Source organism: Miniopterus natalensis, chromosome X (assembly GCF_054644295.1).
Source record: "Miniopterus natalensis isolate mMinNat1 chromosome X, mMinNat1.hap1, whole genome shotgun sequence".
NCBI classification, from domain to species: domain Eukaryota; kingdom Metazoa; phylum Chordata; class Mammalia; order Chiroptera; family Miniopteridae; genus Miniopterus; species Miniopterus natalensis.
Genome location: NC_142103.1, coordinates 17,548,048 through 18,124,763, shown reverse-complemented (window position 1 = coordinate 18,124,763; position 576,716 = coordinate 17,548,048). Strand labels below are relative to the sequence as shown.

Genomic DNA, 576,716 nt, shown 5'->3' with positions numbered 1-576,716 from the left:
GCTATTTTTTTGTGAAAGATGTAAAGTCTGTATCTAAACTCGTGGGTTTTTTTTTTTTTTTTTTTTTTTAATGTAGATGCACTATTGTTCCAGCACCACTTATTAAAAAGACAACCCTTTCTCCACTGGATTTCCTTTACTCCTTTGTCAAAGATCAGTTGACTATATTTGTGTGGGTCTATTTCTGGTTTCTCTATTTTTGTCCCATTGATCTATTTGTCTATTCACCAATACAACACTGTCTTGGCTACTGTCGCTTTATAGTAAGTATTGAAGTTGAGTAGTGTCAGTCTCAGTTTTTTCCTCTTTCTGTATTGTGATGGCTGTTTGGGGTCTTTTGCCTTTCCATATAAACTTCAAAATCAGTATTTACATCATAACTTGCTGAGATTTTGGTTAGGATTGCCTTAAATCTGTAAATCAACATGGAAATAACTGACATCTTGATAAGATTCTTTCTCATTTTAGGAGTTTTCCACATATAGATCTTGTACACATTTCGTTAGATTTATACTAAATTATTTCATTTTGGCGTGAATGTAAATGGTATCATGTTTTAATTTCAAATTCCAATTCTTCACTGCTGGTATACAGGAAAGCAATTGAATTTTATATTAACCTTGTATCCAGCAACCTTCCTGTAATTATTAGTTCCAGGGTGTTTTTAGAATTTTTTAGAAAGATAATCATGTCATTTGCAAATGACAGGTTTATTTCTTCATTCCCAATATGTATACCTTTTATTTACTTTCCTTGTCTTATTGAATTATGTAGGCCTTCCAGTATTATGTTGAATGGAATTGGTAAGCAGAAACATCTTGTCTTGTTCCTGATCATAGCAGGAAAGCATATAGTTTCTCACCATTATGTATAATGCTAGTTGTAGGTTTTTTGCAGATGTTCTTTATCAAGATGAGGAAGTTCTCTATTTCCTGTTCAATGTCAGTTTTTATCATTAAAGAATGTAGAATTTGTCAAATGATTTTTCTACACCTATAAATATGACCACATGATTCTTCTTTTTTTAGCCTATTGATGTGATGGATTATATTGTCAGCAACAATTTTGAAACCTAATATTTTATAATAATATAATGTTGATGATATCATAGTATATCTTTAGGAATATCAGGCAGCCATTATTCAGGGTTTCAAAATATTAACATGAGAAAATGCTAACATAATAAAAATTGAAAGAGTGGGGTACAATATCCTGGGTGTACATAAAATACAGAAACAAAATGCTATATATGTTATACACACACACATTACCAACAAAACATTGAAAAATTTGAGAAACATAGCACTTAATAGACTATGAAGAGAACACTTGTTTACAGTAAAAGAGATGAAGCAAGAAGTCAGAGCATCACTTTGTTCATTATCAACTAGGGATGTGAGTGCTGGATGACTCATATTTGCCACTCTTCGAATTTCCATGGATGACTATGAATGCGCTTTGAGTACTGATCTTAGAGTTATAAATTTTCACAACTAGAGGAATTCACAGATATGTAACCCATAAATAATACATACCAACTTTATATACACACACACATACACACACACACACACATATATATAAATATAAATATAAATATATATATATATGTGTATATATATATATATACACATATAAATAATGATGGTTGAAAATTGTATAAAAATGGGAAAGGAAATATATGTAATACTGAAAGGAAATACATTAAATTTATAGTAAGTTTATTACAGGTGATTTTAATTTGTATTCTTTGTACTTTTTTGTATTTTTGCAAATTTTCTTTTTTATGTGAAAAGATATTCATTGCAAAGTCAACAAAAATGGAGATAATTTTTTTAAGCCTAAATGTTATTAAAGAATAGTTTATTATGGCACTCTCATAATATAAAATATTATCCATTATTTAAAGATTACAGCAGTCCCCTTATCTCCCGGGATACATTTCAAGAGCCCAAGTGGATGCCTGAAACCAAGATAGTACCAAATCCTATACAGGCATACCATGTAGGTTTTGCTCCAAACCATTGCAATAAAAGAGAATATCACAATAAAGCTAGTCACATGATTCATTTAAATGCATATAAATGTTATGTTTACACTATAGTCTGTTAAGTGTACAATGGCATTATATCTAAAAAATCATGTACATACCTTAATTAAAAATATTTTATTGCTAAAAATTTCTAACCATCATCTGAACCTTCAGCAAGTTGTAAAATTTTTGCTGGTAGAGGGTCTTCCCTCACTGTTGATGGCTGCTGACTGATCAGGGTGGTGATTGCTGAAGGTGGGGGTGGCTGTGGCAATTCCTTAAAATAAGACAACAATGAAGTTTGCAGCATGGACTGACTCTTCTTTTTATGAACGATTTCTCTGTAGCATGTGATGCTGTTTAATGGCATTTTATCCACAGTAGAACTTCCTTCAAAATTGGAGGCAATCCTCTCAAACCCTGCTGCTGCTGCTTTATCAACTAGGTTTATGTAATATTCTAAGTCCTTTGTTATTACTTCAACAATCTTAACAGCATCTTCACCAAGAGTAGATTTCACTTCAAGAAACTATTTTCTTTGCTCATCCCTAAGAAGCAACTCCTCATCTGTTAGTTTTATCATGATATTGCAGCAATTCAGTCACATCTTCAGGCTCCACTTCTAATTCTAGTTCTCTTGATATTTCTCCAACTGTGCAGTTACTTCCTCCACTGAAGTCTTGAACCTCTCAAAGTTATCCATAAGGGTTAGAATCAACTTCTTCCAAACTCTTGTTAACGTTATTTTGACCTCTTTCCATGAACTATTAATGAACTTAATGGCATCTAGAATGGTGAATCCTTTACAGAAGGTTTTCAGTTGACTTCACTCAGATCCATCAGAGGAATCATTATCTATGGCAGTTGTAGCCTTAAGAAATGTATTTCTTAAATAATAAGACTTACAAGTCAAAATTACTCCTTAAACCACAGGCCAAAGAATAGATGTTGTGTTAGCAGGCAGGAAAGTAACATTAATCTCATTGTACATCTCCAGCAGAGCTCTTGGGTGGCCAGGTGCATGTCAGTGAGCAGTAATATTTTGAAAGGAAACTTTTTTTTTTCTGAACAGTAGGTCTCAAAGGGGGGGGGGGGTGCTTAAAATATTCAATAAACCATGTTGTAAACAGATATGTTGTCCTCCAGGCTTTGTTGTTTCACTTAGAGAAAACAGGCAGAGTAGATTTAGCAACACTCTTAAGAGCCCTAGAATTTTTGGAATGGTAAATGATCATTGGCCTCAATGTAGTCACCAGCTACTATAGTACCTAACAAGAGAGTTAGCCTATTTTTTGAAGCTCTAAAGCCAGACATTGATTTTTCCTCTCCAGCTATAAAAGTCCTAGTTGGCATCTTCTTCCAATATAAGGCTGTTTTGTTTACATTGAAAATCTCTTGTTTAGTGTAGTCACCTTTCTTAATTATCTTAGCTACGTTTTCTGGATAAGTTGCTGTAGCCTCTACGTCATCACTTGCTGCTTCACCTTGCACTTTTATGTTATGGAGACAGCTCTTTCCTTAAAACTCATGAATCGCCTGGCCAGGCTTGGCTCAATGGTTGAGTGTCGACCTAGGATCCAGGCAATCGGGGTTCTATTCCTGGTCAGGGCACATGCCCGGGTTGCGGGCTAGCCGATCAGTGACTCTCATCATTGATGTTTCTATCTCTGTCTCTCCCTCTCCTTTCCTCTCTCTTAAATCAATAAAGACATATTAAAAAACACACAAAACTCATGAATCAACCTCTGCTGGCTTCAAACTTTTTATGTGCAGCTTCCCCACCTCTCTCAGCCTTTGTAGACCTGAAGAGAGTTAGGGCCTTGCTCTGGATTAGGCTTTGACTTAAGGGATCTTCTATTCAGACTACTAAAACTTTCTCCATATCATCAATAAAGGTGTTTTTATTTTTATTTTTATCATTTGTATGTTCACTGGAATAGCACTTAATTTCCTTCAAGAACTTTTCCTTTGCATTCACAGCTTGGCTACCTACTTGGCACAAGAAGCCTAGCTTTCAGCCTATCATGGCTTTTGAAATGCCTGCCTCACTAAGCTTAATCATTTCTAGCTTTTGATTTAAAGCGAGAGACATGCAATTCTTCCTTTCACTTGAACACTTAGAGGACATTGTACAGTTATTAATTGGCTTAATTTCAATATTGTTAAGTCTCATTGAGTAGGGAGGCCTGAGGAGACGGAGATGGAGAGAGAGAGAGGGAAATGGCTGTTTGGTGGAACAGTCAGAACACATACAACATTTATTAAGTTTACCCACTTAAATGGGCAAGGTTTGTGGCATCCCAAAACAAATACAATAGTAATATCAAAGATTGTTGATCACAGATCACCATAACAAGTATACTAATAATGAAAAAGTTTGAAATATTGTGAGAATTACCAAAATGTTACAGAGACATGGAGTGAGCAAATGCTGTTGGAAAAATGGCATTGAAGGACTTGCTCAATGCAGAGTTGCCACAAACCTTTAATTTGTAAACAAATGAAATAAAATTTTAAATTTAAAAATTGCAATATTTGAAAAGTGCAAGGTATGCCTGTATATACTGTGTTTTTTGCCATACATACATACACTTGATGGCTTCTCTTTGGCATATCCTAATTGCCAGCATCACCACTTTTGTACTTCGGTGTCGTTGTTAAATAAATTAAGGATTACTTGAATACAACCACTGCGACACTGTGACAGTTGACCTGATCACCAAAATAGCTATTAAGTGACTAAGGGGCAGGGAACATATACAATGTGGATACACTGGACAAAGGGATGATTCATGTCAAAGGCAGGATGCAACTGGATGGCACCACATTTCATCATGCTACCCAGAACCGCACACAATTTAAACCTGATAAACTGTTTATTTCTGGAATTTTCACATACTATTTTGGACTATGGCTGACCACTGGTAACTGAAAATGTAGAAAAGCAAAACCACAGATAAGAGGAGGAATACTGTATATTTAAAAAGAAGTTTTGGCCCCTCTGGTGTGGCTCAGTGGTTGAGCATCGACCTATTATTCAGGAGATCAGGGTTTGATTCCCGGTCAGGGCAGATGAGCAGGTTGTGGACTCAATCCACAGCATGGGGTGTGCAGGTGGCAGCCGATCACTGACTCTCTCTCATTATTGAGATTACTCTCTCTCTCCCCCTCTCCCTTCCTCTCTCTGAAACCAATAAAAACTTTTCTTTTTTAAATGATGTTTCACTTGGGGATGTGGTGGAGTATATAATCAAAAACCCAGCCACTGAAGCCAATTAACAAAAATACAGTACCAAATATTTGCAGCTATTTCATAGCTGTAGCTGCTGCCAGAATCACAATTGGGGATACCTTGGTGAGGGGGTGGGGTGGACACTGGACAGTGGGATTGGCTCGTCCAAGGAAAGCCCAGATCCTGAGACTGTGCAGATTTCCTAAGCTATGGCAGACCACAGTAATTATAGAACAGAATCCTGATAAGAGGATGAAACACTCTGGGAACAGCAACAAACAACAAGCAGAGGTTAAGGCCTGCAGCATGGGGAGTATCCAGTGGTAGGCAAGATTTCCTAACAAAGGAGTAGTTCAGCTTCAGATGAATGCATCAGTAGGCAGAGGCCCAAGTAGGCAGGTGGTGGCATAGTGCAATATGGCAGAAACACAAGCAGTCAGTCCTCACAAAACCCTTGGGAAGCCTGATAACCCTCTGTCCTAGCTAAGCCACAAAGTCCCTGGAAGAGCAATAGCTCCTGGAGAAGAGAAAATATAATTTTCTTTATTGACAATCATAACCTACCCCAATGATTTTATGATTCTTTAATGCTTAAAGGCACAATGAGGCCTGCCTTATTTGAAAGGTTAGTTGGAGGACATATGAGTTTCCAAGAGGGATGGAGAATGATATTCATTTCAGGCCTTCAAGTGCACAGTGTGCTCACCAGCAATCTTTCCTCAGTACATCACAAAACAACAACAAAACCTATATCACCTATTATATTCTACCCTGAAATTTTGATACTATGTTCCATGATAACAATCTTACTCATCTTTAAATCCACAGCATGTCCAATGTCCAGTTCATGGTAGGTGCTCCATAAGTATTTGTTGGAAGAGGGAATACATGAATGAGTAAACCAGATATCAAAAGAAATTCTGCCTGGTGACATTATGAGGACATCATTATTTATATTATACTCTTATCATGTACTTATATATATATATTGCATATTCATGTGCATAATATCATCAGCTCAATCTCCCTGTTAAACTTCTGACTTGGAAAGTAACCTGAGGAAATTCCAGCTAATCCAACCAAATTGTTTTCCAAGTTCTTCCTACTATTCTACACACATTGATACTAATCAGCTTGAGCCAACTTTGTGTCCAGCAGTTTGTCAGGGCTTACCTGAGTCATCAGTGTCCTAGAAAAATATGACTGGCTTTTCTTTCCATCTTCACAGCTTAGCATTTCTTACCTGAAACAAGTGACTGAAAACCAAGTCAGTGTAATGGGAAATAACTAATCATTTTTCAAATCCTAGCATTATCAGAAGGTGCACTGACTGGACCCGACATCTGGAGACCTAGGATCTAGCACAAACTCTGTCACTAAATAGCACTCTGACCTTAGACAAGTCACTACCCTTTCTGTGCTGTCATTTACCAAACCCTAAAATTGATAGGTAGAGTCAGGGGCCCCAGGAAGTCAATTTAAGCTTTTATGGTTGTACAAGGTACATGTGGGCAGGGATCCAGAGCCTGTCAATTCATGGACATTCAATGAAACTTTATAAATGAAGAAACAAAGGAGCATCCAAATACAACCAAAACTATAGACAATGTATCTCCTTACAAAGTAGAAAGGGCCTTAGTGATGAAAGACAAAGAGACTGAACATGTTGAAAACTGAAACACAAGGGCATTTCTATGGGGACTCAAGTGCTGTCTGAAAAAATTAAGTGACACAACCACTATAGATAGCTCCCTAACTAAAAGGTGTAATGAATTAAGGAGAAAATTCTTAATTTTTCTGCCATGTGATTAGGATAAATACATCTTGTGTAAAATCAGACACTTTTCTTGGTAATATCTAGTTAAAACTTTCAGACCTGGAAGCACCATATAGTTCACAAGAGCAATATTTTATTTAATCCTATTAAATGTCCCCTCTGATGCCTCTATACCTGTAGAATATGTCAATCAATTTTTGGTCTTTTCAGAATTTTGTATAGTCTTTCCATTTCTCTATAATCTAAGCCATTCATTCAAACTTTCCTTTCCTCTCTCCAAAAAAAACAAAAACAATTTATAGTCAACAATAAGCATTTTGAGTAATATCATGAAAATATTATTATAGCTACAATTCATAGAATATTTACCTCACACCATGTCCGATTTTGAACATTTTAGATACATCATTTTATTTAATGCTCACAATGACCCTTTGAATTAATTATCACTAGCACCATTTTACAACATCAGCAAATGACACTCAGGTTAAATAACTGGTCCAAGGTAGTTATAGCTCACAAGCAACAGATCTGGGACACAGATGCCAGCCTCACTGATTACAAAGTCCAAGTTCTTAACCATTATGTTATACTGTTCAATAACCCATTGATGTTGGGCTATTTTTCTTTCAATAAGTATTCACTGAAGACTAAGTGTTGGACACCGTGCTACATGTGGGAATAAAATAATGAACAAGACAGAGCCAGTCCCTCCCTCACAGTGCTTATACGCTAGCTAGTGGAGATGATGAAATAAACAGTAACAATGTGATGATTGCTGTGGTGGTGAGTGAAGAGGATGAAGGAGCTCACAGAGATAACTTGTTTTAAATGGAAACACTACCAAAACTCACCCTTTGGTAGGGTAGACCTGCCTAAATATTGTATACGCAGGAACTGAGTTAATGAATTAAACTTGTCACATATGCACGAGTTAATTTTCTTAAGTCATAATTTTCAGTGGATAATAAACATTTGCCTGCCACTCAGGATGACACTGGACCCTATCCTCTTGCTGGACAGTTCCTGCAACCTACAGTTAATGAAACAGAGGCTTTGAGTAACTTTATCTACAAAATACTTGTGAAATATATATGTAAACCTGAACACAATTATTCTCTAAATTATCAAACCAAATTTCATAAAATATTAGCAAAGTTATGGAAACCTTTTAAAAGACAAGGTAATATAAATGATTGTATTTGGTAGCATCTGCTGAATCCACTTTAATGATAAAAGTCCCTTTCCAATTTCATTTAGAGGTTTGAAATGCCCACTTTCAGTCATATAAATGCAGTTGTTTGGCTACCTGGTTCATGAACCTGAAGAGGCAGAATCTATCTTGGAATTTTAATAAAAATTATAATAATAGGCTGTAATTCTTGAATGCATAATACATGTCAGGCATTGTGCAAAGTATGATCTTATTTAATCCTCCCATTTAAGAATGGCTGCTCCCATTTCCCAGATAAGAAACTGAAGCTTGGAGGAATAAACTACCTTACCTAGAAATCTGGATCTGAGCCCAAGAAGTCAGAATATAGTACCCAGAGTCTTAACCCCTTTTCCTCATTGATTCCACAATTTGCAATGCTGTCACCACCACTTATTTAAATGAGGCTGCAAATCCCTAATAAAATACAAAATTTCTCTCAAGAAGAAAATTAAAAATGAGAGGGAAAGTATTGGGAAATACTGTTACAATAATTTCCCTCCTCCAGATCTTCCTTACTGAATGAGCTTCTTCATCCTAACGTTGCTTATGGATGCTTGTGAGGAATCAAATACAATGCTTTATGAGAGCCTGCTTTTGAGGGGAGGGAATAAAGTATATAGCTTTTATCAGATTCAGAAAGGAGTCTGTGACATAAAGAGGAAAACTTTATAAATGAATGCTTGAATCTTTTCTAGATGTGTGGAGAATTCTTGTCATATACACAGCCTCATCCTACTGTCTTCTCTCCTTCCATCACAACCACCACTCTGGTCCAACTCCAATGGCATTCCCTCACCCCACAGCCCTTGGACAGCCCTTTTCCTGACTCTTGTCCTGCCTACTTCCCTGCCAAAATTTGCTGATAATTCCCAGGGACAGGCTCTGTCTGTGGTAATCAAAAGGAGGGCAGAAAGTGACTGAATTCACAATTCTCCAGCCCCACGTGGCATGCCAGCTGCAGTCTGTGCAGACCTATTACAGTAAAAGCTGTGTTATCTGGCATTCCCCCAACAGGAAAGAACTGGAAACCAGCATTTCTAGAATACCCTAATACACATCTCCAATCTAGTAGCTGGAACTGATGCCATTGAAATTCAACTACAGTGACACACTTTGAAAGAGGCCTGATCAAAATGCAAAGCTAAAAGTTATCTCTGATGGCTAGAGCTAAACAGCATAAACTCAGTAGGCAGAATAAAACCTATTCCTCATATTTTATGTAGATTGAGACAAAACAAAAACAAAGGACTGAGAAGTAAGAAACTAGAGGTAGGCAGTTACAAAACCTTGAAAAGAACATCTTTAGTGATTGTGATGAGTATGTAGAAATGTGTAAATATATGCCACAAAAAAATGTTAAGTGAAAAAATAGGAGATGCAATCATTATGGTCACCACTATGAAAATGTATGTGTATATGAAAAAGAATGGAAAAGGGTAAAAGTAAAATTGTTCTTAATTTGACATTGCTAGGACTCAAAGTGATTTTTTTCCTTTTTCAAATTTATATATCATTAGTGTAGTGTGTTTACCACTCAAAGGAGTAAAGAGAGCACTGTCTTCTAGTAAAAAAGTAGAAGTAGTACAAGTGTTTGATAAAGTCATCAAATTCAGAGAGGTAGTTTGTAGAAAAGTACAGCTGAACTTGCTTCTAAATCAATATTCTGAATGCATCTAGAGACTAAATCTGTTTTCTTCCTTCCAAAACTGCAGCACTTAAAATATTGAAAGCACAGGATTAAAAAGAAAAAAAATTCAGAGTTCTTGAAAAATTGAACCCTATTAAAAATATTTATGGGGCTTGAACTATACACTTAGCTCTGTGAAATGACAGAGAAATAGATTTAAATGTTGAATATTTGTTAGCTTGCAGCCCCCCAAACCCTCAGGATCCATCTTGGGTGTCTCCCTGGCTGCTGCCTCCTTTCAGACTCCCCTCCAGTGCACTGCTGGTTTTGCTTTCCTATCTCTGCCTCTTGAAACATGCTTATACTCGAGCATCTACTTGCTTTTTGCAACATGGGAATCCTTTGGTCATTCCAGTAACAGTGAATAGGATTTTTAAAAATTTAGTGACAACTACATCCCCACTCATTCTCCTGTTTATTAGCCTTCCAGCTCAGTGTTGGGCACAGTGGAAATAGAAACTGACAGGTTTAGGTAAGGTTCAATACCCATGTCCTCTTTATTTCTCACTAGGGTCTATGTGTGCAATTCATGTGACCAGAGGTTAATCATGACCTGACTTGATTACGGTCAAGTATCTTCATAGGCATGCAAAATGAACCTCAGACTGAAACCTACTGATGGTTTTTCACGTAGCAATTATAACAAGTTAACTATTATACTTTATTTTAACAGGCTCAGTGCATATACCAAGTGATAAATTTAGAGCAACATTTCAAGAAATATGTTTTATCTAGTCCTTGAAGGATATCACTCCAATATTAGTAAAACAATTATTTCTGACCCTTAGTCATTTGAAATTTTTTATCTCTGAGCCTCAGCTACCTCACCAGTAAAATTAAAATGTTGTGACCTGCCCCAAAAGAAGTACATTTGACCCTTGAGTAATATGGGGGTTAGAGGCACCAACTCCTTGCTCAGTTGAAAATCTGCATATAACATTTGAATTCCCCCAAAACTAACTACTAATAACCTACTGCTAACTGGAAGCCTTAATGATAACATAAACTGTTGATTAACACATATTTTGTATGTTATATATATTATATACTGTATTCTTACAATAAAGCTAGAGAAAATATTAAGAAAATCGTAAGGAAGAGAAAATACATTTACAGTATTTATTGAATAAAATCCACATATAAGTGGACCCAAGCAGTTTAAATCCATGCTCTTCAAGGGTCAATTGTACATGGAAGCAGATGATCTGAGGTCCCTCCTGACCCTAAAGCATAAGACAGACTGGGATGACATTTGGGAAACAGCTCTCTCTCACCTGGGTGTCTAGGGTAATCTTCTATTGTTTGTTCTGTCATCCACATCCTTCAATCTTCTCCCAAACTGCTCTCTGACTTTATTTTCCTAAAGCAGACTGAATTCTGTCTCTCTCTGATTTAAGACCCCCAATGGCCAGCTACATTTGGATAGAATAAAATCCAAACCCCTTAGCACAGCAAACGTATGTATGAGGTATGAATTTTAATAGTCTTTATTCTCCCGTCAATAAAAATGTAAGATTGTTGTTTCATAACACAGCTGAATTGCTATTTTGAGGCCACATTCCACCAGAAAAAAAACTCAATTTAGCCAATTTCAGGTAAGTTCAATTACTTATGGGTTTTCTCAGCCATTTTAAGTTTAAACACAATTCAAGATTGTCCCCCTCTGCTTTCCTACTTCATTCTAAGGTTGATCTTATTCCAAGGAGCTTATATGTCATTATGACATGGGAGCCACAAGGACACAAGGTACCTGGTCTATAGCCATCCTCTACCAAATGCTGGCATCTGCTGGGTATACAGTCCTATTTGAGTTCTCTACTGTCATCCCCCCTCTGTGTGAGCATCTGCTGATTTACACATCTTCCCATCTGGCCTCAGGGCATGTGTTTCATGCCTCTTTCCACCTCAGTATCCCCTCACCATGACTGACAGGTCCCTCCAGGTTGGCAGGCTCTCAGTGGTCACCAGGAAAACCTCTGACTGCTTCCCACTTCAGGTCCTATTTTAAAACATTTGCTATGTATTCTAAACCATTTGTTTAGTGTCTGTCTCCCCAGTAGGAGAATAGGGATAAGGGAAGGGAATGTGTCTTTTTTATTCACCAATATATCACTTTGTGCCTTTCTTAAAAAATGGTTGCTAAATAAATAAAAGTTGCTTCACAGCCTAGCCCACTCTGATCCTTCTGACTTTATCTACACACACAAATGCACACAGACATATGAAGTACAGGGTACTATGAAAGTACATAATAGGGGACACTAACTTCACGTGATTTGTCAGGGCAGATCAATGTGAGGAAATGTTTAACTCCTGTGAATATGGCACAATGTGCTAACCTCCATCCTATCCCCCTTCCAAACAAACTCATGTGGTGTGCTAATTCATAGTTAAACACAGGAACTTTACAGCAGTGACTTCAAAATGTCTTCAAAGTCCTAGGATACTTTAGAGGTAGCTCAGGGGAAGCTATGGGAAATGAAAGGGCCTTTAGGAGAGCAGACTCGAGATTTCTGGTAGGCAGAAGAGCAGACCCTGACAATGTCCACTTCCAAATTCTCAGAACCTATGAATATGTTTCCTTACATGGCAAAAAGGACTTTGCAGATGTGATTAAGGTTAAGGATCTTGATATAAGTTTAATCTGGGTTATCCAGGTAAGTCCAGTAGTATCATGTGGGTCCTTGAAAGTATAGAACCTTTCCAAGCTGTGGCCATAGAGAAATGTGAGGAAGGATTAGAGATATGTGATACTGCTAGCTTTAAAGATCAAGGAAGGGGGCCACAATCCAAGAAAGGTGGGCAGCCTCTAGAATCTGGACAAGGCAAGGAAACGGATTCTCCCTTAGAATCTCCAGAAAGGAATGTGGCCCCACTGACAATTTTATTTGGCCCAGTGACCTCCAGAGCTATAAAATACTGAATTTGTGTTGGTTTTAGCTGCAAATGTTATAGCAGTCATAGAAAAGTGCTACTGTTCCCTTGTTACCTTCCCTAGTGCTTCAAACAGAGTAGCTCTGCATTGAGCCATTCTCCATGCTGGGGTCCTGCAGAAAAGTTCATTTGAAGTAAGGATTCCAAGATGACCTACCTCATTCCCTCAAGCATGCCACAATACCTTAACTCTTGCTGTTGCCTCTATCTAGACTTTCTTAACCCCTGTCCTTCATGTTCATCCAGCATTCTTCTAGTTATCCTTCACATAGAAGGATATCCTTTCTCTCTCTACTACCCATATGCTGCTCTACCCCAGGGAGAAATCATTGCTCCTTCCTCTTTGTTTCCATTATACTACATGCATGCTTTGCTTATTGAACTTTCTGTAAATTGACAGATCCCCAGGGACAAGGACCGTATCTCACCTAAGTCTTTTTAAGCAAGCATTTAGTGGAATGTTGGGTATATCATGGACATTCTCCTCTGACCACCCTATTTAAGTGAGCCTTTGCTTACTGTATTTTCAATCACAGTCCCTTTTTATTTCTTTCTTAGCACTTACAACTTATAATTTTATATTTACTTATTTAGTTACTGTCTTCCCCACTAGACTAAGTTTGATGAGGACACGTCAGCCCTGTTTACCATGATATCTGTAGTATCTGCCACAGTGCCTGCCATAGTGTGGGCTCTTAGCAAATATGCAAGGTGAACTCTAAGCATAGCTGTTGAGAAATGCAGAAAGAAGCCTGAAGCAAAGGGGCCCAGAGACTATCTCCTACCCTTTCTCAAACTCAGAGTACCCAACCCCACTGCTGCTAATAAAAAGAACCAGGACTCCTCTCACCAAAGCAGCTGCTCACTCCCAAGAGAGTGAATAAACGAATTCCTGGCACACAGCTCTGAAAAGCTGCCAACTTCCAATACAACTTGCCACTATATTTGAGGCATTTACTTGACAATAATTAGTAGCCCTTCTGTGCATCAAAACTGACCAAATCTATAGCAGCTCTATTGAGATCTATGACTTTGTTTTCCAAAACTCTTCGGTGAAGATGTTTTTCAATACCAGTGATAAAATCAAAATGCTGAGTGAACACCTATGTTGTATATTGTTCTGGTAACTAAGGGGTTGCCACAGATAAAGTGTTCATATCTACTAATTGGGAACTCCTAGTCAAATGTGTTCCCTTTGAAGCTGTTTTATAATGCAAATGAGCCTAAGGGGAAAAAGTATTTTAGATAAATAACTATTGTGTTTGTTTATTTTTCCTCAAGCAAGGTCAGCCTTACAAGGAGGCAAAATATGTAGCAACCTATATAGTGTGACTTAAGGAACATCATGAAGATATGTCCTCAAAACTCTCTCTCACTTTTGGTACCACCTGCAAATTCACCATTTAACAATCATTCCCCTAGCTTACAGTCATGTACCACCCAATCCAGTTTAAATTCAAAATGTAGAAAAGTAAACTCTAATTCCTAACTATAAAGAAGGTGATAGGATTTTTGATTTGTAACAGGTGTTATATGGAAGACAAAAAAGAGCATAAGAGTTGAAAATAGGTGTTTCTGTTTGTTGCAGGGATGGGAAAGAGCTGGAGTTTGGCACAGCATCAAAAGAGAGGCAAGCTTGCATGTCGTAGGGGTGAGGGCAACTACTTACCTCTCATGTGTATGTTTGTCACACAGTTAATGTGTTCTCTGGGAAAAAGGCAAATCTCTTCCTGAAATGGGTCTCCCATGCTTGACATTGCTAAGGTCAACACCATCCCTCAGACAAGTTGTAAAGCTTCTCATATTTTCTTTAGTTTCCCCAGAAGCTATTTTCTGGGCTGTCTGTCTAGGAAGTGCTATTTTTTCTCTCCTTATGTGAACTCTGAAGAAAGAAACTTAATGGCTCTAAAATCAGTAGTTTACTTGGCTTTATATTCAATTGTGGAATTAAATAACTTGTCGCTTATTAAAGAGTTATGAGGTACCAGTGACTGGTTGGGAGGGGAATTTGGGATCCCAAGAAGGATTTAGATAGATGGAAAGCTTGCCCAAAATTCCTGAAATGAGGTAGTCATCATCTTAATCCAGTATTCAGTTCTAACATTGCCAATGATGGGACAATCTCCTAATTAATGTGATATAATATAGAGTACCCAACATCACCTGTGGTATAATCTTGTCAAAAGTATTTCATTTGTAACTACCAGTTTGTATTTCTTAATCCCTTTACCTTTATCATTCAGCCCCTCAAATTCCCTCCCATCTGGCAACCATCAATCTGTTTTCTGTATCTGAGTCTGTTTCTCTTAAAGTACAGCATAAACAATGTAGTCAATAATACTGTAATAACTATGTATGGTACCAGATGGGTACTAGAATTATCAGGAGGATCACTTTGTAAATTATATAATTGTCTAATCGCTATGCTGTACACCTGAAAGTAATATAAAATAATATCGAATGTCAACTGTAATTTAAAAAAAAAATAAATGTTTCACTTGGATCTAAGTAAGCCTTTACATCCTTCATTTTCAGTTTACAAGAAATAAAGGGGAGAGAGAAACAGCACCTCAAGGAAGTCCAAAAAACAACTAACTTGATCTATTAAGAAAGTTCTTGTAATAAAAAAAAGGAAGCATTCTAGATTAAAAGACACATCATAACTATCAGATGTAACATATGTCCTGGATTAAATCCTGGTTTGGACAAACAGGTGGTAAAGAACATTTTGGGTACCATTACAGAAATCTGAATATTCACTGAGTATTACATAATATTAAAGAATTATTTATTTTTTAGATGTGCTAATGTTATCTTCACTCTGAAGGGAAAAGTGTTATTTTCTAGGGATGTATACCAAAATATTTATGGTGTCATAGTGTTTGTAATATACTTCATCATAAAACAAAATTCTGAAATTATACCATACTTGTTATTGACTATTCTACCTATAATTAAGAATAAAAATGGTAAAAAAAAAAAAAAAAAAAAGACCAAATGAAGTAAGGGTAGAATGATGGTTTTGAATTAGTTTGCAAGAGACATTCCACCATTTGTATTTCTGTACAGATAGTCTACATATGTAAAATGGGACATTCTATCCACCTCTGAGCTATAAAATAATGTGTACTTGCCCCATAGAGTTATTGTGTGACTTAAATGAGATAATGCTTATCAAGTATTTAGCTCAGTACCTGCTACATAGTCAGCACTCAATAAATAAAAGGCTTTTTATCTCTAAGTCAATGGGTTTTAATCACTGGTTTATTGAATGGCTTTAGGAGCCCATAATCCCCATAGAATTGAATGTAAAATTTTGAGCTCTCATTTTCTGGAAAGAAGTGTCTTAGTTGTTATCAAGTTCTAAGAGGTCCACAACCACTCCAAAAGTTTAAAACTCATTGCTTGAGAGGCATTTTCTTAATCAATTCCAGATATGTAATGTGACTGTATTGATTATGGAGAATGCCACAAATTATGTGTGTCCTGTCAGAATATTGTAGTCACCTCTCCTGACAACCCTTGGTTTTGCTGAGCATCTGCAGCCAAGAGAAAACAAAGAAATTGATGAAAGATAGGCCACAGAGAGCCCTGTTTTGGGGAGTGGGCCCAGCATGGCTGTACACAATGGGCAATGACATCTTTTTTTCCTGTCTAATCCTTGTTGGCTCTGGAGAGGATGGCCCTGATTAATGCCTTGTTGTAACATTTTTAAAGGTCAGCTTATGTAATGGAGGTACCATGGCCCAGCTACATTATTAGAGGAACCACCTTTGGCCAAAAAAATAAAATAAAAAATAGACATAACACTTCTCTGGAATTTACTCATTACCCAGAAGGCTTTGACTTCCTGGAAATCTTACTAAAATTTTAGTCTCTTGGCAATAATGTTTAAGTACCACAATTTTAATCCAGCTCTACTTCTGCAATACTGCTGCTAAAATCTCCTACAGGCAAATCCCTGCAGAGTCTGAAAATTTGTCAGAAGGAAGATATGTCTATAATTAACGATCAAGCCTATTGACCATGATTAATATCTCCATTCTCCAGCCTATCAGCTCCAAATGCTGTCACAATTCCACATGTAACTACACATGCCTCACAGGATTACAGTTTCTTTCAAATCTCCTTTCAGAGAAGCTGTAAGAATCTGACGCATAGGTCACATCCATTTTAAAGATGTTACATTTCTCACCTTAGCTAGGGTGTTTTCATCTATGATGTGATTCTACTTTATATTTGCAATGGCCTGGTTTCATATAATTCCATGTTGACACAGACACAGAACTTGGTGGTGAGATGATTTGTCTTCATGGGAACAGAACAAACATCAAAATCAACCCATCCTTGGGCATGCACAGGTGTTGACCTTGGACAAGACAAGTCACTGTACATTTGACAAGTATTTATTGTGTACCTACCACATTCTAATCACTGTACTAAATTCAGGGGATACGTAATAACAATACTCTTCCTGCCTTCAAGGGGCTTACAATCTAGAGAGAAGACAGACATGCAAACATGGAATTTTATTACAGTATAATAGAGAATAGTTACAATAGGAGTAATTATAGGATATGATGAAAATACTCAGGGAATGTTTCTTTTAAAAGGGGTCATTTAAACTAGAAGTTACCTAGGCACATGTGTATGTGCTGGAGTGTTCCAAAGGGAATAGCATAGGCTAAGGCTCAACGGTAAGAGATAGCACGATACATTCATTGAACTGCAAAGTAGTTCCACGGCATATCTGTGGAGGTCAAGTGCGAAATTGCAAGAGCTGTCACTAAAGATGGAAGTCAGATAAGGAAGGGCCGTGGAAGTCATACTAAGGTATTTAGGCATGAGCGGCCATTAAAGAGTTGTAAGCCATAGCAACATCATAGGAAGTGGGTTTTAGAAAGATAACACTGGCTGGAGTGTAGAAAATCGATTGAATAAAGGCAAAACTGAAGGTAGGAGACCAATTTGAAGACTATTGCAGTGATCTAGGTGAGTGATGATGGTGGCCCAACCTAACTCTTTGATATTGTAGTGGATGGTCTGGTATGCCAACCAGAACCCCTTTTAGGAACAAGGCACTCATTCCTCCAGTTGCCAGAAGGGTTTGCTGCTCATGTCTCATAGCTGTATCCCTCTTCAGAAATTATCCTGTCAAAGGAAGCCGATGTTATGTCCAATATTATGGCCCCTTCCCATGGGCAGCTGACACCCAACTACCTAGCAGTGTAGGCATTCAAAGTTCTGTTCCTCCTCGCCTTAATTGGAGACAATTCTGAAAGAAAACCTCAGCTAGTGAGCCCCCTATGGAGCAGGCTAAGGCCTTTGTTGTTACTGCATTGCGGTTCACCTATTCTGTCTGAGCCTGCTTCACTCACTTCCTTACAGGTTTGTTCCTGACAGTGCTCCCCCCCAAATTTCCTGCATACAAACCTGTGTCTCCTCTGTTTCAAAAAGACCAGATCTAAGACAGAACCTCAGTAGTTGTCATCAATAAAATGAGAGGGTGTATCAGAGCCTTGCTAAAAACACTTCCTGTTTGCTCTACCATTTCATGGACTTTGAGATTCTTCAACAACTCTTGCAGCTGTTTCAAAACACCAGGAAATGGATATGACAGACACTTAATTTTAGCAACCTCAGCAGGACTCGCCACAGTAATTAGAAATGTTTCACAAACAGACCACCCACAAATCTCGCACCCAGTTGGGTTTTTCATTGTCTACTTTTATAGATATAAAATTCTTTATGGCATCCATGCCAAAGCTTGCTTCTTATAAAAAATACCACTGCTCCCTGTGGACCAGCATGAAACAGCACTGTTATCTTTTGCTGATACCAAAACTAAAAGCAGTAAGGCCAACACTTTTCTAAATGCACTGCAAAGCTGAATGTATGATTAATATATTGAGTTGTATATTGCCACTGTGACTCTCTCCTGCCCCCTTCAAAAAAGTTCCTCAGCAAAATAAAATTGAAATGCAGAACTCTTTTGTGAGCTATTATAGCTATACCTCATTGCTATCAATGGTGATCCATTCCTAAACTCTAAATCATGTGATTCTGACCATCTCAGCATAGTGGTTTCATACAGACTTTCCATGATTTATAAAGGCCAATTTCCTGTAAAGAACTTTTGAAAAGCATGCATTTTCAAAGCATGGTACCAATATTAGAATCTGAGAGCTTCAAAGAACTTCTAACATGTAGGCCTGGAATTTTTAATCGCAGGTCTGTGGAATCATGGGTGGGCTTCAGGGCATCTGTGAAACCCTAAACTTGTGAACAAAATGTGTGGAGAGGCTCCATACTGTTATTAGAGTATATAATCTGATGTGTAGGAGGATCATGGCCCCTGAAAGGTTAAGAACCATTGTCTATACCAGTCATCTTGCTTCATACTTAATGAAACTGAGGTCCAGAGAAATTAGACAAATTTAGCCAAGTTTGACTAGTTTATTAGTAGTTCAGCTGGCACTAAAACTCAGGTTTGCTTCTTTCAGTAGAGTAAGATTTCTGCTACACTAGGCTTTGAATCCATTTCAAATCAAGGCATCACTCCTAGTACATTATAACTTCCTCCCTATCATAGCAACACATTCTTACTGCCACGAAAATGCTGCCTCCAAGGAAACCAAAGCCTTCTGCTAGGCTCAGTAACTTTTATAATATCTCCTATTTAGCTAGCATTTTATAGTTTTCAAAGCACTTTCACACATATGATTACATTTGATTTGAGCCTCAAAACCCTTCCAGGTAGGAAACTAGGAGTTGAAAGCATAGGTTCTAGAACTGGGCTGCCTGGATTGGACTCCTACCTCTGCTACTATTGGCTAGTTACCCTGAGCAAGTTCTTTGTGCCTCAGCTGTAAAATGAGGACACACTTAATAAATATAAACTAGCACTATTATCCTTATTTTATAATTATCAATGAGGGGATTGAGAAATAATAATATTATGTTACTTTCTCAAAAGTGCCCTGTAAGTAGTGGACCTAGGACTCAAAAAACAAGGTGTTTTAACTCCCAGTCAAAAACTTCAATGTACAACACATAGAACTCTGAGTATAAATATAACAACCATGAAGCAATCAGCTCCCAATGATTAAAACAGCTATTCATTTATTTATATCCTTTGATGAGCTAGACACCAGCACTTGGTACCCAAGTGTGAAATTCCAAATCTGATCTGAGAATCCCCTCTTATTTCCTGTTTTTAAATGCATAGAAAAGAAAATCAAATCAAATCACTGAATATATAATGTCTAAGTTCCTTTTTAAGCCACAGGAGACATGTCCCTTGACAATCGTTAAATTAAGAAGACATGTTAGACATAGTCAATTATTTAGGGGAATTTTTTAATGAAATGAAATTAAATGATATAGTAAATAGCCTGGCCAACAGAAAGGCATGCGAACTTAGACATGCTTTTTATAAGATCAAAAAGGCCAAGTCATATCCCCAAATGATCATTAAAGCCTATGCTCGTCTTGTGTTCAAAATAAGCAAGGCCCCAGATTGCAGCCAGCCAAGAGCTGGAGTACTCACCTCCTGGCTAAAAAGACAAGGAGGCCTCTCTTTAAATTGTGCAATGACCTCTTCAGCTGCACTAACTAGTAGCTCCCAACACACTCGGGCTGAAAAAGACTAAATGATTTTTTAAAATTACCATAAAACACATTATCAATATCTCTACCAATGTCCATTTATACTTTGCTGGCTGAGTGGAATGGATTATGTGAAAAGCATCCCTTTTTTGCAAGTGCATCCCTGACGGCAGTGGGCATAGATTGGTGATAAATTACTTTGGTGATAGATTACTAGGCAAGTTATAACATTCAAGACTAGGGGAAGCCTACAGCTTTCTTCTTTGAACAAACTCACTCATTCTCTTGCTTTGCAACAACAACAAAGTAATTTTTTTAAAGGCCATATACTCTTGGTCACAATCAGCTGAGAACCCATCTAAAGTGACAAGAAGGGTAGCATTATGAATGTAAGAAGAGTTTTTTTAATCTTAATTTTTTTCTCCCCTGTAAAACCATATCTTTTTTTCCGGTGGCATGGAAACCTGTGATATTAGCTGCTTTCAGTAGTGGCTTTGTGCTTTTCTGTAACAGGACATTCCAAGTGAAGTTATTTTTAGCAAACAAGAGTCTGGTCCTGACTCTCCTTTTAAGTTCAAAGCAACATAGCCCAATGTGTTTATCATAAAGCTGATGTAGAGGCTATGCTTGTGCTACTGGTATTCAGAGCCGCAGGATGCTGAAGGTGCGGCCAGATCCTGAACATAAGATTGCACTAACAGACCATGGTTGGGTTTCAAGCCAGCCAGCAGCCCTCTAAACCATCAGCTAGGTTAACTTCACCTCCTACCTGCACAGTCAGCTACAACCCATACTCCAAGAGCAGCCCTACCTCAAGACAGAAGGGTAGTGTAGTGTGATGGAATGAACGCCAAGTAGGCAGCAAGAGACCTGAGTCCTAGTGCCAGTTCTAATGCAATTTAGCTATGACCTTAGGCAAATTATTTCTCCCTATGCCTGTTTTCTCTTCTATAATATAAGAGGGATTAGAGAAATGATCAATTATCACATGGTAAGATAAAGAGCCCTAAACCAATAACTTAGCATCTAATGTGTTGTATTCCTGATTTCATTATTACCTTGAGACCCCATGGTTCTGGTAACTGTCTTTATCTCGTTTCTTTATACAAAAGCCCTCACCTGGAACTCCAATTCTCCCAATGACTTAATATCTGGCCTCCTGATACTCAGTCTTTATGGCTGAGTCCTCAGTTTTTATGCTGATTACCCCAACTGCCATCTCCCTAACTTTCCCACATTAGGTACTAGCTATAGCTTTCCCAGTCCCCTTTGACTACCTGCCACACACCAGCCTGGGGACACATTATATTTGTTGGCAGGTTTTAGCTAATAATACTTGTGAATCTGTACACCTGCCACCATAGAATGATGATATCCTATGTTCAGAGCTCTGACACTTGTTCACATATCTGCCTCAAAGACTTGCTTCCATATTCATATGTCTTGACTCTGTGGGCCTGTCTAGACTCCTCATCTCAGCTTCCCAATACCCAGGCTCCCACTGCTACACATTTTCAGACTTTTCTAATCCCTGTAGGGATTAGATCTCTTCTCTCTGGGGTAGTTTCCCTGGTGCACAAAAATCTTCACTCTGAGGATGGACCCTAAGGGGGCAAAAAGAGCTGGGTTTGGAGTCCCCTTACTAGGGGGGCCATGTAGGGACTGGCAGCATGGATGATGAACACAATGCTATCTTGGACCCATAAACAGTGATGCAGTGGGTATGCACCAACGTGAAACACTGGCCAGCGTGCACTGCAATTGGTTGATGGCCATGCCACGCAGGTTGTTAAATATTGTAAAGATCACCTCTACATGGGACCTTTCTTCTAAGGACAGCCTGTTTTTCCCCCTTGTAATCTCAGATTTCCTTCTCCTGATCAGTGTGAAATAGTGAATGGTACCAGTTCTACATTTTTATTCCTCTTTCTTCTCCATTAACAATGGGGTGGTTCCCTAAAGCTCTCTGGATTTATTGCCCCACTGTCCCTTTTTAAGATCAGAACGTATTTCTAAAATTCCAGGTGTGGTAGGCAGAATCCTAATGATATCCCTCTTCTTCCTCTTCCAAGATTCCCCGCCATGGTCATGCTGTCCATTATGCTAAGCAAAATAAGCCAGTCAGAGAAAGACAAGTATCACATGATCTCACTCATATGTGGAACCTAATGAACAAAATAAACTGATGAACAAAATAGGTCCAGAGACATGGAAACATGGAACAGACTGAGGAATCTCAGAAGGAAGGCAGGGGTGGGGATGGGGAGAGATTAATCAAAGAATTTATATGCATATACGCATAACCTATGGACACAGACAATAGTGTGGTGAAGGTCTGGGGTGGACAGGGGCGGGGTAGAAGGGGACAATGGAGAAAAAAGGGGACATCTATAATACTTTCAACAATAAGGATAAATTTTAAAAAAACACTAATCTAGGTTCTACTATGAAGGAACTCTGCAGATATAATTAAGGTATGAACCTTTAGAGGGGTCATCCTGGATTATCCAGGTAGGCTCAATCTAATCACATAAGCTCTCAAAGCACAGAAACTTTCCTAGTGGAAGTCAGAAGAGGCTGGAGAGATGAAGCAAAATGGGAAGTCAGGGAGATTCAGTCTGAGGACTCAACTCACCACTGCTGGCTTTGAAGGGGGACACAAGTCAGGGAATGCAGGCAGCTTCTAAAAGCTGAAAACAGTCCCCAGCCCACAGCAAGGAAGAACACAGGGATGTCAGTTCTAGAACTTCATGGAACTGAATTCAGTCAACAACCTGAACAGGCCTAGTGCCATCTCCCCTAGAGCTTCCTGAAATGAACAAAGTCTGGCTGACACTTTGATTTTAGCCTTGTGCTACCCTAAGCAGAAGACCCATCTGAGCCATATTATATCTAGACTTTTGACCTACAGAACTTTGAGATAATGAATTTGTGTTGTTATGACAACAGCAGAAAACTAATACTCCAGGCAAATATTGCTGAGTGCTCAGCAGTATTTTCTCTTTATCATTATAGTTCGATACTTTAATCTTCTAGAAGACTTCTCTCTCCATTAAACTAAGATTCTTTCTTTACAGCTTGCTTTTTATTTTTATTTTGGGTCCCACCCCTTTGCCAAACCTTAGTTTCATAGCCACTCCTCTGCAGCCCCATTTAGGCAAAAATACACAGGTCTCTTCCATGTCCACCCTCAGATCTAAGCAGGATACCACCTCCAGTCATGGTTTATAGAAAAATTCATGTTGCAAAATTTCATGTGCAGTCTTACTTTCAAGACTATAAGTGATTTGAAAGTAATGGAATCCTAGGCTACAGTGTAATGCTCCATACTACTGTCCCTTCCCTATCTGAATTCCTCCCTCATCCCCTTCTCATAAGTGGCTTTGTCAAAATCTTCTTGCTGTATCTCCTCTCAACTCCACATGCCCTTAGACATAGGCTAGGCAGTTATAATTCTTCAAAGAAGAATCACATTAGGAATCTGGTTAAAGTCATGCTCATCACAGCTTTTTTTTAAATCATTGGAGTCTTGCTGTAGAGCATGGGTGACTAATTATAGAGATGTCTTAGGCTATACACATGCTCTTCCTCAAAGACAGGCTTGGAGGGCAGAGAAAAGTTGGTTTCTATGGAAGGCTTCACTTCAATATGCCCTACACACTGCTGGTTGCCTTGCATAACATTGACTTGTTATTCCAGGGAATGGTTACATATATTGCGGCTTAATTTTTTTATTGTAGTAAAATATATATAATATAAAGCTTACCATTTTAATCATATTTTTAAATTTTATATTCACCTGAGGATATGTTTATTGATTTTTTAATTTTTTTTTTTAGAGAGAGAGGAAGGAAGGGGGGGGGGAGAAAAACACCCATGTGAAAGAGAAACATTGATCAGTTGCCTCCAGTATGTGCCCCGACCAGGGATCAAGCCCCAAACCTAGGTATGTGCTCTGACTGGGTATCGAACCCATAGCCTTTTGGTGTATGGGATGATGCTCCAGCCAAGTGAGCCACCCAGCCAGGGTATTTTAATAATTTTTAAGTGTAAAGTTCAGTGGCATTATGTCTGTGGCTTTTTGCCTTTGAACTTGAGCCCACCTGTTTTCTATGGAAGCTCCATCCTCTCCAATGCCATGACCATATTTTCTCCATACCAAGATGCCATTAATTATAAAAACAAACCACTATTTGTTAAAAAGGATATTATTAGCAAGTTATAAATCATATTCCTTTTCAGAAATATTATAATATAGAAAATATACACAATGGAATTGGAAAAAAAAACACACAAAACAAAACATTGAAACTGTGCTTTTATAACCATAAGTAAATCCAATGTTATTCCCATCTCATTGGAAAGCTAATTTGCATAAAATGTTCTGTTGCTTTTTTAGGGGGTAGTCTCCTTTGAGAGATCATTGGGAGGAAATTGAGGCAAGAAATTGAGGAGCAGTCATTTTCCTGTTTGTCATATTTGAGTTCAGTTTTCATCTCACTTAGATTCATATTTTCTTGATATAAAGCCTACTTTCATCAAATATACAAACCTGCCTAGGGAGGGATTGGATTGGTGTGAACTAGAGGTAGATTGGACACATGCCGGTAAATTAGCATTTCAAACAGGTATCAAAGAAGCTGAGGAAGATTTCTTTTTCTTTTACATTTACTAGTGTCAATCCAAATGCTTCAGAGACTATAGAAAGTTAATTTCCTCTGCCAAGTTAGAGAGAAGGGCTGAGAATGAATTTGATTAAAATTTGGGGATATGTTTTTTCATTGCAAACTGCAATTTTTCCAGTGCAGGAGCTGTGAATTTCTACAACCACCAATATTGGAGATTTCTAAAATGTTTTCCTTTTCTGTTCTGGCCATCCATCTACACATCCTAGCCTCATACACATGAAATATTCTTAGAAAGTTATATATAGAAACAAAGGCCCACGTAGATGACCTGGGGTAAGAGGATACTGGGAATGCCAACCTGTTCATTATGTTGGAGAGAAAGTATTAAAGAGAACAAAAATGAAGTAAGTATAGATGACTTTGCCTACTGCCTCCTCCCCACTCCAGGACTTTGTGTTAGCCCACAGGCCTTTTAGGTAGCCTTGGAAATAGTCTCAGTCTCTCTCAGGAGGTTGTTAGTTGCAACCTCCACATTAAAAAGAAATCATCTTTTTTCCAGATGATAGTGCCCATCAGTAGATGAGTGGATTAAAAAGCTGTGGGACATTTACACCATGGAGTACTACGCAGCTGTAAAGAAGAAGAATCTTGTACCCTTTGGGACAGTATGGATCAACCTGGAGAATATTATGCTAAGTGAAATAAGTCAGGCAGTGAAAGACAAACATCACATGATCTCACTTATACGTGGAATCTAAAGAACTTAATAAATTGATGAACAGAATAGATTCAATGACATGGAAGCATATATCAGACTGATGAATGTCAGAGGGATGGAGGAGGGCGGGTGGGTGGAGGGGGAGAGAGTAACCAAAGAATTTATGTGCATATATACACAACACAAGGACATGGACAATGGTGGGGAGAGGGACTGGGGAGGGGGAAGGAATGGGGTGGAACAGGTCATTGGGGAGAAAAAGGGACATCTGTAATATTTTAAACAAAAATAAAATTAAAAAAAAAAAGAAAGAAATCATCTTGATCTTGCTGAGAATCCTTGAACTTGTTAGTGTCTTTGACATCAAGATACCTCTTGGCCTCACAAATCCTGATTTTTTCTGGTATCCCTAAACCCTGGGACATACCAGGCCCTTCTGGAACTCCTGGATCTCCCAAAGTGTTGATATCTCCAGATCCTTCTTTTCAGGCAGCAGAGCAATTATGCCTGAGTTCCTCAATGTCATCCAACCACTTTTATACCATTTTATTCTCAAGTACAAGTTAGAATAAAAATGAATTCTCTAGATAAGCTTTGTGTATAAGTAGTACACAGGATGTGTTATATACTTAGACTCCTCAGTTATTCACATCTGAAGGTAGCCAAACTGCAGACATCAACCCAAATAGGCTGTTCACCTGGTAGCAGCTCCCTGAAGTCCCATTCTAGCACCTGGTAGCAATGAAGTGAACTCTGTGTTTAAACTTGCCACTCCTGATCTTTTAAAGTGACTCTGAAAAGTCATAAGTGTCTTCAGTGGAATGCTTCTGAAAAGCTTTGCTAAAGTGTTTCAAATTACAAGGAGATACAAATAAGGGGGGGGGAAGGATAGGAATAGGGTCTGGGCCCCCTCTAGGTTTCCATCCTAGAATGTAGCTTGACATAAACAAGTCTAACATCTCACAAAGAAGCCCCTTTCTTGCCTTGAATAACCTGAAAACTCTTTCCAGGTGGTTGCATGCAAATCCCAACCTTTATCCTACTTACAGAGATGGGAAGGAGAAATGGGGAGAGACAGAATTCAAAAGTATGTAAGTATGAGGATCAGAGCTTTCCAAAGGGTAGTTTAAAAACTGGGGACATCAATAGCCCAAAGGCTGCAGCACAGGATTGGAAATAAAACTTTAATACAAGTATAAGCCATGCCACCAACTTGTAATGTGGCCTCTGGCAAATCAGTGATATTTTCACCGTGTCCAAGTTTTCCAACTCGTATCTGCCTATCCCCAGCAGCTTCTCACACTTTCAGCACATCACATTCAGAATCTCTTATTTGAGAAGCTTTTGCCTTGGTTATTGGTTATCCCTGAAATAATATCACACCAGAATAGCCGCAGATTGAAGTACAATGCTGACTACACCCTACTGTTGGGCCTGATGCAGCTCCATGGCTCAGTGGATGGATAGTAAAGAAATGACAGTCTCTCTAGCAGCCACTTAATAGGCTATTCCCTCACATCTGTCTTATTAATACAAGAAAATAAGGTTTCCCAAGGTTTCACAGAATGTATGATTAAGAAAGGGCCAAGGTTTAAAAACTCACAGAGAAGACAAATGTAAGGAAAACTGAAGTCAAAAGCAATACCCAGAGGACATTTGTCTATCAACTTGGCTGTTTTTAAGGTACTAAACCTGCTCAAGGAGCAAAGCAAAAAAACTAGAAAATCAAATAATACTCTGTGGTAATAAAAAAATGATACCCATTGAAAAATATCAAACAGCCCCTCATTTTCCCTCTACCCTCTAACTCCAGGCCATGTATAAGAATTGCTCTAAAGCAAAAGTTCACAATATGTTTTCTAGTCTTCCCCTGTACCCTCTCTAAGCCTCTCTTTGCTCCCAAGAGGTCCGTGGACCACTACAATATCCTGACATGTTTTTAAGCCTATGTTCCATTTCCCCCTAAGCATACTTTTTTAACCATGTATATCACCTGAAGCACTTGTTCATAATACAGACTTCCAAGTCTACCACTAGAGACTCTGATTTTGAATGTTTAACAAATACCCAAGAGATTCTTTGATCACACAAGCTGAGAAACCCTGCCCTAAGGTCTTCTAGATCCTTACTATTAAAGTGTGATATAGCATTGACATCACCAAAAAACTTGTTAGACATTCAGATCTCAGGTCTGGTCCAGCCCAGAATCTCTTTTAATAAGATCCCCAAATGATTATTAGACACATTAAAGTTTGAACAGCGTTGTTAAATGGTTGAGTCATCTGATAAAATTATACTTCAGTGGGAATCCATTTAATAGATCACTCCTCCAATTCACTTATTTATTCAACTAACATATGGGGATCTACTTAGTGCCTGAGCACTGTGATATGCATTAGGATTTGTATTTTGTAGAGAAGGCTTTAAACTAAAGGAATCCATCTTTAATAGTGTATTATCAGACACAAATACAGGCTCATGAGGAGGGTAAGTTGGAACAAGACCATGTCCAAATAATACTATGTGATTGGCCACCCCTTTCTATCTATGAATCAGGCTGGTTTGGAGTATGTAATTCAATCTCTGATCATAGTATATTCTACCTCTTCCATCCCAACTCTCTCACTTCTCCACTCCTCTAAGAGGTCAAGAGGATGCTGGTTTTGCCAGGTACTTTATGGCATTGAAGAAGAGCTTTGCATCTGCTCAAGCATGGTCCCTTGGAGAAAAGAACAGCCCTGGGTAAATGAATATAGCTTGAGCATTGGCAGCAAATACAAATGAAGTGAGAGAAAGCAGAGAGCCACTCCAATAGGGTCAGAGGTGTTTGCCCCACAGAAGAGAACAGATGTTGAGGTCAGGCAGCAACGGAATCATGGTTTTGCTTCAACTAGTCCCTATAAACAACTTAAACCTACAGGCTATTTTGAGACCAGTGTTGCTCACAGTTACAGATGAGATATTCCATTCCTTTATTACATCACAGCAGACTCAGGCTCTTTCAAAGCTCCAGCCCACTGACATTCCACTTGGGTGGTGGGGGGTATGAGGACAAATATGTAATAGGTCCTGCTGATGAAATAATTCCCATCTAAAGACAACAGGGAACAAAAATTTTAATCTGACCACAGTGCTGGGTAATCACAATCAAATACTGGACTTCTCCTTTGTGATTTCAAGTAGCTTAATGGGGAAAACAAAGACTTGATTTACCCTGAACTTAAATATCTGTAGCCAAACTGATGTCTTATAGCTGAGAAAACCAAGAGATTGTCTGACATTCCATCAGGAAGTTGAAACATCTGTGGAGGTTCATCAAATGCACACCACGGTATCAAAAAAAATATTGAAAAATTTCGAGCACAAGAAGGAAATTCCTCCAACTTAAGTTATTTTAAATCTTTTAAAAGCAGCTATAGGCAATCTCCCCACTTATTTCACCACTTTTTTTATATAGATAGAATTTCAGAAAATGGATTTATTACATAGATTTGCTCTATCATGGACTAAAATCAATTGTTCGAATATTTAAGGATATACTTTCTTTCATCTCACATTACATTCTTGTTAGTACATACAGAATAGAAAAATAAAAACATAATGGCTACCAAATTGGTTGATACTGTTCCACCTTACACTGTCATTATATGCATGGTTTAGGAAATTTCCATCTTAAATACAATGAGAAATAACACTGTGTGTTCCTGTGATGTTTGCTGTCACATTGTAGATTTGGGTTTGCAGTGCATAACACTCCAGAGGCTTTCCCTTTCTTCCAAGATATGAAGCCAACAAATCAGGTGTGCTGCCATCAGTTGGACAGGCTGGCTAGGTTATGGCCTTATGATCCAAGCAGAAAGGATTCTGTCAAGATCTGTTCCAGATTGAAGAATGGCCAAAGTAGCAAATTGGGACAGTGCAGCTGCTTGCCAGCTTCTAGTCCTGGCCTGGCCACTCCCTGGGAAGCCAGTTGTTATTATATGCCATAGTCTAAATTAGAAAAGGCTATCTGACCCAAACATGTTTGGTCTGTACATCAAAGACTTATCTCTGTAGCAATGTGTCTGCCTCTGCTCTCTCTACTATTCCCTTGACATTGACTTATGTTCCCTCTTTGAATTCTGTATTCTAAATCTTCCCTCCTTCCAGATCATGATGTCAGATTAATCCTGTGCTTCCTTTACAACCATCTCTATTGCTTTTTAAGCCCTATTGAGCCCTACAGTATTGATTAACCACTTCACACAATTCAGAGGGACAGCTCCCATCACAGATGGCTAAGGGCAATATCAGAGGACATTTTTGTGTGGTATACGCATTCATATACAAATAGAACTATTAAAACAAAAATAATTTCTAATTATAACATAAGAAAATATGATTCGTAATCTATACTAAGACTTTAACACTAGTTAAAATGAGGTGTCCCTGATGAAGCAGCAGTCATGGCTATTTAATCTACTTCTAGTTGTTCAGCTTATACCTAAGTAAACAGTGACTCTCTAATATTTTTTGAGTCACAAATTTGTGGAAATATACATATAACTCCTGTATATGGTCTTAACATTTTAAAGCCTTGTAACAACTTCTCATAAAAAGCTCTTTCAAATAGCTTTCATTCAATCCTTGATATCCCCACTAGCAGGTCAGACCTATAGTTGGCAGTTTACAACCCTTCTAAAGTCCTATTTTCCTTCCCAAGTTTCTAGCCTCTAAATTCGCCTTCCTTGTTAGCAGGAAGAAAAGGACTAAGGGGTGGGGGGTACATGTTCACATATTGCTTTCAGTGACTTTTAGTTGGCATTAGCACACAGTTGGTTTCCTTAGAAACGTATGTAATGGACTTCAAGCCTCTTCCATATCCACTTAATTTCTTAAGGGGCCATGTCCTTGTTCCCTAAACAATTTAAAAAATATATACACAGTATATTGTGACTTTTCAACAGCAGGAAAACTGTAAGTGGCTTTTCTATAGCTACATTTAGAGATGTTTATAACAACAAGATGCATTTTCAAATATGTGTTTATATATGTATATATAAGTATATATACATACATATATACAGAATGACACAAAAACATACACATGTTGAAAAACACACAACCTAAACCATTCTTTCTGATCCTTTGATTAGACCCAAGTTGAAAATTATATCATCGATAAAAAGATAAATATTATAACATGCTTATTCCCATGGGGATGGATGGATATATATATATATATATGATAAAGCCATTCATAGAAAGCAAATTCAGGATTATTGAGTTCTACACAGTATCTGAATTTATTGACCAGCTTTTTCTTAAAATTTTCAATTACAGTTTACTTTCAATATTATTTTGTATTAGTTTCAGGTGTACAGTATAGTGGTTAGACAATCATATAATTTACAAAGTGTTCCCCCAATATTTTGAGTATCCAACTGGCACCATACATAGTAATCACGATATTATTGACTATGTTCCCTATACTTTACTTTAAATTTTACATCCCATGACTATTTTGTAACAACCAATCCGTATGTCTTAATCCCTTTACCTCTTTCTCCCCGTTCCCCAAACCCCCTCCTGTCTGGTGACCATCTGGCAACCACCAGTGTGCTCTCTGTGTCTATGAGTCTGTTTCAAATTTGTTTGTTCATTTGTAGATTCCAAATATAAGTGAAATCATATGGTATTTGTTTTTCTCTGACTGACTTATTTCACTGAGCATAATACCCTCTATGAATCAACTGGCCAACTTCCTAAACAACCCCTCTTTTCTTTAGAACATCTCTACCACATTTTTAAAAAATTAATTTTAGACAGGGAGGGAGAGAAAAAAGAAACATCGATATGAGAGAGACACATTGATCAGCTGCCTCCCATATGCACCTCGACCAGGGATCAAACCCACAACCTGGGTATGTGCCCTGATGGGGAATCAAACCCATAACCTTCCGGTGCATGGGACAACACTCCAACCAAATGAGCCAAACCGGTCAGGGCTCTCTCCCATGTTTTTGGTGATACTACACTGTCTTCATTATAGTTCCTATTTCTTTGATATATACTTTCATAAATTGTGCTTTCTCTTTCTACCCCAATCTTAAACCCACTCTACTTTTCTTATTCTTTACTCTTTACCTAAGTAACAGCAGCTAATATCATAGTTTTAAACAGCACCTTATAGCAAATAATTCCCTAATTTATACATTCAGCACTGACCTTTCTCCAAAACTTTATTCCCACACACCCAGCCAAAAGTGTCAACCGGCAAGTTCTTCTGCCACCTCCAATTCAATATACCTGAAATTAAACATAACTTTTTCCATAAATTAGCACCCATTCTAGCCTTCCCTGTTGTCTATCACTGGCACCATCACTCTCCCAGGCTCTAAACATTTGTTTATTCTATTCTCTTCTTCTTACCCCATGAGCTGTGAATAATAAAATACTTAGAAAATATTCATTTGTTCACTAAATATTTATTGAGTATAAGATATTTGCAAGCCATTGGGCTAAGCATTAGAAAAATAGTTGGGTTGTTTCCATTTATAAACAATGTGAAAATAGTCAGTTTCTAATAATATAGTAGACTGGGAACCCCCAAAACATTCTGCTGTAAAATATCTAAAAATAAGGAATTTTATTCAAAAGTTAGACTTTTAAATTGCTAGCTGAACTCTCATGAAAGTAAAAAATATATAACCAGAGACCAAAAATAAAGGGGAACCTGAAAACCTGGGCACTAAGGATATGACCTGATATTAGAGCTGCCATGGGGATATCTATTGGTCTCCTTTAACTAGAATCTTTAATTTTAATGGGCACATATGTACAGCAGACAAGGTCATAGCTCATACAAGGCAAGGATTTGGAAATGAGACCTCAGAAAAAACCTGGAGCCCTTAAAAGACTACACTTCCATTAAAAGGGTAGATAAGATAAAATCTGCATACAGGCACAGAAAAGCTGAAAGTACTACTGTTTGGGGAAAAAATTTAAATTCATATTATAATAGAAACAGAAGGGAACTTCCTTAGCCTGATAAAGGATATCTACCAAAAACCAACAGTAAATGCCACATTTAGTATAATAATATTAGAATTATTTTAAATTTAGAAAAAAAGACACAGATGTCCTCTATTGATGCTTCTGTTCAACATTTTGCTAGAGGATTCTACCAGTGCAATATTATATGACTATCTACATCAAAAATACAAGAAAAACTACCAACAAACTAATATAATTAGTAATCATTCATGACAAGATGGTTGTAAAATTTGGATAAAGAGACAAAGTAGAATAGTGGAAGTTTAAAGAAAAAACAATGTTGGAGGCCTCACACATAAGACATACTATAAATAATCAAGACAGCATGGTATTGGAGAAAGTACAGACACACAGATTAATGAAAAAGAATTGAGAGTCCAAAAAAAGTCCTGTACTGGGACAACTGAATACCCACATGCAAAACGATAAACTTGGACCTCTACCCTCATGACATACAGAAAAATTAATTCAAAATGGTCCATAAAACTAAACATAAGAGCTTATGTATAAAATTCTAAGAAGAAAACAGTAGTAAATCTTCATGACATTGGGTTAGGCAACAATTTCTTAGATATGATAGATATTACACAAATAGTAGAAATAAATAGATAAATTGAATTTAACCAAAATTAAAATATTTTTGTTTTTCAAAGGATATCGTCAAGATAGTGATGTCCCCAACAGACTGGAAATAATATTTGCAAGCCATCTCTCTGGAAAAAGACTTCTATCCAGAATATGTAAAGAACTCATAATTAAAAGACAAATTACCCAATTTAAAATGGGTAAAGAATTTGAAAAGATATATGAATGACCAAGATGCCCTCAAAAAAAATGTTCAACATGATTAGTCATTAGGGAAATGCAAATCAAAACTTCAATGAGATACCACTTCACAAGTACCAAAATCGTTATCAACAAAAAGCCCGACAGTAATAAATATTGATGGTATGGAGAAATTGGAATCCTGTAAGAGGATGTGGGAATGTGAAATGATTGAGCCACTTTGGAAAACAGTTTGGAAGTTCATCAAAAAGTTAAATGTAGAGTTACAATATGCCTCTTCCATTTCACTGCTAGGTATATATCCAAGAGAAATGAAAATGTATGTCCACACAAAAACCTGTACATGAACATTCATAGCAGCATTATTTATAATAGCCAAAACAGGGAAACAACCCAAATGCCTATCATCTGATGAATGGTTAAACAAAATATGGTATGTCCCTACAATGGAATACTATTCTTTGGTAAAAAGAGTAAACTACTGATACATGGTACAACATGAATAACCCTTGACAACATTATGCTAAGAGAAGTCAGTCACAAAAGACCACATAATATATGATTATAATTATGTGAAATATCCAAAATAGGCAATTCCATAGAGATTGAGAGCTGAATAATAATTGCCTATGCCTGGGGTAAGGAAGGCACCAGGGAATGTGATTTACAGCCAATAAGCAATAGGTTTCTTTTGGGGGGTGATAAAAATGTTCTAAAATTATATTGTGGTGATGGTTGCACAACTCAGTAAATATAGTAAAAACAGTTGAATCATTCACCTGAAATTGATACATTTTGTGGTGTATGAATTATATCTCAATAGAGCTCTTTACTAAGAAATACAAAATAGTCCCAAGTAGTCACTGATTTTTTGACAACAGTGCAAAGACAATTTAATATATAATGGATAGTCTTTTCAACAAATAATGTTAGAAAGTTTGGACACTCATATGCCAAAAAGTAAACTTAAATTTATACCTTGCATTCTATACCAGAATTAACTCAAAATGGGTCACAGACCTAAATGTAAAACAAAACTTATAGGAGAAAACATAGGAGAAAAGTTTTGTGATCTTTGGTTGAGCAAAGAGCTCTTAGACATGATACCAAAAAATGATCCATAAAAAAAAAAGTTGATAAGCTGAATTACATCAAAATTTGAAATGTTTGCTCTGTGTAAGACACTGATGAAAGAATAAGAAGAAAAGCAGCAGACTTGGGAAAAATATTTGCAAATTACATATCTGACAAAGGACTTATATCCAGAATACATAAAGAACCCTCAAAACTCAACAATAAGAATACAATCAACCCAATTTTTAAAAATAGGCACATGTCATGCTAAGCGAAATAAGTCAGAGAGAAAAAGTCAAGAACCATATGATTTCACTCATATTTGGGATATAAAACTCAAAGCAACAAATGAACAAACAAGAAAAACTAATAAACAAAAACTTACAGACACAGAAAATAGTATAGCGGTTACCAGAGGGAAAGGGGGTGGGGTTAGTAAAGGGTAAGGGGGTCAAATAAATGGTGACAGAAGAAGATTTGACTTTGGGTAATGGGCACACAATGCAATATACAGATGATGCATCATAGAATTGTACACTTGAAACCTATATAATTTCATTAACCAATGTCACCCCAATAAATTAATTTTAAACATTTTAAGTAGGCACAATATTTTCTCAGACTTTTCCAAAGAAGGTATACAGATGGCAAATAAGTATACAAAAAGATGTTTAACATCATTTGTCATTAAGGAAATGCAAATTTAAAAACACAATAAAATATCTTTACATGCCTTTAGAATGGCCAACGGACAAAACAAAACAAATAAAAATAAAATGACAATACCAAGTGCTAGCAAGGATGTGTAACAACTGTAGGAAACTGAAGTTCTTACACATCACTGGTGGGGATGCAAAATGTTACAGTCATACTGGTAAATAGTTTAGCAGTTTCTTATATAAAGTTAAACATATTTATCCTGAGTCCTAGATATTTATCCAAGAGAAATGAAAATAGAAGTTCACATGAAATATGGTATGTAAATATTTATAGCAGTTTTATTCATAATAGCCCAAAACCAGAAACTCAAATGTCTTTCAACTGCTGAATGAACAAATTAATTATAGTACAACTATATAATGGAATCCTACTCAGCAAAAATAATAACAATGCTATTACATAAGGCATGGATAAATCTTATGTAGATATTGTTAATTGAAAGAGCCTGACTACAAAGGATAAATACAGTATGTTTCCAGTTATATGATATTCTCTATAGGCAAAACTATAGAGACAGAGAACAAACAAGTGATTTCCAGAGGATGGACATGAAGAGGAGGGTTCACTAGAAAGGGGAAGGATGAGGGAATTATGGGGGAGTGATAAAACTATTCTATATTTTGGTGGTGGTGGTGGTTCCACAGCTGTATGCATTTGTCTAACTTTATAGAATTCTATACCAAAGAAAACTGAGTTTTACTCTATGTAATTTTTTAAATAAATAGGATTTACTGAGATTGCAAAATAAGGTTCACAAAGATATAAAAATAAAATATTAACTACACTCTTATACATCAGCAAGCAAAAATTAGAAAACATAAATTTTTAAAAGATACTACTTATAAAAATAAAAAACCATAAGGTACCTAGAAATAACAAAATATGTATCTAACCTTTCTGGAAGTAATTATAAAACTTAATTGACAGTAAATAAAACTTTCATAAATGAAGAAATAAAGCATGACCCTGAATGGCAAAACTCTGTGTCATAAAGATCCTAATTCCCCCTAACTAGCATATAAATTCAATACAAGTCCAATCAAAATTCCCGAATGAGTTTTCATGGAACTTGATAAGCTGATCCTAAAATGCATATGAAAGGGCAAGGGGCCAATATTAGACAAGACAATTTTAAAGGAAACAAGTGGATCGAGTCACCCTAACAAATACCAAACTTATTTTAAACATATTAGTAATTAAAACAGTGACAAATTGGCACAGTGATAGACCAATGGAACAAAATACAAAGCACAAAAACAAACCCACAATTTATGGAAACTTGATGTTAAGAGAGGTATCACTACAAATAGATTATCCAATAAATGGTTCTGGGACAATTGGTTCACTATATGGAAAAAAAAATTAATTAGATTGCCACTTGACATTAATAAAAATAAATTCCAACTAGAGAAGGAAGCGGGGGGGGGGGGCAGCAGGAAGAGATTAACCAAAGAACTTATATGCATATGTGCATAACCCATGGACACAGACAATAGCACAGAGAAAGCCTGGGAGTGTGTGGGATCAGGGTGGAGGGGATCAATGGGGGGAAAAAGGGGACATCTGTAATACTGACAACAATAAAGATCTTTTTAAAAAGAAAAACAATAAAAGAATAGAAAGAAAAAAATTTTCAATGTTAAAAGAAAAAGTAAATACTTGGCAAAGAAAGTTTTGCAGAATATTTTTATGATCTTAGGGGTAAGAAGACATTTTTAAACAAGACACAAAAAAAGGACAAATCATAAAGGAAACAATTATAAATATAACTGTTCAAAGTAAAAAGTTTTATACAATATAAATCAACATATATAAATTTAAAAGACAAGTTATAAAATAAGTGAAACTCTTGCAATTTTTATATCCTAAAAGGCATCAGACTCTAAAACTGCATTTTCCAATATAGAAATGTGGCTGGTCTGAGTTGAGGTGAGTATAAATGTGAAATATTCACCAGATTTTTTTGAGATGTAGTATAAAAAATATAATGTAAGATATCTCATTTATAATTTTATATGGATTAAATGTTAAAATGATAATAATTTGGATATATTGGGTTAAATATATGATTAAAATTAAACTCACCTACACCCATCTGGCATGGTTCAGTGGTTGAGCATCAACCTAGGATCCAGGAGATCGAGGTTCGATTCTCGGTCAGGGCACATGCCCGGGTTGCAGGCTTGATCCCCTGCAGGAGATGGCCGATCAATGACTCTCTCATCATTGATGTTTCTATTTCTCTCTCTCCCTCTCCCTTCCTCTCTCTGAAATCAATAAAGATATATTAAAATAATGCTTTAAAAAATTAAACTCACCTATTTCTTTTTACTTTCCTTAATGTGGCTACTAGAAAATGTTAAGTTACATATGTGGATCATGTTTTATTTCTATTGGACAGCACTGATCTAAAACACTGCAAAATATATATAAACCCAAAGGGCCAAAAAATCATATAACAAGATACTCAGCTTCCCAATGGGCATGGAAATGTAAATTAAAACAATAATGGAATATGAATCATTGCCAAAATTTAAAAATTGGACCTTACCAAGTTTTTGCAAGGATGTTGTGTGGAACAACTGGGAATCTGACACATGGGTGTGTGTATTGGAGATGGGAGGAGTATAAAAAGGTGTGACCAGTTAAAAAAATAATTTGCGCTTGGCCGGGCGTGGCTTAGAGGTTGAACATCAACCTAGGATACAGATCATCAGGGTTCGATTCCCAGTCAGGGCACATGCCTGGGTTGTGGGCTTGATTCCCAGTCAGGGGTGTGCAGGACGCAGTCAATCAATGACAACTCTCTCATCATTAATGTTTCTATCTCTCTTCCTCTCCCTTCTCTCTGAAATCAATAAAGATATATTTTAAAAAATAAAAATAATTTGCTAAAATCTTCAGGTTGAGGATGTGTATTCCCTACCATCCAACAATATCTCCTAGGTATACATACTATAAAAACTCACACAAGGGCACAAGGAGACAGAAGTATACAAAAATCAGGTAAGTACCTTGTAGCACATTCAAACAACAAAATATTATTCTTTAGCTAAATTGAAGGAACTAGAGCTGTGGGTCTCACCATGTGGTCCCAGAAGTTTGCCAGTGATGTAAATTCTTGGGGCCCAACCCAGACCTACTGAATTGGAAACTCTTGGAGTAAGAGGCAGCAAGGTGTGGTTTAACAAGCCCTTCAGGTGGATTCTGATGGATGCTGAAATAGTTTGACTAGAGATACATATACTGACTAGATAAATTTCAAAAACAATGTTTGAGAAGAATATGTACAGTATGATACCATTTATAGAAAGTTCAAAACTTACAAATTGCACCTTATATTGTTTGTGGATGCATTAATATTACCAGTAAAAATATAAAAACATGCATGGAGATCATTAACATCAAATTCATTATAGCACTGTGTAGGGTAAGAGAAAAACAGGATATGGAGAGGAGGGATTGAAATATGAGATTTCAACCACATTTGTAATGTTTTATTTGTTTAAAGTATGTTTAAGATGCTGGGACAAACATCTCTGTGCACACATCTTCACACTGCTGTCTAATTAATCCCTTAGACTAAAATAGTGGAATGCTGAACTATTTCTTTCAGTCACAACTATTAACACCCTAGTCCTCCACCGCTTGGGTGAATAGTATTACAGTTGTTCATTACAGATAACTCTACTCAAATATGTACCCAAGCAACTCAGCATATACATAGAAATCTCCAGCTTCCAAAAGCATCACTTTGTACACATTATCTCCCTGTTTGGACAACTTTAATGGCAGTCTAAACTTGCCTGATATTCAAATTCTTCCAGAATAAGGTTTCTGTCTACTCCCTCAGCTATGTAACACCCTATATAGAAATCTCTCTTTTGGTCAAAATAGTCTGTGCTCCCTAAACCCACCATACGCATTTCTGTCTCCTTGTCTTTGCTCATTACTTATAATTCCCTTGTTCCCTGACATCTAAGTCCTGTTTGCACTATAAAATCTGGCCCATGTTCCAGTCACCAGCCCTGCCCCCATCATTCTGGAACCAATTAGATCAGAAATCCCCTTCACTGATCATTGCTTCCTTTGAAGTCTTCTAGCATCATCTGTGTCACTCACGCAGTGCTCAGCCACATCATAATGTATCACTTATTTTCATGTACCTATGGCTGATCAACCCAGCTAAACTGTATTATTATTTTTCTAATTAAATTTTGTCTTGCTCCAGAAAGTATTTAAGGTGGTTCAACAAGATTACAAACATCTCAAGGCGACAGTGGATGTTTCCCTAGCACCAAGCATAGGACACTACAAATGACCTAAATTACAAACTCTATGACATGAAGAAACATGATGATTTTGTTCTCATATCTGATGCCCAGCACATTTTGTAGTATTTAAGTATCCAACAACCATTTGCTCTTGAATGAATGAATGAATGAATGAATGAATGAATGAATGAATGAATGGGCTTTACAATTTTCTTATAATAATGATTGCTCCTTCCAGTTACCAAATACTATTAGGGACCTGGAGAACAAATTGGAAAGACAAACACATCAGAAGCTCCACTACCCATATCATTATCTCCCCAAAGGTTGCCATTCTGGTTGTAAACCATCCACTATTTACCTCTTATTTCACAGCAAGATCAATAGGTAGCATTGAGTGATTTCATTTGCACAGGTACTGTGTTAAGCATGTTGCTTGCATGATTTAATCTTCATGACAGTCCTGTGGGGCAGGTACTAGGATTATTCCAAATTACAGATGAGAAAACTGAAGCACAGAAAGTTTATATAACCTGACCTACATGCCACAGTTAAAAGTAACAAGCAAGCCACAACTTAGAAGCCTGATATCAAAGTTGACACTCTTAACTACACTGTGGCCACACGGGAAAAGTAATGACAGATTCAAACAGGTCAAATTTGAATAAGGTTAGTATCTGGCTCTAAATCATCAATCAAGTTAATGAATGCAATCACTTATTGGCAAACTGGTTTGTATTTGTAGAAGGAAAGCTAACAGTAACTGGGCTGCTGCTATGAATCAGATGCTCTCATGTCCCTATTTGATTTTTTTCCATCCTCAATATCAGCTATGAGAGTGAGGTGTCATCATTATCCCCATTTTGCAGGTTTCTCAAAACTAGAAAATGAAGTACCTTGTTCAAAGTCACACAACTAGTAACAAGCAAATGGTTTTTCCTGCAAATGCAGATGTTTTACCCTACATAGCTGCTCATCTCAGACATATTTAGAGGTTATAAAGGCTTCCATATACCATATGACTGAAAGTCTCTTAACAGTTATTACAAAATATCTAGTATCCTAGTAACCTAAATAAGGTGAAGAAAGTTCTATACCATCTACTATCGAGAGTATAACTTTTATGTTTAGGTCATATAATCAATGTTTACTATAATAGTTAATTTTCAATACCATAAAATTTCAAGCTTTCTATAGAACTTAGTACAGGCCAACACAGAAAGTAAATGTCCACAAACATTTTGTTAGCTGATGGACCTCTTTATACAAACTGGGTAAAAGGAAGCACCATGAAGACTATAATTCTATTTACTACATATATTCTAGAGAGAATCAAAGTGGGAGTTATTTACAGTCTGGGCCATCTTATAGTTTTCTTGAAATATTGACCTTTGGTAAAATATTTTGTGGCTCACTGACTTATCTTAGTGTACCTATTAAGGTATTTATAAAACTATAATCATAGCCACTGTATCTTGTTTATGCAATATTCAATTACTAATATGGCATGCCATTTATCTCAATAATCATCTCAGTGATTATTCTATGAACTCTGAATGAGTGTTCTTAAATCAATCTATATGCTGACAATTTCTCCTCCATTGTACCTGCATGCTGGTGTCCATTATTTGTTTATGGAAGTAGTTCCCTTGGAAGTTATAGCAAGTCAACATGCAAGAAAGCTATGAGAGTAGCTGGAGGGAGAACAAAGTCTTTGAGGATCTTCTACATTGTTTATGCAAAATAATTGGCAAGATGCTTCACATACTAAAAATCACTAAATCAATTCTTGTATTGACTCACCCCCCACCTTCCACCCCTAATTCCCAAGAGATGCTTAAACAGAACACACTTTTTACTAGCCAGGACAGAAAAAGGATTAAATTAAAGGAGCTGGTGCTGCTAGCCACTTACCAAGAAAAAGGAGGAAAATGGTTAGTTCTCTCTCTCTTCCTGATCAGCTGTTTATTCTCATCTCTGTCTCTTTCTTACTCTCACCCACACCCAAATTCTCACTGCACAATGCAATCCAGATTGTGGGAAGAAATAGGTTCTATGATATTTTCGCTGCCTTAACTTTATTATTCTAGACTAATGGTGCTTCATTCCTAAATATTATATTTATGGGAAAAGGAAATTGTAAATGGAAACCGCACATTTCATCCCTTCACAAATCATGTTCTGTTGCATATCTAGTTCAAACATTCTGAACTTAAGGAACCAAGAGACAACATAATATTATAAATCTAAATTATGATTTATTTCCCCTCTGATTGCCATATTCTGACCCTTTATTAAACACAGAGGTAACATGCAGGAATTAAAGTAGTTTACCAAGGTTGGTGAACAAGAGTCCTTATACCATAGCCACCTCCCACATGCTTCCCCCCTAAACATGAGGGTGGGGAAAGAAGTTCATATTAGTATACGCATTAATCATTTTCCCTTATTTCAGTTCCTAAAGTAATTCTTTAGAACCCTAACTGGTGTTCTATTTCTGCTGCCTGCCTTCCAAGAATTAGCTAACTGGAAAGTTAGAGCTTGAGGGTACAGGGAGATTAATGGGAATATAAGGAGCAATAGGAGAGACTTGGGGTAAAGGTACCATTCTTTTTTATATGGTCAAAACAGCTGGGGCAAGAGGAGGGAGGGCAGCTAGAATGCCTGAAGGAAGAATGAAACTACTGCCTATCAAACCTGCCACAAGAAAACAGGTGTTCGCTCTTGGTATATGTGCTCTGTATACCAACAGAGTAGCTCTTACACTATATGCTTCACAGTCATTAAGAAACTGGGGAAGATATATTAAGTGCCAGTAATAGTCATTTCTTTAATGCCAGAAGTAATAGCCAAACCATGAAATTACACAGCCCTTTCAAGTATCATAAAATGGGTATTAAATTTACAGCCAAGTACAAATTAGGAGAGACTTTAATGAGTATGGCTTGGTGCCCACCTCAGATGAAATAATCTTTTACTGCATTCCCAGAATGGTTACTTTTAACCAATATGTCACTCTTCTCTCTGAGCCTCAGTTTCCACATCTGTACAAAGTTATGATTGGACTAGGCCAGTGTTTCTCAAAGTGTACTGCATGAAACACCTATATCAAAATCACTTGGATGGGGACTTGTTAAAATTAAGATTCATCGGTTCCTCCCAAGACCTAAGAAACAAAAAACTCTGAGCCCAGGGTCTGCATTTTAACACATCTCTCCCCCCTTCTGACCCCAAATGGTTCTGATATGTATTAATTAAGTTGGAAAGAAGCTCCATGTCATATGTGATTATCGTCATATTTTTACCTTTTCTAGACTATACTTTCTCTTCAACTGTATCTGAAGATGCCCTGCTTGTGTTTCCAGGCTCAGCTCAAATTCAGCCACCTCTCTGAAGCCCTCCTTTACCCACTTTTCTAACAGGTGCCAGCTCCCCCTGTTGCTATGAGAAAGGATATGGGAGGCACTGTGCTGGGATAGAGGTTAGTGTTGCATGCATTTGGATGGAGTTCAAGAAGGGGCTTTGAAGTGTGCACCAAAGTTTTGTGCCTGAGTTTCTTCATTTGAGTTTCAATTGCTTTGAGAGCTTAAAACTATGTAAACCAATAACTAGGACACCTACTATCAGTCCATTCAGGCTGCTGTAACAAAATGGCACAGACTGGGTGGCTTATGCAAAACAGAAAAATTTTTGTCACAGTTCTGGGGGCTGGATGTCTGAGATCAGGGTACCACCATGGTCGGAGGAGGGTCCTCTTCTGGGCCACAGATTTCTCATTGATCCTCACATGGCAGAAGATCTGGAGAGCTCTTTAGGGTCTCTTTTATTAGAGTACTAATGCCATTTATGATGGCACCACCCTTATAACCTAATCAGCTTCAAAGGCCCCACTTTCTAATATCACTTTGGGGATTAGATTTCAACATATGAATTTGGGAGGGACACAAACATTCAGACCCTAGCACCTACATTGAGCCTCTGATTGGTGAGAACAGTGAATTACAACTCTTTACCCACTATAGTTGGGAAGAAACTTTGGCATTCATTGTATAATGGAAGAATAGGAATCAAAAGGACGCCAAAAGTTTGCCTAATAGACAACTACATATGTGTAGTAAGAAAAGGAAATAATAACCAATTAGAGGCTTTCTCTTGCCCACTGGCAAATAATAGGCAACCACCTGATTGATCCTCTACAGTTGAAAGACAGAAGAGGAAGAGGGGGACTGATAAGAGGTATAAGGTTTGTGTTACACTAAAATTTTAAAAGTTCATTAGGTGAAAGACACTAAATGAGTGTTTCTCAAAGATAGCTCAGAAACATCAGCATCAGGAACACTTGGGGAGCATATTAAATATACAGATCTCTATGAATCAACCCAATGATCAATATTTGGGAACACCACCAGATGATCTTCCCCTCTAGTTTTGATACTTCCCTCTTCTAGTTTGTCATCATACTAATTTTAGGGGCTTTGAGAGGACTGTAAGAAGTATGAAGCATGAGAATTCTTGACCAAGAGATGACTGAGACTCAGGGGAAAGTTCCAATCCATCTACTTGGTTAGAGAGATTTAAGTAGACCAAATCATCAGGAATCACCATGTCCTGGTTTATTTTCAGACCCTTTCCTGCCATACTGTTAATATTTTCAAACAAAAACCAAAAAAAGATAAAATGAAAACCAAACCAAGTGTCTCAGTCAAGCACATTTTGCCTTTGTTAATTCTGTAGGAACAGCACATTGCTATTGCTTATTTTTCCAGGGACCCTCAATTATTTTCTTAATAACCTCCCATTACAATAAAATCATCAAGCCCAGGTTCCTCTATGGAGTTTGCTAATTTTTGCCAGCAGATTCACCATCAGCACCCATAGGTTTATAAGCAAACTATTTCCCTAACTCTTGCTCACTATTAGTTATCAAGCCATGTGTCTAATACTCCCAGTGTCTCCTAAAGCTGTTCAACTGAACTTTAAAAGCACTCCAAATGTTTATCTACATGTAAAGTGAGGCACCAGACAGCATATGAAATTATCTGGGTAATTCAATGTAAAAAACAAAAAAACAAAACAAAAAAAGACCAACTAGATTTACCTCATAGAGCCACACATGCGGTTGCCTAATATAAAATATATCTTTAGGAATCCAATGCAGCTTCCCAAGACAATGCTATGCAGGAAAATTGTACATTAAGATTCTTTCCAGTTAGACATGTAACCTATTCTAATGAGCCATTGCCCTGTAATCTGCAGGCAGATTCACACTGTGGGGGAATACCACTTCCAGCCATAATAACAATCCCAAAAGCCAGAGTGAAGATCTTTGCCATATCTCTCCATTGCTCTACCCAATCATCCATCCAACAAATATTTATTCTAATATTCCCCAAGTCCTGTTCTAATTGCTGTGAGACACTAATGAACCAAACAGATAAAGTGGTTGCCCTCATGGGGCTCATACTCTAGTGGGGAAAATTGACAATAAATGTGAAGTCAAAGAAAATAATTTTACATAGCAATACATGCTACAAGAAACAAAGCAGGGTAATAAAACAGAGTGACTAGGGGATAGGTAAACTATATTGGCTAATGGAGAAGGGCCTCTTTAAGCAGGTAGCACTTGAACCGGAATCTGAACAACAAGAAGGAGCCACCAATTGGAAGATTTGGAAACACAGAGAGAGGGAATAGCCCAAATGCAAAGACCCTGAAGCAAGAAAGACCTCACTTTGGCTGAGGAATAACAAAAAGACAAATATGGCTATCCCAGAGAAAGCAAGAGAGAGAGTGGCTAGAGATGAAGTCAGTTAAGTAGGCAGGGCCAGATCATGTAGAATCTGTAGGCCATGTAGAGGAGTCTAGAGTTTATTCTAAGTATAATAGGAAGGCAGTGAGCCTGTGTGGACTAATGTAAACATGATACCTGAAGATATATTTGCCTTCCTTCTTACTGGTAGCAATAGCTACTGTGTATCAAGGCACTACCATGTGCTGAGATGCTTTAGAAACATCATTTAGTTTAAACTTCTCAACAACCCTATAAAATGTAATTGTTCCCTGATGAAGTAACTGAAACTTAGAGGTCACCCAGTCACACAGCTAACAGCCAGGATTCAAACTTATGTCAGTGTGACTCCAAAGTCAAAAGCTATTAATCACTACAAAAAGTAAGATTTTTTTGTTGTTGTTAAAGGAAAGTAAACCCAAGCAGGAGTAACCATATATGTTACCACTTATGAAAAGCTTACTATGTGCCAGGCTGAACTCAATTCATCCTCACCACAACCCTATGAGATAGGTATTATTATTATGCTATTTTGCAGATAAGTAAACTGTGGCTGAGAGAGACTAAGGACCCACAGTCACAGATTTAAGAAATTCAAATCCATACCCATCTGACTACAAAGCACATACCAATAGTATTTTCCCCACAATGCCAAATGTCACTTATTCTTAGGGTTATTTTAATTCAAATGTTAGCCTTGTTTAGAAATTTGTCACTATCCTGCTCCTTGATGTACAGTCAGTGTGAGCTCTGGAGGGACAGCAAATGTCCTATAATTAGAATTAAAATAGGATAGAAGGCAAGGCAACATTTGTAAGCTGGTTCTTCTCTGGACTCTTTGCAGGCAGAGGACACTGCCCATCTGTGTGAGGATAGGAAGCTGCAAGATTTTTATTGTATGTCTGTGCCTGAGGGACAATGACTCTTCTGTCTCAGCTATGAACAGGAAAGAAACTATTGGATAGGTCTGTAATGTCTGTAACTATATACAGAGCTAATATCTGAGCATCTGATGGTAATGTGCCCTGAACAGCCCCTGCTATCCACTCCTCCCCACATGCCCCACAATGTCTGTGAGTCCTGAAAACCCTTTCTATTAAGGAAAGAAGAGAAGGAGAGATACCCTGAGGACATTGAATAACTTGAAGGGTTAAGGTGGAAACTACTTATACATTGCAAAGCACTAGACAATGAAATATTCGACCATAAAAATGAACGAAGTTCTAATATATGCTACAGCATCAATGAACCTTGAAAACATTCTAAGTGAAATAAGTCAGACACAAAATGTCACATATTACATGTTTCTGAATGAAGCATTCAGTATAGGCAATTTCATAGAGACAGAAAGTAGATTAGTGGTTGTCTAGGGCTGGAAGGGGTTGAGGGGAAGGGGGAATTTGCATTTCTTGGAGGGAACAATAAAAATAGTCTGAAATTAGATAGTGGTGATGGTTGGACAACATTGTGAATATACTAAAAAACATTGAATTTTATACTTAAAAGGTGAATTTTATGATACATGAATTATATCTCAATGGAGCTATTACAAAAATTATACATTTAGAGAGATAAAACTATATATATTATATATTATTTATTACATATTTTTAAAATTTACATCCATACCAGTCTCAGAAACTGTCTACAAAAGCAATTATGGCTATTAGAACCCAGGATGCACAGAAACTTACTCCTGATAAATTTTATTTTCTCCTTTTCTTTGTGTTTCTCTTTTCCTTTAGTGTCCTAATAAAAAAGTCTTCTTCCAACCACCCAAGAAAGTAAGAAATGAAGAGTTGAGATGCAGACAGGAAGAAAGAGTACTATCTTGAATCTGTTGGTAGACTCTGGCACTGGCCATTCATTTTCTAGCATTAGAGTTCTATTAAGAGAAAGAGTATATGGCTGACTGAAGCTTTTAGAATCCCTAAGTTCTTATGCTGTAGATAATATTACAAGGTTCAACTTATATTATTAATCATCATGATGATGGCATTGGTAATGGTGATTTAAATAGCATCTAATATTTGAGTGCTCACTATACACCAGGCACTAGGTTAACTGCTTTATGTATATGATCTTATTTACTTCTCACAACTATCCTATGACATAGGTACTTCTAGTCACCCCATTAGACAGAAAGGTTAATCATATCAAAAAACTAGTAAGTGGTGGGACCAGCATAAAAGACCAGTTAGTGTAATACCTCACCCTGTTTCTAGCTACTACACTATATACTTCCCAGTAGCAAGGGTAATAATCATCAGAGTAATATTAGCTAAAATGCATTGAGCACCACTTCGTACTAGGTATCCTACCTATGAGGTAGATTGTATGATTAATCTACCACTTTGTAAGTGAGCAAAAGGATGCACAGAGTGGCTTGGTCACCTACACAGGGCCTAGGATGACCAACCATCCTGGAAAGTAGCAGAGGATGGAATCAAATCCAGGCAGGCACTAAACTCTATCACCTCCCTTTTGGACATTTTTGACCTAACCTCACATATGGGGAGATTCAGCACCTGCCTGACCCATGAGAGCAACTGCATTCATAGTTTGGCTGACTCTACCCTGTGAAAGCAACCACAGCAGGTGCCTGACTGGTAGCTCTTAGCCCCTCTGCACACTTGTGGCTGCTCTCTGTACCACAGCCCTTCTAGCCCATCTGCAGAAAGAGTGATTTTTCTCCCAAACATGAATCATGCAGCATTGAGTACCATGACCAGATCTGAATTGTACAAAGGCAGCTCTGGCTTTTCTCTTTTCATGCATTTTGCATAACAGAGAACCACTGGGCCTGGCAAATCCTTACTGCCCAGAAGCTGAAACAGGAGTTTTATTGGTCCCCTCATCTAATTAAGAAAAGGGTAGATTTACAGGGTCTGAAAAACCCCTTTGGTCTGAAATACATCCATTTTATTAGTTGAAAAAAGTTTCTAAAATGAGGCATTAAATAAGTACTGATTGAATTTTATCACCCTAAGTAATTAGAAAATAAATGTGAATCTGATCATAGATTTTTAAATGATACTACCCTTCACACACAATAAATTTCTTTGACTTTTTTCCCTTCATATATACATTCAGATCTGTATAACCTACTTAAAAGCAAATATTTTTTTAATGTGGAGGTTACAATATCTCTTGTCAATTATAAATCTAAAATATGTTCTAACATGAGTGCAGGCAGTGCTAAAGTCAACCTTCTAAAGATGAGGAAAACGCCAGACAGTGTTCTGAGGCTAGAAACAGCAAGCTGAAGGATAAATCCCCTATGGTGGCCGAAATCAACAAAAGTATAGCAAGGTTCACAGATCTAGAAAGTCAAAGCAGATGCAACAGCTAGGTCTCTACAGTCTGAGTTCTAGAAAGTCTCATGGGGGAAAAATCACCAGTAATCAGATCATCAAAATAAGCCTAATGCTGGAATAGAATTTAATTGCCACAGAAGTCTTACATGAGAGAAGGGGGCAGGGGGGGAAGGAGGGAGGGAGAGACTAGGCAGGAAATGGTCTCCATATATGAGTGGAACAGGACTTGAAAGGATCAGAAAAGTGGCAGCAGCTGGCAATGGAAAGAATGAGAAATCAATAGCTATAGCTGAGTCCTAATAAATGTCAAAAAGACCTTTTTAAAGGCAGTTTTGTTCTCAATTATGAATATGCATGGACTTAGCTGGTGGGCAGCAGATCGCCTGAATGGCTCTTTCAACACGGACCCAGTGTCATTCTGGAGTCACTGAGCCAGGGATGGCACACAGGAATGCTGCTGTCAACAGCACCTGCTCTAGAGTCTTCTCTCTTGTCACTACATACTTCAGATGGTGGCTTTCAAAAGGCCAGACTGCATTAAGCACATCTTATACAATGTGGAATGCTTTTTTCCTAAAGTCCTTGATTGAAAGAAAAATGTTACTTTTGTGCCCCTTCAAAGAAATCTTGTATTATTCAAAGAAAAGGACAGTAGAACACTTGGCGCTACACTGGTGGCCTTAAAAAATCCTTTCCTGAGAACTGATCATCCCAGGGGGTGTGAACTAAAATCCTGATGGTCAATCTTTTATGATTGTGGCATTTTTGAAGTTCAACTCTACTTTTATTGTGGTCTAGCTACATCACATTTTTATAATATCCCCTGTAGGAAATGCACCAGAAACATTACTTGCATGACAGCCGGTGGGAGGGGAATTGGGGAGTAATTACTTAATGAGTATATGGGTGTGCAATTTCCTTTTGGGGTGATTAAAATGTTGTGGAACTGCCTAGAGGTACTGGTAATGCAACATTGTGAATGTACTAAATACCACTGAACTGTATGCTTCAAAAAGGTTAATTTTATGTCATGTGAATTTAACCTCAATTTTTAAAAAATGCTTTGCATCAAATAAGCCCATACTACATGCCTACTTTGTGCCAGGTACTGCTCTAGATTCTGGGTGAACAAATAATAATTAGTTAATGTTTACATCCTTATAAGGTTTGAGGAAGCATCCTACCCACTGCACATGTATTAATTACCTTTTTTCATCACAGCAACCCTCTGTGAAAGCCACTATTATTCCCATTTTACAGGTGAGAAAACTGAGGAATAGGGAGGTCAAGTAACTTGCCTGAGTCTAAGGAAGATCAGACTTCATAGTGAAAATGAGACAGGATGGGGTGGAGCAGTATGTCTAGTTATTGGTATAAAGCCAGGATTTAGACCAAGCCAGTTTGGCTCCAGAGATTACATTTAAGAATTGTGCTACATTGCCTCAGATGCTGACACTGTCCTCAAGAACTACAAAGTTAATTGATGGTAACTACCTAGAGAGCCCACAGGAGAGGCACCTAAAAACAGGCAAAGATCAGAGAAGTAGCCAAGAAGGAATAACATGTGAGATTAATCATAAATGATAAAACAGAATCAAACACACAGGGAAAATAAGTGTTTTAGCTAGAGGGGAAGATCCTGAAAAGCACCGAGAAGAGGACTACATTATAAGCAGTTTGGTGTTACTAGAGTATAAAGAGTGAATGGAGGAGTGGCAGGCCTCAGAGCTGGACAGAAAAATGGGGCCAGATAATGGAGCCTCTCTACTTTATCCTGTGGGCAGAGGAGAGCTATTGATGCGTTTTAAGCAGGGTGACATAGAGATGTGTTTTAGAAATATTCTGTTGGCTCCCTGGTAGTTGTAATTTAGAGGGAAAGACTGCAGGTAGGAAGGGAAACCTAAGAGGAAAGTGTTTTACTAATCCAGGTAATAAATAGTGATGAGCTAAACTAAAAAAGGGGGGAAAAAGGTAATTGGCATCAAGAGGAATGCATAAAATGAATAAAATATTTAGTAATTCAAATCAGCAAGACTCATAATCTTAGTTACAGTCTCATAAATTCAGAGCTGCCAGAAAGATCAAAAGCAAACCATTTCCCTAGATAAGTGTCACCTTTCTACTGTTCTTTAAGAAGTGTTAAACGTCATGGTTTCTAAACAGGGTTCAGGAATAGCTAGCCTGGTCTTCATTTTCAGAAGCTATCCCACTGAAATTCTAGATGCAAACCATGTTTATAAAGCAGCACTCTGGAATACCAAGCTTCTTTAGGGAAGTAACATCCAGATTCAGTGTATAAATAGAATGTGTGCATTCCCAGAGACTTGAAAAAAGAATGGTTTGAAATAGATATAAGAAATGAATGATGCAGCATGTGGCTGTCTGGATTGCATTGTCATCCTCACTGCACGTGGTTTCAAGAGAGCAAGAATTAAAACATCATGCCAGGAGAGTTAGACTTTGTTGGGAAAAGAGCTTGGCATCAGAAAGAAGACACTGAAAGTGGGGGGAAAAAGATTTTTGTGAGATTCACAAGTGATGACTTGTTAGTTGCCAAAAAGAGTAAATGTTTCCCATCTCAGATCCCTTTTCTTTGATGAATATCTATCCCTTTCATGCTCCCTAACTCATTTAAACACCCTTTAGTCTTCACAATGTGATCGACTATTTGGAGGCCACAAAAAAAGATTATAGTCTCCTAGCCTTGATGGATCTATGTTGTTACCAAGGACTTGAGGTATACTAAAATGAGAAAACTAAAAAGTGATAGGAGATTAAATATGGGTAAGAGTCATCATGAGAATTATGGCAAGGATTATTGTGAAGTCAATGAGGAAGGTCCTTGTGGGAGTTAGAGGGATTAAAGAGTGTTGCACAGCAGAGGTGCAATATAAAACATAAGTAGAATGTGAGTAGATTTGGAGAATGAGACAAGGGTGTATGAAGGAGAGGCAACAGCAAGAACTCCAAGGGCTAAAGGCTCAGCGAGGTACTGAACACTAGCTTTGAACAGTAGGTAACCACATTTGGTCAGTGCTTTCTTACTGGTGCAAGACCATTTCTCTCACATATTTTCTGATTCTATAGAATACTTAATCTTAAAAAAATGCTTTTCTGAAAGTAGGATTTCTTGTATGGAGGGGCAATCAAAATGAGAGAAGTTGAAAAATGATTCTCAAGCCTTCTCTACCCCACCTCAGCACACAAAATAGACTTTGACTGTTCTGCGGTTTTACTTTTATATTCATCAGGAGCTGGTGGATAAGAAGCATTCCATGGTTCTGTGTGAATCATAAAATGCCAGCGTAATTTTGATCAACACCCCATTAGCCCATTTGATTCCCCAGGCAGTGAGGAGAGCAGAAAATGGTCTTAGTTTAAGGGAGGTCAGACTTAACGGCGAAAATGAGGAGGGGGTGGGGAGCAATATGTCTATACATTCAGGTGTATCACTCATATAGCCTGACATGACACCTATAGAAAATTCTAGCATTTGTCATTTGTCAGTGCTTCATTCTGGAATAGAATTGATGATATGAGTCTCTGACTGCATTCACACTACACGACCTTGTAGTCCCAAGGCAGGCTGCATCTGACAGGGATAGAAGGGCACAGCAGAGAACAGATAACCTCCGGTCTTTGAGAAGTGCTCACTAGCCCCCAGCATTACTCTTGTACACCTTCACACACCCCAGAGGACTCTATAGCATGGCTGCCTACCTAGATCTCCAGTACCTTCCGTAAGTGACTTACAACATTTCACCCTTCAACCATCTATACTTGTGGTATATGTCACACCCCACCCACTTGGCTGGCTTCCAGGGCTAGTCAGTCCTATCCTATTATCAACCATGTCCCCAAAATCCAAGGTTAAGTTTACTAAGGACCAGACAAATCACCTACTGAAACCCCCTCCAATATAAGCCTGGAGATAAATCCTATTCAAGAGGAAGATTCCATGAGAAGAGAACCAAGGCAGGTTTTCCTCTACTATACCAAAGCATTCACAGTAAGTCCTCACTTAACGTTGTAGGTAGGTTCTGCAACTTTAAGCAAAATGATGTATAGTAAAATAAAATTTACCATAAGCTAATTGATATAAATAAGAGTTAAGCCTGGCCAGCACAGCTAAGTGGTTGAGCATTGACCTATGATCCAGGAGATCAACGTTCAATTCCCAGTCAGGGCATATCCCCAGGTTGCAGGCTCAATCCCCAGTGTGGGGTGTGCAGGAGGCAGCCAATCAATGACTCCCTCATCCTTGATGTTTCTATCTCTCTCTCCCTCTCCCTTCCTCTCTCTGAAATCAATAAAATGTACTTTTTTTTTTAAAACAAAAACAACAAGAGTTAATTTCCTATGGCATCTCATTAGCACTGTAATGAAATAACATTGAACAAACCGACTTTATTCTAGGACCTGCTGTACTTTTTCCCCAGCCCAAACTTAAAGGGTAACCTGAGGAGCTGAATCTTAGGTTATCTAGCTAATTATGTTGTGTATTTGTGCCTATGAGAAGTCAAATCAAGTCCTGTCTGCTAAAACAACTCAATTCAGTAAGAGCTTAATAGTAGCCTATATGATAAGAATATATAATCTCAAGAAGTTGACAGCCCCAAACTGGGATGAATATAATTTTTAAAATGTTAGCCCGGTCAGGCGTGGCTCAGCGGTTGAGCATCGACCTAGGATCCAGGCGATCGAGGTTCGACTCCCGGTCAGGGCACATGCCCAGGTTGAGGGCTGCAGCTGATCAATGACTCTCTCATCATGGATGTTTCTATCTCTCTCTCTCTCTCTCTCTCTCCTTTTCTCTCTCTGAAATCAATAAAAAGATATATTTTTAAAAAAGAAAAAAATGTTTAAAAAGTAAATGTGAAGTATTTAGTATCCCTATACAAAAAGGCAGATGATCCCTGGTCAGGTGGCTAAGTTGATTGGAGCGTCATCCCATACACCAAAAGATTGCAGGTTTAATTTCTAGTCAGCACACAGACCTAGGTTCCTGGTTCAGTCCCCGGTCAGGTTGTGTACAGGAGGCAACCAATTCATGTTTCTCTCTCACCTCAATGTTTCTCTCTTTCCCCCACCTCTCTCCCTTCCTCCCTCTCTCTAAACATATCCTTGGGTAAGGATTAAAGAAAACAAACAAAGGTAGATGATGCTGAGGCTTCTCAGAGCAAGATGGGTTATTTAATGAGAATAGGAGGATTCATTGAGAAGGGATGTGATCATCAGAGCTGAAATGAAACAGACCTACAAGCTGGCCTGGAAAACTAATGCCACCAGGGGAATAGTGTGTAAGAAAGGAGATGGCTTACCTGGAGGAGAAAGCCTACTTACACTTCTTCCAATTCTTGGCTTCCGGTTTTAAAGTTAAAATAGCAAAATCTCATTTAGAGAATTATTGTGCTTGAGGGACTTTTAGGGAGGTGGGGCTGCCTTGGAGCTCCACTTTATTACTGCTTACAACATCAATATTTTAAAAACCTTCTCCCCGCTCTCCCAAGTGATTTGTTAATCATTGTTTGCGATATCCAAAAGATGCAACTATAATCAGTGAAATTGCTGGAGCTCTTTGCTTTGCTGATTCAGCAGATGTGCTTAAGATCTATAAAAATATAATGATCTTCTGTAACTAGTCAGGGCTGGCAGTTCCAAAAGAAATAAAAATAAAGGTATAATCATTAATCATTTTCATATGCATTGCTTTGAGGGGGTTGGAAATGAACTGATAAATTACTCCTGGCAAAAATACTCTGCTCAGAAACTAAATACCTGTTTATTTGAAAGAAATGTTTGCATTACCAGTGTCCTGGGGATCCTCTCTAATAAGAACAGGATACCACATAAGGTAGCCCTCAAGTGATTCACTGCTGAGACAACTGACAGTTCATTATATTTATGAGGAAAATAAGGATATATTTGCTAAAGGTATAAATTTCCTTGGCATTTAAAGCTAGGTTCACCAAATCAAAGGAGTTTGTATACTTGAGCAGCTCTAACCAGCTCAATAAAAACTTATCAAAATCTTAATTTTTAAAAAATGTTGCTGTTTATGGAATATTTTCTCTGTTCCTTGAAATATGTGGCCCCTAAAGGATGATCAATTTAAATATGTGAGCCCCCATTTCACCAAATGCTAATGATGAAATCTCCAGCATTTTCTCATTGTGAAATCATTTCTAATTATCTTTCTTATTAAAGACACACAAATGGAGGAAAATTAAATTACCAACTCTGATAAATGTGAATGCCTGAATAGAGGACTCAATTCCACTTTCACATTAAAAAATACCATCTTGTGCAGCTTTTTAAATGAAAGACACAGAGGCGTTTTTTTTATCCCCACCCAAGCCACACAGGCAGAGACACGTGAGACCATCATTTAGTCACCAGTAGCTTTGATTTTAAAAGGCTAGCTAATTGCACTTAAAGGTGTATAGCACTGAGGCTGTGCCAGGCTATGGTATCAGAGCTGTAACTGGCTGAAAATATTATACTTCATGATGGCCTTCATCTTTTGATTGTAAATTAGAGGAGAATATTTTAGAGTGCACATGAAACACTCACCAAATTAAAAAATATACCCACTAGAGTTTTTGGCAATAACATCAAGAAAATGTCACCTAGCCAAATAGACTAAGCTGTAGAAAACAATGTTAATTGGGACCATAATGTGTTATATTAATTATGCAAGAAGAATCTAAACAAGCACAATAAAGAATAACATCTGATTTAAAGTTTTTGAATAATTCAAATTAGTTCCATCTCCATTTTTTTCAGATAAACAATACTAAAACCATGAAATAAAATTTTAAACAGAAGAATGTATGATTATTCCAGCTTTAAGAGAATTACAGTGTTGATGATGCTATTAGCCTGGGACCCTGTAAGGTATCTAGTGGACATGGTTTTCATCCTAACCTAGCAACTTCAGACACCTTGTCTTGCACTTGAGGAGTTAGTGCACTGAAGCTGCAAATGGCCAAGCAGGGCCAGGAGTGGGATTCTCCCACTGAAAGGGAGAACATATTCGCCAGTGATAAGGGGTTAATATCCAAAATTTATAAGGGACTTATACAACTCAACACCAAAACAACAAACAATGCAATTTAAAAAATTGACAAAGGACCTGAATAGACACTTCTCCAAAGAGGACATACAGATGGCCAAGAGATATATGAAAAGCTCAATGTCATTAATCATCAGAGAGATGCAAATTAAAACCACAATGAGATATCACCTCACACCTGTCAGAATGGCTACCATCAGTAAATCAACAAACAAGTGGTTGGCAAGGATGTGAAGAAAAGGGAATCCTCGAACACTGTTGGTGGAAATGCAGACTGGTGCAGCCACTGTGGAAAGCACTATGGAGTTACCTCAAAAAATTAAAAATGGAACTGCCTTATGACCCAGTGATTCCGCTTCTGGAAATATATTTGAAGAAACCTAAAGCACTAATTTGAAAGAATATATATACCCCTATGTTCACTGCAGTGATATTTACAGTAGCCAAGATTTTGAAGCATCCCAAGTCCCCATTGGTAGATGAGTGGATAAAAAGTGGTGGTACATTTACACAATGGAATACTATTCAGTCATTAAAAAGATGGAAATCTACAGCATGGATGGACCTGGAGAGTATTATTCTAAGTTAAATAAGCCAGCCAGAGAAAGACAAGTACCATATGATTTCACTTATACGTGGAACCTAATGAAGTACATAAACTAACAAATAAAATAGAAACATACTTATAGATAGAGAATAGACTGACAGCTGTTAGAGGGAAGAGGCGTGGCAGGGCTGGATGAAAAAGGTGAAGGGGTTACACAACAACAAAAAAAACCCTCATAGACACAGACAACAGTATGGCGATTACCAGAAGGAAAGGGGGGTATAGGGAGGTAGAAGAGGGTAAAGGGGGTATAAATGTTGACAGAAGGAGACTTGACTGGGGGTGGTGAACACACAATACAATATACAGATGATGTATTATAGAATTGTACACCTGAAACCTATATAATTTTATTAACCAATGTCACCCCTACAAATTCAATTAAAAATTTTAAAAGTTTTGTACATCACACAACATCAAGGAAGTGAAAAAAATAACCCAGAGAGTGGGATAAAATACTTGCAAATTATATACTTGATAAATGACTTGTTTTAGAATATGTGAAGAACTATTACAGCTCAATAATAAAAAGACAAATATCACAATTTAAAAATTGGTAAGATATCTGAACAGACATTTCTCCAAAGAATATATACAAATGGCTAACAAGCACATGAAAAGATTATCAACATTATTTTTGCTTTGCTTTAATCCTCACCCAAGGACATGTTCATTGATTTTAGAGAGAGGAGGGGGAGAGAGACATAGAAAAAGAGAGACAGAGATACTGAGACAGAGACATTATGCAAGAGAGAAACATTGATTTGTTGCCTCTCCACACGCCAACTGGGGACCAAACCCACAACCTAGGTATGTGCCCTGACCAGGAGTGAAACCCGCAACCTTTCAGTGTACAGGACAATGCTCCAAGCAACTGAGCCACACCAGTCAGGGCAAGATTATCAACATTATTAACCATCAGGGAAATATAAATCAAAACTACAATGAGATACCACTTTGAACCCACCAAAAAATGGCTCAATCTAAAAGTCAGATAACAATAAATGTTGGTTAGGATATGGAGAAATTGGAACCCCTATACATTGCTGATAGAAATGTAAAATTGTACAGCATCTGTAGAAAAACAGTTTGACACTCTCAAAAAGTTAAACATAGGGTTACATGTGACCCAGCAATTCTCCTACCATGTCTATACCCAAGGGAAATGAAGACATATGTTCATGCAAAAAGTTGTACAGAAATGTTCATAGCACTGCTATTCATAATAGCCAAAAAGTGGAAACAATCCAAATGGTTATTAACTGATGAATGGATAAACAAAACATACAATAGAATACTAATAAAAATGATCTGGAATTAGGGGTGATGGCTGCATAAGTATGTGAATTTACTAAAAACCATTTAATTGTAAACTTTAAATGAATGGTTAGTGTGTGAATTATTTATCAATAAAGTTTGTATTATTTATACACCCTCACACAGATTTTTCAACGTCAGAAATATTTGCCTTTGTAGCAGAACTCAAGTTTTTTACATAGAAATGTTTTATGATAGGACAAGACAATATTCATTTGGGCTTAATGCCATCATTGAATAAATATAGTCAATGAAAGGAAGGATGGACAGTAAGAAAAATGTGTGAGGGAGAAGAAAGGAAAAGGGGATTAAAATTATTGTCTATTCTCTTTTGCCTTTTACTATCCTCTGGTTAGTTATTTCTTCAAAATAAATATCCCTTCCTCAATTGTATGAAATTTATTATACTTTTTCCCCTGCAGACAGTGATATCTTAATTAATAGTCTATACAAGACAAAATATACAGTGGGATGATAAACAGTGGCTCAAAATCACTGCTTCTAATTAGCATGCTGACATTCTCACCTATGATACACCATGACCTCCAGGTCTCTACCTCTCCAAAATCTTCATTACCTTCTCAGCTCAACCCTTTAGGACAGAGAACATTATTTACTCATGTTGCTTTCTTGGGGACCCAGCCAAACATCCATTCCTGGAAATGAAGACAAAATACATCCTAGGTAGAAGTGGCAGGAAAAAGGATGCCCTCCCCACTCCTTCACAACTCTGAAACACAAAATGATTTTCTATTTGCCCATTCAGATATATGAACTCTCTGGTCCTCTCTACTGTAATCTTTGCCAACAGTCTGACCTTTATGGATTGCATCAAATGAGTTCCTTTGCTCCCTGATTTCCTGTTGAGTTTGGCCAACGGGAGGCCCCAGCAAGAGACCTCTTCCTGCCAAGCAGTGGTTGTGTTCCTCTATCAAAGTCCACAGCTGTCAGGTAGCCCTCTCCTACAATTAGAGCTCTTGCAGTTTCAGCAGGGATTCCATCCCCAAACCCCTTGAGTACTAGAAGTGGCAGCTCCTTGGGCATGCTTCACCATCCCTTGTTTCCATTAACTCTGCCCACATATTTGTAATAATGCCTTTCATTCAATTTCCTTCAATTATCCCTTTCTAATATAGTGCCTGCTTCCAGCTGTGACTCTGAAGGATACAGGAACTTTCCCTTCTGTGGGGCTAAAACAGTCAGTCATGTCATGGGGATCTTAGTAAAGGAAGGTGGAAGAGCTTTGCATATTTCTCACAATTTTCCTTTTCTCAGACATGCCATCATACTTCGCTTTCACAGATTAAACCTCTAAATTGCTTGGAGCAACACAGCCCAAGACACTTAGGCCACTTATATAGTAGGTTCCTTGTCATTTTAAAGAAAAACCAAATGATGCTCCTTTACAGAGCTCTAGTTAAATGCTCTTGCACAATGAAATTCCACCTTAATCTGAAAATGGCTGTTCACAAAGCCACATGCCCACCTCAGCTGCAGCTAATCATTACTATGAGGGAACAACTACACAGTTGCTAAGGCAGGGCCTCTTCTGCTGTCCTTGTATGAATTTTGCATGCATTCTTTAACACACAAAAAATATAGGCTCTTGTACCACCCATCCCTAAATCCCCGTCTTTCAAGTCAACAGTTCATTCCAGTATCTATTTTGGTCAAATTTGTAACTTGGATTTTAGAAATCCATTTATTGTATGATTTTATTAATGTACCTTAGAACCACTGCTCCAGGCATAATAATGTTTTGTTAATTAGATTCCCACCCATCTTGTACTTGTTTACAAAACATTCCATAGAAGTTATATGTAACCATCATTCTTAACAGGAGAATCCTAACCAAAAAATTGCACCATCACATTTTAGGATCTTTTCTCACCTCTAAAAAAAAAAGAAAAACAACAACACTGTCAGGCTTCCATTTTTAGATTAGTTGTCCCTGTACTTAATACTATAAAAAGAGCTAGGACATAAATGTGAAGTTGGCATTTAGGCATTTTCTCCCTAACAAGTACTACAGAAGAGTTTTGTGGGGCTATCAAACACTTCCATTCATCAGGTTCCCAAGTAAGCTCTCAACCTGCACTTTTCCCTTTAACCTCTAATTGCTACCCCATCTTTCTCCTTGCACATTTATGTTATATCAGAGTGTAACCAATTTCACTAGGTTTCCACTGAATTTGAAGGACCATTTTAGCAGGCAGGCCCTTAGAGTCCTCCACAACCTTTAAGTAGTACATAGAGCTTGTCTTCAGTGCCCCAAAACTTATCATTTACCTTTCTTCCACCAGCCCCTCAATTACCCAATGCACTCACATGCTTAGGTATCTTCTATCACTCACAGGGAAAGTAGGCCCAATAAACCAATAGGTGTCAGAGGCCACAAGTATCCCCATCCTCCAGGAGGATCATTTCATTTTTCAAAATGATCACAAAAAGAGCACCATATTTAACTAAAAGGAATTGTTAATGGTAGAATTTCAAGCACATACAAGAGAGATTTCTGCAGACGGGAGTTTTGTGTGTGTGTATTCTTAGAAACAGTTTTATTACAAGTGTTTTTAAACACTTTTCTACATGCTTTGCAGAATAGGTATCACTTCCATTCACTGGTAAAACACTTCTTAATGCAGCATGTAAGTAGGATTCTCAGAAATATCTATGTTATTACAAGTATTCTTTTTTATTATTGCAATATATCTGGCATATAAATTGTGTAAAGTTAAGGTATACAATTCATTGATTTGGTACACTTATATATTATATGATTGCCATTGTAGTGATGATTAGCACCTCTATTACATCACATAATTATTTCTTTTTAGTGGTTGGAATAATTAAGATCTAATCTCAGCAAGTTTGATGATTGTAATACAGTATTATTGTCTATATTCACTATTTGGTGCATTAGATATTGCGTTCTTGAAATCACATTAGCATGTAGGTACTACTCACATGGCTTATTGATTAACTGGCTATATTAGAGGTAGAAAAGAGGTATAAAGGATGATTCACCCCATCATTTCCTGATATAATTTAAATTCAATTAATTTCAAAGAAAAATAGAAAAATTATAGTTTTTCTCATTAAAAAGATTTAAAATGTCAGTTTTTACATCCCATATAATCATTTATGGAAGACATTGTCTTAAACTTATGATAATTCTGTGTTCACTAACATAGGGTGTCCCCAAAAGTATATATACACACACTTTAAATAATTATAAGGGCAGTGTTTATTAAAATACATTTCATTTTCAAAATTGAGCTATCAGCTGTTAAAGTGTATATACAATTTTTGTGACACCCTGTATAAGAGAGTAGAAACACTGTATTCAAAAAGTGAAGAATATGAAATGTTAATCCAAACCAGAGAAAAAAATCCTTCTTACTGTTTTCCTTGACAAGAACTACTGGCATTTGGAGAACAAATAACATAAATGCCTTTGCTATCAAAAATTAAATAAATCATTCATGTTCAGAGACATAATAGAGCAATAAAAGGCAGAACAGGCCACTCATAAAAAAACAATAGTGTATAACACATTCTGCTATGAGCGATAGCTGGTACAAAGGTTTCCTTGTAAGAAAGCTCATCCCCACAGTAATGCTTGACTTTTCTATTTGCATTTGTTTTTCCTACTCTAGTGGCTAGAATCTATCCCAGCCTTTTTTTGTTGTTTGTTTTTCTTTTTCACTTACAAATGTCTATCATTCTTCTTTGGACAATAATGTGTTAAATAATATGAAATGTTATTAAACAGGCTACTTGTTGACTCAAGAATCCATGAAGGTTATATAAAATACATACTGTTATTTTCACTATCATAGTAATAGTTCTAAGCAAGCTGATGGCTCAAAAGAAAATTATAGATATAAATTCAACCATATCAGTAATCTCAATTAATGTAAATGAACTAAATATTCCAATTAAAAGGCAAAATTGTCAGACTGGGAAAAAAGAAAAAATTCAATGCAGTGCTGTTTACAACAAACATATGTAAAACAGTCTAAAAGGGGTGAAAATAAAAAGATGGAAACAACATATAAAAGATAAATTCTACACAAAATTAGTAGGTTGTGACTAGATTAATATCAGATGGAAATAGAATATAAGGCAAAAAGCATTCAGAGATGAAGATGACCCATCCTTCAGGGTTTTTTTTTGTTTGAGAAATGCTCACAGGATGAATGCTTACCTTCCTAGGTTCTTTTTCTTTTTAATATATCTTTATTGATTTCATAGAGAGGAAAGGAGAGGGATAGAGAGATAGAAACATCCATGATGAGAGAGTCATGGGTCGGCTGCCTCCTGCACGCCCCCGACTGGGGATCGTGCCTGCAACCCCGGCATGTGCCCTGACCAGGAATTGAACCCCGATTGCCTGGATCCTAGGTCGACACTCAACCGCTGAGCCACGCCCAGCCAGGCTACCTTTCTAGGTTCTGACTAACTTTTTAGACTTAAATATTTCTTTGCTTGTCATTGATGAACTTACAGGAATTTACACAATATATTTTGTGCAGGATTTCCTTGTTTTCAACAAAATTGATCTAAGTGCCTAACCTGCCATAATACTCTAACAGAGGTCTATATATTGAATTTTTCACACAGTTAAATGTATTTAATTTGAAAGACTATGTTTAGTCTGAAATCATGTCTTTAATACATTTTTTTCAGTTCATTTTTATAATACTCTTTCTCTAAAGAAAGGATGGGAACAATAGTTGATTCTTTAAATCTGGTAATCCATGATGTTAGTTCCCCCACCACCCTCATTTTTAAATAAAATTTCACAATTCTCCTAGATGCAAAGTTCTTGTAAACTATTGCCTTAAAAGACAACCAATTCTGGAGGACTGGATTTCAGTAGAAGGATGCTTTTTGGGATAGGAATGGAAAGTAGCAACATGAGGTTGTGACACAGAGCTGAGTCCATTTCCCAGTAGCATTTAAGAAACTTTTTTCCCAGCCCTGGAGCCAGCATAGGATAATTAAATACATGTGTTTCTGATAATGTTAACTCACTGCTCATCAAACTGGCTCTGTCAAAAGGTGGGATAGCCAAGCGAATTCTCTTCGGTTTATTTGAAAATGAAAGTTATAATACTCCTCTAAACTGAGAACTTAGGTTTTATAAAGAAATAAACTTCAAGTTTTATAATTTGAAAGCAAGCATATTCAATTTTATTGATTGATGTTCTCCTTAGGCTCGTGTGTTATTCTTTATTCTTCAAACACATAAAAGACAGTATAACCTAAAATGGCCCTTCCCGTTCATGCTAAATATATTTCAGATGCCAAGTGATATATATCAGAAACCATTTGGGTGATGAATACTTTAGCTCAGTCAAAAAAGAAGAGAACCTGGCTGGTGTGGTTCAGTTGGTTGGGTGTGGTCCATCACACCAAAACGTTGCTGGTTTGATTCCAGGTCAGGGCACATGCCCGGGTTGTGGGTTCCATCCCCAGTAGATGGTGTGCAGGAGGCAGCCGATCGATGTTCTGCTTTCACATCTATGTTTCTCTCTCTCCCCCGCTCTCCCTTCTTCTCTCTCTCAAAATAAATTTTAAAATCCTTTTTTAAAAAAGAAGAGAACCTAATAGATGGTTGTAGATGAATTTGAATTAATGTCAAGTATGATGGGATTTTCCTCAAAAACAGACTAATGAAAACTTTATTGGCTTGAGTCAAACTCTTTATGATGAAATAAATAAACTTTATGATACCTAGGGGTTCCTGGACCCAATCCCAACATGGGAGGTTCCCCCCACATTAACAAACAATTCTTAGACGCCAACAGGGTACCCAGAAATTCAACTCAATTCTGACACTATCTACCCAGAGATAGCATCAGGTCCCACAGGTTAAAGGTTCAGCCCTACAAGACTGCATCCTGCACTCCCTCTCCCAAACACACACTTCTAACACCAGCCACAGTCTAGGCTCTTACCTGTGCTTCTGTGCAACTGCCTATAGATTGGAGGTTTCAATGACCCCTTCCAACTCAAAATGCCAATCGCAAGTCCAGACTGTTAACCTGTAGTTCTGACTGAGTGGCCATAAATCAGATTCTTTACAACCCCTTCCTCGGGTTCCATTAATTTGCTAGCATGGCTCACAGAACTCAGAAATATGTTACTTACTAGATCACTGATCTATTGTAAAAGAATGTAACTCAGAAGATGCCAGATGGAGGAGATGCATAGGGCAAGATATATGGGGAAGAGGTGTGGAGTTTTCATGCCCTCCCAGGCATGCTACTCTGCCTACATCACCACATGTTCAACAACCCAGCAACTCTCTGAACCCTGTCCTCTTGGGTTTTTAATGGAGACTCCATTACATAGGCATGATTGATTCAGTCATTGGCCATTGGTTATTGAATCAGCCTCCAGCCCCTCTCACTTCCCTGGAAGTGTGAGTGGGGGAACTGAAAGTTCCCATCTGCTAATCTCATGGTTGGTTCTCTTAGCAACCAGCCCCTTTATTTTAGGTGCTTTCCAAAAGTCTCCTCATTAATAAAACAAGAGACCATCCCCTCAACATTTAGGAAATTCCAAGAGTTCTGGGAACTGTGAGCTAGGAATTGTGGACAAAGACAATATATATGTAAAAAATATATTTTAGTCATCTGAAAGACCAAATATGTATTTCTCATAAATTACAATATTGCAGTACCATAATTTTTAAAAGGCATTTACTGGGGACCAACTATGGATAAATTCCAGGAATAAATCTTTGAACCAAGTATTTAAAAGGAAGATTATTTGTGGCATACACCAATTAGTTCATATGGTCTGGTTAATAACCTGCATATATCTTTTTTCACTTTGAATATTTTTTTTTTATCTAGAAGTTGTAATTGGAGTTTCTGTGTGTGTGTGTGTGTGTGTGTGTGTTTCCTGTCTTTATTTTATTTGTTTTAATTCTTCCACTGGCACTATCACCGGAGTGGTAAAAATAAGAATAGGTATTCTTTCTTCAACTTTTATTGATTCTTAAGTTGACAAGTAGCCCATTTGATGACATCTCATATTGTCCCACTGTTACTGTCTAAAGAATGATTAAAGCTTTTTTAAGTTAAAAGAAAAAATTTGGGCTAAACTCTAGACTCTAGCCATTAGAGTAAGAAAAACAAATGCTAAGGGAAAGTCAAGCATTACTGCAGAGATGAGCTTTCTTAGAAGCAATCTTTGTACCAACTATGGCTCATAACAGAATGTGCTGTAAACTATTGCTCTTTCTTGCCTCCCGCCTTTTTTTTTTAGCTCAATTAAATTGTTTCTCAAACTATCAGTGGCTTTCATGACATCCAAATCAAAATTCCAACATTTTACTATTTTGTGAAACTTGGCAAACTGATTCTAAAATTTATAAGGAAGTGCAAAGGGCCAAAACTAGCCAAGACACACTTGACAAAAAGAACAAGCTGAGGACATTTCCCTTCCAGGTATCAAGAGTTACCATAAAGCTATAGTAATTGAGATCTGGGTAAATAGGGTGCAGGGATAGGCAAATGGACCAATGGAGCATAATTAAAAACCCAGAAAGAGCCCTGGCTGGTGTTGCTTAGTTGGTTGAGCATTGTCCCATGCAACCAAAGGTTACCAGTTTGATTCCTGGTCAGGGCACATGCCCAGGTTGCAGGCTCAATCCAAGGCAACCTATTGATGTGTCTCTCTCACATCGATGTTTCTCTCTCTCTCCCTTCCTCTCTCTCTAAAATCAATAAAAACGTATTTTTACAAAACTGAGAGAGACCTGTGCTAGAACAAAGAGTTATTCATTTGGGGGAGGAAATAGCCTGAATCTTTATTCAAATCACACACAAACACAAAATAAATTCCCAGTGGTAAAATACTTAAATGCAAAAGACAAAAATCATAGAGCAATTATTATACAACAAAGGAAAATGTTTTTATGAAATTTGAACAAGGAACGACTTCTCAAACAAAACACAAATTACAAGTCGTAAAGGAAAAGATTGATAAATTTGACTACATTAAAATTAAGAACACCCACTCATCAAAAGACCATAAAGCAAATGAAAAGCCACAATGTGAAAGAAGATATTTACAACACATATAACACTATTTGTGTGTGTGTATATACATACATATATATGTTTATACACATTTCTAAAATAATATGAAACAAACCAACTACCCTGCAGAGAAAAGATGAGCAAAAGGCTTGAATAGACTTTTAGAAAAAAATGGGAAACCTTAACAGGAACCTCATTAGTAATCAGGATAATGTAAAATAAAACCCTAATTATATACCCACAAATACCCAGGAAACTGGAAGAAAAAAAAAAAGTCTGACAAAATACTAACTACTAATGAGTATGCAATGCTTTGGAATTCTTAGATACCTTATAAAACTTTAGATACTTTAAAAATCAGATCCGCAATACTTCATGAAGTTGAACATGTACATATTCTTTAACCCAACAATTTCTATTCCTATGTAATTACCCAAGAGAATCCTCACATATGTAGTAAGAGCCAAGAAAAATATCTATAGTGGTATTTGCTTTTAACATATATGAAAAAAATAAAATATCTACTAATAATAGGTTGGGTAAATAAATTGTGGTATATTCCAACACAGCAATAGAAACAAACTACAGCAATATGAATTGACATGGATAAATCTCTCCAACATAATGTTGAGTCAAAGAAGCAAGTCAAAAAGGAATATATGGAGTATGAGTCTATTCATATAAAGCTTTAAAAACAGCCAAACTAAACAATATAGTACATATTTAGAAATAAATACCCAGTTGCTATAATGATAACGGAAAGCAAGGAGTGATGATCACAAGTCAGTACAATGGTTTCCTACAGGATGGATTGTGAGGGGAGATGAAACTGCTATTAAGGAGGGACCCACCAGTGGAGTCTTAAGGTACTGGCAATATTCTATTTCTTTATCTAGGGTAATATTTTTCTTCTTTAAACTTTACTTATATGCTTTATTATACACACATAATATTTCAAAGTAAAAATATAATGAATATACTACATTATATCTATGTGGATGAATCTTACCCCCCAAAAAACACTCACTATGCATTGGTCTCATTTTTCAACATTTGTGAAGACTGAAGACTTGATAACAGATGGAACTAATCAACCCTTTAGGAATTACTGTTTCATAATTACTGTCCTTAGAACTCTCAGTCAATCTGTGCAGGCTGAATGTTTTATAAACTGACACTTCCAGAGAGAATATTCAGACAACTTTATTATGATCAAGTCCACCTTCCTCTGGAGGCAGAACTTCAGGCTGAACAAGAAGAAATAAGGGCAAAATTAATCCTTTACAGGGGCACTCTCTCCCCCCAAGTCCCTAACCTTATCTGGGAAACCCTGAGTTATCTCTGTACAAAGAAACACTCCAAAAGCCCTGCCAACACAACTCCTGAGCAGAACCTCTTACTGATGCATCCAAACAGGTCACCTCTTCTCACTTCTTCTGTTTCCCTGGTAACAACCAACCTTCACTTCCAGACTACTTACTTGGCTGCCTGTTCATTATTTGTCTGTTCCAGTTTATGATTCAAAGCATTTCAAGTTGGGCTGCTGGCTCCAGGAAATTATTTGGATGTGAATTCTGCCTATGTTCCTGCTTTGGCCACTAATCCAAATCCTTCCTTTCTCTGTCTTGGCCATTCTGATCCACACCTGCTAGCAGCAGTTGGCATTTGCCTTGCTTCTTTCTAGCATCCTACCAACCCAATTCCCAGGCCTCAATCCATGACCGTCTACCATTACATCCACCTCAAAACCATCTATAGCTATAAGTATTCCCTTCTTCCTGGCTCTGGTGCAAGCAGCAACTACAATAATTCCTCAAACCACCACCAATTTGACACCACTAAGATTACCTTGGGTGCCACACCCTTAAATGACACTTATGAATGAGGTTTCTCAGGTTTGCCCAGAGCACAAGATATATCTCTGCCATGCTATACTAACCAGCAATATAAAGTCAAAGTGGGGCTGGTTAAGGCCTAAAGACCAGAGAGACCCACAGGACACATACTTGATAAAAATTCAAAAGTAGACCTTGTTAACAAGGTCCAGCTGTGGGCCAAGTGGATGCCTTGAGAGAAGGGGACACAACACATTATTATGGTGCTAAATATCAAGCACCAAGATGTTAGAATTGGGCAGATTCAACCTGGGCAGCAGAATATCTAAGTTCAAGAAATCTCTTCCACACTCTTCTAACTTGTTCTGCCTGGTTAACTTCTATATTCATTTTTTAAACCTCAGATTAATCATCACCTCTTCAATAAAGTCCTTGTCCTATTGAATTAAACAACCATACTATATGTTCTAATACATAGCATCCTGTGCTCACTCTTATAATATATGATCACAATGCAATTGCACTGTATTACAATGACCTGTTCACTTATTCTGTTTCCCTTCTTAGAAAGATAAGTTCCATCAGGACTGGGCAGCATCTAGCACAGTATCTGATCCATGGAAAATATAAATAATTTTTTAAAAATAAAACTTTTTGAATGAATGAGTAAATCCTTTAAAAGACTGGAGTGGGGAATTGGGGGTGGGGGTAAGGCAAGGAATCTCAATCCTAGAGAAACTGGAGAAACATGAAATGAGCCCAAATATAGAATGGAGTATAAAGGAGGGCTTAGTCATGAGCAACATCTCTAGTACAAAGTCAGAAAATGGTTAGCAACCAGGTCAAAGATGATGAGTCTCCAAGCTGCTTATCTAAGTCTCAAAAGCGCAAAAATATTTTGGTCCCTAATCCTAGGGTAGGGCTGAATCTTTAGAAGGTAGCTGTATCCTCAGCCATAGGAACAGGGGTCCAAGGTAGTCCCTAGGAGATCTTAGTGGATCTTAAAGTTCTTCCATGGTTACAGATGTAAACCAAAGACCCTATGGTTGCTTGGGAAAATAAGCTTACTCCATACTACATAGTTTCCCTTACTTCAAATCCTTTTCTAAAAGCTTGCAAAGAATAAATTATGAATTAACTGATTACATCCTCACTTTACTTCTCTTTCTCATGACCTTCAGGGAGACAGAGCATTGACACAGATTTTTTTCCCCTCAATGTAAGGCAGCTTCTCTTCACCTTATTGTGCACCCTCCCCAAGGCAGTTTGAGAGAAACCTCACTATCCTCCTTATAGTGTCCATCCCCAGCCTCAGAAATAAAGGGCACATAAAAATAATTGCAGTTTTTCTTTAAATGCTCCCCATAGTGGACTAGGTTCAAAATTATTTTGGTTTATATTTACTATATATTAGGAATCTATAACCTTTTCCTGATAAGAAACTACTTTTGATTTATCTTTGGCCTTAGGGAAGGGCTGTCTTCCCACTAGGAATCCAGGAAATATGCATACTGGGGAGCAATGGAGATGTGTCTAACTAGGAGGAGAGATCAAACAAGGCTCCAAGGTCAACTGGTAGGTGAGATCAACTTCTTGGAGTTTTCTGCTAAATAACTGTAAAAGTAATAATAAACATTAAAGTTGATTTAAAATGAGTACCCTTGTATATTCATATATTATCTCTGGAAAAGACACAAAATTACTGGTAACAATGTTTGCTTCTGAGGACAGAATCAAGGATATTGATTCTGGGGAGAGGAGTTCAAAGGATAACTAATTTTCATTATAGACCTATTTGTACCTTTCAAAATTTGTGTTGTATGCTTATAATACTTTTTAAATTAAGCAAAATTTAATTTTAAATAAAATAAAACAAGCATCCTCCCCATAGCTTGACTCCACTTCAAACTCATGCTTCTTTGAGCAGCTCCCATGACATGCTTGTGCAAAGAGGGTCCCTGGCACTTTGCATGTGGGCGGATATTTTACTACTGCCAAGCCAAGATCCCTATGTGATTGTTACAAAGGTAGTACAGACTATAATGAAGCTGGAGAAGATGGCAAAACAGCTGCTGTTTGTAGGCAAATTCGATGTGGATCAGCCTTGATTCTTTCACCTGGCTGATGTCAATGTCAGTGTTCCACCAGTGTGTTCACCTTGGTTAACCTTAGTTAACTGTAAAGACTTTAGCCTAAATTAGTGAAAACATCACAGTTATTTGGAATGCTTGTTGAAGAGAATAGTGCAAATACCTCGATAATCAACTATAAGCCTAAGATTCGGGAGGGCAAGCAGCCATACCTCTTATTCACCACATCCCCAGTACCTAGCATAGTGTCTGGCAGTTAGAAGGCATTCAGTGAATAAGTGTTGAAAGAATTCATGGATATATGATAGGTACAAAACTATGCCCATCCCCCCATTGTCAGAGAAGTTAATTGGCCAAAAGTCACTTAATTTAATATTGCCAGATCTCAGACTACAGCAAGGTCTCCTGACTCCTCATCCATTGATCATTTCATTATACAAAGCTATGGCTGGACCAGCAGCAATAGAAGAATAAGAGCTCAAGCTATTATCTCAAAAACAGTTAATAATTCCATATGGTTTCATCAAGAAAGTGAATTTTGAGATACAACTGAGAACACAGAGGATACAAACATAATTTCATTGAAATCTTTGCATAAATCTTGGATAAAACTACTATGCAGGTCTCTTTTAAATACATATACTCTTGAACAAAAGTACTTTTAGCTGACAGCCATTTTACTAGGCATGAGGTGATATTTCATTGTGGTTTTGATTGCATTTCTCTGATTAGTGATATTGACAATTGTATGTCTTCTTTGGGAAAATGTCTTTTCAGGTCCTTTTGCCCAGTTTTTAACTGAGTTGGATTTTTATTAAGATGATTTGATATTATTACAATAGTTATGATCAGTATACTTTTAAAAATTATTTTATTTTATATTTTAAAATAAAAATTGTATATATGTATTTGATAAATGCTATGTAAGTAGTTATGTGTATTGTTTAGGGATGTACAGATGCAACCATCATTGTAGGCCTCTTCCCCACCCCATACTAGCTGCAAGATGGCTGCAGCAAAGCACAGTAAAACTTTATAAAACAGTCAGTTTATGACTTGGCCAATTAATCATTCAGTAAAATAGTTTTCAGTGAATTGACTTTCACTGGTTGGTGTCTGGAATATCAGGCTCCTGCTATCAGCTGGTGAAAGGCATTGGGCGGGGGGGGGGGGGGGGGGCTCAAAGCATACCACAAAATAAGCCCCTACTCCATCCATACAAAGCCAATCTTATATCAATCACTCTGCAGTTCTTCTTTCCTGAACATATCATCCTGCCTTTGTCCATTAAGTCTGGTAACTTCAAGATGTCCTAGAAGATCTTCTGGTCAGAGGTTAGGAAAAAACAAGCCCAACTTCTGAACTCAGCTTCAACTTACTCTTCTATCCTTTCCAAACCCACCTGTGCTTTCAAGGATAGTATGATTCAAAGAGAATGACTTGATTTTACTAGATGATTAGCACTTAGCACCTAGTAAAATGTTGAATAAAACAACTTCAGGACACTCTACTGCCCAGTAGAAAGGCCATTGTTCGGTCTTTTCTGAACCCCAATTTCCTCTTCCATCTTTAAAAATGAAAGTTCTTTGAGTCATTTAGAGGCAAATTTTGATGGTTCTAACAAATAATAAATTATTTTCTTAGTACCCCTTAAATAAATTTTCCTTCACAAAAATGTATATACCCACCCCCCATACACACACACAGATTATTTTGTATCTATTCTAGTGAAATAATTATGGATATAGCTGCTCTACATGACACATTCCTTAATCTGAAATGTCTGAGATGCCACATTTGAGGAGTCCTTGAATCCAAGAAATCTGGTGTTTAAAGTTTTCAGATGAACTCTGCTTTATTTAAAAAAAACACCACTGGTTCGTATCAACAGTCCTCCAGTCATCCCAGTTCTCTAACAATGGCCCCAGAAGCCAGTCTGTGGATTTATGATAGCTGTCCTCACAGGTATCTACCAATATAAAATTATAAACATCCATTCACTCATTCAAATACTAAGAGTCTAATACGTGCTAGACAGCAATACTGAGAATGTAAAACAAGGCAGTTATTATGAAATGATCCAGGAATTTAATAACTCCCTACTTGACTTTGCACAATTAGGCCCACCTCATAGAAATTATTTAAATATACCATTTCTTGACAGCAAGTAAGTCTCTAAGTTTACTTCCCATGCTCATGGTACTTTGGTTTGCCTGTGCTAAAAGAACCAACTCTAAGTGATCCCCCCTTCACAAAATGTACAAATCTTGTGCTTACCATCTGCACAGCCACCTTTGGTCTTAGAATACTGGTAGTCTCCTCTTAATTTAATAAAGACTTGTGTACTAGGAAGTACAGGGTAGAAAAATCTCAAAGCTGAATAATAAAGGAGTCCAGGCCTGAAGTTTGAGGAGAATGAGTCAGTGGAGGCAAATACTTACTCTGGTTTATATGGCCTTGCATGATATAGTCCTGGTCAACATCTTCACCTAATATTAGCCCATTCTCACTCCCTCTCAATGCAAAAGTTAGTCCTTTATACTCAGAGCCTTCACACATGCCTTCCTTCAGCAAAAACATGTTTCACCCCTATTCATCTGGCTAACTTCCATTTATTATGCAGGTCCAAGAAAAGCCTTCCATAACCCAGCCACCCTCTCCTATCCCATATTCTCATGGGTTAGGTTCCTATATCCTATATTCCCATAACACTTTACATTTCTTTTTAGCACCTAATACATCTCTTCATCCTCCCTCAATGTCAAAGTGCCTGGCAAACTGTAAGCACTCAAATATTTGTTGAATCAGTGGATTAGTGAATGAATGGATCAATGAATGAATAATCCTTGGTTCCAGATCTCCAGGATCCACCCCAAACCAAGAGTAGCAGGGGCAGGTGAATAGGAACTTTAAGGTAATAAGATCTGAGGGATGTGTGTGTGTGTGTTGGAGGAAAGAGAAGAGAACTGTAGGGCTTTGGTTCAGAAAGTATTTCCATTCATTGTCCTCATACGTGAAATACGGGCCCCCTGAAACCATAAAGGATATGGAATTCAGAGAAAGCAGCATGTGAAGTGTTATGTATGCCTGGAGGGTTATTACTTAGTGTGAGTACAGCTCAGTGTGAATTTTTGTTCTTCAGGAGTTACTGTCAGGGATTGTTCCTTTCAGGTTTCCCAAGCTACATCCAGCAGTGATTCACAACATGGTTGTCCAGAATTGTTTTTGCCTCAGTGAGAGTCTTTTTGTTGTTTGTCCCATTCCTGTTCTCTAGTAGGACATATGATACCATAGCTCTCTTCCTTTTACAAATAAGAATCAAAGAAGCAGCCCAGATTGTGTGGTTCAGTGATTGAGCGTTGTCCAATACACTAGGAGATCGCCAGTTCAATTCCCAGTCAGGGCATGTCCCTAGGTTGCAGGCTCGATCCCCAGCAGGGGGAGTGCAGGAGGCAGCTGATTGATGTTGCTGTTTCTCTCTCATCAATGTTTTTCTCTCTCTCCCCGTAAAAAAAAAAAAAAAAAAAATCAGGAGGCATGAAAGTACATTGGTGGGAGAGGAAAATGTTTACTCTTGGGAGTCTAATTCAATTTCAGAGAAATGATTTGCATGTTAAGTGATTTGCATATAGATGGGACCAAGAAGTTCCAGGAGACCCTTCTTTACTTCTACTCCCTGTCATCTCAACCCCTTCCAACACAAGGTCAGGGAGTAGTGGCCAGACACAGAGTCCCTCCTAGTTAATGCTCACCCCAGGTGCCTGGAAAAAAACATACCAAGGCAAGAGGTTTAACAATGCCTCTTTTTGTCATGGTAATGATATGTAATTTAACTCAAAGGTTTACTACTTCTAAGAATCTGATTATGAAATATTGTTGACCTTGCTCAGCTTAGACAAGTGCTAAGAGTGGTATTTTTTATTGGGCTGCCATCAAGCAAAAATGAAATCATTTGTAAAGCTTTTCTGAAAGATTCTACAAACTACATGAGTGGTAGCACCTCTACCAGTCAATCTTTTGGTTACAGCAAGCCTTTGGTTGTTACAGGAAAACATATATTTTCTATTATGGTCCTCGGCGCAGTTGAGCAATTGTTAGGCTGGCCCTGGGATGGCATCAAGTTCCTCTGACAATCTCTAAGAATTCTTATCAGGAACATAACAGGATAAGTTACCATGACAAGAGGAAGTTCTAAAAATCATCAGTAAGTTTCCAACACTAGAAATAGGAAGCAGAGGATCCAGGTCCAAGGGAACAAACCTAGGGCCAGTCAGGAACTTAGCATAAAAGAAAACCAGCCATATGGAGAAAGGCCCTTGATGACTTTCAATGTCCTACCAAATAGGGCCAATTTCAGGATCTCAAGGGTTAGGTGAAGGCTAAAGTTTCTTGTGGGCTGAAGTATGTCCACAGCTAGACCAAGAGGCAGAGCAGAGAGACCAAAATAGGAACTTAAATCTCCAGGAGAGCCAGAGTAGAATATAGAGGAAGGAATCTGGGTCACCAGCCACCTATATTAAAAAACCTGCAGAATCAGTTTTTAAAAATCATGTTGATTATGCCACTTGGTAGCAATAAAGATATCAATGGTAACAGAGGACTAGATAGTTTTAAGGGACTATTCAGTTATTATCCAAAAATTTAACATCTGAAAGGTCAAGAAAAAAAACAAAAGATCACCTATTAGAATGTCCAAAGTCCAGAAAAATGACAACAGTAAATGCTGATAAGGATACAGAGCAACAGGAACTCTCATTCATTATTGGTGGGCGTACAAAATGGTACAGCCACTTTGGAGGACAGTTTGATGGTTTCTTACAAAATTATACACTCTTCTTACTGCATGATCCAGCAATAATTTTCCTTGGTATTTACTCAAAGGAGTTGAAAACTTATGTCTACACAAAAAACCTTCACATGGATGTTTATAGCACGTTATTTGTCATTGCCAAAATTGAGAAGGAACCAAAATGTTCTTCAGTTGGTGAATGGATAAATTGTGGTACATCCAGACAATGAGCTATCAAACCATGAAAAGACATGGAGGAAGCTTAAATGCATATTACTAAGTGAAAGAAGCCAATCTGAAAAGACTACATACTCTATGATTTCAACTATGTGACATTCTGGAAAAGTCCAAACTGTGGAGACATTAAAAAGATCAGTGGTTGCCATAGAAAGATTGAGGGATGAATAAGCAGGGCACAGAATTTTCAGAGCAGTGAAAATACTCTGTATAACATTATAATGATGAGTATATGACATTGCATAGTTTTCCAAACCCATAGAATGTACAACACCAAGATTAAAATAAAAGGTTTTGTTAATCTGGGGAATCAATAGGGGATAGAAAGTGCTCTTAACTGAGTCAGGAGACCTTGTTTCTAATTATGATTCTGCCATTTACAAGCTTTGTGACCCTGGGCAACTCCCTCACCTCTGTAGACCTCAATTAGCTTTGCTGTCAAATGAAGTGAATGCTTGTAGACAGAAGATATTAAAGATACTTAGAATCAAAGAACTCCAAATCATTCAACTTAAAATGGTGATTGTGTTACTTCATAAAAATAATAATGGTTCTTTCTTTAAAACAAGCCCCTTAGCCACTCAGCATTTAGCATTCTCTTTCTGAAAGGTGACTTCCAGGAGACTCCTGTTAGTCTGGCAAACCTTTTGTAGAGTACAAAGGGGAAGAACTGTTAACCCACACATTCAGATTGCTAGATGGAGTTTTGTTTTGTTTTTGTTGTTTTGTTGTTGTTGTTGTTTTTTAATTTTATTATTGTTTAAAATATTACAGATGTCCCTTTTTCTCCCCAATGACCCATTCCACCCCATTCCTTCCCCCTCCCCAGTCCCTCTCCCCACCATTGTCCATGTCCTTGGGTTGTATATATATATGCATATAAATTCTTTGGTTACTCTCTCCCCCTCCACCCACCCGCCCTCCTCCACTAGATGGAGTTTTTAATTCTTACCCTAATTTGGCATTTTCTTATAAAGGGCCATATGCTATATGTAACAGTTGATGGAACAGTACAGCATGCTGTGGTAGCCCAAGGAGTCAGAGGCTTGGGAGACCTCAGTTCTAGTCCCTGCTCTTAAATAAAATGCTAAATTACCTTAAGTCCTTTAACCTCTGCTTTTCAGTTTCCTCATATGTAACTAGATGATGAAAATAATAGCAGCAGTTACCATTTGTTGAACATCTACAATGGGCCAGGCATTATTCCCAGTACTTCAGATACACAGATCTCCAAACTTCACAACAGCCCTTACTAGAAGGCATTATCATCCTGATTTTGCAGAAGTAGAAACTAAGTTCCGAAAAGATCTTCATTTTCCCAAGGTCATCCACTAAGAGTGGGATTCAAACCCGGGTCCTTCTGATGCCAAAGCAGGTGCCCACCAATTATTCTACATTGCCTCCCATTAGATAAACTAGAGAACTCCTAAGGTCCCTTGCAAGTTTGACATTCAGGTATTTTAGGACTCTAGTTATGTAACTAGGCTTACCAAATACATAACTAACTGAATAGCCCTCACAAGCTGTGCCTCTTCATTGTACCATGACATTCTTATTCTACCTTTTTAACACTGCTCACATTTTCTGAAGACCTTGAACAATTAATTCTTAGCAAAATGACCTCAAACATTTTTGCATCTTTCTAAAACCTTAGCCCTTTCATTGAATCAGGAGATAGGCGAAGCACCTGTTTTGAAACAGATTCCTGGTTTGAGAGAAAATTTTAAACCCCTGGGACCTGAGACTACCATCATTAAGAGTACATTTTTTCCCATTGAAAACTGCTGGAATATGTGGCTGCCTCTGAGTGGAGAGGTGCTAGGATAAAAGAAAGCTCCCCACCTACATGCACACTTTTCTATGACATTCCACTAATAGAGACTCAGTCTCTTGGCCTTTGAAGAGTTTAAGTTTTTGAAAGAGGTCTCTATTAAAATGGTAAAATCTATGAATGGATAATACCTTAAACTTGAAGGTGGGTAGGAAACAAAATTAGTTGATTTCCAGGCAAGAATATAAGCCCACCATGGGGTGGGAGCATAATTTAAATTCCCCATGGAGATAAGAAGGCTTCCCCCAGGAGAGAGGAGTGAGAAGTGGCAAGGTGTCAACATTGGCCTGAATGACTTCCAGATTTGCTGCATAGGAATCCTGCTCATGGAAAATTACTAGGAGACCGATAAATGAGAAAGGGTGAACCTAAAGCAGCATTCAAAACTGGAGAAACAATGGTCAGAAATTAGAGACTTGTTAACTTTCACACCTAGAAAACTCCTGGAACAAAAAAAGGAAAATAATCAATTGACAAAGATTTTAAGGTATACAGGGCACTCTATCAATCTGACAATGAAGAATAGGATGTCAGACAAACCTAACTTCCTCCTATGACAGAGTGGCAAGTCCAGTAGTTTGGAGAAAGTGACAAATGTAGTACACATTCGATGGGTCTTCATATTCTGCCCCTGTGGTGAGGGAAGCGAAGTCTTAAAACTGCTTGCCAATAGTGGGACCCTGGAACTGAGTCAGAGCCAGACCCCAAGCACAGGGCTGCAATTACATGGTCACTTAAGGCCTATCCCCAATGGCATTTGTCATGCGAGTTCTGTTACTATTGTTCAGGATTTAAGAGAATTCTTACATAGGCTTTGAAGGTCTCCTATAGGAATTTTACCTCAGCTCTAAGCTTTCACTGCCAGTAAGTGCTGGAAGGAACCTAATATTTGCCAGCTGTAACTGAACTAACTGCCCAACAATGAATGAGTATAAAACACAGATAGTTTAAGTCAGAGACTAAATAAAAAGGTATTTATTTATAAGCAAAAATGATAATGAGTAAATGAAATTGAAGTGTTAAATCTCCATTAGAGCAAAAGCCCAAACGTAAAATCTTTTATGTGTTAACTTTTGCAATAACTTATAACCTCTCAAAGATAGATTTCTTTTCAAACCCCAGCCCCGCCAGGCATTGTCAGTCAATAACTGACCTACTCCATAAGGTCAGTTACGTACAAGGCTGCTTGGTTTTCCCTTCAATATATTTAAGAATTATTACAATTTCATCAGGGTAAACATAATTCTTTCAGTTATACCCAGCTGTCTGCCTAGAATAGGCCCCACAAGACCTTGTTTTATTACAATTCCCATCTCAGATTCCCCTGAGACTGCATCTAAGGGATAGTTGGCTAGGGTGGTATTATGGATTAATTCTTAAAGTATGTCCTCCCCAAATTTATAGGCTAAAGCCCTATCCCCCAATATGACTATATTTGGAGATGGGGCCGTTAAAGAAATAACTAAACTAAAAGAAGTCATAAGGCCACAGATTCAATTCAGTTGGATTGATGCCCTTATAAAAAGGGGAAGAGACACCAGGAAGGTATATGCATGAAGCCATGTGAGATCACAGTGAGAAGGCTGCCATCAGCAAGCCAAGGAGAGAGGCCTCAGGGGAAACCAAACCTCTTGGCACCTTGATCATGAACTTCTAGCCTCCAGAACTGGGAGAAAAATAATTTTTGTTTAAGCCACCCAGTCTCTGTCCATTTGGTATGGCAGCCTGAGCTGACTAAGACATGTTGAAGAGTTATGCAAGTTGGATTCAAAGCTGGCCACTTGTTATCTGTACAGTGCTAGACAAGTCACTACACCCTCCTGAGTCTCAGTTTCCCCAACTGTGAAATGGGGATAAGAATATCCTCTGGTCCTGGCAGTGTGAAATTAGAAGTTATGTACACTGACAGTCACATAGGGGGCCTTCAATAACTGGGCATTTTTATTGGTACCTTTAATTCAAATGTTTGCCTAGATCCTGATTTATTTTTATCCAAGTTGAGGTTTTATTGGCTTAACCAAACCAGAGAGGCTTATTTTCAGCTAAAAGTCAGCCTTTAAAGCTCAGATATCTTCTTGCTCTGTTTGAAGTTGCCGTACTTCCTTCCCAAGCTCATTTCAAACTGCTCTGTCTTTCTCGGTGTCAGACAGAAAGCTTCCTAAAGTTTTAAATGCATTCACATAAAAAAAGGATTCCCTCCATTAATTCCCCATTTTAACTGACTCCTTTCAGAAGTTCATATCTCGAAATTAAAATCTGTGCATTCAGGTCAGAGTTATGCACTCTGACTGTACTGGCACATTTCTCTCCAAAGCCTTGATCAGAGTCTCCCTTTCTCATCACAGTCAGATCAGACTGTACCTCCCACTAAGGTGATGCATTCTAAACCAGCATATCTGGACATCTGGGCCCTGGCCCGGTAGCTCAGGTGGTTAGTGTGTCATCCCAGTACACCAAGGTTGTGGGTTTGATCCTCCATCAGGGCACATACAAGAAGCAACCAATGAATGCGAAAATAAGTGGAACAACAAATCAATGCCTCTCTCTCTCTCTCTTTCTCCCTTTTTCTCCCTCCCCCTTCCTCTCTCTCTCAAAATCAATAAATCAATTAAAAAACATAAGATAAACCAGCACATCAGCACAGGATCAATTTGACTTCACATCAACAAACAGCATAAAGTTATATAGACATGTAATAAATGTAATTCAAACATTTACAGTAAAAAAAAAAAAAAATCACATAAGACTGATTTGCTGTTGTTCTCTTTAATAAGAGCTAAGGCTTGCTTCTTTTAGAAACTGGTGGGCAGAAAATATGCAATAAAAACCAAAGTACATAAACACAGATCATCAGAATTAAGGACCAAACACAATTTACATCTACAATCAAGGACAAACACATGTATCAGATGAGATTCCACATATACTGCTGTTGCCCTAGATAATTAATTGTTAAAGTAAGAGGGTTTTCCTTGGAGGAGGTCATTTGTGGCCAGGAGAAAAATGAAAATATTTGAATTACTAAAATCTAGCATAACTAATCCGATATACCTCAGTTCAAATCCCATCTGCAACTTCTTGCAACCTGCGTAAATTGCAGATTGTAAGTGCTCAATAAATATCAGCTTTCTTTATTCCCCTTCACAATAGTGCAAATTTTTAGTGTTCTGACACCAAAAATCAAGTCACATAGTTTTATTTGTTCCTCTATAAATTTATAGATGAAGTTCTCTTTAAAGGATTTGCTGATTTTTCTTCACAATGCATATTTTAGTGTTTATTTTTCAACATGCTCCTCAAAGAGCTGGACTAAATGGTTGAACACATATGTAACCAATCCTTGTAGTATTTCAAGAGCAAGTTATACTGTGCTGATGGGTGCAATTGGTGTGCTATTTATAGACTTACAAGGCACAGAGAGAGCTCTTTCTTTACACAGTCCCTGGAGTCATTTATCCTTTGTGGATAAGCAGAGTTGGCAAGAAGGAGGCAGATTCAGTAAAGGATTCTGGATGAGCATAGGTTACCAGGTCAGGATCAGAAACAGGAGATGGCAGAGTAAGGTGCCAAAGGAAGGTCAAAAGTAGAAGCCACTGACATTTGACCAGACCAACTTGGAGACAGGCGGAGTGGGGAGAAGCTCTCAGACCCACTGAATTGGCTAACACTGAACAGCCATATAGACACCTAGAATCTTAACTGCTCCCTGTCATTGACACCCTCCAGTAGGTTGGGTACTGGTCCTGGCTTATTTGAACTCTAACTATTAATTCCTGTCTCTTCCAATTAATGAAGTACATCTGGGATTACCATATATGGATTTTGAATCAATGACAAAACAAAGTGGAACAAGGTGATTTTCTTTAACCCTGAGAATAGACTCCAGAAGTCCTCATTCAATTTTGCCAAAAGACACACAGGATTGAGGCTCTTGGTTGAGCCAATTCACCACAGCGGGGGTAACCTTAAAACAAGAATCATACTGTTTTCCAATTTATATCCTCAAAGCATTCAGCTCTGCACACATCAAACCTACTACAGTGATAATTATTAATAAATTGTTGTTAAATTGTGTTTCATTCCTAGCTGTTCTTTATTATACACAGGCTGAATATTGGGGTTGGGTGGCATAAGCTAAGCTCCAAAATATGTGTGGTCTTGGACTGAATTTTATGGAGTTCCTGGGGATTCCGTAGTCAATTCTGAACACCTCTAACGAATAATTACAATTGACAGCTATAGCCATTCTTGTTGTCATATAGGATGGATAGACTTTTGCGGTGGCATTTCCTAAGTTTTAATGTACACCAGAATAGCAGGATTTTTTTTAAAGTTATCTTTATTGTTGAAAGTATTACAGGTGTCCCCCCCCCCAAATTAACCCCCTCCACCTCATTCCCACCCCCTCCCCAGGCCTTCACCCCGTCATTGTCTGTGCCCATGGGTTATGCATATATACATATAACTTCTTTGGTTAACCTCTTCCCACCCTCCACCCCTCTTCCCTCTTCCCTCAGAAATATGATCGTCTGTTACATGCATCAATGTCTCTGGATCTATTCAGTTCATCAGATTCTTTTGTTCATTAGCTTCTTGTTAAAGAAGGCCCTTCAACATTTCCTGCAGTGCTGGTTTGGTGGTGATGAACTCCTTTAGCTTTTCCTTGTCTGAGAAGCTCTTTATCTGACCTTCAATTCTAAATGATAGCTTTGCTGGGTAGAGTAATCTTGGTTGTAGCTCCATGTTTTTCATCACTTTGAATATTTCTTGCCACTCCCTTCTTGCCTGCAAAGTTTCTGTTGAGATATCAGCTGACAGTTGTATGGGTGCCCCCTTGTAGGTAACTAACGGCTTTTCTCTTGCTGCTTTTAAGATTGTCTCTTTGTCTTTAACCTTTGGCATTTTAATTATGATGTATCTTGCTGTGAGCCTCTTTGGGTTCCTCTTGTTTGGGACCCTCTGTGCTTCCTGGACTTGTAAGTTGATTTCTTTCCCCAGGTAGGGGAAGTTTTCTGTCATTATTTTTTCAAATAGGTTTTCAATTTCTTGGTCTCTTTCTTCCCCTTTTGGCATCCCAATAATACGAATGTTGGGCCTCTTGAAGTTGTCCCAGAGGCTCCTTATGCTATCTTCGTATTTCTGGATTGTTTTTTCTTTTTGCTCTTCTGGTTGGGTATTTTTTGTTTCTTCATGTTCCAAGTTGCTGATTTGATTCTCAGTGTCCTCTGCTCTACTGTTGATTCTCTGTAAATTATTTTTCATTTCAGTTCGTGTAGCCTTCATTTCAAATTGATACTTTATTATGTTGATTTTCTCAATTATTTTCATCATACTCTTACTAATATCCTTGAGCATCCTTATAAACAAAATTTTGAACTCTATCTGTTAGCTTGCTTGGATCTATTTCATTTAGTTCTTTTTTTCTAGAAATGTCTTCTGTTCTTTCCTTTGTGACATGTTTCTTTGCCTCCGCATTTTGGCTGCTTCCTGGTGTTTGTTTCTATGTGTTAGGTAGAGCTGCTATGTCTCCTGGAATTGGTAGAGTGACTTTGTGTAGTAGGTGTCCTGTAGGGTCCAGTGGCTCAGCCTCCCCAGTCACCTGAGCTGGGCCTTCTAGGTGCTCCCCTGTGTGGGCTGTGTGCACTGTCCTGTTGTAGTTGAGCCTTGGTTGCTGTTGGCATCCCTGGGAGGAACTGACCCCCAGACCAATCATCTGTGAGGCCCAGCTACAACTACAGCCAGAGAGCTGCTGTGCTGGAGACACCCCTATGGAACAGGATTTACTTCAGTGGAGCTTTGGTGTTCAGCAAGTGCACCCCTTGAGTGTGTCACTTGTGGATGTGGTAGGGTTGTAATCTAATGTGGTCGAGTCTGACTACTGGGCACACTGTCTCTGGGGCCTCCCTGGAGATGCAAAGTCAGCATGTGCCAGTGCCTTGTCCAGAGCCGCCCAGCATGAGCTACACAGCAAACCATAGATGGCTGCTACTTGTGCTGGGCTTGCAGGTGTCCAGGAGAGGCCAGGCTATGAGCCAATGCAGGCTGCCGCTAGTGCCAGGCCTGGGGCCACTTATGAAGCTGTATGGGGCACGCTGCTTTTTGTTTGAGAGATTTTAGGAAAGTCCTAAGCATGAGGCTCGAGAGGCCACTTGCACAGAAAAGCCACTGGAAATGGCCTGGATGAGCTTGCAGGTGGGGAGGGGCGGGGTCTCTGGGAATACCCAGGCAGGGCCAATGGTGTGAGTCAGGTGCTGGCGATTCAAATATGGTGCCTGCCTGCTGGCTGTGTGCTGGCAGGACTTGCCAAAGGAGCAATGGCCTCTGCCAGCTCTTCTGCCTGGGAGAAAGCTGCCCCTACAGTTCTCACCCAGATTTCAGGCAGGTTCATTCCTCCCCAAGTATCTCAAATCCTTTCAAGCTGCTGCCCTGCGCTGGGGCTCAGAGGGAGTGCATGTGAGTGAGTCTATGGGTGGGACCTTTAAGAGGAGCTGCTGCGGCTCCCACAGCCTCTGTGACCCTCAAACACAGTCCCACTGGTTTCAGAGCCCGGAGTTGTGGAGATGTCTATTCCTGGCCCTGGAGCCCTGGGCTGGGGGCCTGCTCTGGGCCTGAACCCCTCACTCCTCTGGGAAACCCCCACTGCCGAGATTCCCTCCTAGGTTTCAACTGTGGCACCAGGTGTGGGCCCACGGCACGTCTCTGCAATTCAGCCCTGATCCGCCCACATCTCCACCCCTCCTAAGCTCCCTCGATGCTCCTTCTGTTCCCTGGTTGTAGGGCTCCAGATTTCAGGAGGCTCTGAGTGATGGTGGTTCTGTATTTTAGTTGTAATTTTGATGTGGTTGTGGGAGGCGGTGGGTGCAGCTCTTACCTATGCCACCATCTTGTTTTTCTAGGATTTTTTTTTTTAATGTCGAATTTTGACCCCAGATCTAGGGATTCTCATTCACTGGGTCTAGATCAGAAATCTCCAATTTCACCAAACATCCTGAGTTGATGCAAATAATCTCTGTGGACCACATTTTGGAAAATCCTAGAATGTGCATGGAGAGAAGAGAGAAGGAGGGAGGAAAGGAGGGAGGGAGGGGGGGAGGGAGAAAGAGGGGAAAAATAGAGATTCCTCATTTCAAACAAACCCATTGAGTCTTTCTGTAGAATGTGCATTTTAAACAGAACCACAGAAGTATTTTAAACACTGGATTGGGCTTGCCCACTGGCCGACAGATGACATACAGTGTTAAACTAAGGACATTTGACACCAGGTTTGCAGATCTTATGCACAAACTGCAACATCACCACCAACTCTTGGCTTTTGGTTCTTTTGTAGATTCTAATCCACTGCATGCCCATCAAGACATATCTGAGGTCAGAAAAATACAGCAAGTGATTTTTGCTGTTTTAGCATCAACATGTCACCTGCAGCAGCATCCAGACATCTGCCTTGACCTTAAATTGAATATTAAAGGTCAAACTTTTTTCAGTCTTTTTTAAACTCAAAATACTCTTTTTCTAGGCCCCCAACTAGCACTTGCTTCATCATTTAGACATCTGAGAGTCTACTATGTACAAAGCTATTGAGTTACAAAGCAATAATAGTCTTTAACATTTATTTAATTCCAAGCACTGTGCTAAGCTCTCTATATACCTTATCTTGTCTGCACAACAATCCTAGGAAGTGAGCACTAATATTCCATTTACAGATCAGAAAGGTGAAGGAACATGTCCAGAGCCACAAAGCAATGGGGAGAACTGAGATTTGACTGGTCAGAGTACACATGCTTAATCACTCCACTGTCAATTCTATCAGCACTGGTTACAGATTAGTGGGTCTCAAAAAGTGGTCCCTAGCCTCACCTAAGAAAGGCTCTTGTTCTTATTTCTTTTTTGGCAGCTGCTGTCATGGATACTCACAGCTAGGAAAGCAAAGGGCAGAATATCAGATGCCTGGGATTGGAATGACACCTCAGGGCAGGAGTTCAGGGTGCTGAAACAGAAATTCCAATGCTTATTTCCCACACCAGAAGTAATGAATCAAAACTCAGGGTGGGGACAAACAATGTGTGGTTTTTAAAATATATTTTTATTGTTGACAGTATTACAGGTGTCCCTCATTTTCCCCTCCTTCTGTCCCTAGCCCCCCAGGCATTCACCACCCTATTGTCTGTGTCCATGGGCTATGCATATAAGTTCCTTGGTTTATCTCTTCTCAAACCCCCCCACACACACGCACCCTGAGATATGTCAATCTGTTGCATGCCTAGGGGCAAACAATGTGTTTTTAACAAGCCCTCCAGGTGCTTCTCAAGCCATTAAAGTTTGAGAAGTGCTGAATTAGAGAACTGGCTATGGAACTCCATGAGGTTTAGAAACTGATTCAATCAATCAACTAGTCAGCACAGGTCCCTACTGGAGAAGTATAGCCTCAAAGCCCATTGTCCCTCCCCGTCCACACCTTATTTTAATTTTTTTTTTTTATATATATCTTTATTGATTTCAGAGAGAGGAAAGGAGAGGGAGAGAGAGAGAGAGAAACATCAATGATGAGAGAGTCATTGATCGGCTGCCTCCTGCACACCCCCAACTGGGGATCAAGCCCGCAACCCGGACATGTGCCCTGACTGGGAATTGAACCGCGATCACCTGGATCCTAGGTCGATGCTCAACCGCTGAGCCACGCCCGGCCAGGCCACACTTTATTTTAAAGGATACTTTTTCCACAAGTGCAATAAGAACTTACAAGCACTCCCCTTCCTCATAAGTGAAACTATCATCTAGACATCCATTAGCTCATTTACTCATTCATTCATTCACTCATTCCTCGGGTATTTAAGAACATAATAATGACCATGTACAGGAAATCGCACAGCATTTGGGACTGGACTTTGAGACATGGTGGGAGCACTGACAAGATTAAGGCTATAACTTGGACCTGGTCGGTGTGGCTGAGTTGGTCAGAGCATCATTAGGTACACCGAAAGGTCAAGGGCTCGATTCCCAATTAGGGCACATACCCAGGTTTCAGGTTTCATGTCTGTCTGTCTGTCTCTCTGTCTCTCTCTCTCTCTCTCAAATCAATAAGAACATATCCTCGGGTGAGGATTTTTTTTTTTTTTAAAGGCTAGCCTGGCAGGCACGACTCAGTGGTTGAGTATGGAGCTGTGAACCAGGAGGTCGTGGTTCTATTCCTGGTCAGGGCACATGCCCTGGGTGCCAGCTCAATCCCCATTGGGGAGCATGCAGAAGGCAGCTGATCAATGACTCTCTTTCATCCTTGATGTTTCTATCTCTCTCTCCCTCTCCCTTCCTCTCTGAAATAAAAAAAGAAAATTTAAAAAAAGACTGCTAGGCTATTCAGGGTCTTTAAAAAAAGGCCATAACTTTTTTAAAAAAATTATGTATGTATATTGTTGAAAGTATTAGAGAGGTCTCCTTTTTTTCCCTATTAAACCCCTCCACCCTGAATCCACCCCACCCCCAGGCCTTCCCCATACCAATGTCTGTTTCCATAGGTTATGCATATAAGCATATAAGTTCTTTGATTAATCTCTCCTCACCCACTCCCCCACCCCTGCCTTCCCTCTGAGATCCCTCAGTCTATTCCATGCTTCTATGTCTCTGGATCTATTTTGTTCATCAGTTTATTTTGTTTTTTACATTCCACATATGAGTGAGATCATGTGGTACTTGTCTTTCACTGACTGGCTTATTTCACTTATCATAATGCTCTTCAGTTCCATCCATGCTGTCCCAAAGAGTACAAGATCCTTCTTTTTTACAGATGCATAGTATTTTATGGTATAAATGTTCCAAAGCTTTTTTTATCCACTCATCTACTGATGGGCACTTGGGCTGTTTCCAGATCTTAGCTATTGGAAATTGTGCTGCTATGAACATGGGTGTAAGTTCTTTCTGATTGGTGTTTCAGGTTTCTTAGGATATATTCCTAGAGGTGGGATCACTGGGTGTCGGGGAAGGGAAAGCTCCAAGGGGTGTTTTGGAGGTGAGATCCCCAGCATAAAGAAGACCCATGGAGCTGACATCAAGAGAACAAGTCCTTTTCTTTATTCCATACAGTGCTGGTTATATAGACTATAGCAAGCAGTGCGCCATAGTCACATGCACAGTTGCATTCTGCTGGATCATCATTACATAAGGTCACCATCATGCGCACGTGCAGGATAGTCAGGGTCATGGACAGGACACTGAGACCTACAAGCCCTAACCTGACACACCTGGGTCAAATGGCAGTTCCATTTTTAACTTTTTGAGGAAACTCCATACTGTTTTCCATAGTGCTGCACCAGTCTGTGCTACCACTAGCAATGTAAAATAAAAAGCTTCTGTGCAGCAAAAGAAACCATCAACAAAATGAAAAGGGAGCCCACTGTATGGGAGAATATATTTGCCAATGATATATATTTTGGATATTAACCCTTTATCAGATATAAGGAACTCATACAACTTAACAAAAGACAAACAATTCAATTAAAAAATGGGCAAAGGACCTAAATAGACACTTCTCCAAAGAGAATATACAAATGGCCAAGAGACATATGAAAAAATGCTCAACGTCACTAGTCATCAGACAGATGCAAATTAAAACCACAATGAGGTATCACTTCACCCCTGTCAGAATCGCTACCATCAACAAATCAACAAACAAGCGCTGGTGAGGATATGGAGAAAAGGCTATAACTTAAACACAAGGAATGTTTACATCACTTGAAAGGACTCAAGTAATGAAACCCTCTAAGAAGTATAACCACATAACCAGAATTCACTGTTCTTTTAATTACTGGGCCCCAACACTGGTGTGTCTGGAGCATGAGATAGTCACCCAAGGACTAAAATTCAATTCTATATTCTCCAGCACCAGCCAGAGTCAATTGCCAGATGGCTTTTCCAACATCTCCCAGGTAGCATAGATAAATACTGCTATAACAGCTGATTTTACTTCAAAGTTTATTCTCTAAAAGGCTGACACCTGAAAAAACATTTTAAAACCATCCAGGAAGACCCTTTGAAAGTTTGGTTATCTACAGCCTTAATTCTATAAGGTAGCTCCACAAGGAAAGATATACAGGTTTTTATTTTGTACCCTGATATATTTCAAGGACCAAAACCAGTGCCTGGTAGGTAATTGATGCTCAATAATTTTTGCATGTGAATTATTCTGGCTTTTTCTAATTTCATATGACCTCATATAGCTCCTCTTACAAAAAAGATGATTTGTAAAATTTGGTAACTATATGTCACTTATACCTTTGTAAGGCTTTTCACATATATAAATTCCTTGCCTCCAATACCAGTGGTTAAACCATCTAACCAAGTTTTGGCTTAGTAAACATGGTTATACCACTTAAAATGCACACCCGCTGCATTTTGACCAATAAGCCAAGAATTAGATTTGAAAAAATAACCTCTTAAAAGCACGCAAGCCAAATACAGTTTCTAGTCTCTAGAAAATTTTCCAACTGGAGCAGCTCTGGCTTTCTGGCTATAAGCCGGGCAGGCTGAGAACCAGGGTTTGCCCTCTCTAGCTCGTCTATGGAAAGACCAGGCTGGCCTGAGAAAGGCTCTGGTGCTTATTTCTTTTTTGGCACCTGCTGCCATGGATACTCACAGTTGGGGTAGAAAGCAAAGGGCAGAATATCAGATGCCTAGGATCGGGATGCCACCTCAGGGCAGGAGCACAGGGGCTGAGGCAGAAGTGGCAGGGAGAAACAGGGCTTTGCTCTCACATACCTGGCAAAGAGGAGGTTCTTGGCAGAACCAGTGGCTCTTTGGAAAGTCTTGCTCACCCTTCCCAGAGCTCTGCCGAGTTCTTTTATCCTAAAGCACTTGGCAGGGCCATTCAGGCAGAGTTCTAACATTAACAAATTGAATCCATCTGGGTAGGCCTTTCTCAAGATGACTCATTTGATACAGCTGAAAACATGGCAAGTTAAGCTTTCAGGCCCCACATTGGAAGGCTGAGTAACTTCCAATGTATAGAACTGTGCAGGGATATGCTCTTTAGCCTATTTATTAAGCAGACACCTTCAAACACACACACACACACACACACACACACACACACATACACACACCTTGTGAATAAGGGAAGAAGTGAGCATCAGTGACTTGACTACATAAATATGCAAAAAACATATTTTTGCATATCTTTTGGGGGAGCTCTAAGGTCTCCTCACCATCTCAATTTTCTCAACCAGCCCATGGATTTGGCTGGTTGGAGCTTGCTCTTCATATACACAATTTCCATTCTCCAGTAGCCTTCGGGCTATCAGTATTCTTCCAAAATGTATGATATTTTTGAGTTCCTCACTCTACACAATACATGCATAGTTAGAATTTTCAGTAGATCAAGTATATAAGTTTGCTAGGGCTGCTATAACAAAGTACCACCCACAGACTGGATGGCTTAAATGACCGACATGTATTGTTTCACAGTTCTGGAGGCTGGAAGTCTGAGATCAAGGTGTCAGCAGGGTTGCTTCCTCTGAGGGCTGCAAAAGGGAATCTGGCCCATGCCTCTCTTCTCACTTCTGGTGGTTTTCTGTCAATCTTTAGTGTTCTTTGGCTTATAGAAACAGCACCCTGATTTCTCTTCCATCTTCACATGGCTTTCTTCCTCTATGTGTCTGTCTCCAAATTTCCCCCTTTTCGGAAATTTAGGCCCATCCTACCCCAATATAACCTTATCTTAACTAATTACATTTGCAATGACCCTGTTTCTAAATGAGGTCACATTCTGAGGTACTGAGGGTTAGGACTTGAATTTTGGGAGGACACAACTTAACATATAACATCAGTATCTAAATAGAAAACTTTTGTTTCTTCACTGACTCTCACAAAAATATTCTCAATGACTCCATTCGGGCGTAATTTTTCAATTCAATAGATAATACAGATTACATTAGATAATGTAGCAAACATTTTTAAATGGCATAATTAAAGAAAAATTGATTGCTTTATTGTAGTAAGAATCGTCAAAAAAAAGTCACAGAATGTGAATGCAAAGTAGTGTTTTTCTTATTGTAACAATAGATTAGAGGGATACAGAGAAGACAATGACAGTTTAGCAGAACAAAACACACTGGATTAAAGTGAACAGATTTCTACCACCCCTCTACCTTCCCTGAGATATTGGCAATATGAGAAAAACCAAGTTTCTGGTTACTCAGACCCTGTTCCCTTGCACGTTGTAGAAGCTGCTGGCTCTTCAAAACTGAACAGATTGCTCTGAACTGAAAGAAGGAAAAGACACAAACACAGCTGTGGCATTTGTAAAATGTAAGAGGAAATGGGCAAACAAGATGAACACCCCCAACAGCAATGGATGGGGGTGGAGAGCACTGAGGAGACATTTGCTGGAATTTGAAGACACTATAGTCTGCCATCAAGATGGTGCAGAGAATCAGTTCCCCTTTCTGTGATTCAAGAAGGGAGGCAATGAGATAATGTGTGTCCAAGGGACAAGATGACAAGCTAGCTAGCCAAAAGACTTTTCAGGGAGCAAATACACCATAGGTCAGAGCTTGTTCCTTAGCCTTGCATATCTAGAAACTCAGTTTCATGTGTACTTCCAAGTGGGTCAGATTCAGGAAGACTGACTCATGCTACCAAATTCACAAGAGACTGCTGTGCAAACCAAAACACCCATGTATTCATTTAGGGGGCATTCCTTTACAGGGACTGAAGTGGGGTATGAGTGCATATGTATATATGTGTTCTGTTCAAACCTTTTCCTGATGCTAAGGTACCACAAACTCAGATTTATCATCATAAAACTATAGGATGTGCATGAACTCAAAGCTCAGAGGAGATGCTGTTTATCAAGGATATTTCAGACCATAGCAAGGGCAACCCCCAACTGATAAAAAGGCCTCCAGAATGTCTGGAAGGTATATGATTCCCAGAATCTGTCTGAGTTCCTCTGGCCCTGACCACTCTGGGCTTCCACGCTGACTATCCTTTTTCTGTTGGCCCATTCTTTCTTTCCATTAATACCACTAATTATACTAGAGCCAAGCCTTTTCTCTCTACTTCTTGTCTGATCCCCCAATATTCTGTATTATGTGCTGGTTACATGAGTCAATATCTTAACAATCTGAGGTTTCTGTACTATCACCTCCATGTGTGAGCTTCAACCCAATTTAAAATTTCAGTATTTCAAAATGGGTTTGTTGAGCCATACACACATACACACACACACACACACACACACACACACACACACACATACCTCAGAGATATCATGGGTTCAATTCCAGACCACCACAATAAAGCAAGTCATAATCTTTTTTATGGTAGAGGGTCTTATCTTTTTTTTTTTAATATATCTTTATTGATTTCAGAGAGAGGAAGGGAGAGGGAGAGAGAGAGATAGAAACATCAATGATGAGAGAGTCATTGATCAAGCCCACAACCCCGGGCATGTGCCCTGACCGGGAATCGAACCCCGATCGCCTGGATCCTAGGTCGATGCTCAACCGCTGAGCCACGCCCGGCCAGGCTTATCTTTAATTTGTAAAAAAAATGCAACATCTGAGAAGTGCAATAAAGGAAAGTGCAATCAAATGAGGTATGCCTCTGTGTGTGTGCACACACATATACATATGAGAAAGAATACTTAGATCTGAAATACTTAGATCTTAGTACTTGCTCTCTTGGGAATATCCCTTACACTCCAGAATCCAAAGAAAGAAAGAGAGAGGGATTTAAAAAAGTGTGGGAGTGTGGGAGAAAGAGACCTGGCACCTGTGATCAGAGCTACAGGTGAAATAAAAACACCTACTTTACCCAGTGAACTTGACTTCCAGATTTCTTCATAGAGACTTCCCTTGTTTTCCATACTTTGTGTAGTTACTGTTCAAGCTATTCCCTCCCAAACTGTCCTACAAAGTGTGTTTCTAAAGCAGGCTCCATTAAGATCTTCTTTGCTGATTCTGATGCTCCCTTTCTCCAGACTGTCGGATTGACTATTCTCTCAGATCTCTGTGGTGGCTGCTGGTTGCACCCCATCCACACTCACGGGATTTTGTTGAAGTTGGGTTTCATATGGCAATAGGATTCCCAGTGACATGGCCATTGCTATGCTATGCTTTATTGCTATTTGTTTTCCCTGATTGGAATGGAAACCAACAGACGAATCATTCTTTCTAAAATTGCTCTCTCTCTCTTAGGGACTCAGTGAAATTGCTGTACAAAGCCAAGAGCTGCTCTGCCAGAAATCAAAGTCCTTCCTTCACAATGAGAAACTGGTTATTGTCCAGTCACAAAGGAAAGCTTCACAAAGGCCGATTTCACAGAGGATGGGTAGAGGTCATGAAGTCCTTTATTTTGTACCTTCTGCCTCATAATAGGAGAAATAAAAATGCTCCAAAATCTCCTTCTTTATCCACTGTCAGCTCAAGTAACCAGGCATTGATTGAGCACCTATAGGTACTGTGGGGGACAAAATGATTAACAAGAAAAAGCCACTGCCCTCAACAAACTTAAAGTCTAGAGAAAAAGATGTGTACAAGAAGGAGTCAGGAAGACAAGACAGTGGTTGAAGAGTGGCACAAAATACTGGAAGAATATAAAGGAGAGAGCAATTATAGTGATTAAAAATTGTTTTGTGATAGTGTGCCAGGCTAACAGACTGGCAACATTTTTTTCAGAGCAATGTTGAAACATATCCTGTCCGCTTCAATAAAAGTCTCCAGCTTGATTGTCTCTTTGGTGGAAACAGCAAGGTACTCTGCCAATATGACCAAGAGAGCAGGAACTCAAGGTGGGAGGAGGGAGGAGATGGTAGGAAGAACAGGAGGTGGGAAACATTATTCGATTCATCAAAATAGGAGTATTCATGCCTCACTTTTTATCCAAGAAGCACTGCTGAGAAAAATGAATAGAATTGGAAGAGATCTGAGAAATCATCTCACTCAAGCACCATGTAATGCTTTAGCTCCCTTCAAAATATCCTTGCCAAACAGATTCCCCTAAGGAAGATACAAAAATCTTTATGAGAGTAAATGGCATTTAAATTTGGTCTTCAGAACACTGAATTTTGATGCTTGAAAACAAAAGGTAAGGATAAGAAAATGACAAAATACTAAAAGGCTGTAAGAAACCATAGGGCATTTACAGAGGATAAATGTTACAGGCTGGATGGAGTGCTAAAGAACACAGGGAAGGAGTGGAGAATAAGTATGGAAATCTTGGTAAGAGTCTAATCACAAAGACATTTGAATTTCAGGCCAAGGATTCTGGACTTGATTCAATAGTTAATAGGGAGCTATTGAAGATTTCAGAGAGAGGGAGGACATGATTAAAAGTGAATTTAGAAAGATTAATCTGGCAATATAGTGGAAAATAGACTGTAGAAGAGAGAGACTAGAGGCAGAAAGATAGGTTAGGAGGCACGTGCAGTAGCCCATAAAAAAAGGCATAAATAAACTCTGGTTGTGGCAGAAGAGTACAGCTAGAAAGGGACAGAATTTCCTAATTATTATAGAATTGGGACTGTGATTAATGATATGTGTGTGTGTGTATATGTGTCCAACTTTTAAAGATTTTCAAAGAGCTAGAGCATGTACTATTTCCTTGATCTTTGCACCAACCTCATGAAGTAGGTAAGAAAGATATTTTCTTCTCCATTTTCTAGATAAGGAAATGCAACTAGGCATTCCAACTTATGAGAGGTTGGTGTTCAGCAGAATAAAATCAGTCACAGGGCCAGGGCAGATACCCAGTCCTCCTGACAACCTTTCCCTTTACACCCACATTCCTGTACTTCTACTCCAGGTTTTGTGCCACCTTCTGCCGATAAGAAAACTCTTTGCTATGGCAAATGATCTTTCTTGTAAAAAAAAATTGCTCCTGTTTGCTAACTATATATTACTCATGACAGACTAACCAACTTTTGTTAGCTAGTTCTCTATCTAAAACATAGCTCTAGCTCTAGGTAATCCATTCCTCACAGCACTTTAATTTCACCTGAGCCATATTGCTCTCTGGATGAAATACGCCAAAGAAATGGCATCATTCACTCAGCCTCCCCACAACATGAGTGGCCCCAGGGACAATGTAGTAAGGGAAGCCAGTGTTAATATTAGAACAAACAGTACCTCTTTTGTCAACTATTGATTCTGAGGATTTCTATTAGAAATAAAATGAAAACTTAAAAAAATCCATCTGGGGCTATTAAAATTGCTTCCAAACAAAAAGCAATGTCATGGCTCACCTCCAAACATGGCCTGGTCCTAAGAACTGACATAAATGAACACAGAGGGACCTACCAGATCAACCCCAAGCAAAAGACAGCAACAGTCCCCAGGTTAAGGACAAAATAAAGGGCAGTAGCAAAGGCTGGTAGAAGAGCTCTCAAGAATGTACCAAGAGACCCTTGAGGATGTTCCAAAGGCCATATTGTGGGAAGGAAACTGAGATTGAAAATGACATAGTTCAGTCAGGAATGAAGGCACAGCAACATGGGGTATGGGTAAGGCCATTCATTCAGTGCTTTTTTCTCTATAGTCAGCTTTTGACCTCCTGATGTCTTAAAGGAGACACTTAGATCAGTACCATTCATAACTCTTCTCTTATAACCAAAAACTATTCCTGTCTTTTTCTCTATGCCTTAGCAATGATTCAAAAACATATAGGATTTTAGGTGCTGGTTGAGAAATTTGGGATGAAGGCATCAACCACCCAGAAACAGGATGTCTAGCAAGTGCAGCCATGGGACACACTGCACTTTAATGCACCCAAGGTAAAAGTGGCCCTGTGCTATAGAGCAGAGTGAAAAGAATTACATCCCAGTCTAGGTTACAACCCACAACAAGAACTTCCTGTTAGCTTTCCTTGATAATTAGAATACAGTATACACCCAAACCAGCTGTTCTCTGTTGGGCTCCTGGGCCCTGCCCACTGCCAGGCCAGGCTTGTGAAGAAGTGGTAAACCTAGGCAGTGAGGTAATAATTAGACTATGCCTTTCAAAACCACCTGGGCATTTCACAATGTTTCTTAATTCAGTTGTATCACTGAGCTCACTAAGAACAGCTCCTCCAGGCCACTAATGGGAGGCAATATGACCTGTGAAACGATCACCAAACTAAAGACAGGTTTAAGTCTCAACTCTACTACTTTCTTTGTGTCTATACTGAAGCAATTCACTTAACTCTCTGACCCCCAATATCACATCCATAAAAGAGGATTTTTTTTCTACCTATTTTATAGTTAAGTGTGGTATAAAACAGTGGTTTACAAACTTTCATTAAGCAGCAGAAACTTTTCTTTTTTTCCCTAAAATGAAATCCTACTTGAAACTCTGATACCAGAAAAGCAGGCAGACCTGGAGCTGCTGTGTTCAAAGCAGCCCTGGAGTGCCTGGGATCACACCTACCGGCCCCCCCTCTGCAACCGGCCTTATAGAAAGGGGTTTGAAAATCACTTGACCCGTGAGAAAGAACCTCTCCCCAAAGGAATGAGTCAACAAATGAAATCTCTAGTTTCAGTTTACCAATTAGCTGAAATCCCATCTATAAAGCCATACATCACCACGTTAAGGCTTTGATACCTGAAGAAATCCCATGTCACACCTCCCTCAAAAGGGTGGTATTCAGAGCTCTAGTCAATGATTCACATTTCTGTGTGAATAGAGAACATCAATAAAGGACTCTTTTTGTTTCCCTTTTAAGAAAAGAATATCTATTTTTTTTATTCATCACAAAAGTAATACATGCTTGTTATAAAAATATAAACAAGGAAAAACATAAAAAAGGGAACTTTGCCCTTATGAACCTCACCCACACCTGCCATCGGATTATTAACGGATGATTTTCCCTAAACATCTTGTCAGCCTTCTTTGATTACATAGACACACGTGAGTGTGTGTGTGTGTGTGTGTGTGTGTGTGTGTGTTTACAAACTTTTTTTACAAAAGTGTTATTCTACAATTCACTCTCATCACCCAATGATGTACCTCGAAGTCTATGAACATACAAGTAGACTTATCTTCTTTTAAAAGAGCTGCTTAGATTCTGATTACAGCTTATGTAAATTATCTGATCCTTTATTGATGGGCCTTTCCATGTGTCTACTTTGCTTACTATTGCAAACACTGCTGAAATATAGATCTTTTCCATCTATCTCTTGATTGAGGGTGGGAGTGGAGAACATGAGGGCCCCTGTTTCCTGGTGATGAAAATAACCATCAGCACCACAGCCGCAAAGGACAGGAGGCTGGGGCACTGGAATTCAGCTTTGGCCTCTTTCCCCTTTCGGTTAGAGGTTCTAAATGATTCTTTTTATCCCTGCAAAAGCCTTAGCCAGTTTTCATAAGCACACTGCTTAGAAATCCAGCAATGCTTTCCCACTGTTCTCAAAATTTTGTATTGCCTCTATGGAGTCCAGTCCAGCCTTTCTGGATCACCACAGGAAACCAAATGACCTGCTGAAAATAATTATTCTTCAAGCCTCAAGCCCATCTATTAACCCACCTGTGACAGAACTAGACCTCTCAATGACGTTGACTTCCTGACCCTTTGGTCTCTCACTCATCAATAGGAAGTGGTGCATAACCGGTCTTGAAATTTCTTCAGGGTGAAAGAGTAAAATAGCCATAAAACTCACCTTAATTAATCACTGATTATACTAACCATGCACATCCATTTTAGAGCTTCCCACTTTATGGGTTTTCACTCCATTTACTTTTCAAAGTCCGTCCTGTTGAATATGAAATTTAGCACAAGCCAAGACTTCTCAGTGACTGACGTCAATACCAATTTGGAAGCAAAACTAAAGAAATACAGATCCCTTGCCAGCATTGCAGATTTAGTGAAAAATCTACTGTCTTTTCCAGAGAGTGATGGGGTTGGACACTTCTTGAATTCTTATTTTCTTGCATGAAAATAATTATTTTCAGCAGGCCATTTAGTTTCCTGTGGTGATCAAGAAACGTGGTATTTTTCATTTCTAAAATGCTTTTCTCCGAAATACGTTTGTTCAGTAAATTTCTATAGGTCAGCTTTTCAGTGAGGGTGATTTTACTGACCAATCAATAAGAATCTAAGTGCCTAACATGAGCATGACAGCTATTAAGTACTGAGAAGGCTGCAAAGATAGAAAAACAAGGATCCCTATCCTTAGGGAGCTTAGACTTTAGTAAGTGCATAAGACTTGCACACACCATTAACACAAAGCTGAAGAAGAATTACATTTCATCACTTTAGGAGGAAAAAAAGGAGGGGGGCAAGAAATTTCAAGATATGATCAGATCAAGGAAGACTTTCATGGGAAACAAGGCATTTGAGATGACCCTTGAACAATGAGCAGGATTAAAACTGGGGTGAGGGTTGTCTCAAACTGAAATGCCTTCAGGAGCCCAGCAGAGATCATAAAGGAGTCTATATGTGAGAAGAAAGCAAGTGGTGAGATATATGCTGAATGAATAAGAGTATGCCCCCATTTAAAAACAGTATGGAGGTTCCTCAAAAAATTAAAAATAGAACTACCTTATGACCCAGCAATTTCACTTCTGGATATTTATCCAAAGGAACCCAAAACACTAATTCAAAAAGATATATGCACCCCTATGTTTGTTGCAGCATTATTTACAATGGCCAAGATATGAAAGCAACCCAAGTGCCCATCAATAGACAAATAGATAAAGATGTGTTACATATATACAATGGAATATTATTCTGTCACTAAAAAGAATAAAATCTTACCATTGTGACAGCCCTGTTGGAACTAGAGGGTATTATGCTAAATGAAATAACTTAATCAAAGACAGACAAATACCATATGGTTTCATGTATATGTGGCATCTAAACAAAATAGAAACAGACTCATAGATACAGAGAACATTTTTATGGTTGCCAGATGGGAGGGGGTTGAGGGTAATGGTGAAAAAGGTGAAGGGATTAAAAAGTACAAATTGCCAGTTACAAAATAGTCATGGGGATGTAAAGTACAGCATAGGGAATATAGTCAATAATATTGTAATGACTGTATATGGTGTTAAATGTAAAAATCAAAGACAGGGTGATTAGAAAGAGTAGATTATTCTTAAAGAAAAGTAAATCGGTTTGACTAGAACTCACTGGAAAAGGGAAGGGGGTGGGGATGTAGAGAGGGAAGGGAGGAAGGAAAACAAGAAGACAGAAAAAAATAACATTCATTTAAATACTAGGAATATTATGTACATTGTCTCCTGTACTCTCTACAACTGCCTTTTTAAAGTAGGTATTATCATTCCTGATTTAAAAGAAAAAGAAAACTAGGATACAAAGAGGTAAATAAGTTGCCCAAAGCCAAGCAGGTAAGAGTGGTAGAGATGGGAACAAACCAAAACCTGCCCAATTTTTAAAACTTATTTCCATTATGTCACACTGAGTGGTAAGAGCTAAGATAGATGAGAAAAGGTGAGGCCAGATTGTGAAGGGCCTTGAATGGCAAACCAAGTAGTTCAATGAAAAACTTATTTGTATCAAATCAGAGAAAACATTTAAAATGTTATGCTACACACAAGTTACGAAAATGGAACTTCTAAAAGTTCAGATGAAAGACATGCTGCTTTCACCATGCCTCTCTCTTCTCCCTTCCCATTTTTTCTCATTTCCTTTCCCCAACTCAAAGCAAGTCTGGAAGTACTGTATTAATAAGCAGGTTCTTGCATCAAACTACCTGCATTTGAATCCTAACTCTGCCACTACCAAGGAAGTTATTTATCCTCTCTGTACCTCAATGTCTTCATCCATAAAATGGGGATAATAATATAGTCTACATCATAGCATTGCTGTGCAATGCTTGGCATAGAGTAAATGCTTAATAAATGTTAGATTTTCATTTCATCTGAGCCAATAATTTAGTCTAGATGCAACTAATGACAATAAGAGGAGTCTTAGTGATAGTCCCAAAGCAAGAAAAAGGAAAGCTGCTAATTTAAATATGAAGTTAGTTAGAGAACTGGATTGGCATGGAGATTGTTAGCTGTTTCCCAATATCCATTCTCCCCTTCTTCTTTAGTAAAGAGAACCTCAACTTTTAGCTGAGTATATTCAACAATGAAAACACACTGCCTAGCCTCCATTTCAGCTAGGTGAAGCCAAGAGAGCTAAGTTTAAGAGAGTGAGATGTAAGCAAAAATGTTACATGGAATTTCTGGGTAGTCTCCTTAAGAGAGAGAACACACCCTTTCCTATTTCTTCCTCCATTCTGCTTCCTGGAAAAGAGATATGATAGCTGGAGCTCTACCAGCCAACTTCAACTCTGGAGGTGGGGCCTACAAGGTGATTCTAAATTACAATAAAGTTTAACAACAACTGGTTTATATATAATGTGTGATTTTCCCTTTGTAGAAATATAAATATATCAAGACTGTTCAATTCATAGTGTGAAAAATTTCATAAGATCCTTCCCCAGGAAGAAGGTTATGCCAAGGTGTAAACAGTATCATGATACTGGACATATCAACCTGCTCCCTTCACTTAGCATGATCTATAATTATCCATCTTTTCCACTACAATGTAAGCTTTATATTATTTAATAAAAACATAATATTTCACATGAACCAGGAACACATCTAATGCTCATAACAATCCTATAAAGGATATACTGTTATTGTTCCCATTTTACAGATGCAGAAACTAGGGCACAAAGTTGTTAAGTGATCTACTACTATCAAACAATAGCAGTGCCAAGATTCCAACCCAGGCAATCTAATTGCAGAGTGTGTGTTCTTCTTCTTTTTTTTTTTTTTTAATATGTTTTTACTGATTTGAGAGAGAGAGAGGAAGGGAGAGGGAGAAAGAGAAAGAGAGAGAGAAACATCAATATGAGAGAGAAACAGCAACCGGCTGCCTCCTGCACGACCCCTACTGGGTATTGAGCCTGCAACTGGGAATTGAACCAGCAACCTCAGTGCATGGAATGACGTTCAACCAACTGAGCCACACCGGCCATGGTACAAAGTGTGTGTTCTTAACTGCTACTTTATGTAGCTGCTTTTTGAAAATTGAGATCTTGCAGTGTTCACCACTTGTATTCTCAATGCCTAATAAAATGCCTGACAAATACTAAAAACTCATTAAATATGTCTTAAATGAATGAACAACAAAATGATTGGGAGAAAAGAACAAAGAGTGGGAAAATTAGGGGACACTAAACTTCATTCATGTACTTCACAATCTGGTCTCTAAGCCACATTCTTCCACAGATAATAAAGGATATAGAACCTACAATACTGTGGATCTAGATCCTACAGGCAAGGCTCTGAGAGCTTGTATTGCTGTTAGCCAAAAATGGAGGTGGGTTAAACAAGACAGAGTTTCCCTGATAAAAATGCCACATACACTTAGCTTGCTAAGTCACAAACTGCAGAGTGCTCAGAGATATTACAAGATTTGTGAGTAGAATCATCACACCTCTCTCTGGGGACAACAGGAGATCCTTCTTGGTCCCCAATCACTGATTTTAGGAGGTAAAGTCAGACTTTGCAATAGACATTTCTCTCTAGATCTCAGCAATGAAAGTTACCCTCCTAACCTGATTTCTGAGGCAACTATTAGGAGATGAGAGTAGAATCTGGTTCACCAGTTAAACCAGAAATGTAAAGACACTTACATTCCCTTCCATCTCTCGTTTGGTACAAGAAAACAGATAATTTTTGCCCAGAGTCAATGCAGTGACAACTACACAGAGGAGTAATAGCAACTTCAGATCCCCAGAGCTGGGAAAGGGGAGCAAATGCCAACCTGACCTTCAAGGAGCCAGGGATCTTCAGTTTCTGGTTTTAAAAGAAAAAAATGCTCCTAGGAGGGAGATGTGAGAGAGTTTACTCTGTAAAATAGAAAAATAACTGTTTTGCATTCAGTGTTCAGACTATATTAAAATTTTCAAATAATCACACTGTTTTCCAAGAACAAATTCATAACATTTATATAAGGTGTAATTGTGCACTTAAACCTCTTATGTACTCAGGGTTCTCACCTAAGGGTCTGAGTGGCCTCAGCCCTGAGGTTGAAAAAACTCTTTCCATGATATTAATGGCTTTGTCTTAATGAAGCATTTTCCCTGGGTTTGCAGATAAGAAAGCTCCTTATTCCACATTCTCATGAATTTTGGCCATTTTGTTCCCTCTCATTCTAGGAGGGGTTATTAAGACTTAAAAGTTACATGCCTCCCAATATTTCATGTATGAAGTAAGAGCATTAAGTAAAGACACTGATTACACAAGTTACATGCCAGGATATTCATGGTTATATGAATAGTAATTCAATAAGGCATCTCACTCACATTATCGTCACACAAACACATTATTCTCACAACGTGAGGTTCCTGTAGCAAAGTGGCTACAGTACTGGAAATAACAAACAACCAGAACTCAGCAGGGCTTTATTGGGGTTAAAACTGGTCTGATCTTACCTGAAATCTCAGCAAGGACAGCTATAGGATCTCAAAAGGAACAAAAAAATCAATAGGTCGATCACAGCAGTCTCTGTCACAAATAGGAGCTTTAACCAACATTCCCATGTGGACAAAATTTGAATGTACTTATTTTCCTAAGAATGGTGTCTATACATTCTGCAACAGTTTGGACTTCAAATATGTTATTGTATTGTCTCCTTAAGTACTGGAACTTTTTAGACCATGTGTCCTGATTTGTAATTGGAAAATATGGTTACCACATTGATAGAGTTTGAACTATGCTAGACAGCTGCTACACAAGCTCTAAAGAAAGATGAGAGCAGAATAAAAACATACCACAAATTTGCAACTTAGGGCTGATAAAATTCAGAAGGGGCTGGGTTTTTTTCCCCTGGCTGCAAATATGCAAACCATGCTCTCAGCTCAGTGAAGACTTTAGTTGCAGCTTCTCTGTGTAAACCACCTCTCAACAAAAAGGCCATTTGCCTTATTCCAAAGGAAGGAAAGTTTGTGAGTTCATCTATATCAGGCCCTATGACCACAGGTATTTATTTCTCCTTTGTCAAGCCCCTAATTCTGCTTCAGTATGGCTCTGGCACAAGGTTCATTGAGAAGGAAATACCTCAGTACTCAAAGGGAAAGACAAAGTGTGTGGAAATGCATGATGTTGATGCAAAGCAGAGGTTAGCCATTTCTTCATATAAAACATCTGTATAAAAAACAAGGCTCCTTTTTCATCAAAAGATGAAGTATGATTTCATGTCAGTGAATTTTTCACAGACCTAAAGAACTGGCAAAATCTGAGGTATGTAATAGGGTGACTGTCTACTGAAAGAAAAACCAAAACAACTTTATCAGTAATACAAGGGGGAAAACAGAATAGGAACAAGAAGAGTCAAAAAATAAATACATGACTCATAGGCAAAAAGGAAATTCTGTACACTTAAATAATACACAGAAATCAAAATTTCAGAAGATTGCTGACATATACTCAAAAACCTTATTCTACTTTGAAATCTAAGTGATCGAGTAGAGATAAAAAGAAAAAAAACAACAACCTGTAATGGAGCTTTTAACAAAAGTAAACAAGAAGACAATTACTTTCATGACCATCTGTATACCTTCCAACAGTTATTTCCAAGGAAAATATCTCCAATCTACCCCTGGCACCTAGCCCAGATTCCCAGTCCTGGCACTGTGACCCAGAAATGTGGCCACACTGTGTTCTCAAACATGAGATATTCAAGACATTACATTAGATTTTCTGGAAGGACCCATGAGAGAGCTGAAATAGGTGACATTAGCATTTCCTGCTATGTTTTGAAAGACCCTCTATCCTTCCAGTTGAACTTGTTTACTAACTCTGAAGTACCCTCACCAGTCTATGGATTCTGGAGGACTAATGAAGTTACTTCCAGTGGTGACCATTTTGAACAAATTACTCCCAACCACAACAATCAAAATATCATATATATACATCTCATACTTCAATTAAATGTTCCAGCTTGGTGATAGAAAGCTCAGCTCACAGCCCTTTGATTCCTGAGTTAGGACAGACACTCTACCTCACAGACCAAACGGTAGCCATGGCAACCTTAAAATTCTAGAGTCCTCCATTTGTAATGTCATTAGAGCTATTTTGTTTGTTAATGATAACCAATAGGCTAAATATACATTCAAAAGGGTTTGAGCACCTGTAATTCTTTGTGGTCCATGATGCTAAAATGGGCCCACCACACAAACTATCTTATTTTTCACATTTACATCAATCAGTTAAAAATGATCACTTGTGGTGATGAATTCTAAATAGTGGTCTATAATTAATAATGGCCATTTCAAGGACACAACAAAGTCAGTGTCATTCTCAAGCCTTTTAAGTAGCTCTGTGACTCTCAGCATCCTGGATAGCCCTCACCATGGTACAGTAGAACAAGCATGTACTTGAAAACCAGATGGGTCCACATTTGAATCCCAGTTCTGTTACTTCTTACCCACATGATCTGGTCAAGTCACTCAACCTCTCTGAATCTCAACTTTTCTCACCCATAAAATAAAGATAATGAAGGTAATAGCCATATTATAGGGTTTAATGAGTAACCAGTGGATATAATATATGTAAAACACATGGCACTACCCGGGAACATAGTTGGAACCAGTGGCCACTCCAGATCTTTTACAGGCTCATGGGTAACATTCTAGTTGGAAGGGGCAGGTGAGGGGTATTGATTTGAAGCTGCGATTATATGCTGTTTTTGCCTTGATTGGATTTTTATATAGCGTAGTTTGTGGTATTATAGAAATTAAAGCACTCTCCCCCCATCACCCAGGCAATTCCTTGACATTGCCACTCTTAGAGACTCATAAATCTAGTTTCCTTCAACAGCCACACCATCAGTGTAAAAGGCAGAGATTTAGTACCTTTCAAGGTCAGTATCTTCCGAGGTCCCTTTAGGAACTAACACTGATACAATCTCCTTTAATCCTGAGAGTTCCACCCTCTTTGCAAACAAAATCCTGAAGGACTTTCCTGGTTTTATCCAACTGGGATCAACCCATTGAGACACATTCAGGAATAAAGCAGTTTCTTTACAGTAAAGGAACAGAGTGGGGGTTTCACAATCCCATGTGCAGTGTCCATGTTTGGGTCCATAAATTCAAGCTATTTTTCTTTTTTAAATGATAAACAGAATTAGTAGCTCTCTTCAGAAGAGTTAAAATGATCCAAACCCAGAATTTTTCAAACAAGTAATAACTGCAAAAACCTTAAAAACCTACTGTTTACCCAGGTCTGTATCTAGAAGCCTTGATAAGAAGCACTGTGCCACCATACCAGGAACTTAATCTGTAGGTTTCATAGGTTTTATTTCTTTGGCTATTATCAACAGAACATGGAAGGCAGTTCTTGGCATTCAGAGAATAATTCCATTCCACTTCAAACTTTAATCTAGGCTTGGTTAATCCTATATATTGCCCCATTCAATGAAAGAGTACTAAGCAGTGTAGTACAGTGAACATGGGTTTGTAGCCCAACAAGCCCAGGTTCTAGTCCTAACTCTGCCATATATCAGCTGCCACAAACCAACTAGGAGAGAAAGGGCAATCTGTGGTATTGAAACCAAATAAACGCCATGGGCACAGAAGTGTTTGATTTCTTCATCTAAACTGAGAATGATAATAACTCAGTTTCAAAGGGTTGTTTTCATTTAACACAGTGCCTGATGTACAATAAGCACTCACTAAATAAAACCAGATAATATTTCAATTAAAGAAGATAAAAGTAGAACTTAAATTTTTTCACCATGAAAAGAGAGAGAAGTATGTGAGCAAAAAAAAAAAAAAGCAAATAACATTTATCAAGTGCCCGCTACATACTGGACAGTTTTAAATACTTTATGTGTAAAAATAATATTCAAGATTCAAGTGATGGATGATTATTTAGACTATATAACAATAAAATAATAGCTAATATGTATTGAATGTTTAGTGCTCTACACAGTTCTAAGAATATGTATTGACTTTTTAAATCCTCAAACAACCCTATGAAGTGGGTACTGATATCCCCATTATACAGCTGAGTAAGCTAAGGCTCAGAAAGTGAGGTAAACTGGCCCAAAATCATATGACTAAAAAGTGACATGGCTATGACTCAAAACTAGGTAGTCAATTTGACTTCAGAACCCATGATATCCCTGAGCACGGGCTCTGCACCAGGCTCCTCTCCAGCCCCTTTGCGATTCATTCAAGCTGCTCCATTGTAGTATGGGGTGGGGAAGAACCATAATGCAGCCCAGATTATAATAACAGATACCATTTATTGAGCTTCTATTATGTGACAGAGATTTGCTGGGGTGTTTTACATGAGTTATATTGAATTCTCACATCCCTAATGTGAAGTGATTACTATTAAGATTGTTTATAGATTATAACAATGTGCAGGAAAATCACACAACTATGTTTCCCGCTCTCCTCAAATCCAATTTTCTCTATCTCTTAAGCTACACATTCTTTGCAATTCTCATGCTGATCCATCACTGCCCATCCCCACCTCCCTCTCCGTGAGCAAAAGATCATTAACTGGAAGAGACAGTATGACTTTTTTTATTCCTGTCTTTATATAGTTTCTGTATAAGAATTTCTAGTCACTGCAAACAAAAATATGGTAGTATCTTGTCTTCATTTGAAAAGGTTTTTTTTCATTCTTTCATTGTTTTAACCAGGAGTGGCACTCAGGCATCAGGACACATTGAATTCTACTCTCAAGAAATCTTGAAAGGTTTTTTACAGACCTGGGAATCAAGGCACCTTCTTAGCCTCCAATCAAGATGTGTCATGTGTCCTTTTACAGCCTCATAAATTCTGACCTAATAAACCTGTCCCACGCTTGTGCAGACAAAATCCCCTCTCTTCCCAGGACAGATGGAACAGGGGCTCCAAAACATAAGGGATGTGGTTATGGGGTGTGTGTGTTGGGATCTGTATATTTCTGAGGCCTAAAAGTAATTGAAATATGGAAAGAAACTAGAAGAAGCTATCTCTTTGAACAGTAATTCACTCAACTGGCTAAAATTGATTCAGAGTGGCTGGATAGCCTGAAAGGCAAGGCTTTAAAAGCATTGGGTTTTAGGAGGTATTGAAACCAAATAAAGCATTTCTGAATTCAACACAGAAAAGTAACTACCACTTTGTATCTTAATAAATCTAGTTCATTGAATGGATTATTTTTACCTCCAGGGTCTGGAAGCTCAGTGCCAAAAATCCTCCAATGAATCTTGTTATTCCCAGCTGCCATCATTCATAATAAGCGCGTATAAGATCAGGCCTCAGGAATTCTGTGTTCTAATGTGGACCTTGCTGCTGACTCACCAAATGGTCATGGAAAGTAGTCCTTGCTTCAGAGTATGCCAGTTAGCAATGGTCAGAACAGAGGCAGGATCAGTAGGTGAGACTTGCCTATTTTTATACTCAGGGGAAACAGGGAATAACTAGTAGAAATGAGCCAATGTAAAGTCCAAAGTAGGGACCCTCCTCATGTACTCCAAAAGAACCCCCTTTCTTTTCTCCTACCAGCAGGGAAAGTGGTCTTGGGTAATAAAGAACATGGATCTCGGCAAGCAGGTTATATATATAGAGAGATACTGTATGTTGTTTTTCCTCTTTGGTGAGAGTGAGCTTACCAAAGAATAGAAGGCAGATGCCTCAGTATTGTATGTAATATAGTGGACTATCCTAGAAGTGTCTATAGACACTTATTCTGTATCTGTTATGGGATAACAGATACAGAATAAAGGCTCTTAGCAGAGGCTATGGCCCAACAGAGCCCCTCCAACCCATGCTTTTCTTTAAAATCTCTCTGCTCTCTTCAAAATTGTTGAATGAATGAATAAATAATAAGATTATTCTAGTTACCCTACTTAGAAAAGTGACCTAATAGAGCAAAGGAGTGATTGACAAGTGTTTAGAAACTCACAAATGTTCTTAAATCTGGAGGAACAAAATAGTTATGATTAATAAGGTAGTTAGATACTGCTAACAAGCACTTGCTTTGCAATCAGAAGATGTGGGTGAGTCTTGGCTTTGCCAACTTAGTCAATAGTTGAGCAAGTCACAAGCTCTTGGAGTTGATCACTTTGCTGCCAATTATGCCCCATTTCTGTTGCTCATTCATTCACTCATTTACTCAGTGAGTCAGTCATTTAACTAATAATTCTGTCTATATCCCAGATTCTGCAATATTATTATCCCAGATGCTAGGCAATGAGGCCGAAACATAAATAAAACAAGCCCTGGGCTTCTTTCCTTATCCAGCCTTTGAAACATATGTATAAATAGAAACACTATCATGATGACATTTGATTTTCCTTAATATCTCCTACTTATTGAGCACTATTTCATAAATTACAATACCCTTAAAAATTGCCATTATCATATTCAGTTTACACAGCGATTTTCAACCTTTTCATCTCATGGCACATATACACTAATTACTAAAATTCTGAAGCACAACAAAAAATATATTATATGTTTTGCCCATCTAACAAAAAAAAAATAGGTATAATTTTGGTTCATTCACACCAGACAGCTATTGTATTGGCTGTTGTCATTTTTGTATTTGACAATCTAAGTGAAAAGAGGTCAGTGCTCCTGACTAAATAGTCAGGTATTACATGTTTTAAAAATTCTTGTGGCACACAGGTTAAAAATCACTGATTTTAATTATGGCATAACTACAGCTCTGAGAGGTTCAGTAGCTTACTGAAGGTCACATACCCTGTAAGTGGCAGAGTTGGGATTTCAACCCAGGACAGTCTGACTCTAAACCTGTGCTTTTCCCACCCTACCACACTACCCATGTGTGATGTGGCTATTAGCCAAAAGGCTTTTTTTGTTTTCTATCAAGCATACACGTGGTTAACAAATGAATTTTTGCCTGTCTGGCTTCTGAAAAGGACAACAAATCCTTGTTAACTCAGCCCGGGCACAATGCAATCTGTCTGAATTGTTCCCTGAAACTGAAGGTTGAAAGTGAAGATGACTAAAATAATCCTAGGCAAAAGAAAAAGCACGTCAGCCTAATTATGGCCTGATAAGATGACATGCAGTGTTTATTACCAGTAGTGAGGGACTTGACGTGCATGGTCTCTGGGAATCAGTGTCAGGCCAATTATGGATCGAAGGGACAAATGTGCTTTCATTTTTCCTTCAAGGATTATCACGATCACTTAGCATCACTGGTGATGGAGCAGTGAGGTCAAAATGTAGCATGAGCAGCAGCTTTCTGGATCACTTGTGTTTATACAGGTCACTGAGCAAAGAAACCTTAACATTCTTCCTTGCACAAATCACAATTGCTCCCATGAGGTCCAAGTTTAAGCGTTAACTCTTCACTGATTCATATTCAGACAGCAGTAATATTTCCACTGCAATAACTATGTAGCAAAAGCAACCAGATACTGTATAAATGATTCAGAGACTGTGCCCATTGATTCTTAATTAATCATAAAAGAGCTGAAAGGAAATTTTGAAAGCATCTGACCCAACTGTCACTTTACAGATGAGAAAACTGGAGCTCAACACTGAGAAGTCTAGAAATATTACTGCTTACTACACACTGATAAAGAAATAAAAATCAGGGGAAAGGAATGAGGTAATGGAAGTGAACTAAATTCCTCATCCTTCTTGGTCAAAAAATTTGAAAACAAACAGAGGAACATACAAGTTATTTTGTGTTATAGGTAAAACCAGCAGAAGAACTGAAAATGAAAGCTGTCCTGATATGACCACGAACTAGCAGTGTGACCTTGAATAAACTTCCTGGGCCTCAGTTTTGTTGTTTATAAAATAGGGTCACTGCCATTGATGCAGCTCACTCCCCAAGGTTCTTATGAGGAACAAACAGGATAGTAGACATAGGAAATAATAATAGTTCTCAGACCCAAACAGGAATGGTTTCTAGCAATTTCTCCATCTCATTTATATAATAAGGATACTGTAACAGTCCCTCAAAACCTACACTGGCTTCCTTCCCCAGGATATCACCCAATACCATTTCTAGTCTCTAACTAGAAAAAGTTAAATCTTTGAGATATAAGTACAATTAGAAAATATCTAACTAATGTTTGTTCTCTCTCTCTCTTCTCTAATTAAGATCTTCTACCTCTGTTACTGTTCTTTTTCTTAGAGGTAAGAGATTCTTTATTCTAGAATGACTCAGTATAAAAGGAAAAAAATCCAACCCTAGTGCCCTCCCTTTGTCACAGAGATGCTGAGTAGGCTGTCATTCAATGTAGCAGGACAAATATCCTTCATTCTAAAGGGTTTTAATTCCAGAAGCTGTTTGGGGCTAGGAACAGTTATCTCAGGAATGCATTGCAGCACTAAGAAACAGTAGAAAGACATCATATTTGCTTCACTGTCCAGTATTTTTTATTCATGAGTCTGAAAGCAAACTGTTGGTCTAACCTCTGGAGATATACATATGTACACACACAGGGAAACATACACCACATAAGCACACAGGCATGCACTCTCCCTGGCTTGGTAGGGAAAAATAGTTTATAGTCCTCTGATAGGATTTTTGCATTAACAGATTGTGTAGTCTCACTAAGCAGGAAATCAGGGTGACATTTTTTAGAGAAATGCACACTTGTTCCAATTTTCTTGTCTAAATTATCCAAAGCCCTTACAGTCTTGATCTGGTTCACTTAAAGATTATTACTCATGTTACTGAGTGGGCTGAAGAGTGATCATGCCTACGCAAGGTATTCCTCTGGGTGTTGGAAAATGACAGGAGTTATAGTACTGAACTTGCTGAAATTAAGTCAAACTGGCAAAGTTCCATCAGCACCATAAAAGGGAAGATATTCATCCTGCAGCTGAAGTCAAGAAGAGAGAAACAGAGGGATGAGGGCACAGGAAGAAGGATGAGGGAGGTTTATAATAGAAAATGTTCAAATCATTTGTTCAAACCAGAGGGGCTAAAGGTCCCATACGATGTTGCTAACAACAATACAGCCATTGGTGGCTGTGTTTAATATAAACCACTAATGCAAAATTAGAAAAGTTTACTAAAAAAAAAAAAAAAAAAAAAGTCTGTCTACTTCTTCCAACTTCTTTATTTTTTTGGCACATAAAGACTATTTGCCATGTATCATTTTTAACTAAGATCAAACAAACATCATTTTTAAAGAAACTGAACATGGAAGTGGAAATGATTATTTGTAAAAAGTGAAGCAAAACCCAATTAAAAGCTTCTTGTGCCTTATAATACTCCCCAAAGAGGTGTCTAAGGTCTTAATTAGCTTTTGTCCTTATCTCTGGTAAAACAGGCCCACAAAGTTTTCTGTCTCAGTTCCACAAAGGCATTTGAAAAATATGTGATCACCCACATGGAAGATGTATAAGCTCATTTCCAACCTATTTGAGACTTACTGTCAGTAATGTGTGTACATTTGTACATTTTGAATAATAATTATGGAAAATTATGGGAGATGCTGTTAGGAAAATTGGTTTCATTAGACTAGGAAGGACTATTCTTTCAAAATTTCTGTGGGCAGAGGTCTAATATCATAAGCATGATTTGCAAAATTAATTTCAAGTCATTTTAATGGAAATTGTTTTCTAAACTAGGATGATACACTCATTTAGAATTTGATTCTGCTCTATTGTGTTCTTAAAAACAGAATCAGAAGTTAATTGAAGTTTGTTTTTAAAATATTTGATGCATATAAAAGTTCTGTTTTTGGAGAGTGCCCTAAACAAAGGTATCTACAGATACCCTATGTTGCTTCTCACTCTTCATTAGCCAACTCCGGCTTTTTGAGACCTTGGTGAATGCGTTCTTACCAAACAAAAATAAGTATGGTATTGCATTCTTTTCACATTTAAGATTATTGCCTCCAGTTGAAATGCACATTTTAAAATGTGAGTCATTGAACATTCTAAAATATTTTCCCTCACATTTCATAGAGCTCTTGTTTGAGCCCGAAGCTACCATAATAAAAAAGGAGGTCAATTACCTAAATGCTCTCTTTCTCCAAAACCGAAACAGACTTCCCATGGGTAGAATATTTGGGTTGTTGATGGTCAAATGACTTCTTTATCATCCAGGAAGTTTCTCTGTTGTTGTTCTCTTTTTCATATTCCAAGAACATCCACAAGAGAGAAAGCAGAAAACAGAGGAATTTGTCAAGTTCTCCCCTTACATTCTGTCTGACCTTAACCTACCTACCCCGCAATGATACAACTGCTCCATTACTCCATGTTCCAGGCTAGTAATACCCAGCTGCTCCTCAGTACCTTGGTTCTGGCTGTGGAGTTGCCTTAACTCTGGCCAGAGACAATCTGAACATTGACCACTGCCTCACTTTCAACTGGTGTGGAATGTAACACAGGAAGCAATATATGAATTTGCTTCCCACAAAATTTAGAGTTCTGATTTCTATACATTACTACATGGCAGGCTTCTTTTATTTTTTTTTTTTAAACAAGAAGTTTATTTAAACAACAAGATGCTTGACTAGAAGGGAAAACTATCTAGGATTCATTTCTTTTAGAGTAATTTATCCCTACTTATAGACAGATTGCCCTACATCTAACAGCTACATACAAAAAAAGTTATAAAATTGTCCTTGGTTTTACAATGATAAATGAAAAACATTAAAAGTCTCCAATCAAACAAAGTATGCAAAGATTTTTTTATGTTGTTCTTTTTTTGTTAAATAATGAGAGAAAAATAACTTACTGGAATATAAAGATAAGACTGAATGAACATGCCACTAATGGAGAAAAGGAGTATTTTCACAGAGCCAGTATTTTCCCCCAACCCATCTCCATTTGATGTTGATCAAAACATACCATTGGCCATTTAGTTTTTAAAAATGCAAATGCTTGTGCACATACATCAGTTACTTTATGTACAATAAAGGAATGGGGATGGGAGAAATGAAAGAAAAGTGAAAACTATATTGTGGTAGTCAGGATGTGGTGGAACCAAATTGTGGTTTTCTAATTGAGAATGTCTTCTTGGTCTGGAGGAACACAGTTCTGGAGTCAAGTAGCAGGTTCACTTTTTAGTAGGTACCTCCCATCTACTGCTGGAACACATCGATTCTATCTTCATCCTTCATGTTCACCTGTGCAGGTGTGTCTGTTTCATTGATTGGCTACCCATCAAATCAGAATCTGATCTGCCTCATTGACAAACTCCATTATTCACAACAGGCTTTCATTAGTTTACTAAGTGGTGTGTGACTCTTAATCTTAAACCTGCACCACAGCACCATTCTGCCCTGCCACCTTCAAATCAATGTGATCTTCAAATTCATGTGATCACTGTTCTCAGTCTTGACTCCTTCTTGGGCTTTTGGTGGGCCATGGTGAGAGCCAGAGTCTCCTTAGCTGCTGCTTTACAAAAGAGGTACCAGGTCAGCACTGAACAAGCTTGATGGGCCTGTTTTAAATATCTCACTTTGCAGTGAGTCTTCATCTATTTCATACATGTCACCCTATACATAGCTGCATCAAGACAGTTCCATAGCTTCAATTTGTACAATTTTACTAATCCTTATACATTCTTAAAGTCACCATTTTTAAATATGGAGCGGAAAATCATTATTCAGCATAATAAATATTATTTGGCATGATGGTAATAATAATATAATAGCTGCTATCATTTATCAAGTGCTTGTGTGGTTTAGGCAACATGCTATATGCCTTGGGGACCTTAGCTCATTTAGTCCTTGCAAAACTACCATCAGATTCATTACCTTCATTTTACAAATGGGGAAGGTGAGGCCCAGAAAGATTAATTTACCCCAAATCATAGCAGCTAATAAGAGAGATATAATTTGAACACTACTTTGTCTACTTCCAAAATTCATACTCTTGACCTCCAAGCTCATGATTCTTAACCCAGTCTGCACATTAGAATCACAATTAAAATTATATCTCGCCCGGCCAGACGTGGCTCAGCGGTTGAGCATCGACTTGGGATCCAGGCGATCGGGGTTCGATTCCCGGTAGGGGCACATGCCTGGGTTGTGGGCTTGATCAATGACTCTCTCCTCATTGATGTTTCTGTCTCTCTCTCTCCCTCCCCTTTCCTCTCTCTGAAATCAATAAAGATATATTAAAAAAAATTATATCTCTAGAAGTGGGACCCAGGCATCAGTTAGCTTTAAAAGACTCCCAGGTGTTTCCATGTAGTCAGAAAATTCCTAAAGTTTTACTGAAATGTTATCCTTCAAAATATTTGTTGCACAGTTTGGTTGCTTTTATAGGTTGCTGTACTAGAAAAACTCAGTTTTCCACCTGAGTCTTCTTTGCTTTTCACACAAAACACTTCTGCTCACCAAATGTGTGAAGGTTTTTCTCCACACCAAACAATTCTCTGTGACACCAGCTGGGTGTTCTACAATTTCACTCAATTCTGACACTATTTACCTGAAGATAGTGTCAGATCCCACAAGTTAAGGGCTCAGTCCCACAAGACTACCCCTCCCTCACATATACTTCTGATGCTAGTTGCAAGCCCAGATTATCACCTGTTCTTTTGAACAACTGGCTATAGAGCAGAGGTTCCAATGACCCCCTCCAAGGGTTCAATTTATTTGCTAGAGTGGTTCACAGAACTGAGGGAAACACTTTCTTACATTTACCAGTTTACTAAAGAATATTATAAGGATACATCCAAAATGGAAGAGATGCAAAGGGCACAGGGCTTCCTTGCCCTCTCCAGGGTACCATTCTCCTCAAATATCTACATGTTCACCAATCTGGAAGCTCTCCAAACCCCATCCTCTGGGTTTTTTATGGAGGTTTCATTACATAGGCATGATTGATTAAATCATTGGCCATTGGTGACAGATTCAACCTCTAGCCCCTCTCCCCTCCCCAGATGTCAGAGGAAGAGATCTAATTACATGGTTGGTTACCCTGGCAACCAGCCTCCAGACTTAGGTGCTTTTCAATAGTCACCTCATTAACATAAAAGACCTTTATAATTTTCATCACTTAGGAAATTCTAAGGGTTCTAAGAGCTGTGAGCCAGCAACTATGGAGGAAGACCAAATATATACGAGGAATATATTTCAGTCATCTGAATGACCAAATATATATTTCTTATCAGTTGCAGCATTGCAATCCATTCCTGGTCTTCCAATATGGATCACTTACAGCAAAACAATCCTAAAAGTCAAAAGATACTGGCACATTACTAGAATCCCATTTGGTGACTAATAATATCCATTCCATCATCATATCATATAAAAACATCTCCCAGGGCAAGGCCTCTTAGGTTTGTAGACTTCCATTTGACCTTGTCAGGTAAGTAGTCATGCTTGATCTTGGGCAAGTTATTTCCTCTGTCCAAGTCTCACTCTCCTTATGATGGAAATGGACTGGATAAGCTCTAAAGATCTAGCCAAGCTTCAAGATCCCAGTATCAATTGTTGAAATTGAAATGGAAAATTCCACTTACTTAAAAACCTAAAGCTAGGTGATTTTATTGGTCATATATTTGGAGCTAATTCATTTCAACACATTTTGATTTTCCCAGCTAGACAACCCAAAGGGTTTCCTGATGCTGGCCCGAATTTCTAGTGGTCCTTCTCCATGTTCACACCTAAATCCTTATTCTTTAGGCATAATAGGCACTACTACCCTCACTATCCTTCTTCCTTTCATTCATTAAATGGATATTTACTGAGTAGATACTATGGGACTAGGCATGTTTTAGGATCTGTGAATATATCATTGAACAAACCAGACAAAAGTCCTGCTCATATGGAGCTCATAGTCTAGTGGAGGGAGATAGATGACAAATGACTAAATAGATACTTAGTCTCTCTAGTGGTGAAAAGTGCTAAGTATAAAAAGAAGACAGAATATGGAATTAGAAAGATGGGGGTGCTAGTTTGGAAAAGGTCCCTCCAAGGAAGGGATGGCTAAAAAGAGGCTTGAGTGGAGGGAAAGGACAAGGCTATCTGATATAAGAATATTGCAGGCAACTAGAATAGAACATTTTTCTAAAACTACACTGTATGACTTCAGAGAACACCTCATGGGTAAGGGATGGCCAAGGCTAATGCTAAAACTGCACAATTTGGAGATGACAGTAGTTCACCTTAGCCTAAACTGACCTCCTTAGCTCTTACCTCCAGTGCCTTCGCTGTCACATACTCATTGAAGCAAACTTTGAAAGAGGTTTCTTAGCAAAAGAAGCAGTTTAACAAATATAGTAATAATTAAAGGCATATTGGTTAATAGAACATAGTCAGTCAGATAAACAGGGCATCTGATCTCAGTTCTACCTTTATAAGAGGTGTTTGACCTTGACTTTACCTTGTCTGGAAAATAGGAGAGTGGCGAGCTAACAAATAAATGCTTTTTCAATATATGGTTCAAATATATTGTTGAATGAAATAATAATTACAATAGAAAACATAGGGTAGAAGGGTAACTTGAAACACGAGTCCTGGGATAAAGTTCCAGTACCATCACTTCAACTCGTGATCATGAATAAGTCACTTAATTATTCTGAGCCCCACATTCCTCATCTCAGCTATAGAAGTGGGAAGAATAATTCATGCTTGACCCTGAGGGTTGCTACATTTTTAAAAAAATTAAAAAATTATAGAACACAGTTTAAACCTTTGGGGTTTATTTGTGTGTTGTTGTTGTTTTCAATTAGATGAGAGAATATGAGGGTAAAGAATGAGATGTGACCTAAGCTCAAGGCTCAGGATCATGTATTTATTGATATTTGGAAAAACAAATAGCCATTCTAAGCTAAATTTTACAAACTCACAAACACAGGCAATTCAGTTCCTCTTTAGCATTCATCCTTACCTTTTCTAGTCACCCACATCTGACAAAATTGTTTCTTCAATTTTTTTTTTCTATATTGAATTATTGGACCAGAGACATTTATAACTAGAGGGATCTTAAGAGTTCATCTGGTCCAATCCTGTCTTTGTGCAAATAATGAAATTGAGGCCCAGAAACGTAGAGTGCCTTGGAAAAGCAACTGATTTAGTGAGGGATCCAGAAGCAAAATCAGATCCCCTGACTCCTTCCAGCACTCTTCATGTTATAGGAATCTTCTCTGTTCCATTCTGTTCCTAAGCTTCGGTCCCACCTATTTTACTGCATTTCAAAAGGGGTCTTTGTTTACAAAATGCACTCCTTAGGTATTTTTCATTAATAAAATAACTATGTTTCCTTATCTGATTATAGCCTCATGCACATATGAAAGTGGCTTATTGAAAACCCCCTGTAATAATTAATGTTGGTAGTTGAAACAGTACCAAGAATTGGACTGTGTTCAATTATACATTTATTTCTCTGCGGACATTTAAACAAACTACAATAAAATCCCTCTTACCCTTATAAAAATTGTATTTGAATAAAAGAAAAACAAGAAAAAAAAAAAAAAACAAGTGGCCTTGTAAACCAAAGACCATTAAAACCCACAAATGGGTTAAATTGCCAGAAAAAATTCTATCATGCCCAGAACCTACAAAGCAGAGTATCTGGCCAAATAAAATGATTCTTACGGAGAATAATAGGAAGTGCCATACAGAAAGACTTGTCATCTCACTTGACACTCTTTCAAAGCCCTGGAAGCATTTAAGTCACAGATATGGTTTATCCTAATGACACCATACTGTGCAGAAATAATGAACAGAGGCTTCCTCAAATGGTCTCTGAGGAGATTGCAGCACAACACAGTCAATGGAGCCTAGTTTCAACCACCTGTGAAGTTCAGGTGACATCATCTAAAAGGCTTGGCAAAGGTGAAGAGGTCAGTGAAGTGTTCTACAGCAAGGCACTAAGAGAAACTCTCACAGAAACAATTTATTTTCTTTCCTCAAAATTCAGGGGTAGCTCAATCATTCAAGAGACTGACACTCTCCAGTTACCTAACTAAATTAAATTTTAGAAGCATTTCCTGCTGAGGCAGCACCTTTTTTCATAGAACCAAAGAAAAAAATTATCCCAGCCCATATAGTCTTTCTGTCCTGCTCCACTTCACAGATCAACACACCTGGTGTGCCATCCAAAAACAGCGGAGGGAAAAAAATCTCATGGAATTTCAGATGCTGGTGCTAAATGTTATAATAATGCTGATCACAGTGATACTACATCATGTTTACAGAACACTTTACTCTGTGCAAGGTAACTCCTATCAGCTCGTTTAATGCTTATAGCATTCCATGAGGTAAATACTACTATATCTTACTTTTACAAGGAATGAAACAGGCTCAAAAAGATAAAGCAACTGCCTGAAGTTACAGGACTAGTGAGTGATGAGTACGGATTAGGTCCTAGCTAATATGACTGCAGAGCCTACCTTCTTAACTATTTTTCCTTAGAATTACAGGCTAAAAGCCTATATAACCTAAAGCAAGGTGATAACTCAAGCTTAAAAGCAAAGGCATAAAACCGATTTCTAATAAAATTCCACACACTCTCTCCAGAAAACCTACACCTCTGATTATTCTTGCTAATAATTTCTCTTTTAACAGATTATCATATCCAAATTACATATATGTATATATACACATATATATATGTGTGTATCAAAATATATATATGTCTACATCTATATCTATGTCTAATATATAAATATATATACAGAGAGTGTGTGTCTGTGTGTGTTACACAACATTGTGAATATACTAAATTCCACTAAATTGTACACATTTTAAAATGGTTAATTTTGTTATGTGTACATCACCTCAATAAAAATAACACCTGTATTTGAGAAATTTCAGTATTTTTTCAGCTTTATGTGGGTATAACTGAAAATAAAAAATTGTATATATTTAAAGTATACAACCTGATGACTATATATATATACTGTGAAATATTCACTACAAAACACCTTGCACAGTTACTATTTTCCTTCCCTTCCCTTTTCTTTTGTGATGAGAACACCTAAGATCTACCTTCTTAGCAAATTTCAAATACAAAATATGATATTGTTGACTATAGGCACACTGTTGTATCTGGTTCTCCAGAAGTTCTTCATCTTGCATAACTGAAAATGTGGTGCCCCTTAACCAACATCTCCCATTTCCCCATCCCCTCAGACCCTAGTAACCACTGTTCTACTATTTATATGAGTTTGACTATTTTAGATTCCTCAGGTAAGATTATGCAGTATTTCTCTCCCTCTGCATTTGATTATTTTGCTTACCATATGTCCTCCAGCTTCATCCATGTTTTCACAAGCCACAGGATTTCCTTCTTTGTGATGGCTGAATGATATTCCATTGATATACCATATTTTCTCCATCCATCCATTGACAGACATATAGGTTGTTTCCATATCTTGGTTATTGTGATTAATGCTGAAATAAACATGGAAGTGCAGATATCTCTTCGAGATCCTGATTTCCTTTCCTTCGGATATATACCCAGCAGTGAGACTGCTGGATTATATGACATTAAGGGATTATGAAGTACAAATTGTCTTATAAAGAGTCATGGGAGTGTAAAGTACAGTATAGGGAATATAGTCAATAATATTCTATTTTTAGCTTTTTGAGGGACCTCCATACTGGTTTCTACAATGGCTGTACAAGTTTACATTCCCACCAAGAGTACATAAGGGTTTCCTTTTCTCAACACACTTTGCCAACACTTGTTATCTTTTGTCCCTCTAATAATAAGCATTCTCACAGGTGTAAGGGAATATCTCATTAGAGTTTTGATCTACATTTCCCTGTTGATTAGTTATGTTGAGCACCTTTTCATACAATTTTTGATCATTCATGTACCTTCTTTTGAGAACAGTTTATTCAGATCCTTTGCCCATTTTTAATCAGGTTTTGTTATTAAGTTGTATGAATCCTTTATAAAATTTGGATATAAACTCCTTATCAAATATATGGTTTTCAAATATTTTCTTCCATTTCATAAGTTGCCTTTTCACTCTGTTGTTTCCTTTGCTTTGCAGAAGCTTTCTAGTTGATATAATCTTAATTGTCTATTTTTGTTTTAGTTATATGTGCTTTTGTTGTCACATTCAAAAATCATTGTCCAGACCTATGTCAAGAAGCTTTTTCCCTGTGTTTTGTTCTAGTTTCAGGTGTTACGTTTAAGTCTTTAATCTATTTTGATTTGATTTTTTTAATATGGTATGAGCTCAGTGTTCAATTTTATTCTTCTGCATGTGGTCATCCAGTTTTCCCAATACCATTTATTAAAGAGACTACCCTTTCTCCATTGTGTATTCTTGGCACCCTTGTCAAAGATCAGTTGACTGTAGATGTATGAATTTACTTCGGGGTTCTCTATTCTGCTCCATGGGTCTATACGTCGGTTTTTATGCTAGTACCATACTATTTTGTTCACTATAGCTTTGTAATATATTTTTAAATCAGAAAGTGTGATGCTTTCAGCCTTGTTCTTCTTGCTCAAGATTGCTTCGGGTATTTGGATTCTTTTGTAATTTCATATAAATTTTAAGATTGTTTTTTCTATTTCTGTAATGAATGTCATTAGATAAATTCCTAGAAACATACAAGCTACCAAAACTGGGGGGGGGGGGGGGGGGAGGGGACATCTGTAATTCTTTCAACAATATAATTTTTTTTAAAAAAAGAAGAAATAGAAAGCCTGAACAGATTAATAGCAAATAAGGAGATTGAATTAGTAATCAAAAATTTCCGAACTGAAAAGGGAACTCTCATGCACCATTAGTGGGATTGTAAACTGGTGCAGACACTATGTAAAACAGTAAGGAGGTTCCTCAAAAAATTAAAAATAGAACTACCATATCATCAAGCAATTCCACTTCTAAGTATTTATCTGAAGAAATCCAAAACACTAATTCAAAAAAATATGTGCACCCCTATGTTCACTGCATTATTTACAATAGCCAAGATATGGAAGAAACCTAAGTTTCCATCCATAGATGAATGGGTAAAAAAGATGTGGTGCATATTTACAATGGAATATTACTCAGCCATAAAAAAGAGTGAAATCTTGCCATTTGCAAGAACAAGGTTATTATGCTAAGTAAAATAAGTCAGAGAAAGACAAATACCATAGAATTACACTTATGTGTAAAATCTAAAAATCAAAATAAACAAACAAACAAAACTCATAGATACACAGAAAAAGTTGATTTTCACCAGATAAAAGGGGAATTGGAGGGATGCGTGGAAAAGGTGAATGGAATTAAGAAGTAAACTTGTGAGGAAAACAAGCTGGTGGTGTAGGTAAGAGCTGCACCCTCCGCCTCCCGCAACCACATCAAAATTACAACTAAAATACAGAACCACCATCACTCAGAGCTTCCTGAAATCTGGCTGAACAGAAGCCCTACAACCAGGGAACTGAAGGAGCATCGAGGCCTGTAGGAGCAGCAGAGACATGGGACGATCGGGGCTGAATTGCAGAGACATGGCCGTGGGCCCACACCCGCTGCTGCAGTTGAAACCCGGAAGGGAATCTCGGCAGTGGGGGTTTCCCGGAGGAGTGAGGGGTCCCAGCCCCACAGCAGACCCCAGCCCAGGGCTCCAGGGCCTGGAAGAGATGTCCCCACAACTCCAGGCTGTGAAACCAGCGGAGACTATCTCTGAGTATCACAGAGGCTGTGGAAGCCCCAGCAGCTCCTCTTAAAGGTCCCGCCCATAGACTCACTCAGACGCGCTCCCTCTGGGCCCCAGCACTGGGCAGCAGCTTGAAAGAAACCTGGGACACTTGGGGAGGAACTAACCTGCCTGAAACCTGGGTGAGAGCTGTAGGGGTAGCTTTCTCCCAGGCAGAAGAGCTGGCAGAGGCCATTGCTCCTTTGGCAAGTCCTTCTCCCACACACCGTCAGGCAGGTGCCATATTTGAATCGCTAGCACCTGACTCACACCTTTGCCCCCCCCAGGTGCTTCCCCGAGGCCCCTCCCCTGCCTACCTGCAGGCTCATCCAAGCCATTTCCAGTGGCTTCTCTATGCAAGTGGCCTCTCGAGCCTCATGCTTAGGACTTTCCTAAAATCTCTCAAACAAAAAGCAGCGTGCCCCATACAGCTTCATAAGTGGCCCCAGGCCCAGCACTAGTGGCAGCCTGCATTGGTTCATAGGTTGGCCTCTCCTGGACACCTGCAAGCCCAGCACAAGTAGCAGCCATCTATGGTTTCCTGTGTAGTTCATGCTGGGTGGCCCTGGACAAGGCACTGGCACATGCTGACTTTGCACCTCCATGGAGGCCCCAGAGTCAGTGTGCCCAGTAGTCACACTCGACCACCCTAGATTACAACCCTACCACATCCACAAGTGACACACTCAAGGGGTGCACTTGCTGAACACCAAAGCTCCACTGAAGTAAATCCTGCTCCATAAGGGTGTCTCCAGCACAGCAGCTCTCTGGCTGTAGTTGCAGCTGGGCCTCACAGATGATTGGTCTGGGGGTCAGTTCCTCCCAGGGATGCCAACAGCAACCAAGGCTCAACTACAACAGGACAGTGCACACAGCCCACACAGGGGAGCACCTAGAAGGCCCAGCTCAGGTGACTGGGGAGGCTGAGCCACTGGACCCTACAGGACACCTACTACACAAAGTCACTCTACCAATTCCAGGAGACATAGCAGCTCTACCTAACACATAGAAACAAACACCAGGAAGCAGCCAAAATGCGGAGGCAAAGAAACATGTCACAAAGGAAAGAACAGAAGACATTTCTAGAAAAAAAGAACTAAATGAAATAGATCCAAGCAAGCTAACAGATAGAGTTCAAAATTTTGTTTATAAGGATGCTCAAGGATATTAGTAAGAGTATGATGAAAATAATTGAGAAAATCGACATAATAAAGTATCAATTTGAAATGAAGGCTACACGAACTGAAATGAAAAATAATTTACAGAGAATCAACAGTAGAGCAGAGGACACTGAGAATCAAATCAGCAACTTGGAACATGAAGAAACAAAAAATACCCAACCAGAAGAGCAAAAAGAAAAAACAATCCAGAAATACGAAGATAGCATAAGGAGCCTCTGGGACAACTTCAAGAGGCCCAACATTCGTATTATTGGGATGCCAAAAGGGGAAGAAAGAGACCAAGAAATTGAAAACCTATTTGAAAAAATAATGACAGAAAACTTCCCCTACCTGGGGAAAGACATCAACTTACAAGTCCAGGAAGCACAGAGGGTCCCACACAAGAGGAACCCAAAGAGGCTCACAGCAAGATACATCATAATTAAAATGCCAAAGGTTAAAGACAAAGAGACAATCTTAAAAGCAGCAAGAGAAAAGCAGTTAGTTACCTACAAGGAGCACCCATACAACTGTCAGCTGATATCTCAACAGAAACTTTGCAGGCCAGATGGGAGTGGCAAGAAATATTTAAAGTGATGAAAAACATGGAACTACAACCAAGATTGCTCTACCCAGAAAAGCTATCATTTAGAATTGAAGGTCAGATAAAGAGCTTCTCAGACAAGGAAAAACTAAAGGAGTTCATCACCACCAAACCGGCACTACAGGAAACGCTGAAGGGTCTTCTTTAACAAGAAGCTAATGAACAAAAGAATCTGATGAACTGAATAGATCCAGAGACACTGACACATGTAACAGACAATCATATTTCAGAGGGAAGGGGGGAGGAGGGGGAGGGTGGGAAGAGATTAACCAAAGAAGTTATATGCATATATGTATAATCCATGGGCACAGACAATGACGGGGTGAAGGCCTGGGGAGGGGTTGGGAGCAAGGTGGAGGGGGTTAATTGGGGGGAAAAACATGGGACACCTATAATACTTTCAACAATAAAGATAAATTAAAAAATAAAAAAAGAAGTAAACTTGTGAGTAATAAAAATAGTCACGGAGATGTAAAGTACAACATAGGGAATATATAGTCAATTATATCATAATAAATATGTATGGAGCCAGGTAGTTACTAGACTTAATGGGGTGATCACTTTGTAAGGTATATAAATGCCTAATCACTATTTTGTACACCTGAAAGTAATATAATATTATATTTAAAAATGTAAAGGGTAGTTAAAGAGTACAATTTGCTTTTTAAAAATAAAAAAAAAATACCTCCCGACAAAGAGAAAAAGCTCAAGACCAGAAGGCTTCAAGGGTGAATTCTACCAAACATTCAAAGTGTTAATACTAATCCTTCTTAAACTCTTCCAAAAAATTAGAATAGAGAAACACTTCCAAACTCATTTTATGAGGCCAGCATTACCTTAACCCTAAAAACAGACAAAAACACTGAAAACAGTAAAGAAAACTACAGGCCTGCAAAAACCAGTCATGTTTGTAAATACAAACAGACCATCCAAAAAGGAAATTAAGATGTTTTTATTTGTGTGAAACTTCTTACACCCCCCCCCCCAATAAAATTGAAATGGTTTTGAGAAAATAAATATATGAGAGAGAAAAAGAGAAGTTCTTGAAGTTAATTTCCTGATAACACATAGAGAAGCTCAGTAAAGCTATTGCTATTTTTTAGAACTCAGAATCTCAGAATTGGAGAACACCATCTAGGCAGCCTTCTTCTCCAAGTAGGAACCCTCCCTATACGTAAACATCCTTGATTATAATGCTGGTTACATAATGATCCAGCTTCTGTTTAATACTTCCAGTGAATGGGGATCCACTACTTAAAATCTTGACATTCTATTTGTAAATCGATCCAATTAGTGGAAAGGTCTTGCTTATGTTGAGTTAAATCTGCTACCCTGGTGCTTCTGTGCATTTTCTTGCCCCAACTTTCTAAGCTGTTCTGTCCCATTTAGCAGTTGGTAATCATATATGGCTATTTGAATCTAAAGTCATTATTATTAAATACAATTTAAAATGAAAATAATTTAAATTTCAGTGCCTCAGATGGAATAGAGGTATACCAACTGCTCAATAGCCACATGTGGCTAATGGCTGCTGTACCAACCAATGTAGCTATATAACATTTCCATTATCTCAAAAAGTTTAATTGGACAGCACTGCTCTATAGAAAACAGAATGTCTACTAGTTCTTCCACATGAAAAGCTATCCAATGTCCCCCTTCATTCATTTCTTATTTAGAATGAATAGTCCTACTTCCTTCAACTTTGGGGAATAGCATATCAGTTTTCTATTGTTGCATAACAATTACCGGAAATGTAGTGGCTTAGAACAACATCCATTTATTATCCCACAGTTCTGGAGGACAAAAGTCAACAGGCTTACCTGGGTTTTGTGCTCTGGGTCTCAGAGGGTCAAAATTAAATTGTTGACTAGGCTGGGCTCTCATCTGGAGGCTCATGAGCTCCTTGTTTCCTTTCTAGGTGTCATCCAGGGATACCCTCAGTTTCTAGAGGCTATCTTCACTCTTTGCACATGGACCCCTCTATCCTCTCCACCTCAGCCAACAACAGTGCCTCAAAAATGTATGCTTCCTATCCCTCTGAAGTTCCTATTATGCTATGAGGCAGAGAAAACTGTTTTTATAGGGCTCATGCAATTAGATTGGTTCCACCTGGGTAATTTCTTTATCATAAGGTCAACATATTAGTAACCCACAAAATCCCGTTTGCAGATATGTCATCGTATTCAGTCTGGGGATTTGTGTGGGTAGTCTTGGAGAGCCATCTTAGAATTTGGCCTACCACAATTGATTTCCTGTAACTATCTAACCATGGCTATGATACTTATATTTTTTAGCATAGTGATTATAGTAAATAATAATATTGTATTATAAACTTCAAAGTTGCTAAGAGATTAGATCTTAATTGTTCTCACGGCAAAAAGAAATTATAACTATGTGACCAGATAGAGGTGGTAATTATATTGCAATATATAAATGTACCAAATCAACATACTGTACACCTTAAACTTACACAATGTTACATATCAATTATATTTCAATTAAAATTTTTAAATAAAAATCTGTCAGTCATTTCTTCCTTTGTGTTCTACAAAAAAAAAAACAGGAACTACAGCAAGAAACATAAAGTTGCATATGCACAACTTGAGGCCTCCTAGAGATGAGCAATTAGCCACAGAAATGCATTTTAAACCCTGAATAATGGTCTTTCTTTGCCAAGTCACTCTTCAAAGGAACTAGGAAATCATAGTTATTCATTTAATGACATTAACATGTGCTGAACTAAGTATTCAGTTGAAAAACCTAAGTTCAAAAGAGTTTAATATGATTGGATTTTTGTCTAAAATATAAAGCTTATCAAGAGGAAATATAGCAGATTTTAATAATTAAAAATTTAACACAGAAAATCAAGTAGAATACGGCCTTAGAAAAAGGTTTGCAAAACATTATATTTAATACTAATCTAAAATGATGACATTTTTTCATTACTCTCACCTGATTACCCTTGCTAATTCTTTCAAAATGCCAAGTTTCACAAAAATATTTTCCTTCCTCTGTGGCTTCATAGAAAAGACAGCTATGAGAACTTGGGACAATTAGAGCAGTAGTGTGATATTCTAAAAGTTTTGAATCTTCCTAAGCAGGAAAATGATCAAATGGTGAGCCAATGATAACATTCTCCCAGTCAGAGGTAACAATTGGGGGAAATATTCAAACATATCTTACTATCACCGAGCACCCCCTGTTGGAGAATTCATAGACTTCCTGTGCACATATGTCCATATATGATCCATGGATCAATGTTTTCAAGCATGTTTTCCTCCTTTGGAAAATGCAGTACCAGTCACATCTACCTTACCTACCTCAGGGACCTAGGGTGGATAGCAAAGAATAAAACAGCAATGACTTAAATGTAATTTTCCCCCCTCCAACCTTACTGAGGTATAACTGAGAAATAAAAATTATACATATTTAAAGTGTACACCTTGATGTTTTGATACATGTATACATTGTAAAACAATCATCACAATCAAGCTAATTGACATAATCATCACCTCACAGTTAACATTTTCTTTACTTTTTAGTATGTGATCAGAACACTTAAGATCTACTCTTTAGCAAATTTTAAGTATAAAGAATAGTATTGTTAACTGTAGTCACATTGCTGTACATTGGATCTTCAGAACTTAGTCATCTTGAATGTACCCCTTGAACAATGATGACTACTCTTAGTTTATGCAACAGAGGAGGAGCCCACTTCACTGAATTCCTGTAACTTTCAGGCAAAGTTACATGGCAACATATTGCTCAGCAATTTCCTCATCTTGAAGATGAAAATGATTATTAAAAAATAATTCTAGAATAAAACATGACTTATAATTAACATGTTTTTCTACTTTCCTGGACAACAATGTTGCTTTGAGTGAAAAAGTCTAGAGGCATACTGTGAGTGAATGACACCCAAACAAAGGAGGGATCCTCGATTACCATTTCCAACAGTATAAGCTGACCTGCTCATAATCTGCTCCCAGCATCTCTCATCCCCAACATCCAGCAACGACTAGCTCTGGCTATTTTCCAAAGGGCTTTCACAAGACACCAGTATCTTCACAATGTTTGCAAAGTACTGCTACCTCCAAACAAGCTGTCCCTTCTTTGACATCCCTTTCAGCTTTTCTCATGGTCGAGTTGCCTCCATCTTGACAGTTGTTAGAAGTAATGCCATAAATTTCAAAACTTTAAAGTGTTCTTAAAAATGGAATCCAATCCTACTTTTGCTAAATGAGGAAACTGAGGTACAGAGGTGTTAGGTCATAGAACTCAGTCTGAATCATCCCTCAGTCTGATCTAAGCTTCTCATTGCCCATATGTTTAAAAGTCTGCACACATGTGACTGATTTGTAAGGCCAAGGAAGAAACATGGATCAGGCTAATGTCCCATAGGAAATGCTGAGTTTAGCTTCAATATAACCAGTGTATCCATTTTATGTTGTCCAGTGAAATTATGCTTATATATTTCAGATCATTTTTAACTTCTTATCTAGAAATAATTTTATACTTAGAAAAAAGTTGCAAAGTAGTCCTGAGAGTTACTTACCTTCCCCTAATGTAAACACCTTCTTTAACCCGAGGAAAATTATTAAAACCAGGAAATTACATTGATACAATACTATTAAATAAACTACAGACCTTATTTCAATTTCACCAAGTTTCCTGCACTGATGACCCTTTTTCTGTTCTAGGATCCAATCCAGGTCCCATATTGTAATAGTTGTGTTTCTTTGGTCCCTTCCAGTCTATGATAGTCCTTTAGCCTTTCTTTCTCTTTCATCATCTTGACACTTTCAATGAGTACCAGTCAGTTATTTTGTGGGATGCCTTCAGATCATTTCAGACACATCCAATTCTCATGGTTCAATAACGTGGAGGCCTCAATTTACACAGTGGTCACCTCTACTTAAGTAGTACCTGGATATGTTTTTTTACTTATGATCATTCCCTAGATGAATGAAGTCAAATTTATCATCATTCACTTGCCAAAATTAGAATTACTATTCTTTGGGTGTCTCTGGAGAATCACCCTGTGATGATACATCATGAGTAATGAGACACCCTGTCAGGACAGATGATGTGAAGCTGATTAATGTGTTAATCATGAGTCTAGGTTGTTATCTTGCCTGGCCTAATTATGACAGAGTACTATGGGGAAGCTGAACCACTGGGCACAGTAGTACCGTCAAAAGCCATGAAGAGATGATGTGTGTGTTACATGAAAAGCTCTGGAAGTACAAACCATAGGAGGGCCAGGCAATGTTAACTTGAGCCAGTCATGTCGCAAAGTACCAGAAGCTCCAAGTTCTGGGGGATGTTGGGCATGATGTACAGCAATAAAGACTTCATACACCACCCCATCCTTTGATATATCATGTTCCCATCATAAAATAGAGTACTCATTGTAAAATAGGGGATGAGTGCCTATAGAAGGCAACTCAGAAGAGGTATGCCTGGAAAAATCACCTTGGACACATCCCTTAATGTCTTTGGAATATCAGCAGTGGGAGTAGAGAAGGGAGAACAAATGAGAGACTATAAAGGAAAAGGTACTCAACATCATAAAGATTTACCATGGCAGAGTTACATAGAGGATGATTTGATAGCATTATCTCTGACACCAAAGTGTTGGTCTTCTGATAAAGCCCCCTCCCCCCCCAACAAAACAACCCCAATATTGCTGACAGTGAATTTTGGCCCCTATCATCAGGCTACTTGTTGACAAGCTGAGGAAAGCAAAAGTGAGCAAGACTGAGGCTATGGATGAATGTCATTTTATTTTGCCATGTTTCCAACTTAGACCCTTTAATTTTTAAAGAACATTAAGCAGAAAAATATCTTAAGTCCCTCCAGTCCACTTCTCTTTAAAGTACCAGTCGTCTCTGCTTACTGGGTCATAAAATCAGTTTCTGAGGTCACAACAGGCAATTTAAATGGTAACAGAAAATAATAGAACATAAAATATCAGAGTTCCTCACTCATGAGTAGTGGTGAGTATTACATTGTGAAACTTATAGACACAGTAAAAAAATTAATTAAAATAAATTTTTTAAAAACTCACTTTGGAAATTTACTTCTCCAATCCAAACCCTTCCAATTGTATCCAGTGATGTTTGTTTCTCAGCTAGTTAATGTATTGTCTTATCCGTATAAGTGAATGTTTATCTGAAACAGAGAGAGAAAACTGCTACTACCAAAATCAATTCCAGTAAAAAAATCTGACAGTACCTCAAAAAGGTAAACATAGAGTCCCCATATGACCCAGCCATTCTGTTTCTAGGCATATACCCAAGAGAAATGAAAACAAATGTCCACAAAAACAACCCAAACGTCCATCAACTAATGAATGGATAAACAAAAATGTGGTTTATGCCCACAAAATGAAATACTATTCTTAATAAAAAGGAATGAAGTACCAATACATGCTACATGCAACATGGATAAACCTTGGAAACGTTATGCCACGTGATAGAAGCACACACCAAAAGCCACATATTGTTTGATTTCATTTCTATGAAATGTCCAAAAGAGGAAAATCTATAGAAACAGAAAAAAGATTAATAGTTGTTAGGGGATGGGGAGAGGGAAATGGGGAGTGACTGTTAGTGAGTAGAGGGTTTATCTGGAGAGTTTAGAAGGTCCAATGGCAAGAATAAAGGTCAAGTAAGTACTGAGCTCAGATTTTAAAAGTTAAGGCTGCAAAATGCAACCATCAATGGGGAAATCTCTGAAACTCCTTAATTCATGCTAAGTGTGTGCTTCAGCTAACTACAAAACACTATTCTCATTAAAAAAAAGGATTTCCTGCCCTGGCTGGGTGGTTCAGTTGGTTGGAACATTGTCCCGTACACAAAAAGGTTGTGGGTTCAATTCCTGGTCAGGGCATATACCTAGGTTGAGAGTTCCATCCTGGTCGGGGTACTTAGAGGGGGCAACTGATTAATGTTTCTCTCTCACAGTGACGTTTCTCTCTCTCTCTTTCTCTTTCTCTCTCTCTCTCTCTCTGTTCCTCCCCACCCCCATCCTCTCTCTAAACATATCCTTGGGTAAGGATTTAAAAAAAAATAGAATTTCCCCTCCTCAGCACAAAAGCAAAGCAGGAAAAACAGCCAGGCTACCATAGGGAATCTTCACTTTTATTTATATCTTTATGTGACTGACATTTTATCTAGCTCTCTGAGACAATGATTGTTTTGTGTGTGTTTTTTTATCTTGAAGCAGGGTACTCATAATTAGGAAGCCCAAAGTGTGAAGGCTGCACCTTCTACCTTGAACACACCAGAAGACACTAGTGGGACAGATGGGATTTCACTATTTCTTCCCCCTACATAGAATTGGTGAAGCATACGTATTCTACCTGAGAAGCTGGGCAAATACAATCTGACTTAGTGTATAGTGGTATGTAGTATATAATGGTATACACTGTGTAATAGTGTATAGTGGTGTGTAGTGTATAATGCTGTATAGTATATAGTGGTGTGGTGTGTACAGCAGTGTACAGTGTATAATTGTGTATAGTGGTCTATAGTGTATATTGATGTGTTATATATAATGGTGTACAGTGTATAATAGTGTATAGTGTATAATAATGTATAATGGTGTATAGTGTATAACAGTGTATAATGGTGTATAATGTATAATAGTATATACTGTATAGTGGTCTACAGTATATAGCGATGTGTAGTATATAATGGTGAGTAATGTATAATAGTATACAATGTATGGTAGTGTACAGTGTATAATGATGTAGCAAAATGAGACTGTGCTGTCATTAAAACAAACAAAAAACAGAGAGGCTGAATTCATGCAAAACCCAGTACCAAAGAGAAAGAAATTCAAGCAACGGTGACAGGCCTTGAAAAAGAGAAATGTAGGTAGTTGGCCTGGTGAGAGCAGAGTCTAGTCCCAGACAGCCTATGCCCACAGTGTTTTTGTGACTTTCCTTCACATCTGGCACACTGTGTCCCCCACACAGGCATGGAGCAGATGGGATCTCCTAGCATGATTATTCTGTCCTTTCTAATGGTTTAGGTGTGTCTTCCCCTTGAGGACCATCCTTTTCTACACCTTCTTATTCCCTCACCAGATTCTGCTAGGTCCATGGGAGAGGTGGGCTCCCTTTGTCCAAGGGGTGGGGCTCCAAGGTGCCTGAGGGTCTCATCCCCAGCAATGCCCTTGGCTACCCTTCCTACAGGAATCGGTCCTCTTGACAGATCTATGCCTGTGCAAACTCTGTCATACTCTTGGGAATGTGTGTCCTGGTGGTCAGGGGCCACTCACATTCTAGATTGCTCTCTAAACATGACAGGGCTTCTTTAAGACAGTATGGAAGTGCTGTTGCCTTCTCAATGATAACTTCCTCCTTCACAGGCATTCATCTCAGATCTGGTCATGGGAAGGGTCTTATCTGCTCATCCTTGGATCCATTTGAATTTCTATAAATTTGGGGAATACAAGCAAGAGCAGGCACACAATATTAAAGGCTCAGAAAGGCTCCAGGTTCTGTGTCAGTTTACAGAAGCACCTAGAGACAGCCCTGGTATGGGTCTTCCTAGTCAAGTGATGACCAAAAATCTTCTTTGAATCCTTGGGACTTTGCTCCTCTGGCCCTGTTCCAAAAACTGAGGAGGCTGTCCAGAGGAAGGTCAGTCAGCTGGATGCAAGGGCTGCAGGGCACTGTCACTAAAAGATTGTAGCACAGATAGATATTGGTTAGGGAGTCTCCACCCTGAGACCACATAACAGCAGGTGGTGCTAGGGAAAAGGAAAGTCTACCAGGGAAAATAAATCTAGAAAATTATTTTTTTTAAAGCTTTGAGGTATACTACATGCAGCTACCAGTCATTTATAATGGTATTAGGCTTCTTTCCTAGGACTTTATGACTGTCTTTTGATCGTAAGGGCAGGTACTAGGAAGGAGAAGCAGATTAACAGAAGGAGGTGTCAGTCTGGTGTTTGATAAGTGGAAAGAAAGATTGGGCACACATTTAACCAGAAGGACAAGTAGGCAGGGATTGAACAAAGCAGTCATCCAAAACACTGGTTTCTAGTAAAGAAAAAGCTGACAAGCAGACATCCTCTTGGGAAGGCAGCTCCCTGTTTAGAGCGCCCAAGCACTAACCCTAATGTCAGGGGAGTAGTGGGCCCTTATTACAAAAATTAAGGCTACTGAATTTGCAGCCATCAGTGGGGAAATATCTAAAACTGTAATGCATGCTAGGTGCTAACTACAAAGGACTATTTACCCTTATAAGCCACAAAATCTTTACTCTCACCAAAAATGGTAATGAGGATGGGTTGGAACTTAGAAACAGGCTACTACAACAAGTTTTTACACCACCATGCAAAAGAATTATTAACTTTGCAGAGGACTCACTTCTGTTTTAGCTTCAGGTAAGGTTCTCATAAGCAGGTAGCCCACAAATGTGAAGGCTGTCCAGAGGAAAGTCAGTTGGCCTGACCCAGGAACCAGGTGTAGACAGTTATTTAAAGATTGCCAAACAGCTAGATATTGCTAAGGGAGTCTCTCTGCTTGAGGGACCCAAAGGGGCATCACCTTAACTCTTGTTGAAATGGAAGACGGTGTCAACCAATGGTCATAAGCACCAATTCAATGCCAGCAGGAATTCCCAACTTGGGGAGCATTGAAGGAGGAGACTATTCAGTACAAACAGCTCAATTATGATACAGCACAGCTGTGAGGCAGCCCTCAGGTCCATGTTGCAGCTTGACCCTTCTCCAGCTAGATAGCACTGAGCCTGCACACTTTGGTCCACTATGGCCTGCCGAAAGATGACAGCTCCGCTCTGCTCTAACAGGAAGTCGACCGGGAACCACACAGTCTTTGATGGAAAAAGGAAGTGCAGTCTCTGAACAGAGGGGAGCTGACTTATAGAGAGAAAAGTCCCTGCCTCCAGTCCCTGATTGGTCCATTCTCATGCATAAAGAAGTCCAAATCCTCAGTTTGATTGGTCCAAAAAGTACTGACCTGATTGGTCAGAAGGGAGCTGCTCTGATTGGTGGGTGAAGATGCTAATGAGCATATAGCTGTGCAGCTCTGATTGGTTGAGGAAAGTCTCAGTCCTATTGATTGAAATATAATTCCCCAACACCTTTATCAGGGTTGACTCTGATGGCCGGAACACGATGCAGGCAGGCAGGCAGCTCAGTTTAGTGCAAGCTTCTCCCTGAAGCACGGCTTACGTGAGAGGCTCCAGTTCAGCAGCTAGGCTGCTTTTTTGTTTTGTTTTTAAATATATCTTTATTAATTTCAGAGAGAGGAAGGGAGAGGGAGAGAGAGAGAGATAGAAACATCCATGATGAGAGAGTCATTGATCGGCTGCCTCCTGCACGCCCCTGACTGGGGATCGAGCCCGCAACCCGGGCATGTGCCCTGACTGGGAATCGAACCCCAATCGCCTGGATCCTAGGTCGATGCTCAGCTGCTGAGCCACGCCCAGCAGGGCTAGGCTGTTTTTTAACTTGAGGCCAGTTAGCCACTAGGACCCTTCCTGGTAGGTACTTTCTTTCTGGGAGTTGCCACTGTAAACAAAACATACACATAAAAACTGCATATAAAAAGAGATTATTTCAAAAATCCCTTTCAGCAATGATAGCACAGGAAGGCATATGTTCTTATGTGTGAATCCAGAACACATAACAGAAAGCTGCACATCTTAAAGGGCTTAGGGAAGCCTCTGTAATCTTCCTACCTAGACACTCAAGAGTGCAAAGGCTACACTGAGGAGGATCAGCTGGGTTGATTCAGAGGGTAGCAGAACAAAGAGACATGTAGGGGGGGGGGGGCCTCTGACCTTTTAGGGCCCATAGGGGGTGACCTTGGCTGACCTCATGACCTATGTTATTGTCCACACCAAAAAAACAAATATATAATAATAATAATGATAATAATCATGAGGAGGAGGAGAAGGAGGAGGAAGAAGGTGGGAGGAAACTTTTGGAGGTGATAGTTATGTTTATGGCATAGACTAATAATGATTTCACTGTTGTATACTTATTTCCAAGCTCATCAGGTTGTATACATTAAATATGTTTCCAGTTATTTCAGTCTCATCTACTTTAATTTCTCTCAGCAATGTTTTGTGGTTTCCATCATAGTGGTCTTGATGGTCTTTTGTTAAACTTATGACTAGTTATTTTATGTTTTTTGACACCGCTATAAGTGGGATTTTTAAATTTTAATATTCTAATGGTTTCCCGCTAATATATATTGCTAAATTCATTAATTAGTTCTGCTAGTTGTATTGTAGAGTCCCTGAAATTTTCTAAATATACAATCAGATTCTGACAAAATATGAATAAGATCTATATGAGGAAAACTATAAAACTCTGATGAACAAAAATCAAAGAAGAATTAAATAAATGGAGAGATATTTCATAAAAAATTAAAAATAAATAATCAGATTATTTACAGAGAGTTTTACTTACAAAGAAAACCTCAAACAACAATAAAAAATATTGCAAAAATAAAAGAAAAACCATCAAAGAAAACATCTGAAGATGCACTTCTTAAAGTACAAAAGCACAAGAAAACAGGTATCTCTTACATTCTTTGAGATCCAGTATGTAATCTCTTGGAAGGGTGATGCCACATGAAGCCCACCATTCCTTTCTATGGTGTCAGGATGTTAAACAGATTTTCTGGCCTAAATGGTTGAGGAATTTTTAAATTCTTCCTAAAGGCCAGTCAGAGCTACTGATCCCACTAGTGGTGGTGCAAAAGTAGGTCGGTGTAGATAGCTGGCATCTTAGTAAAAATACCATGAACTGGATGGCTTATAAACAACAGAAATGTATTTTTCTCAGTTCTAGAGCCTGGAAAGTCCCAAGATCAAGGCACTGGCTGATTTGGTGTCTGAACAGAGCCTGCTTCCTGGTTTACAGATGGTCATCTTTTCTCTGTGTTCTCACATGGCAGAAAGGGCAAGCTAGCTCTTCAGGGTTTCTTTTACAAGGGTGCTAATCCTAATTATGAGGTCTCTGCCCTCATGACCTTATCCCCTCCCAAAGACCCCACCTTCAAATACCATCACCTTGGAAATTAGAATTTCAATATATGAACTTTGAAGTGGCACAAATATTCAGACCATGGCATCTGGCCCCCAGTGAATGAAAGAGCCAGCATTGATCTTAGAACACCCTAGTTTAGGAGGAAAGCTTTTGTGTATACTTTTACGTATTTAATTAGGTGGAAAACCTGGGCAAGAATCCTGAAGGGCACAGGCATTCCTGTGCATATGTGTGAGAGTGGCAGGTCCTGAACTGTGCTTCTCAGGCAGAGAAGTGTGAGGCAGAAGGGACAACAACTGGTTGGGGTGGACTGGACATGAACTCCAACTGATTAGTATATGCTCTTTGCTTTCCAAAGGTACTAGGACCAAGATCTTTCTTTCCACTTCCAGGCATCCGTGTTAAACCTCTCTGAGTGTTCCTGGCCTCCTGAACTCAAGACAGTCCAGCTCCAAGCTGTCTATCTCCCCTTTGAAACACCTTTCACTTCATTTCTGCCATGGTGCAAATCCACCGCATCCTTGATCTCTCTTAAACACTGAAGGTCACAGGGGTTGATAGACACCTTTGTTATGTGTTGCTACCTTGGCAGGCTTCAGGCAACTCACCCGATTTTTTATTCCTTTGGTAAGAGACTACACACATCAAACATTAGACTCACAGAAAGAATAGCAGGATTTTACTGTTTTCTTGTCTCTACCCAGACTCAAGGGACTACATATATTCTATCTACGACATCCTGAAAACTATAGTAAGAACAGACACTATTTCACTGACTCTTTCCCTCACTTTAAGCATGGAGAGGGTCCCAGTGTTCAGTTAGTTACTATTCCAAACAGAGCTTATATCCTTCGGGCTATGTCAGAGGCCTTCTGCCCATGACTATTCCTGTCACTGCTGCTCTTCTCTTTCCTCTAGCGGCCAGCCTTAAATCATGCCCTTGTTACAAAAATAAAAATAAAAAACAAACTATGTTTCAGAGGTTGTGACTCAGTTTCTTCCTGTATTTTACTCGATTTTCCACTTAACAAAAGAGGTTCACAGCTCAAGTTGAATGAACAGAGCCTATACTTCCCTGATGTTGATGCTATGGCACTGTTGTGCTTCAGGAACTCACCCAAAATTAAGTAGTGGGAGTAAAATTTGTGAGATATTCTTGCATCTACTACCCTGATCTCAGAGTTCAAAGTCGTAGCAGATGGGGCTTCCTCATTAATACCTGCAAAAGCAACCTATTCTTGTCCCTTCTCTGATTGCAAGACCTCATACCCCATGAGATCTTTCTGACTGATAACCCTGTGTGAGATTCTGCCATGGAGATATGTTGTTTCTTAAATCAAAGAAGTGAGACTCTTTCACCGTGGCAGAATCTGCTAGTGCTTCGCTATAATTGTTCTCTTTTTCTTCTAAGTCAAAACTTAGACTGTATTTCCTAGCCTCCTTGAAAGTTGTGTGGGAAATTCTGTGTACCACATCCATATCTGGTCCCCAAATCCTCTCACTTGTTCCTCAGTTATTCCCTCCTCCCCCACTGTTGCTCACTGGGATAGAGATGATCGTGGCTGTTTAGGAGGCCATATATGGAAGACTTAGCTCCTGAGTAACTGCATGGAGGAGAGCTACCCTCAGACCTAGAACACTGTGCTTGACTGTTATATGGAAATAAGTAAACGTTTTGTTTAAGCCATTATCATTTGGGGGTCTATTTGTTATAATAGTTTAGGCTACCATAAGAAATATTTTTTTTTAAATTTACCTTTGTTAGTTTTGTGTCCATAGATGTCTCAGGTATGTTTCTCAGGCTTCTGGCCCTGCTTTTGAGATCACTGAAAAAAATGTTACCTTCCTGAATCCCTAATGAAAAACTTTTTTGTTGGAAAATTTTTCACTGATGGTGATCATTAGCCCTTTGGGCCCTTAAGCCAGGGCACCGCCTCCCTCTGCCATAAGCCCAGCACATCTGGGACTGGGCTGGAAATTCATGCATAGGTGGTGCCTACCTTTCTTATTATCTTACTGCCAAATATTCTAAAGATGTGTTCTTGGGCCACAAAGCTCTCCTACATCCTTGCTTGAACAAGGGAGTGAGAGATAGTTGGGGAACAACTGGGGACATTTAAATATCTAGTGGGTATTTAAATGAATACTGAGTAAGGAATTATGAATTTTATTAGTCAGGATAATGGTACTGGTGGTAAGAAGGAAAAAATTCCCTCAGCTTTAAATATACATACTGAAATATTTAGGGGAGAAACGTCATAAAGCCCATAATTTACTTTAAAATATTTTAACAAAAACATTAGATGATGCAAATATGACAAAATGTTTACAATTTTCACACATAAGTAATGGGTATGCAGATGTTCATTATACTATTCTCTCTACATGTCAGTAACTATGAAATTTAGTACAAAACATAAAGTGTGAAACAAAGTCTTCATTTCTTGTAATCAGCTCTCAAGTTGACTTCCTTGCACAATCGTTTCAAAGAAAAATGCCATGCTCAGCTTTTGATTATGGTCACTTTGCTTTTGGCCTCATCCTAGCATAAGAGGCACAACAGTTTATTCAAATAGGTGGAATGACCCAGCAATATAGTCTCCCTTTCCTATCAACCCCTGATGACTCTGATCTTGTGCTTCCCAAACTCATTCAGACCTATGTGGAATGTACAGAACTCATGTTGTCCTGAATGCTCTGCATGAGGAAGAAGGCAGCAGGTGGGGTGCTCCTTAAAAATGCATGTGCAAGAGGCAACTCTTTTTGCCAACTCATTGACTTCAGGTACCTGAAGAACAGATCCCTGGTGTGACCTCCCCCGCCCACTACACAGGACCAGCTTAATGACTGCCCACCACCACAGCATCTTACATTGTCATGTCATTGGAAACCTCCCACTCTTGAATCAGTTGTCTCAAATATGTTAGTCTGGACCCCAAATTTGTGGAGACTTAGAGCCTATGTGCATGTATCCAGAAGCCTTCCAAATACATCCACACTTTCTTGCAATCCTCTCAATTCCTCTAGCATGACCCAGGTAGAGAAGCAAATGCAAAATTACAAAATCTGCCAGAAATCTTAGTTAGAATCTCAAAGTGTTTCTTATGTAATACATAAAATTATGGGAAGTTAAAATTTCAGTGTGAAACAAAAGTTTTATTGGAACACATCCACACTCGTTCATTTACATATTGCCTACATTTGAGCACTACAACAGCAGAGCTGAGTAGCTGTGATAGACCATATGGCCCACAAAGATGAAAATATTTACTGTTTTTTTATAGAAAGTTTGCCAACCCTGTTGCAATGTTTCCTGCTTGTTTGTTTTGATAGAGGTATGGCCTTTATTCTTTTTTTAAATTTGATGTTTGTTTATCTTAGTCACATTGCCAAATAAAACATGTAAGGTGAAGAAGCATTTGACTATTATTTGATAAGACATGATTAGTGAAGACAGAAACACTAAATTTAAATAGAGGATAAAATATCCACTCAGAGATCTAAATTATATCACTTAGATTCACTGATGAAATAAATATTTCAAAAGCCTAGCATGACTATTACTTAATCTTGCAGATATCCAATTTGACCACATTAATATTTTAATATTTTATACTGGCATTTAGTAATTAAACCTCACTTAATACACAGGTTAGGAAATCTTATTCTAAATATTGCATTGATATATTTTGTATCAAAAATTAATGAATTGATGTATATATGGTGTGTACAAAATTATACTGATTTTAAATTATAATTGTGTAAAAATAACATACTCATTTAGCAATCATTATCTTGACACAGGGGAGATGACATTTTTTCTTCTTTTTTGTATTTTTCAATTTTTCTATATTTTACATTTTATAATTACCAAGACTTTTCAAATACTTCATTATTTGACCAATTTAAAACAAAATTCCCTTAATTCTCGGGAACTTGTTTTACATCAACTTTCTTCCCCACATGTCCAAAGAGCTATCTGATGTGGAAAGGACTAAACTTGAGGTATAGCGGCTTGAAAATGAAAAACTAAAGGCAAGGCACAACAGCCAAGAATAAAATTAGAGGCAGAACCAACTTTCCACATGAGAAAGTCTGCTTGCTGTTCTTAGTGGGGAGGGGGAAATACACAAAGGCCCTTAAAACGGAACAAAAAAGTCAAATGGTTGAACAAATTAAATAAAACACTACTTAATTGCCCAGTGGAGCACTCTCTCAGGGGCTAAAGTGAGGGAATTATTTTAGCAACTTCCAAAAAAATTACATACTTATATGTTTTTAAAAGCCCCTAAAGTAATATTAGGTAATAGTTTCAGGTCATAATTTCACTTTTCAGGGCAAAACCCAATTGTCAGATAATTTTTTTCTTCATGTTTCCCACCCTGCCAACCTCAACCAAGAAGGAAAATTATGAACCTTTTGAGATTTAATGTATTCATAATTTCTTTTTCAAATAGATCAAGAACCTAAGAAAGGCAAATGTGAGAAATTCTTGTAAAACCAACCAATGACTGGAAGAAATTTTTTAATAAAGAAAAGTAGTTAATTCACTGTGAAGGAAAATGCCTAACAATTTACCATCTGTTGGGGTTGTTTAATAATAGCACTTGTGTGACATTAATTGCTATTCTAAATAACATATGGCACAGAGGCAGAAAAGGTAAGCTGCCAAAGAGAATTCTGTATGCTCTGTTATTCCCTGTAGAAAACTGCTAACAGATCACCAACCCAATTTCCTCTTCTTTCTCGGCACACAGCTATCTCATATTTTCCTGTCCCCTTTGTATTTATATGTGCCACGGAGTGACTTCTGGCCAGTGGGATGTGGGTAGAAGTGATATATGCCTCTTCCAAACTTGACTTCTACAGCTCTCACACCCGCAACACTCCATTTTTCTCCTGCTGACTGAATGGAGAGGATGCTAAGGACTTAAGACATGGAAGAAGCCATGAGATGGAAATAACCACTGCTGCTTGGAGGAGAGCTGCCTGACCAAGAACTCCCACCTGGACTTTGGCAAGACCATCATTCTGTCCTATACACTCTCCCATTTTTAGGCAGATGTTAACTATGTGCAAATGGCTAAATCTGCTCTGCCTGTAAGCAGATAACTGAAGTCACTAGGCCAGTTGCTCTCACTTCAGAATTATCTTGCCAAAGGAGGTCGTTCAAATTCATACTAGGCTTCTCCCAACCTTCAAAAGTACCACTGATGGGAAAATTGTTTTCTTCATTATGTTTAACTCAAGACAGAGGTAGTGGCATCTGCACTAATAATTACCCACTGGTGAAGAAATCTGGTGACACTATGGTTGTTTTGTTATAGTTTGAAATTTTTGGTCCAGATTCAATCTGGTCATTTGCAGAGAAAGTAGGAAAGATCATGCAGATGGCCCTAACATAAGTCTCAAACAATCTTTTACAAAAAAATTTTTCATTTGTGATCCTAGTTCAGGAACAAACATCTTAGGTCGTTTGACACAATCCCTTCTTATTAGGCAAGATGGATCTTCTTGAAGATCCAGGAAACTGACCTTATAATTTAGACATGTCCGGTATTATTTCTGTGGGAATGAAGAGCCAATTAGCATCTGCCACAAACCAATTCCTCAAAGACAACCAGCAATGAGTTTTGACCAATGAGGTTAGACCTGGTCAAATTCTTTTTTTCCTTGAATGAAAGTCATTAATATGAATTAATCCAAGCTGTTCAGTGCTCTGAGTTTTGCTCACTTGAATCTTACTAAACCAAAAAAAAAAAGGGGGGGGGTATTTAATAAAAGGCAAATCAGACAATAATGAGATGCTTCAGACCAATCTGACATTAAATGCTTTTTATTGAACAAAAAGATAAAACATGGAAGTTGAATTCACTGAGCAAAAGCAGCTTGTCCGGTGAAGCTGCTTTACTTTGTGCTAAATAACCTTACAAACTGAGAGTATACAGAATACATACAATATGCAAGTTACCTCAACAGCAAAGGAGAAGGTGTACTTTACAGTTTTGGAAGGTAAAATTTGGTCAAGTGACAAATTTTTTGATCAAAATTTCCAGCCCTCATCCACTTACTTCGGCATGATTCTACATACGTGCATTCAGTATATACATACTGAATTCCCATTTTAATGGAAGCTGCTTTTTGGAAGAAATTTTAATTTTTTTTACATTTATTTGACATGCCACTCAATTTTTCAAAGTTTTGTATTTGATATTTCTATGTGTGTGGATGTATTTATACACACTTTTCAAACTCCCAACCCTTGTTTATAAAGGAAAGGGGTCGTGCTGCTTTTTTAAGAATTAATATTGGTGAATTTCAGTTATTCTTTCTCCTGTGCGTCTAAGAAACTTTATATGTTCTCAATGCACCCACACACACAGGTGGGCTGACAGATATGTCAAAAATACTTTATGAACAGAGGGAGACAGCTCATTCGAGTTGGCAACCTTTTGTCTATTGTTTTCTGTTGGAGTAGGCTGCTTCCCTTTGACACTTCACAGTCAAGATGAAAGGAAAACTTTTTACTTTGAAGCCTAGTTAGCACAGTTGTACATTTACTATAATCCTCCCTCAATGTGATTTATTAGGCTTTCTAATGTAAGATGACAAATACCTCATACCCAGTACACAGCATCAAAAAGTACTGAAGAAACATTTTAAAGACAATCACTTGGGGGGGGGGGGGGGTTCTGTTTTTTTGTTTTTGCATGTTAAGCATCAGCTTCTATGAGATACATTTCCAGAATGGTTTTGTTACCACTTTATAAACACTCCAAGCCAAACAAATAGCACAAATAACATCAATGTTGTCTTTTTTCCAATATCTGTATCAATTACCAGAGGCTAATCCTAACATACACTATTTAAGGGGAGGCAGGAAAAGAAGAGAATCATGACACATTGCAAAGATAGGACTACAGCATCTTAGATGTAGGGATGATCTTAAGGTGCAGAAAGAGGGGACTCTCTAGAAGGTGATGGTGTGGTTTCTTCAGGTGGAAAAACCGTGAGTGTGCAAGCTCGTATGCCACCAAGGGACTCTGGGAGATCAAAAACCTTATGCCATTCATCTTTATCTGGATCATATTTCTGCACTATCTCTACCATACAACGATTATTCCAGGAATACCCACCTACCACATAGATTTTATTTTCAAAGACAGCAACCCCAACATCACTCTGCCCTCTTAACATGGCAGCAATTGGGGTCCACTGGTCAAGTATAGGTGAGTAGTATTCACAGCTTAGGACATCATCATAATCACTTGTTCCTCGGAAGTGATTGCCACCAATGACATAGAGCCTTTCCCCCACTGTACACATGCAATGCAGACCTCTGACAGTGGTCATTGGCGCCTTCTGGATCCATTTGTCAGTATCAGGGTCAAAGCACATGAGCTCCTTTTGGAAAGTGTCATGAGTAATTCCTCCTAAAGAATGAAAACAATAGACATGAGGTATGCAGATTATTATAAAAATGCAAAAGTAAATAAAAGGCTCTCTTGTCATAGATAATTAACTTCTAGCCTCAATTATGACATTTTATAGCTTATCTATAGTATTCTTATAAATGTCTGCACTCTATAAGTACTTTCCCTGGATTATAAAGAAAATAATATTTTTATCTTCTTAAAAAACAAAATATAGTTTATATTATTGCAGTAACTTTCTCAAATAGAGACCCATCAAATTTAAGAGGCTTTACTGAATGAAAGTAAATTTTGCTCACTTTTAGAGTTCAGTCTGCAGTAAATTCCAACTACAAAGCATCATTCACTCCTAATACTTTTTAGCAGGCACCCTCTGGGTGCTGAGCACAGGGCTGGAGCATTTAAATTCTAGGTGCCCATTTCCTCACTTGCTAAATAAGAATATCTACTCTAATTATTTCATTAGGACTGTAACTATGACTACGAATTGATATAAATCAAAATACTTTGGAAAAGTTGGAAGTGTGCAAAGTACAAGTGTAGAAAAATATTCAGAACTGTTTGTTTTTGTAGAGTTCTTGGTGGCTGGGGTGAGGGTGGGTAATGTCATGTCCTATCAGCATGGACATTTACAAAGCTAAAAACTTAAATTGCTGAATATATATGAAATTTTGTATGTTCAACAGTTGGTTGCGGATTGATTGAGTTGATATAATCTACAAAGTGTATTCTTAGATCACAAGTAAATCAGTCTCTACAATAAAAGAATCAGACTGTACATCCTGCAGATTAGGGAGAGAACTAAACTAATTTTCAGCCATATCATTCACAGTTCTACTCTTTAGTGGCCAGATGGAAATCACTGTTTTTACTTCTGTCTTTTAATATTTTTTCTGTACTTTACAGAATTACCAGAAAGCAAAAGTGTTCTTTGGTTTGAAAAATCAGCTATGGTTCTTACCCTACTCTTGATTGTGAAGGTCATATATGCAATCTATGCTAGCCATGCCAAATCACCACTACAACAATTCAGATGTCATTTCCCCCCAGCGGATTTAGAGCTCTCATTATAATGGCATAGCATCTACACACAGAAAATAGGTAGCTGGTATAAATCTTTGATTAGTGGAGCATATTATTTTCTGGATGACCCAATATAAGACATCCCATAGTCGCTCATGAATTTAACACCAAAACCTGCCAATCACACATTCCAAGATTTTCACTGATCCTTCTTAATTACAGATTTCATAAGGCAGTGTTCAGAGACTGAGACAACAAACATCACCTGAACACCTTTGTTCTCATAATGTAACTGCTGGCCTGGCACTGGCAGGCCCTCAAAAGGGGGAGACACTGTCTGACGTAGTCTGTGTCTGGGCTAAATAAGAACCTGCCTAAGAAAGAAAATTTGAATACTAGAGGTGAATATTACATTAAAATAAGACTTTTATAAATTCTATAGAAGGATGATTTAAATATCAACAGTTTGAGACTGTAAGTTGTTAGTGGGACACTGTAAGCAAACTGTAGCCAGTTCAGAATTATTAGAAAAATATATGTGCATGTGACCAAAATACATACATCTTTTAAAATCACTGTAAATTATATTTTGATTATCCATTTTCTAGATTATTTTTCTTAACATTATATAGAAAGATGGTGACAGTTAATAGTTTATGTATTATATTAATTATATTTGAATCATAATTGTTTACCTGAAATATACATTACTCCTCCATACACAGTTCCAGCATGGCCATAGTGAGGCTCACTCATTTTGGCAACGTAGGTCCATTCATTTGTTCTTGGGTTGTAACATTCCACTGTAGCTGTTGTTAAAAAAAAAAGAAAGAAAAGGATTTATCATTTCAAATTTAGCAATTAATTATTTTTTAGGTGGAACAATAATAATATCCAAATAACTGAAACATATCTATTTTAGGTATGAGATATTCTTTGGGGTCTTATATTAATGATTTAGGTTATATTAATAATTTGAATCATTAATACATGTTACATTAGACTAGATACTTAGTGTAATAATCTAACACATTTCTGTCACTGAAGAAACCACTAGGATTTCTTTTCTTCTTGTATCTTTATCATTTGACATGTCTTCCATTTTTAAAAATGTGGGAAGAAAAGATTTAAAAAATCATGAGGAAAAATATTTAAATTCTAGGCTCCCATGTTGATGCACCATATAGAAAAAAAAGGTTATTAAATATAAAGCAAAATTTTAAGTTGAGAATAAAAGTATGTACACTGCCTGGTGTGTGTTCTCATGCTTATTGCTTTATTTCACACCCAGACTACAAAATGGACACTGACAATAATTTTTCTACATCTATACATTAAAGCCAATAGTTTGTATATACCCAACACTGTTGCAGCCAGTACTGCTCTTAACTTGAAAATGATTGGCAGCAAAATATGAAGTGAAGATTTTTATTAGGGGTACTTCCTCTCAATAATAAATTTAACAACTTTAACATAAAGTATTTTGGAAAAGTGACCTCAACTTATTTAAATATCAATTTGTTATAACCTCAAAAATAGAACAGTGACAGTCCAAATAGTAAATGTGAGCCTCTTTTAAAAGCACAAAGTCCAGGTTGACTTGAAAAGTTTATAAGATTTTTGCAGACACTGCTGGTTGCTAACCCAATTCCTTGTCTCCCCCAACACTGCTTTTTTCTTAGTAACAGAACCATAACACTCTCAGGGAAGTGCTGTGCCAAATTTAAAATAAAATTCAAATTATGAAGTTCCCTTGAAGCTGGAGTTGATCATATAACATAGTTCTAGATAATGAAACAGAAGTAAAAGTCTACTGAGTGGGGCTATTTGATCAAACCACTAGAATAAGGTTTTGCTACTTGCAGCCAAATGAAATTCTCACTGATGAATCAGCCTTTGAACAAAGTTTCCTATTAAAAAGATAACAGGAGAACAGGCAAAACTAGAGAGATGGAGAGAGAGAATAATTTTCTACTCTATTCAATAATTTCATTTCTTCATCAAATTCAGTATGTGAAGTACTTAATTCTCCTCTAACGACACCTTTTATTAATTTCCTTTTCCACTTAGTTTGGATTTGAGTTTTCAGTCGTATTTCAAAGGCTTTTACTATTCTCATTCTGATCCACTCACTCCCTTGTTGGTTTTGTTCTTTGCTTCAGGCTTAGACCCTTACCAACTCTATTTCTTCTAAACCCTTCCATCAACTAGCCAAATCCTGCAAAATCTTTCCCCCAAATAAGGGGGTAATTTTTCCACAATTATTGGTGAGCTAAAACTGCCATATATCCCAGTACTGTTTTTTACTATGTCCAGTCACTGATGTCTTTTTAAATGTGCATTTCCATTTGCCTTTAGCATGACTCCGATCTACTTGACAAGCAAGATCCAACTGAATGGACATTATCATCTCTCTCTCTCTACACTTATAGAAAATCTAGTATATTGATTGATCAGCAAAGTAATTAATGGTAAGGTTTTAGCTGATAAAAAGTAGTCTAATCACATCCTATCAGTAAAAGGGTTTTAAAAGATGTCCAGAGATCACCTTTCCCACCTATTTGAGGCGAAAGACGGGTTTTATTATAGTTCTATATTTTTCTTAACAAAGAACTCTACTTTGAACTTTGAAATTTCTAGAGTGAAACAGTCTTTCCTTATGTCTAATTCAATCTGTTTTGATGCAGTTTTGAAACTAGTTCCACTAGTTTCCTCGTATTCCTTTTATACTGAAGCTAGAAATTAAATAGCTATTTACTCTTTATGATCATTAAAATTTACCTCTGTAGAAAGATAAAGCTATTTTACTGTCAGTGAGTTAATTGTATCTTCCTAATAGAGGTTATAAGAATCATCTATATATACATCTTTACATATATAATCTATCTATACATATGTATAATTTCTCATACAGAAGCCCCTAAGTGTAAGATGACTATTAACCACCAATAACATAATAAATATATAATAGTTGATCATCCATAAACTTGTGTTCTTCTAGCTAAATAATCCATCTCCTTTAACTCTTCCCATCATTTAATCTCTAATTTCTTCATGCAGAATTGCTATTATTAGTAAAATCAATAATAGTTTTAAAACAGAATATATTTAATTAAAAAGTGTATATACATGCCCTTATTCCCATTTCCCATATTTACAAGGTGAGTGACACAACCTTGAGTGGATAGGAGGGGAAGCAAGGGATGATTCCAGGCAAGGAGCTGGAGCCACAAAGCAGTGGTTCCCTCATAGTCTATGACAGCTGGGGATGGTAATGAGGTAACTTGGAAAATCTAGAACAGGGATTCAGGCAAGCTACAGCTAGGAAGTCAAATCCAATATGCCATTTGCTTTTGTATGACCCACAAGATAAAAATATCAATGGTTGTTACATTTTTAAAGAGTTGAGGAAAATCAAAGGAAGAATATATGAAAATTGTATGCATTTCAAATTTCAGTCTTCTTCTTACATAAATCTTTATAAATTGTCTATAGTTGCTTTTGCAATATAACAGCGAGTTCACTAGTTGTGAAGAGTTCCTATAGCCTGCAAAGCTGAAAATATATTTTCTGGCCCTTTACAGACGTTTGCTGGCCAGGTATTTAAAGTAGAGACCCTCCCCAACTTAAGAATTACACTCAGGTTGCCTGTTTCATATATATATTACTAAGAACCTTATTTCCTCAGGCGATTCCACTGGAGTCCAGAATTGGCCCAAAGGGATGATGTGGAACTTACTTATTCTTTGGGATTTCGAGAGAGATTAGGCCTGAAAAAAACCATTTGGACAATGATGGCTCCCATGGGGGGGGGGGGGATAGGCTCTAGAATCCTACAGTGCCAGCTACTGATTTGTTACTTAATGAAGAAAACCCCATATCCATTAAGGGATATAGAGGCATTTGATAAATTTCATCATTATTGTACATTTACTTGAAAAAAAAATTAACTTGTTTTCTATAAATTATTTCATTATTTGAAAGCTTGACTTAAATATCTGAGCTGTCATATTTCTCTTCAATATAGAAAACCTCAACGGGAGGTCGATTGCTTATATGACATAATTTTGAAAGATGCCAGAAATAACTGACTCCTTTTTCACTTAAGTGACAGCTAGCTATTTTTAAGCTGCTCCTCCTTTCTCATTGTACCTGGTGTCAAAGGAAGGCAGTGTTTCTAAAGAATTATATTTCAGCAATATTCCAGGCTCATACACACACTAGTAGTATCATTTTTATGTACTTGTGGGCTTGTACCATGCAGTCCATGAAAATATTTTAAAAGGCCAAATGCATTAAAATAATCTAAAATGCCTTGCAAATGCTGTCACTTTTCATAGTTATATATAGGCAACGGTTATTGCATGTTTGAAGAATGAATGATGCACTGGTACTAATGAACCTGTTAAATTGTTGAAAGACCCTCCTGCCACCCATTCCTACCCCCTTCTCTATTTATACAGGCATAAAAATATGTCTACGTAATGAGTTAAGATGGGAATGTTAAGTTATTACAGCAAGTGTGTGTGTGTGTGTGTGTGTGTGTGTGTGTGTGTGTGTGTGTGTGTGTGTGTGTGTGTATGTGGAGAGAGAGAGGTGGGGTTCCATAAAAAAAATGCTTATGGAGCAGGAGAAAAGTTAAAACCACAGCTTCTGTCTGGAACATTGAGAAATAAAAACAGGAGTTTCTTTAGAAGTGAAATCTGCTATTATGCAAAAACAATGGGCCCAAGGTAACTGGAAAGGGAAGCTGACACATGTGCTTTTTTTATTTATACAAAGAGAAACATTATTAACAGAATTCAGAAGAACTCATTGATACTATTCTTTTGGAATGCAATCAGGGTAGATTACATCAGGCTTGTTTATCTCACCAATAGTGTGACAAGATGGGACAGTTGACTCCTTACTCCCACTTGGGTTTAGCATAGGAGGCATGCTAAGGGAGTGGGATAGGTCCCAGAAAAATATGAAGCCTCTTGCTTCTTGGTTTTATGTAATGTCTCTTTTTGGCCTGAAGGTTCTCTGGAATCAAGAATTTTATTTTGAGTGCACTTATTAAGCCAATCACATAATTTATAAAAACAACTTCCAATATATTTTAACTTAAAATAATTAGTCTAGGCTGGATTTGCTGAGTATGCTGATTTTAAGGGAAACAATAATTTTCTACAAAAGTTTAGTTACTTATAGATTATAGGAGATGATTTTAAAGGGAAAGAATATCAAATAGTTGGACTTTAAATGTTTCTTTTCACTTTCAAACTGAAACACAGAAGATTATTTTTTTTCATATTTCATCTATTTTTATTGCTCTCTTATATTATCTAGGACCAGTAATATACTCAATGACAAAGGTGACACTGGGCACCCTTCTCTTGTTTTTAACTTTAACATGTTTCTGAAGTTTTACTTTAAGAATGATGCATGCTCTACATGCCATGATGCTAAATTAGCAGAAGACTATTTTTAATAAGAGATAAAGGTGATTTCTGAAGGTCATGAGTAAGGAAGCCAGACACTTTCCTGATAGTAGTCTACTTCTTGTTCTCCACTAAATATAACATGGGAAGAGCTCAAATAGGGTTGGGACCAAATCTGGAAAAAAACAACACTCCAGCTTCTTGGTTGTATGTAATGACTCTCCTTGGCCCGAAGATTATAAATTCTCAAAAGAATAAGGCCTCTAATTAATGAGGAACATATATTGAAAATTTAATAGCTGCATACTAACAGGAGTGACAACATCAATAAGCAAGCACTGACTGAAAAAATGGAGCTATTTCCTTTGAAAATAACAATTTCAAGAGAACCATTGACTGCCAGGGTTGATGACCTATAATTTGTGAACTTGTAAAGACTATCTTAGATGCATGGTTTTTCTAAGAAAGCACCAAGTCACTGCTTTCATCTTGTGGATATTTCCAGACACAATAAATTTAAAATAGTATAATAACATGAAAATAGTGTGTAGGGGTTGACTGAGGGGAATTAAAATGACAATTCTACACTAAGGGTACTGATGCTTCAAATGCTTTTAAATGTCTGATTATTAAAATATATTGGGAAACCTGTGTGGTTCATGATTATGGTACCTAGTCCAAAAGCCTGGAAGGTTTGGTCTTAGAAAAATATCACTGTGACAACAAAGGAGAAAAAATTTGGTAGCAAAGATCAGTACCATTAAGATCATGCCACTAACAAAAAGGGTTTGAGAAGGTGAAAAGTAAAAGAGTTGAAAGCAGTTATTTTTGTCTCCGATAAATAGCTTACTCTCAAATCCATTAAACTACTTTTTATTTCTTAGAATAGTGAAGAGAAATATTCTCATAATTACTCTGAATTTATCCCAAGCCAATGTTTAAAATTTTCCCAGCATTCTGAAGCCTGGAATACTGACAATTACAATGACTCTATAAAAAAGGGAGAATAAAAAAGGGAGTGGGGAAAAAAAGCCAAATAATGATGGTAATGACAGATACATAAGGCATGATATAAAATATGGTCTTCCTGACTTCCCTTTTGGACACCAATATTATTCCAATTTTATCTAAAATAACAGAAGTATACTTTCTAGTTTTAATTTATGTAGCCAAAGAATTGCTATGTTAACTGTACATGTGACCTCTGATAGGTAACAGATTATGTAAAAGAAAAAAAACAAACAATAAAAATCAGTGCTCTGTAAGGAAGAATTTTAACCTGTTCAGTAAAATAGTATGTGAGCTTTTAAAAATGAAAAATGAGGAAACATGCCTAACTTCTGTCCAAGATTCTATTAGAATTTAAATTAGCAGAATATACCTTGCAGTTGAACCTTCAAGATGAAAGCCACACATACTGCACAAATCAAATATTCTGCAACATACTGATGTATTTATGAGATATAATTTGTATCATGGACAACAGTATATGCCCAGATAAGGCATAATGTTTATCTCTGATATTTTCTAAAAAAAAAACACAACAAAATAACAAAACCAGTTTAAAATGTAACCCTAACTACATTTTTTATCTTCATTTTATAGAACTGTTTATTTTATGATTTGACAAGAATTTTGGAGTAAAGAAACTTACGTAGTTCCCCAGCTGCATTGCGCCCACCAACTGCATACAGATATCCTTTGAGGGCACTTAGGTGGAAGAAGGTGCGCTTTTCATTTAAAGATGCAACTTGCATCCATTTATTGTATCGAGGATCAAACCTGAAGACTGTATCAACAGCGGTTTTTCCTTTTGTGTCATAATTACTCTGTCCACCAACGACATAGAGGAAATTTCCAATGACGGCAATGCCATGCTGGTACCTTGGGGCATCCATAGGGGCTAATGATTTCCATTCATGGGCCTTTTCATCATACATGCGCAATTCCTTGCTGACAACCAGCTGCTGCCTCAGCACTCCTCCTAGTGTAACCAAATGAGTGGTGTCAGACCGAATGGCAGTCCTGTCTGACTGCATAACTGGCTGCATATACGGCATCATTTGGTAATTGCTGGCTTCCAAAAGAAGATTCACGCAAGTATTGTCAGTTCTCATGAAATCTACGGTTTGCACGTAATTAATGAGCTCTTGTGGTGTCATCAGTGGAAATCGTATGTTCTTCATTAATTTTGGAGCAAAGTCCATCCGAGGCTCTTCTAGGCGTAGCCAGCGACAGGTAGCCTTAAAGAGCTCAAGTTCAGTGCAATGCTTAAGGCTATTACTGGAAAGCACAAAGGCAAGACGCTCAAAAGGGAGTTTCAAGAACTCCCCAGTGCTCAGCAATGCAGGAAAATTCTTCAAGACGAAACTGTTAACGTATTTATCCACTTCTGTCAGATTGTAGGTGTTGGCAATCCGTCCAACTTCAACACAATTGTCTAAAGTGACCTATTAAGCCAATAAAAAAAAATTAAAACAGAGCTACTTTCAAGACACTCACATCTGGATAACATAAATACCTGTTCTAGAAGAAAAGTAAATTATGCTTTTTACTGTCCATATAGATGCAAATAAAGATTCTTACCTAAATACATTAATGATCTAAAGAGAATTCACAAACCACCTTTACCTAATCAAATAGAAGGGTGACTAAGAGAATATAATCATTCAAAATTAGAAGGTTAGAAGTTATTCTAAGAAATAATGTTACTACTTGACAATGGCCAAAATAATTACAGTAAGTCCTCAATATCATCAGTAGGTTCTTTGAACTGTAGTGAAACAACAAATAATGAAAGTAATTTTACCACAGGCTAATTAATATGAACAGTTCAATTCTTACTGCATCTCATTAACATTATAATGAAACAATGTTATTCAAGGACCTACTGTACTTTTCTCTCCTTAAAAATGTGTGTTCCTCCTCCCCTCCCACAAGAAATACTAATAAAATTCTGGCCAGATGGAAATTTTGAAAAAATAGAGGGTTATTCTATTATGGTTCATCTCAATCCTCTTCTCAGTCATGAGTCTTAAAAGTAACTCAGCTAGCAGATCCACTAACAGAAAAGCTCTAATATCTGATTCTTAGATTTCTCTTTCATGTGAACAGGCTTCATTCATTGTTATTCCTTCATTCATTACTATTTCATTTTGATTCCTTCAAAAGTTATTGCTTATAGTAAAAATAATTCAATAGGACAATTATTCCTAGAGCAATTTTATTTTCCACATTATTTACCTGGAAATATAAGCAACACAATCACTTTCATGAGGGTTGGAATAGGTGTGTGTACATCAAATTACTGATGGAGTTTCTGGTATCTATGATATGCCGTGTAGTTTACCTTAGCCACTGTTCTTACTCTCAGCACTGCTCTAGCTCTGCCTGGAGTCAAAATGAGCCCAGAAAAATTTCTCCAGCACAGAGGAAAATATGCCAAAACTGGAAACCAGGAAAAGGAAAGAAGCTATGGAGAGGATCCTCTTCTGCAGGAGCTCTTTTCAATATTCTAATAACTGACTGGTCAAAAGAGAAAAATTGTATTACCAGTGGGGAGAGGCCCTTGTCCCCAACCTTTTGCTCATGGGGGTGGATTTCTTGCGCTATCCCGAGAAAAATAATTTTCTGATACTCACACAGGAGAGCAAGTAATTTTTATTTGCATGGAATTAAATCCCCGAGTTTCCAAGGTCCCATTTTCCTTTGCCCCACCATAGAAGTGTAGCTGTGGCTTCAGCAGAGCTAAAATCAGAGCCAGTGTCCAGAATTTCCTTTACATACTTGAGCGGTATCTAGTTCAGCATCAGGCTAGCTTAGTTTGTGTTCCCCGCTGTAGTCCATTAGTCCATTGCATATGGGGTCCGCATGGCCATGGGCCACATGGGCGAATGCAAGAGAGCCAAGAGCAACAAGAGCCAAGAGCAACAAGGGAGTGAACTCCTTTGTCTATGGGTTATGTATTCCCAAATTTTCACGAGCTCTCATGGGGGTCCACCCTCCTAGTCAATGATTTTGTTCCCAGGTTAGACTGATAGGGAAGCACCTTCCCTATGTCACCCCAACTTCATTGCATATGTATTCATTTTCCCCTTTGTTGGACCCCTTCTCCCAGTGATTTTCAGGAAATGGGCCAGTGGTTCCCTGGGGAGTATAAAGCTGCAGCTTCCTGGTGAAGCTGCCCAAATGACCATGCTTATAATGTCTGGCCTTCCTTTTGCTCCTTTCCTATTATTAATAACTAGCTAGTTACAATGGTATCAATATCAGCAAATATTATGCAAGGAAGAACTCAAAACACAAGCCTACCATACAAATGTCTGGGTGTATATACAAACAAAGAGATAGGTCACAGGCAAAGTATTCAAATGTTTTTTAATTTAGTCAGGGTGTCTGTTCACAAACGTCACATAAACCTCATTAATGCAACTGTATGGTTAACAGACTGGCATTCGGTTGAGAGAAAATTGGCTAATCCTTCTATTATCCTATTATTTAAAAGCTGAAATGAGACTAAAATCATTATTCCTCTGTATAAAATAACAGCCTAGTTAAGATATACCACTGAAAGCTCTAATGTTAATACACACACACAACACATATTTATTGCTCAAGAATTTGAACTCTTTTAAGCAGCTGATTTGATTTACTGAAATTGCCAAAAAGTTTTAATTGCTTGTTATACTTAATAGGTATGTATTAAAAAATACCTGAAACAGCCCAGCCGCCGTGACTCAGTGGTTAAGCATCTACCCATGAACCAGGAGATCACGGTTCAATTCCCAGTCAGGGCACATGCCCCGGTTGTGGGCTCCATCCCCAGTGGGGGGTATGCAAGAGGCAGCCGATCAATGACTCTATCATCATTGATGCTTCTTTCTCTCCCTCTCCCTTCCTCTCTCTGAAATCAATAAAAACATATTTTTTAAAAATACCTAAAACATACTTGTAACACAAGAGAACTAGAAAAAATAAATCATTTATGGAACTTTTGAAATACTTCAACACTGTTTAATACCTTCGATTTCTAATATAGTTAATAAAAAGTATATTTTAATCCAATTTTAGGAGTGGCAGGTTGGTGTCTCGTAAAATTTTTACTTGTGTAAATGAAGTTACAGTTAAGATCCAATTGCCCAAACCACCTAAGGTAGAAGAGATTCCTGTTTAGAGTAATGGATCTACTTTCTGAGACAAGTAAGAAATAGCCCTCCCCCAGAGCAAGGGTAATTTGCATTTTTATACACATTTACTACTACAATTAAGCAAAAATTGGTAACAATGCAAAAATAATTCCCAACTGTGCAGATTCTCATCATTATTGATATGGTTGCAAATATAAACAACAAAAAATGTGTACTTTACATAGGCAAAATGATACCATCAGTTGTTACCAAATTTAAAGCATATAAAATAAGCCAAGATGAAAGATTAGAAACCAAACTGTATAATTTATAAATAGGATCAAAGTATTTAGTTCCTTCCCCTTTTCTCTCTTCAACTTTATCCAATAAGAAAATAATTACTAAAATAACAGGATACAGAAACCTACCTTTTATTTAAGGGCATTTGGAAAATATGAATATGCTCAGATACTGATGCACAGAACTGGAAAAGACTTTGACAGACCACCTAGTCAGTACAGATAGCTGCCTACTCTTTTCTTAGAAATCACCAGAGAATGGAATTTCAAAACCTTCCAACTTGTCATCTTCTTGATAGATAGACTAAGCAGTTTCTACAGCTTGTGTACAACAGCTACCACACTGTGGCATATAACAAAGGTTAAATACTATGATTATAAGCAATATAAAAATTAAAGATGTGATGATAGATACAACTAAAAATAGAATATTGTTGAATTAACAGTAAATTACTAGGACCTTATTAATTTAAAAAAGAGACTCAAATAAAAATATGTAATAGGAAATTAATTTTTTGAAGTGCATGTGATCAAAGATAAAAAGTTAATCATAGACTATAAAGATTATAGAAGCAAAGTCTAAAATAATACTTAAAATAATAGTTAATATAAGCAGATAAAAATGATGGCATAATGATAAAGAACTTTTGGAAAAATACAGGATTATTCAATGATGGTTCATTTCAATCCACTTCTTAGTCATGATTCTTAAAAGTGCTTCAGCTAGCATATCCCCAAACATTTAGTCTAGACTGGCTTAAAATAATGGACATGTGCAGTAACATAAACATATAATGTAAGTCATGTATATATTAGAATACATTACATTTTCAAAATATAAAGTTTAAAGCTTGTTTTAAAAATTCATAAGTAGAAAGAACTCTAATTTCATCTGAGCATATAACCTGGCCAAAATTCCAGAGTTATTATGAAAGCTAATTCAAATAATCACATTAGCATTTTAAAGGATAAAGAAGCAAAAAGGAACAAAAATTCTCAACCACTTATGAGAATCAATAAAATTCATTTTAAAATAATCAAGTGCACACTTAAGTTTCCTTGATATAAATTATTCTATTGTAATCAAACAACCTTCATGATCATACTAAAGGCAGTTCCAAGTATCATAATTTTCAATGTGGCATTTTCATTAACATACTGGTACTCATTGCTGCTATATTAAATTCAAATTAAATAAAATGTAATATACTTTAAATTAAATTTAAGTAACCTATCCTAAATTAAAATTAAAATAACACCCAATTCACCCAAACACTGTCATTAACATAATTTGATATTTTAATCACAGGTTTCATCAGAAATCTGTGATGTTATTTTGTTGAAGATCTGTATCTTATACAAATAAATTACCATTTATGGGAAAAAAAAACACAAAGCAAAAGTAAACAAGTATCAGCTCTGGCCGAGCATCTCAGTTGGTTGGAGCATCATCCCAATACTCCAACGTTGTAGGTTTGATCCCTGGGCAGGGCACATTCAAGAGTCAACCAATGAATGCATGAATAATGTGGAACAACAAATTGATGTTTCTCTCCCTCCTTTCCTTTCTCTATCTAAAATCAATCAATCAATAAAAATTTTTTTCAAAAAAGGAAATAAGTATCTGCTTTTGTCCTCTCAAGGGAAATGCAAAGACTAAGAAATTAATTGGCAAATTTTGGGGGACTCCTCAGACACTCAATGCACCAAATTCTCCTCAGTGCTGTATAGTTTATTAAAATGAAAGTCTGACATCAAGCACCTCTAATGCAGAAAGAGAAAGCATGTCCATAGAAAAAGACTGGGAACAAATCAAACAAGCTACTTTGGGGGTCAGAGGATATCTTCTTCTGGGCCTCCTTCCATAGGTAAGGACATCACAGGACATAGGGAAGGGACATTTGGGTAAGAAGAACAAAGGAATGATTAAAAAACAAAAACCTTCCTCCTCATCTTTGTCTCTCTTCAGAGTCTAAAAGCCACTTGAGTTGGATATTGATAGTGGCTCAGTTGGTTGGGCATCATCCTGTGTACCAAGAGGTTGCTGGTTCGATCCCCTATCAGGGCACATACCTGGGCTGTGGGTTTAATCCCCAGTCAGGGCACATATAGAAGGCAACCAGTCAATGCTCTCTCTCCCTCCCTCTCTCTCTCTCTCCCTCTGTCTAAGCATGTCCTCCAGTGAGGAAATAAATAAATAAATAATAAATAAATAAATAAATAATCTATCTTAAAAAAAGAACAACTTGGAGAATCCAGTTCTCTTCTTCCATTACACTTTGAATGCACTTACTTTATTGGATACAATATTAGATATTATAAGGGATTTTGGGGGGAAGAATTGTTTTTAACCCAGGCTGGGCCTGTTCTTCCCTTACAGAGTCCTATATGGCAGATGTGCAAGAATAAGGTGGTTAAAGTTATAGGCAGAGGTGATATTTAACAATCAGCAAAGCACAATTTGGGTACCAAATAATCAGAATAGATGCTCAGCCATAAAGAAGCAGTATCTGGGTACTACCTGCTAAAATATCAGCCTTGACAATAAGGAAGGGGAGGAATACAGTTTGATTCATTGTAAAATTATCTATGCAATTTCTTCTCTATTTTGCATTAAACCTTCCCAAAGCAAGCAAACTAACAAACAAAAAGTATTATCTGAGCCCGGCCGGGCGTGGCTCAGCAGCTGAGCGTTGACCTGGGATCCAGGCGATCGGGGTTCGATTCCCGGTCAGGGCACATGCCCGGGTTGCGGGCTCGATCAATGACTCTCTCATCATTGACATTTCTATCTCTCTCTTTCCTTCTCCTTTCCTCTCTCTGAAATCAATAAAGATATATTTAAAAAAAAAAAAAAAAAAAGAATTATCTGAAAAGGCATTTTGTTATAATTGTTATGAATAAATCCAATTTAGATTAAATAAGTAATGTGAAATATATGTACTATACAGGAAATCCTTACATCAAGAAGAATATTCCCAAAGCTTGCTGCTGATATCATCACCAAACAGCAAAAGAAACTGTCTTTTCTAAAAACGTCTGATTCCCTTCATTCTTCCCTTGACAGAACCCCTTTTCTCTCCCACATTCTACACCTCCTTTGTTTTCCACCTTCTCCAAACCTTCACTACCCTCAGTCATGTCAATAACATTTCTCTACATTTCACTGTGACCCAACCCAATAATAAATCATTGGTAGAACCAATGATATACCTGTGTCAAGGGAAAAAATAAACATAACTTTTAAAAATGAGTTTAAAGAAGAGTATCACCAAGTCAAAAGCACAATTGCCTCTTATTCTCTGATTAAATAAACCTTTATATAAAAATAAAATGGTTTCTTGTTCACTTTCATTCAGTACTGTTTATTCTGTATAACTGTATATTTAAATTGTAATGTTTCCAATTCAATTACAAATGTCCTATTTCATCAACCTTACGTTAAATTGGGTTTTGTATGCTAGCCTGTAATCTTCCATAACAGTAATTCTGTGGGGCAAATGCTAGATGTTACAAATTCTAACTTGTAAACAAATACAATAAACAAAAATTAAACTACAACCTATTTGTAAATCAGGGCATGGCTGCATGGTATTTAGCATGCTGTAGCAAAGTCATAGGGATAAAACAAATGTAATTTTAATAGGTATATAACTAAACAAAGGTAATTTTCCATAATCTCAATGATATATAAAAGTGTTTTTCATTTTACAGAAAATTTCAACTACTCTGCTTTATATGGTTCACTGTCATTCTTTTGTATTCACTTCCTAGTCTTCTTTTCTATAATTACCAAGAATATAATAATAGCAAGAACAAAAGTGTCAGGTCTTATAATCTATAATAATAATTACCACCTAAGAAAAAAGTATTACCACAGAGGATGGCAAAGTTAAGAGGAAAGTGATTCTTGTTCTATTGAGCCAGATGTTCTATAATAGAAATCTGATGTCTCTAACCCACAAAGGGTAAGTGTGGCTTTATTATAGTATTTAAAGTTATCATTCAAAACTAATATATAATGCTTTGTGTGTTATTTGTTGAGTCATATTTAATGTACCAGTGCTCTTCATCATCCACACAAATGATTAAGAATGGGATAGGCCTTGGCCAGTTTGCTCAGTGGTTAGAGTGTCAACCCATGTAGCAAAGGGTCGTGGGTTCAATTCCCAGTCAAGGGCACATACCTGGGTTGCAGGTTCCATCCCTGGCCCCAGTCAGGGTTCGTGCGGGAGGCAATCAATAGATGTTTCTCTCTCTCTGTCTCTCTCTTTCTCTCCCTCTGCCCCTCCCTCCCTTCCATTCTCTCTAAAATCAATGGAAAAATGTCCTTGGGCAAGGATTAACAACAACTGCAAGAAAGAATGGGATAAAATTGTATCAGAGCTAATTTTTCTAAGAGCTCAAACCTAAGTATTATTTCATTTATGTGAACTATAATCACACTATATCATTAAAAATATAATCCTATTTCCTCAAAATGATTGATTTAAGCACACAATCCTTAAAACATGAGATTGTTATATTTTAAAATTATCTATAATAACTTAGCTTGTGGGATAACTAAAAAGAGACAATAGTGTGGTGAAGGCCTGGGGTGGGGGCAAGGGCAGCGTAGAAGGGGTCAATGGGGGAAAAAAGGGACATCTGTAATACTTTCAACAATAAAGATAAATTACACACACACACACACACACACATATGATGTTGAAACTTTCAGTTCTCGTAAGTAGAAAAGGCACCCAGGGCTACTGTTTTTTCTGATTCACTTGAATTTCTGAGAAAGAAAGGGGAAATAAATAGAGTGAGCCTAAACATTTAACTAAGAAATTGGAATGCATGAAAGAATAAAGAAAAAAATGGATTTTACATAATCCTTAAACTAATAATCTACCAACTTTTCTCAAAAATTATCATGGATTCTGAGAGGGAAGATTTCCACAGTAAAATCACACAGACATATCCCAGGATGAAAGATAAGTGAATAGAATGGTGGTCAGAAAAGAGATGATTCCTCAAAGCTCATGGGCAAGAAAATTCTAAAACCATTAGAGATAGGAGTAAACTAGACCACAAGTAAGCTTTGTCAGGGACAAGCCTAGAAATGGGTTTTAGGATGTCTGCAGAGGACACTAGGAATGAAGAATACAACCTTTAAGACAATATTAACTGTGTGTTTTTTAAAAAAAGATATTTCCAAAAGAGTAAAACATATAGTTAAAATAAATGCTTCAAAAAGGTTAAGGAATCAACATTCTAATTATAGGAATTTGTTAATATTGTAAAATTACTGTGATATCACCTTTAAATAAACTTGTTTTAAATAGAGTTATCCAGAACAAAATTATTTTCTAATACTGTTATTTCAACAATTGTCTACTTTCATACCTCTTCATAAATTGTGCTTTATCCAGTTTGGTACTTTTCTTTCAGGTAAAGAAACTGATCACAACCAATGTCTAAAATTGTAAGGACTAAACTTTGGTATTCGAAAAGAAATAGGTCAGCAATGTTGCTTGTTAATGATCAGTTCCAAAAAATCACGACACTGTGACTAGTTTGGCTCAGGATGACCATATGTTGCTAGGATCAGCGTAAAGCAGAGTCTATAAATGTAAGCATTAAGTGTTATTATTAGATTAATTATTAGACTGATACATTTTTAAAAGCATATTCAATACCATTCACTTTTCCTGAAATGACGTTGCTATATGATGTCAATGGCACAAAACTAGAGGAAAGATGTGTATAGCTCTTGAGGTGAATGGCTGTGTATGATTAAATTAAAATTAATTTAGTACCCAGATTCAGTAATGAGCACAAGCAGCATCTTGGGAAATACACAAACTTTACTTGGGTTACCTGTGCAATGGGGAAGACAATAGGAGTCAACACTCTTAACACCATGCTGCCATAAAAACCCTTAAAAATAGCAGTTAGTTTAAAAGACTAAAAGTAATTATGAGACAGCAGTCTGAGTACTTGAGAATGGCAATAAGGAAACATAGCACATTCTCAATAGCTCAGATAAATGAACTGTTGGCTGACTTTATAAGATAAGGAGCAGCTTATTAATAAAATCATTAAGGACACATTCTCTTGAAAACTTAGGGTTTTAAAGATAAGGCTCCATGTTTAGTAAATGTAATTTTAAAGGCTAACAGCAATTATTTACCAATATTACCATAAGTATGAGTTAAAATCAATTATAGAAAAATGTATTTTCCATCAATATAAAAAATATAAAACATCAAAATTTACTAATGTCATAATTTTCAATCACAAAAGCAAGCTCTAGAAATTTTCTTGGCACTATTTCTTTCCAACCAAAATATTTTGTTTCCCAGAAGTAAAATTTAAGGGTCTCAACTAAAATAAGACACTATCTTCAGGAACAAGATGACTGCTAAGCAGTTCATTGGTTGGTACTTGTATGTGCTCTCTCTCATCTATTAAAGAAGGCTAAAAATGATTCAACGGGTGATGTGTTTCGATGGACTCAAAACTTATATGTTTAAAGGTCTACACATAAGTGTTAGTTCTTTTCAAGATCTAACTCCCATATCTAAAGGAAGAAAAAATATTGCTGAGCCTATTTTTAAAGACCGAAATCATATCAAGCATCTTCTCGAACATTTACACCATGGAATACTATGCAGCTGTAAAAACAAAGGATCCTTTACCCTTTGAGACAGCGTGGTGGGACCTGGAGAGTACTATGCTAAGTGAAATAAGCCAGTCAGAGAAAGACAAGTGTCACATGATCTTACTCATATGTGGAATCTAATGAACAAAATAGATCCAGAGACATAGAAGCATGGAACAGACTGATGAATCTCAGAGGGAAGGTAGGGATGGGTAGGGGGTGAGGAGAGATTAACATAAAAACTTATATTCATATATTCATAACCCATGGACACAGACAAGAGTGGGGTGAAAGCCTGGGGGGAGGGGTACAGGGTGAAGGGGATCAATGGGGAGAAAAGGGAACATTTGTAATACTTTCAACAATAAAGATAAATTTAAAAAAATAAAAAGACTTCTAGAAGCTCAGATTATAGTTCCACAGAATTCTATTTAAGTCTGTTTATATAAAATCATTAACATGAATAAAACCAAATTAAAATTATAACATTATCAAAAAGATTAAGGTATATATTGTTATCAAACACGATTACTGCCTGGTGTCATTTGTTTACACAGAAGGCTTTTCTTAAATGATTCTCTTTTGTAAATATACATCTGTATTGGTTTCCTCTCAACTTGCTTACAGACCACACACTACGTGACACCTCTCTGTAACAGTCAAAGTTTCACATGTCTACACAAAAGATTGGTAAGTCTACTCAAAACAGGGGATATCAGAGTCTACTGCAGAAAAAGATTTGAAAATGTCTTACCCCAGATATGAGAAACACTTTGCAGAAGTCCAAAACAGGCAGAATCTGTAGAAAACTGGCAGCTTCCAGTGTGTCTTGAAGGTTGTCCATATTCAGAGAAAGTTTTGCAGTATAAATGAAATCAATGATTTTCCTTAAACCAACTTTGCTCACGCCATGAAGCTTAATGCACATTAAATCTTGTTCTTTCATTCCACCTTAAATAAAAAGACATTCAATTAAATTAAGACATATACTTTAATTAAAGTCACACTCACTTCTGCTGCTAATTAGATACAATAAAATCAAGAAAAAGTTTTATTCTGTGTAAGCATTCATGTCAGTTAGGCTTCTGCATAATTTATAATTAAAAGAATGTACTTTAAAAGAAATATCTCTATACTAATGTTCTCCTGTCACTTCATATCTTTTGATGAATTAAAGATTATAGTAATGGGACCCAGAGTCTCGGATGCCCATTCATATATGTGTCTGGAAAAGAAAAGCTGTGAAATAAAAGAGGGAGGCAGTATGAAAGAAGTACATACATTTCCCAAGTTTAAAAAGTGCCACCCACAACCACACTTACTGGGTATATTCCTTTTGAAACTGTTTCTTCTTATAATGACACAGACTAAAAGAGCTGAATGCACTTTAGAAATAAAAAGATTTAAACATGTATTTTTCATATTGTTTTAACATGGATGCAGAGTTTAAAAGGGTGACCTACCTGTGAACATAGCTTTGAAGTAATCACTAGCAGAGGCCATCATGACACGATGCACAGGGAAGGCATCATCTGTGTCACCTGGCATCAGGGTCACATCACAAAGCAAACCTTCATGTCGAAGCTGGTCAAAGCCCTACAACAAGAACAGGAGTTGCACCACTAATCAAGGTAAAATGGGTAGACAAATCTCCATGTGCTAAAATTCTGTTCATATATTAATGAGTGTGCGACCTATTTGGAAAATAAAAACAATAGACTAATTACTCAGAAAATGATAAAACTGAACAGCTTACTTGATATTTGACAATATTTAATTCACTGTAGGGAAAAGATAAAATTAAGACTAATTTAGATTAAAAATGAATAAGGGGAAAGGTATATACATTCACTTTTTTTACAGAACCAGTGGCTTTTACCTTATTTTGCAAAACAATTATCATGTATACTTTCATTTTCCCATGTGCAGAATTACAGTGCTAGACTAACATCCTTTCCATAATAGTATATTTATTAAAAGTCCTTTTACAGAACTTTACTGATACCTTATTTTTGTTTTGTTTTTTGTTTGTTTGGTTTTGAGAAAGAAAGGCACAGAGTATCCGTGTGGGCTGCAAGACAGGAGTTCCTTTTTACCAACTAGAGTGTTCCATCTCTTCGAGAATTAGGGATTGTGTCTTAGGTATCCTTGTACTTTGTACCCTTGCTGCTGCTTGATCAATTATCTTTCAAGTTTCAAGTTTGGAATTTAATTATCTTTGGAAAAAGGAGCCCAGGAGACCCGACGTGAGACATAATTGTCCCCAAATACCTAAAGTCTAGTGGAGAATTAATAGGCTAGCAACCACAGAACAAATAGACAGTTGTTTCTTTGGTCTACTCTGGGGAGAATGAAACATGTTAAGTTTATAATAGGAGGGTACATGGAAAAAAATGAGATAATATTCAATATAATAATAAGGCTCAAAATGAAGATTTTGGCAATATTGAGTGTGCAGTTTCAAAAATGGAAATACATTGTTATAAAAAATCATAAAGATACTCATATAAATTACTTTCTAATAATATAATGTAATATAACAGAGAATGTAATACAACAGGAACTAGTAGCAAGGATTATTCTATCCTCTTCATATTTTAATGACCTCAAATGAAACTTTTATTTAAAATTGTGTTTCATGGATTTACGAAGCAAAAGGCATGACATACTGAAAAATGCAGTTTTAGAAATATTGATCCTACACATATGTATGTAATCTAAATCTCAGTCTAAACATTTTCTCATCATAATTTTTAAATTGCTTTTTAAAGAAAATGCTTGGATCTACAGAATTGGAACTTCAAAGAGATAATGTGATCCAGCCACTTTCTCTCTGGAGATATATTTTTATTCCAAAAATATTTATACAATATACATATACTTTAGAACAGGATTATGTATCATAGTTTTCTTTCTCCAACAGTGATTGACATATGTTTTTGTTCACAAATATCAAATCTTTCAGGAATGCCCCTTTCCTTTAAAACACAAACATTATATACCCCACCCTCGCTATTTTCCACTTTTCATTGCTAAATCATCTCCGATCCCTGTTATTTATTAAAAGTAGATGTAAAAAGAGAAGTCAATTTTAGGGGACTATTCTCATGCAGAAGGCAAGAAGTGGCTTTTTGAAAATTCATATATGGCATCTAAATTGCAATAAGTGTAAGGGGATTGCCTTTCAAATGTAGATGAGCATGGGAAGTACTGAATGCAACCACTGTGGGTGGGGATGGGGTGGTCTAGCACCCCAGAAGTAGGAAAGTAACCATCAGCTAGAAGAGTTGAGGGACTAGCATATTTGAATTCCCCAGTGCTTGGCACTTAATAAATGTTCCATTAATAAATGAACAAACCAAATTTCCCCCAGCAGCCACCACTTGGTATTTTTAAACTATGTAGTCACAATGGGCAGAACTTTAATTTTCTGTCAAGCTAGCTCGAAACCAGGAACTTTATTTGTGAAACTTCTCCCAATAATAAAATAAATTGTACCTAGTGTTGATTTGTGGTAAACTGTACAAGCCATGGTAAGGCAAGAGAAATTGAACCAAGGTTTGGGGGGAAAGGGTTGCCTCCCAAGGGATTGCTTTTTTCTCCCTCAGATAAATACCACGCTCAAAAAAATTAAATATATGGTTGTTGTAAAAATATGAAACAATATAAATTGAAAACTAAAAGTCCACCTCTTCTATGTACTAGGAGTAACTACTGTATATATATAATTGACCCTTAAACAACACAGGTTTGAACTTTACAGGTCCACTAAACCCAGATTTTTTTCAATAAATACTGTAAATGTATTTTATCTTCCTTAAGATTGCCTTAATAACATTTTCTTTTCCCTACCTTATTTTATCGTAATAATATAGCATATAATACATATAACATGTAAAATATGTGTTAATCAACTATTTATGTTGTCGGCAAGGCTTCCAGTCAAATGTGGGCAATTAGTAGTAAAATTTTTGGAGGAATCAAAAGTTATGTGTAGATTTGTGACTATTCAGGGGGAATAGGGGTGTCAGCACCCGTTACCCCATGTTGTTCAGGGGTCAAATGTACTTCCAAACCTCTTTCTATACATATATGTAATCTACCTTTGGCTTATATGTATACAGGATTTTTTAAAGTGGAATACTATACATACTGTTGTACATTTAAAAAATTCACTTGAGCACATAACATGGACAGCCTTCTGTCTCAGCACACACAAAGCTACTTCATTCTTTTTGGTGGATTCATAGTATTCCATAATGGGACATACCATAAATTATTTATCTATTTCTCTCTGGCTGGACACTTATGTTGTCTGTCAACTTTTGCCATTATAAGCAATGCTGCAATGAATCTACTTGTACATATACTTACTGGTGTGAGAAAACCTATGGAAGATATTCTTACAAGTGGAATTGTTGGCTTGAAGAATATGTACTTTTAAAGACTTAGCCACTGGCAAGTTAAAGCATATGGTTTATCCTGTGAAGTTTATTATACCTTGGGTACTGGCTAAAAAGAGAGATGTCAAGACACCAATGAGATGAGACTAAGTACTGAATGTTGCCTTATTTTATTTTTATTCACCAAATAATTATTTAATCTTCTTCTCTGAGCTATATGTAGATAATATTTTGAAAGGTAATCATGGCTTATCTAGTCCAAAGCAATGATTTATTTTCTTCCATTAAAAAAATCACCAAAAAACTTCTTGGCTCATTCATAAGCCCTCCTGTGTTTCGAACATTCCTACAATTAGTTTATACTGGAAATTGAGTAATGTCAGGCGGAATTTATTATTCCTTCTTTTTCCCTATGAAAAAAGGTATGGCCAATGCTTCCTGTATCATGATCAGTGTCATTTCTCATTTGGTCCATATTCCATAAAACTATTTCTTGAGGTATGTATTCAATCCTCAAATTCTGAACAGCTCATCTAGACACCAGGAACTTTTACTCTCTTCAAAAATTCTATCATTTTGCTTCCCCTTACATGATCTTTTGAAAAATCCTCTAATCTTTCTCAATATAATCTGGAGTCCCCAAAGAAAGGAAGCTAAGGCCCCTAGATCACCTTTGGTACATTCTGAGTAGCTTCTATTCTAAGCTTAATTTTTCTTTGGCAAATTGTTTGCTTTTGTGAGGTTTTGCATTTATTTTCAGTGCATATAGTTTCCCTTTCTGTTTCACAGCCTTTATTTTCATATGCATAAGTGAATAATCTCACTCTCCAATTCCATATTTGCCAGTTTTATTCTTAATTATTGCTATCTCTATCGAAATAAGATCTGTTTAGATTTTTTTTTCCACACAGATTCTAAATATCTCGCTTGCATGTGGTTATCTGGATATCCCAGCTCTGTCTAAAGAAAAAAAAACGAACACTAAAATTCCTTCTACAACACAATTTGTTGTACGGAAGAAGTAAGTCATTTCTCTAAACAACTTTTATATAGTTAAGTCCTCATTTAACATCGTTATCAACTGAACGACTTAGGTTCTGCGACTTAAAGTGAAACAACATATAACGAAAGCAATTTTACCACAGGTTGATTGTTATAAACAAGAGTTAAGTTCCTATGTTATCTTATCAACATTATAACAAAACAATGTTGAATGAAACAATGTTATTCCAGGACCTGCTGTGCTCTAATCTTGTGGAGAATGCACACATTAACAGAATAGATTCAATGACATGGAAGCATAGATCAGACTGACGAATGTCAGAGGGATGGAGGAGGGCGGGTGGGTGGAGGGGGAGAGATTAACCAAAGAATTTATATGCATATATGCACAACCCAAGGACACGGACAATGGTAAGGAGAGGGACTGGGGAGGGGTTGGGATAGGGTGGAGTGGGTCATTCGGGAGAAAAAGGGACATCTGTAATATTTTAAACAAAAAGAAAATTAAAAAAAGAAAAAGAAAAGGGGGGTTCTTCTCCACAATTCTCATCTGCCCTCTATATATTTGTCTCCCATTATCCACGGTTTCGCTTTCCATGGCTTCAGTTACCTACGGCCAACCCCAGTCTGAAAATATTAAGTGGAAAATTCCAGGAGTAAACAATTCATAAATTTTAAATTGCATGCTGTTCTAAGTAGTGTGATGGAGTCTCATGCTGTGCTGCTTTGTCCTGCCTGGGGGGGATGTGAATCATCCCTTTTTGTCCTGCATCTCCATGCTGTATATGATCTCCACCCACTAGTCACTAAGAGCCATCTCCATTATCAGATCAGTTATCATCATAGACAGAGAGGAGGGGAGAGGGAGAGAGGGAGGGAGGGAGAGAGGGAGGGAGGGAGGGAGGGAGGGAGGGAGGGAGGGAGGGAGGGAGAGAGAGACCACATTCACTTATTATTATAGTATATTGTTGTGATTTTTCTATTTTATTATTAGTTGTTGTTAATCTCATACTGTGCCTAATTTATAAATTAGACTTTATCATAGGTATGTATGTATATGAAAAAAGATAGTATATACTGGGTTCAGTACTATCTGTGGTTTCAAGCATCCAACAGTGGTTTTGAAACATATCCCCTGTGGATAAGGGGAACGTTTTATATCATTAACTCATATATATCTTCCACTATATAACTTTATAATTTCCTTCCACTAAATTTGTACTCATTCCTCTTGTCAGAATTCTAGAAACATTTCTATTTCCATATAGTAGTCCACTATACAAAAATACAGTTCTGTTTTACACAAAATTGCTTAAAGTTTCCAATTAGTCCTTTAGAATGTCTTTAAAACTGTTTCTATTGCTTTAAACTCAACTTCTTCCTGCCCCAATCCTTATCTTAGTTCTCTATTTTTCTATTCTGGATGTTGGGTTTCATTTCTGAGGGTATTGTTGTCTGTTCTCAATTTCTTTAGTCTAATGTTTTCCTTTCCCTCTTCTATAAATCTCCCCATATCTTCTGTTTTTCCTTTTTCTTCACATCCTTTTGAGGGGGGAAAAAACCAAGCATTTTTTTAAAATGCTTTAAACTTACCCAATGTACCAAAATGTCAACTATTAAATAGAGGTAGGTACATATGTAATACCCTGAAGGACCGAATATTTTAAGTGAGTTTGATAAATTTTGTAATGGTCACATTAAAACAGACATTGCACAACTATAGTATAGAAACCAGATAAGCTACAAATAATTAATACCAAAAGTTGGTTGGATGTCAATAACTTCCAAATTAAATATAGCGCCCGGCCAGGTGTGGATTGATACTCTCAGGTATTAAAAAACAATCTGATAAGCAAATCTTTCCACTAAATTCTGCATTGGAAATAACTTATTAGTGTATTCTATCTAGTTTTGATCAGTGAAATTTCAAAAAAGAAATGGACGTCAGGCCGGTCGTGGCTCAGCGGTTGAGCGTCACCTAGGATCCAGGAGATCATGGTTTGATTCCCGGTTGGGGGACATGCCCAGGTTGTGGGCTCCATCCCCAGTGTGGGGCATGCAGGAGGCAGCCGATCAATGACTCTCTCATCATTGATGTTTCTATCTCTCTCTCTCCCTCTCCCTTCCTCTCTCTGAAATCAATAAAAATAAAATAAAAATTAAAAAAGAAATGGAGTAAAAAGAAAGTGCATCCTGAGAAGAGCAATGAAAATTATTAATGGAAAATATGTTTTATGAACGAAGGTAAAGGAACTAAAAGAGAGGAAGTTAAGAAATGGGTTTACTCCAATCTTTAAGTAAACATAATGTATTCAATCAAAACAATACTATAGCTATGTTTTTATGATATTGCTCTTCATTTAATTCAGGGGACAGAAAAGAAACAGATGCACATCTAAGATTAATAGATACATAGTTTGAATATAAAAGTTTATATTAATAGTAATTAAACTCTGCTCTCATTATATAACTCTATTTAGAGTTAAAAACAAACAAACAAAAAAAAAACACAAAACTTCTAATGGCTTTCTATCATTGCATGATATCACGATATAAGACTTCCGTAATCTAGCTCCAACTTAACTGTTCAACCTTATTTTTCATTATTTCCCTAAGTGCTCTGAGTCATCTTTTCAGGTTGTTCTCCAGACTATCTGATTGGTAAAAACCCAGACTTACTCCTTTCCCAGTAACTTTATTTATGCCATTGATTTTCATGTAGAATGCCCTCCCTCCTTCAAAACATAGTTAAAATTTGACCTCCTTTGAGCTATTATGCTAAGTGACATAAGTCAGACAAAGACAAATATCATATGATTTCACTTATATGTAGAATCTAAAAAGCAAAATAAATGAACAAACAAAATAGAAACAAACTCATAGATAACAGAGAACAAATTGAAGGTCACCAGACGGGATGGGGGTTGGAGAGATGGGTAAAAAATGTGAAAGGGATTAAAAAGTACAAATTGCCAGTTATAAAAATAGTCATAGGGATGTAAAGTACAAGAAAGAAAATACAGTCAATAACATTGTAATGACTATGTATGGTGTCAAATGGGAATCAGACTTATCAGGGTGGTCATTTTGTAAGGTATATAAATGTCTAATCACTGTTACACATATGAAACTAATATAATATTGTATGTCATCTGTAACTGGCAAATAAATTAATTTTTAAAAAATTGACGTCCTTTGTAAAGCTATGTCTAACCAAAATTCTAGAATAATTAGGCACCTGTAGTGGGTCTCACAAGTTAGCATTTAATTATATCCTAGATTTCTGTGTCCAGCAAAGATGAAGTTACAGGGACTGGATTTACTTTACCTCTTGAAACAACTTAAAACCAGACAAAGTCTATGGGGGGAAAAAAGTTTAAGACTGGATGAAGGAGAAGGATCTGTACAAGATGAGAAATGAATTAAATGAGCCTCATGATTGCTTATTGCCTGGAGTTTCAAATTACAGGCAGTAGGAACTCAGGGGAAGCCTGGCATCTTCCCGTGATTGAGAGTCTGGGGAGGCTAAGGCAGCTAGGTTTGTAGGGCAGAATACAAGAGGAGAGATCTGCACAGAAATCTAAAAACAGTGACCCTCAAGTACTTAGGAGAGTTCTGATAAGTGCATTTGTCTGGGGAAAAAACCATCCACAAGGAGCACAAACAACACTCTCCAAGGCTCACAAAGGGCTGAGAACAGTTCCTATCCAAAGCACAAGGGCTAAACCCTTACAATTCCAGGCTTTAGGTAGAGTACTCAAAAAGATTTGCCTCAGTACTGGGGAAAAGTTTGTCCTAGAAAAAATGCTACTCTGGTTCTACCTCACAAAGATTAAAAGTAAATGCAGCCCTGGCTGGATGGCTCAGTTGGTTGGAGTGTCATCCTATACACCAAAAGATTGTGGGTTCGATTCCTGGTCAGGATACATACTAAGTTTTGGGTTCCATCCCCAGTTATGGAGCATATGGGAGGCAGTCAATCGAAGGTTCTCTCTCACATCAATGTTTCTCTCCCTCTCCCTCTCTCTCTCTCCCCCTTCCTCTCTCTCTAAAAGTCAACAAAAACATCACTGGATGAGAATTTTTTAAAAATATATAAAATATGTTAATGATAGCAGAATATTGGGAGAAGAAATTAGAATGCAAAGTACCACCAAAATGAAGGTAGGTCCTCCTCCCTACCCTCCACTTTCTTTCCCCAGTATACTCCAGGATGGACTTAAGGCATCCTATAACCTGGAAGCAGTCATCTGGGAGCAGAAGGCTCTACTTACGGCTTGAAGAGCAGGAAAGAGGATTCTTAAAGCTCAGACAATGAAGAAAATCCATTTTACTTTTTTTTTCTTCTCTTTTAAGTCCCAATCCCCAGGGAATTCCAATGCAATGGTTGTGGCCACAGTGACAGTGGAGATGGCAAATGCCTAAAATTCTGAGGAACAGAATTTTCCTCTTTGATCAGAGGAGTTGCAGTAGTTCCTCTACAGTGAATACCTCTCTGTATTTGGACCAGGATATGAGTTCAGTTATGGCAAAACAGAAGCAAAGATTATATCACTGAATGGATAATGGATCAGAGATTGGGAAGATTACAGTTATGGCAGAACAACAAGGACTATAAAATCAAAGATGCTGAAAGAAAATACTTTGTAAATCGTGTCTGATAAGGAATTTGTACCTAGAATATATAAAGAACTCTTCCAATTGAATAATAAAAAGACAAAAAAAAAACAAACTAAAAACTGGGCAAAAGATCTGAATAGACAGTTCTTCAAAGATGATATAGAAATTGCCAGAAGCACAAATGAAAAGATATGCGACGTCATTAGCAACCAGGGAAATACAAATCAAAATCACAAGATACCACTTCACACCTACTAGTATGACTATAATCAAAAAGACATAATAAGTATTAACAAGAATATGGAAAAGTTGGAACCCTCATATACTGCCCATGGGAATGTGAAATGATACAACCACTATGGAAGACAGTCTGGAAGTTCTTTAAAAAAAATTAGAGCCCAGCCAGGCGTGGCTCAGCAGTTGAGCATCGACCTAGGATCCAGGAGATTTGGGTTTGGTTCCCGGTCAGGGCACATGCCCGGATTGCAGGCTGCAGCCGATTAATGACTCTCTCATCATTGATGTTTCTATGTCTCTCTCTCCCTCTCCCTTCCCCTCTCTGAAATCAATAAAGATATATTTTTTAAAAAAATTAGACACAGAATTACTATATGACCCACCAATTCCACTCCTAGGTATACATGAAAGATCAATGAAAACATGTCCACACAGACACTTGTACATGAATGTTCACAGTAGCACTGTTAATAATAGCCAAAAAGTTGAAATATCTCAAATGTCCATCAATGGATGAATGGATTTTTAAAACTGGCATATCCATACAATGGAATATTATTCAGTGATAAAAAGGACACAAGTACTGATGCATGCTACAATGTGGATGAACATTGAAAGCATTATGCTAAGTAAAAGAAACCAGTCATAAAAGACCACATATTGTACAATTCCATTTATATGAAATGCTCAGAATAAGCAAGTCTCTAGAGATAGCGAGTAGATTAATGGTTGTCTAGGGTTGGGGAAGGGGTTGGGAGTAAGTGGGGAGAGATTGTTAATGGGTACAAGGTTTCTTTTTGAGGGGATGATGATGTTCTATGTGGATTGTGGTGATATCTGCAAAACTCTGAATATTTTTAAAACCATTGAATTGTACACTTTAAATGGGTGAATACATGGTATATAAATTGTATCTCCATAAAGCTGTTATTTTTAAGCAATGAAGGTGCTAGGAAGAGTTTGATTCAACGAATTGCCATAGGATGGGGTAGTAAAAGAAGGATGTTGACAACGTAGGTAACAGAATGAAGTCAAAGGATGGAAGTTTTCTTACTTTTGCACTTCAAATTCCATCATGGAATCTCCTGAGATTTGTTCAAGATTCTAGGAATCGGAGCCTATCAGGTATCAAAATACTTTCCAGGCACTTGCTTTGACTGCCTAGTTTTCTAAAGCCTATTTAATGGAGACAACTAATCTGTTAGAGCAAATCAAGCCCACCAGAAGGACACTGTATTTGGCAAATCCATCACTTCTGATCAGCTACATTTTCTCTGACACCTTCCCTGTTTGGCTCAAATGGAAGGAAAATAAATTATGCACTTTATTTTCCCATAAATTGTCACATTTAATCCTCATATCTCTTACCCATATTACAGATAAGGAAGCTGGTCTAAGGAGGATAAATGACCTTCCCAAAGTCACAAAGCTAGCTGTTAAGTGGTAAAACTAAGATTCCAGTTATGGCCTAAATGCATGCCCTTTCCACTACAGTTATGCAGTGGGTAATCCTTCAGAGTGAGACTTCTTAAAACAGCCTCTCCCCATGGATCCGTTCCCCTGACAGCTACTTGCAATGCCTTTTGAAGCTGGAGTTTATGTGATTGCCAATTTTAAAACAATGATAGCATTTACACATTAAACACTTCTCTAGCTTGTTCACTTGACAACCACATACCTAAGATTAGATACAGAAAAAAAGTCCCTGTTAGTGCTTGTACTTAATTATCTTGGTTTGTGAGAACATAATTTTTAATAGTCTTTTGAAGAGTATACAAAGTTTCTCAAGAGCAATATAAATTGGTAGCTCTATGCCACCACAAAAAATATTAGAACATAAAAAAATCAGTTTAGGAAAGATTGTCTTCACTTAATACAAACTCTCAGGTTAGTTTCACATCAGTGTGCCTACCATCAGCCTGGACAAACAAAGGCTGAGCTAAAACATGACAAAGCTAAGGATTCTAAGGCCTAGCTACACTTGTTTTGTCAACCATAATATATTTTTTAAATTACAAAGGTAATATGCAAATGTATTTCCATTGTAAAACAAAGTAAACAGTGCAGGATCATACAGAGCACAAAGTGTAAAACATCATCACCAACCTCCCTAATGTTTCCAAACCTTTTGTTATGCATTTACATTCATGTATATGTATGCATATTGTATATTTTTCTACAAATAGATAGGATTAAACAACATATATTGACCTGTTACTATTTTAACAGCTTTATTGAGATGTAACTAACATACCATACAATTCACTTACTGAAAGTGTACAGTTCAGCGGTTTTTAGTACACTCACAGATAGTATATAAACCATCTCCACAATCAATTTGAGGATATTTTCATCACCTCAAAAGGAAACCCTGTATGCTTTAGATATCACCCTTGTACCCTCGCATTTTTTCCAACCCTAAGCAACTATTACTCCACTTTCTGCCTCTATTGGTCTCCCTATTCTGGACATTTCATATAAATGGAATCATATAATATGTGGTATTTTGTGACTAACTTCTTTCAAGTAGCATAATGTTTTCAAGGTTCATCCATGTGTAGCATGTGTCAGTATTTCATTCCTTTATATAGCTGAATAATTTTCTATTGTATGGATATAGCACATTTGTCCTCTTACATTTTTCATTTGATATAGTCTATCCATTCAATACATACAGATCTATCTTGCTCTTTTTAGTAACTGCACATTATTACATAGGTGATGCAATGTAATTTAGGCAGCCAATTTCCTATGGATGGATATTTAAGGTATTTCCATTGTTTCCCCATTATAACATTAACTTATCTCCATATGATATAAGGAGGAAAGGAAGAGGTCATCTCTCTTGGTGGAAGACAGACTTCACCTCTAGAACAGTGATTCTAAAAGTATGTTCCTCAGCCCAGCAGGGCGTGGCTCAGCGGTTTAGCATCGACCTAAGATCCAGGTGATCGGGGTTCGATTCCTGGTCAGGGCACATGCCCGAGTTGTGGGCTAGGCAGCCAATCAATGACTCTCTCATCATTGATGTTTCTATCTCTCTCTCCCTCTCCTTTCCTCTCTCTGAAATCAATAAAGATATATTAAAAAAAAAAAAAGTTATGTTCCTCAGAAGTATTATATCACCTGGGAACTTACTTGAAATGCACATTTCTGGGCCCCATCCCCAGTTTTTGATTCAGAAAACTGGGGGTGGGGACTGGTTCACACTGTTTTAACAACCCTCCTCCTTGTGATTCTGATATGCACTAAAATTTGAGAACCACTGCTCTAAATCTGTTTCACTACACAGTACTGGTTTGCATTATTTGTTTTAAAGTACATTTTAAAAATTAGCAGAACCACAAAAGTTGGCATTACACATGACTATGGTCATGGCTAGGGCAGAATTATAGTGCAGGGGTACATGGGTCTCTTTGTATTTTCTTTGGAGAGAGTACTTTAATATAACAACAACAAAAAAAAACCTTCCTCTCATGCTTCCCCTATCAGCTTGAACCATTATTCTCTCCTCCCATAGCCTTCCAAAACCAACAATTAAACCATTTACATAGAATTAAGATGCCAGGAGATAGAAATTGTTTCCTTCCTGACCCTCTGTTCTATTGATGATACCCACAGAACAATGAACCATAAACCTCAGTTCCCATTTAGAAACTGAAACACTGGAAAAAATGTGATTTCACTGAATCACACAGATGGGAACTACAAGGGAATTTAGAGATCTCTTAATCAAGAGTCGTATTTTGGAGATAAGAAAAATGAAGCCCAGAGAAATTATATAACACAGCAAGGCCACACAGCAAGCATAAGCCTCTTCCCTATGTTATCTATATATTATACTAATAATATATTTTATACTATATACTGATTTATTTTAATGGTTCTTGACCAGATATATACATGAAATTCACCTGGGGAGATTTCTTTTAAAATACATTTAGAAAGATTTATTTTCCTTATCTCACTAAGCAGAGAACACTGATACAATTTAACTACATCTAGAAGACATTAATGGACATCCATTTTCATACGATTCTCTAACTCAGCAATGCCCACAGAGGTCAGGCAATGTCCACAAGGGTCAGAAATACTTGGACTCCTTATCCTTACACTAAATACCTCCACATTTCAGGTCTGTGTGTTCTTTTCTCTTTCTATTGTTTTTCTGTCCGCTCCTTTGATGTGAGTTATTACTTCTTACATCTATCAGTGTATTTGCATCTAGCAGTCCTCACATTGCCAATGTGAGTTGAGACACCAAATAAATACAACCTTTAGAACTATGATAAAGGTGACAGTAAAAAAAGTTGTGAGTGAGGAACTAGGACATTTAAAGTAGGGACTTTGTGATATTTATGTTGGCTGAGACATAATGGAAAGTTAATGTTGCCAGATACAACATTCTCTAAGAAAGTGGCATGATAGCAAGACCTCCTTTACACAAACAAAGCAAAGAATGAACTCTGGGGATTTTTTTTTTTTTTTTTTTAACACCAGGAAGGTATGCAGTTTTCCCCTCAAGGTTTCTCCTCTGTTGCTTGTTTGCTTTTTTTTAAATTAATGAATTTAATTTTTTTAGAGAAGTTTTTGGTTCACAACAAACTTGAGCAGTAAGTACAGAGAGTTTCCCTATAACCCCGTCCCCAAACGTGTACAACCTCCCCCACTATCAACATCCCACACCATAAAGACCCTGGGTACTTTCTAAAGCCATGTAAATACTACACAAAGGACAGTTAGATTACCTGTAACACCACAGAGCTGTGGGTATTGCTGGTAAAGATGCGTGTGGCTCCTGCCTTGGAAGACTGCAAATGGGATGAGAGGCCCATTTCGCTGGTTCCAAGGGACAATTTCATGTGTTGGTCTTCCTCCTCCACAAGAGATCTGAAAATTTGTTTAAGTCAGAAAGCGAGGTAAATTAAAAGTTGTCACATAATTCACAGTAATGAGATTATTTCAAGAAATAATCAGTCACTAGTACCAATCATCTGACTGTGGAATATACTGAATTTTGTTTCACTATATTTTAGACTCATACCATTCTACATTATAGAAGAAATATATATATTTGCAAAAAGCTTCTCAAGATCAGTAAAGATAAATGAGACCTGAGAAATGAACCTAAAAGCTGGTTCAAAATCATAATCACAGAAGGTTTCATTTTTTTAGTGCCAAAGAAATTGCTTTTGGCATTTATTTCACTGTGCAGGTAACAATACAATCAAATTGTGTTATTCACAGTTAAAATTAAAGTGGAATACCTACTTTTAGAAAGACAAAATAATATCTATCATTTACTGAATAGTCACTATGCATCAGGTACTTGCCAAGAAGTTTACATAGCTCATCTCATATAATCCTTAAAAATATCCATTGCAATAGGTATTCTGATTATGTCCTTTTTATTAAGGATAGGAAAAATTACCTACAGAAGGGTTAAAAATACCTGACCTACGGTCACAAAAATTTGTAAGTGGTTGGGCCAGGATTTGAACCTAAGTCTAGTCTAATTCCAAACTCTGAAAGCCCCATTAATAAAAGTTCAAAGATTAACTGTGATATATTACAACATTATTTCCTCCTGTGTTGTTAGTTATAGTCCTAATCAACCCAAAGTGAATAAAAATTTTTGCACATCAAAAAACGTTGTTTTCTAGCAATATCTCTAACTTATCAGTTTGGGATTATTTAGATAGATAGCTACAGTCTAGTTGCAGTTCTGTTTTCAAAGAGAAATAATAAAAATAATAAATACAAGTTATACCCATGTATATTATATCAGTAAATTTTAGGAGCCATAAAAGAAGATTAAAAAAAAAAAAAAAAGACTGGAGAACAGTAGTCAACAGATCAGTTAGTTCCACAGAGAAAATACCAAAATACTTAATAGTTAACCTCAGTTAGGTTATACTAAAAATGATCATCATGGTACAACCTTTCATTATTCCTTAGATCAGGCTGGCTTGTATTTCCTTAGGTATACATTGCTAAAACTGTCTCTGAATCACCTGCCTAAGAGCAGGGAGCTCATGGCTCTGAATGGGTCTGTGCATTCATGACTTAGACTGCTAAAACTGACATTAGAAAATAAAGAGGAAGAATGGATTGTTAAGTGCTAGAACTCTGTATTTTTTCCTACTTATCTGTAACTGCCTAAATGTTGAATTATTTGTTTTTCCAACTCCAGTCTATTCAATATCATAAAGATTTCACTTTTCCCCTATCACATCTATAATCTAAGCTGATCAGTTTTAACAAAAAATTTTAAGACTATACCAGACTTTTAACAAAGATCCTGCTTTTCAAATTCTGACACCAACTGGCAATAATTAGCAAAAATTCTGGCCTTAAGGGTGACATCAATTTTTCTTAATGATATTACAGCCACAGTATAATTAAAAATAAATTAATAGTATAGGACCATGTTTTATTCAACTCTCATGGATATTTAATAAAGAGAATAATTTAAATAAGATTTTAACAAGCATAAAAGAAAATGAATATAGCTTTCCACTAGTTTCAGAAACGGCTTTAAAAGAATTAACTTATATGTATAATATATACCATACACACACTCACACACACTTTCAAACAGCTTTTGCAGACAGACATTTAACATTACAGAATCAGCTGGAAAAGTGGGTAAAAGACTGATGGTGATTGGTATCCCTAACCAGAAAATTTCCATTCATCCAGAATTATTTTAATGGGATATTCAAGCAGAATGTTTTATTATTTTCTGTATTTTCTGCACAGAACCTGGTACGTGAGAGGTTTAATATATGCCAGGTGAATGAATGCAGAGTCTCGTTTCTGTAGATCATTCCAAAGACATCTCTTTATCTCATAGTGCTTTCAATGACCATCAATTGGCATTTTATAGAACCACAGATGTACCTGGGACAGGAGTAAAGCTAAAACCACATTGCCCCTATAACATATTCTGGAAATTGCTTTAAAAAAAAGTAAACTACAGATAACAACTGTTTGCCATTTGTTTCTTGCTCTTAAAATTGAAAAGCAGAAGATGAAGAGGCAGCCCTTTATTGGCATGATAATACAGCTAGCTTTCTAATTAATTACTTCAAAAGCTGAAAAGCCTTCATTAAAATCATCTTCTTCATGACCTTTTATCAACATCTTTTGACTTTTTAACATTCAGAACACTCCCTATTATTTCTGCATCAGTAACAGTACATACCATGTCAACCTTCTCAGCAGATTCAATATTCTCTTCTATCTCTTTTTCATTAAGTTTACTGACTGGATGTGAAGAGCATTGGTCTTCAACACTGCAAGGATGTGAAATCTCTCTGCAACCCCCAGGTCACAATTCTATCAAACTACTCTTTAAAAAATTACCTGAATAATTCCAAAAACAAATAACATTTTTAATCTTTTTTTTCAAGTCATATAGTTAAAAGTAATATAAAGACCAGTGGTTCTCAGTAGGGGAAAGGGGACCAAATGGGATGTCTGCCTCCCCTCTCCAATGTTTGGCAATGTCTAGAGACATTTTTCATTGGTGCAAGGAGGAGGAGTTGTGTGCTAGTGTCTAATGGGATGCTGTTAAACACCTCCACATCAAAATGTACTCTGGCAAAAATGTCAAGAGTGCCAAGGTTGAGAAACCCTGATACAGAGGGATTAACCTCTTCAGAAAAATTTTTCTAAAGCAATTTCATGTTCTAAATAACTTCCCAGTCGAGAGCTGAATCCATGAGGTAATGCTGGCAATAAGAAACACAGTAGGATTATTAATTACAGCTCTTCCAAGACTACCTAACAATAAAATACCTCTGTTCTTTCTTGGCAAGATAATATAGCTGGTTTTCATATTATTAATTAATGGCCCATCAATTTGAAAAGTCAAGTGTTTACAGTAGATAAGTAGATAATGGCTTTGAAGTTTACAAGACAATTATTCAGGAAAGCCTTTGTTCTGTATAAACTCATGTAAGAATAATCATTTAATTCTGCTTAAAACAACTGTTATTTTGGATTCACTTTTACATGCTAACTTAGAATCAAGCAAATCTTGCCCCAATAGTTCCATTTCATCAACACTATAAAATTAGACACAGGAGAGATTGTGTTCATCAATTTTCTTTCTAAAAACCAAATCTTTTTCCTACATCTGTATATTGCTACCAGGCCACACTCATCCTTCCCACCAAGACTGAACACATCTTATTTTCTAAACAATGACCAACCGCAGAGCACAAAAGCAATCTTTTGAACAGTATACATGAATCAGTCAACTGTGCCTGCTCAAAGAGAACAATTACTTTTTTGAAGAACACTGTCTGATCCTTTTACTGAAAGCATTATAAAGGTGGTCAAACTGAACATACACACACTATGGCATTTCTTTGTGCTATTATTTGAAGACAAAAGAAATAGAAAGTCTAAGCAATTGACATATGTTAACAGGGTGATGCTAGCATTGTAATCTTACCTCAAAAACTCCCATATATTAAAAATTACCCCCAAGATGATATGAGCAGACAATTTATAAAGATAAAAATACAAAAAGTACAAATGGTTAACAGAAAAATGTTCAACCTCATTAGTATTCCAGAATATGCAAATTAAAACAAAGATTCCATCTTAAACATATAAACTTATCAAAGAATAGAGTGGAAGATACACTCTCAACATTGTTAGTGTAAACATGTATTGAGACCCTGTTGTCTGTATGATTTTGCTCACCCAGATGGATTTTTAATGAAAATTTTAAAACCATCAAATGTACAATCTTTTTCTTTTTATACTGAACGTGATGACAATAAAGTATTGTGTATTATGTGTACAATCTGGTAGGTGGGCTGCAGCAAGAGGGCTATGTCAATCTGGTTCAAATATGTTTTCTACAATGAATAGTTTTATAAAGGTAATAGCTTGGCAGGCATTCTATAAAGAACTGTAAACGCCTAGAATTCACTAGCGCAATCAGGTTTGGTGGCATGCTATATGGGGAAGGGAAGAGTATCTCACAATTGTATCATTTGGCTCCAAAGCCTCAAACCCAACACTCACCAATCTCCAAAACAAAACAAAACAAAAAAAATTACTCCTGTAAAATCCACTGAAATGAGTACTTCTGTGTTTTAAAAATGAGGTATCAACTTGGTTAATCATAAACTGTGCATTTCAATTTCTTGGTTTCTATCACCAGTTTAATGTTATACCAAAAGCCAGGTGAGGTCACATTTTATTGTCAACGAAAAGAGGACATTTTAGTGCTTTCTGAAATTATTAACATGAAAGCAGATGAAACACTTCCCTTTTCTTGGTATGTGTGCCAGCACATGCTTTAGTATGTTAACTTCTTATACCCAATGAAGAGCAGCACATTAACATACTGTGAATAAAAGATGCTAGTAGGATCTATGTACTTGCAGGAAAAAAATACGGATTAAGTCTATCAAAGTAGTTTCAAGTTGTTCTCTTTACTTTCCTGTATTTATGTTAATTTCTGAAGGGGAAAAAATAAATGTATTAGAGAAAAGCTAAGAAGGTAAAAGTATATGAACAACACCTTTCACTTTACTTAGTTCCCAATGAGTTTCATAGCACTTATTTTTGCTTATAACCATTACATTACAAAGTGGTTAAACCTAACAATGTAGTCTAATAACATAATTCCACTGTAACAAAAGAACAGGGGTTTGAGTTAGTGTCAAAAGTATTATACAAATATTGTTAATTTCCAGAGTAACAATGTTAGCATAACTGAAAGTCAGTGCCAGTGGGTTGGTATGCAAGAACAGCAATACTAACAAAACAAAAAAGAAAAAGAAAAAAATGAAAGCCATGAATGGTATACAACAAATGGTGTATAACAAATCCTGTTGGTTAATCAAGGCACTGCTTCATGCTTTCCACCACCCGTCCCCCAGAAAAATAAAGTATATCTTTCTCACACTCACAATTTAAAAAGAAAATCAAGAAAAAGGTTTTCTTCAAAGAAGTACTCCCCCTCCATTTGTTTTTCTGCTCTGAAACAGAGAAGTGTCTGCTAGCAGCAGCATTTGTGAAATGAAACATTTCTTGTGATAAAGTTGCACAGCAGGTGGAGGAGAAATGTAGCCACCTGTTCTCATACTCATTTGAATTTGAGTGCTAAATCTGTCAAGGTATTTCCTTCCACTCGAGAAATAACTTAAAAACTTAAGATGGTAGAAGTCGTTTCCCACTGATTTTTCTATAGATTCAAAATATACATACTATATTGAATTCTAAAAGTATTAATAATCTTCCTACATTCCAAAATTTAGAATATTAACTCTCCTTGACACCCCTCCCAAACAAAAACTGAATGATATTCTCTCTCTCAATTAACTTCCATTAAGAAAATAAATAGGGAAAGTTTTTAAAAATCAGAAAGAAATTTCCAACTCATGAAATTAATATGTGTAACATAAGCTTGGTATTTTCATTAAAGAAAGACAAAAAAAAGTAAAACTTAAAATATTGAAAGATATGTTCTAAGTAAAGTGTCATTTACAGTATCATTGCACAAGGAAATTATAAATATCACAGCAAGTTATCTTAATAAGACAGAAATTAATTGATGTTTAAGAACTATGGAGAATGTATCTCCTTAATGAGGTGCTTCCCTGAAAGGAATTAAGAAAGATAAAGCTTTGGATAGTTATTTTATTTTTTAATGACATAAGTATAGTTGTCCCTAAGTATTGCAGGGGATTGGTTCCAGGACACCTTCCTCCATACCAAAATCAGCAAATGCTTAAGTCCTTTATATAAAGTGGCATAGTATGAATTTAGATTGAAAATATGGTTGGTTGAACCCATGGATGCAAAACCTGGGGATACAGAGGGACAACTGTACATTACAGTCCACTTGCAATGAATTCACTGATGGAAGTCTTTAGCATAAATGATATAAAATAGCTGCTAATCTTTCGAAGGCTTTCTTTTCTGCTGCAGCAACACCAGAGCCCACAAAAAAGGAAAAAAAGTTCAAATGGTTTTCCAAAGTAAAGAAGCTTCCTTATCTGCATAGGTCTGTCACATTTAAAATAAAATCACATGGATAAATAGCTGAAATCAGTTTAAACACAGGAATAAGATCATTTACCCAGCACCTGCTGTGTACTAGGCACTTTGCCAGACACATTCTCTATATTTCTTAATCCTCATAACAATCCCATTTTAAAGACAGGAAACTGAAGAGAGTTTAAGGCCTTGCCATGAGTCTGGTAACTATGATTTGAACTCCAGTCTGATTCCAGAGCCCACATTGTTCCCATTACAACAAGCCTAAAAATGAAAAATAGCAGAGTAGGGACCACAGAGCAAATGATATCGCAACACTTAATTTGTAAATACAAGTTGGATCTGAGAGAGACACACTGTGTTATAGGCAAGTCGTTTTCTTCTTGAATTAATTCAGTTTAAAACTACCCACTTTTACCACTACTTCCATAAAAACAATAGCAATGCTAAAAATCTCATGGCATTCTCCCAATGCATATGGGTTAAGGGGATAGCATATTCTAGGGTGTAACTCAGGTCAAATTTAGGGAGAACTTTACACTAGTGATATCAACATTTAAAAGAACAGATTCTGAATTCCAAAGCCACCTATCACAATCACAGAAATAGCACTATGACACAGATGAGGAAATGGAGCTAAACAAATGGAATGACAAATGATACTCCATTAGATTACTATAACAGAATGAAAGTTAATTATCCAAACCATAAAGGGTTTGCACTGAAGATCTCAATCTTGCTCCTGAAAACCTTTAAAATTAATGTTTGCTCCCTCTATCTACAATATTTCAAAACTTTTGTCTTTCTTCATCTTTTAAAATCTATACACTAATTAAATTACATTAAGTCTCACGCATATAGACCAGAAAATTCTTCTGTTTAGAAGCTTGATTTATACCCTATTTCTTATTCTTCACATTACTTATAATATTCTGATGAAAGATTAGATAGATAGATACCTGAAGTAGAAATAAAAGAGTAACCAAAAGGATAAATTTCTAAATGCTGATTCCACACCTATTATATTAAAAAAATCTAAGTCAAAGCTCCCTGACCTTCAGAAGCCATATAAGGTAAGGGTATACAAGTGGTAGTTGTGGGAGGGAAATGGCAGTATGTACTTATAGACTAGGGAAAACAACATGTGCTCCCATCACTGTTAATAGCTCCCTTCCCAGTGCACAGGGGAAATAGTTATAATCTTCTGGCTGCACATTAGTTCTCTGAAAGGATGATCCACCCTACAGCCAGCAATAGCCCTGCCCATTGAGACGTTTAGCTATTACCTAAGACAGGGAACATGCCTTCTCATTCTTCAATCCCCAAATGAAGAAGCTGTAATGGGAGCTCCAACACCAGGCCAACTTTCTTTAAAGGAGCTTTTTTTTTTCTCCCAGAGGATTTGTTAGCCAAGGTGTCATTTTACTCTTATTACCTGTAGCTCATCAACTTTGAAATTTGACTATTGTGCTATGGTGTATTTCAATGGAAAAGTGTGTTATTAAAGAATTCAGGTATCACCTGCCTAAAATTTCAGTTTATTAAACATTCAAACCTCCAAGTTATCTAATTTGAGTTTATTATAAAGGCAGATTCCACAAACTCAAAAACAATTAGAAATCACTGAGACAAATCTCTTTGGGAACAGGAAAATCATTAATCAAATGGTAAAATCCTATCCTTTTCTGTCTTTTCTAAATTTTCCAGTTACATTCAACTTTACAAAGTCAATAACTCATGACCAGGTCTTAGGGGAATATTTATTTCTCTTTAAAAAGGAAACGTGGCGGGGGGGGGGGGGACGACAGAGTAAGATTTTCAAACTTACAAAGTAATAGCCAATTGCATTCCACGTTTTAAGAATCATAACTGGCAGCTCTAAGAGTCCCACTGATTCTATATCTTCAAAGCCTCTAATAAATATGACAAATCTCAACCTTGATTTTGCAATAACTTAGAGGCTTCTCTAAGTAATTCAATGAATGTGGTAAAAACTTCAGCATCAAATCAATGATGTTTTAATAGAATGGTTAATATGATTTAGTCAAATCAATATTTTAATATGATGACCAGTATTTTTAAGATAGGGAAAAGCAATATAAAAATAAAAATCAGAAGACAGACTCTTAACACAATGAGTCTGGGAATCACACTTAGGATAGTTCTATCAAGCTAATCTCACATATGGGGCTTAGAGAAGCAAAGAGTCTAACTTAAGCAAAATTTTTCATATTAAAATTATTTTCTACCTGGCTGGGCGTGGCTCAGCGGTTGAGAGTAGACCTGGGATCCAGGAGATCAGGGTTTGATTACCGGTCAGGGCACATGCCCGGGTTGCGGGCTCGATCAATGATTCTCTCATCATTGATGTTTCTATCTCTCTCCCTCTCCTTTCCTCCCTCTGAAATCAATAAAGATATATTTTAAAAAATTATAAAAATAAAATAAAAATAATAAAAAAAAAATTTTCCATTTTTGTACATAACTATCTGCCTCACCGTTAAGGTTTTTTTTTCATTAAACTTTGTTATAAGACTTGAAGTTATCCTTCTTGTACTATGCTTACCATAAAAAAATACAACTATTGCTGATCTTAAGTTCTCAGGTTGTTAGGAGATGGAAAAAATCTTTACTGTCACCTACAGCCCACTCACCTATCTACACATTCAAGTATCATATTCTAAGACTAGAATTGCAGTCTTTAACCCCAGAAATGGCTTCTGATTTTTCCTCCTAAAATGCCATCAGCATCCATCACTTTATTACACTCCTAGAGAACTATTTTTAACTAAGATCACTGTAATGTCCAGCTCTATATCACAACACAATTCCATGATCTAGCTATAGACAGCTCTGCTAATGTGACAAAAATTGCTGTACAAAAATAATTGTATGAGTCTTTGTCCATTGTGCAGTAACACTAAGGAAGGAGTCCTTTGGGCAAAGTTTTTATGTACTATGGCTATATTTGTTTACCCAAAATATTAAATACTCTTAATAAAATTGGTAATTAGTTCCTGGAAGACAGACTTTTTTATGGGGTAGATGCAAATTATAATTCTTTGGAGAATTTGCTACTTGGGTAAAGTGTTTCTTTTTAGGGACATTGAAGTCTCTGGCTTAAAGAGTATGTATGTATGTATACTTGGGTGGAACTGAAAAAGGGTAGAAGCAGACCATACAATTTAAACAATACGACACAGTACACATCAAGCATTCACACTTCTCAGTCATATAAATGGGGATTTTGCCCTGGCTGGTGTTGCTCAGTTGGTTGGGTGTCATCCTGTGCACCAAAATGCTGCGGGTTTGATTCCCCGTTTGGGCATGTGCTCAGGTTACAGGGTAGATCCCCAGTAGGGGGTGTGGAGGAAGCTCTTACACCAATGTTTTTCTCTCTCTCTCCATTCCTCTCTTTCTAAAATATCAATAAAAAATCTTTTAAAAACATAAATGGGAATTTTAAGTAGAAGTTAATTGGAACATTTTCAGACTGTATGTGTATGTGTCTCTGTAGAAGCTATGAATTGTGAAGTAGTAATGAAGTACTGACTTGATCTGTTTGAGATAAATAGGAGAAAGGGATATTAAGCAAGAAAGAGAGAAGCATTCCTTTCCTTCCTTCCACACAGTCCGTAAATTTATAATTTTTTACCCTCAGGGTGTAAGTGAGAAGGAGACAGGGAAGGATCACTACATAGGTGAGGGTAGCAAAGAGTCAAAGTTTGAAAAATTCATCCAGTCAGCTGGAAAATGCTACTCTAAATGGTACTACCTTCACCCCACCCACAACAGCTATTTCTTGAAGCAGTAAGTCATATCCAAATCTCCACAATCCAATATTTTCATAGATCATGTTTTAATGAGAAAATTGGTTTATTTAAAGGTACTCTCAATTGAAATGAATTTGGTGACATAGTTCTTGATCATTTGTGGGAGTTTGGTCAGTCCAAATAAAGTTCAGGCATCTCACGTGTATCCAGATGTCATGCATTCGAAGAGATATAGATAAGATATTTTGGATTCTAAAAGAAAAACTCTATGATTTTATTCAAAAGGTGGCACTAATGCTTATTAGCTTTTATAAAGAGACTTGGACTATGCAAACCTCAAAAAAGAGCCTGAATTTTAAGAAGGCAAGTAAATAATAAAGTTTTTAAGTGACTAGTATCTTAGTTTGAACTCATATCTGCATTTTATGTTTTTGTGTATACTTGCAAATTCTACGTATGCAATTCATTTGTGTTTATTTTATAGCACTTGGAGCATAAGACAAGTTCTAACAAGAGAGCTTGTTTTCATGATACTTTCAATACAAGCCCATATTATAACTCTGTCACTAGATAATTCTACTTTTTAATAAGATTTCCAGTAAATTGTTGTTGTAAAGTTTGAGAACTGCCTATGTTATGTTTAAACTATTATAATTTTCAAGAACAAAACTACTGGCCTATATATTAATAAATATAGCTTAGTAACAAGAATGTAAAATTTGTAGAACCACTTGGGTCAATTGGAACAATTTCTTACAATGCATGCATAAGTCTAACTGTTCAACTAGAGCATGGTAGACAGTGTAATGGCCTCTCAAAGATATCCACATCCTAATCTCTGGAACATGTGAATATGCGTTTACATGACAAAGGGGACCTTGTAAATGTGATTAAAGTTAAGGACCCTGACATGGAAAAATTATCCTGTATTATCCAGGGGGGCCCAATGTAATCACATGAGTCCTTAAAAGTGGTAGACGAAGGCAGAAGAGTGGGTCAGAGAGAGATCAGTGTGAATAACACTACCATTGCTGGCGTTGAAGACAGAGGAAGGGAGCCACAAGCCAAGGAATGTAGACATCCTCAAGAAGCTGAAATCGGCCCTCAGCCTACAGCCAGCAAGAAGATGGGAACCATGGTGGTCCTACAACTGTGAAAAACTAACTCCTTCCAGTGGCCCAAATGAGCAAGAATCAGAGTCTCCCCGAGAACCTCAGAAGCAAATGCAGCCCTGCTGACACACCTTGACTTTACTCCAGTGAGAACCAGACCAGATTTACAACCTAAATAACTATAAGATAATAAATTTGTGATGTTTCAAGTCATTAGTTTGCAGTAATTTGTTGTGGCAGCAATAGAAAATTAATACATGGAGTGTTTTGTTTTTGTGTTGTTGTTGTTTTGAGTCCTTGCACACAATTAAGCAATGGGACAATAATGTCCAAAAGAAAGTACTAAACATACTGACTGGGTAGTACCCTTGGAAAGTGCTAAAAAGAACACACCAGCTACAGCACCATGGGAGAAAAAGGTGGGTAGCCAATTAAAGTAGAATAGTGTTTCGAGAGAAATAGGAAATACTGAGGTTAATCCTGATATATCAGCAAGTAAAGATAATTGCCCTGGTATTTTTCTACAACTTCACCACTTGACAGTATTGTCAAATAAAGCTTCTTCTCTCTATACCCCCACCCAATTAAAAAAGGTCTTCTCATCTGTCATACTTCTTTGTTCATCTAATTCTAGTGAGATATTACCTAATTAATAGATGGCATGAAAGTAGGAAAAGTCTATAAAAAAGCATTAGAGAAATTAAGAGCTTTGAAATCCAGCAGAACTGAGTTTGAATTCTCACTTCACCTCTTATTTGAAGTATAACATTGAGCAACTTAATTAAGCTCCCTGAACACTGTGCCCTTGTGTGTAAAACAGGGAGAAGACTTACCCTTATAAAGTGTTTGGAAGGCAGCTTGAAAAGTGCCTGGCACTTTTATAGTAGCACCCAATAAATTATGTTATATTTAACTATGAGAAACCAGGACGATTTTTTTAAATTGAAAATAAATAAGCTTCATATGAAATTTACAACATCTGTTATATAGGCTAGACTTAAGATTTAAGCTCCTAGAGTTCTCAAAGTTGTTTCTAATTATATTTTTCTTATGGAAGAATAACTTGTTTCATTCCTCCATTGAACCATATCTTAAGAAGTGCTCTCCAAGTTGAGCATGCTTTTGTCTTACTGTACCATAAATATGGCAAAATTGGGTAAAAACAACATATACCTGTAGTATGCCATACCAGTGAAAATCTTTTACTAAAATTGGAAACACAATATAATTTTACCTTTCACTAAGTTTACATTTTATGGTCCAGGATCAAATTATTGCTCCTTGGGAGGTACAATGTGTACCCTTGTACACTATAAAGCACCTAAACCCTGTCCAACTTAAACGGTGGCATTCCATTCTTCTTGTTTGAAATGGTTACTATCAAGTTTAAACATAAATTGTACCATTTTCCATCCTATGTAATGTGTACTTTAAAATATGGTATCTCTCCCTAATTCTTGTCTCCTCATCTAGCCCAGACACATTTCTCTTCTGTAATGTTTTCATTGCCATTAAATCCATGATCAACACTGAAGGTACAGTAAACAAACATGTTATTTAACCTGATTATCTTGGATCAGAATTTTCACAACAATAAAAAAAAAATAGTAATTAAATTATTTGTGAATAAAGATAGGATGGAAGATAAAGAATAGTCATTTTGAATGACTGCAAGGACCATATCCTTAATACCCAGGAGATTTATGCCTGGTACATAACAGGAAGTGAGTAACTTCTGAATATTATAAATTCATTATATAAGGTGATTGAAAAAGAACTAAGCACTTTCAAAAATAGATTACTCAGTAACCTCTTTATGTACAAATTCCCCAAGAATCTCACCTTTACACCACCTCTTTCTCACAGACTTAAGGAAATAAAGCAATACACTGTGGCTGCCATTTCAATTTAAAGTATCATGCACAATGCTTATAATTCTTGACTCTTTAACCACAAGTAATAAAGTCATTAACTCAAACACTTACTTATCTCTTATTTCTTTCTTTTCCTTCCTCCTAACTTGGCCTCACTTAAGGTCTCATCTAAATATTCTAAGTTTCAAGGAGAATGTCTGGAATTCTTAGAATTCTTACTAACTCCAGACTTCCCATGATGGTATAAGATTTACATTTTCATCTCTCTTCTCTCTCAGGGAACTGTTTTTGAGGGGTAGTTGGAAGTAATGCTCATTTAAGGATTTAAAAAAAATGAATCTAGATAAATTATTAACAAGTAAAATTCTTGGAAACTTCTGAAATCATCAAAAATACTAGTTTTTTGTCTTGCAAGTATCTTATGTGCAGTATTCTTCAGTTAGATTAAATGGTTACAAAACCTTTATTAAGAAAAACATACACAATAGGCTTTAAAACAAAATTTTAACTTCACTTCCACATGCCACACTTCCTCAGACTAAAAGATCTGAAATAGCTAAAAGAATAAACACTGACTACAAGGAGCAATTAACCCCATTGTAAACCTCTGAAAAGGAAATTTGTAAACTCTAAATTCACCACTGTCCAGTATGAGTCCTATGATTTAAAAATAATACAGTCCCAGGCTCTGTAAGACAAGCAGAACATCTGTATAAAAGGACAGAGGTGTCTTCTTCTAGTCAGACCACATAGGAGCATTGCATTCAGATGTAGTATCTCATATAAAGATTAACATTTTAAAAAATATCCCGGTGAGGACAACCAGCAGAGCGAAGGGTCCAGAAAATATGTCACATTAGTAATGGTTAAAGAGAAGATTTCCAGACTTGTACATAATGGAAAAAACAGATTTTTTACTATATAGCTTGATAAGGCCACACTAAGAACAGAAAATAAAAGAAATGAAGAATTGATTTTGCTCAATGCAAGGAAGAGCTGTCCACGAATGAAAGGTGCTGCCTTGATGAGGTGGTAAGTCCTTTGTCACTGCCACTGATCAAGGAGGAGATGTATCACCATGTATCCTTCAGAGGAGTCACAGGAAGGATTCTTGTTTTAAAGGGAGGATTGGATTCTCTAAATGACTTCTAAGGTCACTTTTTTTCTCTATGGTTTCCCATTAATAAGAATAAAGCTAGCCCTTTTGCAAGCTCAGACCATGGAAATTCCCAGAGAACATGCCACAAAAGTTACAGACTAACACTAAATTGTTCTTAAGTGTTCTTTATGTTACTGCTCCACATAATTTTGTTAGATTGACCACATGTAGTGAAAACAAATTAAGTAGACACAAAACAAAAGTTTATGTATATGATAATTATGAAAGTGACTAAGTATATTCTTTTCTAATTTGAGATTATCAATTTAAGAAGTATTTTGTTAAACAAAAAAGACTTCTAAAACCACAAGGTTTTGCTTTATTCACTAAATTAGAAAAAAGACAATCTTAGGAGACGGAAAATGTCAAATTTGGCAAATACATATTTTTTATGTTTTATTGAATTTATTGGGGTGAAAATGGTGAAGGGATTAAGAAAAAAACACACAAATGCATATTTTCATTTGGTCTATTCTTTAAATCATCCACAAACAAAAAATATTTATATAGTATGCATACTCTTTTCTCAGGAAATCTAAATACTGAATTTTAATGATGAAATTGTAGAAAACAATTGCTATGAAATATTGTGCTATAGATACTTACTATAAAATGTTTTGCATATTAAACAAGATCACTGTAAACAGAAAGCTACCTGAATGTAAGTGCACTGGCCAAAAGAGAAAAAGTCTAATTCATGAACACTCAGTCTACACTCATTGTCTTTTGCCTTGAGAAGGGTAAAATTCTAAGGAAAACATCTCTGTGTCTGTCTTGCTAGAATTCCGTTATATTGAGCTGGTTAACTCTTCCCTATTATCTTACTCCCTATTGCCACACCATTATTATCAGAAGTTACTGCTTGTGAAGAAAAGATAAAAGGATCACTAATGCTAATCCTGTTCTATTTCAGAGTGTCCTTAGAATCTTTATTTTAATTAAATTTATTGGGGTGACAATGGTTAATATGAACATACAGGCTTCAGGTTTGGGTTTCTATGTTATAAGATCTGTATATTGTTCTGTGTGCCCACCACCAAAAGTCATATCTTCTCCTGTCACCATATATTAAGACCCAATTCATTAATCCTATAACATTAGCCAGAAGGAACCATTTGCTGTTTTAAAACAATGAATGCCAAAACACCAGAAACCCACTTAGATGGGAGTGTGCTTTCAGCTTTATTAATTTAGGCAAAATGACAGGTTAATTTATATGGTTCACACCTGTCAGGAACAGAGTCTTTACTATTCAGTTTACACTGACCAGGAGATCCTCCCTCAGGCTAAGGTTGAACTTCAACCTACTGTTGAACAGAGTATAACACAAACATCACTCAGATTTCTATCAAGACAGTCCCTTCAGAATTCCACATGGATGGCACACCACCTTGCTACTTTTCAAAACTGAAGCTTAAGGAAGGCGAAGTCTACCCAATAGAGACTATGTATTTGGTAATCAATCTATCTGGAGGCCAAAGGATTCGTTTCTTATATCTTTTGTCTTTAAAATACTCCACTCTTCCCAAATCATATTATAACTCAATTTGAAATGTGCTTTATATAAAAACTATTTTCCCTAATACTGTCAAAAACATTGTCATCAATAAGTCTTAAAAATATGGAGAAGTTTCAACTGTCATTCAAGTTCTAAAGAAGCAGAAAGAAAAACTTCTGTAGTTTAAACCCACAAGGAAAACTAGGCATTCTGTTCAATGTTTGCAGTTAGTAAAACATTCCTTATTGTAGGTTTCACTAGCATAGCAGCACTACCCTATCTACAGCATTAGTGCAAGAGCTCTATCTAGCTAAGTGGCACCTACACTGAGTTTAGAATGAGGCTGAAAAGAGCCTTTATATTTTTCCCATACTTGCTCAATTACTGCAACACATTTTTACTACAACCAAAACTATTTCATATTGAAATTTCAGTCTTTGAAAAAGTACCCGTCTTCAAAGAAAACCACATAATGTTTATTTGACAAATCATAGTAAGTAATGATAAAACATTACAACCAATGCTGCTATATAAGCAAACCTACAAAAGGATGCTTTATTAGCTGTGAAGAATTCTATATTCAAGATGCTCATATAAATGTTCATATATAACTTCACAAGTAAATTCTAAAACATCACATTTTATCAAAGTGTAAGAATTTACTCCATTTCAAATGCAAAGACTTTAGACCCAAAAGACACAAATAACCATTTAACCTATGTTTGCCAGCAGGAAGATTGTTAGAGCAAACATGATGTTACTTGACCCAGTATTCTCACTTAGTCTTTCTAATATTTGAGAGTGAAAATGCCACTAAACTTAAGTATAATTTTGTATGTAGAAGTGTTGTGGAAAATAAAGAAGCACTGACAAGAATAACATGTTAAACATGATATTTTTATTTCTGGCCAAGTAAGGCAATGAACCCTAAATTTATTTTAAAACCTGATTTCAACTCCCTGAGCTAGTATTTTCCTATATTTAACATATTTTCTCCATATATATTTACATGATATTTCAAACCTATATTAATTTATTTATAAAGAAAAATAAGTTAAGGCCAATTTAATAATATAGTGTCAGAATAGTCTAGGCTAACACTACCTCTTCAAATATATTTTTCCATTCTACCTATTTGTACTACCAAGAATCAATGTCAACATGCAAGGTCTGTGATATTTTCTAGCTTCTATCCTCTAAATCAATCCATTCATATCATCAGGTCATAAAGGTGAGTACATACTGAAAAGGAAGAAAGTGATTCATTAAAGATGTATTAAGCTATATCTGAGTTTGTGGCTAGCATGAATTAATCAGATATGTCTTTTTTAACCATCTTTAAAAATTGGCAAACCAGCTGAGACAAGAGCTGCAATCTGGATCTTTTGTATAGTAAAATATTGTAGAAATACTATAATCATTTGTAAACTTTATTAATTGTAACCTACTGATTTTAGTATGGGGGGAGGGGTGTTTTGTCTTGTTTTAACAATAAATTTGCTTTTGGTAAATCTGCAGTCATTTCTCACCAGCTAAGATTCATAAAGTCAACAGGCACATCACATTTTCTCAAAATTTTTAAAGGAGCCCCATTAACTTGTCACCTCCATTAACTTGTCACCTCCATTAATTTGTGCTTTTGACAACTATAGCTTTTGAGAAGCAAATATAGCTGATCTTTTCTCTTTTTTACAAATATAACTTAAAATTTTAACTTTATAGGAAAAAAAGTTTAACCCCCAAACAGATAAAATCACCCAAAGCATCTCTAAAAAGAGATATTTTAAAATTGGAAAATGAAATTATGACAGGATTTAACTCTAAAATGTCCTCATTTCCCAGCACTTTCCAGGGAATCACTTCTTTGGGACTGAGAGCACAAGCACACTTACTTCCTTAGCAGCTGAAAGCCATTCAAAGAACTAGATAGACACCACTGTGTATCTGAACCTCATAAAAAACAAGAACTAAGTAATAAAACGGCAACTCACCAGATCTCTAAACATGCAATTAACCTAAAGCAGGAAGAATTTTCCACATCTGTCCTACTGAAAATTATTTTAAAGGGAACACTGACAGTTAAGACAGACTTATACTCAAAAGCTTTTCTCATACTAATATTTATTTGAAAAAAAAAAAAAAAGGTCCAGTTTTCCCTCATTCCTTCTTCCACCAAAAAAAAAAAAAAAAAAAGGATCACAGGCAATACTTTAAAATAATATTTTATTATATCTCCTGGATTTTCTTTTTAAAGCAAAATTGCAAATTTTAAAAAATAAGATTTCAGTATATCTTGGTGTGTATTTACTTAAAATAAATTTTTAAAATAGTCATTTGAGTAATGTACTTTTCAACTCCATGTGTATAAATAACTATTTGTACAACTGTAATTTGCACAAATTCGAACTTACACTTCAGAACCAGAATTATAAAACTGGGAAAGATAATATTAAACTGATTAATATTCATACACAACTCAAGTATAAAAGTTTTGATTAAAAGATTCATTTTCTTATCAATATGTTAACTCTGAATGTTTCAAATTCATCAAAAATTATAGAAAGCATTTCCATATTTCACACAACCCAACAGCAAGCATCAGCAGTTTTTTTGTGCCGTTGCACAAAAGAAGTCATCTTAAGTACTTCAGGTATACAAAAATTCAAAAAACATCCAACCAGTGTAAAAGATTGAAGTTTATCCTTATGCAATTCCTTAGATATACCTCTAGACTTTCAAATAGTAATTAGATTACCATTAGGCATTTTAAATAAAAATAAACAAACTCCTAAGAAAACAAAACAAAGGTAAAATGTGAGCATGCCAATATCTTTAAATATAAGCAAGCTTGAGGTTTTTAATCTTGTGCATTTTTGGATGTTGCCATCTGTGATCTTTACCCCCTTTTGTCACAAGGTTGATTCATGAATGAAATCCCACTTTAACATCCTATTTTCTGTCACTTACATGTATGCTGGAGAAAGTGGAGTTGACCTGGATGTTTTAAGCACAGGAACTGGGAATTTCCAGATAGCAGGAGAGCTCGTTTTCCATTTCAATGGCATGTTGTCACCACGATACTACAATAACAGTAAGCAGCGTTTCCATAACAGACTACCAACTAGGACTTCCATTCCACACTGTACTGACACAGCAGTGGCTGCCGCGGAGAACAGGCAAACGATTCTGCCAGTGCCCTTAAACGGATGCTTCCAATCTGTAAAATAGGGCTGCAAGGTACCTCCTTTAAATCCTCCTGTCCCCTAAAGCAATATGATGCTCCTATCCTTCTAACTCAACAATAGTGCCACCTCGTTAGGAAAGCGTTGACTGCAGTATATTTTTTTTTAAGACTGCACTGTGCATACCGCACAATGCAGCTTTATTTAATAAAAGAGGCTAGGGTTTTGTTTTTTACTGTATTGTTTTAAGCTTGCATTGCCATTGTTCTACCTTAACAGGGATACTGCAGCCCTGCACTATATTCTGCACCTCTTAACCTGATTTCTGACCAATAGTAGCAGGAAAAAAATAGATGGGTTTCATATGAAAATGAAACGACATACCTACTCAGAATACACTTGTCATCCTCTGAACATTCTTCTTTTGAGCTGCAACAATACAAATGGGATATAAACCTCAGCATAGCCTTAGGCCACAGCTAATAGAGATCAGTGACTAAATTCGGCAGACTGCTTTCCTCCTGTGCAAGCTCTGGCCACACAATACAAGAATGCCATTATGGGAAAGCCCATTTAAAAAATGCCAGTCTCTGTTTTCCAGTTAGAAGAAGGCAAAATGTAAGAACAAATATAAACTGCTGCAGAGCTCTGCACGTTCTTCTAGTAGCTTCTGATTCAAGTTGCTCTCCTTTCCCTATTTTTATTTCCAAGCCGGGATGAGCAAAATCTCACACATTTACAACATGCTGTGGTAACCCGAATATCACTCTGTCTTCTGCAGCAGAGAAGTACAGAATAGCGTGCTCTTAATAGCAGTCCTCGGAGGGACGCTATCAACAATCTAATTCAATGTTGCCCTCCCCTTCTCCTCTCCCCCTTTCCCCTCCCATTCACCCTCCTCACACCTCCCCCGCCCCCGAACAGCTCAGAAATTGCCTAGAGGACAGACCAATGCTGCTGGCTGAGCAGGTGTCCAGCAAGGACCATTCCAAGGCTCAGCAGCGGGTTCAGGAACCTCTAGGGGTTACTGACTGACAAAGGTTCAAAAATTAAAGCTGCTGCCAAAGGCAGCTTGAGGTATTTCATGAAAGCAATGGAAATATATGGTTCATCTATACTGTTTTAAAATACTGCCAGAAAATAGCATCCTAAGTACCCTGTTTAAAGCACCAAACTCGCAAATTTTCTACACAATTCTAAGACAGGAAAACAGGACAACTGGTATTATGCTGAACTCTTCTCAGTCTAAAGAATTTTACTTCTGATATAGATAAATCACCATCACTAAATATCTAGCTTCACGGCACCCTTCCACTTCTACCTTAAAGCAGAATTACCTATCTTCATCAGTGACAGCTTAGTAAAGGCAGACTACCATTCACACAAAAGCCAGCACCTTAAAAAAAAAAATCACTGTGGTGACAACTCACATTTACTTTCAAGTTTGTATCTAAACAATAAACTTGTGCTTCCAACTTAAGCAATGGGCTTTCAGATACTCATTCCAAATTATTAGTGGTTTCTAAAAGATTGACATTTACTCCTTAAGTGGCTTTCTCATTTGTATTCAAAAATCATAGGTCAATGTTTCTATAGAAACATACTATTTTCAAAAATTCCAAAATATATAATTTAATATATCAAAAATACAGACTGAAGTTGGCTAAGGTAAATCACAAGTACCTTCCTTTAAGATACACATCAATATTCAGGCAAAAATTATTTTCCTAAGAAACCCAAATACATACAGTGTGGGGCGAAAGTAGGTTTACAGTTGTGAGTACATGAAACAGAGTTTATTCTTGTATTATTATTAATTAATGTATTATTTTCCATAGCAACAACTCTAAACCTACTTTTGCCCTGCTATATATGTATATGCAGTATATACACACACAAATTCATATATGAAGAGATTGAAAGATTATTTTCAAACACTGACCAGTAATGCATAAACTTTATTAAATATTAAATGTCAGCCATCACCATCTCACAAACAATTTTTATTCAATCTACCATATACAAATAACCCCCCAAAACACAATCAAACATCTTAAAGGGTTAAATTATATTTTCAACTTTTTTTAGTACCCACAAACAAAACTGTCTCCTAGACATCTTCAAAGGAAATACAGAAAGGAGTATTTATCCATACATTGGTGACCAAAATACATTTAAAAGGCTAAAAAAATCCACTAATACAAATAAACCATACTCAGTATTTTACATTAGAAGGCTTTGTGTAATAATGCTTAATAGTCATAGGTACAATCAGCATTAGCAACTCGTCGGAAAACCCAAAAAGGAAACACACGCGCGCACACACAGGTACTCATCAAGCAAGTTTGGAATCCCATTACCAAAACCTAAAGCATCTTCAAACATTTAGAATATAAAACATAAAATGGCTACAAATTAGGAGTCTGTAGCAAGGAGGCAGTGCTTTAGAAAGGAAATTCAACCACATTTCAGCTTATGACAAAGCAGTGACTGCAAAGGTAACTTCTGAGAACAACCCAAAACTTATGTAAAAACACGGTAGTGAAGTGTTCAAGAAAGTTATCTATAAAGCTCACTCAACATTTGAGTGGGAAATGGGGTAAATCTAGAGTTTTCCAAATTTCCAAGAGGGTAACCCTCACAAACAGGTGAAGTTCACTTTATTGCAAAGGTTCTCGAGTTATTATTCTTTTGTGAACAATCAACTGATTTAAAAAAGTAACCTATTCTTTGTCTAATTTCATTAGGCTCCAAAGAAATCAACCAAGACCACCAAATAATCTATGGCAATTTTCAGTCTAGATTTCTCTTAGACTTAATGGGGGGTTTTTTAGACTTAATGTTTAGAACCTGTTTTTGTGGCACTACAACAATTGTAATATTTGTTCAAAGGGAAAAAAATATAAGATCGCTTTCCTCCAGCCCACCCTCAGCACTCTTAAAGATACTCAAACCCTAAAAGCATTATATCTGATGATGGACATTTACTTATATTCAGTTCTTTTGCTTTAATAAATTGTTACACATCACCTGTAATTATCTCTCATGAGCAAACGACTAATATGCCAAAGGCTTTAAAAATAATTCCTTTAAGTGGAAGTATAGTTCATGAAATACACTTTACACTATTTGTTTAACAACACCATTCCTCATCATTTAGAAATAAACTTCAGCCAGGTAAAATCACTGGGATTACAAATTAGCAGAGTCCATATTAATCAGATTTTATTACCCTGACAGCGACACCAGTAGCAACTGTGGAGTGTAATTACCATTACATTCCAGAACTAAAATTGTTTTCACCTCAGAGCAAAGGGAAGAAAATAATTAAACATGTATTTTAAATATAATTTTATGCAGGCAAAGTGTCCCACTACTTTAATATTTAGACTGAAAAAATGTCAAAAACCCTCATTTACATAATAGGGAACACTGATTTCATTTATAGAACACTTGGTTTCTATTATGAACAACTGCATAAAACAGGATAGAAAGACAGCATACACAAAAGTTCTTCAAAGCATTTTATGAATGTTAACTAATCACTTAAAAATACCTGTGAAATGCATATTTCAGAGATGTAATAAACAAAGGACAACACTGGGACTTGGCCAACGCCACAAAAAGAGACATTCTTGGCCAAATCTTACAACACAAAATTCCCTGGCTCCCAATGTAGGAAGAAGATTTTTTTATAACTTTTAGAACTCTTGCATATCATCTTGCTCAATACCCTCATGGTATAAATGAAAAAAACTAAAGCCCAGAGTAGTTAACTTGCTGATGTCACACTGCTAGTAGCAGAACTGGAACTAAGTTTGCATCTTCTAGTCCAAGACTCCCGCTCTAGAATTCATATTCTTCCTCCTTTTTTGATGAGACCATTCCAGAAGATGCATGTTTCTATATGAAGTGAACCAAATTCTGTAAATGTCTCAATGTCCTCTAAAGAAACTAGAACCACACAGAGCTATTTACTCCTACAATTATATGTCCACTCAAAGATGGAAGTGGGAGAGAAACACCAAAAATGCGGAAGTGCAAAGACAGACCACTTCCAAAACCTTAATTCCAGAAGGTGTTTAGGAATGATCAGGGAAAAAAGGGTAAGTAAAAATTAAGCCATCATAGTATGGAAGAAAAGTTAAATATATATTTAGTAGCCTGATTTTTTTTCTCAAAACAAATGTTTCTAAATAACTTTATAGGAAAATTTAACTTGTTGACAGACTGTTACAATTCATCTTCACTAAAGGAATTGACTAATATGCCATGTATCTGACCTCTCTTTTCATATTTTCCTGATGTCCTTTAAGAACTGGCACACCTTTTTCTTGCAAGTTTTAGTGAATCCTGTGGTGAATACAACTAAAAACTAATAGCACTAACCACAGTTTGAGTGAGCAGGTACTGGGTAATCTTCTCTTCAGTCCTGACAATATCTCTCCAGACTAATCTGGATATCCATGTTATTCACGTTGCTCAGACAAGACTGTAGATCATGCCAAATTCCATGCTCTGTTTATGTTCTACCAATCACTAAAAGTATTAGGACGCAACCAAGTAGGATGGTTAAATACTTTAAAGAACATAAGAAATTGACTTCTGGACAACAGAGCAAAATTTTTAATCATTCAGGGCTCCTTAGTACAGGAAAAATAATTGTTTACATGAATGGCTATATATATTTGTGTGTTTGTATCTCTTTTGTTTTAGGAAATTGAATACCAAATACATTAAAGTTTCTTACTAGATACTCAGATATGTAGTCTTGCTAAAACCAAAATGGAAAATCCCAGATGTTTCTCAAAGAAAACTACATTGGAAAGTCATCATTTAATTTTTTATAAGCACCTTCTCACATGTCAATTTCCTTAACAGAGCTGTGTGAATCCTTATAGCTTCACAAAGGATTTACATAGACTATTGTAACTATGACTATGCCTTGGATTAACATAGTACCTATCTCCTTCACAATACAAACAAGTAGAAAAATACAATTGTTGCGAAGGCACATATTCATGGACATACAGATATATATATGTATGGACAATTCTTCATGCCATGATGGCATAAGGAATGTACTCTCCCATCTTTAACATTTCCAAAGGAGAGGAAGGGCATTAAGTTGCTTGGTTTTGTTTGTTTGTTTTGGGGGGGATACAGAACAACAATAAGAAGAGCTGGTAAGCTGATAAGACAGAAAACTATAGTTAATGGGACCAAAGGAGAAAAAAAAGTAACAACTGGAAGGAGAATTGAAAGCCAGAAAGTAGTGGTTCCTGGTATTTATGTAGCACCTTTTATAATTTGGGGTCAAATGAATGAGGTTATGGGACTAAGATAGAAGTTGGGGTGAAAGGACAAAAATGCAGGACTGAGCAGATAACAAGAAAGGTCCAATTGCTGAGGACTCATGACTTACAGATTCTGACTGCCCTTACTCTGGCACTACAGCTGAAAAAAGGGTTAGCAATGAAGGGAAAATTCAGAAGTTTTGGCGCGTCCTTTTTCCTTTTATTTTCTGCAGTATCTACATTCTTTATGGGTTTTGTGGGGGACTACCCTTAAGTGCTTAATTTGTTTATGATTCCCAAATCCATATACACAAGTAAGTCTTTATGCATCTTTGACATGCATGAACAAAATTAATTTTTAAGTATTCCCATTTATTTAAAAATGCCTTAAAACTCCAAACCAAAGTGCTTGCTTGTGTTAGGAGTAGCAGTGGTGAAAACCAATTATTTTTAAATGTAAACTATTTTCATACATGAATTTGCATGACCATTTTTTAATTGAAAAATGCAATTTAGAGAGTTTATCATGCTCAAATAGAAATAATGTATCTAGTGCTCCGATAAGAGTCTATACTGTTACCACACCCTGTCCTCCAGTCTCATTACTTCATCTGCTTGAGATGCCCTCCCCAAATTCCTGCTCTTCCTTCAAGAAGGAATCCCTGAATCTTTCTATCTTCCTTATTGAGCACTATTCCTGGCACACTGGAAAGTAAATTATTGAGTAAATTGTTGAGTAAATTGAAAAAGAAGTTTATAATCAGAGGAGTGATTATATAACAATTGTGTTGAAGAAAGGATATATCCTGGAAGGTTTTTTAAATGTTGTAATTGACTGCTATTACTAAAAGCAGAGTTTGGGTAAAAGGAATATTTATCTGTTAACTTGTTAATTTTAGGCCATAAATCCTTAAAATTAAAAGAAATTAAATATACACATTATCTTGTTAAAAATAAGTATGTGATGACAAAAATGACCCAGAATACATGCTTTCTTAAATAAAATAAATGTGTCACTATAGTGATGATGGATTGCTCTAATGAAAAATCTCTGCTCTCATCTCAAATAATGATAATTTATCTGTTTAGTCATCTCTCAGCAACTTCCTAAGAAACTGCTTAAAATACCTTGGGTAAATAAAATATCCAAACCATTGCTAGATTTTCTGAAGTGTTTATACGTTAAATCTACAATATTGTCAAAATAAAAAGGCATTTAAAATGTACAGTTTTGTTGAAAGAAAAGTTAAGAATATGGCTCTACAAACCAAAAAGTACACTTATATAAAGCTTTTCAAATCATTTTATGACTTTGTTTTAATTTTGGTGGCATCAGGTATAGAAGCAAAACTACAGAAGTCACATGAAGACAATGTAGTAAGCAATATGAGACTCTTAATATTTGTAAATCCTGAACTATTTTGATATGAGTAAACAATTTCTAACAATGTTTATCTATGATAGTTGAAAAACTTTTCAATAATAAGCACATCATATACTGACTCTCAAAAGGCATGTCAGTTAAAGAAAGTCACCATTTGCTATATTCTACATTCTTTCAGAAATACTTATACTTGTATAAAAATCTGAGTTATCAAAAGGCCTTTAAAATAATATATGACATTTTCCTCAATATTCCAATTAAAATAAAATAATGCTATTATTTTTTAAAATTATATTTATATCCTTTCATCCAAAGAGGAGTTATACCATTCACACCTGTACCATAACTGTTAAAGCTAAATAATGAGATCTAGAGGATTGCCTAGTCTTCCCCTTGAGTATTTGTAAATCTTGGTTTCAAATACTTATAGAGCAATCACAATAATGTTTTGCTAACCAGAAACAAACACTTTCACGGAAAGCTAATCCTAATGATTCATTAAAATAATACAACACTATCTAAAGTTTCCATAAAAAGGGGTTCTTTATATTCAATTGCTTTAATTTTGTTTTTACCACTTCCCAAGCCTAACCATGAAAACTTTAAATTTCCTGTAGAAACTACTGTTGACTAAAAATAAAAGATTTCAACTATATAATGAATGAAAAAAATATTTAACTCTAAAGAAGACTCAACTTCAAACTTGAATCCTGAGATCCAGTGCCATAAAATGGGGCTCAACAGTTCTCATAAAAGTGTAGTTTACAGTCACAGTATTTGCCTACTATGGTGATATTCAAAATATTTAGCAACCAATTCAATACCTCTATTTTCATGACTATTTTGAGATCCTTTTCATTTTCTAATTTAGAATTATTCTCTTCAGTGATTTTAAGTTATAAAGTTTTTCTTTAAAAAGATGGGTATAGAAACAGTTATACTGAAACATGTCAAATATATGCTGGTAAGTGTAAATTACAGAGGCTAGCCAAAAAGTGTGTAATTTCAAATTGCTATGCCCGAAAAACATATTTAGCAATTCAATGATAATCTATGTTCTAAGACATCATTAACTCATGTTGTATAAAGTGTTTATCTGTTACAAATCAACCACAGCATTATTTCAGAGTTCTGTCTAGCTTCCTTACTTGGATGCAATAGTTGTCCAATGGGGGGGGGGGATAATTTATTTTCCTTTATTTCATGTGCTATTACTAACTAATGTAAATGTGATTTTGATATGAGGGAATAAAAATCCAGTTCTCCTTCTTAGGGTGGCCCTAGGTTTAAGCTAGATGCAATTTAAAATTTGGGTTTCCTGACTGCCTTTTTAATTCTTCTTCAACCAGTAAGTTCAAAACCAACCACTTTATGTCTTCAAAACCAAATATATGTTTTAAACAATCAGTTATTTCTCATGGAATTCAGAAGCTATATAACCCAAGTAAAATACACCTTCCCTTTTACTAGCATATATTTATTCACTCATTCCTTATTCAGCTTGATCTAAATCAGAGATACAGTTGAGCATTTTTATGAGTCTTCCAATATAGTATGTGGCCATTTTGTTTAAATTCTTATGATACTGTTCATTAACTAAGTGGAAATATCTGTTTGGGGATTTCCAGAATTACCAATTTTTGAGATTCAGATTTGTAAAAAGCACAGAACATCATAAATTGTATTCCAAAAAGGGTGAAGAGGCCGCAGAATCAAGCTTAAACTCATACTCTAAACAGGGAACAAGTATTAGCAAATTGATTAGTTGGGACCATGTTTTTGTTCTTGTCAGCTAAAATGCATTTGTTTAACCTCCAGTATAATAGCCATTACTGACAATGTAAGGTAGACTTCTTGAACTTGACAAACACCAAAATCAATCAACTTACTATGCCTAGCCCAAAATGTGTAGAGAAGATGTGCATCAGTAAGTACTAAGAACTTACAACTTTGCTAGATATTACAAGCACACGATGTTCCCTAGCCACAAATCCCTTACAATCTAATCAGGCAGACTGCATATTCACATATGAAACACAAGTAAGCACACATATATCACTACAGTAAGCCTTAACTACCCAGAATCCTGGACAGCATAGTACTCTACCCAATTTTTAAAATTAATTTAAATGTAAAACTGGGATAGATTAACTCTTAAAATATCACAACTCATTTATTTTTCACCTTTTGGTAGAAATCTTTCTTCCCTTTACCATCTTCAATCGAGTCTAAAATGCACACAAGCCTATTAAAAATAGTGACTATAATACACAACAGCTATTGTGCCTCAGATGTAGATATAGCAATGTGCAAGTAGTATCTGTCATTCCTCACCCTTGTCTGACTCCTTTGACAAGGAATATAGATGTTACCGAGAGAAAAGTGGCTTTTTTCTTTACACTCCAATATATACACCAAGAAAAGTGTCCTATACTTTGAAGGCAGATGCTTTCAAATTAAGTATGCATAAGAATAATGTGGGTGAATATTTAAAATGTGGAAGTCTATAGAAGTCTGGAGGTGGGGCCCAGTAGTCTGCATTTTAAATAAGTACTCCAACTGATTTTCATGCCTAGTCTACTAAACTTGGAGGAACACTGCTTAAAAGTCAAGGTCATTAACCCCTATTCAAGATAACCCCAGCTCTAGAGAGATTCTGTTTTCTTTCTCAGCCCCTGGCCTTCCTCAGCATATCAGCATTGGCTGCTCACCACTAGTTGTCAATCCAAACTGTCCACAGCCATTATCTTGCCCTCCCACACTTCAGATACTTCCAGGACTGGGAAAGTCTGAAAGCAAGGTCACCATCTGGCTGACAGATAGGCACAGAGGCAGGCAGACAGATGCAAAGTGGGAAACTGTGAAGTGCAGCAATTAGGAGACAAAGGTAGTAGTAATTATATTGATGTGCAATATAGACTGAAAAGTTAAAAATTTGTTTCAAACTTTTTCGATGAGGAAGGATGCAGAAGAAGACAGAGCTAGGCACCTGTGGTCTGGCTACAGCTCTACCACTGACTAGCTTTGTGACTTCTGGTGTTATCGTCCCTCATCCCTACAATAGGGAAGCTGTCTCTTTCCCTGCCAGACTCCCAGCAATGTTATGAAAAGCAAATGAACTCATATTTTTGAAAGCACATTGGAAAATACAAAGCACAATACAATGACACAGGGTGCTTTTTAACAGAATAATTTGTCATTTCTTTGGTCTTAGTAAACACAGTACCCTAGACATTATTGAAAGTTCTTTTGATGACTAAATGTCTTCTAGTATCTCAGGGTCTTTTTAATGAAAATAAATTCTCGTTGAAAAAAGGTAAAGGGAAATGCAGACCCCTGGACATACCCTGAAGTTGATTTTTTGAATATATCCTTGAAATCGGCTTGTTTTAAAGACAATTGTCTCCGTCTCCTGAAAGTGGAGTGCAAAAAAAAAAAAAAAAAAAAAAAAAATCTGGTTAATTGTGGCTTTATTGTATTTTGTTTACATTTTTCTAAGCATACTCCGCAAATATTTTAGCTGTAAATTAATAAGCCATGTTTATAAATCCTGAACAGTTAAGACCACACAGAACTATTAAAAATTACCTAAATTAACATTTTAAAAAAGTTAACTGAAAAGCCATAAGATTCTATTTGTTTTTAGAAGCTCTCTTAATGTTTTAGAAAGTCTGGCATAAAGATTGACATTAAATACAACATTTATTAGCAGCTGATCTAAAGACTAAACTAGCCAAATTTGGACACAAGGAAACACTTTTCCAGCAAATATATACTCAGCCTTGGAATGCTTTGTCATTTTCTAGCTTTGTAAGCCCAAAGTTCAATTCTTTGCTGATATACTGTTTTTCCATAAAAACCTGAACACAAATGACACACATTATAAGCTTTCAGAGAACAGATGGCTAATGTTCTTCTAGGTTCATTTACTACCAATTTTCTTATTTTCATACTGCTTGTAATTAATAAAAACATATAAATAGATGTACTGTCTCTAAACAGAAGATTTTGGTTTTGTGAAGTTTTGTTACATATCTGTCTCCTTCGGGCTAATACAAAAGGCAACATCGAACATACTATTGGTACTGCCTCAGGAATGCAGTTTTAAAAATAGAGACTACTACAGAAGCATTGCAGTATATCCAGTCAACTCTGTTAAAAAATTAAGGCTGGCAGGTGTTTGAGGAGTTCTAACATAAAACTGAATTTGTTTACATTTATTTCATTTATGTCATTTGTAGCTTATAGAAGGTAAACATCACTAAGCAATACTCTTATCTAACTTTGCCTTAAAAATAAATAGTTTTGGCTTTTTTCTGAGTCACCTCAAAAAGCACTATTGCATTATTAAAGTCACAACTAAATCAAAGTCATAGCCTAATAATACCTTTAGAAGGACCTTGGCAGAGAACTTACACAAAATGTTATCCTAAATCTAATGACTTCTTATGCAAAAGGTAGATAGCAAGTATTTTATTTCTTTTTTAAATGGTAAATTCAAAACAGCATCTCCTTGATGACAATAGTATTTCAAAGTCTACTTTTAAAATGCTATACATAGAAAAATTATGATTTTTTAATCATAAAAAGCTACAATGGGTTAAATTCATATTTGTCATGTTTTAACACTAAGCCTCACCAAGCAAATAGCAATTATATATATATTTTGCTTAAAAATACATTAAAGTATCTTTAAATACAGCTTATTTTATATTCTTATCACTATTATTCCTTTCTTTTGTATGTTTAAGAAGAATCTGGTGTGCCACCTTCTGGTAACTGAGTGAAATTATGTATCTACACAAGTCACTATCCTTTATTTTAACTTTTAAAAATACATATATATATTTCTAAACCTGTATTACATTTAAGCTAGATAAATAAATCTATATAGCACAGTCTGAAATGAAGTAAAATTTCTCTCATGATTTTTTTTAAATTCAAGCTTTCTATATCCTTCCTATGATTTTTGCATGGTTACCAATATGTCTCCTGAATTCTACAATATATATAAGATTGATTTTTGCACACCGCTTCACGGCCACACATGAAAACAACAGGCTTGCTATTTTAATGAATAAGTAACAGCAGTAAATAAAGGAAAAGAAAGGTCTCTTACCAATAAGCCCATTTTTCTCTTAAGGTTTGAACTCTCATCATTTGTCATGTTCTTGTGGATCCCTCTCTCATCAAATTCTCAGGAGTTTTAAAGTTGAGAGCTGTGATGCACAGCTAGGCTCTGCTACATAGTAGCGCACCCCAGTGCATCTGCTTGGTATAACACTTCAGTCGTAGCTCCCAAAAGCAGAAACAGGCTTTATATATTCAAAAGTCTATGCGCTGCACACCTTCCCTTGATAGGAAATTGTAGTCGGCGTGGTTGAACTATTTATATTTCATATCTTAACTCCTGACCAGATATGAATATCAGGAGCACATAAATCTTGAGCTTAACTCCACAACACTGAATGGAAACACAGTGTTAATCTTCAGAGCAGAGATAGGGTGAGGCAAATACTAATACCGGGAGATCTGACTTAGAAAAAAACATGTTTACTTGAAAGTAACCTTAAATCTTTATTATCTTTCGGTCTTCCTTCTCTAGCGCCTCTAGTAGCTAGTCGTTAAATCCTACCCCTTATTCTTTATCTATTTTCTAGGAATCTACCCCCTACTGTTTGTTTGTTTTTAACAAATGAGCTACTTCAAAAAAATCCCTATAACTGGTCTCTCTGCATCTCCCGTCTGCAATCTATCAATCACATTGCTTCTAGATGGCTCTCTTAAAATGCAGCTATACATGATGTAAATTAAGTGTTCAATAAATATTTTATTCAACACATATTTGTTAAGCATTTGCTACATATTAGGTAGGTACCCTCTCTGCTAGGTGATACGGATATGAAGGAGAGTAAGACACAACCCCTGCTCTCAGGAAGCTCATAGTTGAATGAGAAAACAGACACATACTCAGACATTATAGCACACAATATGGTGTAGAAGCTTTAGTAGACATTTGAGGGAGTACAACATGCTGGGAGGATCATGAAAGTCTTCAATATGACTGGAAGGAGTTCATGGTACATAGTGCTGAGGTAGTGAATCTTAAGGTATACAGAAGAACTTAAATGCTTGTGAAGATGTTTGGGTTTTATCCTATATACTGTAAGAAGCCATTTGTTGAATAAATGGATTACTCAAGGAATTAATCAAACAACTATGCCCAGTACTAAGAACTCACCACAAGCTGGCCAATCTACTCTTCCAATTAATTCACTGTCTAGTATCCCCTAAAACCAACTTCCCATTCTACATCTCCTGATCTTAACCAAAAGGCACAGAAGTTATCCATTCTATATCGCAAAGCTTGCTTTGCTCTTTCTCACCTTTGCTCTAGAGGCCCTCCTGCATGAAATCTCTTCGCTTCTCTAAACTCAACTCACCCCTCCAGATCCAGCTCAAATTCCATTCTTTTCTGTGATTATTCCATTGTCATTTGAGTCTACAGTTTTTAAATGTTCCTTCGTTAAACCATTCATTCTTCCTAGTTTGGCACACAATATTCAAGAAACTTTTTTGGCCCTTTGCCTGTAAAGTGAAGCAAGATTTTGAGGAGATGATACTAAGGCAAAAGTCAGAACCTGAGGGCAAGAGGCCTAAAAAAGCACAACTCCCCAGATTTCACAGTACACACTAATGCAGTAACTCCCTTCACCACTCTCAAGTCTGAAAAAGAAAGGATATGAATGGGAAAAAGAACTGGATCTGCATTAGTCAGCAACTCTGCATGACCATGCAACATTGCTGGCTGTATACATCACAGCTCTAGTTCAAAAATTCCAGAGAAATGACAAGAAAGGGATACCAACAAAATAGCAGAAACTATGGAGGAGGGGGACTGTGGTTATGTTTTACTATTTGCAGTAAACCAAGAGAATTCACCTGAAGGTGCATACAAGAAACACAAAGAATTCATGAAGACCCAGGAAGAAATGGGAGAGTTAGGATAGGGGATTGGACCCAGAAGGTTTAGAACCTCATAAGGAATTATGCAGGTTCAGGTGAGCTGCCCCAAAATGTGCCTTAGTGCTGTGCAGATTATTTTGAGCTATGGGCTACTGAGACCCTGAAGGCTGAAGAGAAACTCCAGCTCTTCCCTTGACTATATAGAAGAATTTAAATTAGGAGCCTGGCTCACGATAAGAGTTATCATGAGAAATATCTTTTTACCAATCTATATGGCAAGGCAAACCACTAATTACTGAACATGTTCCCTCCCTTCAGTGACAATCTGAAGCCCTAACGTGCATCATCCCATCCCTAGCTCAGAATCTCATCTGTACCTCAATTCCCCTTTCTGTCTCTGAACCTCTCCTGCATGTGGGAAGTCTCTGACTCTCTAATGTATGTGGGGTCCCCATACATATGTATGTATTAAATTTGGTCATTTTCTCTTGCTAATCTGTCTCATGTCTATTTGATTATTAGACCATCCAGAAGAACCCTGAGGTTAGAGGAAAGTTTGTTCCTTCCTCAGAGTATTAAGGGAGAAAATAAAAGTGTAAGAAGGGGATGCGTTAAAGGGAGATAATGGTGTTAGCTGGAAGATTAATCTAGGACAAGAAGCTTTACCAGAGAAACATGTCCTGGGGTGTAAATATTTAGTGTTCTTTCCCTGTGGAACCACACCCCATTATGCTCAGTGTCAAATACCCAGACAAGCTTCCCTTGATGTTGGCATTTAGCATTCAGTTTTGTCTTCTCCTGTTTACGCATACATAATCTCTAAGATTTATGCAATGATGCAAAAACTATGGTGCTTTCTTTTATGTAGAAAATTTAAAAAAAAGTCTTTTCATCTTTTCAACCACTTAATGTTAATGTGGGTTAAGAGGATTCTTCCAATAATTTCAAAAAGCCATTGATGCTAGAAAATATTTTCTCAATGACTTAAAAATTTCCCAGATAAAAGATGTCTACACCTTCCTTCTTGTTTGTTGAGTACAAAAATTGATCACTTTCCTTTCCACTAACTTGTAAGAAAAATATTCAAATGCCAAAAAAAAAAAAAAAAAAATGAAGAATGCAATTTTGGATACGTGCCACATTTTTCTCAAGAAATCTTCAAAAAAGGGCAGTGCTTCGGGGGCATAAAAATAGTTTAATCCGCTGAGTCTTTAGAAGAATGTTTCTAAGCTATGTATCAATGGTACCATAGATTTTAGAACAAAGAGAAAATAAACCAGACTATTTCCTCATTCAGATTTGTGGGAAACAGAGCAATTGCTAGAGTATTTTCCTGAGGCCTGGCAGGGGGGGAAAAAACAATCATTTTGTATTATACTTTGAATTAGATAGAATAGGTATCTTATCCAACTAGCTCATCTAGAAGTTATAAAAGGAGAAAAGATGGGAATAACTACCTCCTGGTAGTCCACAGTAAGTCTCATATTATTAGCAATCTAGATGACAGAGTCTATGTTAATCTAGTATAAATAATTCATTTGCATTCCCTGTAAAATACCATCATCATGTTATCTCATCTATAGTACTCTTCTTTCTTCTGGTATATATAAGATGGCTCAGAGCACAGTGAGTTGAGTGGTTTATAGAGTTCTCTAACATGCAGAAATATCCTTGGATGACAGATTTTGAGAAACATATATCTAAAGAAGGGCTAGTCAGGGGTATTTATATTGAGAGCAATAGCTCATATTCTTACATCCCAGAAGTTTGTATTTCAGGTGAATTATCAGATTCCAGTAGTATTACCAGTCAATCTAATGGGAAAGATGGGGTCAAAGGGAAGAAAATGAATTGAAGTGCCTTTTCCTCTTCCTAATAACTCTGCCTGTACTGTCATTGGATTAGGAAAAATGGCAAGGTAAGTAGAAGGCCACAGTTGCATAACCTCCCATCCCTATTTGAATGAATCATAACCTTCTTACATATCCCTAAAATGTAACAAAATGCAGGTAATACCACTATAAGATAACACAAATGATTGAGGGTAATTCATGAGTAGTTCAAACTACCTAATAAATATCAATTATTCAATTGACTATAAAACATATCAACTCATAAGTCTTTTTCAATCCGTTACAATTAAATAGTTATAGTGAGAGTCTGAAAGGACCTAAGATATACATGATAGATCACTGGGAAGAAGGAAATTTTATCATGTAAATTTGAGAACATAGAAATAAGCTAAATGACATTCTAAAGACAGAAGGGCAGACATATGAAGTTAATGAGGAAGTTAGAATATTTCTATTTGTCAATTACTTTCCAACCTAATTTCCAATCCAGATACTTCACAAAATACTTCACTTGTTTTATTATTTTTCTATTGTTGTCAGTATTACAGATGTCTTTTTGCCACCCTCCACCCAACCCCTGCCCTACCCTAGGCCTTCCCCACATTACTGTCTGTGTCCATGGGTTAGGAATATATGCATATATGATTTTGGTTAATCTCTTCCACTTTACTTGTTTTAAATGTCAGGTCATAGCCTCAGCCAGCAGAGTTCCAAGTAAAAAAAGTTTATTATACCTTTTAATTTTTAAGAGTCTCATTTCCATTTTCACTCAACCCTGAGGTAGGCAGTGCAGGTGTTAATATTCCCATTTTACTAGTGAAAAAACAGAGTTATTAAGTGATTTGGCTCAAGTGACACAGCTGCTAAGAGAACTGGATCCAGGTCCCTTGACACCTAATTTGGTGTTCATTAGTCACCTCTATATTGTATTAATATTTATTTTAGGGGGCAAAAACACAAATATGATTCCTAAATACCACCAAAAAGGAAAAAAGAAAGGTCTTTTCACACTGATCCTGAGGAAGTAAAAGACTAGAGGAATGGAGGAATAGGTTATGAAAGATACAGAATACTGTATGATTAAATTTGCAGAACGATCAACCTATACCTAGACCAGAAACACCTTCCCAATGCTAATTTAAAGAGCTCCCTTTTATATCTCAATTAGCAATTTCTTGACATAGACCTTAAAGGTTCCAAACTCTCATGCCTCAGTGGTTTCACATATGATATTTCTCCACTTGGAATTCTCTGTCCTCCTTGTCTACCAAGCAAATTTCTAGTCATATTTGTGTCCAAGCATATCTCCTTCCATGAAACCATCTCTTACATCCTTTAGCAAACTCTTTTGCTAGATTTTCCAAAGTTGCACGGGCTTTAAATATTATAGTTCCTGTCACTTTGGGTTATAACTGTTTCTATAAACTATAAACTAGACTATAAACTTCTTAGAGCTGCAGTTGGGTCTTCCTCATGTTTTTATTATACCTAATGCAGTGCCTGTCGCATAGTAACCTTATCTATAGGAGGCAATTTTGGTGAAATCAAGTCAGCAGAGGTAGGTTCTCTCCTCCAAGGTTAAGAACAGTTTTCAGATGATAATTAAACAAGAAATCATTAAAGGGCCTTATCCTTCATAAACTAAGATGTGAATGGTAATAAATAAATAAAAGATTACAATTACAAACTATATACCTAAATGACTCCTCTTGATGTTTGTGTGATAGGCCCTCTGTGTGCCTAGCAGAGTACCCAGAATAGTAGGTATACAACTGAGGAGTGAAGTGACTGCTAAGCTAAACTCAGCAAAGGAAACACTTAGCTACAATAAGGAAGGGAAATGCCAACAATCGTTTGTCACGATAGTAGAACTGGTAAAGCTAAAAACTAAAGAAGTGCATTTCAATAGATTGTTACCACCAAGACCAGTTGACATTGAAATATGAAATAGTATCTCCTAAAACCAAGTGTTTCTACAGACTGCTAATTGAAAAGGATAAAAGCATATTTTTGGACTGTTAGATCCAATTAAGTTATTGTAACTAGTGATGACGAAAAAGTAAACTACAAAATACAGTTTTAACAATAACTGTTCCACTAGATTGAACAAAAAAATAAAATTCAACCAAGCAAGCCATTGCACATCACCAATACCCGATAACTCAAATGGTAAGGTGAGCAGTCAAGAGGAAAATACACAAATGAACACAGGAGGGCCCGATGCTAACAAGGCCCCTATAACTTTCAAAATATAGGAGAAAATACATATTTGATTAAAAACCCAGGACTCTTCTGTTCCAATATGAGAATTATAATTTAGGCTTAAGGAAATGTCTCAAATTCTGTCACCCCATTTCCCGGCCTCCTTTATGCAAACTGGCAGGGTAGAAATACCAAGGATATTAACATAACGAACAATATAAAAAATAAAAGGCAATGGGTTTCCCCTGTGGGAAGAGCCTATTCACAACAAGGTTTCACTTATGCGTAGGGGGCAGAGGCCTCTGCAGCTGTGAGGGCTAACTGATGCAGATCATTAACCACTATCTCCTGGTATGTCCTAGGGTACAGTTAGAAAGGCTGGAGGTTTTTATTTAAACGAAAGTAATGTGACCTTATAAAAGGGAGCTGTGTTTTGCTAACACTGGACTTGAATTTTGCTACTGGGACACAGAAACATAATGTATAAGTCCCTTGGGCTAGTTGGAAACACAAGACTCATAAAAAGCCTCTGGTATCCTGGATCCTAAAGGAAAGATTGGCTCAAAAGCCACAGAGAACAGTCAGATAGCCAGGGAGGCAGATACTAACAGTTAAAGGGAGAAGTCCCAGTACAATGAAAAACCTGGTAGCAAAAAACAGGATTCTGTATGTATCAACCAAGCCAAGGGTGAATTTAAAATCCTATCATTTCTAATCCAAAATTTAGAATTAATTATGCTTTCCTTATTGCTTTCACCACCTCAATCTTCTATTCAAAAACCTTCCATGGCTCCTTATTTGCATGGATGTATTTGTAGACTCCACTTTCAAGGTCACCTCAGCTGCAGCACATTTTATTTATTCAACCCTATTTCCCATTATAGGCCATCCCAGATTTGCCCACAACTGGAAAACACAGAACCCCTTTAACAGGAATTACCATGGGAGCTATAATTTTTTTAAATGCACCTTGTTATTTCTGTGAATTCAAGAGAGGAATATACAGAAACAATTTGGGGTGAGGGAGGTAGAGTAGAAAGGGAAATTAGCAGAGGCTTTCCCTGTCCCAAATATCTTCTCCTATAGTGCCAACTCTCTCTCAACAATAAACTTTCTCTCTCCTCCCTTCCTCCCTATCCATCCATCTATCCCCTTCCTCCCCTCTCTCCCTCCCCCTCCCTCACTCCCCCTCTCATTGTTTGCTCTGTACTACTGCCAGAAATTCCAGCATTTGCAGGTTCATTTGAGCTAAAAAGATGCCTGTTAAAATTATAAGTACAGCTGCCAGGAGGAGGTGACTATCAGTTTATTCACACATTGGCAAATAGCAAAGAGCTGTTGCCCTCAGGTAATGGGGAAGGCTAGTGGTGAGAGTCTGTATTTTGGGATCCTTGTAACCTTGGGTGGGGAGCTATTTGAAGAAAGCTGGGGGACTTGGGGAATAAAGAAACTACATCTAGAGGCAGAGAAAAAAAAACAGATACAGAAAATGTGCAGAAAGGGTCATGGAGAACAACAAAGCTCAACTTCATCTACTACTCAGTGTCTTCTAGTCCAGAATCCACCATGCCTTCCCTGACCCCTGCTCCCTGGACCTCAAGCTAGTGCTGTTCATGGATATATCAGCTATTTAAGTAGGTTAAAGACAAGATTTGGGGCATGGCCAGAAACCTCACCATCCTGTATATGATGTGTCATGTTCATACAAATGATTTCTAAATAAACCTTTAGGACACTCACCATTATTAGGTTAGGAACCTGTATTTTTCAACATATACCTCCTCCTCACCCCCACCCCAACTCCACCTCCCAGCCTCCCCCCACCAAACACATCCTAGTTAAGTTGGTCTCTTCTCTGTTTTGGAGATGTTAGATGCCTTTCTTCTGTCATCATCTACATTCAACTTATAAAACATTTCCCTTGCCCAGATTGTGGCCACTCCTCTGTTCACACAAGTTCTGCCTGCTCTTAAATTCCAAATCATGCTCTACCTTTTTGAAACCTAATCTGATTTCTCCAACACTCACTAAATGCCCTCTTTTCAGCAGGTACCAGACATTGTTATTTAGCCTTATGCATGCTCACCTCAACTTCCAAAATGAAGACTGTGAGATGACATTCTATAGGAAGAGGCCACCCATTCATTCACCCAAACAATTAATAAGCATCTACTTTGTAACAAGCATTGTGTTTAGGCTAGAAGTTGAAACCTGAGTAAGCCCAGTTCCCCACCCTCAATGTGGTCACAGCCCTGGGAATAACAAGAATAGTCACAGTACCACGTGAGATGCACTACAGTGGAGGTATACTCAAGGTGAGTATAATGCACCTGCAGAGCCTTAATGGGACTAGGACAGGGAATCAGGGAAAGCTTCACAGAGGCTTGGGCACCCAGTTAATGCACTGGCAGAGCCTTATCTGGGCTAGGACAGGGAATCAGGGAAAGCTTCACAGAGGTGACACCTGAGCTGAGTGTTTAAAAATAAGCAGGGCCCGGCCAATTAGGTTCTGTGGTTGAGCATCGACCCATGAATCTGGAGGTCACAGTTTGATTCCTGATCAGGGCACATAGCTGGGTTATGAGCTTGATCCCCAATAGGGGGCGTGCAGGAGGTAGCCAATCAATGATTTTCTCTCATCATTGATGTTTTCTTCTCTCTCTCTCCTTTCCTCTCTCTGAAATCAATAAAAAAAAAAAAAAAAACCACACCACCATATTTTAAAATAAGCAAGAATGTATCAGGCAGTCGAGTGAGACAGAGGGGATGGAGGGGAGAGGGAGAGGCAAAACTAGTTAAGGCACAATTGCAATTGTGACACCATCAACGCTTAAACTAAACCAGTAGAAGTAGGGGACATTAAAAAATTTCTTTCAGAGACAGAATGGACAGGACTTAATGACTGGAGATGATGGTAATGGTGAATATTCTTGATCACTTTCCATGAGCCAAGTAGTGTTATAAATGTTTTACCCATTTAATCATTTAACATATTTAATCTTTACTATAACCTTATAATGTAGGTACTATTAATATCACTACTTTTACTGAAGAGAAATCTAAGGCATAGAAAAATCAAGCAGCATGACTGTTAGACAATTAGTAAATATGGGAACTGGAATTTGACCCCAGGCAGTATACTACTTAAGTCCTCTATTACACTGTTAATTTTTTATTGATTTTAGAGAGAGGAAAGAAGAAAGAGAGAAAGATCGACTTGTTGTTTCACTTATTTATGCATTCATTGGTTGCTTCTTGTATGTGTCCTGACTGGAGATTGAATGCACAACCTTGGGATATGAGGACAACGATCTAACCACTGAGCCATCTGGCCAGGGCATACACTGTCTTTAAATGTGAGGCTGTTAGGGAGAAAGGGAATCCAGATTGACTGCCGAGTTACTGAGAGAGCAAAAGGAAAAGACATAAAGGGCCACAGCATATGAAACTTGAATACCTTGTTGTATTTATTAGTTACTTCTGTTCCTAATGTCAAAAGCAAATTTCTTAGTTCACTTTCTCCCTCTATAGTCTAGCATTTTCTTTAATGGTCCTAGTAATCCAAAAGGTACCTAGTCTTGACCTTAGTCTCTTTGGTCTCAGTTTTAGCACTTGGCACATTCAGTCACTTCCTAGAATTATTTATAGTGTGGCTTATCTCCTTTATTAAGTTGAAAGTATCTAAGGCAAAAAAACACATCTTATTCACCTTTGGTAAACAGCATCCAGGACCCAATCTGTACTCAACAAAAATTAATTGGCTTGAGCATAGCATACAACGTTTCTTAAGGTCTCCTATTTTTTGGTCATCTGTGAATTGCCTTCATTTGCCATATCTCAGTACTACTTTTATTATTTACTTTTTTCTTTAAATCAACCCTTTTAAATTTACTTTTATCTAAAATGGAAAACTTATATTTATTAACTGCAAATGGAAAACTGCTATAACTTACCTTAATGAGAAGGCAAGTATAAAAATAGATGCTGAAGGGCACCAAATTTTGCCACCCAAATGTAGCTTTCAGTATATTGATTTTAAGTGGTTACTAAGAAATAAAAGACTCAGAAAGAACCTTTGACACTCCCCCTTTCCTGCCCAAGGGAATCAGATGGGCAGGCCTGCTTCAGGAAGGGAATCTTAGGATATAAGATTTTTTTTAATCCTCACTCAAGGATGTTTTTTCCATTGATTTTTAGAGAGAGAGTGGAAGGGAGGGGGAAAGGGGAGAGAGAGAAAGGGAGAGGGAGAAGGAGAGGGAGAGGGAGAGGGAGAGGGAGAGGGAGAGGGAGAGGGAGAGGGAGAGGGAGAGGGAGAGGGAGAGGGAGAGGGAGAGGGGAGGGGGGAGGGGAGGGGGAGAGGAAGGAAGGGGAGGGGGAGGGGGGAGAGGGAGAGAGAGAAACATCGATGTGAGAGAGACACATGGATCGGTTGCCTCCTGCATGTGCCCCAACCATCCTGCAAACCAGGTACACGCCCTTCACCAGGAATTGAACCTGAGACCCTCCATTGCTCAGGCCGACACTCCAACCACTGAGCCACACCAGCCAGGGCACATATAAAATTTCATATGCTAAGGAAATCCTTAGCATAAGGATTTTGGCCCTAGCCTAATTAAGTATGGTAGATAGAAAAGATCCACACAAGGGTGTGTTAAATAGGACCCCCCATATCCCATTGTTTCTGGGTGGCCTAGCAGGAATTTGTTTGCCACTTGTTCCCTCTTTCTCTTCTATGAATTGCCTGCTTTCCCTTTGGAATCCCAGAATCCTATCTCTTCTCCTTTGTCCAGCGAGGCATATAAACCTCAATTGCTCAATGCGTCTTTGCAGGTCTCCTATCTCATGGCATCCATGAATGTACATTCCTACAATAAACACTGGATATTTTCTCCTGTCAATCTGTCTCTGTTAATTTGATTAGCCCAGCTAGAAAAACTTAGAAGGTGGAAGGAGAGTCATTTTTTTACATTCCCACAATACATATCTCCTAAAGCAATAAATGTTTGTACACAACCTAACATCTTACCCACACAGTGCTGCACTCATCACACTATGAGGTAGTATTTTTGTCTTCTGGTTTGTTTGTTTTTTAATGAAATTCCCATAACATGAAATCCACAACTTTTAATTGAACAATTCAGTGGCATATAGTGCATTCCAAATGTTGGGCAACCACTGCTTCTATCTTGTCTCAAAATACTGTCATCACCCCGAACTAAAAACTCACATCTATTAAACAGTTGCTCCTTATTCTCCTCTCCCCACAACCACTGGCAACCACCAATGTGCATTCTATCTCTATGAATTTATCTATTTTGACATTTCACATAAATGGAATCCTATACTATGTGATCTTTTGTGCCAGGCTTCTTTCACTGAGCATGTACAGTGTTATCAGTACTCCATTCCTGTTTATGGCTAAATATAACATTGTATGTATATACCATGGTTTGTTTATCTGCATTCATCCATCAATGGACATTTGAGATATTCCCACCTTTTGGCTCTTGTAAATAGTATTACTGTGAAGATGTGTGTACATGTATTTGTTTGACTACCTGTTTTCAGTTATTTCGGGCATGTACCTAAGAGAGGAATTTCTGGGTTATATGGTAACTTTATGTTTAACTTTTTGAAGAATATCTGGAGTATGTTTTGTATAGTACTTCTTGTATATTTCAAAATAGCACATGAAATTGAAAGGTTTCACACCAGAATATTTCTCCAAACATATGACATATAAGGAAAAAGATTCATTCTCATCATGCTTATGAAAATACAAATTTCAAATAATTTTCATTATATTTGTGTGACAATTTTCTTTGTATTTGGTCCTTTTACATCAGTAGCAGACGTTTTAGGCAATGATTAAATTAGGTCCTCATATCTGAAGGTACATGACTGATTTAATCAAAATCATGCCTTAGCATTAGCATCTCCATCACAGTCTGGCACCTTCACATTTTAAAAATTCCATTTTATCCATGGATGCATGTTAGTTCAACAACAAAACAGAAAAATATAGAGCACAAGCTTGATTCTGATTCACAATTACATATACTATAAATACTCTGTATATTTAAAAATTACCATTTTCTGGATGTAAAAATTTGCTCTAGCGCATAGGAAATTGCAGCCATGCATTCTCAGGCATACCTGAGCACTGCACCAGTAATTCAACTGGTCTGAAGTAGGTGTTGTTACCTGCTCTAGTATTGACTTCAGCAATAATATCCATGAAATCACAAGTGTGACACACTAGGCTTTTTTTTAATAATAAGTGTTAAGACTTGAAATAACAAAACAATCCCAATTTAAAGTATAAACCTGTGCGCTGCCAGTAGTCTACATACCACCAGTAGCATGCATGCCATACTTCAGAAAACACCAATCTAATAGGAGCTATTTTTTTAAAGTATGTTTTTATTGATTTCAGAGAGAGGAAGGGAGAAGGAGAGACAGATAGAAACATCAATGAAGAGAAAGCCACTGATCGGTTGCCTCCTGTACACCCCCTACTGGGGATCAGGCCCGCAACCTGGGCGTGTGCCCTGACCAGAAATCGAACTCTGACCTCCTGGTTCATAGGTTGATGCTCAACCACTGAGCAACACCAGCCAGGCAGGAGCTATTTCTTAAAGCTGCACATGCTATACTCCTATATTTTGTTTGCCAAACAAATAGGACATTTCCGTTTTGTCTGCAGACTGCCAGAGTACACACTCATCATAAAGAGATTCAAAATTGAAGAAGGGGTTTCTAATAAATCTGAAGACTTATACTTCTTGACTTCTAAGAGAAAGGTAGATTGTCTGGTGGACATCTCATAGAATCCAACCTGTGAACACAAGTGCTTTCAGGATTCACAGTCACTTGTACTTTGCAACATCTTCCACTGGGAGATGCACTCATCCTGTAATTTGACAGAATACTTTGTATTCAGAGAGCACCCATCTCTAATTTAAATAGTATGCCACCTTTCTTCCTGTAGTCAACCACGTCACCCCCTAGAATGTTCTACACCCACTGACACTATCTCCTGGCAAACGAGAGAGAATCATTTTTAAACAAATCATCCCCTTTTTCAATATAGATTATCATAAAGAATCTTTCTATCTATTCTTGTTCTAAGGTGAAAGCATTTAACCAATTGTTCAAACGCAAGTATCCATGGATACATACAAAAACAGAATATACCTGAAAAGCAGCATAAAAATTAAAATTTTCTATCTTGAAGACTTTTACTGCCACTGACTACTCCCACATTTAACTACAGGAAGGTTTCAATTACACAAAATAAGTGGACAAAACTCTGTAACTCTGTCCTCAAGGAAAATATTTTGAAAATAAGTCCAAGTCATAATAAAATGACTGAAGAATATAAGAATAAATGTAAAGATTAAATATGATAATATATGTAAAGTGCTTCACACAAGGCCCTTTGTTTCACAGTAATTTAACAAACGGCAGTTTAGATCCTTCAAGATCAGGTGGTGCTCCTTGGAACTAAACCACAGATCCTCAAGCCACAATTAGACTATAGTAGTCCAGGCTTCTATATCCTATTTGCTCCCCTTTTTAGCACCCAGCACATTCTACTTCATCTAAAAATTATACAGAGTGGGGCATAAGTAGGTTTATATTTGTTCATATGGAAAATAATGCAATAATTAATAAATAATAATACAAGAATAAACTCTGTGGTTCACATACTCACAATGGGAAACCTATTTTTGCCCAACCTTGAATATTTATGTATCTGTTTAATTACATTGTGAATACCTCTAAAGGCTCCTTAAAGCTCTTAAAATACAATTTAACTTAAAAATTTAAAACATGGAAAAGAAAACAATTTAATAAATACAAGTAATATCATTTTAACTTGTATGAGGCCTTACTAATTACAAAGCACTTTCATGTCATTAATTTCATTAATTTATTGTCTTTCATTATCTATGCCTCGCCAAGAATGAAACTGAGACCCAGAGAGGTCAAGTGATAGCTTGTTGAAAGCAAAGCTGGCACTACAAAGTTATAAAGGCGAATAAGAAGAGAACAGGAGAAGAGTAACGACTAAGAGCCACAGTGGGGGACCCGGAGGGAGAGGAAAAACAAACACACAAGTACACAGAGACTCCATGGCAAGAACATTTCAGCTTTAAGGTATTTTTAAGACATTTCCCTAAACTTCGGGAGTGGGGAACGTTTTTTCTGCCAAGGGCCATTTGGATATTTATAACATCATTTGAGGGTCATACAAAATTATCAACTTAAAAATTAGCTATGAAAAAAGCTCCTAGATTTATTCAATTTCAAGTCCTGCCTGCGGTTGCTTTGGCAAGGCCAGACCAAATGATTTCTGGGGCCATACAGGGCCCCTGGGCCGGACATTCCCCACCCCTGAAGGATATTTGAAAGGTTTTGTCTTAATTTTTTCATCTACAGGCACAATGGTATCATAGGAACCTTTAACTGGTTGCTTCTGTCTAGGTCTCATCAGGAGAGAAAAACCAAGCAGAAATTTGAACTGGCAGAGTTTCACATAAGGAATTATTAACTATTACAAGGGACTGGAATAACAGGGAATTGGAGTGATAAGCAATTGGCTAGTAAGAAGTAAAGGGAATTCTAAAAAAATAGAGCACCTTAGGAATAGATCCCTTAGCCAGAGCTGAGATACAGTTTGTAATGGATCAAAGAAGTGTGCCCTACTTACCCAGGGCCAAGATCCAGACCTTATTTGGAGAGGGCACAGCTCACTGAAGGGCAGAGAATATCATGTGGTGCTCATCTTTGGAATTCCAAAGATGAGTCTACCATTTGGAATATATTGAAACCCATCCTCTGGAAAGTGTCTTACCCAAAGCACTGTTATACCACAACACTATCTAAGGGGGCAATAGGAAAAGCTACTGACCATTGGGTGAAGAAGCTAAGCAGTAGGGAAGATGCATGAGTTGCAGGAACTAGGAAGCAAAACCTTCTCCTCCTAATCTCCCTTTCCAGGGCCCTCTTATTGACAAAATTTCCATGCCAGGTGGTCAAGGAAACAAATATTTAAAGGGCTCAGGTCCATGTTCAAAGAGCAGGCAAAAAGGGTGAATTTGAGACTTATGGTCAATAAATGAACAACTGGAACATTGTTTAATAGAGAAATACTGTTTGTAAGCAAGCAAGAGCCAAATTACAGCACAGTTAGGTGCAATACTTATTTTACCAAGTCCACATTCTGGACAAAACTTGGAAGGATAAGAATTATGTAGTTGTGTCGCTTTGATTCTATTAGTACATACTATATAAAAGACATACAGATGTATACCATAAACATATCCACTTATCAGGTTATAATTAGGTAAATTTGCCTTCACAAAATTTTGAAGGCAAAGACTATTAGACTTCTTACTTAGATAGTATATCCTGCTAGGATACTAGAGAAGAGAACCTTAAAAGACCATGCAGAATATTATGCTAAGTGAAATAAGCCAATCAGAGAAAGACAAATATCACATGATCTCACTTATATGTGGAATCTAAGGAACAAAATAAACTGATGAACAAAATAGAACCAGAGCCATGGATACACAGAACAGACTGACAGATCTCAGAAAAAAGGCAGGAAGAAGGGAGGGAAGAGATTGACCAAGGAACTTATAAACATATATGCACAGTCCATGGACACAGATAATAGACATGTGAAGACCTGGGGTGAGGTGGAAGATAGGTGGAGGGGGGCAAAGGGGGGGACATCTGTAATACTCTCAAGAATAATTGTTTTTAAAAAAACCATGTAGAATAAAGAGATCAAATCACTTCTCTAACAGGAAGCCAGATTGGACAATGATACACAATGAATATGGGGTATGGAAATACTCCTCAAAATAACTATTTTACATTGTAAGGTGGTCAATTTTATCAAAGTGCTTCAATGGCTGCTGACTCATTCTAAACCTGTGAGATGGAAATTGTTAGTTCCATCTGATGGATAGAAACATAACCCACAAATTCCAAAAATTAATCAGTTAACTTAAGTTCACATAGCTATTTGCTGTTGCCCTTCCCCAACACAGACCTACCTCCAGGGTCTAAAGTTCACTTATCTATTTGGCCAAACAAATGCATCTCAGAGGATCTTTCAGACTAAAAGCAATCCTCATTAGAGAATCCCAAGCAAATCCCACTGGGAATTGTGGGTGGTGTTCTGCTGCAACTTTCTCTCCTGCTCCAATTTCCTAACACTGCTACAAGATAAACTTAATTTCAACTTACTCTGATTAAAAGTATATTTGAAGAATCCTGCAACATTCAAAGATTACATTATCATTTGCTAGGGATGAGTTAAGTTATACTCACTTCAATTGCTTTCAAAGGGAGTGTTTTCCCATGCCTTTGGGTTGTGTGAACCAGTGAAATTTCAAAGACATCTTGGGGTCCTACAAAAGGTTGCCAACTTTATTTTGCAAAGAAATAATATTTTTAAAGGCAATTATAAGCCCATGACCCTTTATCCACAATTTCAAAATCCAAATAATTAGAAATCAAATGGCCCTTTTTTTCTTGCCTGTCACTTATTTGGCAGCAAAATCTGAACTGATCTGAACTCACCTGGCAGGAAAGCCTGACTTGAACAAACGCAAGGCTATCCACAGGCTTATTCTATCTCACTTCATATAAATATTCTTCTATTTCACTGCAGAGATATCACTGTAGCTGATTATGGGGTGTCAACTGAGCCCCAGCTGAGGCTGCTTTATAATATTGGTTGCAGGCATTTTATTATCCATCTAATATCCCAAAAAGAACCTAAATTCTGAAACATAACTTGCCTTAAGGTTTTCAGATAATAAGGTACACAATACCTTATCGCCATCATTTCATTAAAGAAAGGATAAAAGGACATTTTTAACAACCAAAAAGTAAAGGACAATATGAAAATAAAAGATGGTTCTTTATAATCAATAGATTTATCTTTCTGGGAGAAAAAAAAAAAACAACTGAATTGTTGTTTTTCTTTTTTCATTTCAGACCTGTGACAATACCCATAACAAACCAGCTTTCAGGTGCCAGTTGGCATCTGGGAACCACTAGCAGTTGGTAGACATTCTATTCAGATGGCTCCATGCTCAAAAGATGATCTCTGGAATCATTTTGTAGTCTGGGGCAGGACTGTCACTCTAGGACAGAAACAAACTAAATCATTCTGTGACTGCTATGGGCCATAGATAAATGGTCATGTGGAATCCATCCAATAACAGAATTTTAAAATTATTTTTCCCCTAAAACTGCCTCTAGTGAACAGATCAGAAAGTACCTGAATCTCTGGTTTAACTGAAAAGGTTCTTTGCTTTTTAAAGAACTAATGCAACTGAATGAACCTGTGTGTATAAGAATAAATCTAGAAAATCTAAGATGTATCCTGGTTGTTAGAACACTGGGCAAGCTAGGAGAAAAACCCACCAGTAAACCACTTTGTGGCATAAGAATCTTGTGGCCTTTTCAGATTGCTTATTTCTGAGCACTGCCTATTCCTTAACAGTTTGATGTATGGATTAACAAAATGGGACTACTAGGACATGTCAAATTCTATCCTGGTAGATGCTATAGAATCAGATGTCCAACAGTTTAACAGAGAGCATTTAATCTCTCCTACAAGGGCCACTATCTGCATCTGTAAACAGGACAATAAGTTATGTAGTTTGGGAACATTTAATGAGTCTCTACTTTGCATAAGTCACTGGGTTAGATGAAAGAAATAGATGGCTTGATAGAAACATGTCATTTTCCTCGTGGACTTCATAGTCTAGTCTGGGAGACTATTAAAAAAGTAATTATTACACAGTGTGCTAAGCAATGTGATAGATGTGCTATCAAATGCTGTGGGATGAAATATCATGTAATTCTGTTGGTGGTAGGGAGCAGAGTTCACAGATTTAGCAAGAACCAAGGCACAGGGGTCTGAATAAACCTTGAGAGGCCTTAATCAAAGAAAAGACTATTTTATTTCCTCTTGCATATTGCCTCTTGGCATTCATCCTTATATGTATTTCCAAATAGAAATGACTCTACATTGTAAATTAGGGAAAGGAAATCCAACAAAGACCTAATTTCTTTGATGGGAACAAATCTGATACTCAGGAAACATCAAATACTCTCTTTCCCCCTCATTGTTTGGTGCTTATGCTTGGTTGGTGCTGCCAGCATGTGCTTAGCCTACCTGTTGGATAATCCAACACTATCATAGTCATTCAAAAGAATGTGGCATATTTGAAGAAGGGCAAATAATGTGGCTACAGCAACAGCATAGGGTGCCAAAAAGAGAAGTGGCAGAAAGTGAAGCTAGAAAGGTAATCTAGGAACCCAATATAAAGGGCTTTCTTCTATCCATGCTAAGAAAATCAGACTTTTTGAACTCATGTTCCTAACATGAAATATCCAGGAGCAAGTTACTGTGCAAGAGGTTTTAAATTGTCTCCATTCAAAAATGATTATTATGAAAAAGTAGTGATTCTACAAATTATACTATAATTATCTGAAAAATCATCTTACTCCCAACTGCTTCATTTTCTGACAGCTTATTTCTATAATATAATTAAGAATCAAATCAGCAATAATAATAAACCAGTAAGCTAGTTAATATTAATCTGAAGAAAAGTATTTAATTTGACAAGCAAAAATACCATAAAATATAATGAAATGTGGATGTTAATTACATGAAAAGATTATTTATTTAAGAATAACAACAAAAAGTATGTGAGATAACTAAACATCCAATAGAAGTGTAGTAATCATTAAAAAATCATGTGTGTAAGGAAAAAAATGACAGTAACTCAAAAGTTAAAATATAGATAAAGTTCATTCCCTTCCTCTTCTTAAACAGTTTAGTCTGAAGGCCATTAGTGGGGCGAAGTAGAGTAGGTGTTCTCTGGTGAGGCAGGGGAGGGAGGGTATGCTGGAGGCCGTGTATGGGGCTTCAGATGATGAGGAAGGTGTCACTACAGGAAGGAAACATCAGTGGAGGCCTGGCATGGTCAGTTGAAGCCCAAACAAAATCAGGAGGATTTTCATGCAGGGGGAGCAACCACAGCCAGGCAAGAATTGTTGGAGGCCAACACCTGAACTGGAAGAGGACAAGGGTGCATCAACAGAGTATCGGCTACATATGGGGACATTGGTCAAATAATGGTAGACACAGTTCTTAATGTTAGAAATTAAGGAGTGAAAACAGAAAGGGAGAAAACAAGAATGAGCTCTGTGGTGTTGGAATGGAATTTGAGGTATTGGTGGGAACTCATGGTTTTCAATATATAAAGATATTGAAATATGAATGTAAATGTGTGTAAGCTTATATGTGTGTATATATTTATACACTTATACATAGTTCCTAGCTTTGTCCACTTAAAGGGCTTAGGAGCAGCAATACCCAAATAGCAATGAACACATGTAGCATGCAGATTTTGGTTCTAGACACTATTCACCACTAAAAGGATCCAAAATAACTGATTCCAGGGCTAAGGCAGAAAAAGTACAAGATGAACCAGAATGTAAGGAAGTACGCAGAAAGTAAAAAATAAACTCAAAAGAAAAAAAGAATGATGGAGACATGTCAAAAGGACACAGAAACCAATTTGAATGGGCTCCTATTGGCCAAATCTGGGACTATTTGGCATCAAAATAAATAACGGATTATAAATCTTTCAATAAAATAAGAAACTATGACTTCATAATGATACAAATGAAATATTAAAAGTTTCACGAGGAACACACATTTGCAGTCGCAATGTACACCCAACCTCCTGCCCAGAAATAACATTAATTAGGAAGGGGAGAAAAATTAATTTTACAGTGGAGAAGCCTGACAGACACCGCCTTAATCAAGGTAACATTATCAATATGGGACAAATTAAAATCATGTGTCACCTGATGGGATACAATGAGAATACAGTATGATTTCTATGACATTCCTGCTGAAGAAGGAAACCCTGAATATAACCATGAAAAACTATTAAAACTGGCCCAAGCTGAAGGATATTCTACAAAATAACTGGCCTGTAGTCCTCAAAAGTGCTAAGGTCATGAAAGTCAAGGAGAGACTGAGAAAGTGTACCAGATGGAAGAAAAATGAAGAGACCTTACAATTAAATTCAATGCATGATTCTGAACTGGAACTTTTTGCTATCAAAAACACTTTTGAAATAATTGGAAAAATCTGGGCTTTGATTAGAATGTAGTAATGTATTAATGTTAATTTCCTGATTTTGATGGTTGAATTGAGGTTACATAGAACAATGTTCTCATTTACAGGAATTATATACACTGGAGAATTTGAGGCTGATGGGCATTCTGTCAGCAAGTTACTCTCTAAAATAGTTCAAAAAATAGAAAACTTGAGGGTATTGATCTTGCAGATTTCTGTAAATTAGAGATTGTCTTGTATTTGAAAATGCTAATACAAATTTTGATACATGCATACAATAACTCTCATTATGAGGCTGACAACAACTATATTTGAGTGCTCATTATGCTCCAGAAAATGTTTAAAGCATTTCATACACTATGTGACATAATTTATGTGACATAATTTATGTCACATAGAGTGATGCTGAAGAGAAATGAGAACACAGAAAGATACCTTTGACACAGTAAGTGAAAAATGCAAATATAATACCTAAAATATGAGCCCATTTTATAAAAATAATTATATACACATATATTTTCTCTGAATATAGACTAAAATATCAACTGTGTGGTTGGATTATGAATGATATAAATTTTCTTTCTCCATATAAGTACATTCTAAGTTTTAAAAATAATGACCATGTATTAATTTTGCAATACAATTTATTTTAAAATTTACTGTTTAGAACAATGTATAATAGTAACATAGAAAAATGTTAACATTGCATCAATATTAAAGAAAAACATGATACAAAATTACTTATAAGGTATGAGTCTAATTTTGCTTTATAAAAAAAAAAGAAAGAAAAAAAGGCCTGAGTGAAATATACCTAAATGTTAAAGGATAGTTAAATTTGAATAATGGTATTAAAATTTTTTATTTATACTTTCTGTATTTTCTAAATTCTCTACTATGAACATGGATTAATTTTATAAGAAAAAATTTTTTCATTAGTTGATTAAGATAATTAACAATATGGAAAGTATTAATGGTATCACCTTGTATAAGAAAAATAAAGTATAAAATTGTATATGCATTATGATAATCATGTAAAATATATGCAGGCAGAAAGAGTTGAATGGAAGTATACCACCACAATAACTGGCTTACCTTAAATAAGGTGGAATAATTTATTTTTCCACCTTATTTATTTTCTACATTTTCTAAAATTTATATAATTTCCATATTATATACTATATGTATACTTTACATTTCATCTGTAATAGAAATTATCTTAATAAGAAAAGGAAAGTACATGAGGGGCATTAAAATTAAAATTTGTGATGAATGTTTTAGAAAATAATTTTTAAAATTGAAAAAGAGCCATTATCTGGAAGTGTCTTATGACCCAGCGATTCCACTTCTGTGTATATATTTGAAGAAACCCAAAACAGTAATTCAAAAAAATATATGCACCCCTATGTTAACTGAAGTGCTATTTACAATAGCCAAGGTATGAAAGCAATCCAAGTGCCCATCAATAGATGAGTAGATAAAAAAATTATAGTACATATATACAATGGAATATTACTCGGCCATAAAAAATGAAATCTTACCATTTGCAACAGCATGGGTGGACCTAGAGGGTATTATGCTAAGTGAAATAAGTCAGACATATGATTTCACTTATATTTGGATTCTGAAGAACAAAATGAATGAACAAACAAAGGAGAAACAAAAGGCTCATAGATACAGAGAACAGACTGATGGTTGCCAGAGGGGAGAGAGGTTGGGGGACTGGGTGAAAAAGGTGAAGGAATTAAAAACTACAAATTCTTAGTTACAAAACAGTCACTGTGATGTAAAGTATAGCATAGGGAATATAGCCAGTAATATGGTAGTAACTATGTATGGTGCCAGGTGGGTATTGGAAATATCAAGGGATCACTATGTAAAGTATATGATTGTCTAACCACTAAGATGTACAACTGATGCTAAAGCAAAATAATACTAAATGTGAACTAAAATTGAAAGATAAAAATTTTTAATTAGGGAAAAAAGAAAAAGAGCTATTTTGATACACAGCATGGTAGATATTACATGTGGTAGGTATAACAATGCTTCCTGCCCCCCAAAGGTATCCACTTCTGAATCCCTGGGACCTATGAATATGTTACCATACATGGCAAAAGAGACTTTGAAGATGAGATTAAATTAAGGGTTATGAGATGGGGAGATTATCCTGGATTATTGGGGTGGGCTCAATGTAATCATAAAGGTTCTTAAAATTGGAAGAAGGAAGCAAAAGTTGTCCAAATGATGAGATGTCAGAAGAGCTCAACCCACTGTTGCAGCTTTGAAGATAGACGAAGAAAGCTAAGAACAAAGGAATGCAGGTAGTCTCTGGAAGCTGGGAAAGGTAAGAAAATGGATTGTCCCTTAGAGTCTCCAGAAAGGACCACAGAATTTAGCTCAGTGAACTCCAGAGCTGTAAGATAATAAATCTGTGTTGCTTTAGGCACTGAGTTTATGATTATTTGTTACTGCAGCAAGAGAAAACTAATACATGGGGCAATAGATAGATGGAAAGAAGTTGCCTGGTGATTTTTGCAATCTGTTTTAGGGAAAACAAAATAACTGAGGCAGAAGAGTAAGTTGGAATTGAATTAACAATGTTAATAGCAAGAGTTGTGCCTGGATGTAGATGTGTCATTAAGTATATGTCTAAGGCCAAATAATATACTAAAATAGCGCTCACAGCAGAGTTTAGGACACAGACCGGGTTGAATTTCTATTCTTTTATCCACCTTCCTATTCCCCACTGACTTTTAGATTAGTACTTGGTTTCCTTATTATAATTAATATAAGTATTAATTCCCTGATTAATATTTATCCAGCCCACAGAAAATAAACTACTTGGGCTATTTAGCCAAGACAAAAGAGTACTTTGCACATTAAATAATGATGAAGGCTATAACAATTTAACTATAAATATTAAGTTTATTGCATGCACTATACAATACTGACAATTTAATGGAATACATTTAGTATAGATGTTTTAAATATGCAAAATACAGGTTTCTGAGATAAAAACAACACTTTATATCAGAAAATGTCTTGGCTCTTTCCCTTGCTATGTGAACTTGGAGAAGTTCTCTCCCCTTTGCATATCAGATTCCGTCTTTTTACATTTAAGAGGGTTGAACACTATCTCTACAATCTTTTTCTATCTTTAAAGAAATGTAATCTGTTATTTGTGGAGCCACAACCATTCTTAGCAAAACAAAAAAGCCTTAACTTAGTTTTCAACTCCTTTTCAAAAATCAACTTGAATTGATTCAGGTCTACCTTCCAGGGAGAACAAAGTAATTCAAGCATATCACCTCATTATTTTTGAGACAAGAGAAAGTATTTCTGTTCAGAAAAAAAAGGAGAAAGAAAGTGGCAGCAGATTAAATAAAATGACACTGTTGTGTTGGCCATCCCAGGTTCAAAAAACAGGGTTTTTCAAACTCCAAACTCAGTATTGCATTCTGCCTTTTCAACAGAAGGGTCAATCAGGTAAATGAACTCCCTTTAAGGAGAATGGGTAGGAGTATGGGATCAAAAGCTAGTATCTATGTACTTCCCCCTTCGTGTCACATGGTCAAAGGATAAATGTAACATGGAAGGGCAGACTGTAGGGTTTGGAGATCAAATAACTATTCTCTCCCTAGAGGCCTTATCACTCTTAGCACTGCCTCAGGGAACCAAGAGAGAAGAGAATGTTCTAGGTGGCCTCTCACTGATTCGAATAGCCACTCAAGCTTGAGAAGACAAAATGGGACCTAAGCCAAGCCTGACAGACCTGCCAACTCTGGACAATGGCTGGTCTCAGACAAGTTTGGACAAAGTTACATGATAGTATTTTCAATAATGTATCAGAGAAAAATAGATGACACTGCCTATATCTAGGCATAGCTCTTGTCAAAAACACCAAGTTTGATTTGAATTCACTCTGCTGCCTCTGTTATTTTGTTTCCCAGATAAAAGATTGCTAAAATCACCAGAGGATTTCTTTTTTAGCTATCTATAGCCTGTATCTATGTCAGCTATGCCATGCTGTGTTGATGCAGGAAAACACGTCTTCACCTTCAGGAGAATTCATTTCATAACCTACCACAGATAAGGAGACTCTCAGGAAGGGAGAAGAAAACACACTTCCTTTCCTTTGATGGCAGATTAAGGCTTCAGGCTCTCAGAGGAGACCCATAGTAGGGCTTTCTGAAGGACATAAAGCTTGGAATTGCCATAACTAAAACCCAAAGGCAGGCACAGAAACTAGCAGAGTAGAGCTTCCAGGACAAAGAAAAATTATTACTCTTTTTCTGTTCATTGTGAAATAATGATACAAAGAAAAAAACGATTGGGAGATTGGGAGTTGAAATATCACAGTGTGGATAACCAAAAAGACAAAGGAAAACTTTGTTTTCTAGATCTATATTTTTAAAAAGCATCCACATTAATTAAGGTTCTGAATTATTCCATGGTTTCATATTTCTTATCACATGTAACCCAAATAAGAACATGACCCAAATGTGGTTTAGGAACCTGTGGGAATTTCAGATAGTCTTTTTTGTCCATGCAACTTCAGCTATTGGGAAGTTTAAAGGGGGAGGGGCTGGAAATTAAAGATTGGAAATAGAGAGAAATGAAAACATTTTAAAGAAAAACGTACTTTTATCAACTTCCAGGCCCCCAATTCATTTATAGCAGTTAATCTATCAGTTAAAATGTTGCACACCCAAAATACAGCATAACTGGCTTGGCCCTAGGTCAACACTATGGGTACTAGATATTCCTTCCCATTGATTCACTGTCCTCTCTGAAAGATCATCATAGGAACTGTTTAATCATTAACTACCTACCATGGATTAGTTTGTCAGAGATTAGGGAACCAGTTAACAGAGATGCATTTAGGGACTGGAATACAGGACAGGTGACAGGACAGTCAAAACTTCTATCCTTGGGGAGTTCACAACCCAGGGAAGGAGAAAGACAGGCATAAGGTAAATGCATAGGCTCTGGAGCTGAACTTACTGTGTTTGAACCTGCATCCATGCTTATTAGCTGTGTAATCTTGGGCAACTTACTTAAACTCTGTGCCTCAATTTCCTCATTTGTAGAATGAGAATAATGATAGTACCTACTTCATGGGGTTCTTATGAGACTAAGATAAATGAATAGATATATAAAAGGTTTGAACCTGCTAATGCTAATGCTATCTAATAGTTACCTATCATAATGACTGTGGCCAATACAACTGTTACTACTGTTGGGACTTCAATCACCACTATAACCACCATAAAAATAAGAGTCGATCCTATGAGAGCCATACGAAAGGAACACTTACTTCTGCTTGGCAGAGGTAGGGGATACACAACAGTGAAAGTTTCACAGAGGAGTAATATCTGTGCTGGGCCTTGATAAACAGAAGTTGGTTAGGCCAAGAATTAGATGAAAGGCATACCAGAAAGAAGGATGGAAATATGAAGAAACATGTCACCTTCCACTGTTGGGGGGGGGGGGGGAGAGAAAGCAACACATGTTCTAGGCAGGAGATGAGGCTGGTAAGGTAGAGAGGAGCCACATGAAAAGTCTTGCCACACTGCAAGCCACTGAAGAAATCTGAACAAGAAAATGATATGAACATATTTACATTTCAGAAAGGCCATAATGGCTGCAATAGGAGGGATGGACTAGAAAGGGGGAAGGAGGCAGAGAAGAGCTAAGACTAGCAGCAAAAATTCAGCTCAGAAGGATATGATATAATGAACTAGGTGACAAATTATGTAGGCCTGAAGTAAGAAGGTGGCAATAAGAATAAAGCTGCAGGGGGAACAGATCAGAGAAACAGTTAGGAGGGAGAAATAGGACTTGGTGACTGACTGAATATGAGTGGTGATGATGAAGAAGGAAAAGTCCAGGATGAGACCCAAGCTTCTGACTCAGGTAACTGAGTGAATGGCGGTGTCGTTAAATGATGCCAAGACTACAGATAAGGAGGCTGGTACTGGGGAATAAGACTAGATGGTTTTGGACACATTGTGTTTACAACACTGGGCAGGGGGGCTGTATGTTGTACCAGCTTCAAAATATTAACAGTGCTTTCAGAGTAGTGGGATTGTACTATCCAACTATTTCACCATGAGCACACAGTATGTTTGGAAAACTTCAAGTTAAATACATGAATGTCCAATTTTAAATAATATGCCTCCCTCAACTTCCTGCTAAATATTGCGTAGACAAAAAGTGAGAAAAAACAGCTCCCTCAAAGAAACAGAGATCTGGCAAAGGGGCCATTCCCTTCTATGGTACGTCCCCTTCAGACCACCATCACCACTGCTGATACCTCTCTTGTGTTTATATTAAGTCAGAAATGACAACTCCTGTAACATGGGCAAGCCTCTGGAAACATGGTATATTCATTTCTTATTTCTTTATGCTGTAATAATTCACTACACACTTAGTGGCCTTAAATAGCACAAATTTGCTAACTTACAGTTCTGGTGGCAAGAAGTCCAGAATTCATCAGGGGAGATTTCTTTCCTTGCCTTTTCCAGCTTCCAAAGGCCAACTGAATTCTATGGCTTGTGGTACCTTCCTACATTTTCAAAGAGCATCACTCCAACCTCCGCTTCCATCGTCACATCTCCTTTTCCTGACTGATTCCTCTTACATCCCTTGTGATTACATTGGATCCCCATGGGCAATCCAGGATAAGCTCTCCATCTCAAGGTCCTTAACTTGATCATATCTGCAATGTCCTTTTTGCTATGTACAGTATCCGTCATAGATTCTGGGGATTAGGATGTATACATTTGTGGGAGGTGGGCATTATTCTGCCTACCACAGGTAGAAATTTGCCAGATTTCTTCATTGCAAAGGTACTTTTATTCCTTTTCACACTCTTTTCTCTGGAAGTGAATCATTAAGTCTAAACACAAGGGGAGAGGGAGATGAAGTTCTATCTCTTGGAGGGGGAGAAATACATACAAACATACACTTACACATATACATTTATAAAATTTGGGATTCTTCTGTAAGGAAGATTTGTCTCTTTTCCCCCATTTATTTATTTTTTAACCATTTATTTCTATCAGTATTAACTCATGGGTAAAAGTCTGAGAAAGGGGTTGGGTTAGTACCCAACAGCACAGGGAGAGGGTCAATAGTTAATCTGTTCATTCAGCAAATATTTGTTGAGCAACTAATATGTACCAGACATGGTTTTGGGTGCTAAAATGAAAGCAATCAACAAAACAAATGAGATCTCTACCCTCCTAGAGCTTCTATTTTAGTGAAAGGGGATAGATAAAAATTAAACAAAAAGGAAGGAAAAAATAAAGAAGGAACATATCTAATAGTGATAGTGATGAGTCTTATGCAGAGAATTAAACTAGGGTGGTGTGACACCAAACAGATGGTGCACTTTAGAATGGGTGGTCAAAGAAAATCTCTCAAAGGAGAAACATGTAAGTGGAGATCTAAAAAGAAAAAGAACCAGTCACACAAAGACCATGGGAAAGAAATGGTTCAGACAAAGGGAAAGACCAGTGTAAATGACATTCAGAATTCCTTCTTCCTTTGAGAATAAACAAATCAAAAAACAACTAGCACAGAGCAAATGGAAATGTATAGAAAAACAAGGAAAAAGAGATTTGTCATCATAAAGACTCAGAGAAAGAGCAGAACACTCTGCAAATGCTTTCACATAGGAGCCAGAAAACAATGTTGAAAGCCTTTGGCACATTCAAGAAAATAAGAAAACATGGCCTCAATAAAGCAGCAAGAGGAAGCCAAATAAGATAACAAGATCAGCTGAGGAAAGCTATAAATTATATTGGTCAACTGCAAGGAAACTAAGCCAGAGTAACAACCAAAATGTACATCAGAGGGAGTAAAGATAAGATTTGAAACAGTATGAAACAAATTCATTAAATAGAAATGAAAAAAGATAATAAATATTAAAGCAAGGAGAGAAAATATGATAGATATGGAAGACGTTATAATTAATACTCCAAAAGTGGATTCAACCTAAATACTTAATATTAAGAAATCATTTGTACCATGGAATAGTTTATACTTTGGAACTATTATATCTACTACAAGTTGTTGTTTTTAATCCTCACCTGAGGATATGTTTTTATTGATTTTAGAGAGAAGGGAAGGGAGGGAGAGAGAGAAAAAACATCGTTGTGAGAGAGAAACATCGATTGGTTGCCTCCCATACGTACTGTGACCGGGGATGGAACACACAACAATTTTTTTACTTTTATATTTTGGTGTACAGGATGACACTCCAACCAACTCAACCAACTGAGCCATCTGGCCAGGGCTACTGCAAGTTTTTACTGACATGTGAAATTCTAATGATATAACTAAGAAAAACAGCACAATACAGACAGACAGTATAATAAAACAATAAGTGCTTCCATTTATTGAGTATTTAACATGAGCCAGGAACATGACTATCTTACAAACATTTTATTTTATCCTCAGAACAATTCCATACAGTGATATTATTATATTTTATAGGTGAGGAAACAGACTCAGAGAGGTTAAGAAAGTTTCCAAAGTTCACACAGCTAGTAAGTAGCAGAACTTGATTTGAACGTGTATTTGACAGACCTCAAAGCCTCTGCTCTTAACCACAACCCTATAACCAAATCATGTACAATAATTGCTACTTCAGATACATTTTAAAATGCACCAAAAAACTAGAGTGAAAATGTACCAAGGGGTTAATAGAGATTACCTTAGGTAATTATTTTCCCTGCATATATATAATTTTCTACTTTTAAGTGTTCTATAATAAATATGCATTACTTGTAAAGTCAAAACAAACAAACTGGTGGAGAGAAGAAATAAAGAACCTTTTAGTCTGGGGCTTAGGAAAAAGTCTTAGACTCAAAATATAAATGTGAAGGTCTTCAGCATGTAGTTTGGAATATAAGTAATGGCTGTAGATAAGATTACCCAGAAAGAATGTGTGGAGTATGTACAGAATTATGAATAGCAACATTTAAGACACAGGTAGAGGAAGGAGAATCAGGGTGGTCACTCCTCTCCCCAGGAACAGAAATGCTTTTTGTGGTCTGGAAAATTTTCTAAACGCAACATTACTAACAGTCCATGCCCTTTGTATGAAAACATGTAACTCTTCAGTGAGAGGAACAAATGATAAACTGCACATATAACTTACTGCAATATATTGGGACAATAATAATGGGTAACAAAACCCTACAGAATGTCTGAGCCAAAATAAAAGTCCATTGTATAAAGTGTAACTGGCCTCAGAAATTCATGTGTTGCTCTCTTATATTATAATCCTTATAGGGATCCTCTAGCCCAAGGTTTGACCTCATTATAATCATTGCCTCTCTTACTTCAGCAAAGGTAAAACTAGATCCTCATAAGTTTTAATCTTTAAAAAACACAAAACAAACATATCTTCATTGAAGTTTCATAGAGCCATCACCCCAATAAATGCGATACTTTTTTAAAAAATTCAACATTCAGAAAAAGTTTATTAAACCAAATTATGAAAACTATAATAAAAGGACTTATCCTCAATGACTGGTCATCATCAAATTTAATCTAAGATGTGTTTATTTATCATCTACTATGTGCTTAAGTTTAAAGATATAATTCCAGACTTTTAAAACTAAAAGGAAGCTTAGGATCTTCCAATCCTTAAATTTTAGGGATTATGACAGTGTTTAACAAATAGTAAAGGCTCAATATTTTAAAATATCAAATGACCTGATTCAAAGCTCTGCATTCCCTTGATATCATACACTATTAAGGAGAGATTATATATTACATTGGTAAAAAAGTCTGAGCTTATTTCTAGAATCTGTAGTAAATTTCATTAGTCTATTTTACAATTTTAATGACTATCATTTAATATTCAGTTACGTAACTATAAGTAAGAGTTGACTTGGGGAAAAAAAAATTACCCTAAACAATTTAACCAAATAAAATGATCAGTAACAAATAATTGCTGATAAATGTAATAACTTCTACAAATTTTTATTTTTTTATTTATTTTAAATATTTTCATTGATGTTTTAGAGAGAGAGGAAGGGAGAGGGAGAGAAGAGAGAGAAACATCAATGTGAGAGTGAAACATTGATGGCTGCCTCCTGCACACTCCCTACTGAGGATCAAGCCCACAACCTGGGCATATGCCCAGACTGGGAATCAAATCGTGACCTTCGGTGCACGGGACAATGCCCAACCAACTGAGCCACACTGGCCAGGGCTACAAAATTTTAATGAATGCCTATTATGCACAAAATCCTGTACAGCATATGATATAAAATAAATATGTCTTAGATACAGCTCTCTGAAAAAAGCTCCCTTAATGATGTTGTAAGCAAAGACAAGTTCAAATTACTTAAATGCAGAGCCAAATGTGATAAAAATCATTGCAGGGATAAAACACCTCAGAGGCAAGAGACCCTCCTGATAATCTGCTTGGATTGATCACAGAAGGCTTTAGGCAGGACATGGAATTTGATCTGGGTCTTAAAGAACAGGTGGGATTTCGACAGTCAGAGGAAGGAAAGGGCAATCTGGGCATCATTATTAGATCAGCAATTTTAAAAGATCACTTTGACTAGAGTGTGAAGAATCTAGTTGAATGCCAAATATTGTCACATTTACTCTTAAATATTTCATGATGCCATCCCCTCGCGTCTGCTTCATTTCCACTGCTATCACATCTGCTCTCCTCATTCCTTATTTTGACTACTGTAATAGCCACCTAACTGTCAGGGAACCATGTATCACCATTCATTGCTATATCCCTAATATCTTGCACAGTAAGTGATATATAATAATATTTGTTAAAGGATGAAAATCTGATTATATTGTGTTTGGCACTCTTTTTCCTATATTACAAATAGCAGACAATAGTTTATGCTATGTTTTATTTGTCAAAGAATACTTTTAGAAAACTTGAACACTGTCAGAGCTTCATACATTATTGCAGAAATCCTTAATAGAGCTAGGAACATCAGAAAATTCCACCACTGCAACACCAAATGGGTAACTTTTTCCACAAGGTGCTCCTCCCAGACATTACCATCATGTGTGCATAAGCATGATGCTCAGATCAAGATGCTCATTGCAGCAAAGCAAGCCACATATAGCTGGCCTCTCTCTGTACCTCATAAATCACTGGAATAAAACTTCAAATAGAGTAAAGATGATTAATGGTAGGTTGCAAGACAAAAAACATCTAAGACTAGTAAGAGGTTAATGTTATTCTGCATTGCCACCCTTAATTTCTTATCTTTCTACCTGCTTTATTAATTTTTCATAGCAATTTTCTCCTATACATATATTTGGTATTTTTAATCTGACCCTGCCAATACTTACATAAAAATTCAAGCTCAATGAGAATAAACTTTCATTACTTTTCATCATATTTTAGGACATGAAAGTGTTTAGCTCTTATCAATTACAAAATAAATGTCTGTTGAATAATAAACAGAATAAATTGTTAGATTTTTGAGAAGCAATTACTACATGCCAGACATTGTGTGTTAAGCAATGGGGATATACTTCTTTAATACATTCCTTATCTTATTGAATAATCACTGTCAAAATTTTAAATATCCTATTAAATCTGTGTTAGATCTATACAACAATTTGGGAAGTTTACCACTTCCCAAAATTTAGTTTTTAAATCCAGGATCATGGTATGTCTCTCTACTTTTAAAATATCTTCTTACCTGTCCCTCACTCAAATTTTTAAATTTTCATCACATAGGTCATAGACATGTTTTTGTTATTACTACATATTTATGTTTTATGGCTTTTGTAAATGAATTGTTTTCCATTACATCTTGTAAATGATCACATTTAATATAAATGCTATTGGTTTTTAATTTTTATCTTATATCCAACTACTTTTCAGAACTCATTAAAAGTCTATCAACTAAGAAGTTCTTTTTAAGTCTCAGCTTCTGTAGGTACATGATTCTAAAACTTGATCATTTTTTGTCCCCTCTTTTCCACTAACTACGTCCCTTTATTGACATTGGCCGGAATTTATAGATATATAAATAATGGTGGCTATAGGTTTTGTTGCTGCTTAAGGAACAACTTTTACATTTTACCATTAAGTATGATGCTGGATTGTTGGTTTCAGATCATATATATATATATATATATATATATTTCTTGTTAAGAGAGCAAGCTTCTATCACTAACTTTATAATTCTTAAAATGGGTATTGAGTTTTTCAAACACTTCCAGCATTTACTTTTTGCCTTTTTTTTCCCTTAAAACTATGGACAGGATGCAGCATGAATAACTTCATAGTATGAAAGCATTCACACTGGGATAAAACTTTCTTGGTCACAAACAGCTAATTCTTTTCATATATTCTTAAATGTGTTTGATTTGTATTTTTAAATTTATTTGTTTATTTATTTTTGCAGTAAAAATATACTTTTTATTAAATTTATTGGGTTTACATTTGTTAATAAGATCATATAGGTTTCAGGTGTGGGTTTCTATGTTACGAGACCTGTATATTGCACAGTGTTTCCACCAGATCATTTTATCTAAAATTCAAAATTGGTCCATAATTTGTGTATGCAAACAAGCAACATTTTTCTCAGGTTTTGACATCTGAATTAGGCAGCATCATAAATAAATTGGAGAATTGTCAATCATTTTCTAGGCTCTTGATCAGTTTAGTTAGTATCAGAATTATCAGTTTCTTTCCAAGGAGTCTTATTTATAATAAGAAAGATTATAAAAGTAGGAAATCAAAAGTTACTGTGTTATAAACTAGGAGTCCTAAGATTAGTTCCCTATGGCTCAACAAGTATCACTCAGGTTACAGTTCAGTTACCATGTCATTTACAAAGTCATTAAGTTAGAATTAAAAGGACAAAAAGACTTTTCTTTTATAAAGTGTTCTTATTAATTATCTAGATTCTATGTGAAATCTAGGCCATAAGTTTATTTCTTTTGTTTCTAGTCAAGAATGCACTTACAATATGAAGGCTAAAACCATAAAACTTCCAGAAGAAAGCCTGAAATTTGGGAGGGTAAAGATTTCTTGGACAAAATGCAAAAAGTACTGAGCATAAAAGAAAAATACTGTATGATAAATTGACCTTCATTAAAAAAAAAAAAAAAATACCCTCCTGCTCATCAAAAGACACAAATAAGACTATGGGATGGAAAGCCACAAATTGGAAGAAAATATTCATAATACATATATCTAAATATCCAGAATAAATTTTAAAACTCAAAAAGAGTACAACCTATATTTTAATTTTTAAATTTTTATTGAATTTATTGGGGTGGCATGGATTAATAAAATTATATAGGTTTCAGGTGCAGAATTCTATGCTACAGCATCTGTATATTGTATTGTGTGTTCACCACTTCAAGTCAAGTCTCCTTCCATCACCATTTATTCCCCCTTTACCCTCTCCTACCTCTCCCATCCTTCTTTCCCTTTGGTAATCACGATACAGTTAAAGACATGAACAGCTATTTCTAAAAGATATGCAAATGGATAATTAGCATACAAAAGCATACTCCATTACACCTGATTAAAAAAAAATGCAAAGCGTGAACAATACTGAGAAACTACTAGACACCCAAGAGAATGGCTAAAATTAGAGACTAACAATATCAAGAGTTAGTGAGGATTTTCACTTATTACTGATCAGAGAATGGTCCCACCACTTCAGAAAAGCATTTGGCAGTTTTTATTAATGATAAATAAGTTAAATATATATCCCCTACGACCCAGCAACTCCACTGCCATGTACATATAAAAAAGAAATGAGTGTATATGGATAGAAAAAGATTTATTAAAAATGTCAATACAGCTTTATTTTTAATAGCCAAATAATGGAACTTAAATGACTATTAGCAAGAAAATGGATAAACAAATTGTGGTACATTTTAAACAATGGAATACTACACAGCAATAAAAAGAAGGAACTACAGATAACCACAGCAGTGATAAACTCAAGAACATTATTATTTTGAATGAAAGAAGCCATATGCAAAAGAATACACAGTGTCTGAGCCTATTTACATGAAGTTCAAGAACAAGCAAACTAATCCAAGGTATGTAAGTCAGAATAGTGGTTCCCTTAGTAGGAGTGGAGGGGATATGGACTGGAAATGGGCACAAGGGAATTCTCTGGTGGGATGGAATTGTTTTATATCTTGACCTGGATTGTGGTTACCTGGATGTGAGCATATATAAAAAATGTTCAAGATGTATATTTAAATGTTTATTTTACTGTATGTAATTATACCTCAATAAAAATAATGAAAACAAATTCAAGCATGCTATAACCACTTCAGTTATGTACTAGACCCTGTCCTACCATTTCCTTTTCTAAATGTGTGGTACAGACCCTCCTATTCAGCAGTGCTTGAAATCTGCATACTTAATTCCCCATCAAATTCAACGTCTCTTAACTATTATTCTCTTCTATCTTTTCATCCAACATGCCCATACATTGTTCCTGCTATGATTTTCTTGCTTTCTGTTTCTCTGAGCAAGTCTACCTTACAGTCCCTTGCACAGCTGAGATAATACATTCCAACAAATAGTCATTCTTCATATGATATTTACTTAATGAGATTATTATGTAAAATTCCTAGTATAGTATCTGATAAATAACAATGACTTTATATATGTCCACTTCCTACTTCAACCTTTCCCCTCCTTTAATTTTCTTTCCAGACACACTTATATTTTAAAGTAACTTAGATATCAAAAACACAATTATTGTATTTTCAAATTAGTTAAATCCCACATTTATATTTCAATACTAGCACCAATATACCATGTATTATTTGCCAAGTGCACTCTCGCTTGCTCTCTCTCTTCTCACTCTCTCTCCACATACACACCATAGACACTTATTTAATGTCAAACAATCCTGAGATGTAGATATTATTATTATCCCCATTTCATAGATGAGGAACTTAAGGCACAGAGCAATTAAAAAATTTGCTCAAGCCCAGCCAGCGTGGTGCAGTGGTTGAGCATCGAGCCATGAAGCAGGAGATCACGGTTGGATTCCCAGTCTGGGCAGATGCCTGGATTGTGGGCTTGATTCCCAATAGGGGGCGTGCAGGAGGCAGCCAATCAATGACTCTCTCATCATTGATGTTTCTCTCTCTCTCCTCTCCTCTCTGAAATTGATAAAAACATAAAGAAAAAAGAAAAGAAATTTGCCTAAGACTACACCACCACTAAGTATCAGAGCCATGATATAGACAATTACAGCACATTATTTCAAATGTTTCACCCAAATCATACAACTAAACTATTGGGAATAAGGGATACTCTTCCATACTTACAAAGCAAAGGCTATGTCTCTTTGAACCATGAGTTTAAAATTCTAAATTGTCAGAGGAAGCTCTGAATTTCTCATGACTCCCTGGAAAAGTTTTAATTGGATTTTTTATTGTTTTTCAATTACAGTTGATAGTCAATATAATTTTGTATTATTTTCAGGTGTAGAGCATAGTGGTAAGACTAATTGGATATTTAAATAACAGAAATGTACACACAATCACAGAGCAATACTATTAAAAAATACTTGTTGAGACATCTATTCTTAAGCAATGGATACCTGTATTAATTCATTGATATGCTTTAAAACTAAAATTGCAATCAATAGCTCCACTGACTGAATTCCAAGTGTTAACAATTTATACTAATTATGATTTCTAATTATATTTTTTAATTAGCTCAAGGTCACTAATCATCAGAGAGGTGCATGATCACTAACATGCTCTTCATTCCCTTTCTTTGTAAATCATTCTTTTATTCGTTCATATAGCAAATATTTTATTTCATGACAGATATTCAACAAATACTTATTGAGTAGCAACTATGTTAGGTACATAAATAGTCAGGAAAGACATTATGTAAGTTATAAGGAAAACCCTTTCCATAAATATACCTGTTACGGAGCACTGCGGCAACCGATTCCCCTAGATGCAGATGATCCATCACCTCCACAAGTTAGATAAGGGCCTGTTCAGGAGGAAAAGAAGTGAATATTTACTATGAAAATCAATACTAGAATTTTCAAATTATGCCACCTTTGTAGTATTTTACATGTTTTGTGATAGAAATGCAAAATATATGTCCATGTACCTAATGTCCATATGATAACTTAGAAAATAAAGGAAATTAAGAAATTAAATCTGCAATAGTCTAAATATCTACAAAATGCCACACTGAGTCATTTAATAGTATTGACTAAATTTCATGTGAAATCACTAGCTATTACCCGTCGAAAAACAACCAAGTATACAAAAGTTGGATTAAATGAAAGTCGGAACTGAAGAGTCAGTGTGAAGTTGGGTTAGATGAGAAGTTAAAGCAAAGAGTTGAGGCAAACATTTGCCAAGTAGATACAGACAGGACTAATTTCCATTTTGCCAGGGGGACTAAAGGCCTGAGAAGCCCATAAGCAGGGCCCACAATTTTAGGAGTGGTTGGTCAAAATTAAGTCTAGAACCGTATAATATTTTGAAATCTAAAGACATAAAGTAGGTAGAGCAGGTAAAAGTGTTGTTCTCCTGATCTGCACTGAATTTTTGTTTTGGTTGTGCCTGTTGTCTTTTTATGGGAAAGGAGCAGGTAAGTTTGTAGTAAACTAAGCTTTATTTAATATACTGGTTTTTAGTAATGTGATTGCTCTGTGTTGTAGATGTAGAGCATATTTAATGTACTCTATTAATTTCAAATACATTGGGAAGCAAAAATGTATATTTAATTAAGGACATATAGATGGCCAATAGACATATGAAAAAATGTTCAAGGTCACTGATGATGAAAAAGATGCAAATTAAAACTACAATGAGGTATAACCTCACACCTGTCAGAATAGCTACTATCAATAAGTCCACAAACAACAAGTGCTGTTGAGGATGTGGAGAAAAGGGAACCATAGTGCACTGTTGGTGGGATTGCAGATTGGTGCAGCCATTATGGAAAAGAGTATAGAGGCTAATCAGAATATTAAAAATGGAGCTGTCTTATGACCAAGTGATTGCACTTCTGGGTATATATCTGAAGAAACCCAAAACACGAATTCAAAGAATATATGCACCCCTATGTTCACTGCATCAGTATTTATATAGCCCAGATATGGAAGCAACCCAGTCAGTACCCATCAATAGATGAGTGGATAAAAAAGTGGTGGTACATATACATAATGGAATATTTCTCGGCCATAAAAAAGAGTGAAATCTTACCATTTGTGACAACATGGATGTATCTAGAGGGTATAGCTAAGTGAAATCAGTCAGAGAAAGTCAAATATCATATGATTTTACTTATATATGGAATTTAAAGAACAATATAAATGAACAAACAAAACAGAAACAGACTCAAAGATACAGAAAACAGACTGACTGATGGTTGCCTGAGGGAAGGGAAGTTGGAGGACTGGGTGAAAAAAGTAAAGGGGAAGGCAGGGAGAGGTTGGGGGCTGGATGGAGGGAGGCAAAGAAAGGGTAATGGAGGACATCTGTAATAGTTTCAAAAATAAAACATTTCTAATAAAAAAATAAAAAGAAAAAAGTAAAGGGATTGAGAAGTACACATTGATAGTTACAGAATAGTCATGGGGATGTAAAGTACAGCATAGGGAATATAGCCAACGATACTGTAATAAGCATGTATGGTGCCAGGTGGGTACTAGAAATATCAGGGGAATATGTGTAAAGTATATGATTGTCTAACCACTATGCTCCACACATGAAGCTAATACAAAATAACTTTGAATGTAAATTTTAATTGGAAAAAAAAATTTAAGATGTTTGACCTCAATTGTGTGTGTGTGTGTGTGTGTGTTTGAAACTGAAACAAAATCTGCAGCCAAGTTAAAGAAAAATTAGTCACATATTTTATTGTTCTTTTTCACATTTTTACCTACAAAAGATAATAGACATCGCTTAGGTCCTATTTAGCATGGAAAATCCTATATTCCCATGAAAGTATCACAAACAAGAGAAAGATGATGAAAGAGAAGGAGAAAAAGCTTACAAAAACTTTCAAGTGAAATCTATATAGAAGTTAAGGGAAGATAAACAAAAATTTATTGTGCATTTTACTGGGGAAGGAAATTAATTGGGCTCATCTGTGAAAACTTCCAGTTTGGGGTGAGTTTAAGCAAGGTGAAGGTTGTTGGTATTTTTCCCCATCTCCATGGTCACAGGCCATAATTCAATTTGTCCTCCATGTTACAAAGGGCAAAATTCTTAAGTGGTTTTATATTACAGTAATCATCTTAACAGAAAGCTGTTTATCCAAGCAAAAGGAGGTTCATGAGCTATCTTAAAACAAAAATGCCTACATTTCCAACATAATGGAAATATCAAGTTCCAAGTAACTCTAGAAAAATCTAGATGCAATGTAGCATTTTTACTGCATTATTTTTTCTAGTGTTGTAAAAGTAAAGTTTGAATCATTGTATTATCTTTGCACAAGAGGCCTTTAGCTGGAGAATTCTGGTTTTTGAATCAACCTATAGCTGAAATCTGAACTCCATGCACTAAACACCAGGCACCATCTAAATTATAGCAAAAATAAAGTATTTCTTTGCCAGAGAAAAATTCAGTATGGCATTTCTTTAAAAAGAAAAAGTATTAATAATTTTCCAAAATAACTTAGGTCAATATGAATAAAAGATATTTAAAACTTTTGACTATATTTTTGACAAATTTTTGTAAGCAAATTTTGAAGAATTCGCATTGATGAGAGTAAAGGACCTCAATAGACACTTCTCCAAAGAGGACATACAGATGGCCAAGAGCCATATGAAAAAATGTTCAGTGTTGCTAATCACCAGAGAGATGCAAATTAAAACCACAATGAGGTATCACTTCACACCTGTCATAATGGCTCCCATCAACAAATGACATGTGTTGGCGAGGGTGTGGAGAAAGGGGAACCCTAGTTCACTGCTGGTGTGGAGAAAGGGGAACCCTGGTTCACTGCTGGTGGGAATGAAAACTAGTGCAGCCACTATGGAAAACAGTATGGAGGTTCCTCAAAAAGTTAAAAATGGAACTGCCTTTTGACCCACTTCTAAGAATATGTCCTAAGAATCCTGAAACACTTATCAGAAAGAATATATGCACCCCTATGTTATAGCAGTGCAATTTACAATAGCTAAGATCTGGAAACAGCCCAAGTGCCCATCAGTAGATGAGTGGATAAAAAAGCTGTGGGACTTTTAGACCATGGAATGCTATGTAGCTGTAAAGAAGGAACTCCTACCCTTTGGGACAGTATCGATGGACCTGGAGAATATTATACTAAGCAAAATAAGCCGGTCAGAGAAAGACAAACATCACATGATCTCACTTATATGTGCAATCTAAAGAACTTAATAAACTGATGAACAAAATAGATTCAGTGACATAGAAGCATGGATCAGACTGACAATCTCAGAGGGAAAGTCAGGGGTTGGGAGGTTGGGGGGTTGGGGGGAGAGATTAACCAAAGAATTTATATGCATATATGCATAACCCAAGGACACAGACAATAGTGTGGTGAGGGTAGTGTGGTGAGGGACTGGGGAGGGGGGGAGGGGCGGGGTGGAAGGGGCCAATGGGAGAAAAAGGGACATCTGTAATACTTCCAACAATAAATAAAATAAGATAAAATAAAATAATAAATAAAACTGAAAAAAGTCTACTCACTTCTATATAACATAAACTTCTAAAGTATATGCAAAATATAATATATATAATACTTGTTATTCTGACTGAGAAGAATGTATTGAGTTCCACCCATAATCAGCTAATAAATTAAGAGCCCTTATTTAATTAAGGTCTACTGTAATTAATGTACCACAGTCATAGAAAAAATTGTAGTTACTTGTAATATGCTTCCTTAAATATTTATCATACTCTACAACATTAAATGTAAAAGACAAAGAATTAACTTTTAAAAGATACAATACTGTTTAACATCCCACTCAGTCACAGTTCACAAGGGTCAAATGAAACCAATAAAAACCTGTTTTGATCACATTTAGTACAGTCTAGGTACTAGAGTTCTACCTCTTTTTAGTAAGTGATTTTCAAATATGGCAAAAACTGTTTACAATTCATTAATCAGAACTCCACAGAAAGGAACATCCCAGACAAAAACCTTTCCAACATAAATTTTCACTTTACTAATTAGGTGATTCAACTTCTACTGTGTAAGGAATTCATGAGAAAAGAGCATTGAGGCCCAGATAAAGATAATAGTTTTTCTGGGTCCATCACAGATAAGTTTAGCAAAATGAACAAAATGAAAGGAAGTACAGGTAGCTCTACCCTTTATACAATCTTTCATAGCCACAGTAGGAGTCATCCTGTGGTTTATATTCATGCCCATAGTTGTTAATAAATCAAAAAAGTTAAAGTAGAAATTATTTGTGATTTGACTTATTATCTGAACTAGAGCCAAGACTTTTTCTTTGTACAAAGTCCTTCTAATTGAATCATAGCACCTTATTTCATAAATCAACCTCACCACCACAATGAATGCAGAAACTCTATTTACAGATTTGTATTCCTTAAAACAGAGAGTGAATATAGAGACACTTGCACATCAATAAGAATTCAGAATGCCTAAGCATTTTTAAAAGTTCCCCGCAATTCTTTTTAAACTGTAGGACCAGGACTGATGTGAAATGAGTGATATCTCAGACCCAAAATTTTAAGGGGTTGCCAAAACTTGGTAATCAAGATAAATGTCAATTTAATGTCATTTTTTAAAAAAGCAACCCACAACTAACTTCATACTTATTGATGAAAGTTTGGATGCTACTCCGTAAGATCTGGAACAAGAAAAGGGTGCTGCTCTCCCCACTTCTATTCCACAACATGCTGGAAGTAGTAGCCAGGACAATAAGTCAAGAAAAAGAAAAAAAAGGCGTGCAGATTAGAAAAGAGGCGATAAAACTATCATTATTCACAGGTGACAGGAGTTGCATATAGAAAATCCTAAATATTTGAGTAAAAAAGACTATTACAATTAATAAACGAGTTTATCAATGTTACAGGATATCATATCAATATATAAAAACCAATTATATACATTTGCAATAAACAATGTGAAAATGGATTTAAGAAAACAATTCCAGCCCAGCTGGGCATGGCTCAGCGGTTGAGCACCGACCTAGGTTCCAGGAGATCAGGGTTGGATTCCTGGTCAGGGCACATGCCCGGGGTGCAGGCTAGGCAGCCAATCAATGACTCTCTCATCATTGGGGATCGAGCCCACAACTCAGGCATGTGCCCTGACTGGGAATCAAACCATGATCGCCTGGATACTAGGTTGACGCTCAATCGCTGAGCCACACCCGGCCAGGCCAGAATTTTTTTTAAAAAGAAGAGAATTCCATTAATAATAGTATAAAAAATACTTTGGAATAAATTAACAAAAGAAATTCAAAATTTATACTCTGAAAACTATAAAACATTGATGAAAAAATCCAATATGGTCTAAATAAATTTTTTTAATCCCATGTTCACTGATGGACTTAATATTGTTAAGATGCAATGCTCCCCAAAGTGATAAGCAAATTTAACATAATCCCTATCAGAATCTTAACTGACTTCTTTGTAGAAACTGTTTAGCTGATTCTAAAATTCATATGGAATTGCAATATATCCAGAATAGCCTAAACAATATTGGGAAAAAAAGAACAAAAGGGGGAGACTAATACTTCCTAATTTTAAAACTTACCACAAAGCAATGGTAATCAACACAGTGTGGTACTGACACAAGAACAGGCATATAGACCAATGGAACAGAATTGAGGTTTCAGAAATAAAGCCGTATTTCTATAGTCAACTGATTTACAAAGAGGGTACCAACATCATGTAACAGAGAAAAAACAGTCTCTTCAACAAATGGTACTGGCACAAGTGGGCAGCAAAAAAAAAAGAATGAATTTGGACACTTCACACTATATACAAAAACTAAAATGAATCAAAAACTTAAATGTTAGAGCTAAAGTATAAAATTCTTAGAAGATCACATACAGGTAAATCGTTATATAAGCAAAGGACTCATAAATATGACACCAAAAGTATAAGCAACCAAAGAAAATGTAATTTGGACTTCATCAAAACTAAAAACTTTTGGGAGGAGAAAAAAGATGGTGGCGTAGGTAGCAGCTGCACCCGCCACCTCTCACAACTACATCAAAATTACAACTAAAATACAGAACTACCATCACTCAGAGCCTCCTGAAATCTGGCTGAACAGAAGCCCTACAACCAGGGAGCTGAAGAAGCACGAAGACTGGTAGGAGGGGCCCAGATGTGGGCAGATTGGGGCTGAATCCTGGAGACACGGCAGCGGGCCCACACCCGGTGCCCCGGTTTAAACCCGGGAGGGACATCCCCGGGCAGAGGTTTCCCAGAGGAGTGAGGGGTCCCAGCCCCACAACAGGCTCCAGCCCAGGGCTCCAGGGCCGGGAAGAGACGTCCCCACAGCTTTGGGCTGTGAAACCAGCGGGGACTGTGGCTGAGGGAGCCCCAGGCTTTCCTCTTAAAGGGCCCGGCACGGACTCACTCAGACGTGCTCCCTCTGAGCCCAGCACAGGGCAGCAGCTTGAAAGGAACCTGGGACATTTGGGGAGGAACTAACTTGCCTGAAATCAGGGTGAGAGCTGGTAGGGCAGCTTTCTCCCAAGCAGAAGAGGGGCAGAGGCCATTGCTCCTTTGGCGAGTTCTCCCCCCATACAGCCGGCAGGCAGGCGCCATATTTGAATCAACAGCCCCTGACTCACACCTTTGGCCCCGCCCCCCAGTGATTCCCGGAGGCCCCACCCCTCCCTACTTGTAGGCTCATCCAAGCCATTTCCAGGGGCTTTCCTGTGCAAGTGGCCTCTCAAGCCTCATGCTTAGAACTTTCCTAAAATCTCTCAAACAAGAAGCAGCGTGCTCCATACAGCTTGACAAGTGGCCCCAGGCCTGGCACTAGCAGCAGCTGCATTGGTTCATACCTGGGCCTCTCCTGGACACCTCCAAGCCCAGCACAAGTAGCAGCCAACTACAGTTTGCTGTGTAGCTCATGCTGGCTGGTCCTGGGCAAGACACTGGCAGAGGCTGACTTTACACCTCCAGGGAGGCCCCAGAGACAGTGCACCTGGTGGCCAGGCTCGACCACACTGCATTACAACCCTACCACATCCACAAGTGACACTCAAGGGGAGCACTTGGTGAACACCAAAGCCCCACTGAAGTAAATCCTGATCCATAGGGGTGTCTCCAGCACAGCAGCTCTTTGGCTATAGTTGCAGCTGGTCCTCACAGCTTATTGGCCATGGAGTCAATTCCTCCCAGTGACACCAACAGCAACCAAGGCTCAACTACAACAGGACAGTGCACACAGCCCACACAGGGGAGCACCTAGAAGGCCCAGCTCAGGTGACTGGGGAGGCTGAGCCACTGGACCCAACAGGACACCTACTACACAAAGCCACTCTACAAATTCCAGGAGACATAGCAGCTCTCCCTAATACATAGAAACAAACACCTGGAAGCAGCCAAAATGTGGAGGCAAAGAAACATGTCACAAAGCAAAGAACATATCACAAAAAAAAAGAACAGAAGAAATCTCTAGAAGAGGAACTAAATGAAATAGATCCAAGCAAGCTAACAGATACAGAGTTCAGAATTTTGTTTATAAGGATGTTTAAGCAGACTATTAGGGAAATAACTGAGAAAATCAATAACATAATAATGTACCAATTTGAAATGAAGGCTACACAAACTGAAATGAAGAATAATTTACAGGGGATCAACAGTAGAGTAGAGGATGCTGAGAATCAAATCAGCAATTTGGAACATGAGGAAACAAAAAACACCCAACCAGAAGAGCAAAAACAAAAAAGAATCCAAAAATATGAAAATAGTATAAGGAGCCTCTGGGACAACTTCAGGAGGCCCAACATTCATATTATTGGGATGCCAGAAGGGGAAGAAAGAGACCAAGAAATTGAAAACCTATTTGAAAAAATAATTACAGAAAACTTCCCCTACCAGGGGAAAGAAATAAACCTATAAGTTCGGGAAGCACAGAGGGTCCCAAACAAGAAGAACCCAAAGAGGCCCACAGCAAGACACGTCATAATTAAAATGCCAAAGGTTAAAGACAAAGAGAGAATCTTAAAAGCAGCAAGAGAAAAGCACTTAGTTACCTCCAAGGGAGCACCCATATGACTGTCAGCTGATTTCTCAACAGAAGCTTTGCAGGCCAGAAGGGAGTGGCAAGAAATATTCAAAGTGTTGAAAAACGTGGAACCATAACCAAGACTGCTCTACCCAGCAAAGCTATCATTTAGAATTGAAGGTCAGATAAAAAGCTTCACAGATAAGAAAAAGCTAAAGGAGTTCATCACCAGACCAGCACTACAGGAAAAGTTGAAGGCTCTTCTTTAAGAAGAAGCTAATTAACAAAAGAATCTGATGAACTAAATAGATCCAGAGACATTGACGCATGCAACAGACGATCATATCTCAGAGGAAAGAGGGAAGGTGGGTGAAGGGTGGGAAGAGATTAACCAAAGAAGTTATATGCATGTATGCATAACCCATGGACACAGTCAATAATGGGGTAAAGGCCTGGGGAGGGGGTGGGAGCAAAGTCGAGGGGGTTAATTGCGGGGGGGGGGGAATGCAACACCTGTAATACTCTCAACAATAAAGATAAATTTAAATATATGTATATTAAATGATTTTGCACTAAACAAAAAATAAAACTAAAAACTTTTGTACCAAAGGATATTACCAAGAAAAGTGAAAAATCAATATACAGAATTGGAGAAAATATTTGCTAATCATATATATGACAAGGGTTTAATACTCAAAATTCTATCTCAACAACAAAGTCAATTTAAAAAATGAACAAAGATCTTAAACGACATTTCTCTAAAGAAGATATGCAAATGACCAATAAGCACATGAAAAGATGCTCAACATCACTAATCATTAGGAAATTATAAATCAAATCCACATTGAGATTTGGAATATCCATACAACAGAATATCATTTAGCTATAAAAGGGAATGAAGTAGTGGCATATGCTAAAACATCATGACCATTGAAAACATTATACTAACTGAAAGAATACAGTAAAAAAGGTAACTATTATATAACTCAAATGATATGAAATATCCAGAAGAGGGAAATCTATAGACATAGAAAGTAGATTAGTAGTTGCTTATAGCTGGAGGAGACAGGAGGTAAGACTGATGTACATGAGTGGACAAAAGTAGGTTAATAATAATAATAATAATAATAATATAATTAATAAAGAATAATGAAAGAATAAACTATGTTTCATGTACTCACTACTATAAACCTACTTTTTCCCCATCCTGTATATCTAAAGGGCAGGAGATTTATTTTTCTCAAGACAAAAATATACCAAAATTGACTATGGTGATAGTTGCATATATCTGTGAATGTACTGTAAATTATGGAATTGCACACTTTAAATAGATGAATTCTATGGTATGTGAATTAAATTTCAATAGACCAGTGTTTTAAAATGTACATTCTTGCAGAAAACCCATGATGAGCAAAATACCAGTATTTTAAATAAAGACAGCATCAGCATTACTGATTTCTCCTACTGCCTCAGGCTCTAGTATGGCTCAGCAGGGCACTGCAGCTGTCTCACCCATATGCAGTGATAGCTTTTTAAATTTTAAGCATTTAAATGGATCCCTGAACTTTCAGAAGTCATTGCAATACACTCAACTTTGTTTTCTTAGGAGCAACTTTCTTTTCACACTTACATTTGATTGGCAAATATAATATTAAAATAATGTAATCACAGTAGCTAGTACAAAAGAGGTTTAGTATCAAACCACTGACTCATGACATCATGGGCAGTGCAAGCTAAACTGGAGGGGCAACTAGAGGAGAGACTCTAGTCAAGAAAATTCAGTGTGTCATGGCATCAATTAATATGACGTAAAGGCTTCTGGCTTATTCATTGGGGCCTCCAATGTTCTTGGTTTAGAGTAGATTGCCAGGCAAAATATAGGACATGCAGTTAAATTCAAATTTCATATAAACAGTGAATATGGTTTTAGTACAAGGATGTCCCCAGTATTGCATGGACCCTTCCTCATACTAAAAAAAAATTGTTGTTGTTTATCTGGAATTCATGTTTAACTGGGTATCCTGTATTTTTATTTGCTAAATCTGGCAACTCTAGTTTGAGGAACTAACTGCTAGTAGGGCAAACCACAGGGATTGAAAATGGCTGACGAGGGTGGATGAGGATCAGGGAGTCTTCCCTATAAATTTTGGCTTCATAAATTTCTTAATAAGACTGAAGAAAGGAAGATCACTTGAAAACACAAGAATTCACTTTACTAAATATTTTTATTACTTAGCATTTCCAACCATTACTCCATCTACCCTCAATAGACTAGAAAACCAAATTTTTATGATTGTTTAGATATTTACTTACAGAAATGCACATAAAATATTTTTCTAATATTTCCAATAAAATATTTCTCCCTTCTTTCCCAGATTTCACGTTACTAACAATAAAAGAGAGGTTTAAGGTGTTGGGTTGGATTAGTATTTAAAAGAGAAAAAAAATTCACTTGAAAGTACAGTATTCAGAACACCAAATTCACTTGAAAGTACAGTATCCAGACTTACACTTAAAATTTTGTTCTCTCTTCAAAGTTTAGGACTCATACTTGAAAGACTTCTTTTCTCTAGACTATAAGATGGCAGGCAATCCAGCTGAGAAACCTACAGCCCCCAAACAGAGGCCCAACCTCTCACCACCAACTTTATAAATAAATAAATGAATAAATAAATAAATAAATAAAATACATTTTGCTTTAAAAAGCTTTTACCAAAGTGATTAGAAATTTTAAGAGAGAAAAAAGCTAGGAAAAAGAAAAAGGGGAAAAAAGTATTTTTTTTAAATGTTCTCACAATGTGTATGAGAAGGGGAAAATACAGCAAGGGGCTATGTAAATATGTTGTCTTTAGTAAGTTCATGTCATTCTCAGACTTCTGATAAGTTAAGACCAAGTAATCTTCATGGCATCTCACTGAAGCAAAGAATTTCATCTATGGCCAATAACACATGAAGGAATTGAATGAAAACCTTGAGCAAATCATCTGCTTTCACAATAACCTGCATCACCATGAAAAGGTCAATGATGTAGACATTAACTCACTACTCAGTATTTCACATTTCCATTACCAAACTGCATAGGATGTCCTTAAGTTTCATTGAAGTTAGAATTCTCTTAGAGATCTAACTTAAGATCTTCTTATTATATACACGAGTATATTCATTGCAGCACTATCTATAAAAGCAGACACAATCCAAATATCCATCAATGAGGGAGTGGCGGAATAAACTACAGTACATATACATAATGGAACATTAAGCAGCTGTAAAACATAAAAATACCTCCATTTACTACTGCAGGATTATCTCCAGACTATATTCTTAAGCAAAAACCAAAACAAAACAAAAAAACAAAAACAAAAACCCTCATAATGTGTACAGTGTGCTACCTTTTATCTAAGAGGAGGAAAGGGATGGTTACCTATATTGGGAGAGAAAGGTTGTAGTTGGACTTCTTTGAATATGACTTCTTTTGCAGATTTGACTTTTGAAATGTATGAATATTATACTTAATTCAAAAACAAAATGAATTTAAAAACCAATATTACAAGGCTGGTATAATATTCGCAAATCAATAAATGTGATACATCACATAAACAAAATGAAGGACAAAAATCATATGATCATATCAATAGATGGAGAAAAGGCATTCGGCAAAATCAAGCATCCATTTTTGATAAAAACTCTCAGCAAAGTGGGAATAGAGGGATCATACTTCAACATAATAAAGGCCATATATGACAAACCTACAGCCAATATCATACTTACTGGGCAAAAACTAAAACCATTTCCCTTAAAAACAGAAGACAGGACTGTCCACTTTCACCACTCATGCAACATAGTACAGGAAGTCCTTGCCACAGCAATCAGACAAGAAGAAAAAATTAAAGGCATCCAAATTGGAAAGGAGCAAGTAAAACTGTCATTACTTGCATATGACGTGATATTGTACACAGAAAACCCTAAAGACTCCACCAAAGTACTACTAGATTTAATAAATGAATTCAGTAAGATAGCAGGATACAAAATTAACATTCAAAAATGGCATTTTTATACACCAATAATGAACTCAGAAAGAGAAATTGAAAAAACAATACCATTTACCACTGCAACTGAAAAAATAAGATACCTAGGAATAAACTTAACCAAAGATGTAAAAGACCTGTACTCAGAAAACTACAGGACACTGAAAAAAGAAATAGAGGAAGATATAAACAAATGGAAAAATATACCATGTTCATGGATTGGAAGAATTAACATTATTAAAATGTCCATACTACCAAAAGTTATCTATAGATTCAATGCAATTCCTATTAAAATACCAACAGTATTATTTCACAAAACTAGAACAAATATTCCAGAAATTTATATGGAGCGAAAAAGACCTGATTATCACTGATAATCATTGGAAGATACTAAAGAACTCGCTTATTAGTTGTGATTTAATTTACATTTTGTCTGATACAATTATTTTTACCTCAGCTTTTTTTTTCATTTCTCTTTACATGGAGTATCTTCTATCCCTTCACTTTCAGTTTGTGTTTTTCTTTAGATCAGAAGTTAGTCTCTTGTAGGCAGCATATGTATGATTCTTGGCTTTTGTTAGATCAATTCAGCTACCCAATATCTTTTGATTGGAGCATTTACGTTTAAATTATTAATACCTATGTACTTATTGACATTTCATTAATTGTTTTCTAGTTTGTTTGGGTTGTTTTGCTTTATTTTGTATTTTTTCTCTGTTCCTTTCTTCTTCTCTTGCTCTCTTCCTTGGTGAATTGATGCCATCTTTAGTGTTATGTTTGAATCTTTTTCTCTTTATTTTTTGTGCATCTATTATAGGTTTTTAGTTTGTAGTTACTACGAGATTCCTATATAACAACCTATGTATATATAAGTCTATTTTAAATTGATGGTTGCTTAAGTTCAAACACATTCTAAAAGCCCTACTTTTTTACTCACCCCATCCATTTTGGTTTTTTACATCATATTTTACATATTTTGTGAATGTGTATGTACCACTTAATTACTTATTGTAGATAAAAATAATTTTACTAGTTTTCTCTCAACTTTCATACTAATTTTTAAAATTTATTTATCTTTATTATTGAGGGTATTACAGATATCCCCCATAGTTTTATAAGTGGTTGATCTACTACTTTTACAATATTTTTCCTTTACCAGTGAGGTTTTTTTATTTCATATATTTTCTTATTTCTAGTTTTCACCTTTTATTCTCCACTTTTAAAAGTTACTTTAACATTTCTTCTAATGTCGTTTTAGTGGTGGTGGAGTCCTTTAGATTTTTCTCGGAAACTCTTTATCTCTCCTTCAATTCTGAGAGATTACATTGCTGAGTTTATTCTTCATTGTAGATTTTTCCCTTTCACCACTTTAAACATATTGTGCCTTCTGGTCTGCAAAGTTTCTGCTCAAAAATCAGTTTATTGTCTTATGGGGGTTTCCTTGTATATAAGTAGTATTTCTTTTGTTGCTTTTAAGATTCTTTTTTTAATCTTTAACTTTTTACATTTTAATTATGATGTGTCTTAGTGTCTCTTTGGGTTAATCTTTTTTGGGACTCTCTGTGCTTCCTGGACTTTAATATGTGTTTCCTTTGCCAGATTAGAAAAGTTTTCAGCCTTTATTTCTACACATAGTTTCTCTTTCCCTTTATCTCTCTCTTCTCCTTCTGGTACTCCTATGATGTGAATGCTAGTATACTTTATGTTGGCCCAGAGGTTCCTTAAACTATCCTTATTTTTTTTAATTCATTTTCTTTTTAGCATTCCTATTGGGTGATTTCCACAATTCTGTCTTCCAGATGGCTGATACATTCTTCTCCATCATCTAATCTGCTGCTCATTGTCTCTGGTGTATTTTTCACCTCAGCTATTCCATTCTTCAGTTCTGATTGGTTCTTTTTATATTTTCTGTCTCTCTGTTGAAGTTCTCACTGAGTTCATCCATTCTTCTCCTGAGTTCTGTGATCATTTTGACCACTATATTGATCTCTTTATCGGTAGGCTGCTTAACTCCATTTCATTTAGTTCTTTTTCTGGAATTTTGTCCTGTTCTTTTGTTTTAAAACATATCCTCTCTCTCTTCATTTTGCCTATCTCACTGTGTTTGTTTTTACATATTAGGTAGATCAGCTATGTCTCCCAGTCTTGAAATGATGACCACATGTAGAAGTTGTCCTGTGTGGGCCAGTGGCTCAATCCTTCCTGGTCACCAGAGCCAAGTGTTCCAGGGGTATCCCCCATGTGGGTTATATGCACCTTTCTGTTATAGCTGGAACACTAATGCTGTGAACTCACTGGTGGGTGTGGCTGGCCTGCAGCCCAGGTATCTGTAAGACCTGGCTTCAACTTTTGCCAGCATGCTAGTTTGTAAGGGCTGGCCTCCCAGAGTGGAAACTGTTGTGAAGGGGCACCAGTGTTGGCTGAGGTTGCCCTCCAGGTGTGTCAAAGATGGAGTCACATGAAAGGATTCTAGTGTCGGGTGGGGCTGCCTGCCAAGAGCACTGGGATTGGAGCTGCTTGGTAGTGGGCTCTGGCCTGTGTGCATAGGTTGGGCTACACAGGACCTCAGGGGAAGACCAAGGCCAGGTGAACAGCGTTAGCAAGGTTTATGAATTGAGTCAGGATTACTGCCCACATTCACTAGACCACCTAGGTGAATGAAGAGTAAAATAAAAGGAACAAAATTTTTAAAGGGTGCTCACCAGTGCTTACATCCCAATTGAAAGTTTTTACTAATCCCTGCACATCTAGCACTCATCCTAAAGTTAGTCAATGTATCTCCTTCATGTATGTCCCAGGCACTTTCAAACTGTTACCTCAAAGTTGGGACTAAGAGCAAATGAGTTTGTGTGTGAGACCTGTAAGAGCATACTGTCAGTTCCTGACAGCCCTATGGCTCTCCCAGACATATGCCCCACTGGTGTTCAAAGCCAGATATTATGGGTGTTCTTCTTCCCAGTGCAGGTACCCCCAGGCTGGGGAGCCTCATGTGGGACTCAGACCCTTGGTTCCTTCGGTTATACCACCAGGGTTGTAATATCCCTCCTGGTTTTGAGTTGCCACACCAGAGACTGAGGTCCTGCCTAGACTACACCTTTTTCCCTCCTACCCATATCAATGTGGCTTTTTCTTTACATCCTTAGTTATAGCAAATCTATTCATTTAGTCTTCAGGTTCTTCCAGCATTCATTGTTATATATGTAGTTGTAGTTTCGTTGTGTCTGAGGGAAGAGATGAACTTAAGAACTTCTAACTACACATCTTGACCCCTTCTTTAAGTACCATTTCTTTCAGTAAAGCAGACAGAATTTTACTTCCTAATAATATCTAATTACAAAGAGTCAAACAATCTACTGAAAAATAACCTGAATATTAAAACACCTTGCTGACCAGTCACGAGTATATACGTGTTATTAGTTATGAGATAACTAATGTCTGCACTTACATTAAGTAATTTTAAACACCTGCTGACCAGTCATGACGGAAAAGTAGCCAGCCACACGGGCAAGTTCTGGTTTGAAATAGCCAGTCAGCAAGGTGTTAAGTCAAACAATCCTTTTTAACATATAAAATAAAAATTTACAATAATTTACAACATAATGTCTACAATGAACCATTTTGTGAGAACTTCATCTATTCAACTACAGCAAAGAAATAAGTAAATAAGAGGCCTCAGAGACAAAACAGATGTCACAAAGCTCAAGAACAAATGAACATTCACATTAGCAACTGACACACCCCGTAGTCCATCCAATACAATTCTTAAGAAGCTTGGCAAACTGGTTTTAAGCCTGCGACAAATCAGAAGGAGGCAGGGAGGGAGCTATGAGAAGGCACACTGACAATGGTAACACTTGATGTCTGACAGGAATAGAAAGAGGAAAATCATCAAAACAGTTGAAGAGCACAACAATCTGGGATCATATATTGTAGAAGCAAATAGTTTTACAAGATTCAATAAATCTTAGGGGCATTTCTAAAACTATAATAGCTGTAAGATGGCTATGAGTCAGCAAGAAAAGTACTTAGGCAAACTATTTAAAATGAAAAATACATTGGTGTTTACGGGTGTACTATTATTTAAAAAGAAAAACTCTAGAATTGAATTCTATGATTTCCCAAGGAATCATACATATCTAAGGTTTAATTGTTATGAGCAGTATCTTCATTTTTCTTCACCTTATTTTCGCTAAAACTATAACAAATTCCCTAAAGATATATCAACCATCTTTATCCTATTAAGATAAATCTTATAATCTGTAAGTAGTGGGGGTTTGTGATAACATGTTTTGAGAGATCTGGGGGCTTATAGCAAGAAAATTTCACTCCTCATCACTATACAAACATTTTTCATGGAAAAAATACATTTCAGAGATACAGATTATTGTCTGCAACTTCATGACTAGTAGTAGATACAATATAAACAAAAGTGTACGCTTTAGGATGTAACTTCCTTTCTGAGTCTCAGGACACACACATACCTAAACTTGCCTCCAGGTAAGGTGTGCTTCAGGTTCTTCATCCTCTCGATGTCATGCTTCATACTCTCTCTGAGCAACTCTACCCTATAATATCCCTGATGACAACCCTTACGTTCTCAGTGAAGTATAATGGCTAAGAGCATGGACTCTGCAGATAGCCCACCTAGGTTCAAATTCTAGCTCTACTACTTAATTCTGTGTGTGATCCTGAGCACTTGTCACATATAAAATGATCAGTAAAAGTAACTAGCACTTAACATCACTAAAAAATGTTAGTGACATGTGACCTGGCCAGTGTGGTTCAGTAGTTTGGGTGTCATCCCATGCACCGAAGGATTGCCAGTTAAATTCCTGGTCAGGGTACATGCCCAGGTTTCAGGCTCAATCCCCATTGGGGATATGCAGGAGGCAGCTGATCAATATTTCTCTCTCACATAGATGTTTCTCTCTCTCTTTCTCTCTCCCTCTCCCTTCATCTTTCTCTAAAAATCAATAAAAATTTTTTTTTTAAAAAGTGTTAATGACATGTAATTTAGAGCACACCTACAGAGAACCAGGCACTGTGCAGGGCATTAGGGACACAAAGATAAATAAGGAACAATCACCAATTTCAAAGAACTCAATCTCACAGGGAAACAGACCATTAAAATAGAGCATATCATGCTATGAATAAAGGTATGTATGTTATGGTGCTATAGAATATAGAGACAGAAGACTTAACCCAACAGGTTCCCAGAAGACAGATCTTAGAAGAAGTTATACAAGCAAATCAGAGGCTACAATAATATCTACTGAGGCACAATTAGGGTTAATGTATAACTGAATGTGATGCACTCTGTGTTTGTAAACTGTAAAGCATTATATGCACATTATTGACTATAATGCTATTGAAAAAGCCCAACTCTTCTCCGTCCACTGCTCAAGAAGCCTGAAATTCCCACTATAAAAGCTCATCTCCCAAGTATGCCATTACTTTCTTTTAGAAAATGCAAAACATACCTAAAAGTAGAAGCAGATAAAAAGGGAACTAATATTTATAGAAGTCTTCTCTGTGCCAGGCACTTTACATTAGTTATTTCACCTTAATCTTTACAATAGCCAACCCAGTGAGGAAGGTATTATGATCCTCATTTTATAGGTAAAGAAATAGAGGCTTCACAAGGTTAATTAAGTGCCCAAGGTCACAACTGCTATCTTAAGAACCTAAACTGCAATCACTAAATTACACTGCTAACCTAGTATACCAACATGGAGATAACACATTAAGGGGTGCCAGTTGGTTACTGTATTAGCTTGCTGGAGCTGCCATAACCAAGTACCACAGACTGGATGGCTTAAATAACATAAATTTATTGTCTCACAATTATGGAGGCTGAGGAGTCTGAGATCAAAGTTTCATCAAAGTTTCTTCTGAGGTTTCTCTCCTTGGTTTGCTGATGACAATATTCTCCCTGTGTCTTCATATAGTCTTTCCTCTGTCTCCTAAACTCTTCTTATAAATACATCAGTCATATTGGACTAGGGCCCATCCTAAAATACCCTATTTTCAAATACAGTAGAATTCTGAAATACTGTGCTTTAGGACTTCAACATCTACATTTAAGGGGGAAACAACTGAGTCTATAACACTCATACTGTGAAAAAGATCCTCCTTCTAAGGGAATGTGGGGAAAGACCTTGAATGTTTTTAAGTCATAATGAAATTTCTGAAGATTGTTTTGAGAACTGCAGGTATGTGGTTATAGCAAGAAAGACCTGTAGAGTCAGTGATCATCACTCTCTAGGGACCATTTTGGAAATGTGTTAGGATGCTTTTACAACTCAAAATTATTGTGGGAAACCACTAGTATTTGGTGGGCAGAGGCCAGAGTCATGAAATGCATGGAGTAGTCCCACATAACAGAGTTGCCCCATCCATATCACAGAATAGAGAAATATTCTGCCAGCCTAACCCCAATGCAAATAAACATCAGTAGTACTCTTGTATATACCCATACTAGGTGGATTTTATAAGAAGTTAACAGAAAAGTCCAATAATTTATGGCAAAGTCTTTATGGAGATAAAAGTTTGAATTACACTGTCTCAAAATTAAATTATGTACTCACCCCATGATCTCTATATTAGTGCATTTTCAACTGCCTATTTGTTGAAAATAGTTGTAGTGCAATAGTGGCATTCATTACTACAAAAGCAATGAAACCTCTGCAAAAATGTCACAGAGGATATCAATCTACTTTTAATAAATTTTAAATAAAACATTATTAAATTAGTAGGCACATAAACCACATGAATCTCAATAAAAGTTACTTTTAGTACTTGGGATTATTCAATATATATATATATATATATTTAAATATATATATATTTAAAAATGTATGACACTAAGAAAACCTCTGCCATGAAAGATCATGTTGAAAGTATTTGTTTTTCAGTCTTTTCTGTGTAGAGGTATCTATTGCCCAACTTCTGTATAGATTCTTCTTTTATGTTTCCCTTTTTAAACCACCCTCTCCATTCCTCATCACCTAGAGAGAGAAATGTTCTTCGAGGTCTTTTGAAGTACTGGGAACCTAAAATATACCTCGACAGGTAATAGTATATCAAAATATGAGAGACGGTTTCTGTGACACCCCGTCAGTACCTTGTCCTATATCTGTACATAAGGCATTATTTTGTCACTAGATTTATAAATATAGCCCAGGTCATTTGTGATAATATCATACTTCCTCATTTTGTCTCTCCATCTTGACAATCATAACTTATCCTGGCATGTTTTCTCCGCTTCAAGTATTTCCTTCTTTCTCATATCATATACAAACAAGTCTAGTCAGTTATTTATTTTAACATTTTTATTTTATGACCCATGTGCATCAGTGATTTTTCATTTTCCTGGGCTTCTTATGCAGAATTATCTTTGTACTTCTAATCAACCCAAACTTACTCTTTAGAAGATGGTACAAGTATCAATGACTTCATTGAATCTTCCAGTACAATTGTCCTCTCAGTTATATCCTGAAATATATGCTGTTACACTATAAATTACATTCATTTAAACTTTATATTATAATCATGGGATTATATTTTCATTCCATATATAGGTAGTTTATGTTATTTATAAACTTTATGGTGAGTTAAAAGTGTTACAAATATTTACTTAAAAGCAAGAGGTAAGAGTCTGATAGGTTTGGGAGCCACATACAGTGACTTGCAGAGACCTGAGCCATGAGAACTCAGGAACTGGTCCTAAGTCTGGTGCCAGAGGGAAGGGGATGGGGGGTGAAGGGAGTCTTAATATATGGTGATGGGAGAAGATACGACTTTGGATGGTGGGCACAAACAGCAATATACAGATCTTGTAACATAGAAACCCACACCTGAAACCTCTTTGTTCACATTAACCACTGTCACCCCAATAAATTTAATAAACTAAAAAAAGAGGAAAAGGAAAATGTCCTTCATTATTAGTATCTGGTAGCTCAGCACACAGAACTAAGAAACAATAGCCAAAAAATTGGAAGCGAAGAAGTTAAAGAAAATCACTTCTTGGCCTTTTGGCTAAGATCAAGCATGAAGAAGTTAAAGAAAGAGTAGTGAAATGGTTTATAAGAAACCCAACAAACAATTAAGAATGAATATGCAAAACTGACTCCTGGTAATGCTCTTAGACCTAACCCAGCAGCAGCCATAGCATCGAGGTCAATGAAGGAGTCTATGATAAAAGATGTGAGGGGAGACTAGCTAGAATTTCAATTCTGAAAGAGTGGCAAGAAGCTGAATTTAACTAATAGATCAACTATTTAAATAAAGCCTATGACCCACATAACATGCTCACCATCAGAATAAAGCTTAGTCGTACCTCAACTGGCCTGTACATGTGGTGAACTTCAGAGAACTAAAAACGGGGTCGAAAAGTCAAAAATAAATAAATAAATAAATAAAAGGTCAAGAGGCCACAATACCAAGGGTTTAGCTTCAGAAGAAAATTCCATCACTAAAAAGCTCCCATCTCCACTCTAGATATATCAATGAGAAAAATATTAGAGACACTGAAGAGAACTTTTGGTTCAACCCATTAATGCTAAGTGGGCTTCATTTTCCCTAAACCTGGGCCAACATCTGAGCCAGTAACACAGTTACTTTTTTTTTTTTAATCTAGTATTTATTTCTTTTTTTTTCTTTGTTTTTATTGTTGAAACTATTACAGATGTCCCTCATTTTTCCCTCTTTGCCCCCCCCCCACCCAGTCACCGCCTTCACCACATTGTTATCTGTGCCCAAGGGCTATGCACATATGCATATATGTTCTTTGGCTAATCTCTTCCAATCCTCCTCCCCCCCTTCTGAGATCTGTCAGTCTGTTCCATGTATCCATGCCTCTGGACCTATCTTGTTCGTCAGTTTATTTTAATTAGGAACTTTTAGAACCAACACTGAAAGCAATTTGAAGATGTCTGGTGTTTGATACTTAAACCATATCATGCTATGTTAGTTTGTATCATAACTAAAAAAAGATGCTTCTAAAGGAACAATTTTTATTCCTCCTTCATGTCCTGACAAATAATAGCCATATAAATTCTGGAACATCAAACTCATCTGCATCCCCTGTCCCTCTGTTTTAAAAAGGTCATTGTGAATTCTTAATAAATAAAGCATAAGGCTAGATTTAATTTATATCAAATTAATTTTACATCACAAGCCAAGGAGACCACACTTGATCAGATTATCTACAAAAAGAGCACATTTTTATCTTTTGCTAGAACTATAATGAACATTATTTACCATCCAAAAACAAACATTAGTTCTTTTAGGAATTACAACCTAGCCATGGATTTAGACTTTTTCAGACTAAGTCTGGAGTTACAATAAACCAAATGATTACTCATTTTAATTTTATTTGGCAAAATCATTTAGGCTGATAAATAGAAGGTAAATTATCATTAACTTATGGGTAAAAATCAAGAATATCTGAAGGATAGCTTTGCATCTATTAAGTCAACATCATCAATAACAAACCATTAAAATTTGTTTTACCTAACTAAAACATAAAGCATTTGTTATAAATATTTGTCTTCAACAAAAATTTCTGAAGCACTTATCTTTTCTGACTTTTCACATTAAAAATGGAAAGCTTAAATTACTGTCTTATAATGCTTAGTCAGTCTTTGCTTTTCTCTTCTTGCTTACTCAGATTGACACACAAAAAATGGTCAGGTCCCTCCCCCCAATTCCCAATATAGCATACATTAATCTTTAAAATATAAGGATAAAGAACATTTTATTCCAAACAAAAAAATGTACTGCTATTTTTAAATATTGATTTATCAATTTAATGACCTCTGAAAAATTAGGTGCTTGAGTGACTAACATTAGATAGCTGATTTGACTCTCTCTTTGCTCCAGATATTGAAGAAATGATAGACCACACATTTGACATTGAGATTGAGTCTTATTTATGCAGAAAAGAAGTTGGGTAGCTTCTGTATAATCCTACTATAGCTTCCTCTAGAAAGGCTTTTTAAATAAACTTTTCATATACCCGAACAGTAGAGTGGAGAGAAGAGACTTGCAAGTGACACAGGCCTGAGCTTAAAACTCGAGCCTGACCACATATTTGCTACCTGTTTCCCCTGTGTTTTAATGTCTTCATTGGCAATGGGATAATGATGCCTACTTCTCACAGGCTGGTTGTAAGGAGTGAATGGAATAACATAATCTTAAGTGCCTAACTAAGCAAAGTCACAATAAATGTTCATTTCCTATCTTCCCTCTCCTATTTGATAACTTTGAATTTTAATATATCTAAATAAAAACTCTTCAAATAAAGTACTCTCATTGGAACTATGGCAAAAATTTACCACAATTTAAATCTGTAATACATTTTTAATACTTTACTTACTATCCTTAACTTCCAACTTCCTCAATTTTTGACTCCACAGATATTCTGTATGTGAATAACTACCACCTTTAAAAATAAATAGCACACTGTGGCCAATGCATTCAACTAAATGTGTACCTGTTATATAAGTTTAATTATTTTTTAAATGAAGGAAATTAAAGTCATTTTTCAGTGATAGTGTGACTTTTTCTGGTTTTGCAATCCCTAACTTACTTTAGTTTTGCTTTTTAATATCCAACAAACTTTTTATGAACTTCTATATTCTTAAAACAGAATTCATTTAAATGCATTTTAAAAGATAAGTGTATTCCAACCTGCACTTTCTGGACTTGCTGTAGACCGAACACCCTTCTCTGATTCCGAGAACTGTGTATCTTCAATCCATAGAGATAGACCTGAGTTGTATTTTAGGGTTCTGCCTCCTACTTGGGCAAAGCTGATTGGGTGAGGGGTGGAACATGCCCTAAGCTAAAATAATTATACTGTCTTTCCTGGGAACTGGAACAAAGCATTCTAGGCTAGCTAAAAATAAACTCAGGGTCTTGGGGCAGCCATATGCACATAGAATCAGAGAAAGCAAATATTTACAGAGAAAGAGGGATAAAGGATTCACACAGAAAGAAAGAAGAGTAAAGCCAGTGTCGTTCAAAACACAAATGCCCCCAGAATGGGAGAATAGCTGCCAAGGTTACTGAGCCTCGACAGCTAGTTGTTCTTAATCTGTCCCCAGGCCTATCCCTTAGGACAGTGCTAGCCATGCTTCTGTTACTTAAAAGTAAATAATAATAATTAAACCCAAATACTCAAAGATTATAGCTGCTCATGGGCTGGATATTACCAATTTAACAGATACTAAAATTTTATCACAACTAAAATAAAGAAGAAAGAAAAATCTCTAGTTTTACAGTAAATCCTTTCTATTACTCTACTTCTTGTTATTTTCTGATGACATACCTAAAGGTAATATCTTAAAAATTAAACTATAATATAAATTAAATTGTGTTCAGAGAAAAAATGAGTAGGATTATTACTTAGCAGAAAGAACAGGGTAACAACAAGTAATGTTTATGGGTGGAAGTGTAGTGATGGTTGGGAGTTCCAACTAAGGTAGTTGAGCCAGTTTGTTCTTCAACTGATTTAGACCCTTGAGTGGGACATGGAACCTATTTAGTGGGTCAGGACAAGCATTTTTAAAATGATTTGAGAGAGAGAGGAAAGGAGAGATAAAGAGAAATATTGATGTGAGAGAGAAACATCAATCGGTTGCCTCCTGCAGGCACCCCAACTAGGGATTGAACCCACAACCCGGGTACGTGCCCTGACCAGGAATCAAACCCATGACCCTTTGGTGCATGAGATGATGCTCCAACCAATGAAATCATACCGGCCAGGGCAAGCATTTGTTTTTTAATGAAATAGAACTTCAGGAAGATATAGGTTATATAGTCACCTGATGAATGTACTTATTAATAGCTATCATTTATTGAGCACCTGCTGGGTGTCAGGCACTTTGTTAATTGTTTCACATACATAATCTTATTTAACATACAAAGTAGGTATTAGTATTCCCATTTTACTCATGAGGAAACTGAGGCAAAAAGAAGATAACTTGCTCAAGACTATACAGCTAGTATATGATAGAGGCAGATTTCAAACCCAGGCCTGTTGGCTCCCAAGCCTGGAACCTTTTACAGCACCATGTTGTCTTCCCTAAGATAAATGTGATAGTTAAACAAAGACCATTCAAAAGGATAGGCTAGAGGAAGTGAGGGCTCAGCTAAAATTTAAAATCACTAGTTTATAGTGGCTCAAATTCATTTGGTGGTACATTTTTCTCCAGCTATGTTCAGCTATTTGGCTAAGGATCAGAAAAGTCTGGTAATGGAATTCATTCAGGAGTGAGTTATAGCTTTGACAGTCAAAGAGGCATGATGGAAAGAAATGGGAGCAAGGAGATTTTAGATGCTAGCAAAGGAGTATCGTGATTAACCATGGTGTCCAGACTGAGTAGGGAAAAGTGAGGCCAGGTGGGGGCCAACTAACTCGGAGAAAATGGAGGGGTTCTGAGGTCAAAGAGCAGATTTATGGGGGAGTGAAAAATTGGGAAATCTGTAGCATAGATGTTGTGGTCAGAATGGAATATTGGTTTGAAGTTATGAAAGGTGTAATATTTCCCAAAGGAGTGAGTTGTTGAAATGGAATGGAGATGAAAGTCATTGGAGTCAAGGAGCTCAAGGCATCGTGAGGCCAAGGAGATATGTCGCTTTCTAAATCATCCAGGATGATGGGACTAGAGGACAACTATGAGCCAGATGCCAGGAACCCCAATAACATGGCTGCACCAGGAGCTGGATACATGTCAGGAGCAAGGAGAGTTAGGGTGCGGTATATGGTTAGTGCGATTTTTCCAATGAGAAGGGATTTTTTTTTTTTTGCACGAGTGTGAAAGATTAATAGTTTAGAGGAGAGGTCAGGAAACTACCCCTGGTTCAAATCTGGTCTTGCTGCCTGTTTTTGTAAGTAAATTTTGTTGGAACACAGCCAGCCCCAGGCATTTACATATTGTCTATGGCTGGTTTCAAGCTACAACAGTGGAGTCAGGTAGTTGCAATAGAGCCAGTTTGTACCCACAGAGCCTAAGATATTTACTACCTGGTTCATTAAAGAAAAAGTTTGCTGACTCCTGGTTTAGAAGACGCAGTGGGGGAGTAGGGAGAATAGTGACAAAGCTCTCCCTGACCCTCACCCCAGCCCAGTGTGCAGGCTGGGGAAGAAAGAACAGCCTTGGCTGTATGGGACATGGTGCTGTAGGGTAGAGCACCAGCTTTCAATTAGCAACAAGAAGTGGAGTGAGTATTCAGGAAAGAAGAGGAGACATAGGAGTAGACTTTGCTCACCATGGAATAAGAGGTCCAGACTGTGCAGTGGAAATGTTGGGAGAGAGGAGAATAGTAAGATTGGATAGAGAAGGGAGGAAGAGGGGAATGGCATCAAGTACATTGTTGCATTGCTAATGTCTAGCCAGAGTTAGCAATTTGTGTGGTACCCAAGGATCACAGGTATAAAAAGGCAAGGAGGAATGAGGAATTAACCAAGGTTCTCATTTGGGTCAGACTGAGCTGCTTCCAAATTGCCTCTAGCTTAGCAAGGAATTCCAAATTCCAAAGGCAAGATGCCCATGGCAGGGTGGCTTCCAGGGCAGCCCAGGGCCTCTCTAATTTCCTTGTTTTGGCAGTCTCAGGAAAATGTCATCTGGTAACTTTTGAATATAGATTCCAACCCAATCCTATTTTCCCCTATTGAAATATTCATGGGTTTTACTTCCTGTCTGTGGAAATACAAATATTGTTAATTTACTTTTTTGTCATCTACTTAGAGAATGTATCATTAAATAAATGTCTAAAAGGCATCTCTGGGTCAGAGTCTTCTCTTTTCTTTTCTATCTTGAATAATATTCACAACCATAAGTTTCATTTGGACAGGGACTATATTTGCCTTTTTCATTGTTGTGTCCCAAGCTCCTAGGATTAGTGAAAACTCAACACATTTTTGTTGGATGAATAAATAAGAACTGATTTTTTCTTAATGGCATATGACTTTGATATTAATGTTGAAAATATTGGAAAATACCATTTCAAATTTTTCATGAAAACTAGTAGTTGCTCAAACTAAAAAAAAATCTATAGATTTTATCAAGTTTAAAAAAAAAAGTGTATGAGACCAAATTTGTTACAAATATTTCCTTTAGGAAAACTGTGATTTAAGTTGTACCATTGTCCCCCCTTATCCATGGTTTCCCTTTCCATGGTTTCAGTTACCCACAGTCAATCTCAGCCTGAGAATATTAAATTGCAAATTCCAAATATAAATAATTCATAAGTTTTAAATTGTGTTACACTCTGAGTAGTGTAATGAAATCGTTTGCCTTCCCACTCCATCCCACCCAGGATATAAAATGCCCCTTTGTCCAGCATATCCATGCTATATACACTACCCGTTCCTTAGTCACTTCGTAAGATCGACTATGGTGGTATTTGCACTGCTTGTGTTCAAGTAATCCTTATTTTACTTAATAATGGCCCTGAAGTGCAAGAGTAGTGATATTGGCTGTTTGAATATGCCAAAGAGAAGCCATAAAATGATTCCTTTAAGTGAAAAGGTCAATACACTACAATGAGATATTTTGAGAGACACAGACCACATTCTGCCTTACACATACATCTCTGTGCACATACAGGGGTGGGCAAAAGTAGGTTTATAGTTGTGAGTACATGAAAGAGTTTATTCTTATTTTATTTATTTATTTATTTATTTATTTATTTATTTATTTATTTATTTATTTTATTATTGTACTATTTATTATTAACATTATTATTAACCTATTTTTGCCCAGCCCTGTATATGAGATAACACTTTAAGAGGTGGAATTGCTACATCAAAAGTTATGTGTAAATTTCCATTTTGATTTATATATTGTCTTATTATCCACCAAAGACGTTTCATCAACTTATGCTTCTAAGTAGGTTTCCCCACAGCCTATCATATCTCTGCAGCATCTATAATATTCACTTTTATCCCTAATATATTCACATTCTCTCTTTTTGCCAGAAGTTTGTTACCATTATATTAGGCTAAAACCCTACCCGAACGCCCCAATTTTTTATTTTCTTGATATTCTAGTTTTTGTTTTTTATTTCATTTATTTTTGTTATTATTTCTATATTTATATTTTCTTTCTTAAGGTTTTTTAGTTGAATTTATTGGGGTGGCATTGGTTTGCAAAGCCATAAACACATATATACTTATATTTCCTTTAATTTTATTTTTTTTCTAGCTTATTAAACTGGATGCCTAGTGCATCTTGCATCTTTTTAGCCTTTCTTTTTTTAAAGATTTTTTTAAAATTATTTATTCATTTTTTAGAGAGAGAGAGAGACATCAATTTGTTGTTCCACCCACTTATGTATTCATTGGCTGATTCTTGTATGTGCTCCAACAGGGGATCAAACCCGCAACCTTGGCATATTGGATATTTGGAGGACACACCAAACAACTGAGCTACCTGACCAGGGACTAGCCTTTCTTTTTCAATGTAAGCATTTAAGGTTATAAATTTTGCCCTAAGCTTCGCTTTATTTATACCTCACAAATTTTGCTATGTAGTGTTTGTTGTTGTTGTTTTAAACATTTTCTAATTTCTATTACATTTTCTTTGACCTTATGTGTTTTTTAGAAGTGTTTCTTAATATCCAAACACAGATAATTTTAATTATTTATTTTTTACTTTTAGCATAATTGCATGGTGATCACAAAATATGCTCTGATTTTTAGTACTTTTGCTATTTGTTGAGACTTACTTTATGGTCCAGTGTATGGTCCATTTTAATTAAATGTGCTATTTGTGCTTGTGAAATAGAAGGAATTCTCCTCATTTGCTGAAAAAATCTTCTATGTATACCCAGCAGATTAAACTTGATCATTGTATTCAAAGTATGTACAGCCTTACTAGACTATTTTGGTCTCCTTGTTCTGTCAGTTACGGTGAGAGATGTTTTAAAATATTCCATTCCAATTGGTGGATTTTTCAGTTTCTTACTGTTGTTTAGCAGTTTTGCTTTATATATTTTGAAGCTACGTATTAGGTAAAAAACAGTTTAGAATTGTTTTACCTTCCTGGTGAATTAAAACTTTTATCATGATGTGAGCTGAAGGAGAAAGATGTCCCCACCCCTTCTGCTTCTCCCTTCTCCTTTCTCCCCCAATAACATCCTCTCTACATACACCTTGCTGTGGAAATGACAGTAAATTGGCTGGAAGGTCAACCCCATTTGTTGGGGGTAGCAACCGCAGTACTTCCAATTCTGTTTTCCCTAAATATGGCATATAATCATGTGAAAGTCTTAGAATTATGAAGGAATTCTGAAAGTTAGGGGAAAGGGTGTTTGGAAAATAATGGTTAAAGTTTCCTAACTAACTATATTAAGTTGGCTCCTCAGACTGTTTATCCACCCTCCCTATATAATTTTTACTCACTTCTACCAGCCATCACTTACTTATTTCTCTTCCTTGTTGACAGTTTTCATGTTTGCTTTCTTCTATTCTGCCCACAGTGTATGTCAGGGAGGTCACTCTAGATCAAATCATATAGTTTCCAAGCTGGGAGGGACCTTAAGAAATGTCTTAGCTGTCCCTCCCCGCCCACAATGTACTTTATAGATGAGGAAACTGAGTTCCCTATAGGTACATTAACTTTTTCAGTCATACCTTTTAGCAGAGTGGAGATTAGAAACAAAGCCCCCTTTTTTACTCCCTCATACTATTTTTTCTGCTTTTTGTCAATATGAGGTTCGCATTATAGTCAAAGACCTTGGTATCTGCTGAATTACTGGAATGGTCTACCTATATAAGCTCCTACAGACTTTTTAATCTTTGGACTCTCTTTGGTGCAAAAGGACACTATGACCTCAGCTGAAACGTGGGCTCTACCTAAGGGTTTGTTTGTGAAGTAAAAGCCTCAACCATAAATCTGTCAGTTCTTTTTAGTTTAGCCACTCCTGTAGGTTGAGAAAAGACTGGTTCTCAAAGGCTCCAGAACTTCTTCAAATGCATATTTATGAGTCTGGCCTGGCAGCAGACATTCATACATATTTCACCTAGTGTATTAAATTTGTTGGCTTAATCCTGTTGCAGCAATTCCACTGTATTGTTTTTAATAAATTGGGTTTTTTCTTCACTTACAATGCAAACTGTCAGGATAATTAACATGGATATTCCCAGTCCTTTGGATTATGCCACTGCTTCAAGTATGAACTGGTTGGGGGCAGATGGACTTACTGTTATGGCAAGTACTAGACGTCTTTCAAGCAGGCCATTGAATTTATCACTATGGCAAACACTTTCCACTGGTGATTTTGTAACAACATACCATGAAATGTAAACTCCATGTAAAATCTCTGTGCCCATAATTATTATATATGTTTGAAGATTGGACTCTAGTAAATTCATTTTTTATTTTACACACACACACACACACACACACACACACCATCGGAGTAAGAGTTTGGTAAGATATTCTTGGGATTGTGTGGCTGGTTCTCTTTCCTTTCTGCTCTCCTGCTCCACCATTTACATATACTTTTAATTATCTCTAAGTTTCCTCTTCCCTTCTAGAGAGTCACTGAATGTACTGAAAGTTACTGATGGAATGCACTAGACTTACAAAACAGTACAGGAGAAGATAATACTTTGAGGACTACTGGTCCATCCCCTTTTAGTTGGAGAATTGTTTAGATGGCCTATGAGGCTTTTTTTTTTAAAGTATCTTCAATCCTTGCTTCTCTCCCAAACTCGATGTACTACAGTTAATATCCTTGTGTCCTAAAGCTTCTCAAAGGTTGATGAAGACTGATTTCAGTCTTTGTTAGGCAATATGTAGGACTTAACTAGGCGAAGTGGAGAAGGGAGGGACATTACAGGCTGAGCAAGCCATATAAGGGAGATAAAACATGAACTAGGGCAAGGAACACAGTTTGTGTGCTGGGGTGAAAGGTGATGAGAATTAGTGAGTACCCAGGTACTCACTGAAAGGATTATATATAACTCCAAAGAGTTTCGATTTTATACTGATGACACAGGGGATCCACTGTGGTATTTTTAAACAGAGCAATGACTTCAGAATAGCCTTTCAGCAGTACTACTTAGGCTGCAGTTTATAGGATGAACCGAAGGAAGGCAAGTCCCGAGATTAATTAGGAGATTAATTTGAAGGGTGATCAAGTAATGCAACCTAAAGATAAAGTGTCTGAACTAAGGTCTAATTGAGAAAGACAGATGAGGAGGGATGAATTTGAAAGCCAGCCAAAGGCTTCACAACTTGAAAGGACGAAGGAGTGAGAAAGTAGGGAGAAATAAAGGAAGAAGCCCAGGTTTCTGGCTGGCACTTACTTGGTGGATGACCAGCCATTTCCACTGCCAGAGAATACAAGAGGAAGGGGAGAGGGAACAAGCCAATCATGAGGTAGGATGAAGAGTTGATTTCTGGACACATTAAAATCAAGGCACTTGTGTGTGTCATTAAAGTTATCTAGCAGTGAGTTGGATATATGGCTCTGACTTTTTGACCTCACAGGAGGTCTTGGCTTAAAGAAATAAAATAATTTTTTGTTATGTGTTTTTTACCAGACTTAAAAATATTTTAAAAGAAATTTTTATACACAATTTGGATTTATTTTAGAAGTTTTCAACAAACAGGTGGTAGATGAAGGCAAGAGGATATATGACTTTGACTACCCAAGGAGGGTATATGAAGTGAGAAAGTTAAGAGAGCAGCCAACGTTATAGATAAAGCTGTGCAGAGAAAGAAGATATATAAAATAGTGCTGTTTTAATTTAAATGTTTGATTTAAACACCATTAATAGTGAGGAAAACAAAGAGACCAAGAGTGAATGGATTTAGGAAGCAGAAGAAGGGATGTTTAATCTAATGAGTGGTCTTCAGTGTCACGCTCCAGAGAAGCCAGGCCAAAAACACATGAACATGCTTAATGACTCATATTTGGTAACTAGACCTTTTTAGTGACCTTGGTTGGTGACAGCAGTTTTATGTAACGCATTCTTTTGCAATTATGCTTTTACCAGTCTTCTCCATTGGAGGCTTCTTTGCATTGTCTACAGTGCAACACAGAGGCACTCAATAAGTATTTGCTGAATTAATAAATTTGAGTGTGATCTACCTTACTTTCAATAGAGAGCCTAACTGAAGACTAGGTATGCTTTGCCAAAAGTTCATTATTTGGTAGATAGTGTAATAGTCTGCTAGATTTTGCCTCTGTGTCACAAAATATTGGGGGGGGGGGATCATGAAATTTCTTAATTAAAAGAGTTAAGACAGTTTCTAATTTTATGCTTTATTTGAGCATTGGCAGTTTTAGCATTTGTGATTATTAATGCTTAAACGTTATTTTGCAACACTTTTTCTCTCTTCTGTTTCTTCTTCCTTGGTATGTTGAAACCTCAGTTTCAGTTGAGGTCACATATTCCTTATTTAGAAAGAGCAGCATAGGAAGAGAATGCTGTGGTGTGTTCTAAGAGTAAGGTGATTTTGAAATGAACGCCTCTGTGATATTTTTTTAATGTGACTGCAATGGAACAAAATTAGCATAAATTGAAATATAAATTATTATACACAATTTGGATTTATCTGTTACTTTTTAAAAAGCTTTTGAAAGATTAATAATTTGATAATTTGTTTAATTTATATAACTTTATTCATTCCAGCTTCAACATTAACTGTTCTCTTGGTCTCCAACCTGCCAGCCTCCACAATCATGAGCCAGTTCCTTAAAATCTCTGTGTGCATTTATTTTATATAAAATTATATATGTATGTATATACATACACACATACATATACAAACATAGATACACATAGATATACATATATAAAATCTCTTATGGGTACTTTTTCTCTGGAGAACCCTAATACACGGGGAAACAAACTTTTGTTTTATCATTTTTGGTATTTTGCTTTTCTTTATCTACCTCTGTGTTTCTTCTTGGCTTGGTCTGGAATCTTGCGACACACTTGATTACAGATATAGTTCAGCAAAAGTGCTGAGACCTTACTGTACAGTGCCAGCTATAGTGGTGGCTCCAAGATGAACAAAGATAGGCCTCTGCTCTTGAGGAATTTAAAACTAGAAGCCATCAAACATCTATGGTTGAGGCAGATTGTGATCAATTCTGTAAGAGAAAGCTAAGCAGCATGCAGGGGAAATCCACAAGGAGTAATGACTTCTGCTTATGCAGTTGAGAAGTTTGGGGCTGGTCCTTAAGGATGAGTGGGGTTTAAATTACTGCCTTGGGGTAGAGAAAGTGGGGTTGTAAAAGTAAATCCCAGAAAGAGGGAACATGATGAACAAAAATCCGAGACTAAGGAAGTAGAGGATGCACTGGGAATCAGAAAAAAAAAATGTTACCTATTATGTGCTATTATTTCACAGGGTGCATGCTCTAAGGCGATATCTTCAGAATTAAATAGACCCTACAAAAGAGACAGCCTGCAGTTTCCTCTCAGCAGCCATGGAAACGAATGAAAGCAAATGTGTGCTAATTCATGTACAACAGTCCCCCCTTGTCCTCAGGAGATATTTTCTAAGACCCCCCAATAGATGCCCAAAACCATGGATAGTACTGAACCCTATATATACTGCTTTTTCCCTATATATACATACTTGTGATAAAGTTTAATTCATCAATTAGGCACAGTAAAAGATTAAGAATAACTAAAAATAAAATTGAACAATTATGGCAATATACTGTCATAAAAGTTATGTGAATGTGCACGTTCTCTCTCTCTCAAACTATTTTATTGTACTGTACTCACCCTTCTTGTGATGATGTGAGATGTTACAATGCCTACATGATGAGATGAAGTGAGGTGAATGCCCTAGGCATTGTGATGTATAGGATAAGGCTACATACTGTAAGGGTTACTTGAACACAAGCCTTGCAATACCAAACAGTAGATGTGATAACAGAAATGGCTACTAAGCGACTAACAGGCAGGAAGTGGATACAGTGTGGATAGCTGGACAAGGGATGAGTCATGCCCCAGGGTAACAGCAAGAGATTTCATCATACTACTCAGAACAGCTCACAATTTAAAATTTATGAATTATTTCTGGAATTTTTTATTTAATATTTTCAGACCACAGTTGATTGCAGGTAACTGAAATCATGTAAAGTGCAAGTGTGGACAAAAGGGGACTATTTTACAAACAAAATATGGATATACATTTGTATATATGGATATGTGATGGAATATTATTCAGTCATAGAAGGAATTAAGTACTGATTTATGTTTTATAACATAAAAGAAACTTGGAAACATTGTGCTAAGAAAAGAAAAAAAAAGCCAGACACAGTAGTCCACATATTGTATGATTTCATTTATATGAAATATCCAGAGTAAGTCAATCCATGGAAACAGAAAGTAGATTAGTGATTGCCAGGGACAGGGAAGAGAGGGGAGATAGCAAGTATCTGTTAACAGATACAGAGTTTCTGTAGATGAAAATGTTTTGGAATTAAATAGTGGTAATGGTTGCATGCCTTTGTGAACAATTAAAAAAACAACACTGAATTGTACACCAGAAAAGGGTAAATTTATGGTATGTGAATTATATCTCAATTTTTAAAAATTATACAAGGTAGGCATATATGTCCTGATACAGAAAGATATATAATATATATTAATTCTTTTAAAAACCAGGAATAGAACTGTTGTACTGTGTTCTCCCATTTGTATTTAATAGAGCATATGCACACATGCTTGTATTTGCACAGAAAACATCTGTAAGTATACCAGCAAAAATAAATAAAAAACTAACAATGGCTGCCACCAGAGAGAGAAGACTAATAATTCATGGGTACTTTTCGAGTTTTAAGTGTTTTGCCATGTGTATGTATTACTCTTACAATGAAGACTAGAAAGTAACTGAAATATCCATATCGAGAAGTAATACTGAATAATACTAATATTGACAACTGTTAGAAAGTGAAAACACATTTATACCCTACTATAGTGGGAAATATCAAGCACTTAGATTAAATCCAGTCTTCTACTTAACTTCTTCTAGTCCATGAGGTATGTACTAAAATGTGTGAGTCCTATATGCACCTGTAGGGAAATAGAGATTTGGTGAAATTCTAATGTAATATAATGTAATGTTAACACAATGAGAATGTTACTACTCTAAAAATCAGGAAATAAAGCATTTCACCTGTAGAAAATAAGGAAAATAAAATATTTAAATTATGCCTGTGTCTCCCAAGCTTAGGCAGCAACTGAAATAATTTAAATAACAAAATCTTAAAGTTAAAAGGGAACTTAATAGATCATCTGGGTCCCACCAACTGCAAAATGCTTAATTCCCCTTTAAACTATAATCCCTACCAAGAGGTCAACTAGCCATTCCTTGAGTACTTTTTAAAAATTACACTTAATTTTTACTGTTGATATTATTATAGATGTCCCCCATTTGCCCACCTCCACCCTCCCCTCCCTCTGGCCCTCAGCACACTGTTGTCTATATCCAAGGGCTATGTATATATGTTATTTGGATATTCCCTTTTTTCATCCTGTCTGCCCCACTCACCTTCCCTCTGACATCCCTCAGTCTGTTCCATGCTTCCATGTCTCTGGTTCTATTTTGTTCATCAGTTTATTTTGTTCTTTAGATTCTACATGTGAGTGAGATCATGCGATACTTGTCTTTCTCTAACTGGCTTATTTCATTTGGCATAATACTATCCAGATCCCTCCAACTGGTCTCAAAGAGTAAGATTTCCTTCTTTTTTACAGCTCATGGTATTCCACTGTGTAAATGTACCACAGCTTTTTTATCCACTCATCTACCAATGGTCACTTGGGCTGTAAGTGACAGTAACTTCCTGTACTCTGAAATGGCCCATTCCATTTTTGCATAGCTTTATTTGAAAAGTTCCCTTATAATAAGGTGATATCTAGCTCTTTGAAACTTCTATCTAATGAATCTAGTCTTTAAATTATATGCATATATAACTTTTGTGTGTGTACCTATTGATTTATATTTTAAAAGTTTTTTAGTGTTAAATAAATTATGAAAATTCTAAACCAGGCATCATTATCCACATTTTTATCTTACAAGTATTTTTTTTTTTCAAAATAAAAATTAATAAATTCAGGGATCTTTTTCTCGAAAACAGTCTGGAAATAACAATATTTCTTTCCTTTTCCTTATGTATTCATATTAGAGAACTGAAGTGTATTTTTAAAGGCTTGAAGAATTATTTTACAAAACTTTATCTGACCCTCTTTAATGAGAATGGTCACTTTCTACTATGTATTATTATAGTTATTTTTGTCCTTGCCATCTCCCCACTACACCCTTTGAAGTCTTCCTTCACTGTACCTGATAATGGAAAACACAATGGCCCCAGGATCAGGGAATCTGAGTTCAAGTCCCAGCTCTTTCTAAGTAGCTTGTTACCATTCCCACAATATCTCTTAACATCTCTGGGCTTCATTTTTTTTTTTCTCTAAGCCAAGAGGATATATATATATGGTTGCATTCATCTCTAAATATTTTATTATCATAAGTTAAATTTTATCTATGTGAACATCAATGGACCTTTGTACCCCTTTATCAGTGGACTTCAACTCAAGAGGAAGGGGAAGCTTTGCCACTGCTCTTATTTTGAAGTCATGCCCTCTAACTTCCTTAAGAGTAATACAAGAGAAAACATAAAGTAAAATCACAGTAAGATACTAACACACTGAGGAAATTTATTGTTAAAGCAGAAAGCTTTTCAATCCAATCTATAGTTACTGTTTCAAGGCATTAAGACAATAATGTGTGCCAATATTATATGTTTCTAAAGGATTTTTTAAAAAGCTATGTGCTTTCTAGTTAACTGATGCTGCAATAACATGCAAGTTTAATCATTACTTAAGCATTATAATTACATTACTAAATTCAGTATGACACTAATCCTCCATCCTGACTCCAAGATCTTATCTGTGAGATCTATGCCATCTACATGTCCCTCCACTTTTATTGCCCTCATCACAACCAGGTTTGTTTTTAGAAATATAAGTAAATAATTAAAGGTATAATAGACTCTGTCTGTGTGGTACATGTTCTTAGACTTAGCACTATGCCTTACAAACTAAAGAAATGTTGCTACATAAAGACATACTTAGATAATATTACTGCCAAACTAGCAAGATGTCATGTAAACCCACTCCAAAATGTCTCGTTAGCGAGGATTAGGATACGTCTGCAATTTCAAGTTTTGAAATGTAATTAAATCTTAATAACTAACAAGAATTCAGAAAGGCCATAAATAAGTCAAACTTCTGCTTCTGGAAAGATGAACTAGATGTGCTTTTCCCTGTCCCTCCTACAAAGTACAGTAAAAACCATGGACATTATATATAAAACAAACATAAAAAAGCTCTAAAACTGGAGAGAATACGTAGACTGACTAGGTATCTTAGGACCTAAGGAACAACACAGTGGTGAACTCCCTGGGTTTTCTTATAGCCTCATGAAGCTGAAGAAGCTGGCAACCTAGAAATGAATTTGAGCACAAAGGAAAAGCATCCCTAAGAAAAGTCTGCTCTCTAGCTAAAGGACCAAGAAAGGGGCAGCTTAGAAGGACACAACACTTTTAGACAATAACCATTATACTCTAGCCAAACATCACAGAAAAAAAATGTGAGTATACCCATGTTACCAAAGACTTAATGGGGAGCCTAAACTTCTATACTCACAAGTCTGTAGTGAGGCATGCCTCCCCTTCCCTGCTGGGGTGGTGTAAGAGAAGACCTAGTGAAAAGTGAGGAGTTTCACCACTGCCCAGAGGTAATGTGGCCATCCCTCTTCATATGTCAGTGGAGGCCGTGTAGGAAGCAATAACAAGGCACTTCTACCCCTTCCAGTCACAGGGATCACTGAAGGCCTAGTGGGGAACCAGTACTTGTATCCTCACAGATCACCTCCCAAAGGAGGTCAAGTAGGGAAGCTGGCCACGTCCTCCCTCCACCTGACAAAGAGGTGTCAGAAAGTTTCAATAAGATCTAGAATCTCATGACATAATACCCAAAATGTTGAGGTCTCCATCAAAAAAAATCACTTGTCATACCAACAATCAGAAAGGTCTCAAGCTGTGTGACAAAAGAATTAATAGATGTCAACACCAAGATGACAGAGATGTTAAAATTATCTGACAAAGTTTTAAAGCAGCCATCATAAAAATGTTTCAATGAGCAATTATCAACATACTTAAAACAAATGAAAAAAGACAGTCTCAGTAAAGAAACAGAAAGTCTCAATTAAGAAATAAAAGATAGAAGAACAAAACGGAACTTTTAAAACTGAAAAATACAATAACTGAAATAAAATACTCATAAGATTGGCTCCACAGCAGAATGGAAGGGACAGAGAAGAGAATCAGTGAATATGAAGATACAACAATATTAATTGCCCAACCTTAACAATAGAGAAAAAGACAATAAACAAAGAAACAGAGCACCTGTGATTTGAGGGACTATAAAAAAAGATCTAACATTTGTTTCATCAGAGTCCCAGAAGAATAGAAAAAGAGGGTGGGAGTAAAAAAGTTCTTAAAGAAATAAAGGCTGAAAACTTCTCAAATTTGGCAAAACAAATATACCTACAGATTCAAAAAGCTCTGTAAATCCCACATGGAATAAAACCAGATAAATCTACTTGAAGATACATTATCATCAAATTTGACAAAGAAAGAAATGTTGAAGTCAAGAGAGTAATGACACTTTATCTATAGAGGAAAACAATTCACAGGACAACAGATTTTTTCATCAGAAATGATGGAGGCCATAAGTAAGAGGCACACAAGACTTTTCAATTGGTGAAAGAAAAGAACTGTCAACTCAGGATCCTATATCCAGTGAAAATACCCTTCAGAAATGAAGAGGCTATTAAGACATTCTCAGTGAGGGAAAACAAAGAATTTATCACCAGCAGACATACTCTAAAAGAATGGCTAAAGGAAGTTCTGGAAACTGAAAGGAAATGATAAAAGAAGGAATCTTAGAACACTACGAAGTAATAAGAAAAATATGAGTATATATAGTAGATTTTCTTTTCTTTCTTGAGTTCTCTAGATTATTTTTGCAGTGATGGAATAGTTCTATATCTTGATTGTGGAGGTGGTTACAAAAATCTATAATAAAATGGTATACAATGATACAAAAACCATTGTAACTGTCAATTTCTGGACTTTGATAATGTACGATGGTTATATTGGGGGAAACTGAGTGAAGAGTACAACAGACCTCTCTGTACTATCTTTGCAAATTCCTGTGAATCTGTAATTATTTCAAAATGAAGCTTTGTAAAAGTCTAATCAAAACCAGACCATTTCCAACTAATACTGAGGAAATTTAAAACAAATCCAAATAAGAGTTAAAGGGAAGTCATTCATAGTCTGCTGTTCATTTTTTTTTTTCTTTTTTAAAAATTGAATTTATTGGGGTGACATTGTTTCACAAAACCATACAGGTTTCAAGTGTACAACTCAACAAAACATCATCTGCACATTGCATCTTGTGCCATCGCCCCAAGCAAAGTCTCTTTCTGCCCCCATTTCCCCCTTTTGCCCACCTCCACCTAATTCCCACTCCCCTTTCCATCTGGCTAACACCACACAGTTGCTTGTGTCTATGTTTAATCCCTTCACCTTCGTTCTTCCAGTGCCCAACTCTCCTTCTCTCTGACCTCTGACAGCTGTCAGTATGTTCCACGCATCCATGTCTCTGTTTCTATCTTGTTCCTCCATTTATTTTGTTTACTAGATTCTACATATAAGTGAGATCATATGGTATTTGTCTTTCCCTGACTGGCTTATTCACTTAGCATAATAATAATTTTCTTTAATTATTTTTCCAAATAATTGACAACAAGTAATTTCCCTACCAAAAATACCCCATATTACTCGATAATGATTAGATTGCTGATGTTGTCACACCTCATTCTTCTGATATTTCTTCTTCTGTAGACATTTACCTTAGGTAACAACGGCTGAAAAAAACAAATTTGAACCTAACTGCCAACGTTAATTTGAAAATCAAATGATACTATTTGTATCAAAAAATAATAGCTAGCAATCATTGACTCTCTTGATATTTTAGGTATTGTCTAAACACATGATACATTATTTTATTTAATTACAAAACCCTTGTGTTCTCCATTTAAGATGAGGAAACCATGACTCGATAGAAAGAAGTAATGTGCTTATTAACACACAAGTAGCAAGCAGCTGAGTCTGATTTTAAGTCAGGCTTAGAATCCTCACTCTTAACCACAACTACACTATAACTCTAGTCCACAATGCTTAAGTACTATATTATGTAATGGATAGAGAGGATATGTGCTGATTTCTATTCAATGATTCCTATTAAATCGTACAGTGTAAATTATTTCAATTAGGACTTCAATCAGATTGGGAACTAGAACAAATAAATTTTTTCAATAGATTAGAGCTGGGAAATCATAAGAACTGATTTCATGTCTTAAATGCATATTCAATAGCCCTACTTTCCTACAATATTGTGACAATAAACCTTACAATGACGTGTGATGCCAAAAACTGGTTGCTCCAGATTTTGATGTAGTCATACAGGCATCAGAAGAATATAATGGGCTAAAATTTACCAGATTTTCTAACAGAGTAAGGGAAAAAAGAATGACAAAAATTATACTTTTTATTTCTTAAAATACTTTTAATTTTCAAAAGCCAACATAAAGTTAACTTTAAATTATTTTGAAATAGAAAGATATTACAAAATAGGTACTTACACATTCAATTTTATGCCATCTGAAACAAATCCTCTTTGAGTAGGTTTCCTAAATATGTTTTACAAATATGCCAGCCTCAAAAAACACAACTAAAATAAACCTTCATTTAATTGGAAATCTCCCTAATTTTTAAGAGAAAAAAATGACATGAGTAAAAACTGTATTCAGTATCAATATTGTTTCTAAAGCTGTAAACTTAGAGAGTTTTAAAAGTCTAAGTAAAAGTCATCCATGAGTCCCTTCCATATGCACACATTTATTGCCCTTAAAGAAATAAACTCATTCTTAATACAAACGAGGTACAAAGTAGTACCATCCCCTATCCACAGTTCTGAGGTTTCAATTATCCACAGTCAACCATGGTACAAAAATATTAAATGGAAAATTCCAGAAATAAACAATTCATAAGTTTTAAATTGTGCTCCACTGAGTAGAGCGATGAAATCTCATGCTGCCTCCCGCCATCTCCTGCCTCCTGTACCATCCCTCTCAATCCTGCTTAGAACATAAATCATCCCTTTGTCCAGCAGCTCCACACTGCATATACTACCTGCCTTGTTAGTCACTTAGTAGCCCTCTCAGTTATCAGATTGTCTCAGTAGCACAGGGCTTGAGTTCAAGTAACCCTTATTTTACTTAATAATGGCCCCAAAGCACACAGTGGTGATGCTGGCAATAGAAGATATGTAAAAAAGAAGCTGTAAAGTGCTTCCTTTAAAAGTCAAAAGGTGAGTACAGTACAGTAAGATATTTTGAGAGATCACATTCATGTAACTTATATTACAGTATATTGCTATAATTGTTCTATTTTTTTTATTAGTTATTGTTACTAATCTCTTACTGTGCCCAATTTGTAACTTAAATTTTGCCATAGGTATGTATGTATAGGAAAAAAAACATAGTATACATAGGGTTCGGTATTATCTGCAATTTTAGGCATCCACTGGGGGGTCTCAGAACGCATCCCACGTGGTTAAGGGGAGACAATTGTACTACTAAAATAACAAACCTTGCTCCATGTACAAGCTTTTATATTTATCTATATATGGTCACAATTTTCTGAGAGACACATGAGGTAAAGGTTCTTCCCCTATGCTTTTCATTTTCACATAAAGTTTCATATAGTATAGATCTCTGCTTATTTATTCTCTCGTTGCCCATGTTTTTGACCAAAATAGTCTTACATTTTAGTTTCCTACAAAACCATTTTTTAACGAAATGGCTCCCAAATGCATTGGGAGGGTTCATCCCACTTGATATTTGCCGAACGAATGGCAAAATACCAGAGCCTGATGGTGCAGCTGCTACCATGTTCTCAGTTACTTCAGGAATTTTTACAGTTTATTGGCGTAATGTGAGATTTCATACAATTATCTACAGTATGTCATGACTAATACATGCACATTACTAATATTACAAGCTTGCTGCTTAGGCTTACTTTTCCCATTAAGTAACACTGACTTTCTTATGTTAATTATCATGAGAATACGTGGTATATATCATGTTTTCGCCTTTGAGCAAAAACTTTAGAATCCATTAAGTTCATATTTCTTAATTGACACATTAGACAATGAGCCAGCTTCATGACCCATTTGGCTTTCAACCCAGTTCACCTATGACTTGAATAAATCATTTTCATTTTATCACTCACCTACTCAGAAACTGCCAGTGGTTTCCCTCTGCAGTCTGGTATCCAAGTCCCATTTTCTGGCTACATTTTTCTGCTTTCTCTCTTACTACTAAATGCCAGTCAACTGGACAGATCCCAAAGGTCACTTCCATCCTTATCTTTTATTTATATATTCTCTACACCCAGAATCTCTTCTCATATCAATATCCTATCTCCTCAAATCCTAAGAGTCCCTGGATGAGCCTACCTTAACTAGCATAGCCATTTCTACTCCTTTGGCCCTTTTTTTCTCAATCATCTTTTTAATGTCTGTACATATCATCTGTCAATGACATTGCAAGCTCCTTAAAGACAAAGGCCTTGAGCAAGTAATATAATTTCTCCCTCAGCACTAGATTATATCTTTTTTTTAAATTGGAAGTTTTGGATTAAATGATCCCTAAGGTTTCTTCTGGCTCTAAAATTTGACATATCTATTTTGTATTATATATTGTATTGTATATTGTAGTTCTCTGATAAATATTTCTGTCTACCTGATTTTACCAATACTTAAAAAGTTACACAGCCCTGGCTAGTGGAAAATACTGTAAGTATTGCAATTTCCAGATGGCAAACAGCTGCCAGTGTCATCAAGCAGGCAAAATTAGTAAGCTAAATATTCATTCATTCATATTCTTATTCGACAAACATTAATTAAACATCAGGGCCAGATATCATGCCAGACAACACAGAGACAATCTGCCCCTGCCCTCAAGGATCTCACAATCCAATGGGAGAGACAAAGAAGTAAAATCACTACTTATAATAAAGATTGCTAAAGAGAGGCACAAATGATACTATAGAAATATATGGAAGAAACAACTAGCAGTGGCTGTGAAGTAGAGGAGGCTCAAGATAATGTTCCCAAGAATGATCACAACAAAACCTTGAAGGACAAGAAGTAGTCAGCATTTCAGGGAGAATAGCTAGTGCAAAAGTGTGAGGATAAGAGAACATGGTCATAATTCTGATCTTATAATTCCACTTAAGTCACTGGAAAAGGATACAAGTAACAATACAGAAGTTACTTGGGGCACACAAAGAAAAAAGAGGGTTCATAACTAAGGGTAGTACTTCAGCTTGATGGAGCTAGAGACCACCTTTCATCTTCCTCCTTATAGTTACAATTGACTCCAACTAGAGTACCAAGACAGACACAATATGCTTACTAAGGCCTTTGCACAGCTCTTTAGAAGAATAAAGAAGGTGAGTAGAATATTGTGGCTGCTTCTGAGACTGAAGGTGGGACTTTCACATGTTCACCACTGCATCCCCAGCACCTGGATCAGAACAGGCTTGCTGATTTTTCCTGAATGAATTTATATGAACTACCTCATTTCCTCCCATCACAGAAATAGTGCTCTCCTACATAATAGGACTAATTAAAGCCATCGAGTCTCCTTTATCTGCCAATAAAGCAGATTCATCTTTAAAATGGTTACATGGGCCTAATCCACATGCAGAGTCACTCAGAGATTCTTAAACCATTTAAGAGTCTAAACCACTTTTGGCACTAACTTAAGCAGAAAATCAAACTATTGAGCTATTGTGAAGTAACAGTTTATGGGTATATATATTGTAATGGGTTTATATTTTTAAATCAATGAATGATAGCTGAAGTCATAGGAAACTCAATATTCACATTACTGTAGATCCTCTTTTCTAAATGGTGTGATACTTCTTCATTCAGAATGGCCCTCTTAAACCAGACCAATTTGGCTTGTCTTAAATGAACACATTTCTAACCCCTTCCATGTAATCTAGTATCATAACAACTTAATGAACAAAACCAGCAATGAAAAAAAGCAGTATCATAATACAGACCCCAAAATTCCTAAATCAAGCATCCCCCCTTTTTTTAACTCTGCAGCACCTGATTCCCTGACTCCAGATGATGTGAACTATTAATCTCCATGATAAAGATGCTCTTCCACCTAATTAATGTAAAGATTCACTCAGTCTTCTTCCAGTGACAGCAGTGCCATCTTACCTGATTCTATCCTACACACTAGCCATGAGATCACCACACCATTGCCACACATGACGAGCAAAGAATCCATGTAAGCAAATAAAATATATACTTAAGCAAATCATTTTGAGTGAATCAAGTCACTTTAACTTCAAATGAAACAAATAGCATTTCAAAACCATTCTGAAAGAAAACATAGGTAAAATCAAAAGTGGCAAGTAACTGATCCAAGATTAACTCATTTAAAAAAACTTCTATGCGCCCAGTGTGGCTCAGTGGTTGAGCGTCGACCCATGCACCAAGAGCTCACTGGTTTGATTCCCAGTCAGGGCACATGCCTGGGTTGTGGGCTCAATCCCCAGTAGGGGGTGTAAAGAAGACAACTGATCAATGACTCTCTCATCATTGATGCTTCTGTCTCTCTCTCCCTCTCCTTTCCTCTCTCTAAAATCATTAAAAAAAAATTTAAAAAACATCTATGTTCTTCAAGACAACTAATCATGTCCAAAGATTATTTTTAATAATAAAGAGTAGATAGCCATTCTTTCACCTGAAAGATATCACTGAATATAACTAATTACTGTAATGAAGAACTAGGAACAACCTGCTCCCTCCTATGCCAACATACAGATATTTGGTTTGGTAACTCCCGTAAGACAGAAACGTAGTCATGACTATTACAACTGACTATATTTTGGTGAAATCTGAGTGGCTGAAAAATCTTTATAGATTTTTTGAATTCTAATTATTTAACAGTATCTGTACACAAATCATGGAATACATTTTATAAGACATTTTCCATAATATAATACTGCAATACTATACACCAGCCAAAGAAAGTGGTGCTTTTATCACAACTATCCACTAATAACCTATGTCAGGCATAACCTTTAGAAATCTTTTTAAATGTCAATGTGCACACAAACTTTCTCAGGTATCTCTGGCTCTGGCCCACACTAGAACCATGTGTACACAAGGGGGTAGCCATTCACACAAGGAGGGTTAGTAGTTTTGTTTTAAAATACAAGTCTGGCTTAGTTATGTAGTACTAATATCAGTATGTTTGTGATAAAAACATAATGATCAAATTTATATATAATCAACTTGGATTGAGAATTCAAAATCAGATAAATTCACAATCCTTTAAAATATTAGTCACCGAACAAAATGAAATTAAAGAAAAAGGTGTACTATGACAATTTGGAGCTAGACTGCAAAACACAGAACAAAATCATATACGGAAGCAACGGTACCAACAGGCACACTGGTTCTATCCCCTTTGTGGCCACATTTGTTACAAAACACCTATTTCTCTTCTTGTGGTGATGGAAGTGTTCTAAAATTTATTGTGGTGATGGTTGCACAATTGTGAATATACTAAAACCTACTGAATTGTACACTTTAAATGGGTGAATTGTATGGTAGGTGAATTATAGTTCAATAAAGCTGTTACTTTAAAAAAACAAAAAACACATCTGTGAGGTCAAATACTGTACACAAAAAAGGACCTCTGACTGGTTGTCAATATAAAGGATTCTCAATTTGATTCACCCTTGAATGTTTTTTTCCAGTTCAAAATAAACACGTGCGCACACATGCACACATGTGCAACATACATGCACACAGGTAAGGGCATTAAAATATTCAGAATACTTTCCTTGCTTTTCAACAAGACCCCCCTTCAAAAGGGACATACTCAAAATATCTTGCCAACTTTTTTTTTCTTTGAGGTATAATGGACATCTTGCCAATTGTAACACCCTACTCTGATCATTCCTCTATATTTCTCCAGAATGTTTTCTTTCTTTTTTTAATTTTATTTTTGTTTAAAATATTACAGATGTCCCTTTTTCTCCCCAATGATGCATTCCACCCCGTCCCACCCCTCTCCCCAGTCCCTCTCCCCACCATTGTCCTTGTCCTTGGGTTGTGCATATATGCATATAAATTCTTTGGTTACTCTCTCCCCCTCCACCCACCCACCCTCCTCCATCCCTCTGACATTCATCAGTCTGATCTATGCTTCCATGTCATTGAATCTATTCTGTTCATCCATTTATTAAGTTCTTTAGATTCCACGTATAAGCGAGATCATATGACGTTTGTCTTTCGCTGCCTGGCTTATTTCACTTAGCATAATTTTCTCCAGGTCCATCCATACTGTCCCAAAGGGTACAAGATTCTTCTTCTTTACAGCTGCATAGTATTCCATGGTGTAAATGTCCCACAGCTTTTTTATCAACTCATCTACTGATAGGCACTTGGGCTGTTTCCAGAATGTTTTCTAATGTGCCTTGTTTAGCTATCATGCTCTCTAATATAATGTCCCCTGTCAGAGATAGACTAAAAGGAGGTGTTATAATTTAAAAGCTCAGACCCTATAACTAGATTACATGGATTTTAATGCTAGCTCTTCCAATTATCAGATGTGCAGCCTTGGGGAAGTTATCTAACTTCTGTGCCCCGGTTTCTCATCTGTAGAATAGGCATAATAATAGTCCCTGCCTCATAGCATTGTTATGTCATTTAAATGTGTTGATGCATATAAAGCACTTAGAATGGTGCCAGACTCAAGGAAGGTGTTATAATAATTTATTAATTACTGATTGGTATTAGTATTGGCTGATATCAAGTTGCTTTGTGTTCTCTGTTGCCCTTGCTAGACTGTAGGCTATTTCAGGGCACTGGCATATTTCTTCCCTCCTAACAGACTGCTTTACATATAATTACTCAATACATGCTTGCTCATGAATGTTTAAATGATAACCACACCTACATGATGCCAAAAGTGCTTAGAAAATTCCTTCATAAATCCAAAATTCATTTTGACAAATACTGAATTGTGCAAGGTGTACAGGTATAACGATGGTTGATATCTCCACTATTGAAGTTTCATTTCACCCCATTTGAAAGACTAGAGATATGAAAGAATCCTTTTGGCTAAAGAACCTTTTATGTCATTAGTGCAAAAGCAATGGATAAGAAACCAAGGGCCCTAAATTCTGCTCCTAGATCCACCTCAGACAATGTGACCTTCTGCAAGTCACTTAACCTCATTGTGCATACTCCAAGGAAGTGAATAAAATAAGGATAATTACCCATGCTTCAAAAGAAAGTTGTTCTATAAAGAGGGCATTATCTTTAACATTTGAGCTCATGACCTGAGGGTAGAGTAAGTCTAATTTCCCTAAAACTACTTTTGAACATAGTCTTTTCATGTTCATATGTGATGCTGATAATGACTATAAATGCAGGTAATGCGGCTAATAACACATCTAATTAGTGTGATGACCTAGGCTTTTCAAGTACTTGAATGTATATTATAATAATCATCACAAAATGCTGTGAATATATACTATCTGAACAATGTGTTTCCTGGTCTTTTCCCTTCTGTGAACCCACAGCATTCCATAAATAAGTCAGCTACCCAAATATCATCTGTCTTATCATTTGTCTAACGTTGGAACCAAAGAAGAACATTGGGACATGAGGGAGCAGGAACAGTTATTTTCATGTGCTTTCAACGGAAAAGGTAAGATGAGCCCTCCAACACTGAAGCTGTTCTCAATAACCTATTTAGACTTATTCATTCACTTATCAAAACTGCTATTGAACTTTTATCATACCTAAGATATTATCAGATTTCTTCCTAGAGTAACTATAATACAAATGTAAGATAACCTTAACAACTCAAAATCTATAGATGAAATTAATCAAACATCATCTCTCTTCCCAGTGGCTGAACTATTATAAATGTTTCAATATTTCCTTCTTTTGGGACCTGAAATCTGGAAAAGAGATAAATCAGGAAAATATATGACCTCTTAATTACCAGAACACCAAAAGTTTTCATGTTTAAAAGACAAAATTGTTGGTTGTATATATTTTCCTGCATCTCCCTTTCCATTCAAAATGAAGATTAAAAGTTTTACTCCTATTAAGTTAAATAGTATATTTAAATATATACTAGCCAATCATATTAAATTTGATGCTTTCCTTGTATTCAATGAGATGCCACTTTGAAAGTAAGCCAAGCATTTAAAATAAACTTTGTCAGAAAACTAGTATGACTTCTAAACAGTCTACTCACAATTTAAGAGATACATGTTCAAAAAATAGCACTCCTTATAGTCAATAATATTGTGATGACTATGTATGCGACCAAGTGGTATTTGAAATATTGGAGGGATCCCTCTGTAAAGTACATGATTGTCTAACCACTATGCTGTACATCTGAAACTAATACAAAATATTACTGAATGTAAACTGAATTGAAAATTTTTAAAAATTTTAAATAGCATTCTAGTTGGTATTAAGGCAATATAAATAAAGGAAAGACATTTTCTCTCACTCCTGGTTCACATATAAACTCCTATAGTGTGATCCAAGTTTTAACTAGTTAAGCCATAAATCTAATAGAGTCAATAATAAGAGTAATTATACTATGTAGCCTGAACTGTGCTTAGCACTTTATAAGCATTTTTTCATTTAATCCTTAAAATTACTAGATAAGATTGTTTACAGAAGAGGCAAACAAGGTTCAGAAAGGTAAAGAGAGTTGCCTAAAATCACATTGCCAACAAGAGGCAAGGAGGAATTGAACCTAAGATTGTGATTCCAGGGCCCAAGGACTTGGCCATTAAATTCTACTGCCTTCCCACTGAGAAATATTCAAAAGTGGAACAGAAAATTTTGTTAAAGTGTTGTTTAGAAATGTATAGCTATTTTTATAAAGTGGGACCAAGAAGCAAAACTCTACAAACTCTCTTATCCCCTTTTACTGAATAGACTGTAAAAGCACTTCACACATAGTGGGACGGAGTAGAATGGGTCAATGGGGAGAAAAAGGAATATCTGTAATATTTTGAACAAATTTTTTTTTAATTAAAAAAATTTTTTTAAAAATATAAAGAACACTGTTTGCCCAGCCAGTGTTGCTCAGTGGTTGAGCATTGACCCATGAACCAAGAGGTCACAGGTTCGATTCCCGGTCAGGGCACATGCCCTAGCTGTGGGCTCAATCCCCAGTAGTGGGTGTGCAGGAGGTAGCCAGTTGATGATGTTTCTCTCTCATCGATGTTTCTCTCTCTATTCCTCTTCTTTCCGCTCTCTAAAAACAATAAAAACACTTTAAAAAATAAAGACCACTACTTAATCAGCCCTCTATACTCATATCCTTATGAGTTTGGGGCAGTAACACAACAATACAACAATCTAAGGCCCTGTGAACTGTGTCTAGAGTGAGACAGCAACAATGAAAGTGGGGCATAAATAATAAAAATCAGTTGAATGATTCAGTGTTTTACTTACTCCATTTACTTTAAGCCCTTTTCTTCACTTGCCTTTTTCTTCATCTTTCTCATTTGAAGAAAATCAAATCACTGCTATGTAACCGGCATTCTTTCAATGTGCTGCTTGAACCTTTACAAACCATCTCAAACTCTAGAAACTTTTTATCAACCTTAAAGCACATAAACCTTGACAATTTTCCTCTACTATTACAATATTTCAGTGGCTAGCAATTAACAAGGCAATTTGTATAATGAATGTGTTATAAACAAAAGCAGCTTTAAAGTTAGCAAAAGTTAACTTTAATCAGTGATGCAGGCAAATGTGTCTAGAACAGGACAAAGCCTTGACCCATCAATTGTGCTGCTTTAAGTTCATGGTCAGTGTGTTCTAACCAGCTTTCTTCAGAAGATTATCAGTCCCTTGTCAGGTCTGTCACTATTGGTCTTGGTTATTACCACAAACATTAGGAACTCTGTTAGCACACAACAAATTTTAAGATTTAGACCATTACAAGTAACCAAAGTGTTCCCTGACAGAAATTAGGCAACATAGGGAGAAAAAACTAATGTCACCCACCCTGCTCACCCAGTACACCCAGTGTGCTCCAGTTTAAGGGAAAGAGCACCAAACAGAGATTCTATTTGCTTAAAATAGTGCAATCCCTGGAATATAATAAGCACTTAATAAATATTTGTTGACTATATTGGCAAAAAATTTCAAAGACTAGTTTTCAACTGCAAGAACATTCCAGAAAAATCTTTGAAAAATCTTTGAGACATAAAATTATGCCCAAAGCCACAAAAGAAAAAGGATAAAGAAAATATACCAATTATGATTTATAAATATTGATAAGGGAAAATAAAAACCATATTTTGCTTAGTTTAGTTGGAAAGGAAAGGCTGCCAGAATGTCACATAGGAATAATATTGCAGGAGGCTGGGGTAGGGTGATTAAAAACCAATTCTATATAGTAGAGATGAAGACAAGTTTCCAATTGTTTCCTATGTTTTCCTTTGTACTTTTTAAATATTAATGATTTCAAGCTTATAGAGGAAAATAAGGAATTGTAATGGGCACCCATATCCCAGTGTACCCATGCATGATGCTGGAACTACTTAAGGCCAGGAACCATGCCTCATTGTTTTTATTTCTATACACATGAGGAGTTTAATAAATGTTTAGCAACTGCAAAGAATAACTGTCTAATCATATTAGGTAAATTTTTAACTGAATCCTACCCACCTACCCTCAAAAAACGCTCACCTTAAAAAAGCATTTCTTGGTTTAAGTAGCAAAAGAAAAAGAAAAATATTTTTAATGGTACTAAATGAATGAGTATTGAAAGACCTGGGTCTTTGCTCATCTCAATCATGTGACCCAGCCATATATGTTTTCCTATGACAAAATGTTCATACAGCCAGCACTCTAGTCAGAGTTGTTACATGAATAAATCAGTAATGTATTGACATGGTGACCAATATGAGCAAGGTATTGAGAAGGGTAAAATAGTCTCTTTACCTCCCTAATCACCACCAATAGCATGACCTTACTTTGTACAAGACCCTGGTGCCAGATGTGTTTCCAAATTCAGAAATTACAGACTTTTGTATAGGCAATAACCTGCATGTACTATATATTATGTAATACTCCAGCAGGGCCTGAGGCACTGCCCCACAAACACATTACAAATTCTACAGCAAAACCAAATAAAGATTAATAGTAAGCAGAATAAGGACTATAAATACTCTCATGTCAGTTCGAGTCAGATGTTGTCACCACCTGAGTTTTGGCTCCTAACTTACTAAATAAAAATGTTATAGGTTTTCAGAGTTTGTGAAATTTAAAAATTGTATACTACATATTGTACACCTAACTAATTCAATCCTTATAGGTACCCTAAGGTAATTTCTATTATTCCTATTTTACAGATTAAAAATATGAAGTACAGAGAGGTTAACTAACTCACTCAGTATCCCACAGCTAGCAGGTGTCCTAGCTCCAGAACTGTTCTCTTAACAACCATGCTCTATCACCTCTCTCAGAAATGCCTGAGAATACCAAACGTGTGAAAAGTTAAACAATTTAAGGATCCAAAACAGTAATAGGAGGCACAACACAAGGCAGCATTAATTCATTATTCAGTAAGTATTTATAGAGGGCATACCATGAGCCAGGTGCTCAGGATACAAGAATGAGCAAACAAGACAAGGTTCAGGTAACCTTTGTGGAGCCAGAGACCACTGGGGAGATGGCCAGGCCATCAAATTAACATACAGCAGGTCCTTGAATAACGTCATTTCATTCAATGTCATTTCGTTATTATATTGATGAGATGCTGAAGGAACTTAATTATTGTTTACATCAATTAGCCGATGATAAAACTGGTTTTGTCATAGGTCATTTCGCTTAAAATTGTAGAACCTATAGACGACATTAAGTGAGCACTTACTGTAATTATGATACACATGACAAGTGTGTGACTGCTGTTCACATTCAGAGATCAGGTCAACAGAGGATGGTGTGATAGGATGTGGAATTTGAACTGTTCCTTGACTACCATTGGGATTTGCAATGACAGGAAGGAAAGGGGAGGGCTTTGCAAATGGATGATGGCATGTCATCTATTCAAGAGTTACTGTGCTCCTACTCTATGCCAACAATAATGCTAACACAAATGTTCCAAACTGGGCAAAATCAATTTAAATCAACAGAGGATTTGTGTAAGAGAATAAGGACATGTGGGACAGTAAGCCTGAGTCAAATCATGTACAATCCTTGAGTGCTAAGCTAAAGAGTTAGAACTAGGCTCTGCAGGAGACACTGAAGGTCATTTTGGAGGTTATTATCCCACAATTTTAGGATTTACCCCTACAGAATGTCAATGACTGTCTGTATTCCTAGCTGGGGCCAACTAGACCTCAAAGCTGGATAGCTTTCAAGAAAGGGCTCAGGGCAATAAAATAAATGCCAAGTCTAAATTCCTTTAATCATCAAGGAATAGAGTAACCCTAATCTCTCAAAGAATAAAGGTATGGCAATTTGAAAATGTTGGGAAAGGCAACAGCTAAAGGAAAATGGCAAACTCCTCTAAAAATCCCAAAGGCCATTTCTAAAACCTAAGTTATTCCTTCATATGCAAATGAAATTTCCAGCCTTCTAAAAGAAAAATATTTGTGAGAAAATAACACATTCTTTGAAAAACAAATTCTTAAGTTGAACAATGATCTGATTTTTAATAGAGTTGGTGACAACTTACCTCAGGGCACAAGTGACAGTACAACAATGGAAAGTAAACTGCTTTATAACATACTCAACTTAGAGTCCCCATTCCCCTATTCCCTTACCTAAAGAGAGTAGAGAATTACATACATACTTAGCATACATATAAAATGAAGTTTTCATTCTCAGGTCTTAATGTAAACAACCAAGTATGTAGATAATTCCATTTATCTTCTGCAAAACAAATTTTTATTTATTTTCACTATTTTTTTTAGCCAGTGACCTTCCACAGAAAAGTAGTTAACAAAGACTCTTCAATGGCTTCCTATTGTTCTGAGAATCAAACCCAAATTCTTTCTAAGAATCTCCAAGCCCTGAATTATCTATTATCTGACACCCTCTAGGCCCTCTAACACCTCTAACCACTCCCCCCACCCACCCATCTCACTAGGCTCCAGCCATATGAGCTTGCTTTCTGTTCCTCAAACTTGAAGTTTGTCTTTCTGCCTCAAGGCCTTGGCTCTTTTTCTCTCTGCTCTTCACAAGATAGGCTCATTCTCTCTTCTCTTTCAGGTCTGTTCAAAGGTCACCTTCACTGAGAGGTCTTTTCTGACCACCATAGCTAAATAGGCCCTTCCCAGTTCTCCATATCATATTTTGCTACTCATTTCCTTCATTATTCTTACTTTCATCTATAAGGATCTTCTTTTGTTTACTTGTTTATTGTCTATATCCTTTGGTGGAATATAACCTCTGTGAGACTCCACAAGAGCAAGGACCATGTCTTGTAAGGTATATCATTGTGCCTAATACAGGGTTCTTAGCAAATACAAAGTGCTCCAAAGATCTTGTAAAATAAATTACTAAACGGATGAACAATATATTTAAAGGCTGATTGCCATGAATGCCAGTAACTTGAAAAAAGCCTCTTTTTTCTAATTTTGAAATGTTTTATCTTAGGCTGTTCCTTTTTCCATGATCTTTCTACATTTTCTGAAATCTGATGATGCCTAACAAATTATTGTGTTATTTCACATCAATAAAAATAGATGGGTTTCAACCAATGGGTTTAAGAAAAAAAATACTTTGAGGAGGTTGTAGTAGTTTATTAAACACCAACAAAAGCAAACAATTTGAAAATTGGTTAGTTTCATTTCACTATTGTAAATCAAATTACATAAAGAAAAGTAATTTAAAATGCAAAGAAAATAAAAAAGAAGAGAATTCAATAGCCATCTGCAGTTCTGTTTAGTAACATCAGAAATATTCAGTCTGATAATCTCTAGGTGTACCAGGTGGGTTATCAAATACATATTGTGACGTATTTAAAAGATTCAAAGCAAAGTGATTATAATGAACTCACCTCCACCTTTTTTTTTCTCACCATAATAAATAGCTCACATTAGTAGCAATGTTAGCTTAGACTTAGTATCAATAATAATCACAAAAGGAAAAAATAATAAAGATATAAATGCTTTTCCTTGAAACAGTTTGAAAGTTTGTATGTCTTTTTAGAATGGGTTGCCAAGAAAATTACAGATTTAGAAGGGTCGCCCTATTAAAATAAATTCCCCTTCCCTACTATATTATTTTTTTAAAAAATAGAACTAAAGCGAAGTCAGGAATTTACCAGATGAATGGGGGAAACTACAAATCACCTGCAAACCATCTAACTAAATTGATAATCAATAGCTTTTACTGTTCTTGTAAAAAACACTTTCTTCAGAACATCAACTTAAAATTCTATACAGTCACACTACACTCTTGAAAGTGTGCTTATAAAAATACAGATTAAAAACCTTGTGAAATTGAGGCTCTTATTTATCTATGTTCAAAATACACCATTTAATGCTGCAAAAGAAACTCCATTCATTATCTCACTGCCAAAAGAAGTGCTACCGGGAAAGTGAAATTTGGTATCTTCATTCACAACTTGGTTTCTTCTGAGATTACTGCCAATTTGTGCTATGTCAATGGCAACACTGGTCACATATCAAGTACACAATTCTATCCCTGCTAAGTATACAGATGTTAAGAAGAACCTGCAGTTAAGGGAGCTAATATTTTTAAATGTAAAATGATGTCATCGCTGCTTAATTATTGCATTTTTCTGTTTTCAAATGTGAACCCTAGATATAGCCATTTCCAAAAACACAACCACAAACGTCAGCATGTGCTAGTTCACTATCTCTGCCTCCACGTTTGGCTTCTCTATTCATTTTCTTCACATGCCAATTAGAGCATGGAAGCAAGTAAATGAACCTCAGTGTGGGAGCCAACAGGGCAACGACATGGAGAGAAGGGGATATTGCTGAGAGAAAAACTGGTGCTGTGTGAAATCAACTTGAGCAAATTAATCTCCATCCCACAGAAAATAGTCTCTCTTTTAAATACATGGTTTTTAAATGCTGCTTCTTGGGGAGTTATACAAATATGATATCTAATGTAAGAAACTGTGACTTCTTAAAAAAAAAAAAAAAAAAAAATCCAGCAGGTGCCCTCTCAACAGAGAGAATTTTAAACCTTAAACCCCAGTGTCTCTCAGTTCCCATACAATGTGCTTAGTAACCAGACTACCGCTAGCTTGGGTGACTACCCCACGCCACTGGAGTCCTCTGTCTACATTAAAACAATAAACATCCCATTTGGCAGATGGAGAAATGAAGCCAGGCATTAAAAGTATCTCTCTCCTTCTCTCAGACCTACCTGCTCAGCAACGGGGAAATAATCAGATTTAGGGCCACGTGTTAGGATTACATACAAACATACATACGTTTTAAGTGGCTGTGGTTGTTGCACTAAGTTTTTGAAACCTAGAAAGAAACTTTTCAGTTCCTTAGGTGACATTTACTAGAGAACCATTCCCATCATTTTCTGTAAACCTGTGTTGTTAAACTGTAAGCTTCCAAGAAAATCTGCTACTGTGATTAAACCACGAAGCCAAGACATTCAGAGATGAAGACATTCGGGGAAGAGTTAAAAGCTTACAGGAAAAGGAGAGTGCCCCAAACTCAGGAGCCAGCCGCGAAACGTCCCAAGTTAGGAGATTCAGAGGAAGGGATGGGCTGGGAGGCACAAAGCAGAAACTGTTGGAGTGAAGAGGCAGTGGGGCGGAGGCGGACAGAGGGACCCCAGACTGTCAGGGCAGCGAGAGCGAAGCCCGGACGAGAAGGTCTTGGAGGGATAACAAAGCAGCAAAGGAAAACTGGGTTCTGGGGTCCCAAAAAAATCCAGGCGTCTGGCGAAGCCAGCGAGTCCAGGAGGTAGGGATGAGACAGTGCGGGGATGAGAACGCACACCCGCACGCAAAAGGAAAAGAAGGGGGGCGCGCAAAGAGCGAGGCTGGGTCCCTGTCTGTCTGCCCCTGATGCAGATCGCAACTCCTTACCGCCCGCCGGCTGCCGCACCGGGTCCCAGCTGAGGGAAGGCGGCCAACGGAGCCCCTGCTACTCCAAGACCCTGCCTCACCTTGTTAGCCGCGTCCCAGCGTCCCGCCGCCCGTCCGCCTGCAGCTGCGCTCCGAGGGCCAAAGAGCGAGTCGCGCGGCGCAGCCGGAGCTCCCTCCAGCTCTGAGGCACCGGCCCCCCGCCCCTCGCACCCCTGCTCGCCCGGGTCCCTTCCTCTGTCCTCTCTTAGTCCAAGAGCGCGGACACGAACCCGATCGCTGTTCAGTTACTGTCAAAAGTGCCGGTTCCAGGCTTCCCCAGAATAGGAGCTGAACTGCTGCGGCTGCAGCGGCAGCGCCTCCGCCTGACCTCACCCGGGTGTGGGGAGCGCAGGGGGGCGGGAGCAGGGTTAAGGAGGGGAGAGGGGAGGGAGAGGGGGAGGAGGGGGAGGGTGCGCGGGCAGGGGAAACATGGCGGCGGGTGGCCCCGGCGGCGCCTGCGCGGGAGCCCAGGGAGCTGGGGCTAGGACGGTGTGGAGGGTCCGAGCAGAAGTCCTCCGCCAGGGCCGTGCGCGATGAGGGTGTGCCCGGGACGGGGGTGCGCCTGGGAAGGGGGTGGCTGCCAAGTGGCCCTCAAGCCTCCGGAGTCTGGGCGCTCGCGTTGGAGAGCACATGGCTCCTACTGCTCAGGAGGCAGGAGAGGTGAAACTGTCGGGTGTCCAGGGACGGCAGTCCCGCTTAGCCACTCCAGGAGGAGGCCCGCCTTCGCGTCCTGCCAGCGGGCAAGGCTCCTCATATCTATGGGGGCCGGGGCACAGGGTGTGCTTCACCTCGGTGGGGCACGCACCTCAAAGCAAGCCTGACCCAGGTTATCACGCAACTGTTCATCACTCTAAAGTGCAATGAGCGCGTCGATCTCTCCCCTCCCTGATGAAGTAAAGAGTGCTAACGAAGAGGAAGAATAAGAACAAATACAGCAGTTTAATATTTTGCTGAGCGTTTACTATAAACCAAGCATTGAACTATTAACTCAGTTACTCCTCAAGGTCCACAATATTATCATCTCTATTTCACAAGTGATGAGATTGAGGCGTAAAGGTCAGACAAGTAGTCCAAAATTACACAATTAGTAAGGGGCAGAGCAGGACCTAGGATCGCAAGCAAGTGCCCAAGATCTTAACCACTCCACCGCATCCAAGCCGGTGGACCTGGTACTCTAACTCAGAATCTTAACTTCCAGTTTTGTCAGAGTCCTCAACAAAAATCCCAGTCACAACTGTTTCTCACCTTGCAGGTCGTCTTTCTTTTGTTCCTTGACTGTTACAGCCTGGAGCCACCTTCTTACACTTCTTCCTTTGCCTTTTCTACTTAGAATTCCAGATTCGAAAAATAAGTGGGAGCTTGCTTTTAGCAACCAGTTTATTCAATGTTTACTTTTATTTTTTTAAGGAAGTGATGGAGTGAGGACTGTAGTTCTTCATGTTTCCTAATATTTTTCCCATTGTCTACCATTAAACGGATAAGGAATGTGAGATCTCAACATTGCTGACTTGGTATTTCAAATTGAACACACTGAAATTCTAATTGTGAGTTTCTGATAACTTTGAAAATAATCAGCCACTCAGAATCTTACTACAACTAAAGACCTGACCACATTGTTAGGTTTTATCAAGCTGGTGGAAAGATAAGAACTCCAAATGCACATGGAATTTGCATTATCTTTTGTCTGTTAGCGTATTTGACACAATTCATCTTCCTTAACAGGAATTTTTTCACTGGGTACTCCACCATGCTTATTCAATAACTATTGCATACCTACATTACAGTAGCCACTCCTTATGCACAGGGAATACCGTCCAAGACCCCCAGTGGATGCCTGAAAACATGGATAGTACCAAACCCTATATATACTATGTTTCTTCCTATACATACATACCTATGACAAAGTTTAATTTACAAACTAGACACAGTAAGGGATTAACAGCAATAACTAATAATAAAATAGAATATTTTTAACAATTTACTGTAATAAAAGTTATGAGTGTTGTCTCTCTCTCCAATAATTTTTATACTTTTCAATCCAAACCTATTCCTGAATCTGTGTAACCATCCCTTACTTGCAGTAAATTGCTTGCTGTCACCAATTTCAAGGATTCCCTTGCTGAAGTCTTCCTATAGGCTCAATGCTTTCTGGTGCAACACATTTACTGTCAATCAGGACACATTTTCTGTTCATGTGTTCCAACCACAAATGTAATCCCTTTTCCATCTTAACTAAGCACTTATCGTGTACCATGGCCAAAACTTTTTTTAATCCTTATCTGAGGATATTTTTATTGATTTTAGAGAAAGAGAAAGGGAAGGAGGGAGAGAGAGAGAAACATCAATGTGAGAAAGAAACATCCACCCATAGCCTCTCATACAAGCCCCAGCAGGGGACTGAACCCGAAACTTAGGCACGTACCCTGACCAGGAATTTAACCCGGGACCTTTCGGTGCATGGGACAAAGCTTGAACCACCAGAGCCACACCAGCCAGGGCTGGACAAAACTTTTGCAATTTGAGGTATCATAGCAAAACTAGCATAAATTTCCTTTTTTGTCCTCCACAATTGCATGGATAGAACATTTGTTCTTACCTTAGATCTTAGCAACCTCAGCATACAATTTTCTTCTTTATTAAGTAAAAAACTTGAGCCTTTTCACTTAAAGGAAACACTTTATTGCTTCTCTTTAGTATATTTGAATTACCAGCATCACTACTCTTGTGCTTTGGGGTCATTATTAAGTAAAATAGGGGTTACTTGAACACAAGCACTTTGGTACGTGACAGTCAATCTGATAACAAAGACAGCTAAATGACTAACGTACAGGTAGCATAAACATCATGGAGACACTGGGCTAAGGGATGGTTCACATCATAGGTGGGATGAATCTATAGGGCGCAAGATTTCATTGTGCTACAGAGAATGGCGTGGAATTTAAAACTTATGAATTGTTTATTTCCACAATTTTCCATTGAATATTTTCAGAACATGGTTGTCCATGGATAGCTGAAATCTTGGAAAGCAAAATCATGGATGGGGGGACTACTGTACACACAAATGCCTATTAGGTATAAAGCACCTGTTAACAGATGTTTTCAATCTCATTACGGAGATATGTTTAAAGCAAACAATTTCAACATGTATGAAAAGCCTGGCACGTAGGTTAAGAATAAATAAATACAAACTGAGTTGGTATACATCCAAGTCATTGCTTCATTCCTGCCATTGAAAGGTTTATGTGGGGTTGTTTTATAAGTTCTCAAACAGAAATGACAGGAAAATGGGATAATCAGGTGTGGCCCCAGCAGAGATTTTTCGCACAATGAGAAAACCCTCCAGGGCACACAGAAAAGATGGGGAAAGCATAGAATCAGCATTTGAACAACTGCTCATATAGAGCTTTTATTATGTTGAGGTACATTCCTTCTATACACACTTTGTGGAGAGTTTTTATCATAAATGAATGTTAAATTTTGTCAAATGCTTTTTCCCCCTGCATCTATTGAGATGATCATATGATTTTCATCCTTCGTTTTGTTCATGTAGTGTATCACATTGACTGATCGGTGGATGATGAACCATTCTTGCATACCTGGAATAAATCCCACTTCATCATGGTGTATAATCCTTTAAACATATTGTTAAATTTGGTTTGCTAATATTTTGTTGAGGATTTTTGCATCTATGTACATCAGGATTATTGGCTTGTAATTTTATTTTTTTTTGTGAATTTTCCACTTTTCTACATGAAATTAATTTCTAGTTTCATACCATTATGGTCAAAAAGTTGCTTGATATGATTTATATTCTCTTAAATTTCCTAAGACTTGTTTTGTGGCCTAACATATAATCTATCCAGAAAAATGTTCCATGTGCACTTGAGAAAAATGTGTATTCTGTTCCTTTTAAACAGAATGTTCCATACATATAACTTTAAAGTCAATCTGGTATAATGTGTTGGTTGAGGCTAATGTTTCCTAATGATTTTCTGTCTGTATAATCTATCCATTGATGTAAGTAGGGTATTAAAATCTACTACTATTATTGCATTGCTGTCTATTTCTCCATTGTACTATCTCCATCTCTTGTTTCTGTACATTATCAGAGAATCTACTTCATTATTTTCTCTTATTACAAACTGGTATCTTATGCTCTCCTGGTTGCATGGTAGGACTTAAGTGGCCACGAATCCTTAGGTTACATCTCCTTAATTCTAAAGACCAATGAGACTGAGAAAATAGAGGGAATATGACCTAAAGATTTGTGGCCAATCAAGGATCTCTAAAACTCAATATCATTGTCCATTGGAGGGATTTCTTATTGGCCCTTTTTGTATCACTTCTGGATCAACTAACTTATCTCTGTCCTGGATGGTCTTTAAATTATATGAGGAAAGCCTTAGCATAGTCATTTAGAATTTAGGGAAATAGTCATCATGACTTTAGACCACTATCAGAGTTTTAGTTCCAAGAAGGTATTGTGACTTCCAAACAAAAGTTCTAACTGAATCACCTGGCATTCATAATGAGGGATGCAAGGGAAAAGCCAGACACAGTAGGTAAGGAATTACAATTTCCAAGGTTCTGCCAAAGAACTTCCTGATGCATCCTATTGCTACACAGATAAGTATTTGTGTTTCTCGTTGTAAAGTCAGTAACACCATGATTGGTGGAATACATTATAGGAACATGTAGAAATTAGAGAAGGGAAGCCCCTATTATCTATCTTCACCCTACCACATAGTTTTCTGCCATGCTCTGAAATTAAAACAATTAAATAGAGAACAATGGTAAAGGATAGAACCCCAAATGTCAGCTTTTAATCAAGTTGATCAAAGACAGGATCGTTCTCAGTATAAGGAACTAAGGTGTTATAGTAAGGAATCTGCGATGTCACCTAATATAAAAGGTGTCTGGAATTGTCCTTTAGCTTGAGTCTACTGAAATGAAATTGACAAGCAAGTAACTAAAGCGTTGCAGGGGTTGTGAAAAACAACTATTTTAAAAAACTGAAACTATCCATCACCTTAAAACTAACATTTTTAAAGTCAGATTCTTCATCTTCATCTTTTCACCAAACCAGTGCCCCTCTTTTTGTCAATAAATAATCACTCTCTGTCACCCAGGCTTGGAAGCTCATCTCTCCATTCATTCAACAAATATTTATTGAATGTCTCCCATATGCAAGGCCAATGCTAAAGTCTATGAGTGACACAAAGAAATATAGTGTATGGTCTCAAAAAGTATAAAATCATTTTGGAGAAATACATCAAAGCTCAAGTATCCACTATACCAGCTATGTGTGCTAGGTGCCATATATGTAATACAAGTAATGGGAATTCATAGAAGCACTGTTTGTCATATCAATAAGTTGAAAATTAATTTCCAACACCAGAAATTTGTTTAAATATATTATGAGTATATAATTGAGTAATCCACATTCTTTTCAAAACAATACATGATTTTATGTATTGAAATGCAAATAAGTTGATGATAGGTTACAAAACAATATGTATGATACCCCCACAATACACACATATACACATTGATGTGAGAGAGAAACATCGATTGGTTGCCTTCTATACGTGCACCAAGCAGACATTGAACCACAACCTAGGCATGTGCCCTGACAGAGAATCAAACCGGCAACCTTTTGGTGCAGAATGACACTCAACCAACTGAGCCACACCAGCTGGGCAAATTATGGGTATAATTACATTCTTTTGTTTGTCTGTACTTTCTGATTATTCTTTGCTGAAAATAGAAGAAAAAAAAATATTATTTTTCCTAATAAAGAGGAAAGGCTTTAGACAAATTTTGAGGCATGTTTTTAGTCATGTCGTTTTTCACTGGGACTGTATCAACCAGAAATACAGAACTACAACAGTTATTTGGAAGATATTTATATAGATAGAGGTGGTAGTTAAAACAATGGAAACAATTAAGAAAACTCTGGGAAACTTAGACTCACAAAAGATTTAGTTGCCAAGGAGACAGCAAAGGAAAAGTTGGAAGAAAAAAAAAAGTGGTCACTTCCAAGTCAGGAAACAAGAAAATATCAGAACCAATGGAGTAGCAGTTAAACATAGAAGAGAAAGTGAGGGGGCATGCACTCCCATAGTGAACAAGGTAACACTCTCCATGTAGAAGTGTCCAGAGCAACTATTGGAATTTCTTTTTAATGTATCTTTATTGATTTCAGAGAGAGGAAAGGAGAGGGAGAAAGAGAGAGAGAAACATCAGTGATGAGAAAGTCATTGATAGGCTGCCTCCTGCATGCCCCCAACTAGGGGTCAAGCCCACAACCCGGGCATGTGCTCTGACCAGGAATCGAACTGAGATCTCCTGGATCCTAGGTTGATGCTCAACAGCTGAGCCACGGCCGGCCGGGCGCAACTATTGGATTTTATAGCTTTATATGCCTTTTTAAAAATTTACCAAGATGGATACAAAATCAACATCCAGAAATCAATGGCATTCTTATACACCAACAATGAACTTTCAGAGAGAGAAACTAGAAAAGCAATACCATTTACCATTGCAACTAAAAAAAAAAGATACCTAGGAATAAACTTAACCAAGGATGTAAAAGACCTGTACTCAGAAATCTACGTGACAATGAAAAAAGAAATAGAGGAAGATTTAAACAAGTGGAAGATGATACCATGCTCATGGATTGAGCAAAGGGACAAAGGAAGAATTAATATCATTAAAATGTTTATACTAACCAAAGCAATTTATAAATTTAATGCAATTCCCATGAAAATACCAACAGCATATTTCACAGACCTAGAACAAACATTTCAAAAATTTATATAGAACCAAAAAAGACCCCGAATAGCTGCAGCCATCTTGAGAAAAAAGAACAGAGTGGGAGGGATCACATTACCAGACTTCAAACTATATTACAAAGCCACTGTAATCAAAACGGCCTGGTATTGGTACAACAACAGGCATATAGATCAATGGAACAGAACAGAGACCCCAGAAATACACCCACGCCATTATGGTCAGTTAATATTTGACAAAGGAGGCAAGAGTATCCAATGGAGTAAGGACAGTCTCTTCAATAAGTGGTGCTGGGAAAATTGGACAGATACATGCAAAAGAATGAAACTAGACCACCAACTTTCACCATACACAAAAATAAACTCAAAATGGATAAAAGACTTAAATGTAAGTCACGAAACCATAAAAATACTGGAAGAAAACATAGGCAGTAAAGTCACAGACGTCCCACGTAGTGGACTTTTCACTGATACATCTCTTAGGGCAAGAGAAACAAAGGAAAAAATAAACATATGGGACTACATCAAACTAAAAGGCTTTTGCACAGCAAAAGAAAACAGCCTCAAAATACAAAGGAACCCCATGGTCTGGGAAAACATATTTGCCAAGGATGAATCTGATAAGGGGCTAATTTCCAAAGTGTACAAAGAACTCATAGCACTCAGCAAGAGGAAGACAAACAACCCAGTTAAGAAATGGGCAAAGGACTTAAATAGACACTTCTCCAAAGAGGACATATGGATGGCCAAGAGACACATGAGAAAATGCTCGACATCGCTAATCATCAGAGAGATGCAAATTAAAACCACAATGAGGTGTCACTTCACACCTGTCAGAATGGCTGCCATCAACAAATCAACAAACGACATGTGCTGGCGAGGGTGTGGAGAAAGGGGAACCCTAGTACACTGCTGGTGGGAATGCAGACTGGTGCAACCACTATGGAAAACAGTATGGAGGTTCCTCAAAAAATTAAAAATGGAGCTGCCGTTTGACCCAGTGATTCCACTCCTAGGAATGTATCCTAAGAATTCTTAAACATTCATCAGAAAGGATACATGTACCCCGATGTTCATAGCAGCACAATTTACAATAGCTAAGATCTGGAAACAGCCCAAGTGCCCATCAGTAGATGAGTGGATAAAAAGCTGTGGGACATTTACACCATGGAATACTACGCAGCTGTAAGAAGAATCTCGTACCCTTTGGGACAGTATGGATGAACCTGGAGAATATTATGCTAAGTGAAATAAGCCAGGCAGCAAAAGAAATATCACATGATCTCGCTTATACGTGGAATCTAAAGAACTTAATAAACTGATGAACAGAATAGATTCAATGATATGGAAGCATAGATGAGACTGAAGAATCTCAGAGGGATGGAGGAGGGCGGGTGGGTGGAGGGGGAGAGAGTAACCAAAGAATTTATATGCAGATATGCACAACCCAAGGACATGGACAATGGTGAGGAGAGGGACTGGGGAGGGGGAAGGAATGGGGTGGAACGGGTCATTGGGGAGAAAAAGGAACATCTGTAATATTTTAAACAATAATAAAATAAAATAAAATAAAATAAAATAAAATAAAATAAAATAAAATAAAATAAAATAAAATAAAAAATAAAATAATAAAATAAAATAAAATAAAATAATAAAATAAAATGAAAATACTGGGGGAAAAAATTTACCAAGATATTGTCATATAAAACAATGGCATCTTTCTGAAATGCGAATCTAAATATGTCGCTCATCAATTTAAAATTGGCTTCGCCCAGCCGGGCATGGCTCAGCGGTTGAGCATTGACCTAGGATCCAGGCGATCAGGGTTCAATTCCCAGTGAGGGCACATGCCCGGGTTGTGGGCTAGGCAGCCAATCAATGACTCTCTCATCATTGATGTTTCTATCTCTCTCTCTCCCTCTCCTTTCCTCTCTCTGAAATCAATAAAGATATATTAAAATATATATTTCTTAAAAAAATAAAATAAAATTGGCTTCTTCTTTGCATATTAGAACTCATAGAAATCATGACACCAGTGTTGGAAGGGAACACAAAGAGCATTTTTTGTTGGCCCTTGATTTCACTGATGACAAAACTGGGGCCCAGAGAATTAAACTGATTTGCCTAGAGTCACACAACCAGTGACTTAAATATAGTTAAATTTTCTCAGCTGTCTGTGCTAAAGGCAAATGCAAGAGCTTTGGCAAATAAATCCTTAAATATTCTGCTAAAATCACTTTGCCAACAGTTGAGTGTTGTGTGTGTGTGTGTGTGTGTGTGTGTGTGTGTGTGTGTGTGTGTGTTGCCAAGTACTGATAATTATTGAAGTTTTTGATGGGTACCAGGGGATACATTTTACTATTCTATCTAGGTTTACATATGTTTGAAAATATCCATAATAAAAAAGTTTTTCAAAATTGCTCTTACAATGGATTTTACAGAAACATAGGGTGAGGCTTGTCCTACAGATACACTTCTATGTCCCTCCTGCATTTACTGCATCTTATACAAATTGATGGATTTAACCAATTAGAGGTGAATCAGACTTCAGGACTTAACATTTGTTGCAAAAGTTCCATAACAGCTTTTTGTCCAAAGTCTTAGAGTTGAGACTCAACTAACCATTTTTAAATTTCTTCCTTTCCTTCCCTGCAGCTATGATTAGATTACTCTAGTCCACCTCTCCTCTTTTCACCTTCTCCTCTTCCTTTCTCCTGAACCTGTTCCTTTTTGAGGTAACTGCTTCATTTTGCTGGTCTTTGCTCATTGTCATCATAATAGGAATATCCCCCATCTTGCCATCCTGGCAAACAGCTTCTCCTTTTACCAGACTCAGCTCCAGTGTCACTTTCCCTAAGAAGTAATTTCTGTCCACCCATGTGGCAATACACACACCTTTGGGCACTGGTGAAGAGTATAGTTTGCCTGGGTTAGAATCTGAGCTCTGCCATTCACTGTGTCCTGGGACACATTACTGAATCTCTTTCTGTCCATTTGTAGTATTTTATAAAATGGGAATACTAATAATTGTTTACCTATAGGATTCTTCTGAAGGTTAAATAAGTTCTTATACATAAAAGCACTTAGAGCAATGCCTGGTACATAGAGAGTGCTATATAAATCTTGGATACTATCACTATCTTCAACCTACTTCTCTTATCCGAGAATCAGAAACATTTTCAGGCTTTTTTTTTCTTTTTACATGTCTGCATCTCCATACCAGACTATAAGCTTCTTGAGGACAGAATTATGATACACTGGCAGTAATAAGTGCTCAATAAATATTTGTAGTATGAATAAATAAACTGTGTCTAAAAAACAAGTAATCCCTAGTCTAAACTAAATTCAAAAAAGAAGACTATTACTAAAACAAGCAAATCAAATAAATTAATTTCTGTACATACTTGCTTAAAATAGTAAGCCCTCTAAGTATATTTAAATCAATGTCAATTTACACAATTCTCCCACAGTTGTTCAGTTCTGTTAGTCAAGGGAATGTAGAAAGTGGGAATGTGCTATTCTACTACATCCTTTTTAATATCATCTCAAAAGTACTTTTAAAAGGCCCTCATTTTCACTTCTCCCATGTAGCAGGTGAGGGCTCCTAAACACTACACAACCTGGGGAAGTCTTTTACCTTCACTGACTCTTCATAATCCATAAATGAGATAATAACACTCACTATACAACTTTTCACAAATTGTGATGAATAATGAATTAATGTTACTAAGGAACATCAAGATAAAAAGCACTACAGAATTGCAAAGTATTTTTGACAGGGTTTGCCTTCTCTATTCTTGGTGATAATAAATGTAAATGTAGGAACTTTGTTTATAAGGAGGCTCAGCTTCTATTTCTTCAGATTAACTTTCTTCTGATGTAACATTACATTTCCTTCTTATGGGTTTGCCCTGCTATTTCAGGAGCAAAACAAGCAGCAGGAACTCCCTGGGAACAATGGTCCCAGTTTAATAAACATGACATTGTTAGAGATCTCTTCTTATCATTTGGTGGGACCTGAAAAGCATCTGATCAAGTTTCTTTATCCAATTCCCCAACCCTAACAAAGTTCCCAATGCATCTGCAGATGTTGATCTGTCTCAGTAACTATTCTATTCAAAAGCCATATATTCCCTAACCAGCACTCATGACTCCTCACGCTTTCTAACAGTCATAGCACGTTATCCATGTCTCTGACTAGCTTCAGCATTTGCTAACATCTACAAAATACAAACGTCAAAGCAGCGCCAGCCAATAGAAATATGTGAGGTATAAATGTTAGCCACATAAGCAATTTATAATTTTTGAGTGGCTACATTTTAAAAAGTAAAAACAGGTAAAATTAATTTAATAATCTATTTCATTCAATTCAATAAATCTGAAATATTTTCAATATGCAATATTTACAAAAATTCATGAGATATTTTACATTCCCTTTTTTGTACTAAGTCTTTGAAATCTGGTGTGCATTTTTACACTTACTAATCATCTCAGTCCAGACTGGCCACATTCCAACTGTGTGAGAGCAATATGTGGCTAGTGGGCACTGTACTGGACAGTACAGGTCTAGGGTTCTGCTTTACTTACCTGAAATAACCTGATATTATATGTATATATACCAGAGAATGGTCTCCAGCACTACTCCCTTCACACAGCACCCTATGAATGCAGGAAATGACATAGAAAATGTGCTCATTTTTTTATTGTCTACATATTAGAGGTTTTTCTAAGTACCATTAATAAATTACAACTGCATGATGTATATGATGCAATATCAAATGTTATATAGAAAAACATGAAATTTGTAAAAGATATGAATTGCACATAAAAGACCAGCTCTTGCATTTCATACAAATCAAAAGAGAAGTAAGTAGCAGGAATTACCTACTGAGTGTATCAAGTTTAGAACAGAAAACATTTAAAAAATAACAGCAATACTTTGGTTTTGTAAAGATTTGGCATCACAGAATATTTTTAAGAAAAATAATTTGATTATTTTCAAGTATATAGAGAAATATAAATTAGACTGACAAAGAGTTGGTATAAACCTTTGATAGACCTGCTCTATTTAATCAGAAAGATAATCAGCCAAGCAAGACATCCAAGTATTCCCACATGCTATTTCCTCTGTCTACACACACAGTCCTCCAATCCTCTTCTGCTACTCTTCAGGTCTCAGTTTAATGTTTTTCACAAGAAGACCTTTCCTCATATCCTAGACCTAAATGAGTATTCCTATAATGTTCCCAAAGCATCCTCTATTCCTCAAATTATATTATCTCGTTAATGGAAACTATGATTTGTCTTCTTGCTAGAATGTAAGCCCCATGAAGAGATGGACCAAGTCTATCTTGTTTATTACTGAATCCCAGTGTCTTAAATAAAGCCTGGCACATTGGGAGTGCACATATAAATATTGTTGACTTAATTTATTAACTCCAGTCATTAAGTAATTATGTTGTGTGGTGAATTAACTATATTAGCATATCAATTGTACCTAAAAATGTATCAACAGGGTTTATTCTTTTAAGTACTTTATACATTCCTGATACAATTTTGTTTATAATACTGGTGTTCTCGGCAATGCTTATATTTTTTCATAGAAAGGGCAAAATCTCAGTTCTATCGAAATATTCTGAGATCTCAATCACTGAAGTGAATATTAAAGAGGATACATTGTATTCTTATTACATTATCCTTGAACCTTTAACTAGCAACTTCATCTCAGGAATTAAAGTTTCAGAATATGAGTTATCTACCTAACATGAACGATTTTAAACTATGCATCTCTTATTGACTCATGCCCTATATATGTTAACCACCTAAAGATGGAGTTTTGATATACATCCCACATTCATATATTCAAGATATAAAAAATTGAATTTAGATCTTATTTCAAATTTCCTGGTATTTCTGCTAAAATTGTTTTTTTAAACAACCATTTCCTTACAGTATAAAATATCATAGCCTGAAGCTGCTCCTTTAAAAAACCATATCCATCTTGCCCAAACTCCAAGAATGTGCTAATTAGCAGTGTAGCTGCAGACAGGTCAGAAATGTACTGGTCTCTTCCAAGCCTCTCATCTCATTCCTCCTCCAATCAACTCACCAACCTTTACTTGCCATTCTTTTGGTCTGATGTCCACTGCTATTTCCCTGTTTATTCTTAATAATGATAGCTAAAATTTGTTGAGTGCTAGCATGCAACAGGTACTATGCTAAATCCTTTACAAACATCATCTCATTTAATCCTCACACAATCCTTTGACGTAAATGCCATGAGTGTCCTCATTTCACAATCTGAAGGTGCAATCTGATGTGAAGGAAGTTAGGTAACTTCCCTAAGGATTCACAGGTATTCACAGGCAGAGCTGGGCTTTGATGCTGACCAGGGTGGCACCAGAGTCTATTGTACATCATTCTGATGAAAATGTTGGTAAGCTGTTGCCACCCAGGGGAGGGCTCAACCTCTGCCCTTCTCTGGCCTTCTCAGTGGAACTATGGAAAAACATTATTTTTACTCAAGATACTTGGGTATATCTCAAATCACATTGTATACCTTAAATGTGTACAATGTTGTATGTCTGTTATAGCTAAATAAAGCTGGAAAATATTTTTAAAGATATTTGGGTATAAATATAGTAAAAAAGAATGCCTATTAATTTTTTCAATTTAAGCTGCACCATCATTCCTCTTCCTAAACTCTACCAACATTCTTATTTATTTGAAAATCACTATGACAAATTTTTCCAACATGAAACAGTTATATACAGAATATTTATTCCTACATTTTTGTCAGCTTCTTTCCCCTGCTCAAATTTCATCTAAAAACTGAATTATATAAATGGAAAAGCATAAAAATTTTGAGTTGGAAAGGACCTCAATGTCTCCAACTTACAGGCAAAGATTCCTGGGTCAAGACTGAGTATCCCAGGCCTTTAGTTCTTTAGTTAATTAATTTGTGAATTCTGCAAATATTTATTGAGTACCTACTATGTGTTCTACATATGAAGAAAAGACAGTTATGCCTTTAAGAACTTATATACAAGTTGGGGAGTAAGATAATAATCAACTAAACAACCAAATAAGATAATTCCAGGTAATGAGAAGTGTTACGAAAAAAACAAAGAAATGGGATAGTGAGTTCTCTGGGATGGGAAGGGATACTTCTGAAGAAGTGGTCATGAAAGGCTGTTCTTAAGAAGTAAAATTTGCCCTGAGTCCTGAATGATGAGTGAAGTCATCCAAGCAAAGATCTGAAGGAAATCATTCCAGGAAGGGAATAGCAAGTGAAAAGCCCTAAGGTGGAAATAAATTTGACGCATTAAAAGAATAGAAAATAGTCATTATAGCTGAAGGACAGGAAATTATCAGCTGAGTGGTAGGGCATGATGTCATGAAAATGTAGATAAAAATAAAATTATTTAGGGCCTGTGGGCTGTGTCAAGGACTTTTGATATCACTCTAATTGCAAAAAAAGAAGCCATGGGAATATTCGGTGCAAGGCAGTGATATGATTAGTCTTAGTATTTTAAATGATAATATTAAGAAATGCTAAAACCTTAAATCAGAATACAACAATAGCTATAGGTATAGCTATAATCCACCATTAGTTTCAGTTGTTTACAGAATTGCCAGGTCATAAGTTGAGTCTGTTTAATATCAATGTTTTGAGAAAACAATGAACGGTTATAACAATTACTGTCATAGTGATGTCTCCTCCCCACTTCATGAATCACATACCTCCCTGTACCCATTGCCCTCCTGTAGTCCTCCAACACATCAACTCTGAGCTTGGCCTCTATACTGACTTTGTGACTTGCTTTGGTCAATGGGACATGATCAAACATGTCACAAGCAGAGGTTTGAAAAGTGCTTCAGCATTGGAGCTTGTTCTTGCTGGGTGTTGGTAGAACCCAGCAACCATGTGAAGAAGTTCAGGCTAGCTTGCTGGAATGGGAGTTGGGCCAGCTGCTTCCATCAACCCAGCTGATAGCCAGCCAACTACCACCAGCCACATGAATAAGTCCAGCCACAGGAGTAAACCTTGCCGATGCCAAATGGAACATAGACAGGCCATCTCACCTAAGCCCAGCCCTAATTGCCAGCTCATGGGATGGTGAGCAAATCAAAGATTGTTGTTTTAAACCACTAAAACTGGGGGTCTTTTATTATGCAGAAATGAATAACTGAGGCAGCTATATAAATAGAATCCCATTTTAATAAGTGTAAAGGTATTTAAAAATGTATGCATTACCATATCTAAACTACTTCAAATCATACTTTGCAAAATGATTCAATTAGTTTCAATGGTGCCTAAAGCAGTTTAAAATGATAGATTTACAATATCAATAACAGTTTTTTAAAAATTCCCAATTTATTAATATTAGTTAAATCTGTACACAAATCCAAATACAGTTGCTAGACATAAACATCATTCCAAATGGAGAAATCTGTATTAGTTTAGTGGCTCTTTCTTTAAAAAAAAAAAAATCGTTATTGATTTCAGAGAGAGGAAGGGAGAGGGAGAGAAAGAGGTAGAAACATCAATGATGAGTCATTGATCAGCTGGCTGCCTCCTGCACGCCCCCTACTGGGGATCGACTGTGCAACCTGGGCATGTGCCCTGACCAGGAATTGAACCCTGAACTCCTGGTTCATAGGTTTATGCTCAACCACTGAGCTCAGTCGGGCTTTAGTGGCTATTTCTAGGGAAGGGACATGTAAATCCATTTCACTCATACAGTTACTTTTTTCTTTAACTCAATTTCTGAATATTGAATAGTTTCACAAGGTTCTAAACCAAAAAATTATAAAATGATATCTAGTTAAAAAGTCTTCCCATTTCTGTCCTTCCCATTTTAGTCCTATCCACCTAGTACCTACATCCCACGTAACCATTATAATTTAATTTTTATGTATCCTTCCAGAGATTTTTTAATCATTTTTTATTTAAGAACTAAATCAGCAAAATCATATTTGTATGAATTTTAAAATAGTAAATGGGGGAAAGGGGGATGATATAATGGTATTTGCTAAAAGAGAACTCTTTTTGCACAGTATGTTTGCCATTCTTTTTACTGTTTTGGTTAGGTTTTATTAACTAAGTTAATTGAAGAAGTATTTCTTGGGTCTCCTCTCAAGCACAATTCTAGGTGATGGCTATATATGTATCCCATATAAGAGCATCATTAATATGATAAAGCAAAAGGTAGGTTTTAATGGATGACTCTAATTTCACAATAAAACAATTTTTTAAATGTAGTATTCTCTAACCAAGAAATCCAAATTTTCTACTGAACATGTTAAAGAAAATTGAATATTCAGAAAACAACTGATCAAAACATAAGCAGCTGGAAAGAGCAAACACAAACTCAAAGAAAAGAAAAATACAAGAAACTTGAGAAAACAGCTTTAGGAATGTCCACAGTTAGTAACTTTCAGCCACCAGGAAGATGTCCAACCAAAACTAAGATTTAAATGCCTTCAGGGAAAAAGGAGTTTCAACATTTAGCAGTTTAGTTTCTAAAAGAGTATCTGACCTAAATTCGCAGAATCTCTCATATTTTAAGTTACCTCACACTTATTCATTTCTCAAGCTTATAAATATATTGTGATGTGATAAGCAAAAAAAATTTTTAAAACAAAGACCACACAGGAATTTTAATATTAACTTGTACTGCATTAACAAACAAAATAATGTATGCCCCAGGAGAAATCACAAGCCGAAACAACTACACAGCATTATGCTGCAGAGAAAGCCAGAAGGCAGACATGTTCAACTATGAGATCACCACTTGCATTTATGTGTCCCTCTCCCAGTTGTTTAAAAAAACTTTCACAACTGAAATCAGTCCCATCAAATATGTCCACAATGTCTTTTAATACCCTTCAGGGTTCAGCATTTCATTCTCGAGTGAATAGTTTTCCACACATCATTATGATTATGGTGAAGTTTTGATGTTGAAAGCAAGCAAGTCTTGAAAGTACATGTTTTCAAATGCAGATATATATGGAGAGAGGGGGGGAGGGGGAGAGGGAGAAGGAGAGAGAGGGAGGGAGGGAGGGAGGGAGGGAGGGAGGGAGGGAGGGAGGGAGGGACAGATATTGAAATAGATATTAAGGTTGATTTAAGAAATTGGCTCACACAGTTTTGGCCCTGGAAACCCCAGAAAGAGATAATGTTGAAGCTCAAGTCAGTCTGCAGGAAAAATTTCTCCTTCTTGAGGAAAAGTCAATCTTGGTACTACTAAAGCCTTCAACTATTTGGATGAGCCCTACCCACATTATGGAGTTTAACCTGCTTTACTCAAAAGCCTACTGATTTAAATGATAATCTCATCTACAAAATACCTTTACAACAACATCTAGAATAATGTTTGATGAAATATCTGGGTACTGAGGTGCAACCAAATTGACACATAAAATTAACCATCACAACAACCAATCCTCAACAAATATTTCTTGAGCAACAGAGATGTTCCTGGAAAGCAGCACATAAATACGATTTTTATAGATAGAAGCCCATGGGCCTTCTCGGACTAAGACTGCTTTCAACCTACAGCTCAGCCCTGCTAATCCCTGAGGAAATCTAAACATAGGCATATAATAACTGAATAAATAGTAGGTTTAGCTACCCTGGGCTTGAGACCTGGAGGACTGCTGGTTGAGAGAAATCTTACTCTTCTTAAACTGGTAGACGAAGTGAAGTGAAGTGAAGTGAAGTGAAGTGAAGTGAAGTGAAGTGAAGTGAAGTGAAGTGAAGTGAAGTGAAGTGAAGTGAAGTGAAGTGAAGAAGTGAAGAAGTGAAGGCTGAGCATATTCACAGCTAGTTATCCTTCTGATCCCCACTGGGTTTGCTCAGTCTTAAAAAGTGGCCTTGCCCTGGCCAGTTTTGCTAAGTGGTTAGAGTATCAGCCCACAGAATGAAGAGTCTTGGGTTCAATTCTGGTCAAGGGCACATACCTTGGTGGCAGGCTAGATTGGGAGGCAACCAATAAATGGTGTCTCTCTTACATCGATGTTTCTCTCTCCCTTCCACTCTTTCTGAAAAGCAATAGAAAAAATATTCTTGGGTGAGGATTAAAAAAAAAAAAAAGTGGCCTCCTGCCTTCTTGGATTCTTGTTTTGCACTCCAGATCCTCAATATGAAGTTCAATTTCTGCCCTGGACCTGAACTTACTTGACCAGAGTCCAAACACTCCCATTACCACATGAACTGGGACTGCTTTAGTCTAACAATAGCAACTATCTGCCGTACTCCAAACACCACTACATGGAAGTTTATTCAGGGCTGCAGTTTGCTTTATCACTTTGAACACTTAATTTGGGCTCTACACCCAATTCCAATGTGTGGGTGTTGAGGGCAGGGGTTCCCTCATACCAAGAAGCAATTCTCTGACACCAGATGGGTATCCTTCAATTCAACTTAATTCTGACACTGTCAACTCAGACACAGTATCAGATTCCACAGGTTAAGGGCTCAGTAGCACAAAATAAAATTCCCCCACCTCTTCAGATGCCAGTCCCAAGTCCAGGTTGTCACCTGTGCTTCTTACCAACAGGCCACAATAGATCTAAGGTTCCAGCAACCCCCTCCTTGGGCTCAATTAACTTGCTAGAGTGGCTCACAGAACTCAGAGAAACATTTTACTTACTAGATAACCAGCTTATAATAAAAGGATATATCTCAGAAATAGCCAAATGGAAGAGGTGCATAGGGCAAGGTGTGGGAAAGGGCACAGAGCTTCCATGCCCTCTCCAGGTGCACCACTCTCTCCAAATCTCCAGGTGTTCACCAATCCAAAAGCTCTCTGAACCCTATACTTTTGGGGTTTTATGGAGACTCACCACATAGACACAGATGATTAAATAATTGGCCATTGGGGATTGATTCAACTTTCAGGTCATCTCCCTTCTCCACAGGATGGGAATGTGGCTGAAAGTTTCAACCTTCTGATCATATGGTTGGTTCTCCAGGAAACTAGTCCACATCCTTAGGTGCTTTTCCAAAGTCGCCTCAATAACATAACAAAAGACTCCTTTATAGCTCTCATCACAGGAAATTCCAAGGGTTTTAGGAGCTCTGTGCCAGAAAAGGGAAGGAAGACCAAATATATATTTCTTATTCTAAATCACAATATCACAACATGATTTGGAATGCTTTCTCTCCCAGCACCATTCCCTTTCAATTTCCTTATCCTTGGGAGCCAGTATACAGGCCGTTTAGCTCTCTGATTTCTTCCTGTATTTTCTCAGGTTCCACCACTTCCCCACTAGCCTGTGCCAGCTTGCACAGGCTATGGCAGTAAATGAAAAAAAAAAAATAAGTAAAAGTTAATGATTCAATAGTAATATGAACAACCCTACTTAGTTAGCATTCTGCAAGGTCATATTCCTGAATATCATATTTTTATAGAACTGAGTACATCAGAATTTGAGCATGGATTCAGCTTCATCTTCCAGAACAAAATCTGAAAAAGTGTACACTATAAACAACAATAGAATCATGATATCTCTGCTAATAAGTCTCCATTATTTTAACCCTACTGCAAAAGGACTTGCTTTGTATCAGAATCACACATTCTAAAATTACAATCTTAACAGGAAAATGAGCTACAAAAAATATTTTTAAGTGATAAAATAAGAAAAACTTATCATAAAATTATTTTTAAATATCTATAAAGCATTTTAAACCAGATTGTCCAAGAGTGCCTAGTTTGTAATTAGGCACCTCTGAAAGATACATTTTTTTTAGCTGCTATATATTTTTAAAAATACTAGATGACAATTTTAACATTAACTTGTATTTACATCAATTATTTGATACCATTCATCCTTTGCTTATTTTTTTTTAGTAGTGTTGATGTCTATCTTCCCCAAATGGATTGTGAGCTCCCTGAGGACAGCAAGCCATGTCACATAATTTTTATTGGTTAGCACTCTCCTACTCTCATCACACTCTCACCCTGAGCCACAGGCATGAGGAGTGCACTGGGCTAGAAAAATAGATTTTTAAAAAAGAAGTACTCTAATCTGAGGCAATAGGAAACTTCAGGGTAAAAAGTGGTAAAATAAGCCAGAAAGGATGCCAGCCAGTCAAAGTACAAATAACAAAGGGAAAATTAGGGAAAATATCAAATCCTGCAGGGGTCAAAGATGGAAATGATCAAAATCAGAGTACACAGTCAAAGGAAAGAACAGAGAAGACAGGATCAAGCAAAATCAAATCAGAACTAATTAGGGGAAGAGAAGCCACAGCAAGTGCCTAGAATGCCTGCTAGTCACTGGGACTGGCTTCATAGGCCTGTGAAGGTGTGTTGAAAAGGGTAGGTAAGTCAGCCCAATGTAAAGAGTCAGGAATGTGGTGTATTAATATTTCCTATGGTGCCTTGCACATAGTAAGTTCCCAGTTAATATTAACTAAGCTAGTCAAGCAATAATTAGTTACATACAATCCTGGTGGTCTGAAAGTTCATGTGGGACATGCACTAGAATAAAAGAGATCAAAGTTTAGAATGCACCATTGTGTAAGCAATAGACTTTTCTATGATAGTAAAGTGAGAATGGATCCAGAAGTCTGGTAGCCTCAGAATAGCTATGATGTGGCACATGGAAGAAGGAGGGGGGAAAAGAGAAGCTCATATTTAGTGAATACCAATGCATAACCAGGTGCCTTTATGTATTTCACTTAATTCAATCCCCTAAGGGGTAAGAGCTACTCACAATTTTACAGATGAGTAAACTGGAAAGAGATTAAGTACCTTGCCTAAGATCACAGAGTCAGGATTTAAATCCAGATTTGTCTGGTTCCAGAATCCATGCTATTTTTTAATATTCCACCCTCCATCTTATGAACCAGGTTGGAAAGAGGCAAAGACTAGTTTAAGTGGAAAATCTGAGAGCAAGGCAAGAAGGAACTCTGGAGGAAAGGTATCTGTCACTTCTTTACCTATTATTTGAGTTTTGGTTTGGTTGACAGCAATAATAAAGTTATGGCCCAGGTAGCAATAACTACTATTACCTGAAAATATACTGTGTATCCATTCCACAAGCTAAATACTTTATGTATATTAAGTTCTATCATTTCCAAAGCATTTTCATAGCTGTTGTTTCACCTGGTTGAGATAAGGACTCATATACATGGAAGAAAGCGAAGAAGCTCAGTTTTCAGAAATGTGAAACAAGTTAGGGCAACAATGATAACCAATACTGAAACCTAGAAGCCTAAGCTAGAATTGTCTGACTTCCTCCAGTCTAAATCAGAATTGGTCCAGGGACTCAGGTGGGGTTGAATCTGCAGGTAGGAGACCAGGCAGCCCCTGACTGTGGAGGAAAGAAAGCAACAAGGTGATGAAATAGGCAGCACCTGATGGCAATTTCATTCAAAAATGTCAGGCAGCTCTAGGAATCCAAGTCAAGGGACATCTTGAGTTTGACATCTTTGAGAATGCATCCAATTGGGCTGATCCTTTCAGAATTATCATATCACAGCAAATTAAATAGAAGTTGGAGTAGCCATGTTTAGCAGAAAACTCTGAGCAGCAGTTGATGGTGCTGACCATCTCTACTTATTGAAGCATCTCATCCCCTGCCTTCATCAAGGTTTCCATGGTAGTTTCCAGGTTTGCTTACTGACTCTCCAACCACTCCTCCTCTGTCCCTTGTAAGCTTAAGCTTCTTTTATTGTCTATCAATATTCCCTAGTTCAATGAATATACCACCAACCACGAAGTTGTACAAATCAGAAATTTAGACATTTTCCTTAACATTTCCTTTTATTCCTATGTCCAAATTACCATGCATTATTATCACTACCTGCTAAATGTGTGCATGGATTTGGTTATGATATAAAATATATCTCTTTCTTTGAGCCATGGTCAAAAATAACTGATAGGTTTATAAGTAATAGATAATAATTTAGCCTCTATAATAATAAAATGCCATTTATAATGTTTATTGAGTACATTTGTACCAGGCAATGTGCTAAGTATTTTACAGGTATTATATCATTCAATCCTTATAACAATACTATGCAATAAACCCTATTCTAACCCCCAGGTAAAAATAGTGGTTCAGAGACATTAAGTATTTCATCTTAGTTCCCACAACTGGTTAATTGCCAGAGTCAGGACTCAACAGCAGCATCATTAGAATCCAACACCCATGCTCTTATGCTATTGCACTCTACCATCTTTGCAACCAGACAATTGCCCCTCTCCCTTATTCTAATAATACCTGCTAATAATATTTATACTTCTACTACTTTTAATAATACCAATAAAATATTCAAAATAGCCCTTCTTATTACCAGTTGGATCCATTTAAATTCTCAGGCCATTGTGCCTGGCTGGGAGTGGCTCAGCGGTTGAGCATCAACCTAGGATCCAGGCGATCAGGGTTCCATTCCCGGTCAGGGCACATGCCCGGGTTGCGGGATCGATCAATGACTCTCTCATCATTGATGTTTCTATCTCTCTCTCTCTCCCTCTCCTTTCCTCTCTCTGAAATCAATAAAGATATATTTTTAAAAATTAATTAATTAATTAATTAATTCTCAGGCCACTGTGAATTCTCAAAAACAATCCCTTCACAAATGCAAAGTCAATTGATCTCCCACTAAAAGAGGAATTCTCTTGTTATGAGCACCCAATGCAAAAACAAAAACAGAAAAGGAAGGAGTGGATCATTATGTGGTATGTCCTTAACTGCCTCATGGAGTTGACTATCTTTTTTTATGTCTTTGGGCCCAGAAACATGAGCAAGTAGATATTAATACTTTTCCCAAAGGTAATCAACTAATTCCTGAATACATTTTCTTTTACCTCCAGGGATTTCAATGTAAATATGAATGGTGTTTACGCTATTAAATGTTAATATACTTAGCTCATTAAATCTTCTCGGGAATGATTTATAGCAAAGGAGGGTCTGTTAACATTCATATGCCTCTATGCCTATCTTTGTGTCTGCCAGGGGTATGTATAGTACTCAAAGAAACACTGGGCAAGTCTTAGCCAAAGAACAGCCTGAGTGTGGGGCACCTGCTGCCAGGGCTAGACAGTCCCAGAAGCACTCGAGTGTTAAATTTGAGAGGTCATGGTGGACAGAGCTTCCTACAAAAAACTGGCTGGAACCTGTGAAGAAGAAAAGGGGAAAAAGAGACATGGGCTACAACTTTTTTTCAAAATGCCTCCAGATCATTGTACTTTTTAATTATTAAATATTAGATACTTTCAAAGAAGTCTCTGTAATGTATATGTAAATTAGAAATCATACAACACCTGTGAACACACTGTCCATCAAAGAGATGATGGAAGTCTAGTTTTGGACTCTGTATTCAAGCCAAATCTGTTACTTGATTTGAATTTTGGTCTAGGTTTTTGGAAAGCTGAATAGCCACTGCATACATCAACATCATTTGGTCTTTCTGAACTTGAATATGATGAAGGCACAGCATTTGGAATTATCATGACTATCAAAATATTCTGTTTCAAATATAGGTAAGCATTCTAGATGATATGTGGGTGGGAAATCCCTTATTATTGCAAGAGTAAAATATTGCACTAATAAAAGATTGTTATATAAATGAACTGTTAAGTTTATGTACAACCATAATGATTATAAATGTCAAATAAAGAGGGAAATAGATTGAGAGTATGAATATTAAAAAAGACTGTTCACTAGATAAGTCTATGAAGAAAATTATATCCTTTTTTAGCTAGTAAATGTTATAAAATTAAATGATTCAAGGCAAAATATTATAGATTATATAAGAATTCTAATATTTCTAATAGCTTGGTGTACTTATATTTCTAATATGAAACAAAATAAAATTTAAGGACTGAATTTAATTTTCAGGTACCTAATTCTATTTAGGCTATATATCTTTCAAAGAATAGTTACTTGAGAATACTTTTCCTTCTGTGAGAATGAATTAAAAGACATGGAAGCATGAATCAGAATGATGAATCTCAGAGTGAAGGGGGAGTAGATTAACCAAAGAATTTATATGCATAACCCAAGCACTGGTGTGGTGATGGACTGGGGAGGGGGGCTGCGGGGTGGAAGGGGCCAGTGGGGAGAAAAGGGGACATCTGTAATATTTTGAACAATAAAAATAAATAAATAAAGCCATTTACACAAAAAGCATGTTTGAACACCTATTTTAAAGAAATGGACTATCAACTTTGTCACCTTAAAATTTCACAAGGAGAAAAAAAACAAAATCTCTTATAACTATATCCATGACAAATCATTTTCAACCCTACATAAAAGAGAATATAAAGAGTATAATGAAAATCTAAAGAACTTAATAAACTGATGAATAGAATAGATTCAATGACATGGAAGCATGGATGAGACTGATGAATGTCAGAGGGATGGAGGAGTGCGGGTGGGTGGAGGGGGAGAGAGTAACCAAAGAATTTGTATGCATATATGCACAACCCAAGGACATGGACAATGGTGGGGAGAGGGACTGGGGAGGGGGAAGGAACGGGGTGGAACGGGTCATTGGGGAGAAAAAGGGACATCTGTAATATTTTAAACAATAAAAAAATTAAAAAAAGAGTATAATGAAGAAAATGCTAAATAAAATTGAGACACCCTAAAAATATCTTATCTCTGCACTGACCTCAGTTTCATAAGTTTGTAGTCTAGTGTCCACAGGAGCAATCTACAGTTGACAGTGTTTAAAAAATATCATTGGCCCTGGCTGGGTGGCTCACTGGGCTGGAGCGTCATACCATACACCAAAAAGTTGCAGGTTTGATTCCATAGGGTGATTAAGGGGGGCAGCTGATCAATGTTTCTCTCCTCTCTCCCTCTCCCTCTCTTTCTCTCTCTCTCTCTCTCTCTCGTATTCTCTCCCTAAAATTAATAAAAACATATCCTGGGGTGGAGATTAAAATAAAATCATTGTTCCTTTTCTGAATGTAAAACTAAAAAAAAAAAATGAATACTAAACTGCTAACTAATGGAAGCGTAGCAACAATTAATTTTAAAAACGATGTTTCAGGTTTGTTCTTGTATCTCACAAATTCATTCTCTAATGCTGACATTTGGTTTAGGCCAAATAGTGATGTTATACTAGGCCTTTCAGTATTTTTTACTTATCAATCTCTTACTGCTCTTTATTGCTTTAGTACATATATTGCTTATTTTGCTCATAACTGAACTTCCTATAGATGATATTAACTGTACATACCCCTCCAGACTTGCTTTTTTCACTCAATATCATATTTATGAGATTTGTTTTCTTTGCTATATATTCCAATTTATGTATCAGCCTCAATTTCTTTATCCATTCTATCAATGGAAATTGGGGGTGTTTCTCATTTTGTTTTGTTTTTCACTATTATTAACAAAGCTTCCTGAATATTCTTGTACATGTCTCTTTATGTACATGTGCAAGAATTCTACGGTGTATTCCTAGAAGTTGAACTGCTGGGTCATAGAGGATGTACATCTTTATGAGATAATGCCAAAGTATTTTCCAAAGTGTAGGTATTCACGAACCACCATCTTCACATCTATTCTTCCCCTGTAACTTTATAGCAATCTTGTGATAGTACTTAGGCTTACACAGAGAAAAAGTCATGAGACTGTAAAAAGAGAATTACATGGGTGCCAGAAGATCTGTTCTTTGTTCTTCAATTAACTTGCAGAAGGATTTTAGATAAGTTGCTTAATCTTTCTGGGCCTCACTTTATTCACCCCTCAAATGAAGTATTTGGATGAGGGGATCTTTGTGAATCTTCTTTCAGCTCAAAATTCTCTTATCTCCAGTTTACAGTTGGGAATACTGAGCCACAGAGCGATGATTTGCTCAGCCCAAAGTCACATACCGTATCAGTGGGGCTCAAGTTACTCATATGTAAAGTGGGGCTAGACTATATGATCTTAGATACCACATCCTATTTTATGGTTCTAGACACAGAGCCTGTGATTTCAGGGTCAAGATTAACTACCATGCATTAACTGATCCATTACTATAAACATTAATGAAGTACATACTATGTGCAAGGCAGACATCATAGATATCAAGGAGATAATGGGACATATCCTTTGCCATTGAGGAGCTCACATTATAACAGAGCAGAGAGGTAAGTAAACCAGGACCTAGCACGCTATAGTGAAATAAGTGCTGTGACAAATATGTGCACACATCATGGTGTAAAGGGTAGAGGAGAGAATCAAGGAACACTTATTGAAGGAAATGATACTTGAAAGGTGTTTGAGAAGTGGATTATCTAGATGATGGAGCAAGTTCTTCAGAAGTTATCCCATATTCTTGGTTGCTGAGAGTCACTCCCCATGGAATGTAAGCTCCATGAGAGCTTGGGCTAGCACTTTACCTGCCCTGTTCTGTGAATTTTCCCCAGCATCTAGCACAGTGCCTGACACAGAGTAGTCTCTCAATAAGTATATGTAAAATAAAAAATAATACCTCACTTCCTAAAACATTTTTTACAGTTTATAAAATGCTGCTCTATACATTATTATAATTGATCTTAGCATGTCCTTTTGGTACAATGAAAACAGATAGGGTTGAGAAACTGTCCCCCAAATGGCAATTATCAGAAAAGATAAGAAACTCCTGAAAAAATGTTATGTTAGCTATATAAAATATGAAATTGTTAGCAGATGTTTCTTACATATGAGGAAAGGTTCAATCTAAAATGGAAAAAAAAATCTCTCTGAAATACCGCATCTTTCATCATGCCTTACCTGACAAAACAACTGCTTCCATTAAATGCATGAAGCACTCCCTTCCATATTACTGCCCAGCTTGTTTTGCATGTATATGCTCAAGAAATCAGAAAACAGATGAGGGGCTAATTGTTGTAAAAAATCAATGCCTGTCGTTTTCTATTTTTATCATAACAATGAATGCTGGATTGTTGCATCTGAACACAAGAATGGGAATTATTCATGTAGAAGAAATCAGACATAGAACAAAGAACAGTTCTATAAGAAGAATGGGGTTGAACATTTCTGAACTAGTTCAGAGCCAATGCTTGAGATACATCTTCAGTTTCCCATTCCTACCTTTTTTCCCCCTGCAAAGCTGAATTGCTGCCTTAGAGGTATATTTTAAGACAATCGTTCTTGATCTTGGTAATGACCCAATTAGTGTCTTTGAGATTCTACCAAAGATTGGCAAAAAGTAGTAGTGAGCTTTACTGCTTTCCCAGTTTAAATAGGGTCTTTGGTTATCTTGTCTCTTAGCACCTTGTGTTCTTCCCATACAACCCTTACCATAGTAAAGCTCCAGCTCACCCAGGGGTTAGTTTCTACAATCAGCATATGAGGTGAAAATAGTAGTTCAAGTTACCATTAACAAGCATTTAAATCTCCCATAAATAAGAGAGTAAATCCTAAGAGTTTTCAAAACAAGGGGGTAGATCTCCCATAAAGTACAATATGGGTGGTTTGTGTATTCTACTTTGTATATGTATTACACGTATTATATGTATAATACATATAAATGTATTGTGTGCACAGGAATATACTGTCCATAATAGATTAGAGAGGTAACATATATCTCTCTGTATTTTAATTACAAAAAAGGGAGTGTTCAGAATGGAAACCACAGGAGTGTGCCTATGCTATGACTCTATTGGCAAAATTAATTAATGCTTCTCACTCCTACTAGTCTTTCATCTCCATAAAGGCAGGGCAACTGCCCTATTTTGATGGCTTCTCTATCTTGTATCTCTATCTCTGCCTAGCTCACTTCTGGTCAATAAATAGATGTCAACTGATGTGACTTAAGTAACTTAAAGGTAAGATGGGAGGACAGAGACAGTGAAGATAAGAAACAGCCTGTTCTGCCACCACAGTGACTTCAACAATGACAATGTGTCCTATCAGCTGTCAGGCCCTAAAGATCACCCTGCTGATCAGCAACTCTCCTGCTGGCTGCTGTGTCACACTCTGCTTCCTTCCTATGTGCCTGGGATGGATGGCAAGTGAACTCCTAAAGGCCAAATAATAATCATACTTTGTGAATTTAGTCCACAGTTTTATTTCATGAATTTCTCTGTTTACTTTTTTTTTTTAAGTAATTACCCTTATATGTGAATTTCATAATTTAAAATACAGGTACCGCAAAAGGAGATGGACTTAGAAGTGAGTTTTATTTTCCTTTTTATACTTTCTTATGTCTTTTAAAGTGTTCTACAATGATTATGTATTGTTTTGAAAATAAGAAAATTTTTTTTAAATATTATCGCATATCTAACACCAATTTTAAGCTATTTTAACTTCTTTAGGATCACAAAGCCTGAGAATTGCACAATTTAGGGCTATGAATAAAAGAAAAGTTGAGAGACACTGAAAAAGTAACTGTGAGTATACTAATTATTTTAATTGTGTAAGGATACTATTTGATTGCTTCTAGCTCAGTGGCATTCTTAATAAAAGCCATTCTCTTTCAATTAGTACTCTTTTTGAGACAAAACTGCATTCTCATTGCTTTTGTTTTGTTTTTTGTTTTTAATTTATCTTTATTGTTAAAAAGTATTACAGATATCCCCTTTTGTAAAAAGCCAACCTCTTAAGTTTCTTATGAATTCTATTCACCACTCTGAAGTAGGTACCATTTCTAGGATATTATAAATGAGATTAGTAAGGGTCTAGGAAGAAAGAGGGAGATCAGTCACACTGTTTAGTTTCCACACATTCAAACTGAGGCCTGCCACCTTCCCATCATGCACCCTTAACTTTTAGCACTTTGATGTTCTGACAGGTAATTCCTCGAAGATTTCACTATCACTTGTATTATTCACACTCTGCAACTGCGTTCTATATATGCAAATACATCTAAGGAGATGATCCACAAAGATAACAGACTGTAGAATGATTTCAGCTTCCTTATCTCACCACATATATTTCTTTTACAGATAAGGTTGATTTCCTCTTTGAGCCTCAAATCACATTTGAATTAGTTCAACAATAAAGGAATGGAATCACATGAAATGTAATGTCATGGGAAGCACTGAGTTCTGAGCTGTGCTACCAAGTATGACTTTGGGTTAAAATGTCAAATTAGAAAGTTGAGCTGCAAGAAGTCTATAAGCTGTTTGAGTTCTAAAATTCTATTATTTTTCAGAATACAAATTGTAAGTATATCACAATGTTAATTAACAATTCTTTGTTTACCAAATAATTAGTTTTCTTTAGCAACACTGAGGTTTTTGCACGATTTCTATAATTAATACCATTCTGGCATTTAGATAAATATTCCTTGTACTGAAACCTAATCCTCATGTAGTCAGTGGCAGATCTGGCATATAGCTATAGCTATATTGCCTTCGATTGTGATCCTCTGAGAGCTATGTAACTCCACAAGGTCAAGCTAGGTCCATGTTGTGACATGGGTCTTCCAAGGTTATGGAAGGTCTACTTAGGTTCTGCCATAAGCACTCTATAACTTAACCTGGAAAAACACTACCAGTGCAACACTATCTACCACAAACTGAGAGAAACTGTTACATCATTTAAGGTGACACAAAAAAATTTTAATTGTTACAATGATGCCTTTTGACATGAAGAATAATGGCCAAAATAATAACACATAATCTAATTATACTTCTATTTAGTTTGCAATAGGAATTTTGGGCTTCATCTATTTTAGTTGTTCTAGTGGTTGTGTATTTTAATTTCAAATATCCCTGATACCTAATAAAGTTGGACAATATTTCTTTTTAAAAAAATCTTTACCCAAGGACATGGACGTGCTTAGAGATGGGGTGGGTTGGGGAGAGAGAGGGAGAGAGAAACATCATTGTGAGAGAAAAACACCAACCAATTGCCTTTTGTGCTTTCCCTGACCAGGGATCAAACCCGCAACCCAGGTATGTGCCCTGACCAGGAATTGAACCAGCAACCTTTTGGTGCACAGGACTACACTCAGCTAACTGAGCCACTCCAGCTGGGCTGGGCTTCATTTATTTTAAATAGATCATTCCCAAACTTCCATCTCTGTGTTCAGCCCAGAACAATCTCCTGAGCTCTAGACCCTCCAACTGCTGATTGGATATTTCTCCCACTTTTCTGCCCAGACACTTGAAACTCAATGTACCCCAAACTGAAATCATCTCCTGCTCCTGCTCCCCAAATCTGCTCTTCTTCCTGTGTCCATGATCTTAGGAGATAGCACTGCTGCTATCTAGGGGGCATGTGTTTTAAACCTCCCTATGTCATATTCGACTCCCCTCTCTCATGCCTTATCAGTTGTCATGACCTGTCATGTCAATCCTATGCTCAGCATCTCTCTCATGCATCTTCTCCTTCCCATGTCCACTACCTTATCCCTTAATTTAGACCATATTCACTCCCAGCTATACTAAAGTGGCCTTTAACTGGTCTCTCAGATTTCAGTCTGTGCCCACTCCTCTTCAACTCACTTCTCACACTGCCAGATAAACTGCACAGATCTAAGAGTTATACTCCCCTGCCCAAAAACTTTCAGAGGCTCTTATTCCTATAGGATATTGGTTTTCAGACTTTTCTGTATTTTCTATAGCACATGAGGACTTTCTTAGACAAAAATCTGACACAGACCCCAGTTAATAAAACAGATAAAAATGATATTTTAATAATATAAATTTATTTTGTAAGTGAAAAATAATTACATTTATGTATCATATAATCAATCAATGAGGAATAATAAGGCCCTTCTGATAACCACAAAAATCTTAAATCAAGGTTAAGGGAGTCTGGCTGATGTGGCTAAGTGGTTGAGCACTGGCCCATGAACCAGGAAATCACTGTTGGATTCCCCAGTCAGGGCACATGCCTAGGTTTCAGGATTGATCCCCAGTAGGGGGCGTGCAGGAGGCAGCCAACCGATTCTCTCTCATCATTGATGTTTCTGTTTCTCCCTCTCCCTTCCTCTCTCTGAAATCAATAAAAACATATCTTTTATTTAAAAAGGTTAAGGGAACTACCTTCTTACATTAACATTCAATTTATTTATTTTTTTAATTTTGATTGTACAGTATTGAGAAAAAATCCTTACACAGATAAGTAGTTGCAAATGTTAGTGGTTTTAATAGTTCATCTTGTAAGCTACCTCATTTGCACAAGAAGGCAAAAGTAGCTCTACTATAAGGTCTGCACAAAAATAAGTCCAGTGGTGGCATAAATTATTGTAATGTCTCTGATACGTTAATTTTTATGTATTACATATTTAAACATGTAATTTATTATGGTTTTAAAATATATACTTTAACATATATTTTTTAAAGTAGAAGATTAAATCCAATATCTATGGAACCCTTGAAACATTTGTATAGAATCTCTGAATTAATGAAACATAGTTTGAAACCCCTGCCATAGAAGAAAGTGTTTAGTGATGTAGCTGCAATCTACCTTTCCAATTGTGTACTCTACTGCCTTTCACACAAGCTTAAAAAGAAAGAAAAATTATGTTTTCCTGATTGTTGTTAGAATGCTTGTAAAAGAAAACCTAATATATACAGAAAAGAAAAAAAAAGAGAACAATTACCCGTATTCCTCAATCCAAGGATAACAACTATAAATGTTTCAGTGTAATTTCTTTTAGTCTTGTACCTTTCATAGCAGAACTGATAGTTAGGTGATGGAGAACTGTGCCAAGCACTTAAATAGATTATCTCATTTTATACTCACAAGCACTCTATTATGCTGTTAATTTTATTATTTCCATTTTACATTGAGGAAACGGAGGGTAAAGCAGGTTGAGTAACTTGCCCAAGGTTACCCAGTAAATTGCAGAGCTGGGCTTGAAACTGTTATCTGACTCCAGAGACTATGCACTGAACCACAACATTGTATTGCCTCCCTTTTCATGTCCTCTTTCACTTACTTGAACTCTTCCCACTTTAATTTACAGTTCTTTGAAGACATCTGCTTTCGCTCATGCCAGTCCCTTTGCTAGGACTGTCCTTTTCCCTATTTCTATCTAGCCAAATCCTACTTATCATTTGATGCCACCTACTTCTCAAAGCTTCTCGAATGCAGCCTCAGCTCTCCTCCTGGAACTCCCAATACTGTTTCTTGTACTCCTTCTACTTCTCCATCCTGTCAGGACCTCCTACCCTTCCCCTGCCTCCCACACTCTAACACAGACAGCTGGAGTTTACTGTATTTGTCAGTGCTGAGTGACAAGTGGCCCTGCTCCCATTCCCATGCTTTGGACCTAGGGCCAAGATCCAGGATGCAGTTACTGGCTAGAGGGAGATGGCTCAGCCCTCTGATAGTAAATGAAACTGAAGCTCCTGTGCACACAAGTAAAAAAAAAATAAAATCATTCCTTCTGTGATTGGGGCAAAGCCAATCTGCCACCCCTCCTCCCAGGGCAGCCTGTTGCATTTATAACTTATTTTCCCCTCAAGGTTGCCCTTGACATTCCTTTGAAGAGGATTTCCTCTTGATAAAGTCACTCACAATGTGGGATAATGCCAGCTTTGTGATCTGCCCTGGTCTCTGCAATGGCAGCCTTGGTGCCTAAACAAGTCTTCTTTGCTTTATTCCAAAGTTTTTGTGACCCCCTAAGGAGGCCATTGCAATTGAAAGGCAATGGTCTGGATCCAGAGATTATGAAACTTAGTTCCATGGAACAGTGTTTCTGAGCTTCACAGTCATCCCTAGGGGTCTTTGAAAGAAAAGTCTGGACATGTTTATCTAACTCACATGGTTAAGGGTGAAAGCAAGGGATTGTCTGTATTCATGCCAACTGGAATGTGGCCTCAAGTGACTGGGACTAGAAGCCATGAGCCCTCTGGATGTGTGCCATTTGTGGAAAGACAATTTGCTGATGTATTTCTAATACACCACATCCTTACTACAAGAATGTGGGAAAATGTGAATCTCCAGCCCTAACTTTGCCAAACTCAAGATCCATATGTCCAAATGCCTACCAGACATCTTTACCTGGGTGTATTATTAACATCTCAAATTTAACATGTATAAATGAGCAACTGATATTCCTTCCACCCCCACCCCCAGACACAAACACTGACCCTCTCTCAAAGTTTAGGTCTCAGTTAATAATAACCCCATTTTCCAATTGTTCAGATCACAAACTTTAGTGATGTTCTTGGCTCTTCTCCTTTTTCTCACACCCCACATCTAATCCACAGCAAATCCCACTGGCCCTGCTTTCAGAATCTGACCACTTTTCACCACCCTATTGCCATCATTCTGTCCCAAGTCACCACCATTTATTTCTCTTCTGGATTTCCACAATTGCCTCCTACCAGGTATCCCTATTCTGCATTGACCCACTTGCAGTCTCACCTCCACCCAGCAACCATGGTGATATTGTTGGAACTTAACAGAATCTACTCAAAACCCTCTAGTGACTTTTCATTTTGCTCACAGTGAAAGCCTCGCTGTTACTTGAACACTCCAAGCACTCTCCACCTCAGGGCTTTGTGCTTGTTCTCCCCTCCACCTGGAAGGCTTTGCCACCAGATCTAAACAAGGCTAACCTCATTTTCTTCAGGTCTTTACTCAAAATTCATCTTTTCATTGAGGTCTTCTCTAGTAACAGTATAAAATTGTAAAACACCTCTAACACCTCTAATCCCCCTTCTCTGTTTTACCATTCTTCTTAGGACTATCAGTAGTTAACAAACTATGCACTTTACTTATTTATCATGTTAGTTGGTTGACTACTCCACTATAATGTTCATTCCATGAAGGTACAAAACGTTATCTGTTTTATTCACTGCTGTATCAGAAGTGTCTGAACAGCGCCTGGCATATAGTAGTTACTCAATAAAAGTTTGTTAAGTGAATAGATGGCCAATGAATGAAAGATACCAGATGTGGGTGAAGAATGTTTCACCCTAGTTTAATGATTTTCCAACTACTTTCAGAGTCCCCAGTGTCCCCTTACAAGAGGAAGGAGAAGGGACCCAAGTGGGTAAGGCTCTGGACCCCTAGTCCCCTGCTGTAACCAGAACAGATCTAAATCTTACATAGTGACCCTCCATGACAGCTTTGTTTAGAAGAAAACATTACTTGGATTCGTTTTTAAGAACTGTTTGGAAACGATTACCCTAAATCTATAGAAATCAGAGATCATACCTTCCCAGGCTAAGAACAATAATATACCTCAGGGGATGGATACATCAGGTACTCTCTAGTTCCATCTTCCTCAAGTTGGGCTCTGACAATGTGGCCCAAGGGGCCCAGAGAATGCCACTATAGCTGGGTGAGCTTCTGTACCATGGGAGAAGCAGAGGAACGGAGAAATAAAGAGGTGTCATCAAGATGGCCTAAAGGTACAGGACCTGCTTACCTAGGTAGGCTGCTTACAATAACACTTTCATTTAACATTGGCCTGGAACATTTTGCTGATCAAGTAAGATTTTCTAAGCCCTCTCTGTACACTACAGGAGCCATCAGAAAAGATGTCATAGTCGGAGCCTTTTGTTTTTGCTGCTGCACGAGGAAACAGCATCACATTTCTAGTAGCTCAGGGCATATGGACAGAACAGCTTCTTCCCCTGAGAGGCCTTAGCCAATGGACAGGTCAGCAGAACCCAGAACTGCACTGAAGCATTTCTTTTTCTATACATATTTATTGAGCATCTACTCCATACTCATCATTTTTTCAACATGAGATTTTTTAAACAGTGACTGTGATTACAGTTATCTAGCAAACTAAAAAACTGTGCTAATAGCAATTAGGGATGGTGATGCTTGCAAAATATATGTATATCTTAAGTGCTCTCACAATTACTCACTCTGAGAACCCCTTTAGGATATGATAAGCCTGAAGCTAGGAGCATAATTTTCAGTGGCAACCCTTGCCACAGTGGCTATCATTCATGTTGGATTTTATTTCATACTTATTGGCTTCTGAGGAAGGAAAGTCAAAGAGTCATTAATGAGGGAAGGCTGATCTCCACAACTGATCTATGGAGCTATTACATGTTAGGAGATAATAAAGATGAAGAGCTCTAAATTGAAAATAATAATAATAATAACAGAAGCCCTAAGTTCTTCTACTAGCTCTGCCACTAAATCACTATGTCGCTTCCCTCTCTGAGCCTGTTTCCTTATCTGTAAAATGAGGGCTTGGGTGGACAAGATCCCTTCCAATGCTCCTAGGTCTGACATTCTATGAACCTATAGAACCCACATTTGTAACCCACATTTGTAGCCAAGCCACTCAGTGCACACACTTATGTCTGAAACAGTCAACAAATACCACCAACATGTAAGGACTAGAAGTGAGTAAATAAGTAGTCAGGGAAAGCCCCATTAAACAAACAGACCTTGCTCCATGTTCTCAATTTCAACAGACCTGAGTAAGAATTCAAAGTCCAAGAAACAGTGCTGCCTCACCCCTCCTCACACCCCATTCCAATGCAAGATTTCTCTTCGGGACTTGAGAAGTCAAATCAGGGATTGTCAACAAATCCAAATCCAACCTAAAAAGCCCCACCTGGCTTGTTGGTGGAGTGGGGAAAGCATTAATGTGAACAATTACTCTTAAAGCTTTAGATATGATCAGATTGAAGGCAACCTTGGAGAGTATTGTTATAGACAAAATATCAGGAAGACCAGGGGTCCTGCGCAACAGGAGAGAAAACCCTGCATGGACAAGAGTGGAAACCTGTCCAGTCGCTGCTTCCTCTTCAGTATTCTCTGACAGCAACAGCATTTCTTTCCAGATGCCATCTGGCCACACACCTCCTTTCAAAAAGTTTGAGTTTTAAAAGTACTACCAAATAGCCCTGGCCAGGCGGATCAGTTGATTAAAGCATCATCTCATATACCAAAAGGTTGCAGGCTCAATTACCTGTCAGGGCACATACCTAGGTTGTGGATTCGATCCCCGGTCGGGATGCATACAGGAGGCAACAGATCAATGTTTCTCTCTCATCTTTCTCTCCTTCCTTTCTCTCCTTCCTCTCTCTCTAAAAATCAATAGAAACATACCCTTGGGTGGAGATTTTTTAAAAAGTACTACCAAATAATTAAAGGTAAGAGCTAGGGCTCTTAATGAGGGTCTAGACCAGGGCTCCAACTGGTAGCCAGTGGGCCTAATTCAGCATATGTTCTGTGAGACCAGTACAGACCTAAAATAATTTTGATTTTTGAGTACCTTTGAGAAAGGCACACACTCTATCATTCTTCCAGGTAGCCACAACTCCTGGGCTCACATGGAGTAGCCTGGCCCCAAAACACTTTTGAGTTTGGACTAAGACTCAGAGACCAGACCTTTTCACAACACCACTGCTGTCTTATAATCTCCCTCCCAATTTGTTGTTCAAAAACTGTATTACCATCCTTAGACATACAAAACACTTGGGTGTTCCATAGGAGAAAGAAATAGCACAGGCAATATTTATTTGGCAAGGAGACAGATAAAAGTATCCAGCTTTTTTTTTTTTTTTTTCTTTTTCCTTTTTCCTCTCTAGTTTTCTTTCCTTCACATCCATTCCTTATATATAACAAGAGGCTGGCTTTTGTTCTCACCTTCATTTCAAACCAAAATATTAGAATCTATGCTTGTCAGTGATGGGAGCTAGAGCCCAAAGCATAAAGTTTATAAATTATTTAAATCATAAGATGTAAACTGGAGGCATACAGCCATGTTCTATGTGGCCCACACAGTGTCATACATTTTTTTTTAAAGCTACTAACATTTGAAAAGTAGGATATTTCACGTAAAATCCACATTTCTAATTTTTCTTGAAAAATCAGAAAATCTGGTAATACTGGCCCCATATTCTCCTGTGGCAATGATTGGCCAGAATGGAGTAGAAGCTGTCCCCATTAGATGGGACATTCACTAGAGGAGTTTTAGTTATTGAGGTATTGAAAAGCAAAACCACAAAAAAACATGTGACAGGGGCTGTCCCATGCAAAGAAGGCCTGATAGTGAGTCCCTAGAAGGAGCTCAATTTGTGTTTCTATTAGGTATTAGACACATTTTGTAACTTTGTCACTCAAACTTAAGCTCCCTGAGAGTAGAATTTGTGTCCAGTTCATCTTGATATTCCATGGCATAGTGAACAGAGACTTGCCCTGAACAAGTACTCAAATCATATTCACTGGCTGGATGCTTGGATGGATGGGTAGATGGGTGGATGGGTGGGTGGGTGGGTGGGTGGGTGGATGGATACATGAAAAAATGAATATATTTCTCCCATAATCCATTCACTACTTAACCATTTTGTTCTATTTCTTCACCATTTTTCATTTGGGGCCTGCAGGTGGAATTAGACATCCAGCTATAAAGGGAAGTAAAGGCAGTAATTTTTTTTCAAAAAGCTCTCACACTTAGATCAGCCATGAGTACAGTTCCGTAGTCCAACATAGGTACAGATATATAAGACCATTCAGTCATGATAAAAGCTACTTTGCTACTCTGAGGCCTACCCTCACCCCAGCAGATTGATCAGTAACTGCCTTTTTGACTAGTTGAACCTCAAAACTGTCTCATATGAACATCAGTCCTAAAAGGCACTATCCAGAACTCTGGAGCTTTACCTCTACTTCACCCACTTCTGACCTAACAGAGCTACAATATAATTGAGGATATAAATTTTGGAGAGACTATAGTTTGATAGTGTTTGTCTTCTATTCTTTGATTCCTTTGAGAGAACAAGCCACTATAAAGTTTGCTGATAACAATATATGCTTATTTTTTATTACTTCATCTTTTCCACACTCTTTTTTATTATTAGTCAATTCTGCCATGTATGGACAAAACTCTAAATGGTCACAAAGGCTAAACCTAGTTTTCATTTCATATTTTTTCCAATTCATTCAGATGATGCCTATTCTTCCCCATTAAAACATTTATTTTATGTGCATACATACACAACCTAACTAATCTGATTTGTAAAAACATCTAGAAATGGCAAGAAAATTATGATGAGAATCCTCCTCCCTTTTCCAAACAATATCTGTATGTTTTAGCATGGCCTCTCAGGATTACCATAACAGTGAAAATTTCAGAGCAGATCAAGAAGGGAGGGTAAATAGGAGCGATATAGAGAGGAAGTGAGCCATACTGGAATTCTCAGGATGATCCAATGTGATAGTGACTGAGCTAATTAACAGGGCTGTATAATCTTGTTGAGAATTCTGAAAATTACTTTATATAAGTAGACTAGAGTGCATTGCAATCAATATATAAACAAATTAATAAATAGTATATACTGTCCTGTTAGCATCCATTAATGATCTGAGGAAAGAGATGTTTCATCAGGAAATGTACCTAAAATACATCAGGAAAGTGACATATTCATGGACAGTGAATCAAATTTATATAATTAAGCATTTATCAAAATGTGTTTTTCTCTTAATTATATTTAATAAGAGATTTTCAAAAAGATCTTTTGACATACAGTAGCATGGTGAGTACCATATTCCTAAATAATTTCTATCACATCTAAGTGGAATTCATAAATTCAATATTCATTAAAAATTGAATTATGCCTTCTAACCTGTCTGTGAGTGAGTGGGTGTGACTTTTCTGAGAGCACAGTAAGAATACTGAAAACTTTCATTTTCTATTTATTCTGATTACTACAGAGAAAGCATAAATTCTATTTGCAATAAAGAGCCATGACAAAGTACTCCATCTTTCAGTTACAGTTTAATTCACACTAAATATAAAATTATTGATTGCTGCCCAGATATAAGCTACAAAGCATAGCTCTAAAGATCAATGAATTTAAATGGCTCCAACTGTAGTGAACATCAAATCAGTCAATAAATTTAGTACAGTGCCTCCCTCAAGGGGAATTATCATCAGACTCAACACTTTATCTCTGTGGGCAAACATGTCCATACAGAAGTGGTGTATTCCTCTCTACAGGCAAGCCATAGAAATCCAGTTTATGTATTTTGTTACTAACATAAAATTTGCAGTGAAAACACAAAAATGATCATTTGAAGAAAATGATGGGGACTTGAAATAAAACAAAACCAAACAAATGTGGCATCCTTGTACATATGTCTAATTTCTAAACATCAGATTCTCATTGTTTCTCCTCCCAATTAATCAACTACCACTTAACTCAGTCACTGGAGACACTCAATCCTTCCTTGGAGGGTTCCAGATCCTATTCTTGTTTCAAACCCAAGGCATACTCTTTTCAATCACTTCAAACGCAACCTACCATGCCTCTGGGAGCTCCCAGCACTTCATTAACAAGCCTACTTTCTACTATTTTGTCGGGAAAGTCTTATCCTCTCTATGCCTCAATTTCTTCATCTGAAAAGTGGGGATAAGAAAACAATAATAACACAAGTTTATTGTGAGAACAAAATATGTAACATGTAGAGAACCTAGTTCAGTGCCTGCCATACAGTCAGTGATTCTAAAAACGTAACTAACAATAGTAACAGTAATAATCAGGAGTTTTCTCTGTTTAACTAATCCCCTTTTGGTCAGATGAGATCCCACCTCATTCTGTTTCCATCAACTTAGATACAATCATTCCTCTCTCTAATTCCAGTTTTCTCTGCAGAGCTTTTTGTTGTTGTTGTTAACTTGGCCAGTCCTATCCCCTATATCTGGCCTGAATATACCTTCTGCCTGACTGCCAATCAATCTTTATAGGATGAAATTAATGCATCTAAAGCCCACATCTACAGTGACACAAAATCATGAAATTTTGGAACTGAAAGGGACCTCACAGTTTCCCAACTATCACAGTTTCACAGACTATCCTGTGGTACAGGATACTGTTGAAATTGTTTACCACAGAGAGCAGGAATAAGAGAGAGAAGTTGTGGGAAGGGTAAAATGGAATTCAGAGTCAGTTTAAAGTTTTGCCTTGTGTGTTTGGAAAAATCAGCCAAGCTTAACCTCTTTAATTACAGAGGAAGAATCTAGGAGCTAGAAAGGTTAAGTGATTTGCTCCAAATCATACAAAAAGTTAGTGGCAGAGCTTGAATTAGCATTCAAATCTCCTTGCTCCTAATCCTGCTCCAGTGCTCTTGCCCGTACACCTGCTGCCTTGGGACATATCCTTATACTTGAACAGACTCTATTGAGCTCAAGACTATAAAAAATGTTTACTATGGCTGGCCTAACAATTCATGCATGTTCACACCATTGGTGTTCTTTTAACCAGCCACGACCTCCTTAAAAGGATATGTATTATTTAACTGCTTGACTCACGTACACCAGGACCCTATCCTATTCAATTCTAAACTTTGCTGGTTCTGCTACTCCTCCCATCCCGTATCTGCCTAGTCCTTTACATATAACACAATTATTATTTTCTTCCTGATAATAACCTATGGTTTTCCCTCAAATGTAACTAGCAGAGTATCTGACCCTCAGTAAGCATTCAGTGAATAACTGCAGATTAATTGACCAAATGAATAATTACAACTTTGCCTCTCTTTACTGGAAATGGAGTTTCATGCCTCCTTGGATAACAACCATTCTAGACTCACTCAAACCTCAGGACCTTCTTACCACTTGGGCAACCAAGGGGGCTGAGGAGATGAGACTCGGGGAGTTCATTACTTAGGGCAGGCAAGGCCGATTCCACAAGCCAATGACTGGTGGTTGGGTGACAGAGCTCTGTAAACACGTTTTGATCCTAAGGGGTTGACATATTTTGATGTGGTCATCACTGGATTATATAATCTTTTTATAGGTTTCACTTATGCATGATTTCTTCTTCATTCTACCTTTTCTCCTCTCAGTATCATTAGCATAATGCCTGGCAAAAAGCAGGCATGCACTCCACGAAGATGTAAAGAACTCAACTTCCCCTTGCTATTGGAAATCAGCTCCCCCAACTCCCCCAAACATGTGACTGTGAGTCATATGATTCCAGTTATGCCTAAATTAAAAAGAAACACAAAAATGGCCTTCTGCATTATTACCTTTGGAACATTGGATTTTCAGCAGAGCTGAGCTTTAATTTTTGCTTTGTTAACTTGGGAATTTTATTTTCTCCATTGTCTAATACCAAAAAGCATTAGCTGTCCTAAATAGTATTTGGTATGGAGCCATCTGAGCTTCAGCAATACATCCCTGCAACCTCTGCCATGACATACACTATATGGCATAAGCAGGATATGTTAGTTTAATGCAGGACTTTGACAGCAGCCAGATGTGAGTTCAATCCCTAGCTCTACTACTTACTTCCCAGTTACGTGACTTTAAGCAAATTATTTCACCTCTTTGTGCCTAAGATTCCTTATCTGTAAGGTAATAGAAATACCTACCAGTAAGATAATAAATATATTTGTCTTGATCCCAGATTCCAGTCACAAAGCTCCCCAAACCCTTGGAATTTTCTGAGTGATAGGAGTATCGTTTGTTATTCATAGTAAGCCCTTTTCAACACCTGAGTTTATGTATGTAAATAATTGACTAAAGTTGGGGCCCCTACATAGCTTTATGTTGAAGGTTGGTCAATAGAAAGACCAAACATGTGATTAAAGGGTTGGAACTTTCATCCCTACTCCCTGGCCTCCAGAGAGGGCCTCCAAAGAGAGGGGGGAGGGGGGCTAAAGAAGGAGTCCTATAAAAATTCTTGAAAAAATAGACTTGGAGAGGTTCCAGGTTGATGAACATGTTAGTGTGTTGGGAGAGTGCCAAACCCAGAGAGGGCATAGAAACTCTGTGCTCCCCAACCCATGCCTTGCTCTATGCATCTCTTCCATTTTGCTGTTCCCGAGTTGCATCCATTATAATAAACTAGTAATCATAAGCTAAATGCTTTCTTGAGCTCTGTGAGTAATTTTAATGAACTATCAAACCTGGTGAGTAGGTCATGGGAACACCTAAATTGGTAATCAGTCAGGCAGAAGTATGGGTCACCTGGGGAGCCCATTTGTGGCTGGCATCTGAAATGAGGGCAGTCTTGTGAGACTGAGCCCTTAACCTGTGAAGTCTAAACTAACTCTGGATAGTGAGTGTCAGAACTGAATCAAATTGTTGGATACCCAGTTGGTTTCAGAGAATTGCAGAATTAGTTGATATTGGAAAAGACACCGCATATTTAATGTCAGAAAAAAAACTAACCAACTACCTCATAGAATTGTTATAAGGATTAAATAAAATAACCTGTGGCATGCAGTGACTAATAAAAAGCAGCTATTATTATTACTTGCATGACTGTGCTTCTTCACACCCAGTGTCTTCTGCTGGACTTGGAATCCTGCCTGGAACCCCAACCACCTTAGCTAGGTCCCTCAGCCCCCATCTACCTCTATCCACTCCTTTTCTTCTTGGACTAGACCTGTCTCTCTCCCCCTAGCTACTAGCTGGAATCCAGCTGAAACTGGTAGACATCCATCCCCACCCATCTACCCCAAAGCATGATATTGCCATATGCCTAACTCTTTGTTCTCCCTGTGCTAGTAGGCCCAAACCATCAGGTGAGATCCTGTGCACATAAATACCTGCCTGATTCAAGGTGAAATTTATCCTGTCTCTTCAGGTGCTGGGGTTTAGATAGCTGGCCATCCTCTTGGATGAGAACCTTAACCAACCCTGGCCCAGCTCAACCTTGGCCTCCTCCCCCACCCTGCTGATTCTCAGCATGCCTCACAACTGAATACATATGGGCTTGACTTAAAAAGCAGAACAAGACAGTAAATTAATAGTGGTCTCCTGGCTTTCAGAGTACTTATACTCCTAAAGGTCTTAATATTGACTTCAAGAAGAATTTAAGACTATACATGTACTAATCTTCCTGGGATGTTCAAGACAGTCATCTTTTGTCTAATAAAAATTGCAGATCTTTTCCATGTTTTCACATATTACCAGAGGTTTCTGACTTCTTTTTGAAAGTCTAGATATTCCAGAAAAAAAAAAAAATTAAATTAAATGCCGTACTTTCTGCTAACACCCCCAGGAGAAAAGTTTATAGAAAACACCATTGAGACCATTATGACTCCCCTGCAACAAGAATCTATTTGTCTGAGACCACCACAGGAGGCAGAATGAATGGTACTTCTCTGTTGATTTTCTTAAGAGTCCTAATCCAATTACCTTCAGCTCCCAAAGTTAAAATAAGACTTTCCTGGACAAAGACAGAAGTGAATTCATTTGGACAAGTGAAGTCTGTTAACTCCAAAACCAAACCCTAAACCATCCTGTATATGTATCTTTCTTTATATAACAGACTTGTTTCTAAATGTGCTGCACGTGAAAAGGCTTTTTAAAAATAAATTGACCCATATTTTAAGCACACCAGAGGAGCTTGCTATTTAAAGGAATCTCTGTGAGTCATTTTGCAGAGCAAATAACCACCCATTAATTTATTTGTGAAGTCTGATTTCCACACATTGCTTTTACTTTAAGAGAAAAATGGGAACATATTTTCTACTGATTCCCAGAAGCATAGAGTCATGACCCATAGATAATGCCAGAATCTTGCCATCTCTACATTGTGGCTACGATCAGCTGAATAATCCGTCTCAGTTCCTGGTCACTGACTCATAGTGTCAGAGTCTGAAAGGGCCTTAGAGATCAGGATCCCACTGTACAGTATATCTAAAATGAGCTTCAACCCCATGGTCAGGGTCATAAAAAATGGCCAAGCTGGCCACAAAGATACACACACACATACATATACATACACACATATGATGTTTTTATTGATTTCAGAGAGGAAGGGAGAGGGAGAGAGAGAAACATCAATGATGAGAGAATCATTGATCAGCTGCCTTCTGCATGCGCCCTACTGGGAATTAAGCTTGCAACCTGGGCATGTGCCCTGACCAGGAATCAAACCACAATCTCTTGGATCATAGGTCAATGCTCAACCACTAAGCCACACCAGCCAGACCACAAGATACTTTTATGTCAAATTCCAAGCACACAGATCACAGATTACATATAAAATAAAGGTATATATTATAATCCAGAGATTAAATGCTGGGCACACGTACCAAAGGTGTCACCCAAGATGACTGCAGGACATTCACATGCTACTGCAATCATTGACATGCAAGCAAGCAAACAAACACCAGAGTTCCCGGGAAACTGCAGCCAAAGTGCCTATAGGAGGTGTCCTGGAGCCAGTAGGGAAACAGCACCAGCCCAATTTAGGGTTGCTATTCTGGGAAACATTTAGAAGGGACAAGACAGAAGGAGAGAGGTTTTGCTCACTAAAGGGCCAGTACCCTGCCATATTCACAGCCCTAAGCTTTTGTATTTTTCACAACTTCTTTATACTTTGACACTTCAGAAGCCACAGGTATCCAAAAGTCTCACATTTCCTCACAACTATTTCTCAGCCTGCTCCCAGCCTACTCAATAAACAAACCCTTCAGTTTCCTCATCTTCACTAACATATACACGACTCAAATTATGGAGGTAATTTTTGTCTACTCTAAACAGGAATACACTTTGAGGATTTATGCATCTGCTCCCTCGTTCCATCAAGGATTTTGGATAGATTTCACTTAAAAACACAATACAACAGATGGAAAATATAAACACAAGCTAACATTTGTGATGAAACAATTTCATAGTGGCAATTTTAAGGAGTGGAAGTGCAGGAGGAGACGAAAGCAATATGAATTAGCTATGTAGCTTTTCTGGTGATCTGGGTACAGGGATATAACTTAGAAGATCCTGGAAAATAAATGGTGAATTTATGGCTTGGGCTCGCCCTCTGAAATATCTATCAACTGTCTCATCAGGCTTTTGCTGGGAGAACAGGGGTATACTTGGAATGGCCTGTAATTGGGGAGGGAGATTTCACCTTAGGCAGCATATAATTAAGTGCCAAACTGAGTGGCAGACAGTGCTAGTGGGTGATCAGAGGCAGAGAGAACAGTGGGCACTGTAGTGACTGCGAAAGGTTTCCCGGAACAGTCAGGGAAGAGGCTGGGATTCTGCATGTCTCAATTTCTCTCTGACAATGAAGGCAGAGCTTCTCTTACTTATTTTCCACCACTCTTTCTCAGTGATCAAGCCTACCCTCCCACAGCCTTGGCAAAAAGGAGGCCTGTTTCTTATCCAGTTACCCAGGGCATAAATAAGAGTCTACTCTCATGAAAGTTTCAGGGAATTAAAGATAAATCTTAACACATGAAAGGTGCAAACACATGGCCATTTTGGGTCCAGAGGAGTATTGCTCTATCATGTAAGTTGGTGATTATAATTACATGTCTTTCACTGGGAGGGAAGCGACTGCCGCTAAAATGAGCTACTGTTGTCTGTAGTCCAGGTAAACTGCACTGCACCTATAACTTTTTCAGGTGAACTGACTCTTAGAAAAACTGATGTTCAAGAGTCCTGGGGTGCATATGGGGTCATAGGTTGCTTCCCTGCCCAATCTGTCTAAAGACTCCATTCTCACCCTACCTAATTTTGCCTCCTTGAGACCACTCATATTTACACACACATCCAATACAGTTCTTATCAGAAGAATATAAAATAATACAAATACTACCAATAATAAAAAAAAATAAGTAACACTTCTGTAGTACTTACTATATGCCAAGAACTGTTCTAAGCTCTTTACACGTATTAAGTCATTTAATCCTCATGAGATAAATACTGCTATTATTACCCATTTCACAGATGAGCAAACTTGAGGTACAGAGAAGAAAAGGAACATGCCCTGAATTTTACAATTAGTACATGACAAAGCTGCAATTCCAACCCAAGCTATGTGACTCCAGAGTCTTTACTTTTAACAGTTATGCTGCCCAGTCTGTAGAGCAGAAGGCAAGGGACTAACCTGTGTCACCCATGTTGGCCCAGGTAGTATGTTACATAGAACCCAGAAAGCAAGGCTATTCTCAATAGAACACAGACTAGGCTGCCAACTACATGGTAAGATTTGGGAAGAACTGAGCTCAATTGCTTGCCCAAAGATATTTCTCAGCTCTTGTAAAAAATATTCCAAATTTCTACCATTAGAAAATCACTTCTCTACTTCTTCAAGGCTTTTTCCATTTTCAAGATCCCCTATGAAAAGGTAAATATCACTAGGGAAGGTAATCTCTTAAACAATTATCAGGCACCTACAGTGTGATTTAAAAAGCAGTCAGAAGTGCTGGGTTCTAGCTCTGACTCTGCCAATTATTACCTGTGTGACCTTAGGCAAGACACTTAACTTCTCTGAGTCTCAATTTATCTGTTAAATGGCATTTCTAACACCTACTGCAACTCCCTCATAGGACTGCTGTGGGAATTTAATGGTTGCAAAAGCATTGTGAAGACTTTAAAAGACTATACAACTGTAGGGTACTATTATGATCAGGTAAACCTCTGGTAGAATTAGATAGATTAATTAACAACCAGAGAGATGTATGCAGCCAGTTTAAGATGAACAGACAGAAAAGGCATAATCCAAAAAGAATTATGGTTCAGGCGATTCAAAACTGTCAGCCTGGGCAGGAATGGCCGCCACCTGACTGAGTCTCTTTCAGGCATGCTCAGACCCTACCATGACTCTCCGCTGGCTTGGCCCTGGCTCTTCTTGGCTTTGGTTTCTGTGATTGGATAGTCTTTGGCTCAGCATTTCAGGCTCCAGGGCTCCAGGCTTGGCTCTAGCTTCTGGGCTGTAGTACTAGTTTGTGACATTCTCTTCTTCTGTGTTACTCCTGCCAGCAGCTTCACTATGCTCCATGTCCACCAGTGACCGAACATGTCTTCTCATGAATTCCTCCACTCACTCAGCCTCCCAGTTACACCAGCACCATGAAACCTTGCTTCTCTGACTCAGTCAGTAAGTATCTATTAAGTGCCTGCTAGGTTACAGGCATAGCGCCCCCTCAACCAGGCAAGTGGTTCCTGCACCTACAACAGCAGGGAGCTTGAGGTGACAGGCAGGGCACAGGCACCAAATGGAGGAAAGAAACATGGAAAAGTAGGACAGAAGGTAAAAAGACAGTCTGTCTGCTTTACTCTTTTACAGAAAAGAATGTCACTGTCATAGAGGCAACTGTTAATTAAGCACCTACTCTGTGCAACATATTTGGGATATATAGATGAAAGGCATGCTCCCTGACCTCAAAGGGCTTACAATATAATGGGGGAGATAAGCAAGTAAAGAGATCAGCGTCTTTACAGGGGCCTAAGCACCTCTAAGGAAAGGTTGTTTTATAAGGAAACTCTCTTTTTTTAATCACCAGTTTGTACGTAAAAGCCTAACGCTAAAACATGATTATGATACAGCAGTTTGATTTTAGGTGTCAATGCTTTGTTTGAAATATAAATTGTGATGGGCTTTTTTCCTGCTATATATATTTTCCCCTCATTTCTTTTACTTTTTTATAACATACATACAGTAAAGTATACAAATCTTAAGTGAATCACTCAATAAACTTTAACTTATGAAAAAATGTAACTACCACCCAGATCAAGAGATAAAATATAACAGCATACTGGAAGCTTCCCTTGTGCCACAAGATCAATCCCACCCCCACCACTATGAGGTAACTACTGTTTTTTCCCATAATAGGCTTTTTATATATTTTTAAGCACTGGTGAGTTATATTTGTTTGGAGAGCTCTAGCCTCTAAATGCTGGATCTCCCTCAATATACCTGGGCAGCCCAGTCCCTAATTATTCTGTCATCCTCAATATGCTTAGGCTACCCAGATGCTACTTGCCTGGTTACCCTCCCTCCTCCATACAGGACAATACTCAGCTGTCTCCGAAAGAAGGGGGGACAGCCCCAGCACACAGGACACAAGTAGGGCCCATGCCATTGTTGAAACCCACTGACAAAAGATTATCACTCTGCTAGATGATCAAGAAAAGACTCAGCTTTGTTGAGAGCCCACCTAATCTGTTATCCTAACAGCATGATTTACTCCTCCTCGTTAGAGAATGTATCCTTTTCTTCCCCACTGGAACTTAGGACAATGGAAGATATCATCAAAGTTTGCTTGTCCTCTAGCCATAGGCTGGGAATCTATGTCTTGCTCTGAAGGTCTACTCACCTAACAAGAAAAACTGCTCCTTGCATCACCTCCAAAACTAGGAAACAAGTACTTAATCAAGCCAGCACAGTACAGAAGCAATCATTATTATAATGAAGGTCAATATATGGTACAATGGGAGACTAGAGGAAGGAGAATCTGAGCTAGGGAAGACTTCCCAGAGGAAGCTATGCTTACGTCGACTTAAAAGAGAGAATAGCTTGGGCAAAGGCTTGGATGTATGAAAGAACATGGTATTATCAAGTAGCTCAGTGTTGCTACAGCGTGAAAGGATGGATGTACAGAGAGATGAACCTCGAGAAAAAGATAAAGATCATGAAGTACCTTATATGCCCTACAAAGAAGGTTAGATTTATACTATAAACAGTGGAAACCACTAAATAATTTTCATCTGGAGAGTGATCAAATTAGATTTGTATTTTTAAAAATCAGTCTGCCAGAAGTGTAGAGAACTAATAGAATAGGCGTAAGCCTGAGGACTCTTGCCATCATCCAGGTGGCACATGGTGAGGTACCTATAGGACATCCAGGTGGAGATCTTCTATAGACAGTTAGATATGTAGGTCTAGAACTTAGACAAAAGATCTGGGCTGAAGGTAAGATTTGAGAGTTATCTGTATATAAATGACAGTGGTTTAGACTGCCAGGAAGAGAGTACAGGGCAGACCACAAAGTCAAGGTTAGAGTGTTGGGAAACAACAACATTGAAGATTCCAGCCAAGAAAAAAGAGTTAGAGAATGAGGTAAGAAGTAAGAGGGAAAAAACAAGCGCAGAAGATTATCATAGTACTCAAAGGAGGGAATATTTTCAAGAAGGGAGTGGTTAAGAGTTCATATGCTATAAAGTGTTGCAAGACAAGAAAAGTATACATTGATCTGGCAAATATGGAGGTCACTGGTAACCTCAGTGGGAACAGTATCAGTGCTAGATCACATGACACTGAAGAGGGAATAGGGAGTGAGGAAGCAGAGGCAGTCAGTTTAGAAGCATAGCTGGAGCAAGAAGAAAAGAAATAGAACTAGAGGGGAAATCTGCTTAGACTGAATGTTTGTGCTCCCCACCAAAATTAATATGTTGAAATCCTAATCCACAAGGTGATGGTATATGGAGGTGAGGCCTTTGGCAGGTGATTTAGGTCATGAAGGTAGAGCCCTCCTGAATAGCATTAGTGCCCTTATAACAGGCCCAGAAAGGTCCCTTGCCCCTTCTGCCATGCGAGGACACAGCAAGGAGGTGGCCATCTATGAACCACAAAGTGGGCTATCAATAGACACTGAATCTTCAGGCACCTTGATCTTGGACTTCCCAGCCTCCAGAACTATGAGAAATAAATTTCTGCTGTTAAGAAGCTATCCAATCTATGATATTCTGTTGTAGCAGCCCAAACTGACTCAGAAAGAATTATAGTTAAGAAAGGTTGCACAGCCTTGGTGGGCATGGCTCAGTTGGTTGGAGCGTCCTCCCATAGGTCGAAAGGTAGCGGTTTGATTCCCGGTCAGGGTATATACCTAGGTTTCAGGTTCGATCCTGGTCGGCTGCATGCATAAGGTGGCCAATCGATGTTTCTCTCTCATATCACTGTCTCTCTCTTTCTCTCCCTCCCTCCCTCCCTCCCTCCCCCTTCCCTCCCTCCTTCTAAGATCAATTAAAAAAAGGTTGCATATTTGGATTTGTGGCCATTTCTATTCTAAGGCCCTATTTACCTTATTATATGAAAGACATGGAATATTACAGGTGGAGGGTACCTTAAGGGATCCAACTCACCCTATCCCATTTCACAGATGGCAAAGTTGAAGTGCTGAGAAATTTAAAATAAAATTTTAACTATCAGAGCCAGGCCTAGAATCTTAGTTGTGATTCAGTGCTTGCTCTACCAATGAAAACCACATCTATAAAACCACATCACTCCCCAACACCCAGGCTCCCTTCTACCTCTTTTGATTAGTTTGTCAATAATCAGTTCTGCATTTTTCTCTAAAATAAAAAGCAAATTTTCTATGACCCATGGGCACTTGGCCCAGATTTAAAACATTGAGCTTAACAATTGCAAGTATCTCTCATCATGTGTGTGTGCGGGGGGGAAGTTGGCAAAGATCACCTCACTTTGGGCATTTAGCTAAAACATCCAAAATTCCGGGAAGATATTGGGGATGTTTTATCTCAATTGTCTGGCTGCTGGGGAGGGGAATGTGTCATCTTAAAATTTCTATTCAGAATTTTAATTAAATTGTGGCCTGTAGCAAAATAGAAAGTCATTAAAATCAAGTGCTAGCATTTCTTTGTTTATTTTATGGGCTCTCATCTCTAACTAGTTCTCGTTGAAATAATTAAATGTCTTTTCAGCAAATGGACTGTTCAGGCTATTTAGTTTAATGCTTCTTATAACCTGGCAAGTATGTGCTTTATAATTCAGTTGATTTCTGCTCTTCCTCAAGCCACCCCATCCCCCATCACATACACACTTATCTCTTCTCTCCCCACACAAGTTGGCTTGAAGGTTTCTGCGGATCAGAATGGCATTAATGCACCTGTAGGCCAAAGCATTCTCACACAGACTGGTGGAGATGGTCAGGGGCACTTCTACATTGAAACTGGTGAGAGTGGAGAAGACACAGTGCAGTCAGTGAGGCTGATCACTGATGCCTGAAATCTCTGGCATTACTGACCCACTGTATTGCACGGAGGGAAAATTGCTTTTTAAAAAGTATACAATCAACATTGGAGGAGGGAACAGCAGAATTTACCTCAGGAGTGTGTTTGGGGGAGGGTCCTGTTTAATAAAACATCAACACGGATACTTTGGGAATATAAGCCAAAGCCAGGGGCATAGTCTGAACTGGGAAGATTTATTCAAAGGGAGTCTAATTGCCTACATTATAAAGTAGAAAAGAGATCTTTCTAGGGATAAAGAGATGATTCTGGTGGACAATTATTTTTTGCTTCCTCTGAACAGAGCCCTACCCCAGAAATAAGAGACTTCCGGAAAGGGAGTACAAGAGAGAGTACAGAGGTGTTAGAAAACTAACTTTGGAATTCTAATAGCTAACTTCTAATGTGTATATACTGTAATCTTCTAAGCACCAGGCGAAGTACCTTTCTCCATGATCTCATTTAATCTTCAATAGGCTTATGAAACAGCGACCATTAGTCTCTTCATTTTACAGATCTGAAAAGTGTGGTTTAGCAACATTAAATGACTTACTGAAGGTCTCCTAGTTACTAATGGTAGAGTTGGCATTCATATTTGTCATCCCTGTCCTCCTCCAAATAAAAGGAGAAAATGGTGTGAACATCTAAAATCTGGGCTTTCAAGCTGTTAGGTTCACTTAAGCTGAATAATAATGACAGTGACAATGCTGGCGAATGGTGACAGATACCGGGTACATATTACATGCCAAGTAGTGTCCTAAGCACTTTACATAAATCAGTTCATTTAATCCTTATAACAACTTTTTGAGGAAAATATTTTTATTCACTCTCTTCTACAAATGAAAAAAGTGGAGTCTTCAAGGTTAAGCAACTTTCCCAAGTTTACATAGCTAGGAAATGGAAAAGTTGTAAGATTAAGAGCAGCCCACCATAACGCAGTGCAACACTAGGGCCTAAGGAGAGAGTTAGCTACCAGTAGGACATTCCCTTAAGTCAGATATGGCCCAGAATCTTTTGGAATCCTGATATTTGATTAATAGATTTTATATTGCTCCCTATTCTATGGCTATGATGTATCTTGGTAAAGTAAGTATTGGAAAACGTATGCCTCACAGAGTAGAAACATAATAGAGTCAAGAAATACTTGGTGACTAAATGGAAAGATTAATAGAGTCTAATCAGTAGGTTTTTATTTTTTTCATTCTGTGGCCCTGTAAGTTCCATATCTCTATAACGAGTTGAATCCTTTCATATAAGTTTTGAATGCACTGAAGTTTTGAATAATAAAAGGTAATCAATAAGAGAAAGGACTTATATGTGCTTAGGTAAATGGAATGTGGTAAATCTAAAAGCATCTAGGTCTCGAAAGGCCCTCATTGTCTAGGAAGGAGTAATTGGCTGTGGGGACCAGGAATCTGGAAAGAAGAGTTAAGAATGCCAAGAGAAAGGGTAGTGTGGGAGCTAAAAGGGAACTAACATTTTTTATACCTACTGTGTACTAGGTCTTTTCATATACTCGAACTCATTTAACCCTCACAACTATCCTGGGAGGCAGGTGTTAGTGTCTCTATTTTATAAATAAGAAAATTGAGGCTCATAAATTAAGTAACTTGCCCAAAGTCTCACATGTAGGGAAGTGGTGGAGTTGGTCTGAGTCTTCTTGGAATGTTCAGTCTCTTCAAGTAGAGAATTGAAAACAGAAGTGCATTTTAATTGAGTGAGGAAAAGAAAATATTTCAGGTTTAGAAAAACAAAAAATAAGGTTAAGAACTTGTGAAAAGGCCCAAACCAAGAAAAACAAGATTTTAGGAAGCTAGAAGACAGGCCTTGACTGAATAAGATAATCTTTAGGAAAGTGGTGATGCCTGGATTCTAAATTCTCTATTATGTTACCCATATTTCCTCTCTTGGTAATTGCAGCAACTCAATCTGGAGAAAAACGTTAACGGCTATTGCCAGAAAGAAAGACCAGAGACAGCAATGCAGGATGGTGGGTAATAAAGATAACAGTGTCTACAAAGAACGCTGCTCACCTTTCCCCAGCGTTTGGATGGCAAAAGGGAATGGCAGGGCTTACTGCCAGCCCCCAACATCTACCTCCTCACCCCTCTTGACTTTATTCCTGACGATCTAGTCTTGCATATACAGCTATCAACAATTAGTGTTTTTTGAAGCCTCACAGTTTTTGGTCTTCTTTTCAAGTCTTACAAGTCAAATCTAGGGCTAGGAAGTGAACACTGTTCCCTATATCTCTAAATACCCACTCCACTTGTGTTATTCCAGGTCATCCAAGAAGTACATGTCAAGATGGCATTAAACATGGAGATATTTCATTAGAAGAAATGACTGTGTGAAAGAAAATAGGGAGGGAGCTGTGATGGAAACCTGACCTTGAGTAAGGATCAGAAGAATGAAGGTTGGGTAGTCTAGACTACCATACAGTCTAAGGAAGCTTCTGCAAGCCCTTGAGCCAGAGTTGGCCAACAGAGAACTCTCTAAGGAGTGAGTCTGCCATACTATCCCCACTGTGCTCAGTCATGGGAGGGAAGAGCCTGATCGGAAGTGCCAGAACACAGCAGCTGGGGTCAATTACACTCCCTATTATAAATGATCTTCCAGGAACACTCAAATGGGTAGCCGCATCACCCCTACCTCTTCTATTCATAACTATTCCTGTAAATCTCAGCTCAAGTATTATTTTCTAAGGGGAGCCTTTCCTAACTCCAAGCCCATCCCTAGTTGAAATAAACTTACCTTTTTATATGCTCTCATAAAAATATTTTCCTTTCCTTCAGAGAACTTCTCTTGGTTGTAATTATATAATTATTAGTATGATTATTAAATTAATAATCTAATAATTAATATTCTAAAACTTATTCATCCTAAATTTTGAACTCCATGAGAGCAGGGACCATGACTGTTTTGTTCATTGCTTTCTCGTTAGTGACTACCACAGTGACTTATAGTAGATGCTCAATGAATATACAATAAGTCCTCACAACGTCATCAATAGGTTCTGCAACTTTAAGCAAAATAACATATAATGAAACCAATTTTACCATCAGCTAATTGATATAAACAAGAGTTAAGTTCCTACAGCATCTCATCAATGTTATACGAAATGACATTTTTCAATGACTTGTTGTATTTTGAATGAATGGGTGTGAATGAATAAATGTAGAAAAACAGAGATGAATTATATAATCAATTCTAATCCCAAACTATATAAGGCCCAGGGCTAGGATAAAGGAAATATAGCTTGCAGAGGTGAGAATGAATAGGTAGGTTCAAGGTAAAGATGGCATGAGATGATTACTAAGATGACATGATCAAATACAAGTTGTGGCTGGTGCCTGCTAGGCCAAACTGACTGAGATTTATGTCAGACAAATTAAGGTAAAAAAGAAAAAGTGAATGTACTTGTAGAGCGAGACAGATGATGAACATAAATCAAATGAGCACCCCCTTACTTGGTCAAGCAGACTGGTCCAGGAAATGTGGGATCAGGACTGTAGCAGACACACAAAGAGCCAGGAAAGTGGAAACCATTGTAAGCCACACACAATAGTCTTAAGGAGTTCTGAGAAGCCAGGTTGTGTCAACAAGGTCTGTGGATCTTGGCAGGTTTTTAGCTCAGGTCTTCTCTGGTAGCCTCTTCTACTCTTAAAGGGACCACATCCTTTGTTGAATAAGGTGGTAGTCATTGCCTAACAACTGCATCTATTGACAACCCTACAGTCCTCCAGAACCACTTGGAATTTTAAATTCCTAAGCTTTCTCCTTTCAAAAAGAGGAATAAAATTTAACCTCATATGATCATTAGATTAGGATAAGAGAGAATAATATGAGATTTCTTATAATAATGTGTAATGAGATCTAACGTGTCTCCTTGCAAACACTCTTTTTTTTTTTTAATTTTTAAATTAAAATTTAAAAAATCTTCCCTGTGACTTCACTTATGAAAAAAATTGCTCAGGACACACAATATACACAAAATCTTTAGAAAATCTTGATAAAACTGGCAATCCCTAGTCTAACTGATTCAGTGTAAACCTATACGTCAGATGATTGAGAAAATTGTAGAATTTTAGGATCTCTGAGCTGAGGGGATCCTTCGATATTAGTCCAGTTTACATTAGTGAACTGTGAGAATGCTAGGGAAAATCACTGATTGTCAAGATCCTATGAATGTGTGAATCTTCACAGAATTTTATTAAGTGGATCTTGGAAAGACCACTGCTGGAATTCACTTCTTACAAGCTGGAGCAAAATGTGAATTTACTCCATAGCCAAGTGTAACAGGGATAAATCTAATTTCACCCTGGGACTAGGGTACAAACTCATGCATATTTGTTCTAAAAAATCATGCTGCATCATTAGGGTAATGAGTCAGCCAAAGCTGATGAAAATCACATAAAGTTGATCTGTTTTAATTTCTGATTACACTCAAGTGGTTATATGGTCCTAAGAGTTCATTGTCTTGTTCTGTTCTTTCCTATTTTACTGACTCACTGAGTTGAGGGCACTTACTCAACCTTTCTCTGTCTCTTTCATCACCTACAAAATCTGGGCTACAAATACTTAATTGTGTACAAAGCCAGTTTTACTTCATCAGCGTCTTTCACAACATAACAAACCACCTCCTCAATCAAAATAATAATGCTTTTATTAAAATACATTAACTCCAGGGACAGACTTTCAATTGAATTCGATGATTATTTCTTGGAACCTAGCACAATGGGAACACAAGTGAGAATTTAAAAATACAATTCTCTGCCCAGGGGGTGTGGCTCAGTGGTTGAGCCTCGACCTAGGAACCAGAGGTCACAGTTTGATTCCCAGTCAGGGCACATGCCAGGGCTTTGGGCTTGATCCCCAGTAGAGGGCATGCAGGAGGCAGCCCATCGATGATGTTTCTCTTTCATTGATGTTTCTATCTCTCTATCCCTCTCCCTCCTCGCTCTCTAAAAATAAAGACGTATTTTAAAAAATACAATTCCCATCCTAAAATGGTGATTCATAAACACTGGTCCACAGACATGGACTAGTCTGTGACAATGTTTTCCCAAGTCCATGGCAGAATGTAAAAAAAAAAACCAAAGAGGATAATAGAGAGGATGTTTCATGACTAAATTTATATTCAGTTTTGTTAAATTTTCTTTATTACAAGTTTCTTATAAGTATTTCTGTTCCACGTTTTTTCTTGGCACTGAAATGTTGTTATTTTATGGTGGCAGTTGTCTTCTTAACATCCTCGCTTAGCAAAACAAAAAGATGGCAACTCTAGGTCAGTCCATTTTCTCTTTTAATATTATTGGTCCTTTAACTCAAAATGTATGAAAACCACAGAGTCACTTACCACCTAGTTAAAGAATATGATATATCTGATTTATAGTTTAGTCAAGAAAATTACTTTAATTTTTTATTTAGAAGTTGGGGTTCTGGAAATTGTATGTATTTATAATTAGAAGTTCCAAAAAAAAAGAAAACGTATTTTGAGCTCAAACTACTGCTAAAAACAAAACAACAACAAAAGGAGCAAAGCCAATAATGACCAGATGGTGACCAGCACATAGAAAACCTTCAATAAATATTTGTTAAATAAGGAAATAAATTCTCAAGTGAAGCAAACATAGATTTAAGAAATACCTAGCCAGTAGCTACTAAAAAAAAAAAAAAAAAAAAAAAGACAATAAGCAAGAGGAGGATTTTCACTCTTTGTTATAATAATAAGGATAATGGTTTTCTTTTCTAATTCTTATTTTCAATTAGAGATAATTCCTGAGTAGTATATGCCTAGGAAAAGCCTGTAGCACATTTTTTCTCTCTTTCCAAAAGGAAATAAAAAGCAGCAGTCAAAGGAAACAAATCATTTAGGAAATTATTTAGACTCATAAAAGTTGGGGTCAGAGACTTTAGAAATCACCCAACACATTCCCTTCAATTGACAGATAATGAAACCGGTTCAGAAAAACTTGCCCAACTTGCCCCTGCTTTGGGGTTTGTACCATAAGAACAAAACCAAGAAGATATTTCTGCCATCTTGCAGCAGTATACTCTAATTGCAGGGGGATGATAAGCACTGTTCCAAAGACCTCTTGAATATTCAAACTACAAACTTAAAAGTTTTAAAATACTTTCAAGGGTTAGAGGAAACAAAGACATAAAGATAGGAAATGTTCAAGTTAGAATTCATGGAGGAGGGAAAGTACTGGGGTTAGTGAGTTGTAGGCAAGCAAAGACCCAGAGACCGGAGTAGGTATGATGCCTTTGGGGAATGTTGAGTGGCAGTGAGTTATAAGTGATTTGTGAATATATCTGCCATCTTCAAGACTTTTCCTTTGATAACATTCATCAACACTGTATTAGCAAAGAGCTCTCACTATTGACCAGACACTAGGACATGGAAATAGTCTTGATCAACTGAAGCTCACATTAAAAATTATATCAATGTTATCACAAAGATACATCTACAAAATAGCATGTGTACAAGGCCATTCAATGCAACATTATTTGTAGTGACAAAGGACCGGCAACAAGTCAAATGTCCATTAATTAGGGACTGCTTGAATATACTATGGTACATCTACACAATGGGTACTATACAGCTATTTTTCAAAAATAAAAGAATGAGAAAGACTTCTATATACTATCATGATCTATCAACAAAATTTTAATGAGGGGGGAAAGCAAGGTCAAAACAATTTACAATAGCCAAGACTTGGAAGCAGCCCAAGTACCCATCAGTAAATGAGAGGATAAAAAGCAGTGGTACATTTACACAATGGACTACTACCCTGCCATAAAAAAGAAGGACCTCTTACCTTTTGCAACTGCATGGATGGACCTGGAGAGCATTATGCTAAGTGAAATAAGCCAGTCAGAGAAAGACAAGTACCATATGATTTCACTTACATGTAGAATCTAAGGAACAAAATAGCAAAATACAAACAGACTCATAGATACAGAGAACAAATTGACAGCTGTCAGAGGGGAGGAGGTTAGGGGGCTGGGTGAAAAAGGTGAAGGGATTAAGAAGAAAAAAACAGACACAGACAAAAGTATGGTGATTGCCAGAGGGAAAAGGGGGTGGGGGGAGGTGGAAGAGGGCAAAAGGGGGTATAAATGGTGGTGGAAGGAGACTTGACTTTGGGTGGTGAGCACATGATGCAGTATATAGATGATGTTTTGTTGAGTTGTACACTTGAAACCTGTATGGTTTTATTAACCAATGTCGCCACAATAAATTCAATTTAAAAAGTCAGAACAGTGTTAACACTGAGATGGAGCATAGTACCTGGGAGGGGGCATGAGGGAGGCTTTTGGGGTGCTGTAATGTTCTGTTCTGGGGCTGCCCATTGTGTTCCATTGGTTACATGCATGTATTAACTTTGTGAATATTCATCAAGCTGCACACTTACAATTTTTGCAATTATCTGCAGTTATACCGCAATCAAATTTATACTTTTAAAAATTCGGTTGTAGCCCTGGACAGTGTTGCTCAGTAGTTAGAGTGTCTGCCCATGCACTAAAGGGTCATGAGTTCGATTCCCGGTCAAGGGCATGTACCTGGGTTGCAGGTTTGATCCCCGCTGGGGTGAGTGTGAGAGGCAACCAGTCCATGTGTCTCTCTCACATCAATATTCTTTCTTTCTCTCTCTTTCCCTTCCTCCTTTCCTCCCTTCCACTCTCTAAAAATCCATGGAAAAAATATCCTCAGGTGAGGATTAACGATAACAACAAAAATTCTGTTGTATGCATATGACTGTATCTATGGTATAATGTTAAATAAAAAGAAGGGTGCAGAGTGGGGAAAAAAGCAATGCTTGTAACAATGCCACCTTTTGAGTAGCCTACTCCAAAGGGAAACACACATTTTCTTATATTTTCAAAATGCAAATCAAAAGTACAATGAGATACCACCTCTCACTTGTTAGAATGGCTATTATCAACAAGACAAGCAATAACAAGTGTTGGAGAGGTTGTAAAGAAAAAGGAACCCTCATTCACTGCTAGTGGGCATGTAAACTGGTACAGCCACTGTGAAAACAGTATGGAGGTTCCTCAAAAAATTAAGAATAGAGCCCTGGCCAGGTTGCTCACTTGGTCAGAGCATCATTCTGTGCACCAAAAGGTTGCGGGCTCGATTCTCAGATGGAGCACATACCTAGGTTGCAGGTTTAATCCCCAGTTGGGACACGTAAAGGAGGCAACCGATCAATGTTTCTCTCTCACATTGATGTTCTCTTTCTCTTTCTCTTTCTCTTTCTCTTTCTCTTTCTCTTTCTCTTTCTCTTTCTCTTTCTCTTTCTCTTTCTCTTTCTCTTTCTCTTTCTCTCTCTCTCTCTCCCCCCTCCCCAATCAATAAGAATATATCCTTGGATGAAGAATAAATCAATAATTTTTTTAAAATAAGAATAGAGTTATCATATGACCCAGCAATCCCTCTTCTGGATATGTACCTGAAAATCTGAAAACATTTATTCACAAAGATATATGCATTCCTATATTCATTGCAGCATTATTCACGGTAGCCAAGAGATGGAAACAACCAAAGTGTCCCTCGATAGATGATTGGGTAAAGAAGATGTAAATATATACAATAGAATATTACTCAGCCATAAGAAAACATGAAATTGCCATTTGCGACAACATGAATGGACCTTGAGAATATCATGTTAAGTGAAGTAACTCAGACAGGAAGAGTCAAAAACCATATGATTTCACTCATATGTGGGATATAAAACTGAAAACAACAAATAAACAAACAAGAAAACTTAACAAACTTAAACTCATAGACACAGACAACAGTATGGTGGTTACCAGAGGGAAAGGGGGTGGTGAAGGTAGCGAGGGTAAAGAGGGTCAAATAGGTGGTGATGGAAGGGGATTAGACTTTGGGTGGTAGACACACAATGCAATATACAGATAATGTATTATAGAATTGTACACATGAAACCTATATAACTTTATTAACCAATGTCACCCCAGTAAATTTAATTAATAAATAACCAAGATGTTCAAAATAAAAGAAAGGAGAAACAAATATAAATTCAATGTTAGGTAAAATCCCTATAATCTTACATTTAAATTGGAAACATCACTGTAACCTCACATTTTTTTTTTTTCTTTTCTTTTTTAACAAAAAGGTAATTCTTAGCCCTGGCCACCGAGAATTCCTAGAAGCAATGACCAACTAACAGCAATGAGCACCCTGGCACACAAACTGTGAAAATCATTCCCCAATAAATAAAACCAGGATTCCTTAGAGAAATGGCTGACTCTGGGACCTGCTTGGAATGTCTTCTTGTGCTAGAAAGCAAGGAAGCTATTAGCAAGTACTGTGGTCCTATCAAAAGGCCTCAGGAGTCAACTTTAAAAGGGTCTCCCACTGGCCTAATATGGGAAACTTTGGGAATTAAAGTAAAAAATCATAGTGATTTATTGAGACATATTAAATATATAAAAACCCATAAATTCATAATGAGCCAATAAAAATACATTAGTCACCACTGTAGCTTACTAGAACACCAAATCATCCTGAAAATTGATCAGTAAAAGACAAGAATTAAGTACTTGCCCTACCTTTCCTATAAGAACTGTATTTCAGGATAGCCACATAATTGATGAGGGAAATTTCTTCTTTATAGAATTCTAGTTAATAAATGCAGAAGAAATGACAGCATTGGAAAAAAATCACCACTCTCTTATCTTTAATGAAATAATGCATCTAGGCAACGATCATCAGTAGATGCTAAAATCATTAGGTTAAAGGTTGATGAGATACTTTATAATACAGGGATCAGCTGACACCACCTGAACCCCATTGATCAATCTTAATATTATAAAGAGTGAGACACCAAGACATTATAGGAGTCCTGATATGCTGCAATCGGATAATTCTGCAATGATGAGAAATTCTTAAAAAGTAAACCTAAATCTTGTCAAATCTCTAGAAAAAAATGATGGTCATGAAACAGAGTTTTATTTGTAGTTGATTAAGGAGTGAAAGAGCAAAACAAATTTCACAGCTGGGGCCACTTGTCTGTCCCCAGCCTCACTCCCCTAGACTCAGCCTGCCTCAAGCTCTGGAACAAATCCTGATTTATGCATTAAGGAAAAATTAAGGAGCCTGAGTTTCATAACTCATATGACTGCATGCAGTCAACCTGGCTGCTGACTCTGCTATTAACATTGTGCCTTGTACTCCAAATGCAATTATTGTTTGCCTAAATCTCTATCTGGCTAATTAACCTGCAGCTTCAGTTGCTCTGAAATGGGGGCTCTACTTTGCTCTTACCAGTATTCCAAAGACTAGAGCCTTGATCTCGAATCCCAACCCAACTCCTGGGCCCCCACTTCCTATTTCTGACCACCTACTTGAATCCATCTGTCTTGCTTGCTCTCAGGCTGCCTGTTTTTAAGTTTTTGCCAGTTTGTTAGGTGCTTCTCAACCTAGAAATCTTATGTTAAGTTGATCTATACTATTAAAATTTGGATTAAATATCAGACTATGTATTGTTATTTCATAACATCTTGAGGCAAGTTGGTGACATTATTCTTGATTTGAAATGGAACAAAAACAAAATGTGAAACATTTGTTTCTGCCCCAGATCATATTTGGGGCAGCACCACCACAAGGATCCTCAATCTATTCTCCTTTGATAAGGAACAGTAGATTTATCCTGGAATTCTGCTGCAAGCTACTTAGCAAGTGTTTGCATTCTCTCCAAGCCTTGCTTCCTTCCCTTCATCTTCTTTCTGTCACTGCTGTGCCTTTTCAGCCATCACTTCCATTTCCAGTCCACTGTACCCATGCTGTGATGGAAATGCTTTTTCCTCTCCCTTCCTTTAAAATCCTCAGTAATCATGTCAGTCTCCCAGCAGCTGCTTAGTGTTTTGTCTCCAGGGGTATGCCCTTCTTCTATTTTTTATGTGTTTTATTGTAAAGTAAAACAGAGAAGGAAAACCACACAGATGTAACAGATGAATGGCTTAATGAATTCATATAAAGCAAAACTTTTTAACCATTATAAGGTCAAGAAATAAATCTCTGTCAGTTACCCCAGAAGCCCCTTCCATGTGTACTGCCACATCACAAGCCCCTCCCTTGACCCATACATACCTATTGTCTAGATTTTTATAGTAAATGTTTCTTTGTCTTTAAAAAAAATAGTTCTGTCACCTAAATGTGCATCCCTAGACACTATATTTTAGTTTTCCCATTTGAAAAATTAGATACGTCTTTTAATCTCTTTTACTCTAATATCCCTCTATTCTTCTCTTTTCCTTATAATTTACCTGTTGAAACACCCAGGCTATTTAACAGAGTTTTCCAGTCTGGATTTTGCTGATAGGTATGCCAATCAATTGGTATCTTGATAAACTTAACTTTGCCTTTCTCACTATACTCTCATTCTTCTAGGGCAGGCCTACAGCTACAGGAGCTCTGTTGGAGCTTTGCTCACTCCACTCTCCAGCATGACTGATTGAAAGAAGCCAGGTCCCCTGCTCCCAGATGCTCCCAGCCAGGGCTCCACTGGGTGTTTTGGTGGCTAGCTGATGTCTGGAGCGCATCACTTGCCTCCAGTGTACACCTCATTCTTCTCCTCCCTCTTCATAAGAGGTGCATTTTGACTCCTGAGACCTGGAAAAGTAGAAACTGAAGCATCCAGAGTATTATTTCACCTTGGGGTTCAGGGTACCTCATTCTCTCCCATTGATGGCTAATTTCTAGGGGTACACTTGGGGGTTTAAATAATATACAATGCCCCCGTTCCTAAATATGGGCCATGATGCTTAGGATCCTGAGTCTTTGGTAACCTTTAAAGACATTTTGTATGTTTAAATATACTTTATAAAACTTAAAAGGAAAAAGGGTTAAAATCATAAATGTAACAATATTTCAGTCACTCTCTGGGTGAAATTGGAGTTTTGTAGTCTCATCTCAAACCCTAATCAAATATAGCATTGTTTCTATGAGAAACCAATTCCAAATTCCAAACATGTCATTTACAAAATGTGGGAATAGATCCTTTTTATAAATCTGAGGGTTGTCTGCATGGTCAACTATAACATTTTAGATTCCGGTTTACACAAGCTGGAACCTGAAATAATCTCCTTGTAGTGTTTTTCAAAAAAGGCCTTACAAATTATTTCCCCTAAGCTTCTGCTCAAACAACTTAAAACATCATTTCTTTGTCTGTATTATCCAAAAAACAGAAAGTGATGAGTCTCTTTCTGTTATGTAAAAGGAAGGCCAAGAGGATTATTGCTTCAGGAAGCTAATGTCCAAAATCTGACCACCATAGAGAAAGTCACAATACTCACCAACCCCTAAAAGCTCTAGAAGTCAACACTGTTATTATACAAACTAAGCATCCCTCCAGGGGAAACAACCACTCCCCTCAAACCTTCTAAATTTCCAAGCAATATATGGAATTATTTAGGGCTTAAATGTGAATCAGTGGCAGCTGGTAAATTTTTAGATTTTGAAATGTGATAGTCTCAGTTTCCTTGCATCCGGTTAATAGTCTCTGTTATACTTTAAAAGCATCACATCAAAGACAGAGGCAAAATGTAATAATAAAAAAAGATTGATTTCATTCTGGAGTTCCATGGTAATGATTCTTTAGTTTCTTAGACTCATTACAAATTAAATTGGGTCCAAGAACACCAACTCATTTTTTAAGGCCTTTCAAGTAAGCCAAATATGGGTATTCAGCCAAGATTCATTCATATTCAGATTTCTAGGACACTGATTTGATAATATATGTTCCTTACAATGCAGAGGTCTAGTGAGGTTTGAGCCTCAGGTAACAGAGCTGCAATTTAAAGTAGCATGGCCTTTGAGTGCTATAGCAACAGCATCTGCTATCTTATTTTAATAAGACCCAGGAGATCTTCTGGAGGTTTCTATTTTACTAAATTTTACTTCAAGTTCTAGCTCTGCTTAATATTCTTGTAATGTGAGAAGGGAGCAAAAGACTTTAGCAAATCTAGTAAGATTCAAAATTTACTATGGGAATACCAGACAGTTGAAGAAAGAACATTAGGATGGAAACATAAATATATTATCCTCTCCCTATCTTAGTGTGCTATTATAACAAATAATACAAAAGTGTAAATACTTAAAAAAGACAATTTTGCATGTGTATTTAATGCTCTCATCCATACTTTAAAAGAAAAACATTTAGTAGCTTAAATGAATTATGTATTTTGTGATCAACAGAAGTGATGTGATGTCTAAAGGCTTCAAAACTAGGATTTTAGAACCTAGTAATTATATTGAAGAGTTAAAAAATTATATACTTTTTCAAATAAATACTTATATAATCTTGCATGTAATGATTAAAAAATACACATTTATTTCAAGCACACATGGAATATTTATTAAAAATTGACCCTGCAATAGGCAATAAAGGAAGTCTCAGAACACAAGAAAGAATTAAAACACTACTGACCTCATTAGAAAATAACAAAAATAATTTTAAAACATATACTAGAAATGAAAAACATTTCTAAATGACTCATTGGCCAAAAAGAAGAAATCATAATGGAAATTAGTCAGTGCACAAAACTGTGAAAACACTATGCATCACAAACCAGAGGGATATGGCAACAGAAGTAGTCCTAAGTACATTTATTCCTCAGATACTCATTTGAGAAAAAAAGATTTTAAAAATTAGTAAACATGCTGTATAACTCGAGGAGTTAGAAAAATAAGGAAGTAGTAAAGATTGCAGAAGTTAATATTGTTTTAAACATGCTAAAGATGAATAACAAAACCAAAAGCTTATTCTCTGGAGACTAATGACCTTTATGAAGAGACTTGGAAAAAACTTTGGGCTCCTCAAGCACACAGCTGATTTTACCCTCAGAATATTTTGTGATATCTGTCAAGCCTATGAAATGTACTATAAAGCACACTATATAAAGATTAGAGTTTCAGATCCACCCTATAGAGGGTCACAAGAATATCAATGATGAATACATTCAAAAATAGAGGAAAATATAGAGAAAATAGATGAAAAAATGAAGAATTTCATCAGAGTTGAAACATACACACATACATACATATACCCCTTTAAATAACAACTCTAAAATTTAAAAATATACCTGAAACTAAAAGATGTAAGGATAGGGGAAAAACAATCATTATATTCAAATGATATGGTTGGATTATCTGCATATAAGAAACTAATAAGAGATACTAGCAATGTTATTGTATAAGAGATTAATATAAAAACCTATTGCATTCCTTTACAGAAGCAGCAAATAAAATACATGAATTAAAAAGAAGATAATACTTTTAAGATAGCAACAAAATTATAAGATACCTGTGATGGTTAATTTTATAAGTCAACATGACTGGGCTAAGGGATGACCAAATAGTTGGAAAAACATTATTTCTGGGTGTCTGTGAGGGTATTTCTAGTAGAGATTAGCATTTGATTTGGCAGGCTGAGTAAAGAAACCTGCCTTCACCAATGTGGGTGGGCATCATCCAATTGAGGCTCCAAATGGAACAAGAAGGCAGAAGGGCAAATTCTCTCTTTCTTCTTGAGCTGAGATGCCCATATTTTTCCTGCCCTCAGATATTGGAGCTCCTGGTTCTTGGGCGTTGGGATTTTAGAACTTACACCAGTGGCCACCTGGTCCTAAGGCCTCTGGCCTTGGACTGGGATTTACGCCATCAGCTCCCCTGGTTCTCAGGCCTTTGGATTCTGACTGAATTATACCACTGGCTTTACCGGTTCTCCGGTTTGCAGACGGCAGGCTACGGGACTTCTCGACCTCCATTATCGTAAAAGCCAATTCCTATAATATATCTCTACTTATATCTATATCTATATCTACATTTATATCTACATCTGTCCTATTAATTCTGTTTCTCTGGAGAACCCTGACTAATACAGTATCTAGAAATAAATCAAACAATATTTGTACAAGACCTTAAGAGAGACAATAATAAAACTGAAGCAATTAAAGAAGTTTTAAAACATAGTACTATGTCATGTCCATGAAAGGGAAGGCTCAACATCATAAAATTATCAATTCTCCCAAATTAATCCCTAAAGTCAATGCAATTCTAACAAAAAGCTCATCAAAATTTTTGTGGGTTTTTATAAAGTGATTCCAAAATTCATATGGAAGAGCAAAGAGCCAAGAAGAGTTGATAACATTTATGAAGAAAAGCAAAACAGAAAGAACTTACTTTACAGTTTGTACTATAGAACTCGAGTAGATAGGACAATGCGGTAATAGTGCAGGTACAGACAAATATATATAGCCCAATGCAACCGAAGAGAAAACTACAAAACGAACCCATAAAAACTTGATACACAACAGAAGTAACATTACATACCACTGGAGAAAGGATGGACCATTCACTAAATGGGGCCAGTTTTCTTTGGGGAAAAAATCAATTCCTCCATCCTGCCACACACAAAAATAAAATCCATGTAGATCTAAAAGCCTAAATATGAAAATTAAACCTAAACATCTTATACGAAAAGAGACAAGACTGTCTATGACACCAGGGAAGGGATTTCTTTAACAGGACTCAAAACACATAAAAACATATACATAACCCATGGACACAAACCATAGTGTGGTGAAGGCCTGGGGCGGGGAGTGGGTGGGAGGTGGAAGGGGTTAATGGGGGGAAAAAGAGGACATCTGTAATATTTTCAACAATAAAGATAAATTTTTTGAAAAAGAAAATTAACCACTGGTTATTATTTTTAAAAATACAAAACATAGAGTTAAAGAAAAAGTTTCACTCATTGAAATCTAAAATTTATGCACACTATAAAAAATGAAAATGCAAATTACAGAATGGGAGAAAATATTTGTAATTCATAACAAAGGATTTATATAAAATATATATCAGAGCCTGGCCGGGCATGGCTCAGCGGTTGAGCGTCGACCTGGGATCCAGGCGATCAGGGTTTGATTCCCGGTCAGGGCATGTACCCGGGTTGCGGGCTCGATCAATGACTCTCTCAACATTGATGTTTCTATCTCTCTCTCTCTCCCTCTCCTTTCCTTTCTCTGAAATCAATAAAGATATATTAAAATATATATATATATATATATCAGAACTACAAATCGGTAGCAATCCAATAGGGAAACCGGCAAATAAGAATAGCTAATATGTATTGTGTACTTTATATCAGGCACTGTTCTAATTGCTTTACACATATAACTTCATTTAATCCTTAAAAAACATGAATAGGTTATTCACAGAAAAGGAACCCCAAATGGTTGATAAATTTATGAAAATATACTCAACCTTATCAATAATGATTAAAATAACATAATAACTAAATTAAAATGACAAGATACTTCCTAGCCATTAGATTGATGTACGTTATAAAGTCTGACAATACCAATTGTTGATGGGGGTGTAAAACAATATTAACTCATATACCATTGGTATACCACTACGATTACTTTAAATTAGTACAATTACTTTGGAGAGCAATTTGTCAATATCTGATAGAGCTGAGGATGCCCAACTCCACTCCTGTATATTCCTTAGAGAAACTCATGTATGATGTACAAGAATGTTTACTGCAGCAATAGCAAAGAAAAGAAAAAGCCTAACTGTCCATCAACAGGAGAAAAGATAAATTGTGACATATTCATGCAGTGGAATTTCATTTTACACTAGTGAAATAAATGAATACAGCTCCATGTATCTGCATGGATGAATTCAATAATTGAGTGATAATAAAAAATTTTAAAAAGCAAGTTGCAGAATGTTAAATACAGGAAGGTACCATTAGTAAGGTTTAAATCCTGTAAAATATTGTTTATGGATATAGTCATTGGTGTTAAAAGTACTAAAACATACATAAGAATGAAAAACATCTTATCCAAGGATCCTGGACTGCTGTTGCACAACTCCATGGAACATAATTCACATTGTATTCCAAAGAATTATATTCCAAAGAACTGTATTCCTGGGAGAGGCATTCACATACTGGAAGGGAGTAAAAAGTGTCCAGAGGGCTTCAATTGTATCTATAACACTTTATTTCTACAAAATAAGCAAATAAAAATAAATGAACAAGGCAAAACCTTCAGATTTGATAGAACTGGGTGGTGAGCACACAGGTGTCCATCATGTTTTTCTCTATGCTTTTCTGCATTCTTGTGATATATCATAACAAAATATAAATGGGTTATGGGGGGAGGCCTCATTCAACAGCACAATGGAGTAAAACAGAGCCAAATTGTGAGAGACAGAAAGAGCAACAATGAGTTGGGAAGTACTTATCATTAATTGAATTAATTAAAAGATATTTTCCCTTGATTTTCTTCCAAGATCTTTGTTAATTTCATTCTTCCTATGCATACTACACTCCTACAGATCTATCCTTACTCCCAGGAGAAACCCAGATGTTTCCAGCCTGGGTGTTCCCAAGACCTCCCTCCTTCTGGCCTAGTCCTTCCTTTCAATAGTTAGAAAAAAAGTGTTTTGAGTCCTCATTCCAAGTACTGCTGGAAGTCTGTTGGTCTTTCCCACAGCTAATATTTATCGTGCACTTAATTATGTCTGGCGTTGTTCCAAATATCTAACAACCATTATCTTATTTAATCCTCACCCACAGCAACCATATGAGATAGTTCCATTTTTGTTCCCCCACTTCTAAGAAGAGGAAATTGAGGCTTGGAAGGTTAATTGACTTCCTCAAGGCTACACTGCTAATAAGTAGTGGTCCCCACCTGGCCTAATTCCAGAACTCTGAGACTTCGAATTCTTGTTTCCACTAAGCTCTTATCTCAGGAACATCTTCCCTTTTGTAGTCATTCTTTCTTTGTCCCTTTTAGTCCTAACCATAGAATTCAGATCTTTTTCTATTAAACCCTCTAAACACCACTATTAAAAGGATAGTACTTGTAGAAAACATTTGAAAGGAAGAGATCACACTACTCACATATAACAAACAACTGAAAACTGAATATTGTACCTCCTGACCACTCCCATCATACCAAATTGTCCAATTTTATTCCCTGTTTCCCATCTGTCATGTTTTACTTCTTTCTCTTCCCTTACCTTCTTTTCCCCCTCTCATTATCGTCACCTTCCTTCCTCCTTTACTTCATTTCCACCCAACCCCCATTTTTCAAAGTCAACCTTCAGTATAATGAGAAATTTAATTATTTGTTTTATTCTCCCCTTTCAAACAATGCCCAGGGCTGGGATGAGGGATATGTGGTTCACCATTCAAACTCAAATAAGTCATCAAGACATTTTCCTAAACAAAGAGGCATCTCCTTGGACATGAATAATGCCCCTGTTCTTGAAGCAAAAATGTCTGTAGTTGGCTCTTGTTTTAAATAGAAAGGTTTTCTTTTTCTTCTCACCACACCAATGCCTCTGAGATTTATTACTCTCTTTATTTCATATGTTTTGCATCACTTGATTTTATGTACCTGATTTGAAAGTCTAAAATTAAACAACAGTTTTCTCAAAATAAAGCAGACTCCATAAAACCGCTGAACCATCTACCTAATTAGTGGTATAGGTTGAATTGTGTGCTGCCTCCCCAAACTCATGTGAAAGTCCTAACCCCCTAGTACCTCAGGATGTGACCTTATTTAGAGATAGGGTCTTAATAGAGATAATCAAGTTAAAATGAGATCATTAGGAAGGGCCCTAATCCAATATGACAGGTGTGCTTATTAGAAAAGGAAATTTGGACACAGGCATAGGGGGAAGACAATGTAGGGAGAAAAAGATCATCTACAAGCCAAAGAGAAGCCCAGTACAAATCCTTGTCTCATCACCTTAAGAAGGAAACAACCCTGCCAACTTCTTGATCTCGGACTCTGGGCTTCCAGAACTATGAGACAAATTTCTGTTCCTTAAGCCATCCAATTTGTGGCACTTTGTTTTGGCAGCCCTAGCAAACTAATACAACGACATAGCACAAATTCTTCAGCTTGGAATTCAGAGACCTCAAAAATGTGTTCTCAACTGCTCTCTTTAGTCTTCTCTGCCCCTATAGCTCTTCAATCACATGAAGCTCCAAGCAAACTATTCCACTTGTTCCTGCACTTCCCCTACCACATGCATGCCTTTGCTGAGGCTCTGCCCTCTTACTTAGATCTCTGCCTGTGGTCATCTACCTATCCTTTAGGGTCCACTTCAATTGCCACCTGCTTCATAAAGACTGTCCTGAGTCACTCACCTAGAAACTCTCTGAGGTCAACCACACAGACCTGAGTTTGACTTACTATCTCTGTAGTCTTGGACAAGATACTAAACTCAGAGTTATCCATAGGCATGAGGATTAAGTGAAGTGGTGCATGGAAGGTACTTAGGACAGATCCTGGAAGAGAAAGCATTCTGAAAATGCAAGCTTTTGTTATTATTTTTTATTATCTGAACCCCAGTGGCATTTTATATAAAGCTCTCTTATGCCACATTCTGTCTTGTCTTGTTACTGGGATTAATCAGTTAAATCACGACTGATTTAAAACAATCATTCACTATCTCCTGCAGAATCAAAAGAGAGCTATCAATCTGTCAGTCTCGCTGTATACGGGACAGGTGAGGTTTCCACCCAAGAGTAAAATTTAGCCTCAGGCTCCACACCTGGTGATGCCCTTCCATTAGTTCCTTTGAGTGTCAACTCTGCAACCCTACTCTCTATTCTCCCACCCCAAGGCACCCACAGGCTTCACTTTCTTGGAGTCTACCCAGCAGGTTTTCATAGCAGAGTCACCTCTAACAATCTTTGTATTATAGTCCTTTGCCAGTTTAGAACTCCAGTATCAGACGAATCTGGGCTTTATTCCCAATGTCACTGTTGTAAGCTGTGTGACTGACAGTAGGGGCAAATTATTTGACCTCTCTAAGACTCACTTTCCTTATCTGTAAAATTAAGATAATAATACTACTAATTAATAGGTTCTTGTGAGAATTAAAGGAGGTCATCTGGGGAAAGTGTGTTTGGCACTACTGGACACCCAATAAAAGATGCCATTATCATCATATTTCTTATAATTCTTAGTATATTATAAACTCCTCGAGGACAGAAAATATGTTCACATAGTAGACTCCATAACAGTTTGTTGGATTAAGTTCTGAATTTTGATGTCAACAAACCTAAAATGATTATATCCACACTTATCTTGGGGGGGAAAAAACACATGTTTCTGTCTGTATGAAGTTAGAACAGAGAAGTACAATTGTCTAGTTAAGAACAAGTTTCAGATAAAATGATAAGAAGCTAACAAATAAAATGGGTTGAAATTGTTCATGTCATCTTTGCTCTTCATGACAGGAACCAATGGAAAGCTTTAAACAAACAATTCATTGGGTTGTTTTATATGCGCTTCATTTTCAGTTAGGAGAAAATATGACCACTTGAAATTTTAATAGTCTTTTTCCAGGTGATAATGGTCAGATCTATTAACATGGATTAACCTTCATTGTTAAATCCCCCTTTTTTTATATATATCTGGCATTGTTAATGCACCTATCCTGGCACAGGGTTTTAAGAGCAAACATTTTTTCCCCATTTTGAATTCATTTAATATGAGCTAGGAAAAAGAGAAGAGTAAGAATGTTCCACAAAATGAATAAAAAGGATTTTTTTTCCTGGTTCCCAATAGTATCCCTAAAGTCAGCACAAATAAAAATTATAACCTAGACCCTAAAGTTATTTTGTATTTACCATATTTCCAATATCTACAATTAGTGCTGATTGACTTTCAATTCATTGCCTTATGGTTTATAGAGAGAAATCAAAGTATCAGCAAACAATGACCAATTTTGTCTCCACTTTTTTCAATAGCTAGATTTCTTATTCTGACTCTTGGCTTATAACATTGGCTATAACGTAAGTCCTGTTTAGTTTTCTTGAACAAATAAAAACACATACCATGGTTTTTGGATAGAAAGCCTAATTGTTATAAAAATTTTAATTCTTCCAAGATGAATATATACATTTAATGTAATTACAATTAGAATACCATAATTTTTGTAATGCTTTTTTTATAACAGAGTACATGATCTTAACGTTTAAATGGAAAAATCAATGTCTAAGAATAGCTAATAAAGTTATAGGAAAGCAAAATAGTATGTGATATCTACCTTACCAGATTTAACATATATCATGAAGCCATTATAAGCAGAATAGTATGATATTGGCATAGGAATAGACAAATAGATCAGCGGAACAAAACAAAATGTAGAAATAGAGATCAATATATATGGGATTTTGATATATGACAAAGGTGGTAATTCAATTCCATTGGAAAGGGGCAATTTATTTAATAAAAGCAGTCTGGCACAATTGGCTACCCATTTAGAAACATCGATGTGAGAGAGACACATCAATTGGTTGCCTCCCTCACGTGCCTGAACGGGGCAGGGATCAATCCTGCAACTGAGATACGTGCCCTTGACCGGTGGAATCGAACCCAAGACCCTTCAGTCCTCAGGCCAACACTCTAACCACTGAGCAAAGCCAGCTAGGGCAATACCCCACTTTAAAAGGTAAATTTGATATGAACTAATGTCACCCCAATAAATTTGATTTTTAAAAAGCAAATTTGGGACATAGTAAAAACATAATTTAAATAATAAACCAAGAAAAATCATAAGAACTTTTAGGCAAATATATGTGTAACTTAGTAGGTTTAGTAATCTTTTAACTGAAATAGAATCCCCAGAAACTATAAAGGAAAACATAAACATATTAACTGTATAATTTTCCTTTTAAACATCTCTATGGAAAGCAATAACATTAACAAACTCAAAAGACAAATTATACATTAGAAAATAAAACTTACAATACATATGCTAGATAAGAGGTTACTATCTATAATACCTAAATAGCTCTTGCAAACTGATAAGACAACACAGTAGGGAAATGAACAAAGGATATGAAGTACAAACCCAAATGGTCATTAAACAATAGCAGTTTTGAGAAATGCAAATTAAAAATATATATAATAAGATATTTCTTACCCATTAGATTGGCAAATATTTAAGTACTAACATCTACTGCTGGCAGAATGGGGAAGGGAGAGTGTACTTTCATAACACTGCTATGTTAATGTAACTATTTATAGCCTTTTGGGAAAGCAATCTGGGAATAGCTATAAAAATTAAAACTACACATAACCTTTTGTCCCAGCAATTCCACTCCTATGAATCTATCCCAAAGAAATAAAACTGCCAATACAAGGAGAGTTACATAGATACATATGCGAAGATATTTACTGCAGCATTGGTTCTATAGTGACAGAAATCTAGTAGCAAAAAGAATGTCCTCCCATAGAGAAATAAGTGAATAAATTGTATATCCATATCATGGAATATTGTGCAGACAGTAAAAGGAATTAATTAGATTTGTACCAGTAAACTTGGAAGAATTTCACTATAGGGTAAGAAAAGCAAGAGGCAAAGAAGTATATAGCATGATACTTTTTTTTTCTCTTTAATATATCTTTATTGATTTCAGAGAGAGGAAAGGAGAAGGAAAGAGAGAGATAGAAACATCAATGATAAGAGAGTCATTGATCGGCTGCAGCCCACAACCCGGGCATGTGCCCTAACCGGGAATTGAACCCCAATCACCTGGATCCTAGGTCGACGCTCAACCGCTGAGCCACTCCCAACTGGGCTATAGCATGATACTTTTTAAAAAATGTATAATGGTTTGTAAACCCCTCTTTGTGTATATGTCTATTTATTTTATCATAGTTACATGAACCTGAAGGAAGGCATAAAGGACATATACACTGAGTTGTTAGCACTGGTTATGCACTGGAAGGTAACAAGCAAACAACTAAAAATTATAAAATTGCATGTGTGTGTTAATAGATACAAGAGGTGAATGAAGGGATGGTAACCAACAAATGCATGGTGGTTATCTCAGGGTGGTGAAATTTCAGGTGATGCTTTACTTTATTCTGCATTTTTTTCTGTCTTTTATTTTTGCACTTTTAATAATACACATTATTAAAATGTGTTGGTTATCTAATCAGAAACGGAATAAATCTATTTTCCTCAGCAAAAGAGAATTGGGAAGAAGAAAGCAGCGTTCACTTTTTGAATAGCTATGCGTAGATGGATTTGAAAACAGCTAGAAACAGAAAGAATAACATAAAAGCTATTGCAATAGTCTCAGGGTGCTGTGGTGATGATCTGAGCTAGGATTATGGCTAACAACACAGAAAGGAAGGACTATAGTTAAAAATTATGTTAGATAATGAGAAAGCTTGACAATCAGAGATGCATACAGTTCCACACACACCACTCCAAAGCTTTAAACCAGAAAGATATGGGGAAGAGTTTTGTGTTTGGGGTTTTTTGGCTTTATTTTTCCACCACAATTGACAAGAATTGTATATATTTAAGGTGTTCAACTTGACGTTTTGATATACATTGTAAAATGGTCACCACAAACTAACATACCCATCCTCACCTCACACAGTTACCATTTTCTTTTTTCCGTTTGTTTTGTGTGTGTGTAGAACACTTAAGAATTACCTTCTTAGCACACACATCAAGTATACAATACAGCATTGTTAACTACTGTCCCCATACTGTACATTTAGATCTCCAGAACTCATTCATCTTGCATAACTGAAACATTGCACTCTTTGACCAACATCTCCCCTTTGGGAGATGCAGGGAGGTTCTTTGGTGTGTGGATCTATGGTACTGTTGTAGGTGGCACTAAGGTTTCTGCCTCCTAGTATTTGGTAAGTTTGTTCCCATCAGCAAAGTGGGACAGGATACTTCATTGTTTTGTTCAGTAACAATTTCATTGTCCTTAGCTGAACATATTTCCTTTATTCAAAGGAGAAAGGGGAGAACTTTTTGTTTGTTTCTGTTAAGAAGGGTAAGGATTTACCCCTATTAACAAAGTAGGTAGACTTTGCACTAGGGTGATTCTTACCAATTAAGCCACTGTACAAATTCTAATTAGTTAACTACTCGTGTGGATATATGAATATATGTGGGTTTATAGATATATGCTGTTTCTATCATCTTATCTATCTGTATACCAATTTATTTATTTAAACCATTGCTTGTTCAAGAAAAGATTTAAATGGTTATTAAATGCATACTTTCAAGAGAGCTACTTCTTCAAAAATAGGTTCTTTCAGTCTTTACAATCAGGCTGTGTCTCTCTGTCTGTTAAGGACCAAGAAATGGCATTATCAATCTGGGGACTTGGGTGAACAGAAGAGCTAAAGCAAGTCTTTTGAATATCGTTCCAATCTATCACTGTATAAATGATTGTGAAGATGGTCAAGCAGTCCAAATCCCTTGTGCTGCAGCCAATTCACTCAATAAATGCTGGCTGAAATTAATGGTATAGTGTAAGCAGACACTGAACAACTCCCATTACAAAAGCATGTCCAAAAGGAGATAATCATCCCTAAAGTGATTCAAAGGCAGACACTCATGGTGAGAGCTGAAGTAAGACCCTGCTGACCCAAATCCTGTTGATCTTCAGCAAAACTTTTCTTCCTGCCTAGAATGCCTTTCCACATCCCCACTGGCCACTGCTTCTTCCTCATGAAGGTAGCCTGATATACTGGAGCCAGAGAAATATGAGTTCAAAGCCTAACTCGGACACTGATTGGACATTAATTAGCTGTGTGCCCTTAGATGAGTCCCTTAGTCTCTCTGAGCCTCAGATTCCTCATCTGCAAAATGAAAATAGTAACAGCTGGATCACAAGTTTCACTGACGGTTAAGTGCAAAGTTCCTGACTCTGATTAATGTTAATTTACTCGCTTCTCTACCTCAAGGAATCCTACTTATTTTTTCAAGGCCCACTAAAAATGTTACATCCTTTGTGACACCTTCCCTCAACTTCTCTGAAGATTTAGTTAATCACTCCCTTCTCTGCACATTCATAGCAATCTGATCAAACCCCTTTTAGACTACTTCCCACATTAGATAGATTTCATATCTATCTCAATAGAATAGAGGCTCTTTGAAGGTATGGCCCATATTGTATTCATTTTAATATGCACCAATATCTTGTGACAGTGCCAGTGCCAGGCATAAAATAAATAGATACTCAATAAATATTTGCTGAATGAGTGTTCAGCTATCAGCAAAGAAATTATATCAGTTCAATGTTCAAATAACTCTGGTGTCATGACCTAGTTCACTGTTAGACTTTGGGGTTTTAGTTTGTTTTTGCATCATTCATCTTTGTAGTTCTCCAAGAGGGTAAATAGACCTCTTGGCAAAAGAGGAACCAGTGTGTCTACTTCATCTAGACTTTCAAAAGGCCTTTGACAACTAGGCACAATTCCAAGGGAAACATTCCCTGCAGGCAGAGAACTGTCTCTGCAGCCTCTCCACCTCCACATGCTGAAATCCTATCCTTTTCATGCCTTTGGTATAAACTCCTTCAGGAAGCCTTTTCTGATTCCTCCAACCTCATGGGGTTCCTCCCTCCTTTGAATGGCAGGGGCATTTTACCTGTCCTCTCCTGGCACACAGAATTGTTTATGTATATACAGCTCCTTGATTATGTGTCCAATCCTCCCACCAAGCAAAAAGCAAGAGGCAGGAACTGGATCTCATCTCTGGTACCCCGCAGTGCCTAGTACAGGGCTGTACAAATAATAGGCTTGTAATATACAATCAACAAATTGAACATACATAGACAAGTGAGTGGAAGAGACTGCATGTCAAACCCTATTCTCATGGTCTAAGGTGAATCACCAGGAACACAGATACCACAGAAGGGGAAGAAGGAAGAAAGGAAACAAGTTTTTGCTGAGTGTCTGCATTTTAAGCAGTTTAATAAGTAGAGGGAAAAATTGATTTGTGTGTCTACTATGAACTAGGCTCTGTGCTATGTATTCTGACATGTATTGTCTCATCTGGATCCTCCAATAACAAAAAACAGTTTTATCACCACCGTATTTTTCCTTTGGTTTATTTCAGAGAGAGGAAGCAAGAGAGAGAGAGAGAGAGAGAGAGAGACTGATGTGAGAGAGAAACATTGATTGGTTGTCTCCCGCACGTGCCCTGACCAGGGATTGAACCCACTACCTTCTGGTGTATGGGACAACACTCCAACCAACCAAACCAAACTGACCAGGGCCCCATTTCCCCCCCTCTTAATAGATGTGTATATTCAGCACCTTTTATTATTTCAAACCCACAGCCAAGGAAAACACACAGAACCACAAGAGGTTCACAAGATGATAGGGGTAGAGATCCATGTAAACAGACAACTGCAATACAGAGAAATAAGAAAATATTTTATAAAAGGCCTTTGAGAGGGTTCCACACTTATGGAATTTTTTTTTAAGTCTAGTAGGTTTGTTATCAAAACAACATTTTAAGGTCCAGTCACTCTTCCTGAAATCTGTATCCTTTCTTTTCAGCTGATGACCTAGTCTCTTCACTATGATGATAAAGACCATCCTATATAAGCAATCTAGCTACCTTAAGTCTCCTTTAAAGCCAGGCCTGAGATAACTTGGGGATGACAAACTCAAGGCCCACACAGGCCAAGCAGGCCACATAAAAGTGTGAGGAGCAGGTTCGTGGTGGAGTGGAGAGCAAGCACGACATCTAAAGGAGGAGTAGCTACCCAGCTCCAGCTGACCTGACCATGAATGAATGCAGGCTCAAGGTAGCTAGAGCTTCTGGATTCTCAAGAGAAACCAGAAATTAGGATTTTTTAAATATAAAATCTTCTGGTTGTTAACTGTTGACTCAAAATGCTTAGAACATTCTATAGGCCAAATATAACACAAACATCAGTTTGTGCCCTTAATACAAGAAAAGCAACACTGAAAATTAAATTCCCTGGATTTGACCTCAATATACTGCACCTGGTGAAGTTCTCCAGGACCCTGTACCTGAAAATAGTGCCATCATCACCACCTGATATCCTTATACTTGCACCAGTGACTTCAGTTGAAACAAGTGCAGGATCACTTCCCAGTCCTTCTATATCTTGACCTCTATAGTACTCAGCCAATATTGCCTCCTTATACCCCAGTTACTACTGCCTCAGCAGGGCCAGGTTTTAATTTCTGTCTCCTCTGCCTTACATCCAACTACCTTACTACCACCTGGAAGGTAACTGTGGGTTTCTGTCATATTTCCTAGCTTGTCTCCCAGCATTGTGCTTGACTATCTTGAATCCTCTTTCAGTACTGTATTTTCAAAAACACAAACCTGAACATGTTGATTTCCCACTTAAACCATTCACTATGTTTGTGTTCTCTTCCAGCATGATGCCTAAGGTCCTTCATGATCCAGCCTCATCTCCATTTACTCTTCCCCTTAATCCCTATTCTTGAGTCAATCAAGCTCTCTATAATGGTCTCCAATGCCCCAATACCTCGATACATACTGCTTCCTCTGCCTGGAAAATCTTTTTTCTTTTTAAACATTTTATTTTTCAATGACAGCTTACATTCAATATTAGATTGTTTTAGTTTCAAGTATACAGCATAGTAGTTAGACAATCTGGAAAATCTTTTTACCAGCCCTCTTCTCCAGGAATCTCTAACAACTCTTATGACCCTCAGCTCAGAGGGCAGTCTTCCTGAACCAGCCCCACCAACACCCCCAACTATTGGGTGTTCCCCTGATACTCTCTATAAAACAGTCAGAGCACTTATCTCATACTGAAATTGTCTGGCTCCTCTGCTAAACTGTAAGTTTCTAAAAGATAGGAACTTATTTTTTAAATCTCTGTATCCTCACTCTCCAGCTTAGTGCACTGCATGACACAGAGCCAACACATAAACATTTGCCAAATGACTGTGAATTTCCTGTATCAATTAATGAGAGTTTTAATACAAAAAAAGTACCCTTCGTAGAGCAGCTTGGCATGAAACAAAAACAGCATGGGACACACAGAAGAGGATCTGTAAGACTTAGACAAAGAGAAAAGTATAGAAATCCAGAAGGGACCAGAACAACAACAATTTCTAAACCACAATGAGCTAAATGTTTCCCCCAATTCCTTAGGAAAGAGGAAACTGCAAATTAACATTAGAATCCAACAAAAGAGAATCTGTAGTTTGACATAGATAATTATGCTTCGGTTTACATTACATTAAATTCTCTATAACTCTTTCCCTACATTGAGTCATTTCAGCTAATTTTTTTTTTCTTTATCTGCACACACTGTTAGATGGACTACATGGACCCTACCTGGCAAATGCAGTGAAGATTTTGGTGCCTACACTGTTGGTGGGAATGTAAATTGGTGCAGCTACTATGGAAAATGGTAAGGAGGTTCTTCAAAAAATTAAGAGTAGAGCTACCATCTGAACCCAGCAATCCCTCTTCTGGGTATCTATCCAAAATTTTTGAAAACACAAAGATATATGTACCCCTATTTTCAATCCAGTATTATTCACAGTGGCCAAGACATGGAAACAACCTAAGTGTCCTTTAATGGATAATTGGATAAATAGTATGTGGTACATATATACAATGGAATACTATCCAGCCATAAAAAAGATGAAATATTGCCATTTGCAACAACATGGATGGATCTTGAGAATATCATGCTAAGAAAAATAAGCCAGATGGAAAAGGACAATAACTGTATGATTTCATTCATGTGTGGGATATAAAACAGAAAGCAAATAACAAACAAACTCATAGATACTGACAACAGTATGGTGGTTACCAGAGGGGAAGGGTAATAAGGGAAGGACGAAAAGGGTAAAGGGAGTCAAATATAGACTTTAGGTGGTGAGTTCATAATGGGGTATACAGATGTTGTATTATTATGCTTTAAAGCTGAAATTTATATATGGTTATTAACCAATGTTACCCCAATTATTTTATTTTCATAATTTCAAAAAATTTAAATGAGTTTGGTGCCCAGAGTGGGAAGGCCAGGAAAGGAGCAGACTTTCCCCAAGGGGTCTCAGCGAGGCTTATTTCCACTTGGGAGTGCTACCAGGACCACATTCACAGCCCTTATCACCTGTTTCTCATAGCTGCCCTGAGCACTAAGCAGAGTAGGTATTATTATCCCTGCAGAAATGAAGAAACAAATACTACAAGTCTACATGACTAGAATTTTCCCCCTCCTTTTTGAGACTCCCAAGCATAATAGCAGCAGCTTCAGAAATATTCGTGCACCAGAAAAAGCATTCAACAAAATCCAGCAACCATATCTGATAAAAAGTCTCAACAAAATGGGAATAGAGGGATCATACTTCAACATAACAAAGGCCATATATGACAGACCTACAGCCAACATCATACTCAATGGGCACAAACTAAAACCATTTCCATTAAAAAGTAGAACAAGACAGGGATGTCCACTTTCACCACTCTCATTCAACATAGTACTAGAAGTCCTCACCATAGCCATCAAACAGGAAGAAAACATAAAAGGTATCCAAATTGGAAAGGAGGAAGTAAAACTGTCATTATTTGCAGATGACATGATATTGTACATAGAAAACCCTAAAGACTCCATCAAAGTAGTACTAGATTTGATAAACAAATTTGGCAAGGTAGCTGGATACAAAATCAACATCCACAAATCAGTGGCATTCTTATACACCAACAATGAATTTTCAGAGAGAGAAACTAAAAAAGCAATACCATTTACCATTGCAACTAAAAAATAAGATACCTAGGAATAAACTTAACCAAGGATGTAAAAGACCTCGGAAAACTATGGGACACTGAAAAAAGAAATAGAGGAAGATTTAAACAGGTGGAAGAATATGCCATGCTCATGGATTGGAAGAATTAATATCATTAAAATGTCTATACTACCCAAAGCAATTTATAAATTCAATGCAATTCCCATGAAAATACCAACAACATATTTCACAGACCTAGAACAAACATTTCAAAAATTTATATGGAACCAAAAAAGACCCCAAATAGCTGCAGCCATCTTGAGAAAAAAGAACAGAGTGGGAGGGATCACATTACCAGACTTCAAACTATATTACAAAGCCACTGTAATCAAAACGGCCTGGTATTGGTACAACAACAGGCATATAGATCAATGGAACAGAACAGAGACCCCAGAAATAGACCCACGCCATTATGGTCAGTTAATATTTGACAAAGGAGGCAAGAGTATCCAATGGAGTAAAGACAGTCTCTTCAATAAGTGGTGCTGGGAAAATTGGACAGATACATGCAAAAGAATGAAACTAGACCACCAACTTTCACCATACACAAAAATAAACTCAAAATGGATAAAAGACTTAAATGTAAGTCACAAAACCGTAAAAATCCTGGAAGAAAACATAGGCAGTAAAGTCACAGACATCCCACGTAGTGGACTTTTCACTGATACATCTCCTAGGGCAAGAGAAACAAAGGAAAAAATAAACATCTGGGACTACATCAAACTAAAAAGCTTCTGCACAGCAAAAGAAAACAGCCTCAAAATACAAAGGAACCCCACGGTCTGGGAAAACATATTTGCCAAGGATGTATCTGATAAGGGGATAATTTCCAAAGTGTACAAAGAACTCATAGCACTCAGCAAGAGGAAGACAACCCAATTAAGAAATGGGCAAAGGACTTAAATAGACACTTCTCCAAAGAGGACATATGGATGGCCAAGAGACACATGAGAAAATGCTCAACATCGCTAATCGTCAGAAAGATGCAAATTAAAACCACAAGGAGGTATTACTTCACACCTGCCAGAATGGCTGCCATCAACAAATCAACAAACATGTGCTGGCGAGGGTATGGAGAAAGGGGAACCCTGGTACACTGCTGGTGGGAATGCAGACTGGTGCAACCACTATGGAAAACAGTATGGAGGTTCCTCAAAAAATTAAACATGGAGCTGCCATTTGACCCAGTGATTCCACTCTTAGGAATGTATCCTAAGAATCCTGAAACATTCATCAGAAAGGATATATGTACCCCAATGTTCATAGCAGCACAGTTTACAATAGCCAAGATCTGGAAACAGTCCAAGCGCCCATCAGTAGATGAGTTGATAAAAAAGCTGTGGGACATTTACACCATGGACTACTACACAGCTGTAAAGAAGAAGAATCTCCTACCCTTTGGGACAGTATGGATGGACTGGAGAATATTATGCTAAGTGAAATAAGCCAGGCAGCGAAAGACAAACATCACATGATCTCGCTTATATGTGGAATCTAAAGAACTTAATAAACTGATGAACAGAATAGATTCAATGACATGGAAGTATAGATGAGGCTGATGAATCTCAGAGGGATGGAGGAGGGTGGGTGGGTGGAGGGGGATAGAGTAACCAAAGAATTTATATGCATATATGCACAACCCAAGGACACGGACAATGGTGGGGAGAGGGACTGGGGAGACAGATGGGACGGGGTGGAACGGGTCATTGGGGAGAAAAAGGGACATCTGTAATATTTTAAACAAAAATAAAATTTAAAAAAACGAAATATTCCTGCACCTAGTTTAACCAGTCCCTCTCATGGTAAACCCCACATTTTGGAGCTAACAGGCCTCAGAAATTGTCTGGCTCAAGCCTCCATGTTTAACAAAGAACTTGTGTTTCCAGGGTTTCTACCAGCTTGAGGTAGGAAGAGCTCTTTAAATCCCTTGTTTTCCCCAGTGAGGCACCTGGGGCATCATGTGTTCTTGCTGACCACTGAGGATCTCTTCTGCAGTTGCTGGTACCCTTATGTTTCACTCATGGCCTTAGCTAAGCAATACTGCTGTGGCCCCTGGCCTGACTGTATTTAGATGACAGAAACTGACACCCAGATCAGTAATGTGACTTGCCCTATGACTCCAAGGAAGTGAGGGGCAGACCCAGGACTTGAAATCAGTTTTTGGACTGCTAGTGCTATCTCCCAAAGGAGACAGACACTGGGAACACGTAGAACAGTATCTTATCACATTAAGAACTTTGGTCATTGCCACTTTGAATATCAAATATGCCACTCTTTGTCAAAGCTGTAAAATGGAATCTTAACATATAGAAAAACTTTTAATTCAAAAGGACTGTATAAAAAGAAAATTAAAAATACAATCAGTCAATCAAAGAAGAAAATTAGAGGCAACGTGCTGCTCTGGTAAGTGGGTGTTAGATAAACCGCAAAATAACGTGTATCAGCAAAACCACTTCTCTTAATTCTAGCTCCAGGAGCCATTTGCAATGCACATGCTCCTCCCACGGGGTGCCTGGGTGAGCAGTCAGCCCAGTTCGTGGAAAGGGCAGGCCAAAAACTCACTAGCTGTGAACTTGAAGGGAACTGAGGACTACAGCTCTAAGCAGGAAGTGACAGAGCCCTCAGTCGATCTGGAGAAATTAACTGTATCCACATTAATTTCTTTTCATTATAGTCCAGTAAGCACTGTTGAGTGCTTTAAAATAGATCATGACAGTGGCTCTGGGTCCTTCAGTGCTGCAGAGAAAAGGTAGCTGAATAGTGTCTCAGGAAGAGAAGGTAGTGACAGCAAGTGCCAAAACACCCCAGAGTGATTCTGTGTGTGTGATATGTGTGTGTATACACATACTATGAGCTAGGCCTTACAGGGCCATTTAAAGGACATTTTATAGATATAACATCTATAGATGATTGTGTGTGTGTATGTGTGTGTATATACTTATACATATATACACAATACAGTATATGATATACAATATGTGTGTGTATATATGTGTGTGTATAAAGTCATTTATATATATCTTATAAAATATCCATTAAATAGCCCTACAAGGCCTAGTTCACAGTAGGTACTAAATTAAGTTGACAAGATATTAATAACAGTTAATACTTATTAATCATTCTTCATGTATTACCTCCTTTAATCCTCCCAATAACTGTGAAGTATGCACTATCATTGTATCCATTTTACTGCTGGCACAGAAAGGTGAAGTGACTTGCCCAATATCTCATAGCTAGTAAGCAGATAAATTGCAGATTCATCCACTGGCTCCAAAACTGAAGCTTTAAACCACTATACCATAGGCCTCGCCATCTCTGGGTTTTATTTTTGGCTAAATATGTACCTCACTACTTCAGAAAGAGACACAGAGCCCTAGTTGATTTGGCTCAGTCGTTAGAGCACTGGCCCACAGACTGAAGGGTCTCTCTCAGGTTTGATTCCAGTCAAGGGCATGTACCTGCGTTGCAGGCTCAATCCCTGGGCTCAGTCAGGAAGTGTGGGAGGCAACTAATTGATGTGTCTTTCTCACATTGATGTTTCTCTCCCTCTCTCTCTCTCTTTCATTCTCTCTGAAATATGGAAAAAATATCCTCATGTGAGGATTAAAAAATAATAATAATAATAATAATAAAAAGAGACACAGAGTTTTTCTTTATTTTTTAATAGTATAGCTTCCATTTATTGAGCATGTCCTATAGGCCAGGCACCATTCTAGGTACTATACTATTTCATCTAACCTGTACAACAACCCAATGAGGTATGTACTATTATTATCCCCAAGTTACAAATGAGGATAGTGAAGACCCAGAGTGGTAGAGTAACTAATTGTTCAGAGTTGCAGAGAAAATGGTAGAACAGCCTGAAATCAATGTGAGAAACTGCATAAGGAGTCCCCTTACTTATAGCCATACTTGGTACAATCAACCAGTAAGTAGTGTGCTAATGAATGTTTAACCACTGATCTCCAGGAAAAAAAGAAAGGGCCCTCAACTCCAGGAAGGCAAGATGAGTAAGCACACTCTACCCTGTCTCTCCCACATAATGCAGCCATGAAACCTGACCAGATTCATGGAGCAGCTATTTGAAGATGATGGAAAGTAAATAGTAGCAGAAAGATCAAGGAAGAAAACCAGAATCCAAAGTATCACCAAATTGATGGTGAGTTTAGCATTTTCCCCTGTGTCATGTCCCACCTTAAACACAACATAGCCTGAAATCCCAAACTGGGCATCAGTGCAAAGAAAGCTCCAAAACTAACTCTCTAGTCCTGGCTCAAGGACCTGGAAGAGAACACCTAACAGTCAAAGAGGTTTTTCCTTTTGTTTTGTTTTGCTTTGTTTTTTAACCTCTCTTCATCCTCTTATGGCCCAGACCCCAAGCAACCCAGTGACAGTGGTGGCAGAGGAGCCTGCATGGGCCAAAACCTTCCTTTTTGATCAGTGGAGCTGTGGCCCATATGGGCAAACTCTGTTGCTCTTTTGTTGTTGTGTTCTCCTGTCCTCGCACTGCTTGGCCCTGGAAGTAAGCAGAGGCAAAGAAATGCATAGCATAGAGGGGGAAATGAAGCCCCTGATTTCTAGCTGGAAGGCAAAAAAAAAAAAGGAGCCCCAGGGAGCCATAAAGTATTGAGAAAGTTGCAGAGAGAAAGAAGCTCAGCAAAGTGACCCCATAAGATTGTTTATCAACTCCTAGACTCACCCCTGAGCTGTACATGTGTGGATCTGATCCTAATCACCCTGAACCAATGACCATGCCAAAAACTTTGAGAACTGAACTATAAGAGAGATTACTGTCCAGGTTCCACACTGACCACTGGGTGGCACACAGTTGGGATAGGTGCAAATAATAATACAAAGGCTTTGAAAATACTGCACATAGGACTGAAATTGGAACTACAGTCTACAGAGATGGGTTGAAAATTGCAACCCAAACCTAACCATATTGATTGCCTGCTAAAATATTAACATCTTTCATAAGACTTAAACAATACCCAGAATCTTATAACATAATAGTCAAAATATCCAGGATGCAATCCAAAAAATACTTGGCATACAGAGAACCAGTAAAATCACAATGCACATGAGAATAGACAATCAACAGATGCCAGTGTCAAAATGATACATATGTTATAATTATCTAACAATAACATTAAAACAGCTATTATGAAATGCTCCTGCAACCTATCATAAACATTCTTGAAACAACTGGAAAAGTGGAAAGTCTCAAAAAAGAAAGGAGCTAAACATAAAGTTTAGAATTGAAACATATAATAACCAAAATTTAAAACTCACTCTATGGGATCAATAGCAGATTGGAAATGACAGAGGAAAGAGCCAATAAATTTAAAGGTATATCAATATCTGAACAAGAGAAAGAAAAAATATTGAAAAAATAAACATTCCTGATTTGCAGTGTTTGCCAATTCCCATAGTGAAAAATACTACCATGCTGGTCAGTGTCAAGGTACCAACTGGACATCACTGAATGCAGAGTTGGGGAGAAATGCACATAATTGGCTCTTGACAACAAATATCTCCCATCCTCTAAGGCAAAGCCAGTAGTACTAGAGTCTCAGCCTCTGACTACACACACACTGAGGCTATTGACTTCCCATTTAGGCACTCCCAACCCCATCTGAGCTGTCCCTGTTCTCCTCAACCTGATTTCAAATGGATAAGCATGTGCAGAGATCATACAGTGAGACTGCCAGGGGCCAGTCCCTCCTGCTCTATTACTTACAGGAGGCTCCTTTGTGTAAGACATTTCCTCATAAGGGAAAGGAGCTGAATGAATCTAGCTAAAACCAACAGAGTGTTTCTCAAACTAGTAGCCTGATGGCTGACACTGATAAAATGTGAAAAACATAACCTAGATGAGTAAGCCCAGTGTAGCAGTATATCCTATATGGAGTAGCAAAGCTGAGCTTAGAATTGATCCTTGATGAACGAACTGAACTACCAAGCAAAATAGAGACAGACTCATAGATACAGTGCAGGCAGACAGCTCTGGTTGGGGATGGGAGGGAGAGGCTGAGCAAAAAAGGGAAAAAAAGAAAGAGAACTCATGGACATGGACAACAGTGTGGTGATGGCAGGGGGAGGGGTGGGTGGAGGTGGAAGAGGGCATAGAAAGGATAAATGATGATGGAAAAAATTAAGTTAAATTAAATTAAAAACATAAATAAAAGGAGAAAAGATGGAAAAAATAAAATAATAAAATAAAATGGAAAAAAAGAATTGATGCTTGGGTTCCATCTGCAGTGTTATTACATTCTCCAGCTTTTCACCAAAAGCTGCAGGAGCATTCTGCATATAGCCCCATGTTAGGATTATGCAGCACCCTCGAGAAGGACTGAAAAGCTAGGCAGTCTGGGAGTTTCAAGGACAGGGATCCTATTCTGCAAAAGAGTTGGTCATTTGGCAGTTCAGGGTAGGGACAGTCCTGAGATTCTTACACTGAGATTCTGAATTCTGAGATTCTGGGTTCCGTTGCACCCAGGATCAAAGATCCAAAGTCTCTGAAATGGCTTATGAGTAATAGATTCCCAAAGCCACAAATACCCCGGGGAAAGCTCTCTCTAAACTAACCACACTGATTGTACACATTAAGATGTAAAGTTCCAGAGAGAACACTTTCTCAAGGTCATAGCATAACTAATGAGTTAGAACAAACAGGGAGGTCTCCTGATTCCCAGTCCTGTGCTTTTTTCCTGACATCACACTTCCTGTTACACTTCCTTCCCTGAACAAGATTTATCTGGCCAGGGGTAACAGGGATGAAAAAGTTCTTGTGTGTGTTAGAGGAGAGTTAAAAAAACAAAAACATAAAAACGAATGGGCCAGTTACAGACTGATAGCTGTCAAGGAGTTCAAGCTAGCAGTGTTAAGCCAGAGAATGGCAACTAGTTATGAATTAAGGTCTCTGGATAGTCACCTATAAGAAATTAGCAGGCACAGTGCTTTGAGAGGTGCTCAGGGTGCAGCTGCAGTGTTATTACAGAGCTGTTGGGACAGCTCAGTTCCCAAGGTGAACATATCCTGGGTGCTCCCTGCTACCACCCTGCCTCTGCAGCATACATTGCCAAGTCTGGCCAATTGTTTGACAAGGCAGCTGTGTGTGTGCCTGTTAATTACACTGTGGGGCACCAAAGTGCAGTGTCAGGCAGCTGCCTAGAATATCAAATGGCTGCTCATGGAACAGGCCAGCTATAAGTGCTCTCTTCAGAGAGGTCATACAGCAGCTGACTCGCCCTCCTCCTGCCCCCGCCAATGCAACCCCCTTTAAAGTCCCATTATGAAGGCTGAAATGATACATTTTCACAGAGTTAGATTAGAATCCATAATGGAACCAGTGTTGCTGATCTTTCTGAAGTACTTGGATGGGATGAATGTAAATGTTATCTTGTATTTCTGTCTTCTAACAATAATATCCCCATGAAACCAGCATACCCTTTGAATTAATATGTTTAGGCCATCTGATTAGAATTAGTTGGAAGTATTAAGGTTGCTTCCAAAATAGAGTAGGCAGGTTTTGAGTTGGATCTTGAAAGAATCAGGAGCCAGAGGGGGCAAAGGGGCCAATGTGAGCAAATTCACACAGGTAGGAATGTTCATGGGAAATAAGTAAAGCTGTGAGGCTGGGCTTGTGTGCCTGGATCACAAAGAGATTCAGCTCCAATGTGAAGGATGGACTAACAGACTAGTGATGATGACGAGGAGGAAGAGGAGGAGGAGGAGAAAAAGATGAAATGTGTGTTTCTGTGTGCATGTAAAATAAGGAGAAATAAGATGATGGTCTCCACTTTGTTACTTTATTTTGCTCATTACAGTCCACATTTAAGTGAGATCATGTGATACTTGTCTTTCTCTGACTGGCTTATTTCACTTAGCATAAGGTCCATCCATGCTGTTGCAAAAGGTAAGATTTCCTTGTTATTCCTATAAAATGTGAACTAACCACAAAAAATAAAAACAGATAAGGTGCTGGTCATTTATTCACAATTTGTTTTCTACCCCCTTCTTCTCCATGCTTCTATCTGCCCATCACATTAATAACTGCTAAGCTATGCCTGGTGCTGCTGCATTCACAATTCTCCACAAGCTAAAATTCAAATGATTAAAACTTTTTATTTGTGTTCCTCTAAAAACAGGATTAAACTTCATATAGAAATATGATAACTAATGGAATGCTCTGGCTTACTGAAAACACCCTGAAATGTAGCCACAGTAGAGACTTTTCCATGATTATACAGCTTACACCCTTTTCTACCCCAGCTCTTCTTTTTTTCCTTTTTTAAAAAAAAAACTGAGGTATAACTTATAGAGTAAAATTCACCATTATGTTAGTTCTATGAATACTGACAAACCACCAACAAAATCAAGATGTAGAACAGATACATCACTCTTCAAATTTCCCCCATGCAGCCCCCTTTGTGGTCAAACCCTGCCCCTATCCCACAACTCCTGGCAACTACTGATCTGTTTTCTCTCCCTATAGTTTTGCCTTTTCCAGAATGTCACATAAATGGAGTTATACAGTACACAGCAATCTGAACCTGGCTTCTTTCACTCAGCATAAAGCACTAGAATTTCATCCAAGTTGTGATGTGAATTGGGTGTTTGTTCATTTTTATTGCTGAGTAGTATTCCATTTTATAGACATACTACATACTTATAACCATGCACCAGTTGTAACATATTTGGGTTGTTTCCAGTTTTCAGCCATTATGAATAAAGTCACTATTAACATTTGTGTACACACTTTTGTGTAAGCACACCTTTTCATTTCACTTGGGTAAACACTTACTGATAAAAGGCTTGTATCCAAAATAGATAAAGAACTGTGAAATCTCAATAATAGAAAAAGCAAGAAACCCAGTTTTTAAAAAGGCAAAATATTTAAACAGAAACTTCACCAAAGAAGATGAACAGATGGCAAATAAGTGAATGAAAATATGCTAAATATTATAAATTGTTAGGGAAATGCAGATTAAAATCAAAATGATATACCACTGTGAATCTATTAAAATATTAAAATGTTTAAAAATTGACAATAAAAAGTGCTGGAGAGCATGCAGACCAACAGAAACTCTCAAACATTGCTGGTGGAATGCAAAATGGTACGGTCACTTTGGAAAACAATTCAGCAGTTTCTTTAAAGTTAAACATAAACCTACCAATTCCATGCCCAGGTATTTACTCAAGTGATTTTAATCGAATTTTGTAGGATGGATTTTTCCTACTTTTTAATGAAAGTACAGTGAATATAATCTAATTATTTTTGATGACTTGAGTTTAGCACAATAAGCACTAACGGATTCTACTGGGATCCTGCTGTAACGTCCGCCTTCCAAAAAAAAAAGTTAAGTATCTACTTTATGGGCTAAGTACTGGGAATACACAGAGAGGCAAGATGATTATTATCTTAAAGGTGGAGATGTGCTCAAGGCTATTGTGGCCCACATGCCTGTTTGCCCCATCACTCAGTGGCCACAGGCTGCTGAGCTTGTCTCAATTTTTATGTCTTTTCTACTCCTCCCTTGCATTCAAACTTTTGGCTGTTATTTCTCCTGGCTCTCAGTGGACCTGCTGCTAATAGTCTCTCATCTAATTTGCTGTTGTCCAACAAGCCAGATAATGAAGTCTATTAGAATTGTGTACAAAATAAGGTTACTGATTAAAGTTAGGATCTGACTGCCTGTCCCGATGCTTCTCCTGTAGGGTAAAGTTCATGGTCTTTGTGATAGTTCTTTTGACCTCTCAAAGGCCTTCTATTTCTTTCCCCAGGTTCCGGCCTTGCAGACAGGCCAGTTTAGATTGCTGGGAGTCTAAAGTACAAATAAAGGGAATGTTACCACAGTTTACATCTATCAGGTCTAATCTGTTGAAATATTTGCTCTACCTCCACACTAGACAGAAGGACGAGTGGACCTTATAATCTAAGGGAACTACACCTGCATAAACTTACTGTAGTTAGCAACGGAACAATAAAGAACAAGCCATAAGGAATGAGCAAAAGCAAGAACAGTAAGAACAAAATAATTAGGAAAGATAAAATATATGCCAAGTTCTGCCTCCTACACTCAGAAGCCTCTATTGGGAATATTATATTTCAAAGAAAGTATAATTTTTTTAAAAGTGTGCATATTCCATCTTTTACTCCTCTTGAATTGAAAGTCATTCAACTCAAGCATCAGCATCACACTGTACTGTGCAACTGTCCCCTTACACTTGAATGGCTTTGTGACCTCACAGAGGAGTTGAGTTACAACTAAATTTTAGCAGTAGCAACAGTTGCTCTAAAGATGCTTTTTTTCTCCCTCTCCCATCTTTTTAAAGAGTAAGTCTTCAGAAAATGAGGTAAAGAAAATATTTAATTTTTAAAACAACCTCTGCTCTATCAAACCCACTCAGACTTTCTATTGTCTTTTTAAAAAATTGGTAGGCTTTGGAGCAAGATCTGCTGGAAAAAAAGGAATCTAAGACTCATCTTTGCTTTGTGCCAAATATATTGTCTCAAATACATCAGCGATTTTCATCCCAAATAAGGGTTCAATCACTTGCTGAATAAAATAATTTTCCACAACACAGGAAATGAGGAGATTAGATATTCTATCAGATGGGCAACTGAACAAACAGGGCTCCAGGTGGCTAATGTCACAGGGATGAAGGCACCCAGGGGACTAAGGAGGCTTCTGGCTTTCAATGGCCTTCTCTTCATCAACATCCAACACAAAGTAATTGCATTTCCAGCACGATAGCAGCACTTTTCCAACCAACCCCCAGATAATAATCTATTCTAACATAATGCAGTTTCTTTAGAAGGACACAATTTATTGGGATACTGAGCTATTTATTTTCTTCCTTTCCCTTAATTATCCCTCTTTAACCTTAGCCTTTAAAAAATCACTCTCTTTCTTGGGCAGTTCCAGGCAAAGGTGACAAAGACAGAAAGAAATAGACCTCTGTTATTTCTATGAAAGACTTTAAAAGGTTGAAAAAATTATTTTGTCAGTTTTATTTTAATGGAAATTGACTATACCATTTTCTCTTCTGAGAAATATAATTTCCAAGCTCTGCTTCTGATGTAATTGCATGCTTTTAAAAAAATCTCTAAATGACTTTGTGTCAGTGAAGTGACTTATAGCATTCACCACTCATAAAAATAGTTCATTTCTGTTGTCAGCATTTAGGTAACTCTTTATGCAACATGAAGTTCATTCAATTAAATGACACAATATTTTATGATTGGGGGAGCAACCATGTTCCTTTCTGGGTTGAACACTGCACTGGTCATGGTGTGCCATCTTAAAAACCCTTCAATCAGTTTAAGCAAATATTGTAAGTTCTTTTAGGTGTAGTGATATTTTGGTATCATGGTTATGTTTTTGGAAGGAATTCTTATATTTTAGAAACACATACTGAAATATTTACATATGAAATGATAAAACTTCTGGGATTTCCTTCAAAATAATATGGCAGAAATAAGGCAGGAAGATGCAACAAGAGTGGCTATAAGATCACAACTGAAAAAAAATTACAACTGCTGCAGCAGAGTGTGGCTACATGAGGAGTTGTCATATTGTTCTGTCTACTTTTGTATATGTTTAACATTTTCCATAGTAAAAAGTCAAAAACCTTTCACCATTCTCATATCTAGAGAAGTAGCAACTCTTCAGTCTGTCTTTCAAAGCCTCCATTAAGGTTTGTATTCCCACTCAATGCCCACTTCTGAATTTTAGCACAGTTTATCCCCTCTGCCAGAAATGTCTTGCTCTTCCCACCTCTATCTCAACTTGTCAAATTCTATCCAATCCCATATCAAATACCACTTGTTCCATGAAGACTTTTATGACTTGACCATCAAAATTCGAATCTCTCCTGCACCATATTCCCTTTGCATTGTCTAAGTAATTACTAAATTATTACCTCATTAAGTGATATATAAACTAAATTAGTAAATTTTTGATAGAAAATAATGATTTCATGTGATTCAGTGTCAAAATGGTATTATGTCAAAATATTATTGAACAGTTACCTGACATAGAGTACTGTGATTCATTCTTAGGGCATTATATAAAGAATAGAATTTGGTCCCAAATATAATATATATGTATTTAACTTTTAATTAAGAATTTGAATGATGGAAGGGAAAGCATGATATTATCAACAAACATTTACTAGATGCCCATCAAAGAATAAGACTTCCCATGAATAGTCATAACCATTTGTACAGAAATAGTTTCTATCACTCCAGAGCTTTCAAACTAAGCCTCAAAATAGATGCAGATGAAACAGACTCAGACAGACAACAAAAGCACTCATATTTTAAGAATAAGCACATTTGACATGGAAAAGTTTCTCATGATGTAATATTAAGTTGAAAAAGCAGGATACCGAACTGTATGTATAATATGATCCTGATTTTGAAAGAAAAAGCTATGTTTCTATATAAACATTGAAAAAAAAAGAAAAAGGAAATACAATATGTTATCAGTAGTTATCTCTAGGTAATGCGATGAATGATTTTTCTTTCTTTTTGTTTTTCTGTATCCCTAAATTTTTTACAATAAGCAGCTATTATTAACATAATCAAGGGGGATAATAGTTAAAAGTATATTTGAAAAATCAAATCACTATGTCATTCCTTATACCAAATGAATTAAATGTTTAAATCTGAAATGATAGAGCCATAAAAATACTAGAAGAAAATATGGGTAAATTTTTTAATAATTCCAGGGAGAAAAAGACCTTAGAATCTAATGAACAAAATAAACCGACAAACAAAATAGGTCCAGAGTCATGGAAGCATGGCACAGACTGATGGATCTCAGAGGGAAGGGGGGGGGGGGAAGAAATTAACCAAAGAACTTATATGCATATATGCATAACCCTTGGACACAGGCAATAGTGTGGTGAAGGCCTGGGGTGGGGTGGGAACCAGGTGGAGGAAGGCAAGTAGTGAAAAACGGGGGACATCTATAATACTCTCAACAATAAAGATAAAAAATAAAAATAAAAACATCATAAAACTAAAAAAAAAAAAAGAAAAGAAAAAGACCTAAAATGCCATATAACACAAAAGCAAAGATTAATTTGACTATATAATCTAAAAATACTGCATCACAAAAAAATTATTATCAAGAAATCAAAAGACAACCTGGAAAAAACAGCAACACACACCAAAGACAAAGGGCTACTTTCCTTAATATATAAATATTACTACAAGTTAATAAGACTAAGATCAACACTCAGTTAAAACTTGAGCAACAGATGAGTATAGGTAATCCACAAAAAAATTAATACAAATTTCTCTTAAACATATTTCTATGTTCAATCTCACTCATGAGGGAAATGCAAACTAAATCTAGAATATATTGATCTATAATATATGTCAGATAAAGATTAAAAATTTTGATAACACATTTTCTTGAAAGAATATAAGGAAATAGGCACTCCCATACATTGCTGATGGAATTAATAATTCTTTTGACCTCAATGGAGACAATTTGGCAATTTCTGCCAAAACTAAATATGCACCTACCCTTTGACTCAGCAATTCCCTTTCTGGGAATTTATGCTACAGATATACTCCCTCTTGTGCAAAAAGACTTATTTACAAAGATATGTATAGAACTGCCCTAGCCAGTTTGGCTCAGTGGTCAGAGTGTCAGCCCTCAGATTGAAAGGTCCTGGGTTCGATTCTGAACAAGGGCACATGCCTCGGTTGCAGGCTCGATCCCCGGCTCCACTCAGGGTGCATGCGGGAGGCAACCAATCGATGTGTCTCTCTCACATCTCTCCTCTCTCTCTCTTCCCCTACCCCCTTTCCACTCTCTCTAAAAAGCAATAGAAAAAAATATCCTTGGTTGAGGATTTTTAAAAAGCAACAAAGATATGTATTAAAACAATGTTTGTAATAGGAAAAGGAAAAGATTGGAAACTATCTAGATCCCCATCAAACAATTATGGCTCATCTAGATAATGAATCAGGTCTTTTGAAATGTGCTGATATGGACTACTTCCAAAATAATATTAAATGAAAAAAGTTGGGTGTAAAAGATAATGTAAAGTATGTGATTGTTTGCACTATATAAATGCTTAGACTGTCTTTGGAGAATAAACAAAAAATTGATAGTAGTTATTGCTTCAGGGGAAAGGAACTGAATATCTAGGGTTGCAATAGGAGAAAATTTTCACTTTTTGAAGTTTTTTAAAAACTTATTTATTTCTTTTTATTCTTTGGGTTTTGCAACATGTGCATGCATTGCTTATTCAAAAATTAATTATTTAAAAGTGAACAAAAGTTTAAAGATTGCTAAAAAACAAAAGTAGACATGGGGAGGATAATAGCTCAAAATACTCATGTCTCGACAAGCTTTGGATAAATGTACGAAATCTTAAGCCTGCAGATGGAAGGCAGGGTCACTGATTCCTTAGAATATAGGAAAAGAATGTTAAGCTATCATAGTTGACTTAAGAAAGTTAAACAAAGATATATGAGAGCATGTAAAATTCAGGAGGAAGGAATCCAGAAAGCTCTACAGATATAAGGTAAGAAATATTCAGCAAGAGTCAGGAATAGAAAAAAAAATTAGAAAGTTATGCTATACCATAAGAAGAACTAAAAGGATGTTATCTGAAAAGATCACATGATACTAATGACACTGAGGTGTTATAAGAAGAATTAAAGAATTCAGCTTTCCACTGTATTTGGCATAGACATAACCTCGTTAGGAGATCTGGTCCAGATTTATTGACCCTATTTATTATTTCTACAACCAATGGGCAGTTCTTGGTGTTCTGTGGTCAGGCCTGCCATGGAAGAATCGTGACTTCTTTTTTCCCCTGGGAATCAACCCAGCACGCATACACACACATGCATGCGCACACACGCACACCACACAGTTCAGCAAGAAGTGCTTTAGGGGTTTTTTTGTTGATTTTTGCTTCTGCTCTCTTGACCCCAATGCCATGCTGATCAGTCATCTGACAACATCACTGCCTTTAGCCTTGGTTATTAATGATCCTTATTAGAAGCTAACCCTTCTATGCTCTCCTGCCAGACCCATCCAGTCTGAACCAGGAGCCAACTAAAAGAAGTGGAGCTTATAGGGCAAATTGCTTAAAGCATTTAAATAGACAAATTAAATATCACTGAAGACACAATGGATTCTTTCACATGAACACTAGAGCAGCCAGAAAACAAGTATTAAGAAGAGCCAAAACATTATCTAACTTACACAAAACCAGTAAAAATTCCCTTGTGCTAGGCTGCTGAGAGGCTTTCTAGATTGTGTCGTTTGAAAGTGTAAAAGTTACTGGTTAAGCCTAAGGCCACTGGGCCTGAATACCCTCTGTGGGCAACTAAAAGCTGTTTAAAAGAGCTGAAAATATTTCATTTGACCTCATGAGAACACAGACTATGCGTATTTGTTGTTGTACATATTCCAAAATAATAATTTAGAATATTTATTGTATTCTGTCTACATTTTACATGTTAATTACAATATAGTTTCTGCAATTATTTGCTTTTCAGTTTCATCAGGAATGCTACCTAAGTAGAAGGATGAAGCAATCAGCAGAAGCCTTGACATTGTCTCTCCTGACATCTAGTGGATGGATACCAGATACCACAGTAAATATATTTTCAAAGGATCAGTTTTGGGTGAAGTGAATCAATCAATCTCTCTGTCTTTCTCTTTCTCTTTCTCTTTCTCTCTCTCTCTCTCTCTCTCTCTCTCTCTCTCTCTCTCTCTCTCTCTCTCTGTGTGTGTGTGTGTGTGTGTGTGTGTGTGTGTGTGTGTGTGTGTGTGTGTGTGATCTAAGATCTTCAGATAATATTTGAAGGCGAAATGCAAAACAGTATTTCCTACTGATGGTCTGAGTTACTAGCTAGGTTTGTACTCACCAAATGGCCATATTTTTCTGTTTTTCCTTAGGATAGCCTGGTAATACCATAAGCATTCCTTTTGCAGGCATCAAAGACAACAAGGCCTAGTAATCAAAAGCATGGGCTCTGTATTAATTGTCTGTGGTTGCTATAACAAATCAATACAAATTTAGTGGCTTAAAACAATACACATATATTATCTTACAGTTCTGGAGGTCATAATTCCTAAAATCAGGGTGTCAGCAGGGGTTGAATTCTCAAGGTTCTAGGTGATGATACATTTCCTTGCCCTTCCTAGCATCTAGAGGCTCCCCACATTCCTTGGCTCATGGCTCCATTTCTCAGGATGCATCTTAATCAGTGACCCAATCTTCAATGACATGACAGCACCTGCTTGCCTTGGACCAACGTCCAGCTTGCAGCAATCAATTAAACTGTAGGAACAATTCTGATGAGGCAGGCGATGTTCTGCAAAAGAACATGAACTTTAGCCCCTAAAAGCTGTGTTTTCAGCTTCTAGTTTTGAGGTATTATACTGGAGTTCAGGAAATCTGGTTCCTATTTCAAGATCTACTTAACAGGACACTTAGATGGAATGTTCAAAGGCCTACCTAACACGAAAAAGATACCCAGAGAATTACCACCTACCTTCTAATCTATCCCCTAACGATTTCCTAATGCCTGAATTTGAAGAAATAAAAAAGGCCGGGAGCAGGAAGCCATTTATTCAACAAATGTAGATAAGACCTAATATGAAAATAATCCTGGGAAAGGATGACATTATAACCTTAATGCAAATAAGAAATGACCTGACCTATACAAGATCCTTTCCTGAAAACATATTTTGATAAGCCAGAAGAAAGAGACTGAGTGCCTGAGGGGCTGAGGGCATGAAGCTCTGGTCTGGGAGAGCCCAGGAATACACACCACTTAAGTCTGCTTCATGAAGGTGCAGGTGGCTGGCCCAGTGTGAGACAATGGGGGGGGGGGGTAAGATCTTTAGAAATGATATAAAAACAAAGACCTCATTGCTCCTGAGACAGTGGCTGACTCTGGGGATAAACATCATGTGAGGAGATATTTACTTGCCTCTCAAAGAAGTTCCTTTCACAAGACTACAGCCACCTCACTCTCCACTTCTGCACCTTTCCAATGAAGCCCCACTGGGGGTAAAAAAGAATGCTGTTACCTTCAACCAAAGGGGAAAGGAATGTGGACTAGGCTCATCTGAAGCCACATGAGGGGCCAGATACAGAGAGTCAGAGTTTGTGGCAAAGTTTGAGAAAGACAATCAGGAAGACCATGTTTCTGGCCCCACTGTAAGAAAAAGCTGACTTCTGTAAGACAGGAGGCTTTCACTGAATAGAGCTCTTCACGAAGTCTCATCAAAACAAAAGCTGTCACCCCTTCTAAAGTGAAGTCAACATAAAGGTGGGGAGAAGAGAGGTTTCAGTCTCTCCTTGGTATGCCATTTAGTAAATTACTGTGACAATGGCCTGAAAAGCAATATCCTTCCCAAAACCTAACACCTACAGAAGCACAAAGTACAAAGCATCAAGAGATCTGTAGCCATCCCAAGGTAGCTCTATTTCATACACAATTTAAAAGTTTTTGAGACCCTATTTGGACCTGAGTTCTGGGACAATTTAAATGGGAGAAATTGTGGTTTCAGGGTATGCAATTCTTTTATAAGCCAACAGTGAGGCCCTTCAGTGTGAGAAATCAATCAACACTGAATAGACAGTATGGATTCAGACTGCAATATTCCTCATTGTGACATTCGTTAGTCAACAAACTACTAACAACTCTACAGTCCAGGAGCAGAGCAAGGCCTCTAGGAAATAAAGGTAAACAAATTGCCTTTAAGGGACACACACTCCAGGACAAGGACAGACTTCCACAAATACAGTAGAAAGGAGTAAGTGCCATGAAAGCAGTATGAATGATGTGCTGTACAACATCAGACAAGCCGAGACTGTTTCTGCCTTAGGAAGGAGGGGAGGAGATACAGGGAAGCTTAACTCAGGAGGAGATTGCTTTTGAGCTGGACCTTTGAAAAGTGGGAGTACTCCATGTGAATACAGTTTATTCTCTTGTGTTATTTTACCTACTTACTTCAGTGAATGTAGTTCTCACCCAACCTCACTACCTAGAGTACTCTGCTACACACACTATTTAGAGCCTTCAGTTCTCCTCCCTTTAGTCTATTCCTACCTGCTGACTGTTACTGCCAGCTGCCCTGGCTCTTAGCCCCCTCACACCTTTCCTATCTCTTTCTTGATGCTTAAATCATCAGTTGCAAAAGTAACTCTTTGTCACATTAGGACGATACATGATGCAAGCTGCTTAGTCCAACACTCAAATTTCCCCTCTGACAAGATACTGGTTTTCTTGTATCAGACAAATTTTCTTTGACTGAAGTTGATAATGAAAGAGTAGAAGTTCAAAGAAACAAGAACAGCATGGCTGGTATGGTTCAGTGGTTGAGTGTCAACTCGTGTAGCAAGAGGATGCTGGTTCAATTCCCAGTCAGGGCACATGCCTGGGTTGCGGGCTCAATCCCAAGTAGGGGGCGCCCAGGAGGCAGCTGATTGATGTTTCTCTTTCATCACTGATATTTCTATCTCTCTCCCTCTCCCTTGCTCTCGTTCTAAAATCAATAAAAACATATTTTTTAAAAAATAAAAATCAAGAAGAAAGAACAATCTACCACCTCCAAAGAAAAAGAAAAAAAGTAGGAAAAGTCCTTGCTCCATTTTGAAACCAATAAAAATTGAGTAAGGATAAAAAGAGCCATCTGTAGCTTGAGATGCCCAAGTCATGTATCAGTCCAGCCAAGTCTCAAATACACATGATAAAGCTTTAAGTAAGCATCACCTCACCCTAGAAAAGGTCTGGTTTGTTTATCTATTTACTTGTTTATTTTAAATTTATTTGCTATTTATAATTCACTTGTTTCTGAATTTGATACAATTTACAGTAAAAAATGCAAGGACATATGCAAGTATAGTAAAAATAAAGATAAAAATAGCATATTCTAAAACTCTAGTAGAGATAGGAAAAGAGAATTTACCAGAAACCGGGGATGAAATAATTACCATAATTGATATTCAGTTTATTCTGAGCATCTTGAGAACCAAGACCAACCAAGGCAAACTCTCCCCGCCTCCCCCAAAAAATCTATAGCTGTCTCAATAACTGCACTTCTTCCATTAAAACAAATGTTTTCCTGGTACTAAATTCTAGATGGTATTTTTCTTAAGAGTTTTTAGTTAAAAGATATTGAGTATTGTAATCATTTTTAACAAATCTTTGTCTGAAAGATGCAAATTTACTTTATGTGATCATTACTTATACTCTCAATAAAAGTTAGTTATTATGCCCAACTGTATTTAGAGAACCTGAGAAAGTGTATGCTTAACATTTTAGTGACTGTCTCTAAATATCTTCAACTATTCCTTGACTTAATTTGACTAGAAGTCATTTCAAGATAGAGTTCTCTGGTGAATGCCTCAAATACAACATTGATGGAGAGGTGGGGGAGGCAGTAATATGCTTTATGTAACAAAAAGGTGGGGGCCAGGGCGGTAAAAATCAAAGAACATGATATGAATTTTATCATGGATGCTGCTGGTTGGCAGGACCAACATTTTTGTGTGTATTTCTTACTTTTTTAGCAAGAGTGATGATTCTGCTCAAAATTTTAAGAAAAGTTGGAGCCTCCCAAGGCAAGACTATGTGCCCCATAACTCCATTCTTCTACCCTTCTTTTCCATCAAATTTTGCCTGTCCTATTTCTATCCATGCAATTCTGCTTATTAACAGTGAGCTGAATAGATTCCTGGTCAGGACATATGCCAGGGTTGCAGGCTCGATCCCCAGCAGGGGGCTTGCAGGAGGCAGCAGATCAATCACCGATGTTTCTATCTCTCTCTCCCTCTCCCTTCCTCTCTCTCTAAATCAATAAAAACATATAAGAATGAGATTGAAAGGGATCCTATAGATTAAAATAATTAAGACATCTAGGAAATAATCACAATATGTGGTCCTCTTTTGAATCCTGAGTCAAACAAACAATGAAAAACAGAGGTACTACCCGGCTGGGCATGGCTCAGCTGTTCAGCATCAACCTAGGATCCAGGAGACTGCTGTTCGATTCCTGGTCGGGGCACGTGCCCGGGTTGCAGGCTCAATTCCCAGTCCGGGGCATGCAGGAGGCAGCCAGTCAATGACTCTCTCATCATTGATGTTTCTATCTCTCTCCCTCTCCCTTCCTCTCTCTGAAATCAATAAAGATATATTAAAAACAAACAAACAAACAAACAAACAAAAAACGGGTACCTTGGAGACAATTGGAAATATGAACACCGGCCTCATATTTGATTATATTAAGAAGCTATAACATTTTAGATGCAATAACAGTATTGTGATTATTTTAAGTGTCCTCATCTTATAGAGATACATACTGAAATACTACTGATAAAATTTATTTCATCAAATTTACTTCATCAAAATATTATTTGCCTTGAAATACAGGTAAGGAAAAATAGGTGAGGAGAGAGATGAAACACGATTGGCCATGACTTGATAGTTGAGGCTGGGCAATAAGCACAGGAGGGCTCATTACACTATGAGTGGTGTGCTAGACCTATTACCTGCTCATGAGAGCCAATCATTGAATTTTAGGAATTCTGATATCACACTGGTAGCTTGAAGTGGGCCATGGTGGAAGTATCTATATTGGGCAAATCAACACCTGCTACAAGTCAGCTAGCTCCCTCTCTGAGAGCCGGATATTAAAATTTACCAGCACACTACTACTATTCTGTCTACTTTTGCACGTTTCTTTTTTCATTCAGCAAGTATTTATTGAGTATCTACTATGTGCCAGGCACTGAATAAAAAAGACATCAGCACTACTTGTATTAATTTCCTAGAGCTGCCATAACTAACTACCATAAACTGGTTGGCTTGAGGCAATAGAAACTTCTTGTCTCATTGTTCTGGAGGCTAGAAGTCTGAAATCAAGGTGTGGCAGGGCCATGCTCCTTCTGAAATCTGTAGGGGAATTCTTTCTTGCCTCTTCCTAGTTTCTGGTATTTGGCTGGCAATCTGGTATTCCTTGGTTTGCAGCTGCATTAACTCTAGTCTCTCCTCCTACGTCACACAGCATTTCCCTTATGTGTCTGTCTTCACATGGCCACTTTCTTGTAAAGACCCCAGTCATATTGGACTAGGGGCCCACCCTACTCCAGTAGGACTCTATCTTTTTATATTTTTTAATTGTGGTGAAAAACATATAGCATAAAATTCACCATATTAATAGCATACTGTTTAGACAACTCTGGTGGAGTGGGGTGTTGGAGGTGGGTGGAAGGATTGAGCAAAAAGAAAAAAAAAAAAGAGAAAAAAATTCATGGACACAAACAAAAGTGTGGTGATTGCAGGGGAAGGAGTTGGGGGAAGTTGGGCGAGGGTATAGGGGGGATAAATGGTGATGGGAAAAAGTTAAATAAAATAAAGAAAAATAAATAAATGAAAGTAGTAGTATACTGTTCAGTAGTGTTAAGTACATTGATATTGTATAATAGATCTCTAGAACTTTTTCATCTTGCAAAACTAAAACTCTACACCCCTTTACTTTCCCCTCAGCCCCTGGCAACCATCATTCTAGGTTCTATTTCTAAGTTTGACTACTTTTGATATCTCGTAAGTGAAATTACATAGCATTTGTCTTTTTTGTCACTGGCTTATTTCACTAATCATAATGTCCTCAAAGTTCAGCCATGTTGCATCATGTGACAGAGTTTCCTTCCTCTTTAAGGCTGAATCGTATTCCATTGTATGTATAAACAGTATTTTTTTTATCCATTCATTCATCCACAGACATTAGGCTGCTTCCACCTCTTGGCTATTGTGAATAATGCTGTAATGGACATGGGTGTGCAAATATCTCTTCAAGATCCTGCTTTGAATTCTTTTCTTTTCTATATGTTTTAATATTCCAATAATGAAACTTGTAAAAATATGTAAAGAGATAGGAAAAGGACTGTAACTCAGGGAATAAAATGAATGAAAAGCAGAACATAATTATGTTACAAGTGGGATTTTTATAAATATTATGTAAATCCAATGTTTAAGTAGTCAATCTTCTCAACAATTAAGTATCGATTTTATCTACCAATAGAAACAACTAGAACTAAATGAGATTTTCTAGGTGAACACTGCTTTTTGCAAAATAGATGTAATTGATGTACATATATCAAATAGTGATTCCTCACTTTGCACATAAATCAATGAAAATATAAATGTATTCTCCTCATATTCATTACCAAGCACATATGTTTGTATTCTGTATTATGTGGACAGGAGCAAACATTTGAATTGTATTCCTAATGTTTCTTTTGATAGTAAATATTGAATTGTAACTAAGATACATACACTTAGTTCCAATATTTATGTGGTCTCAGTATTTGTGAGGATGTAAATTTAGACACTTTTCAGTTTCAAGTAATTGTTAATAGACACAAAGTAATTAGACTTGAAGTGGCCCTTTTAGTCTTTGCATTTTGCCTGGCTTTATGTCAGTATAAATTAATATAAAATAGGTAGTGAGTAATAGGGTTGAAATACAATTATTCTTTCCCTCTCATACATCACAATGGAGGAAAATAAAACATTATTAGTGGGTGAGTGGAAAGTTGGATCAAAGAGAAACCTGTGGTCTGTGTTTCAATAGTTGAGAACCAGATCTATGCTTCAGAACAATGAAAATCTGCTACCACAGAGAGTCTTTTCCAAGGCTGCCCTTTGTTTATATGACTTGGCTCCACGTTTGTTAATTTTCTACAAATTGTAAGTAATAATGTGATTCTAGAAACTGTACTGGTTTGTTATTCTTGGTCTTGTATCCCTTTAAGGTCTATTCCTGCCAATCACATGTAGGTCTAGAGAGTTCATGAAACTGGTATTAGAATTCATGCCTTCAGCAAAGTTTTTTCTTTGATTAGACTACATATTTGGTCCACATTCCATTGGAAACCTATTAGGATTTGGAGCTACAAAATGGCTGCAGAGATCTAAAAGCTTAATAGCCTGCATGAGTAAATGCAATTCAGCAGGAGCACCCAATGAACAATCATGTCAATATAGCCTCTGCGTCAATAACATGGCCAGGGGTCCAGACACAACCCAAAACATGCTGCAGGCACTGAGTCAGTCACTGGGAGAACAGAGCAAGCTGATGAGAAATGCATCATGTACCCCTCCAGTCTGCCTATTTAGCTCACCCTAACCACTGAGGAGTTCTGCCCTCCACTGCACAGGTAACAGCAGAATTAAAATTTAAAAGGTGTACAATTCTATAATAAATCATCTGTGTATTGTACTTTGTGTTCACCATCCAAGTCAAGTCTCCTTCCATCCATTCCAAAAAAAATGTTTTTTGTTTTGTTTTTGTTAATCCTCACCCCAGGATTTTTTTTTTTTTTCCATTGATATCTAGAGATAGTGGAAGGGAGTGAGGAGAGGGAGGGGGAGGGGAAAGGGAGAGGGACAGGGACAGGGACAGGGAGAGAGGGAGAGATATCATTGGTTGTCCCCACATGCACCGCAACTGGGGCTTGGGATTGAATCTACAACCCAGGTACATGCCCTTGACCAGGAATCGAACCTGCAACCCTTTGGTCTGAGGGCCAATGCTCTAACCACTGAGAAAACCAGCCAGGGCTCAAAAAAAAAAAATTTTAATATTGGGGCTTAAATTTTAAAAAAGAGTGAGATATGAAAAAAAGTAAGGTGTGGGTGGCAGTAGCTAGAGGTTATAGAAGAAAACTGGGGCCCTTGCAAGTTTAGCCTGGAGCAAGCCGGCATATATAATTTTTCTGAGTACTGTGTGATGGAAACTAGCTCTAATTCTTCTCCCAGGGGACAGACTTGCACCTGTGCTCTCCTCTAATGCTCTTTGATCAGACTTACGCAGTAGGAAGTTATGTTTCAGCGGCCGTGATTGGGCCACTGGCATAGCTAAGTCTATAATTACTAGCTGGTAAAATCAGAGCTCTTTTGGAATTGAGCAAACTGCTTAAATATTTTTAGACTGCAAACTTGTCTTTTTATACTTCCATAAGAACTCAGAGATGAACAATAGTTAAGGAAAAGCAAATTTGTCAGTAAATTAACAAATGTGCAAAATGAACAGAGCTAGCTGCAGGCAGGAAAAATGAGTATTCATTGTAGAGAAGGTATACACTTGCTCCATAACTTTCATGAAGTAGAAGGATATGCCCTTAGGGGTACTTCCAATTTTGGAATACCAAAAATTTAAAGTGTGTTTCTCCAATTAACCACTGAAAATATTAGGTGAGGGATAGCTATCAGAAAACCTGGATGCAAATCCAACTGTTCCATGTATTTTCTGGCTGTATGATATTAAGAGAAATAATTTTAACTTCTATGGTCATCAGGATTCTCATTTTTAAAAAAGACTTCCTAATCATACCATGTGGCTACTGTGAAAATCAATGAAATAGCAAAAAGAACATTTAACACCACCCCTGGTACAGTAATGGCACTTAACTAATGCTTGGTGGTAACAATAATAATAATTTCTGTTATTGAAGTAAATAGGTTTTCTGGGCTCTCTAGAAGAGAAGGGCAATTCCTTTGCCTATATCCGCTCTCATCCCCATCCAAATGCTAATCACAATTACATGGCAGAGTTAATGAAGTGAATCATTTCATGCTGAAGTGAGAAAGCCATACTCCTCCTTGAGATTGAGAAAGGCTATTCCCAAATGCTGTGCTGTTTTTCCCCCCTCTATAATGCCCCTGAAATGGCACGGTTGATGAGGTTAAAGAAAATGCATAAACAACGAGCTAATTATTTCCAAAGGAAATGAATACTGATATAATTTAATGCAGGTGGTGCTTAATAAACAATCCTTTCACTAAGTAAACAAAAGAGGGAAACTGTGAGTAATTTACAGGCATCTAAGTAAAGTTGCTTATCGTGCCTTATGCATGTCTGTCTTAAGACCTATGTTCTGTTTTACTGTTCACCTTTCAGATAAGTGTCATTGGAAGACTCTGGCAACACAAACATGAAAATATTCATAATTAAGTGCATATGTGTATATCCTGCACTTTGCTTAGACAGGTGGATGAAAAATAATCACAGTCACTTGTTTATGCATTTGGGCAGCTGTGCTGTTGGACCAATGCCACCCTGATTCCCACTGAAACAAAGGAAGCAAACTCTGTTTTCAAGAAATAATGCCTCTTTGGCCAAACAGTTGTCTTCAAATGTTATTCTCCTTAAAGAACGCTGCAGTCGTTATGAATATATGATTAAACGACATTTGGAAAGATTACCTGTGGGTGTGTGAGATGTTTAACTTTTCTCATTTTAAGCCACCAGTACTGTGGTCATTTACTTGGACTTTAAAGGGCACCGCCTGACATTTGGTCTTTGGTGGATTTAACAGGCAGCTTGTAAGCTTAAAGGTTTTGCCTGGTTAAACTGGGTTTTATCACAGAGGCTATTTGCAAGTTTATGCTCCATCTCACAGAAATGTCAGTGTTTGCCTTTGCTCTGAACTGGGCATAATAACTCAAGAATTGCCCCTGAGTAGCTCAGACAGCAGAAGATCCTTGGCCTTATTTAGGTCTGTTCTTAGCTGCCCACAAACAACCTGTGGAAGCATTCATTTTCACTAAGGGTGTTATAGGCTTCTGGATGACTGAGCACTAGCATTTTGAGAAAGACTAAATGCTCATAACTCTCTGCTACATTGTAAACTGCCAGTGTGTTTTCCTTATTCTTTTCCTGGAGGGGTAAAAACCACCCAGATTTTGTTAATAAGCTTGAGAAATACGTGTTCTCTGGATTTTGTAGAAATAACTATCTCATTTGATATGGGAAGCTGAACCTCAGCTGGGCTTGTACTACAGCTTGGCAGGCCTCTTGTTGACTCCCTCCGGAATTACTTAGAACAGTTGTTCTAAATCCAAACTTTCCATTGCTCTCAAGTCCCCAGTGCTACCCCAGCTGTCCGTCCTCTCATGGGTGACCTCACCACCTACTTCACTCCAAAGACTGAGGCCATGTAGGCTCCCTCCTTCCCTTTCTTTTCTTCTAACTGCACCATGCATGGTGCTTTTGCTGTACTCTACCACAACTCCACTGTCTAAAAGAAAGTCACATCTCTCTTTTTCCTTGTCAATGCTATGTACTCTTCTTGGACACTTGATTCCATCCCCTTTCCACTCCTGAGAGAAACTGTTCTCTCAGCTATTTTTAGTGGCTCCTTTCCTATGGTCTATACACACATTCAGGGCTCCTCTGACTTTGACCCAAGTTACCATCCTATTTCTCACCTTCCTTTCATAAGTCAAACTTCTCAAAAATGTAGTCAATGCTCACTGGCTCCTTTCTCAGCATTAGTTCACTCCCTAACCCACTGCAACCCAGCTTCCACACCACCACTCTATTATACTCTATTGAAAGTGCTATCTCAAAAGTGAGCAATAACCTAATTGGCATATTAGATGGCTTTTTCTTATAATTCATCCTGCTTGACCTAGCTGTAGCATTTACCAATATTGATCACTTCATCCTTCTTAAAACTCTCTCCTTGGTTCACTGAAATTACCCTGATTTTTCTCCTATCTCTTTGACTACTTCTGCTTTGTCTCCTTTGTTGACTCTTTTCCTTCTATCTATCCCTTAAATGTAGGTCCTTGTTCATGGCCCTCATCTTTTCTATTCTCTCTCTTTTGATGGACTTACCAATTCCACAGGTTCAATTACCTTCTCTATGTGGATGGCAACTTAATCCCTATCATTCATTCATCAATTACTTACTGAATGCATATCACATAACTAGAGTGACTATATAATTTATCATCTAAACTGGGCATATTGAGTGTGAAAGAGGGCACTATTAATACTCATGTCAGAGCAACAGGCATAAACCCAGATTGTCCTGGGAAAACTGAGACATATGGGAATACTAAGCATAAGGCACCCTGCCAAGTACTGTGAAGCTACAAAAGTAAATCATGAACACATCCTGCCATCAAAGAGCATTAAGTCTAGTAGACTGATGAGACATGAACATAAATAAACAGAATGCTATCACAAAGTTATAAATATCTTGAGATGAGTCCAGATAAAATATACTGGGTTTTCAGGGTAAGAGGAGGTTTATTTTCACCTTGAAAAAAATCAGGAGAAGCTTCGTGAAAATAGCATTTGAGTAGCCCTTGGACCTCTGAAGATGGTGATGGGTGGGAGTTTCAGATAGAGGGAACAGTACGAGCAGGGCCCCACTCATGGTGCTTCAGTTTGTGTGCTGCAAAGGAGCACCACATCTAAAGGGGCACTGTTCACATTGTTGGCCTCTTGATTATTTGAAAATTTTCATATTTTAATAACTTTCTTGTTACTCCAAAGATGTAGGAGATATATTTATTACAAAAATGTTCTAGTAGATGGCAGGAAAGTGCCATTTTCTAACAGTCAGTACAACAATTTTCTGACAGATGAAAGTGAAGTGTTTTGAGGAAGAGACACCTTTACCTGCCTTGTACCAAGATTCCATATGGGCTAGTGATGATCCTGAGTATGTACAAAGGCATAAAAGAGAACATTGTGAAGCACAAATATGACAGAGAGGATATATCAGTCTGACTAAAGCACAGGGTGCATGAGAAGGCAAAACAATGAAAAAAACTGGAGAATTGGATTCAGACCAGATTGTGGAGAGCCATGAGTGTCAGCATAAGAAAAGCAGACTCTAGTCAATAAGCGTGGGTAAAAGTGGTTTCGAGAAATTTTCTTAAGAAAAAAAATGTATAAAATAGTTTCAAAAGTCAAGGACTGGAAGCGGGAGACCAGTTAAAAGGTTATTGGCTTTCTAATATAGGCCAACATTTCCCAAAGTAGCTCTATGTGGAACTAACTCTGTCTTCTGGATTTTTTAAAAATTTTCTCTTTATTGTTGAAAGTATTACAGATGTTCCCCTTTTTTCCCCATTGACTCCCTTCACCTTACCCCCCACCCAGGCCTTTACCACACTGTTGTCTGTGTCCATGGGCTATGCATATATGCATGTAAATTCTTGGGTTAATCTCTCTCCACTCACCCACCCACCCCCACCTTCCCTCTGAGATACACCAGTCTGTTCCATGCTTCTGTGTCTCTGGATCTCCTTTGTACATCAATTTATTTTGTTCATTAGATTTCACATATGAGATCATGTGATACTTGCCTTTCTCTGACTGGCATACTTCTGGATTTTAATGACAACACCAGACAACAGGAGAGCAGAAGCAGAGAAAGTTGCATGGTTTAATTAAGCCCTACTTTCTCTACAAGCTCTGACTCTTCTACATTTCTCCCTGAGTGACCTACCAATGTTTCACATTTACGTGCCTCAAATCAAACCCATTATATTTCCCCTCAAAACTATTTCTTCTGTGGGAGGAAGAGAAGAAATGAGCGATTTCTCCTTTTTTTTTTTTTTTTTTTTTAATATATATGTCTTTATTGATTTTAGAGAGAGGAAAAGAGAGGGAGAGAGAGAGATAGAAACATCAATGATGAGAGAGGCATTGATCGAGCCCGCAACCCGGGCACGTGCCCTGACCGGGAATCAAACACCGATTACCCGGATCCCAGGTCGACGCTCAACCGCTGAGCCATGCCCGGCTGGGCTCGATTTCTCCTTTTTAAGGAGACTTCCTGGAAATATCACACAACACACCCCTTTTTATCTCATTAATCAGAACTTAGTCATGTGAACACATGCAAGGAAAACTGATAAATCACGTCTTTTAGCTGAATGACAATATGCCCAGCTAAAAATCCAGTTTTTTATGAAGAAAGGGAAGGGGAAGAGGAAGAGGGGAATGAATATTGGCAGTGTCTACCACAGAAGGTGAAATCTCTAAGATAGAGTGGGAAAGCAAGAAACAAAAGGAGGTGTCAAGGATGGCAAGATTTCTAGCCTGGGTGCTTAGGAGAAGAGTTTGTCTCTTATTTGCTACTGAACCTTTTCCCAATATACTCCTGAGTAAATTTATGTATTTTAAATTACAGCTTTAAAATATTTTGCCATTTGGAGCAACTCAGAAGACACTAATATAGCCCCACTAGCAAATTTGGTTATAGTGCCACATATAAATCAGAACTAGCAAAGAGTCATTTGGAGTCCTGGCTATTATAGACTGCATTAGCAGGAATCACAATCTACATCACCAGACTTTCAAACAGATGGTATAATACAATAACCCTGTTTTATTATGATTGTGCCTTGAAATTATATTTCAAGAGTTCAAATACATTATTAATTCTTACAACTTTTAATCTAATATACATGATAGGCATATGAGCTACATAGGAAACAAGTAATTTTATACTCATATTATTGATAGGGTCAGGAATAAATTGATGCTTATGGTCATGAAGATTCTTAGATGGTTTCGAGCATCAAGTCCTCCTCTAGGCTTTCTAGCAAGCAAGTTTGTTCCTCCCAAGCAGACTGGTGACCCCAGCCTTCCCTTCTATCACCTCTCAAAAGGGGCCTGGGTGGATACCATTAGCCATGAATAGGACTGAGATTAAACCCATATTCCTCAACATACCCAGTATACATATACATAGGCAAAATAAGATTATTTAAAACAGATTTTTATGTTTTCCCAAATAGAAATCCCATTTGCACAGACCAAGCACCCAAAAGTATATCCAAAAGATGTTGCTGGACTGTTCAAGAACCCAGACCAAGAGGGAGATACATCTTGTAAAGGGACCTTCTCTACCCCACACTTGATCAGCAGATAAGGGAAGGAAGGAGAATAGGGAATAAGAAAGGGGCAGGGAGTCGAAAAAAAGAGCTTATATTTTCTTTTGCTTTGCTTTGCTTAGCTTTGGGATTTAAAAAAATGTACTGGACCTAAACAATATCTTAATGAGGCACATAAGTATTTACAGTCCTTCGAACCCCATTTAACCTTTCTGTGCCTCTTGTGTTAAGCATGTTGGCCAAGATCACATACCAAATCAATGACACAGTCATCATGAGGCCACAAGTTCCCAGTTTCATATTTGAAGTAAGCCAAGTACAGAAGAGAGGGAAAAACTGGGTCAGAGAAACAAAGCTGGCCTGAACAAATTTGTTGCAAAATAAAGCCAATTACACAGACATATGACATTTCTCATCTAAACAGAGAAATAAGTTAGGGCCCTAACATCTCTCTTTTCCAATGGATATATAGAGGCACTTTTCAATGTTGAGAAGGGCAAAATGATTGATCTACCATTGTTGTCAATTCTTTTAACTGATGAAGCTCCATTTCTTATAAAATATATGTAGAATTAGGGAAACAAACAAGTTAAGTAATTGGCTAATACAACATGGCTATGAAAAGATCCTAAGTAAAAAGGGTGTATGTGCTGAGCAAATCATCCCTAACACCAAAGACAGATTTTTAAAATATTAGTTATTCATATCTGTCCTTTAGATTCTTGGTCATCTAAATTGTTTTTCACCAATTTCTTCTCTTGTTTCCTTAACTTTAGATTCCCAAATTTGTACTCTGGGTTTGAGAGCTGCCACAAACCCCGTAAATCATGGCGCCTCATTCAAAATTATTATTTGAACCTTGGCTTTCTGGCCCAGATATCAATTCTGCTGGCTCCTGTGACGTTTGCTCATTTTCATTTTCTCTCCCTACCCCCTCCACTTTCTCTCTTTCAGTCTCTCTCTTCCCCTCCCCTCTCTCCCCTTTTTCTCTAACACACACACACACACACACACACACACAAAGGGGGAATTTAGGCAGATTAGGCAGGTTTCCAGTGCTTTCCATGAGGCACCTGGGGAATATGGAAAAGGCTCAATTTTTTTAATACTTCTGAGACTAAAGCACTGTGAGAAAAAATGCAGTAATGGGACCAAGAAGCTTTACTCAATGCAAAATTGACTAAAGCCAAGGCAAAGTTGCTGGAATAACTATGAATGTGACTATTTGACTCTGCTTCTCCACTCCCTAATTAACTTCCCTCAAATCTAGCGGATTCCAGCAAACTTCCAGGTTTTCTCCTACAGGTTTTCTCCTGGTTCAGAGACCAGGACTCATAACTGGCCTAGGGTGTGGGAGGGGGGAGGATTGAGCAGATGAATATTCTCAGGTTTTCCTTTAACCAAAGTGATTCCTCTCCACCAGCCAGAGAGCCCCTCTGGAGTACTATGCAGCATTCCCAGCTGTTACATATCACAAGTATAGCATCACTGTATGCCAGGATATGGAGAATGAAGGAATGCTGCTGATAAAACTATAATCCTGGAGTGTCACCTGTTAGGAATGGCCCAGTACTCCAGGAAAAGGAAATAGGCTGAATTTGGCCCATCAAAACCCTGCCTACTACTCCCCAGACCAGGCCCACCCCCGCAACAACCCTACACCAGGAACCTGAATACTGGCCTCCCACACCCCACTCAGGAGCTATGGACCAGAAGTATCTCAAGCATGCCACAGACTTTGTGAGGTACCCAGGTAGCCCTGGGAAGGTTTGGCCTTGCTCATCCTGAGGAAGTGGTTTCCTTTCTCTCTAAGCATTTGCTCAGGATTACCCACCACCACTAGCCCCACTGTTCTCCAATCAGTCATTTATGTTTGCTCTCCTCACCCAGAGCCTGGACTCTTGGCCCCACACCCCAATGTCAACACCCATATTTACTCAACCTCACTTTTGGTGGTACTTTAGGCTCCCTTCCAAGTCTAGAGGTTTAGATTTCATCCTGTTTTCAGCTTTGCTTATTTTGTTTGTTTGTTCTTCCAAAATTGAAATTGAGTTATTTAATTTTTATTACAAAAGAACTATATGCTTAGTGTAGATTGTTTTTAAGGGAGCCAATACAGAATGGTAAAAGATGAAATAAATTATCCATGATCCCACCACCCAGATGATGTCCTTTCAGCCTCAGGTAAGAATTTCCTGATCAAGCCCTAAGGCAACCCCCACCCCACACCCAAGTTGTATCAGCCGTTGATACTCCCTGAAATTAGATTTGGTCCACCACACACAGAATGAAATCTGGAACTTTGGTCATGAACTGGGTGAGAATACTAGAAATACTTTCTCTTATTGCATGCTGGCTACAAGGTGTATAGGTGGGTCTCTCATCTTCATCATCATTTAAGGCCTACAGCCATGTTGGACACCTGGGGCAGACGCATGTGATATGTTGAAAAACTTCAGACAACTGACCAAGATCTCCACAATCCTCCTGAAGCAAGCACATTCAGATATCAATTTGAGATCCTTTAACAGTCTTTGAGAGATTGAGATGTATGTGTGTATATGTGTGGGGAGTGGGTGGGTGTAGATACACCCACCTCCCCATATATACAAATACAATAGATATTCATATGTAAACTGGTTTAGTGCTCAACTCATTTTAGATTGCATGATTTTTAAAGAATTTCTCATGTTTCTAATTTGAATTCAATCTCTTCAAACAGATGTTTTTCAGAAGCAATTATTAGTCTATCACAAGATATTTAAAATTCAAGTAAAGAAGAAGGATCTCGTACCCTTTGGGACAGCATGGATGGACCTGGAGAGTATTATGCTAAGCAAAATAAGCCAGGCAGAGAAAGACAAACATCACATGATCTCACTTATATGTGGAATCTAAAGAACATAATAAACTGATGAACAAAATAGATTCAGTGACATAGAAGCATGAAACAGACTAATGAATCTCAGAGGGAGGGTGGGGGTGGGCAGATGGCAGGAGAGAGATTAACCAAAGAAATTATACACATATATGCATAACCCATGGACACAGACAATAGTGTGGTGAAGGCCTGGGGAGGGGAGTGGGTGAGGGGTGGAAGGGGTCAATGGGGAAAAAGAGGGACATCTGTAATACTTTCAACAATAAAGATAATTTTTTTAAAAAACAGCTTTTCAAAACTTTGTTCTTTTGAAAAACAGGACTACGTTTAGTGTACCAAGACAGCAATCAATTTTAAGTTGCTTTCTTTACACTCCCTCCATCTACTCAAGTCTAGAAAAGTTGAATTTCAAACTGCTTGTGATTCTAGAATAAGAGAAGAGCTCCACCTTATGGTAATGTTTTAAAGTACACCAAAGAAAATGCCACCAACTATATAGTCTGAACCCAATTTTCTGTCCTTTCTCTCTCACTCCACCTCACAAGATTTTGAGAATTGTTCTCCTAGAAACTCAAAAAGATAGAAACATGATATATCAAAATACATCTATAGCAGAACAATTATTTTAAATTCAAAAAAAGAAAGAAAATGGACAAGACCTGGCCAGTGTGCCTCAGTGGGTTGGAGTGTCGTCCCATGCACCAAAAGATGGAGGGTTCAATTCCCAGTCAGGGTACATACCCAGGTTTCGGGTTCGATCCTCAGTCAGGGTTCTTACAAGGAGGCAACCAATTGATGTTTCTCTCTCACACTGATGTTTTTTTCTCTCTCCCTTCCTCTCTCTCTAAAAATCAATAAAAACATACCCTCAGGTAAGGAAAAGGAAGGAAGGAAAGGAGGGAGGGAGGCAGGGAGGGAGGGAGGGAGGAACAATGCAGACCATGTAATCCAACAGACTAAAATCTCTTCCATAACATGCTCAAAGTGCAAAAATGGCCAAAGCTGAGTTAAGATGAAGGAAAACCTTTTACTTGGTTATTAGACTGGTTTTTGGACTGGATAAGAAGCTACCCCTAAATCAGTAAAACAACAACTGGAGCCTTTTGTACTTGATCCCAAACATAATAATACCAATAGCTAACAATTATTGAGTACTTATTTTTCACCAGATTGTGTGATATACACATACTAATTTAATACTTACACAACCCTATAAGGTAGGTAAGATTATCAACTCCATTTTACAGATGAACAAAATGATGCCTAAAGAAGTTATATAAATTGCTCAAAGCCACACAGCTAATAAGTAGAGTCAGGACTTGAAGCTCCTTAGTCCAGAATCTATACCTATCATGCCATGCTGCGTCTCTCTGTAGCTCAGATTTGATACAGTCTCTCTCAAAATAAATAACTTGAAGTCATGGTCTTATGTACTTTTTTTTTTTCCTCAAAACAGGCAAAGGCAAGACAAGATTCCTCTCACAGCCATCACAGATTTGTAATTCTTTGGCTTGCTTCCTATGTTACTTCCCTACACTGGCAATAATTCTGTGTGTGATTCTGAGTATAAAGTATTGTAGCAGAGTGCTACAGATTGAATATCTCTGCTCCTCTAAAATTCAGATATTGAAACCTAACCTCTGATGTGACAATATTTGGAGGTGGGGTCTTCAGGCGATACTTAGGTCATAAGGGGGGAGGCCTCATGAATGGGATTCATGCCTTACAAAAGAGGCCACAGAGAGCTCCCTTGTCCCTTCCACCATGTGAGGACCCAGCAAGAAGCCTTCTGTGCATGAGTCTGCTAGCACCTTGAGTTTGGACTTCCCTGCCTCCAGAACTGAGAAATAAATGTTTGTTCTTTAAGCCACCTACTCTATGGTATTTTTGCTATAGCAGCCTGAATGGACTATGACACTGAGCCTAGATTTTATGTCCCTTCCCCGTTTATCTTGTGCCTTCTCCTAACCCCTTTTTAAGGCCCCTCAAACATCATCCATTTAAAATCATGTTGAAAATGACACATTTAATGAACTAACAAGCAAAACAGAGACAGATTCATACATAGAGAGCAAGCTGACAGCTGTCAGAAGGGGGGACTGGGGGGGGTAGAGGGATTGAGCAAAAAAGAAAACAAAAGAGAAAAAACTCATGGATAGGGACAACAGTGTGATCTTTGGGGGAGTACAGAAAACAAAGAAAATAACACATTTCTAAAAATCCACCAATGTTAATAGAACGCAAATCAGAATTTTTCCTAAAGCATTTATTTCTTTAAAAAAAAAAAAAAAAGTGGTCTTGTACTAATTTTTTCTTTTTTTTCCTTAAATTCATTGGGGTGACATTGGTTAAAAGGATCACATAGGTTTCAGGTGTAGATTTCTCATATAAGATCTGTATATTGCATTGTGTGCCCACCACCCAAAGTCAAATCTTCCTCTGTCACCATACTTTAGGCCCCGACTATTTTTTTTAAGTTGGTAAAATCTATAGGATTTTTTTTTTTTTTTTTTTAGTTTGAGCAAGCGTTAGTTCTCATGGGAAACCTGAAATAGTATTTTTCTAGTACTTTCAACATTAATACCAGTAATTTTCCACTAAGGGAAAAACCATTTCTTATTCACTCATCCAACAAAAATGTATTGAGCTTTTACTACTCCCAAGCTCTTGAAACACAATAATGAAAATGGCAAACATTGGTCCATGCCATGAAAGAACTTATGGTTGTGAATATTATTCAAGATAGAAAAGAAAGATGACTCTGACCAAGGGATGCCTTCTAGACATACTTTTCAATAATGTACTACCTTCAAACAGTAGTAACCAGCATATACATTCTCTGAGTAGATGACAAAAAAGTAAATTAACAATATTTGTATTTCCACAGACAGAAAGTAAAACCCATGAATATTTCAATAGGGGAAAATAGGATTGGGTTGGAATCTATATTCAAAAGTTACCAGATGACATTTTCCTCAGACTGCCAAAACAAGGAAATTAGAGAGGCCCTGGGCTGCCCTGGAAGCCACCCTGCCATGGGCATCTTGCCTTTGGAATTTGGAATTCCTTGCTAAGCTAGAGGCAATTTGGAAGCAGCTCAGTCTGACCCAAATGAGAACCTTGGTTAATTCCTCATTCCTCCTTGCCTTTTTATACCTGTGATCCTTGGGTACCACACAAATTGCTAACTCTGGCTAGACATTAGCAATGCAACAATGTACTTGATGCCATTCCCCTCTTCCTCCCTTCTCTATCCAATCTTACTATTCTCCTCTCTCCCAACATTTCCACTGCACAGTCTGGACCTCTTATTCCATGGTGAGCAAAGTCTACTCCTATGTCTCCTCTTCTTTCCTGAATACTCACTCCACTTCTTGTTGCTAATTGAAAGCTGGCGCTCTACCCTACAGCACCATGTCCCATACAGCCAAGGCTGTTCTTTCTTCCCCAGCCTGCACACTGGGCTGGGGTGAGGGTCAGGGAGAGCTTTGTCACTATTCTCCCTACTCCCCCACTGCGTCTTCTAAACCAGGAGTCAGCAAACTTTTTCTTTAATGAACCAGGTAGTAAATATCTTAGGCTCTGTGGGTACAAACTGGCTCTATTGCAACTACCTGACTCCACTGTTGTAGCTTGAAACCAGCCATAGACAATATGTAAATGCCTGGGGCTGGCTGTGTTCCAACAAAATTTACTTACAAAAACAGGCAGCAAGACCAGATTTGAACCAGGGGTAGTTTCCTGACCTCTCCTCTAAACTATTAATCTTTCACACTCGTGCAAAAAAAAAAAAAAATCCCTTCTCATTGGAAAAATCGCACTAACCATATACCGCACCCTAACTCTCCTTGCTCCTGACATGTATCCAGCTCCTGGTGCAGCCATGTTATTGGGGTTCCTGGCATCTGGCTCATAGTTGTCCTCTAGTCCCATCATCCTGGATGATTTAGAAAGCGACATATCTCCTTGGCCTCACGATGCCTTGAGCTCCTTGACTCCAATGACTTTCATCTCCATTCCATTTCAACAACCCACTCCTTTGGGAAATATTACACCTTTCATAACTTCAAACCAATATTCCATTCTGACCACAACATCTATGCTACAGACTTCCCAATTTTTCACTCCCCCATAAATCTACTCTTTGACCTCAGAACCCCTCCATTTTCTCCAAGTTAGTTGGCCCCCACCTGGCCTCACTTTTCCCTACTCAGTCTGGACACCATGGTTAATCACGATACTCCTTTGCTAGCATCTAAAATCTCCTTGCTCCCATTTCTTTCCATCATGCCTCTTTGACTGTCAAAGCCATAACCCACTCCTGAATGAATTCCATTACCAGACTTTTCTGATCCTTAGCCAAATAGCTGAACATAGCTGGAGAAAAATGTACCACCAAATGAATTTGAGCCACTATAAACTAGTGATTTTAAATCTTAGCTGAGCCCTCACTTCCTCTAGTCTATCCTTTTGAATGGTCTTTGTTTAACTATCACATTTATCTTAGGGAAGACAACAGGGTGCTGTAAAAGATTCCAGGCTTGGGAACCAACAGTTCTGGGTTTGAAATCTGCCTCCACCATATACTAGCTGTATAGTCTTGAGCAAGTTATTTATCTTCTTTTTGCCTCAGTTTCCTCATGAGTAAAATGGGAATACTAATACCTACTTTGTATGTTAAATAAGATTATGTATGTGAAACAATTAACAAAGTGCCTGACACCCAGCAGGTGCTCAATAAATGATAGCTATTAATAAGAGATCAAGTTCAGTATATGTCTATACCTCCTACTTCACTAAGATCATTAAGTGTTTCTTGCCTGAGTTCCCCATAAGGCAATCAATGTACTATTTGGTTGAACCACAGGAAAGTGCTAAAATCCAACCATTTTGACATACAGAAACAATATGGGTTAGCCTAGTTCATTATTAGAGTGCCATCCCAGGGGAGCAGGAGGGAGGGAAAGGGAGAAAATGAAGGAATGAGTCAATAAGAAGGTGTGTTAGTATCAAGCTTGAGCTCAGGAAACCAATTTCAGAGAGATCATAAATACATGACTTGCCTCTCAAATCAGTTGACAAGGAGGGAAAGAGAATTTAATTGCTAACACTAGTCTCTTATTGATCCAAAGGTTTGCACAGCTGTGCTACATTGATTCCTTAGCATTTTCAGGCTACACAGTGCATGGGTGCCCCAGCTGGTCCCACTGTGTCTCATCTCAATTTCCACAGGAAAGCATAGGGCATGCAGTGAGAAGCTGAGGGGTTGCACTGTGTAAGTCCATCAGAGCCCACTCAGAAAAGGAGTTGGGACAGAAGCAATAGCCAAAGGCCCCTGAAACAATAAGTCCAAGATCGGAACTGGTAAGAATTGGCTGATAGAAAGTGTGAATGCCTTAGATTCCCTCTCACTTTGCAAACTTTCCTGAAACTATAATCCACTTTCTTTTAGTCAGGGGAAGTGATATGGCTCCTCTTGTTTAGGGATATTGTTTACCCCTCCACCTAAGCTCTCAAGTTTAATTCTTCCCACCTCCCCTTCAACTTCTCCCACTCCACTGATCTCTTCCCCTCTACCTATATACCTGCTAAGGTCTTTCCTTTCCTTAAAATAGCCTTGCTTTACTTTGCATAGGCTTTTAGCTATTTTCTTTTCTCTTTCCTTTCCTTCTCAGCAAAACACCTTAAATGAGTAATCCAGATTTTCTCTCTCTACTTGCTTACCTCAGAACAACATGAATTGATCTCATCACTCTACTGAAACAACTTTGAAGAGGCCACCACTGACCTCCATATGACTATATCCAATAGACAGGATTCTAGCCATATCTATCTTGGCTTCCCTGCAGCATTTGGCCCTGTTGATCCCATCCCTCCTTACTGAAACTCTTTCTCAGTTCAGTTACCAGGGCACTTCTCCTAATTCTTTTGTTGGTCTTTTTTCTCTTAGCCTCTACCCACTCTCCCTGGAGAATATTATCCATTCCCTAGATTTCAAGTATCACTATGTGCCAATGACTTATTTCCTGCCAAGCCTCTAACTCTGCACTCATCTTAGAAATGTCAAAGCAAGATATATCCAGCTGCTTGTTGAGTATGTCCAACAGGCACCTCAAACTCAACATAAAACCTGAACTCATTATCTTCCCAACTTCCTACATAAAACCTGTCTTCAGATAATGCCTATTCTACCCATTACACTTTACACTGTACTCAACTATTATTAACCATCTACTCTATGCTGTACAGTGTTCAAGATGTTTGCTCTGGTCTCTCGGGCTTGCCATACCCAGCACTTGATATTTGTTCTTGACCCATTTAAATTCCTCTACCAGGTGAGAAGTTGGGCACTGGGAACCAGAATTGTTTATACAAAAAATATATTGGGCTCCTCCTGGTACCACTAAGGTCTGCCAAGTATCTGGGCCATAGTAGGGCTACAGTCCTAAGGAGCACACCCTTCACACTGCCCAGCACACGGCATAGGGGGATATGCAGTGGGGCATGGAGATGATGCAAAGGAGTAGTGACCTGCTCAGTGTGGCTCCTTTCACAAGCTATACCTAGTACCACCAATGGTAGTAGGCACTATATAAAATGTGTAGGCAGTAACTTTAATCTTACTCTTAGTTCAAAGACTAAGGCCTGAACTTCCCAGTCTGACACACACCTTCTACCCCTATCTCTCTTAAGTCTTCCATGCACAGACTTCCAATAGTCTCTGGTTTACATCCTGGAACTGGATACATCAGTTCCCGTTTTGTAAACTGAAAGAAATCCGACAAGGGTTTTCACTTCACGAAAAATGCCATTACTGTACCAAAAGCAAAGTGGCATAACACAAACTTTTGGAAAGTGGGAGATACCTGTAGTTGAATCCCATGTCATGGTTTTGGCTCTTTCCATTAAAATTTGGCTACTGGTCCCAGCAATGTTCTGACCTAGCTGTCCTGGACCCAATGGTTGATACTCAAGAAAAAGTAAGTGAAATGGGTGCCTAGGCAAGATTATGAAAGGCATTGAATATCAGATTGTGAACTATGGTCTTAAACTTTTAGGAAGTAAAGTTTCTAAGCAGAAACTGTGAAGTTCCAGCAGAAGATGTAAACAAAAGTTTCTAAGCAAGAGAATGAAAACAAAATCCATGTTTTAGAATCTGGCAGAGTGGTAACAGTAGTAGTAGTGAAGACTGACAGAGGAGAAAGACTGGAAGCAAGGAAATCTATTAGAAGTCAACTTCAGGAATCCAGAAATATGCCCAGCCCAGTCAACCACACCTGCTTCATCTCTTCATGCTTAATCCCTTGTCTAACACCCTCTAAATGGAGAACTCTCAGCCAGCCCTGGAGTACAGATGGCCATATTTGGAATGAGACAGATGACCATACAATGACCAGGGATAAAATTGGTATCACTGCAGATCACTTTGGTTGTTTCAATTTTTAAAGGGAAGTCCTTTGCCACCTGAACATAAATGTCTAAACTGTCTCCTGCCCAGCTGGGCATGGCTAAGTGGTTGAGCGTCAACCTAGGATTCAGGTGATCGGGGTTCGATTCCTGGTCAGGGCACATGCCCAGGTTGTGGGCTCGATCCCTAGTCGGGGGCATACAGGAGGCAGTCGATCAATGACTCTCTCATCATTGATGTTTCTATCTCTCCCTCTCTCCCTCTCCTTTCCTCTCTCTGAAATCAATATATATTTTTTTTAAATAAAAAATAAAGTGCCTCCTTTGCTTTGAGCAACAAAAGTTGGGGCTACTTATTAAGACACCGCCAATAACAGAGGATGACTATTTCCTAGATTGTCCTTGCCTTCCTTTGCTAATTGCCCTTCATTAGGTTTTCATTTTAGAATCAAGTTAATGTACAAGATTTAAAAAGATACATTTCTAAATGCTCTTGCAGCTTTCACATGCAGCCCTGAAAAGAGGGTGTGCAAGGTTCTGAGCACCCCAATTCCAAAGGGGGAGGGAAGGGGTTTCCACAGCACCAAGCAATTCTCCGACACCAGCTGGGTGTCCTAAAATTTAACTCAGTTCTGACACTATCTACCCGGAGACAGAATCAGATCCCACAGTTTAAAGGTTCAGTCTCACAAGGCTGACCACTTCAGATGTCAATCAGAAGTCCAGATTGTTACCTGTGTTTCTGACCAACACACTATAGACTGGAGGTTTCCTGGACGCCCTCCTTGGACTGCAGTGTCAGCTGCAAATCCAGCTTGTTACCTGCACTTCTAACCAATTGGCTATAAATCAGGGGTTCCAACAACCCCCTCCTTAGACTTGCTTAATTTGCTAGATTAGTTCACAGAACTCAGAGAAATATTTTACTTATTAGATTACCAGTTTATTATAAAAGGGCATAACTCAGGAACAGCCAGATGGAAGAGATGCTGTTGTGAGCAAGGGAACATACCCAAAAGGAGTCACTCACGTTTGTGTCTTTCCACATGCCAGGTTTTATTAGGGGAAGGCTCCCCAATATACCAATAAAGTCACACAGGTTACATACAGAGAGGGGGAGCTTAGAAGTGAGCAGAGTGAGCATCCGGCGCAAAGTCCCAGTCACTGGCAGTGTCCACAGATAGAAAGGCAAGCATCAGCCTCAAGCCAGGTGGCTGCAGTGGTGGCATGCATCCAGTAGAGTGGAAGTCTAGTAGGGCTCTGAGTGTGCCCCGTGGTACAGCCACGCTCAAGCATTAGGTGGTCAGAGCTCTGAGTTCTTATATTGCACAAGGGGTAGAGGTCCCACTCATATCGGTGTTCAGATGGAGTCCTTATGCAAGTAGCCAGACTTGTGGTTTGGGGCATTCAGGATCCCCCCTAAGGGCATTCCCATTACACCCATTACCTCAGTCTTGACATAGCACTTGACATAACTGTCATGGCTGACAGTGACTCCATATTGGATTGTCAAAGGTGTCCAAAAAGTCTGCTCTGCTCTTGCTCTATATAGATGCATAAGACAAGGAATGGAAAAGGGCACAGAACTTCCATGCTCTCTCGAGGCATGCCACTCTCCCCCATATCTCCACATGTTTACCAACCCAGAAGCTCCACAAACCCTGTCCTTTTGGCCTTTTATATATATAAACGAATAACTCTTACAACTCAATAATAAAAAGACAAATAACTCAGTTTTAAAATGGGTTGAGAGACTTCTGGTTTCCAATCTGGCATATAAAGAACTTGGAAGTTATTCCTCCATCCTAACAACGTGCAAAAAGCTAAGCAGATTGAAAAAATAAACAACTCTTCTTAGATCCATCAGAGAAATGAAGTCACAAGGCAAACCTCTGCCCCCAAATTTGGAGAGACTGACAGTGAAGTACAGAGATCACAACATATTGGAGCAGAAACCCATATGCAGAAACCTCTGTGGGAACCAGTAGCAAGGGAGGAAAACCTGTACTGTAACTGACAAATTGCTAGAGGCTCAAGTGTGACTTTTTATTTTTTAAAATATGTTTTTATTGATTTCAGAGAGAGGAAGAGAGAGGGAGAAAGAGGTAGAAGCGTCAATGATGAGAGAGAGTCATTGATCAGCTGGCTGCCTCCAGCACACCTCCCATGAGGGATCAACCTGGGCCTATGCCCTGACCAGGAATCAAACTGCGACCTCCTGGTACATAGGCCAATGCTCAACCGCTGAGCCACACTGGCCAGGCTCAAGTGTGACTTTTTAGATACAACACCAAAGGCATGATCCACGAAGAAAATAATTGACAAGCTGGACTTCATTAAATTTAAAAACTCTGCTCTGCAAAAACCATTGTCAAAAGAAGAATACAAGTCATAGACTGGGAGAAAATAGTTGCAAAAGACATGTATGATAAAATACTATTATTCAAAATACAGGGGTGGGCAAAAGTAGGTTTACAGTTATGAGTACATGAAACACAGTTTATTCTTGTACTGTTACTTATTAATTATTGTATTATTTTTCAAGCAAACTGTAAACCTACTTTTGCCCATGCCATATACAAAGAATTCTCAAAAGTCAACAATAAGAAAGCAAACAACTTGATTTTTAAAATGAGCAAAAGTCCTGAACAGAAACTTAACCAAAAAAGATACATACATGGCAAATAAGCACATGAAAAGATGCTCAACATCATACATCATTAGGGAATTGCAAATTAAAACAATGATATTCTACTACACACCTATTAGAATGGCCAAAATCCAAAATATTGATAATACCAAATTTTGACAAGGATGCGGAGCAACAGAAATTCTCATTAAATGCTGGTGGGAATGCAAACTGCTATAGCCACTTGAGAAAATATTTTGGCAGTTTCTTTCAAACCTAAACATACTCTTACCATATGATCCATCAGTTGTGCTCTTTAGTATTTACCCAAATGAGCTGAAGTTGTATGTCCACACAAAAATCTGCACACAGATGTTTGTAATAACAACTTTGTTCATAAATACCAAAAGTTGTAAGCAACCAAGATAGCCTTTGGTGGGTGAGTGGCTAAATAAACTGATACATCCAGACCATGGAATATTTTTCACTGCTGACCAGAAAAAAAAAAAAAAAAAACTACCAAGCAATGAGAAGACATTGAGGAATCTTAAATGGATATTACTAAATGAAAAAAGCTAATGTTAATAGGGTACAAACATACTGTATGTTTTCAACTATGTGACATCCTGGAAAAGGCAAAAGTATGGAGACACTAAAAATAGCCGTGATTGTCAGGAGTTATTGGGGTGGGGAAGATAAATAGGCAGAGCACAAGTGATTTTTAGGGTAATGAAACTACACTGTAAGATACTATAATGGTGGATACATGTTATTATATATTTGCCCAAACCCATAGAATGCACAACACCAAGAGTGAAACCTAATGTAAACTATGGACTTTGGATAATTACGATGTGTCAGTTGTAGGTTCATTAGTTTTAACAAATGTGTCACTCTGGTGGGAAATGTTGACAGTGTGGTAAAACAGTTGAAACAACAACAATTTAGGGGAATTATTAAATTGTGTAAAGTGTGCTAAAATCCTTGTCATGTAAGCAGAAGGATAGAACCAATGAATAAGTTGTTGACTTTATTAGGAAAAGTATATTTAAGTATGCATCATAAAATCTTAAGGGATACCTTAACAAGATAAAAATACAATATAAAGTTCCTAAACAATCAGAAGAAATAAAGGGAACATAGAAAGCTTTATTAATCCAGCAGATGATTGGAGAACAGAGGTACAGAGGGTGGAAAAAAGGGTATACAGGTGGTAAGCAGAGCCTAAACTATGTGAAAAGAAGCAAGTTGCAGAATGATATAGAGACACAGCCTAGAAAACAGTACTACAGTTTTGCAGCTTCTTTTATGCATTTGAAATTAAGTAGAGGATATAAGGAAGACTGGAGAAAGCTAGATGAGGATTGGATAACAGGATAGTTAAGATTATATACTCTCTTGAGGGTTAATACCCCATTCCAGGGGTATTGCTTCTGGTATTTCAAAGGTGTGTTAACCTAAACGCACAAAAACAATAGACAGGGCTGACTTAAAACCTTTCACTAAAGAAGTTATAGGCCTGGGTCCTGACTACCCACCATGACCTGCCTTGTTAGTAATTTATTATCAGATCATCTTGTGAGGTTACTTTCCATAGAGCCCCCCCCTTTTTGTCCACATGTATCTCTTATAAATCACAATATTGCAGGTGTCTAAATGATAAACACAAAATTGGTGACAGCAATTAACTCTGGAAAGAAAGGAGAATGGGATCAAAGGATATACAAGGGATCTCAACTCTGTATATTTTCATTTCTATTTTATAAATCTATTTTTTAAAAGAATAAAACATAATATTAAAATTTTATGAAGGTGGGTGGTGGGTGCCCAAGCATTCATTATTTTATTTTCTATTCTTGTCTCTGTTTGAAATAATTCTTACTTTAAAAAATGAGTTTAAAAAGAGAGAAGAGCAAGGCATAAATATCATGTATATATACATATACATTTTATGTAATTAAAGTAATATATATATTAGAATAAACATGCAAAAAAAATTCTGGAAAATATACACCTGACTTTTTTTTTAATCCTCACCTGAGGACATGCTTTTATTGATTTCAGAGAGAGAGAGAAACATCAAGAGTGAAACATCGACCATCTGCCTCCTGCACACCCTTATGGGGGATCGAGCCCACAACCCAGGCATGTGCCCTGACCAGGAATTGAAATGGCAACCTTTCAGTGCATAGGACAACGCTCCAACCAACTGAGCCACACTGGCCTGGGCTACACCTAACTCTTAAGAGCAATTGTCTCTGGAGAATAGGATTATAACCTATTTCCAGTATCTGTTATATATTGCTATTTTTTAAATTTATCTTTATTGTTGAAAGTATTACAGATGTCACCCTTTTCCCCACTGACCCTTTAATTTTGTTTAGTTTTACAATGAATATGCATTACTATGGTAAGCAACAACAAAAAAATTTTTAAATAGGAATAAAAAAAGAAATCAACGGAGCCTGAACAAAACTTTATAAATTGTGTTTATCAGAAAATCTCAAAAGCGACAACAGTTAAAACAAAAGAAAAACAACATATTGGAATTTAGTGCTAGAGTACATTATGTCAAAATGCTGGGAGGAGCTTTTAACAAATCAATGCAAAACGTAGTTATTTTCTTGAATTCTCGCTCAGCACTTCCATTATTGCAATAGGCAAACTGAAAGAATAAGATATTATCATTTTGATTAAAGGGATGCTTATGCTATCCTATGGAAGCTGGTCTTAAAGATTAGGCCATTCTTAGACTGTAACTGGATAATGCTGGCTTCGCTGATTTGAAGTAGAACGCTAATCTAGGCAATTTAGAGTGACAACAAAACTATAAGATTGCTGGCATGGTAACCAGAAACAAACAAAAAAACACAAAACGTACTGAGAGACTGGAACAGTCCTCTTGCCAGTGGCAGTTATCATTTATTGTACATTGGGTTGCAAGTATATTTGCATTTATTTTAATATAAATATCAGATATTTCCAAATATAAAAACTTTACAGTAGATCATGAATGAATTTAGGATAATACGCATGTTGTGTGTGAGGGCTAATTTCAAACAGAAATCATAGTTCTGAGATGTAATCTTTGTGCTATGTGAACATATTTTGAATAGAAATCTACTGTAAATAACAGAAGTATAGGATAATTACACTCTTTCAGTATTATGTGGCCACATCATTGTGAGTATGCTTTACAATTACCCATGAGTGGGTTCATTATCTTTAATGGAAAAGGAGAATTGCCATAATCATAATTCACAATCCTATTGCTGAGATAGAAATCAGTCATATGGTACCTGTTAGAAGATCAAAAAGGAAAAAGAAAAAAGGATTTGCATCAAATAATGCAATGTCAAATACATTGATTTTTTTCCAACATAGGTAGTGCATTTTTCATTAAATTTCTTTTAAAGCCTAATGGCCAAAGTTTAAAAGATAATTTTAGATTAGTATTTCCCAAAAATGGATATAAAAATTACCTAAAATGGGCCCTTACAAAAGATAGGACAGAATAGGGTTTACCATGGACCTCTAAACAACTTTTTGATTCACCTGGAGTAAAAGCAGTCTCTGTAGGAACTGTCTCCAAGTTAAAAACTACTGTGACATTTGGCAGCATTTGTTAAAATTTTAAATGTTTATAACCTTTGAATATAGCTTTTCAAATTCTAGGAAATTATTCTACAGAATCCCATAAGAGCACAAAGATGAATGTAATGGATATTTATTGTAGTATTGCTTGTGGGGGCTTTTTGTAGCAGTTAAAAGTTGGTAACAATTTAAATGTTCATTATTGGCAGGTATTTAAACAAATCATGGTATATGCACACAACAAAATGGTTGATATACATACATACATATTTATTTAAATAACACAGATTCACAGGTACCACCATAGAAAGATGTGCATGATATATTAAGAGAGAAAAAGTATGCTGTAAAATGCTATATTGAATATGATTCCTTTTTCATTGTTAATATCTCTAGGGAAGGATGAAAAATTAGAGGAGTAAGCTGTAAATACATTGTTGATCTGTTGACTGGAGATTACGGAAGACTTTCACTTTTCAGTTCATGTATTTTTGTAGCATTTCAACCTTATATAATGTATATATATTAATTTTGTAATCAGAAAAAAATAATTTAAAATTTAGACCTGATTGAGTAATGAGACTGGGATTTTGCATACACACACACACACACACACACACACACACAAACTCCTCTAAGCATTTTGACTGACTTAGGTCAAACTAATAAAAAATACATATAGAAACAGACTAGGCTATCCAAGTTTGATTTTTTTTCTTTAACATGGTGTTATGAACTAAAACATATCCTGTCAAAATTCATACATTGAAGCCTTTAATCCCCAATACTTCAGAATGTGACTGTAGATAGGGCCTTTAAAGAGCTAATTAACTTAAAATGAGGTCATTAGGGTAGGCCATAATCCAATATGACTGGTGTCATTAGGAGATTAGAATACAGACACACAGGCACACAAACAGCACCAACCATTTGAGACGACACAGTGAGGTGGCCATCTACAAGCCAAAGAGATGTCTCAGAAGAAACCAACCCCACTGACATCTTGATCTTGGATGTCTAGCCTTCAGATTTGTGAGAAAATAAATTTCTGTTGTTTAAAATGCCAACCAGTCATGGTATTTTGTTATGGCAGCCCTAGCTAATTAATGCAGATGGTAAAACTGATAAGAGAAATTATAAAAACAACTTTAGATTTACATTTTAAAACTTACTTTGCCCTGCTCAGTGTGGCTCAGTTGATTGGGCATCGTCCCATTCACCAGAAGGTTGCTGGTTAGCTTCCCAGTCAGGGCACATGCCAGGGTTGCAGGGCAAGTGATGGATGTTCTGCTCTCACATCGATGATTCTCTTTCTCTCTCCCTCTCCCTCTCTCTCTAAAAATCAACAGAAATATTTTTTTAAAGAAAAGAAAAAGAACCTTACTTAATAACAACATAGATAACCGTTGAAAACTTTATGCTAAGTGAAAGAAGCCAGTCACAGAAGACCACATATTGTATAATTCTATTTATATGAAATGTCCAAAATAGGCAGATCTCTATAGACAGAAAGAAATTAGTGGTAGACTAGGCCTGGGGGCCTTGGAGGAAAATTAGGAATGACTGCTAATGGCTATAGGGTTTCTTCTGATGCTGTAGAATGCATCCTAAAAATTGTGGTGCTGACTGTGCATCTCTGTGAGCATACAAAAACCATTAAAGTGGACACTTTAAATGGGTGACTTGTATATTTGTGAATTATATCTTGTGAAAGCTGTTTTATTAAACTCATTTTATAGAAATAAAGAAGAAAATCACAAAATTGAAAATAGAGAAGTAACCATAAACGGATGAAATCAAAAGAATTATTGTACAGTAATTTACTCAACTCTATACAAATAAATTTGTTATTTCCTAGGAAAATGTAAATTAACAAAATTAACACAAGAAGATGAAAATAAACAACCAGTTACAATTATAGAAATTGAAAACTCCCACAATGTATGAGGCCCAGAAATTTCAGATAAATGCTACCAAATCTTTCTTTTTTTTAATATATCTTTATTGATTTCAGAGAGAGGATGGGAGAGGGAGAGAGAGAGAGAAACATCAATGATGAGAGAGTCATTGATCAGCTGCCTCCTGCACGCCCCCAACTGGGGATCGAGCCCACAACCCAGGCATTTGCCCCAACCAGGAATGGAATCGTGATCTCCTGGATCCTACCTAGGTGGATGCTCAACCACTGAGCCATGCCCAGCTGGGCCCAAATCTTAAATTACTAAATAACTCCAATGCATTTTTACCTGTTTCATAGCACAAAGAAAAATTCAAATTGTCTTCTTCAAATTTCAAACAAAGCTGTAACTCAATCTCACTTACGAATGTCAATGCAAAAATTCTATACAAACTGTAAACAAATAGAATTAGAGATCCCATTAAAGAATGGCACACCAATGACCAAGTGGGTATATTTCTGGAAGAAAACTTTTTAATGTTAGAAATCCATTAAAATAATTCACTATATTAGCAGATCAAGGGAGAAAAATAATACGGTTTTCACAGATGCTGAAAAGCTATCTGACAAAATTCAAGATCCATTTCTGATTTAAAGTAGTCTTAATAAAGTAGGGATAGATATATACTTGCTTCACATTATGGTATTTAAAACAGTCTAATACTGATGCATAAACAGACAAACATAGCAACGGAACAGAATACAGTCCAGAAATAGAGCCAAATATATACAGGATTTCTGTGTAGGAATAAAAGTCACATTTCAAATCAGTGGAGGAAATGGTTGTATTCAACAAATGGTGTAGCGACAACTGGCTAGACATAACACTAGATCCCTACCACATTCCTTGCACCAAAATAAATTCCAGATAGGATTAGTTTTTAAGAAACTAAAACATAGTAGACAAAAATCAGCTGGATATGTTCATGACCTTGGGATAAGGAAGGTCCATTTTAAAAAGACACAATAAAAAAGCCATAAGAAAAAAGTTGTTATATTTGACTATATTAAAATTTAAAATTTTCTACAAGGAAAAATGCTCCTTACCTCAAAATAATTCAGATGGATCAGAGATTTAAACCTTTTTTAAAACATAAAAAATAACATGGGAATTTTAAACACATATTTCCAAAGTGAGGAAGGAATTTCTAAATAGGACATAAAATCTAGAAGCCATAGAGAAAATATTGACAAACTTGAATGCAAAAAATTTTTTTATATCTGCATGGAAAAAACACTATAACCAAAGTCTAAAGACAAGTCAATAGTCACAGCACTAGTTTCCTTAACATATAACAAATCTCCTGCAACTCAGGAAGAAAAAGACCAACAGAAAAATAGGCAAAGTACATGAACTAACAATTCACAAAAAAAGAAAACTGCTTTCAGTATGTCAAAATTACTGAAGCTCATTCCTAATGAAAGAGATTCTCAGTTACAATGAGATACCATTTTCACCTATCAAATTTTCAAAAATCTAAAAGTTTGATAACACTATTTTTTTATGAAGATGTAGGAAAACAGGCAGTCTCTTCCATTTCTGACAGGAATGCAAACTGGTACAACTAGGATGGAGATAAATTTAGCAATATCTATCAAATTTTAAAATAATTGACCCAGCAATTATATTTCAGATAATTTATCCTAGTGTTAAACTCCCACATTTGCCAAATGACACATGTATAGGAATATTTATTGCAGCATTGTTTGTAATAGCAAGGGTTGAAAACAACCGAATGCCCATCAAATAGGGGACAGTTTAAATAAATAAAAGATCTATGTGATTATACTAGTGGCCTCTATAACTTATATGAAAAATGGTAACAGGCTATTTCTGAGGAAGAAAACTGAGGGACTGGGGATCAGTGATTAGAAAGACTGACCTTTCATTGTATAGCTTTTTTGTACTCGAGTTTTTTCCTATGTGAGTGACTAACCTATTTTTTAAATTTATTTAATTATCAAATTTGTGAAAATTAGTATTGTCAAACACTATCAACTTTCCAGATGTCAACTCAGGTATTCTTCACAACAACCCTATGATGTAGGCACAATTGTTATATCCATTTCACAGATGATGAACCCCTGGCACACCTGTCATACTATGACTTCTCTGGGCCCTGGACACTGGTCATTGTGGGACCCTTCCACCATAAAAATACTGAAAATTATATTTTATAACTGCTTTGGCATGTAAAGATAAATATAATCCAGGATGGATTCATTATTACATATTAATTAGTTTTATAGTCATTTTTTTCCTTCTGATTTTAAAAGAAATTAAACTTAAAACATTTTCTTGTTCTCCGAAAAGTATAACAGGTCCTAGGCACTGTGCCTATTGTGCCTATTGTGCCTAATGGATACATCAACCTGTAGGCACAGAGAGGTTAAGTAACTTGCCCAAGGTCACACAGCCAATAAGTGGTAAAGCTGGGAAATTAAACCCAGGTAGTGTGATTTCAGCATCTGCGTTTGAATCTGTATGCTAAATAAAGCAAATCACAGGGGAAATTATGTAGTTATATATGTGCTAACATGGACTTACCTACAATATAAGTGAAAAAAATCAGAGGTAGGAATAGTGAACATATTATGTTTTTTTTTAAAAAAAAGTTTATACACACCCACACTATCTCTCAAAGAATTTTTTTTTAATGTCTGGTGAAAGGGCTTGATGAACAGAGCCTGGGAGACTTACTTTTCATTGTATGTTCCTCTGCATTATTGGATTTGTTTTTTGGTATTTTTACCATGAGCATATATTTACAGATGAGGAAACTAAAGCTCAAACAGGGTTAAGTAATTTGCCAAAAATTACACAGATAGTAAAAGAACCAACAGCATAAAAGTATGAATGACTATTCAGCCAATCAACAATAAATTGACTTTCCTAAGTACAGACCTTTCAATGTATCCTTGTTAAATTTCATCATTTTAAGTCCATAGAACCAGTTGGCCAGGCTCTTTTTGCATCCTGATTCTGGATCTGTTGCATTCATCTTTATGACCCAGTTAAATATGGCAAGCATGCTTTCATGTTTCCATCCAACCTATTGATGAAAATGAGCTACCAATCCAATTGGTTGTACCATCTACTATTTCACTTGTACCCCCCAATTTCCCCTTGCTCATAGGACATCTGAAGGTCCAAATGTCACAGAATTTTGGAATGCAGTGTCCACAGCATTCCCTTGCTCACTAAGCAGTTCTGAAACCCCTTTTACAGTAGTTATTTAAAATTAATATACAATTGGTTTCTTTACAATGTTCGGCAGGTTTCTGAAGTTTACAACCTGGCCAATTCCCCAGAACCCAAACATAAACTATGTCAGAAAGACTATGATTTCCACTCCCTAATTTTTCATAACACATTTGAACTGGACATTTTAAAAAGGAGATATATACAGCCATTTCCCCACTGGAATGAACCCACTGCCACCCAAAATAATCCAGACAACTGAACACAGCAGCTGGCAAAGGATAGATGTCTCTAGCCTTGCGGGGAAGGGAGCTAAATGCATGCCCCAGGGAACTGGAAGAAGTATGGTCTCTGTCAACCTCTTGCTCTATTTCTAGCTACAACACACATGCTACAGTCAACGTGTTGGGAGAAGAACATATTTCCTGGTTTCCCTATAATTACACACTATGGTATTGAATGTTTACATACATAACCCTAACTGAACACAATTGTGAGGTTTCTGAAAAGGTTACTGTAAAGCAGAATTTAGTGAACAAATAATTCATTTTTTTATTGACTTGCCCTACCAAATTAGAGCCACATTGCCCTGCAAAGAATTTTGTCCCCTAGTTATTAAAAAAATATATACTTATAAATGTAGCAAAATTTTCAATTACATATTTTAGAGGGGAAAATGTAACACTAAAATAATAACAAATAACATGTTTTACTCAAAATGTCACAGAATAGAATGACTGAAAGCAAAAACATAACAGAATGTCAGAGATTCTGATAATTAATGATTACTTAGCTCATATTGCTTCGTCAGTTTTGCTCATTTCTAATATTTTCCCATTTTAGATTCATTTTCCCTTTTCAGACCTCTTCATCAGATGAAGTCTGTATGGTTTGTTAAAGGATTTGTTCTTATGGGAAAAGATAATGTAGGGGTCCAGAATGATCTTCCCAGAATGTGCCCCCTGGCATGCAGATTATTTCAAGCTGAAAACAATTAAAATCCAACTAACTCAACAAGAGTTTGTTGCTGTTATTTTTTACCTCCCCAGTGATAGAAGAATGAAAAGGATTTCAAAATATTGATTTTTACTTTAATGGAGCAGCCATTCATATGCAATTTGGAGATGGAGAACCAAAGACTAAAACCATTTCCATTAAAGACCGGAACAAGACAGGGATGTCCACTTTCACCACTCTTATTCAACATAGTACTGGAAGTCCTTGTCATAGCCATCAGACAGGAAGAAAACATTTACACCGTGGAATACTACGTAGCTGTAAAGAAGAATCTCGTACCCTTTGAGACAGTATGGATGGTCCTGGAGAATATTATGCTAAGTGAAATAAGCCAGGCAGCGAAAGAAAAATATCACATGATCTCCCTTATACGTGGAATCTAAAGTACTTAATAAACTGACGAGCAGAATAGATTCAATGACATGGCAGCATAGTTGAGACTGACGAAATGTCAGAGGGAAGGGGGAGAGGGGGTGGAAGGGGAGAGAGTAACCAAAGAATTTATATGCATATATGCACAACTCAAGGACACGGTCAATGGTGGGGAGAGGGACTGGGAAGGGGGAAGGAACGGGGGGGAAAGGGTCATTGGGGAGAAAAAGGGACATCTGTAATACTTTAAACAAAAATAAAAATTATAAAAAATATAAAAATAAAAAAATAAAATAAAAAGCTATGTTAAAATCCTAAAAAAAAAAACAACTCAACCCTTTTTTGTGTATAAATTATTAAACATTCTCACACAGCTAAGAATAACAATCCTCATTCTATACTGTATTCAATAAACACAATTCTAACTAAACATGTTAACATACCTAATACTGATATTTCAGATTATTGTTTTTTAGTTAAGAAGTCATATCAGAAAACAGGGATTCTAAAACAATGATCCTGACTTTTTTGAGTGATGCACTAAAATACATATATAATAGCCAATTGAGCTACATGTTATCTCTGAAATACACACAGGTTATTCCCTTCTCTCTCCCTTTTTCAAAATCATCTGTAAAGGTCTCTCAAAGTCCCTCTTGAATAACATTATTGATGGATTATCACAAAACCAGTCCTACATATTTCCCCCTAAACTATATGCAAATTACCTATTTTTCACTCTCACTTCAAAAGAAATAAATTCCCACCCCCATTCACATCCCAAATCAGTTACTGCCTTTATGCTCTTTCTCTTGATTTAGGGGTGGTAACAATTATTATTATTTCCAGTATCAGTCACAGTCTTCCAGAGAATAGTAAGGCTATAATTCATGCTTTACAGAAATTGGTAAATCAGGCAAGTGAAAAACAGCAGAAGCCCATAATTTAAATCCTCTTTGGGTTCTTAATCTAAGTCTCTGACATTTGAATTAGGATCAGTAATATATGGTTAAAACTAAACCATGAAGCAAGCCTATATAAATTGCTATAAAATCTAACTCACCCAGAAACTCATAAATTAAGAAATGAGATTGAAACTCTACTTTTAATCCTTAGTATTATACCTGAATACTACAGTACATACCATGCTAATAATGTATATTTTGTTTTTTCATTTACATTGCCTGTTACATAGAGCAAGGCCTTTTGATCTAAAGTAAAGGTAATTTGCAGCTGAAAGCTACTCCTCTGAAAAGATTTTTTCAGTTAATAAAATTCCGAAAGCATTTTGTATCAAATCTACACTCCATTTATTCTAAGTACAGTAATAGGAATTATATCTTATCTTCTCTTTGTTGTGATTTAAGTCTAGACTCTTTGTATCCATCTTCTCCCTTTTCCCTTTGATGCCCATTTTCTAAAAACCATGGATAAGCTAAAATCGCATGAGACTGAAATATTGCTTATAAACAAAAGAATTACCAGACTATTTCAGATGATGCAGAGGTAAGTGGGCTTTGGTTGTCCATCTCCAAATTGCATATGAATGGCTGCTCCATTAAAGTAAAAATCAATATTTTGAAATCCTTTTCATTCTTCTATCACTGGGGTCCCCCTCTTCTCCTAGTTCCTCTTTGTCCACTGCTATATTGCCTACCTAGTATCTCTTCCATCCAGTCCAGTCTCATCTTCCTTAAATGCTCACTGGCAAATGGAGACAGGAAAAGGAAAGGGATACTACTTAAGAGATATATAGAAACTGACATTTCTTGAACACTTTTTTGTTCCAGGCACTGAGCCAAGCATTTTACACATGTCACCTCGCTTAATTTTATAATAGCCTTACAAAATTGAAGCTATTATCCTCATTGGACAGATGATGAAAGTAAAGCTAAAACACCTTTTAAAAATGTGCCGAACACTCAGACAGCTAGCAGAGGTCAGAAAGCAAACAAGGGAAATAAGAAAAAAACTGAAAAGAAGGTAAATTCTGCTCACCTTACTCTCTACCACCTCTCTCCAACCCTCAACCCGAGGGCTCATCTTCATGGAACCAGTTGCCTCCAGCCTAATATTTTCAATGAGACTTCAACTGTAACTTTAATGTTATCTTAAATTTAACTCTTAAATGCTACCTACAATAAAATCATACATACAGTCCCAAAGACAAATAAAGAGATGGGAAAAATTTTGGACTTCCATTTCTAGGAATATGGAGGACTAGATCTCCTAAAAAAATCTCCTGATACAAAATAAAGAGAAATTCTGTGGGTTTGTTTTTACTTTTTTTGATGTATAATATAACTCAGCTAGCAAGAGAGAAGAGGAAATCTCCAAAGGTCAAAAACAAACAAACAAAAGAAGCTGATAGCAGAACAGTAAGCAAATGTTAATGCTTCAATAGCCCTGGGGAGTTTTTGCACTTGTCAGTAATCAATAGTCAAAGAGATATAGCAGAGAAATTTTCAGAATTTATAAAACTTATAAATCCTCAAATTCAGAAAGCACAAAGCATAAACAGGATTAAAAAGAGAAATTCCAAATTGGGGAAAAAACTCAGATTTTTCCTTCCTATGTAGAGGAAAACCTCAGTTCAGTCTACCTCCTATGTTGGGAAAAACCCAGTTCTCTCCTGTGTTTCTCCTTTACTTTTACATAGACACCATACTCACACAGAGCCCTTCACATCTGACACTTCTGGTCACCAAATGTGTAGAGATTTTGCCCCCCACTGAGCAATTCTCTGTGACACCAGCTAGGTGTCTTATATTTTAATTCAATTCTAACACTATCTACCTGGAAATAGTGTCAGATCCCACAGGCTAAGGGCTCAGTCCCACAAGACTGCACCCCATCTACTTCAGATGCCAATCACAAGTAGTAAATCCCTAGGTTATCCACAACTTCTGTCTGATTTGCTACAAATCAGAAGTTCTCATGCCCCCTCCTCAGATTTGATTAATTTGCAAGAGTGGCTCACAGAACTTAGGAAAACACGTTTACCAGTTTTTTAAAGGATATGATAAAGAATACAGATGAACAGCCAGAAATAATGGCTGGAAAGTTCTCAAAGATGGCACAAGACATAAATTTATAGATTTAAGATGTGAGGTAACCCCAAAGAAGATAAATTCAAAATTCCACACCAAGACATATTATAGTCAAATTTCTGAAAACTAATGGCAAAAAAATCTTGAAATCAGCAAGAGAGAAATGACACCTTACCTACAGGGGAAACACAATTTGAATGGCATTGGATTTCTTATCTGAAACCATGCAGGCCAGATGGAAGTGGTATGATGTATTTCACATGCTGAAATTAAAGAACTGTCAACCTGAATCCTATACGCAGTGAAAATATCCTTCAGGAATAAAGGGGGAATCAAGACATTCTCAGATGAAAACAAACTAAGGGAACCTGTCACCAGCTGCATTAAAAGAATGGCTTTTAATTAAAAACCTTCCCTAAAAGAATGGCTTTAGGAAGCTCTCTAAATGAAAAAGAGAGAGAGAGAGAGAGAGAGATTTTAAAAAAAAAGGAATCTTGGAACATCAGAAAGGAAGAAAGAATATGGTAAGCAGAAATACTGGTAAATAGAACTTCTCTTGCGTCTTCCAAATTATGTTGGAAGATAGAACCAAAAATCATACTACTATCTAATGTAGTTCTAAATATATGTAGAGGAGATAGCTAAGACAAATATATTATAAATGGGGACGTAGAAAAGGACATAAAAGGAGGTAAAGTTTCTACATTCACTCAAACAGTGACCTCCTGGCTCATAGGTCAATACTCAACCACTGAGCCATACCAGTTAGGCTTTTCTTGCTTTTGAAAAAAGCATTTTCATTTTGCACTGGACCTGACCAGTTAGGTAGCTAGTCCTGCATGACCACCATTTTCTCTGAAAGACTCATCAGCAACTGCCTCAAATCTGACAACTAGATACTCTAGCTCTATTTCAAGAAACCTAGAACTAGATGCTTTTTGTGCTTTTCTCCTTTAATTTCACAAAATACATCTACTAAAGGGAAATTAGAAAATATGCTTAATCAAAAAGAAAAGTATATAAAAATCCTTGCTAATCCCAAGACCCAGAGATAACCACTCTTAATATTTTGGCATGTGTCCTCTTTATATGCACATGTACTCACTTTTGTGCAAACAAATATTAAATCACATTTTTAGTAACTGATCTTTTACTATATTAATATATTAAAACTTTTTCATGTCACTAAATATATGCATTATTTTTATTTTCAAAAGGAAATAAATTTGTTGATTTTTCTAATTAGAAAATATTAACTCATTGGGGGAAAGCATCAGACAATAGAGAAATATATAAATAAGAAAGTGAAAATTGTACTTAATATCACCATCCACTAATAATCATGGCTAGTAATATAATACAGATACTTTGAGATTTTTGTGTATATATATGTTATATAATATATATACATATATAAACAAAATGGGATCATACTATGTACAGTCATATAATCTTTTCCATTTTCCTATAGAATATGGATATACTTCCATGTGAATATAGATCACTATAGATTTTTACCTAAATGGGATTATCCTATACATAATATTCTTCATCCTGATTTTATCTCCTAACAATATGACTTAGATGTCTTTTCCATTCCAATATATATAGATTTATCTTATTCTTTGTAATGACTGAGACTTTAAACTAAGAGTTATTAACACTCATTGTATAGATGTATTATAATGTAACCATTACTCAGATGATAAACATTTAGGCTACTTCTAGTTTTAAAACAATATTATGATGAACATTTGGTTGTGTGTGGGTGTGGGTGGGTGTGTTTATATGAGTAGGTATCTTTGGACTCTTGTCTAATTATTTCTTTAGAATAAACTATTAGATGTGTAATAGCTAGATTATAGGACCTAAGCATGAAATTTACACTTTCAGTTCATATTGAGCAAATATGTACAGCTACTTTATTTTTTTCTATCTAAAGTGTCTCAAAAACTCTTATGCCTCTGAATGGTACAGGAGGCATGCAGACATAAACTTGTCAATTAAAAATATCTGTATTTATTTATTTATTTTTCAATTACAGTTTACTTTCAATATTATTTTGTATTGATTTCAGGTGTACAGCATAGTGGTTGGACTTTACAAAGTGTTCCCGTTGATATTTCCAGTACCCACCTGGCACCATACATATAATTGACTACATTCCTTATGCTGTACTTTACATCCCCATGACTGTTCTGTAACCGTCAATTTGTACTTCTCAATCCCTTCACCTCTTTCATCCAGTCCAACCCCACTTCCCTCTGGCAGCCACCGGTCAGCTCTCTACGTAAGGTATCTTTAACTCTTGAAGTTTAAAAACATTTTTCTACTTCAAATAATCTCCTTTGAATAAATGTTGAGATTCTCAAAGTTTCTGTCCCTCCTCCCCCCCAAATTATCCTCATGGCAATTGAGGGTAGGACCCTAGCCATTGATTTTTCCTTTGGGTTTTTGTTGGTTTCATTCCACATCATTTCTGGGTACCATCCAAAGCCCATGGGGTTGGTGCTGGTATCTTTACCTAGTCTGGTCCTTGAAACTAATGATGTCTACCTTCTTGGCTCTATCATGTGACACCCCCACCACAGCTTATTGGTATGAAAGATCCCACACAAGCATGACTACTGTCCTTTGATCATCTCCAGAGATTGATCACCCACAGCCTCTGCTTGGTGTCATCTCATCCCAATGTCATTTAGGGAGTAAATTGGCCCATGCCCCATTCACTTTCCAGAGCCTTCTCCAGGTCCCTGTTATGCCACTCTTAGTGCCATGATAAACTAGGGGATAATTTGTTCCTTCCCCCAACTCACTATGCCATTTTTAACCTCTTATCTGGGTGGCATCGTGTGGACATGATACTTCTCTAGAGGATCTTACCATTTTCCCAGTTTGCACTGGGGATGCAAAGAATTGTCTCTACTACTCTAAGAGTCTCTCAAACTTATTTGGGACTACCTCCTTCTTCTTCCTGGGTAGCCCTTCTAGGAACCATAAATGACCATATTTTATCTCTTCTTCCTATTTGGTCAAGACAAAATATTCCTTCTAAAGGTGGCAGTCACTCTCTCCATTCCCTGGGGACTTAATAATGGGAAGCTATCAGATTACCAAAAAGAAACACAGTGAGAGGCATTTCAAAAAATATCCATGCCACATACATTTTAAGGCCTTAATACTATTACCGAATTACCCTACAAAATATATACTGTACCAATTTAAACTCCCAGTAGCAGTTTATGAGATGTCCTTCCCCATAGTCCTTCAACAGTGGGCACTGAACTTGGCCGATTTGTTGTGCAAAATCTTGTAATCTCAATCGTTTAGTATGCATTTCTTTGAGTATTAATGAAGTTGACAGCTTTTGATATGTTTATATGTTCTTTTGTGAATTTCCTGTTCATGATCTTTGCCCATTATTCTACTTATATTTTCATATTTTTCTCAATTTATGAGAATTTGTTATATAATAAGAATATTAACCCAAGTTTCCCATTGCCTTTTAATTTTATTTATGGTATTTTTGCTTTTCAGAATTTTAAAAATTCTTACAAAATCAAATTTATCCCATTTTTTCCTTTTATGTTTTGTTTTTGTCTTCATGCTTACAAGAGCCTTCTACACACTGCTTATATGAATTTGCATCTACATTTTATTTTATACTTTATGTTTTAATGTTTTCATTTAAGTATGTAAAATACTTGAAATCTATTTTGGTGCAACATGTAAGGTAAGGCTCTTTATTTTAGTTCCCAAATGATTAACAAATTTTAATAATGTCCTGTTGCTCTTTATAAAGAATAAAAATAGCCCTAGTCAGTGTTCTCAGTGGTTAGAGCATCAACCCGCACACTGAAGGGTCACGGGTTCAATTCCCTGTCAAGGGCATGTGCCTGGGCTCCAGGTTTGATCACTAGCCTTGGTTGGGGCACATGCGGGAGGTAACCAATCTATGTGTCTCAAATCAATGTTTCTGTTTCTCCCTCTCTCTCCCCCCCCCCTTCCTTCTACTCTCTCTAAAAATCAATGGAAAAATTATCCTTGGGTGAGGATTAACACAAAAAAAGAATAAAAATATAGTGCTTTTGACTTTCCAGATTATTGTGGCTTCAATGTAGTAATTGTAAGTGTCCACCATAAACTTCCTTTATTTTTTTACATTATACCAACTCTGAGGAACCTACGTCTAATCAAAGTTCGATCTCCTAGGCACACACTCATCTGGACTTGGGTGAGTGGTAAACAGAAAGATACCTTCCAAATGTATCTTGGAGAGGTAGAATATCTGATAATGCCCTCTGCCCTGACCATTTTCCAAAGACCAATCGCTGGGATTTCTCACACTTTCCTGGCCAGAGCTTCACTAGTCTTGAAGAACTCCCTGCATCTCAGCTGTCACAGTATCATTCTTGAGCCAATCCAGACATGTTTATTTTAGAAAGCTTAGAATTGCAAAGGACAAGTTCTCTCTGGCTGAGATATCTTCAGGATGCTGGGCAAAGTAGGAATTATCTTGGAGTGAAAAACCCCCCTGAACTATTAAGGATGTCAAGCAATTACTGGATTTCCCCCAGTTTTCCACCTCCACCCTAGTAACCTCACTAACAGACCTTCTCAAGAAGAAGGAAGGCTTTTACTTAGTCCCTGGCTGCAGCCACAACATGTCAGCAACTGAAATACCTGTTTACCTCTGTCTTTATCTTGGTGTGTATCCTCAAGGTCTAACAATATGTGGCACACAGTAGGCCCTTTTTAACAAATGCTTGATGATTAAATTAACAAATAAATGAACTCTGTCCTATCATTTGATTGCTAAACCAATATCCCTCGCTCCAATCCAATAATGAAGTGCCTTGGGATATGAAAAACATCTGCTTCAAATCCAGTCATAAACATATTTTGAAAAATTTCTTAAATTTGACTAAGATTGTTTAGCATTGTGCATATATAACTTCTATACACAAATATTTTGCCAAAAGAACATCAAGTGAACTGTTCTAATAAAGAATAATTTGTATTTTACATAATTTCTTATTGTGATTATCTGCTTATGTATCTGTGTCTCCCATGAAGACTAAGAGCTTCTTGAAGCTCCACACCCAGTACAATGCTTGACACATAGTAAGCACTCAATAAAAGCTTCTTGAATGAATATACAGGGTAGGGCAAAAGTACATTTACAGTTGTGAATATGTGAAACAGAGTTTATTCTTGTATTATTTATTAATTATTGTATTATTTTCCAAACAAACTGTAAACCTACTTTTGCCCCGCCCTGTATAAGACATACATTCATGTTGTTTCCTCCACCAGAAATGCCTCTTCTCTCTCTCCTTTTCCACCTAAAAAAATTATACTTGTCCTTCAGAGTTCAGCTCAACTGTCAACCCTTTCTGACTCAGCATAAAGCAGAAATAGTCACTTCCTCCTTTGGGCTACAGTAGTTCATTATACATATGGTTCTTGTAACATCTATTATGTACAGTTACTGTAGCTAGTTAAATTTAAACACCACCACCCACTACTTGTGAACTCCTCAAGAGCAGGAACTTTGTCTTATTTACATTTGTATCTTCATGTACTGTACCTAAAAATTGCAGGCCCTAAACCACAGTTTGTTAAATTAAATTGAAGGAGGGGCACCAATAAGAATAGAAAGGAGATACACATGTGTTTGACAAGACAAGGGGTAGAGACCAAATCAAGAGAAATTTCTAAATAAAAGTAGTAAAAGGGAGGAAAGAAGTAGAGAAAAAATCAACGATGATTAAGGTTTTGAACTTGAATGACTAGAACAATTTAGTCATTTGAATCTAAATAACAGAAACAAAGAAATGAGTACTAGGCACAGGTTTGGGCAGGTGTGGGCAATTAGGACTTTATATTCAATTTTTGACATGCTGAGTTTAAGGTTTCAGGAAACATCCAGCCAACATTTAAAACCTAAATCTAAATTTAAAATGCAAGAGGTGCAGGCTTATCAGTCATCAGTCATTTATGGTTGGAGCTATCAGGACATAAATGACAAGAAAAAAATCTATTTTCACCATATTGGTCTTATTAAAAAAAGAAGAAGAAGAAAAGAAGTCAGTGTTAAATATTAGAAAGGAAGAGACAACTTATTTGCTGATGATAATAATTATCTAACTGGAAAAATATAAAATAAAAACTAATAAAATTGTAGCAGTCAAGACAAAGGATGAATACACAAAAGTCAATTGCTTTTAGCCCTGGCTGGGTAGCTAAGTTGGTTAGAGCGTCATTCAGATATACCAAGGTTGCAGGTTCGACCTCTAGTCAGGGCACATACAAGAATCAACCAATGAATAGAACAAATTGATCTCTCTCTCTCTCTCTCTCTCTCTCTCTCTCTCTCTCTTTCTCTCTCTCTCTCCCCCCCTCAAATAAATAAATTAAAAAGTCAATTGCTTTCAGTATAACAATAGCTAATTAGAAAATGTAATGAAAAAGCCTATTCATGATAATAGCAAAACTATAAAATACTTAGAAAAATGTGTAAAACTTATAAAAGAAGGAATTCTTACCCTTTGCAACAGCATGGACCAACATGGAGAAAGCAAAATAAGCCAGTCAGAGAAAGACAAATACCATATGATCACACTAATATGTGGAATCAAATGAACAAAATAAAGTGATGAACAAAATGGAACCAGAAGTATGGATACATGGAACAGACTGGCAGTGCCCAAGGGGAGGGGGACAGGAGTGACTGAATAAAGAAGATGAAGGGATTAACTAAAGAACATACAGGCATACCCTGTGGACACAGACAATAGTGTGGTGAAGGCCAAGGGAGGCAGAGGCTCGGGTGGGTGGAGGTGGGCAAAGTGGGAGGGGAAGGGGGGCACCTGCAATAATGTCAACATTAAAAAATTTTTAATAAAAAAAAGAAACTCCCTGGCCAGGCGTGGCTCATCGGTTGAGCATCAACCTAGGATCCAGGATATCGAGGTTTGATTCTGTCAGGGCACATGCCCAGGTTGCAGGCTCAACCCCCAGCAGGGGGCATGCAGGAGGCAGCTGTTCAATGACTCTCCCATCATTGAGGTTTCTATCTCTCTCTTCCTCTTCCTTCCTCTCTTTGAAATCAATAAAGATATTTTTTTTTCTTCAAGAAAGAAACTCATAAAACCACCAAAGCACATAAAAGAACATCTTTAAAAATGGAAAAGCACACCAAGTGCCTGGATGAGATGATGCAGTATCCTAAATAAAACAATTCTCCCCAAATTAATGTATAAATCTAAAGTAATTTTTATCAAAAACCTAAAGAAATTTTTGGGAATGTAGAAATTAATTCTAAAACTCATCTGTAAGAGCATATCCTACAAACTTTTGGAAAAGAAGAATGAGAATAAACTTGCTCTACCAGAAAGCAAAACTTACATAAAGCAACAACAATTAATGTAGTTTAGGAACATATCTACATATTTCTGGGTATTTAGTAGGTGATAATACTGGCACTTCAAATCAGAGGGAAGAACATAATTATTCAATAAATGAGGTTAGTACAGTTTCTGATCATTTGGGGAAAAAGTAGAACCTCTGCTTTAAACATATACAAAAATAAATTCCAGATGGATTGAAGATATAAACCAGGGGTGCGGAACTTTTTCCTGTGAAGGGCCATTTAGATATAAGATCATTAGTGGGCCATACTAAATTATCAACTTAAAAATTAGCTATGAAAAAAGCTCCTAGATTTATTGAATTTCGAGTTCTGCCTGCGGTTGCCTTGGCAGGGCCAGACCAAATGATTTTGGGCCAGACGTTCCCCACCCCTGCTGTACACCAAAAGGTCGCAGGTTCGATTCCCAGTCAGGGCACATACCCAGGTTGCGGGTTCTATCCCCAGTTGGGGCAGAGGCGGGAGGCAACTAATAGATGTTTCTCTCTCACATCGATGTTTCTCTCAATCTCTCTCTCTCTCTCTCTCAAGTCAATTTTTTTTTTTTAAATGTTAAAGCTCTTACTGTACTAATGTAGGTCTTCACTTGATACCATTTTGGCTTAGGAAAGATTTCATAGGAACACTATACTTTCAGAGATCAGGGAAAAACCTGTATATATAAAAAGCATTAAAAGATATTTTGAAGAAAACTCACTGCACTGTTCGTGATGGTTACCTCTTGTTTGGGGGAATATGACTGGGGAGCAGCTGGAGGAAAACTAACAATTTAAAATTTAACTTCTGTATTGTTTGAATGTTTATAAGCATGTATCTGAAGATTTCTTATATATTTCTAACATAAAAATGTTAATGTTTGCATAGTTGGTAAGGAAATTTTTTAAAATATACATTTGATAATATTTAATTTATTATAGCTTTGATTGGGACCTCTTTTAGAAGTAATCCAAATTATTTCTGTCAAAGCAGCTTATGGATAATATGGAATCACAAGCACAATCACAAAATGGTATAGCTCTGACTCCACTCCCATCTGCTTTGCAGAAGTTATAAATAATCCTTCTTAAGTTTTTCCCAAATATTTCTGGCAATAACTCCCCAGAGCTTTCTCACATATGCTCTGTAAATGAGTCTGCTTTACTGCCATGTGGTGCCTGCTATTCCCCTCCAGTAATGATGTTTTCACTTCCTGTTATCACCAAGAATGGCTAGCATGCCAACAATGCCCATGAAGGCTACGTGAACTGATGTCTGAGCTAAAGGCACTAATGCTGGTTGTCAAAGACACTGAAGGTATCACTGCCAACAGATCTACTGTCCTCAACAATGCCACTGCCAATGTTGCTGCCACCATCACCATCATCTTAGTATTATTCTGTCCCTCACCCTCTGTCCAATTTATCTATAAGTCCTATGGATTTGGCCTCCAAAACATATCTCAAATATGCCAACTTCTTTCTAAGTCCATTATTATCACCCTGGCCCAAACTACTACCCTATCTTACTTGGACTACTGTATAAACCTTACAGATTGGTCTCCCTGTTTCCATTCTTATATCAATTCAACCCATTTTCCACAATAGTAGTAAAAATTATCCTTTACAATATAAATTAGGTTTTATCACTTCCCTGCTTAAAACCAATTAGTTACTTAGATTATACTTACATTAAAATTCAGATTCTTTACAATGACTTACTAGATTGTACATCATCTAGCCTCTGACTAGCTTTAGAACCTTACCCAGTGTTACTCTCTCCTCAATCAGGTCAAAAAAAATCTAGTCCATCCATACTGGCCTCCTTTCTTCTCAAACATGCCAAGCTTGCCTTTGGGTCATTATCTTTGCTGTTCCCTTGCCTAGAATTTCATATGGGTGCCTCCTTCTTGTAATTCAGACCTTACCTTAAATGTCTCCTCTGCAAAGAGCCTTCCCTGACCTACCCATCCAAATAGGCACCCACTCATTATCACATCACTCTATTTAATACTCTGCACAGAAGTTTGATGTATGTATTGTAATTTTTTACAGTAGCTGCTCTATCAACTTGAGTCTCTGAGTGATAATATGAACAGAGTCCTCCCACTGACTCATATGTAATGAAACATGGAACATGAATAAGAAATAAATCTTTGTTGTTTTAAGTCAACGAGGAAAGAAAAGGACCTCTGCACAGCAATTCTCACTACCTGACATCATTTAATTTGTACATCTGCACCAATGAAGCCACTAGAATCCATGATCCAAAAGACAAAGAACCTTGTCAATCCTGTTTGCCACTGTATCCTTAGCACCTAGGCTAGTGCCTGGCACATAGTACAGGCTCTTAATAAAATTTTGCTGAATGAAGGAATCACCATCACCGGTACAACCAATGTTGTTGAAATCTCAAAGCTGTTGACTCTTTGTGTTCAACTCAGTCTTATCAAATATATACATTAAATTTCCTTACTCAACTCAGTAGCTGTCTTACTGAGCTTAGAGGATACCATTATTTTAGCTTTTACTCTCTTGTAACTCCTTAAGCCTAGGTCTCAAGTAGGGCAATCCAGGTATGGCCTCAGGTATGATTCCCTGGGGGCTAAACCCAAGGGTGACTTGATTGATAGACCCAGAATCATTTATCCCCTGTCACATAGGCCTTGACTCAACCCTGTGTATCTCTAGGCTCTCATCCTCTATAGCAGCAGTTCTCAAACTTAGCTACACAAAGAATTACCTGAAGAAATTTAATGAATATTAATGTCTGGCCAGGTCCCACCCCCAGAGGTTCTAATTAATTGGTCTGGATGCATTGTGGGTGTGGGATTTTTAAAAAACTCTCTATGCCTGGCCAGCGTGGCTCACTGGTAGAGCATCAACCTATGATCCAGGAGATCATGGTTCAATTCCTAGTCAGGGCACATGTCTGTGTTTTGGGCTCGATCCCCAGCAGGGGGTGTGCAGGAGGCAGCTGATCAATGACTCTCTCATCATTGATGTTTCTATCTCTCTCTCCCTCTCCCTTCCTCTCTCTGAAATCAATGAAAATATATTTTTAAAAATGCTCTATGAGATTCTGATGTGTAGCCAAGGCTGACAACCACTTTAAAAAAAATAGATCAATTTCTAGTCCTGACTCTCTCTGAAAACAATAAATAATACATTTAGGCTCAAGCTGGGACCCTTGCTGCATAGATGTGCTGCCACATAGTAATACTGAAATATTAATACAATAATATTTTGACCAAATCAGGATTCTGAAGATCCATTTCATGATCACATGAACTGAGTTGAGGCACTTTTAAGAAATGTAGCCCTGCCGGTGTGGCTCAGCAGTTGAGCATCAACCTATGATCCAGGGGATCATGGTTCAATTCCCAGTCAGGGCAAATACCCAGGTTGCGGGCTCGATCCCCAGTAGGGGGCATGCAGGAGGCAGCCGATCCATGACTCTCTCATCATTGATGTTTCTATCTCTCTCTCCCTCTCCCTTCCTCTCTCTGAAATAAATGAAGATATATTTAAAAAAAAAAAAAAAAAGAAAGAAAGAAATGTAATATGTGCTTGTTGTCACTAGAGGGCTGTCAGGAAAGGTAAGTAAAAGAGGAAGAAACAAAATTTCAAACTTCAGAGATTCCATTTACTCCCACAGTTCCTATTATATTGATGAGTACAAATCTAAACTTTTTATTGCTTCTCCTAATTCCTAATTACTTTTCAAACGTCCAGTTCTGTATATTCAAATGTAACCTAGTGATTTCTTCCTGATTATCCATCCCCTCACATTTAACCACAAACTAAAATCAAACACATGCCTCCCAAAACTGACTTCCCTTTCTGATTTCTGTTTCTGTCAATGACTTTATTCTCCTAGTCACTCAAACAAGAAACTCCACAGTCCTTTTCCCATGTGTCCTCTCCCTTCATGCTCCAAGCTAAGTGTATCTCCTGAATATTTTTCACATCCATTTCTACTCCTTTATCCCCATTGCCATGTCTTGATTTAAACAAAGGACTACTCACCTGGATTTCTGTAATAACTTCCCAAGGGATCTCTCTGACTCAGTTTGGAGTCCTCTACTTTTTCCTTACCACTGCCACCAGAATGAGCTTTTAAAACCAAAAGGCTGATCATGATCATGGCAGTCCCCTGCTTAAAACCCTTCTGTGGCTCCATATACAATAAAGTACAAATATCTCTTCAGGGCCTTTAAGTTCTGGCTCTTGCCTACTTCCTCAAACACATCTTTGACAGCCCCCTTCTCTTGCATGCTAAGATCTAATGTCTCCAAACTTTCAGTTCCCCCATCTATGCCATTATAAATGCTATTTCCTCTGCCTATAATGTCCTTCCTCCTCTTTTTATCCTGGTGAGCAACTCATTCTTCAAAATTCAGCTATGGGGTTTCCTTCTCTTTCCAGGCCAAAGTAGTCACTCAGGTGCCACCTGGGCATCAGGATTTTATCAAAGCTCTCCAGGTGATTCTGATGTGTATCCAAGTTGAGAACCATTGCTACAATATATCCCTAACACTACACTGTATTTCAACCAATTTGTAGCATATCTGTCCTCCTTTCTAAACTGTAATGTCATTGAGGTAATAAACCATGTTTTTTGGTTTTGTTTTTTTTAAACCTCACCTGAGGATATTTTTTCCATTGATTTTTTATTATTTTTTTTAGAGAGAGTGAGGGGAGGGAGGAGGGAGAGAAAAAAACATTGATGTGACAGAGACACATCAATTGGTTGCCTCTCACCTGTGCCCCGACCAGAGTCAGGGATTGAGCCTGCAACCGAGGTACATGCCCTTGACCGGGAATCAAACCTGGGACCCTTTGGCCCGATGCTCTAACCACTGAGCCGAACCGGCCAGGGCAACAATGTATAGCCTTTATTCAATTTTGCAATCCTAGTATCTGTGGAGAAAAAAACTGAATGAATGAGTCAATAAACCCTACCAGTAATATAAAAATATAAGTTTCCATTAACACTTTTGTCATGGCATAACTATATATCATTCTCTTTTATAAAAACATGATGTAGCATTACCTTGTAAAAGAATAAGACTTGTCTTGCTGATTTAGACTAAATATTGTCACCAATAGTATAAAAAACATGATTGTCCTCACTGAAAATTACCACAATCTGCTCGAAGATGTACTTCCTGTAGTAATTTTTATTAAACCATTATAGGTGAGTTAATAAATCTCTTCAGATGCTATTTATAATTTTAGCTAGTCCTATTTTGTGGGGAATTTACTATTGGAATGCAGTAACATTTCTGAGCCTGGCAGTAGACACAAAGTTCAATGAGCCACCTAAAATTTTCTTTTTTAGATAGAACTCGATCCTGGGACCAAGGACAATTTATCCCTAGAGCAGCTTCCCTAGATGCCTTCATTACACCATCACATTCTTATCAACAGCTGCTTAGCTAAAAAGTCCTGAGGACAGCTCAGCCAGCCCAGACCAAAAAACTTGAAGATATTTCTGGGATTAGAAGAGAGATAGTTGAGAGAACCTGAAAATAGAGGACATATGTTGTTGTCATTCTGCAGTAAAGAAGACACTTGTTGGCCTGAAAATTTGGGCCTTTATCCTAGTCAGGATAGTTTGGAGGTCTCCGAGGGCCATAGAGAAATGTGAAGGCCTAACCTGGGTGGAGTCTGGGACTTGCATTCTCCTAACCTGCACCCTGCTTTGTCAAGGGTGTACTTTTAAAGGGCCCTCTCAGCTCCTTTCACTTTATTTACCTGGATGCACATAGGGCATTTAAGGACCAGGACCATTACTGCCTTCTAAAGGAACAGAAACTGAATATATGATAAACTATGGACTGGCAGTAAGAAAGTGCCTTGGTGCAAGTATAATCAGACCAAGAAAGCCAGGGTTCAAACGTAGTTGGAATATATATCAACAATATCTTATGTAGGAGCATAGTCTAAAGCTATGACAGCCAGGAGGCTAGCTGTTGCCTCAGCCCTGGTCTAAGGAGGACTGCTGGAGATAAGAGTCCTCACTGACAACTAGAACTAAAAAGAGGAAGTTCTAACATTCTTCCTCTTTTCAGGACTTAAAGGGTGAGCATCTTATTCTTTAACTTAAAGCTCTGTTGGGATTGTAGATGGGATGAAAAGGACCTGGACACCCCATAGCTGGGCTTCTCATTTTTTCTCTACTGACCAGCCCTCCCTGGCCTATTCCAGGCATAAGTAAACTTAAAAAACTGAGAGGGAAATGTGGGAAACAATTATTTACATTTATAGTGACGGCAAAGTATTGTTCAACTTTGTACATATTAAAATACTAAACTAGGTCCTTCACTGGAAGGACTAACTATATTCACTGCTAACACACCCTATAATACAGAGGAGCAACAACAGTCACTAGACTCTGACCTTGAAGTCTAGTTTTTCTAATTAATTTTCCCTACTTCCACCTTCCAGCCCTAGATTACAATATAAGCTTTAACTTCCCTTCTGGTCTTTCAGGGGGCAAAGTCCTTTGTTATCTGGCCTTCAACAAACATGGTTTTTGGCTGCAGATTGAAACAGCACTAACTTCCTGACCATCTCTCATCACCCATTTGGCTAGCTTCCCTCTGGCTGCTCCCAGGATGTCCTGTTGCTATCTCCTCCTCCCTGCTTGTGACAGAGGCCCTGCTCCCACATTGTTCCTGGTCCCTTCCCCCAGGATTATAGCATCCTGAATGGTCTGCAGTTTCTCTCTATTGCCTCTTTCCAGACTCTCCCTGGCTGCTGTAATTTCCAGTTTTTTTTATCATATTCAGGAGGTCCTCGAATCACATCATTTAGTTCAACGTCATTTCGTTATAACATTGATGAGATGCCTTAACAACTTCTAACTCTTGTTTATATCAATTAGCCTGTGGTAAAACTGGTTTCATTAAAAGTGGTTTCACTTAAAGTCACAGAAGTTGTCAATGACCTTAAGTGAGGTCTTCCTGTACCCAGCTCTGTTAAGCTTCTTTCTATCCCTGACTCTGGTCATCCCATATGTTTTCTGCCCCCTTCCCTTCCCTCCCCTCCCCCCTCCCCTCCCCCCTCCCCTCCCCCTCCCCTCCCCTCTCCCCTCCCCTCCCCCCTCCCCTCCCCTTCCCTTCCCTCCTTTCTCTCTTTTTATACTATATTTTTATTGATTTGAGAGAGAGAAGGAGGGGGAGAGGGAGAGGGAGAAGGAGAGAGAGAGAGGGAGGGAGGGAGAGAGAGAGAGAGAGAGAGAGAGAGAGAGATGCTCCCATATGCACCCGAACAAGGATGGAACCCACAACCTGGTCCTGTGCCCTGAACAGGAATTAAACCGGCAATCTTTTGGTGCAGGGGGGTGATGCTCAACCACCTGAGCCACACTGGCTAGGGCTACCTCTCTCTCTTTTAAATGTAGGGCTGCATTTTCTTACCTCCCTCTAATTTAATACACATCTTCAAAAGCACCCACACACACTAATTTGAATCAAGCATTTATAAATATCTAAGATCCTTATATTTTAATAGTCCCACTGTTATATCTCCCCTCCCTAATTTCACAGTCACTTTAGGGGAGGAGGGAATTTTTTTTTTAATACAGATGTTTCTGAGTATTTATGGCTGGAATCAGTCTGATGGCCAAATAGTAATCCTTACTGTATGAACCTAGAATGTAAAGCTCCCTCAAATAAACCTTGTTTGAAGTTATCTAAGGATCACTTGTTATCTATCTAAGGATCACTTGCATCACAGTTACTTGGGGGAAGCTTCTTAAAATGCTGATTTCAGGGCCTCTCCAGAGATCAGAATTCACTAGGTCTAGGGTAAAGTCCCAAAATGTATATTTTAGCAGGCTCCCTAGTTAAGTGTATAGTTTGAAAGACCCCTGCAGTAAGACAAGCTGCTTACACAGCTTTGTGTACTTTAGGTGTCTGTGTCAGGATCTTGACTGTGGTCAGGAGGTAATGCATCCATAACAGTATGTGGAGTTCTTTAACTTATGCCTTTATGTAGACAGCAAAAATATCTGTTGAAAATGAGCCTGGGAAACCTCGGTGAAACAAGAGGGCGGCGTAGGTAACCACTGTACCCGACACCTCCCCCAGCCACATCAAAATTATAACTAAAATACAGAACCACCATCACTCAGAGCCTTCTGAAATCTGGCTGAACAGAGGCCCTACAGCCAGAGAACTGAAGGAGTATTGAGAGCGGTAGGAGGGGTGGAGACGCGGGTGGATCAGGGCTGAATCGCAGAGACGCGGCCTCGGGCCCACACCCGGTGCCGCGGGGTAAACCTAGGAGAGACATTTCCGTGGTGGGGGTTTCCCGGAGGAGTGAGGGGTCCTAGCCCACAACAGGCCCTCAGCCCAGGACTCCAGGGCCGGGAAGAGACGTCCCCACAACTCCGGGCTGTGAAACCAGCGGGGACTGTCTCTGAGGGTTCCAGAGGCTGCGGGAGCCCCAGCAGCTCCTCTTAAAGGGTTCCCACACGGACTCACTCAGACGTGCTCCCTCTGAACCCAGCGCCGGGCAGCAGCTTGAAGGGACCCTGCGACATTTGAGGAGGAACTAACCTGCCTGAAGTCTGGGTGAGAGCTGGAGGGGCAGCTTCCTCCCAGGCAGAAGAGCTGGTAGAGGCCATTGCTCCTTTGGCGAGTCCTCCCGCACACAGCCGGCAGGCAGGCACCGTATTTGAATCGCCAGCACCTGACTCACACCTTTGGCCCCACCCCCCGGTGATTTCCAGAGACCCTGACCCTCCCTGCCTGCAAGCTCATCCAGGCCATTTCCAGTGGCTTTTCTATTAAGTAGCCTCTTGAGCCTCATGCTTAGGACTTTCCTAAAATCTCTCAAACAAGAAGCAGCGTGCCCCATAGGGCTTGATAAGTGGCCCCAGGCCTGGCCTCTCCTGGACACCTCCAAGCCCAGCACAAGTAGCAGCCAATTACAGTTTGCTCTGTAGCTCATGCTGGGTGGCCCTGGGCAAGGCACTGGCACAGGCTGACTTTGCACCTCCAGGGAGGCCCCAGAGACAGTGCACCTGCTGGTCAGATGCTACCATGCTGGATTACAACCCTACCATATCCACAAGTGACACACTCAAGGGGTTCACTTGGTGAACACCAAAGCCCCACTGAAGTAAATCCTGCTCCATAGGGGTGTCTCCAGCACAGCAGCTCTTTGGCTGTAGTTGCAGCTGGTCCCCACAGCTGATTGGCCGGGGGGTCAATTCCTCCCAGTGATGCCAACAGCAACCAAGGCTCAATTACAGCAGGACAGTGCACACAGCCCACACAGGGGAGCACCTAGAGGCCCAGCTCAGGTGACTGGGGAGGCGGAGCCACTCGACCCTACAGGACACCTACTACACAAAGCCACTCTACAAATTCCAGGAGACACAGCAGCTCTACCTAATACATAGAAATAAACGCCTGGAAGCAGCCAAAATGTGGAGGCAAAGAAACATGTCACAAAGGAAAGAACAGAAGAACTCTCTAGAAGAGGAACTAAATGAAATACATCCAAGCAAGCTAACAGATACAGAGTTCAGAATAATGGTTATAAGGATGTTTAAGCAGACTGTTAGGGAAATAACTGAGAAAATCAATAACATAATAAAGTACCAATTTGAAATGAAGGCTACACGAACTGAAATGAAGACTAATTTACAGGGAATCAACAGTAGAGTAGAGGATGCTGAGAATCAAATCAGCCGTTTGAAACATGAGGAAACAAAAAACACCCAACCAGAAGAGCAAAAAGAAAAAGAATCCAGAAATATGAAGATAGTATAAGGAGCCTCTGGGACAACTTCAAGAGGCCCAACATTTGTATTATTGGGGTACCAGAAGGGGAACAAAGAGACCAAGAAATTGAAACCCTATGTGAAAAATTGACAGAAAACTTCCCCTACCTGGGGAAAGAAATAGACTTACAAGTCCAGGAAGCACAGAGGGTCCCAAACAAGAGGAACCCAAAGAGGCCCACAGCAAGACACATCATAATTAAAATGCCAAAGGTTAAAGACAAAGAGACAATCTTAAAAGCAGCAAGAGAAAAGCACTTAGTTACCTACAAAGGAGCACCCATACGACTGTCAGCTGATTTCTCAACAGAAACCTTGAAGGCCAGAAGGGAGTGGCAAGAAATATTCAAAGTGATGAAAAACATGGAACTACAATCAAGATTGCTCTACCCAGCAAAGCTATCATTTAGAATTGAAGGTCAGATAAAGAGCTTCACAGATAAGAAAAAGCTTAAGGAATTCATCACCACCAGACTAGCACTACAGGAAATGTTGAAGAGTCTTCTTTAAGAAGAAGCTAATGAAAAGAATATGACGAACTAAATAGATCCAGAGACACTGACACATGCAACAGACAATCATATTTCAGAGGGAAGAGGGAAGGGGGGTGGAGGATGGGAAGAGATTAACCAAAAAAATTATATGCATATATGCATAACCCATGGACAGAGTCAATAATGGAGTGAAGGCCTGGGGAGGGGGTGGGAGCGAAGTGGAGGGGGTCAGTTGGGGGGGGGGGAAATGGGACACCTGTAATACTCTTAACAATAAAGATAAATAAATTATTTTTTTAAAAGAAGAAAATGAGCCTGAACTCTAATAATAATATACCTTCTCTCTCCACCCACCTCACTCTCTCTCCTTCACATACACACAGAGTATTTACTTACTGAATATATTTAGATAAAACAAACTACAGTATAAGCATCTACAGTGAATTTTAATATCAATCTTCATATCCTCCTTTCTAAGGAACTAGACCTGTCTACGTTTTCCTTCATTGTCTGTCTCCCAAGTTGTTATTATCCCATGCTGACTAACCTGGGAGATCCAATTCTTGCTTTAGAGTGTTCATTAGGAACTCGACGCACTTGCTCTAAGTGTCAATAATTAATTGATTTCTATATTAAGCTGTATTTCCTTCCAATATGTTCTGCAAACAGCTGACTACCTACTGTACTGGTTAATTAGAAATGGCAATATTGTCAGTAATGTCTAATCTGATAGTTCCAAAAGAGGGGCTGATGGGGAGAGAAGTAGATATATGAAAATTAACTTGGGAGCTTTTTCAAGTGATATATGCCCATGATATCTGAGATTTTTGGCAAGACCCAAGTTTGTGGATGGGATGGGGAATTCAGGATGAGAACTACTGGTCTAACCAGCATTCCACATCTTTGTTCTCTGGAAGTTTGGATTCTCTTATTTTTTAAATCAGCATTGTTTAAGGTGAGACAATGGGAGGTGCATTTTAAATACATTTTGTTGGGAAAAGCCACTCATGGTTTTGAGTCTAAGCTGAAAACAAATTCTCCTATTTCTCTCACTACACACAGGTCCATAATACAACTCTTTCTCTCGAATGTTGTAAACATCCTCCATCCCAATCCTTACTACTGAAGCATCAACTCAGAGTATTAGTTAATCACCTCTTGCCTTCTAACCTTTGATCTACAGAATGGCTTTTAGATTTACAATAGGCATCCTCTGAGAGTGACAGTGTCCAGAGTCTTTCCCAGGACTGGTATGAAATATGGCTTGAATTTCAAGTTTCCCACAGATGGTGTATGACCAGGGGAAATGGGTTTCTGTTACTAGCCTCATTGATTCTCATTCCTCAGCCAAAATCATGGACATTGAATAGCTGTCCACTAACCAATGTATACCCCAAGGAGGAAGACTCAGGTTCCAGTCAAAGAAAACAATGACTCCTTCTTAAACAAAGGTTATGGCTCCTCAGTAATAAAGTAATTCAGTTTCAAACAGATTGAATCTCTATACCTCCTAGGCAGACTAGATATCCTTGTACACTTCTGGAAAAAATAGATTCTCACTTCTACTCAAACAGTGCTTGATTCACTTCTACACATCTCTAGTGCAGAAAGTACCACCTTCAGGACCTGTTGCTTGTAGATATAGTTATGGCACACTACCTAGTCCAGGACCTCAAACATCCTTATTTTTTCAAAGACACTATAAATCTGATAACAACATATCCACTGCTACAACTATGTAATGGCTTAATCAATATAAACCGAAATGCAGAGCCTCTGTACAGTTTTACTTTTTGCCTGAAAGACTGCTTCCATGACAATTCCACCATAACTTAATCCACCTATCCAAATCCCTATCTTTCTGTAGAGCAGAACGGAGTTGAGGTAATATGGCAGAAGAGATGGCTGAAGAAACAGTTTCAGTATAGCACATCTTAAAATGATAGTTAGATAGATATGATAGATAGAATATATTGTTTTAAATGCAAGGCTGATGGCTGAGATGATGGTAAAATGTCAGCACTAATCCAGAAAGAAAGGGAGCTATGAAACTGGCATTTACCTTGGAATAGCTGCTGGTTTATAGTAACCCTAGAAAGTAGTTTTAATGGACCAATCAGATTCAAGAGACAAAAGAGAAATCCTGGGGCCCAGGCAAGGTTAGAAGTTGGATCAGGTGCACACCATCCCCCTCCTTATCTGCTGAAAGTCAGGCCCCAAAGGGTGATGCTCTTAATAGATAAACAGTGGAGGGGGGACCACCATCCAGATGCAGATGGTAGAGATATGGGTTTGTTGGGTTTGACTCTGGGTAGAACAGGAAAAAAAGGGGGGGGATTTCTTTTAGACATCATAACTCTAAACTTCTGGGGCCAGAATTCATGTTACCTGTATGACCAAAACATCTCATACTATAAATTTAGTTTAACATAGTTCTAGATTGACAATATTCCCAGGTGACTAGAAGGAATAAGTGCAACTCTCCTCTGGAAGAATTCACTTTAAACCCAGGTCTCAAAGAATCTACAAAGAGAAAGTTCCTATGAATGTGTGCTCACAAACAAATCTCATAACACATACAAGGGAAAATATGAAAGACAGGCTAAGACATATGGATGATATAATTAGAAGAACCAAAATGCATCTATTTGGAGTTCTAGAAAGAACTATTAAAGAGAATAAGAGAGAGACAATATCTAATAGATAGTGGTGAACTTTCCAAATTAGTGAAATACACAAATCCTCAGATTCAGGCTCATTTAGTTAGCATCCTCACTCTGTCTGCTAAACTGAGTAGGCTAATGCCAACCTTATTTCCCCATATCAGAATCCTGTACTGACTACAATCAGGGTACTTGGTCATGTTATCCTCAAGAGGAGCAAAAAATGATGAGTGTAGTTGCTTGAATACACCTCAGCATTTGTTTTCAGAATGCTGGAAGTTAAACTGTGTAGTCAACCTAGATCATTCCTTCAGTCTGAAGTTGTATGTAGTAGGTGAGCTCTGTTCATTTTCACTCCTAGCTTAGACATTCTACAACCTCCAAAAGCAAAAACAAAGATAAAAATATGCATTTTGGTGCCATATACTGGTAAAAGCATGCATTTAAGGGCCAGGTTCACCTAAGTTCAAATTCTGACCCTGCTACTGTGCTTCAGCACCTACCTATAAAAAAGTGGGGGAAGGTTTGAGGATTGAATGATTGAGATAACATATAAAATGTCAGCCAACGCTTATACGTGGAATCTAAAGAACTTAATAAACTGATGAACAGAATAGTTTCAATGACATGGAAGCATAGATGAGACTGATGAATGTCTGAGGGATGGAGGAGAGTGGGTGGGTGGAGGGGGAGAGAGTAACCAAAGAATTTATGTGCATATATACACAACCCAAGGACATGGACAATGGTGGGGAGAGGGACTGGGGAGGGGGAAGGAACGGGGTGGAACGGGTCATTGGGGAGAAAAAGGGACATCTGTAATATTTTAAACAATAATAAAATTTTAAAAATAAAAATAAAAAAATAAAACAGAGCATTTACAGATAAAAAAAAAAAAAAAAATGTCAGCCAAATCATTGTATAGAATAAATAATTATCCCCTCTTCATCCCCAATCCCTCTTCTTAGGTCATGACTTTCAGACTTTTGCCCAAGACTGAGGCCAGATCCATAATTAGTTTTTAAACAAGTTTTCTAATCTTGACAACATGGTCATTTTGGTTGTAAAACTTTGTTAGAAAATTTGAAAAACTAAAATTATGTCTACTATTTCTGAACTTCAAGATGTATATGGGCAAACCAGATTTAAGAATTGGATATTGATCAACCAAAACAGCCAGTCAATGTGACTCAGGTAGACAGAGTGACTGAAGTAGGTAAAAAGACCTGGCATGGCAAGCTAGATTTCGAGTCCATAACTTAGCACTAGCCAGGGAATATAGGAAGACTGGTCAAGGCAGGCTGGATAAAGCTGGTTTTCAGAAGTTTAGACTTCAAAAATGAGAAACATGGGCAAAAGTCATAAATTAAAAGCTAGGGATTTAGTTATTCAGAGGCTGGGCAATGACTATTTGGGGTCACATCCCCAAATGATCTGGTCACATGCATCAGGTGTAGAATACTGGAGCTACAAGTCAGAGCTCAAATCAAGAGTTTAGATGACAGGGATGAAAAGCCCAACCCAGAAGAACTAGGCCATATCACTCTTAACCCATTATATAGCACAATGCCTGGAACATAGTGAACACAGTAAGCCCTTAATAAGTATCTGTTGAATGAATGAATGAATGAATGAATGAATGAATGAATGAATGAATGAATGAACAAACGAATGAATGATAAAGTAATCACAGTGAAGCCAGTTAACAGTACTCAAAGGTCAGTTGTAAGATTAACGTTGAAACTAAGCCCTAATTCTAAAGGCAAGCAGGTTCACTCAGTGGTAAAAGATTCTAAAGGCAAGCAGAGACTCAGACAGTTCCCATCGCGTAAGTAGTAGCAGGATTGCTAATGCTCTGGAGGATTATTTCGCAAATGGGGTTGAATTTTGAGTGTAGTGTATATATGAATGTATGTGAAGCGAGATATTTCTTTCATATTTTAAATGCATGTTAGGTTATTTTTTCTGAATTCACTGTTTTTCTCTTCTGTTACATTATACCTTAATATTCACTCCAGTGTTACATTTATTCCCAAGTGTATTCAAGGACTTCAGAAAGCAAACAGCACCTGTTGTATGTACACTTAATTGACTATGACCTACCTAGATCCATGTTCTTAACTGGCAGAGGGAGGATAGGGATATTTACCCCTGTAGTAGTTTTTATTGCTTTATAACAAATTACCACAAAGTTAGTGGCTTTTAAAAATACTGATTTCGAGAGGAGGGAGGCAGAGGGTGAGAGTTCAGAGTTCAGTAGCAGCAGCCCAAGCCCATGATTCCCATATGCCCTGTAGTTTCTTTCACCTATGTGCCCAGCCGGCTGGGGGAAGATGCCAAAATGGCGACCGGCAACTACTTTGGATTCACCCACAGCGGGGCGGCGGCTGCGGCCCAGTATAGGTTAATCAAGATAGTCCTTGGATAAGAAAACAAGACCCAATTATATGCTGTCTACAAGAGACTCACCTCGGAACAAAGGACTCCTCACACAGGATGGAAAAAACACTTCTGGAAGACTTTAAAGGAGAGATCTACAGCAATACAGTTATAGTAGGGGACTTTAACACCCCACTGTCTATACTAGATAGATCTTCCATACAAAAAACCAGCAAGGAAACAGTGACTCTAAATGACACACTAGATCAGATGGATTTAATTGATATTTACAGAACATTTCACCTCCAAAGCTGCAGAATATGTATTCTCCTCAAGTGTACATGGGACATTCGCAAAAGACAGACCACATGTCAGGACACAAAACAAGTCACTTCAAGTTAAAGAAGATTGAAATCATATCAAGCATCTTCTTGGACATTTATACCATGAAATACTATGCAGCTGTAAAAAAGAAGGATCCCTTACTCTTTGAGACAGCATGGTGGAACCTAGAGAGTATTATGATAAGTGAAATAAGCCAGTCAGAGAAAGACAAGTATCACATGATCTGACTCATGTGGAATCTAATGAACAGAATAGATCCAGAGACACAGAAGCAGGGAATAGACTGATGAATGTCAGAGGGAAGGCGGGGGTGGGTGGAAGGCGGGTGGGGGGCGGGTGGGTGCGGAGAGATTTACCTAAGAATTTACATGCATATATGCATGACCCATAGACACAGACAATAGTGTGGTAAAGGCTTGGGGGGGGGGGGGGTGCGGGGTTGAGGGACTCAGTTGGGGGGAAGGGGACATTTGTAATACTTTCAACAATAAAGACAAATTTTTAAAAATAAAATAATAAATAAAATAAAAATAAATAAATAAAAATACTGATTTCTGAATACAGAGCTGGGCTCTGCTCAGGGTCTCACGAGGCTGAAATAAAGGGGCTGGCCAGGCTGCCTTTTCATATGGAACTAAGGGTCCTTTTTCCAGTTTACTCAGATTGTTGGCAGAATTCAGTTCTCTGAAGCCTAGGACTGAGGTTTCTATTTCCTTACTATCAGCAGGGGGCCACTCTCACTTCCTAGAGGCTATATTCCACACCTCAGAGTAGATGTTAGCTTTCTTTCAGGCAGGCCAGAGTACATTTCTCTGACTTCCTCTTCCTCACCAGCCAGAGAAAACTCGGCTTTTAAAGGGCTCATGTGATTAGGTCAGATCCACCAGATAATCTCTATCTTAAAGTCAACTGAGTTGGGACTTTAATTACAACTGCAAAAATCCCTTCCCAGCAGCACCTATATTAGCCGTTGAATTGAATAACTAGGAGAAAGTGAGTACACTAAGAGCTAGAAAATCTTGGGGCCTATCTGAAAATTCTGCCTCCAACAATCCCCAATGTTGAGATGTACCCATTTAAAGAATACCACAAAAAAATGAAAGAAAAAAAGAGAAATAACCAATTGCTTTAGTTTTTTTGTTGTAATATTCAGACACTTTACTCATTAACATAGCTCATTTGCTACATGCTAGGAAAACTAGAGCAAACTCTAGGGAGATAACAGAAAAATAAAATAAAATAGAAGTGTGGCCTTGAGTTTGACGGGAACCAAGTTTTGCCACCCTGAAGCTACCTTTTGGGATATTGATTTTAAGCCTATTATTGAGAAATAAAAGACTCAGAAAGAACCTTTGGCCCTCCTCTCTTTCCTGTCCAAGAGGTTCAGACAAAGAAATCTGCTTCAGGAAGGGAATCTTAGGTTGCTGTTTTAGCCTAATTTGAATTAATTATGATATATAGGAAGGCTTTAGGCAGGGGGCTGTTAGCTAGATACCCCTGATGTCTCATTGTTTCTGAGTTGCCAAACAGGAATTTGCCTGCCATGTTTGTGTAGTTCTTCCTCAACTACCTGTAAATCACCCATTCTCACTTTTGAAATCTCAGACCCCTCCTCTCCACTTTTCTTCTTTGGCAAAAATGTCACATATACCCAATGCTGCCTCACTGCCTTTGGAATTTTCATGTATATGTGAATTCCCATGCACATGTATTAAAATTTTATTTTCTCCTGTTAATCTGTCTCTGTTAATTTGATTATTAGCCCAGCTAGAAGAACTTAGAAGGTGAAAGGAAAAATTCATTTTTTTAGACCCCACAGGCCCAAATACTGATCACTAAATGCCAGCTGTGAAACTTCAGGCAAGTAACCTAACCCTTCTAAACCTCAGTTTCCCTACATATTAAACGGAGATAATAGTATTATTTTCCTCATATAGTGTATGGAGTAAGTGAAATAATATATGCAAATTACTTAATGCATGCCTAGCACAAATTTAATGATAGCAATTATTTTATTATCATTAAATGACATGAGAAATGTGAAACTATCTCAGAAAGTATAGAGTTATTCTAATGTAACATGTCACTAGATCCACATAGAGAACATACTATTAGACAGGTTCCCTATACATAGGTAGACATGTTTATGACACATATATTTAATGTACCACGTTAATTGTGCACTTGAAATTCCCATTTATATATGTCTCTGAACACATTCAGTACAAACACATCAGTGTATATTTCCAAAATTAAAAAATTAAAGAAAACTGATAACTATCTTTAAGTAGATTAATGGTTTTGTATGGACTTAGTAGCCAGAATTATAACCAGTGAACAGAAATTACAGAAATGCAGATTTGGGCTAAATATAATGAAGAAATTTGTTAACATTTATCAAAAAATGGACTGGGTTAATAGTAAGCTCCATGTCTCTGAGTGACCACTTAAGGAAGTCTGTAAAAGAAATTCAGGTATCAGATACGAAGCTGGGACTAGTGACCACTTTTTTTACTATAAAATAGCTTTTCTTTTTCATTTAACTTGTTAAATGGACAGGTACAATAACTTTAGCAAATTTGGTTAACAGAATAAAATAATGTTTCCAAATTGAATACTTTATTGCTGGTCTGAGGCTTGCCTTCTTTTACATTTAGGTAGAATTTACATTGTTTCCACAAACAGCAGATATCAATATTTAAGGGAATTAGTAGTGACCTATTCAATAAAGCAATCATCTTGGTAGCAAACTTTTATTGAAATCTTACATAACTCAGGCTTTATAAAAAGCCAACATAATTGAAAAATGGGTTCTCCCTCTAAAGCCTAAGTATCCAAAGCTTCAAAGAGTTTAAATTTAAAAGTAAGCAAACAGCCCAGCCAGGCATGGCTCAGCGGTTGAGCATCGACCTAGGATCCAGGAGATCGGGGTTTGATTCCCGGTCAGGGCACATGCCCCGGTTGTGGGCTGCAGATCAATGACGCTCTCGTCATTGATGTTTCTATCTCTCTCTTTCCCTCTCCCTTCCTCTCTCTGAAATCAATAAAGATATATTAAAAAAAAAAAAAAAGTATGTGCTTACCATTTAAAAAATAAATAAAAAATAAAAATAAGCAAACAAATAAAACAACAAAGCTTCTGTAGCAGATCTTGCTGAAATACTTGAAAATACGGAATGCTTAAAGAATTTGCATGTCATCCTTGTGCAGGACCCATGCTAATTTTCTCTGTATCATTCCAATTTTAGTGCATTTGCTGCTGAAGTGAGCACAGGACTAGTGACCTTTAAAGTCCCTTCCAATTGTAAGAATCTATGAAATTCTAGTTGTTGCTGTTGAGCGTATGTGTGCACGTGCACAGTGGTCTGATGATTGATATTTCTACATAAATGTTTGCCATTACATTAAGTTTCAGCAATCTCTTCTCCAGTTTTTTACCTGGAGTGATTTTTCTGAAGCATAAAGTTCATATGTCTTAGTTTCTCTCTCTTTAGATCAAGCCATATATACTGCTTATTGTTTTGAAACACAAAATTATGCTTAATCCATATGATTAGAAATGAACCTCTAATATTATACTTTGTTTATAGAAGCTCCATATCAGCCCATCATTTCACAGATGCTTCGGAAATTATCATTACCATTCTCTTTGTGTGATAGGCCTACAGTGCAGAAAATATGACTTTTTACTTTGTAGACTAACTACATTGCAAGATTCGCTTTATGGGTATTTTTTCCAAGTTTAGCTTCTTAGTGGCACTTATTAAACTGCTCCAGAAGATAATCCGTGTTCCAGAAGGTAAGAAGTTAAGCTAAGTTCCAGAAGTTAAGCACTAGGCCCAGGACTCATATTCATGCATTATATTGGTAACCAATCTCAGGTCTTAATTGTATGTAAGTCTACCTTGTATATAATTGGTTAGATATTTCCTTTTAGTGTTTTCTCCTTCTTTGCAAAGTAATACATATTCACTATAGAAAATTCAATCATTATATAAAGGTACAAATAAGGTACAAACCTCTTACTATTATTTTAATCAGCAACTAAAGAGAATCACCATCAATGATTTGTGAACACTCTTCCAGAATTCTCTAGGCTTATATACACATGTAGATATATAGATAAGTAATTTTACATAAGTAGGATTATTCCACATGCAGTATTTTATAACTGTTTTCATTTAACACACCATGAGTTCTTGTCATGTCAGTGAATATAGAGACTGAACCTTTAGTAATTTGTGCTTAGCACATTATTCCTGTCTGCTAGTAACGCTTTCTTGGGAAAAAAAAAATTCACTACATACTCCATGTGGTCCTAGTGAGGAAGACAATCACAGTAGTAGCTCCCTGCATGGTGTGTAGCAGGAAATCAGCTGACCCAGGCCTGACAAATAAGAGTTCCCTATGCTCTTAGCTAGAGGGATTTCCTAAGACCAATCAACATGGATCATCCCTGAGATTTAATATATGAACACAGAGAGAGAATGTCTCACATCCTGTAGGACTGAAATTTATTAAGATATTATAAACTGAAGTTGCTTATAGCCATCTTTGCTGACTACAAGAAAGAAGTTGTCTGGATTAGGAAAATTGAAGCCAAAGTACAGAAAGAAGCAGAGATAAACCAAGATGAGATGAGATGTGGACAAGAAGAGAGAGTATTGGCACTGGCTGATAGCTCAGTTGGTTAGAGTGTCATTCTGATACACTAAGATTGTGGGTTGGATCCCAGGTCAGGGCACATACAAATATCAACCAATGAATGCATAAAGCAGAACAACAAATCAATGTTTCTCTCCCCCCTCCTTCCTCTCTCTCTAAAATAAATCAATAAATTAAAAAACAAAGAGAGAGTATTGATATATCTGTACCCTGGATTCAGCATTGGACTATATAGTCACTACTGCCATAAGGCAATATACGCTTTCTTAAAAATCACTGCACTATGCAATGTTGTTCAATAAAACCCACTGGCTTTATGGGGGAAATTGGGTTAAAAACTTTGTAAGTGACACACACACAAAAAGATACAACCCTAATAAAAATGGTAGCAGAGTCTTACACATGTTAAATGGTTAAGAAATACATAAATACTACAATAAATATAGCACTTTATTTTGAAAAAAAACGTGAAATTTGCTTGTGGAAATGGGTATCAGAGGGGATGCTGTTTGTGAGTTATTGCAAAGTGATGGAAGGAAGGTTATCTGAAATCAGAGGGAAAGTTGTAACACTAGATGTGGATGGGTGTGTCTCAAGACACAATGAACGGAGGTAGCTAGTAGATGTTTGAGGTGTGTGTGTGTGTGTGTGTGTGTGTGTGTGTGTGTGCGTGCTTTGTGTACTCCTAAATGACTTAATTCAGCTGGGTATAGTTTTCTGCTTTCATCTAGTGTTTCTGGCTAACAAAACTTCACATAAGCAAATGCAAAATTACTTCATGCTCAAATTGTTCTCTAATATATTAATCACAAAGGAATAGGCAAATGTTATAGCAGTATGTATTTGATTATGCAAGTGAATAAATTCCCTTTTTATTGCTTAAGATAATTCCAGTTAGCTTTCTTCCAGAGTCCTGAACAGTAATACATGGCTATTTAATATTCCATCACACAACGGGAACACATTTTAAATCTCAGGTTGGCTGTTCTGTGTCCCTTAACACATTTGTAGACTATCTTCTCTAACTTTCAGTTCTTGTGTGCTCAGAAATTGAAATTTCATTTTAATATTAACATAAACAAACTATCATTAGGAAGGTGAGGTGGAGTTGAAAAAGATAAACATTCCAAAGCCAAGTAAAAATGATTTACTATTATAACATGTAACACAACTGACCTTTCAGCCAGATAATTGATGGTTGATGATTATAGAAACTTATCCTGGCCTTGACAAATTTAGGCCAGTTTCAAAATGATTTTTTTCATGGATTACGATACTTCAAAATCCATAAAAACTCTCACAGAGATTTCAATATTAAATCTTTTCATGTCGATATTGTATCTCAAATCACCTAACCCTATACATAAAAAGACTACAGTGTTGAATTACAGTGTTGTCACTGATGTTCTGAGTGATTATCCCTCGGTTGGAGCAAAACTGGCCCCAAAGATACTGGAAGTTTATATTCTCACCAACAGGACAGAGCAAACATCCCACAAAGTTGTTCTAAACTCTAGCTTTTGGAACTCCTAAGTAAAGTTTATGCTATGCTGATAAGGAAGCACAAAAAATTCCTTAAACCCACCTCAGTCTTAGACCTGTGTAGTTTTTAAAGTCATTATGCCCAGCCTGTGTGGCTTAGTGATTGAGCATCAACCCATGAATCAAGAGGTCACCCGTTGGATTCCTGGTCAGGGCACATGCCCGAGTTGCGGGCTCAATCCCCAATGAGAGGCGTGCAGGAGGCAGCCAATCATTGATGTTTCTCTCTCATCGATGTTTCTATCTCTCTATCTCTCTCCCTTCATCTCTCTCTAAAAATCAATAAAAATATATTTAAAAAAAATAAAGCCATTGTGAACAAGCCAAGTGGGAAAAGGCTTTATCCTCACTTTATCTGTAAATATGATTCTGTTTTGGAACTGATTCAAATAATCAGTACTTTCAGTTCTGGGGTACCCTAGAAAATACTATCCTACGGAACAAGGGTTGGCAAAATGTTTCTGTACATTGCTAGAGGGTAATTATTTTAGGCTTTGTGGGGCTCACATAAAGAAATAGGCCTGGCTGTGTTCCAGTAAAACTTTATTTACGAAAACAGACAGCAGGACAGATTTGTCCAGTGTACCATAATTTGCCAATCCCTGCTTTGGACAAATAGTTTTCACTTCCTTTTTTTTATTAATGAAGCCTTGGGGGCAGTATCTGGAGGCTTAGAGATGGCCACACAGACAGGGATCTGAACTATCCCTGCTTCAACTAAAGAAGTTTTTATTTTTATGACATATGAACTTTTGCATGAAATAGGTTTGATTAACGGGTTTCATTTCTAGTAAGGAGAAAAGCTTCAAAACCACTGCCTTGGACGAAACCTAAAACCTGCTACTTTAAAACTCAAGAACAGATTTTTCAGGTAAAACAAACACACCTTTTCACATTTTTAAAAAGGATAATAGTTATATAATGTTATTAACCAATATTACCCCAATAAATTTAGTTTTTAAAAAAGAATGATAAGTGGTATGTATGTTTTAAAATTCACTTTCTCATACCACTCATAAAAGCATTTAATAGACAACTTATTAACTCTAAAAATATTATCAGCTTATCATTCCTATTCTATTTTTACTTTTTCTTAAGTATAAAATGTTTAAGGTACCTTAAAAGGTCCAAGAGAGGTGGTATGGTACAGTGAAAAAAGCACCAAATTAGGACTCCATATTTGTCTTCATTGCTAGACTGTGAGCTCCTGGAGATAGGAACTAAGTTGTCTTCTTCATCGTTGAATTGTTTTCAGCACCTAAAACAGTACATAACAAACTTTAAATTTTAAGGCAAACATAAACTTACTATTAGATAACTAGGAAGAGAATAAATTCAAGTATTTTATTTACTTATATCTCTCCATAATTCATAAGAAAAAATGATCTTTCCTAGTGTGCAACAAAATAAAAAGTTAGTACTTTGTGATACATTTTTATACCTGTGAAATTAACATGTTTAAAACACATAAAAAGTAACAATTACTGGATTGTGACCAAAGTCATATCCTCACAATGGTTTGCAAAGCCCTTGCCTACAATTCGGAAATCCAAAATGCTCTGAAAACCAAAAATTTTTGTTTTGTATTTTTAGTAACTTATTTGATAGTTAAATTGATCTAACCTAAACTTATTTGGCAGTATCTGACCTAAAATGAATGACGCTATTTGCTGGTATTTATTAACTCCTTATGAATAATTATATGGTTTGCTGCAAGAAATATTACTATATTTAAATATGCAGCGTTTTCCCTGAACTCCCTGGGGTGTTACAGTATACAGTACCTGGCACTTGGTTTTACACAAGTCTGCCAGACAAAGTCAGATCTTTTCCTGGTTGCTTTACAAGGAGGAATCTAGAGTCCTATTCCAGCCACTCTGTGGCCATGCTCCTGGTCTCAAGCCAATCTTTTCTGCTGCCATCTCCAGCAATACTTGAGGCTGCGCAAACAGCTCAGAGAGCCTTCCTGCCATGTCAGTGGGGGAAATAAATGTACATCACAATCATATAGAAAGTTAATCTTATCACTTTGATTGTCAACAATCCGTTGTTTAGGAAAGAACATCTTAGTCTTTTATAAAGTACCTATTTTCAACACTGGACATTGGGCAGTTGAGAATGAGAATTTAGTCACTTGCTCTTAGCCTTGCAAGGTTACTTGCCAGTATATAGTATTTACCATTTGACTGACGCACATCTTGGCCAGTATATAAGAATTTCTCTCACAGGTGTGGGCAGCAACGGATATTTGTAGAGAAAAAATAACCGGAGGCCTTAACTGGCTCAGCTCCAGCAATAAATCCATCATTACCCCATGGAACTAGCACACTCCCTACATATCTCTCATGGACCCCACCCTGTGGCCGGCAGGACCAAATATAAGGATCTCAATTAGAGATCTTGTAGTAAATAGGGCGCGCTATTCCGTTAACGCTTGAGGTGGCGGACCTGCCTATGCCCTGGAGTGGGCTATTCCTGGCTTGGATAAATTAAGACTATGTAAATACAAACCACAGTGACAACGTTTCCCGAGAGCATTTTCTCTTAAGAAAAAAAAAAAAAAGCAGACTCAAAATCACCCCTCTGAAAATGCCTCTCTCAGGATCTTCAGAGTTGGTGGGTAAAAGCTTTGCCGGACCCCCATAGACTACAGGGCACGCTCCCTCACCGCCCCAGTACCACACCGCCCCCGCTCAGGTTCTAGACTCCTCCCTAATGGAGCTCAGCCCCACCCTTCTCGGCTACTTCCGGCCCTCACCGAACGCCCTCAACGCGCTTGCGCCGTTTTGATTGGCTTCTTGGGCCGAAGAAATCCGAGAACTGCCTCTCTGGAACCGCCCCCGCCTCCTCTTCGCCCCGCCCACGCTTTACCGGCCCCCGCCCGAAATCTCGCGAGGGTAGGTGCGCGTCCGTGTTTTGCGGACAACTAGCTCTTGCAGCTGCTGTAATTGCTGCTGCGGGAGAAACTGGAGCTGCTGTAGTCTGCGCGCCCGCCCTCCCCCTCTGAGGAGAGCCACCGCCTCTTCTCTCGCTCTCCTCATACACCTATTGCCGGCAGCGGCGGCGGCAACAGTCCCTGGACCAACCCCGTCTCATCTCCACAGACTGCCGCTTTGCCGGTAATTCCAGCAGCCCGGCAACTGACTGCGCCCCCCTGCTTCTAGCCGGCTCCTCACTCCAGATTGTCCGTTCCTCCTCATCCTCGCACAGAACCAACCTCCCCACGGTCTCGCCGGGGTGGAGGACGACGAGGAGGAGACGAGAGTCACCCTCCCAGGCGGCGTCGGCCCCCTCACCCGCGGGTGTGTCCTATAAATGGCGTCGGAAAGCGACACCGAGGAATTCTTTGATGCCCCTGAAGATGTGCACCTAGGGAGCGGCTACCCTGTAGGGTAAGTAGCTGTGGCTCTGAAAAGCCTGGCGTCGTGGTCCCCCGGCGTCCCCTGTGCCTCTCCCTCCACCCCTCACAGGTCCCGCTGTGTCAGCCACCGCTGCTCCTGGGTCTCGGGCACTTTGGTGAGTCCGGGGATGGGGGATCGCCCACCGCGGGCAAACCCCTTCCTTTCCCTGGTGAGAGAGGCTCTCTCGGAGCCCCTGTCTCGTCTCGCCCAGCTTTCTGCGAAGTGGGACAGGTGACATGCCTGAGAGCCGGCGATTTGTGTTTGTGCGGTTCAGAGCTTACCTTTGAAACATCCGTTTTGGCCTTGGAGACCTTAGATTAAAGGAGCGGTGACAGGAGAAATTGCGTTTCCCGTTTTTTTCCTTTCTTTTGCCGCTAATTTACCAATTCGTTTTAGAGGTAGCTGTAACTCCCGATCTGCCGTCCTCTTTTCCTGGCACAGAAAAGGAGCGGCCGAAAGGGTTGGGTGTTTACTGAGGAAAGTCCTTTGGCTGATGTACTCTATCTAGATCAACAGTGTTTTATTAAAATACCACCTCACCGCGAGGCGAAGGAAACCGAAGGTCCTTTACCACTAGGGAGAACGCAGTCTTACAAGGTAGCCGCACAGAAATGTACACAACGGACTACAGAGATACAAACAAGTGCTGAGTAATCTGGTGGTTGGAAGGAGAGCCACAGTTTTGTCCTCTTTACCTAATTCTGCAAGATGTTTTAGTGGTGATTAATATGAGAGATTCTGAGTAGGAAGTACAGTAGTTGGAATGCTTCCCTTGACTAGGACTTCTATTTACCCACTCCCCCACTATTCAAAGTTGGAATCATGTTTATAGCGATTTTGCTGAACTCTTCTACGGACTTATGTGGGACTAGAGGCAGTAACATATTTTTTCATGCTGTAAGAACTTGAGAATTGGTAAAATTTGTATATTAATGTAAGGCATTAATATGGTTCCAGGAGTCAACTGCCATCAATTTTCAAGCTCACACCTTGGAAGAAAGACCTTGTTTGATGCAAATGAAGTTATCCGTACATTCTAGAAGTTGTTCTAAAACCTAATATATAATGTATTACCAAAAAAAATTACAGCAACAAAGTCAAAGAAATGTATGTAGGTAAATTGGTGATGTATGTGTTTCCACCAACCTTCTTAATATCACTGTTATGGGATTGGGGGGTGGCAATGGCCAATCTTGAGTTTGCGCTGAATCTCCTCTGAATTCAGTATCTGAACAAGTTCAGAGCTAGATGGTAAAGGATAGAAAGTACATTTGGGTTTCCAAATACAATGGATCCCCTTGAAATTAAATTTTATTTTTGTGGTTTTCTCCTCGAAGTAATGAACTGTCAGTTCAGGCTAAATGAAAACCTAATTCTTTCATACTTTTGTGTGTGTGTGTGTGTGTGTGTGTGTGTGGAGTGGGGAGGGAAATAACAATCAATGTACAGGATTGTAATCAGTTTAGAACTGTGTGAATAATTTTCTTTTATAATGAATAAAACAAATTTAATTTTGAAGGACAGTCATATCAGCACCTGTGTAAACTGCCAAGTCCAGCACCTGGCACAGAGAAAGAACTCAGATGTTTATTCCCTTCTCCTTCCTTTCTTGGAATTAACAAAATTAACTTCATACAGTGCTTACTTTGGGAGGAAGTATGCAGAACTTAGAGCTATTTAACTTGTCTAAACTGAATGAGTCATTTTGATAGAATTGATAGAGTCATTTCTTCCCTCTTGGGACAATATAGCTTCTCAAGCTGTTTGATCCTTTGATACTAGGTGAAAAGTAGAAATATCTCTCTTGGGACCCAGTGTTCTAATTTTAACTCTAACCTGCCCAAATGTTTAGCCTGTTGAGCCCTATGGATAAAACTACTGTGTCAGTCTAAATTTCACAGCTTCATCCTATAATAGTTAGGGGATTTGGAAGAGAATTAGGCTCACCTGAAAAACTGCATCTGAAAAGAACTTAGCTTTACTGAGAGGACAGAAAAAGGTTGACATAATTAACATATCCTCTATCCTTTGTAACTCGTTTGGTCATTTGCATAAGGTACTGTGGGGAGACTTGGCTGGTTACCAACCAACCTAGAAATGCAGTGAGAAATCTTGATTTGTGGAAACAGATGGTGTCACCAGATACGTGGTCATCAGAATGCCTTCTGTCCTTTAATGTGAACCAGAGTAGCACACCATCAAACTCTAAGAGGTTAACAGACTGAGTTTGGGCACTTTTAAAAATGTTTCTTGCCCCCTGGCTGCTGTGGCTCAGTTGGTTGGAGCTTTGTCCTGTACACTGAAAAGTCATGGGTTCGATTCCCAGTCAGAGCTCATACCCAGGTTGAGTGTTCAATCTTCGTCCAGGTACATATATGGAAGGCAACTAATCAAGGTTTCTCTCTCACATTGATGTTTCTCCGTCTTCCTTCCTCTCTCTCTAAACTCAATAAAAAGTTATCCTTGGGTGAGGAGTAAAAACTTTAAAAAATAAATGTTTCTTGCTTTTTTATGCTCTAGAGTACACAGACCATTTCACCAAACTTGTAGTAAACTGAGTAGGTAGTTGACAGTTATTTCATTTTTGTTAATCAGTGGAATCCAAGTACACAATCCATTTCCTAATACTGATTTTTTTTCTATTTCCCCTCCAATGGTGTCTTCAGCTTTATTCTGCTCTTTGAAAGCAAATTTAATAAGTTAAAAATCAGCCCAGATTTTTATAGGAAGACTTTTGATTCCAGTGCAACCTACTGTTCCGCAGTGACTGATCGTCTCCACTTGACCAGCTATGCAATATATTCCACATTTATAGTGCTTTATTTTGATTGATATTTTGGGTCAGATTTTCTTATCCTTTTTTCCATTTTAATATATGAGGAACCTTAAGCTCAAAGAGGTTAATAAATTGGCCTAGGAGCCAATGCCTGTAAGTGACAGAGCTAGGATTTGAAGCCAATTCTTTAGACTCCTACTCTAGTATTTTTTTTCTAATACATCATGGCAGCCTCACACTGTGTGTGTGCGTAGAGAATATCCTCCTCCAATACTTTAGGACCAACTTACTGAATTGGACTGATGCATCTATTTAAAACCAGCAGCTCAAACTTTTCAGTTCTCTTGACTTGAAGTTCCCACTTTCTCTTTCAAGAACGTGTATTTTGTTTTGTCAGATAGGAATTTTGTAAGATCATAGTGTGCTACAGCTAGAAGGGACATGCTGTTAAACTCCTTCATATAAAATGTTGTGAAAACCAAAGTCCAGAGAGGGAAAGTGACTTGTCCAAGGTGCCACAGCAAATCAATAGCAGAGTTAGGACTAGAATCCAGATCAGTTTCAGTCTAGCATTTTTTTTTCTGCTACCATGCTGTCTTTTGATGAAGCAGGAAGGGGAGGAGGAAGTGTGGTATAGCAGAAAAAAGCCCTGGACTATGAGTCATTTCATTTCCTCATCTTTAAATTGAGGAGATTCTGAGAACCCTTCCAACCCTCAAAGTCTGTCTTATTGAGGTTTAATAGTGTGCCTTTATTGATAAACAGTTGTTCTTAGGAAATCTTTCCATGATTTTTAGTTTTTAGTTGGACAGACTTGATGGGATTGATACATGATGCAAGACCCATCGATTTCAAATTAAAGATTTACTAGGTAGATTCTATATGAGATAAATGTTCCTGCTAATTTGTGGATTATACATATGCATACTAAAGGCTGGCACTGAGAACATTTTATAAAAATAAATGTGACATTTTGAGCATTCTTTATTTATTTTTTTAATTTCATGGAAACAAAAATATTTTTGAGATGCTGGAAAGAATAGAATGGTAACATTTTTAGAGAAGAAAGACTGGGAGATCATTTAGCCCAGCCCTGCCATTTAACTGGAAGAAACCTAGGCTCAGAGAAGGGAAGTAACACATTGCTCATTAGTGGCAGACTGGGAACTAGAACCCCAGTCTCTGGATTGCTCATTTATTCCATGGTGCCTTGTCTGTGGAAGGAGAAAAAGTATTGTTGGGTATCTCTGCTCCAGACAGGGCTCTTGAGATGGTATACTCTCATCTACTGTGATTCTGTTTTTTTGTGCCTTGCTGTGAGAAGACATTGACTGTTCTAAAATCCTAAATTTTGCCCACTGATTTTTTTCTCCAGGTCAGGATGAACAAAGATTTCAGGATAGCTGATCTAGAAACAGTGGTGGTTACTTATTTTATTTATTTTATTTTATTATTTTATTTTATTTTATTTTATTTTTGTTAGGAATCTAGTTAGTGTCAGATGCAGTCTATCTTTGTAGATTGGAGTAATGGTGAAATCTTGATTTTTAAACCATGAGAATGGAGATCAACTCTCCTGAAGAATTCATCTTAAAAAACAAAAAGTTATACAGCTTCCTTTGGTGAAAACTCAGCTTCTCACTTTACTTAGGCATCAGAAACATTTCTCTCTGAATTGAAAATTGATACAAGTTTCAATAAAAAATATTTATCTGATAAGGGTTACTTGTGGAAAGATTCCTAAAAAAAATGGCTGTTTATGGGTTGGTATTTAATCATAGATTATATTTGATTGCTGTTGGCTTTGTGGGTTGATAGGAATATATTTGTAAATGCTGTTTTATCACACCCCTGTAACATCATATTGAAGTGGGGGGGAACAACCTACATATTTTTTAGTAAATTCAAGTTCTAAGTTTAGTGGCCTCCAATTGTCAATTGATGACTTATGGAAGTAGGACAGTGGCCGCAGTATAGAAATTTGGGGGCTCACTTTGAATCTGTATAAACTCCTATAAACTGAAAACTTTATTCTGTTCTTGTGATAATCTACTTCATAAAGTAGGGTAGATAAAATTTGATTTTTTAAATGTTAAAAACCTAGATAGCTTTAGGATGTTGACAGTTCAGCGGTGATCCTACCAAACAGAAGATAATTTCCAATTGTTGATATTTGAGACTTATTTTGTAACATACACATTACACAGCAATCCATGTGTTCTCTTCAGTTCATTGTTTTAACTTTGACAAAGTCAGGTGAGTTTGCCAGGGAAGCCCCTTGATGAGGCTGTTTGTTTCCTCATGCTTGGCCTGCAATTCTAGTTATTACTTCCTGGGGTAGTATGGGTGGAGGAAGGGGGTGGTGGTGAGGGTGGAGGTGATGAATGGAGGTGTGGGTGGTGATGGTAGCCCTACAGACTATTTAGAGAGCAGGTTATAAGGCTGCTCCCTGGGACATGAATAACTGAGATACGACAAATCACACCATTTAGTATTATTTTAGATATGTACCTACACAGTGAATTAAATAAACCTTTCTGTAAGAGATTAGTAGTTAATAGGCCAAAGAAATACTTCAAAATTTAAAGTAATAAAAACTGCAGGTACTTCATGATGTCCTTTGATATTTAACTTGAATTGATAATTAACTTACATTTCTGTTTTCTACCCAGTGCTAAGCTAATTTCTACCAACTTTCATGAGATCTCTTCCCCTCTATCTGTTGGATGTTATTCTGTTAACCAGCTAAACCTTTAATTGGGTGCTTTCCTTACTCTTCAGAGCAGAGCCCTGTTCATTCTCTTATTTCAAACTGAGCAGTCTTTGTGTTAGTCTGTTATCTCATGATTCAAAATTGAGGAAAAAGCACGTAAGACATAATATGGGCCTCATACCTGATGGCAACCCCAGTGTTTTTCCCCAGTCAGTATACAAATGTATCTTGGTTACTATAGCAACCTACCTATCAGTTATTCTTCTAGCTCTTTTGCCTTCTCTCAGATATTATGATTACCATATAATCAGGTTCTGCAAAAGCTCTTCAGATCTTAGCGTTTTATTACCAGCTACAGCTGTCAGGCAGTTTACAGTTTGGCATTCCATCAGGATCAGTTGGTTTTAGGTCCACAAAACCTTTTTGTCTCCAAACATTTTTAAACATACAGAATTTAACAAGGACACATTTAGGAAACAATTTCCTCGTACTAATTTTCTCAGTTCCATTGTTAGTCGTTGTCTTGAAGATTGAATGCATTGTATTACTGGCATTCAGTTGCTATCCTTTGTAATATCAACTAGAATAAATTGAAAGATCAAGAGTGACCATTTAAGAAACATATTTGCAGATGTGATTTAGACTCCAGATTATCACTGATTACCTGAAGTGACTTAAAAGCAGCTTGATTCATCAACAGCCACCAAATAATCTGGCTTCTAACAAAAATGATTTCTGTAGGTTGTAGAAAGAATGTTAGGCCTTTAGATTAATTCATTCAAACTTGGGAAAACTGTTTAGAAATTTAATATGAAAGGTTATATTTCTTTTGCAGCCTTTGAATAAACAGAAAAAGAAAAATAAAGACTGAATAGTTATATAGGTCTTTATTATAAGTCTGTTTACTTTACAATACATCCTTTTATCTCTTAAAGACTTCAGAATTCATATAATTAAAAGTTTTAAATTATAAATGTTAGTTGTCTTGCTAAAAATAAGACTATTGAAGAAATAGGACATATGAGTTTGTTTTTTTAAAATATATCTTTATTGATTTCAGAGAGAGGAAAGGAGAGGGAGAGACAGACAGAAACATCAATGATGAGAGAGTCATTGATCGAGCCCACAACCCGGGCATGTGCCCTCACCGGGAATCGAACCCCCGATCGCCTAGATCCTAGGTCTATGCTCAACCGCTGAGCCACACCCAGTCGGGCGAGTTTTTATATTAATGTCTGTGTTAGTGTTTGTTTTGGGTGCTCATGCTTGTTAATGTTGTATGTTGTAGTAATAAGTTGTAAATATGCACAATTAATCTCTTGGTCTAACTGAATTGGAGGGGGTTAATCTGTTAATGATTTAGTGGATTTCAGTATCCATTTTTATACATAACAATAAGTAATGTTTTTTTTTTAAATCAGAATTTTAGTCTTAAGACATTGTGTATGCTTTTCAAAAAGTGTTTATCTTTCTGAATTAGAAGATTATGTGGTAAGCTTGTAACTTCGTAAAGTGATTACATTAAATCTTCCTGGCTTGAATTTGTATTGAAATTGTGATTTGAATGGTTTCATTGTAAGACTAGTGTATCCTATTCAAAACTGTGGTTAAGTTCTGATAATGCCCCAAGGAGAACTTGATTTTAATTGCACAAATAGTCTTAAAAGCAGAAAAAGTTTTACATTTTCCACAAGGCCCTAATCCTTAAAATTTTAAAGAGGAAGAGAAGGGGGAAGGATAAATGTTTTAAGAAAAGAAAGGCCAAGGGTGAAGCAGAAAATTTTTAGAAACTTCTAATAGAAAACTTTAACAGTGTTTTCCAGTAGGCAGCCTGTAACAGTGCAAGCCATACCTGTGTAAGACCTACTTGACCAACACTAATAGTAATAGACTATTTCAGTACCAACTCATTGAACTGTGGACATTCTTATGAACCACAGGTAAGCTTTCTAGAGAGCCATAAATAGAATATAGAGCTTTATTCAAACTCACTTTCTCAGAAGCAGACATCCTGGTTATTGAGTAGGCAAAGAGAAGAGGTGGGAGTGTTCTATTTTTTTATTTTATTGTTGAAAGTATTATAGATACCCTCCATTTTCTCCCCTTTACACCCCTTCCCCCATCTCCCACCCCTCCGAAGTTCTTCCCCTGTCTATTGTCTGTGTCCATGGACTGTGCATATATGCTTATAAGTTCTTTGGTCAATCTCTTCCTGCTCTCCTTCCCACCTTCCCTCTGAGATCTGTCCGTCTGTTTCATGCTTCCATGTCTGTGGTCCCGTCTGAAGGGGAGTGTTCTTTTTGTCATTGCTCTTGAATTGGAAAGACTAGCCATGAATGACTTAATATCCATAGTCCTCTTTTAAACTTATTCCCGAAAATTTTTATTTAAATTAAAAGACTGAGGGAATCATCTTTCTGGTTATTAGCAGTAGTATCAACAATTTGTATGTGTTTTTAAAAGCTCTATTTTAAAATATGTTTATCTACCATGTCAAATTGATATGGCAGGTGGCTTGAACATTTTCCCCAGCCCTATCTCCACCCCATTCACTTCCAACTTTCTCTTTCCTAGCTTATCCAATGTTATTAGTACAGAGATTTTCTAGCATAAGTTATTGTCCCTTACAACTGAGAAGTGACAGTCATGAATGAAATATAATGGGTGGGTCTTTGGGAAAGAGTAAGGGAAATATCCATTAAATTGGATATAGTGGATGCGTTAGTAAGTGGGATTGGTTAGTGTAACAGGTGGGGCAGATTAGTGGATGATAGATGAGCAGAATGAATAGATAGCTTGATAGAACTAGTACCTTTGTTGAGTGAAAGTAAGTAGGTTTGTCAGTATTTTGGAGTTGGTATTTTATCTTTATTGGACTGGCTTTAGAGATTAAGGCTAATGACTGCGATCAGTCTTTTTTCCTTTAAGTGAACTTTACTATCCCTCTTTTATCCTAGATCGTAGCTCTTGACTGTTGACTTTTAAACTTTGCCTTATTTCCCAGCATAGAGATGTCTGCAGTTGATGTGTAACAGTGACAAAAGATTTCAGTGGCAATAAAAAGGTTTAACTGGTGATAGGAATGGTGAGTAGGCAAGCATGCTCTATGGTGTTCACTACTCTTCACACTTTCTTCTACTTTGGAACTTCCTGGTTCTCTAAAATTGATCCCCACCCCCACACATACCAGTTCCTATAAGAATGAAGATGGAGGAAATGGGAAGGGGCTGAGGCAAGGACAGTGGTTTGGATTTATATTTATGGGACCTTTATAACTTGGGAACATCATGTACTCAGTAAATATTAAATGTTGACAGTGAAGCCTTGCATTAACCAATGTCACCCCAATAAATTTAATTTTTTTAAAAAACAAAACACAGTGAAGCCTTGGGAAGTATTGCCAGTTATGCTACAATCAATTCCTTGTTACCAACTTTTTCCCCAGGGATAAATGTGTTCACAATAAGAAATATTATAGTCCTACATGTTACATGTGAAAAATGATAACACCATACTGTCAACTAATGTTGGACTTTAGTTTTCAAAGTACTTTCCCTCATATTACCTCTTCTGATTATTCTGTAGGTCTCTGAGATAGAGGGACAATTTTTGTGAGATAGGTAGCACAGTTATTAGCCTAATTTTACAAATAAGTAAAGTTAGCTCAGGGTGGATAAGGGACAGCCAGCAAAAGTTAGAACTTCACTAATTAATGGTAATTAGATCATGGTTTTGAATGGAGATATAGAACATTAGCTTCTTTCCTACTTTCCTTCTGTAAACTGTAAACATTTGTGATGCTTTATTTTAAATGTGAATTATTAGAATGGTGAGGGTAACTCTTCTGCCACTTAGGAATATATAATTTACTGTTTAAAATAATAAAAGCAATATTTTTTATGCTATTCTTTCTAAGCTTTGACAGAATTGACTATGTTATGGTAGCTAGGTCAGAAAATGACCTTGCTACTGAAAGAGCTGGAATCCTAGACACTACTAACTGCATTTTAAAGGTATGTTCTTTGTTCCTAAGGGAAAACCCCTCAAGAGGTAAGCCACTGCTGATTTGGGCTTCTGTGCCTCATCAAAAAGTCTTGATCCCAGATTTTTTTTTCTGTAATTGTTTTATAGATTGTTGTCAGTCGTTTACTTAGGCAACAATGTTTGATTTTTCAGTTTTGGAGGGGAGTTTTTTGGGTTTTTTGGTATAACTCTGATTCATATTTTGGCTACAAGCCACTAATTGGAAACACAATGTTTCTTTTTTTTCTTCCCCAGTGGTATATTCTACCAGTCACAACGAATGCATGTGGTAGTTATTAATATTTTCCACCTAATCAAACCTCTGTTGGCTGTCAAATTAATAGGGAAAATACATTTTCACTAGCTAGGCAATTAGAAAAATCACGTTGTCAGTAATTACTATTTAACACATAAATAAGATTGAATAATCTTTTTTATAATAAATAATAAATTTGGCCTACAGAATAGGTTAGCATTCTAGGTATTTGAGATTTTTCTAAAATATTTATCAAATCTGCCCAGCCAGTGTGGCTCAGTTGGTTGAGTGTCATCCCATTCACCAGGAGATCACTGGTTCAATTCCCAGTCAGAGCACATGTCCGAGTTGCAGGATCGATTCCGCAATAAGGGGTGTGCAGGAGGCAGCCAATTGATATTTCTCTCTCATCAGTGTTTCTATCTCTCTCTCTCTCCCTCTCCCTTCTTCTCTCTGAAATCAATAAAAACATATTTTAAAAACATTTATCAAATTTTTAATACATGTTTTATTAAAGAATGCAGAAGTAGAAATTCACATACATAAAGCATATAAATAGGATTTATAAAGTAAAGTGCTTAATATTAAATCTTACCAAAATATGTTCAATTTTCTATTATTCGTGATGTTGAGGGAAAACATGAATAATTAAAAGCACCCAGTTATACCAAAACCTGAATTCAGTGATTAGTTTAAAACTACCTTTCTCATCAAACAGTAAAAAATTAATTAAAAAAACAAAATAAATTATATAGCTTGATTTTTCTTTCTCTGCCCATCTTTCATGCTCAGCAATAAACTCAGAATGAGAAAAGTAATGAATCTCAAAGTCTGAATAATCAATTCACTGATAATAGAATTGATTTATTTAAATGTTTTAAGAAGGAGGGTTGTGACAGGTTCTTTAGAGCTCTAATTTTTATATACAGTAAGCTATATAAAGTTATTGGCATTTACTTTTTAATATTAGTACACTATTGGATGTTTTAGATAACTTACAAAATCATTTTAGCACATTAATTTTTGTAATATTGGCTTGTAGCCCAACATCTTGTTTGTTTACTTTAAATAGTAAGTTACACCCTGGCTGGTTTTGCTCAGTGGTTAGAGCATCAACCCGAGGTCTGAAGGGTCGAGGCTTCGATTCCCAGTCAAGGGCATGTACCTCGGTTGCAGGATTGATCCCGGCCCCAGTCAGGGCACCAATCGATGTGTCTCTCTCACATTGACCTCTCTCTCTCTCTCTCCCCCTCCCTCCTCCCTCCCCCTCTCCCTTTCTCCCCCTCTCTCTCTCTCTCTCTCTCTCTCCCCCACCCCCACCCCTCCCTCCCACTCTCTCTGGAAATCAATGGAAAAAATATCCTCGGATGAGAATTTAAAAAAGTAAGTTACAATGTGATTTAGCATGACTGCATTAGTATTGACTTCTAAAGACAGTCAGTCATAAATTTAGTTATCTGTTTCTGTTGCAATTTTATTAGAAATTACTTTAAGTCATTAATAGGTGTGACTCTTATCTACCCCTTGTTGACAGATTGGGACATTGTGATTCAGGTATCATACCTTGGGTTTATCGTTTTTATTGGTTTGAGAAAGAGGGGAATGGGGGGAGAGGTAGTGAGAGGGAGGGAAGGAGGGAGGGAGGGAGGAAGGGAGAGAGAGAGAGAGAGAAAGAGAGGGAGGGAGGAAAGGAAAGGAAAGGGAAAGGGAAAGGGAAGGAAAGGAGGAAAGAAAGAGAAAGAGAAAAAAGAAAAGAAAAGGAGAAAAGAAAAGAAAGGTTAGTTGGCTGCCTCATGCATGTACCCTGACTGGGGATCAAACCCACAACCTGGGTGTGTGCCCTAACCAGGAATCAAACCAGTGACCTCTCTGATGCATGGAATGATACTGAACCAACTGAGCCACACTGGCCAGGGCTGGAGTTACTTTGTTTTTCTAATGGTTGTAAATGTACAGAGTAGAATGTTTTTAGTTTAGAATTCTCAAGTAGGCCCAGGGAAGCTGATATATTTTTCTGTTATTTTTTTCAATAAATAAATTATCAAGCTGTTTTTGTTTGTTTGTTTTTTTCAGGAATATGGCATAAAACTACATGAATTACATAAATCAGTTTTTAAAAATCTGGTTGTCATTTAGTTAGTTATATTTTAATTAATTTAAAAAATTTTTTTTAGAGAGAGGAAGGAAGGGAGAGAGAGAGATGGAAACATCAATTGGCTGCCTCCTACATGCCCCCTACTGGGGATGGAGCCCGCAAACCCCCCCCCCAGGCATGTGCCCTGACAGGGAATCGAACCAGTGACCTCTTGGTTCATGGGTCGACTTGGAGCCACTGGCCATACCGGCTGGGCTCAGGATATCATTTTAGACAAGAGATGCTTAAAGGTCTCCTTTAAGTTTGTAATTACTTTATATATGACTAGATTTATATTTCATTATAAAATTTCCTTTGATTTCATTAAGGATCATTTTAAAATATTGCCACAAAACCTACTTACAAAAAACATAGAGCCATTGTGCCAAGTTTCCTCACCATCTATTTCGATTAATATAATTTATAAATAGTTAATAGGTATTTTAGGTATATTCTACTTCTCAGCTTTCATAGTATTTAAAACTTAAAATCATCTTTCAAAGGATGATAAAAGTAATAATTCACATCTTGAGTTAATTCCCTATTAAGATAATTGTCATAGCTATATTCTTGGCTTTTTGTTACTCTTGTTAATAGACCAATATTGCCATATATCTAGGGAAATTTGAGTGATTCCTTCTTTTTTAAATTTTTTAACGTGTGTGGGGGTTTTTTTGTTTTGTTTTTTGTAGGGAGAGAGAGAAACATCGATTTGTTGTTCCACCTATCTATGCATTCTTTGCTTGATTCCTGTATGTGCCCTGACTGGGAATCAAACCCACAACCACTCCAACCAACTGAGCTAACTGGCCAAGTCACAATTCCTGTTTTTTGACTGCCAAGTTAAAACATGAGATTTTAGGTTGTACTAGGAAAATAAGACTCACTTATGATTGCCTAGCACTTATTTTTTTCTTGTTCTTCCTAGACTTTTCAGGCTTATCTGAGATTGCCACTTTTGGTGGTACTCAAATAGGACCCTATGAGAATGGGTGTGGTGGTACTGTCTCAAGTGATTTGAGTTTAAAAGGCCAGCAGATGATCTTTGAGTACTGTTATTAGATTGAAGGTGCTGCTTGACTCCCCACCTTCTATGGGGAGAGCTTCTTTGCTTAGCATATAATCTAGAAAATTTGCGATTATAACTAACAAAATCAGTATATGCATTTCAGTTCCAATGAATAATACTGCATACCAAATTTTTAAAACTATGAACTTAGAGCAAGATTTAAAAAATAAAACAGTATATTCTCCAAATTTGAACTGTTTTTAATTTTTGTTCTATCTGGGGTTTGGTTTTGGTTTTGTTGTTTACCTGCCTGGCCTAAATGAGGGGGGAAATCTTCATGCCAGTATTTTCTGAGCTCCAGAACCCTTCTGATTCCTAATTTAGACTTAGCACTTCTGTGTTGGTCTTAGTTTGCCATCAGATCTTCCTATTTCAGCTTGCTGGGCTTTAGAAAGCAAAACCCTTTAATTACCTGCTTACTTTAATTACTGGCTAAGGAAGGCCTTATCTGCTCTATCCTGTTCACCTCAAGGTCCTTAGAATCTCAGCACCTTCTTTGTATAGGCAAGCTGTTCTTTACTGTGCTTGATTCAGTTCCTTGAGGTGCTGCTTAAGCTCATGTTACTTTTATGTTTTCCTGAGGGCAAAGGCAAAAAGAAGAGGGGGTTAGAAACAAAATCAGGCCATAGGGTAATTCTCTGTGAAGCCCTTTGTAGTCACCTTCCTATAAGAAAAGTGTTTCCTTAGCCACCAGATTGATTCTAGCTGACTCACTCTATATTCCCTCCTTCCATATTTCCTCCTTTTTACTTCTTTTGGAGTCTGTCAGGAATTTTGCAACCTGAAAAGAAGCTTCTTCAGAGTCAACCACCTTTTTCCCTCAGAGCAAAAAAAAAAAAAAAGTGAGTCTTCTTACTAACAGAAAAAGAAAGAAGACCTTGTTAGTTCATTTTTCTGTGTGTTGTCCAATTGTTTTGGTATATTCTTTTCATCTAGTATAATGAGAAGTCAGGAGATGGGAATGTTAAGTGTGAGATCACTCATATTTTATTTGTGTACTTTAGGAGGTAGATCTTTGAGTTCCTAGTTGTTGACTATGAAACAGGTGTCAAATGTTAGGTTTAGTCTGCACACTCCTTCCTCCCTGTTCTCTGAAGGCTTACAAGAGTGTGTTTGTTTTTCAGATAAACCTCAGGTAAGAGGTAAAGAAACACCAAGCCCCAAGGCAGAGGATCTGTCTATACTTTAAAGGGTGAGAAACTAGAGATAGGATCTGGCTCTTTAAAACCACAGAAATTCAGTGTTCTTTATAAAAATAGACTTAAGCACTTGCACCATAGTTTTTAGTCCTGATTGCCCTAAAGCTATTGCGCCTGAGTGATGGAAGATTTGAGTTTAAAGTTGGAAAAGGTGATCTAACCCTGACCAGTTTGCCTCAGTGGTTAGAGCGTCCGCAGGTGGACTGAAGGGTCCCAGTTTGGATTCCAGCCAAGGGCATGTAACTTGGTTGCAGGCTCTATCCCTGGACCCTGGGGCATGTGCAGGAGGCAATCAGTATCTCTCCCACATCACTGTCTTGCTTGCCCTATCCTTTCCAATGTCTCTGAAAAGCAATGGAAAAAATGTCCTCGGGTGGGGATTTAAAAAAGAAGAAAAGGTGATGTAATGATTGCCTGGAGAGAAAACACTGAAGCTCTGAAAAACCAAGTTAAACTCTTATTGCCATGTCAATACCTGATTTCAAATAATGGGTTTTATAATAAGCCAGGCAAGACAATGCAATTAGCTTCTATTTGGGGAATCTAATCTATATGGGTTCTTAGTACACTCTCTTATTGATTGATGTTCAAATCTAGGAGCTATTAGCGCTTCTGGTTGTGGGAGGATGTTGAGATTATGTATTGAAAGAATTGAGAAGCAAATTCTATTTCATATTGCAGAAGGCTTATCAGTGTTTGATTGATAAAGAAATAATGTACCTGAAATGTTTCTAATATTCTCTTTATAAATGAAGAGTGTCCTAAAATGACTTTGTATGTATAGGAACTGAAGCCCCTTTTTTAAAATATATCTTTATTGATTTCAGACAGAGGAAAGGAGAGGGAGAGAGAGAAATAGAAGCATCAATGATGAGAGAGTCTTTGATTAGCTGCCGCCTGCATGGCCCCAACTGGGGATCAAGCCCGCAACCCGGGCATGTGCCCTGACCAGGAATCAAACCCTGATCGTCTGGATCTTAGGTCGATGCTCAACCACTGAGCCACGCCCGGCTAGGCCTAAATCCCTTTTTAATGACATAGTTTTAATTGATAGTTATCTAGAAAGTTGGCTGTTGATGTTATTTTACCTATATAGGTTAACTTCACTTTGAACATGTTAACTGAGGACAGTTTTTAAATGATATAAATATCTTTATAAATAGTGATTATAAGTCAGTTTATGTACCTAGAGATTTTGTCAGTTTGTTATAGTGGCCATCTTGGTGTTTCTGTTTTTTGGTGCGGGACAAACTAAGCTAAAATAACGAAGCTGTTAATACACCTTTCTACTCTTCACTGAGTGTTTTTGATAGCTATTAACACACCATTCTATTCTTCACGAGTGTTTTATACATAATAGTATATATATAGCATTTGCATTCGAGCATATGTACTTAATGCACTGTCTGGAAGAACTTTGATTAAATTCACACATATACAATTTTTTTCCAGTCAGTGAATGTTATTGAATAGTTAGATGAATATTTATACCATGACATTGGCCGTACAATTCCTCTCACTTTGTCCCTTTATCACGCACTAATAGACCATAGGATGAATTGTCCGCCTAATTAACTTGGGGGTTGGATAGAGTTGCCAGATAAAATACAGGACTCCCAGTTCAATTCCAATTTCAGGTAAACATACCAAAAATGTATTTGTTGTTTATGTGAAATTGGAATTTAACTGGCCAGCCTATATTTATAGCTGCTACATCTAAGTAGGGGAGAAGCAGGTGACTAGTGGATATGAGCACAATTGTGAGACTTCGATACAACTAGAGTGCAGTGACAAGGGTAGTTTTTACTAAGACAAAAATACCATGAGTGCAATGTTGATTTTATAATCCAACACTTTTTTCTTTGGAAGTACATCAGTGAAAACAAAGTTCACAAATAGCAAAACTTAACAATGTATTATTTAGGGATATATTACATTTTTAAAATGAAAATGTAAGGGAACAATAAATTAAATCTGGGCTAGTGGTTCCCTTTAAGAGAAAAGCAGCAGATGGAACAGAGCACACAGTAGCTACACTGCTCTTGATGCTGTTCTCATTCTCAGGTGACAGGATGAGTCACAGTTAATTTTATTTATGTTTTAGAACTACACTTGTACTCTTTTGTGCATATCAAATATGGAATAACAGTTTAAAAGTTAAATTAAAACAGTGACTTCAATAAGAAAATTAGCCCTGGCCAGCATGATTCAGTGGTTAGAGCGTCGGTCTGCGCACCGAAAGGTTGCAGGTTTGATTCCCAGTCAAGGGCACATACCTGGTTTGCAGGTTCAGTCCCCAGCCCCAGTCAGGGTGCATGTGGGAGGCAACCAGTCAATGTATCTCTCTCACATTGATGTTTCTCTCTCTCTCTCTCTCTCTCTCTCTCTCTCTCTCTCTCCCCCTCTCCCCTTCCCCCCTCCCTTCCACTCCCTCTAAAAAAAAAATCAATGGAAAAAATGTCCTTGGGTGAGGATTTACCCAAGGAGGAGGGGAGAGAGAGAGAGGGAGAGGAAGGAAGGGAAGGGGGGGAGGGGAGGGGAGGGGAGGGGAGGGGAGAGGAGGGGAGGGGAGGGGAGAAAATTAGCCAATATACAAAGTTTTACTGTCTGTACTTCCCAAAATTCAAAAAGTTAAGGCATTCCTTTCTTCCTTTTCTTCTCCAGATAAGCCTCTTTAGTTTTTTTTATTGTCTTCTCAGGTTCTAGAACATTCACAAAATTGATTTCTTTCTTTAAGATATGTTCTCTTTTTTGGTACACAGTATTAAGTGTGCTCTTATCAGTGAGCATTAGAGTAGAATTGACCACTCCTCTTGCCCTGGACAGACATAACAGTTCTGTCAATCCAGCCTAAGATCACACTAGTTCTTTGGGCAGCCATTTCACAGGTTTTTACTCTGAGCAATCAACAAAAACACCAAAATGGTTCACATGATTTGCTATAAAGTCGTTATCTCCCCAATCATGCATTTTACACTTACCCTACTTCATTGCATCCTGTTAAGATTTAGCCTATTGTTCTAATCTTATGAAATATTTTTGGATCTTGTCACCCATTATACTCCCTATCCTTATCAAAACTTTGTGTCCCCTATCCCAACTTTTGTGTCATCTGCAAATTTGATAGCTGTTCCATCGGTGTCCTCATTCAAGATCTTAGTGACAACATCAAATAGGATAGAGCACAAGAGAAATTATTTGATATTTCCTTATGGTTTTTCTTTAAGCCATTAATTGGCACATCTTGGACAATGTTCTTATACCAGTTAAAAACCCACATAGGTGTATTCTAGCCTACATGTCTTTGTTGTCTAAAAGGATATCATGTGAGAATTATAAATTTTAGTACTTAAATCTAGATTTTTTGCATGTGTACAATACAGAGTGAGGCAAAAGTAGGTTTTACAGTTGTGAGTACAGAAAACACAGTTTATTCTTATATTATTGCTTATTAATTATTGTATTATTTTCCATATGAACAACTGTAAACCTACTTTTGCTCCACCTTGTATATTCTAGGACAATAACCCTATCAAGAAAGGAAATTAGGCCCTGGCCAGTTTGGCTTAGTGGTTAGAGCATAGGCCCAGGGACCAAAGGGTCTTGGGTTCAATTTCTAGTCAAGGGCACATACCTCCATTGCAGGTTCCCCACCCTCATGTACCAGGGGCAGCCAGTCAATGTGCCTCTCTCACATCTATGTCTGTCTGTCTGTCTCTCTCTCTCCCTCCCTCCCTTCCACTCTCTCTAGAAATCGATGGAGAAAAGGTCCTCAGGTGAGGATATTTAAAAAAGGAAATTAGGTTAATCATGCATGATTGGCATTCTGTGAATGCTTACTGACTCTATTTTTAAACTTTATTTTTATTGTTGACACTATTGCAGATGTCCCCATTTCCCCAACCCTTTGCCCACTCCTACCCAGCCCTCAGCCCCCTTACCTCTGGCCATCACCACAGTGTTGTCTTTGACTATGGGTTATGCATATATATGTTCTTTGGTTCCCACTACTAGGGCCCTTAAACTAACAGTGTACTCAAGAATTTTGCTTGGGCCCTGGCTGGTGTGGCCCAGTTGGTTGAGCGTCATCTCATGCATCAAAAGGTCACGGTTTGATTCCCAGTCAGGACACAAGCCCAGGTTTCAGGTTCGATCTCCAGTCAGGTGCATACAAGAGACAGCTGATCAATATTTCTCTCTCATATCCATGTTTCCCTCTTTCTCACTCTCCCTTCCTCTCTCTAAAAACTCAAAAACTTTTTTTAAAAAGAATTTTGCTTAGAATTGACATCAAGCAAATCTGTTTATGCTTCATAGCATCTACCTGTGCTCCAGTGTTGCTTATTAGAGTGTCTTGCTTACCCTTTTCCATTCTCCCTGAGTCTTCAAAGGTTTTACACAGGGATTGAGCTCTCTGTAGATTCTCAGAGGATGCTGGGATATAATTTGTCTGGCACAGGAGAACTGAACTCATTTAGATTAGTGAGGTACTTTTATCTCCTTGAGTGCTTTGGGATTCAGTTTCCTCATTCTTATACTTTGGTTTTCCCTGTCTGGTTTGACTGTCAGTAATCTTAACTGGAAGAAAAAGAAGTGAAGCAGCCTTTTACATTATACTATTTATTCACATATAAGCAGACCTACACTTTATTTTTCTTGTTCTGAGTATAACTTAAAGAAAAGCTTTTCTCTAGTAACTTTTTAAAAATCCTAACACATTATGAGACCAGTCTTCCTGATACTGTTCTGATAGGTTTTTGCAGTTTTCCTTGGACATGTGTCCATTCCATCCCTCTAATCTCTTCTTTGTATTTTCATTTAAAATGTTTATGACATGTCACCATGGAGATGTAGTCAACAAAATTCATACCATGAGAAATTCTACAGGATGAGCAACCTAGCGTGTTTGTTTGTTTGTTTGTTTGTTTAAGACTATTTTTAGAGCAGTTTTAGGTTCACAGAAAAATTGAAAGGAAGGTACAGAGATTTCCCATATACCCCGTGTCCCCACATATGCATAGCCTCCTCCATTATCAACATCCCTCACCAGAGTGGTACATTTGTTACACTTGATGAACCTACACTGACATATCAGAGTCACCCGAAATCCATAGTTTACTTTAGGATTCGTTCTTGGTGTTGTACATTCTATGGGTTCAGAAAAATATATAATAACATATATCCATCATAATAGTATCATACAGAATAGTTTCACTACCCTAAAAATCTTCTTCAGGATAAACAACCTAGTTTCTCAATACATGAACTGTAAGAAATAAAAGATCAAGGGGAACCTACGGACTGAAAGGGACATATTAACTGGTATGGACCTGACTGGATATTGATTGAAATGAACCAACTATAAAAAAAATTGAAATAATCTGGGAAATGTTGACTGTGTGTAATAAGGAATTGTTAAATTTGATAATAGTACCGTGGTTATGTCTTAAAGAGAAACCTTTTTAAGACACATACTGAAATTTTGGGGGTAAAAATCAAATAATTTCAGAGATTTGCTTCAAAATAATCTGTCAGGGGAGTGAAGGTAGGGCTATTGATATTAACCATTATTGAACATGGTCAGTATGTTGTACATGTCGGTTCATAATATTATTCTCCTAATTTTGTATATGTTTTAAATAGTCATAATTAAAAGTTGGAAAAACTGCCCCAAATATTTTTTCTGGTCATATACATTGTTATGGGCAGATTCAAAACTAAAATTCCAGTCTCTTGATTCTAGCTCATGTTCTTTTACCTTGTAGCTAAATTTACAGCCCTTCTACTTCCAGATGGATCTCAAATTGCCCTTTCAGTCTCTGTTACCACCCCCCTCCCAAGCCTTCCCTGGGAGATTTGTGGTGGTACTTCTAGATAATCAAGGCTTTAATAATTGGCCAGTTTCACTTGACTGGCTACCTACTCATGTGAAACCGAGAAGGGATATTATTAGGGTAAATTGATAGGCTGCATGGGTGGTTAGAATCAGTAAAGAGACTTGGGTCCTAGTCCTAACTTAGCCTTTGATTTTAACATAAGCTCTAGGAGGTCAGGGATCATATCTGCTTTGTTCACTACTTTGCACCCAGTGCCTACCTGGCACTGTGCTGGTACATGGTAAGCAGTAGATAAATGTTAAATAAATAGATTAATTTAACCTTTCTTGGCCTCATTTTCTTTTTCTTTTTTAAAATATGTTTTTATTTTTTAGAGAGAGGGAGAGAGAGATACAAAAATTGATGAGAAACATCGATCGGCTGCTTCCTGCACCCCCCCCTACTGGGGATCAAGCCTGTAGCCAGAGCATGTGCCCTGACCAGGAATCGGACCAGTGACCTCTGGTTCATGGGTCAATGCTCAACCACTGAGCCACACCTGCAGGGCTTGGCCTCATTTTCTTCACATGTGAAATGATACAGTTTGTCTAAATGATTCTTAAATTTCCTTCAAACACTAAAAAAATTATTCTTCCCTGCTGACTGACTTTTTTTCACAAGTGACTCCACTTTGAGCCTGTTGTCTCTCTCCATTTTTAAATATGTCTTTATTGATTTCAGAGAGAGGAAGGGAGAGGGAGAGAGAAAGAGAAATATCAATGATGAGAGTCAGTGATCAGCTGCTTCCTGCACTGAACCACGCCAGTTGGACCTGGCAGATTTTTTTAAAAATCCTTTTAGGAATTACTGAATATCTTTAACACTAGGTAACATCAATAGGTAGCATGCTCACTTCTAACACCTGTCACAGAAAACCCACAGTTGTTATGTTGTATCCAAATCTCTTAAAAATAGCCTACTGCTTTGCAGTTTCTGTTGGATTGATTTTGTTTCCATAAAGTAAATAAATACTGTTTTCAATATTACCTTATTAGAGTGTCAGTTAATAAAAGATTTGACATTTTGCTTCCTATGGAAACTTGGTGGGCAACTTTTGGGTAAGTTGCAGTTCTTGTCATCAGATCCAAATCCCAGTGACTAAGCACCTGCCTTTGGGAGTAATGCCCTTATTATTCTGATGAAACTTTGCCTCAGGTATCTGAAGGTCATCACTTGATCGGGTCAGAGTTTATAGAAGAAAAATAATTCGTATACCATCCTGCAAAATCACCAAAGCAACATTTGAAACCATGTAAAAATTTTAAAATAATGAATATTGTGCAGATATTAAAATACTTTGTTATTGAACACAAATACCCTAGCCACAAAAGGAAAACTCCTATAATTTAAAATGCTAAATAGCTAGGGACTGGAGAAAGCATCTCTCACACATTATTTTGTATTCAAACATGAGCTTTGTTAGTATAAACTCAACATAGTGTGTGCAAGTAATTTTCTTATAGAAAACAGGATATAATGAAATATTCTATCTGTATTGATAGTTGCTAAAGTACAAATCTGAAAATTGCTTTATATTAAAAACGTGTGGAAGCCACACTAAAAATAATTTTAGTATTTGATCTATAAGGCATGTGGGTTTTTTTTTAAAAAAAAAAAATACTTGTTTAAAGCAAACTTTATAAATGTTTTATTTATTTATTTAAGAGAGAGCGAGAAAGATTGATCTGTTGTTCCATTTATTTATGCATTCATTTGTTGATTCTTGTATGTGCCTTGACTGAGAACTGAACCCAAAACCTTGTCATATCGGGACAATGCTCTAACCAGCTGAGCTACCTGGCCAGGGCTTACGGCAGAATTTATTTTGAAACTGTTTCAGAAATTGCTTGTTTTTCATATTTAAATTTAATAGTACCATTGATAGACATTGTCTTCAGTTTCTGAAACTATACTGGAAAATCAAAGATTTACTGTGTTTTTAATTAGTATTAATATGTAGAAAAATCTTTATATACTGTTAGGTAATCAAGGAAGGTAAGCCTTTTTTTTAAATCCTCACTCGAGGACAGGCTTTTATTGACTTTAGAGAGAGAGGAAGGGGGGGAGAGAGGGAGGGAGGGAGGGAGGGAGGGAGGGAGGGAGGGAGGGAGGGAGGGAGGGAGGATCATTGATGTGAGAGCAAAACATCAATTGGTTGCCTCCTGTATACATCCGAGTGGGGATCAAACCAGCAACCTGGGTATGTGCCCTGACCGGGAATAGAACCCTCCACCTTTTGGTGTATGGGACGTTACTCCAACCAACTGAGCCACACCTGCCAGGGCAGAAGCTTAGCCTTTTAAAGTTAAAAATATGTTAAACTTAGTAAGAAGCACATTTATTGTTTAAATTAAACTTTTTGTTTATCTGATATTTAAGTGTGTCAAAAATGTTTGTTCTTAAAATACTCTATATGATAAAAACTTTTTAAATGGAAAAATGAACTTCTGAAGTTCTCATTTTGGTTTATTAGGTTTTATTTAAAGCAGGGGTGGGGAACCTTTTTTCTGCCAAGGGTAAATTTGAATATTTATAACAACATTCGCAGGCCATACAAAATTATCAACTTAAAAATTAGCTATGAAAAAAGGTCCTAGATTTATTGAATTTTGAGTCCTGCCTGTGGTTGCCTTGGCAGGGCCAGACCAAATTATTTTGCAGGCCGTATATGGCCCTTAGGCCAGACATTCCCCACCTCTAAAGTAAGGAATTCCACCAATAGTTAAAAGATTTTTCACTTGTGTGAGGTGTACTAAGTTATTTTAAGTAGGCATTTGGACTTTTTCATGGAAAAAATTACTTACCTTAACCTGTAAAATGAAGAATTTGATTTGTTCAATTTAGTATCTATAGAAGATTTAGAAAGAATAGTTTTCTAGTTAACTAGATATATCAAAGCATTACTGGACGTGTGTGTGTGTGTGTGTGTTGGATTATATCCATATTTTTAGGGGAAATCAGAGGGTATAAAATTTAAATCATTAATTATGGTGTAAATTACATCCTCACTCCCAAACTAATGAAGGGTCTTCAAATTAAATTTTCTAAAATTACAGGAACTCTAAAAAGCCTTGGCGACAGTTCTTGCTGCTAGTTGGTTGGGAAAGCCAAGAATAGAACTTAATTTTCTTGACCTCTCGTCTCTTATTTCTTCTGTCCCCAAACTTGAACATGAATGTAGCCATGCACCACTTACCAACAGGGATATGTTCTGAGAAATGCATTGCCAGGCAATTTCATCATTGTGGGAATATCACAGAGTATACTTACACAAACCTAGATGGTATAGCCTACGACACACCTAGGCTATATGGTATAGCCTATTGCTCCTAGGCTACTGCAAGCCTATACAGCATGTCATTGTACAAAACATGAGATTAAATCAAACATAAGATAAAATGATGTAATCAATAGATGCAGTAAACACAAGATGTAAGAGGCTGATGCTAGCATAAGGCATACTGTTTTGCAGCAATTTTTTTTAATAAGTAAAAAGAGTACACTCTAAAATGATAAAATTATCGTAAATAACATAAACCAGTGACATAGTCATTTATTATCATTATCAAGGATTATGTACTGTACATAATTGTATGTGCTATGCTTTTATGTGACTGGCAGCACAGTAGGTTTGTTTACACCAGCATCACCACAAACATGAGTAATGCACTGTGCTAAGTACGACCCTACGATAGAAAATTTTCAACTCCGTTATAATCTTATGGGACCATCGTCTTATATTTGGATCTTCATTGGTGGAAGCATCATTATGCAATGCATGACTAGTTATTTTCTTTAGGCAGATAATCACTCTGGAATAATATAATGTTATTATCTCTACTTTGAAGTTAGAGACTGAGTTACAGAGAGGAGTTGAGTGGTTGTCTAGGGATACCGAAGATGAGTGACAGCTCACTTACTTGACAGCTAATTCTTTGGTAATAACGATTCTCTAATACAACTGGAAATAAGAAGTAATCACTTAAAATATCCTCTGAAAAATCAAGAAAAGTGCCATAAAGTCCACAGTAAAACCATGTATAAAATTTTTCATGGGGAAACCCTTACTCAGAATCTCTGAATTCTTTACTATGCAATTCCACTTTTGTGTTTTTGTTTTTTAACAGGAAAGACATTTATTTTAAAATAGATTTTTATTGAATTTATTGGAGTTACATTGGTTAATTAAATGGGTTTCAAGTGTACAAGTCTATAATACATCATCTGTATATTGTGTGTTCACCACCCATAATCTGGTCTTTTTTGCAATTCCATTTTTGGTGGGGTGTTCACCTTTTTAAAAAACATTTTTTTTATTGTTGAGAGTATGACAGATATCCCCCATTTTGCCATTTTTAAAAACCTAGTTTCCCAGCTCAATGCAGACCAGAAGCAAAAATTAGAAGGGGGGGGGGAGCAAAGCTTAAAAGTGGGCACATGGCAGCTGTAAGAAGTAACCACAAATAGAGGAAGAAGATGCAAAACTTCAAAACACAGACATTGCAAGCAGAGTAGCCTAGGGTCCTGTAGTGTGAAGGCAAATAAGTCCCCTGCACCTTAGGGTCCCTGGAGGTCATTAGAGAATTAAAATACAGTGTAGTTTTTGAGAGTGATAATTACTCTGAGTCAGTAAGAAAGGGAAAATTGTATATCCTTTGTTTAAGAAAGTATTTTCAAGGAAAAGATTACTGAACAGCAAGGCTAAGCCTATAATGTACTTATTTACAAGTTGCTTTTGAAATTTAAAATTCAAAAATGATTAAAATACTTTTCAGAAGTTTGGCACTCAAAGAGTGGTTTCATCTTTGGAAATTTTTATTTATGGAACATTTTTATTATTCTGTTCCCTAGCAGTGCCAAATCAATTAGGCATTAGTTGTAGTTGTTAAAGGCAGATCAGGGTTTAGTCTTTGACTTAATTAGTTTAGTCCAACCCAAGAAGCAGCACTAATTGCCTTTACTTTGGTGCTCATTCATAGCAGCACTTAGAATATTTTCATAACCATCATCTTTTAAGACCTTACCCAGAAAGGAGGTAATATTGCAAAGTACTTGAGAGAGTGGGCCCTAGAGTCAGACTGCCTGAGGTCAAATTCTGGCCCTGCTATTTACTAGCAGTACAATTTAAATTATCAGATCTGACCCATGCCTCAGTTTTTCGTTGTGTAAAATAGTGAAGGTAATATATCTCATAGGAAAGTTGTGAGGACTGAAGCTAATGCAAGTCAAGTCTTAGCACAGGTTTTGAAACCTGCTTAATAATTATGACTATTGCTTTATACAAGGGCCCTATTAGGAATGCTTCCTGTGGGGATACTAAATAACGATTTACTGTTTCTTACTGTGAAATGAATTGTTCTTTTCTCATCTTTGCACTTGATACAAATCATTTTAGCCAACTTTGCATATTATAAACATGCATTTAGTTTTTACTAGATGCTAATGTTCTATATATGGATAAAAAATATGTCACAAAAGAAATCTAGTCTTACAGACTACCATGTTAGAGATAATTTGGATTCATTTAGACTGGAGGAAGCTGTAGTAGTCTGAAATGTTTTACCTACCTACTTAACCATTCTGTAACATTTATAATATATTTCGAACATGACTGTCTTTTGTAATTAGTTTTTTGTTTAATGACATCACCAAATGCAAGCAGGATCCCATGTTAATCATCAGCTCAATGTAATCTGGCTTTTTTCATTTTCCCTGTTGTTAAGTGGGCTGAAGCTTGACAGGCTTTCGGGTTTGTTTTCTGTGTTCCAGAAATTGATCTCAGGCTCCCCACTACTGACAGACTGCCAAAGTGCCTTGGAGAATCTTAGTGAAGTTCATCATTTGAGTTTCAATGGAGCAATTCAAAGCTGCTGAAGAAACTACCACCCATTATGTGTGCCCCATCTACTCTCTCACTTAATCCTTGTAGTCCTGTGAAGTAGCTGGTTTTACTCCCTTTTACAGAGGAGGAAACTGAGGCTTGGAGAAATTAATTTGGTGAAGATCTCACATAGGGTAAATGGTAGAAACAATATTCAAGCAAAGTTCATCTGCTTGAAAACCCATGCTCTTTTCACTATGTCCCCTTGTCTCTCAAAATGAAGTAAAAAAATTACTCTTTGTAGTTTGTATACAGCCATATGTAAAGCTCCACCAGAATCAATCTGGAATATTTCTGTGTGTGTCAACAATTCCTCCATAACTTAGATCCTGTGAATCAACAGCCAGAAAGTGCTCTTTATGGAACCAGTTACATACAAAAGATAAATGTGGCTCTCTATTCTGTTTTTTGTTTTGTTTTGTTTTGTTTTGTTTGTTTGTTTGGACAGACATCTAAAAATCTGGTCAGATTTTTCAAAATGAGAGACACGGGGAAGGCAGAATTTTTTTTCTTCCCTTCTCTACCTCATACGGAGCTTAAGTTTTTTTAAATCTTACTTCCTCTTACCTCTACACCTCTATGGCAGGTGATGTTTTTCCCTGATTGGCATTTAGAATATGTGCCACATGGAAACTTGAGCCCCCTTCAAGGTTTTTGTTTTTCTTATTTTTGTTGTTGTTTTCATTGCACTTGTATTATTGTAGATATCCTTTGTGTGGAATTTTTTTTCTTTTTTTAAAATCTGAGTACTTGGTCCTAATCATCTGGATAAACAGATTTTGTTACATAGCAGTATAGGTTTGCCAGAGAAGCCAAATAATTGGGGGTATAAAAATTATCATTTCTGGAAATTGTCCTTTGTTAATATGAAATTATATTGTCCAGGCATTGCAATTAAATGGGCAGGCTACCTTTTAAAACATTTTATACAACTACCTTTTTAAAACAAGCCTTAAGTGCCCCCTAAACTAGAGTTGTGTCTTACTCGCCTTCATATCTCTAGACTCTGGTACATAGTAGGTATTCCATAAATGTTTGTTGAATAAAGGGGTTGATTTTCTGTTAAATGGCAAAAGTAAATTTTTATCACACTTGTGTTTTGATTAAAGGTCAAGGATTCCTCTACCAGATATGGATTACTTGGTTTGGCATGTGAAGAACATGGTAGTAGGACTCGATGGTTTTCTTGGTTCTGCCCCTAAATGTATGACTTTGGGGCAAGTCACTTAATTGCTCAACACCTCAGTTTTTATCTGTAAACAGAGCTGTGTGATTACATGATCTTGAAGGTGCCATTAAACACAAAGTTGTATCATCTGTGATCATTGCATTTTATTTAAAAAATAAGAATGGCATAGTAATATTAATCATTTAAAAGTTTCTTACTGCATAACTCTAAAATATACTAGGCAGCTATAAGGGTATGTCTCCTTTATGCTTTGTAGAAGATATCATACTGTTTCTATTTGAAGAAAAATGTGGTGGGTGGGTGTTAAAATAATTGGTGAAAAGTTACTTTTAAAAAGTACTATATCTGGAATAGTCTGTGTTTAAGAATAGAGTTTTGCTCCAGTAGAAAAATGAGCTGTGAACAAAACTGGGTTACTCTCTTCAAAAGCACTGTAAAGGCCTAATGCAAATAAAACTCTTCATCCATATTATGAACCAAGTTAAGACAACAATGAGATATATTTTTGTCTATCAAATTTGTAAAATTTTAAAAATAATACTCATTTTTGGCAGGGATATTAAGAAACATGCAGTCAAAAAAGTATGAGTGTAAATTGGTACAGCTGTTCTGGAAGGCAGTTTGAAAGTTTCTCAAAATGCTGAACTTTTGGCCTGCAGTCCCACTTCTAGAGAAATTTATTTTAAAGAAGTTTATCATGGAAGAGTACAAAATTTTTTTTTTTACAATAATGCTTATTATTGTCATATACAGGGTGGAGCAGCAGTAGGTTTACAGTTATGAGTACTCAAAACACAGGGTTTATTCTTGTATTAGCATTTATTAATTATTATATTACTTTCCATATGAACAACTATAAACCTACTATTGCCCCACCCTGTATATATCTAGGAAAACAAAAAATACTCAGATGTCTGTGTGGTAAGATTATGAGTCACTTTAATTTTCTCCTCTATTTTTTTATGTTTTCTACATTTTCTATATGCTCAGAGGCTTTTTTCAATCACAAAGTAGATACATGGTTTTTAAAATGTGGACTTGTCTTTAATAAGTGTATAGAAGTATTTTTCTTCTCACCTGCACTATTCAATGCCACCTTGCTTTTATTTCTGAACAGGTCTTCAGAAAAAGTTGGAATTTCAACATTAGAGGTAAGTTGTGCTTTCTGAAAGTTATGTTTCTATAAATAATGTACACTTTCCATTCATTTTTCTCTTTTATGTAATTTTCATTTCCTTTTGCTTTCTGTTACTTATTTTTTGTTAAGTAATATTGTCTTTGTATCTCACTAGTTGTGATTAGATAGTGAAATACCTAATTATATATTGTGCTATAAGGAAAGGACTATAAATATTTTTAGATTTTCACTAATTTTTATTTGATTTATAATTTTTAGAATAAAAGCGCACTATAAAATACTTGTATTTGTGTGTGTGTGTATGTGTGTGTGTGTGTGTGTGTGTGTTTTACTTGCATGACAAAAATGTGGAGTAACCAAAACACATATACTTTTTAATGGGCACCTGTACTGGTATGATCACCATATATAAAGATCAATCCCAGCCTTATATCCAAGCAAAGGAGTTTGGTATAAAGACATTATGTCACTGAAACCCATTTTAAATACAGGAATATCACCAAATAGATATTCTTTGATATTTTATATCAAATAGGGTATATACTGTATGTGTATGTTTGTGTGTTTTGTATATCTGTACATATGTATCTATAACCTCAAACATGCTTTATTTTTTCCACTTCCAGTATCCCTACCTTTTATACAGATTAGATATTGATCTCTTTGATAAATTGTGGTATATTTATATGGAATATTTTACAGCAGTGGATATGAATGAATTAGTTATATACAATTACATGAATGAATTTCAGCACCATAATGTTGAGTTGGGGGGGAAAAACAACTCACAAAAAATACATGCAGTAAGATTCCATTTATATTGAGTTCAAAAGCATGCAAAATTAAAGAATATATTGTTTCAAGTTACAAGCATAGTCAAACTATAAAGAATAGCAGGGGAATGATAAAGTTTAGGATGTCAGTCATCTTTAAGAGGGAAAATGTAATGGAAAAGGATGTACAAGAGACTTGAAAGCTAACGGTAACAATGTTCTTTTTCTTAAATTCAGTGCTTAAGAAAGGTTATATCATAATTCTTTATTCCTTATATTTTATAAAAATTCTTTTATATTCTAATAAAAACAATTTTTAAAGTAGTATACAGACATGGTTAAAATTTGCTCAGTGCAAAAGTAGATGATTGAAAATGTAACTCCCCTCCCATCCCTCATCTTTCCAATCCCCGTATCCAGAGACCATTGCCATTTATTAGGCTTGTAGGTTTTTAAAGCCACTTAGCTCTAAGATATTTTTAGGTGATAACAAATAGGTTTTGGGAATTTACTTTATCTCAGTAATTATAGGTTTTCCTTAGCTTGAATAAAATTATATAGACAATGCACATATTTAGTAAGTAAATATGAAGTTGGGCATTGCTCTTTTTACTTTTCATTTTGAAATAATTATAGAGTCATAGGAAGCTGCAAAGACAGTACAGAGAAATTATGTGTATCCTTCACCCATTTCCCCAGTGGTTATATTTTATTTATAGTTCAGTATCAAAGCCAGGAATTTAACATTGGTACAATGTGAGTGTATAGTTCTATGTCAGTTTATTACATGTGTATAAATTGTGTAACCACCACCATACTTAAGATGCAGGTCTGTTTCATCACCACAAAAATCTTCCCTTATGCTACCCCTTTATAAAGTCACACCTGCCACCTCCCTCACCCCATCATCCATTACCCTAGGCAACCACTAATCTGTTTTCCATCTCTATAATTTTATCATTTGAGAATGACCTATAAATGGAATCATATAGTGTGTGACCTTTTGAGATTGGCTGAAAGGATTGAGATCCATCCAAGTTGTTGCATGTATCAATGGTTTGTTCCTTTTCACTGTAAAGTAGTATTCTGTGGCGTGGATGTATTCAGACTATTAAGTACATATTATATGTATAAACAGCATATTGATTGATATCTTAAGCAAACCAAGGAAAAATTTGTTAGTCCCAATATTTGATGATTTTATAATCTCACAGAAGAACATGTGTACAAAGGGATGACATACGAGGCAATGATGTTTGTAAAATAGAATAGACCTTAAGTGCTACAAGGAGTTTGGAGGAGGAAGGGAGAGAGAGTGACCGTGAGGGCACTGTTACCTGGAGTAGCAGGGAAAAGTTTTAGGAAGGAGGTAGAACTTGTGCTGGGCTTTGAAAATTGGGAAACATTTGCATAGATAAAGAAAAATTGGACAAGTATTGTATGTTAGGCAATAGTATGAACTAGTTGATATACAAAGACAGAATTTGCTGGGAACATTGAAAGACTGGTGGGACCCATGTAAACATTTCAGTTATAGAATGCTGGAAAAGAAAATTGGCACCAGACTTAATGAGCCTTGAATGTCAGCTTAAAACTCTGGGCTTTAAAATTTTGAAGAAAGACATTTAAAACATTGATTTTTATATGTCTTACAGTTATGCTATCCAAGGTTTTTTGCTTGAGGAATTAACAAAAGATAAGTGGTAGAAGGGTGGAAGAATGTTTGAAAGAAAGAGACTAAGTGCAGGGAGAGAGTTGTTAAGAGGCAGTCAGAATGTCAAGATACAAGACTGATAAAGGAACAGTGTTGATAGGAATGGATGGAAGACTATGGCAACTATTTAATAGTTGTTTCCTGTTGTGTTTTTTCTCTTCTTTGAGTGTAGATCACTTTTGTACAAATGATTTGTGAAACTGAGTTATTAATCTTTTTTGAATATGCTTGTTAAAATTTAAAAGCTCAAATCTTATACATCAGTGCTGTAAGGAGGGTACAAGCAGCTCTCTGGTATCCAACACAAATGGAGGTAGTGTGAATTGCTAGCAATTGAATGATCTACCACACTTTTTTAAAGGAAGCGTGTTCCTGAGGTTGTGAGAAGCTGGGATTTAGAAGGTACTGTGCTTTAGTAATGGGACAGCCCACATCCAGAAAGGGCAGCGCAAATCCAGAAATGAAAGCTGTCTCAAATCTAGCTAAGTTGGTGTTAGTTGTCTGCAGGCACGTGCTTGGCTCTCATTGCTTTATCCCCAAAGCCTGATTGAGGTGCTAGGGGAAGGACCTGGACCTTAGACAGCACTGGGAGAGAATACATATGACATATATAGGTAGATATATAGATATAAACAGTATATGTAGATATATATATGTATCTATACATATCTATATAGATATATCTATATTAAATATAGATTGCCCGGCCGGGCGTGGCTCAGCGGTTGAGCGTCGACCTAGGATCCAGGCGACCAGGGTTCGATTCCCAGTCAGGGCACATGCCCGGGTTGCGGGCTGCAGCCGATCAATGACTCTCTCATCATTGATGTTTCCAGCTCTCTCTCTCCCTCTCCTTTCCTCTCTCTGAAATCAATAAAGATATATATTAAAAATAATAAATAAATAAATAAATAAATATATATATATATATATATAGATATACTAAATAAGGTTTTGCTAAGAAATCTTTCAATTTAACTTCTGTAGAGATCAGGCCCTCTGGTAGGTGCTATATCACTCCTTTTAACTTATGACTTAATAGCAGTTTAACTTACAGGAGTTGATAGCTTTCAAAAGTTCAAAGTCCAAGAGAGTTTTGTTAAAGCCAAATAAAATAGAAGTCTAATCACTGCTTGAAAGTTTTGGTCAGTGTAAGAATATTAATCTGTGATCTTTATAATTAACTCAAACAAATTAAAATGAGGTACAAGAGTTTTTGTGTAATTTTGCTTGGATTAATTTAGGGAAAGTATCCACGGAATTAGGTTGTACAATGCTTCTGATTTTCCTACTAATGAACAGTTATTGGAGGATAATTGGATACTTATACTTGATTTGTAGAACAGTTGAAGGTGTTTCTCTAATATGCATTAACTGTTCTTTTTTTGTTCTTTTTTCCTAGTTTTATTGAGATATAACTGACATACATCACTGTATAAATTTAAGGAGTATAGCATGATGGTGTGATTTACATATATTGTGAAATGATTATCACAACAGGTTTAGCTAACATCTATCTTCTCATATAGTTACAATTAAAAGAAAAGAAAGAAAAAATGGGGAAAATTTTTTTTCCTTGTGATGAGAACTCTTTACTCTCTTAACGACTTTCCTATATATCAAATGACAGTGTTAGCTATAGTCATTGTGTTGTACATTACATCCCTAGTACCTATTTATCTTATAACTGGAAGTTTGTACCTTTTCACCACCTTCCTACAATTCACTCTTCCCTTATCTTTAATTGCTTTTGATTAGAGGGGTTTTTTTAGTTTAAAACCAGTATTCAATTAAAGGATATATAAACTTAAGGTATGTGTATTAAGTGAAGAAAAGTCAGAGCATGCATTATTCAACATTAATTTAGCAAAAGATTACTTTTGCCAGGCACTGTTTTAGGTACTGGGTAAGTAGTGGTAGACAGAACAAACAAGGTCCCTGCTCTCATGGAATTGACATTCTAGTGGGGTAGGGGAGAGAAAAAAAAGATAAGTAAACAAGGTCGTTTCAGATGGTGATAAGTGCAAAGAAGAAAAAGAAAATATGATAATGTGAGAGAAAGTGAGGGGGTGAGGCTATTTTATGGTGGTCAGAGAAGGCTGTTCTGAAGTAATAACACTTGAGCTATGACCCTAAGGATGGTAAGGAACCATCAAGTGTAATTGTGGGATTTTGGTGGGAGAGGGAGGTGAGAAATGTAGAAGATGTCAAAGATGTAGGAAGGGGCATGATAATGTTAGGCCCTCATGGGCTGTGTTAGAGTCTGGATTTTATCTAACACTTAAAATTCCACGAAACAGTCTTTCTGTGGTAGAATCTATATAAGATTGGTAGCATTCCCCAAATACTGGGAAGAATTCAATGCAACAACTTTTCAGATTGAAGATATTGGAAGTCCTATAGAAATTTCTCTAGCACATTATATCTTTAGCATTACAATATAATAATCTCTGAGTAATTATATCATGGAGCCTATTGTGGTCATATCCTGATACTTGGTAGAAGTGCTACCTTAATACTTACATACATCTTTATGTGTCTTAGGTCACTTAACTGACAAAAAAATGGTTATAATGGCCTTCTTTAATAAGCTCTGTGGTGTGCACCAAGAATTATAAAGAAAACAAAAACAAACAACAAAAAGAATTATAAAGAGTTTTTTTCGCAGTATCAGGAGTAGGGTTCAGATTGCTCTATTCTACAAATGTAAAGACAACTTAAGATGGAGAAGAGTATGGTGTTATGTTTTGCAAATGTATGATTATCTTATTTTACCCAAATTTTTTTCCAGCAAAAATGTAGTAACCACTTCTATCTTCTTTAACCTCCCAAATATATATATATATGTACGTATGTGTATATGAATGTATACGTAGATATATATGTATTTTTGGTGGGTTTAATTTTGTTCATCTGTTACTGTTTGGGGGGCTTCATTTAATTTCTGGTTAAGTCTTGATTCCTTTTATCTAAAATATATAGAATTTTTAAGAAAACAATTGTCTGAATGTGGTTTTCTGCACTATGTACCTTTGTATTTACATTTATGGAGCAATACTTTGGGAAAAAATAACAATTCTGTTATTTTTTGCCTAAATCCTTAATCTTTTTAAGCTACAAAGGCACTTAGTAGTTCTTATCTTCCTGTACAGTTTTTTTTTTTAAGGTTAAAAATATTGGCCTTTTTAAAGGGAAATGTTCTATTGCAGTAGAAAAATTAAAAATTGCTTATTGATAACCTTCTTATGTAAATCATATTGTCCCAGTTGGCATAAAATCTCTGGGCATCTATCAATATACAATATCTAAGCCCTTTATGGGCCTTTGATTTATTAATGCTGCATGTTCTGATTTGTACCCATTTTAAACAGAGTTTTAAAGAAAGGATGTTATCATTTGGTCTTTGTTTCTTTTGTTTTGAAATAGGAAACAGAGAACACTGCACACAAAGTTCGAAATGAGTCCCCTGTACAAGAATTGAAACAAGATGTGTCTAAAAAGGTTGGTAAGATATAATGTCAATATTAGTTTGGCAGGTTTTTTTACATGGTGTATTTATTTTATTTTTTATTATTTTTCACATGGTATATTTAAAGTGGAAAAATTTCTATATTCTTTTAGTATAGTGGTCTGTCTGTGGTGGATGTTCAGTAAATGTTCCTTGAATCTGTTGAATTTGTGATTGAAGATCATCAGGCTTTTTAGGAGTCATTTCATAATTGGTAACTTATTCTTAAAACAGTATTTTTATTATTAAATTTATTGGGATGACATTGGTTTATAAGATTATGTAAGTTTCAAGTGTACAATTCTATAATACATTGTCTGTATATTGCATTATGTGCTCCTCACCCAAAGTTTAGTCTCTTTCTGTCACTGTATATTTGACTCCCTTTACCTCTTCGACCTCACCCCACCCACCTTCCCCTCTGGTTTGAAATAGTACTTAGAAAAATATTTTGTAATGTGTCTTTATTTTTATGCTTATATCTTTATTAAAATAAGTTATATCCACTCTTGAGGTTACTACCAAGAGTTAAAGATATTGAAAGCTCAGTGCAGCAAATTCTGATGTTTCTAGGAGTTGGAGGTTATAAGAAGTTATTACTTTGATAGTGCCTTTGATACCTTTTAAAGAACTGATGCTATGAAGCTTCAGAATTTTGTTTACTAGAAGAGACTGAGCACAATATAAAAATTTTGACAATAAGGTAGTTCACAGTATCAAGATAAAGCCCAAAGAGAAAGGATGGTGTGTGTTCATTCATGTATGTTGAGTGTTTTCTGCACCCCAGACAGTGTTCTGGCCAGTAGGTTTCCAGAAACCAACAATATGACACATTCTCTACCTTAGAGCTTTTCAGCAGTGACACTATTAACATTTGGAGCTGGCTACTTCTTTGTGTGGAAGGAAGGGGAGACTCTTCTGTGCATTGTAGGATGTTTAGCAGCCTCCCTGGCTTCTGCCCACTAGATGCCAATGGATTCCCCTCACCCCGTCATGACAAACAAACATATCTCCAAATATCACCAAATGTCTGGGGAACAGTGCCAAGCAAAATCACCCCTAATGGAGATCCATTGTTCTACCTCTATGGAATTTAAAAATGGACTACATTTTTTAAAAAATATATCTTTATTGATTTCAGAGAGAGGAAGGGAGAGAGGGAGATAGAAACATCAATGATGAGGGAGAGTCATTGATCGGCTGCCTCCTGCACGCCCCCCACTTGATATTGAGCCCACAACCCGGGCATGTGCCCTGACCAGGAATCAAACTGCCATCTCCTGGATCCTAGGTTGATGCTCAACCGCCGAGCCACACCAGCTGGGGCTGGGCTACACATTTTAATATTGATCATACTTTTTCCTTTATAAGGAAAATTTTGGGGGGAGGGAGAAATGGTGGTACTGTGTATCAGCATAAATAATAAGAGTGGTCCCACTCTGGCTGTGTGGCTCAGTTGGTTAGAGCATTGTCTCATTCACCAAAGTTTGTGGGTTTGATTTCCAGTCAGGGCACATACCTAGGTTGTGGGTTCGATCCCCAGTTCAGGCACATTCAGGAGGCAGCCAATCCATATTTCTCTCTCACCTCCCTCCCCCTCTCTCTCCACTCCTCTTTTTCTAAAATCAATAAAAACAGCCCAGCTGGGCACGGCTCAGCGGTTGAGCGTCGACCTAGGATCCAGGTGATCAGGGTTCGATTCCCAGTCAGGGCACATGCCCGGGTTGCGGGCTCAATCAATGACTCTCTCATCATTGATGTTTCTCTCTCCTGTCCTCTCTCTGAAATCAATAAAAATATATAATAAATAAATCAATAAATCAATAAAATCAATAAAAACATATCCTCAGGCGAGGATTGAAAAAATAAAAAATGGTACCTTTTTTTAAATCAGAAATTGCCTGCAATTATGCACTGTAACAAACAGCTATCTTGATTTTTCAGCATTTCCTTTTGGTTCTCACCTATTTGCATACTTTTTTTCCTAATTGTAGTGTAGATAGAATTTTGTATTCTGCCTTTTTCTCTTACAATTTTTAGATTTTTATCATATTTCTACATGATTTCAATATTCAGTTTTCATTTGATATATTAATTTCCATCAAGCAAATGTATTATACATGCATCTAACCGTTTTTATTGTTGAAAGCTTCAAATGTTTCTACTTTTTGCACTAGAGCTTTTTTCCCCCTTTTAAGAATTTTTTCTTAGGATAAATTACAAATGAGTAGCTATAGTTAGTACAAGAAAAAGTGATTTTTAAGGAGAGTTTAGAAGCTGAAGGAAGTTAGTAAACACCATGGGACAGAGAGTGAGGCTTAAGACTCTAGATATCACTTTTTAAGTTCCAGCTTTTTCAGTTGAATTAAGTATCATACATTAATGATAAAGGCTGTAGGGACATACCCTGGGCCAGTATACAATCCCTGCTCTTAGCTTACATTTTAGTAAAGGAGAAAACTGGATAAACACGAAACTGAATGTAATGTAATAAGTATTCAAGTAAACTTAGAAACTATTATAAGAACACAAAAGGAGACTTTACTTCTTGCTTGGGGGTAGGAATGAGGAAAACTTCATGGAGGAAGTATCATCTGAGCTGGTTTTGATGAATGGATAAGATTTGGGCAGGCAGAGATAGGAGAGGAAAGGCATAATGAAAGAAAGGAGATGACAAATGTGCAAAATGTTTGAAGATGAGTCTAGAGACCAAAGTTAAGGCCAGATTATGAGAATGCCTTATGTCATACTAAAACGTCTGGGTTTTATTTTAAAATCACTTGGAAAGCGGTGAGTTTTTTGAAGCAGAGAGGTGACGTGAAGCAAAAGTTGCTTTAGCATGATCATCTCCATCTTGGTTTTGATTCTCACTGTTGTCTTGCTCTTTCCCTGTTTGCTACCTCCTAAAACACAGCGGGGGGGGGAGGGGGGATACAGAGGTTGACATTGTAAATAGGTGTTATAGGGACATATCAAGAGTTAGAAAGCATGGTCCTTGCTTCCCAGGAACCAATTATCCTTTGTGGAGAAAGTATTTATACAGAGCTAGCCCATATACTGCCTTGTATTTATATTATAGCTCATGCTGTAGTGTACAGTAAGAATGATGGGAGTTCAGGGAAGGGAGAGATTGGTCTCAGATAAGGGATCAGGGATGACTTATGCTTTTCAACCTCATTTTGACTGGTCTAATGGCATGGGCCTTTCCATTATGCATAGCGATTATTTCAAACCTTTACATTCATCTCATGTTCACTGTGCCCACTAGTATCCCACTCACTTTCAGCAGATGCCCTTGTTTCTTACTGCATGTAGACTTCAGAGGCTAAGAAGCCCAAATTCACCCCTTTCATCATCTCGTACTTCCCTTACCTGCCAGCTTGTTTTCATCTTTAACCTCTTTCATGTCATTGTTAAGAATTTAGTTTTATTTTTCTGTCCAAAGTAGTGTGGTATAACATAAAGAACCATGGATTTTTGAGAAAAAAACCTGAATTTCAGTTTTGACTTCGTTGCTTACCAGGTGTGGAACTTTGGGCAGAATTCTTAATGCCTTTTCCTGAGATACTTGCTTTTGTAGAAAGGAGATAATCCAACCACCTCACAAAGTTTGTATGATGATTAAAGAAAGAATGTGTGTACTGGATCCAATGCATGGTAGATCCTCTTTCCCTTCTCTGCCAGAGCTTTGTTGCTTTCCCTCCCCTTGGCTCCTTCCCCTCAATTTATAAAAACGCTGGGTCACTTTCTTGCATCCTCTTCCATTTATAGCCACGTTTCTGAAAACTGTGGACTGTACTGTCTCTGTATCTTCACTTTACTCATTCTTAAACCCACTGTAATTTGGCTTCTGTTATCATTAAGGCACTCAGTTCTTAGTAACCACCTAACTAGGCAGACTCCAGCCCTGGCTGGCATCCTCAATGGTTAGAGCATTGGCTTGAGCACCAGAGGGTCACAGGTTTGACTCCCAGTCAAGGGAACGTACCTGGGTTGCGGGTTCACTCCCCACCCCGCGGGCACATGGGGGAGGCAGCCAGTAGCAACCAGTCAATGTGTCTCTCTCACATCAACCTTTCTCTCTCCCTCCCCCTCCTCCTCCCTCCCTCTCCCTCTCCCTCTCCCTCCCTTTCACTCTCTCTGAAAAGCAGTGGAAAAATATCCTCAGGCAAGGATTAACAAAAAATATCAGGTGGACTCTAGTTAATATTCCTCTGGCAAAAGTGATGTACATCTAGGATGAAAAATTTGAAGGTTGAGAAAAAGCAATAATGGGATATGCTGGGAAATCAGGAATATTATTCAACAGCAATAACAGTTCAAGTTAGCATGTGAGACATTCTGTTAACTTTCTGAAGCCAAGGAATTGAGAAAGCAGAAGCCATCCATGGTTGGGCGAGGTGGAAAGATAAGCAGGCTGGGATATTTAATGTGTCAATAATGACAAGATTGGATAGAAAATATATTTTCTTCTAAATGTTGGTAAAACACATAGAAAACCTATCTGTATTTCTTAGCTACAGATAAGAAATAAAGGGGGCCCGGCCAGGCGTGGCTCAGTGGTTAAGCGTTGACCTAGGATGCAGGCGATCAGGGTTCGATTCCCGGTCAGGGCACATGCCCGGGTTGCGGGCTCGATCAATGACTCTCTCATCATTGATGTTTCTATCTCTCTTTCTCCCTCTCCTTTCCTCTCTGAAATCAATAAAGATATATTAAAAAAAAAAAAAAAGAAAAGAAATAAAGGGGAAAAGACAAGGTAAGGTGTGCTGGGCGTTTGAACTCTTCACAGCCCTGTCATCCCTCTTAATAGTGGGGTATTAGGTGTACTCTGTTGAAGAACATTGACCTCCTTGTATCTGCTGGATTTTCCTGTCTAGGCTTGAGCTAAACAACTTGAATTCTTGTACTAGGTGGTTTTAATTCTCATGGTTTTGCTAACTAGGCCCAAATCAGCAGGCTGTTACTACAACTAAGTTGGCATAAATATGTAAATGAACCATGACATGAAGAATCTGAAATGTAAATTTAGGTTTGAACTTTATTACACAGGGTTGATTAAGCTTTCGTGATTACATGTACTAACACAGATTCCCTATTATAATGGTTAAGAGTGCAGATTCTAGAACCAAACTGCCTACGTTTGTGCCAGCTTCATCACTTACAAGCTTTGCGACCTTGTACAAATCACTTGATTCCTCTATGCCTTAGCTCCCTCATTTATATATGATGATAGTAATCATTGCCTGACACATAGTAAGTACTATATAAATGATTAGCTGTTACTATGTTCTTGTGAATGGCTTCACATTTTAAAATCTGCTTTTCAACCTTTCATCAGATTATTGAAAGTATTATTGAGGAGACTCAGAAAGTACTACAGCTTGAAGATGACTCTTTGGATTCCAAAGGGAAAGGACAGTCTGATCAGGCTACTGCCAGTCCTCTCGTGGCTAGAACAGATCTTAGCAATATACCTGGACTGTTAGCCGTAGATCAAGTACTACAGGAAGATTCCAAAACGGCAGAGAGTCAGAATGCATTTGAAGAAACTGAATTAGAACCAAAAAAATGTTTTCCTTCCGATGATACCTGTGAGAAGCCAATAGATGAAACCACTAAGTTAACTGAAATAAGTTCAACTGAGCAGTTTAATGTGCCTGAAACTGAAACAGAAGTATTGAACAAGGAAGCAGTGGAAATCAAAGGAAGTGATGTTCTAGAATCTGCATCCTCAAACTCTTCATCTGCTAAAGATTTTGCTACGGTGGAAGAATTGGCCCCTGCCAAACCCCCAAGACAGCTTACTCCAGAACCTGATATAGTGGCTAGTACAAAAAAGCCTGTTCCAGCACGCCCACCCCCTCCAACTAATTTCCCACCTCCTAGGCCACCACCTCCATCTCGACCTGCTCCACCACCAAGAAAAAAGAAAAGTGAATTGGAGTTTGAGGCTCTTAAAACACCTGATCTGGATGGCAAGTGTTAATTGAGAAATAAGTACTTTTGTGGGGAGATTTTTGAGTTGAACTTATTTAAATTTCTGATTTTGTCTCAGTTTATATTATGTAAACTACGTTGATGACTGAGTTGTAAAAATTATTTTAGTAATAAAAAGTGAAAGTGTTTACATTGGTGATTAGTTACATCACTATAATTGAACATTTCAACAGACTTCAAACTTTCAAATCTGTTACCATTGGAGAGCCAGTGGTGTGGTGAAAAGAATATGGGATTTGAGAGTTAAAATTTGAATTCAGGTCCTAGGTCTCTCTTTTTTTTTTACTCTTTAATATCTAAATTAAATTTGTTGAGCACTGGATCCCTTAATGTTTAAGTTGAAAAGCCTTGAGGAATTTAAATAACTTGTTTGAATCCTAGTTTCCCCATATATAAAACGAGAATAATAAAACCACTTTTGTCACAGGATTGTTATAAGAATCAAACAAATAAAGGTTAAAGTACTTTTCAAGCAATGTATAAAGTCCTATATAAATATTTATTACTATTATTATTATTATTACAGTTCCCAAAGAGAATATTACATCTGATACTCTAACTACGAGCATGGCTTCAGAGAGTACAGTCAAGGATTCTCAGCCTTCTCTTGATTTGGCAAGTGCTACCAGTGGAGATAAAATAGTTACTGCCCAGGTTGGTGAATTCATGTTATATTTGATATAGGCTTTATCAAATTTCCTCAATTTGCTTGTTTGTTGATTATTGAACCTTCTTTCTTCTCCAGGCCAAATATTTCCTTATCCCCCAAACCTGGCCTCCTTATATCCCTTTTCCAGCTCTGCTACTAAGTAGCTGGGTAACTCCAAGAAGCTCTTTAACACCTGAGTCTCAGATGCCCCATTGATAAAATGGGGGACCTTCCTTAAAGGTTTCTTGCAAGGATAAAATGAGCTAATGTATACCAAGTACCTGGCCATGTAGTAGGCATTCAGAAAATGACACATGCTGCTATTTATAACATTATTGATATTAATAAACACCAGCTACAATCTTCATTTGCCTGAACTATAGTAGACAAAATTGAAGACTTTTATAATTTCCTTTTCCTAATCATGAAAAAGAAACTTCGTACACTGTGCTATATATATCTACATATGAAGCAATGGAAAGGACTTGATAACATGAATTTTACCACAGCCAAATCCTTGGGCTCAAATCCAAATTCTTGGACTTATGTGATAGCCATGATTGGAGCAGTTTAGCAGGCTGGGAGATAAGACACTATGTAGTCCTGTCATAGCCTTAGAGCAGTGGTTGGCAGTGGCCTGTTTTGTAGGGTCCCCAGGTTAAGAATGGTCTTTACATTTTTCAGGAATGTTTTTTAAAAAGCATATGTGACAGACACTATTTGTTTAGCAAAAAGCCTAAAATATTTACTACCTGGCTCTTTACAGAAAGAATTTGAGTACCCCTGCCTTTGAAATATCTACACATATAGCCCTGATTAATGGCAGTCTTTGTGCTAGCATTCTACGAGTAGAAAACTGCTTTGGGGTCAGGTTCAAATAGAACATTTATTTGCTTTAAGACTACTAAGACATTATTGCATGGACGGCAATAGTTTGGGTACCTAATGTTTATCAGAATGCTGGGAGTAATAAAGGGCTGAAATGGAGCGTTCCATTTAAATTTTCAGTAGGCTCCATCATCTGAATTATGGAATTTTTTAGAAACATGTGTGGTAATAAATAATTGAATATTTATAGAAATTGATTCAGTCTACTTTCTGTTTATAAAATTATAATTTCAGGAAAATGGAAAAGCACCTGATGGGCAGACAATAGCAGGTGAAGTGATGGGCCCTCAGCGACCTAGATCCAACTCTGGCAGAGAACTTACTGATGAGGTATAATTATATTTTTTTGGTTCTTAAAAACATAAAATATAAAAACCATAATGGGAAGGTGAAAAAGTTCTGGAGATGGATGGTCGTGATGGTTGCACAGCAGTGTGAACATACTGGATGCCACTGAACTATACAGTTAAAAATTGTTAAAGTGGTAAATTTTATATTATGTATATTTTACCATGATTAAATCATAACAGAAGAAAAAAATGAAAATGAAGATCATCTTAGGTTTTGTTTTTTTAATATGTTGGAATTTGCAACTCTGACTTAAACTTGTCCTTTCACACAATTTTATGCTGGAATAAATACATTGAACACAAGGCCTATATTTTATAGAAAGTGGGCTTAAAAAGAACTTGATGTTATAGATATGTATGTTTTTATGATTGTTAGATGATGTACAGTGCATACAGTCTCAATACTTTTTACCACTTAATTTTAGTCTATATCTATTGGCCACTTTATTCAGAATGAAGTTTTAAAGCAAAAATCTTAGTTTTTGTTTCTTGTGAACAACATTAAAAAAAAAAATTATTGTACTTTGGAAACTAGTTTGGCAGTTTTTCAAACTATTAAACATTGAGTTACTATGACGCAGAAATTCCACTCCTATGTATACACCAAAAAGAAATGAAAACATATGTCTGCATAAAAAAATACACAAGTTCACAACAGCCAAAGTGTGGAAACAACACAAACATCCATCACTGATGAATGGGTAAATAAAATGTGGTATATCCATCCATGTGGACTGTTTTTCAGCAATTAAAAATGAAGTTCTACCTGGCCTGCGTGGTTCAGCGGTTGATCCGGGAGATCAAGGTTCGATTCCCGGTCAGGGCATATGCCTGGGTTGCAAACTTAATCCCAATGGGAGGCATGCAGGAGGCAGCCAGTTGATGATTCTCTCTCATCATTGATGTTTCTAGCTCTCTCTCTCCCTCTCCCTTCCTCTCTCTGAAATCAATAAAAACATTTTTTTTTTTTAAAAAAAGAATTAAGTTCTGATACATGGCTACAACATGGATGAACCTTGAAAACATAGTGCTAAGTGAAAGAAGCCAATCACAAAAGACCACATACTGAATGACTGAATTTATTTGAACTGTCCAGCATAAGCAAATCCATAGACACAAAAAGTAAATTAGTGGTTGCCAGGGACTGGAAGGAGAGGGGAATAAGGTATGACCGCTAATGGGTATGGGATTTCTTTTTGGGGTAGTAGAAATGTTCTGAACTTAGATAATGGTGATGGTTGCACAACTCTGTGAATATACTAAAAATCATTGCACTATATACGCTTTAAATGAGTGTATTTTGCAGTGTGTGAATTATATCTCACTAAAGATGTTAAAAATTATTGTGCACATTACTGAATGTATCTAGCAAGTCCTTAACTTAAATTTTTGAGGATTTTGTAGACTCAAAAATATATATCAGTTATAAGTTCTCTTGGTGTTATTTTTTTACCTCAGGAAATTTTAGCCAGTGTAATGATTAAGAACCTCGATACTGGAGAAGAAATACCTTTGAGTCTTGCAGAAGAGAAACTGCCAACAGGTATTAATCCTCTCACTCTACACATCATGAGAAGGACTAAGGAATATGTAAGGTATGATCTAATGTTATTATTTATAATTTGCAGTATTTCAGAGTGGTGAAGATTTCTCTGTTTATGAACTATGATAGTCCCTAATTTGGTTTTATTCAACCTTTTTAAAAAATTTTTGAATTAAAATAGTTAATGTATATATTCTTAAATTTTGTTCTCTCTTAGGACTGTACAATTACTAGGGGAAAATAGTATATATCTTTAATCCCATAATATTTGGTTTCTCCTTTTTAAAAATGATTTATATTATACTAGAGATAGTATTAAAACATATTGAAGCTAAAAAGCCATGCTGGTATGAACATTTGGTCTTCTGAAACCTTGCTTAAGGATCAGAGATTTTATATATAATTTGAAGGGTCAGAAAATGGCTTTAGAGTAAGGTGATTGACTTTCCTGTGGGTTATAGGTAGATCTAAGGAATCATTTCTGTGAAAGCAAAGTTTTTTAAAGTATAATACATGATGTGCCTGGTGAGTGAGGAGGAAGATATTTACAAGTTAATTTGTCATTTCTGTGTAGCATATTTTGCCCAGCAGAAAGCCTTGTTTGTAGTGGGGTTTTTTAAGTTCCTAAATTGCATTCATTTACATTTTGTACAATGCACCCTGCTTAAAGTTTGTATTCTTTGATCTTTCAAATCTTTAAATTCTCAGAGTCATCATTTAAATTAAACTTACATAAAGCATTTTAACAAAGTTTTTTTTACTCTGATTAGCTAATTCTACAGTAAGTATATATAGAGAGATTTTTGAGAAGTGTCAGAGAAATGGTTTCTTTTAAAAGTACTTCTTCCACTTGTAGTAATGACGCGGCACAGTCCGATGATGAAGAGAAGTTACAGTCTCAACCAACAGATACTGATGGTGGAAGGTTAAAACAGAAAACGTGAGTTACAATACATCCCTTTTCTTATTTCAAGCTTTTATTTTTTAAAAAATATGAGAACTACTATACTATTTTATATCTGTGTTCTATCCAATTTATAAGTCCATCTACCATCACTCCCTACAGCTGGCCAATGGATTATGGGGTCTTTGAGGCTGTGCTGGTCATATAGCATCTGACATATAGTAAATGATCAATAAATTTTGCATCATGCTTAATTTTTCTAACAGTAGGTACCAGAAGTGTCAGAAGAACTTGATTGTCCTTGAAGTTGCCTTTTCCCTTTCTCTTCATCTCTGCAAATCCTCTTTGTCTGTCTAAACCCAACTACTTGAGATTCTTCCCGACTTCTTTCAGTTCATAGTAAATTTCTCCCTTTTCTGAATTTCACCTATAGTCTATATAACTTACGTTTGCCCTTTATTTTATATTACCTTAAACTGTTTTCTGATTTTTAAAAAAAGGTAAATAGATATTAAACAACCAAACCGTATGTTACAAAAGGATTGTGATCATGCCATTCTTCTGTTTCTCCTACAAAAACCTAGCACAGTGGCAGGCATATAGATTTTGCTTGATTATACACAAGTCACATAATTGGCAATAATTCAGCCTAAAATATAAAATAAATATAAAATAAAATAATTCAGGCCCAAAACAAGTTCTCCACTTGAATCTGATCTTTCCTAGTGTGGAAAGTGTAGCAAAGAAAACTCTTGAGAATTTTTAGAAAAGGTGCATATTCACAATGCAGGTCTGTGATAACACCTTCAGATATCTGGACCTTGGCTGTCTAGTAATGACAACTATCAGGAACTGGAGAATAAGGGATTATTCAGGAGACATATAAATATCCAGGAAAGATGTTTTTTATTCCATGTATTAAAGCTCAGCATTTTTCTAAAAGAAAAGCCCCCCTCATTATTCAAAGCCATTATATTTACTTCTTACATAATTTCTAAAAATCTGGTCATCTGGTATCTGAGTTTACAACAGAATAGAAGCACCAAACTATGACAACCTGTAAGTTGACACATGAGAAGGTCAAATAATATTCCAATTACAAGAGAGGAATCAGAAAAAATGACTCTTACATAGCACAGCCAATTCATATGGCAGTAGTTTCAACTTTTCCTCATGTCATGACACATATAGAACACGGTAATATTTGCTCTGAATGCTAGAGTAAACTAATTGTTCAGAAGAGAATGGTCCAGGGTCTGGCTTCCCCATGCCCTTCTCTGTTGTCTTCAAGGCTTGGAACCAATATTATGGTCCATTTGCAAACCTTTTGAAAGGCCCTAAACATATTAAAGAACAGTAATGATGGTAACTGGCCCTGTTTATTAAGGAAAGAAATGTATTGAACATTAAATTTCATTGAAGAAGGCACAAAAGTATATATTTTGGAGATGTTCTCATCCAAAATGATTAAATTATCATTTTTCTTGCTTAAAGTATTAGTAAACCTATAGTTATCCAGAAAATATAACTTCAGAATTATAGGAACATAGACCTTATAGTGGTTTTAAAAATGATTTATCACTGTCCTGGCCAGTGTTGCTCAGTGGTTAGAGTGTCGGCCCGGGCATGGAAGGGTCTCGGGTTCGATTCCCAGTCAAGAACACGTACCTCTGTTGCAGGCTCAATCCTGGCCCTGGTCAGGGCTCGTGCAGGAGGCAACCAATCGATGTGTCTCTCTCAACATTTTTTTTTTTTATCTCTTTCTCCTTCCTTTCCTTCCTCTTTCTCTAAAAAATTAAGGGAAAAAATATCCACAGGTGAGGATTAACAAAAAAAAATGATTTATCGTCTGTGTTTTCTAACTATCAAAAGTAATACAAAAATCTGTAATATAGAAAATTAAAGTATCTCATATGCTCACCCCAGAAATTATCAGAGTTAATAATTCTACATAGAATTGTTTTTCTCCCAAAAGTGGGATTATACTGTCCCTATAGATTGTCAACTTGCTTCGCCCCCCCCCCATTTTGTTCGTCAGTTTATTTTGCTCATTAGATTCCACATATTAGTGAGATCATATGGTATTTTTCTTTCTCTGACTGGCTTATTTCACTTAGCATGATCCTCTCCAGGTCCATCCATGCTGCTGCAAAGGGTAAATGCTCCTCTTTTTTACAGCTGCATAGTATTCCATTGTGTAAATTTACCATAGCTTTTTTATCCATTCATCTGCTGATGAGCACTTGGGCTGTTTCCAGATCTTGGTTATTGTAAATAATGCCGCTATAAACATAGGAGTGCATATACTCTTTCTGATTGGTGTTTTGGGATTTTTAGGATATATTCCCAGAAGTGGGATCGATCCACTGGGTCAAAAGAACTTACTTTTAAAAATATATATATCTAGTATATAATGGACATCTTTTCATATCAATACCCATAGTAAATATATTGTAATCTTTTTATCAGCCAGATATGGGAGCTTGGTGCTGCAGATACAATAGTTAAGAAGACAATCATAGTCTCTGCCCTCATAGAGCTTCCAATTCAATAGGAGAAACAAACAGTGAACATGTAATTACACAGATAAATCTAACTGCATTTGTAGTAACTGCTATAAAAGAAATGTATGGGGTACTGTGGGACTATATAACAGGAAAACCTGTTCTGAAGAGTCAAGGAGGGCTTTTCTGAGAGAGTTCTGTTTGGTCTGAGAAATTATCTAGAGGAGGAGTGTTCCAGGCAGAAATACCAACACATGCAAAGGCCTTGAGGTAACTAAGAGCTCAGTACATTTAAAGAGCTGAGGTTTCATTTGTTTTATTGCATTCCATTGTAAGGTATACAATTACTTATTTATTCATTCCCCTGTTGGAAATTGAGTTTATCCCTACCTTTTTACCTGTTCTAAACATCTTTGTATATATAGCTTAGCAACTTTTAAAAATTCTATCCTTAATATCATGAGCTCCCATGAATTGGTAAAAATGTACCTCTGATTTATAACTTGTATTTTGGTTGTAAATATCATGTACTTTGCTTTGTTGTTTTTTATAATCTTAATATATGAAATTTGAGATGTAGATAATTTAAAAAACAATAGTGAATCCTATTTATGGAAGCTTGAAATACATACTTACATTACACTGTTTGGGAATACCTACTGGGAAAGCTCTGCCTAACTGTGTTGCATGCAAATACCCAAACTGAAAGAGAAGGGACAAGAGGCCATCTTAGGCTACCAAAGCATTCTATTTTGTAAGTACATATGTCTTTAGTTTCTTTTTCTGGTAATGTGTGTTTGTAAGGGTGGCTTTCTAAAGCAGTTTTCTCAAAGCAATTCTCACTGCAGATTCATGGCCTCATCCCAGACCCTCCAAATCAAATCATCTGGGGATGGGTACCAGGTATCTGTGCTTTAAACGCCTCCCTCCCACCCCCTACTCGCCAACTGATTATCATTCACCATTGAAAACCAGTGTTCTAGAGTATACAGTATTGTATATTGGGGGAAGTGCCTATGTTTCCCTTGTAGCGATATTGCCTTGAATAAACAGGCTGGGCAAAAATAGGTTTACACTTGTGAGTACATGAATCACGAGTTTATTCTTGTATTATTATTTATTAATTGCATTATTCTCCATACTAACAAGTGTAATCCTACTTTTGCCCCACCCTGTAATCTATACAACAAGGGATTTAGAAACTCAAGGACCTACTATTTATGTAAAAAAACCCAAACATGTTCCTTGAAAATAATATGCTTTACCAGTCATAGCTAATGAGATTATCAGTGAATTGTTGAACTTTTATAGTTAGTTGAATTAATAAGAAATAATTTTGGTGTGGTTTATTTTTGTATATTTGGTAAGGACTCAACTAAAGAAGTTCCTTGGAAAATCAGTAAAGAGAGCAAAGCACCTTGCTGAGGAATATGGTGAACGTGCTGTAAATAAAGTTAAAAGTGTTAGAGATGAAGGTAAGTGAAATAGAACATTTCAACCGAATATTTGATTTGTCGTTATCTAAATTTAGCCCGTAGTTTATAAGAAGCATTCTATTTTATTGAAAGTAATAAACCTTTATAGCTAACATCTTAGCATTTCAATAAATCATCACTTAATTTTATAAGTGGGAAGAGAAATGAATTTATGCATCTTAAACATGAATTTGTACATACTTTGTGACTGGCAACCTAGAAGAGTTGAGTGTTCAAGAATTGGTTTTAAATTAGTTATGTAAGGCTATTTAGTTTTTATAAATATTTTCAAAATTACGTAAATTTTCTAATTTTACTTCCTATGCCCTCGTCGTAATGGTACTCATTTGTTTTATTTAATGAATACTTATATAATACTTATTCTGTGCCAGACACTGTTCTAAGCACTTTCACATGTATTAACTCATTTAATCCTCATCAAGACCCTTTGAGGTAAGTAGCACTATTATCCCCATTTTATAGATGAGGATACTGAAGCACAGAAAGGTTGGGTACCTTGCCTCTGTTCACACAGTTAATAAATGACAGAACTGGATTTGGACCCAGGGAATCTGGCACTAGACTCCATGTATGCTCATAGTCAATGTGCTATTTAGTAATAGACAAGTTTTGCTTCTCCACTGAATGAATTTTCTTGGTAAGCAGTGGATATGAAAATATGATAGTAGTTATATCTGCATAGCTGATATGATTTCTGTTGCTTTTCTACTTAGTGTTTCATACCGATCAAGATGATCCTTCATCAAGTGATGATGAAGGAATGCCATACACAAGACCAGTCAAATTCAAGGCAGCGCATGGTTTCAAAGGACCTTATGATTTTGATCAGATCAAAGTGGTGCAGGATCTTAGTGGTGAACATATGGTAAGCAACCTTTTTATTTTTCAGTATTGATTCTGTTTTCATTGAGAGAAATACTTTGGCTTCTACAAAACAGATCTCTTCTTATGTATGTAACTTTGCTAGCCTTACTCAAGAAGAGTGAATTGATGTTAATACGATTCAATGAATAGGTAACGCAGAGTCTGTCTCTGAATTATTATTCAAGAAGTGAGTTCTTGAATTAAGTAAGCACTAGTCCTATATCATTAAGAAAGCTATGTAAAAGTACCAAACTTTAAAACAGTTAAATTAGAGGGTGGTCTATCATTTTGAAAAATATTTAAAGTGTTCCCCATTATATTTTAAATAATTTACACAACTGTTTCAAAATCTCAATATATTTTGTAAAGTGACAGCTAAAACGAGGAGAGAGGTAGCGATACAAATTCTCTCTCAGAGTTAAAATGTACCAAAGTAGATATAAAGTACACAAGTTACATTGCCCCTGAAAATGCTAGGAATATAGGGAAGGAAGTAATGAACTCAAAACTGGATAAATAATACTATGGGTCCTTGATCAGGGAATGCATTTATCTATTTAAATTTTTTTACTTTATTTTTATTGTTTATACTATTACAGATGTCCCCATTGCCCCCCTTTGCCCACCTCGCCCCCCTTCCCTCTGACTATCACCACATTATTGTCTATGTCTATGGATTATGCATGTATGTTCTTTGGCTAATCCCTTCACACCTTCTTTCATCAAGGCCCCCTCCCCTCGGATAGCTGTCAGTATGTTCCATGTATCCATGCCTCTGTTTCTATTTTGTTCATCAGTTTATTTGCTTCATTAGATTCCACATATAAGTGAGATCATATGTTATTTGTCTTTCATAACTGGCTTATTTCATTTAGCATAATAATCTCCGTGTCTATTTAGATTTTAAATCTAAAGGTTGGCCTAACTGGAAAGAAAGAACCACAAACATATATCAGATGGCAGCCAGATTGGAATTTAAACTTTGGTGTTAATAATCTAGATATATAAAGAACTTAATAAACTGATGAACAGAATAGATTCAGTCACATGGAAGCATATATCAGACTGGCAAATGTCAGAGGGATGGAGGAGGGCGGGTGGGTGGAGGGGGAGAGATTAACCAAATAATTTATATGCATATATGCACAACCCAAGGACACAGACAATGGTGTGAAGAGGGACTGGAGAGGGGGATGGGATGGGGTGGAATGAGTCATTGGGGAGAAAAAGGGACATCTGTAATATTTTAAACAAAAATAAACACAAAAATAATAATCTAGATATAAAATGTTTGAGTTGATTATAGCAACTTCCTTAAGGCATCTGGTGAATTTCCTTATACTTTATTGACTCTTTCATTATTTACAGTCTTAAGTAAAATCTCGTAGTAGGCTCCAAGTGACAAATTTCTTAATATACTTGAATATTGTAGAAATTAATGTTATTCCAGTAAATGAGCTGTTGCCTCTAACTTGGATAATCTTTTAGAACTGCTTTTGTAATAGTAGTTATAACAGTATTTGTTGTAGTAGGTTTTGGCCTTTCCAATTTAAGGGTTTACATTCTTTAAACTTCCCCCCCCCACACACACACACACACACTTGCCGACTGCTTTCACTATCTATCTGGAAATTCTAGCCATATACTGTGAAACTTTGTTTCTTGGGAGAAAAACTAGAGGAGACCACACCATTCCAACACTTCTTCAAATGCCCACTACCATGAGAGCCACTGCTAAGGTGGGTCACGTTCTTCCCTCAGCCCTAGTCAGGAGTTGTTGGTGCTATGCTGAAGGCTCTGCCTCCTACTCTCCTACTCCCCCTTATGTTCAGCTAGGAAACTGAGATCCCAAACTAAGATTTGTACTTTACATTGTAGATTTCCAGCCACCTCAGAACTCCCATTTCCATTAATAGATGGACAGGGTTTTGGATCTTGAAATTGTTAGTTTACATTATGGCAAACTACAACTATGTTATCTCACCTTTCTTCAAGAAGTCCTTCTTTGTGGTATTGTAGCACCATTGGACTGTTGTCTTTGAGTGGTGTTAGTAATGTGAGCATTATCTTAGTATGTATAATTTGGCATGATTTTTTAATTTTGGCTTACTGTCTCAATTTTTAAAATAACTTTGAACCTTCCTTTGTTTTCATAGGGAGCTGTTTGGACCATGAAATTTTCTCACTGTGGCCGATTACTTGCCTCAGCTGGACAAGACAATGTAGTGAGAATATGGGCTTTAAAAAATGCTTTTGACTATTTCAACAATATGCGAATGAAATACAATACTGAAGGTATTTTTCACTTACTTGTGGGCTTTAAAAACCCAAAGATACCTGGCAGTTTTACATTTTAGGCATAATGATGCCCTCTTATCTGGCAATCCTTTGCAGCAACCACTACTTTCTATAATAGCCACAAACCTAAAAGTAAAACGGAAGTCAACAGCAGAAAGCATCGAAACTCAGTGAAAAAAGCTACTATGAAGCTTTTGACTTTCAGATGTAATGCAGAGTTCATGTCATCAGCTAATGAGAACAAAATCATTTAGTTTCCCTTGGCAATCTTCATTTCTATCGGATGTTAAAATGAAATTCTGATTAATCTAGAAAAAGAATTAGAATAATATATATATACATAAATAAAGAATGACTAAGGAAACATAGCTGGAAAGTAAATGCGATTTGTTAGTTCATCAAAGGGTATGTGAAAAAAAGTTAAATGGAAAAGAAACCTCAGAACATGACATGTGTACACAATGATTACAACTATGTAAAATATTTATGTATCATGCTAAGTTACCAGAAAATGTATGTAGAATTGATGTAATTAGGAGCTTTGAGTTTGGGGATTCTTTTCTTGTAATTATTTAACTGCAATAAATTTTCTCCACAAACCCCTCCCTTCCAACCCCTCCTTCCCATCTCCAACCAACCGAAACTGGAAAACAAGAAGTTAAGGGATGGGAGAAAGGAGTATAGTCAAAGGAGCAATTTGAGGAACATAAGAAATCTAAGAAGATCCACTAGACTTGAAAGCGAGGCCCTATGTATTTTAGGAGCCCTGTGTGTATTGCTTGCATTGTTATAATACATATTTGAAGATGATAGTGTGTTGACAATATAGTAAACAATGTTTGCTATATATTTCTTTTATTGCCCTGCCTGGAACAAAAAAACTATTTTCAGTTCCCCTTGAAATTTACCCCAGCCTAGACCCTTTCTGCCCCTTAATTGTTCATCTTACTTCTTGTTATGATTGACAAGAATTTATTCACTATAAACAATGAGAATTTAACAGTACTTTATTAAATTGGGAAAATGGTGAAGCCATTTTATAAAGATTTTATGTAAAAATGATCAAAACAAATATTTTGGTGCCTAAAGAGTTAGTGCTTCACATGTATTTTTCTAGAATGTTACATTCTATGACTATTAATTAGGTGTTCCTGTGTCATTAGTTCTAATTTTGTGTGTGTGTGTGCATGTATATATACATGCCTTTTTACAGTTATGTTCTTTTCCAGGACGTGTGTCCCCGTCACCTTCTCAGGAAAGCCTAAATTCATCAAAATCTGATACAGATACAGGGGTATGCTTGTTATTTTATAGTTACTATTGTTATGTACTATGATTTGTTTTCCACAAAGTACTTTATTGTTTTCTTTCTCTTCTTTTGTTTTTTTAAGTACCTTATTGTTTATCAGAAATTACAGTTGCATAAAAGCATTTAATTAAAATTAAAATGTGTTAGGAAAAAGAATTCTATTAGAATTGGTAAATGAAAAAGTGTGATGTTTAAAGGTTGTCAGACAGCTTATATTAACTCAGGCTACCAAACTTCTAATTTAAACTCGAATAAAACAAAATTCCCTCCCCTCTAATCCATGTTAGATATTTTTAAGAAATAATAATCGATACTTGAATAAGAGGTAATTAAGAAAAGAAAAAAGGTATTGAAATACTTTAATGTTTCCATCTTCTTGGTTTAACAAATGCTTTATCATAGTTTTAGGTCATTTAAAATATCTAAATGATTTTCATTTGGTCTCAGCTGGAAGATTAAATATAACTAATTTTAAACATGAAAAGTGGAACATTAAAACATTATTCTAAGCTGTCCCCTGTGCTTCTTGTGTATTGATCGAGGCAAGTGTGATGTAAACAAAGAGAACCTAAAATGTTCACTTGCTCAACAGTATTCTCCTGGGGTTTCGTTGGCTCTATAGTATTTGACACGAATTTTTCCCTACTTTAAACATACTCTTCTCAGCTGTCTGTGGTTCTGTCTTTCCTTATTCTTGTCTGTATCCCTGCTGCCTCTTCCTTTCCCACCCCTTAAACGTTGCTGTTTCTCAGGGTTCTGTCCTTGGCCATTCTCAATTGACTTATTCACTCGCTGCCTCCAATCCTGAACTGGCTTTAGCTCCACAATTCTCATTTCCTTTCAGTAGCTTTAGGTTTTTTAAACAAGAATGAGATCTTATTGTGCATGCTGCCCTTCTCACATAACAATATATATAGGATCTCTCCACCTACATGTTCTTCAAGCACATCGATAGTAGGTCTAAAACAACTCCCTCCACTTTTCTGAGTGCCCGGTCCATGTGCCAGATACTTTTCGATTCTGCAAAGTCAAATGAGACATATCCTGCAGCTTCAGGGTCCTTGCTGACCAGTGAAATAGATACATCCACAGCTATAGTATTGGATTGTAATAAGCTACAGAAGGTACCACACAAGTTTAAGAGTTTGGCCTGTGAATCAGGGTGTCAGGACAAGCTGCCTGGAGGCTTTAGTGTTTGAGCTAGGTGTGAACTATATGAGAGAAGGAAGGAAAGGGTGTTTCAGGGCAGATAGCAAGTGCAAAGGCATGGAGGCTGAAACAGCATGGCTTGTTAAAAGTACTACAAAAGCCCGGCCAGCGTAACTCAGCGATTGAGCATTGACCTATGATTCAGGAGACCACAGTTCCATTCCTTGTCAGGGCACATGCCTGGGTTGCGGCTCGATCCCCAGTAGGGGCCGTGCAGGAGGTAGCCAGTCAATGACTCACTCTCATCATTGATGTTCCTGTCTCTCTCTCCCTCTCCCTCCCCCTCTCTCTGAAATCGATAAAGACATTGTTTTTTAAAAATGTACTACAAGAAATTCCATGTGGCAGAAGCAAAGAGTACATGGTGAGAGTTGTAGGAGAGGTAGGCAGGATTGAGATTTAAAATGGCCTTTTGTTTCAGCCAGGATATTTGAACTGTATCCTGCAAGCTACTGGGGGAGAAAGGTGCTTTGAAGGGTTTCAATCAGGAGTTTAATTAAAATGTTCAGATTTTTGTTTTAGAAAGAGCATGTGGTAGCACTATAAAGGATGAATTGGATGGGGGCTGCAGTCTAGAGACAGGGAGACCACTTAAGAGACTGTTAACCTCAGGAGAGAAATGGGAACTTCAATTACAGCAGATTATGATAGCAGTGGGTCTAGAAACCATAAAGATGAGCTGAAGTCAAGAGATGTGAAAGAAGTGGGATCTGTAGGACTTGGTGACTGACTAGTAAGTGAGTAGCCTAGGATGATTCCCAGGTGTCGGACTTGAGTAACTGGATAGACGTTAATGGTCATTCACTAATATATTTTAGTTATCTATACACAACCCTGCTTCTCTCTTTTGAATTTTCTTTAATGCTATCAACATCCATAAGTTATCTTTTTAACTCAGTCAGAAACACTCCATATACCCACATATCAAAGTAGTTACAAATTCCTATCCACCCACAAATGCCCATGGAATCTGTCCCCTCAAATCCTGTTGTCATTCACATCATCTAGGCCCTTGACACTCATGACACTCATTTAAATGTTTGTTGTAGCCTCCTAAGTGGTTCTTCTGTCTCTGGTCTCTACCCAATTCATTTTCTACACTGCCACCAGCTTTTTTTTCTTCCAAAATACAGATCTGACTATGCTATTTTGTGGTTTAAAATCTTCTGATGGCTCCTTGTAATGTACAGAACAAGATCCTTCCTGATATTGCCTCATCTTACCTTTTTGACTCAGTTCTAATTTCCTAGTGCCTATGCATGCTGTTTGCCTTGTCTGAAATAGGTCTGTACCCTAAACAGTCACTTTCACGTCTCTGTCCATGCTTCTTGATTTTCCAGGAATGCCCATCCTGTCCCCTTTCCCCATAGGGCAGAGCACTACTCATCCTTCAAGATTCAGCTCAAATATGTTACTTCTTTCTATTTTCCCTGAATCAAGCAGGCAAAATTGTTCCTCATTTGTCTTATAACAGTACTTCATATGTACTTTGACATTGATATGACCATGTCTTACTTGGCAGTTTGTTTCACTGGCTAATCTCTGGACTGATTTAAGGCAAAGAACTGTACTTCACAGATCTTAGTATCCTTGCCTGACCCCATGCCTAACTGTGGTAGACCTGAATCAGTGCTGAATTCCTGCTTCTGTGCCTTTATTCCTAGTCCCCTTACCTAGATGCCTGCAATCTGCTTTTTTTCTATTTCAAGCTTGCCCATTCTTCAAGGCCTGCTTCCTCCAGAAAACCTGCACCGACTAATGTAGTGGAGAAAATTTTAACTGCTTTGCTTTAGGGAAAAGGGTTTGCTTTTATTAGTTTAATTCACCATAAAGTTTCCAGTCATTGGTTACTATTAAAAACAGGGACTATTTGTACCATATTGTGTTATGCTTATTTCAACAATCCTACTTACAGATTTTTAACTACTTCCATCCATGCCCCCCCCCCCCCAAATCTCTGTGTAAATCTCAATTTTGTTTGAACATAAAGCCTTTTAAATGCGGAGCATAGTAGTTCTCTGACACACAATGTAATGACCCCCTGGAGTACTAAAGATTTTTTTTCTGGCATAGTTGAGTATCATTTCTATCTGTTGTTTTCAGGGAAAAAGATTGTTAGAGGCTTCTTTCACTTCATTCTATTGGGACAGTTAAAAGAGGCCTCTATTCTAGTTCATATGCCTTTGGAGTTTAATATCGCTTCTTATCTTTTAACCTAGTGCTAGTTACAGTGAGGCACAGTAAGCACAATGGAGTTTAGTTTCCTGACGTGTGTTCTTTTTTCTCATGATAGTGATATGTTATATCTCTTTTGAACTACATTCTCACTCTCGCCTTCTTAGCACCCGTGTAAAATAGAATACTTGAAAGCGCTTGTTGTACAGTTAGGCCTACAGAGTGACGCACACCAAATCACTCACCTCCACATTGGTCATGCCAAGCCTAGGATTCTGGCTGTTATGCTCTCTGTTTATTGATTTCCAAAAGTAGCTCAATAAACATAAGGCAGAAAGGAAGAGTGGCATTATGCCACTCTTTGCTCCATTATGCTGGAGACTTGTAAAATTTCTTCTTGACAATTGAAGTGGTAAATATATGGTTTACCTAAAATTAATGCTTTTCTTGGGTAAATCTAGGTTTGGTGGGCTTGATTAGTGGAACATCAGTGTGGGTGTTATAGCATTTAACTTTTGCTTAGAATTTTTGAAAGATTGTAGGGGAGGAAAAAAATTCCTCTACCTTCTTAGGTTCTGCAGCTGGTATCTACAAAATAAACTGACAAAGGACAGACTAACGGGAAATGGTATGCATATGGAGGCCTTCATAGAAAAATAGGACAGATCCCAAAAAAACAATTGAATCCAGGGGCTTATATATCATTTTAACAAAGAGCAATAAGTCTGCAGAGAAGGAAAAGACAAAGAAAAGGGGAGTTTAGGCTTTTGGGGGTGGTAAATTGTGGGAAGGTTAATATATATTAGAGAAGACTAATGGAAGATAAGGGTTATTTAGTAAAGTCCTGTTTATGCAGAGATAAGATTCAGTTTCCCCTTCCTGGTAAAGGAGAGGTGAGGGGAAGATACCTTCACAAAGGGAATTTTATGCTCTGCTTTCAGGTAGAAAGGGGGAGGGTAGAGACTTTCTTGTTGCCTTCTACTCAAAATAATTCTTATGCAAAGGAGGGCATATTTGGGGGTGACATATTCTGATCCCCTTCAAGATCAATAGAATCAAAAGCTTAGAGAAGGGAGTTAACTGTAAAGGAATGAGAGGTAATTTTTGTGAAATTCTACATATGCAGTATTTTATTTAAAATATGCTTTGGCTTAAAATTGGTTTAGTCAACAATGTGTTAGGCACTGAAAATATAAAGATGCAGTGGACAATCCATGCCAAGAACTTATATGCCCAGGGGAAGACAGACATCAACAATATGTTCAAAACAGAATTAGGTATGTGTCATTTTCCCAAGAAAACCACTCCTTTGACAGTGTACTTGATGTCAGTTCATTGTTTAATACCCATGCCATCTCCTGAGTTAGAAACTGTGATCACTTTTTACTCTTTTCTCTCCCTTCAATGTCTCCTCATTTACCACATCCTGCCCACTTGATCTCAGAAACGTCTTTGGAATCTGGCCATTCCTTTCATTTCCACTGCTATAATCCAGGCTTTATCTCTTACCTGGACCATTAGAGCTCTTTTTGCAGATTCCAGTCTTTCATCCACACTGCCAGCAGAATTACTTTCCTGTAAAACAAATCTGATCATGTTACTGTCCTGTTTAAGCACTCCTTTTGGCTCTTTTTTCCCCTCTAGAATCAATGCCAAATTCCTTAACTTGACTCAGCCTTTCAGAGCTCAGCCTGACCTCAGCTCTCGTTATTTCCCACCCTTCCACCTCACAAACCTTTTGATCTGAGCTACTCAGTTGTTCATTGTTGCCCCACCAAAAATGTCAGACCCTTTGTGGAATCTGTGTATTTGCATATGCTATTCCCCTTTGCCTTGGAAATTCATTTCAGATTCAGGTCTCCTCGCTAAAGTGTTCCTTGCTTCACTTAATGCATAGTTACTCACACACTCCCTCATTGTTCCCATTATGTTTTGCCCATATTTCTGTTAAAGGCACTTATTATACCATATCAATTTGTATAACAGCTAACATTTTATGTGTCCTTACTATGTGCCATGTACTTTGCTAAGCGCATTCTATGTCTTGTCTTATGTAACCTCACAGCAGTCCTGATACTGTTGTGAGATACTATTAAGAACTCTGTTTTATAGATGAAGAAAAGAAGGCTGAGATTTTAAGTAACTCCCAATTTCACATAGTTGATAGATACAGTGTCAGAATTACAACCCAGCTCTGGTTGGTCTCTAGAGCTTATGCTCTTAACCATTATGCTCCACTCGTTGGCATCTTAAGGTCTGACACTGTGTCTTCATTTAGTCCACAAATATTTATTGAATAATACTATGTATTAATCACTGCTCTCAGAATTAAGAATACAGTAGTGAGCAAAAGCAACACGAATAGCTGTTGTTATGAAGTTTAAAGTCTAGTAGTAGGAGACAGAGAAATAAGTAAATTTTGTAATATATTCAAAGGTGATCAATTTCATGGAAAAAATAAAGCAGATAAAGTGGAGATGACAGGGGCTAAATAAGGTGGACAAGCAAAGCTTCACCAAGAGGTTGTCATTTGAGCAAAATCTGAAGGAGGTGAGGGAGTGACCATGTGGCTATCTATAGAAGAGCTTTCCAGGTAGAGGGAACAGCAAGTGAAACTGCTATAAGGCAGGAGTTCTGGCGTGTTGAAGAAACAGCATTGAGGCCTGGGTAGCTGGAGCCAATGAGTGAGAGGGAGAGTCATAGAAAATGAAGTCACAGAGATGTGGATGGGGCAATCATAGCGTGTAGGCCATTGCAAGGACTTTGGCTATTGTTTTGAGAAAGATGGAAACTAATGGAGGGTTTTTGAACAGAGAATGACATAATCTGACATATTAAAAGGCTCATTCTGCATTTTAAATACTGAGATTAAGTTATAAGATAAGAAATGTCATTTATTTTGGTATCTCAAGTAACTAATACAGTATCTGGTAGACTCTAATAAATATCAAAAGGCTTATAAGTTTTCATAGCAGTCCAACTTTAGAATGACATTTTTATATAATCAGGATATTTGAATATGGATTAGATATTAGATGATACAAATTGTATTTTTAGGTGTAATAATGGCATTGTAGTTATATATAAAAGAGGGCTTATTAGAGATACATATAGAATATTTACAATACTCAGGTCTTGCTTTACATGCTCCAGCAAAAGTAAGCAAATAGATAGAAGTGGGAGGGTTGATAAAATGAGTAAAATGTTGATGATCATTAAAGCAGATGATGGATGTGTGAGGTTCATTATACTATTTACTATATTCTCTTTCTCTCTGTGTATGTTTGAAATGTCCATAATAAAGTTTTATATATATATATAATATTTATGTATATATTATATTTATGTATGTAAGTATATATTTATATAGAGATACAAATATCTCTCTAGATATAGATATCTTTTTTAGAGAGATATATAGATTAGATAAAATATATTTTATTTAGTAATTCTATCTTGAATAATTCTGCCTTTAAAAATCTATTGTAAAGAAATAATCAGATATGCCCAAAGATGTCGTAAAAGGGTTTTCATCTTAGTGTCCTCACAATAGCTAAAATTTGAACAAGCTAAATTTTTAACAATTGGAAAATAAAAGCTATGTGATAACCAACACAGTAGAATATTATTCCATCCTTAAATTGTTTTCAAAACTTATTTAATGACATTAAAAATATTCAAAATAAAGTGTAAAATGAACATAGCAGAATGAAAAGTTGGATACAATATTATCCCAATTTTGACTAAAATATCTATAAATATTGATAGATAAAAAGCTTAAAGGAGCCCGACCAGGCGTGGCTCAGTGGTTGAGCATTGGCCTGGGATCCAGGCGATCGGGGTTCGATTCCTGGTCAGGGCACATGCCCCGGTTGTGGGCTCGATCAATGACTCTCTCATCACTGATGTTTCTATCTCTCTCTCCCTCTCCTTTCCTTTCCTCTGAAATCAATAAAGATATATTTAATTAAAAAAAAAAGCTTAAAGGAAACACTAAATTAGTAGTAGTAGTTATCTCGAGGAGGTAGGATTTTCATTTTTATTTGAGACTTTATACTTGTGTATTTCTAAAAAATTAAATAAACGTACATGCTTGAATTAAAACAAACAACAGAAGATGCTCTAAAAGTCTCAGGTTTAAACATTTTGACCAGTATATTAGGATTTTTAAAAAATCAAAGAGGGATGAAGATTAATTGTTCCAGGTTGTTCAATGAAGTGCTGTTCATATTAGCAAGAAAATTGGTAGTGTCCGAATGACCAGCATATTGGAGAATGATTAAATTATGGTGCGTTCATATGCAGCTAGTAAATGTTTTTAAGGATACAGAAAACACTCATGGTATAATAAAAAGGAAGATTGAAGATTATCAAAATGTTAGCAGATCGTGGGTGATTTTAATTTTAATTTTCCTACTTTCCAGGTTTTTTCTGAACTGTCTACACTGAGCATGCATTACTTTATAATCTGAAAAACATTAAGTGTATTGAAAAAAAAGGTAGAGTATAGGGAGAAGAAAATGGATATTTAAGGAGGAAAAAAGATATCTGGAATCACTGCTAGAGGAAACATGTTAAGGAGTTAATGAAATGTAAATGATTATTAAAGAAAAGGCCGAATTTGATGTAATTGTGCAGGCCTGTTTAGTTTTGTCTTCCAGCAGTGGTTCCTGGGCAGCAGCGAAATTAGGGGAAGTAGCTGTAGTCATGTAGGATTAGTAGTACTTGGCAAAAGGTCAGGGCATTTGTGTTGCGGTCTATCAAGGCAGTGGGCATGAAGATGTTTTTATTAACTGTAAAGTTCTAGACAAATAATATTGGTAGTTTTTAACCTGTCCCCATGCCCACTGTCCTAGTTCAAGCCCTCATTATTCTTACTTAAGTTTGCTGACTTGCTCTTCTTGCCTCCATTCTCTTTTATACAGTAGCATTCTCTTTCGAAAGCACCAGTCAGATCATGTTATTTTCAGAAACTTGTGATGTTTCCCTCCCCCTCTCCCCCTTCTCCCCCTCCCTCTCTCCCCCTCCCTCTCTCCCCCTCCCTCTCTCCTCTCTCCACTCTCCTCTCTCTCCTCTCTCTCCCCGCTTTCTCTCAAATTAATTTTTAAAAACTAAAAGAAGAAACGTCTGAACTTTTAAACCACAAATTTGAGTCTCTTTATGATCTGGTCTCACAGTACCTTTCTACCCTAATCCCCTACTATATCTCCATATATTTTATTCTCCATCCTCATCATCCTACCTACCCTTTCCTAAATATGCAAGGCTTAGCTAACACTCCATATTTTTGCTCATGCTAACGTCCTCTAAAACATTTAAGGGACAGCCTCTGAACTTGATGTTAAATGGCTTGTGTTTCTGCTTTGGTTCTGCTCTTTGCAGGTGGCTGTGTGACCTTTAATATGTTATTTTAACCCCCTTGAGCCTTGATTTTTATCTTAATCTTTCTATCTTCAAAATGTTAATACCCACCTCTTAGAGTTGTTAGGATTCATTCAGATAATGACACAAAAGCATGTTATAAACTAAATGCACGCACAAAAGAATGGCATTGTTATTCACCTACCTCGATCAGGATGCTTTTGACTTCAAATAACAGAGATCCAACTGAAAATGGCTTAAACAATGAGGAAGCAAGTCTGGAGGTAAGGTGGTTCTAGGGGTGGCTAATTCAGCAGCTCAGTAGTATCAGAGACAGGGTCCTCACCATCTTCCTGCTTTGCTGTTCTTTACCTGTCGTTCTCTTGGGTTGGTTTCCTTCACGGTCCTACAATGATTGCTACACTCTTAGATGTCACATGTAAACAACAATGTTTGGAGGCAGGAAAGAGAAAGGTCTCTTTTAATATGCCCTTTTTAAGAATGAGGAAATTGTTTTAGAGCCTCCCCCTACCGCCTCCCCAATAAATTTTCCCTGGCGTCTAATGGATGAAAATTAGCATGTGCCCATGCCTGAACCAGTCATCAATGGAAAAGGGAATGAGCTTGTCTTGATTAGCTTAGATGGATCATGATCACCCCCTGATGCTGGCTCCTACCTCCCCTGAAGTAACAGATGCTCAGAAAAGGACAAAGTAGGGACTCTGTTAGGGAGGGAAAATATTGTGATAGCATGATGTCTTCAGTTAATGATCCTGGTTGGTTATTTGTTAGGTCAAGGAGGTAAAGAGGTGAAAAATAGCAGATTCAGCGTAAAGGGGGGTTTGCTTTTGTTGGATCAAGATTTCAATAAAGCATTATACAAAATGATGAGAGAACAGCTAGGGCAGGAAGAGTATGAAGCTTTTGTTTTGCTAGTTTTAACATTTGTTTTTGTCTAAATAGGTATGTAGTGGAGCTGATGAAGACCCTGATGATAAAAATGCACCATTTCGACAACGGCCGTTTTGCAAATATAAAGGACATACTGCTGATCTCCTTGATCTTTCATGGTCTAAAGTAGGAAATTTTTATTTGGATTGTGTATTAATTCTGTGTAATTATGACTATAGGGAATAAAAATATTTTATTCCTGTGATCATCACACTGTCAAGTATTTAAACGTTCGTATATGCTTCGTGGGTGCTATGCACAAATTAACCAAACTTTTAAAAAAGACGTCACTTTAGGCTCATAAGAAAATGTTTATATTATTTAACAGTTTCTATCTGGATTTGTTTAGATACTCTACCTCTTGCCTCTTATAATTTTGCACAGTATCCTCAGCAAAATGGATATGATTTCAGCTACAAAGGTGAAGTCTGATCTATCTAATCAAGACTGCTTTGGGGATAATCTGCTACATTTGTGCAATTATTAATTTAGGTTTAACAATTATATTCTGTGAATCAATAATAAATCTTAATTTTGTGATTTTTTTTCCCCTTAGAACAAAATTATTTCAAAAGTAGAAGGTCTGTTTTGCCACTTATCAAATATTTTTGCAGCTTTGTGAAAATTTAAAGAGAGATTTTAAATTTTATTTAAGGTCTTTGAAGCAGGAAACAGTCTTTGAATTTTGCATGATACCTTTTACTTTGTATTGAAATTTGTCATTAATCAGAATCCAAAATATATTAAGAATTTGGGAAGGGAGTAATATTTAAAAGCCTTAAATTGAGAAAAATCAACTGAGTTAACAAAATACTGAGGGATACCTGGTGATACCTATATATTTTAACTGTCAGGAGAACCTCATGCACCACAGAGATATTGCTTGTATAAATTGGCAAGTGAGGCTTTCTCTGAGCTCCAGCTTTGAAGCACTCCACTCATGAATTGCTGCTCCCATCATACTTGTTTAGATATCTGGATGCTTTTCATAACCTCAGTCGTAATATCTTTCTCTAACTTCCTGGAACAAGCTTGGTTTTAAACTGAGCCCTAGTTGTGTCTTTATACTTCTTCCCTACCCTGTGTGAGATCTGACTGAGTTGTCAGAAGATTGAAATCTGAAATGTCCTTAATCTGATAATCACATTCATCTGGAGTGATAAGTACAAAGAACATAATTGGGAACCTTGCACTCATTTTTGTTAGAGCAAACCAATATTTTTTCCTGTAATGTCACACTAACAAGAAGAAATTAGTTCTGCACTGACCACTGTATCAATCAGAGTTCTCCAGAGTAACACAACCAAGAGGATGTGCATGCATAAGGAGGTTTATTTTAAGGAATTGGCTCACACAACTGTGGGATGAGGCAAGTTTGAAATCTGTAGGGCAGGAGTCACACTGGAGTCTTAAGGAAGAATTTCTCCAGGAAACCTGTTTTTATTCTTAAGGCCTTCATCTGTCTGTATGCTCTTTTCTTAAACTTCCTTTTTTACTTACCTACCTTACATACATTTCTAGGTCTTGTTTGCAACAAGATTCTAAGCCCCTTGAGAGTAGGAACCAGATCTTATTTTACTATTCTTTCTCTTCAGTATCTAGCACAATTGGTGTTCAGAGTGGGTTTCTTTTTGTTGAAGACTTATTTTGTAGCAGGTAACAATTACCTTGTTAATTTTTATAACAATAACCCTGTGAGGTAGACAATATTTCATTTTGTAGATAAGAAGACTGGGCCTCTGGCCCATCCAAGATCACAAAACTAGTTGTTAGAACTTAGATTTAAACCTAATTTCTTTGACTTCAAAGTTTATGCTTAGTTTAATAAAATTATTTAACTTTACTTATTCAATAAGTATTTGTTGAACAGAAATCTCTTGACATATTAGAACTAATCTTAACATGTCTTTAGCATTTTCACTTCTAGGAATGTCTTCATATTTCTTTCATATACTTCAAGCAATGGACTATTTCAAGCATTAAATAAAGTTAGTTTTAATGAACAACCAGACCATAGGTTTAGTTTTTATATAATTGTTATTAACAGGAAATATAACATAAACTGCACATACTCTTCAAAACTTCTGGAACTAAGTAAATCTTGAAAATAAAAGTTATTATTATTAGGTTATTTTAGAGATTTTTTTATTGATTTTTTTAGAGAGAGGAAGGGAGAGGCAGAGGAAGAGAGAGAGAAAAACATCAATGTGAAAGTGAAACATTGATCGGCTGCCTCCTGCATACCCCCTACCGGGGATTGAGCCCACAACCCTGGCATGTGCCCTGACCAGGAATGTTACTGGCAACCTTTCAGTGCACAGATGATTCTCAACCAACTGAACCACACCGGCCAGGGCTGTTATTAGACGTTTTAAAGTTATTATAAATCTCAAAATTCTGGATTTTTTCTGTTTTGTTTTTGTTTTGTTTTTATATTTTAAAAGGTTTTCTGCAAAATTCTGTTTTTTAATGGCAATATACACCATCTATTTAAAATTAGGTAGCCCAGCCGGGCGTGGCTCAGCTGTTGAGTGTCGACCTAGGATCCAGGCGATCGGGGTTCGATTCCTGGTCAGGGCACATGCCCGGGTTGTGGGCTCGATCAATGACTCTCTCATCATTGATGTTTCTATCTCTCTCCCTCTGCTTTCCTCTCTCTGAAATCAATAAAGATATATTTTAAAAAATAAAATAAAAATAAAATTAGGTAAACCAAATAAAATGTATACCTTATAAATTAGCCCAAATAGAATATATGTATCAATACAGTTACATATCCAAATCAATATTATGCTTAGTCTTTCTACATCTAAAGATGTAAGATTATTTCATTGCTTTAAGTAAGTGACAAAGGATCTGGTTGTTTTCCATAACATGCATTGTGCTTAAGCACTCTGCAGAGTAGTATAGTGGTTAGAGCCTGGACCTAGAGCCACACTACCCAGCCTGCCCCTGACAAGCTGTGTAGTCTTAGACAAATTATTTAACCTCCTTGCCTCAGTGTTCTCATTTGTAAAAGGGAATAATAATATCCCTACCTCATAGGGTTGCTGTATAGTGCTTAGAACAATGTTTAGCACATTGTAAGTATTCATTAAATGTCATTATTACTTCAAGTTGTTTAGCACTTTTATGCATACCAAGGAATATTAGGATCTCATTAGGGTTTTCATACTCATAGTTCTCCCCTTAAATAGATTGTGATTAGAAATTAAAGAGCTTCTGCCAGCTGGAAGCTTTTGACAGATGGATGTTTGGTTCCTGAGTTTTGGGCCATCACAATGCCTAAATCAGTTATACTAACCTCTTCTAGCTTTGAAAATTCTATGATCTAATCTGATTTAACAATTTCTATTCTCTAATTTTCTTGCCTACAGTGTGACAGGTGCACAATAACTTTTCATTCCCCTGTATTATAGGGTAATCTTTTTGAAGGCATTTCAAGTGACAATTAGGGAATCCATGTGAGTTAAAATTCACCTGTGTTGTCAATATGAAAGTAACTGAACTGAAGTGACAATTAAATGAATAGATGCCTTATATTCATAGCTAAGTTCCAATGTAATTCCAGAATAGGTAATGTGAAAGTCTTAGAATCTAAGAAATATGGTATTTAACTATTTCCAAAAAATGGGATCTTCCAAGTGAATTAGATAATCTTTTGTTCTTTCCGATGCTGTGTATAACAATACTAATAACAAAACTACTGTGGCACGTAAAAACCAAAAGTTCACTTTTATTGTATAAGTAGTTTTTCTCATATGGTGATAAAATAATCAATGGCAATTTTTCCGTAGAACTACTTTCTGCTTTCTTCTTCGATGGATAAAACAGTCCGGTTATGGCATATTTCCAGAAGAGAATGCCTTTGCTGTTTTCAGCATATAGATTTTGTCACTGCCATAGCTTTTCATCCAAGAGTAAGTAATTGTTTATACATTTTTTCGTTATACTATAAGGAAGGTGAGGGAACCAGGTTTCTCTGGAGGGTAATTGGATTACAGAAAAAAAATTAACAGCCACATAGTTAAGAACAACTTAGTTTTTTATTTTGCTTTAAATATGAGAAAGGAAATATTCTGCTAATCTGCATTAGAAGAAATGGAAATGTTATGTTCTAAATATAAGTGAAAAGGCATTCCAAAGTTTTAATAAAACATGCAGGGTACAAATAAAGTATCCTAGTAGGTATGAGAGATATTGGAGATGGTGGAAGAAGAGAAGACACCAGGTAGATAAATGAGAAAGAGAAGCATATAGGCAGGAATAGTTGTGGGAGGGTTGGGAAGGGAAGAGACAAAGAGCAAAAGGTTGAAAGAGGCAAAGTCCAAAATTTGTTACAGGATAATGCTGAATTCCTGTTTAATGTCTAGAAGCATTGTTAACCTTGGGATCCCTTCTTACTCATTTTCTTTTTTGGGGGGTGAGGGGGGAGAATTATGTATTTTAGCTTAGACACATCACAGTGTTCCAAAATAGTTGCACCAATCTGCACTTCCATACATAGTGTATTAGTCAATCTGCTTGACTGATCAATCAAATAGTATATTAGCTAGTCTTGTGGGGGTTGTAACAGTAGTTTAATTGGCATAATTTTCAATGTAGAAAATCCTTTAATATCTTTCCTCTGGAAAGAAAGTTATTTCATATGATTTCAACTAAAGGAGAAAAACCTACTATCCAGGAATTGCAGATCTATGTTCTGCTCATATAGGATAGAGCCATCAAATGCATAAGGCTAAATTAGTTTTAGTTTTTTGCAACTATATAAGCACAAGGAAGTCACATGTTGGTTCTACTTCACTAGCTAAGTTGAAATAAATGGAGGGCTTAAGCTGACCCTAGTTCATTACTTTCCCTCTCCTTCGTTGATGTATGATTACATTTCCAATCACATACTCATCTCTCTGTTTAACACCCATTGTCTCTTTTTTTTTTACTTTATTTTTATTGTTGACACTATTACAGATGTCCCCCATTTTTCCCCCTTTGGCCACCCAGCCCTCCCTCTGGCCATCACCACACTGTCTTTTTTTTTTAATCCCCACCTAAGGATATGTTTTTCATTGGTTCTAGAGAGGAAGGGAGAGGAAGAGAAAGCAACATTGATGTGAGATAAACATCGATCTGTTACCTTCTGTACACACCCCCACCGGGAATCGATCCCGAGACCTTTTGGTGTACAAGACGATGCTCCAACCAACTGAGCCACACTGTCCAGGGCAATACTTTGTTTTCTAAATGTTGTTATTTTTAGTGAATAAAGTAATGCTCACTTGAAGAATACTTGAATACTTTTAAAATGAGATCTACATATTTTAAACATTTCTAGTAGAGTTAATGTATTGATTTGCTAATGAGTTTTTCTTGATATGGTAAAATTAAAGCTTTCTAAATTTTTGTCACATTTTTAGGATGACAGGTATTTCCTAAGTGGGTCATTGGATGGAAAGCTCCGCCTTTGGAACATACCTGACAAAAAAGTGGCCTTGTGGAATGAAGTAGATGGTCAAACAAAATTGATCACAGCTGCAAATTTCTGTCAGAATGGCAAATATGCAGTGATTGGGACATATGATGGCAGATGCATTTTCTATGATACAGAGGTAAATGACTATCTTGTGTAAATTACGTAATTGAATACTTAGTAAAACACTTTTGTGGGGTTTTTTGTTTTTTGGTTTGTTTTTTTTTTTAATTCATCTTTATTGTTGAAAGTATTACAGATATCCCCCCTTTTTCCCCATTGGTCCCCTCCATCCCACATAACACTTTTGTGGTTTTGAATAAGTTGATGTATCCCCTCTGTGCTTCAACTGTCTTATCTGTAAATTGGGGCAAATATTACCATGTCTGTCTGAGTTGGATCAGATGATCTTTGAGGTTCCTTCTAATTCTGATCTTTTAAATTTGTGATTTCTTTTTAGCATTTGAAATACCACACACAAATACATGTCCGATCTACCAGAGGACGCAACAAGGTTGGAAGAAAAATTACTGGCATTGAGCCTTTACCAGGAGAAAATAAGGTACTAAGTATTCAAAACTATATATACTATATATAGACTCCTGAAAGTTAGTTCTTAATATCTTGGCTAAGAATATATTCCCTTTCCTATGGAATACTGCTTTTTCTAGTTTTGAGGTGTATTCTGTATGTGTATACACCCTTTTTTGATTATAGCTTAACATAGATTAAAAGATTATATATTTAACTTTTCCCTTGATTTATTTTTAGATACTGGTAACCTCAAATGACTCCAGAATCAGACTATATGATCTTAGAGATTTGTCACTTTCCATGAAGTATAAGGGTTATGTCAACAGCAGCAGCCAGATCAAAGCAAGTTTCAGGTAAATTGGCAATGAGAAATTCCCAAAAGAGATCAGAACATTTCCCCCGTATTCCCGTTCTCCATTGATCTACTAGGCCTTATGTCTATATGATGTTTTTAGTTTCTTTACACTTTTACATATTATCATCATGCAATACTTACCTAATCCACCTGTATGGTAGATAGAGTTAGAATTGCCCATATTCTGCAAGCAAAGAAACCAAGGCCCAGAAAATTAAATAATTTGCCTAAAGTCACACTAGTGGTGCAGAGCCAGGATTAGAAAACTCCCAGCTCCAGAATTTGTGCTTTTGTACTTTTATGTGAGGTTTTGATAGAGGCAGTTGACCACCCACCCCACTCATGGTCTTGACCCTTTTAGGTACAGAAGCTAATAAAGCTTTTAACAGCTTGAAGTACAGTGTCCTGTGTTTACACCTTTACATATCATTATTATTTGAACTCTTAGGGGCCTAGAGGCTCTCCTGAATTACCTGCCTCTCCTTCTCTATAAACCTCTTTCTTTTAGTCCTTTTCTTATCGGTTCTCCTTTCTTCTGTAATTACCAGGTACAGTAGTCCCCCCTTTATCTGTTGTTTTGCTTTCTACGGTTTCAGTTACACATGGTGAACCATGGTCCAAAAATATTCAATGGAAATTTTCAGAGTCCCCCCTTTGTCCTCAGTTTTGCTTTCTGCAGTTTCAGTTACCCATGGTGAACCATGGTCCAAAAATATTAAATGGAAAATTACAGAAATAAACAATTCATAAGTTGTAAATTGCGTAACATTTAGGGTATCATGATAAAATCTTGTGCCATCCCACCCAGGACAGGAATCATTTCTTTGTCCAGCATATCGTGCTGTATGTACACTACAGTAAGATTTCAAGAGAGAGAGAGATCACATTCACATAACTTATTACAGTACATTGTTATAATTGTTCTATTTTATTGTCATTCTTTATCTCTTATTATGCCTAATTTATAAATTAAATTTTATCATAGGCATGTATAGTCATTCACTGCATAACGATGGGGATACGTTCTAAGAAATGTGTTGTTAGGCAGTTTCCTTGTGGAACATAATGGAGTGCACTTACACAAACCTAGATGATGTAACCCACTACACAACTAGGCTATATGGTCTAGCCTATTGCCCCTAGTACAGCATGTTACTGTACTGGATATTGTAGGCAATTGTAACAATGGTAAGTATTTGTGCATCTAAACATAGAAATGGTACAGTAAAAATATGGTGTAAAAGATTAAAAAATGATACACCTGTACAGGGCACTTACCATGAATGGAGCTTGCAGGACTGAAAGTTGCTCTGGCTGAGTCAGTGAGTGGAGAGTGAATGTGAAGGCCTAGGGCATTACCGTACCCTACTGTAGACTTTATAAATACTGTACACTTAGGCGACACTAAATTTATGAAACATGAGATTAAATCAAGCACATGAGAAAATGATGCAATCAAAAGATTCAGTAAACTCAAGATATAAGCAGCTGCTGCCAGTGTAACACGACATACTGTTTCACGGCAAACTTTTTTATAAGTGGAAAGAGTACACTCTAAAATTACAATAAAATGTATAGTAAAGTAAATAGTAACTCAGTAACATAGTTGTTTATGATCACTACCAAGTATTAGGTACTGTACATAATTGTGTGTGCTATACTTTTATATGACTGACAGCGCAGTGGGTTTCTTTATAGTATAAAGTTTATACCAACATCACAAACACGTGAGTAATACGTTGTATTGGCTGACATTACAATAGCTATGATGTCACTAAGCGATAGGAAATTTTCCACTCCATTACAATTTTATGGGACCACCATGGTATATGCAGTCCATTGTTTACCGAAATACTGCTATGTGGCACATGACTGTATGCATAGGAAAAAACGTAAGGATTTATAGGGTTTGGTACTATCTGTGGTTTCAGGCATCCACTGGGGATCTTGGAACAGATCCCTTGTGGAAAAGGGGGGACTACTGTAATTACCCAATAATTTAATTGGTAAAATATTCTGCTTCTCTCTTTTATATCTTGAGGCTTTCCTCCCAGTGTGGATTAACCAGTAGCACAGTAACCCAGAGCTTTGATGAAAATACTAATGCCTCTGGCCCCCATGTCAAATCTACAGTCAGAACCTCTGGAGTGAGACTAGGAGTCTATATTTCAACAAGTTCTTCCGGGTATTTTCTTAGGTGTTTTAAAGTAGGAAGCCCTGTTAGAGGGAAACCTAAAAGAAAATAATAATAACTGAGGTTTGGTTTTTTCTTTCTTCTCCAAATTTAGCCATGATTTTAGTTATCTTGTTAGTGGCTCAGAAGATAAGTATGTTTATATCTGGAGTACTTACCATGACCTAAGCAAGTTTACTTCAGTCAGGAGAGATCGTAATGACTTTTGGGAAGGTATTAAAGGTAAGTAAATGCCTACTTTTGTGTGTCTTTTATAAGTGAATAAAGTTAAAGTTAATAAATTTAAAGTGCAGATGTACTAGAAGCAAATTTGTATGGGCATTATTTCAGAGAGGCAGTTATAACTGCTTTGGCTTTGTATTTGGCTTTGTTGGATATTTCTATACAAAGGAAGAACTTATAGCTGTGTAAAATTTGAGAAGTCATGGAATCTCAGAACTTGTATGTGGTGCTTTTTTTTAGAAAATATTTTTGAGTTTTAAATAGTTCTTAGTTATCTGTTAGTTTTAAAAGATATTTACATGTTACATACAATATTGTATTTTTTGCATATTTTATTGTCTGTCTTGATGTTTAGAATCAAATTTATTAGTTATCCTGAAATAAATTTTTCCCCAGCACATAATGCAGTTGTTACATCGGCCATCTTTGCTCCTAACCCAAGTTTGATGTTGTCTTTGGATGTGCAATCTGAGAAGTCAGAAAGTGAAGATGCTGAAGTTTTAGACACTATGGCCTCTGGTAGGTACTCATTTTATTTGCCCTTCTTTTTTTCTAGTCACCATTTAGTAGCCTAATTGACCTAGTATTGGGTATTATGAGGTTTTCGTAAGTATGAATATTTTTGTTTACTACATAATGATTGTCAGATACCTATTTTTGAATATTTCAGTAAAATAGTTCTTACAGGTTTTACTTCTTTTTAAATTCACCCAAGAATTAAAATTGAAAAATATGGCCCGGCCAGGTGTTGCTCAGTGGTTGAGCATTGACCTAGGATCCAGGCGATCGGGGTTCGATTTCCCGTCAGGGCACATGCCCGGGTTGCGGGCTCAATCGATGACTGTCTCATCATTGATGTTTCTATCTCTCTTTCTCCCTTTCCTTTCCTCTCTCTGAAATCAATAAAGATATATTTTTAAAAAGAAAAAGAAAAATATGAAAGTTCTTCATTTCCTTTATGGGCAGCTCTTCTCCTTGGAGAAACAGAAAGAAATACAAATACAAAATTTATTATTGTTTCTTCTACTAGACTATGATTTCTGTGAGGATAGAGACTTTATATGTCTTATTTGTTATAGTGCCAGTGCCTAGCACAGTGCTTGCCTGCATGTGGTAGCTGCTTAATAAACATTTGCTGAATTAATGAATGAAACCAAAATGAAAGAAGAGTTTTTTCCTACTTGCCACAAATTTATAGTTTCTCTTAGGTAGCTGTTTACAAACCTGTAATTTCTTGCCATTTGTGGTATATGCTTTGAGAATGAGTACTAATTCTAGTTCTATAAGATGCTCAGATTAGGAAGTGAAAAGAAGCCATCATGTAATATTGAGTGCCAATTATGTAAAAAGTGGTCCTTAAGAGTGTAAAACCATGTAAATTTGGACCAGTTGTTTATGAAAACAAGTTTGTATGATTAAAATCACTTGCAGAAGAGTTCATTAAATGTATTTTCTCACTTTAGAGACTACAACCAGGCCTTATAGAGGGTTGTAAAGCCACAGCAAAACAGTGTACAAAAGGTGCTTCTAAAAGTATTTGAATGCTTAAAAGTTCTCAAGTATTTTTACTTCATTTAATCTCAAGTAATTTCCCCTGTGGTATTATTTACACTGTGCCCTATACTAAATATACTATTTTTTTTCTGTCAAGAAAAATGTTAATAGCAAAGATGAACTTCAGTCTAGCACTTTTTAAAAATTACAGGATCTAAAAATAAAATGACTCAGAATTATTAAACCTTTACTAAATGCCTGTTTGGAAATATTTCTTTTTGTTTTTTTTCCTTCGGAATCAAATCCAGCTTCTCTCTTCTAACTTAAGTCATTTTGTGTGGGCTTTTTTCCCTTTTCTTTTTCCCCAGTGATATCTTTTAGCAATCTATACATTTCCCCTACACATTTCATAGACAATTCTAGTTTTTAAAACAATTTGAGGAAAAATGAAAAGTCCTATTCTTTAAACTTCTTTTTAAAGAGACACAACTTTTAATGGGTCATACTCAGGTTTGTGTTTGCTGTTTTGTACCTATCTAGGTATAATCTAAGAATAAATCCTTAAACCCAGTGTATAATATCATAAAATAGATCTATTCCTGATATATTTGACAATATAAGCTTCAGTTTTCCTCATGTGTAAAATGGTGATAATACTCAGTTTACAAAGTTGTGATAAGAATTGAAGATAACGTATATAAAGTGCCTAGCAAAATGCCTGTTATGTAGTCGACATTATCAACTTCATTATTATCATATGTGATGAATTATTTTTTCTCTAGTCTTTCTCATATCCCTAAATCCTTTGCTGCTGCTTCTGTTGCATAGCACTACTTTGAGATATGCCTAAAGGATAAGAAGAAATGTTCAAAGGCTTAGGATGTGTTCTTAGCAAATCTAAGTGAAAACATTTTGTCTAACTCATCCTTGTCCTCAGCTTGCCAGTTAAAGCTTAGATTATTCCTTGCTGTTTAGTCCTTAAATCCACAGATGTTGCCTATGCATAATAGTTAGTTTACACTGAATTTTGTTTGTTAAATGCTTTTACTGAGAAATATAAGAGGCAAGCATTTTTCCCTTTCACCGTAGCTAGTTACCTAGCTCTTCAGTATGGACTGTAGAGGGAAAAGGTGCTGTCAGCATTCCCAGATCGATCTTGTGCACTTCATTTCATGGCGGTTTCAGTATGTCTGATGTACAATAAACTTTACTGTCAACCTCATTAGAGAACCCTGTCAGCAATAGACTTGACCAGCTGATCCCATCCTGCCAGCACCCCAGTCCTGGGGCTGAATAACACGCTAGTCTCTTGCCACAGAATGATGTATTAGACAACTTAGAGGCCTAGGCTGCCTGGGAGTAAATACAGCTTCCAGGCCCCAAGGGACTGTAATCTACTCAAGCCAGGGAAAGACCAGCTAAGACAAGGTAAGTGGAAGTGAGCCTCAGAGAGGAGGAGACATACAGGAGGGTGAAAGGATTTCAGGATTGAGCCCAGAAAGAGAGACTGAAGAGTCAGAAAGAGGATCTTCCACCCCAAAGGTCATGGGCATGTGACAGTTGTGACAGCAAGCTTCACAATCCTTTTAAATCAAGTAAAAAAATTTTTTTTATGTTTTTAAGGTATTATGAAGACAGATAACACAGAAGTTCTTCTCTCTGCTGACTTCACTGGAGCAATCAAAGTGTTTATTAACAAAAAGAAAAGTGTATCTTAATTTGAAATTCCATTTAAAATAAACATATCAGTAACTTTATGTATCAGAACAGAAAAAAATTATAGTGTTTTAGGCTAACATCCTTTTTTAAATTTTTGTTGAAAGCTATTCAAATATAATATATTTTTTGAGAGGCAATGTTAATGATCTAGTAAACCCTGGACTGACTGATAGACTAGAAAGGAATGTGGCTAGAATAACATTGCCAAACATTAGGCTTTACATTTTGTTATATTTGTGTTTTTGTTATATAATTGTGAACATGCACAGGTTTCTGCATGAAAATATATTAATATATTAATCCCATGTGTGTGCCTTTTGGTTACATGCACTAAATCTTAACTAAATCTTAAATTATTTCAATGGCTCTTTTGGCCTCTTATTGGGGAAGGAGTCTTGTTTCTAGCTTAAACAATTTCTTTTGCACAAAATTTCATTTTTAAGAAAAGTGGTATCTTTTGACGGAGTTATTGTTTTAAAAAATGTTATATAGGTTTTCAGTAGGTCAACAACCATATATAAATGGTTTTTATAAATTTCTCAATTTGGGGACAAGATTTTTTTTGTGGTCTAAATTGTGGACTTAAGATTCTTTTCTTTATATGTGTATATATAATTTTTTTTTTGCCACACTGGAGCACAATGTTTCTATGTAAAGAATTTTTTTCATTCTTTATCCATGAGCACCAGGCTTTGCTCACTTAAAAAAAAATTAAGCCGCATTAAGGAGTGAGTCTTCTTTTTTACAATAATGTAAAATTGAACTGTTTACATTTTTTTAAAACATTGTAGTTTTAAAAACTAAGCTGTTTTGTTTTGTGTTATTGAATTTGAAAGCCTTTGTAAATATTGATATAATGTACCAATGAAATAACATCTGGGGCAGTGGTACCCTGATCATGTTGTTGATGGTTAACATATGTTTCTGAAAATTAAATCGTTTATTAAAAGTTGGTCTCCAACAATTGGTAAACATGTGCCTTTATTTTCAGATGATTTTGGTAATTGGAGAAATGCAAGACAAAGTCTTGTTTTATAATTTGATTTTTAGCAACCAGAGGCCAGATTTTAAACCCCTAAATTAGAATGCATTAGCTGCACACCTTTGAGAGAAAAAGAAAATTTAATTCTGGTTCTAAAATGAACATTGCTGAGAGTTTATCTACATGTTTATATGTTCTTGACTGTATTTGTTTTCAGTGTATAAGCAAGAAGCTGGGGAGCCATGATCATATCCTTGTTAATCAGCATGGTCTTGGAGTGGTTTGGATTTTCTAGTTACTAATTGCATATTGTTTGCCTTGGTTTTACCCCTATGCTGCTTTCTTCCTCTTGTCAGTGCTATACTCTCTTCTTTCCCTCCCCTCCTCTCCCCTCTCCCCACTCCCCTCTCCCCATCTCTGTTTGCTCACTCTTCCAGACAGATGGAAAGCCTTTGGCTTTCTAACCAGTCAGTTTCTTTAGTCTCAAGGTCTAGATTAGTGTTTCAAAGAACTTGATGTCCATTGCTCTTTGAGGCATCTCAGCTTTCACTGACTGCTTCCTAAGGAGGACTTGTAGTCTGCTGTGGTGCTGGTCATTTCAACTGAAGATAACTGGGGTGTTGCCAGAGGACTATTTCCTGATAGGTTTTATGTGGTTTCTTGAACAAAAAGGCAAAAAATAGTTGGAATGCCAGCTTAAGAGAATAATACTGACACTTTTAACTTTAGTCTTAAAATGTTTGCTATCTCTATATCAATACACTGCAAAGTTACAAATCAGGAAGTGAATTTGAAAGGTAGCATCAAGATGTATACAAAGAAAAACTGAACAGTATTCCTCCCAAAAATGCATATTAGAGACTCACTATAATAAGTGGTGTGGTATTCTAGAAAAGAGTACGGATTCTAGAATCAGATAAACTTGGATTTGGTTCACTCTATTAGCACATTCTTTGGGCAAACTATCCTATATTAATTTCCATTTCTTTAACTGTAATATGGGAATACCCAACTGAAATTGTAAAGATTTACTGAGAAATTGTGTATGTGTAAAGCTTGGTGCCTACCTAATAGCTATACTCAACAAATGTACATTTCTCTCTCTCCCGAATCCCTGAGTACCCTAATGGATGAAAAAAATGTATATGGATGGGTGTGTGTGTGTGTGTAAGCACTTTCTAGACGGGATTTCATGAACAAAGCATTTTAGGGATTGACATAAGGCACTGACTTTTTTTTGCCAACTCAACAGTTTTTAAACTGCCACCATCTACTTTCACTTCTTTAAAAAGGAGAGAACGTTTTAGTACTAAAAAGAAAGTCAAGCACAATATTACATCTTAGGGCAGCAAATAGTCTATTAAAGTGAATAAACCTAGCTTTTGGGGGGAAAAAACATATTACCTTATTTTCCAATTTCTCCTTTGATGAAAATTTTATCATGGACTTGGTGTGGAAGGCTGAGAACCAGTGTGCTAGATGAAAAAGTTTAAAGCCACATTTCATTAAAAGCTCTTTGAAGAATCATAGTGAGCCTTTTCCCCTTATCTTGTTTACCTCAATTGGAATTGAAGTATGAATGACTCAACATAATTTAGCATACCATTTTCTCTGGTCTTCAAATTATACAGCTGGGCAGGGACTTTTTAATTCTTTGAAATGGATGTTAAACATTAATATATTCACCCCCAAAATTCCAATTTTAGTTGTATAATTTTGAGAGTCAGAAGCCAGATCTTTCCCACTGATATGAAAAAAAATCAAATTATCAGAATATTTGTAAGCACTTTCATTGTTACGGGGATTCAAGTTAAAGACATTTTGGGAATTTAATATTTCCCCATAAGTTTTCAAAAGAAAAACATTCCCAACTTGACTGGTTTCTAGTATCCTGTCTTACTTATTAGGCATATGTTTATTGAACACCAACTATGTTCAGAACACTGCTGGGACTAAAGAATAAGGCAACAACCCTGTGCCAGAAGAGCTCACAGTCTGGTGGAGAAGATGGCCACAGAAACAAGAGGCTTGGAACTGTCTTGTGGTTGTCGCCCTAGAAATGCCCCTTCTCGCCCTAACCCCTGTCTGCTCTACCCTTCCTAGTAACTCACTGCAACCACTTTACTCTAAGGCCAATCTTTGTTTACCTAATATTACAAGTAGCAAGGGTAATATGGGTAAAAGTTTATGAGAGCCATAAGTAAGGCAGAGAAAATGGACCACCCACCCTGTCAACATTTCTCCTGCTCTTGCTCTCTCCTCCCAGCCTAAAATCATTGTCTTATTTCCCCCAAAAGTTTAATTGTCCTGTTTTCAACTCTTGTTTAACAAACTCCTCCTCCTGCTCTCCTGTTCCCTTCATTTCTGAAGCTTGACCCATTTTATTTCAGTTTGTTCTCTAAATTTGAGTCACCTAGTCTCCTGGGGAATCCAGGCAATGCCTGTTAACCACAGCTGCTATTCTGGTGTAGATCGATGCACATGAAATACATTCAGATCAATACCAGCAGGTCCAGGGAGGATGTTAAGATGAGGGGAAAGATCCACTGCAGAGTCCCAAACAAATCAAATGCCATCATGTAGATTATCTAGGGTGGTCCAAAGCAGATAGATTTTGCTTGGACATCCAGCTACCCTCCATTACATTTTTTAAAATAAAATTTTTATTTGTGGAGAAATCCAGTTGTGTATACTAGATTTACAGAAAAGTTGCAAAGACAATACAGAGAGTTACCACATACTCCTTGCCCAGTTTTCACTAATGTTAAGATCTTACATTACCACGGTACATTCATCAAAACTAAGAAACCAACAGCGAGCGGTACATTACTGTTAACTAAATGCCACACTTTATTCTGATTTCACTAGTTTGTACCTAATGTCTTTTCTGTTCTGGGATCCCATCCAGGATATGATATTACATGCGCTCGTCAGGTTTCCTTAGGCTCCTCTCAGCTGTGACAGTTTCTCAGATTTTCCATGCTTTTGATGACCTTGACAGTTTTGAGGAGTACTGGTCAAGTATTTTGTTGAATGTTCCTCAATTTGGGTTTGTCTAATGTTTTTCTCATGATTTGATCAGGGTTCTGGACTTTGGGGGAAGACCAGAGAGGTGAATTGCTCTTTTCATTACATCACATCAAAGATACATAATCAACATGATATCACCTGGCTGAGGTGGTGTTTGTCAGGTTTCTCCACTATAAAATTATTTTTTTCTCATTTTCTATAAATCATTTTGGAAATGAATCTAACTCAAGCTGAACGGGTGGGGAAGAGTTAAGGCCCACTTCCTTTAATGGGCAAGTATCTATATAACTTATTTGGGATTGTTTTGTACAGAAGACAAGTCTCTTCTCCCTCATTTATTTATAAATTCAACCATGTATGTCAGCATGGACTTATGGGTATTTATTTTATATGTCGAGTTATAAATCCAAAACTGCATTTTGTTATTTGACTTGTTCCAGCCATAGCCATTGGGAGTTCTTTTATGTCCCTTTGACATGCCTTCATTTTTTTATTTTTTACTTTTTAAATTTATCTTTATTGTTGAGAGTATTACAGATATCCCATTTTCCTCCCCCAATTGATCCCCTGCACTTCCCTCCCACCCCCTTCCCAGGCCTTCACCCCGTTACTAACTGTGTCCATGGGTTATGCATATAACTTCTTTGGTTAATCTCTTCCCACCCTCCACCCACCTTCCCTCTTTCCTCTTAAATATGATCGTCTGTTGCATGTGTCAATGTCTCTGCATTTATTTAGTTCATCAGATTCTTTTGATCATTAGCTGCTTCTTAAAGAAGATCCTTCAACTTTTCCTGTAGTGCTGGTCTGGTGGTGATGAACTCCTTTAGCTTTTCCTTGTCTGAGAAGCTCTTTATCTGACCTTCAATTCTAAATGATAGCTTTGCTGGGTAGAGCAATCTTGTTTGTAGTTCCATGTTTTTCATCACTTTGAATATTTCTTGCACTCCCTTCTGGCCTGCAAAGTTTCTGTTGAGAAATCAGCTGACAGTCATATGGGTGCCCCTTTGTAGGTAACTAACTGCTTTTCTCTTGCTGCTTTTAAGATTCTCTCTTTGTGTTTTAACCTTTGGCATTTTAATTATGATGTGTCTTGCTGTGGGCCTCTTTGGGTTCCTCTTCTTTGGGACCCTCTGTGCTTCCTGGACTTGTAAGTTGATTTCTTTCCCCAGGTAGGGGAAGTTTTCTGTCATTATTTTTTCAAATAGGTTTTCAATTCCTTGGTCTCTTTCTTCCCCTTCTGGCATCACAATCATACAAATGTTGGGCCTCTTGAAGTTGTCCCAGAGGCTCCTTATACTATCTTCATATTTCTGGGTTCTTTTTTCTTTTTGCTCTTCTGGTTGGGTGTTTTTTGTTTCCTCATGTTCTAAATTGCTGATTTGATTCTCAGTGTCCTCTACTCTACTGTTGATTCCATGTACATTATTCTTCATTTCAGTTCGTGTAGCCTTCATTTCAAATTGGTACTTTATTATGTTATCGATTTTCTCAGTTATTTCCCTAACAGTCTGCTTAAACATCCTTATAACCATTATTCTGAACTTTCTATCTGTTAGCTTGCTTGGAACTATTTCATTTAGTTCCTCTTCTAGAGATTTCTTCTGTTCCTTCCTTTGTGATATGTTTCTTTGCCTCCACATTTTGGCTACTTCCAGGTGTTTGTTTCTATGTATTAGGTAGAGCTTCTATGTCTCCTGGAATTTGTAGAGTGGCTTTGTGTAGTAAGTGTCCTGTAGGGTACAGTGGCTCAGCCTCCCCAGTCACCTGAGCTGGGCCTTCTAGGTGCTCCCCTGTGTGGGCTGTGTGCACTGTCCTGCTGTAATTGAGCCTTGGTTGCTGTTGGCATCCCTGGGAGGAACTGACCCCCCAGGCCAATCAGCTGTGGGGACCAGCTGCAACTACAGCCAAAGAGCTGCTGTGCTGGAGACACCCTTATGGATCAGGATTTACTTCAGTGGAGCTTTGGTGTTCACCAAGTGCTCCCCTTGAGTGTCACTCATGGATGTGGTAGAGTTGTAATCCAGCGTGGTCGAGTCTGATCACCAGCTGCACTGTCTCTGGGGCCTCCCGGGAGGTGCAAAGTCAGCCTGTGCCAGTGCCTTGCTCAGGACCACCCAGCATGAGCTACACAGCAGACTGTAGTTGGCTGCTACTTGTGCTGGGCTTTGTGTTGCCCAGGAGAGGCCAAGCTGTGAGCCAATGCAGGCTACCACTAGTGTCAGGCCTGGCGCACTTATCACGCCCTATGGGGCATGCTGTTGCTTGTTTGAGAGATTTTAGGAAAGTCCTAAGCATGAGGTTCGAGAGGCCACTTGCACAGAAAAGCCCCTGGAAATGGCCTGGATGAGCTGCAGGTGGGGAGGGGCGGGGCCTCCAGGAATCATGGGGTGGGGCCAAAGGTGTGAGTCAGGTGCTGGTGGTTCAGATATTTAGCCTTCCTCCGGGCTGTGTGGGGAGGATTCACCAAAGGCGCCATGGCCTCCGCCAGCCCTTCTGCCCGGGAGGAAGCCGCCCTCCGCCTCTCGCCCGGATCTCAGGCAGGTTAGTTCCTCCCCGCGTGTCCCGGGTCCTTTCAGGCTGCTGCTGGGCGCTGGGCTCAGAGGGAGCGTCCGAGTGAGTCCACGCCGGGCCCTTTAGGAGGAGCTGCTGGGGCTCCTCCAGCCTCTGGAACCCTCAGGGACAGTCCCTGCTGGTTTCACAGCCCGAAGTTGTGGGGACGTCTCTTCCCGGCCTGGAGCCTTGGGCTGGGGGCCTGCTGTGGGGCTGGGACCCCTGCCTCCTCTGGGAAACCCCCACCGCCGGGATTCCCTCCCGGGTTTCAACCGCAGCACCAGGTATAGGCCCGCTGCCGGGTCTCCACAATTCAGCCCCGATCTGCCCGCATCTCCGCCCCTCCTACCGCTCTCGGTGCTTCTTCAGCTCCCTGGTTGTGGGGCTCCTGTTCAGCCAGATTTCAGGAGGCTCTGAGTGATGGTGGTTCTGTGTTTTAGTTGTAATTTTGATGTGGTTGTGGGAGGCGGCAGGCGCAGCTGTTACGTACTCCGCCATCTTGTTTCTCCTCCCCTGCCTTCATTTTTTTATTCTTTTTTTGAGCAATTCCTTACTTTTTCTGTCACTTCAACATACTCCAAGCTCATCTTGTATATTTCTGGCCCCAGCCCTAGAATCAGCCATTTATCCAAGGAGCCCTAGTCCCTTGATTGGAGAATGGTATTAGAAACCAGGTGTACTTATTGCTACTGAGGTGTCATTTCTCTTTGGCTGTCTCAGCTGACAGAGCAATGAGATCCATGTGTGTATACTAATCTATATATACACACCTATTAATATTTCTGTGTAACTATTATTAAATTAGAGTTGTTAACTAATGTCACTGACTAATCCATTAACATGCGGTTCATTCTAGCTTCTAGCTTCCTCTTCTTGATTATCAGTAACCTCCAACAGTAGAAACCATACATCCACCATTTATTATCCATTTACTTATCTGTTCAATCCCAGAATAACATATTCAGCAGTTTCAGAGTTGAACTCATACCTACCTGAGAAACAACTTTACCAACTAGAGTACAGTGTTTATGTTCTGTCTTCGATGTCATAGTTTCTAGTCAAAACACTGTTTTCCATAATCACTCAGGTCAGTGCCTTTTACCCCAATCCACATTACCTTTTTAATATTATATTCATTTAAATTACCCTTCTAATAAAATCTATTAGGATTTGATAATGTGCTTAGCCATACTTATTTAGTAAGTAAGCAGTGACATTCTTCCATAGACAGCTGCCTTGCTTTCCTTTTTTTTTTTTTTTTTTTAATGTTTTTATTGATTTTTAGAGCAGAAGGGCCTCTCCCTTCAGACAGAGAGAGAGAAACATCGATGAGAGAGAAACATCATCGATCAGCTGAGCCTGCAACCCGGGCATGTGCCCTGACCAGGAATCAAACCAGTGACCTCTTAGTTCATGGGTCAACCCTCAACCACTGAGCCACACTGGCTGGGCTCTCCTTTGCTTTCAGATACTTAGCATTATCCTGAAGCAGTTTTACAGTTCTGTCCTGTTGCTGCACTGAGGTTTCACTCATTTCATAAACATCAAGTGCTTAGTCTATGTAAAGACCTTGAGGGATCTAATGGAAACAGATAATGATGATTCCATCCAGACACTATGTTTACATGATTAAAGGGCTTGTCTTCTCTGATTTTTTTTTACCTCTCAATGCCAAGCCATTGGCTGTGCAATTTTGCCTTTCCACCAGCAATGTATGAGGGTTCTAATCTCTCCACATCCTCCTCAACACTTGTGTATTTTTTTAAATTATAGCCATCTTAGTGGGCGTAAAGTCCATTGTCTTTGTAGTTTTGATTTACATTTCCCTAATGACTAATGATGTGAGCATCTTTTTATATGCTTGCTCGCCATTTGTATGTCTTTAGTGAGCTGTCTATTCAAGTCTTTTGCCCATTTTTTAACTGGGTTATTTTTGTTATTGAGTTGTAAGAGTATTTTGTATATTCTGGATACAAATCCCTTATCAGATACATGATTTGCAAATATTTTCTCCAATTCTGTAAGTTGTCTTTTTACTTTTTTAAAATTTTATCCTCACCCGAGGATATTTTTCCATTGATTTTTCAGAGAGAGTAGGAGGGAGGGAGAGAGAGAGAGAGAAACATGTGATGTGAGAGACACATCCACCAGTTGCCTTCCGCACACATCCTGACCAGGGCCAGGTCAGGGAGTGAACCACAACCCAGGTACATGCCCTTGACCAGGAATCAACCCGAGACCCTTCAGTCCGTGGACCAACGTTCTAACCACTGAGCCACATCGGCTAGGGCAAGAATCTCTAATTATTGACTTAAGGTGGTAGATTCTTAAAGTGAAAATATGAACTCTTAAGCAGTATCACAGATTATAAAAATCTTCTGCACAGAAATTAGGAGCCCCAGTTTGCAATTCTGATCTGGCAACCTTGTGACTTCAGGAAAATTAAGTAACTTTGAGAGCCTAATAAAATATATTTAGATTAAGATTCCTTCTAATTCTAATGGTCCATGTGCTTGTCAGCATTTCTTCAGAGGCAATGTAGCTAAGGATTTACTCAATTTCTTGCTCATTTATTCACTCAACAAATATTATAGAGAACCTGTGATTTGCAAGGCACTCAGAGTATGTCCCCTGCAAAGTCAGAATCATGTGAACTCCACTGAAGTCAACCCTGGGAGCTCACTTCCAGAGGTGGGATTCCTGGCAATAGAATTGACTGTCAGGAGGAAGGAGGGTAACAGAATTGTTTTTCACCTTTTTCCACACGTCTGTAAGGCCAGCCACCACACCCAGGTATATCAACTCCTCTTCCTTTTTTATAGTTCAGTGGCTTCATTTGTTTGGGTCTTGGAAGTTTTCACCTTGGGAAAGATTAACTAGTTAAACTGGTATTGGTTAATTTTCCTTATTACTTGGCATATTCTAATAGTTGAGTATAAAGAAAAGTAGGGCACTGGAAAAATGTTGGAAGGTACCAGAAAGAAAGGGAAGCAGATATAGGAGATAGGAAGACTCCAAAACAAACTCCACAGACCTCACTTTTTGGCGTAGGGTATTCCTAGCTGTATCACTGTTAGAGGCCATACCAAGGTTGCTTACCTCTAGTATGTGCAATATTAGACCAGGTTGATGATAATAAACTGGTAGCTCACAGCAAAACCCCAACCATAACCAAAACTACCAAAGGCAGGCACTGGTGGTCCCAAGTCAGAGCTACATTGCAGAAACTTCAACTGCTCCTGGGGCTGGCTGTATTGGGCTCATGGCAACTAGGAACACCAATAGGGTCAGTCCCATCTCCTGTCTCACCCAACTGCCAGGGCAGATCAGGCTTTGTCCTGTAATGTCTTTATGTTCATGCTGACGTAACTTCTGACTTGTGGCACCAGAATGGCACACTCAGTGACTGAGTTCCATCCCTAGAATTTCTAATTACAGCTGACTGTGCCCCAAATCAGAATATTGAGAAGCATTTTCCATAATGTTTTCCCCCAAATAGATTCATTAGCTGGATCAGTAAATTTTTCTCCTCTAGGTGGTACTCAACATTTAGAACATTACAATGCACATTATTCATTATTTGGATAAGAAGACCAAAAGCATAACTTAAAATTGCTAGGAGAACAAAGACCTTAGATTTTCACCATCCCTAGTTGGGGGGAGTGGGGAGAAATATTACAGTAGATAGCAGATGAACTTACGTTGCTTCTCCTCGGACCAGACCAGAGAGTGAAACAAAAAGCAAGAATGAACTGTATTAATCTGCTGAACCTCCAAACATATTTCACATGTTTTAGTGAGCCATGAAACTAACCTAAATTATTTACAAAACAAGTGTTTAGTAAAGCAGTGCAAATCAGAACTATTTTCTAAAAATGTTGAATATGAGTAAAATTTAACTATTAAAATAATGGCCAACGAGAACTTAAATTGAACCTCGCTTTGGTAAGTCAGAGTCCATAGTCAGGAGAGTCTTCTAAAAGGTGAGTTTGGGCCCGGCCAGTGTGGCTTAGTGGTTGAGAGTCGACCTAGAGGTCATAGGTCGACATGCACCTGGAGGTCATAGTTTGATTCCCCATCAGGGCACATGCCCTGGTTGTGGGCTTGATCCCCAGTAGGGGGTGTACAGGAGGCAGCCGATCAATGACTCTTAATTGATGTTTCTCTCCCTCTCCCTTCTTCTCTCTCTAAAAATCAATAAAAACATAATTTTTGAGAAAAGGTGAATTTGGGGTGAAGCAAAAAACAAAAAGGCACACTTGCTCTTAATGAAGTTGTGTGTGGCAAGAGTGAACCCCAAAGTGTGAGGAAGGAGGAGCGCAGACAGACTGCAGAGGCAGCAACAGCTGGGATAGACACAGGTGGCAATAGTGGAAGTTGGTGGAAAGCCTTCATAGCTTCTGGGAATGAAGTTGAAATAGATACAGAAGGCAGAAGAGATTCATTTCAGTTCATTGTTGATTATTATGGATTGACCCATAGAATGTGTATGAAAGTTGATCACAGGGCCTTGCAAGTTTGAGGTGCTCAACAAATGTTCATTCTGAATTGAGTCTGCTGTAGTGCACAGCACAACGTGAAAAAGGTTAGAGTAATAGAAAAGAGATTGGAAATTGTGTGGCTGCCTTGGCTCGATTTTTGCTCTGACATGGGCACTCATTAAATCAAAGAAATAAACCATGTAGAGGCTTATAAATATAAACAATTAGATGAAAGCATTCTGTTCTCATGCATTAATGTCAAGAACAGGACATTTTGGTTCTCCTTTTTCAAGGTCCTCTCCCTTCAGTCTGATGGGGCAGCACTTCTCAATTTGTGCTCTGATTCCTCAGAAGCACCTGGGAGCTTGTTAAAGATGCAGACTCCTGGATCCCACTGAATCAGTAGCTTTGGGGGGAAGGAGACAGGAATCGATATTTAACAACTTTCTAGTAAGTTGTTTTGCATCCTAAAGTTTTAAAATCCCTGAACTAGGAATGGAAGTTCAAGCAGCTAACTCATTTGGGCACAGGCAGACAAGTAGGACCGTGGATTTGCTCAATGCCAACAACCAGAGGTGGGTGTACTGGTAAATGTCTAACAGTCAGCTCTCCAAAAGAAAGCCCCAATTTCTAGCATTTGACATTTCATTTTCGTTGTGTAAATACTCTCACCATTGCCAATTTCAAGCTACCAGTGTGAAACCACCTGATGTGGGCTTGAGAAGAGATGTGCAATAGTACACTTTTATATAACATTTCCACCATAACAGACATAAATCATCTCAAGATCATAAATTAGGAAGTGATGTTTTAAAAATATTTTGGTTTTTTTTGGTTTCTAAAATACGTTTTTATTGGCTTTAGAGAGAGAGGAAGGGAGAGGGATAGAGAGAGAGAAACATCAATGTTGGAAACATCGATCGGCTGCCTCCTGCAAGCCCCCTACTAGGAATCAAGCCCGAAACCCGAGCATGTGTCCTGACCAGGAATTGAACCAGAGATCTCGTGGTGCATGGATTAACACTCAACCACTGAGCCACACTGGTTGGGTGGAAGTGATAAGTTTTGAGTATTACCTTTGTCTTTATTATCATTTATCTTGTGATTTAAAATTTAATTATGACTAACAAATAGCTTGCTAATTTAAAAATCAACCCTCACAGGTGTTATAAGCTGGTACTGGCACACCCTGCCTACAATCATTCTTGAAAGACACAACCCTCCTTTGGCCTATGGACTAATCGTGGCACATGAGCAATCTGGCCACACAGAGCCTATTCGGCAGCTATTTTACCCTAATTTAGAGGCCTGCCTTGGAGCCTGAGATAAGAAAAAAAGGCCACAAGTGGTTGGGTATGTGTGTATGCCTGGCCACAGGCAAACTGCCCTCTGCAGCTTATACTCTAGCATGAGGTAGGGTGAGGGGAGGAGGTGTGCTTAGAATGCAGAGTCCTGGGCCTCACCTCAGGCCTACTGAATCAGAATCACAGGAAGTCAGGCCCAGGAATTTGCATATTTACAAACTCACCAAACAGTTCTTATAAGAACTAAAATTTGAGAAAGCCAGGGTTGGAGCAACTGTAGTTAAAGCACACTTGCCCTGGCCGGGTGGCTCAGCTAATTGGAGTATCATCCTATACACCAAAATGTTGCAGGTTCGATTCCAAGTCAAGGCACATACCCCAGTTGTGGGTTTCATCCCTGATCAGGGTACATATGGGAGGCAACTGATCAATGTTTCTCTCTCCCTCTCCCTTCTTCTCTATAATCAATAAAAACATGTCCTCTGGTGAGGATTAAAAATAAATAAATAAAAGGAATGATGGTAACTGTCAAATTATAGTATGAATCTTATGGTATATGAAATATATTTTCATAAAGCTGTTATTAAAAAAGAAAATTGGGAATGAGGTGGGGTATATGGTTTTTGGAAGTGAAATTCTGAAAAAATATTGGATAGCAATGTATTACAAAATTTAAATCAATTCTTCTGCATGCAAATGGACTTTTTTTTTAATAGAAAAGTTTTCAAGGATATCTTTTATTTTTTTTTATTTTGTTTTTTAAAATATATCTTTATTGATTTCAGAGAGAGGAAAGGAGAGGGAGAGGGAGAGATAGAAACATCAGTGATGAGGGAGTCATTGATCGAGCCTGCAACCCGGGCATGTGCCCTGACCGGAAATCGAACCCCGATTGCCTGGATCCCAGGTCGACACTCAACCGCTGAGCCACGCCCGGCTGGGCTCAAGGATATCTTTTAAATGATGGCCATACCAGGTAGTAGCATGTGTTCTGGCTCTGCCATTAGCTTTCTGACTTTGGGCAAGTAACTGCTCCCTCCCTAGGCCTCATTTTCCCTATACGCAAAATAAAGGATTGGACACAAGGATATTTCCTTCTTTTTTTTTAAATATATCTTTATTGATTCCATAGAGAGGAAAGGGGAGGGATAGAGAGATAGAAACATCAATGATGAGAGAGTCACTGATCGGCTGCCTCCTGCAGGCCCCCGGAGCCCACAACCTGGGTATGTGTCCTAGCTGGGAATCAAACCCCGATTGCCTGGATCCTGGGTTGACGCTCAACCGCTGAGCCACACCCAGCTGGGCAGACACAAGGATAGTTCAAGTCCTTCCAGCTCTAACTGGTGATTTCACTACCTAATTCTCCTAGTTGGTTTTTATTTTCCCTTCAGCAATGTTTTTAGGTCATTGTATAATTTTAGTTATCTCCACTAGAGGGTAGCCAGAGAAAGGAGATGAGGCTCAAAACAGTTACTTGCATAGTATTCTTTCCAGCCAGTCTTGGCCAAAAAAATTAAGTTGGCAGAAAAAAATGGTGTTACATGGCAAAAGTAAAACTTGTGTTAGTTTCATTTGTCTTAAATATTGTGCTCCTATATTACGCAAAGAAATTATAAGAGACGTGTTTTACATGATTTTCTTTTTATTCAATATAAAAATTCAAGGAGATCAAGTACTATATATATATTCACCTTGTCCAGACTGTCTATCCCCAGCTAAGAAATTTAATTTTTACTAAATCAATCTTCAACCCACCTCTTCCCCATTCTTTTTACTGGCATTTCTAATAGTATCAATAATTTTGATCCGGAAACTTCATTAATTCCCATTTACTTACCACAAAAAATTCCTGCTCTCTGGACAACTTTCTAATCAAGTTTGTTTCACATTACTCTCCAAAAATTGTACCTTTCCATAAAAAACCCCACAAACATAGCATTGGTATTTGCCGGGATGACCCAGCTGTGGCGTGATAGAAAGAGCCATAAGTGGACTAAAAAGATTTTATTGCACAGAGGGCCTTGGAGAAATGGCTGATTTCAGGGCTAGGCAAGGCAGGCACAAGATAACCCTGGAACATATGCCAGAAATTAAAGAAGTACTCAAAACAAATGACAGGAGTATGTCACAAGGACAGGAACCAGCTTGAAAGGGCGGTAGGCCACATCTGTGACAAACTGAGAACCAAAGTACAGCAGTGAATTATGAAGCACTGAAAAAATAGAAAGCCATGAGTTCAAATCAATAATAAACAGATAAATAACTAAATAAATAAAATGGAGGAGAAGGGAGGGCATCTTGTTTACAGTAGACTGCAACTAGTGAAGGTGAAGGAAGTGCTTGAGTTGGAAAATCGGCATTTTGCAACCATCATGTTAAATATTGGTCAGACAAGAATCATCATTGACTTTTTGTTGTTGTTAATCCTCACCCCGAGGATATTTTTTCCATTGATTTTTTTCAGGAGAGTGAAAGGCAGGGGGAGAAAAAAAAAAAAACATCAATGTGAGACACATGGATTGGTTGCCTCCTCTGCACCGTGCCCCAGGGAACCAGGGCCGGAGATGGAGCCTACAACTGAGGTATGTGCCCTTGATGGGGATTGAACCCAAGATCCTTCAGTCCACGGGGCAGTTGCTCTAACCACTGAGCCAAACTGGCCAGGGCATCATTGACTTTTGATTAGGAGTAAGATATTTGCATGGTCTTAAAGTATTCCTTGTTAAATGCATAGTTTTAAAAAACTGTACAGTGAAGAAATGGGACACCATGACCAAGTGATCAAATTAACATAACCAATGAGGTGCTGATAGACAATGTGAGTCTCTAGATGTGAGACCCTGAGAAGAACCTAGCACTTATGTAATATTTCAGCTGAGAATACACCACCTGAATCTAATCATGAGGAAACATCAAACAAACCCCAAATAAGAAATGATCTGTTGAAGAAAAAAAAAAGAGGGGAGTGAGAACTGTATTCTTCAAAAATATCACTGTCATAAAAGACAAAGAAAGTCTGTGGAAATGTTCAAAGATTAAAGGAGAGTAAAGAGAATAATGCTATAAAGGTCATCATTGGGTGAATTGACAAGATTAGAATACAATGGTAGATTACATAAAATTGTGTCAATATTAAATTTACTCAAGTTGATAACTGTGCCTCGATCATGTAAAGGACTGCCCCTATTCTTACGAAATATACACTGAAGTATTGGGTCAAAAATTATATAACATTCTCTAATGGTTCAGAAAAAATATGAATATGTATACTGAGAGATAGCATTCGAAAATGAGTTATAAGGGTAAATAATAGGTAGCCTCTATACCATTCTTATTCTTTCAACTTCTTTTTATTTTGAAATTATTTCTAAATGGAAAAGCTTTTAAAAAATATATATGGTTGCAAATCCTGACCAGGCCCCTAAGATCTCTATGACCACAGGCACCATATATGATTTCACAGCAGAGGCAGTTACCAATCATTGAGCACTTACTATGGGTCAGGCACTGTGGAAAGCATTCTACCTGCATTATCACAGCCCTCAAAACAATACTTCAAGAGAGATTTTTATCCTGGTTGTATAGATGAGGAAACTGAGGCTCGGAGAAGTTCAGGCCCAAGATCATCTAGTTATTATGGAGCAGTGTTAAAATTTGAACCCAGGCCTGATACTAATACCCTACTTCCAAAGAAGATAATAGTAGTTAGTCATACTTTTTTTTCTTTCCCCAAAGCAATCATGATATTCTAAAACATTATTTAACTAATTTATTTAACATTGTAATAATTTCTTTTCTGTCTTCCCCCACTGCCCACAGTTTGTTTAATGATAGATTCCCTGGCATCTGGAATAATGTAGGTGCTGAATAATGTTTCTTTAAAAATATGTTTTTATTGATTTCAGAGAGAGAAAGGGAGAGGAAGAGAGAGACAGAAACATCAGTGATGAGAGACATTGATTGGCTGCCTCCTGCACGCTCCCTACTGGGGATCGAGCCCACAAACTGGGCACACGCCCCAACAGAAAATCAAACCATGACCTCCTGGTTCATAGGTCAATGCTCAACCACTGAGTCAGGCCTGGCTCAGTAATGTTTTTAATGAAGACTAACCTAATGCCTTAGGAATGTTGGGAGGATTAAATAAGATGATGTATAAATAACACTTTGGTATCCTTTGCCTTGACTTTTGAACAGGTTTCTTAACTTTTGAGCAGAGTTCCTATAAGTTATCTCAAAGTTTTGGGAATAAAAAGTCTCTCTCCCTTGGACAAGAAAAGTGGAGAGGCCTCTACTTTGTGTGCTTGCAATCAGAAGACAACCCGGCCATAAGGCATATACTCTGCTTGCATCTATGAAACACCTTAAAGGTACTAAATTACCGGAGGAAGATATAATTTTAAAATATGGGTAGTTTCCAATTTCTTTTAACTCCTGGACACTCTCAAGGAAACCCTTCTTTTCCCAAGGGAGAAAGATTTTCCATGCCATTGGAAATGAAAATGTGATAGTAATAGCTCCATTCTAGGAGCCCCAGAGGCCAGAAAGTGTTGAGGGGTTGCCAGGAGGTGGAAATTCAAGAGCAGACCAAACAACACTGAGATCTCAGGCATGTTCTTAGTACATCGTGCTGGTCCCACTTTAAGGAGGAAATAAAAAGAAAGAATGAGAAAAATATATGCCAGCCAAACAAAAGTAAGCAGTAGTCTGTGATTTTCATGAGAGCAGCGTCTGGTTTTGCTAACCGCTTAAGCCCAGCCCCTAGCCCAATGCCTGGCATATAGTAGATACTCAGTAAATATTTGTAAACTGATGGACTATCAGCTTTTGTTGCAGTAATAACCCCCCAAATCTCAGATACTTACAACAGCAACTCTTTCTCTCCTGCTTGTGGCTCTGTGGGCTGGATGTGGATCTACAAGGCTCAGCTGCCTGGCTTCTTAAGCTCGGGTTCAGGTCTGCTCCTCACTCCAGGCACCATGCCAAAGAGAAGCAACTACCTGTAGCATACTAATCTTTTAGTGGATGGCAGTAGTACAAGAAAGAAGCAAAAAATGCAAGATGCTTCTTAAAGCCTCTGTTCAGAATTGATACACAATCATTTGGACTCATGAATATAGGCCAAATGGAATCATTGGTCAAAGCAGGTCAAGTGACCAAGCTCAAAGTCAATAGAATGGGGAAATACACTCCACCTATTCTAGTGGATGAGATGAACTGCAAAATTGCACAACAATGCATGCAGATGTATAATTCTATTGTAGAAAAAAGGTAGAAATAAGAATAATAATCCAACGTTATAGACACTCTTGTCCATACATCAGAGCAGAGTTGAGGTGGCTGTGAAGGCCTGTTTATGTTATTCTGATTATAGTTATTCATGCATTTGTTGCTTATTTAATTAAGACATATCTCTTGCACTGGGTAAGAGTCCTTGAGGGCTGGGATGGTGTCAGGTTTGGCTCATCATTGAATCCCCAGCATGTAGAACAGTGCCTAGTATGTAGTAGATGCTTAATAATTATCACTGAAATAATGGATGAATAAATGGGGATCTCTGTGTGTTCCATTAGAGTTTTTACATGACCCAACTTTCTTTGTAGAATCTCAGAGTATTTCACAGTTCAGTCAGAGATGCCCCCTTGTAATCACTTCAGAGAACAGAGGTCACTGTTAGGATTTGTAAAAAAAAAATATTTCAGCCCTGACCAGATAGCTCAGTTTGTCAGAGCATCATCTGGATATGACAAGGTTGAGGGTTTGATCTCCAATCAGGACACATATGAGAATCAACCAATGAATGCCCAAATAAGTGGAACAACAAATTGATGTTTCTCTCTCTCTCTTCCTCTCTTTCTAAAATCAATAAATTAAAGTTAAAAAATATATATATTACAAAAGGACAAAGTTTGTTCAAGAGATTCTAGAAGGGGAATCTACAAGCTGGAAGTAGATCTGACTCTGCAATCACAGAATGCATCTGGAAAGCCTGGATGGAAGGTCTCTCTGACGACCCTTGATTTCTGGTATTTATCTAGCAAAGCTGAGTAGAGATAACACATTTCCAGTCTTGCACAAAATCTCCAGGACATAAACCAAGTAGGCAAATGAGAAAAACTCCTTTCACATACTTTAAGGGGAAAAAATAAATCATTACTGCCCATTTACTTAGTCATGTCCTATAAATCTTGAGTTGTTAAATAAAATGGGCCTTATTCTCAGTTAACCCACTGAGGGCACCCTGTGCAGTCAGACTTAGATGTTCTGTGAAGAACCTAATTGTTCAGATACAGGGAGAAATCAAATGTCTACCATACAGAGAAGCAAAAATATGCTTTCTATACTTAGCACATTGTTCCACAGAACTGTCCCAAAGCAGAGGCAACTGAATACTATAAGCATAAGATTCCATTGAAGCCTTGGATTTTACTTTAAAAAATCCATGCAAATTTTGCTTTTTACTCCATAATATGTCCAAATTTGGTTGTAATATAAAAATATCATCTAAAATTACTCATCATCTAATGAAATGGACACTCCAGGAAGATGCTCCTTGTTGCTTTACGTATGACCCCTTCCATCCATCCTACCCCATTCTTCCCTAAGCTCACTTATCTTTGAGAAACAAGCCCTTTGATTGTTGTGCTAAAGCTGTTAACCAGATTATAATATTTAGATCAGCTTGGCACCTGAAACCTGTATAATTTTGTTAACCAGTGTCACCCCAATAAATTCAATAAAAAGGAAAAAATTAAAACTAAAAAAAATTAAAAAGCCTAACTTATTAAACCAGAGAGTAGAATGGTGGTTACCAGAGGCTGGAGGTAGGGAATTGGAGAGATTGGAGAGATTTTTTTAAATTTATCTTTATTGTTGAAAGTATTACAAATGTCCCCTTTTTCCACAATTGATCCCCTCTACCCTGTACCCCTCCCTGCAGTCCTTCACCCCACTAATGTCTGTGTCCATGGGTTATGCATATATGCATATAAATTCTTATGTTAATCTTTCCCCACCCCCACCTTCCCTCTGAGATTCATCAGTCTGTTCCATGCTTCTGTGTCTCTGGATCTATTTTGTTTATCAGTTTATTTCGTTCATTAGATTCCACATATGAGCAAGATCATGTGACACTTGTCTTTCTCTGACTGGCTTATTTCACTTGGCATAATACTCTCCAGATCCCACCATGCTGTCTCAAAGGGTAAGGGATCCTTTGCTTTTACAGCTGCATAGTATTCCATTATATACATGTCTGAAAATATGCTTGATCTGATTTCAATCTTCTTGAACTTGTAGAGACTTGTTTTATATCCTAACATGTGGTCTATCTTTGAGAATGTCCCATGTGCACTTGAGAATGCCTATTGTGCAGCTTTGGAGTGGAATGTACTGTAAATGTCAATTAAATCCATCTGATCTAGTGTGTCATTTAGAGTCACTGTTTCCTTGTTGATTTTTTGTCTGGAAGATCTATCCAGTAAAGTCAGTGGGGTGTTGAAATCCCCTACTATGACTGTATTGCTGTCGATCTCTCCTTTAAAGTCCTTCAGAAGTTGTTTGTTTTGGTTTTTTTTCTAGCCTATCTGAGTCTGTTGTTCTGAGGCGGGTCTCTTGTAGACAGCATATATTTGGGACTTGTTTTCTTATCCATGCAGCTACCCTGTCTTTTGATTGGGACATTTAATCCAATTACAGCAGTCCCTTTAACATTTCTTGCAATGCTGGTTTGGTGGTGATAAACCTTTTTTTTTTGGTCTGGAAAGCTCTTTATTTCACCATCTATTTTGAATGATAGCCTTGCTGGATAGAGTAGCCTTGGTTTCAGATCCTTGTTTTGCATTACCTTGAATACTTCATACCATTCCCTTCTGGCCTGTAGAGTTTCTGATGAGAAGTCAATTGACAGCCCTATGAGCTTTTCTCTTGCTGCCTTTAAGATCTACTCTTTGTCTTGAATTTTTGGCATTTTAATTATGATGTGTCTGGACGTGGGCCTCTTTGGGTTCTTCTTGCTGGGACTCTCTGGGCTTCCTGAACTTGTGTGACTTTTGCCTTCACCAGGTTAGGGAAGTTTTCTGCCATTATTTCTTTAAACTGGTACTCTAGCCTTTGCTTACTTTCAACCTCTTCTGGCACTCCTATGATGGGAATATTGTTACATTTCATGTTGTCCCACAGCTCCCTTAAATTGTCCTCCTATTTTTGATTGTTTTTTCTTTTTGGATCTCTGATTGAGTGGCTTTTTCTACCCTGTCTTCTAATTCACTGATCTGATCTTCAGCTTCCTCTAATCTGCTGTTCATTCCTTCCAAAATTTTTTTTCAATTTCTACTATGGCATTCTTAATTTTCTTCATAGTTTCTATATCTTTTTTTTCAGGCTGTTGAGCATCTTTATGATCAGTATTCTGAACTCTATATCTGATAGATTGCTTATCTCCATTTCATTTAGCTCTTCTTCTGGATAATTCTTTTGTTCTTTCATTTGGGGCTTGTTTTTTTGTCTCCCAGTTTGGCTGCCTGTTTGGATTTGTTTCTATGTATTAGGTAGATCTGCTAGGACTCCCAGTGTTTTGGATGGTCTCTGGTTCATGCCAATGTCAGATGCTGTTTGTGACTGGCCTTGAGTACCCTGTTTGAAGTTTTTCACACTCCAGAGCTTGTGGTTTCCTCTGCTGGGGCTGGGTGTGTTTGGACAGGACCAAGATGTGCACAAGTGTGCCTCTGCACTTTCTACCAGTCTCTATGCAGTCTCCTATTTATGTCCTTGGTTATGAGGGTGCTACCCAGCTGGTCTTCAGTTGCAGTTGATTATTCAGGGTGGTTTTTCTGTATTTTAATTGTAATTCCAGTTTGGTCTTGGGAGAGTGTCAGTGTAGCTTCCACTCAATCCACCACCATCTTGGATCTCAAGATGTTGTTTATGTTTACAAACTTGTAACTAGTAGATAAATAACCTCTGAAGATCTAACGCATAGCATAGTGATTATCGACAACAATACTGTATATAAACTTTGAAGTTGCTAAGGGACTATATCTTTACTACTCTCACCACAAAAAAGAAATAATTGCCCGGCAGGGCGTGGCTCAGCGGTTGAGCATCGACCTAGGATCCAGGAGATCAGGGTTCAGTTCCCGGTCAGGGCACATGCCTGGGTTCCGGGCTCGATCAATGACTCTCTCCTCATTGATGTTTCTATCTCTCTCTCTCCCTCTCCTTTCCTCTCTCTGAAATCAATAAAAATATATTTAAAAACAACAACAACAACAAAAAAAACAAAAAAGAAATAATTATGTGATGTGATGCTGAGTGGTAATGATATTGTAATATATCAATGTATCAAATCAGTGCATTGTACATCTTAACCTTACACAATGTCAATTATATATCAATAAAAATAAATGAACTTTTAAAGAGGTAAATTAAAAATAAAAAGAAATGAAGTGAGAGAGCATTTCAGGAAGCAAAAAAAAGCAGTAGAAAGGCTCTGGGGTGGAAATAAATGTTGCATTTTCAGAGGTTCTAGTCGAAAGGAACCTTTTTGCTTCAAGAACAGGAAGACATGCCATGGGGGATAGGGCAACAGTGCCTGATATTCTACTAGCATCTTCTAGGGGCTGCGGCCAAAAGAAGTATATACTCACACATACAAAATTAGGGTAATACTTTTCTTTATAATATTTTGTTTTTGAGAGAGAGAGAGAGAGATCAATTTGTTGTTCCACTTTTTTATGCCTTCATTGGTTCATTCTTGTATGTTCCCTGACTGGAATTACAACTAAAATACAGAAAAACCACCTTGAATAATCAACTGCAACTGAAGACCAGCTGGGTAGCACCCTCATAACCAAGGACCTAAATCAGAGACCGCAATGTCCGCATATTGGGATGGTGCTCTAACAACTGAGCTTCTTGGGCAGAGCTTAGGGTAGTTTTAACTACCGTTTTTTAAAGTCTCACTTTAAAAAATTTAATATTAGCATTTTTCAAATCATTGCAGAAAACATGATTTATTTAATGAAGAAATTAAAAAACACGTCTTTATTGATTTCAGAGAGAGGAAGGGAGAGGGAGAGAGAGAGAAAGAGAGAGAGAGAGAAACATGAATGCTGAGAGTTGTTGATTGGCTGCCTCCTGCATGCCCCCTACTGGGGATCTAGCCTGCAACCCGGACATGTGCTCGGACCTGGAATTGAACCACTATCTCCTGGATCATAAGGCAATGCTCAACCCCTGAGCCACGCCAACCAGGTGAAAACATGATTTTTAAATGGATATACTATAACAGTTTAAATACTTATATTCAACATGTAGGTTTCTTTCTAATTTTTCAGGATGTTATTCTACAAGTTTTATAAAAGTAATATTATAGTCCTAGAAGGCTTTGCTTGGTGGTTAGAGCATCAGACTGCGGAATGAAGGGTCCCGGGTTTGATTCTGGCCAAGGGCATGTACCTAGGTTGCAGGCTCCATCCCTGGCCCTGGTCGGGGGCATGTGTGGGAGGCAACCAATCGATGTGTCTCTCTATCCTTTCCACTCTCTCTCTGAAAAGCAATGGAAAAAATATCTTCGGGTGAGGATTAAAATAATAATAATGATGATGTGATTGAAATATTTGTATATAAGTGAAGCAACAATGTTTGAATTTTTAAACAAAGGTGTTTTTTGCAAAATTAATATATGTGATTTTTTTTAAAAAAAAATCAAGCCCTAGCTGTTTTGGCTCAGTGGTTAGACCATTGGCCCACGGACTGAAGGGGCCTTTGTTCCATTTTGGCCAAGGGCATGTGCCTTGGTTGCAGGCTTCATGCTTGGCTTCAGTCGAGGTGTGTGCAGGAGGCAACCAATGGTTATGTCTCTCTCACATTGATGTTTCACTCTCTCTCTCTCTCTTTCCTCCCTCCCTTCCACTCTCTCTGTAAAGCAATGGAAAAAATACTCTCAGTTGAGGATTTAAAAATAAATAAATAAATAATAAAAAAATCAAATAAAATTTTTCCAAACACACATACAGTAGTTTTTCCATCTGCCAAATTTGTAGCTACTGCTTAAATATTTATAGCAGCCTTAAAAATATTTTCTCACCATAAGGTAGTTTCTGTTCTATGTTCTTTTCTTTCCTGATGGAAGATTTGGCAACTGTTGTCACTCTTTCAGCTAAAAGAATTATAGATCTTGCCCTGGCCATTGTGGTTCAGTTGGTTGAGTGTTGTCCTGTGATTGGCTGCCTCCTGCACGGCCCCTACTGGGGATCGAGCCTGAAACCTGGGCATATGCCCTAATCCAGAATGGAACCAAGATCTCCTGGTTCATGGGTCGACATTCAACCACTGAGCCAGGCAAGCAAGGCAATCCAGCCAATTTTTAAAGCCCCAAATCTGGGAGTCATTCTTGGTTCTCCCTTCCTATGTAGTTCTGACATCCATTCTTCTTCTTCTTCTTTTTTTTTTAATGTATCTTTATTGATTTCAGAGAGAGGAAAGGAGAGGGAGAGAGAGACAGAAACATCAATGATGACAGAGTCAGTGATGGGCTGTGTCCTGCACGCCCCCAGCTGGGGGTTGAGCCAGCAACCCAGGCATGTGCCCTGACTAGGACTTGAACCGCGATCTCCTGGATCCTAGGTCGGTGCTCAACCACTGAGCCATGCCTGGCCGGGCCTGACATTTATTCTTCAACAATTCCTATAAAGTGCTATATCAAAAAATAAAATAAAATAATAAAATAAAATAAAATAAATATATTTTCTGCATATTTTCATCTTTATTGTTACCACTCTAGTCCAAGCTACCATCATCTCTCACCTGAGCTACTGTAATTCTCTTCTAACTGGTCTTCTTGCTTCCATTTTTGGCCCCTACAATCCATTCTTCACAAAGCAGCCATAGTAACCTTAGAAAAACATTAAGCCGGATGATATTACTCTTTGACTTAAAACTCTTCAATGGTTTCTCATTGTTTTCAGAAAAATGAAGGTGTTGAACTTAAAAATCTACAATGTCTCCTCTGGATCAAAAATATTGTGCTCTTTATGAGGCAAGGCATGGATGTGGAAATAGGAAAGGCATATTTGGGGGATAATGAGTAAAATCAGCCCAGCTAGAAAGGAGTTTAAAATGATGTAAATGATTTGAAAGCTATTGGGGGGTCAGGTAAGGGCATTTTGACTTTATTCTCTAGATAATGGGGAGCCTATGAGTTTTAAAGCAGAAAGACATGATAAAAAAAACACCTCAGTCTTCAGATTTAACTGAAGGCAATATTCAGTCTACTGTTATCAGCAAGGACTAAAAAAATGGAGGGGTGATGGTGGGGATGGAGAAAAGGAATGGATACTGTATGTTGTATAAGAGGAACCAAATTATTCAGGGGTGCAAGAGTAGTTCAACATCAGAAAACCACTTAATGTAAATCACCACCTAACAAATTAAGGTGAAAAATATATGATATCAATATATCTAGGAAAAAAAAATGTCTGATAAAATTCACCACTCATTCATGATAAAACTGTAGCAAGCTTGGAATAGGAGGGAAAATCCTTAAGTTGATAAAGAGTATCTACCAAAAAACTTACAACAGAGTCATCTTAATGTTAACAATACTTTAGAACTGTTCTTATTAATATAGAAATTGTGCCTTCTATTCAACATTGCACTTGAGGGTCTAGCCAATGCAATGAAAGAAATAAAAGCGTAAGAATTGGAAAGGAAGAAACAAAGCTGTTGTTACTTGTAGATTATACGATTGTCTATTTAGAAAATCCAAGATAATCTACAAATTATGAGAACCCATAAGAGAATTCAGCAAGATTGCTGATACAAGAACAATGTTAAAAATAGGTTCTATATAATAAGAATGACTAATCAAAAAATAAAAGAGAAAAAGATCATACACACAACAGGACTAAAGCTATTAAATAATTAGCTTTCTATTAAGTAAATTTAACAAAAGATACGTAGAAACTTTCTAGTGAAAATTATAATATGACATTACTAAAAAGAGAGGTACACCATGTTCAGTAATGGCAAGAGCTAATACCATAAAGATTCTCCCCCAATTGATTTATAAATTCAATATAATTACAATAAAAATCCCTACTGTTGTTGGTAAAACTTGATAAGTTGATCCTCCAATTCATGTGGAAAAGAAAAGTCCCAATAACCACATTTTGAAGAAGAACAATATGAGAGAATTTTCCTTACCAGATATGATGACTTATTATAAAGATATAGCAATGAAGATACTGTGGCACAGGGATAGATAAGAGGTTCAATGGAATGGAACAGAGAAGCAAGAACAGACTCATCCATATATGGAAACACGGTATATAACCGAGATGACTTTAGAAACAAGAGAAAGGACAAACTATTAAATGGTGTTAGAAAATAGGTTGTTCAAATTGAAAGAGAGTGATAATATTAGACCACTACCACCCACTATGCACAAAAATAAATCTGATGCTAATTGAATGCTTAAATATGAAAACAGAATGTCAATGTTTTTAGAAGAAAGTTTGATAATACCAAATAATCATGAGGATGAGGAGAAAGGAGAATTTTCATAAATTGCTTGTGCAGGACTGTCCCACCACTTTGAAGAACAATTTGCTAGTTTATGGGAAAGGTGAGGGTAGGCCTGCCTGTACAAGCTCCAGCCAAACTCTTACATAGGTGCACAAGGAAGCATGTACAAGAATATTCATTCTAGTATCAGTTGTGGTGGTGAAAAACTGGAAATAACCCACAAATCAATAAGAGAATAGGAAAATTAATTGTAGTATATTCATATAATGGAATAGTATATACAGTTCAAAGGAATGAACCAGAATGCATTAATATAGATAACATTCAAAATCATTATGTTGAATTACAAAAGCAAGTTGTGGGATGGTATGTACAATATACCATCTATGTAAAAATTTAAATACACAAAACAATACTATATACTGTTTATGGATAAATGAATATGTAGGAAAAGTATAAAACCTTGCATGGGAAGTTATACACCGAATTTACATAGTGATTACCTCTAAGGGAGTGGGGAATAGGATTGAGGAGAGGTAGAGATTTCAAGGGTATTAATAATGTTTTATTTATTGAAAAACCCTGAAAAATCTTTTGTAACTATACAAGGAGATGGATGTTAATAAACTTATTGTAGTAATCATTTTGCAATACATGTGTGTGAAGTCATTATGTGAAATACCTTAAACTTATACAGAGATGTATGTAAATTATATCTCAATAAAACTGGGACTTTTTTACTTGATTTCAGAGAGAGGAAGGGAGAGAGAGAGAGAGAGAGAAACATCAATGATGAGAGGGAGTCATTGATTGATTGGCTGCCTCCTACACGCCCCCTACTGTGGATGAGCCTGCAACCCCGGTATGTTCCCTGACCAGGAATCGAACCACTGACCTCCTAGTTCATAGGTCAACAATCAGCCACTGAGCCATGCCCGGAGAGCTGGCACATTTTTTTTTTAAAGAAAAACTCTGAAGCCTATATGGCAACATATAAATATTTATCATGTCTGAGTGGTAAACAGGTGTTTATTTGCTGCTCCTTCCTATGTGTTTGAAATACTTCATAAATTCAAAGTATTTTTTAAAAAGAATCAACAAGACTAGGTGAGGCTCCGCATCCTGCAGCGACCCCGGGGCGCCCCTGCCTCCACGGTTGCGATGGAGCCTCTCCAAGCCGAGCTCACCAGCTAACCCCAGCCAACGGGCCGCAGCCAGTAGGCGGGAGTCCTGGAGGTGGCGGCACAGGGAGTAGCAGGACTTCCACACGTGGCCCCAGCAGCCGCCATGGCAGACAGTGGCCACTGGCCTGGAAGTGGCAGCCAGAGCCCCGGCCTACTTTCAGAGTCCCCCTGGGGCTGCAGGCGACTATGAAGGCCCAGTGAGGTGCCAAGGGAAGGGCACGGTCAAGTAAGACCCAAGGAGTTAAGAAAGCACCTTGAACCTGGAGAGTGGATCCTGGAGCAGTTCACTTGTCTCCACAACTGCCAGCAAGAGGAGATCCCGGAGCTGGGCATTGATATGAACGAACTGGAAATGGAGAGTGATGATACAGGGCTGCCAAAGTCAAGGAGCTGCTGGTTGACTTTTACTAGATCCTAGGCATGCAGAAGCTGAAAGCACTCCCAGGAAGTAAGGGTCCTCACCCAGGTGAATGGTGGCTACCACAGGACAGTCACTGTCCCCTGACCTCCTAGCAACAGCAATACCATGGGGCCCTTCGCCCAGGCCTGGTGCCATGAGCAGGATTCCTTCCACCCCTGTTTTCTATTTTTGGTGTTTTCATTATTAAACTGATGGGACAATCACCTATTAAAGACTAGGTGATTGATGGTGTGTGGGTGTGAAGTCAAGAAAGGAGTCGAAGATGACTCAGTTGTCTGGTGATGATGTCACTGACAGGAAAGGAGAAGCTAGGGAAGCCGGCCTTGTGGGAGATAAGGAGTTTTATTTCTGACACGTTCATTTTAGGGAAACAGCATAACATCCAACTAGGAATGTACATTAGGACATGTGAAGCCAGAGGTCGGGAGAGGAAACCAGCCAGCCAAGAGGGAGTGACAAAGCAGGACATTTGCCCTGAGCGCCTGTCTTTCATCACCTCACAGGGACCAAGCCATAAGAGTGGTTAATGGAAAAGAGATTCCTGAGGGAGGGGATAAGGAATAATTCGGAGTCAGGTAATGAGGACTGAGGAAAGGGTGTTGCATATGGTGATGTCTTTCAGGTGAGAAGATGAGAGTCCAGGTAGCAGACAGCCAAGGAACAAGTGAGTGTCAAAGGAAGGGGAAGCAGTGGTAGCCCATTCATTTTAGAAGATGGGCCATGAAAAGGAGGGGGAGATACCATATATTGTTAAAAGATAAATATATATGTAGAAAAAGTAGAAAAACTTGCATGGGAAGTGTATCACAGACTTTATTTATATACATGTAAGTATGTGTACACATGCATACATATGTATATATGAATATGTATATATATACATATGTATATACATATGTATATATATACATGTCTTAGTCTGTTCAGGCTGCTATAATGAAATACCACAGATTGGTTTGCTAATAAACAACACAAATTTATTTCTTACAGTTCTGGATGCTGGAAGTCTGAGATTAGATTGCCAGCATGGTCACGTGAGCACCTCTTCCAGGTCACAGACTTCTCATTGCATCCTCAGGTGGTAGAAGGGATTAGGGAGGTCCACGGGGGCTCTTTTATAAGAGCACTATACCCATTCACGAGGGTTCTACCCGCATGACCTAATCACCTCTCAAAGCCCTACCTTCTAATATTATCACATTGGGGATTAAATTTCAACATATGCATTTAGGGGAAACACAAACATTCAGGCCATAGCAGCATGTATATATAATGGGATATATTTTAATCATTCATAATACTAATTAACAGACTATTCAAAACATGTTACAATGAACAAAAATGTAAATATATGCACAAATATATATAATTATATGTATATATTATACCTGTTCAAATTTTTAGCTTGTGCAAAGAGGATATGAAGAAAGAATTTAACATTTAGAATGATGTCCAACCCAAAGTTTCAAATGGACTACCAATCACCAAAGCAGAAAAAGAGAATTTCAGGAGTACTATGAGGACAGGAAGTCAAAAATACATTGACTCTGTAGACATTTTCAGCCATTTCAAGAGAGAAATGAAACTGGAGTCAATAGTCATTAAGGATTCGATACAAAAAATAAATCCTCTAAGAAATATTGCTCTCTAACTACCAGCAGCAAAGTAATACAATGGCAAAGCAGTGGATGTGGATAGATTTGGGCTCTCTTACATTCACAAATCAGGAGACAAGAGCAAGTAACCATCTGAAGTCACCGAACAAGAAGTCCAGAAAATTAAGTAAAGGATCAAGGAAATGGAGTAGTTTCACAGGATAATAGATTAAGTGGCATGTCCCACGTGTACTATTTGACCAAGGGACACTGAAAATTATCACGTGTGGCTGGAACTCTACCAGGAATTCAAGGTATAATGATTATTGGATTAAAGTAGACAACCAAAGAACAAAAATGGTTTACTGGCAAATTCCTTGCTCTAAGAAATGATTACAATTTGATTCACATGCTTTAGAAACTTTTAAGATACCAAAATACCTATGATAACACATTTAGAAGATTAAATTATTTTTATTTTATTAACAAAATATATTTCCCTGGCCAGGCAGCTCAGTTGGTTAGAGTATTGTCCTGATATGCCAAGGTTGCAGGTTTGATCTCTGGTCAGGGCACATACAAGAAGCAACCAATGAATGCATAAATAAGTGGATGTTTCTCTCTCTCAAATTAATAAAAAATAATAAAATATTAAGTTTAGATATCTTATATTTTCAAGTTTCATTATAAAATATAACATGAAAAGCAGTGTTTAAAATGAGAACAATGCTTTTGTGTCTTTTTATTACATACTTTCTTCACATTATCAACAATGGTGCTGAATAGGAATTTTACATCATTTAGTCATTCAACTAATATTTGAGTGCCTACTATGTGCCAAGCACTGTTCTAGGTGCTTTGGATATAGTGAAAAATTAAACAGATAAAAAACTGGCTCACACAGAGCTTAGATTCAACTGAGGAGAGACAAACACTAAATAAAATATATAGGTAATAAGTGCTTTGGGGAGAAAATAAAACAGGGAAGAGAAAACGAATAGGGATCTGGGGGTGAGCATGGGTTGCAATTTTAAATAGGGTGTTCAGGGAAGGCCTCACTGAGAAGGTAACATTGAAGCAAAGGCTGGAAGGAGGGAAGAGAGGGTGTCACGTGCATGTCTGGGGTGACAGCATTCCAGAAAGAGGGGACAAGTGTAAAAGCCTAAAGGCTGGAGCCTACCTGGAGTATCTGAAACAGCAAGGAAGCCAGTGGACCTGGAGAAGTGAACCAGGGGGAGAATAGAGAGGAGAGCAGAGAGGTCACCAGAGGGTGTGAACCTTTGTAAGGACCTTGGCTTTTGCTAAGTGAATGAGGAGCCAGTGGAGGGTTCTGAGCAGACTGTTGTGAGTTGGTTTTCATTTTAACAGGATCACTTTGGTTGCTGTAGGGGGCATGCAGGAGGCTGATCGATGTGCTCTCACATCAATGTTTCTCTCTCCTTCTTCCTCTCCCTTCCTCTCTCTCTAAAACATCAATAAAAATATTTAAAAATATATTTCTTATTGTTTCAAAATTCTTGCATGTTAATTGTAAACCTTCTCACATGCTCCTGTTAGTTCTCCAGGATGGTCAGATAACAGATGTTATCATAATGCCTGGCGTATAGTAGGAGCTCAAAAAACTTTCACTCCCCTCCTTTCCCCTTAGTATGCCCTCCAATCTTCGTTGCATTTATTACCATTAGGCCCTCTTTTTGGCATTAGTAGAAGTAAGGTCCTTTTTATTCAGTAAATGTTGATTGCACACCTAAGAGGTGTCAGGCTAGGTGCTTTCTTTGGCCTGTGACATAGCCCCATCTCTTAAGTGGTTTGTTTTCCTGTGTCTGAATTAAACCCAGTCTTCCCTCTTGTAGAATGAAGCAGTTTAAACTAGAATCTAGTCACTCAGTGATTTGTAAAGTCTGCTCCAGCTCTAAGTGTCTGCCCTCCTTACCCTTGTTTCTGCTCTGATCCTAGTCCCTGAAATTTCCTGGACACAACCTATCTGTCCCTCAAGGCTCCTGAAAGTCTGCCTTTGCTCTTTTCAACTCTGCTCCAGAGATAGCTTCCACTCAACTTGCTCAGCACCAAGTCCTCATTTTCTTTCCCCAGCCTAGACTATTCGGTGTTTTTGTGCGTTTCCCATTCGGGAATATACAGTTACAGTACAAGTAACACCTAGTGTTTTCTACAACATTTGAAACACTGGAGACCCCCACATTTGCGTTTTCAGAGACATATCATTAGCTTCCTGTAGGGGAAAAGGTCATCCTTAAATCCACAAACACTTTATGGGTACAGCATTTTTATTACACTTTTGGAAGGAGGTGAATTTAGAAAAAGTTAAAAAAAAGAGGGTAAAGTTTGTGGCTTTATCTGGAAAATAAGAAAATTCTCAACATTCCAAATGGTGTAATAGGCTGTTAATATATATTCAATAAGGTCTATATTATTTTAAATGTCTTATCATTGCAATGTGGCTTTTAACTTTTTGAAACAGTCATGTATCCAATCTGACACCATTACTATAAATTCATGGATAATGTGTCCATAGTGAGATAAAGTTAGATGGAGTTTCTCTCAGGGCCATTCACGTTACCTGACACTATATGCTATATTGGAAAGAGAACTAGAAAACCTGCCTTCTATTTCAGGCTCTGCCAACTATGATGTGACTTATCTTTATCAGTTTCTTCATCTGTAAAATGGGAAAAACAGTCTTGGTTCTACCTAGCTCTCAAGATTGTTTTTGAGGATTAAAAGAGATAATGGATATTAATATGCTTGGAGACTATACAGCTGTGCACAATCACAGTTTGCTTATTATAAGCTTATTTATCCAAGTAACCACAAACATATTCTCTTTGGAAAAGCCTCACATGATAAATTTGTATATTTTAATTAATCATTGAGTGACCCTTAGGTGCTGGGCCTTATGTTCTGGGCCTGCCCTGTCTAATCACCATGTGTGAAATGTGACTTGTGCTACTGAGAAATTGAAATTGTATTTTAATTTAATTAATTTTAATTAATATTTAAATATAAAAACTGATGTGTGATAGTTATTGGCAAACTTTTAAACAAGTTGGATATGTGAATCTACTCTTTCAACCAATATAATGAAATCTAAATACAGATCATGGATTTCTGATGACAAGATAGCATCTGAATAATGGAAGGGTAAAATACACTGCAGAATTCAAAGACTTGCTATAGAAAAAATTTAAAAACCTGCATTAATAATTTTTATATTGATTTCATGTTGAAATTATAGTATATTTGGTCTATTGATTGAAAGAAAATATACTATTAAAATTAATTTCACTGGTTTCTTTTTACTGAATTTTTACATGGCTACTAATAAATTTAAAATTACATATGTGCCTTACATTATATTTCTATTGGAGCTTTTCTCACGTAAGTATATACATATATACCTCATTCTTTTTTTTAAATATATCTTTATTGACTTCAGAGAGAGGGAGGGAGAGGGAGAGGGAGAGATAGAAACATCAATGATGAGAGTCATTGATTGGCTGCCTCCTGCATGCCCCCTACTGGAGATTGAGCTCATAACCTGGGCATGTGCCCTGACTGGGGAATTGAACCGTGATCTCTTGGATCATAGGTCAGTGCTCAACCACTGAGCCATGTCAGCTGGGCTACCTCATTCTTTTTTAACAGCTGTAGAGAATCCCTTAGAATGAATGATTCATTCATGTTGAAATGATATTTCAACAAATATTTTTTGAGCACCGACTATGTACCAGGCACTGGTCTAGGGATTGACGATAAAGCAGTCCCTTATCGATGAGTATTTAGGGTATTTCTAATACTTTGCTATTACAATGATACAATGAGCATATTTTTGCAGGCATCTCAGTTCATATGTGACAGTTTTTATTTGACATTGATTCACAGAGGTAGAATTTCTAGGTTGAAGAGCTCAATGATATATATATTTTAAAAATATGTTTTCACTGATTTTTAGAGAGAGAGGAAGGGAGAGGGATAGAGAGATAAAAACATCTATGAGAGAGAAACATCATCAATTGCCTGCCTTTTGCATGCCCCCAACTGGGGACCAAGCTGGAAACCAGGACATGTGTCTGACCAGGAATCTAACTGTGACCTCTCAGTTCCTGGGTTGACTCTCAACCACTAAGCCACACCAGCCGGGTTCAACGGCATTTCTAATACTTAAATCTCAGGTTCAATTAGGATAGTGTTAACATGACAGGTGAATTTTTGATTATATCAGATACTTAACAAATGTGTAAAATAAATCACCCAATAAAATGCCCTATTGGAAGCTGTACAGTTGCCCCTACAACTTCCCTTTACTATGTGTACATAGTTGTGTCCAAATTCTACTCATCCTCAAGGTCTAGCTCAAATACCCCCTCCCTTCAGGAAGCCTTCCATAGACCCTAATCGGATGGGATCTCACCTGCCTCTTGACCTCAAGTATGGTCCTTACTACAGACTACCTTGAATCAGAAATACATCCTCTACTAGACTTTCATTTTTCCTTGTGAATGGACAGTGTCTTCAATTCATCCTGCATCCTCCCTCAGTGCATAGCTCAATGTAATTAAACAGAAGACCGAAAGCAGAAAAGTGCAACCCACAGTCTCAGGACTGAGCATGGAGCCTGAACAATGACCAGATGGTGTTTGCACACCATCAGTGTGACATATGCTTCTGATGGCTCACAAGGCTCTGCAGAAATTGCCAACTTCTCCAACTCTACTTCATACCACTGCCCCTCCTTCAATGCTCCAGCCACAATGGCCTTTTTTTCTGGCTTTGAACACACTAAGTCTGCTCCCATCCCCAGGTTTCTGTACCTGTCATTCCTTCTGTCTGGAGTGCTTTACCTCCTGATCTCTGCTGGCTTCTCCTTTCCCTTCAAGATTCAGCTCGCCCGGCCGGGCGTGGGTCAGCACTTGAGCGTCGACCTAGGATCCAGGCGACTGGGGTTCGATTCCCGGTCAGGGCACATGCCCGAGTTGCAGGCTAGGCAGCTGATCAATGACTCTCTCATCATTGATGTTTCTATCTCTCTCTCTCCCTCTCCCCTCTCCCTTCCTCTCTCTGAAATCAATAAAGATATATTTTTAAAAAAAGGATTCAGCTCAGTTTTCATCTCCTCAAAGAGGACTTCCTTGATCAACTATTCTAAATTAGGTTCCCAACTCCAATTACTCTCTATCATATCACCTTAATTCTCCACAAAACATTTATTTGTCTGAAATTAACACATTCATTTGCTTGTACTAGAATGTAAGCTTCACGAGAAGAGACTTTGTCTGTCTTGTTCAGCCCTGTGTACTTTCAATGGCTACAAAAAAATCTGTAGCAGTAAGGATGCTTTTGACTGAAAGTAAGAGAATATTTAACTAAAAGTTGCATAAACCAAAAGGGTTTACCTGTATCCCATAAAAAGGAACTTAGTGGTAGGTAGGCAGTGCTAGGTAGGGTAGGTTCAACAGTTCAGTGCAGTCCAGATTCTGGATTGTCTTCAATGATCTTTGCTTTCCCTCATGGTTGCAAAATGGCTGCCAGGAGTAGAAACATCACAAGAAAATACCCCTCTCAAAAAGGAGGAATAGATATCTCCCTGCCCATCCCTTTTTATAAAGGTGGAAAAACTTTCTCAAGAGCCCTCCTCCCACACTTCCTTTTTATATTCCATTGACCCAAATCCAGTGGGAGTCAAGACCATCCTACTAGTAAACAGAGTGAGATTATCATGATTTTTTTTTTAACCAGTCATAATTCATCACTGGGACCTGGGCCTGCCTTTCCTAAACCCTGTGGCTCTGTCCTATACCTGAAGCATATCTGGGCTCTCTTAGCAAAGAAAAAGTGTTATGGCTATTGTGGAGGTAATCAACAGTGTGGGCCACACAGGCATTCAAGGAATGGAGGGCATGAATTTATGCTGATCCACCTACATTCAACAATTAACAAATTATACACACACACACACACACACACTGTGTGCAAAGCAAAGACTGGTGATGCAAGGCTTCTGTGGGTTTAGAGGACTTCCCGGTCCCAGGCCCTCCACGACCCTCCATCTGTGTTTTATCGAGACTGATATCGGCTGCTGGAATAGACTTGCTGGTAAGAGACTTGGCCTTTGCTGGGTTCCCAGAGACCATCAACCATGCCCTTTTTCCCACAACAAAGTTCCTTATGAAGGTGTGACTGCTTGGTCTTTGAAGGTGGGAAAAATGCCCTCTGGCAGTTGTAAGAATTCTCTGGTTTCCAGAAATTATGGGCCAGTTTCAAACTCTCCACAAACGAAGAAACCAGACAGAAACTGCTATGGCCAGTGGAGCCAGCCTCTCTCACTTTGCACTTGGGGAAGTTTTACAGGGTCACTACTATTTCGATTCCCATTCTTATTCCTGCCTTAAGCATGTTTGTTTTACATCTAGTTAGAAAATGTTCTTTAATTCTTGGAAAACAATTTTTGGAAGGTGAAGAGGATAAGGAAAGGAGTAGGAAATGGAGAGTTGATGGAAAAGCTTCTAGAAGACTGGTAGTCCTCCAGAGCCCAGGCAGTGGCCTTCCCAATGCCACCCCCACCACACCCCTAGTGCACAGTCACTGCTGAACTAGCCAACCTACCACAGGCTCAGGCTTCACCACCAGCTCTCCCTGCCCTGGTGGTGATGTTGGTGGGGGTCTGCACTGCCACAGCAAGTTTTCACTTCGCACTGCTCCCTCCTGGGTAGTCTTTGTGAAGGAGAAACAACTGGGTAAGATAAACGCTGTGGAAGGGGAGAGAGGACCCAGGCTAGCCACTAGCGCCAGAAAACCGCTCTCCCTCCTTCCACAGGGGTGCGACCCCTCCCAGGCGGAGCGCACAATAGGCGGCCGCTCCACTTTGTTTTCCCAACCCTGGCAGCCTGCGCCCTGGGGGGCTTGCGGGGGAGGGGGACGCAAAGGTCCCCAGCCCTTCCGCGGGCACTGCAGCCTCTGGGGCTGCAAAGGAACACTGGGGTAGCGCGCACCCCACACCTGGAGACATTTGGTTAACCCTCTCCTCTGCTCCCCTCCCCCCAATACCACTACCACACACGGGGAAAAAAGCAGCAGCCAGACCTCCCCTCCCGGATGCAGCAGCACCAGCAACAGCAGCTCCGGGCGGAGCCCGAGCGGTT

At 37.3% G+C, this 576,716-nt stretch overlaps 2 protein-coding genes and 1 non-coding gene across 8 annotated transcripts; 1 reads left to right on the top strand and 2 right to left on the bottom strand.

Annotated features, from left to right (window-relative positions):
- Window positions 1–139,808: 139,808 nt before the first annotated feature.
- Window positions 139,809–464,918, bottom strand: KLHL13 (kelch like family member 13). Of its 5 annotated transcripts, XM_016202711.2 has the most exons (12): window positions 464,855–464,918; window positions 463,461–463,601; window positions 424,621–424,783; window positions 241,652–241,725; window positions 205,627–205,971; window positions 203,854–203,919; window positions 174,949–175,090; window positions 161,402–161,534; window positions 160,693–160,889; window positions 149,522–150,317; window positions 143,140–143,253; window positions 139,809–141,421 (listed from the first exon to the last, which is right to left on the bottom strand). In XM_016202711.2, exons 5-12 carry the CDS (start codon window positions 205,665–205,667, stop codon window positions 140,934–140,936), a joined length of 1,977 nt encoding a protein of 658 aa, XP_016058197.1. In that variant the 5' UTR covers window positions 205,668–205,971; window positions 241,652–241,725; window positions 424,621–424,783; window positions 463,461–463,601; window positions 464,855–464,918; the 3' UTR covers window positions 139,809–140,933. The 5 variants fall into 5 exon arrangements, with proteins under 5 accessions (XP_016058197.1, XP_087685456.1, XP_087685458.1 ...); XM_087829330.1 differs by lacking the exon at window positions 205,627–205,971 and having other exon boundaries at window positions 464,855–464,917; XM_087829332.1 differs by lacking the exons at window positions 203,854–203,919; window positions 205,627–205,971 and having other exon boundaries at window positions 464,855–464,917.
- LOC148090424 (U6 spliceosomal RNA) lies at window positions 459,302–459,408 on the bottom strand. The gene has a single exon (XR_015713807.1). It is a non-coding gene; the product is annotated as a U6 spliceosomal RNA (small nuclear RNA).
- A 440-nt stretch (window positions 464,919–465,358) lies between the features above and the next one.
- On the top strand, window positions 465,359–541,451 carry WDR44 (WD repeat domain 44). Of its 2 annotated transcripts, XM_016202707.2 has the most exons (20): window positions 465,359–465,735; window positions 493,978–494,011; window positions 499,912–499,986; window positions 505,335–505,971; window positions 506,520–506,647; window positions 507,765–507,860; window positions 509,339–509,475; window positions 510,280–510,363; window positions 514,200–514,306; window positions 515,041–515,192; window positions 517,348–517,486; window positions 518,719–518,783; window positions 528,507–528,620; window positions 532,292–532,414; window positions 533,909–534,100; window positions 534,422–534,523; window positions 534,733–534,848; window positions 537,139–537,266; window positions 537,663–537,785; window positions 540,384–541,451. In XM_016202707.2, exons 1-20 carry the CDS (start codon window positions 465,659–465,661, stop codon window positions 540,476–540,478), a joined length of 2,724 nt encoding a protein of 907 aa, XP_016058193.1. In that variant the 5' UTR covers window positions 465,359–465,658; the 3' UTR covers window positions 540,479–541,451. The 2 variants fall into 2 exon arrangements, with proteins under 2 accessions (XP_016058193.1, XP_016058192.1); XM_016202706.2 differs by lacking the exon at window positions 465,359–465,735 and having other exon boundaries at window positions 493,753–494,011.
- The last annotated feature ends 35,265 nt before the right edge of the window (window positions 541,452–576,716 follow it).

Bases quoted from the DNA above. Each gene is read 5' to 3' on its own strand.
- KLHL13 (XM_087829330.1), bottom strand. From the start codon at position 241,701: ATGGATCATCTGCATCTAGGGGAATCGGTTGCCGCAGTGCTCCGTAAC. The intron at 175,091-203,853 runs GTATGTCCAGGG...ACAAATTTTCAG, and splicing joins TTCAAAAAATCAACTTCAGG to ATCTCTTGTGGAGGAGGAAG. The intron at 160,890-161,401 runs GTAGGTCACCCT...TTTTTATTTAAG, and splicing joins CTTCAAAGCTATGTTCACAG to GTGGAATGAAAGAACAAGAT.
- WDR44 (XM_016202706.2), top strand. From the start codon at position 493,790: ATGAGTCACTTTAATTTTCTCCTCTATTTTTTTATGTTTTCTACATTT. The intron at 505,972-506,519 runs GCAAGTGTTAAT...TTATTATTACAG, and splicing joins TAAAACACCTGATCTGGATG to TTCCCAAAGAGAATATTACA. The intron at 514,307-515,040 runs GTAAGTGAAATA...TTTTCTACTTAG, and splicing joins TAAAAGTGTTAGAGATGAAG to TGTTTCATACCGATCAAGAT.